The sequence below is a fragment of the Zalophus californianus genome, chromosome 9, assembly GCF_009762305.2.
Source record: "Zalophus californianus isolate mZalCal1 chromosome 9, mZalCal1.pri.v2, whole genome shotgun sequence".
Lineage (NCBI taxonomy): Eukaryota > Metazoa > Chordata > Mammalia > Carnivora > Otariidae > Zalophus > Zalophus californianus.
In genome coordinates, this window is record NC_045603.1 from 20,566,995 (window position 1) to 21,091,946 (window position 524,952).

At 39.0% G+C, this 524,952-nt stretch overlaps 1 protein-coding gene and 1 long non-coding RNA gene across 8 annotated transcripts; both read right to left on the reverse strand.

Moving 5' to 3' along the window:
- Positions 1 to 20,980: 20,980 nt before the first annotated feature.
- Positions 20,981 to 473,549, reverse strand: ANO4 (anoctamin 4). Of its 7 annotated transcripts, none has more exons than XM_027593729.1 (30): positions 473,259 to 473,549; positions 460,206 to 460,289; positions 451,719 to 451,970; positions 273,615 to 273,806; positions 239,896 to 239,997; positions 225,494 to 225,630; positions 222,819 to 222,977; positions 171,018 to 171,118; positions 167,532 to 167,576; positions 157,723 to 157,854; positions 129,208 to 129,314; positions 116,034 to 116,089; positions 113,598 to 113,719; positions 109,653 to 109,787; positions 108,478 to 108,574; positions 103,877 to 103,937; positions 81,772 to 81,854; positions 79,409 to 79,549; positions 76,361 to 76,525; positions 70,216 to 70,252; positions 68,052 to 68,163; positions 67,008 to 67,065; positions 66,772 to 66,869; positions 64,888 to 65,030; positions 51,018 to 51,170; positions 49,927 to 50,074; positions 43,430 to 43,549; positions 32,760 to 32,865; positions 31,129 to 31,324; positions 20,981 to 21,730 (listed from the first exon to the last, which is right to left on the reverse strand). In XM_027593729.1, exons 1-29 carry the CDS (start codon positions 473,377 to 473,379, stop codon positions 31,133 to 31,135), a joined length of 3,459 nt encoding a protein of 1,152 aa, XP_027449530.1. In that variant the 5' UTR covers positions 473,380 to 473,549; the 3' UTR covers positions 20,981 to 21,730; positions 31,129 to 31,132. The 7 variants fall into 7 exon arrangements, with proteins under 7 accessions (XP_027449530.1, XP_027449529.1, XP_027449531.1 ...); XM_027593728.1 differs by having other exon boundaries at positions 239,896 to 240,000; XM_027593730.1 differs by lacking the exon at positions 239,896 to 239,997.
- Positions 473,550 to 489,534: 15,985 nt separating this feature from the next.
- LOC118355972 lies at positions 489,535 to 520,836 on the reverse strand. Its single transcript, XR_004819329.1, has 5 exons — positions 520,606 to 520,836; positions 516,564 to 516,724; positions 502,232 to 502,275; positions 490,677 to 490,767; positions 489,535 to 489,585 (listed from the first exon to the last, which is right to left on the reverse strand). It is a non-coding gene; the product is annotated as an uncharacterized LOC118355972 (long non-coding RNA).
- Between the last annotated feature and the right edge of the window lie 4,116 nt (positions 520,837 to 524,952).

The following is a 524,952-nucleotide window of genomic DNA, read 5'->3' on the forward strand; positions in this document are numbered from 1 at the left end:
TTTTTTCTAAGAAAATGCTAATCTTAGCTACTGAAAGTTCTTTTGAGAGTAAATTACACACAATGGCCACAGCAAAGTGTATCTGCCTTGACTAGTATAGTGCCTATGTTGATTTAATCAGAGGTACGCAGTACTGCCTTTTTAAAGAACAGTGTATTTATTGAAAACATGGGATGGAATGTAGTGCCTTAATCAATATATTTTGTGATTTTTAAGATATATTTAAAACTGCTTTTCCGCTCTTAATAATACTTAGTGCAAATGACTATTTCTATGTACAAGTGACGCTTGTTTTTATTTTAATAAATTTCTCAAAATGAAAAAAAAAACACTTGGAGAGAGGCAAGTGTCTTTGCAGTTGTCTCTTCTTGGGGAAGAAAAGTCAAATTGAATATAATTAAGTTTATCAGGTTTTACAGAGTTATTTCCACTCTACCACATAAAGGACTTTTCTGTATATTACATGCGGATTATAAAAGTGTAAGCAAATAAACATGCAGAACTTTTGTCGCTGAAGAATATTTTATGCTTTAAGTAATTAACACTGTTTTGAAAATAAAAAGTCACATCTTCAGTACTGAAAATTTCTTAGCCATTATTTCTTTGAATATTTCCCCCTCCCATTTTCTCTGTCCTGTAACTCTTTAACTCCTATTAGGGGAATACCTCTTTATCCTCCTCCATGTCTCCTAATCTGGTTCATATTTTTTATCTTTTTATATTTAAAATTTTCAAGATGCATCACATACATATATATAAAAGGTCATTTTCTTTTCAGCTTTTCCTAATCTGCTACTTAATCTGTCCATTGAATTTTCCATTTCAATGACTTTATTTTCTTCATTTTTAGAGTTGGATGTGCTTTTTCAAATTTTTCAAAGTTTCCTATTCTTTCCTAAGATTGGATTCTTTCATTATGATTCCAAATTATTCTTTTATCTCTAATAATTTTAACCATATTTATTACTCTTTTGTTATCTGAAATTCTTGACGTGCTAATTCTTCTACTTGCTCATTTGCTTACTGTTCATCATGGTGGTTTCTTTCCTTGTGTAGTTGATCATTTAACTGAAAGTTTATCTTCAGTAGGGGTTGTATTTTTTCTAGTGAGAGTTCCTTGGGCTCCGGTTAGTGAAAGTCTCTACAGAGAAGTTTTAAATCAGCTTTGGCTGTGCCCGTGTTTTAATTGCCGTCTACCAATCTTACATCATTATCTCAGGTTAGGGCTTCTGTCTTAGGTTCACAGGATCAATTTTCATCCTTTATCTATGCATGGCACAGGGTTTAGGGTTGTAGTCTCAGGTACTTTCCTCGCCATCAAAGACTTGGAGAGAGGCAAACTTTCTTGCTGAGCGAAAGAAGTCAATCAGAGAAAGACAAGTATCATATGATCTCACTGATATGAGGAATTCTTAATCTCAGGAAACAAGCTGAGGGTTGCTGGAGTGGTGGGGGGTGGCTGGGTGATAGACATTGGGGAGGGTATGTGCTATGATGAGCGCTGTGAATTGTGTAAGACTGTTGAATCACAGACCGGTACCTCTGAAACAAATAATACATTACATGTTAAAAAAATAAAAAGCAGGAAGGGAAGAATGAAGGGGGGAAATCGGAGGGGGAGACGAACCATGAGAGAGTATGGACTCTGAGAAACAAACTGAGGGTTCTAGAGGGGAGAGGGGTGGGGGGATGGGTTAACCTGGTGATGGGTATTAAAGAGGGCACGTACTGCATGGAGCGCACTGGGTGTTCTATGTGAACAATGAATCATGGAACACTACATCAAAAACTAATGATGTAATGTATGGTGATTAACATAACATAATAAAAAAATAAAAATAAATAAAGATAAAGTAACTCAATGTAGAAAATCCTAAGGAGGATGCCAAACTGCTGTTAAACTCATGCTGAGTTTAGCAAGATCACAGGATTCTGGTCAATAAAAAGTTGTACTTACAAAAATAAAATAAAATAAAATAAATTCCCTTTTAAATAATGGTACAGTTCCTCAAGGCTTCAGGCTTTTGGTGATACTTGGAATAGAGTTCTCACTCTTCCACATTTTGGAAGCAGAAACCTCTGTCCCCATGAGGACCCACGAACTCATCAAGAACTATACCTTCATAGGTTATTCAACATCTGCTGGTACCATTGCTATGGTTTCAGCTTTTTTTTTAAATTGAAGTAAAATTGGTATATAATTAGTTTTAGGTGTACCGCATAATTTGGCATTTTCATACACTGCAAAGTGATCACCATATTATTTACCATCCATCACCATATAGTTGCGCCCCTTCACTCTTTTTGCCCACCTCCCAACCCTCTTCTTCTCTGACAACCATCAATCATTTTTCTTTTCAATATTGGGACCTGGTGTTTCCCTTTTCATTCTTTTTTTTTTTTAATTTATTTATTTAATTGACAGAGAGAGAGACAGCGAGAGAGGGAACACAAAGAGGGGGAATGGGGGAGGGAGAAGCAGGCTTCCCGCCGAGCAGAGAGCCCGATGTGGGGTTCGATCCCATGACCTGAGCTAAAGGTAGTCGCTTAGCCAACTGAGCCACCCAGGTGCCCCTCCCTTTTCATTCTTACAAGTTTGACTATGTATTAAAATTTTTGTTTTGTGACATTTTATCCAGAATTTCTGTATGTTTCTAGCAGGAGGAGCCCGATCTGTCTGAGTATGGACTGTAACTTTTCGAAAGTTCTGTTGTTATTATTATTCTTTTCATTTGCTTAATCCTGGGCTGTGGAGGCATGAGGAGATAATTCATCACTCATAGCAATTTCAAAACAATGTGCAAAATAGGATAATCTGTTATAAACTGAACACATGAATGCTGAGGTACATGGAGAGTCTTTTGTTTTTATATAAAAGCTTTATGGAGATGTAATTTACACACCATACAATCATACCATTTGAAGTGTACAGTTTGATGGTTATTATATTCCCAGAGTTATACAACCATTGCCACAATCTTAGAACATTTTCATCACCCACAAAAGAAGCTCCATATCCATTGTATTCACTCCCCGTTTTCTCCCAGCCCCCTTAGCCCAAGTGGTCACTGATCTATTTTCTGTCTCTGCAGACTTATCTATTCTGGACATTTCATATAAATGAAGTCACAGAATATGTAGCCTTTTGTCACTGGCTCTTCCACATAGCATGTTTTTAATGTTTATCCATATTGTAGCATATATCAATACTTCATTTTTGTGGCCTTATAATATTCTATTGTATGGCTATTCCGCATTTTATTTATCAATTTCTCAGTTGAAAGATATATTTTTTCCACTTCTAGGCTATTATCAATGATGCTGCTCTGAACCCCGTGTACAAGATTTCGTGTGGACATATATATTCACTTCTCTTGTGTATGTACCTAGTGTGGAATGGCCAGGTCATATGGTAACTTTATGCTTAACTACTTGAGGAACTGACAGACTGTTTTCCAAAATGGTTGCACCATTTTACATTTCTATCAGCACTATCTGAGGGTTCTAACTTCTCCACATCTTGACCAAAGCTTGTTATTAACTATATTTTTTATTATAGCCATTCTAGTGGGTGTAGAGTGATATCTCATTGTGGTTTTGATTTGCATTTCCCTGATAGTGATGTTGAACATCTTTTTTATGTTTATTGGTCATCTGTATATCTTCTTTGGAGATATGTCTATTTAGACCCCTTGACCATTTTTAATTGGCTTGTCTTTTTATTATTGAGTTGTAAGAGATTTTTGCATATTCAAGATATAAGTCTCTTATCAGATAAATAATCTGCAAACATTTCTTCTATTCTGAGGGTTGGAGGGTTTTCTTTTAATTGAAAGTGAGTTATGGAGAAAAGTCATTTGAGAGCTTAACAGAAGTAAATATATGATTTTAGAAAAATATAAAACCTCCTATTCACATACTTAAGGCAGAGTAGGAAACATGATGTTTCAGTAAATAAGGCATGTAAAGTACAGTGCAATTTATAATAGAACCAGTTGTGAAGCTAGATGGAGGGGGAGAAAGGAAAGAGGTGGGGAGACAAAAGATAGGAGAGAGAGTTAAACACATAGATTTACCTTCCTGCTGAGGCCAGACATGGCATCTCTATGTAACACTGGGTAGAAGCTAGACTACCTAGGCAAAGGCAAGACTGCAAAAGAGTGGTAAGAATCAAGAAGTTTCTTGGTTTACAGTGTTGGAGAGGTTGGGGCGCCTGGGTGGCTCAGTCAGTTAAGTGTCTGCCTTCAGCTCAGGTCATGATCTCGGGGTCCTGGGATTGAGCTCCACATTGAGCTCCACATCAGGCTCCCTGCTCAGCGGGGAGTCTGCTTCTCCCTCTGCTCCTCACTCCACTCATGCTGTCTTTCTCTCACTCTTTCTCTCTCTCAAGTAAATAAAAATAAATAAATAAATAAATAAATACATCTAAAAAAAAAAAAACCAAAAACCAATGTTGGAGAGGCAAGGGGCTGGCTCAAGGAGACCATCTACAGGGGAAGTAATCAAACAAAGAAGAAAGGCATGTGAGGAGATTCTGAGGGAAGTACAATGGTGAGATATTCGGAAAATTTAACCAATGACCTCCCCTACTCCCTGGAGCATTCTATTGCCTCCTTGGCTCTTCTTCACATTCAAATAATCCGGTCTTTGATATTTATAGCTCAGAAAAGGGAGGCTTCAGGAAATACCAGAGAAAAGAGGGATTTCTTCTTGGCTTTTGAGTGTCAGAAGTCTAGCCTCTTAGGGTGGTAAGGATAAAATATCTTAGAAGGTAAGAGTTTGGTTCTGGAACTCCTAGAGTAGAAATGGGCCCCCTAAGCTGTGAAGGTCAGAAGGAAGCAATGAGATTTAATACATTGGTGAGCCTTTGAAGAAGGGTCTCTGTGTTCTACTCTATGTGCTGAGCCAGGGATGGCAGCAGCAAACCATCATAGGCTTATGTAGCTTGAAAACCAACACAACCCATGTCCCAGCTCCTGGTTAGAGCTTAGAGTTATAAGACCCCAGTATGTAAACACTTAGCTAAATGGTGTGTCTGGACAGGCATGGGGCCTTAGGGTGTTAGAAAACTTTAGAAAAGTTAGTTAGAAAAACTTTACCATGTTTCATAAGCACTGAGGCAGAAATTACTGTATGAGGTGTCCAGATGAATAGGACTTTAAATAGTGTCACAATTTCCTACAATCTAGTGTAGTAGAAGAGCAACATAATGATTTCTAAGCTCCCAAGGGCAGCAAGGAGGTAAGGAAGGAAACTCTTATGGGAATTAGGCTCAAACAGGATAAGAACTACTTAGACTAGCAATCAAGGATTTTATGGTTTCCGAACAGAACATGAATTTTATAAGCTTAGACAATTTAAAAAAAAAACCTAGGCAGGTGAAGGAGTGGTGATGGGAGGTAGAAATACTTTCCTCTTTTTATAGCAAGTAGTCAATACCATAGCTAAAAATTGATTTCAATCTCTTAATGCTTTGCATGATCTCTTTTCTTAAATTTAGTCATCTGCATTCACTGCCTTATTCTTAGTATCCAGAACAGAGTCTGGCCAAATAAATGCTTGTTAAATGAATGAATCTATACAATTCCTGCTTCTTAGAGCTTTCATCCACTTTTTGGTTTGTTTTTAAGTGAGTGTCACTTGTTTGATTCCCTGAGAATCAGAGTCTGAGATGGAGTTTAGTTGTGTTTAATGTTTATTAAGGAGAGCCTTTAGGATTAACACCTGTGGAAGGAAGACTGAAAATGCAGATTTGGACAGAGGTGAAGGTTGAGCTGCAGTGTTGATCCAAGGACAGTTTCCCCAGATATTCTGAAGTGAGAGGAGCCCTTTAGAGTTATCCCAAGCTGGGCCAAGACAGCCAGACTTTGATATTCCTGCATCAGTTAATCACTGACATGCGCTGTCACAGGAAGGGGTGTGGTCATGGAGCAGGTGATCCTCTGCAGTGAGGCAATTAAGAAGGGGCTGAGAGATAAATGTTGTCTGGCTTTACCACCCCCAACGTCATGGCAAGAAGTCCTTCATTGAGGGAGGATCTCAGCAGTGTACTGCAGTGTCCACTTCATGAGGTAACTGTGTCTTAGAGAAGTTAAATCACTTGCCTAAGGTCATACACCTTGGATCTGAACTCAGTTTTGTCTGACTCCAGAGCGTATAATCTTAATATTTTTGCTCATTGTACATATTAATGTAAGCTCATTCCTAAACTGGTGAGGGTGAAGCGTTGGAGCTGGGAGAATTTATTCTCAGGCTCCTGGGTTGATACAAAGTGCAGGTCAAGGTAAAAGACCTTTTGTGGCACTGATCAATCCTTCAAGAAATGCCCAGTGCTCTGCTCAGCTAGGACCGTGTAGTAGCAGTGCTTTGTATTGAATGATATGATTAACTGATAACTGCTACAATACTAAGATCACAGTTTAAAATTGCTACCCACCTAACTTTCCACCAGGGTGATGTTCTCTAAAATATTACACAGTCAGAGAAAACTGATTAAGTTCAACTTGAATTGTAGAGTATATTAAAGTAATTCAAATTACAGCAAAATATTGACCAGATCAGTAGTCTTCAAAGAGTGATCCCCAACCAACAGTATTACCACCGCCTGGGTACTTGTAACAGTTAGAATTCTCTGGCTCCCCTGAATCAGGAATGGTGGTGGTAGGGTGCAGGTGATTCTGATGCATACTAGAATTAGTTGGAGAACTATTGAACTAGATGATAATGATAATTAGTAAGAAAAACAAACTGGGTTTATGACTAGTAAATAAACTGTATATAAATGATTCCTTTGAAAATTTTTCAAATATTTACTCTATTTTGTTCACAATATTTTCTTTGCGTATTTGACTTCAGCCCTTCCATATGATCACAACTTCCTAATTAGTGAGGTCTGAATTAATGAAAATTAAAGATTACCTCCTTGGGGGCTGACGTCTAGGCAAAGTGAGTGCAGCTATACAGAGGGTACCACTAATAACAGCTTTAGTATTTACCCTTCTCTAATAGAGGATTGAGTATATCAAGTATTCAAAATCACTTGTGTAATGAAAGCGGTGTTAAGCAAGCCTTCTTAAATTTTTTTGTTAAATATTATAAAATTGGTATCCAATTTTGGACAATCAATGGGCAATCTGGAGAAATTACTCAGTATCTCTGTTGGAAAAATAATAGCTGTCATTTAAATCTGGGTGACTTCAACTTCTTCACTAGAGGATTAAAGTTAATGTCTTACACTTGTCCCTTTCATGATGAAATGTGTTTACAGGAAAGTGAGTTTAAATTGATTGCATGTTATAAACAACAGTGTCTCCCTTTCAGTTTCATTTATTTTTTTTAAAGATTTTATTTATTTTTTTGAGAGAGAGACAATGAGAGACAGAGCACAAGAGGGAAGAAGGTCAGAGGGAGAAGCAGACTCCCCACCGAGCAGGGAGCCCGATATGGGACTCGATCCCGGGACTCCGGGATCATGACCTGAGCCGAAGGCATTTGCTCAACCAACTGAGCCACCCAGGCGCCCTCAGTTTCATTTATTTTAAGAAGCACTGAACGCTTGACTGTAGGCATCACACTCTGTTAGGCATTGAGAAAGTTAAGGTGTGGTTCTTGACCTCTATCACTTAGAAGCTATGTGAGGATATGACAGACATCTATACACTAGGTAAGGAAAGAGTCTGAGTGAATGGGGCAGATTGTTTAATAGGAGACTCCTGGCAAGAGGGGAGCCCAGGGGCATGACCTGTTGAGAGGCGTACTTGTGGAACGGTTGGGAGTCTGAGCTAGACCTTGAAGCTAGAGATGATTTGACTATGCAAAGAAGAGAGGAAACACGTTTTGTCAGGGAGTGTGGTGCACAGAGGAATAGTGTAAGGAAAGCTTTGGAAGGAGTGAAGGCATCTGCTCTTCTGGGGGATATGAGGAGGTAGACTTGGCTGGCATGGAGATGGGACTAAGGTGAAGAAAGTTGTCTAAGTAGGGTGGCAGCTCTGAAGGCTGTGATGCAAAGTTAGGTCTTTGATCAGCACTTTCCTGAGAACCATTTGAGGTTCTGCAGTGTTGAATCTAGAAGGGTCTGTTGCCTGGCAGGGTATTTGCTGTATTCTAAGTCTGTCTCTACTGTATATTAGAATAATATATTTACAGTGCTCACACTGAATCAACAAGGGAAGGATAAATGGGTTTCATTTTTCTTTAAGAACCTCTGGAAAGTTTGGTCCATTTGCACAAAGATGTCCATTTAAAAAATCAGCTAAAATAAAATTTTGTCAGTTCCAAGATGAACCACCCTTGCTATTTGGACAACTTTATATCTAGAATTACTACTTTCTTGAAGGATCCAGATGGCTGAAGTTTTAATGAAGATTACAGTGTTGAAGTAGGATATTTCTAATATTCTAGTCTTATGAAGACTCATAAGATTCATTGATTAGAAAATCCTCAAATTATGGCATATTCATTATGCATGATATTTTAAATATTCTTCCATCAAGACAGGGAAGGAAAGTTCATCATAAATATATGCTAATATTTTGATGGTTATATCATTTGTTTTTGCATGCATTCATCCAATAAACATTGGATTTCTTTTTTTATTTTTCCAGTTAGAGATATAAATGGCATAGAGTGCTGTATAAATTTAAGGTGTACAGCATAATGATTTGACTTGCATATATTGTCAAAATGATTTAAGTTTAGTTAACATCCATCATCTCATATAGATACAAAAATTTTTTAAAATGTTTTCCTTATAACTTTTAAGATCTACTCTGTTAAAAACTGTCAAATATACCATAAAACCGTATTAACTATAGTCATCATATTGTAACTTATATCCCTAGTACTTATTTATCTTTTAAAAAATGAGATATAATTGATATTATATTGCTTTTAGGTATACTACATAATCCAGTATTTATATATATTGTGAAATGATCACAGTAAGTCTAGTTAACATCCATCTCCACATCTACTTCTAATTTTAAGATAAATTTAAGATTTATTTAGCAACTTTCAAATATGCAATATACTATTAACTATAATCATGATATCTATATACTATATCCCCAGCAGTTATTTATTTTATATCTGGAATTTGTACTTTTGACCACCTTCACTCATATCACCCATCCCCACCCTCTGACTACCATTAATCTGTTCTCCTTATCTATGAGTTCAGTTGTTAGGGATTTTGGGGGTTTGTTTTTTTAGATTCCACATTTAAGTGAGATTATATAGTATTTGTCTTTCTCTTTCTGACTTATTTTGCTTAGCCTAATGACCTCAAGGTCCACACTTGTTGTTGCAAATGGTAACACACACACACACACACACACAGACACACACACACACAGCTGTATATGTGTATATAGATATAGACACATTTTCTTTAGCCATTCATTCATCGATGGACACTTAGGTTGCTTCCATGTCATGGCTGTTATAAACAATTCCATAATAAACATGAGTGTGCAGATATCTTTTTGAGTTCGTGTTTTTGTTTTCTTTGGATAAAATCCCAGGAGTGGAATTGTTGGATCATATAGTAGTTCTATTTTCAATTTTTTGAGAAACCTCCATACTGTTTTCCATAATGACTACACCAATTTTATTCCCACCAACAGTGCACAAGTTGTTCTATTTTCTCTACATCCTCACAATGCTTGTTATTTCTCTTCTATATGATAATAGCCGTTCTAACATGTGTGAGGTGATATCTTATTGTTTTGATTTGCATTTCCCTGATAATAGTGATGTTAAGCAATTTTTCATGTATCTGTTGGCCTTCTGCTTGTCCTCTTTGAAAAAATGTTCAGATCCTTGGCTGATTTTAGATTTTTTATGATTGTATTCTTTTTTAATGGAAGTATAAATAAGATACAATATTATATTAGTTTCAGGTTTAAAACATTGTTTCAACAATTCTATACATTACTCAATACCATGATAATTGTAGTCACCATCTGTCACCATACAGTGTTGTTATAGTTATTGACTATATTCCCAGTGCTGTATTTTTTATCTCCATGACTTATTTTATAACTGGAAGTTTGTACCTCTTAAGCTCTTTTATCTATTTCACCCATCTTTCTACCCACCTTCCTTCTGGCAACCACTAATTTGTTCTCTGTATTTAATGGTTTGCTTTTTTGTTTCCTTGTTTGTTTTATTTTTTAGATTCCACATACACGTGAAATCATATGGTACTTTTCTTTCTCTGACTTTTTTCACTTAGCATAATAACCTCTAGGTCCATCCATGTTGTAACAAATGGCAAGATCTCATCCTTTTTATGGCTGAATAATATTCCATTATATATATACCATTTCTTTATCCATTCATCTATTGATGAACACCTGGGTTGCTTCCATATCTTGGCTATTGTAAATAATCCTGCAATAAACATAGGGATGCACATATTGTTTTCAAATTAGTGTTTTTGTTTTCTTCAGTAAACATTCAGTAGTGGAAATACTCGATCACATTGTATTTCTATTTTTAATTTTTAAAAGAACTTCCATACTGTTTTCCATAGTGGTTGCACCAATTTGCAACCATGTCTCATTAACAGGGCGCAAGGATTCCTTTTTCTCCACATCCTCGCCAACATTTGTTATTTCTTGTCTTTTTGATTCTAGTCATTTTGACAGGTGTAAAGTGGTATCTCAATGTGGTTTCAATTTGCATTTCTGATACTTAGTGATTATAGTCCAATGTTAATTTTTGCACTTGTTTCCCTTGCCTCAGGAGACATGTGGAAAAATGTTGCTAATACCCATGTCTAAGAGATTATCCCCTAGGAGTTTTATGGTCTCATATTTAGGTCTCACATTTATGTCTTTAATCCATTTAGAGTTTATTTTTGTGTATGGTGTTAGAAAGTGATTGTTTCAGTCTTCTGCATGTAGCTGTCCAGTTTTCCCAGCACCATTTATGGGAGAGATAGTTTTTCCCTCATTGTATATTCTTGCCTCCTTTGCTATATTTTAACAGACCATATAAGCATGAGTTTATTTCTGGACTCTCTGTTCCATGGATCTGTGTGTTTATTTTTGTGCTGTACCATACTGTTTTGATTATTATATTAGCATAGTATATCTTGAAGTCTGAGACTATGATCGTTCAGCTTTGCTCTTTTTTTCTCAAGATTGCTCTCTTGTTGTTCCATACAAATTTTAGTATTACTTGTTCTAGTTCTGTGAAAAATGCTGTTGATATTTTGATAGGGACTGCATTGAATCTGTAGATTGCTTTGGGTAATATGAACATTTTAACAATATTCTTTCAGTCCATGAGCATAGGATACCTTTCCATTTATGTGTGTCATCTTCATTTTCTTTCATCAGTGTTTTATAGTTGTCAGAGTACAGGCCTTTCACCTCCTTGGTTAAGTTTATTCCTAGGTATTTCATTATTTTTGATGCAATTTTAAATGGGATTGTTCTCTTAATTTCACTTTCTGCTACTTTATTATTAGTGTATAGAAACACAGTAGATTTTTGTATATTCTGTATCCTGCAACTTTACTGAATTCATTTATCAGTTCTAATAGTTTTTTGGTGTAGTCTTAGGGATATATATATATATATATATATATATATATATATATATATATGGATATATATATAGGGATGTATATATAGGGATAGATATATATAGGGATAGATAGATATATATATATATAGATAGATAGATAGATAGATAATCATGTCATCTGCAAATAGTGACAGGTTTACTTCTTCCTTACCAATTGGATTCCTTTTATTTCTTGTCTTATTGTTGCTTCTAGGGCTTCCAGTACCATGTTGAATAAAAGTGGTGAGAGCAAACATTCTTGTCTTGTTCCTAATCTTAAAGGAAAAGCTTTCAGGCTGTCATCATTGAGTATGATGTTAGCTGTGGGTTTTTCCATATATGGCCTTTGTTATGTTGAGGTGTATTCTCTCTAAACCCACTTTGAGAGTTTTTATCATGAATGGATGTTGTATTTTGTCAAATGCTTTTACTGCATCTATTGAGAGGATCATATGGTTTTTATCTTTTCTCTGGTGAATGTGATGTATCAAATTGGTTGATTTGTGAATATTGAACCACCGTTATATCCCTGGGATAAATACTACTTGATTGTTGTGAAGGATTTTTTTAATGTATTGTTGAATTCAGTTTGCTAATATTTTGTTGAGGATTTTTGCATGTATGTTCATTGGAGATATTGACCTGTAGTTTTCTCCTTTTGTGGCATTTTTGTCTGTCTTTTGTTTAATTCCAGTATATTTAACATACAATGTTATTATTAGTTTCAGGTATACAACAATTCTATACATTATTTAGTGCTTATCATAATAAGTGTACTCTTCAATTCCCATCACTTATTTCACCCATTCCCTCACCCACCTTCCTTCTGGTAATGATCAGTTTGTTCTTTATAATTGAGTGTGATTCTTGGTCACTCTCTCTTTAAATGTTTTTCCCTTTGCTCATTTGTTTTGTTTCTTAAATTCCACATATGAATTAAATCATATGGTATTTGATTTCACTGACTGAGTTATTTCACTTAGCATTATATTCTCTAGCCCCATCAATGACATTGCAACTGGCGAGACTTCATTCCTTTTAATGGGTGAATAATATTCCATTATATATTTATATACTTACATTCCATATCTTTATTCATCTATCAATGGAAACTTGGGCTGCTTTCATAATTTGGCTATTATAAATGATGCTGCAATAAACATAGGAGTGCATGTATTCTCTTCAATTAGTGTTTTTGTATTTTGGGGGGAAATACCCAGTAGTGTGATAACTGGATCCTAGGGTAGTTCTATTTTTAACTTTTTGAGGAACATCCCTACTGTTTTCCATAGTGGCTGTACCAGTTTGCATTCTCACCAACAGTACAAGAGCGTTTCTTTTACTCCACATCCTTGCCAACACCTTTTGTTTCTTGTGTTGATTTTAGCCATTCTGACAGGTGTGAGGTGATATTTCATTATAGTTTTGGTTTGTATTTCCCTGATGATGACTGACATTGAACATCTTCTCATGTGTCTGTCAGCCATCAGTATGTCCTCTTTGGAGAAATGTCTATTCATGTCTTCTACCCATTTTTAGTTTGATTATTTGTTTTTTGGGTATTGAGTTGTATCAGTTTTTTATTTGGGATACTAACCCTTTATTGGATATGTTATTTGCAAATATCTTCTCCCATTCTGTAGGTTGTCTTTTAGTTTGTTGATTGTTTCCTTTGCTGTGCAGAAGCTTTTTGTTTTGGTGTAGTACCAATTGTTTATTTTTGTTTTTCTTTCCCTTGCTTCAGAAGACCTATCTAGAAAAATGTTGTTACTGCCAATGTCATAGAAATTACTGCCTGTGCTCTCTTCTAGGATTTTTATGGTTTAAGGTCTCACATTCAGGACTTTAATCCATTTTGAGTTTATTTTTGTGTATGGTGTAAGAAAGTGGTCCAGTTTTATTCTTTTTTGTCCCAACACCATTTGTTGAAGAGATTGTCTTTTTCCCCATTGCATATTATTTCCTGCTTTGTTGATTAATTGGCCACAGAATTGTGGGTTTATTTCTGGATTTTCTATTCTGTTCTATTGATCTATGTGTGTATTTTTGTGCCAGTACCATACTGTTTTGATTTCTACAGCTTTGTAATATAACTTGAAGTCTGGAATTGTGATACCACCAGCTTTGCTTTTCTTTTTCAAGCTTGCTTTGGCTATTCGGTATCTTTTGTGGTTCCATTTGAATTTTAGGATTGTTAGTTCTAGTTCTGTGAAAAATGCTGGTGGTGTTTTGATAGGAATTAAATGTGTAGATTGCTTTGGGTAGTACAGACATTTTAAGAATATTTGTTCTTCCAATCCATAAACATGGAGTATCTTTCCATTTCTTTGTGTCATCTTCAATTTCTTTCATCAGAGTTTTATAGAGTACAGGTCTTTTACCTCTTTGATTAGGTTTATTGTATCTATTATATCTATTAGTGGTTTTTGATTTGTGGTTACCATTCAGTTTATATAGAACATTTTCTGCTTATAGCAGTCTTTATTAAGCTGATGGTTGCTTAATTTTGAACTCATTCTTTACACCTTTCCCCTCCATGTTTCAGATGTTTGGTATCATCTTTTACATCCTTTTGTGCTTCTCTTGACTGATTTTTTTTATAGATTTACTTAATTTTTTTTTTTTTTGCTTTTGTGCCTTTTATTTTTCTTAGCCTTATTTATAATTTTTGTTCTCCACTCACAGTCACCCTTAACATTTCTTGTAAGGCTGGCTTAGTGGTCATGAATTCTTTTCACTTTTGTTTGGGAAACTCTTTATCTCTCCTATCCTGAATGATAGCCTTGCTGGAGAAAGTATTCTTGGTTGCAGCTTTTCCCCTTTTAGCACTTTGAATACATCATGCCACTTTCTTCTGGCCTGGGAAATTTCTGCTGAAAAATCAGCTGATAGCCTTATGGGGCTTCATTTGTATGTGACTGTCTTCTTTTCTCTTGCAAACTTTAAAATTATTTCTTTAGCACCATTTTAATTACTATGTGTCTTGGTGTGGAGCTGCTTGGGTTAAATTTGTTGGGGGCTCTCTGTGTCTTCTGAATCTGGATCTCTCCCTTCCCAAATTTAGGAAGTTTTTAGCTATTATTTTTTCAAATACATTTTCTCCTCCCTTTTCTCTCTCTTCTCCTTCTGGAATCCCTATGATGCAAATATTTTTATGCTTGAAGGAGTCACTGAGTTCTCTAAGTCTATTCTTATTACACAGTATTTGTCTCTCACGTGTTCAGCTTGGTAAGTTTCCACTACTCTATTTTCCAGATCACTGATACATTCCTCTGCTTCCTGTAGCCTGCTATTTATTCTATCTATTGTATTTTTTGAGTTCTTCATTTATTGAATTATTCATTTCAGATATGTTTTTTATCTTTTTGTCAAGGGTCTCACTGATGTTCTCCACCCTTTTCTGAAGTCCTCTGAGTATCTTTATGGTCATTACTTTAAATTCTGTTTCAGACATATTACTTATTTCCTCTTTCACTTATATCTCCTGTTGTGATTTTTGTCCTGTTCTTTCATTTGGGACATATTTCTGTGTCTCATTTTGTCTACCACTCTGTATCTATTTCTGTATTAGGAAAGTCTGCTCTTGAAAGTAGAAGACACATGGAGAAGAGATCCTGTAGTGACCTCCAGTGTAGTGTCCCCTATTTACCAGAACCCGGCTCTTCAGGGGAGTCTCCTATGTTTGTTGCTTGTATCCTGCTATTGCTTCTGAGTCACTTTACCTTTCAGTCCAGACATCTTCACTGACTCTTTGCCTTTGTGGACTGTGTTTGCTCTCTGTGATGTTAGTGAGACCCAGGCATGCTGCCTGGGCCATGACAGCAGAAGGGCTTTTTCTGGGTGGTGGTGTTAGCAAAGTTTGCACTGAGTTGCTAGTCCTGGCCCTATCCCCTACAGCCCAGTAGCTCCTGGGAGTGCAGCATGCAGCAGCTGAAGTGGCCAGGGACCTGTAGCATCAGTTCATGAAGTGGTTGGTTATGGTATCTGTGCTCCTCGTGTCTATGTGAGCAATGGCTGGGTAAGAAGTGTGCAGCTGGGGTGTGCCACACCTGTGCATGCAGTGGCTGCATAGGATGTGTGGGATTTAGCAAAATTTGTGCTGAGCACCAGTCCTAGGCCAGATCTCTTGAAGTATGGTGGCCATTGGTCTATGGCACACATAGGCAGTGGCTGGGTGAGGTACATGTGGCATTAACAAAATTTACACTGAGTCCAGTGCCAAGGCCAGCAGGCTTGGAATCCTCAGGAGAACTCATGGGCTGGGCTCACTAAGAGCAGATTGGGTAGCAAGTGTCTGTGCAGTGCTGCTTCCCACACATGATTCTGTGTTTATGCTGGGGGGCGCGGGTAAGAAAATGTCACCTGCCATCTCCTTTGTTCCCCAAGAAGTCCACCAACATGCTTCAAAATCAGTATAAACAGATTTCCCTCCCACTGTGCAGGAAAATGTCACCTGCCAGCTCCTTTGTTCCCCAAGATGTCCACCAACATGCTCCAAAATCAGTATAAACATATTTCCCTACCAACTATGTTGCCTCTCCTTGGGCTGTTGTTTCTTTAAGCCAGGAGACTGGCTATCACTCACCTTCCCATTGCTGAGTCAGTTGACTTAAAGTGCCAGGTTCCAAGTCCCAGTGGTTATACAAATTCATGGAATTTAGCCCCTTCTAGTTTTCAAGGCCAACATTATAGGGATTCATTTTCCCCATGTGGGCTCCCTGGTGCTTTCCCTTTTCCAAGACTACAGATCTCTCCCTCCTGCAGGCAGCTCCTGACCACTGTTCTTGCCCTTCCTAACCTCCCCAGTGCAGAGTCTTCTATACATTTAGTTGTGGAGTTTGTCCTGCCAGTCTTTGGATCACTCTCCATTTTATTTACTTGGATGTGAGTGATATCTAGTTGTAAATGCAGGATGAGGTGAGCTTAGGTTTCTACTTCACCATCTTCCCAAGGCTCTCCAGCTGATACCTCCAGTTTTGTTTTGTTTTTTTCAAGATTGCATTGGCTATTCAGTGCCTTTGTGGTTCCATACAAATTTTAGGATTGTTTGTTCTAGTTCTGTGAAAAATGCTGTTGGTATTTTGATAGGGATTGTGTTAAATCTGTAAATTGCTCTGGGTAGTATGAACATTTTAACAATATTTGTTCTTCTAACACATGAGAAATGCTATGGATTTTTATGTTAATTTGTTTCCTACAACTTTACTGAATTCATTGATTTTTAGTAATTGTAGTCAGACTTTATATATTTTCTCTATAAAAAATCTGTAAATAGAAACAATTTTACTTCTTTTGCATTTCTGATGTCTTTTATTGTCTGACTGCTCTGGATAGGACTTTAAGAACTATGTTGAATAGGAGTGGTAAGAGTTGGTATCTTTGTTCTTGCTCTTAGAGGAAGAGCTTTCAGCTTTTCACTATTGAGTATGATGTTAGCTGTGGGATAGCCATATATGACCTTTATTATGTTGAAGTATATTCCTTCTATACGTAATTTGTTAGGAGTTATTATTATGAACAAATGTTGAATTTTGTAAAACTTTCTGTGCATCTATTGAAATAATCATATTTTTCTTTCATTCTATTGATGAGATGTATCACTTTATTGATTTGTGTATGTTGAACCATCATTGCACCCAGGGATAAATCCCACTTGATCATGGTGAATGACCCTCTTTTTTTTCTAAAGATTTTATTTGAGAGGGAACATGAGCAGGGGGAAGGGGCAGAGGAAGAGGGACAAGCAGATTCTGTGCTGAGCACAGAGCCCAACGCAGGGCTTGATCCCAGGACCCTGGGATCATGACCTGATCCAAATGCAGATGCTTAACTGACTGAGTCACCCAGGTGCCCCTGTAAATGACCCTCTTAATGTGATGCTGAATTCAGCTTGCTAGTACCTTATTGAGAATTTTTGCTTCTTATTCATCAGGGACATTGGCCTGTAGTTTTCTTTCTTTATAGTGTCCTTTTCTGGTTTTGGTATCAGAGTAATCCTGACCTTGCAAAATGAGTTTTGAAGTCTTCCATCCTCTTTGATTTTTCTTTTTTCTTTTTTTCTTTTGTGGAGATTTGAGAAGTATTGACATTAATTCTTAAATATTTGGTAAAATAGACCATTGAAGCCATCTGGACTGGAGCTTTTCTTCGTTGGGAGATTTTTGATTACTGATTTGATTACCTTACTAGAAATTAGTCTGTTTAGATTTTTCTATTTTTTTCCTGATTCAGTCTTGGTAGGTTGCATGTTTCTAGGAATTTTTTCATTTCTTCTAGGTATTCCAGTTTGTTGGCATGTAGTTGTTCTTAGTTGCCTCTTAGGATCTTCTTATTTCTGTGGACTAAGTTGTAATGTCTCCTTTTTCATTTATAATTTTGTTGATTTAGGTCCTCTCTTTTTCCTTGGTTAGTCTTGCTAAAGGTTTGTCAGTTTTGTTTAACAAAACTAACAGTTGGTTTTATGAAAAGATAATCTTTTGAATTTTCTTGTTATTTCTGCTCTAATATTATTTCCTTCCTCTGCTACCTTTGGGCTGTTTTTCTTCTGTTTCTAGTTCCTTATCGTGTGGAGTTAGGTTATTTATTTGAGATATTTCTTGTTTATTAATGTAGGCATTTGCTGTTATGAACTTCCCTTAGAACTGCTTTGCTGCATCCCATAAGTATTTTGTTTCCATTTTCATTTGTCCCAAGATAATTTTTCTTTGATCCATTAGTCATTCAGGAGATTGTTATTTAACTTCCATGCATTCCTGAATTTTCCAGTTTCCTTTATTGAGGTCTAGTTTCATACCATTATGGGCAGAGAAGATACTTGTTATGATTTCAGGCTTTCTGAATGTGCTAACATATGGTCTATCCTAGAAAATGTTCCATGTGCATTTGAGAAGAATGTGTATTCTGGTGTTGTCAGATAGAATGTTCTCTATATGTCTGTTAGGTCCATTTGGTCTATAGTGTTATTCAAATCTGCCATTTCCTTATTGATTTTTCTGTCTGGATGGTCTTTCCATTATTGAGAGTGGGTACAGAAGTCCCCAACTAGTATTGCTGTATTGCTGTTCATTTCTCCTTGTAGCTCCATTACCTTTGCTTTGTATACTTAAGTGTTCTGAATGTTGGGTGCAAATATTTACAATTGTTACATTTTCTAGATGGATTAACCCCTTTATCATTGTATAGTGACCTTCTTTGCCTCTTTTTACTATTTTAGCTTAACACTTATTTTGCCTAACAAGTATAGCTACCCTTGGCTTTTGTTCTGTTGGTTACCATTTATTTGAAATATCTTTTTCCATCTCTTCACTCAGTCTATGTATGTCTTTTAGGCAGTATATCATTGGATTTTTTTTTTAATGCATTCAGCCATTCTGTGTGTTTTAAGGACCTGAATCGGGCAGATCTGCATCCCACCGAGTTCCCTGGTCATGGCTCTGCAGATAAAGCCACTGGTTGGAACAACTTCTTGAGCATTGCAGCTAGGAACTCAGTTTTCCAAGATCTGACTGCTGGTTGTTGCAAGCCCCTTCCCACTTCTCCATCACAATCAGATTCCCAGTGGTCAAGTCCTGCAGATTCCCCTGCAATTCCTGTGGGGTAAAATTGGAATGGGAATTCCTAAAAAGTGACCCACAACACTGGGAGTGCTGGTTGTCCACACTGGGCTCTCTTTCCCTCCCCTGGAGGAACTGTAGGCTCAGGAAAGACCTCTTGGCATAGCACAGTACCAGCCTGGAGGAGGGGCAATGTGATCAGCATGTAGCTGCTCCTCCTACTCTTCTAATGTGGTCTTTTTTTGGTCTCCATGGTACAGAGGGTGCTTCAGCATTACCCCTGCATCCTCAATTTCTCTCAGTGGTCTTATCCATGAATAGTTGTTAGTTTTCATTTTGTGAGGAAGAGCAAAATCAGGAACCTATGTCTCCATCTTGGTGATGTTACTCCTAACACTTGATTTCTTGTAAAGTACATCAGAAATTCTCTTCTATAACCTTCTTTGCCTTTCTCCCCTCAACAAACCTAAAACCACCTTAAGATGTTCACTACATTTTCCTTGTACCCCAAACAGGGAAGGTAAATAAGTACATTCACTGTAGTGGTAGAAAGAAATGAAAGGAAGAAGAGTGGCAAGCAGGACGGTGGGAGGAAAGAGGAAGGGAGGGAGAGAGTAAAGGAGGAAGAGAGGAAGAAAATAATTGTATGCCAGAAATGTATCAGGAATTGTTTGTCCGAAGCACTTGTAACAGCAAAGACAGAATTCCAGAGGCAGAAAACAATCTGGCTATAGAGCTGTCTTGAGTTCAGTTTATGCTCAGACCAGGTAGAAAGTGGTACTTAAATGTTTACTTCTTTATCCTGACCAGTGTGTTTGGTAGTCCTTTACCTAGCTCTGAATGTTCATGGCCCATTCCAGACCCAAAGAGGGGTTTGCAATTCTTTCCTTTGCCCCTGCTGCTCTCCCTGCCCCAAGGATTTATTGGGCCATGATGCTTGGAGCTTGGAGAGGCATAGCAAACAAAAGTTACAAGCTGAGTCAGTAGAACATGTTTTGTCTTATTGGAATGTCCCTTTGCTTTTCATCTCTTGAGACTTTTCATAGAAATTCCTCTCCCAGGGGCTACTGTGAAGTATTTCACCGGCTTCTTAGCCAAAAATTGAAAAAAAAAATTCCTTCAATGTTCTTTTGTCTTCAGTTTCCATAAAGTGCATCTCCTTAGTTTAGGCCCTGCTAAGGTTAGAATTTCATTCCTAGGAACATTAGGTCATGGAAAGACAAAAGCAAGAAATGGTTGAAGTTCTGGCCTGCCCAAAGCCACTCGACTACCTGTTTCTATACAGACTAAGAAAACATCTAAGGTCTTTGGGAATCAATCAGCTTAAGAGAACACACATCAGAAAGAGGACAGTGTTTGATAGATATGGTAATGGGAGCACTGTCATCTCCCTAACCAAAGCAGGTAGGATGGTAACATAGTTCAATGGCCGGTTCTGCTATCTCCAGAAAAAGAGTTACCACAACAGGCATGCTTACAAAAAAAAATTTTCCCCCAGGGTATGTCTTCTTCCTAGGATTAGCAGACCAGACTAGTAAGCTGGATAATCAAAACAGCGTAAGTGTCATTGGCTATATTTCATATTTCTTCTTCAAAGTGTGTCAATGGCATTTTCCGAGTTCTTCTGTGAGATTTCTAATTAGGTGGCTTGGTACTCTAAAAAGGTAGCATAGAAACAAGATGGAAAAGGTGGATTTAGAAAAAATATATACAGTCTCTCTGAAGGGTGAAGTGATTTCTCAGGAGTATGTAGGAGTAATAAAGCTTTCTTTAAAGATCCCACTCTGATTTCTCTTATTCTATGAGAAAAAAATACAACAGAATTTCAGAAGACCCAACTGAAAATATTCCATGTGCATAAATTTATTTTAAATTTTATTGCATCACATTATACAAGCATTAAACATGGCTTCATGTTGATGACTATTTAAATGTGAAAATTTATCATTCATGTCAGTACCCTTTGGCTATTTACAAGTAAGGAATTGCTATGTACTTTATATATCTCTGTATTTGTATGTACATATGTAAGAATACAGGACTATACATATGTACACACAGAAATACATCTATGGCCATACACATAGCTATAGATATGTCATATATAATAATCTCAGAAAGATCTGAAATTAAAAAAAAAAGTTGTAAACAGGGTCTTGTCTGTTTCGTTTGGTGACATGGAAGTAGGACCATATGATGACATTCTAGGAATGTGTGTCCAGGTGTCTGAATACCCTTATTAGCCCAGTGTCTGTAAAATTCACATGGGGTAGAATGCAAAAAAGGTAGCAAACAGGCTGAAAAACAGGCCCAGTATACAAGTTCCCCTTGGTTTTAAAAACTTGAGAATGTAACTGCCCATGATGTGCATGCTTGCTTGGTCAAGAATGGTCTATGGATAGATAGCAATTGTGTGCTGCAATGTGATTTCACAGCAGCGTGATTTCCCAGGTAGTCCTTTAAGGGTTGCTGACCACCCTGCTGCTGCCAATGTCTGCGACATGCACTGCGGTTGCGTTTTAGTCATTCACTTGAATGTGCTTTTGCACAGCTGGGAGAAGTAAACAGAATTCAGGTCCTTGGCTTGGAAATGAACTATTAACCTAGAAAGAGAAAAGAAGGCATTAAAACCCTATGTACACACAGTGGCTTAAGAACACAGTGTGCAATGGCTGGTTTGTACTCACATGAATCAAAGGCATTCAAAGAATTTGTAACCCCAAACTGAGTCAGGTATGGTATAAACATTATTGTGCCTACTTTAAGTCAGAAAGGCAGTCTGAAGCAAGGTGACACCCTGCCAACCACTGGCAGAATAGAGACAGACAAACACTATGCTTTCAAGCAAAAATTAGAAATGGCCTCTGGGGAGAAAGAAGCTCATAGTGATGAGACCAGAAGAAACTCCCAATTGGTTACCAGCCCTACAGGCCAGTGCAGCCCCTAGGTATAGGTAATGCCCCTGCTGCACCCTGGTCTCTAGCCTCTGGAGCTCCTAGGAACAGTGCTCTTCACTAATGTCTGCCTCCTACCTCCAAACAAGGCCATTTGGATAGTTAGTCCTTCTCCTCTGACGGCTGACCAGAGATAGAGAAGAGGTGATTTGAATGGGTGTCGGAGTCAGGGGTTTGGAACAAATTCTAGGATCTGAGAAGGTTAAAAGCTAGATAGGCTCTTAAAGTATTGTTCAGTCCAACTTCTTTACTTTTGCAAATGTGAATATCAAATCCACATGAATATTCTATTCCGGATCCTACAGATAGAGAATAGAAAAGCGAGGTCTAGTATCTGGCAGACTGTAACAAAATGTTTAACAATACAAATCCCCTACAGTATTCTTTTTTTTTTGATTATGTTATATTAATCACCATACATTACATCATTAGTTTTTGATGTAGTGTTCCATGATTCATTGTTTGCATATAACACCCAAGGCTCCATTCAGTACGTGCCCTCTTTAATACCCATCACCAGGCTAACCCATCTCCCCACTCCCCTCCCCTTTAGAACCCTCAGTTTGTTTCTCAGAGACTATGGACTCTGAGTCTCTCATGGTTTGTCTCCCCCTCCGATTTCCACCCCCTCATTTTTCCCTTCCTGCTATCATTTTTTTAAACATATAATGTATTGTTTCAGAGGTACAGGTCTGTGATTCAACAGTCTTGCACAATTCACAGTGCTCACCATAGCACATACCCTCCCCAATGTCTATCACCCAGCCACCCCATCCCTCCCACCCCCAACCACTCCAGCAACCCTCAGTTTGTTTCCTGAGATTAAGAATTCCTCATATCAGTGAGATCATATGGTACATGTCTTTCTCTGATTGACTTATTTTGCTCAGCATAGTACACTCCAGTTCCATCCACGTCGTTGCAAATGGCAAGATTTCATTCCTTTTGATGGCTGCATAATATTCCATTGTGTGTGTGTGTGTGTGTGTGTGTGTGTGTGTGTGTATATACATATACATACATACACCACATCTTCTTTATCCATTCATCTGTCGATGGACATCCTGGCTCTTTCCACATTTGGCTATTGTAGACATTGCTGCTATAAACATTGGGGTGCACGTACCCCTTCGGATCCCTACATTTGTATCTTTGGGGTAAATACCCAGTAGTGCAATTGCTAGATCGTATGGTAGCTCTATTTTCAACTTTTTGAGGAAACTCCATACTGTTTTTCAAAGTGGCTCTAACACCATGCATTCCAACCAACAGTGTAGGAGGGTTCCCCTTTCTCCGCATCCCCACCAACATCTCTCATTTCCTGACTTGTTAATTTTAGCCATTCTGACTGGTGTGAGGTAGTATCTCATTGAGGTTTTGATTTGGATTTCCCTGATGCTGAGCAATGTCGAGCACTTTCTCATGTGTCTGTTGGCCATTTGGATATCTTTGGAAAAATGTCTGTTCATGTCTTCTGCCCACTTCTTGATTGAATCATTTGTTCTTTGGGTGTTGAGTTTAAGAAGTTCTTTATAGATTTTGGATACTAGTCCCTTATCTGATATGTCATTTGCAAATATCTTCTCCCATTCTGTCGGTTGTCTTTTGGTTTTGTGGACTGTTTCTTTTGCTGTGCAAAAGCTTTTGATCTTGATGAAATCCCAATAGTTCATTTTTGCCCTGGCTTCCCTTGCCTTTGGCGATGTTTCTAGGAAGAAGTTGCTGCGGCTGAGGTCGAAGAGGTTGCTACCTGTGTTCTCCTTTAGGATTTTGATGGACTCCTGTCTCACGTTTAGGTCTTTCAACCATTTGGAGTCTATTTTTGTGTGTGGTGTAAGGAAATGGTCCAGTTTCATTCTTCTGCATGTAGCTGTCCAATTTTCCCAACACCATTTGTTGAAGAGACTGTCTTTTTGCCAGTGGACATTCTTTCCTGCTTTGTCAAAGATAAGTTGACCATAGAGTTGAGAGTCCATTTCTGGGCTCTCGATTCTGTTCCATTGATCGATGTGTCTGTTTTTGTGCCAGTACCATACTGTCTTGATGATGACAGCTTTGTAATAGAGCTGGAAGTCCGGAATTGTGATGCCGCCAGCTTTGCTTTTCAACATTCCTCTGGCTATTCGGGGTCTTTTCTGGTTCCATACAAATTTTAGGATTATTTGTTCCATTTCCTTGAAAAAAAGTGGATGGTATTTTGACAGGGATTGCATTGAATGTGTAGATTGCTCTAGGTAGCATTGACATCTTCACAATATTTGTTCTTCCAATCCATGAACGTTTTTCCATTTCTTTGTGTCGTCTTCAATTTCTTTCAGGAGTATTTTATAGTTTTCTGAATACAGATTCCTTGCCTCTTTGGTTAGATTTATTCCTAGGTATCTTATGGTTTTGGGTGCAATTGTAAATGGGATCAACTCCTTAATTTCTCTTTCTTCTGTCTTGTTGGTGTATAGGAATGCCACTGATTTCTGTGCATTGATTTTATATCCTGCCACTTTACTGAATTCCTGTATGAGTTCTAGCAGTTTTGGGGTGGAGTCTTTTGGGTTTTCCACATAAAGTATCATATCATCTGTAAACAGTGAGAGTTTGACTTTGCTGATTTGGATGCCTTAGATTTCTTTTTGTTGTCTGATTGCTGTGGCTAGGACTTCTAATGTTATGTTGAATAGCAGTGGTGATAGTGGACATCCCTGTTGTATTCCTGACCTTAGGGGGAAAGCTCTCAGTTTTTCCCCATTGAGAATGATATTTGCTGTAGGTTTTCCATAGATGGCTTTTATGATATTGAGGTATGTACCCTCTATCCCTATACTCTGAAGAGTTTTGATCAAGAAAGGATGCTGTGCTTTGTCAAATGCTTTTTCTGCATCTATTGAGAGGATCATATGATTCTTGTTCTTTCTTTTGTTAATGTATTGTATCACATTGATTGATTTGCAGATGTTGAACCAACCTTGCAGCCCAGGGATAAATCCCACTTGGTCGTGGTGAATAATGCTTTTAATGTACTGTTGGATCCTACTGGCTAGTAGTTTGGTGAGAATTTTTGCATCCATGTTCATCAAGGCTATTGGCCTGTAATTCTCCTTTTTGATGGGGTCTTTGTCTGGTTTTGGGATCAAGGTAATGGTGGCCTCATAAAACAAGTTTGGAAGTTTTCCTTCCATTTCACTTTTTTGGAACAGTTTCAGGAGAATAGGTATTCTTCTTTAAATGTTTGGTAGGATTCCCCTGGGAAGCCATCTGGCCCTGGGCTTCTGGGAGATTTTTGATGACTGCTTCAATTTCCTTAGTGGTTATAGGTCTGTTCAGGTTTCTATTTCTTACTGGTTCACTTTTGGTAGTTGACACATTTCTAGGAATGCATCCATTTCTTCCAAATTATCTAATTTGCTGGCATGTAGTTGCCCATCATATGTTCTTATAACTGTTTGTATTTCTTTGGTGTTGGTTGTGATCTCTCCTCTTTCACTCATGATTTTATTTATTTGGGTCATTTTTCTTTTGGTAAGTCTGGCCAGGGGTTTATCAATCTTGTTAACTGTTTCAAAGAACCACCTCCTAGTTTCGTTGATCCGTTCTACTGTTCTTTTGGTTTCTATTTCATTGATTTCTGCTCTCATCGTTATTATTTATCTTCTCCTGCTGGGTTCAGGCTTTATTTGGTGTTTTTTCTCTAGCTCCTTTAGGTGTAGGGTTAGGTTGTGTATTTGAGACCTTTCTTGTTTCTTGGGAAAGGCTTGTATTGCTCTATACTTTACTCTTAGGACTGCCCCTGTTGCATCCCAAAGATTTTGAACAGTTGTGTTTTCATTTTCATTGGTTTCCATGAATTTTTTTAATTCTTTAATTTCCTGGTTGACCCATTCATTCTTTAGTAGGATACTCTTTAGCCTCCATATATTCTGACTTTCCTCTTGTGATTGAGTTCTAGTTTCAAAGCATTGTGGTCTGAAAATATGCAGGGAATAATCCCAATCTTTTGGTGCCACTTGAGACCTGATTTGTGACCTAGGATGTGATCTATTCTGGACAATGTTCCATGGGCACTAGAGAAGAATGTGTATTCTGTTGCTTTGGGATGGAATGTTCTGAATATGCCTGCAAAGTCCATTTGGTCCAGTGTGTCATTTAAAGTCTTTATTTGCTTGTTGATCTTTTGCTTAGATGATCTGTCCATCTCAGTGAGGGGGGTGTTAAAGTCCCCCACTATTGTTTTGTTGTCAATGTGTTTCTTTGCTTTTGTTATTAGTTGCCTTATATAATTGGCTGCCTCCATGCTAGGGGCATAGATACAATCTTACAATTGTTAGATCTTCTTGTTGGATAGACACTTTAAGTAGGATATAGTGTCCTTCCTCAGCTCTTATTACAGTCTTTGTTTTAAAATCTAATTTTTCTGATATAAGGATTGCCATCCCAGCTTTCTTTGGGTGTCCATTAGCATGGTAAATGGTTTTCCACTCCCTCACTTTCAATCTGGGGGTGTCTTTGGGTCTAAAATGAGTCTTTTGCAGATCACATATCGATGGGTCTTGTTTTTTTATCCAATCTGATACCCTGTGTCTTTTGTTCGGGGCATTTCGCCCATTTACATTCAGCATAACTACTAAAAGATATGAATTTAGTGCCATTGTATTGCCTGTAAGGTGACTGTTACTGTGTATTGTCTGTATTCCTTTCTGGTCTATGCTTTTAGGCTCTCTCTTTGCTTAGAGGACCCTTTTCAGTATTTCTTGTAGGGCTGGTTTCGTGTTTGCAAATTCCTTTAGTTTATGTTTGTCCTGGAAGATTTATATCTCTCCTTCTGTTTTCAATGACAGCCTTGCTGGATATAGTATTCTTGGCTGTACATTTTTCTCGTTTAGTGCTCTGAGGATATCATGCCAGTCCTTTCTGGCCTGCCAGGTCTCTGTGGATAGGTCTGTTGCCAATCTAATGTTTCTACCATTATAGGTTACATATCTCTTCTCCGCAGCTACTTTCAGGATTTTCTCTTTGTCTGAGACTTGTAAATTTTACTATTAGATGTTGGGGTGTTGACCTATTTTTATTGCTTTTGAAGGGGGTTCTCTGTGCCTCCTGGATTTTGATGCCTGTTTCCCTCCTCACATTAGGGAAGTTCTCTGCTATAATTTGCTCCAATATACCTTCTGCCCCCTCTGTCTTTCTTCTTCTTCTGGGATCCCAATTGTTCTAATATTGTTTTGTCTTACGGTACCACTTCTCTCTCGAATTCTGCCCTCGTGATCCATAGTTGTTTCTCTCTCTTTTTCTCAGCTTCTTTATTTTCCATCACTTGGTCCTCTATATCACTAATTCTCTCTTCTGCCTCATTTATCCTCGCAGTTAGAGGCTCCACTTTTGATTGCACCTCATTAATAGCCTTTTTGATTTCGACTTGGTTAGATTTTAGTTTTTTTTTTCTCCAGAAAGGGTTTCTCTAATATCTTCCATGCTTTTTTCAAGCCCAGCTAGTATCTTTAAAATTTTCATTCTGAACTCTAGTTCTGACATCTTACTAATGTCCATGTTGATTAGGTCCCTGGCAGTCTGTACTCTTGTTTTTTTTTTTTTTTTTTTTTGAAGTGATTTTTTTCTGTTTTGGCTTGTATGTCCAGAATAGAATAGATGAATGAGAGAACAAAATGCTAACAGGGTAACAATGACCCTAGGAAAATATACATAAACAATTCAGAAGAGACCTGAAACCGGGGAAAAGAAAGGGAAAGAATGAAAAAAGAAAAAGAAAAAGATAAAAACAAACAAAACAAAACAACAAAAAAACAATATGATGAAATATGATCAGGCTGGTGAATAGATCAGTGCCACACAGATTTTGGGTGTATATTGGTCTGTTGAAGAAAGTGCCTCCCAAAGTTTTAAAGAAAGAAAAGCTTATATATGTACAAAAATAAGGGTAAATATGATGAAGGGATGGAATATGACTGTAAAGATGAAAAGTATAAAAGATTTTATAAAAGGAATTGATAAGTTGGTTGAAAAAAGAAAGAAGAGGATTTAAAAAAGGGGGGGAGAGAATGTGATCAAGCAGGAGACTAGAACAAAGCCATACACTAGAGATTTATGGTATATTTTGGTCTGTTAGAAGAAACCGTATCCCAAAATTTTAAAGAGAGAACTTAGATAAATACAAAAAATAAGGTTAACTACAATGAAGGGATAGAATATGACTCTAAAAATGAAAAATAAAAAGGATTTTTAAAAAGTGTTGATAAGGTGCTCGCTTCAGCAGCACATATACTAAAAAGGATTGATAAGATGTTGGCTGAAAAAGGGAAAAAGAAAAATTAAAAAAAATTAAAAAAATTAACTTTGAAAGACTAAAGAATCATGGGAAAAAAGCCATGAATTCTATGTGATGTACTCCTCTAGTTCTGGAGTTCTGCCGTTCTCATTGATCGGTAAACTTGGTCTTGGTTGGCTGTTCTTGCTGATCTTCTGGGGGAAGGGCCTATTGCCGTGGTTCCCAAATGTCTTTGCTGGAGGCAGAATTGCCCCGCCCTTGCCAGGGGCCAGCTAAGTAATCTGCTCGGGTTTGCTCTCGGGAGCTTTTGTTCCCTGCAAGCTTTCCATACAGCTTTGGAGGACGAGAGTAAAAATGGCGGCCTCCCAATCTCTGCCCTGGAGGAGCCGAGAACTTGGGGCCCCACTCCTCAGTGCACCCGCAGAGAAAAGCAGTCACTCACTCCCGTCTCCCTGGTCTCTGGCCGCACTTCGTGCTCACCTGGCCTGTGACCACGCATTTCTATCTCTGGCATCTGACCCTGTGTGGAGTCTCCAAACCCAGCAGATTCCTGCGGTGTGCTCCCATGCCGCTCCTCCTGGGGGAGGAAGGGGAGTCTCCCCGGATCTGCTGCTTGTTGGGTCCCTGCTGGAAGAGCAGTGGCCCAACTGTGCCGCAGATCACGGTTTATGGCAACCCCGAGCTGAGAGCCCCCTCCTCGGCTCCGTCTCTGCAGCCGGCTTCCCTGCTCCAATACCCAGGAGCTCTGCTGCACTCAGGCACCCCTGGTCTTTCTGTGACCCTGAGGGTCCTGAGACCACACTGTCCCAGCGAGGGTTCCATCCCCTGCTTAGCCACTGGAGTGACGTCCCTCAGTGGAGCTGACTTCTAAAATTTCCGATTTTGTGCTCTGCTGCTCTAGCACTTGCTGGTAGTGGCTGATGAAGGCACCCTCCCTCGCCATCTATCCTCCTGAATATCGCCTCAGATTCACTTCTCCATACAGAAAGTGGTCACTTTTCTGTTCAGAGTTGCTGCTATTCTTTTCTTCGATCTCCTGTTGAGTCTGTAGGTGTTCAGAATGGTTTGATCCCTATCTAGCTGAATTCCTGGGACCAGATGAAATTTAGGTCTCCTACTCCTCCACCATCTTGCTCTTCCCCCTCCCCTACAGTATTCTACAGCACTTTATTGTTTCATATGTGTCTTGCCTTATTTGAGCTGCATATTAGTTCTGCCAAACAAGCAGGCTCAGAAAAATTAAGCAATTTTCCCCAAATCACAGAGCCAAATGGCAGATCTGGGAAATGGCAAAATTATTATATTGCAAAAAATGTCTTGGCTTTAGTGAAACCAAGGCCTACTTTGGAATTGAGGGTTGGGGCATCGTTCAATATCTATATACCGCCATTATCCCTGTGGGTCTGGGGTCTGGGTGATTTCCTCCCAGTCTACCCTCATATCCAACTCGTAATAGCCTCCTGGACTCTTAACACAGATCTGGGGTGACACTAATTCACTAACTTAACAAACATCTCGGAAGATATCTGCTACATCTTAACCAATACAAAAAGTGAAAAACATAACTTTTTTCCCCTGTATATCTCATTTTTCTTTTGGAGGCCAAATTTTGAACAATGTTTTCAAAGTTAGTCTTCAATTAAGTGGAGAAAGAAATGAAGGGTGAGGAAGGCAAAAGAAATGCTGTAATATTTGATTCACAGAGCACCAAAATGGAGAGCTCATCTAATTATTTTATCACTGAAGCAATGGAGGCCTAGAGGTTAACTGACTTGCCCAAGGACACACAGCAAACAGACTTGCCAGAGAGAATATTTCAGAAAAACTTTCTCATAAGCTATGTGGGAACATTATGAAACTTTCCTACAATATTTTAGCCTTAATCCACCTAATTTTTATTAACTGAATTGCATTTAATGGGTGCCATGTACTTAACACTATGCTAACTATTTGGAAGAATAAAATTACCATCCATAAAGACTTTCCTGAAGATGCTTACAATTGTGCTGGGGAAGCCTGATAACTATTTTTTTTAAAGATTTTATTTATTTATTTGACAAAGAGAGAGAGTGCACAAGCAGGGGGAGCAGCAGAGGGAGAGGGAAAAGCAAGCTCCCCACAGAGCAGGGGGAGCCCGATGTGGGACTCGATCCCAGGACCCCGGGACCATGACCTGAGCTGAAGGCAGTCATTCAACCAACTGAGCCACCCAGGCACCCAACTATTTGAAAATCATAAATTAACAATACAGATCCATATATATGTCAATATATGTAGCACTGATGGAATAACCAGAGAAGTTTATAAGAAATGAGTCTCAGTGGGCTGATGAGTCTGGGGAAAATTTCTTAGAGGGTATGGTGTGACATGCACCAGCCTGGGAGGGAACAATAAATGGGTGATGAAGGGAAGGCAATCTTGGGTGAGATAAAAAGGTGACTTTAATATCCCCAAGGCAACATGATTCTTCTTTCTGTTTAAAGAGAATTGCCAGACTGGAGTAGAAGGGAGAGAGGAAGGAACACCGAGGCCAACTCCTAAAGACCTTGACTGCCAGGCCAAGAGTGGCATGGAGATAGAGAAGAGTTGCAGAAATTATATGCAAAGGGAAAATAAAGTTCAATTGTGCAATTAAGAAATAAGCTGGTTTGGGAAGCTTCTAAGGAGTTTGATTTCTATCAGTAGGACAATGACAAGCTTTGATTCAGGGAGTTTAAAGCGTACCCTTCAACCCAAGGAAAGGTTTTAGACCATGAGCACACCTCTCACCTACCTGGTCATGGCCACTCATTGTGGTGTGCTTTTCCATTTTTCTTCCTCTCCTTTCGTTCCTTCTGGAGACGCTCCAGTTCTGCTTCATACATCATCTCCTGAATCAAGTACTTCTCTCTTCTCATTCGATCCCTTAGATCTTTTGGGAGGTCTGGGATCAGATATGAAATGAGGTGCTTTATACAAAACACGAGATGCTAAAAACATAAAGGAGAATGAATACAACAAGTTAGGTCTATTGCCCACCCTCAGCTGGAAAGAGCTCTGGAACTTGGTGCAAGAACTCCTCTCACTCCAGGGATATGGAGCCTCTCAAGTGTCTGGAAAGTGGAAGGAGGCCAGGGGAGGTATGTAAGGATAAATCACGGATAGGTGAGGACTGAACTTGGCCTGATGACACTTCACAGGGAATGAGAAAAGGAATCAGGAAAGAATGTGGAGAAGGAGTGGTCAGAAAATGCAAAGGAGAGCCAGAAGTACCTACACCATGGAGTCAGGAAACCCAGGGTTGAATCCTGGTTCTGTAGTTTTTACTACTGAAGAGCTGTCTGCTTACCTGGGAATAAGTCACTCTAAGCTTCAATTTGCTTATGTATAAATTGGACATTATTGTGAAAATTATAAGAAAATGTTTCAAAATGCTTTGCAGATTGCTAAATTTGCTTTGCAAATTTTTGTTGCAAGAATGATCAGGAGGCCTAAAGGAAGTGATCATTTCAGGAAGAAACTTTTTTTCTGGTAAACTGTCACAAATTCTTTACCTGACTTATTAACAGCTGAAACTCTAGAAACACTGTCATTTCTGTTTGTCTATATGATGATGACCAGGAAAGTACCAGATGATAATTTAAAGGTGCTCATTATTCTAAAGTATTAAATAAATGAATTCCCAGGGAAGAACAGCTTGTCTTCTCTTGATTACATGGAATGAAGGAAAAAACGATGGAGGAAGAGGTATCGGAAATGTCTTGTCCAAGCCAAGAAGCAGTCCTGGTTTGCATTAATCTGGCTTTAATATATGTGACGGGAGATGAAATTTCCATTTATAAGTACAGTCCTAGAAATTCAAATGATTTCTAGTAGCAATTTTCTTAAAGACTAAAAGAAAACAGATGATGTATTTTTACTGACATATAACATAGGTAATTGCTAGGTAGATTAAAAGTCAATTTTGAGTCTAAGATAATACTTATTTGTGTCTTGAGTATGAGTAATGTCATGATGACACATAACCAGAGGCTACCACTTGTACAATAGCCAGTTTAGTGTTTTCCAAACTATAGTCCTGGAACACCTATATCAGAAAGAATCATCTTAGAGGGCTTGTGAAAAGCAAATTACAGACATGATGTATCTGAGTCTCTAGGAGTAGTGATGAAAACTTCAATTTTCTTAAAGTTGAAGAACAATGGCCCTAGAACATTAGGGCTGATGATTTCTGACTTATCCATTAACATTCAACAATGGAATTCAATTGGACAACTCAAGGGGAAGAAAAAGATTTTAAAAAGAGGCTGTATAATATCACTATACTACTTCTGGACATAGTCATATTGAAAGTTCTCACACTTACATTTAGGTATTATTCTTAGTTACTTAATTATGGCAAAGGAATTGGTTAAGAGAACTTACCTCAAACACAATGATAAAAGCCAATCGAGCTGCTAGGACATGCCAAAACTGCAGTGTGTAGCCATAGGGCACCAGTGAATGAGGAGGATCACGGTAGTCTCGGTATCTATAAATATACAGGAGAATGAATGTTACATTCCAAACTATGATTTTCCTGACTCCCAAATCTCATCCGTTCCCACTATGTAGTCCTCATTCATGATAGATAGTTTAAAAAAGTTTCTCTATCCTAGACCTTTGTCACTTGTCCATCATTTCTTCTTCTGGTAAAAGAATATCTCTTCTCTGGGGAATTATCCATGCGGGTTAGGCAGGGTTCACCCCCCACCCCTGACCCCAGTTCAAAAGATGAGTCAGACCTGACCAGTGAGACCCCTCACCAGGACTTCTGCTAGAATGATCATTTAGTGAATTATAACTAAGTCCACAGAAGGTAATAGTCTGGAGCTCCTGCTGGCCATCACAGACGGTGTAGAGACAGCTTGCTTGAAAAGGAAGTCATCTGAACACAGAGCCAGTAGAGAGGCACTGTCTTGCTGACACTGCTGGAGGCTTGAGATCCAGCCATTAGTAGTGTTAGTATCATCCTGCCAATCTCCCAGTTACCCGAACCAATGAATTTCTTTTTAAGTCCATTTATACTGGATTTCTGCCACTAAGGAGTCCTTCCTAATATATGTTCCCACTATAACTTTTGAGTCAGCATCAAATTCCATAAATATTTGTTAAATACCTATTAGGAACCAGGCACCTGTCCTAGGAACCTAAAATCATTTGGCTCCATTTTATCTTTGCCATTATCATTACTATTATCACAGGTGGGCAAACTGAAAAATGACTCTCAGTATTATAGAGTTTTCACATGTCTTGAGCCCAGTATTCTTTTCAATAACCCCAGAAATGGGGAAAGGTCTGGAAATGCTAATTCTTCCAACAGTTCTATGTGTAAACATACCAAATTCCTTTATCTGAGGAAAAGTTATGATTATCCAGGCTGTCATGTAAGATGGTTCCTAACCTCAAGGTCAGCACTAATTTGTGTATGAGGATACAAGATAATTCCTATGCCGAGTATCTTTTTAATTATGTATATTTGACATACAATGTCCTATTAGTTTCATGTGTAGAACATATTGATTTGACAATTCTATACATTAGTGCTCATCACAATAAGTATAGTCACCATCTGTCATCATACAACCTTATTATGACATTGACTATATTCCTTATGCTGTACTTTTCATCCTGAGACTTATTTTAAAACTGGAGATCTGCAATCCCCATTATCTATTTAGCCTATCCCCCTACCCACCTCCCCTCTGACAATCACCACTTTGTTCTCTGTGTTTAAGAGTCTGTTTTTTTGTTCATTTGTTTTTTTAGATTCCACATATAAGTGAAATCATATAGTATTTGTTTTTCTCTGACTTATTTCACATAGCATAATACTCGCTAGGTCCATCCATATTGTCACAAATGTCAAGATCTCATTCTTTTTAATGGCTGAGTAATATTTCATTGTATGAATATAAACTACCTCTTCTTTATCCATTCACGTATCAACGGACACTTAGGTTGCTTCCATACCTTAGCTATTATAAATAATGCTTCAATAAACATAGGGGTGCATGTATCTTTTTGAATTTTTGTTCTCATTTTCTTTGGGTACTCAGAATTGTTGGATTATATGGTATTTCTAATTTTTTGAGGAACTTCCATAACGTCTTCTATAGCGGTTACACCAATTTACATTCCTACTAATAATGCACAAGGATTCCCTTTTCTCCACATCCTCGCCAACACTTATTTCTTGTCTTTTTGATACTAGCCATTCTGACTGGTGTAAGGTGATATCTCTTTGTGGTTTTGAGTTGTATTTCCCTGATGGTTAGTGATGTTGAGCACCTTTTTATGTGTCTTTTGGCCATCTGTATGTCTTCTTTGGGAAGATATCTATTCAGATCCTCTGCCTATTTTTTAATCTGATATTTTCTTTTTTGGTGTTGAGTTATTTAAGTTCTTTATATATTTTGGATATAAACCCCTTATCAGATGTATCAATTGCAAATATCTACTCTCATTTACTAGGATGCCATTTTGTTTTGTTGATGATTTCCTTTGCCGTGCAAAAGTTTTTTCTTTCAATGTAGTCCCAAGAGTTTATTTTTGCTTTTGTTTCCCTTGCTTAAGAACACTATCCATAAATATTTTGCTGAGGCTGATGTCCCAGAGATTATACTCCCCATGTTTTCTTCTAGGAGTTTTATGGTTTCAGGTCTCACATTTAGGTCTTTAATCCATTCTGACTTTATTTTTGTGTATGGTCATAAGAAAGTGGTCCAGTTTCATTCTTTTGCATATAGCTGTCCAGTTTTCCCAACATCATCTGTTAAAAGACTGTCTTTTCTCAACTGTATGTGTTGCCTTTTTCATAGATTAATTGACCATATAGGTGTGGGTTTATTTCTAGGCTATCTATCCTATTCCATTAGCCTATATGTCAATATTTGTCCTACGCAGAGCATCTTTGAAAAGTATCAAGTACTATAGAAATGAGTTGTTACTATTATCATCACAATCATCATCTTAATTATCAATAATACTTAAGGTATATAATGAATTATCTATTTTGTCAGTAAAATTATATTTATGATGCATATCTGGTACTGAAATAAAGAATTAAGCTATTAGTACCTTCAAGCTGTTGGTTCTCTCTATAATGATGAGGATTAGGTAATTGTCTAGAACACTTTAATATATGGTTACATAAATGGTTCCTGTCAAAGGTCCAATTTATTCAGGACTAAAAGTTTACATGAACTATTCTTTCTTTTACTTTTTGCAGAGCACAACTAGTCAAGAATCAGGAACTGTTTTCTGCAATTAAGATAACAAATGTGATTCCTGTGCTTGTCTTTAGCTGCCTATACTTCAAATATAGTCTGAATAAACATTCTAGAAGAAAAATGGCAGTATGCTTTTGATTATACATATGATTATTAGATCAAAGTATATTTACAAAGAACAATTTATAAAAATTGTTTCAAGAGTTACCCTCATTAACTCCTTAAACTTTTTACATGACAGCATTCATTAAAACAGAAAATTCCTTTTGGAACCTACTGTTCCTTTCCTATTATGCCTCAGCTCTGCTCTTTTAGCCTTCATTGTGACTGCTCCATCTCTTAGCTTCTTAGATCTTGTTCAGCTTTTCATTTGAAGAATGTAAGTAAGTCTCTCCCTCCCCAGATCCCTTCTAAATTCACTTGGTAGAAAATCATGGTTTTCCCTTGACTGTTTCCAAAGACACAATATAGATGTATCATTCTTAAATTTCTGCTACAAATTTGTAGCAAATAAATGAATTCATTTATATATCAAATATAAGCATTCATTAAATAAAAGTATGAAAACTAGAAAGATGAAATACTTTTTATGACCCAATGATGAAATAGATTATGAAACATGACTCTATTTGTCAAATTGTACATATATGTGAGTAGTAATTTGCCCTCCACCCCTATCTCCCTGTTTGGCTTTATGTGGTTTCAGTTACCACACCCTCCCTACCACAGTCAGGAGGCAGATGATCCTCTTTCTGCCTGTTGTCACAATGTCAATGGTAGCCAATGCTAGGTCACAATGCCTATGTCATTCACCGTGCTTCATTTCATCATGTAGGCATTTTATCATCTTACATCATCAAAAGAAGGGTGAGTACAGTACTAGAACATATTTTGAGAGAGATACCACATAACTTTTCCTACAGTATATTGTTATAATTGTTATATTGTTGCTAATCTCTTATTGTGCCTAATTTATAAATTAAACTTTATTATGTAAATACGTTTAGGAAAAACATAGTATATATAGGGTTTTGTACCACCCACAGTTTCATGCATCCACTTGGGGTCTTGGAATGTACCTCCCGCAGATAAGAAAGGACTACTGAATTATGCAAAAATGAAAACACTTGTTTTTAGATGGTGATCTTACATTTTAATTAGTGCTTTTTATATATTTTTAAAAATTAACATTCTTAAGTTGAAAATAGAGCTACCATACAATCTAGCAATTGCACTACTAGGTATTTACCCCAAAGATACAAATGTAGGGATCCAAAGGGGTACGTGCACCCCGATGTTTATAGCAGCAATGTCCACAATAGCCAAACTGGAAAGAGCCAAGATGTCCATCGGCAGATGAATGGATAAAGATGTGGTATATACATACATACATACATACATACATACATACATACATACATACACACAATGGAATATTATGCAGCCATCAAAAGGAATGAAATCTTGCCATTTGCAACGACGTGGATGGAACTGGAGGGTGTTATGCTGAGCGAAATAAGTCAATCAGAGAAAGACATGTATCATATGATCTCACTGATATGAGGAATTCTTAATCTCAGGAAACAAACTGAGGGTTGCTGGAGTGGTGGGGGGGTGGAAGGGATGGGGTGGCTGGGTGATAGACATTGGGGAGGGTGTGTGCTATGGTGTGCACTGTGAATTGTGTAAGACTGTTGAATCACAGACCTGTACCTCTGAAACAAATAATACATTATATGTTAAAAAAAGAAAAAAAAAGAAGATAGCAGGAAGGGAAAAATGAAGGGGGGAATTGGAGGGGGAAATGAATCATGAGAGACTGTGGACTCTGAGAAACAAACTGAGGGTTCTAGAGGGGAGGGGTTGGGGAGATGGGTTAGCCTGGTGATGGGTGTTAAAGAGGGCACATACTGAATGGAGCCCTGGGTGTTATACGCAAACAATGAATCATGGAACACTACATCAAAAACTAATGATGTAATGTATGGTGATTAACAATAAAAAATTAACATTCTTTACATTTTTAATAGTTAGAAAGCACTTATATTCATAGCTATGGTGAGCTGGCAATATATCAGATAATTACTATACAGAGATCCAGTTGCTGAGAATATGCATCTATTTGTTCAGCCTCTGTATAGTATACATCCATTTGTGAGTCTATCACAGAGTTCTGCTAATTTGTGCACAAAGGAATGCAATGTGTCTAACATAGGCACTTCCGATTCTTGTTCTCAGAATCTATGAAATTTTTAAGAAGTTTCAGTTTTCAGAAGCAGCAGGTTTCTGGCCTTCCTACTCTCTTAAGCCATTGTATCATAAAGTCAAGTTTCTGTCTAGAAAACTCCTTACTGCTACCCTACGGCAATAAAATTGCAGTGGTGTTAATGAGTTTGGCTGTCATCTGCTTCACTGCCCTCAGCTGTCTCCAGAATTATGCACTGGAAAGCACGCTGAAACCAAATTTGGGGTCTACCTGACTTTATGATCTTAGGTAATTCATGAAGCTTCTCTGGACATCAGTTTTCCCTAGTAACACAATTAGGGTCTCTCCATGTCACCAGCTCTATAATTTTGGACTCTCTTTTCTTGAGTTTGCAGATGAATGCTTAGGTGGAGCTCTCAGTTGATGTGTCAGCCTACTCCTGATCCCACTGGCCTTTTCAAATGAGGCAGAGGTTTGAGAGGAGCTCAGATGTCATTTGTGCCCTACGTATCTGTTTTTGATGCAGTGCTATTTATTTGCCGAATGACTGGCTACATGTTTACTTGTGCAAAGAAAATACTTCCATGGTCCTGCTACAGAAAGAGACAGAAAGACCAGTTTCAAAGCTAACTGAATCAACATTTTACTCCTCTAGTCTTCATTTATTATCTTCAAAGAAACTAAGTGGCCCAGTGGCATTAATGTTTGGAGGAATTTTTTCAAGTGAGTCAGAGTTGTTTTAAGAAAGTAACACTTGTAATTTCTTGACTTCAATTTTACATGAAGGAAAGGCAGGACATTCCCACTTGACTTAAATTAGTGCATTCTCTAAAGCTGCTTTTGTTTCTCAGGAAATGGATTATTGGCTTGCAAACATATTTTTTTTTTTCCAGTGCCAAGTATAGTTAATTCATTCCCATTTTTAAAGATCTAAAAGTATGTGTACTTTTAAAAGAATGATACTGAACTTCACATAACCACCATCCAAGGTAAGACACAGAACATGGTCAGTAACTTAGAAATGCCTCACTGGCAATCCCAGATATCCAAAAGTTAATTACTATTGAATTTTCTGCTTTTCTCTATTGTTATACTACTTATACAAGTGCTCCTGGATGAAAGTGCTTAGTTTTGTCTGCTTTGAACTCTATATAAATTAAATCATATTGTATGTGTTATTTTTTATTACATCTTTAATATGCAATTTTAAAATTCTCAAATCTATTCCATTTTCTATTTATTTGATCCAGTGACACCACTAGACTGATTATTTTAACTTTATACTAATTCTAATGTAAAGTAAATCTCCACTTTACTATTCTTCAAAAGTATCTGACTATTCTCACCCTTTGCATTTCCATATAACATTATTTTCAACCTCAGGTGCACAGAATTGGCTAATCATATTTAATTTTTTAAACTAACCTCATTGATCCATTCGTGTTCTTTAACCTTTATATTTATTTAATACTTAATATGATGAATTCTCATATCTACCATGTAACGTAAGAATTAAAACATTATTCAAGAACTCATACCTTACCCTCTGCTCTTCCTCCTCATCCCCTTGCTTTCCTTATCCTGAATTTCATTTTTATTATTAACAAATGCTTGTATCAGTATTCATTTGTCTGAATATTATACTGTTCAGTTATGGTTTTGAACTTTATAGAAAGGATATTATAATGTATGTACTCTTCTGAGGTTTGCTTTTTTTTCTTTTCTTTTGCTACCATGTTACTAAGATTCATCAATGCTGTCCTAAGTAACACCACCAAGGATGTTAGCCTGTAATTTCTTTTCTTGTGGTGTTCTTGTCTGGTTTTGGAGTTAGGGCAATGTAAAATGAGTTAGGAAGTATTCACCCCTCTTCTATTGTTTGGAAGATTCTGAGAAGAATTGGTATCAATTCTTTGGATGTATGGTAGAACTCACCAGTGAAGCTGTCTGGTTCTGGACTTTTGTTTGTTGGGAGTTTTTGTTTGTTTAGAAAGGGAGAGAGAGAGTTGGGGGGAGGCAGAGAGGGAGACAGAAAATTTTAAGCAGGTTCCATGCCCAGTGTGGAGGCCCACTTGGGATCCATCTCTGAGATCATGCCCTGAGCTGAAATCAAGAGTCAGATGCTTAATCGGATGAGCCACCCAGGAGCCCCTGTTGGGAGGTTTTTGATTACTGATTCAATCTCTTTACTAGTAATTGCTGTGTTCTGATTTCCTGTTTCTTCCTGATTTGGTCTTGGTAATTTGTATGTTTCAAGGAATTTATCCATTTCTTCTAGGTTGTCAAGTTTGTTTTTTTTTTTTAAAGATTTTATTTATTTGTCAGAGACAGAGAGCAGCAGGCAGAGGGAGAAGGAGGCTCCCCACTGAGCAGGCAGCCCGATGTGGGGCTCGATCCCAGGACCCTGAGATCATGACCTGAGCCGAAGGCAGAGGCTTAACCGACTGAGCCACCCAGGCGCCCCAGGAGGTTGTCAAGTTTTTGCTATATAATTGTTCACCAGTTTCTTATCCTTTGTTCTTCTGTGGTGTCAGTTATAATGTATCCTCTTTCATTTCTCATTCATTCCAATCTTTTTTTCTTGGAGAGTCTAGTTAAAGTTTTGTCAATTTATCTTTTCAAAGAACAACCACCTCCTAGTTCTTTTCTATTTGTTTTTACTTTTATTCCTGCTCTGATCTTTGTTACTTTTTTCCTTCTACTAACTTCATTTGTTCTTTTTTGTTTTCTTCTGTGAGGTATAAAGCTAGGTTGAGATTTTTCTTGTTTCTTGAGGTAGGCATTTATTACTATGAACTTCCCTCTTAGGATTGCTTTTGCTTTATCCCATACATTTTGGTACATTGTATTTCTATTTCCGAATGTCTCAAGCTATGTCTTATTTCTCCTTTGACCCACTGGATGTTCAGTCGCATGTTTAATCTCCACATATATGTGAATTTTTCCAGTTTTATTTTTGTAATTTCTCATTTTATACCATTGGGGTCAGAAAAGATGCTTCATGTGATTTCAATCTTTAAGATTTATTTGAGAGAGCGAGAACAAGCAGTGGTGAGGGGCAGAGGGAGAGAAAGAGAAAGAGAAGCAGACTCCCTGCTAAGCAGGAAGCCCGATGTGGGGCTTGATCCCAGGACCTGAAGATCATGATCTGAGCCAAAGGCAGACGCTTAAATGACTGAGTCACCCAGGCGCCCCGTGATTTCAGTCTTCTTAAATTTATTAAGACTTGTTTTGTGGCAGAACATGATCTGTCCTGGAGAATTTTTTTTTTTTAAATTTAAATCCAATTTAGTTAACATAGTGTATTTTAGTTTCAGAGGTAGAGTTTAGTGATTAATCAGTTGCATATAACACCCAGGGCTCATTACATCAAGTGCCCTCCTTAATGCCCATCACCCAGTTACCCCAACCCCCCCCCCCACCCACCTACCCTCCAGCAACCCTCAGTTTGTCTCCCAGAGTTAAGAGTCTCATGGTTTGTCTCCCTTCTGATTTCATCTTATTTTATTTTCCCCCCTTCCCCTATGATCCTCTGTTTTGTTTCTTAAATTCCACATATGCATGAGATCATGTAATTCTTTCTCTGATTGAATTATTTCGCTTAACATAATACCCTCTAGTTCCATCCATGTCATTGCAAATGGTAAGACTTCATTTTTTTGATGGCTGAGTAACATTCCATTGTATATATATATACACCACATCTTTATCCATTCATCTGTCCATGGACATCTGGGCTCTTTCCATAGTTTGGCTATTGTGGACATTGCTGCTATAAACATTGGGGTGCAGGTCCCCCTTCAGATTACTATGTTTGTAACCTTGGTGCAATTGCTGGATCTTAGGGTAGCCATATTTTTAACTTGTTGAGGAACTTCCACACTATTTTCCAAAGTGGCTGCACCAGCTTGCATTCCCGTAAACAGTGTAGGATGATTCCCCTTTTTCCTCATCCTCACCAAAATCTGTTGTTTCCTGACTTGTTAAGTTTAGCCGTTCTGACTGGTGTGAGGTGGTATCTCATTGTGGTTTTGATTTGGATTCTGAAGAATGTTTCATGTGCACTTGAGAAATATGTGTTCTGTTGCTTTTGGATGGAATGTTTTGTATATATCTATAACATGCTGTATAGGCCAATGTTATTTTTCTGTCAGGATGATTTATCCATTGATGTAAGTGGGGTATTAAAGTTCTCTACTATAAGTATCTTGCTATCTATTTCTCCCTTAGGTCTATTAATATTTGTTTTATATACCAGGTGCCCGTGTTGGGTATGTTGGAAAAGTTGTTGGATTGACCGACCCCTTTATCATTATATAATGATCTTCTTTGTCTATTACATTTTTTTAAAAGAAATCTATATTTAAAGCAGACAATATAGTTATCCCAGCTTTCCTTAGGTTTTTATTTGCATAGAATATCTTTTTCAGTCACTTTATTTTCAGTCTATTTATGTTCTTACACCAGAAGTGAGTCTCCTAGGTAGCAAATAGATCAGTTTTGTCTTTTTATCCATTCAGCTACTCTGTCTTTTGATTGAAGAATTTATTTTATTTACATTTAAAGTAGTTACTGATAGGTATGTACTTACTGCCATTTGTTAATTATTTTCTGGCTATTTTGGAGTTCTTCTTGGTTCATTTCTTGATCTCTCCTTTTATGATTTGATGGCTTTCTTTAGTGGTGGGCTTAGATTCCTTTTTCTTTCATATATCTACTACAGGTTTTTTGCTTTGTAGTTATTAGGAGGCTTACATATAACAACTGTCTAAGTTGATAATTATTTAAGTTTGATCATATTCTCAAGCTCTATACTTTTACTCTCCCTCCAACATGTTGTTTTTATTTCACAATTTCCAAATTTTGTGTATCCCTTAACTAATTATTGTGGTTCTAATGATTTTTACTACTTTTGTCTTTTAACCTCATACTAACTTTAAGTGATCATTTCCACTTTTCTATATATTTACCAGTGAAATTTATACTTTCATCTGTTTTCTTGTTACTAATTAGTGCCCCTTCATTTCAACTTAAAGAAGTCCCTTTAACATTTCTTGTTAGGCTGGTCAAATAGTGATGAACTCCTTTAGCTTTTGCTTGTCTGTAAAACTCTTCATCTTTCCTTCAATTTTGAAGGACATTGTTGTTGGGCAGAATATTCTTGGTTGGCAGTTTTTTTTTTGTTTGTTTATTTTTTTTCCTTTCAGCACTTTGAATAGATCATGCCACTTTCTTCTGGCCTATAAATTTTCAACTGAGAAATCTGTAGTTTTATGTGTGTGTGTGGGGGGGGGTTCCCCTTGTATGTAACAAGTTGTTTTTCTCTTGCTGCTTTTAATATTCTTATAACTTTTGATTATAATGTCTTGGTGTAGGTCTTTTTGGGTTACTCTTATTTGGCTCCCTGGATCTGGATGTCTGGGTTCCACCCCAGAGATTGTTTTAATTTTCTAGATCATAGCCTGGTCAAGAGGAGATTTTAAAATTCTCCAGTGGATTTTAATGCATGATCAAGGTTGAGAACCACTGCTTTAAAACCACTCAGTAAGAAAGGGCTGTCTGAGCAAAACCTCCCCATGCAGAGCAAGCCCAGATTTGGCTAAGAGTGCCATACTCACCTGCAGTACTTGAGAGGAGTCCCCGAGAACTCACTGCCATCAGACTCAGGCTCAGATCGGTTCTCAAAGTCAGAAATTTGAAACACAGATAAGCTGGCATTTACATAGCCAACCATGCACCTGAAAAAGAATTCTATAACTAGATCTCTGATCACCGCTACATCCAATTCACTAAAGGCTTTACTTCCTAGAGGCTCTTGCACTTGTAAATGCCTTTAGCTGGCTCTGCCTTGTCATAAGCACTCAAGTTAGGAAATACTGAAAAACCCTGGGTATGTGGAATCAGAAGCAAGTCTTTCTTTTATTCTAGTTGGTCTTGTTCAGAACCATCATACAGAACATCACTACCCCAATCAATACTTCAGTGAAATAGGGGAGAGACAGCATTGCATGATTAGTAGGCAAATCACTGTTTCTTTCCTTGATGATGTAAACACACAGGCACACACACATTCCTTTATTAACGAATATCTATACTCTCTCATAATGCCCTGAATGTGACTGCTGTTACTATGACCTTCCTCCAAACTCACATCCCTTGCTATAGTCATGCTAGACTATATTCCTTGCATATACCATATGCTCTCATGCCCCTGTTCAGGTTGTCTTTTCTATTTGTTCAGGTTCCCTATTCATTTCCTTCTAAGTAGAAATAGTGCTCATTTTTCAATGACCAACTGAAATGGCACCCCTTCTGGGAAGATGCCCTAATCCCCCCAGAAAAAAACTCATTCCCTCTTCTGTATGGTGCTGCTGTACCTAATACATTAGGTACATTACCATACAGCTTGTGCTAGAGTTGCCTGCAAAGATGAAGGTCTTCTTTAGACTAGTTGTTTTTGGAGCAGAGCAGGTGTCATAAGTATTTTTTATGTCTTGTGTAGTGTAGGAATCCATTAAATATCAAATTCAATTGATTTTGAGGAAAACTAAAGCATCAGATTCTATCAAGGTCTTAAGAATGGACCAGGAATATAACTATTGCCTACATACCCCAGGGCTAATAAGCTTCTTGAGGACATAGCTTCTATTCTGTACTAGGAGTCTGTAAATTACAATACTAAAAACTTGGGTTTGAGGGTCAAATTGTAGCTTTTCTGCTTTCTAGCCATGCAAATTTTGCAAGTTATGTAACTTCTTTAAGCAACAAAAGTGCCTACCTCATAGTCATTGTGGGGATTAAATGAAATGATACATGTAAAGTGAGTGATAGAGTGCCTAGCCTATAGCAAGATCTTAATTAAATGTGAGTGGCTATCATTAATTTCTTGTACCTCGCAGAAGGTCAATAAATAATTATTGATTTAATGAATAAATCATAGCTTTCATATTCTCTTCATTAACTTGTCTGGCATGATTATTCCAAGCTGCTGAACACCAAACCAAAATGAGGACACAAACGCAGTTCTGAGAGAACATGAGTTCTGTGTGCTGTCTTGATCAAGACAAATCACTGGGGTTTTATCATGGCCCTAAAAAAATGAACCAAGCAGAAGGACCCATTTGTCAAGTCACTTATGGGGGAAACAGATGGTCAGTGGGTGTGTAATATGCCTTAATCCAACTGGCAGCATGTCTCCCCTACTACTCCTTGGAAGGGTAATTTGGGATAATGTCTCCCTCCTCTTTGAACTGCCTAGAACATGACATGAAAGCAAATTAGTGCTTTGATTATTGGCTGTCATAGAGAGGGAGCCAGTTTTTGTGAACTATAGAATGTAGCAGTCTTCTCAGGAGCCAAACAGTGGGAAAGGAAAGGTGCTCTAGAAACTGGCAGAAAACAGGCCCAACATTGAAATGAAGTATTCACAACCCCACACTCTTACCTACCAAAGCAGTCCTGGGGCTTTATTGAAATTAAAGCTGTGGCCTAATGGCTGCTCTGTCCAAAAACTCAATTGAGAAAAATCTAAATTAAAATAAAGTATCAATCTCATGGACAACACTCTACTTTCAAAGTAAAGACGATGTACCTTTGAACTATTTATTAAGCATATTCATGTAATGTCAGTCATAAATCCAAGTTAAAAATGTGTCTTTGATGGTTCTATACTCCTGAGTACAAAGCATCACACATGGACATAAGACATGTATACATAGTTATCAGCTGTGTAAGTCTTCCTTCCATATCCTTTCCATAATCAGGGAAGAAGAGGGACTGCTAGTACTCAACTGTCTGGGCATTTCTCAGTCATTTCACTGTGGTAGAATCTTAGCTATTACCCACAATATAAAGAGTGGAGGCACTCATGAAGTCAGGGAAGTGAGATTTCCCACAGTTCCCTGCTGAAGTTCAGCCAATGGCACTCGTGTCAATTCGGAGGCCATACGCAGCAGTAGATCCCATGTCCATCCCTATCTGCTGGCAGGAGGTCACTATTCCATCAATGTGGCACACCACCAGCTGCAAGTTAGAGGAAAGATGAAGCTCTACCGATGATGAGGCAGTAAGAGAGCGAGAGAGAGAAAAAAGTATCAAAGGAAGGGTTTCTGTAAATATAAAAAATTCTAGATCATAGCCTTAAGGGACTGGTGGATGGCTTCTGAAGGCATTTCCAAGAAAGGAGATTCAGAAAATATCTTATGTAAGGGTAGGATTGTTTGAATTAGGATGCATGCCTTTTCCAAGTAACTTCTGTAAAGACCACATTCATTTAAATTTGAGAATTCTGGTTTTAACACCATTTCTGTTTTAATCCTTTAATGAAAAAGATGAACTAGTGATCATTAGTAATCAGGTTTAAGGAAAAGAAAAGAACCCGAAGTTGACTTTTGAGTTTGTAGATTCCAGATCAAACTCATTGTGGAATGTCTTTGAATTTTGCTATTAAATTTGCCTTTGAGGTTTTAGATATAGTGACAGACGAATGCGGATAGGGCCCAAATGATGAAAAAGCTAGAAGAAATAAGATCTGGTTTATGCATTTAAAGTCAAATGTGCCTTATAGATAATAAATGACAAATTTATGAATTTATAATTAGGCTAATGAGATGACAGAAGAAAGTGGACTTCTGATTTATTGCAATAAAAATGCCAGACATTATGAAAAAAGAAAGATTAAATCTCTGTACAGTTGGCTTTATGTTTTTAAATGGAACTTTGCAATTGGTTATGTTGGTGATCTACTGACTTATAATTTGCAAAAATATACTACTTTATTAAGATATTTGTGGTTCATTCTGTGACAGCTTGAGCATGTGTCCTTGATCAAGTCTCTAAGTCCTTATATTTCACTATTTCTACATGAAAACCAGCTATATACCTTACAATAATCCTAAGGCCTGCACATATTCTTAAGGAATGTTCCACATCTCTAGCCTGATAACGAAGTAATTAGTTTATTAAAACAGTCAGTGGAGGGGCGCCTGGGTGGCTCAGTTGGTTAAGCGACTGCCTTCGGCTCAGGTCACGATCCTGGAGTCCCGGGATCGAGTCCCACATCGGACTCCCTGCTCGGCAGGAAGTCTGCTTCTCCCTCTGACCCTCTTCCCTCTCGTGCTCTCTATCTCTCATTCTCTCTCTTTCAAATAAATAAATAAAATCTTAAAAAAAAAATAAAACAGTGGATGGGGGGGCTCAAAATGATTTTTTTGTGCTATTTGAAAAATAGCTTATTGATTAAAACTGTTCTGTCAGAGTTAAATTTCATAGTATACACCTTCAATTTTGCTTCATAATTTGTCTCCTAATGCATATTCAGAGGTGATTTTAGTTCTCTAAGCACTTTTCTAGAGGGCTCCTGTGAAAATCACCTGAAAGAGGAAGTGGCTTCATTTTGCAAAAAATGAACAATCTGAGCGTGGGTATTGGTTCAAGAATCTACCTAGGCAGGCTGCAGCCAAAAAGAAGAAATGTCTTAAGAGGAAAAATGAAACACTTGAAAATTTCCCGTGTACCCACTGTGTAGAGTACATTGCCTTGACTCACAATATTCCTCCCATGTTCAGATCTGGCTGGAAAATGAGAACATCCTCCCCTCTATGCCCCTGAAGATGCATTTACTGAACACTCATGATAGTAGGGAGACTGGTTGGAAGGCACATCCAGGAATGGCTGACACATCCTGTCATAGATACAATGGTCATGTGAACTGAGTGACTGGACATACGCATGAAATTCTCATCTTTGGAGAAGCCAGGGAAAGCTGAAAAAATGGTAAGAAGGAGGCACTGAGGTAGTCTGGAGTTTTGGAGGTTGGTTTGGTTGGAGTACTTTTGATTTAGAGTCAGCTTCAATTGAAATAAGGCATTTCTACAGGTGAATTAAATCATAATAAGTGGAATTTGACTATGTACATACTACCTCAAAGCCTGTAACATTCTAAAATTTGACAGTGTTGCTCCTCTATGAAATCATTTCTAAAGCATTTCCAAATTGGAAAAAAAAACAAACCTTAAAAAGGATAATAGAATAGCTGGTGGGGCAGAAAATAAGATTCATGAAGAAACTTATACAAATGCAACTATTTAAAAACAAGCAAAATGACCAATGGATTAGAAGATAGAAGGTAGATCTATAAATATTCAAAGTGGCAGAAGGCTCTTACATGAAAGGTTATAAATAAAAAATAGCCCAGGGGAGACCAATAAACCTAAATCAAGGAGACTGTTAACTTTTAATCTCTATGAATATTGTCTTAAATCTACTAAGCTGTCAACAACTAAAGCTTTTTTTTAATTTTTAATTTTAATTATCTTTTAAAGATTTTATTTATTTGACAGAGATACAGCGAGAGAGGGAACACAAGCAGGAGTGGGAGAAGCAGTCTCCCTGTGGAGCAGAGCAGGGAGCCCGATGCGGGGCTGGATCCTAGGACTCTGGGATCATGACCTGAGATGAAGGCAGATGCTTAAGTGACTGAGTCACCCAGGCGCCCCTATATTCTGAAGCTTTGATTCACTATCAACTGCACATAAATGTTCCCATTTTATTTTTGGGTTCCCCCCAAACCAAAACAGGTTTCATTATATTTGAGGTCCAGAAAGAATTTAAATAACCATTGGGACTTGAACCCTCAGGGAGTTCTCTCCTGTTAGATGAGCTGGATAAACATTTATTGACGGTGGCCCCCAGGGCTGTGTGGTTCAGGATGGAGAGCACTGTATGAGTCTAGGTTTTGCCTTCATGTGGATTCTATCAGTTACTCTGCCTTGTGATTCTGGATTTAACCTCTCAGTCTTTTTCTGCTCTTCAAAGTGAGGGTAATAATGCATGTCCCACTCTCAGGGGGTTGTTTTGAGAATCAAATGCAAAACGATGGGAAAGTGGTTTAAACAAAGGCAAGCTTTTCTAGGCTCAGTCAAGCAGAGAATGTTGGCTACAGTCAGAAACAATACGTGAGTAGTACAACATAAGCCTTTAAATCTCTTAAAACGGGATGGTAGGTTCACTTAAAGTTGCTAGATAATTAGTGTCTAATGGCCACATGGTTATTATAGTAAAGAACTTTATAGAAGCCTCTTCAAATACCTGGACTGTAAGCTTTATTGCATTCAACCATCCATGCCTTAGAGCAGTAATGTAGGATTAATAATGAAATTGGAGCTAGGCCAGGGGTGCATGAATTTGGCTGACTTGATTTGGTAGCATTTTATTCCTTGGGGCTAATCGAACTACAGTGGTTATATGGATTAGTTTAGTTCTGACTAGTAAACCAGGAGGCAGGGCTGCCTGTGTGAGTAGTCAGAGCCCACGTGGGGTGATTTCTGGGGCATGGAAAAGTCTCCCAAAACATACTCCACTCTAACCTACAGACCTCTAAATCCCACAATTAGAATTGGATAATTTTTACTTTAGCCAAACAAGGATTTTTCTCCCATTAAAGTAGGTTAAATTTCTTTTCTCTTTCCAAGGGTATAGGAATGAAATCTAGGCGATGTGTTATAATTTTGCCTGGACTTTACCTGACCAGAAATACCCAGAAAGCCCTGGCTTTTGGGAATTACTTAGGTGATGCCACAGAATTGAATTTGCCTGGGGTAATATGTACATTGGTCAGGTCAATAGCCAGGAAAGAATCATTCAGTTACTTGTTCCACAAACATTTATCAGGTACCTAACAGGGTACTTATCGCATGGTTGCATATTTCCCATGCAGAATTTGCAGTCTCCACATGATGTCACAAGAGGAATCAGATTGTAACTGTTCCTCTTACAAATGCATAAAAATGGCATAACTATATGCTCTATCATGTGCTACTTTTTTTGGCTACACACATTAGCATACCATACATTTCTGAATTCATAGTGGGCAGGGCTCAGGGGTAGGGGAAATGATTAATTCCACCTAAAATTTGTGTTACTTGTATTGAGCCCCATCTCTTCAGTAGATCATGGTGTGTTTCCTTTGGCTGAAAGTGTCTTCATAATTCTACCTCTCCCACTACCATCCTTCTCAGCCTGGGTTGCTCCAATGCAGGAGCTTCTGTCTGAGTGTACCAGCATCATACAGTGCATAGGGAATGGGGATTTCATGATAGTTTTATGACAAACTTACTTTTGTCCAGCTTCTCCTTGGCCTGCACAAGGTCCATACTTATAAGCATACACCAAGCGAGGGATAAAGTCAGATGTTATCGCTATGACAAATGCATTTGTAATAACCGAGAGAATTCCAATGCCTTCAAGGATGCCATACCAAATTCCTATTCAAAGAGAAGTGTTATATTAGTTCCAGACACAACAGCAGAGATAATAGTACAAAGACAACTGGGGTAACTCATTTCAATAGTCCTTTCCATGGGTCCTTTCAAATTCCCAAATACACTTGTAACCAAGAGTAAGAATTTGTACTTGCAAACACCTTGGCATTGGAGGAGTTTCTGGAAAAGTGCCAATGCTCATGACTTAATGACTCAGTCAAGATCAGACTTAAGTCAGAGAGTTCTGCTCAGCGATAAGGCACTGATACATTATCCAATAAGATGAGCGCTCACACTGTTAAACCACTACCAGGCTGGGAGCTCCTGAAGGGTGCTGACATCTGGGTGGGCCCAGTCCCTGTTGCACTGACCTAGGGTAGGTACTCACTGAATGTGGGTTTGTTTCATTGGGAGGTTAAAGACCGCTGTGAGTCAAGTACATCCGTATTCAGTTCTCTTCTATACACACTGAGCACCTGCTGGCTCTGTTCTAAGCATCTGATGCAGAAATGAATAAAGGATGGCCTCTGATCTCAGGCAGTGCACAAGAGGCTGCACCTGATTCGACTCAGCCTCTCTTGTCAAAGACGAAAGGCCATCTCTGTCTTTCCCTGTGACTCAGGGAAACATTTGGGCAAAACAAAGTAAAGCAAATGGAAGATCACTTTAAAAAAGGAAGATAAATGATAAAATTCTAGATTCCAAGTTCAAATAAAATTGAGAATCTATTTAAGCACAAATTCTCTAGTACTGGAAATTATAAATTTCCAAATAGGCAGCTTTACTTCTTGTCTCATATTATTTAAAGCTAACATAATTATTCTTTTGCAAGAATAAGTTAAGTCATCTTACATGGAAACCATAAGTAAAAATCTAAAGTTGATGTTTGTTTTTATTTTATCCACCACATGGTTAATACCTTTAAAAAATTTCAAATCCAACTTACCTATGTCTTTGGCCCTTGAAGCTAAAGGTCGCCTCCACTGTGTGACAAATTTGTAAGCATCGAGTCTAATTTCAATTATGTTATTCAGTAAGGCCAGAAGTGGTGCTAGGGGAAAAGCTGCCACAAAGATAGTTGTGAATCCAAACTGAAGAACTAGGGAAGAAAAAAGGAAAAAGAACAAAGAATATTGGTTTCCCATTACTATTTTCAAAAGGACAATAATCTTAATGTGTCCTTGTCTTCGCCCATATTTTTTCCAATATAGAAGCCCAGGAAATATCTCTTCCAGAAAGATGGCCAGGACACTGGAAAAAGAGGCACTACCTGGGCCTGGAAGGAATGACATCCTAGCAATGATCATACCTAGGATCCAGATCTTGTTTTCTAACTACCATTCTCTAATAACAGAAATCCTTGAAAAAATGTTTGATTCCAGAGCCATGGCAGGGAAAATACAAGGGGAGTCTGGAATATCTCATGATGCCAGAAAGTTAGGAAATCCTTGAAATCAAATGGGGAGCATATCAGTAGGACACAGGACAAACTTGAAGGAGCTACCAATGGCAAAACCTGGAACAATATACACAACACAATAAATAATGATAGTATTGGGTTAAATCCAAAGACTAAATATCTAAGTCCATACTGATATAAATGCCTATATAAATAACTGAATAAATGGAGAAGGGATAGCTCCTCCCTATGGTAGAATTTTAATTAATAAATTAGAAAATAAATGCATAAAAATACATGTAAAAAGAATGATAAAGATAGAAAATTACCATTGGTCAAAAACATCACAGTAATTATTGCAGGCAAGAACCAGCCAAGAATGCTAAAATTAGTAGGAGGAATTATAGTAAAAAAAAAAAGGACATTTATATATTCTCAAAGTATCTCCCTACATGATAGTAATTACAAAGAAAAAAACATTACAGTGGCAAAACCTGGTAGCCATCACCTTCAAGTAAGTATTACTTGTAATAAGACATATTGACATCTCATGCCCCTGATATAAGGTACTGAGGATACATCATTTCTGTGCTGATCTTGCCAAAAAGGCATCATGAGAACACATTAGATAAACCCAAATTGAAGGACCTTCTGCTGAACTCTAAGCCAGTACTCTTCAAATGTATCAAGATCATGAAAAACAAAGAACTGTCATAGATTGGAAGAAACTACGGAGACACAACATTTAAATGCAATGTTGGATCCTGGATGGGTCAAGAACAAGAAAAAGTAAGAAAACTGGTAATATTAAAATAAGGTCTGTGATTAGTTAATAGCGTTGTATTAATGTTTATTTTCCGGTTTTAATAAATATATAACATATTAACATTAGGGGAAACAAGGTGAAGAGTATATATGGGAGCTCTGATTATTTTTGCAACTTTGCAAAATAAAATGTTAAAAACAAACTGAAAGAAAGAAAAAAAGAAACAGACCATCCCTGATGCAAAGCAACCAGAGAGCATAATTGAAAATTTAAAAATACAATTTACTGGGCATTGTGGACTGCAAAAAAGTACTTGGCTAAATGGATGACTATAGTTTGTTTTTGCTTTTTTAGACTATTTTAGAAAGTAACAAAATAATGACTAACACATCATATTCCATTTCTATGTAACAGCCACTGTTCTAATTACTTCACATATATTAGCTCATTTAGTTTTCACAATAACCCTATTGTAGGCACTAAGAGGTCAGGTAACTTGCTTGAGACACAACTAAGAAGCAATTGCTAACGTGGGTAATGTGGTTCAAGAGTCCTGAAGGGTCAGTCTATTTACCTCATCTCTGTGGCACTGCCACCTCCAGGGTGTCACCTATCTGGTCCCATTCATACTCTGTGCCTGTGCTGCTGGCTCTTCACCCACCAGTAGACACAGGCATCTCCCTTAGTTTTCCCCTTGGCTTCCTCTTTCTGCTTTCTTCTTTCCTTGGGTCAGTCCATCTACTCTCGTGACTTCATTATTGTCTCTCTGATAAGGATTCTCAATTCCCTATCTCTCACTCTGAATCTTATCAGGGAATTTCTAGTTGTCTGCTGTTATGCTACAGAAGCAGCACTCTCCAAACCCTGATTCAATTTTAAACCTCAATGTCTCATCCTTAAATCTGTTCCTTTCATGTCTTCCTTCCCTTCAGATTTGTCTTGCAAAAAACCCAGGTCTCCTCTACCTCACTTTTCATGACCATTTGCCTCCAAGTTTCCACTCTCCCCACTGGAGTTCAGACTCTCATGTTCTAACTGACTTCTCTGCCTCAGACTTTCACCTCCCTCAGCCATCTCACTGCTGTCAATATTGCTTAAAGCCCATAATCAATCAATAATCATTTCCCTATTCCAAATGTTTCAGAAGGTTCTCATTGCCTATAGACTAAATCCCAAACTTTTCACTGTGCCATTCAAGGATCTTCCAAGCCTCATGTCCAAAATACCTCATGCCTAGACAGGCTTCCCAAATAATCCTCTACTTTGGCCACATGAGACTTCTGGTTTTATGGGGTCATGTCATATTCTTGGTGTTTTTATTCATACTCTGGTGAAATTCTATTCTTCCTTCAAGGGTAAGCTTGATGTGGCCTCTGCTGGAACCTCTCATAATTGTAATTACGGCTTCTGCGACTCTGCTTACATTGGAGAAATTATTTTGTCTTGATTTTATGGCTCTTTCCCTGTATGGTACTGACTCTTATGTTTAAGTCTTTGATCCATTTTGAGTTAATTTTTGTGAGCGATATAAGACAGGGGTCCAATTTAATTTTTCTGCATGTGTTTGTCCAGTTTACCCAACACCATTTGTTGAAGAGACTATCCTTTCCCCATTAAGTATTCTTGGTTCTCTTGTTGAATATTATTTGACCATACATAAAGGAGTTTAATTCTGGCTTTTCTGTTCTATTCCATTGGCCTGTGTGTTTAATTTTACTCCAGAAAAATACTGTTTTGTTACTACAGATTATAATATAGTTTGAAATCAGGAAGTGTGATATCTCCAACTTTGTTCTGAGTTTTTCTGTGGTTCCACACAAATTTTAGGTTTTTCTTTTTTTCTTTTACATTTTTTGGTTAAATATTTTATTTATTTGAGAGAGGGAGAGACAGACTCCTCACTGAGCAGGGAGCCTGATGCAGGGCTCAAATCCAGGGCCTGAGATCATGACCTGAGCTGAAGGCACCTGCTTAACTGACTAAGCCACCCAGGCACCCTGGTTTTTTGTTTTTTGCTTGTTTGTTGTTTTTCTGCTTCTGTGAAGAATGCCATTGGTATTTTAATGGGGATTGCACTGAATCTACAGATGACTTCCCGATTCGGGTAGTATGGACATTTTAACATTAATTCTTCCAATCCATGAACAGAAGACGTCTTTCCATTTGTGTCTTTTCAGTTTCATTCAGCAAAGTCTTGTAGGTTTCATTTATACAGATCTTTCACTTTCTTGGTTAAATTTATTTCTGGGTATTGATTTTGATGCTATTCTAGATGGAATAGCTCTCTTTCAGATGTTTCATTTTTAATGTACAGTATATCCTACAACTTTACTGAAATTATTAGTGCTGACAGTTTTTTTTTGGTTGAGTCTTTGAGATTTTCTATATATAAAATCATTTCATCTGCAAATAGTGATAATTTTACTTCTTTTCTGATTTGGATGCCTTTTTAAATTTTTTTGTCTTACCTAATTGTTCTAGCTGGGAATTCCAGTGCTATATTGAATAAGAGTAGGGAGAGTGGGCATCCTTGTCTTGTTCTTGATTTTAGAGGAAAAGGTTTCAGTTTTTCTCCACTGAGTATAATTTAGCTGTGCGTTTATCATATACGGCCTTTATTATGTTGAAGTATGTTCCTTCTATACCCAATCTGTTGAGGGTTTTTATAATGAAAGGAAGTTATATTTTATCAAATGCTTTCTCTGAGTCTATTGAGATTATCATATGATTTTTATCTCTCATTCTACTAATATATTACATTCAACTTGCCTATTTTCAACCAGCCTACATCCCAGGGATAAATCCCATTTGGTCATGGTATTTGAATTCAAGAAGACATTAAAATGATTAGTTTACTAATATTTTGTTGAGAATTTTTGCATCTATATTCATCCAGGATATTTGCTCAGAGTTTTCTTGTAGTGTCCTCACCTGGCTTTGGTATCAAGGTAATTTTGACCTTGCAAAATGAGTCTGAAAGTGTTTTCTCTTCTTCTGTTTTTTGGAATAGTTTGAGAAGGATTTGTATTAATTCTTCTTTAAATGTTTGGTAGAATTCACCAGTGAAGCCATATGGTCCCAGGTTTGCTGTGGTGGAATATTTTTCATTACTGACTTAATCTCTTTGTGGTCTGTTCAGATTTTCTATTCCTTCCTGATTCACTCTTGTAGGCTGTATGTTTTTAGAAATTTATCCATTTCTTCTAGGTTACCTAATTTGTTGGCATGTAATTGTGCATTATAGCCTCTTAAAAACCTATGTATTTCTGTAGTGTCTATTGTATTATCTCCTTTTTCATTTCTATTTTTGAGTCTTCTCTTTTCTCTTAGTCTATCTAAAAGTTTGTTAATTTTATGTTTTCAACAAATCAGCTCTTTTGTTGATCTTTTGTTTTTCTGGTCTCTATTTCATTTATTTCTGCTCTCATCTTTATTTCCTTCCTTCTAGTAACTTTGGGCATAGTTTGTTCTTTTTTTTTTTTTTCCTAGTTCCTTGAAGTATAAAGTTAGGATATTTGAGATCTTTTAAATTTCTTAATACATGCATTTATTGCTATAAACCTTATTCTCAAAAACTGTGTTTATTACTTCTGGGGATGATGGCAGAGTAAGAAGATCCTAAGATCACCTTGTTCCTAGGTATACCTAGTTAACACCCACATCAGTGTAAATAACCCAGAAAATGACCCAAAGATGGAAAGAACACTCTCCATAGCTAATCATATAGGAGAGGCTACATCAAAAATGGTAGGAAGGGTGAAGACACAAGTGGTAACCAAACTGACTTGTGAGACTGTCCACTGGAGGGAGTGACATAACAGGCATAGAGAAGGGAGAAGAGTAGACCTTACATGAGACATCCCAGGAATGGTGGACCAGCTTTGGGAAATGAATCCCCATAACATTTGGCTTTCTAAAAACTCATGAAGTTAAATGCCTGTGGTTTTCAATCAGTGGGGTCTAACACCTGGAACTTTTAAAAATGAGCAGCTCAGCTCTGAGTTAGACGGTGATAGGAAACTGAGTCCTTGCTCTTAAAGAGACAGCACAACAAACAACCCCACAGATATAGCATAGAAAAAGCAGTTTTAGAAACACCTGGGGTATATGGGAAGATTTATTTACTAATCTCAAAACGTGTGCTGGAAGGGCAGGGATCTTTAGGAGACTTCTCCAAGAACAAAAGAACTGGCGGGTGCCATTTCTCTCCCTGTTCCCTAGCCGAGATACATGGACACCTGTAAAAATCAGCATGAACACCCTCCACCTAGCTTGCTAACAACTTACCCTGCCCCTATGCTCTCCTATGAACCCACCCTATCCAATCCACCCTTGGCAGGAGTCCATCCAAAGCAGTGGCATTGTGCAAGCAGCACCCACAGTGGCCAGCAGCGCTCCAAAGTGACTCATTCCCTGGGGAGAGAGAAGATAAACCACACTTACCAGTCCAACTGCAACCCTGGCAGTGGACTGGGGGCAGACATGTGGTCTGACTGCAGGCCCTGCCCACAAAGACTCTCGGGGGACAACAGAGGGAGTGTACCTGCAGTTTGGTGTGACTACAACTGTGGCAAATGCCTAGTCTGACTCACTCAAGCCCAAGGTGGCCCCAGACTGGCCCACTAACAACATAGGGACTAAATGATCCCCACAACAGGCAAAGAGGGGCACTGAAGATGATTGGACTGAAGACAAACATGGTTCAGCCCCAACAGTATGGCACACAAAACACACATAGGAGATACTCCTGAAGTGCCCAGTTCTGGTGAACAGGGGACATTGCACTGCAGGTCAGTACAGGATCTCTTCTTTAAAAGGCCACTACTTTCAAGACCAGGAGATGTAGTTGACTTTCTTAATGCATAGAAACAGATACAGAGTTAGACAAAATGAGACAGAAGAATATGTCCCAAATGAAACGACAGAACAAAAATCACAGCAAAAGAGTTACACAAAACAGAGATAAGCAATATGCTTGGTAAAGAATTTGAAGTAATGGTTGTAAATATACTCACTGGACTTAAAAGTGGAGGATCTCAGTGACACCCTCAAGAAAGAAAGAAAATATAAAAAATGACCAGAGATGAAGAACTCAGTAACTGAAATTAAAAATAGAGAAGATAAACAGTAGACTAGAGGAAGTAGAAGAACAGCTCAGCAACCTGGAGGACAGAGTACTAGAAAGCAACCAAACTGAATAGGAAAAAGAAAAAGAGAATATTAAAAAAAATGAGAATATATTAAGGGAACTCAGCAGCACCATGAAGCGTAATAGCAGTCTCATCATAGGGGTCCCAGAAGGAGAAAGGAGAGTAAAGGGTGCAGAAAACATGAGAAATGATAACTGAAAACTTCCCAAATCTGGGGAAGGACGTAGAAATCCAGATTTAGGAGGCACAGAGAGCCCCCAACAAAATTAACCCAAGGAGGTCCACAAAAAGACACATAATAATCGAATGGCAAAAAGTAGTGACATAGACAAAATTTTAAAAGCAAGAGGAAAGAAAACCATTACATATAAAGGAAACCTGATAAGACTATCAGCTGATTTTCAACAGAAACTTTGCAGGCGAGAAGAGAGTGGCATGATATACACAAAGTGCCGAAAGGAAAACCTATGACCAATAATAACTCTATCCAGCAAGTCTATCATTCAAAATAGAAGGAGAAAGAATTTCCAAGACAGGGTGCCTAGGCAGCTCAGTCGTTTAAGTGTCTGCCTTTGGCTCAGGTCATGATCCCCGGGTCCTGGGATCGAGTCCTGCATCAGGTTCCCTGATCAGCAGGGAGTCTGCTTTTCCCTCTCCCTCTGCTGCTGCTGCTCTCTCTCTCTCTCTCCCTCTCTGTCAAATAAATAAATAACATCTTAAAAATAATAAGAATTTACCAGACAAAAGTTACAGGAATTCATCACCACTAAATCAGTCTTAAAAGAAATGTTAAAGGGGACTATTTGAAAGGAAAGGAAAGACCATAAGCAGGAGTAAAAGTAGGAAGCACAAAAGCAGTAAAGTTAAGTATATCTGTAAAAATCAAAGTATTCACAAAACAGAATGATGTAAAGTATGACACCATATACCTAAAATGTGGTTGGGGAGAGGGGAAAAAATTTAGTGCTTTTGGAATGGGTTCAAACTTAACCAACTATCAACTTAATATAGACTGCTATGTGCATAAGATGTTATATATAAACCTAATGGTGACCACAAATCAAAAATCAGTAATAGATATAAAAAATTGAAATACAAGTATATCACTAAAGAAAGCCATCAACCTATGAGAGAAGAGAGCAAGAAAAGAAAGGAACAGAGAAGAACTACAAAACAACCATAAGACCAGTAATAAAATCGCACTAAGTACCAAAGTATCAGTAATTACTTTGAATGTACATGGACTAAACACTACAATCAAAAGACACAGGGTGACTGAAAGAATAAAAAAGCAAGACCCATCCATATGCTGCCTACAAAAGACCCATTTCAGATGAAAAGACACATGCAGATTGAAAGTAAAGGGAAAAGCATTTATCATGCAAATGGAAGTGAAAAGTAAGCTGGGTAGCAATATTTATATCAGACAAAATAGACTTTAAAACAAAGACTAACGAGACAAAAAAGGACACTACATATTTATAAAGGGAACAATTCAATAAGATATAATAATTGTAAATATTTATGCACCTAACATGGGAGCACCAAAATACATAAAGCAGCTATTAACATAAAGGAAGTAATCAATAATAAAATAATAGAAAAATTTACCACCCCATTTATATCAATGGATAGATCTTCCAAACAAAAATCAACAAGGAAACAGTGGTTTTGAATGGAACATTGAACAGATGGATTTAACAGGTATATTCAGAACATTCCATCCTAAAACAACAGAATACACATTCTTTCCAAGTGTACATGGAACATTATCCAGAATAGATCACATTAGGCCACAAAACAAACTCAACAAATTCAAAAGACTGAAATCATATTATGCCTCTTTTCTGACCACAATGCTATGAAACTAGAAATCAACCACAAGAAAAAAGCTGGAAAGAACACAAATATATGGAGGTTAAATAACATGCTACTAAACAATAAGTGAATCAACCAAGAAATCAAAGATGAAATAAAAAAATACATGAAGACAAATGAAAATGAAAACACAATGGTCCTAAATCTTTGGGATGCAGCAGAAGCTGTTCTAAGAGGGAAGATTATAGTAATACAGACCTATCTCATGAAGCAAGAAAAACTCAAATAAATGACCTAGCCTTATACCTAAAGGAGCTAGAAAAAGAACAACAACAACAAAAAAAACCCCAAACCAGTAGAAGGAAAAAAGTAATAAAGATTAGAGCAGAAATAAATGAGATATAAAATTAAAAAAATACTAGAACACATCAATGAAACCAGGAGGTGGTTCTTTGAAAAGATCAACATAATGATAAGCTTTTAGCCAGACTCATCAAAAAAAAAAACACCCCAAAAAACAAAGGACTCAAATAGACAAAATCAGAAATGAAAAAGGAGAAATAACAACCAATACCACAGAAGTAACAAATGATTATATGAGATTATAAAAAATTATATACCAACAAATGGGACAACCTAGAAGAAATGAATAATTTCCTAGAAATATATACTCCTGTAAACTGAATCGGGAAGAAACAGAAAATTTGAACAGACTGATTACCAGCAATGAAATTACATCAGTAATCAAAAACCTCTCAAACATAAGTTCAGGACCAGCTAGCTTCACAGATTAATTCTACTAAACATATAAAGAAGAGTTAATTAAACTATTCTGAAAAACAGAAGAGGAAGGAAAACTTTCAAATTCATTCTATGAGGCCAGCATTTCCCTGATACCAAAACCAGATAAAGACACTACAAAAAAAGAGAACTACAAGGCAGTGTCTCTGATGAAGACAGTGCAAAAATCCTCAACAAAATATTAGCAAAACCCAACAATACATAAAAAATCATTCACCACAATCAAGTGGGATTCCTGGGATATAAGGGTGGTTCAATATTCATAAATCAATCAACATGATTCATCATGTCAGTAAGAGAAAGGATAAGAACTAGATCATTTCAGTAGATGCAGAAAAAGCATTCAACAAATAAAACATCCATTCATGATTTAAAAAAAAACCTCCACAAAGTAGGTTTAGAGGGAATGTATCTCAATATAATAAGGTCATATATGAAAAACTCACAGCTAACATCACACTTAATTGTGAAAACTAAGAGCTTTTTCCATATGGTCAGGAACAAGACAAGGATATCCATTCTCACAACTTTTATTCAACATGGTACTGGAGGTCCTAGCTACAGCAACAGACAAGAAAAAGAAATAAAAGACATCCAGGGCGCCTGGGTGGCTCAGATGGTTAAGCGTCTGCCTTCGGCTCAGGTCGTGATCCCAGGGTCCTGGGATCGAGTCCTGCATCAGGCTCCCTGCTCCTTGGGAGTCTGCTTCTCCCTCTGCCTCTCTCTCTCTCTCTGTCTCTCATGAATAAATAAATAAAATCTTTAAAAAAAAAGACATCCAAATTGCTAAGGAAGAAGTAAAACTTTCATTATTTGTAGATAACATGATACCATATATAGGAGACCCTAAAGACTTCACCAAAGAACCTACCAAAACTGATAAATGAATTCAGTAAAGCTGTGGGATGTCATATCAATATACAGAGAAATATGTTGCATTTCTATATACTAATAATGAAGTAGAAGAAAGAGAAATTAGGAAAACAATTCCATTTACAATTGCACCAAAAATAATAAAATACCTAGGAATAAACTTAACCAAGGAGGTGAAAAACCTATACTGTGAAAACTATAAAACACTGATCAAAGAAACTGAAGATGACACAAACAAATGGAAATATATTCCATGCTCATAGACTGGGAGAATGAATATTGTTAAAATGTCCATTCTCCCCAGGGCAATCTACAGATTTAACAAAATCTCCATCAAAATACCAAAGGCATTTTTCACAGAACTAAAATAATCCAAAAATGTGTATGGAACCACAAAAGACCTTGAATAGCTAAAGCAATCTTGAAACAGAACAAAACTGAAGGCGTCACAATCCCAGATTTCAGGATATACTACGAAGCTATAGTAATCAGAACAGTATGGTACTGGCACAAAAATAGGCATATAGATCCATGGAACAGAATAGAGAGCCCAGAAATAAACCCACAGTTATATGGTAAAATCATCTATGTCAAAGAAGGCAAGAATATGCAATGGGAAAAAAGTCTCTTCAATAAATCCTGCTGGGAAAATTGGACAGCTACATAAAAAAGAATAAAACTGGACCACTTTCTCACTCCATACACAAAAATAAACTCAAAATGGATTAAAGACCTAAATGTGAGACCTGAAATTATAAAAATCCTAGAAGAGAGCACAGGCAGCAATTTTTCTGACATTGGCCATGGCAACATTTTCTAGATATGTCTTCTAAGGCAAAGGAAACAAAAGCAAAAATAAACTATTGAAACTATATCAAAATAAAAAGCCTTTGCATAGCAAAGGAAACCATTAAAAAACAAAAAGACAACCTAGTGAATGGGAGAAGATACTTGCAAATGATTTATCTGCTAAAGGGTTAATATCCAAAATATATAAAGAATTTATCCAACTCAACACCAAAACAAAACAATACAAAAGAAAAAAAACCCAATTACAATGCAATGAAAAACTGAGCAGAAGACATGAACAAACATTTCTCCATAAAGGACATACAGATGGCCAACAGACAAATGAAAGGGTGTTCAGCAATACCCATCATCAGGGGAATGCAAATCAAATCCTCAATGCGATATTACCTCACACCCATCAGAATGACTAAAATAAAAAATGAAACAACAAGTGTTAGGGAGGATGTGGGGAAAAAGGCATCCTTGTACACTGCTGGTGGAAATGTAACGCAGCCACTGTGGAAAATGGTGTAGAGGTTCCTCAAAAAATTGAAAATATAATTACCATATGATTTAGTAATTCCTCTACTGGTAAGAATATGAAAACACTAATTAAAAAATGCACCCCTATGTTTACTGCAGCATTATTTACAATAGCTAAGATATGGAAGCAATCCAATGAAGAAGAGGTGGTATTTATATACAATGGAATATTACTCAGCCATAAAAAACAATGAAATCTTGCCATTTGCAACAACATGGATGGATCTAGAGGGTATAATGCTAAGTGAAATAAATTGGTCAGAGAAAAACATATACCAGATGATTACACTCATATGTGGAATTTAAGAAACAAAACAAAAGACCAAAAACCCTGACTCTTAAATATAGAGAACAAACTGGTGGTTACCAGAGGGGAGGTGGGTGGGGGGTTGGGTGAAATAAGTGAAGGGGATTAAGAGTACACTCATCATGGATGAGCACTGAGTAATGTATAGAATTATTGAATCACTATATTGTACACCTGAAACTAATATAGCACTGTACATTAATTATACTGGAATTTTTAAAAAAACTGTCTTTGTCCTATAAGTTTTGGTATGTTGTACTTCCATTTTCATTTGTTTGGAGATACTTTATTTTCCTTTTGATTTCTTTGATTCATTAGTTGTTCAGAAGTACGTTGTTTAGTTTCCACATACTTGTAAATTTAAAGTTTCTTCTTGTTTACTATGTGTAGCAACATAGAAGAAGCTTATACACATGATATTTAGTGGAAGAAACCAGTTATAAAACAGTATATATTGTAAAATTTCATCACATGGAGATAAAAAAGGGCAAAATTAATCTATGGTGTTAGAAATCAGGAGAGTGTTTAGTGAGGGTGTTATGACTTGGAGAGAAAACAAAGAGCCTTCTTTGATAGTGATAATATTCTATTTCTTGATTGACCATACAGGATGGCAAACATTTTCCTTAAGGAGCCAGACAGCAAACATTTGAGGCTTGGTAGGCCAGTCTCTGTCGAAACTAGTCAACTCTACTATTGTGCAAAACCAACTATAGATAATATGTAAATAATTGGATATTGCTGTGAACCAATAAAACTTTATTTACAAAAACAGGCAATGGACTCAATTTGACCTGAGGGCTGTAGTTTGCCAAATTCTCACCTACATAGATTGGTAAATATGTAAAAATTTATTGATCTGCACACTTATTTATATACTTTCTGCACTATCTATATTTCAACAAATATACTTAAAATATAAATAACAAAGCGGGGAAGTCATTAAGAAAATAAAATGAGAAGAACAGAAGGAAGCAGTTAGGATTAACTAGTCTGCTTGTGATGCTACTGAGATTTGTTTCTTGCTGCAGATACTGCAGTATTTGGAGCACTACTAATTCTAGCCACATAAAAGCTTCTTTTCAAGCACTCAATATACCAACATTATTGTTCATTTCCTTCTTTATGGGAGAAAAGTCCATTAAGAGACCTCAAAATGGTTAGTTCTCTTAATGAATTCCCTTTATTAAGTTTTATTATTAATGCCCACATGATTTCTTCTCTAAGTTATATTATCCTGTCATTCTATAATTGAAACTCCAAAAACATCAGTAGATACTTAAGACATAAGCAATCTAAGAACATTAAGCATCAATTCTCCTTTAATTTTCAGATTTTCCCAGAAAGAACTCAGAAGTAATGCATCTCGCTCATCGCTACCCCCCACTTTTACCCCAATGTTACAGAGCTTAAACATAATTGAAAAAAACAACCCATACACACTCAATATATCTGCTGAGCAATTTTGTTAGCTTTTCTACCCTGGGAGATAAGAACAGGAAAATAATAGTGATGATACAAATAACATGTACCAAGTGTATCCTAGGAGCCCAGTCATTGTTCTAAGACCTTTCCATTTATTAACTCATTTAATCCACACAATGACCTTATGAAGTGGTTACTCTCTTTATTATCCCCACTTTAGAGGTGAAAAAATTGAGACAGATTAATTGTCCAAGTTCCATAGTTAATAAGTGATAGGGCTGGGATTTGAACCCAGGTAATCTGGTTCCATAGCTTATGCTCTTGGATACACGCCTGGGTACATGTACAACATACAAGATAAATAGCTTGGGTTTGATTAATAGAGAAATCTAATTCCTTAAATGTAAGTGCAGCATAGCTTAAGCATTCCCAGCTTCCTTCCATCCTCACCAAGAGAAATGGCTGCTTCCCCCATCCCTTCTACTGATGCATCCTGCAGCATCTCGGACACTTTATATCTCTGGCTTTCCCCCACTAGCCCATGTACTCTTTGAGAGCTGGGACTGTGCCTTATTCCTTCTTGTAGCTCTAGTGTCAAGCATAGCATCTGCCTGGACATAACATGGCTCAATACATGTCTGCTAAATGAGTGAATCAATCATGCCACGATAACTCCTTTTTCTTTGGTTCACCAAGTTTTCCAACTCATTTTTGTTTCCTGGTGATTGATTACAAGGGACAGGACACAATGTCATGAAGAATTTGTTTGGCACCATCTCTATGGATTGAGCTTCTTAAAGGAAGAAACTCCCTCCTCTGCATTCAGCTGGAGAATCCCCCCACCCTGCTGGCCTCAATGATAGAGGGTGCATGTCTAGCTGAATATAGCTTGAGATCTAGAATTGGCATTTAGAATTAATAAGATAAAATAAGATATTTGCATACTCATTTCTAAGTATTCATCGAAGAGTCCATAGGCATTCATGGGCTGAAGATTGTAGTCCTTTTCCCACTGTGGGAAACTTATTTTTCTTTCAGGCCCACGTTCTTGTCGTACTTTCCTTCTGGTCCACCAATTCTGAATTAACCTGCACAACAAGATCAATTCCTTTAAAAAAAAATATGACTGTTCATAAGACTTAAGACAGACTTCAAATATAGAACCATAGTTTAAAAATGTTTAGGATCAGCTGCCAAGGAAATAAAACCTTGGATTAGGAAGACAGTATCAATGGCTATACTTCATGCATTTGCACTTCAAGTGAACAGAATGACTTTTTAACTATTCATGAAATTGTTTCATGTTCAGTGTTGCCTCAGAGGGTGGGATAGAGGACTAAGAACATCTATAAACTGATCTTCTAGCACCAAGGTAACACCCAGACCTCGGAGTAGAGGAAGGTTTGGCCTAGCTGACTTAATTTATGACCCATGGTCAGTCTTACCATGTGGGTGCTGACCTACATACTCTGACTGAGGGCCTGGAAGATCTGCAGACCCACTAAATGCTTCCCCTTTTGGCACATGGAAGCCTGCACGTCTATAGCTGGACTTGCCTGCTTTTAGCTTGAGCTCAACAGGGGCTCTGAGTCCCAGTAAAATACATCTCACACTGGTGAGGTTAACATATTAATCTTTAGTAATGTTCAGGAGTGCATTTATGATATGGAACAGGGTTGAGGAAATGGGTGCAAGGGCCAGGTGTGTGTGCTGTAGGGGACAAGGAAACATTGAGGGGTATCCAAGAGAAGACATGCCAAAAAAACACAAAAACAAATTGTGAAATAAAGGAAATAATGGGACGGGTATCAAAGACAAATGACGTACCTCACAATTTTGCTCTCTGTCCATACTATTAGAAGGTAAAATACAGTTCCCTTGATGTCTCTGACATTTTGATAAATTATGGCTTATAATTTAAAGTAGCATATAATGTTAATTTTTAAATTTTATGCATTTAAAAAAAGTTTCATAGAAAACATCAAGCACTTGGAATAAGTTTTCTAAAAATCTAAGAATAGAAAATTACTGGCATAGCTTCTGACTGAGAGCTAAGAGGTGACTTTTTCGAAGTGATCCAAGTTCTAGCTAATCATTCTGGCTGAGTGGTTCTCCCTGAAACCGGGAGTTCTCCATGGAGACACCAAGCTGACATGGAAACCGGTAGGTATGGAATTAAAGCAGAAATAGAAGTAGCTGATTTATGTTCCTTTAAAACTTAACTGACCAGAGCTGAGCAAACATAGCAGAATTCAAGGTTATCCTTAAAAAAGTAATGCAAGTTTTTGCCTATTGTCATCAACATAAACTATTATCACCAGGTGACCATATTTTAACTCGTTAAGATATGTTGACTTAGAAATACTCTAGTTTCTTTTTTCCATCCCTAAACTTTTCTCTTTTCCATAAGTTCCTTTTCTGTACAGTTTGAATTTGAAGGTAGTTTAAAAAAATTACCATTCCTGATTTATCATGGGGGTGGGATGGGTAGAGCTTTAGTTAATGGGTTGTAACTAGTGAGAGCCTTGTAATGCTACAGCATGAGGGTCAGAGGCATTATTTAAAGGAGCTGCAAGCAAGTGTTTAGGGCCCCACAGAGACTTTTTAGAATATTCACTATCATTCATACTTCTTGTACTAAATCTTCCTAAAGAGCTAATGTTTGTTACTTTCATGACTGCCTTTGAATAACTGAGCATGAACACTTTAGCTCCAGATATGTGTACTGCCTTAACTGCTCAGTCTGCATTGCTTATCTTACTTGCCACACCTAGAAAAGCCAATAATGAGCAATGCTGTGTCTCAACTATAGATGTCTAAGGTACTTACGGGTAGCCAAGTTCCATGAAATTATTCCAGGTCTGCTTTAGCACCATTATAATACCCATTTGCATACAGAGATCAATAAGGCATCCACTAGGGTGGCACTGCGAGGTAAGCAAACACAGAAATTTCAGAATCAATGGAGAGGAAGAAAGAGTGTCTGGTTTCTAATCTGCACAAAGTTGCCCTAGGTTATTTAATATAAGACTGTAGAAAATAAGGAATGATGGGAGAATACAGACCTCTTCTAGTCTCCATCTGTTTATCAGCCTCAAGTAGGCACCTGGGTGTCCCGTAAATCTTCAACACACAGAAAAACAAACCATTAGCATCCTGTAGGTCTAAGCTTTTTGTAACTATTATGTTCAGATTAGCACATCTCCAATGAAAATTACTGGTACAATCAGGTCTGAGAGAATTAGGAAACTCTCCAGAGCTGCCATAACTGCAGCTTCTGGAATTCTCCAGGGAATATTTATTTCCCTTCTAGACTACCTGGCTGCTGACCACAGAGGCCAGCTCTTGTTGCTTGCTGTGACTTTGAACATTTTCTGCTAAATATCAAGTGCTCTGGCCTGTGTAACAAACAGCATGTTGGATTGAAACACATTCTGATCTTTTTGAATAGAAGTTTAATTAAAAAAAAAACAACAACAACAGCTTTACTGTTTGACTAGAATTCCACACTGAAGTAGCTCGATACTGAGGAGAAGCTGATGCATCCATCCCACTAAAACCCAACACTCAACCTGTCTCTGGTTCTTATATCCTCAGAAACTACTTCCCGACACAAAAGAATTCATAGGGCATGACTACTTAACACAGGAGCCTTTGCAAATCCTCGTAACTGCTGGATTCAGAAGTTGTCCACTCTCTTCTGGCATCCTATATCAGCCCCCTTCCTGTCTGGATGTCCTTCCCTCTTCTGTGAAGGTGGGCATCCAGAACACATTACAGACCACCCACCCCATTAGGCCACCTGCTCATATAGGTGTGAGATCTGGGGGCCTGACCCAGGTGCGGATGGAGCCCACAAGTTTTAAATCCAACCTTCATTTGTGCAAATGCTTTTCCTCTATGTACCTTGGCAAGAAAATGTGCACAGGTAACTTTTGAGTGGAGTGACCATTCCCCAGGATGGGAATAGGAAGGGAAAGGAGAAAGCTAATCTCTTTTTACCCTTTGTGTAAATCACGCTAAAGGAGGTGCTTCTCTCTCACCCTGGTCAGTGACATCCGAGTGCTCTGTCCCTGGCCTGCAGAAGTGTGGAGAGATCAGGTCCTTACCTTCCAAGGAAGAATGCGATGTAAAATGTGGAGCTGTTCAGATTGACAAATTGAAAAAGAAACATTTTCAGGGTGAAGCTGTTCTCCCACTCAGACTCTGTGCGAGGCTGTTCTGTGGACAAAAAGGGAGTAGAGTTTGAGAGGTTGCCTTTGACCCCCTTCTTAACTCCCTCTGCCCTACTCCCTATACACACAGGGCAGGAACAGAGGTGTCCTAAGGAGGCTGCACGAGACCCCAGTTTGCCTTTAAATGGTGTGTGATGGAATGCACCACCCATGAGATCCTCAAGCTTGCAGACCAGCCCCAACCAGGGTGTGGTGGGAAGCAGCTACTGACATATCTGAGGGGATGGAATATCCAGTTTGTTCTGCTGTGACAGGATGCCCAGAGAGCCTGGATTAGAGAGAATGAGGGCTGAAGGGACCCTCATTTCCTTTTGCTTTTAGTTTCTGCCTTTGCGGTAGAGCCTGTGTGGGGTCAGGTCCCCTCCCAGCTCCTAATTAATTCCTTGTTCTCAAATTCTGTTCTGGTGAAATGCCAGGTGCTGCTGTGGGAGAGGGAGTCAGACTCCCCCCCAATAATACTGAGAGTATCTGACTTCTTTGCCTCTCACCCTCATCCATCATTTTTCATTCACATGGACAAATACCAAGGAGATGACCTCATTTTAGAGCTTTTACTGTATATTACCATCTGTATCTTACAGTATTCTGACCTCAGTCAGGCGCCAATTCTCATCTCCTTATACTTTGACTTCCATAAAGCAAGTGCTCTTTGGACATTGTGATATGAATCAAAATATGAATCAAACTTCCAACTTCACATCTCATGTCAAATGCACCTATCCTTCCCTAGGAGCTGCACCCTCATCCCAAGCAATGTCAAAGAAAATATATTTAATTCCATAGTACTTTCTCTGTTTCCACATTCCCTGAGCTTCTAATTGCTCTTTACCATTTCACCCCATCAATTCCTTTTCTACTAGTTCCTCAAACTGCTTGCTAGAAGCATATCTGAGAAGGGGGAGGAGAATCATATTTAACAAGGCTGTACTGCTGTTGAGGGAAAAAAGACAGAGGATTTTTTAAGGGTTTTAGTTTTACTTCACTTCTGCTACTTAACTATTGGTTACACAGGAAGGTGTCCGAGGTTGTTAGCCAGCTGGGTGCATGCCCAGGTATCCTGACCACAGATGGGCCAGAGCTGTATCTCCCTGGCAACTTTGCCAGCCTGGATCAAGGTGCCACTGGACACAATCTGCTAATGCAGTGACCTCTTCTGTGGCTATAAACCTCTTTCTATCTTTCTGGGCAAAGGGTGGTAATGATGGAGGATTTTAATGACATTAAAGGAGATATTCCAGGTATCTAGCTCTGCATCTGGCACATAGATAGAAAGGCTCCATAAATGGCACCTTGTATTATAATGATTATTATAAATAAGAGCACTTTTGTGATTTCTCCCCCACTCTGGACAAGTTACATATGGGAATGTGCTAAAATAGGTTTATGTGTGGGAGCATGTAATTTTCTCAAATTGCACAGAGTAAAATGACTAATATTTCATTAATAAAATTGGGACAATTTCTTTATCTTGAAAACATGGAAAATGTACAGTGTATAGTCAGCTACCAGATTGTTCTAATGTTTTATGGAGTCAGAGAAATGTTCTTAGGGGTGACTTATTCAGATGAATGCTATTTCTATAAATGTCAGTAATGATCAGGCCACCTATATTCCTGGTAGAAGGCCCCCAGTCTTCAAAGCAACTAACCTTGCTGTGGTTTTTATATAGCGCAAAAACTTGATACATTTTTAATTAAATAAAAATTGTAGGCAATAGCAAATGAATACTTTTCTAAATGATTCTGGGCACTTTACTACTTTTGTGATGCTATATTTTTGTGCATTAAGAGAAAACCTGCCTCAAATTACATTAGCTCATGATAGATAATGTTTATGACAGGTTTTAAAGCTTTAAATAGAAACGATCCCCTAATTACTAGACATATTTAAAATATCCTGTTGAAGGCAAAGAACAAATTATTGTATGCAATTCAAAATAAAAAGAATATTTCTCGAGCAGTGTTTCAGAAATCAGTCTTTGAAAAGATACTTCCCAGACCACAATACTGTACCATGAAATAAGAAGGGTCTCACTTACCTAAATTTGTCAGAAGAAGCGCAACTTTTTCATAAAGCTGTAAAATAAGTTTCATACATTTAACAAAAAAACTGTAGATGCTATAAAATCCATAATTATAAAGGAAATAGGTAATCACATCACGAGTGAAAATAACTTCATTAACTGCCCATTACTCAACAATGAGTACACGGTAAACAAACAGTTGTGTCCTTTCAGGGCAAGAAAGAAATGCACAAGGTCCCATTTTACTATTTTTAAAATCTCACTTCCTATGTAGCAGTAATTAATTGGCAACAAGGCTAGCTGCCACTAATTGCCAGCTTGCTAAATGATGCTGGGCAAATCACAACAGTCCTGGGCCTCGGCATCTCTAAGACTGATCTGATGGAAAGATTCTGTAATCTCATTGTTTATGGACTGGCTGTATTTTCTAGATTAGAGCATTCATAAATACTGAAGTGATGAAACCTTATTAGGAGCTCCTAAGCTTTTGATACTCTGCTTTTCCATTAGTACACTGGATGCACCCAGCCATCTGGTAAATGGAGGGTCCTGAGAGGGAAGGGAGAGAGAGAGAGAGAGAGAGAGAGAGAGAGAGAGAGAGAGAGAGAGTGAGTGAGTGAGTGTGTGTGTGTGTGTGTGTGTGTGTGTGTGTGTGTGTGTGTGTGTGTATGCGCGCGCATGTGCATGAATCTGTATATGGAAGTGCAGGGGGCACAGTTCAGGGCAAACCCAGCTCTAGGAGCTTCCCCAGAGAGGGTATAAATTGAGAAAAAGAACAAGTGTCTTCTCTAAAATGAGAGACAGTAAAATGGAAAGGAAAACTAGTCAAATGGATTGGAACAACATGAAAATTAAGATCACATTTAAAGTAGTGAAAATGACCTGGTTAAAATTCTCCAGCCTGGATTTATGACTTTACCAGCCAGCAAGCTGTAGAGCTTGGGCACATTACCTCATCTCTTCTTCAGACCACTGTTTTTCTTTTATGTGATTGAGAATCGGTATTGGACTCATTGATCTTAAGGTCCTTCCAAACTTTTGAATTCTCTTATCCAAGACTTCTGCTAACTACAGAATTAGGTAAAATACGGACTGTATGACTCTAAACTTGGTTTTGCTATAGTAAGATCACATTTTGTGTACAGAAGCCACAGACTCTTAAGAGTCCAAATTTAAAAGAGATTGGTGTAATTTTCAATAAGAAATCCTGTGGTACAGTCATACATTTTAATTTTATCTTAAAAATACTGGTTAACCACAGATTAGGACAGATGTTTTAATAAAATATATTTTACTGTTACAAATACACTCTATCATTAAAGTTATGTAATTTTCAAGGAAAAATAGGTTTGACTGGTGAGACCACCTTTCTCAAAATACAATTTTTGATTGTCCAGTTTATCCTTTAGATCTTTCATGTTGACATGCTTTTGTCCAAGTGCCTCACTTTGCACTCCTGTCTCGAAGGTCTTGGTAGCTGGTGACATGCCAATGTTATTTTGGTTTGGACACCGAAAAAAAAAAAAAAAAGGAACTTAAAAAAGGAATAGCACAGGAGTCAAAATATGATTAATATTAAACTTTTGAAAAATAAGGCAAAGTATATGGGGACACAGTTGGGATCCGTGGCATCTGTGAACATTTTATAAATGTTGAAAATGCAAGGGGATGGACAGTGAGGCTTTGAGCAGGATGCAACCAAAAAGGGCACATAAGCAGAGGGCCTGATGACCAGCAAGAGACTTTTAGATGAGTGCCTTCTGGAAAAGGTCTGACTTCTTATTAGGCAGTTGAGATAGAAATCACGGAAGGTTTGTTCTGATAAAACCAGTAGAAAATCTGTTTCCAAACTGGATGCCACAAATTGTAAGAGTTAAAATCTGTAACTGACAAAAAGCTTTCTGATCTTAAGTATAATTCCAAGAGGAGCTATGAGTACTTCTAATGTGGTCTTGTCCACCCAATCAATGTATGTGGGCTTGTTCTGATGCAAGCCATGTTTTCTGGTTCACTTCTTTCTCAAATAAGACCCTGTGGTTTTCACTGTTTAGAGTATAATGAAATATTGGATTCATATTGGTATGGCTGAATAAAAAGGATGGTTATAACTTTTAGTCTCCTCTTGGGATATATTCTTTGTTGGCATCTTTTGTTTCTGACCACCATATTGAGATGTTCTTTGGTCACTAGTGAAGCAAAATGGGATTAAAACAGTATGACAAGGAGCAAGAAAATCCATCCTATTCACACCATCTTTGAGGTATTTACTTTTCAAGAAGAAATAAAATGGAAACTAGTAAGAGCCCCTTAACCAGTCACTAATAAGTATAATATTTTGTTGGGATCCAGAATATTTTTTTTTACAGTGGGCCCCATGCTGGGAGCCCAATGCAGGGCTTGAACTCACTACCCTGAGATCAGGACCTGGCTGAGATCAAGAGTTGGATGCTTAACCAATTAAGCCACCCAGGTGCCCCCAGATCCAGAATTTTTTATAAAATAAATTTTATTTTACTTTTAGAGTACACACTACATAAGAGCAAATACACATCAAAAACAAAACAAGAGTAAATAGATGTCATAAAATCTAGAAAACAGGCATCCTTACAGATCTGCTTCTTCAGTTAGGGTTGGACAACTCTAGCAGAAAGTCAGAAACAGGGTATGTGATCTATAACAATATTATTTAAAAATTAGAGGCTGTAATGAACAGAAGTGAAAAACCAATCTAGATCTCAAGGTTTTTATATTCAATTAATGGAAAGTATTAATGATTCATGTCTAAATGATGATTTTTTTTGCAAGACCAGTATGGCCAAAATTTCAAAGTAGTTGAAAATAATTTATGTAGCTATAAAAAATGTATATTGTAGGGTCATGAAAATATCTTAAGTAATTTCAGAAGTCAGTAGATAGTTTAGTTCTGAATGGTCAAAGCTATATTATAGTTATTAGTCTGTCACCTGTTATTTATGTGACATTTACTTAAAGACTTAAACATTTTTATTTTTTGGATATTCCGATGAAACCTTTCCAAACTATATTACACACTCAGTTGCCTTTGTGATGGGAACTGCAAGGCCTTAGGGCATAAGACAGGCCTAGAAACGTGTTTGCTGGGATGGGGATGTCATCAGACATGGGCTGAGGAGAGTAAGGCGATCGCTTCTGCACAGAAGGGTCTTGGATGATGCTGCTTTGAAAGTTCTTACATATGTTTCTTATTTTCTTTCCTTCCCCTTGCTATGGCTTATCAGTTCCTGTTCTTGTCAGAATTCTTGCTTTAGGGGTGCCTGGGTGGCTCAGTCGGTTAAGCAGCTGCCTTCAGCTCAGGTCATGATCCCAGGGTCCTGGGATTGAGCCCTGTATCAGGCTCTCTGCTCTGCGGGGGGCCTGCTTCTCCCTCTCCCACTCCCTCTGCTTGTGTTCCCTCTCTTGCTGTCTCTCTGTCAAATAAATAAATAAAATCTTTAAAAAAAGAAAGAATTCTTGCTTTAGTAACCTTCTGTTTTTTTAGTCTGATGTTGGTGAGAAATTAGAACACCAAAGGTGTTCACATGTACCTAAAATAAATGAAAATACCCCTTAAGGGCATTCATAAAAATAATACAGGTTAGCTTTGGTGTGTAGACTCTACATCATCCATTTTGGTGACTCTGAAATGCTTGTTAGATAAAGCATGGAAATGCCTAGTAGTCTAGCTCCCAGCACATAGTAGGTGCTTTGCAATGTCCATAACTATATAGTTTTCCCACTCCCTATGCTCCTTTCTTCATTTTTAGTTTACTTTGTCTTTTCCTGGCTGTGTCTCATGAAGTCGAGATTGCCAGATTAAGTGATTTCCAGTCCAACAAAGTATCATTCTGACAACGCTGGTATCTCTGCTCAAAATGTATGAGCAACCATGTATTTATAGAGTCACTGCATGTATTTATTTCTTAAGATGTATAAATTAAATTTTCAAAAGACATTAGAGAAAAAGAGGGCCTTAATTCATTGCAAACTACCTGGACACAGAATATTTCACTGTTCTGGCTGTTTGGTTAATTGCACCATGAATCACTCCCCTTTACAAGGCATATGTTCCACAATTAACTTTGAGACAAGCTGAGTCCTGGAGGAGAGAGGGCCAAGGTGTGCCACACATCCACTCTCGACCTCCACTTGGCCACACACTTATACAATCATCATGTCAAGTGATTTAGCAACTGCTCTTGTTTCATTTTTAGAACTGTATTCTGAAACTTTTTTCTAAAATAATATAGAAGTTCCTGTGTATTTTAATAATAAATGGTAATAGGAATAGCAGTAATAATAATAAATCAACTATATTTCACTAGCTCAGTGATGACTTGCTCACTTAAGAATCCTAAATGAAGTTTTTTATTATTGGGTAGATTGAATTCTCTTAAGAATCACTCTTGAGTTCAGTGGTTATAGAATTTAGGATTATTTAGGGAGCTAGAAATGACAATCCAAACAGATTAAACTATATTGATAATAGCATTAAATTACTTGGCCTTTGGGAAACCCTTTTCTAGTGATGAGAGAATTTCAGCATTATGGCCCAGATTTAGGATGCAACAAAACTAAGGGTGAGGGAGCCATAATTAATTGAACAGCTACTCCACGTCTATCACTCCACATACATTATCTTATTTATTCCCTGCTAAAAATCTCTAACATCAATATTTTTATGTATAGCTTGACCTCAAATCTAAAAATGTCAGCAAATAATACTATTCTGCAAATAATAACAATTTACTGAGAGCCTACTATGTGCCAGGCCTTGTTCCAGACACTGGGAAATAACAAGAGTAAAAAAACAGACAAAAGTTTCTGCCCTCATGGGCCTACATTCCAAGGGAGAAGACAGATAATAAAATAAATTAAAAACAGCATATTATATGGTAATAAGTACCACAGAGAAAAATAGAGCAGGCAAGGGGATAGGAAATTGTTAGATGGCAGGAGTGGGTTACAATTCTAAAACTGAGTCACCATGGAAACTTTATATTAGAAAAGTAACACTTGAACAAAGAAATGAAGGAGGTGAGGGATTAAGCCATACAGACCCCATAGGGAGGAATATTCCAGGCAGAGAGAAGAGCAAGTAAAAATCCCTAGAGTGAGAGCATGGCTGGCACATCCAGGGAACAAAGGGAAGGCCTGCCTGGAGCAGGAGAAGCAGGGTGAGTAGGCAGGAGACAAGGTCAGAGGTGTCACTGGGGCCAGAAGGAGAGCCCTGGAGGCCACATGAAGATGTGCACTTTTATTCTGAGCAAGAGGAAAGCCACTGGACATGGTGAACAGAGCAGTGCCAGGAGCTGGCTCACAGGTAAGAAGCTCACACTAGCTGCCGTGATGAATCTAAACTGAGGGAGCAAACATGGGAGCTGGGAGACCAGTTAAGAAGGCACTGCAATAACCCAGGTGGGAGCTCCTGGGATCTTGGACCCAGGTGGGACTTGGGGACGTGTGAGAAGTGATCAAACTCTGGAAACAGACACTGAGAGAAAGAGAGGAGTCAAGGGTAATGCCAAGGTTTTCAGCCTGAGCCACTACCACGGGGGGAGCCGTGGAGGAGCTGATACTGGAGGGAAGAGAGGGGTTTGGGTGAGGGTGGTGGAGTAGGCAGCTGGATGTATGGGGTCCAGGGGAGACATCTGCGCTGAAATACAGAATTGAAAAAAGCCTGAAATTGACACAAGCAACGTGTACCCTCCTGATGTGTCCCTTGCAGGGTTATCTCAAACAATACTTTGGATACTGACCACTTTCCTGTCATTCAGAATCAAAAGGAAATGGGAGCCAGCCCTGTTGAGCTATGTCACAGATTCTGGGCTGGGCCTTTAAAATATGTTCTTTCTCTAAGTTTCCCCAAGGGGTATACAAACAGTGTTATCTTATTGGGTAAATTAAGGGAACTAAGATTCAGAGAGGGCTAGTGCCTTCCACTATAGAAAATCCTGGAGCCTAGATTTGACTCAAGCTTCTCAATCCCCAGACCTGAGTGCATCTCCTGCCAGGCAGTTGGCCGTCCAGCCATCAGCGCTATGTGACAGGCTCACCCCTCCGAGGCTGGGTCCCTTTAGCAACAGAAGAAAACCGCAGACCACACAGTTTATCCATCAGGCTAGTTACCTTGTAGTTCGCTTACCACATTCAGCAGCATAATGATGCAGAAGTTGATGCACACGGCAGTCCCTGTGGTTGCAACCTGAGAGTTATTCCTGATTAATGCCCACTTGAAGGCAGCAAAAGTGCTGACAGTCACCACCCGGTAAATGACGATCCCGAACACGGCAGCGATCACCACACAGATCTGGGAGGAAGACAGAGAGCCAGTGAGCACTGTGGTGTAATGTCTCAGGAGGAGAGTTCCCACCACGGCAAAATCCCACCACTAGAAAACAAGAAAAGGAAATGACAGTATTGACTCAAGAAACCACAATAAAATGCTAACTTTTCACTGTGGTTAATACTTTCTCTTGCCTGTATTTTCTTTGTTATTCAAATAGAAGAACCAGAGTTCTTGAAAGCTGATAAACTGTGTAAGCTATGGGGTAACATTTTATTAAGCAGGGTATTAGATTGAGCATTATTATTATGGAAATCTTATGATGTCACTCTTCTGTGTAAAACTCTTCATTGGTTTCTTTTACTCTTAGGATAAAGGCAAAGCCTTAATGGTGGCAAGACTTTCTCCACCTCGTGGAGTGCCATATTCCCTTTTGTCTGGGGACTCCAGAACTCTCATGGTTTCAAATGGGCTAAACTTTAAGACCATTTCCTTTGCCTAAAGCCAAACACATACATACATGTGTGTGCACGTGCGTGTGCACACACACACACACACACACACACACACACACTGGGCCTAGTTAATACCTACTCTTCCCTCACACCTCAGCTCAAGAACCACTTCATAACTAAAGTTTTTCATGACCCTCAGACTTTGTTGTTACATGGTTCCTATACTCTTTGTTTAGTATCCTATTTATAATTTCTAACAATTTGTCAGTTTGATTATTGACAGTTTCCCCCATTTAGAAAGTACAGTAGACCCCCCCATCTATGGGGGATATTTCTAAGGTCCCCAGTGGATGCCCGATACCTTGGTCAGTACCAAACCCTATATATACTACGTTTTTTTCTATAGATACATACCTATGAGAAAGCTTAATTCACAGATTAGGCAGAATAAGAGACTAGTAACAGTAACTAACGATAAAACAGAACAATGCACTGTAATAAAGGCTGTGTGAATATGGTCTCTCTTCCTCTCAAAATATCTTATTGTACTGTACTCACTCTCCTTGTGATGATGTGAGATAATAAAATGCCTACATGATGAGATGAAGTGAGGCAGATGACACATGTACTGTGATGTAGCATTAGGCTACTACTGACCTTCTGATGATACGTCAGAAGGATCATCTGCTTCTGGCCTGGGGTTGACTGCAGGTACTGAAACCCCAGAAAGCAAAACTGCAGATAAAGGGGAGGAGGGCACTGTAAGCTCCATCAGGGCAGGCACGGCATCTGTTTTGCTCACCATGGTTTGTATAGCACCTTAGCATAATTACGGGTGCATAATAAATATTCAGCTATTTGTTGCTGAATAAGCCAACTATTTGATAGGTACATAATCTCTTATTAATCAGTTATGAACATTGAACTGTGCAATCTTTCTCTGAAGATTTCATGGTATGTGACAAGAACATGACATGTCTTCTATCTACTGGGAATCTGAGACTCCAAAAAGTTTGTGTCTCTCATTAGGTGACTCAATATATCAGAGTAAATACTTTTACCAACTTAGTTATCAAAAACTTTAAGCTGAGCCTCAGGATGGACTCTGCTGACTTAGAGATTGCTAGAAGCAGTCCTCTGTTTTACACCGTTTTTGGCTTCCTATGAGTGACATGCTCTAAAAGCTTGAGTATAAACCCTAGCTGGAACTGGCCAAAATTACAATACTAACAACTGCCCACATCTTAATCTTCGAGCTACTGATGGGGAGATCGGGGAAATCTACACTGAATTTTAGACAGGGTGGCAATATGGTGGAATGGCCCCTCACTGGACTCAGTCAGAAGTCAGGTCTGGGTCATGGCTCAGCTTCTACCCAGCATTGTGACTGTGGACACATAGTTTGTCCTCTCTATGGCTTTGGCTTCCTATGCTCTAGGTTGCCCATCTGAAGAGTAGGAAAAACTTACTCTACGTCTACAGAGCAAAAAGCAAGACAATAAATATGAATGTACCTATTAAAGTCAAAGCATGATACAATTGCTTACAGAGCAGTGTCCGTAGAAAGGTGTGGATTCGAATCTTGGTCTGAGCCAAGAGACTCCTGCGCATGCTGCCCACCCTTTCATCTCCCCAGTTTCTTTGGCTAAAGTGGGAGGGCAGGTAGTATGTCCAGATTTGCTGTCATCTTGTCCTTCCTAATCTAATGATCTCCAATACCAATTTATACACTCTACCATTTGAAAACAGGAAAGGAGAATCCTAACCACTTAACTGTTCTAAAATGACATTTCTGAAAAATTTGCGTTAAGTTCTGTTCAGTGATTAACAGGGTCAAAGCTGATCACCAAAGGACTTCTTTTTAGGAAAAGCCAACAACCCAGGTTCAAGGTAGTGTTTTTCAAACTGACATAACCATTGTTATGAATCTGGAAGTTGATTTTAGGGGGTTATGGCTGGCATTAAAAAATAGACTATAATAAAACAAAAAAATCAGAATATTGCATATTGCAAAGGTGAGCATTGTTTCAGTTACTCTGTTTAGTTTTATACATCTCCTGGCATGACATACACTGGGTTATGACAGAGAATGTAGTTCTTGTATGGGCGCGGCAAGCAAAAGGTTTGAAAAACCCTGCGGCAGGTCCTATCTCAACTTTTCTTTTCAACAAGGCACAGAGAGGCAAGCGAAAAGAACTGGAGCTCTTGGCTATTTACTGGCTGATCCTGAACAAGCCTCTTAGCCTTCTGGAGTCTCAGTGGCTCCATCTGGAACACAGGGACAGCGGTACCATCTCTGACCACCTCACGGTGTCTCTGTGAGGAATACATAACAGAATGTGCAAAAATGTTTTGCAGAACTATGCAAATGCCTGATTCGCTGATTATTGTTGATACCATGCTCCAGGTGTGTACTTTATGAAACAAAGAGTTTTGTAGAAAAGTTTCAAACCATAAAAAATATCCCAGATGCAGAAACGATAAGTCGGCTGCATTTATCTGCAAATGCTTGATATGGTTCTGGCTTTCCCGAAATGGGATTCATTCGCTCTTTCTTGGAGTACTTGGCTTCAAACTGGGGCCGTATTTCTTCCTGAAGAACAAACAGACACATTTTTTATGCACTGGACAGATATATACACACAACTAAAAAAAACTTTTTATACTCTATTGCTAAACTGAATCAACAGCTACCACATTAATAAGTCAATCAGTGAAGTGGGCTCAGAGACCCAGGTTTAAATGTTTGGAAATTGGCCACTTGAAGAAAATCTAAAGGGTGATGATCTAGACTTATTATCACCAAGGCAGTGTAATTTAGACTAATAGTTAAGTGTCTCTGTTTCTTATTAAGCTGTGCTTGAAGAAACAAACAGAATGAGAAAAGGGACCACCTCTCCTGTCCCTAGCAGTTGGAAACAACTACTAAACTTTTATTACCAGGGAATGTTATGGACACTAGGGAAAAGAAAGTTTCTGAACAGCAAAATGCCTAGAATTCATGTTGTGAGTTACAATGGCAAATATAATTCTTAGTTTCCTCCTACAATTAAAAATTTTTTTTCAACTGAGGCAGCCAAAAATGTGAATCTACTTTTTAATAAGCTCCTGTAAGAGTCATTCACCTTTAACCAGTAGGTTTTAAATGTATTAATTGGTATTGAAAACAAGGTAAACATCTTTCAAATCCAGCTAAAATCAAGGCGGCTCTAATTCTAAATCAAGCTGAGGTTTTGTTTCATTTAGTTGAGCCCCATCTAATGTGAAAAGCTTCTGACTAAAAAGCAATTATGGGATTAGGAACAGGAAATCAGCAAGAGGGTATGCTAAAGTGGTTCTGGTTAATTAAGTACCTATTCTATGTGAATGTCTTGCAAGAGGAGGGAAATGAGTGGAAAGTCTGGTGAAATGGAGATTGAGTTAACCCAGGCAGAAATGCTTGGGACTCAGATGGAGAGACCGACAGAAAATGAAGAAGGAGCTGACAGAAGACAGGTTCCGGACAACGGGCACAGTTTGGCAGTAGCCTGTGTGTCCAGGAGGAAGGGCAGCCTCACTCCTGCTGCAGAATAAGCCCAAGGCTGGACTTCACTCAGTGACAGGTAATGGGGAAGGACAGGGGGAGATACAGTTATAAACAGGTTCTGCCTTCTTTCACTTGTTTTAGGAAGTGACACTTGAAGATATAATCAGAACAGACCTGGAATCTTCTGTTTCTTTGGGAAACTCTGAATTTATCAGGCTGTGAGTGTCATCTATGTCACTGAGTTAATTATCCAGGGACTTGAGGCCGATCAGGAGCTAGACCTGTGTTTCCGGGTGTCATGGGCTAAACTGTGTCTCCCCTCCCCTGAAAATCATTTGTTGAAGCCCTAACCCGCAGTACCTCAGAGTGTGACTGTATTTGGACAGTCTTTACAGAGGTAATTAACGTTAAGTGAAGTTATTACAACAAGCCCTACTATGACTGGTTCTTTACAAAAAATTTAGACACAGACATGCACAGAGAAATGATGATGTGAACACAGAGGGAATAGACGGCTGTCTACAAGCCAAGGAGAGGAGCCTGCAACAGATATTGCCCTCACAGCCCTCAGAAGAAACCGACTGTGCCAACGCCCTGATCTCAGACTTCCAGCCTCCAGAAACGTGAGCAACTAATCTCTGTGGTTTAAACCACCCAGTCTGTGGTCCTTTGTTATAGCAGCCCCAGAAAACTAATACACTGGGTTCTCCGTGAAGAAGTCATGAAGCAAGTTAGGGCTTTTCTCAATCTGAGGACCACGGGCTAGAATAAGAGGTATTTAGACACTTCCACCAAGGAGGCCTTCTGAGGAGTGGTTTCTCCTCAGCATTTATGGATTTGAGGTCATACTTCTGAGCCTTTACAGCTCTGGGCATTGTCCAAGGGTTCTGGAGAGCTCACAGAAACTTTTCCCTGGAATTCTCTCACGAGGTTTCCTTCCATGTACCTAGAGCTGTAAGACTAATACTCTCCCGCTAAAGGAAAGAAAATGGATACCATTTAAGACAACTAAACAAATCTTAATGCTTCTGATGTCTCTACCTACAAGTGAAATGCTTTACTGAGCCACGGAATCTTAATCTACAAAGCAATCACAATCTTGTCTTTTCTTTCTTTTAAATTCTGCTTGTTTTTATACTACCTGAAGTTTTTTTTTTTTCTGCAAAGACAGGTATTGAAATGCTTTATGAGTTAACCTGACTTCTGTCACAGAGCAGAGGGGCAAGTCAAGAGGACTGTGTGTTTTGTTGATTTGCTTTTTGAAAAATTCTGATGTAAATAATACAAACCTCCTCTTCTTCCCAGTCTATCAGATCCCAGTCATAGGCAATTACGGCTCGCCGTCTTTTCCAGAACTCCAGGAAAACTGTCGCTGGAACAAGCAGAGAAACACAAAGATGTTTTTAAATAAAACAGTGCTGTTAACTGTCACCGAATAATGAAGTCATTGCAGAGAATGACAGTTGTTTGTGTAAGCATCCTTGAATATCAGAATTTCTAGCTCAGCTTCATTTAACAAGGACCCTTTCTGAGAATTACTAAGCTTGTGTCAAACACAATGAAAAATTAGAGATTTCATTTAGAATTAAATTAAGCTGATTTGCAAGCCGAGGCAGAACAGACTTAGAACAACAAAGCTCCCGGGATATAAAAATACAGAAAACTAGGTTACCAACATCTTGCTCATTGATAGAGTATTTATTTTTAAAAGCGAGGGGACAGGTAAGAGCAGAAAAGCAAAAATAAAACTTAGCAGTTTACATGTATTTGACTGGTAGTGATGCTGTCCCAAATCCTCTTCACAACAAGTATCTACGTAAAGCGTATTTTACTTTCTTATTGAAAGAAACAATTTTACTATTTTACTCTTTCTTTCCCCAAACTATTTCTCTGTCGTCACATTAAAGGAAAAAGTGTGCAAATTCTGCTAAGAACCTTTTCTAATGAGGCGTGGGGTAGCTGGGTTTCCCACCCAGGGAAATCTGGAGGTTTATCCTATTTCAGCCAAAGTGACTTTCTACTCAATTCAATTATTATACAAGGACAGAGGGGAAAAAAATAATCAAGACATAATCTCGCTGCCTTGGAAGTCACAAGCCAAATGACAGGACACACAACACACATACATACACACACACTCAAACTCTGAGGATGACTGCAACACAAGATGTCATAGAGACGTCTACCCAAGAGACAGAACTGGTGGGTCCATCTCTCTTGGGCCTTGCTATGGTACTTAGACTTACAGAGGCAAGGGTCCAGGGCCCACCTGGTAGGCAGGATTTTCTAAAGCAGGGCTTTAGTCAGGACTGTACACTGTGGCCCGAGAGGCCGGATGGGGGACCGTTCTAGGACAGCCTAAGGCCACAGGAGACGCATCTGGCCTGTCCCACTGGCCCTACCACCCCACCTGGGGGTCTCATCTGAAGGGACTGACTTCTAAGACCAGCGGCTGTCAGAAATATTCCACCGCCCTTCTTCTCCCCAGTACGGGCTGAATCCTGCCTGGAGGAGAGAGAAGCTCTACCCAGTAATTCCCTTTTGCGGCTAATAATCCTCTTCCGCCCTTCCACGACTTGGGAGCATGAGAAGACATCAGTCGCTTGTACAACTGCCATGCTTTTGTGTTTTTGTGTGAAAATACATTTGAGGAAGAATCTGCTGCTCTCTCTAACCATGAACTAGGATATAATCAAATACAGGTTGTCTCCATTCAAGGCAAATATTCAATCCCACACCCTTATTATTCCATGATTTAAATTTCCTTGCCTAAATACTCCCAGCCCCAGGAGCCCACTGCACTTTGAGTGTATCTAGTTATAAGCTGCCTTACATTGCGAATTCACATTTTCCTCTTTGTCTCCTTTGAAGCTGGCTTTATGTTAATATACGTATTTGTCTTCTACCACTATATCACTCAGTACTATAAGTTTGATTAAAAAGTATTATTTCTTTTATGGATTGATTCTCAAAGACTTAAAAATCCTTAAAACACTTAGTTTTGTCAAGATTTTCTACTCTATGGAATTCTTTCCATAAAAATTTGGTCTAAAATATCTTTTTCTCAAAGTATCAGAAGGTTTAACCTTACTGCTAGCATTTTGAACTTCTCAGATTCCAATCTATCTTTCTATGTAGATAATGCTTTTTTGAAAACAAAGTCTGACCAGGTGTGGGTATCAAGGAGCCACCTACAGAAAAAGCCCCCACTACCAGCCCAGTATGCAGGGCTCCTAATGACCCTGCCTGTGTCGAACTCTCTCTGCCCTAGCTTGTACCCTAGACTCCAGGCCACCTCACTAACAGTTTTCACAGGTGAGCTGTGACGTGAATTTCTTAGCATTGCCGACACTATTTCTTTGGCTTATAGCATTCTTCCCTATTTGGGTCCATTTAGCCAATCCCACTCTTGCTTCCAGATTTGGCCCTATGTGTTCTGCAATCACTCCCTTTGAACCTTCTCTATACCCATGGTGAATTGTGCAGATAACCCTAGGTCAGTGCTGAGCATAGCATTCAGCACTTAAAAAACAACAGAAAAACTTGAGAGTGTCTATCACTAATTGTGGGCTTCTTGAGAATAAGGGCTATGTATTAGCTGTCTTTATATCCCCAGGGTCTAGCACAGTGACTGGCATCCATAGAGGCACAGTAAATGTACAAATGACATGCTGTCATGAAAATGAAGGCAATATGACAAATTATTCTTTTCTTATTTATCTAAATCTTAGAAGAAATTAGGGTATAAGTTTGAAAAAGATGCAATTATATTTTGTGAATATTTTATACAGCAGTGTAAGTTAAATAATAACTTACAACATGAAAAACTGAAACTTTCTATGCTTCTCTTTTGCCTTGCAATAAAATATCATTCCGTTCTTTTTTTTTTTTTTTTACAGAGAGAGAAAGAGAGAGAGCACAGGAATGGGGCAGGGGGAGAGAGAGAAAGAATCCCAAGTAAGCTCCACGCCCAGCACAGAGCCTGATGCTGGGCTCAATCTCATGACCCTGAGATCATGACCTGAGCTAAAATTAAGAGTTGGACACTTAATGGACTGAGTCACCCGGGTGCTCCAATAACATTCTATTCTAATTATTACTCCTATTACTCGGTTGCATGGACCCTGTGGCAAGGACTACCTACCTCTAAGATGCATTCTTGCCTTGTTCCACAGTAAAAGACTGTTGCTGGTATGAGGGCTGCCCACCTACACTGTAGTTCTCGGACCTCCTCACTGTTAGATATGGCCAAAGGACAGTTCTCACCAGTGGAATGTGAACACAACAATGTGATGTGTGCCACTTGCCTGTTGATATCTTAAGACAGTGAGGGTGCTTCTTCCACATTCTCTTTACCCTTTTGGATAGGGGGAGCCCATGCAACTCAGATGATATTATGCAAATGATGGCAAGGCCTGGGAGGATGGCAAACAACTTGTTTGTAGGAATATGAGTCCCTGAATGACCCTGTGGTGCAAAGCTATCTGCCAATCGGGAATGCTTACCCCATTTAATCACTGAGACATTGCATGAGGTATGAAGGTGAAAAAACTTACAAGTTACTTCCCTTACATATTTTAGATAGGGCAATATCAAGCCACAATAATCTGAAACGTTACTAGTTTTAGTGATAAGACAGAGCTCTGAGTGCTCTCTTCTCTCCCTTTTGTACTCTATACCACTTTGTACTACTACCTAACCTACCACAAATGAAGTTCATCCGATGTGTTAACATCAATGCCAAATAACAAGACCCTCACAGCATTAGAAAAATCTGAGATTTCTGAATTTAAGTATAGGAAGGGTCAAGGTTAGTGTTCAGGTAGGTTTGTGTTCAAATACCAGTATATCCTCGGCTCAGAATTGTACAGTTGAGAAGGTTGTCACATGTAGCCCATAAAGGACAGAAAAAGGACACGACAGAGTGTTCTGCAGGCCACCCTCTATTATCATTTTCTTAAACAGAACAATTATAGTCAATTTCAAGTCAATTTGTGGCAGACTTCTTTGCATTTACCAAAACCATTTCTTACCTTTCTAGGCATAGTTAGATTAGATTTTCTAGCCTTTATTACAGTTAGATGTGGCCACGTTTTGGTAAATGGAGAGTAAACAGAAGTGATCTATGCTAGTTTTGGACTAAAAAATTAGGAAGGAATTGTATCACCCCTATCCTTCTTCTTTTGAGGGTGAATGGAGAGGGCTCGAAGGATCCAGAAGAGGACAGAGCCACAGAATAAAAGGAACCTGGGTACCTAAATGACCATGTAGCAGGCTGACAACCAGAAACACCTGGCTGGGTTTCACGTGCATTTTTTTTTTTTTTTTAAGATTTATTTCTTTGAGAGAGCGTGAGCGAGCAAGCATGGGGGGGGGGGCTTGGGAAGGGGGACTGAGGCAGGGCTTGATCCCGACCTGAGCCAAAACCAAGAGTCAGATGCTTAACTGACTGTGCCACCCAGGTGCCCCTCATGTGCATGGGTTCTACTAAACATCTAGGTTTTGCTTTTTGTGTATTACAGCAGTTAACTGTAGTCATCCTAACTGATACAGGGTTTTTTTTTTTTGGAAAGTACAACCATGGTTAACATTTTGCAAACAGGAAGAAAAAACCCACTGAGTTACTATTTTTTGTCACCTTCCTAAGGCATTTTGAGAGTCTTATGCAGGAAAATCTCCCCTTTAAGCTACATACCACTGGGTTCCATGGCAGGGTTGAAATACTGCACTATTTAGTCACTGTATAGTAAAAATTTATTACATTTTAGGTACTATGTTTTATTTTCTCAAAAATCTGTCAAGGTGGGTATTATTTTCATCATCCTATGAATGAAGAATCTGAAGTCCAGAGAAGTCACATGGCTGAGTAAATGACAGAACTGGGATTTGGGCCTAATGTGGCTTTTTTTTTTTTTTTTTTGGTGGGGGAGCTTAAAACAGCAAATTTATTCTCTTATAGTTCTAGAGGTTAGAAGTTCAAAATCAAGATGTTGGCAGGGTTAGTTCCTACTGGAGGCTCTGGAGGAGAGCATCTTCTATGCCTTTTTCCTAGCTCCTGGTAGTTGGTAGAAATCTTTGCATCCCATGCCCTGCAGAAGCACCATTCCAATCTCCCTGCCGGTCTTCACAAGGCATCCTACTCTGTCAGTGTCTGTCTCTCCATTTTTTCTTCTTTTAAGGACACCAGCCATACTGGGAATACAGTATGGCCTTGTCTTAAGTTGATTACATCTTCAAAGACCTTATTTCCAAATAAAGTCACTTGCACAGGTACCAGGAAGCTAGGACTTAAACATATCATTTTGGAGGACACAATTCAATCCATAACAGGGTTATCTGGGCTATTACAATGACTAGGGGCAACTGGCATTTAGGGTAAAACCCAGGGGTGCTATCTGTCTTGTAGCTAGAAGGTCACAGTCTAATCTGGGGCTTCTAATTTCTATTGAATCAGGAAGAGCCGAAAAGAAAAAAGAAAGCCTACTCTTTGAACCACAGGAAGACTTTGCTGAAACTAGTTATAAAAACCAAAGTACCATGCCTCAGGTTATAGGTTCCCTGTGAGAGCCTGGCATTTACTCTCTATTTTTCCCTTAGATCTATGCTTTTTTTCTAGAGGCCTGGAAAAACCCACATTTATTCCCAAAGCTGCCAGGAATACATGCTGCTAGTTTTTGCCCTTTGGTAACATAATAGGTATTCAAAAGCCTAATTTGATCCTTCATTTGGAAAATTTCTAGCCTGGGAGTCCAGAAGAGAATTGTGTCTAATGCTAGAAAATTAATTATAAAGACACGTTTACTCCTTATTTTTGAAAAAATCCCAAGGGCTTAAAGATCCTATAGCCTAACTTCTGTTAGACTGTGGCCAGAAATAGTATATAGGAAAAAGGAAGGATGATTTTTATTTCATAAAAGTGACCTGCTGTCTGATGACTCAAAGCATTTTCAGAAACCTGGTCAACATGATTCTCTTCCTAGGAAATAACACATAGTCATTTTTCTCCCAATTCTAATTTTCTTCTTTTTAAAAGTGAAATGAATAATACTAACGATTTCATTATTTATGTCCTTTATAACTTTCTGAGAATGTTCATTTGGAGAAGGTACAGGGAAGGTACATGGATGTGCTTCCCAAGAACCGAGAAATAGAGGAATGAGGTCACCTCCCGAGAGCTTAACTCATAAAACCTACACAGAATGAATGAACTTAGTAAGGAGTCATAAACTCAAATGCTAAAACGACCAGAGATCAGTACAAAACCTAGAAGAGGAAACCACACAATAGGGAATGATGGAGAATGGGACCAGTTGGGGAGTGTGTGCACCAAGTAAAGTGATAGGTGTTCTTCAGTTTCCATTGACGGCACTGTGGCCAGATCTCCAAATTTTTCAAGAGAAACTATAAAAATGTATCTTCATGTGAACTACCTCAGTTTCAAAATAATAGTTTATTTGTATATTTTTAAAATTGGTGAGGACCACAGTATTTTTATTGGTTCTAATTTACAACATCTGAGGTGGGCTTTGGCAATAATAATGCACGTGAATGTAAATGAGTGACTAGAGAGTTTGTGAAACACCCCAAAACGCCAAGATGAAATTAATCTCAGGATCCAGGAAAAAACAGGAATGTGACTATATTTTAAGAAGCTGAAGCTTAATTATTGTTATCAGAACCATTCTGGAGAAAGTCAATGTATCCAGATAGGGGGTGGCCAACTTGTAACTTAGGAAAAACAAGGGTCTAAGGTTACAAATTTTGCAGTTTAATATGAATGTAGGGTATTAGAAGTGTATCCTGATATAAATCAGTCTCTGGGGTATTCTATGAAATGAAATAAAGATGACTAAGTATTCAGCAGAAAACAATAGTTGCTCCCCTTTTCCATTCATTTAACAGTTATTAATTGTATTCTTTTGATGTGCTAGGGATTCACTACACTGATTTCCAAGCTCAAACAATTTATGATGATTAATTTGGCTTCCTAAATATTCTGACACAGGAAGAAGGTGCTCTAGATGGTCATTATAAAATAATATTCTCTACCATATTCTTGCATTTTCACATTCTGGATTATGCACTAGTGCTTGCAGAATTTAGAAGAGGTTTCTGTTTGCCCAAGTCCAATTAGCTTTGGGTATTCCAAACTTGCTTCTGAACTGGTAAAGATGAGGAGACACCTCATAGATAATGGCAGTTTCCCCAAGTAACCACAATTCTCTGAGGCCCTGCCTGAGTGTATGCTTTCCTTCTATAAAAAGCCATCAAGCTACAGCAGACTGAAGATTTTTGCTTATACCCATAAGGATTAATGGCTTCAATATAAGAAACAACTGTTTTCAGCACTGCACAAGAGAGTACAGAACTGTGATCCCTGAGAGAAAAGAAAAAGTAGGGTGAGCCTTAGGATCACACCAGCTCATTGTTTGGAGGTCATTTACAGGCTACAATTCAGGTGGTTGAGCCCAAACAGAGCCTAGTGGACTTACTGAGCTTGGGAGATTAGAGTGGGGAGAGTGGGGTAGCAAGAACTTGTGGGGCAGAGTACCAGAGAGAAGGGAGCTATATTGAAAGAAAGCTCAAGGGATCAGCAACAAAGTTCCTTCTGCTCTTTACATGCATGGGGTGAAACTAGATGAGGCTGCTTGATGGTAGCTAAACAATCCTCAGAATTCACAGAGGGCTAAAAGAAGTTTCCAATCCCACCAGTCAGGGTACAGAGATGTTGCAACACATAGAACTGATACAAGGCCTCCTAAAGATCATCTCTTAGTAGTGGGTCTGGACCTACCCTAACAAGCTAATAACAAGTCTCGAGGTGATTTAACTGGGCTGCAAGAGAGTTAACTGCATACTTAAATCCAACAGTAAGGAAACATAATGAAAAACAAAATTCAACACTCTTCAGTGTTTAATAAAAAATTCCCAGACATACAAATAAGCAGGAAAATAAAGCCTAGAAACAGGAGAAAATTCAGTCAATCCCAGGGAGACAGCCCAGAACTGACAGAAATGATAGAACAAGGGTGATAAAACAACTGTTATAAGTATGCTTTGCATGTCAAGAAGATAGATGAAAACATGAACAAAATGAGGAGAGTAATACCAGGCATAAAAAGCCCCAACTGACTGAGATTTGAGAATGGAAATTGAAAGTTCTGAAAAGAAAAATACACTGGATAGGATTAACAGAAGACTAGACTTTTCAGAAAAAAAATCAGTGAATCTGAAGACAAATAATAGAAACAATTACAGATGAGACAAAGACGAAAAAGAATGAAAAATGTGAGCGAGGCATAAGTGACCTATAGAACAATATTGAGTGATTCTGGAAAAATTTCAAAATTTGATAAAAATTAGATTTACTGATGCAAGAAACTTAATGAACCCCAATTACAAGAAACGCTAAGAAAATAACAACAAAGCACATCTCAGTCAAATTCCTGAGAATAAGAAGTAAAAAATCTTCAAAGCAGATACAAGGGAGGAAAATCTTATGTAGAAAAAAAAAGAAAGAAAGAAAGAAAAGAAGGTCAGCAGGCATCTTATAAAAAACTGTGCACGCCTCCACACAATGGAAAGGCATCCCTTAAGGCAGTGTTTTTCAATCTTGACACAACATTGTGTCAACAGTTTTGAAAATATAAATCATTTTTCTACGTAAAAACAGTCCCTATGTTAGTGGTACTTTAATCTTCAGATTAAATGAGAATCTGAGATAGAACTGTCAGACGATCTTCCAAAAGAAACTCAACTAGGCCATATGACTTCAGGAAAAGAAAGACTATAAATTTAGCAGTTTCTCAAACTCAACACATTTGATATTGTAGACCATTTAATTCCTTGTTGGGGAGGGTGGGTGTTGTTCTGTGTATTATATGACATTTAGCAGCATCCCTGACCTCTACCCACTAGATCCAGATGCCAGTATCACTCCTTTCTTTCAGTTATGACAACCAAAAATGTGTCTACACATTGTCTAATGTCTCCTGAGAGGCAAAATTCACTCCTGATTAAGAACCTATGCTCTAAAGTATTGAAAGAAAAAAAACCCTGCCAACCTAGAATTCTACATCCAGCAACAATATCTTTTAAAAATTAAACTGAAGCAAAGATATTTTTAGATCTTAAAAATCTGCTAAAATTCATTACCAACAGACCTGCATTATAAGAACTTTAGTTTTTCAGGCAGAAGGAAATGATACCAGATGGAAATGTGGATTAATATAAAGATAGGAAGAGCACACAAAAAACAAGTAAATAAAATATATGGGTAAATGAATTTTTCCTCATTTCAATCTCTTTAATAGATAATTACCTGCTGAAAGGCAAAATAATAACAATGTATCAAGAGGTTTACAACATGTAGAATAAAATATATAACAAGAATAGCAGTAAGTTATAGGACAAAAATAGCAGTAAAATATATGGCAATAATAATACAAGGGACAGAAAATAAAAGGTGAAATATACCATTTTAAAGTTCTCATACCACATGTGAAATAGCATTATATTATTTGAAAGAAGGCTGTTATGAATGAAAGGTGTATATTATAAATCCTTGAATAACCATTATAAGATTAAAACAAAGAAGTCTTAATAACTAATAAATCAATAGTGGAGATAAAATTAAATAATGAATTATATGTTAAAAAAAAAGAAGATAGCAGGAGGGGAAGAATGAAGGGGGGGAAATCGGAGGGGGAGATGAACCATGAGAGACGATGGACTCTGAAAAACAAACTGAGGGTTCTAGAGGGGAGGGCGGTGGGAGGATGGGTTAGCCTGGTCATGGGTATTAAAGAGGGCATGTTCTGCGTGGAGCACTGGGTGTTATACGCAAACAATGAATCATGGAACACTACATCAAAAACTAATGATGTAATGTATGGTGATTAACATGATAATAAAAAAATAAATAGAAAAAAATTAAATCATGAAAATACCTAATTCAAAAGGAGAGAAAACGATGTAAAATAAAAAAAAAATAAAATAAAACAACAGCACATGGGACACATATAAAGCAAATAAAAAGAATGTATATTTAAACCAAATGTATTGATAATTACATTGAAGTTAAATGGTATAAAAATTCTAATGAAAAAGCAGAGATCATTGCATTGGATAAAAGTAAGACTTACTATTACCTGTGTATAAAACACTTTAGATATAAAGACATGGATAGGTGAATGTAAAGGAAAGAAAAGTATACCACACAAACCCAAATCAAGAAAGACTGGCATGGCAATATTAATACCAAAGCATACTTGAAAAGAAGAAATATTATCGGGAATAATGACAAAAATTTCATAATGACTAAGGGGCCTCAAGTAGACATAACAATCCTATATTTAAAAATACATGAGGCAAAATCTGATATAACTGAAAGGCAAACTAGATGAATCCACAAATAAAGTTGGAATTAGTATAAATACAGATGACTAAAACAAAATAATCAACCAAGTGGACCGAAATGAAACTTACAAAACATAAAACTTAACAACAGCATAATATATAGTCTTTTCAAATGGGCATGGGACATTTGCTGAGATACCTTATTGTGGGCTATAAAACAAATCTCAGTAAATTTAAAAGGATTGAAATCATGCAAAATATGTTCTCTGAGTTAAACTAGAAATCAATAGCAGGCAGACACCGAGAAAATCTCCCATTTTTTTTGTAATTAAACAACACACTTCTATATAACTCATGGGTCATAGAGAAAATCAGAATGGAAATTAGAAAATATTTTGAACTCATTAAAAATGAAAATAATGTGGAGGATACAACTAAAGCAGTACTTAGAGGAAATTTATAGCATTAAACTCATATTTGAAAAGAAGAAATGTCTCACACTAGTGAACTAGGCATTCACTTTAAGAAATTAAAAAAGAAGAGCAAACTAAACCCAAAGTAAGCATGAGAGAAGGATACATAACACCAGAAATTAATTAAAAAAAACCCGTAAGAACAACAGAAAAACACCATTAACATCAAAAGCTTCTTCATGGAAAGATCAATAGAATTGATAAATTCCTATGCAGAATGAACAGGAAAACAAGAGAAAGACATGGACTGAACAAAATTATATCACAAAAGATTCCACCAAAGGTAAAATATGAGATTATTATGAACAAATTTATGCCAATAAGTTTGCAAATTTAGGTAAAATGATAGAGGTCCTTGAAGACAGAAGAAATAGATAATCTAAAGAGCTCTATATCTGTTAAGGAGATTAAGTTTGTATTAAACACTTTCCTGCAAAGAAAACTCCAAGCCCAAGCGGCTTCACTGGTGAATTCTACCAAACATGTGAAAAAGAAGTAATATCATTTTTATGTAAACTTCTCCAGAAAACAGAAAAAAGAACATTTCCTCTATGTGGCCAAATTACCTCATAACCAATAAAACACTAGAAGAAAATTATAGACAACGTTTATGAAAACAGATGCAAAAACCCTAAAAATATTTTAGCAAATCAAATACAGAAATATAGAAAAAAAGATAATACAGTTGACCCTTGAACAACATGGGTTTGAACTGTGTGGGTTCACTTATATGGATTTTTTGGATACAGTTACTATAAATGTATTTTCTCTTCCTTACGATTTTTAAAATGTTTTCTTTTCTTTAGCTTACTTTAAGAATACAGTATATAATATATATAAACATACAAAATATGTGTTAATCAACTCTTTATGTTATTGATGAGGCTTTCAATCAACAGTAGGTTATCAGTAGTTAAGTTTTGGCGGAGTCAAAAGTTATACGTAGATTTTCAGCTGCACAGGGTTTGATGAACCTAATCTCCATGCTGTCAAGAGTAAACTGTATATTATGACGAAGAGGGTTTGTTTTGGAATTCAATGTCACATAGTATTTGAAGGTGAATTACTTTAATGAACGTATCAACCATCTTTTTAAAAAGCAGGATTATCTTATTAATACAGATGAACACTTTTAACAAACTCAATACCCATTCATGATAAAAATTCAGTCTCTAGAAATAGAAGTAAAATTCTTAAACTCGATAAAGGGATATTTACAAAAATGTATTTCCTATCATACTTAATAGTATAAGACAATACTTCCCCCCAACACTGAGAACAAGGAAACGATGTCTGATGTCATAAATTCTATCTAACATTATTCTGTCAGTGTAATAAGGTAAGAAAAATTAAAACCATATGAATTAGAAAAGAAACAAAATTGTATTTATTTATAAATGTCATAATCATCTATGTTGAAAATCCCAAGGAATCTACAAGAAAGCTAGTAGCACTTATAAGTGAGGATATTTACAGGATATGAGGTAAATGTACAAAAATCAATTCTACTTTTATATAGTAGTAATGAGCAACTGGAAATTAACATTATAGAAATAAAACTATAAAAAATCAAAAATATTAGTGATAAATTTAACAAAATATCCAAAACTATACACAAAATAATACAAAATTGCACAGAGAAATTACAGATCATTTAAAAAAAAGTTAAATAATGTTCATGGATAGACATATTTGATATTCAGTTTTCAACCTTCCCAAAATGATCTCTTGATTCAACTCTACTGCAGTAAAAATATCAGCATCTTTTCTGGTAGAAACTGAAAAATTGATTCTAAAATATATAGGGAAATGCAAAGTCCTTAATATAGCCAAAACAATGTTTAAAAAGAATAACATTTCAAGGCTTACTATTATGTTATAATAATCAAGACAGTGTGTTATTGCCATAAAAGCACACATATCCCAACAAACAAAAGTTAAGACTAGTCAGCTTCACTGGGGAATTCTACCAAATATTTAAAGAAGAATTAATACTAATTCTTTTCAAATTCTTCCAAAAAGTAGAAGAGGAGATACCATTTTTTTAAAGATTTATTTTAGAGAAAGAGAGCAAGTGTGCACACAAGAATGAGCGAGTGGGGGCAGGGGTAGAGGGAGAGAAACCCAAGCGACTCCATGCTTAGTGCAGAGCCACATGCAGGGCTTGATCCCATGACCTGGAGATCATGACCTGAACTGAAATCCAGAGTCAGATCCTTAACCAACTGAGCCACCCAGGTGCCCTGAGGAGGTACCATTTCTAAATTCATTTTGTGAGGCTAGAATTACAGACACCAAAACCAGACAAGGATGCCACAATAAAAGAAAATTACAGGCCAATATTGAGATGAACACAGATCCAAAATCCTCAACAAAATATTAGCAAACCACTGGGTGTTATATGTAAGTGATGAATCACCAAATTCTACTCCTGAAACCAATATTATACTATATGTTAACTAACTAGAATTTAAATAAAAACTTAAAAAAAGTAAAAAAAAATATATATATTAGCAAACCAAACTCAACATTACACTAAAATGATCATTCACTATGATCAAATGGGATTTATTCCAGGAATGCAAGGATGGTTCAACATCCATAAATCAATCAACATGATAGACCACATTAACAAAATGAAGGATACAAATCTTATGATTGCCTCAATAGATATGGAGAAAGCATTTGACAAAATTCAAAATCCATTTATGATAAAAATTCTCAACAAATTGGGTATAAAGGGAATGGATCTCAACATATTAAAGGTCATGGACGACAAGCCTACAACTAACATTATACTCAGTGGTGAAAAGCTAGAAGGTTTTCCTCTAAGATCAGGAAGAAGACAAGGATGCCCACTCTCACCACTTTTATCAACATAGTGCTGGAAGTCCTAGCCACAGCAATTAGTCAAGAAAAAGAAATGAAAGGCATCCGAATTGAAAAGGAAGCAGTAAAACTGTTACTACTTGCAGATGACATGATATAATGTAGAGAAAACTCTAAAGATGCCAATAAAAAAAACTGCTAATAAAAAAATTAATAAATTCAGTAATGTTTCAGGATACAACATCAACATATAAAATTTATATAATGCATAAATACATCAAAAAGAACAAAATAGCTAGGAATAAATACATCCAAGGAGTGTGAAAGATCTGTACACTGAAAACTGTAAGACACTGATGAAAGAAATTGAAGACACAATTAAGTGGAAAGATATTTCATTTAATTGGATTGGAAGAAATATTAATATTGTTAATATGCTCATAATCTACAGACTCAATGCAATCCCTACCAAATTCCAATGGCATTTTTCACAGAAACAGAAAAAACAATCCTAAAATTTTATGGAACCACAACAGACCCTAAAAACACAAAGCAATCTTGAGAAAGAAGAACCAAGATGGAAGCATTGCTCTCCCTGACAGAACCATATATAGAAACTCTGAATTTTCATTAAATCAAGTTTGTATCTCATTCATACATGGAGTCTAAACACAAACAAAGAAACAAACAAAACCCCTAAGCTCATGGATACAAAGAACAGATTGTGGTTTCTAGAGGTAGGGGCTGGAGGTGGGCAAAAGAGTGAAGGTGGTCAAAAGGTACAGATTTTTACTATAAAATATATTTTGACTATAAAATATAAAACCATACCATAAATGTCATGGGAATATAATATATAGCATGGTAACTATAATTAACAATCCTGTATTGTTAGTTGCTAAGAGAGTAGATCTTAAAAGTTCTTAACAAGAAAAAAAGTCTGTAACAATGTGTGGTAATGGATGTTAACTAGTGTTATTGTGGTGATCATTTTGCAATATATACAAATACTGAATCATTATGTTGCACACCTGAAACTAATATATGTCAATTATAGCTGAATAAAAATGATTTTTTAAGAGTACACATGTGGATCAAAAAAAATTCCAGATATAGATCCACACATATATGGACAGTTGATTTCAAGGAGGAAAAGGATTATCTTTCAAGTGGTACTGAACATATAGGCAAAGAAATGGATCTGACTTTACCTTAAATACAAAAATCAACTTGAAATAACTCATGAACATAAATATATGAGCTAAAACTAGCTTTTTATGAGAAGACATAGAAAAAAATCTTAGAGACCTTGAGTTTGGCAAAGATATCTTAAATAAAAAATTAAATGCACAGACAGAAAAGAAAAAAAGTAAAACCTCTTGCTTTTCAAAAGACACCATTAAGGAAAAGAAATGCAAGCCTCAAACTGGGAAAAATATTTGAAAAAATATATAAAGAATACTTTTAACTTAAAAATAGGAAAACCAATAACAAATGGGCAACAATCTGAACAAACACTTCACCAAAATGAGCAGATTTGAAATAAACTCATGAAAACATGTTCAACATCACTAGTCATTAGGGAAATGCAAATTAAAACCACAGTGAGATAACACTATACATCTACTAGAATGACTACAATGATACAGACTGATAATTCCAAGTTTGTGAGAATGTGGAGCACCTGAACTCTTATATAATGCTGCTGGGAATGCAAAATGACACAGGCATTTGGAAAACAATTTCTTATAAGTTAGACACTTATCCTAAGATCAAGCAATGCTCCTCCTAGTTATTTCCCCAAGAGAAACAGATACCAAGATTTATGCAAATATGCAAAAATTCTAATATCCAATGATTGTCAGGTTTATTTTTTAATAGGCTAAAAACTGGATTGGACCCAAATGTTCATTAATTCATAAATGGATACACACATTTTAGTATATCCAGGAAATGAAGTACTATTCTGTACCAAAAAGGAATAGACTATTTACATTTGCAACAACATAAATGAATTTCAATCACATTAATCTTAGTGAAAAAAGCCAGACCCAAAATGCTAAATATTGAATGATTCTATTTGCATGAGATTCTAAAACAGGTGAAACTATAGTGGTAGAAAGCAGGTTAGAGGTTGCCAAGCGACTCACTGCAAAGTCATGAGGAAACTTTCTGGAGGATGAAAATAATCTATTTCATCATTATGGTGATGGTTAAGTGACTATATACATTTGACATAACGTAAAATTGTACATTTAAAGGTGCTGGATTTTATGTAAATTATACCTAAATAAAACTGATAAAAACTTCCCATGATCCCTTCACCCAGAGAAAACTACCATTAATATTGTGACATAATCACTTTGTTTTCATTAGTATTTAACATACTCGAAGTCACATTTATTTGTACACTTTATATCCTGTATTTGCAATTCTTAAAATACAATCTTTGTGTTCTATTACTTGCTTTGAAAGACTAATTTTTAATGGCTGTTTATAATTCCCTTAGAGATTCTTCTGTTGTTGGATATTTATTTTGCCTATTATAAATAACTAAAACTAGGAAAATACATTTATGTATAAGGTTTTTATTCTGTAATTTAGATCTTTTCTAAAGCCGATTCTGCATATTTTGACTGAATATTGGAACAGCCTTCTAAGTGACCCCACTTTCACTCCTCTCTTGCTGTTGTCAGAGTTACTTCCCAAACACAACTGATGATGTCACTCTCCAGCTTATAACTTCAGTTGGCCTTCTGTTGTCTACAGGGTGAAGCCAAGGTTCCCTGTTGAAACACAAATGTCTTATGATAAACAAACCTCAGCCCTCAACATACTCTGTTATGGGTTGAACTGTGCCTCCCATTGAAGATATATTGATGTTTGATGGCTGCATATTATGCAGCCATCAAAAGGAATGAATTCTTGCCATTTGCAATGACGTGGTTGGAACTGGAGGGTTTTATGCTAAGCGAAACAAGTCAATCAGAGAAAGACAATGTATCATATGATCTCACTGATATGAGGAATTCTTAATCTCAGGAAACAAACTGAGGGTTGCTGGAGTGGGAGGGATGGCGTGGCTGGGTGACAGACATTGGGGAGGGTATGTGCTATGGTGAGCACTGTGAATTGTTTAAGACTGTTGAATCACAGACCTGTACTTCTGAAACAAATAATACATTATATGTTAAAAAGAAAAAAAGAAAAAAAGCAGGAAGGGAAAAATGAAGGGGGGGGGGAATCGGAGGGGGAGACAAACCATGAGGGACTATGGACTGTTTGAAACAAACTGAGGGTTCTAGAGGGAGGGGGGTGGGGGGATGGGTTAGCCTGGTGATGGGTATTAAAGAGGGCACATACTGCATGGAGCACTGGGTGTTATACGCAGCAAACAATGAATCACAGAACACTACATCAAAAACTTATGATGTAATGTATGGTGATTAACATAACAAAAAAGATATATTGATGTTTTAACAAAGCTGCAACCTCAAAATACGACCTTATTTGGAAATAAGGTAACTGCAGTTTAACTAGTTAAGATGAAATCATACTGGATTAGGGTGGGCTCTTAATCCAATTCAATTTAGTGTCCTTACAAGAAGATTGCCATGTGAAGACAGAGATACAGGGAAAATGCAGGTGAAGATGGAGACAGATTGGAGTGATGCACCCACAAGCCAAGGAATGTCAAGGATTGCTCACTGTCATAAGAATCTAGGAGAGAGATATGGGACAGGTATCCCCTCAGAGCCCTCAAAATAACTGACTCTTTTCATACCTTGATTTTTGACTTCTAGCCTCCAGAACAGTGAGAGAATAAATTTCTGTTGTTTTAAGCCATCCAGTTTGTGGTCCTTTGTTAAAGCACTCCTAGGAAACTAATACATATGCTATGTCCCTATCACATTGAATGGCTTTCCTTTTCAGAGCCTAGCCCACACTGTTCTCAGTTCAGAATGTTTTCCACACCTCCTTCCAACTCCGCTCTTTGTTTGGCAAATTTGACTTGGTTTCAGGATCTCCTTTTGGATGAAATCATCTCTGCTTTTCCTTTTGGCTTCAGGAAGTTGGCAGCATGGATCCTCATTTTTCCCACTGTAAATAGGAAAATTGATATCCTATACTATAATTACCATCTCTCCCTCAACATACTATGAGATTTTTGAAAAGAACAGAGATAACATCTTACTCATTTTTGTATACCCATTGCCAAGTGATAGTGAGAATGTACTGTCTGCTGAGTAATGAAGTCTTAACACATCCCACAAAAGGTGCATGACATAGTATACAAACTTTGGAATGACTTGAGTTAGGCAGACCAGATTGGGTTTAAAATCCAGGCTCCACCACTTAGTTGCTGGGTAATCTTGGGCAAATTGCATATGCTCTCTGTACCTCAATATATTCATCTATAAGACATAGATTATAATTTCTTTCTGGTGGGTTATAAGAAATTGATGAGGTGTCGTGGCTATGTGACTATACCTACACACCTAATAGGCATTTAGTAAATAAATATATATGTGTAAATATTTATATATATTTATAAGTATAAATATATAATCACTATTTTGTTGGACATATACATAAGACTATAAAGATAAAATTAGTATAAATATCTAGAAATAAAAGGCAATTATTATAAAACTTATTTTAAAAAATGAGATCCACTTCACTTACAAATTACTGACAGAACCAGACAAAGAATCTTTGAATTTCCATTAAAATAACCACAATCTTGTTATTTTGATTGGAGAACACTGAGGACCTTGATACGTTTATTTACTGAGGGCAATTTAATTTTGGGCAGTAAAAGAAAAAGAAAAAGGAGAAAAAAAAACCCCAGAAATGAAGAAAAGAGAAAGATAATCTGATTCCTGACAAGTCTCTGCCAAAATCTAGCTCCCTAATGATTCATTTTTTTTTTCCCTAGAGAGAGAGAAGCTATTTTAGGCCTTAATTGTTTTGTCTCTTGACTCTTTCTGAACAAAAATGAGCATTGAGGAAAGACTCACACTGTGGTTCGAGCCCAGAGCCCTAGGCTCACAGTGTACCTTGAGGGTCCCCAGGACGACCTGCTATCACAAAGGTAGTGGGGTTCTGTCAAGCTTTTAACCCCACACAAAGGCCCTTCCCAGCTGCTGTGGACTGGTTCCAAATGGAGCCCTATTGTTTCTTTGGTGAACACACAAAGCAAAAGGCAACAAAATAAACATATCAGCCCCATCCTTCAGAGGTCTTATAAACCACTCACATGTGTTCTCAACATCTCTGTATCTAGCAATTTCCCCAAAATAAAGTGCATTTGTTTTCTTAAATGTAACTTGTCAATCATAAAAGATGAGTCTGAGACCATCAAACTGAGCTCCATTAGAACTGACACACTTTTATAGAACATCACCATTGCAAAACAGTATAAATGAGGCTTGGAACAAGTTTAACAGTCCTTTAAATTTAGATCTCTGAAGCAGAAGTAAATAGGGTTACAAACAGTACATGAACTAGCAATAGAGTGTAGAAGCTAAGAGTGCCCAGTTTAACTCCTGACTTTGCCACTTTCTAGCTACTACCCCAGCTTCCTCATCTATCACATGAAGATAATAATAGTACCTTCCTCAAATGTTGCTATAAAAATTAACTGAGATGATACTGTACAATGTGTAGGATGGTGTCTAGTAGCTAGTAGGCCCTCTATAAGTGTATGCTATTGTCATACCTGTTATTATTGGCCATTTGAGATTTCTGCAAAAAGCATAGACTCATCTACAATGAAACACCTGGGGTAAATCATTCTTTTTCTCAAACTATCACATTTCTGGGAACCACAAAAGATTTAAGCAGTAAATTGTCAACTAAGAAAAAGCAATTCAGAGGATGAATTATTCCAGGCTTGCCTTGCCTGGAGTGCCCTTAAAATGTTCCCTTCTGCCCAAAGGTTATTACAATATATCTATAAGATTCTTACTGGTTACCCTCCAAGGCCCAAGGACTGTCAAATCTCTAATCCACCCACTTGCAACTCAGAAGCTTCTCAGCTCCATGCTCCAGGCAGCCACCACCAATCAACTGAGGTTGGCAAGGATAAAATACAACTATTTCTTATCACCAGCATAAGATGTTACAACCCGCAAAGAAGGGATGCAATCCCCTTTATAATGATGGTACTGGGTGAGGGGTCAGGGAGATTATGACCTCTGTCCTTTAGACAAATGTCATTATACCAGAATTTCATTTCTCTACAGTCTCAGAGGATAAACTGGGAGAAGAAAACATTATTTCAGTCAAAACTGGTTAAATACTAAAGTGGGTAAGGGAGTTTTGTGTATTAATTCTTCCAGTAAATTATTCTCTATACACAAGAATTAACTCATTACATAATAGACTCATGGCCCAAAGCAGAGTTGCCCAATGGGTATGCCAGGGATGATTATAGGTGTGCAAGAGGTAATAATCCCTTCATCTCTTGGGGCAGGTAAGGCAAAGGTACTTAGGGCAGTATCACGTACATCAGTACGCCGTGCAAATAGTATCATTTCATATGTGTGCCATGAATGGAAAATTTTGGGAACCACTGGTTTAATAAATGAATATATTTTCTAAAGTATCCTCAATTGTAACTATGGCAAAGCTTAAGCACTGGGTGGCTTATTCTACTTCCTATCAGGGTTACCAATACAAATATTTTCTAGGAAAAATCCCGATATACATTCTTGATCTGAGAGCTCAGTCCCATCACCAAAATTCTGTTACAATTAGCTTCCTTTGTTTGCAAGGGACAGAAACACAAATGCACTAAGGTATAGCACAGATAATGAGGGCTTTTCACAAGTCCTATCAAGGGAGGCAGGAATCCCATGGGAATTAAAAGACAGCCTATTCAGAACAGGATACAGAAGCTAGCAGTTTGAGAGACTCCAGCCACAAGAGATCCTGTCTTTACCCTGATATTCTACTAACAACATGACGTGGCTACATTCTCTCTTTCTCTTTGGGGGACGGTCTTGCATTTTCTTCCAGTTGGCTACCAGTGGGCTTCTGGACCCCCTACTTTATATCTTTTCCACTAGTACTTTGCTTTTGCTTATTTCTAGGTTCTGATTTCTCATAACTTCAACCTGCTTTTAATCTCTCCTGATCCCTGCTTCTACCTCATGGTCAATCTCAATTTCCTTCTTTCTCCCCACTTCCTGTCCTGTCTGCATTTTTCAGTGTCAATTCCTATTGCTAATTCCCTGTCTCTCTCCATACTTTTCATTCCACATTCTTGAGAATAAGCCTGTGGGTGATCTTTCCAGTTTCTCTTTCTATAGAACCTCAGGTCTTCTTCCAGGCCACTTACTACACTATGGTTTGACTAAAGTCTTGGGTCCAATCCCCACTGACTGAGAGGGGCTGGAGTCACAGGTTTCAAAATATGTTCCTTCAAGAGAGCTGTAGTGGGAGAGAATTTTCCTTTGGAGATCTCTAGATAGGGAAGATAGAATATATCTATAGAACAAGCCTCCTCAAGAGTACAAGAAGTTTTTATATTTTCAGTTGTCAAAGAGACTATTTAAACACATTCATTGTCTTAGAAAGAAACTCTTTTGATAATCTGCTTCTCTATCCCTTCTCTTTCCTTTTCTCCATCCATCCATCCAACCAACCAACAAATATGAATCTGTCTTTAAAAGAAATGTATGAAATTGCCAATAACCACAACGATCCTCGAGGAACATGAACCTATGAGGGTAGATAAATTGTGTATGCAAATCATTTTAAGTGTCCAAAGAATGACAGAAGTCAAATGTTACTAAGTTCAAAGGACGGAGATGACAATTCAGCTAGTCTCTGATAGAGAAGATCTGATATTCATTCCAGACGTAAACAACAACATGAGCCTGAGCCTTGAGTTAGCAGAGTTTTATAACATCAAAACAGAGATTCTGGCATTTTAAGTTCTAGAGGAAGTGCATGATTGTGAAAAATTCAAACCAAATTGAAAAAAATACTGTGTAAGAAATCTGTCTTTCATCACAGCTCACTTACCCTTTCCACAGGGGAACCTTCTCTTCAAAGGTAACCACCATTAACTGTTTACTCTAAATTTGTCCACTCTTTTCTATACTACTAAATCAAAACATTATAATGATTCCACGAGAAAGATACTATGAAACCCATTTTACAAAGAAGTAGGTTAAGTACTTTCTTTGGGTTAAGAAATTCTCTAAGTGAACGTTCCATCACATCTTGTTATTATGGAGCTTTTGACTTTAGCTGATCTAGAAGAACTCAATTCAGTTTTGTAAGTAGCTCTTGTTTTCGGGGGGTCATTTTAACCAGAACTGGAAGGAAGCCAGAGGCGGGCACTTATACATTAGCTGGATGAAAAGATTCCACTTACAACAGAAAGTCCCAAATACTTCTATGAGTACTTAGATCTTTACCAGACTTTTTGACATACTATAAGGTTTATTTTTGTCTCCAACAGAAGATGAATTTTACTTTAATAATGGGATGTTGATGAAACTGTTGAAGGTTTAAGAGAAATCAGATGTATTCCCCTCTATGACATTACTTTTTAAATAAATTAAATGAATTTTTAATCAGCTCATGTCTAATAGAATGGTCAACTGAATTTACTTAAGCCTCTTCCTTTCATAGCCACATGACAAAAATCAGATTTCTGAAGGAACATATTATAGAGCAGATAAAGGGAACTCAAGTTACGTGGCTACAGAACACTTACCCCAGACTGCCATGAAGACAGCAAAGAAGACAGTGGCTCCATTATCAAAGAGGTGAGTTACCTGGGAACAATATGAATCAGAGTTAAACTAGTTTCTCATAAACTATATTTCAATTCACATTTTTTTTCAAGTTCTGTAAAAATAAATGAATGTTGCAAGGTTTCTTGGGAGATATTCCTTTTGGATCATAATCGAGAAGGGGGTTCCTCCAACTATGAAGTAGTTTGGATAAGCAACAGAGAATTTGTTCCCTTTATGTAGTTATCACCTAGCTGAACATTTATCAGCAGCCCCAACAGTGCCAAAAATTTTTCTTTTATGTACCATAAAAACTGTTATATGTGGACATATGGATATACTTATATTTAAGACCAGGGAGGTATTATTGTCGCTGCTTTAAAGTCTCCTGATTTCTATTTTTAATGCCTCATCTATTCACTTTGAAAACATGGCTATTTTGTTTGTGTAGTTTTGAGCAAACATTTTCTGGGCTGCCCTCTGAATTTTAGTATTACAAAGAAGACAGAGCAGACCATTAACAAAATCCACTTCCACCTTTATTAAAGCCTCAGGTAATCACTGTATTTACCTATTACACATAACACAAAGACAGCTAGCAAATACTTTACTGCTAGATAATATATTCTATCACAAACACCACAGCAGAAAGCAAAGACATTCGTCCTGCAAAACTGCCACGCTCATTTCTGCCTCTAGGATAAATCACACCAATGTCATGCCGAATTGAAATGATGACTGATATGCTCATAAAGCATAACCTTTTTTGGGTGCTTTATAGCTCTCTATAAAATATACTTTACTATCCCTTGGAGAATGTGCCAACTATAAACAGATCTTTTCCTGTTCTATCAAGTGTGAAGTATTTCAAAATTTTCCAAAAGTTTATGCCTTCTTTTTCTTTGAACATAGGAGAGATGAGCAGCATTCAAATACCTAATGTAGATAAAAGGCAAAAGCCAATTTATTTCATATGCCAGAGGGAGTGTTAAGTTTTACACTGCATACTGTATAATGCACTGAGCATTAAATCAAGCCCGAGAGTTCCAGTGGCGTACATGGCTGGTCTGTGCTCTCTATTAGGGTGTTTACACGGATTTGGTGGAAGTTGTAGCCTGCACCATCAGTGTAGATTCTGGAATGAATTGTGGTGGACATTGTTTTTGGCTGTTCACATTATCTTTCTCCCCTCTCCTGGTAGTAGATATCTCCCATGTAGGTCACTAGGGGCATGTGGCTCAAATATAGAATTGATTATAGAGTCTTTCTCTGGAACTGATAAGCAAACATTTGGAGAGAGACATTTTTCTGCTGCAGTTACTTGGAAATATGTGAATCAGGAGGGGTAAGTTAATAAGGACTTCTGGTTCCTACTAAAATGATAAGTTAAAATAGAGTGATGGCTCCTTTTGCCAAAATCAACCGTAGAGAAGCAAGATAGTAGATTCTGGGAACTAACAAAACACAAAAAAACAGACCCTGAGAAACCCCCAGGCAGATGGTAAGTTGCCTTGAACAGGTGTGTGTATGTGTGTGTGTGAGAGAGAGAGAGAGAGAGAGAGAGAGAGAGAGAGAGAGAGAGAGAGAGAGAGAGAGATGGAGGTGGTGGTTTACAGGGAGACTTAGTGGCAGTTCCCAAGCAAAGTGGGAACTTGGCTTGGAGCAATACACAAGTTCTACTCCAGCCTCTCCGTCAATGGTCATTGGACAGTTAGGGTCTCCCATCAAATCAGCTGCAACAGGCCAAACCACAGGGGCTGGTTCTTGGGGTAATATCAGAGTTCTGCCTGGTTGAGGAGATGAGGAGGTGCTGCCTGGCCAGCTGTCCTCAGGCATTCTCTCCTCAGTCCAGCTCCTCTTAAATTTCAGGCCTGGTAGATTATAATCAAGGAAGAGTGGCTTCATCCAATTCTGTTTTGTTCCCGGGCAGGCTTAAAAATGAAACGCTGACCAAAAAGTCCTCTGGAAAAGTGCAGCACACAGTGGTACCTGAGACACACTGTCCTTTCCTTTCTGTAAACTCACCAGGCCTGAGAGCTGAGTGTCTGGCCTCTGACCATCACCCAAAGTGGTTGACACCTCCAGGGGACAAACATGCACAGGTCAAAATAATGAAGTATTTGGGGAAGACAGCTGACTCCAAAGAATTCCAAACTAGGCAATACACATGTTCTGAAATAGACATTCTGTAACAGTAGACCAAGCATTTTTAAAAAGCATAAAGACATGCTTCAGGAGATAGAGAAGATATAAGCCTCATGTTGTGACAGTTAGCAGCTACCTTCCTGATCATGTAAGGAGAACCTCTCTGAAGAAGGATCTTGTAGACAGATGGCTATATAGAGACATATGAGGCCTGGAGGACCAGTTTAGGCCTTGAGGCCCTTGTTCTCAGACAGCGTGAGCTATTCCAGTACATTTTCCCAGTGAAATGAGCCAATAAGTCCCTTTTGGCTTAAGCCAATTTCAGTTGGGTTTCTGACCTCGCAAGTGTAAAGGTTGGGGATAAAGCATTCCTGACCAGCAGAACAGCCATTGATTAGATTGGATCTGGAATCTGATTGGATCCAATATCCCTATGTATCCTCAGTCCCATGAAATGGATTTGGCCTTTCTAATAAATGCTTCTAAAGGAAACTCTACAGAACTTCAATTCTTTCATCAGAGGCTTTTTTGAGGCTAAAAAAGCTTTCATTTTACTAAGTATTTTAAGGAAGGACCCACTCTAAAATCCAGAATCCGAACATCTTGTAGCCTCAATATGGCACAAGGATATGTTTTGCAATCAGACAAACCAAGGCTTAGCTAACTTAGCCTTACTGCTGTGTGACCATGGATGAGTAATTTTTACCTCTGAGTAAAACAAGAGTAATAACATCTACCTTGAAGTTGCTGTAAGAATTAGAAATAAAAACATAGGTTGCCTAGCTACTTTTATGTATACAGCCTAGCTATTATAATTATTATTGCTCTAGATCTTATATTCAGTAGGATAACTGCTCAACTAGCTCCTATAAAATCAGCACTCTGAACTACCCATGATGATCCTTTTAGGGAATCATCATGGATCTCCCTAAGGAGAGAATTTCACTCAGGTCCTATCTTTCCATGTAAAAAACAAATATCCCCAAACAACAGTAACAACAAAAGACTGCATTTCTGAGATTCCCAAAAGGCAGAATTTTTGCACCTGAGTCATTCAAGCTTAACTCATGATCTTTAAACAAGATTATATTACTGACAAAACTCTCTTGATTCTCACCAAATCTTTATTTCCCAAGCTCATTCTGTTAGTTTTTCCTCCCTCACTTCAGTCTATCTCCAAAGGTAGGGAGAGTATTTTGTGCTTTTTTGGTCTCTTGCAGCACTTATCCAAATCTTTCTAAGATCACAGCTGGCTGCTGTGGTTTGGGATCTACCCACATAGAATGGCACCTGCAGTGTTACAGACATCATGGATGGGCGGGCTCCTGGGCTGTCTATCAGATGTTCTCTCACTTAAAATGAACAAAACTCTGCCATGCCCACAGTGTAATTAAATAGATCCAAGCTGCAGGGACTGCAGATATTAGCAAAGTCTGCCAACCCTTTTTGTATCTGAAATCTGGGAAAGTTGACAGGTAGTGGTCTTGGAAAAGTCTTCAGCAGCCCATACTCTAGCTAATGCTTTATATTAGTGACAACGTCCCTAAGTAAAAAATAAGGAATTTGATGAATGTTATCTAAAATTTTAATAAAGTAAGGCATAACATGAGAAAGGGACATGAAATAACATATAATGGACATAATAATGCTATGTATTTTTTTCAAAGTACTTTTCCATATAGGTACTATCTTCTTTGTCTTCATGATAAGCCATGGGGCAGAGAAGGTAGTTATTACTGCCTGCATTTTAGAGATGAGAAAGCTCAGCCTCAAAGAGATTGTCCATGTGCCCGGTCAAGAAGGCAAGTAGCTGAACTAGTCCTGAATCTAATTTTTTTCTTTTTTACAATAACAATAATGAAAGAGGAAAATGGTGGCGGCTCTCATTTACTGAGATTTTACCATCTGCCAAGCACTTTGATCAGTAAACATTTTATCTCATTTCTTATAACAATTGTGTAAAACAAGCATCATGTTCTCCATTTTACAATAAGAAAACTGTGGCTCAGAGAGGTAAATGACTTGTTCTGGGACTGATAAGTGGTAAAGAGCGAGTCAAGATCTGAGTCTTTCTCTGACTCTAACAACTGTACTCTTTGCAGTATGCATACTGCAGCTTCCTGTGATGATAATCAGAGCTAATACACAAACAATGAATCATAGAACACTACATCAAGAACTAATGATGTACTGTACAGTAACTAACATAATGTAATAAAAAGTAATAAATAAAAAATTAAAAAAATAAAATAAAATACATATACAGTAACAGACGTATTTGAATAAGAATACCAAGTGATAAGAGGTAACTCTCTCCTACAACATCAATTTGAGACTCAAAGACCAGCAATGACAAAGAGAATACAGTTACCCTCTGTTCCTCAGGGAAATGTATGAAAAATTCAATCTACCTAAAATGCCACAGATTTGAAATTACCTTGGCATAAACGCAGCTATCTGACAGCCTCATGAATGGACAATATTTATCACACACGGGACACATGATGATATCTGTAGCTTGGCAGACTTCTTTACTGGAAGAGAGAATAGAAAAGGACTCCTTTTTAATGACATAAGAGCATGTTTTCTTCTCCAATTTCACCAGAATCCTTAACCACTAAATAAGATCCAGTAGATTAGATTTTTGTCCTTAGAAGCTTCCTAGACTTCTCTGTTATTAATGTAAACAAGTGCCTGCACATTTTAATAATTTGATAAACCTACTTATTTGTGAGGTTGTTTCTTAGTTTTACATATTAAAAAGTTAAACTTTGAAAATACATGAAGCACAACACTGGATATTATACCCTAAATGACACAAAAGTCATTCACAACACTGCACAGATTTGAAGCAATTTCATACTGAATTATAGAAACAACCAGGTACCTAAAAGTGTCTGCTTCAATCTCTACGTACATGATAAGTGAAAACCAATAATGGAGGGCTAAATAAAAATAAGATGCACTAGTTCTAGGGGAAAACTATATCCCCATTAACAATTCTACCAGAAAGTAAAATATTTTTTTACAGGAGGCAGAATCAATCACTTTTACTTTTGCAATCACTTTTAAAAAGGCACATTTATTATTTAAGATCATTGTCTAGACTGGCAATAAAACCTCTACGAATACCTTAAACTCTATTCTGGTGAGAGCTAAGATAACAACCTCAACACTGAATCATTCATTCTCAAGGCCCCAGCAAGTTGGTGAGATGTCTTTCCGGCTTAGGTTTTAAAAGGTCTTTGTAAAAACACAGAATTCATAAAAAAGGATCATTAACCCACCATTTTGCAGGATTAGCAGAAAGAGGAAAAGGTAAAAAAGTCAGAAAGAGAGCAACTGTTAGCCAGTGAATGGAAGTGATTTTTCTGTGGACACGGAGTGGCTTATATGTCCATAAACATAAAGTTTGATTCCCTGGTAACTGAAGACTACAGCAGTAGGCAATGGATGGAACATCTAGTGAACTGAGCCTTCTGAATTCTTCCCAGGACTGACTGAGAAGGAAGTTAGAAGGAAAAGCGGGCCCACAGCATGGGAACATCCCCAAAGCACCACCACCCATCTCTAAATAGAAGCAAGGGCAGGCTCACCCAGAGCTCCCCATACCTGACTTGGCAGTGATCCAGAGTAATGACTCCATACAAAAAGACAAATAATCCAATGAAGGCAGCTGGGAAGAGCATGCCGGTGTACCAGCCCAACCAGGCAAAATACAACCCAATCTTCTCTCCAAAGTACCGCCTGTTTAAGACACAAGAGCCTTGCAAATCATAGTGAAGTGTTTATAGAGTTAGGCATTATAAAATACTTTGCTCAGTCATGTTACTGGCCTTGCTGATAACACATGCATCCAAGAGAATAGAGCACTTGACCAAACTAAGGCTCTGGCTTAAATTTCTTCTCCTATCATTATATATCAGAAATAGATGAACCCTTCCATAAAAGAACATGATTATATACAAGCTTGTTCTGAGAACACACATAAACCCATGCCCATTCAGGAAGATATGACACTTATTAATACAGAACCAGGAGAATTTGAAGTATTGGTGACAACACATCATCTCATCTTTGCCATTTCTGAGTCTGTGCTTTTTTGTAACACATGTGTTATAATTACATATATCTTTAAAAATAGGAAACAAAGTTATTGCAAAAAACTTTAAACACCCCTTTCAATATTTCATAGCTTTCTAAGATGTTTAGAATGCTAGAATCACAAGATATTAGAAAGAAAAAAAACTCTAATTATAGAGATTCAAAATGAATTGATAAATGAGAGCAACTTTTCCTTTTAATGATTTTTCACAAGTTTCAACATCTACCTCAATAAATGTTTTTTCTGAGACTAACCAGTCTGCCTAGTGCCCTGCAGTGTGCGAAGTTTAGAAATGTCCAGGGAATTCCTTGTTTTTTCTTTCTCAAACACCATTAAGAATATAATTGACTTATGTTAGAATACAACCCAAATTCTGCTTTCTATGCCTCTCAACTGCTATATTTCATTAGTTAGAGGTTAATTACTTTTTAGTCTAATATAAGAATATTCTAATTATTATTTTTTAATTTGCAAAGTTAATTTATTCAGGAAAAATATGAAGCAAAACATTTTAGCTTATATAGACATGCTTACATTTTATTTTTCCTTTTTTTTCTATTTCTAAGATTAAAAATACTTAAATACATTCTTTTAATAGATGAAAATCCATCATAGTAAAGTAGTCACTTAAATCACCTAATAGCTTTTTTTTTTTTAAATTTTATTATGTTAGTCACCATCATTAGTTTTTGATGTGGTGATCCATGATCCACTGTTTTTGTATAACACCCAGTGCTCCATGCAGTACGTGCCCTCCTTAATACCCATCACCAGGCTAACCCATCCCTGCACCCCCTCCCCTCTAGAATGCTCAGTTTGTTTCTCAGAGTCCATAGTCTCTCATGGTTCATCTCTCCCCCCGATTTCCCGCCCCCTTCATTCTATTTTTTTCTTTTCTTTTTTTTTTAAGATTTTATTTTTTTATTTGAGAGAGAGAGAATGAGAGATAGAGAGCACGAGAGGGAAGAGGGTCAGAGGGAGAAGCAGACTCCCCGCTGAGCAGGGAGCCCGATGTGGGACTCGATCCCAGGACTCCAGGATCATGACCTGAGCCGAAGGCAGTCGCTTAACCAACTGAGCCACCCAGGCACCCCTTCCTTCTAAACAAATGTTGCTGACCACCTGTTTCCAAATACTGGCCTCTTCCTTTTTTCTTAGAATGTCCAATGGTTCCTAAAAGCTCTGAAAGATGGAATAAAGATTATTTATCCTATCTTCTACTGTGTCCCAAGAGAAACTTTCCACTCTCTGAAGACTCTCCCAGTGTACATTCAAATACACAGATACATCCTTTTATTCATTCAACAAATTAAAAAAAAATACTTTCCATGTGGCAAATATTGTGCTAGGAGCTGAGGATACAAAATCAGCTTGGTCCCTGCTCTTGTGCAGCTCACAGGCTGGCAGAGTAGACAGGCATCAATCAGTTAAAGAAATAAGTTTATAATTAGAACACTGGGAAAAGGGCTACAAAAGGAGATGAACACAATTCCCCAGTATATAAACCAAGACCATGTGACCACCCTACTCAGGAAGACTTCTCTGAGGAGGTGATTATTAACTAGGTGGGCCTGGGGACGGGATCAAGTGTTTCCAGTAAGTATAAAGACCCTACAGCAGAAGGGACCAGGTGAAATAAGGGCAGTGTGTCTGGAACACTGGTAACAAGAGATGGGCTGGCGAGGTAGGTGGAGGCTGGGCCTCGGAGGGTCTTATAAACCATGCTAACTGCATTGATTCTTGTTTTGAGAGAATGGGAAAATCCTAAGAGAGTTTTAACATTCAAAGCACATAATCAGATCTAATTCCAAAAAGATCACTCTACTTGCAGGATAGAGAATGGACTGGAAGTGACCACAATGGGAAAAGGGAGACCAAGCATGGGACAACAGCCATCATCCAGGTTATCAGGTGAAGGAGGCAGTATGATGGAGGAAGTCCTGGGGTGTGCCCAGAATCAAGAGACATGGAGGAAGCAAAATCTGTAGGATAAGAGCTATTTAAGAGTTGAGATTCCCTAGATACTCCACAACTTCATTTTAATGAAATATTGCTTATGCTTTTCATCTCCATTCCTTTGGCCTATACAAATCCTACTCTCTTCCAGGCTCAGCTCTACAGAGCCTTCCACAGAGGCACCAACTCATACCTATCCTTTCCGTTTTTCCAAATTGTTATAAAACTAATCACCTTCATCACACATTTTACCTAATTGTGCAGTCGTGTATTTTCTAGTTGTTTCAAGCATGCAGAGCCTGTTTTGCTGAAGGAAACTGAGTTTCTCAGATATGGTGGCTTCCATTTGTCTTTGCCAATATTATTTAGCATCACACTAGAAACACAATGGGCAGTTAATTAATACTCATTGACAAACAGGCAGATATTTTGCCTGCAGTAATTTTCTGGAATTTTTGATCACTGTAATCCTGTAATATTGGGAGTGAGGCTGGTAAGAGGACTTACTTGTATTTTTTTCTTCCTCCACTGTTTTACACCATGTATTGAGACTGGTCAAAAGAAAATGATCTCATCTCAGAAAGTATTTTCCACTCACCCAGATCATCTGGATTATTTGTTACTAACACAAAGAACAGTATACAATTCATCAATGACCCTGGGTCAGTAGGAATAAATACTTAGTAACAAGGACTCTGGCAGGAAAAATGACTACCCAGGCAGACAAAATGTATAAAGTGAGTTGTCTTACTATGTCATTTTCCTCTGGGCTCATTTTTTTTTAAAGGCACTAGTGAAAGTAAACCAAATCCAGCTAGTCTAGGAAATGAGACATGATTTTCTTTTTTATAAGGAATCCATGAAGCATGGATTGTTACCCAATCTTAATAACCAGTCTCTAAATAAATAATGAGATGTCAGAGTATAATGCTGCCATGGCAGAGAGTTGGACATAAATAGTTAAAAAAACATACATTTCCACTGTAGAATTATCATAGGTTAAAAGCTGATATACTAATATACTAATTTGACTTGCAGAATTAAAACAATCTTTAAAGGTTATTAGTTGAAAATTACAATAAGCCTAAAATTTATTAGAATGATAGAACTCCATTTTTCTTACTTATATGGAAGGTGTGTGTAAGACTAATATTCCATTTGTCACTAATATATGTAAGCCTGTCACCTTCCTGCAATTGTTACTGATAATTTGTCAATAACAGTCGCATGAATGACTCGCTCCATATAAAGTCCTATGGAAGGCCTGACTGATCTCACAGGCCCCTTCCTGAGACCTTTTTGGAGGAAGCAGCATCCTCATCAGAGTGAGGTCTAGTTTACCAAGAAAGACCGATGTCCTCTGATGAGTTGCCTTCTTGAGATGAAGCCAGATTTGAGTAAGAGCTGTGTAACTCAGACTTTTTCCTTGTCCCAGCTGACAGCCTGCCCTAATCACTCTGTGCAAGTTTTATATTTGCAGTTGGTTAAGAACTCACCTTACAAGATCCAAAGGCTGGTATTTATACCACACGCCCCAGGAGGCCCAGCACTCATAGAGCAGATGTCGGTGGTTTTCCGCTCCGTGGGTTCTAATGGAGTTTTTACTTCTGTAACTTCCCTGGGATAAAAACACCACCTTCCAGTGAGGTAATACCAAAAAATCCATAAGGAAAAGCTGATAGTAATACTAGTCTTTTATGGAAGGAGTAGTGATGGGGTGATATTAGAAAGAAATGGATCCATACTATTGAAAGGAAAGCAGTTATTGTGGACGTAATCTTGTTGATGATGCTGTGTAGTAAAAAGCACATGCTTGCTAGGAATCAGGCAGGTTTGAACTGAGTTCAAACTCAGTCCCACTACTTCTTAGCTAGGGGACCTTAATCTCTCTGAGCCTTAGATTTCTAGTTCATTATGGAACTAATAATTCCTGCCTCATTAATTTTCTCTCATGGTTTGAGTGAATAAAGTGTCTTGCGTAGAGGCCATGCCCAAGACTTAGCTCTCTTTTCCATTTGTCTCAAGACAGGGTAGTTGGTAAACAGCCATAGTTGTACCCTTGCCTTATCCACACAAAAACCCTAAAATATAAAAGCTGGATAGAACTTCAAAATTACAATTCAAATCTAATTCAACCACCTCATGGAGCAAATGAGGAGACCAAGGACCAGACAGCTGGAGGTTTTTCTGAGTTCAGCTAGTGGCAATGCTAGCTTCATAAACAGAAAAAGTACTTTCTGGAGGACGAATTATTAACATTAACCTGAGAAGTTCTTTCTCAGTGGAAGGTGAACAAGACTGAGAGACAAGAAACTCAGGTTCTAGTCTCAGCTTAACCAACAACTCACACAGTAACTAGAGGGAGCTAACCTTTCTCTAAACCTCTATTTAAATTTTTAACATGAAACAAGGGCAACAATATCTTCCCTTCTTGCTTTTCTGCCTCTGAAGGTTATTAGGATGTTAAATTAATATAATTAAGTTAAACAGAGTAAAGAGTCAACAGTGATTATGTTACTGTTTCTGCTATCACTGATTTAGAAGGTCTCTTCTCATAGAATACAGGGTTTTACTGAGGTATGAAAACCAAAGAGAAGAGGCCTTGAATTACTCCATGTAGTTTCAGAACTGCATCTTCTCAGACATCGTCCTACCTGCCACCTACTCATCTGCACAGATATTTCTGCTCACCTACCATTGTTCAGACACTGCCCTCTCTACGGGCAAGGGCTCAGCTGTGGGAGGATGCAGTTGTCACTGAAACCTTTTTTGGGCAATCCAGTAAATAACTACAAGAAGCACATGATGTTTTGGGGGGTGGGAATCTGTCTTGAGAGTTCAGAATCACCCATGTGTGGCTTTAAAAACCTTTGGGTCAAAATGTTTGCTGTTGTCATATGAGAGGGATCATTCCAAAAATGTTTCGTGGAAGTCTGTAAATAGGGTCTGAGACCAAAGCTTCTAGTTTTCTTAATGAATAAGATTTGTAAAATTCTCCATCACCTTTGCATCCTTGTGGTGTTTAAAACAACAGAAGCAGCACTGTAATCCAAATAAAAGGTATGTTTTGGAAAGACTTGCCATTTGCAAATTGTTGGAACTGTTCTGCAAAGTTTACTGGCAAACCACTAACACTGTTTCCAGTAGAAGACTTCTGGAAATAACTCCCAGAAGTTCCAGCCTGGCTAGCTTGTGAGGTCCTACAGGGCATGGGAAAGGATAATCATCTTTGTGCTCTCTTTGTCACACAGTGACAGGTACAAAGTAGGGGGTCAATACCATGAACATGACAACAATCTCTCATCACCAATCATAAGGATTATGTCCCTGAAAACCTATGTGTACAAGAGAATTCTGGGTTAAATAACCCAAGATTGAATGGGGAAAGCCGGGTTAAGGGGAACCACAGTTATATTTGCTAAAGTCCTTATATATGACAAAAACCATGTAGCAAATAAAGAGAATATCAAATTTTATATATCTTAAATGAGCAATAATAGGTACAATACTATTCATTTCCATTCATCACCCTTTGGTTACCACAGGCTTTTCAAGATGGTTCCCTCCTCCTCTCTAAAGAATAGCTATAAATTTCTTCGTTACAGAGACTATACGTTTCAGGAACATTTTCCCCATGGGTCTGGTGCCTCATGCAAATTTTCAGTGCTTCTTTAATTTTATGACTTGGAGTTCCTCTGAATTCATGCTGAGTGACTCTTGATTCAAGTATTCTTAAATTACATAAAAAATGATATATAGAAATAAATCTATGATGAGGGAGAGATGTCACAATGCATGTAGACTCTCCCTAATTATCCACTGAATAAATTAAATTCATTCTGAACAAATGTCATATCAACAACTCAGTTAATGACTATTCCCAGAAGCTAATTTAATAACAAGAAACTGACAGAGGAAAGGCAGGACAATACCTCATGCAGAGGAAATGCAGCTTCATAGGAGCCATTGGTAAGCAAACGATTCAGACCTAAAACAACAAAAAAGTTCAGTTTGAATTAATACTGGGTTTGAATCCTCACAAAATTCAAGACTAATATAAGGGTGGTACTTTTTGAAGAAAACAACTAGGGTTTCAAATGTGATTCAAACCCAGCTGGGTACTCCAACAGTTTAGAAAGTTTGGCTATCTGCTAGGAAATTGGAATCGAGAGCTGGGAAATTGGATTTTCAAATAGAAAAAACAAAACAAAACAAAACGGTGAAGTATACCTACTACAGTGCCAGGCACAAAGATGGGAATGTACTGAGAAAAGTGGGTGAATTTATCATACCCCCCAAAAAGGTTTTCTACCAGGAGCTCTTTTTACATTTTCATTCAGAAGCTTTAATGTGGATAAATCTAACCCTTCTGCATTGGACTAGCGGTATGATTTTGAAAAAGTCTTCTTGTCCTCAGGCCTCAATTTTTTCATACATAAAATGGGGGAGGGGTGTTGGATATGTGGATCTTTTTTAGAGAGAGAGAGCACATATGCACACGGGAAGGGAGGGGCGGAGGGAGACAGAGAGAGAGAGAATCTTAGGCTGCATGCTGGGCATGGAGCCTGATGCAGGGTTCGTCCTCATGACCTTGACTGAGATCATGACCTGAGCTGAAATCAAGAGTTGGACACTTAACTGACTGAGCCACCAAGGTGCCCTGGATATGTGGATTTTTTAAAAAATAGCTTTATTGAGGCATAACTGACATACCATAAATAGCACAGATTTAAAACATACAATTTGAGAAGATTTGACTTATATATGCATACCTGAAACCATCAGCACAGTCAAGGTAGTAAACATATCCATACCCCAAGTTTTATCATGCCACTTTGTAACTGCACTCCTCCCTATGCCATCTCCAAAGCAAACACTGATCTGCTTTCTGTCATTATGAGTTTGCATTTTCTAGAATTTTATATAAATGAAACTATACATCATTACTCCTTTTTATCTGAATTCTTTCACTCAAGATAATTTTTTTATTGCTGAGTATTCCATCATAGGGATATATAACTGTTTATTTATTCCCCTTGATATCTGTTTCCAGTCCTCAGCTATTACAAATAATGCTACTGTGAGCATTTATGTAGAAGTCTTTGTATGGATGTCTGCTTTTATCTCTCTTTGGGAAAATACTGAGAAATGGAATAATGAGATCATATGGTGGGTATATATTTAACTTTATTTGCCATCTGCATATCTTCTCTTGTGAAATATCTGTTCAAATCTTATGCTCATTAGTTTTTTTATTATTGAGTTATGACTGTTTTTTATATATTCTAGAGGTCTTTCATTAGACATATGCTTTGATTTTTTTTTCTCATAGTATGTGGATTCTCTTTTCATTCTCTCAAAAATATACTTCAAAGAGCAAAAGCTTTAATTTTGATGAGGTTCAATTTATCCATTTTTTTCTTTTATGAATTGTATTTAAGAAATTCCCAACTAACCTAAGGCCACAAAAATTTTCTCCTGGAGTTTTTATAACCTTAGGTTTTATATTTATTTATTTTTTTCTCAAGATTTTTTATTTATTTATTTGAGAGAGACAGCACAAATGGGGGAAAGGGACAGAGGAAGAAGCTGACTGCTGAGCAGGGAGCCTGATGCGGTGCTCAGTACCAGGACCCTGCAATCATGACCTGAGCCAAAGGCAGATGCTTAACTGGCTGAGCCAACCAGGCGCCCCTAGGCTTTATATTTAGATCTATGATCCATTTGAGTTAATTTTTATATATGGATTCATTTTTTTTTTGCATATGGGTTATGAATTGTTCCAGCACCATTTTTTGAAAAGAGAATCCTTTATCTACTGAATTGTCTTTGAGACTTTGTCAGAAATCAATTGTCCACATATGTGTGGCTCTACTTATGGATTCTCTATTCTGTTCCACAGATCTATTTGTCTATCTTTACATCAATACCACACTCTTTTGATTACTTTAGGTCTATAATAATTCTTGAAATCAAGAAGGGTTAACCCTCCATTTGTGCTTTTTTTTTTCGAAGTTACTTTGGCTATTCTAAGTTGTGAATTTTTTAATCAGCTTGTAAATTTCCATAGACACATACACACACACAACCTTGGGAGTTTGAATGAGATTGCACTGAATCTATAGATTAAATTGGGGAGAACAATATTGAGTCTTCTGATCTATGAACAGGGTGTATCAGGGTATATTTTTTAAGTCTTAAATTTCTCACAAATGTTCTGTAGTTTTCAGTGTACATATCTTACATATCTTTTTTTAAGATTTATTTATTCGCGTGCGAGAGAGATGGGGAGAGGCAGGAGGAGAGGGAGAGAGAGTCTCAAAAAGACTGCTCTGAGCACAGAGCCCAAGTGCAGGGCTCAATCTCAGGACCCTGAGGACCACAACCTGAGCTGTAACCAAGAGTCAGATGCTCAACAGACTGTGCTACCCAGGCACCCCTTACATATCTCTTGTCAGATAAGTATTTCATATTTTTTTGATATTATTGTAAATGGTATGGTCTTTAAAATTTTAATTCCTTAGTGTTTGTTGCTGGTTTATAGAAATACAATTGAGTTTTGTATATCAGTTTTGTTTCTTGCAACATAGCCATACTCATTCTACTAGTGTTTCTGTAGATCCTGTTGGAGCTTTTATACAGATGATCATGTCATCTGAGACTAAGGACAGTTTTACTTCTTTTTCAATTTGGACGCCTACTATTTTTCTTGTCTTATTGCATTGGCTAGTAAAATGATGAATACAAGAGAAGACTTACTTGTCCTGTTCCTTATCTTGGGGGAAAGCATTTAGTTTTTACCATCAAGTATAATGTTAACTATGAGTATTTTATAGATGTACTTTACTAAGGTTGAAGAAGTTCCTTTCTATTCACAGTTTGCTGAGTTTTTATTAGGAATGAATGCAGAATTTTGCCAAATGCTTTTTCTGTATCTGTAGAGATGTCCATATTGTTTTCCTTTTTTACTTTGCTGAAGTAAAACAACAAACAACAAACAAATGATCATACAAAAAGCCAACTTGGCAGACCTAGATAAGCCCTACTTGATCATGATGGATTATCCTTTTTATATATTGTTGTGTTTTATTTACTAAACTTTGTTTACAATGTTTGCCTCTATATTCAGGAAGTATATTGATTTGTAGTTTTCTAGTATAATCTTTGCCTGGTTTTGGTACCTGGGTAATACTGCTCTCATATTCTCCGCACTTCAATTTTATTAAAGAGTTTTGTAAAATTGGTATTATTTCTTTCTTGAGTGCCCGATAGAATTCACCAGTAAGATAATCTGAGTCTGTGGGGTTATTTCTGTGAGAAGATTTTCAAGTACAAATTCAATTTCTTTAATACATATGTATCTAATTCGGTTCTTTCTTCTCATTTTTAATGCTTGTATACATAAGTTTATTTTTTTTTTTAAGTTTTATTTAAACCCCAGTTAGGTAACATACAGTGTTATGTTTCAGGTGTACAATGCAGTGGTTTAACACTTCCATATATCACCCAGTGCTCATCACAGTGCATTCCTTAATCCCCATCACCAATTTAACCCATCCCCTACTCACCTCCCTTTTGGTAACCATTAGTTTATTCTCTATAGTTAAAAGTCTGTTTATTGGTTTACCTCTCTCTCTTTTTGTCCCTTTGTTCATTTGTTTTGTTTCTTAAATTCCATATATGAGTGAAATCATATGGTATTTGTCTTCCTCTGACTTATTTTGCTTAGTATAATACTCTCTAGCTCCATCTGTATCATTGCAAATGGTAAGATTTCATTCTATTTTTATGGCTGAGTAATATTCCATTATGCATTTATACCACATTTTCCTTATCCATTCATCAGTTGATGGGCACTTGGGCTGACTATTGTAGATAATACTGCTATAAACATTGGGGTTTGTGTATCCCTTTGATTTAGTATTTTTTGTATTCCTTGGTTAAATACCTAATAGTGTAATTGCTGGATCATAGGATAGTTCTATTTTTAACTTTTTGAGGAAACAATACTGTTTTCCAGAGTGGCTATACCAGTTTGCATTCCCACCAACAGTGCAAGAGGGTTCTCTTTTCTCCACATCCTCACCAACACCTGCACAATCTACACATTTAATGCAATACCTATCAAAATACCAACAGCAGTTTTCACAGACCTAGAACAAACAAAAATTTGTATGGAACCATAAAAGACACCAAATAACCAGAGAAATCCTGAAAAATAAAAACAAAGCTGGAGGCATCACAATTATGGTTTTCAAATTATATTACGAAGTTGTAGTGATTGGGGCGCCTGGGTGACTCAGCTGGATGAGCATCTGACTTGGTTTTGGCTCAGTTCATGATCTCAGTGTGGTGGGATTGAGCACTGCATTGGACTCTGCACTCAGTGCAGAGTCTGCTTGAGATTCTCGCCCTCTGCCCCTCACCCCACTTGCTCTCTCTCTCTCAAATAAGTAAATAAAATCTTTTTTTCAAAAGCTGTGGTCATCAAAACAGTATGGTACTGATACAAAAACAGACACATAGATCAATAGAACAGAATAGAACATCCAGAAATGAACCCACAATTATATGGTCAATTAATCTTTAACAAAGCAGGAAAAAATATCCAATGGGAAAAAGACAGTCTCTTCAACAAATGACATTAGGAAAACTGGACCACTGTCTTACACCATACACAAAAATAAATTCAAAATAGATTAAAGACCTAAATGTGAGACCTGAAACCATAAAAATCCTAGAAAAGAAGCCAGGCAGTAACTTTTTTGACATAAGCTGTAGCAACTTCTTTCTAGGTATGTCTCCTGAGGCAAGGGAAACAGAAGCAAAAATGAACTATTGGGACTACATCAAAATAAAAAGCTTCTGCAGAGCAAAGGAAACAATCAGCAAAACTAAAAGGCAACCTATGGAATAGGAGAAGATATTTGCAAATGACATATCTGATAAAGGGTTAGTATCCAAAATATGTAAAGAACTTATTTAAGTTCTAAAGGTTATTTAAGTTATAAAGGTTATAACTCAACAGCCAAAAACAAATAACCCAATTAAAAAATGGGCAGAAGACATGAATAAACATTTTTGCAAAGACATACAGATGGCTAACAGACAGATGAAAGATCCTTGCATCACTTATCATCAAGAAAATGCAAATCAAAACTACAATGAGCTATCACCTCACACCAATCAGAATGGCTAAAATCAACAAAACAAGGTTATTTTTTCTTGAATGGGTTTTGATTATTTGCATCTGTCCAGGAAAGTGTCCATTTCACTTAAGTTGTTGAATTTATTGACAAAAGATTATCCAAATATTCCCTTAATATACTCCCAACATTTTGGTTGACAGCATGTCTCCTATTCCTGGAAATTTAGGAATTTGTGTTTTCTCTCTTTTCTTCCTGATAAGCCTGGCTCGAAATTTGCATTAGTTTTCCGTCACCGTGTAACAAATTACAAGAAATGTAGTAGCTAAAAACAATAGCCATTTATTATCTCACAATTTCTTTTGGTCAGAAGTCTGGGCATGCTTTACCTACATTCTCTGCTCTGGGTCTCACAAAACCAAAGTGAAAGTTGGAGCAAGACTGCATTCTTACCTGGAGGTTCAACTAGGAAAGGATCCACTGATTATTGACAGAACTGATTTCCTTGCAGCTGCTATGTTCATGACAACTTGCTTCTTCAAAACCAGCAAGAGAGGGAGGGAGTCCCTGTTGCCTAAAGTTTCTGAGCTGGGGGCAAGCCTAAACACTCTTTTAAAGGGCTTGCCTGATTAGGTCAGGTCCACCCAGGATGATCTTCCTTTTGATTAAGTCAAAGTCAAACTGATTAAGAACTCTTTCCCATCTGGAAGATCTAAACTTTTCCATGTAATGTAACATAATCACAGGAGTGACATAATCACCTTTGCAATATTCTATTGGTTAAATGTAAGGTATAGTTTCTACCTACACTTAAGGGAAAGGAATTACACAGGGCATGACTCACTGGGAAGTCACCTTGGGTGTGTTCACCATAAGGTTTGTAAATTTTTTCAAAGAACTAGCTTTTGGTTTCATTTATTTTCTCTATTTTTTCTGTTTTTTATTTCATTGATTTCTTCTCTTCTATTATTTCCTTTCATCTACCTACTTTAATTTCTTTTTCTTTTTCTTGTTTCTTAAGGTGGAAGGGAAGGTCATTAATTTCGACATTTCTTTTCAGATATAGGCATATGGTACTATAAACTTCTCCCTAAGTACCACACACTTTTTGATATATTGTTTTCATTTTCATTGGTACAACGTACTGATTTTTCTTTTGATTTCTTCTTTCACTGAGGAGTTATTTAAAAGGTATTAGTTTTAAATATCTGTAAAATTTCCAGAGATCATCTTCATATTAACATCAAATTTAATTCCACCGTGGTCAAAAAACATACTCTGTATGACTTGAATCCCTTTAGATTTATTGTCTTGTTTTATGTCCCCAAACATGGCCTATCTGGGTTATGTTCTATGTGCACTTGAAAACAAAATAAGACAAAACAGGTATTCTGCTGTTGGGAGTAATCTAAAAGATCAGTTATGCTCACTGATAAAGTTGTTCAGGTTTTCTCACCCTTACTGATTTTCTATTTATCCTATTAATTACTGCAAAGAAGTACTTAAATATCCAACTAAAATTGTGGAGTTGTCTATTTTTCTTTTCAGGTTTTTCAGTTTTTGCTTCATGTAGTTTGAAACTCTAGGCTTTTAGTATTGTTATACCCTCCTGATAAATTGCCTGAATTTACTTTTATCCCTGGTAATATTCTTTGCTCTGAAATCCATTTTGTCTGATATCAATATAGCCACTTCAGCTTTATTTTGGTTAAGCATCTTATATAACTTTTTTGAACACCTTTTACTTTTAACCCATTTGTGTCTTTCAAGTTTCTTGCAGGCAGCAAAGAATTTAGGCCTTGATTTTTTACTCAGTGTATTAACTTCTGAATTTTGGATTGGGATCTTTAGAACATTTATGTTCAATGCTCTGTGAATTATGAGGTATTCCAATTTCACTGGAAATCCTTTGGGGTTGTTCTTTCACTGGCTTTGGGTAGTTTCCTAAAACATATGCACTAATTAGTACTCTGCTAAATACTTAAGGGGGGCCCTCTAATGATCTTCAGGGTTCTCTCTTGGTAGAACTTTCTGCTTTTTGGTACTTTGTTCTGTGAACTCTAACTGCCTTGGTTTCCTTGGACTCTTAGCAACATCTTCTCAATTCAGGGAGTCTACCAGGTTCTGCCTGGGTTCTCCCTCCCTAGGCTGCCACCTAGAAACTATATCAAAGTAGTAAGCTGATGTAATCATGGCACTCACCTCATTTGTTTTCTGTCTCTCAAGGATCTCTATTCTTGGCTGCCCAACATTCAGTGTCTTGAAAAGAATAGTCTCCTGCACTTTTTTTTTCTTCTGTTTTTCCTTTGATTATTTCAAGTGGGAGAGTAAATCTTGTGCCCGTTACTCCGTCTTGGCCAAAAGTGGAAGTTGAATGTGTTGGTCTTTAAAGTGTCTTTCAACTCAAGATTTATGCTGCTTCCTAAAATGTACCTCAAGGATGATGACTAGAAGGGTGTCTCTCAAGTGGCTAATAGGGGAATGCTCCCTACGCTTAGATCCTGAATAGAGTCCAGAGGCTTAGTCTCACTGGAAAATGGAACATGCACTGATTCACTTTTTATTGATGCAGGGTTAATCAATGTTTAGGTACATTTAATCACAGTAATACAGTAATGTGTTTTAAGATGACTGACATTAACACTAAATGTCTAAGAAAAACGTGAAATGCAAGTATCTGTAGGGCTTTTGTATTTTGTCTGGCAGGCAGGAGGCCCTCAATAAATACCTTTGTAATGAGTGGATAAATGATTATGTGGAAAGCTCTGATTGACTGGAGTCTCTATTGAGAAATACACATATCTCATCAATAAACTGAATTTCAAATATCTCAGATATTAGAAAAAAACAGAATTCACAGGAACCTAATAAGAGACTCTGATGATGACCCCGGTAAGTTTATCATAATTTATCAAAGTCCTGCAAAGTGAGAAAGTAGTTAATATTTGAAATCTACCACTTCACTAACGTCCCCTTTGAGCACCAATTTTGAAAATACAAGTCAATTTCAAATTTTATGTACTTATATTGTTAAATAAATCTATGTTGATCTATAAATTGCTCTATTTTGAAAGTGGATTTCAACAGGTTTGATTTTCACAGTTGTAATAAATTCAGAGTGAATCCAGAAAACATATAGTGGTAGTTTACACTCCAGCAAAATGTCCTTACAAATCATGTTTACAAATCAGTATTTCTGTGTTATCTCTAATCAATGATGGTTCATGGAAGATGAAATTCAGAAAGAGTTTCAGGTAGAAAATAACATTAGATAAATACTATTCTATCAATAAATTAAATTTTATTCTAATATGTTATTTCTTTTATTTATGAAACCAAAGATGACAATGAAACATCAGATCAACAAGCATTTGTAGTTTTACTCCATATTTTTCAGCATAATGCCTGACCCTAGGTTAGTAATTTACTCTGTGATTGGTCACTTCTAATTAGATACTTCTCCAGGTCATCATTACCAATTTCCAAAGCACTGAACTGATGAATGGATAAAGAAGATACATACTATATGTATGGTATACACACACACACACACACACACACATCTACACACACAATGGAATATTATTCAGCCATAAAAAATAATGAAATCTTGCCATTTGCAATGATAGGGATAGAGCTACAGAGTATTATAGTAAGTGAAACAGTAAAAAATACCATACGATTTCACTTATATGTAGAATTTAAGAAACAAAACAAATGGGCAAAGGGAGAAAAAAACAGAGGGGAGGCAAACCAAGAAACAGACTCTTAACTATAGAGAACAAACTGATGGTTACCGGGGGAGAGGTGGGTGGGGATGGGTTAAATTGGTGATGGGGAATAAGCAGTGCACTTGTGATGAGCACCGGGTGTTGTATGGAAGTGCTGAATCACTATATTGTACACCTGAAACTAATAAAACACTGTATGTTAACTAACTGGAATTTAAATAAAAACTTTAAAAAATAAAAGGCACTGGAGTTCTTGGATAGAATTCTCTTTCTTTCATCAAATGAGAAACTTTTATAAAGATCATTTCTTACTAGTAACAATACAACACTTCCTGCATTCCTTTAGAATATTTACAAATCACTGTCTCTTTTTCTTTTTTTAAATTTTATTTTGTTATGTTAATCACCATACATTACATCATTAGTTTTTGATGTAGTGGTCCATGATTCATTGTTTGCATATAACACCCATTGGTCCATTCAATACATGCCCTCCTTAATACCCATCACTAGGCTAACCCCTCCCCCCACCCCCACTCCTCTAGAACCCTCAGTTTGTTTCTCAGAGTCCATAGTCTCTCATGGTTTGTCTCCCCCTCTGATTTCCCCCCCTTCATTTTTTCCCTTCCTACTATCTTCTTTTTTTTTAACATAAAATGTATTGTTTCAGAGGTAGAGGTCTGTGATTCAACAGTCTTAACACAATTCACAGTGCTCACCATAGCACATCCCCTCCCCAATGTCTATCACCCAGCCACCCCATCCCTCTTACCCTCTACCACTTCAGCAACACTCAGTTTGTTTCCTGAGATTAAGAATTCCTCATATCAGTAAGATCATATGTTACATGTCTTTCTCTGATTGACTTATTTCACTTAGCATAATACCCTCTAGTTCCATCCACGTCATTGCAAATGGCAAGATTTCTTTTTTTATGGCTGCATCATATTCCATTGTGTGTGTGTGTGTGTGTGTGTGTGTGTGTGTGTGTGTGTGTGTGTGTGTGTGTGTGTGTACCACATCTTCTTTATCCATTCATCTGTCAATAGACATCTTGGCTCTTTCCATAGTTTGGCTATTGAATCACTCTTTTTTTGTCTCCATCTTGACTACTTTTGAGCTCACATTTTGAGATGCAAACGTTAAGCACAATAATTGCTGAATGGCCACACTGTACACAATTTTTACTGTGTAAGGATGCTGATGGTTAGACATTAATCATGTTTAAAAGATCTTCAATTCAGTTCAACAAGCACTCCTACTATATGCCAAAACTGTGCTAGGCAATGATGATAGATGAATAAGGCAACTTATTTACAATGAAGGAGCTTATCGTCCAACTAGCGGTTTTTAGCTGCAGATTCTCAACACACTAATGTATTATAATAAATTGTGAGGTGTGCTGCAAGTTATAGTATCAACATTAGTGAAGGCACTGTTTTTTATAAATTTGCATTTTATAAAATAATTCAGACTAGCTACTGCCATAATCATTTCACTTCCATTTTTTTTTTAGCATTTTCATGATACAATGTTAACGGAAAAAGGTATGATAAAAGTTAGTGTAGTATACCCTAAGTCTGTTAAAATTACATGGGCAAATGGGGGATAAATATGAAAAACTTAATATAATATTTAAATTATTTAGTACACCAAAATGTTAACAGTGGTTCTCTTTAGGTGGTAGAATTTTCACAATCTCATTGAAAATAAAGAATTCAAGATAATAAGAGTTGTACATGATTAATTATCAAATAAACACTCTAAAAGTAATTGCCATTGGAATTCATGGGAAGAGGGAAGAACTCCTTCAAGCTGGAATGGTCATGGAGGACTTTATAGAGAGGACATGTCTCAAAGATGGGTAATTGATGCAGAGAATATGAAGATATACCAATCCACAACCCCGTTGATGTTAAGAAAGATCTAAATCAGGTTTGATTTTACCATACCCACCTACATAAACTCTCACTGAACATATTATTTCAGGTGTATCCAGATTTGAACTGGATAGCTATCATTTTCTCTCTATTATATTTTAATTTATGCAGCTTGGGATCAAAGTAGTTTTGGCAGCTTCACATACGAGTGACTCACACTGAGCTTGCATTCAACTAAGCCTCTCAAGTCTGTTCCTCTCATGATGTTGTTGAGCAACAATTCTCCCACACTGTACCAGGGTAGTTGTTTTGCTGAATTCGAGTGTAGGACTTTACATTCACAAACGACTAAATGTCATCTTGTTGGAATTGCCTGAGATTTCCAGATCACCGAGATTTTTTAGGCTCCTGACTCCAATGACAAACATATTTAATGCATTCTTCCAGAGTCCACCCCACCTGAAAGCTTGATGGGCAGGCTGTTTAGGCCAAGTACCAGTTATCGATATATTTGCCCCTTAGCTTCAAGTACACTTTCACTGCCTACTTTGCAAAAATGGAGCTAGACCTTGTAAGTATTTCTCCTTTACCAGTTGTACAATGTTAAGCTTTGTCAGTAGAAGGCACTGGAAAGACCCTGGAGGAGGAAGTTTGTCTTCCTGGCACCAATCCACTCCCCTCAGCAGGCTTCTGCAACACATGGCTTCTACGGCACCAACTTCCTATAGGGCGTGATGGCCAGTAGCACATGACACCTCCCCAAGGGCAGGTATCTCCTTGAACAGCTTCACAGGGCAGTGCTGCTGGTGCAACACCTCCCCGTGAATGGCTTCCCTGGAACCCCTGTAGGCAGTTCCCCCAGAAAACTGCCCTGCCACCTAGTGAACCACAGCTACACCACTTCCAACAGAATCTAGGTCTCAGCTTTGTGGGGAGAGTTTCTCTAGAAGTGGTAGCTGCCCCTAATATCTGCTACATCTTTATTCTCTAGAGTTCTCCTTAACCTTTACTAGCCAATCCCTGATTACTCCAATCCTCCCTCATAGTTTTTATATTAATATAAATATTTAATAATATATTTTATATTAAACTTTCTCTGTAAAAATTATGTGTGATTTTTTGTCTCCTGACTAGGTCATTATTCAAACGATTGATAAAAATCTTGTTTGGAAAGAGATAAGGACAAAGGCACCTGAATTCTCCTGATCTATGATAATCTGTTTAATAAGGGAGAAAATCTGGTAATATGGAAAGGTTCTCATAAAAATGCCCCAAATATAAATTATGAGTGTCCATCAATAGATGAATGGATAAATATGTGGTATATATACATGCCCCCCCCCACACAATGGAATATTACTCAGCCATATAAAGAATGAAATCTTGCCATTTGCAACAACATGGATAGATCTAGAAGATGGATTGCTAAAAGAAGTGAGTCAGTCAGAGAAAGACAAATAGAATATGATTTCACTCCTATGTAGAATATAAGAAACAAAACAAAGAATAAAAGAGATAAACCAAGAGACAGACTCTTAACTAAAGAGAACAAACTGATGGTTACCAGAGGTGGGAGTAGTTGGGTGGGTGAAATAGGTGAAGGGAATCAAGGTATACTTATCAGGATGAGCACTGTGTACAAAACTGCTGAATCCCTATATTGTACACCTGAAGCTAATATAACACTGTATATTAATTATACTGGAATTTAAAAAGTCAAATGAAAAACAAAATACATATATATGAATTATGGAAGCTGTTTAATGGGGAAGGTGACTATTTGGAGAATTTCCTTATGTGTGACAGCTCATCTCTTCACTTGCCTAGAACAACTCCCCCTACCTCCTTGAGGCCCTGCCACCACCAGCTTCCCACATCAGCCCCTTCTTTTCATCAGGTCTCAGTTCAAACCCTGGCTTCTCAATGAAGCTTCCCCTGACCACTTCATCTCAGCTTGAACTCACCATTTCAATTTTTTCATGTTACTCACTGTATTTACTTATTTGTTTATTCTCGGCTTTTAACTTCTTGAATATATGCTCCAGGAGAGAACCATGCCCATCTCCCCAACATCCAGCCTAGTGCCTGGCACATAATAAGCATTTCATAAATATTTGTTGAAACTGAGAGAATTTCTCTATGATCGTAGGTAAATGAGGTAACATGCTATTTTAAGGAGATCTAAGAATGATACTAAGATTTTTACACTTGTGAGTTATCCATCAAGGGAGTAGAGATTTTATAAATGATGAGCGGTTCTAGAATTGATATAAACTTTATAAAACCAAAGGAAAAAAGTCTGTAATCCCCAAAATTAGATGTAGCTTGTTATACTAATATACTACTTACCAATTTTGTTTTTTCCTTCTTCATACTTTATTCTTTGTAAAATATGATGTACGATTCTACTTCTTGTGGCATTGTTGAAGAAAGTGTCTTTGTTGTGTATGATGAAGCTGCACACACATATTGAAAACACAAGCTGAAGGTTAACTGGAGATGATGAATCTAATCTTTGACATAATGTGGTATTACTCATACAGAGATGTCTTCAATCAGTCACAGAGAGGATAGGTCTGGAACAGCATAAGAGAGCCCAGAGATCACACCAGGGGCTGGAGGCTCACACACCTCAGTAGTTTTGGTTCTTGGTCTCCTGAGCATTAACATAATTATGCCAGGAAGGAGCTGGATCTAAATTCAATTAAGAAACCTTAAAATAAAATAAATTTTTTTCCTCAGTAAGGTCATTAGATAATTCAACTACAAATATATTTTGTTTTTATCTCCTCTCGTCTCCCACCCCCACCCCTTCCATGTCATAACCACCTGGTTTTTCAGAAATTTTAAGAAGTGAAACTGGTTTGGGTGGTGGATATAGGAGTTGGGTAATAAGCTCTGGTCTGGCTCAGGGCCTCTGTCTGTTCTTTTCCCATGTTCCTTGCTGGATGGGACTCCTCTCCTAAAGCATATACTTAAAATTGCTTTCTTTCTCAGCCAGTGGATGACCCAGGGCTCGCTCTCTCTCTCTCTCTCTCTCTCTCACACACACACACACACACACACACACACACACACACACACACACACCAAGACACTGGGTTTCCCAGCGGATACTCCTACCCTACTGATGACTGAGAGGGTTTAGGTGACAGAGCTTCCAGGACCACAATATCCAGCATGAAGTGGCCAAATGGTACAATATTAGACATACTGTAAGTATAATTGCTTCACAAATTGTGAAGTTTATTAACTCAGCAAACTTTTATGAGGTACCTCCTAAGAGTGGGGACACTGTGCAAGGCATATCAACATTGGCAGTCACTGCCTTCAAAACCCAGTTCATAAGCCGCCTCACCCAACAGGCCTCCTCACCCCTCCAACTCCACTCCTTTCCCACAGAGTTCAGTATTCCCTCCTCTGTGCTACTTCTTATCTTGTAAGCACATCGATTTATCAATTATTCTGCACTGTCACTTTTTTTCATTCATTCATTCATTCACTCTTTCATTCAGCAAATGTTTATTGAGGGCTCTGTCTAGGGTACTGATTACAGAGTGGTAAACAAAACAGATAAAATCTTTGTTCTTGAGAGGCTTACAGTCTAGCAGGAAAGACAAACCATAAAGGAAATGAACATAATCGTACAGCAGAGATGGGCAGAATCAACCTCCCTTTGCATGTCTGTATCCCACACAAGACTGTGAACTCATTCAGGAGAAAAGTTTGAATCATACTAATTTCTGTAGCTCCAGCATCTAGTGAGTGGCTGGTACAAATACAGGTATATGTTCTTGAATAGCAGTAATTGAGGGTCATTTGGATTTATGTTGGGAAAATTGCTATTAAATGTTTTTCTTCAAGAAGATGGATTCCCAAAGTTGTCCAAATGTCAGGAGGAAGAGAGAAAACTGACCTAGAGAAGATAGTCCAGGCACGGGGTCTGGTTTGGGAACAGCAGGGAATGTGAGTTTGGGATAACATACAAAGGGGATAAAGGCCAGAGAATATGAAAATAAAATGCAATTCATCTGAGTTGATTCCCTGGAGAAGTATTTTCCTCTCACTTTTACTTCCCTAGGATTCTGTTACAGGATACTATTCTCAGAAAAAGTAATTCGACTTGGTAGATGAGAGATAAATGCTATGTGGGTGAATGAGGAAGCTGCAGAGTTTAGTTGGTATTTTCTTTCCGTTTTTCTGAAAACATTTTATTTCATCAGAGGGAGGGAGAAAAACCGAAAGTTACATTGGATGCAGTTCCTTTTATTTTATCCTCCTCTGCTTTTTCACCTTATTTAAGACAGACCATTCCATTTTAATACCAAATAAAGATTCCATAAAGAAACAAATAAAAAAGCCCATTTTTGACTCACAATACCAGATGATAACTGAAAGCTGATAAGCACTGACAGGACAAATCTGGCCTAAAAGCCCATGTCCCTCCACCATTAAATGGTTTTCTGCTTTCTTCTCCTTTTGCAGCACCACACTACATTTGGGAGCTCATGTAATGTTCTCTATAATAAGCACTGCAGATGAGCTTCAAAATTTTTTTCCTTTTCCTTATGTCTAGGTTGTACCTGGAGCCTGGAGATTCTATAGTGGGAGCAAATACATAGGGCACGTGCCAGGCACTGTTCTAAGCACTCCAGATATATTAACTCATTCAATCCTTGCAATAACCAGGACATAGTATTTTATAGCTCCATCTTAAACAGGTGAAGAATCAGAGAAGGTGAGTGATGCACCCAAAGTCACTCAACTAAGGGGGAGAGCCAGGATTTCAACTCAGGCAGTCTGGCTCCAGAGGCCGCCCTCTTACCCACTCCACTCCCCTGTCTCCCTGTGCCAGAAACTTCCTGACTCCTGGAGGCTGCCTCTCCTTGAGATTAGCCCAAGAGTTGCTCTGCCTGGAATGCTTTCCTTGCTTCCACTCATCTTTGAGCCTCAGCTCAGGGCACATCTCCCTCTTCCTTGATCCCCTTGCCCTCCCCCTGAAAAGTAATGTGGTGCTACAATAAGAGAAGGAGGGCGAAAATCATTTAATGCAGCTTGAAATTCTAACATTACCCCTCCTTCCCCTTAAGACTTTGAAGTGAGACAGTCCACAGAATAAACCCTGGTTTTGTCACTTACTATGTGCTATTGGGACTGTCCCTCAACTTCCCTGGATCTTGGTTTCCTCATTTGTGAAATGGGGAGAACACTGTAATTACCCTCATAGCATTTTTGTAGAATCAGGCGAGATGACAAGGATTGCAGAACCCCATTCTCTGGTGTTTAATAAGCTCTCAGAGTTAGCAGTCATTGCTGTTGTTTCCATGACATCATAAGGAAACTGTCTGCCTACATACCTGACTTCTCTGGATGAGCTTCTTGAGGGCAGGGACCATCCATGCTCATCTCTGTATTCTCAGCACTAGTACAGGGCTTGGCACATGACCAGCCCTTACAATTGGCTCAAATGAACTGACCTTCTGGAGAACACTTGCTAACATTGGGGGCTATATGACTAAATATCATCTCCTTATACCTTGGCATCTACTTCTTCCTGGAAATACTTCTACCCATTCCATCTTTCCAGCTACCACATGAACCATTCTCTCCACATTGCCAAAGGATTTTCATACAGGGTGTGGAACAATCTCATTTTCTCTGTCACTCTTTCAAACTGAAGGGCTAAGAGAAGGCACAGTGTTCTCAAACTTGGCATCATTGTTCTCAAACTTTCCTTAACCACTTAGCCAAAACAACTTTCTTCAAATGAAATCACACATATATATGCATGCACACACATATGCACAATGTAAGCTGAGCTGTTCTGGCAAACATAAGACTTGGGGGCTCAGTCTCTGAGGTGTCAGTGCTCTGTGTAGGCTTAGAAACTCTGCTTTCATACATTACTGGTGGGTCAGCAAATTAGTAAAAATTCTTTAAGGGCCATTTGACCAAGTCTATCAAAATTATATATATTTATATATATGTTTATTTTAAATAATATTAATAACTATATATAATAATTACATTATATATAATATATACATATCTTCTGGCCAGCAATTCTTTTAGAAGTTTATTCTACAAATACATTTACCCATGTGCAAAGTGGCATTAAGATAATAAAAAACACTCATTATGGCATGGGTTATAATAGCAAAATTCAGTGGGAGTAAAGATAAATTGTAGTATACCTCAACAATGAAATACTCTGCATCTGTAAAGAGATTAAGGGTGTTCAGTATAGATATAAGATCTTCAAGATACTACAGGGGAAAACAAGGTTCAAAATAGTCACACAGCTATCTGTTGTTGCTGTTTTTTTTTTTTTTTAAAGATTTTATTTGAGAGAGAGCGCATGCAAGAAGGGGAGGGGCAGAAGGAGAAGCAGACTCCCCGCTGCGCAGAGAGTCGGACATGGGGCTCAATCCCAGGACCCGAGGATCATGACCTGCAGCAAAGGCAGATGCTTAACTGACTGAGCCACTCAGGTGCCTCAGAGTTATTTGTATCAAAGAGAAAAACGTACATATATAAGGAAGTACATATAAATGTAATGATATATTTATTTGCTTGCACATGCACAGGATGACTATGGAAAGGACACACAGGCATCCAGAAATACTAGCTGCCTCTAGTATTTCTAGAGATTTCTAGTATCTCCTAGGAGATCTAGGAGGTTGGAAAGGAAGGAAACTTCACTGACACACTTAGGAACTTTTTATCATATGTAAGTACTACCTATAAAAAAACATGAAATATTTTTTAAAAGAAATTTTTAAAGGGAAAATGCAATTTCTGTTCTAGGTGTGTTCTCTCCTTCACCCTGAAGGATAAGGAAAGGAATACACTGAATTGGCAGAGGAATAATTATGTGATCGAGGCTCTGCACATATATCTCCTTGTTCTACCCTTTGGAGCGGTTACGTAATATGCCCAAAGTCACACAACTGAGGAAGGATTCAAAACCCATCTGTTGGTTCCAAATTTTCCCATTCGTTTGTAAAAGGAACTGCTGAGAACACATGCCTGCCTGTATGCATGTGTGTGTGAATGGCACTTTCTGGATGCTTTCATCTGGCCCCATGAGGAAGGCCCTGCTGACCTGTCACCATGTAACAGGCAAACCTGAGCCTGAAGTTCCTACAGATTCCCCTCTAGGGTCTCTACTCCTGCTTTCTCTGGAGGTCAGCAGCCCTCAGTTTTCACTTGATGAGCCTCCCAATCTTCTCCGTGTTAGAAAGGGCAAAAACTGGAAGAGAATATGCAATGAAATTATGTTTTAGCTACAGACTCCCTGAGGCTGTGGTTATTTGCATTCTGTTATATGTTCTCCTGCAGCCAACCATCCACAGCAGTGTTGTAAAGTACTGTGATATGCTGGCTGTAAATGTTCTCCTTCTGTGCAAAGGATTGTTCACTGAGAGTGCTACATGTGGAGGTGGGCAGTGGGTACAAGGGAATGTGGGTGTTATGCATGTGCGTATTTTGAGTGAAGGTAATGAAAAGGTGGGAAGAACCTAGTTTCTCTCCTCAGAGGAGCCTCTATTCTTATTAGGTAAAATGAGAAACACACAAACATTCAAGGGTGTGAAGTGGGGAAAGGTGTTCATTAGAGCTGGGTATAAAATCAGCTTATCATTAAATATGTTACTTTTAAACAAATACCAACTCGTGTTTTATTTTTTTAAACTTTCCTCTTAGGCAATAGCTATTAAGATATGACTACACTTTCTTCACAATTCATTTAGTACAAATTATCTAGAGTCCAGTGTTGTTGAATAGGAATTTCTGAGATAATGAAAATGTTCTTTATCTATGCTATCCAAAATGGCAGCCACTAGTCACATGTAGCTGCTGAACATTTAAGCTGTGGATAGCACAAATGAGAAAGTAAATTTTTACTTTTACTTAATTTTAACTGATTAAAATTAAAATATAAATAGCCACATGTGGCTAGTAGACAGACAACTGCCTCAAATGTGAATGACAATTTGAGCATGTGGGCAAAGCCTCAATAATGGGATCTGTATCCTGCTCTCCCTTTGACCACAAAAACTCCCTTTCAGTGAGTGAAAATGCCCAATAGGACTGTGTACAGGTCATGGGTTCAAGTCTTCCTCTTCATTTTAGCTGTGTGGCTTTGGGGAAGTCAGTGAGTTTCTTTGGTACACAGTTACTTGTCAGGAAAATGAGGCTCCTATGTCTTGGTTGCCCAAGGATGGGGTTAATCACAAAGTGAGACTACAAAGTATTGCGATAGATCATCAAACCTAGTTGGTAGGTGACTGGACAACTCAAACCCAACATGTCCCAAATAGAATTCTTGATCTATACCCTTGTAAGGTAATCTGCTCTCCCCCTCACCCTTTCCATCTTAAAAAAATGGCACTGTGACACAACCAATTTCTCAAGTCACAAACTTGAGATGCATCCTCTATCCTCTCTTTCTCTCATGTTCAACAGCCAATCGAATTCTTTGAGTTCCTCTTCCCAAATGTTATCCTGAATCTGATCCTTTATCACCCTCTTTGCTTTGAAGTTGTTCCCAAGAGCACTGTAATAATTTCCTAACAATCCCAATTTCACTTTCTCCCATCAGTTCATTCTCTATATAGCAAGGATCTTTTAAAACAAAATCTCATCCCTCTTCTGCTTAAAACTCTTCACCAACTTCCCATAGGTTTGTAATAAAGCCTAAACTCCTTTCCATGGTCTACATGCTCCTGCTACATGGTCTGGTCCTGTCTACACCAACGTGCTTATTTCTTCTCTTCCTCCTCTTGCTCAAAACCCAGCAACATTGCCTTTTCTTCTGCCCTTGAAAAAACCCAGCTTGATACTGTCCAGGGCGTTTGTTCATACAACTCCCAGGTTTTTGCACAATTTGTTTCTTTCCAACATTTGGGTCTCAAATGTCACCTTTAATACCTTGGCTAGGATAGTTACTCTCCTGTCCCTCAAGTCTCTCTCTCTCTCTCTCTCTCTCTCTTCTATTACCTTGTTTTATCTTTTTTTCTTATGTTTTACTTTCTGAACTTTTTTTTGGGGGGGGGGGAGATGTATCTACATGTTCATTGTCTGCCCACCTTCTCCTATAGAATGATTGCAACTACATACTGACTCCACCTGGGACCAGTAGAAGAAATGGCCAGCTTAACCCAGGACAACTGCTGAAATAAAAGAATCAGGAGCAAATAAAATGTGTTTTAAGTTAATTTTGTGATAGATTCTTATGTAGCAATGGGTGACCAATATGCCAGTCTTTTCTGATGGCTAAAGTTGTATTATTTCATAATACAAAAAGAAAAGTAAAAGCTAATGCTTTGAAAAATATTTCAGAAAACTTTCTCAATTAGACTTTTAAATACAGATTTATTTTTTAACAAGGAGAAGCAAAGGTGATACAGTTAACTGTCACTTAAATTATGTCCTCAAATTAATGAAAATCTAAGTAGGAACAAAGCAACCAATTAATTTTTTATGTGACAAGGCCTATTTTGAGAGTTTTTTTGGGCTTTAGGTACCACAGTACAATAACTAACTTCTTAAGTGTAATTGTTATGAGTAAAAGGATGAGATAACTATCAGACCAAATATATAATATACATAATATTTAGAGTTCTGACCCTTTGGTAAAGATTTTAAAGCCTCTTCATAGGATTAAGGTGATAAAGCTGCTGAGATACAAAGCAATGTGAGACATTTTTCTTATTCCATTGGTCATTTCTAATTGTACTTCATGACATCATCTTTTCTATTTGAACATTATTAAATACAAATTAAACAATACTTGCTCTTGAGACTTCCAGGTAAAGATGGGAAATTAAACACTTGCATTTAATTTGGCTCTCAAAGCCTCATGAAAATAACCTTAATGTGTGTGTGTTTACTTTTTTAAAAAAATATTTTATTTATTTGAGAAAGAGAGAGAGAGTGCACAAGCAGGGGGAGGCAGACAGAAAGTGAGAAGCAGACTCCAGGAGCAGGGAGCCCCATGCAGGGCAGGTGTGTGTGTTTACATATAAACTTTACGTTGAGGTATAAACTCTCAAGGAACAAAGACAGCCCAGAGCAGCAGCAAAAAAATGTTGGAATGTGAGAAGCAGACAAACAGGTAGTAACAGACTTTAGCAGATTCCTAAACCAGCTCTGGGCAAGACCAAGAACAGTCATATTTATACTACAACATCTCACAAAATTTTAGAACTAGGGCATCAGTGGCCTCTAGAAGGGGATGCTAAAATAGTACTGGTTGAAAGCTGCCTAGGAAGAAGTTAGACCCTGAGATCTTCACCTGTACTTTAACAGAAGCCTGGAGAGTTGTGTTTTGTTTTTTGTGAGGATTTTTTTTTTTTTTTGCATAGGATAATAATACAGTGCCTTAATTATAAACATCAGACAAGGTTAGGGGTAGCGGAAGCATAGTGAAAACTGGAGGACCAAGTGAATGTTTGCATTCTGGATGCCAAGATTCCCAACTGTCTTCATCTGCTTAGGCTCCAGAACATTGGCAGCCAGGTTTTGACTTTCTAGACAGGACACTAGCAGAGACTTCTCTGGGCAATCCGACTGGTTTAAGATGAAATATCTGAAGAGGGAGAGATTAGAGACTCCAAAGTGAACCCCGCCCCCCAGCTATTTCCCTTCAACAAAACTACCAGTTGATAACCCCATCCATTACTCTGAAGTTGTACTCAAGTTTTACATTTCCTATTCTTTAACATGGACAGTCAGCCAAAAATTACGGGGTATCTGAAGATATTCATTAACGAAAGAGAATAATAAGGACAGTAAAAAATAAACGGAAACATGTTAGAGGATATTAGACTATGTGGAGTGATCAAACATTAAAAAAATATCATTATGCTCAGAAAGTTAAGATATTTTAATTGTGAAAAAAGCTCACAATAGGATTTTAAAAAGCCAGAACATTATGAAAATTAAAATAGCCCTTGTAAATTAAAACAAAATGATAGCACAATTTAAAAACTTAATAGAAGCATTTGAAAATAAGTTGAAATCTTCCAGAAAATAAGTTGGGAAACATTTCCTAGAGCAAAAATTTGCAGATTAACAAAAAGGAGAGAAAAGACAGGCATGTGAGGATCAGCTAGGAATTCTATAAAGAAAAAGGGATAAATCATGTGCAAAATTCAAAAATTATTCAAGAAAATGTCCCTGAACTGAAAAAGAGTATTCAAGCTGAAAGGGTCCACTGATGATTCAATAAAACAGATGAACACAGAGCCACCTCAAGATACGTTACTGTGATATTTCAAAACACTGGGGACAAAGAGAAAACCATACAAACTCACATAGAGGAGAAAACAGGTGACAAAAGAGAGAATTAGGAATTGGAACGTTTTTGAAGTCCCAAGTAGCAATACTGAGTTTTGGAATCAAAGGAACAAGACCTTCAAAATTTTGAGGGAAAAGTATTTATGATCAAACAATCATAAAGAGTGAAACACAATAAATATGTGTACTGTAGCTGCTATAACAAAATACCACAGATTGGGTGGCTTAAGCAAAAGAAATTAATTTTCTACAATCTGGAGGAAGAAGCTGCCTCAAGCCTAGATGGAATTTCTTCTTATAAACCCAAAAGTTTGCAGGCAAGAAAAGGAGGAGGAAAGCTGCAGGAGAGAAACCAGGACAAGAGAAAAAAGTGATATCTTGGACTTGCTAGCAATTCAGACCAGTCCTAAATTATCTCCGTCTTTAGCAACGGACAGAGAAAATCAACATATTTAGAAGGCACATACAGCAAAATTATCTATTCATATATCAGGTACATGTATTATTAATAGGCAAATTTACTGAACATTTGCCATAGGCATTTATATAGTGTGCTAATTTTCCCATTGCATGGGTAGTATTAAGAATCCCAATTTACAGATAAAGAAATTGAAGCTCAGAATCATACAGCTTGTGAGTTGCAGCCCTGGGATTCGGGGCCCAGGTCTCACAGACTCCAGAGCCCGTGTGAGCTCAACCACTAAGCCTTAAGGACAGACACTGTGATTCATTCTTCCTTGTCCAGCCCTACACAGGGCCTGTCACAGAACTGGTGCTTGATGCTGACTGAACGGAAATGGATATTCAGGATGAAAATAGGAAAGCACTGCCGTATTTACATTTATTAGAGATCACTGTTACTTCCCATTCAAAAGTGAGCCAGAATGAAGAGGAGATCATTTAAAAAAAAAATCTGTAAAAACAATTTGGAAACCTAGTGATTTCCTAATTAATCCTCAGAACAGAAAAATCCAATTTAGAATAACCCAGGCCTCAGCCTTCTACTAATTAGGGTGCTACTGTAATTGAGCCAATAGTAAGGTTTTGCCTGATTTACTAAGGCAATTATCACTGCATAAATTGATCATTCAGTGACTCATCCGTGGCTCTTGTCTTAGTCCGGTCTTGGTCACGGGTCTTATTTTTATATTCCCTTACTGGAGTGCAGTAGGACTGAGTGCTGACCAAAGGGACAGATCTACTTTCTTGCAGTTCGTCTACATTGCTGTGGTCAGCAAAGACCTAGAAAACCTGACAAGCATCCACAAAACTTGAAAGTTGGTAAAAGTTTATTCTTCATAATTCCCTGGTCTTTTTTCTTTTTTGACATCCCCCCCCACATCTTAGTGAGATCCTTTATCTATCCCTGCTATAGCCAAAGTGCTCCCTCTTAGCTCTTCCTTCCTCCTCTTCTTTATTTTTTTTTAAGATTTATTTATTTGAGAGAGAGAGCGAGAGCACGAGCATGAGCGGGGCTGGCGGGCAGGGAGAGGGAGAAGCAGGCTCCCCACTGAGCAGGGAGCCCGATGTAGGGCTCAATCCCAGGACCCTGAGATCATGACCTGAGCTGAAGGCAGACACTTAACTGACTGAGCCACCCAGGCGCCCCTCCTCTTCGTTATTTTTAGATCTCTAGAAAAGAGCTGATAAGCTTACTCATAATGGGTTATAAATGAAGAATAACATTAAAACTTTCATCTTTCCCAGGGACATTTATTTTAAATGCAGATGACTTTAGCCAAAGGATTAAATTTCACATTGTAAAACTCCAGGTATTAGAGGCTGTACAGTCGTGGAGTTCTCTCTTAGCTCCCTCTTCTCTACCCTCCTCTGTAATGCTAGAGCAGGGACTCTGCCAACTACAGTTCTACTTGTGGCTGGCTCTCTGATATGTTCCGCCAGTAGGGGGCACTACGGGGAGGGGGGACTGCAAGGGGAACAACAAGAGGTGAAGGGATCTGGTCTTTCCTGTTCGCCTAGTGTCCTGACAACATAGATCCAGCAGTGATTCTTCAGTTTCAAAGTGGCAGCTGGTTCCAATTTCCATCTTAAAAAAAAAAAAAACACCAAAAAACCAAAAAACCCACCTCAAACTAAACTCACCACATTGTCTCACAGCCCAGAGGTACTAGCACCAGCAGGGTAGCATTTCCTCCTCAGAGGAAATGGGGGGTCAGCTCCAGCGGGCAACCTTCCCTGAGCTCGAAGCTTCTGATAAACCCAACTTCTTCCTTCAGACCCCCTAGCCCTAGGGAGAGTATCTTCTTCCCACATCTCCTGCAGTTAATTATCTGTGGACTCAGTGCTCCCTTTATGATATTTTATTTCTCTGATACCTATTTAATGGATTCCCCACATTAACCTCTCCGCTGAAATAACTGCTGGGTTTCAGTTTTCCTGAGTGGGGCCTGAGAGGTCCAGGGAGCTAGAAAGAGAAACAACCTTCGGGGAAAAGGCCTTCTCTCTCTTTGAAATCATATACAACATAAACAACTATCTACCTATCCTGCTTGTTAATCTGACAGGAATATCACCGTGGTATCAAGATGGTTTTTGAATTTGAATTTTGAAATATTTCAGTTCCAAGTCTAATTTCTACCCTACAGAGTTTTTCTCTCGTCTGCCTGTCTTTGTTAACTTGTATGGAAACTTTCTTTCCTAAAAATATGGAGGTGTTCAAAACAAGCAAAACAGTGCAAGACATCATCTGAACCCTAGGTAGAGCTGTAGACTAATGTGCTATATAAATGTGACAGGACAAAATAATATCAACATAACGTGTTCCTGGGTAGATTCCCAATTTGCTGCTTTTCTTAAAGATTATATATCCCTACCCATTATCATGGACTTGCAGTCCCTCTTTCTGGGGAGAAGTACGATTTCCCATCCCATTTCAATGCTTGGCCCTAAGACTTGTTTTGACCAGTGGAATATGAGCAGAAGTGATTATGGCACATCTGAGCAGAAATTTTAAGAGCCAATGTGTGGCTCCTACCATTACTTTTTCCCTCTGTCACGAGAATGCATGTCTTAGGTATAGGTTGCATCTTCAGCCAATATCCCATAAGAAAGAAAGCATGTGAAGCAGAGTATCAGCTGGCCCACAGCTAATATATTACGTGAGCAAGAAATAAGTAAGACGCTTTGAGTAAGACATGGGGATTTGAGGGATGTTAGTGCAGCAGAACCTAGCATTATCTGACTGGCACAGTCTCTCACCCAACAAAGGCAATCCTGTAATTTATGGCTTAATTTACTCTGTCCTGAAGAGGATGGATTTTTTTTTCTTCTTCCTTGTGGAGAAGCTATGCCAGTCCATGTAACAAAGTGATGGGAGAGAGGGGTAAGGCTTAGGGGGAGGAGAGGAGCGAAAAGCCGTGGAGGCTTCAGTGGAGGAGAGATATTTTTGTCAGAGATAGTAAGGGAGGGTGTGAAGGAAGGAGAAATGATGATAACAAGTGGTTGCTGAGACCATGTACTTGGCTTTTTTGTGTCCTTTGAGAAAACTTGAATAAAAACTGGAAATCCCTTCTAATTACTTTTGGCTGCTGAATTGTGCTTTGTGCAACACCAGAGATATGGAAACAAATAATTGTGGTACAATATAATCACTGCTGTAATCACAATATTTACAAAGGCTAATGGGCCCAGAAGTCGATTGCCATCTGCACGAGACACGAGGGGCTTTGCAAAGATGACAACATCTGAACTAGTTCCTGAGGGAAGAACAGGCTTTCACCAGATAGTGAGAGGGAAGAGCACACCTTAGGAACACATAACAGAAGTCCCAGGATAGTTAGGTAGCCTCCAGGGCTGTGTGGTAAGGAACTTTCGGCACATCCAGCCTAAGAGGCTGGGAGGAGGGGAGAAAAGCAGTTTTGTGTGCCATGCCCTAAGGAGTTTGAATTTGATCCGAAAGGGCTTAGGAAACCTTTGAAAGCTGTTAAGCAAGGAAGCAATGCTACCACATGTGGCAGTGCATTTTATTCACTGCTAAGGGATGAGGGAGGGTGGAAATCCAAGACATTCTCCTTGTCAGTCTGTGGGCTGTGAATTCTTGGAGGAAGGGTGTCCTAATTGTACAAAGGTGCTGTATGAGCTAGTGGAAGGAGCCTTGCATGTGCCCCAGCTACATGGGTGTGGTGGATATGGGAGTGGGGAAAGATGAAGGAGTTGAGCAGACTTCTAATTGTTCATGCAAGAGTTGGTGGCCACTTTGACTAAGGCACTGGCAGTGAGGACGGAAAGGAGGAGCTAGGACCAGAGGGACTGAGTGCTAATGGTGGACAATGAGGAAGAGGGTAGTGTCAAGGTTGGTCAACATGCAGTGGTGATACCATTAATCAGGAGTGGAAAACACAAAATTGATGTTGTGGGTGTTGTACTGGGGGTGAGAAAAGTGGGAAATGAGAAGAATCAAATTTATTCCCAGGGATAAAGACATTTCTAAGACATGGTTCTGAGTTATCAGTCATTTGAATAAAGTACTATTCACAAAGGCCCCAGGTTTAACTCCTGTCCCCCACCCCCCAGTGCCATTCTCAGACGTAAGATGCACCCTGTCCAGGCTCTGGATTTTAGAGGTCTCATAAATCAGCCTCCCCAGATGTACTGCTTCCCACAGGGTGAGGTATTGGCCAGGCCAAGAGGATGTGCCCACTTGCAGCCTGCCCCCAAATCACTAAGCCATTTCTGGTCTTTGTGGACCTCTCAGGCCTACCTCCTAAAGACAGTTCTATGCTTACCAAGTAACCAAGATGTTTGCAGGGGACATGGATGGCACCTGGGCATGGGGCTTGGGTGTCCACACATGTGAGCCTGAGGCCACTCAGTGTGGGACAGAGCTGGGGATAGGAAGAGAAGAGGGCAGGCCATGAAGGTCGGGGGGGGGGTGGTTTTCCCCACACCCCACCAATGGAACAGATTTCTAAGAATCCTGAGAACTTAGACGTTCAGGTCTTTATGCAGGTATATTTGTCAAGGCAGTAAAAGAAACTGTTGTACTTGTTAACATGATTTATTACTTTTAATTATTTAGACATATGGTCTATAAGCTTCATTTGTACTCTTGCCCCTTACAATTGTTATAAGCAGGTCTGCCCTCCCTTTAGATTCAAGAGTGTAGGTTTAAAAGAGATAAATCTATTGTCTTTCACCCCCAAATCCTAATGAAGATAAATACGGGAGCTTGGGTTTGAGTATGCTAGCAGAGTAGGTAAGAGTGAGCGCGTGGAATCTGTTTGTTCAGGAGGATTTCCCACTTCTGCCAGCTCTGTAACTCCTATAAGTGACTAACCCTCTCTGTTCCACTTCTCCATTTCTAAACGGATATGACAATACTACTAGTCTCATGAACAACCTGATGTCTAGTGAGTGCTTGATGAATGATAGCTGTGGTATCTTGGAAAGAGCATGGGTTTGGCAGATTTGGGTTCTAATCCCAAAGTTTGCTTGTTACTGTGTAGCCCTGGGTAAAGTACTTAACTTCCCTCTGAGTCTGGGTTCTACCTTTTATAAAGTAAGGATAATGAAATTATGTTGCTGGGTTACTGCAAATAAAACAATGAATGAAGAACAGGCAGCCCAGAGCTCCCCTACTCATCTCCCTTGTTCCTCTGGACCACTGTTCCAGATGATGTGATGCACAGTGTTGATTATTCAACATGCAATCCATCCACAAATGCAGTACCAGTCCCTTTGCTTCCCTTTTTGTTAACCCTTGCTTATTTTATTATATGTAACTTTGGCAAAACTTCCCTTTTCCTATAAATGCTTTAAATTGCCTTTCTACCATTTTGTGAGTAAAACAGTATCTTTCCAATCAAATTTAATATGCTCAAGTTTAAGATTTAAGTTAAAAATATGCTCACATATATAAATATACACAGGACCACAAAATAACATTCTCTACTACAGTATAATACTTGGCACACAATACATTAAAAGTATTTTTTGAACGAATTGATGAAAGAAATTGAACATGACGCCAACAAATGGAAAGATATTCCATGATCTTGGAGTCTGAGCCATGCTGATGGGCTGGAAGAATTAATATTGTTAAAATGTCCAAAGTAATCTACAGACTGGATGCAATTCCTATCAAAATACCAACAGCATTGTTCATAGAACTAGAACAAATAATACTAAAATTTGTATGGAACCACAAAAGACCCTGGATATCAAAAGCAATCTTGAGAAAGAAGAATGAAGCAAGGGGTATCATAATCCCAGATTTCAAGATGTACTACAAAGATATAGTAATCAAAACAGTATGGTACTGGCACAGAAAGAGATACACAGATCCATGGAACAGGACAGAGAATTCAGAAATAAACCCACGCTCACATGGTCAATTAATCTACAATGAAAGAGGCAAGAATATATAATGGGGAAAAGACAGTCTTTTCAATAACTGATATGGGGTAAACTGGACAGCTATATACAAAAGAATGAAACTAGACTTTCTTCAACCATACAAAAAAATAAACTCAAAATGGACTAAAGACCTAAATGTGACACCTGAAACCATAAAAATCCTAGAAGAAAACACAGGCAGTAATATCTTGGATATCAACCTTAGCAACATTTTACTAGATCTCTCTCCTTGGGCAAGAGAAACAAGTGCACAAATAAACTATTGGGACTACACCAAAACAAAAAGCTTTTGCACAGCAAAAGAACCATCAACAAAATAAAAAGACAACCTACTGAATGGGAGAAGATATATCCAATAAGGGTTAATATTTTAAAATATATAAAGAACTGATACAACTTGACATCAAAAAACAAACAAAAAACCAAAACCAAAATCAAACAAAAAAACCCCAACTAATCTGATTTTAAAATGGGCAAAGAACCCAAACAGACATTCTTCCAAAGAAGATATACAAATGGCCAAAAGACACATAAAAGAGTACTCAACCTCACTCATCATAAGGGAAATGAAAATCAAAACTACAATGAAATATCACCTTACACCAGCCAGAATGGCTAGAATCAAAAAGACAAGATAAACAAGTGTTGGAGAGGATATAGAGAAAAAGGAACCCTCATGCACTGTTGGTGAAAATGTAAAAAACAGTATGAAGTTTCCTCAAAAAATTAAAAATAGAAATACCATATGATCCAATAATCCCACTACTAGATGTTTACCCAAAGAAAACAAAAACACTAATTCAAAAAGATATATGCACCCCTATGTTTATTGCAGCATTATTTATAATAGCCAAGACACAGAAGCAACTCAAGTGTCCATCCATAGATGAATAAAGAAGAGTTGATACACACACACACACACACACACACACACACACACAAATATTACTCAGCCATAAAAAAGAATGAAACCTTGCCATTTGTGACAACATGGATGGACCTAGAGGGTATTATGCTAAATGAAATAAGTCAGACAGAGAAAGACAAATACCATATGACTTCTCTTATATGTGGAATCTACAAAACAAAACAAATTAACAAAGAAACAACCCCAAAAACCGACTTTTAAGTATGGAGAATGAACTGGTTGTTGCCATAGGGGAAGGGTTGGGGGAATGGATGAAATAGTTAAAGGGGATTATGAGGTACAAACTTCCAGTTATAAAATAAATAAGAGTCACAGACGAAAAGTACAACATGAGGAATACAGTCAACAGTATTGTAATAATGTTTTAAGGTGACAGATGGTGACTACATTTACCATGGTGAGAACTGAGTAAAATATAGAATTGCTGAATCAATATGTTGTACACCTGAAACTAATATAATTGTTAAATCAATATGTTGTACACCTGAAACTAATATTAGCATGTATGCTAATGTTTCAATAAAAATGTATTGTTGAATGAATAAGTTAATAAATGAAAAAACTATTTATAGGTGGATAAACGGAAAATAAAAATTTCTAAGTGCCTTACTCATAGTTGGTCCTACAGATACTACGAAAACACAGCTAACTATAGGGTTGCCAGACACCCAAAGGTGCATTTTCCCACATGACTAGGTGCATCTTTTGCCTCTTAAACTAAACTCATTAAGTTATGTCCTACTTAAAAGAAGCCACATCATTTTCAGAAACATAAATCTCAGGCTGTGTGGCTTGTTTCATTTTCAACTCAGTATAAAACTTTCCAGGACAGAGATAGGTTTCCCCTGACTTTATGGATCAATAAAAACAACCTGCATATTGAGTATCCTAATGCCAAATAAGTGAATGCAATAAAACATGTGTTGTGAGCCCTGCTGTAAGTCATGGGGGCACTAAAAGAACATTAATCCTATCTAAATCAATATCAGTATCTCTTTGCCTAAAGGACTCTCTAAAGATTTCAGATTGATGAAAACACCAGAAAAACTCCAAACAGAAAATACAAAAAAAGGCACATGCTGGAAGAATCTGTAGCTTCAGCCATCCATGTTGACAGGAGTTGGAAAAGAAATGTACATATACTACTGATAAATGTGAAATGGCAGTGTATCCTGCCTTCAGTCAGTTTGGGCTGCTATAAAAAATTACCATAGACTGGGAGGTGGCTTCTCAACAACTGAAATTTATTTCCAGGAGACTGGAAATCTGAGCTCAGGGTGCTAGTATGGTCAAGGTCTGGTAAGGGTCCTCTGCTGGTGGCAGACTTCTCGCTGTATTCTCCCAGTTGACAGTAAACTAGCTCTCTGGTCTCTTTTTAAGGCACGAATCCCTTTCATGAGGGTTCCAGCATCATGACATAATCACCTCCTAAAGGTCTCACTTCCTAATACTATCACAGTGGGGATTAGATGTAACATATGAATCAGAGGGGGGCATAAACATTCAGTCCATAACATATCCACGACACTGAATAACAATTAGATTGAAAGGAATGCTATTCCAGTTCAGGTCAGGGAATGCTATTCCAGTTCAGGTCAGATATTTAACTTTGCAAAAATTAGTCTTTGTCACTGAAACTTGCCCTTTATACACTAACTGCAACTTTTCAGAGATTCTCCCAAGTAATTTCACTGTACTCGTGGGTTCTTCTTCATCACCACCACCACCACCACCACCCACCATCACCACCACCGCCACCACCACCATCACCACCACCACCCACCATCACCACCACCACCACCATCACCACCACCACCACCACCACCACCACCACCATCACCACCAGCACCACCACCACCAGCACCACCACCACCACCACCATCACCACCACCATCACCACCACAACCACCACCACCACCATCATCATCACCACCACCACCACCACCATCACCACCACCACCATCATCATCACCACCACCACCACCACCACCATCACCACCAGCACCACCACCACCACCATCATCATCACCACCACCACCACCATCACCACCACCACCACCACCACCACCATCACCACCACCATCACCACCACAACCACCACCACCACCACATCTATCAGTTATTGAGTGTTTTCTATGGGCCAGGTACTGGACTAAATATTTTACACAAGTCATTTCATTTAATGTCCCTAAATCCTATTGCTACAACCCTCTCTTCTTTCTTTTCCTCCCGCCCAAACTTACCTATCTTCTGTTCTGGACCTTGGGGCTTTGCAGATTGGCCAGTTTATATAGTTGTGCTATAGGCAGAATAATGTCAACATCCTAATCCCTAGAACCTATGACTATTTTATATGGCAAAAAGGATTTAATATTTCAGATAGAACTAAGGTTACTTGTCAGCTGACCTCAAGGTAGGGAGATTATCCTGGACCATTCAGGCAGGCCCAGTGTAATCACAAAGGTCCTTAAAAATGGAAGAGGAAGGAAGAAAAGTCAGAGAGGGAGGTGGGATGACAGAAGCAGGGTCAGAGTGAAATGATGTGATGTGAAAAGAACTCAACACCGGTGCTGGCTTTGCAGATGAAGGGAGGGGCCCAGAGCCAAGAATGCAGCAGCCTTCAGAAGCTGGAGAGGGCAAAGAAACAGATTCTCCCCTGGAGCCTCTACAAGAGAATGCAGCCCTGTCACACCTTGATTTTAGCCTGGCAAGACCCATGGCAGACTTCTAACCTGTAGGACCACAGTACAACACAATTTGTGTTGTGTTAAGCCATGAAATTCATGGCGATTTTTTTATAGCAGCCACAGAGAACTGATATATAATGTTTGAGGATAAGACTGGAGCCAAAGTGCCTTACCTTAGAATCCAAGTCCCACTACTTACCGACTGTGTTTCCTTGGGCAAGTTATTTAACCTCTCTGTGACTGTTTCCTCCTCTATAAAAATAGGGATGACAATGCCTTACTCACAGGCCTAATAGTCATCAAAATCCCTACTGTTGTATTGAATTACTTTCTCTGAAATAATCTGAGTTTTGAGAGGGGCCTTCTGGAACTACAATGCTCCAATGAATGACTGACCCTAATGTTGATAGCTTTGGGCCGCACAGCTGGCTGGAACAAGAGAGCTTTCTGTGGGGTCAGACTCTTAGGCTCCCATACAATTATGGCTGATAAGCAACATGTAGGTCCAGTTTGGGTGATACCATGTAAAACGACCAAATGGTATTGTACAATGATTTATAAAGATGTCTATCCACAGGTTTGCTTTTATTATTTCTCAAACACAAATATATATTGAAATGGAAGATGAGGCTCTTTGCTTTTTAATCAATTCTCAGCTACAATTCTTGCAGAATGTAATTCAAACAACAAAGATTTACATGAGGTTAGTTTAGGATACACTGCAGTATTTTGCTGATGTCTAAATCCCCCAAAACATTATAGCCCCAAGCAATTAATTCTCTAGAACCATGCTGAGGGACCTACCAAAAACAGCCCATGGAAAAGTCCTACAAGATGTTTGCTCTAAGGAGGTTGCTAAGGAAATTGTTCACTGCTTTATTCACAGCTCTCCCCCCTTTCCCTGGGCAAGAATTTTATTTCTTGCAAATGCTAGGAAAATACTAAGAAAAGCTTTGCTTCACTAAGGGATTGGTTTTCTTCCTCTCTGACAATCAGAACTATGTGACTTACTGTGTTTCTCCCTCTGCTCTACCCACTATGCTTAAAGCTCAATTTGCTGGCTCATTTATTAACCATTACAGAGAGATAGGCCATTGAGGGCTGCAAATCTAAGCCTTTTTTCCCCTGAACTTGAATGCCTACTCTTTTACTTATATTTTACCATTTTATTTGTTTACTCCACTTCAAATGCTTTAACAAATTCCAAAGGTAATCAGGTATATTTACATGCACCTGATCGTGCTAGTGTAATGTAGCTGGAAGGTAAACTGTACTTTGGCTCTCCCTATGTGGCACAAACCTGAGGTATCAGCATTGTGGAGAAAACACACTTCTGTTCACTAATCTGCCATTAATTGGAGTGACTATGAGCAAGCCACTCAGTCTCTCTGACCTTCATCATACACCTGTACCCTCAGAGTTGTAATGCACCTATGGTACAACTCTGGAATATAATTAAAGATAAATGGTGGCTACTACCACCTTTTATCAGCACAATTATTACTACCACTACTTGAAGACAGCTGTTAGACAGCCAATTGACTGATTACTACCGTCCGTGCCTCACTGCCATGGTTTGCTGGCTTATTCAGAAGGCAATCCAAAGAGAGGTTCCAGAGAACCTCCCAACAACAACCCTTCAGCAACTTTCTTCTGTCCTTACCAGCCCTCACTGCCCCCAGCACCAAGATTTCCATGGTTAGTTCTTTCTTGGGCACAAAGAGCTGTGTTGTTTTGTTATTCCCTAAGATCATGGTCTAGAAGGGAAGTAAAAATCATGTAAGCCAATTTCATGTCAAGTGGTCTTTTGATGCACACACTTGACATATCCCACATGCACATGACATATGCATTAAAATGTATGATGTAGGAGTTAAGTGTCAGGCATTAACCCTGAGAACAGAATTTAATAGCCATAAAACTGGATAGGGAAGATAGTCTATTAGCAAAATTGAGGCCAAAAATAAATCAACAAGCCAGGGGCAAATTCAAATAGAACACGGAGACCACAACTGACTGACTAGTTGACTATGGTTTTCAACTTTTCATACGGACGTTCTGGGTTTAGCTGAGAGAACCAGACTTTGGAGTCCGGGCTCCGTCCTCCCAAAGTGGCAACAGTGTCAACTTCCAACTCTGCTGTGCCCTTTCCTGTTCTGTTAAGTCTTATGATCATAATCATACCCTAGGAGTCACTGGCTGCCAGGCAGGAACTTCTAGCCCTCAGCAGCTCAGAGTCTAGCAGGGGGAGAAAGGCATGTAAGCAAATTTCATCTCAACGGGTCTTTCAATAATGTCTATCTCATACATGCAGAGGACACATGTTAAATGTTTTGTGTACAACCAAGCTTTGTAAGGAAATGGGCTGATACTAAGTTATATGTGATATCTATTGTTACTGCAGACTTTTAAAAGCTAGAAATGTAAAAATATATATACATATATAAATACATCATCTCTCACTGGGCTGTCTGCAGTTGCCTCCTAACGGGTTCCTGCTTCTACTCTTGCTTCCTACAGTCTGCTCTTAAAGGAGTTGGAAGGATATTTTCAATAGTTAAGTTAGACTATCACTTTCCTTTGCAAAAGCCAAGACTGTATATAATCAGCCTCCCTCTTTCCCTTCTAACTCATCTCTGTTGCCAGTCTCATCATTTCTATTCCAGCCACAGAGGTCTTACTTTCACCCACATGTGCTCACAGATTAGGGCGTGTGCTCTGGCTGTTCCTGTACATGGAACCCCCTCTCTGTTCCCCTCCTCTTATCTCCTTTAAGTCTTTTTCTAATCACACCTTCTATCTGAGGCCTACAGAAATTTTTTTTTTTGAAAATGTAACCTGCACCCACGTCCCCATGCCAGGGTTCTTCATTTTTAACCCCTACTCCTCTTTTTCTCTTTTTCCATACTATTTATCCCATTCTAACATGCTTTACAATTGATTTTTTTAACTGTTTACCTCAACACTACTGACATCCAAGGCTGGGGACCTCTTTGTTGTGGGAACTGCCTGTTCACTCCATTCCCTAGATACCAGCAGCACTCTCAGCTTCCAGCTGTGACCACCAAAAATGTTTCCAGACCTTGCCAAATCATGCACCTATTGAGAACCACTGGTTTATAATTTATTGCCAGTTAGCCCCAGCTACAAGGTAAGCTCCAGGAGAACACGGACTTTGGCCCTATTTGTTCACTGTTGGTTCCCAAGCACTGAGAACATCAACAGGTGTGGGGCGAGCGCATGAATGAGTAACTTTTTAAAGATACGCACCTGCAAAAAACACAAATTTCAGAATCTTCTACTAGGAAATGGTCAATATTTAATTTCACCTCATTTTTCATAGGTCTTCATAAAAATAAACTAATGGCAATAAGAGGAATAAAATTACAGGGAGAAACATTTTCCCACTTTTATCTAACACAAACATTTCCTGAAGGGCAATTCAGTTATCTAGCTCTTGAAAGAATGTATCATATATCTACTATAAAAATGGCACGCATCTTATCTACATTTTCTTTTCTCTACCAGCACAAACCTTTCTTTTGAGTATCAACCTTAAAAAGTTAACTGCCTCAAGGATATTACTGTAAATGCATTGTAAGAATGAAGGGTGATGATATTTAAGCAGGCTAACATTCCCAGGCAAAGAGGTGACAAGGAAAAAAAATGAAATCTTAAATGGAATTGTCTGTCATAATTATCAGATTCAACAAGGGTTTAATTGATGTCAGAGAGTGGGTGGTCCTGCCCGAAGGGTGTCATGTAATAAAAGCCAGTAAAGCAATGGTTCTCAAGTGGAGAGAGTGCTGCGATTTTGAGCCATCCCCTCGCCCCCACCCAGGAAAATCTGGCAATGTTTGGAACATTTCTGATTTTCATAACCAGGGGAGGGGGGCTGCTGCTAGCATCAAATGGATAGAGGACAATAATCTACTAACCACCCTATAACACACAGGATGGCTCCCTACAACAGAGCTATTCAGTCCAAAACATGAACAGCACAAAAGTTGAAAAATCCTATAGTAGACTATAATGCTTAAGACCGTGGAATCTGGAGGCTCCCTGTCTGAATTTGAATTCCCACTCCATCACTGAGACAGACTGCTGAGTTGTTCAGCAAACCTGCTTCCTTTTCCTTCTTGGGCATACAGAAAGACTAGTTATGTTAGCATCCCTTGAGTAGAGGTAATTACATGATTGAATTCTGGTCCATGAAATGTGGGTTTAAGTGCTGTACACCACTTCTTAGCCTGGCCCATAAAAACTTCCTACAAAATTATTCATCTCTCTTTTCCTGTCAACAAGATGCAAGGGACCTTGGGGATGGCAGTTACTAGACAGAAGCAGCTTGGGTACCTGAATGTGCAGAGCAGAGACATTGCACTTGATCATTCATGGTAACCCACTTTAGACAATGATGTGAACAACAAATGAACTTCTACAGTGTTAAAGCACTGATATTTGGGGGTTGTTCCAGTGGGTGGACTAACCTAGCTATGTGACCTACTGCAGATTCCTTAACCTCTTTGTGCTTTATCTTCCTCATCTGCAAAATGGTGACAATAATACCTCCTCTCTCATAGGGTTGTTGTAAGGATTAAGGTTCTTAAAATAGTGTCTGGCATCTAGTAAGAGCTTTCCTATCTCTAGGTGTTTGGTGATACCATATAAAATGACCAATAACATCCTATGGCGACTTGCAGACGTGTATACTCACTGATTTACCTCTACTGCTTCTCAAACACAGATATATGTTCAAATAGAATGCTAGGCTATTTTTTTTATTATGTTATGTTAATCACCATACATTACATCATTAGTTTTTGATGTAGTGTTCCATGATTCATTGTTTGCATATAAGACTAGGCTATTTGTTTTTTAATTGATTCTCAACTTTCATCTTTTGTACAATGTAGTTCAGAGTATGCAGATTCATGATTAGATTATCCCATGTTCTTTATTACTCGCATCCTTACTCCATTCATTTAATAGACGAATATTGAGCATTGTGTTAAGTATCAGAGATATAATTGTGAGCAAAACCAGACATGGTATATGCCTCCATTGAGTTTAGTTTACCTGGAGGGTTTAAGTATTAATCATATAATACCCAAATAATTACAAAGTTACAGAATTTCAAATAAAAAAATGTTACATAGGAAACATGTGACTTAAAGAGAATATAGCAAGGGGAACTAGTCTTTGGAAGGAGGAGAGGAGGGCTTCCCTGGGAAGAGTTCTGGAGCTGGGTTTTGAAGATTGAATAAGAGTAAACAAGGGGAAGGGGAAAGAAATGGGAAGAGAATTCCAAGAGAGAAAAACACCATGTGCAAATTCCCTAAGGGAGAGTGCATCCAAAGAACTGAGAGCGGCTGTATGTATGTGTCTGGATCATAAGAAGGGAGGGCGGAACACAGTGAAGACAGATAAGGTTGGAGAGGAGTTGATCTAAGGCCTTGGAGGTCATCTCAATAATTTTGGTATTTATTCTAAGGTTTTTAAACAGGATTAAGTGGCACGATTAGAAATGCATTTCAAAAACATCATTCTGTATGCACTTGGGAGAATGGGTTGGAGGTGGGCAAGGATAGAACCAGGGAGATCGGTTACATTACTTCTAGGTTTCAGAAGTGAGATAATGATGGCGGACATTGAGAGAAGCTGTTAGATGACAGAGACTTAACTTGTAAAATCATCAGACTTTGGCGATGTAGTGAATGCAGAAAGTGGAGGTGAAGGAGAGGTCTAGAAGAGCTTCCTGACTCTGGTTTCAACAACTGCACAAATATTAGTGCCATTTACTAGACCAGGGACAATGGAAGTGGACCACACTGGAGGAGAGAATGGGCTGAATTTGGTCTGAGAGGAGTGTGCAGTGAGCTAACTTCACACCATCTATATTCCTTCTTCACATGATTATTCTATTTTCATTTTTATCTATTCATTTATCATTTAACAAATCATTATTAAGCACCAACTATGAGATTCAAAAATGATGACATAGACATAGCCTTTCAAGAACTTTACTGTCTATATGGTTCTATATCAAGAGCTATGATAGAAAAAAGTAAGTATTATCAAGATATAGAAGAATGCACCTCACCCAGAATTTATTTCTAAAACCTAGAAGTAATATAACCAATCTCCCTGGTTCCATCCTTGCCCACCTCCAACCCATTCTCCCAAGTGCATACATAATGTTGTTTTTGAAAAGCACAACTAAAGTTGGAAATCTTGGGAGGTTTTCTGAAGGAACCACCTCTGATGAAACCTGAAAGAAGGGAGTCTAAGGGAAAGAGTACTCCAGGCAGAGGGAAGACCCTATGCAACAGGAGACAAATGGGCTCTGTGAGTTAAGAAGGTCAAAGCAGTTCATTATGGATGAAGTGCTCAACAGGGAATGGAAGCAGGAGCTAGTGAGCCAGCTTAGGACTCTGGGCTTTATCCTGAGCACAAAGTATTTTTAAGACTTCTTTTCCATTTTGATCATTATTTATTAAACTCCTAATTTTCGCTTTTTCCACTACATTCATGTACACACACACACACACACACACACACACACACACAATCTATTATTCTCTTTTATTCCTAGACAAACACAATATCAAATATTCTGCAAAACCAAGAAGTCACATGGGATTTTGGACTGCATTTGGACAACCAGGAAATCATATTATTAAGCCCTAGAGTGCATTAACAAGTTACTTCTGATTACTTTAAACCTATTAGTGTCACCTTAAGGAAGCATCCATCTTTAGGGAATTTTTTTTTTTTTTTTATTATACCAATCATTTCCAACTGGACAGCCAGCACTCCTCAAGTCTTACTTCTACACATTCATTTAAGGGATGTTGTCCATGCGGCATGACAATTTTCAAAGAGAAAGAAATCCCCACTGCCCATGATGTTCAAGCCCCGTTTAATTTTTCATCACCCAACTGCATGATGGAACTGCCTAAACGACCCTCTTGATCCCACTGAGGCCTGATTCTTAGGTTTCCTTCCTTCCAGCTATTCCTCTGCTTTTTCCTCCTTGGTTCTCCTGTCTGAAAAGCTCATCTTCCATTGATCACTCCTTTTTCAAACAATAATGCCAGGTTTTCTCACACCCTGTGCCCATTCACAAAAAAACTACTTGTAGTTCTTCAGACACTCCATTCTGTTTCATGCCCGTATACTTTTTTTTCCTTTTTTTTTGAGAGAGAGAGAGAGAGAGAGGGTGGAGAGGGAGAAAGAGAGAGAGAATCTCAAGCAGGCTCCAAGCCCAGTGGGGAGCTTGATGCAGGACTTGATCTCACGACTCTGAGATCATGACCTGAGCCAAAATCAAGAGTGGGACACTTAGCCAACTGAGCCATCCAGGTGCCCCGTGCTCATATACTTTATACACAAATTCTTTCTTGAGATCTCTTCCCCCTACTACCTACCTGGACAAGTGTTATCCTTCAAGACTCATCTCAAGCATTTTTGTGTGTGTTCAATTCTTATTTTTTAGAACCTCCCTCAAAATCTGCAGTATGGAGCCCTCTTTCTTTTAAGTAGCACCCATTATATTGTGCACCATTATTTAAAATGGTCTTTCTGTCTTTATTAGGCTGGGGTAAAGACTGTGTATTATTTATCTTTATATCCTCTGCCCCCAGACAGTGCCTGGCAAGAAGAAGACATCAAATCAGAGACTGCTGAATGAATTATTCAGTGAACCAATGCCCAACATACCAAAAAAGGCCTCTCAAATTTGTGATAGAGGTGGCTGAGTACCTCTGTGATCCCACAGGCTATCATCTCTCATTTATTATATATTTTAAAATACTTATAAAGATACGAATCTTGATTCTATTCCCTAGAGAACCTGCTGGGTACCCAGGTGCTTCTGACTTTGAGAAGCCTGCTAAAAAATTTGTTCTAAAGCAAGAAAGAACATCAGGAAATGTAACTAGCGTGAAGATGAGTAGTGGGAAACCTTCCTCTTCTATTTACCTACATCCATTTGAAGTAAAGCAAAACCCCAGGCACATACCCTATATTTCATTGATGCTTCTAGCCACCTATTTATCCATTCATGTATCTAACCATCTGAAAATTACGAGATGCTCCTGCACTGTGCTAGGTATTCTCAGGCAGTTGAGAAGCAAAGGGAAAATTCTGTATGTAAATCAGACTCTACTCCAGAAGAATTTAAAACATACAATCACTTGCCTAAGAAACTACAAGATAAACGACACGGGCATAGCAAAGGTTTAAGTTAAGAGCAGGAACATGTCAGCTTTCATCTGTCTTTTTCTCTTAAAAAACACCCATAGGTCTTGATCTTTGAGTTAACATGAAACCCTTTGCATTTCTTATTCCCTGCAGAGGATATAACTAGGATTTTGAGGCCAGGCTGTGAGTTTCATGCCTTTTTCAATAACCCTTTTAAATTTTCACATAATGTGGCTGGATTGGCATCAATCTGACTTGTGGGGATCCAGAGTTTGGCTATTTTAGAGGCTTATAAAGTTGTTTCCCTTGCATTATACATTATATATTATATATTATATATTTTGATGCAGAACATCTACTCTTTGATTTTTCTTTTCTTTTTCATCTTCTAGAAGTCCAAAGACATTAACTGATTTTCTGTGCTGAAACATGCCCCCAACCGTACATTCCCTGCAACCTGATGCCTGCCATTTGGTTTACTTTTTTCTCAAAGTTAACAACCTATTTTTTTTTTTTTTTTTTCAAAAAATCTGTTACCCTCTTCCTCCCCTTGGGGAAGTCCATTTTACTGAGGCCGTCTCTATGGCTGGAGTGGGGAGAGCCAGGAATTCTGGAAGTCTGGCTGAGAGCAAGGCTGGGCCAAACTTATTTATTTGCCTTTTGAGAGGCTGTTTTTGCCTAGTTGTTTACAGTCTTTGGCATGCTTTTCTCTCCTACACTGATTCCCCCATCCCAATTTCTTGTCATCTCAAAAGCTTCAGAGTCAATTCCCTATCACTTTTGCAATTCTTCAAAGGCTCAGTTACTTAGCCAAGCTTTCCTCCTGCATGTCAAAAGTGAGAAATTACTGTTCAGAGACTGTCTGATGGAGAGCGAGCCAGCGGGCTACTCAGGGATATGGCTTTTCTTGGGGGAACTTGCTGAGTTGCTGAAAAGGGAACTGAGAAGTGAACAGAGATTGATTAAAACAAACCAATGACCCCTCTTTTCAATAGGGCCAGGGGTAAACCAATTTCTCGTCATGTCGGTTATATGCTGATGAGCCTACAGGGGCTCTGAGCACGGGGACTGGCAGAGCCACCAAATAGAAGGATCCTGGGTCTCTGAATCACCATGGAGAAGGTCGTTCACCCAACACACATATGAACGCATGTTCTACTATCTCAAGCCACTGAGACATGGGGATTGTTTGTTAGAACAGTTAGCTTACCCTAATACAAAAGGGATATGAACACTCACAGGACTTTCAGGGAAGAAAGGCACTAAGCTGTTCCTTCCACATGCCAAGGACTCAAAGGTGTGCAGGAGAAGGCTCTACCACAGCTGCATGTCCTTAGTAAGACAAAGGCTTTCACACGAAACACTCACTGGTGGATCCTTTGCTGGCTGAAAGGGGCAGTGTAGCAGTCATTCTCCTCCAGGTCTGGCAGTGTCTCCTTGTCCAGCCTCATGGGCTTCTTAGGTAACCATCTCCGAAACCTGCTTATTTGTTTATCGATCCTGTGGTACATGAAAGGCAAGACCAAAGGGTACAGCATGTTAGCATTGCCCCAAAACACAGGAGGGAAGTCTCCACAGAGCCATAATTATGACACCACACACTCCAGGCACTCTCACTGTACATGAGTACATGATATCCCCATTTTACAGACAGAAAGAAGAGCGCCTCAACTCCAGTGTTTTTTCGATCTCATCACAGGTCCTCAATATTATTGTCTATGAAATAGTGGCCAAGAATTATATGTTCCCCCACATGCCAATAAATGACCAAGGCTGGAAGGCTCTGGAAAGGAAGTAGACAGCCCCTTAAGCAAAGCAGCAGAGACCTTAACTTCTTACGTTCTGCAGGTTCTAGAAACTCATTTTGTATTTGGAAAATTTCCCCATCTTCCCTTGGTTAGGGAAGTGCTCTGGCTGTAGTTAACTTTCAGCAGGGCAGCTGACAGCAATCCCGGTGGGTTGCCTGTGTGCACAGAGCGTGATGTCGTGATTTGCTTCCTGCCTCTCACACCTTCCCTGAGCTGCCTCTCAGAAGACAGCAGGCTGTTCAGCTTTCATTCTGTCTTTCAAGCTGACTCCATGGCTCAAGGTACAGGGGCATGATAACACATGTGTCACTCTGGCCAGGGTGCACAATGATGCCAAGTCACAGAAAACAACAGTGTTGTTAGGGTGCTTTACAAGCCACAGTTTTCCCCTACCCCCCTCCCGATTCCCTCTGGCTTCTGCTGATGAAAACATCTGGCTTCCAAGTAGACCACGTTGTCAGTCATTCACAGAAAACCGCTAGAAAGAGCAAAATGCACAGCACACTTGAAAACAACTGTGCTACCTCAGTTATCTATACCCACTGAAGAAAGTATCTTCTAAGAGCACATATCAAGTAGCATTTCTGTGAGGCAGAATGAACAGGTACCATACGCGTTTTACACATCACAAAAGAGACCCATGGGAAGGTATCCAGCTCAAATTACCCAGCCAGTGAATAAAGCCAGGAACAGAATGCAGGTTTTGGACTCTTGATTTTAGGGATCACCTTATCAAAGTAGTTGATACTGGAAATCTTCACTTAAGGGCTACAGAAGGGACGGATTCCTCTAATGAAGAAAATATCTAAATGCCTTCTAGGTCTATTAATTACACATGGAATTTGGGCAGGATTTTTTTTTCCAAATCAAAAAATATTTACATGGCAATTTGTCCTTTTCAATGAAACTTCCAGGTGAAGGAATTACTTTTTCCATAACCAATCAGCTCCAAGATGAAAAATAATAGTTAACTCTTTTATCACCTCTTTTATTCTCTGCAGGGCTCCAGTCTCACCACAACCTCCTTCTGCCTAGTGGTGGCTGGCCTTTCTCCAGAACCCCTGAAAGTTCAAAGTAGAAAGAATCTCACAACTTCTCTAGGCCCTTTCTCTCAAAGACAACTCGTACCTACCACATACACACACACAAATAAAGATGCTACTCAAGGTCATGTTCCCAGAAGAGAATAGTACATTGGAAGGGTCCAAAGCAGGGGGGGGGGGGGAACAGTTCCTATACCCTCCATCCTTCCTCCTGGTCCTCTCCTCCTTCATCACTCTTTAAAGACACTTAAAAGTAACATAATGCACATCAGAGACACAGTAGAACATATAGTGATTGAGAACATGGGGTTGCAGTACCTGGATTCAAATCCTGGCTCTGTAAATATTAGCAGTGTGACCTGGGGCAAGTTATCTAACTTTGCTGTGCCTTAATTTCCTTATCTATAAAGTGGACATGATAATAATACTCGGTACATAGGGTTGTGGTGATTAATCAATATGTACATAAAATCTCCAGAAGAATATCTGGTGTACACTAGGTACTGGCTATTATTACAATCTTTTTTCCCCCAAAATAAGAATTTGAGCACCCAGCTTGCCCCTTAACATTCTGTCTTTCTTTCCAATTCAAAGTTAATTGTGCTTCATCAGCATCTACAACTTGTCCAAGTTCAATGATTTAGTCCTTAAATGGACTCATAAATTATACTTCCTAGGCTAAGCTGGTGGCCTTCCCCTAACTCCTGGCTTTATTTCATCTGATTGCCTTTAAACTCATTCAAGAAAGAGGACATTGGCCCAGAGGCTTTTCATAATAGAGCTTTTACCTCCCACACATCTCCAGTCTGCGGCACTAATCGGATTACACTTCGCAAAGTTCACGTTCTTACAGAATCTGGGCTCTGCGTGCCACGACTATGAATTAAATCCAGCTGGGTACAGTGCTCAGCATGGATAAAAACAAATAAAGCTGTGAAATAGCAGACATCAATACTCTATGGGAATGAAATGGCAGCTTTCAGCAACAGCTTGTAGCATCACAATTTAAATGAAATGTGGAGATGGTGAAGAGAGAGTGGAACAGTGTAATGAAAATGATTCACTGAAAAATGAGGAGGGGCCAGAAGTGGAATGGAGAGAAGGGAGGCTCCTAAAAGAAGCTGGGATGTAAACTGGGGTGCCTAAATCCTGGTTCTGTTGCTTATCAGCTGTCTGACCTTCCACGAATCACTCACCTTCTTAAGCCTTATTTTAAAATGGGCTAATCATCATCATCACCATCTTACTGACCTTGCAGGGTTGTCAGGAAGCCTGTGCTTCCAAAGGATGCTGTGCATGCAATGCTTTGGAGAAGCTGCCAGGCAAATAGTGTTATTAGTAACTTCTTAAGGACCAGGGAGACTAATATAAAAGTGATGGAAAGCAGAGGAATTGGGCTTTTAAAACTCTGTGGTGGAATAAAGATATTCAAAGGATATCTTAAAAACAAAACCCCTGAGACACTGGGGTGGGGGTGGGTAAACTGGCCTTCAGTGGGGTAGCCTGAGCAGAAGCAGGAGGACAAAACATGGACTGTACAGGTTCTATCACACATGCTGGTCCATGCTGTGTGCTCTTCCAAAATGACAGAAACAAACACTCAAATGTGGTCAGCGGTTTGTACCGTCTTCTGGGCAGAATGGTTCCTGAAAGATGTGTGTACCCTAATCACTGGAACCTGTGAATATGTCATGTGACATGGCAAAGGGACTGTAAGCAAAGTTACGGACCTTTAGAAAGGGAGAGCATACTGGGTTACTCAGGTGGACCCAACTTAATCATATGAGCCATTTAAAAGGAGAGAAGTTTGCTGAGCATATTACCCTCTAGCTAAGCGAAGTAAGTCAGTCAGAGAAAGACAAATATATGATTTCACTCATGTGGAATTTAAGAAACAAAACAGATGAACATAGGGGAAGGGAAGGAAAAATAAAATACGATGAAATCAGAGAGGGAGACAAACTATAAGAGACTCTTAACTCTAGGAAACAAACAGGTTGCTGGAGGGGGGGGGGGGGGTTGGGTGGTGGGATGACATGACCCGCCATGAACCAGAGCTTGGCGGGGCAGGGGGAACAAGACACTGAACTTACTGTAATAACAACTTTCTACAAAAATACCCACCTTTCAGTCCAGATATTAGCTTGACAAGTTAAGACCAGAAATGCATCACTGGGTGATGGGCATTAAGGACGGCACTTGATATAAAGGAGCTCTGGGCGTTATATGCAACTGATGAATCACTAAATTCTACCTCTGAAACTAGTAATATACTGTATGTTAATTAAATTGATTTTAAATAGAAAAATAAAAGAAGAGAATTTTCTCTAGCTAGAGATAGCAAAGATGAGGCAGAGGGGGGTGTCAGAGAGATTCAAAGTGTGAGAAGGACTCAACTGGCCATTGCTGGCTTTGAAGATGAAGGGGGCCAGCAGCCAGGGAGCACAGGCAGCCTCTAGAAGCTGAGAATGACTTTTGTCTAAGAACCCTACAGAAACTGCAGAGAACTGAATTGTGCCAGCAACCTGAACAAGCCTGAAGATTATTCTCCCTCATGGCCTCAAGAAGAGCCTAGGCCAACCAATACTTTGACGTTAGCCTTGAGAGACCCTGAGCAGAGAAATCAGTTAAGTCTCCTCCCCTGCACTACGGACCTGCAGAATTGTAAAATAATAAATCTGTGTTGTTTTATGCAGCTAAGTTTGCAGGAATCTGTTACAACAGCAATAGGAAATTAATAGACCTCTGAAAACAGTCTTGATCTGATCTTCCCCTTGAGACCTGGCCATGACTGGTCAGGCTCCCAGTGCTGAGGCTAACACTCCACATGCTACTCTACCTGCCAGTCTGGTGGCTCTGGGAACAAGGATCTGTGTCTCTGTGGCTGGATGACAACTGGCCACTCTTCAACAAACACTCCCATCCCAAACTTGCTACTTAGGCATCACTGAGGATCCTCTTCCACAGTGCAGGTAAAAATACAGTGCAAAAGCCACCAGGCTGGAAAGCACCAGACCCAAGCGGGGTTTCTGATTCTGCTGTTTTTTAGATACTACATGTTGCTGGTGATGTGGGCAATAGTATCTTGGCTATATTCTAAACAAACGTGAATGAATAAAGAGCTTTCTTTTTCACAGTATAATAGATAACCTTTCATACAGAATGATGGACTCTGAAGTTGAAGTAGGTTCACAACTTGTATACTGACATCTGTGCTTCCATCTTCAACTAAGAAACTTCCCTAAAGAGGTAATCCTGAAATTCTCTTAGATATATGAGTTGAGGAACCAACTAACTAAAAGTATCCAATTTGTCTCGTAAGTGTAAGAGTTGGGCTTACTTAATAGAGTCTTCACTGACTGGGAAAAGCAAAGAGAAAATGTTGGCTTAATGATTTAGTATTGATTTTGGTTGGACACATTATCATTTTGTTCCATTTCTGCCATTTATTGAGCAAAAGCCCTCTTACAGACTACGTAGGTAAATCAATAAAGAGATAATGGACCAATCATCCACTTGCGCATTTCTGGCCTTAACTTGTCAAGCTAATATCTGGACTAAAAGGTGGGTATTTTTATAGAAAGTTGTTATTACAGTAAGTTCAGTGTTGTGTTCCCCCTGCCCCGCCAAGCTCTGGTTCATGGGAGGTCCATGTCATGAATGACTGGAAAGAGCTGCCAGCACAGGACAGGTGAATGGGCACATAGTGCAAGCTGTGTCTTGGAAATGTGCTTTGGGAAGGTTCTGCTTGAACCTCTTTGATCCTTGGTTCCCTCAGCTGCAAAGGGGAGACTATACTATCCACCTTAGTGGGTAGTGATAATTAAAGTGGTGATAACTAAAGAAAAGGCCACATACCAAAGGACTTCACTCCCCACATGCCAAGCCATCAGTAGGCCTTTATAAAGCACCTACTGTGGGCAGAGCCCCAACCTGGATGCTGTGGGTATACCCTGAAGAAGACCAAGGCCTTTCTCTTGAGCCACTAACAACCCAGGAGGGAGTTTGTATTAATGACAACTTAATTAGGCTAAATGAAATGAAATAGGCTACTTCAGAGACACCTAGTTTTCCCCAGACCAGAATATTATAATAATAGCATCACATTTCAAACAGATTACATTTTTAGGGATGATATACCTAGAGGGAACCAACAGATAAACTTTTCTTTCTTTCTTTTTTTTTTTTAAATGGACGCACCACACAGAGCCCTACATTGCAATAAATGAAGCCCTCCTGGACTGATAACAGTTAGACAGCAGGAGCCTTGGATTTCTTTTTCCTCTTCTGAGAGCCAAGTCTCCTATATTTATAGCCTCTCCTTGGATAGGAGTTAGGATTCTTTTAGGTCACAAGGCTACTAACTGGGGCACAACCTAAATACCTCATAGAAGAGTCCAAAGTCTTTGGAACATTTACATATGTTAATTTTTAAAAACTAGGATGGAAAATACAAGTCATTTTGTCATTTGCCTGTATACTCAACTGAAAAGACTGCAACTGCACTGAAAGTATAATGTAGCAGGGGCAGCAGACATTCTGCCAAATGACTGCCAAGGATAACATCAGGCAGGTATGCATGGGGGGGCAGATGGAAAAGGAATGAGTAGTAATGAGGCTTCAGCTACAAGCCACCGACCATAATCAAATTTGTTCCTTTGTAATCACATCTTCTACAGACTATATTTGCAGTATTTGGCAAAGGCAAAAAAAAAAAAAAAAAAAAAAAAAAAGAAAAGAAAAAGGCATAAGAAATATGATAAATTCCCTCTCTTTATTGAAAAGACAATTTATAAGGCCTATAAGTCTGCCCAAAGAGTCAAAGGAGCATTTATTTGACCAAGTACATGATGAAAATAGCATTTACTCGAAGAATATAAGTCTAAACTACATGAGTGTGTTTGATGGGAGTCAGGTGATTTTCAAAAATAAAGATATTTGTGAAAAGATGCTTTTTCTCTCTGCCTGCTCAGAAACATCATAAAATCATTTCCCTTGGCATTAAAGGAGATGAGGTTGTTTCAGGGATGCTTTTGCAAAGTAATGAAATTATCATTTATGTGGATGAAACTAAAAGCTAAATTAAATATCCATATTTAGTATGACATGAGAATTTTAGAATACTGAGTCAATGTTTTATTACTGGTGGACAACCAGGATAGCCAGATGTAGATGTGCCCTTCAACTTGGCATATCGGAGCTGGCTACAAAGAGATACTCTCCATTGTCTAAATCTGATGTGAGGTGAAACGAGAGTTAAAATAGTTACCAAAATTTCTGACCAACTGCACTTTAAAAATGACACCAGACATTGGGCTTCACTAAGGTACACCACTACAGTGATGTGGTAAGCAGTGAAGCTTGTCTTAGAAGGCATTCTGAATCAATGTGTCATATGACGACAGTTAGTTAGGATTTCTTTTCCCTTCACTTTGTCTGAGTCTTCCAGTTATATCCTTTTATAATTATGATTTATGCACTCGAAGTAGCACTAACTTTTTCAGGCCAAAGTTTACTGTTCAGTAAGTTGTTCTTTCAGTTCAAGAAACAAGGATTTCCCAAACTCTTACTCACTTAAAACCTCTCTGCTGCACACATGGAGAATATGTGATTGGTCACTTGCCACAGTCTCCTCTCCTCTGCTTCCTTCCTCTTGGCTACTGTTCTTAGGCCTGTCCCTTCTCTATTTTCCTCTATCTCAAAATTTATCAAAGTTGTAGTGAACTCTCACTGCCTCTGATTCATCAGGGCCTTCCATTCTTCACCAGCTGTAATTTGGGGCTATTACCCTCCTCTCCGTGGCTGTCATTCTCAAAATGTAGTCCCAGATCAGCCACATTCGCATCACTTAGGATCTTGAGAGAGGAGAAAATATTGTGCCTCACCTCAGAAACTCCAGGGATGGGCTGGATAATCTGAGTACTAAAAAATCCTGAAGGTAATCCTGAGGTCCACTCAACTTTGAGAACCACCACTCATGGAGACTGCTATCATGGCAGTTTTCCCTAACTTCTAAATATTAAAAATTGATTCTCATCTCTCAGCCTCCATCAGAAGCTGAAGAACACCCATTCTTATGGGAACTCTTTCCTGGTCCCTTTGACACTGTCCTCCCTTAGGCTGCCTCCTTCTTAAATTATTCTTTTTCATCTTCCTTCCTTCCATCTCTTCCTGCCTCCTTAACACGATTTTCCAAGGAATTGCCATTGGCTCTCTCTTTGCACTTTACATTCTTCCCTGGGGAACTCCATCCACTCCTCTGGCTCAAGACATGACTTCTATACTTCTGACTCCCAAATTGGATTCTCTAGTCTTACTTCCAGTTTCAATTGCTTTGCCATCATTTCCAGAGGCCTTCGGGACACCTATGTGTCAAAGACCTACTTGTGAGTTATAATAAAGAATTATTAAAACAAAAACCATCATCTTTCTCACCAGACCTGTACTTCTTCTGAATTTCCATTCTCCTTTTACCTTTGACATTTTCCCAATCCCTTAGATATAGAAACCTTTCTCTCCCCCATCTCTCAATTTCCAAATATTTGCTAAGTTCTTTTGCCTATAATTTCATAATCCTTCTCATACACTTTGCCTTTTTGCTCTGTAGATTATTTTTCATCTATCCAGGGAGAACTACAATCTGAACGTTCCTTCGAGTAAAAGCTGAAGAGACAGAGAGATTATGGCTTATTTTAAGGAAGAATTTCCTAAAAGTCAGGTGCCATCCTGAAATTCCCTGTCTCCACAGATGTTCAAACATGGATGGTTGACCATTTAGCAGAGGTTCGGGTATCTGTTGAATGGCTGGACTTGATGACATCCGATGTCCAACCCAACCCTGAGATTTATGGTTCCTTTTACCACCATTTTCTTTTAAGCCCTCATTGCTCACCCCTCCCCCATAGTGATGGCAAATGTTTCAGTTCCAAGTCTGTGTCTGACACTTTGGGCACCCCTGATTTTTCTATGCTTTTCTATGTGACCTCCTTTTTCCTCACTCAAATCTTCTCACATGTGTAGAGATTCATTTGCCCATTCACCCCACCTACTATGTGCTAGGTGCTGGAAATATAGAGTTGGACAAGCCATCCTTGCCTTCACATAGCATCCAGGTGGAGAGATGGATATCTACATCATAGATTAGAGAGCACAGGTCCAACAATCTTGTGTTTTAATAAGCCCTCCAGGTTATTCTGATGCTGGTTAAAGTTTGAAAACTGTTGAGGACTACTGATATAGGCTAATGTGTTACCTCAGGGTTTTATAGAAGGTCATCATATGACAAGGGACTAATCTAAACCATGGTGAATCCAAATGTCATGGCTGTTGTCTAAACAAAGAAGAATTGCTAGTAAGGATATTGTGCAGGGAAATTTTTAGAAAACACATCTTAGTTTCTTTGGATGTCAATTCTTATATCATACTTTTTGAGGGTACATGTATTTGAGTAAATCCACTAGAATTTGTCAATTACTCTTACACTCATCATTCTGCATAGCACATAAACAGAGTAAACTTGAATCTTAATTCTCACAGAACTGAACAATAGGATTTTCAGAGAAATGTTAATGGTCTCCAAATTGAACCATCAGCTCAGCTCAGGGTAAATGATCACATAAGACCAATTAAAATTTTAAAATTAGATTTCCAGTGATCACAACAGAATTGAATTAAAGGACATCACTGATGCTTCCCCCTTTCTCCGCGGCTTCTCAAAAATCGAGAAACAAACTTTAGAAGGATATGCTGTACATTAAAGGCAATCTTTAGCCAGTAGAATTTTGGGTGGGTGGGGGAGGTTTTAAAAAAAAAAAGGTAGGAAGGGCTTCTGGTAAGGTAATACATCTGCAATATTTTATTAACAAAATGTTACTAATATAGGAGGGTCCCACCCAAATTGGGGGCTAGACAGCTATCAGCTTTTTGAGATGTTATCTGTCTGCACTTCAAGATTTCAAGTTACTTATGGTGGAGGGTGGGATTTGTGTGGAGAAAATAACATTCGGGCCAAAGATGTGCTGAACAGCTGGGTTTTTTGGTAATTTATCTAATAGAATGGGCTAAAAACAAAAAACAGCCCCAACACACCTGCAGATAAGTTCTGTCCTTCCGAGTGTGGAGAAACCACAAGGAAGATTCTTAAAGAAACATTTCCATCTTTGCCTTTTTCTTTTCAGGCTAACCTGAAATAGCTATTTTTGGATTGTGCATGGCAGCCAGTTTTGCCATGGGACAAAGGCCCATCCTCCCCAGCTTGTATTCCTTGTCACTGTTGGAACAAACAGGGCAACATATCAAACATATCATGACAGAGCATGCTACTAACCTGCTCATGAACTTGTACCGGCGGGGCAGGTAATAGATTTTTCTCCTGGAAGAACAGCAAAAATGAAGCCAGTCGAGAAGAAAACCCATCGTCAGTTACAGTTTGAACTAGCAAGGAAGGAAAGGAGATTGAAGATAGAAGCCTGTAAGAGGTGAAGAAGAAAAAACTAAAAAGAGATTAACAGTGAGAAATGTAGTGGGAACATAGGGCATGCATTTTTGAGTAATGAAATCTTATGAAATACTTTCCATTGATATTTCTTCCTCTCATTATCGTAATTTTTTATGGTTGCTCCTCACCTACACAGCCTGTGCAATGATTTGGAGCAATTGGTATTCGTATGAATTTAGCCGAGGTCAGCTTTTCTTCAAGGAATGAGGAAACGGATAGCCAGCCTCCTGGCTACATGTACAATTTAATGGGCATACTATTACATTAACTAATATTTTATACAGCACTTTAGTTTACAGAACACTTCTCTCATTTGATATAGGCAGGGTAATATAAAAATATGTATTTTACAACCAGTATGGGGAGAATACTAATCAGCATCAACATCCTGCTGCAAATAACCACACTGGGGAATACTGTCTAACCCCTGGCCCTGATTATAGGTGAATTAAAGAGGTAAAACAAGGAATCTTGGAAAAAATTTTTTAAAAGTGAGACTTGTTAAGGATGTGTTGTACTTCCGTATATCTGCATTTTTTAAAGCAGTACAGATTAAAATTTAGGGTGTAATTTGAATGGAGAGCATATGGATTAGATGCTTTATAAAAATGCAATCAGCCTTTCTATAGGTTGGGCTTCCACCAATGGAGTAGTAATGAAACTAATGTGGTTTATATGTATTCTGAACTGTTACTGAGCTCCCTCACTTACAGAAAATGGGAAGTCTATATACAAGTTGCTTTGCGTATCCGTGAAAACTTAAAAATATATTCATGTTTTTAATAGGTAAAACTAAGAATAAGAAGAAGAAGAAGCAGCAGCAGTGGTTTCTAGAGGTTTGTGCTAGGGTGAGAGCACAAGGGTTGGACAGATGGAGTAAAGAGGATTTTTAGGGCAGTGAAACTATTCTGTGATACCATAACGGTGGTATCATACATGACATTATGGATTTTTCAAGACCCACAGAACTATACATCCCAAAGAGTGAACCCTAAAGTAAACTATGGACTTTAGATAGTAATAATATATCAATATTGGTCCATTAATTGTAACAAATATACCACATTAATGCAACCTGTAACAATAAGGAAACTGTGAATGGGATGGGAAGGGATATATGGGAACAGTGTACTATCAACTCAAATTTCTGTACACCTAAAAATGCCCTAAAATTGGTCTATTAATTAAAAAGAGTCCATATCCATGGACATATAGGTATTTAAGAAGCAAATTTTATTCACAAATTCCCATAAGAAAATTATTCTTCAACTTTGTTTCAAACATGGTAGGAATAAAAATCCAAGAAGACTAAACCTGGGACTCAAACGTGTACTCTACAGAAAAAAATAAATACACATAACATTCTTTGAGGCATTCCATGTAGCCAAACTGATGTTTGTACGTTTTGTGGAAGCGATATGGCAGGAAAACTCCTCCTTTGGAAATACATAGGTCTTCTTAGGCTAGAGTTATTTATCTGAAACATTGGATAAAATAAGAGCACATATTTTAAATGCATCAGGCTGTAGTTAGTGAAGCTATGCTTAGGTAAAATCATGTCAATATTAATGAGGTCAATTAGTGTCCACACATTAACAGTCTTTTCTCCTAAAACTGTTCTGTAGGAACACCTACGTTTAAAAAGAAGACTATTATATATAATAGTCTATTCATAGTTAGTATGGTTACAATTTAGTCCCTGGATCACATTCTCTTAATGTGGCATAAGGAAAGTATTAATGTTGCTTGGAGGCAGCACTTTTCTGCTACATAATGAGCATGTAGAAGTGTTGGCTATGATACAGTCAGGCCCTGCACATATGAAGTGCTTCCAGGTACTAGGAACTTGCTATACATTAACACTGCTCAAGTTTGTACAATTTGCTTGGGTTCTTTGCTTGAGAAATGTGTTCAGGTGTGAAGTTTTGTGAGATTTCTGGGGAGGGATAATGTATCAATTTCACTAAGTTTTACTATCTCACTTTTATCAGAACATAGACTTTTGATTGTTGGCTATAAGATGCTGGTCTGATATATGACTCTATTTAAGCATAGATTTCTTTTCCTTTTGGTCTTGATGTGTGATATAGTTTTAATCCATATTGGACAGTTATAGCATTGATAAATAACCGGCTTTAATTATAATTATAGTATAACAAGTTTCAATGGAAACTAAATTGATAAATGACTCAGTGATTTTATATAATATTTTTTAATCCTTGGGTTCTCAGGTTTCCTTTGTCACATTTTAAATATAAAAATAAATCAAAAGTTTAGAACTATGTTTATCTCGATTCCTTTGGGAATTTTGCCTTGAGGTAAACAGATGCTAGAAATCCCAGCCTCTATTTTGACTTGTATTAGAACATAAAGGCCAATAAACAAAGAAAATAAGATGCACCAGGGAGATACATTACAGACCTCTGAATGGAAATTGCTCTTCTCTAAATGTGTCCCTAGCGCCTCTCCATCTCTATAATTTTCCACAGCTCATTAAGAGGTATATTTTAGAATTGGCACCAGTTTGCCTGGTTTCTGTCATCTGACTTGGTCTTATTGGCAAATTGTGAATCAAAAGTATTTAATTCTTTAGTCCCTTTAGAACTGTCCTTGGCACTAAATCCCTCCATCTCCTTTAGAAGATTCCATTATTTACTTCCCACATATCTTGGCATTTATAATTTCAAGTTTAATACTTTATTTTATTTCCATCTAACAAATACGGATCACTTTTCCTTAATCTGTATGGAAACTGAATATTCACTATGAAATGCAGGTAAATTAATCCTTTAAATAACTAAGCAATCCTCATAAAGTATTTTCTAATTACCCTTGGAAAAAATATCAATGCTTGTTTTTGCACAGTATTTATGACTTGGCTTTTTTAAAATTTAAAAATAGTTTATTTAAAAAATAGATCACATTTTTATGAAATTTTTTGAACTTGCTTTACTGGAAGCAGATTTGAATGTCAGTAAGGATCTGCACCACTGATGCCTGGGGTCTAGCCATTCAAAGCAGCAACACGCAGGACTTCTGAAAATGGCATTTTAGAAATGAAAATGCTACTTGGAAAATGCTTCTTTCTCATAGGCACTTGACAAATCTACCTGCTAAGGACTGAATTAGCCAGGAATTTTCACAAAAAGCCATGGAATCATTGGAAATCACAAAGACTTACACATTTCCTAAACATTTTAAAGGATCTTCTCTAACAGTGTCCCAGTCTGCATTTCAGTTTTATTTGTTTCAAGAGAGGAGCACATTGGTTTACAGGGAAACAGCAAAGAGTAGGGAAAATATATTTACACCTACCTGAAAGGCATTCTTACATTCATTTGTTCTGCATATCTTCCAAGCACTTCCCATGGGGCATGCAACTTCACAAAGATAATGTCACTATTTATTAGAGAGGACTGAAACAGAAAAAAGAAACTAAATTGAAAAGTATATCCAAGTCTCCTATGGTTTAAATTGAATTGGAACTTAGAACACATGAATCTATATGGAGTTTAAGATTTGGGGCATTCTTCACCAAAAAATTGGGTCCTTATGTGTGCATCCATTCATTCAAAAAATATACCACTGTGTGTCAGGCACTGGAGAGCCAGCTGTGAACAAAAGAGATATGAATGGCATTTACATTCTGCAAACATACAAAAAAAAAAAAAGAAATAGGCAAAAACAAGTTTAAAAGAAAGGAATAAATTCAGATGGTGATGAATGTTCTGAAGATAACAAAGTTAATGGGAGAAGTTATAGGGAGGAGGGCACACACTACTTTGGGCAAGGGGTGCAGAAAAGGCCCCTCTGTAGAAGGGACATACAAATTTGAGACACAAAGGAGCCAGGGCTGGTTAAGAGCATGGGATGAGTGTTCTAGGTGCAAAGGCCCTAAGCTGGGAAATTGCCTGGTATGTCTGATGTTCCGGGGGCAGTAAGGAGAGCAGAGTGGCTGGAGTGTATTTATCATGAAGATTAGCATAAGAAGAGGCTCAAAAGATGGGAGGAGCCAGCATGTGCAGTGCTTTACCAGCCCCAACGGGACAACTGGACTTTATTTTAGGAACACTGGAAAGTCATATTGATTTAGGTTTTCAAAGATCACTGAGGTTGCTGCATGGAGAAAAAATTATAAGGGAGAGCTGCAGCAAAAGCAGAGAGAAGAAGAGATGTTCTCCATCAACCAGGCAAAAGCAAAAATTAGTGGTGGTGGAGATAGGGGGACTTGGTGATGTGAGCCTTGAATCTGGGTTCGTGTCAGGGAAGTCTTTTTCAAAGGACTATGTTCTTTGGCCCAAAACTTTTGGCTCCTCTTGGGATTTTTATTAACATAGCACATAGACAAGAAAGTAAACCAAGACTTTATATTTTATTTTTTTAAGAGATTTTATTTATTTATTTGAGAAAGAGTGAGCAAGAGACAGCCCAAGCCAGGGGAGGGGCAAAGGGAGAAGGAGAAGCAGACTCCCCACTGAGCAGGGAGCCCGATGCGGGACTCGATCCCAGATCCCAGGACCTGGAGATCATGACCTGAGCCAAAGGCAGACACTTAACTGACTGAGCCACCCAAGCACCCAGGACTTTACATTTCAATAACCACCCAACAAGTTTTGTTCTATGTCTCTGGCCAAAGGGACAACTCCAATTAGATTTTCTTTGGAAGTCATTTCCCAGGGGGAGGGCTGGGTTGTGGAAGGAGGTAGAAGAAAAATGAGAAAACAGTGAGCCAAACCAGCTTAAACCAGCAAAGTGGTCTATTATTTATCCATATCTTTTTCACACAGGCTCATTCTGGACTGCATGCCATTTAAATTTTTATAGTGTAAGAATGTCAAGGGATGTGTTAGGCTTTTGTGGCTAACCTCTCCTTGTAACAGTATTTATAAACAATCCAATACTTTTACACAGCTGGCAAAAATAGAAGCTCAAATTCATGGGGTAAATTTGCACTATGGGGAATTGTTTTTAAATTGTAGATGATGTACAATTGCAATTCATTGCTCATATTTTCATTCAGAGTCTTCTTGCTGGGCTTATAAATATTTCACTTAATTTATAAGAATTCTTCAAGGTATTATGAAAATCAAATTGGTATCAACTACAAAGTTCCCAGGGACTCTGACAGTGCTGAATTTCCCGAAAGGAGGAGGTCCTGGGCCCAAATCCACAATGGTGGACGGCACCCTTTGATACTGGTCTAAAAAACCAAACATTCTGGCAATTCAGGCCGAAATGAGGTTTTATATTCTAGCTTGGGACAAGCAGATCTCTGACTGAGTGTAAGTCCTCTAAAAACAAGGAAAGTTTCTGTTATTCACAGTTAAATCCTCTAGGCCTAGCACAATGCCTGGTCCAGAGGGAGGACACAACCAACACTCATCTAATTCAGAATATGGCTAGTGAAATGTGAACAGTTAGTCCTGGCCCAGACAAATGCTGTTTGTCCTGTGAAGCAAGAAGTACCTGCAGATGAAGTGGCTCTTGAAGCCAACATAGCTGATAACTGCAAATGAGGTACCCACCCAGGGAACAGACAGGTCAGTACACACTGAAGATGTGATGGACCAGTGCTGGTTCTCTTTGCACGAATTGGTTTTCTATTTAGTAACCTATTATATCCAATTCTCTCTATACTGGGTACTTAGAGCTATGTAGCCAGGGTGAGTGTGAATGAGCTCACAGGTGGCAGTGTCCATACAGAACACGGAGAAACTGCACATGCCCACAAAAATCTCCATTCTGTCCCATTCATGTCTGCAGATGTAGATCTGAGATGGTCTCAGCTTATCAGTTGAGCATTTTTGTACATTGGAAAAGATTGCCATTTATTTTCCAATATATAGTACAGTTTTCCAAATTATAAAAAAAGAAAGACTATTTTCTAAAAAATAATGGATCTTATTGTTTATATTAAAGATATACTTCAGAGTCTGGGAAGGTTTTATGGCTTTCCCACCTGGAAATGTTAATTGTGATAATGGGAATTCTTTAAACTCACTTAGCTTTCCTGTAAGATTCACATTTACTTGTTCTTTTTTCTCTCATCTTCCTACAAGACAAAGAGGGAAACTGTACAACAAGGAATATGGGAATGTGACTGATTCACAGATTCAACCAAACTATGATTTATAGCAGAATATAATCTCAGGATATACTCTCTTCATGAAATTACTGTAATTGCTAAATTTACAAAAAGTAAATACAGTGGAAGAAAAATCATTTTGTAGCTCTCCATGAATATATGAAAACATTAAAGAGAATACATTAAAATATTCTACTTAGGGCACATTTTTTAAATGCCACATTTATGTGTGTGGAAAAGCCAAGTTCATCATCTGAACACAAAGTCAACTCAAACTTAAAATTCTAATGTGGGATCTCTTCCATTTTCTGCAAAAAAGTATAGCTGTTTTGAATCATTCAGCATGATAAAAATAACTTCATTTTGCTTATTTCGATTATAATAATAATTATAAAGCCATTGCTTTATTATTATTTTCTAGAGCTTTGTAATTTTGGAAGCACTTTCACATTGTTACCTCATTTTATTCCTACGCAAACCTTGCGAGGGAAGCTTTCCTTCAATTTCTTAAAGGGGAGAGAGAGAGACTGGTCAAGTAATTCACTCATAGCCAAACTGAACATTTATCCCAGATACAGTTAAGACTCACATCCCTTGACTCCCTTGTCAATTCTACCTAATCAATTCTGAGGTTTAAATAAATAATTTCTGAATTGTTCTTTTATCAGTTTATAAAAGCTAAACTGAAAAGAATTTTATATATTAGAAAACAAAGCAATAAAAATGAAGCAAAATTAAGCTATTAATGAACTGAGATTTGATTTGAGACAATTAAAAGTTATTTTCATAATCTTGGGAAAAATGTTAGCTGAATTCCCTTGGATGAGGATGGATGTCTATTCATAGGTCGTGTGTGTGTGTGTAACTTATTATTTACATTCAATTTTTAAAGGAGGAACTGAACTTCAGCCCAGAAAAATAAATATGAAACAGATTACTGCTAATTATATGGCTCATATATCACTCTTTTCTCTACCACTGAATGATTATGCTACTGTTTCTAAATAGGTTTTTCCTCATTATTAAGTATTCCTTTCCACATAAATCCAAGTGCACAAGTGACAAAGCGAAGATAAATGAAAATGATTTTTTGAAACAGAGTCATTTCATTAATATCCCATCCTTTAGTTTAGAACCATGGGGAGAAGAAAAATGGCCAGTTAGAGGAGTTTGGAAAACATCCTGAGAAATTAAGAAGTAGCAAGGAAACTACCTCCAGTAGAAAGAGACAATATTCACAGGAAACATTCCTTCTTTCTTTCCTTCATTCAACAAGATCCCATTCAATACCTTCTATGCACTAGATGCTAAGAGTGCAAGGATATATACAAGTCCTGGTCCTTGCCTGGGTATGTCATGATTTAGTAAGGGAAGGTTAGATCAAGCACCAGTAAGGAAAAAGAGAAATATCATGCCATTATCTAATTCAAGGCATCTCTCTCAGACATATGTGGATGCACACATGTTTACATCTCATGACCCCTGATACCATTGCTGAGGAGATGCTGATGGAGAGACAGGTTTGGAAGTGGGGCATGGAGATAGAGCACAAACTCAGTTTTGGAAATGTTGTTTCAGTTACCCATGAGAAAATGCCTTGTGCATAGTTAGATAAATTAGTCTGGAGCTCAGGGGAGCAGTCTAGGCCAGAGATACAAAGTAAGCATGGCCAGGATATAGATGGTATTTAAATCTATGGGATTGGAAGAGGTCACTTTGAGAGAGAGTATAGGTGCAGAGCCACATGGGTAGCTGAACTTCAGAAGTTAGTTTAAAAATGCACACTCTGTATTTGTATCTTTGGGGTAAATACCTAGTAGTGCAATTTCTGGGTCATAGGGTAGGTCTATTTTTAACTTTTTGAGGAACCTCCATAACTGTTTTCCAGAGTGGCTGCGCTAGTTTGCATTCCCACCAGTAGTGTAAGAGGGCACCTGCACCCCAATGTTTATAGCTGTGATGTCCACAATAGCCGAACTATGGAAAGAGCCCAGATATCCATTGACAGATGAATGGATAAAGAAGATATGGTATTTATATACAATGGAATATTACTCAGCCACCAAAAAGAATGAAATTTTGCCATTTGCCATTTGCAAATGGAACTATAGGGTATTATGCTAAGTGAAATAAGTCAGAGAAAGACAATTATCATATGATTTCACTCATATGTGGAATTTAAGAAACAAAACAGATGAACAGAGGGGAAGGGAGGAAAAAATAAAATAAGACAAAATCAGAGAGGGATATAAACCATAAGAGACTCTTAACTCTATGAAACAAACTGAGGGTTGCCGGAGGGGAGGTGGGTGGGGGATGGGATAACTGGGTGATGGGCATTAAGGAGGGCATGGGATAGAATGAGCACTGGGTGTTATATGTAACTGATGAATCACTAAATTCTACCTCTGAAACTAATAATACACTATGTGCTGACACACTGAATTTAAATAAAAAATTAAAAGAGAAAAAAAGAAAAAAAAAAGAATGCAGACTCTGAGGTCAGACTACCTATATTCATATTCATATGTGTCTCTCTTACCAGCTCTGTGATCTTGGGCAAGCTATTTAACCTCTCTGTGCCTCAGTTGTTCAACTGTAATATGGGAAATGATAGCAATATCTAACTATGGAATCATATTAAATGGCATAATATGGATAAGATGCATAGGTAAAAACATGTTAATTATCATGATCTCCAAGAAGGGTCATGCCACATTGGTGGTGTTGGGAAGAACACAGCACTCTTACTCATCCAAGTTACAGACTGTAAATGTGGCAAATAAGGAACCAATATCTAAGGAAAATTTTCCAGTCTTTGACTACAAGTCTAAGTCTGAAGAAACCCTGAGAATCAAGCCTCCAATTTCTGTCTCAGGGTCCCTCCATGGTCCCCAGGGTCTCTTATATGTTCCTCAAGGACATTCATTCATTAACATTCAACAGATATTCACTCACTACTACATATCAGATACTCTGTGAATATACAAAGTAGACAGAATTTAGTTCAGAGTAGTAAACAATCATTAAACAATACATAAACATATGATTTAAAATTATGAGAAGTGACAAAAAGGAAAAAAAATATAATGCTGTGGGAGAGAAGAACTGGAGGTACCTGGCTTTAGATTGCCTGGTTGACCTCTGAAGGTATGGCATCTAATCTGAGATCCAAAAGATAAGGAACGGCTAGCCATGGAGAAACCAAATGAAGAGCATTCCAGACAGAGGCAACAGCAGGTACGAAGACCTGGAGATTGTACCATAAATTGAAAGGCTCAGGTGACTGGACATTGTAAGGTGTGAAGTAGGGAGAGTTACCTGAGATGAGTTTGGAGAAAATGGCTGTGGACAGATCATGCCAGGCCAAGTTCAATGTGGTAAGGAGTTCAGATTTTACTCTGTAAGGTCACTGAAAAATCACCAATGGGTTAAATGCAGGAAGGTAACAGAATTACTTGTTTTGTAAAGCATACTCTGAATGTCCTGTGGAAAATGTCCCAGAAGGAACACAAGACTTGAAAGGTCAATAGGAAAGTTATTCCAGTAGGTCAGGTGAGACCAGATGATGGCTGAAACCAGAAGGTAGATGTAGTGAGGAAAAAAATGGGACAGACTAGAGATTAATTTGGAGGCAGATTTGAAAGGATTTAGGATTGGTCAAATGAGGAGAGAGAGAAAAAAAATCCAGTGTCCAGATTAGTGTGCATGTTGTTTCACCTGGAAAATGAATGGATGGTAGTACCACACAATGATAGAGAGAAGAATCAGGGAAAAGATGTCTGTTTACTTTGGGACATGCTATGTTTGAGATCCCTGGGAGATATTTACATTCAAGTGTGAAGCAGGCAAATAGGTATGTGAGTCTGGCTCAGGGTGGGGTTTGGGGAGATGGGACTTATTAATTTGAGAATTACAGACACACCATTGATATTTAAAAGCATAGAACTTGATGACGTTACCTAAGGAAGTCGCAAAGACTAGGCACTAGGGCACACTGACATTTAGAAGGTCTGGAAGAGGAGAAAGCAACCATCAAAGGAGACTAAGAAGGAGCCACCAGAGAAGTAGGTGGGAAACAACAAGAGGGACAAATCAGAAGCTAGGAGGAATGGGGGTTCCCAGAAGGGTGACAGCTCAGGGAACCCTTCCCACAGCTAACCCAGGCTGCTGCCCGAAGTTGGCCTTATTCAGGAGTGCCATTTGTCTCATCTCTGCGGCTGCAGCTGCCTCTTTGTGCTTGCTGACACTGCCATTGGCCCTGGCTCTGAAGAGGATGCAGAGCTGAGGTGGAATGGCTTCCAACAGTGTTCAGCTTGTTCCCTGGAAAGGAAACCAGGAGCTTCCATGAGGAGTCAGAGCTAATTTCAAGGAGGGCACACAAGTACCAAGCCAGGTCTCTCCCAAGTGCCTCTCCCTGCCACATGCAAACCAGCAGCAATCTAGAATGAAGCCCACACACGGCTCCCTTTGCCCACATTGGGGAGAGCTGTCAGCCCTCTCAGAGAACCTTGTCAAGGGCTCAGAAGTGCCTTGAGTCTGTGCTCTTCACCTGGAGTTCCCTGTCTCTGGCTGTATGCTCTCCACACTTCTCCCAGGAATCCTCAGGCAAAAACTCCCGGCAACCTCCCAGGATTTCTGAGATGGACATACAGATCGACCTCCCCTCTCCCTCCACGCCTTCATCACACACACATATGCTGATTTCAAAATAAAAGCTCATTACAATTTGAGTTTCGTTTTACATCTATGAGATAGGTCTGAATGAGATCATGATCTTGTATATACTCACATATGGATAGAGCATGTATGTGTATACATAAAGGAAATATACCGGAAATCACATTTGCCACAGAAACCTTATTATGGGAAATTTTTATCAATTTATTTTCATTTCAGGTCCATTTTCACTGGTTGGTTTATATTAAAACAGGATGGTGGCAATTCTTAAAAAGTAGCAGGAAAGAGAAAAGCAATTTAAAAGGATCTGATTAATCATTTATTTATCAAATATTTATTGCATGTGTATTAATCACCAGTTCTGTGCTGAGAAAGGGTCCCTGGTGTTATAAAGAGGCAACTAACTCTGATGTGCCTTGGTCTACACAAAAAAGGAGACAGTTCCTGTCCATGAGAAGCTAATACCCTAGCCATGGAGATACAATAACTGAATACGTAATTTGAGGAGAATTATAAAACAATAAATAAACAATGCATGATATGTAACCTTTCTTCATACATTGAAAAAAAATAGAGTAGAGAAACCACATGGTGTAAGGCTTAAAAGTCCTAGCTTTGGAATTCCTAAGCTTTGGAATTCAAGGTTCAAGGGCCAGATAATGCTACCTTAGTAGCTGATGACCTTGAGCAAAATATTTCATCTCTATAAGCCTCCATTCTCTCATCTGTGAAATGTGAATAACAGCATTTACTTCAGATTTCTTCTGAGAACTACAAGGTTTAATGCATGCAAAGTATTTAGTTAGTTCCTTGTGCACTAAAAATGCTCTTTAAAGGGTGAGGAAGGTATGTGATTCATCATCAAAGGCATTTTGAAAATATTTTCCAAAGTTAAAGTTTTGATTGAGGAACAAAAAAGATCGCTTCTTCCAACCTGGTTTGCAGATTTTGGCCATGAAAATATAGTGATGGAACATTAGGAATAAAGAGGTATTTGCTTGGAGGGACTAGGAAAGGCAGCTGCGGTGTGAAAACTAAGGATTGTTTCCTCTCCATGGATATTACAGAGTGAATGTCTGGTTCAAGGGAGCCTGCCTCTCTCACCTGCAAGCTCATTAGATTCTGGTTTCATCTAAAATAAATAGTAAGACTGGGGTTATGTCTGTACCCAAAAGGAAGAGGGAACAGGTGGAAGGGGAGAATGAAATGAAGGCCTGTTGGGGAATAGTCTCCATAGGTCTAGGTTCATCCACACCACCCCAAGAAGTCTTGGGGCCCTACAAGAGGTTGCCAAAGTTAAAAAGGTCCCTTTATCATCTTACGTCAACTGAACTCAAAAGATGATGCCAAATCCTTTTTTTAAACTTGAAGGAAATGGTCTTAAAAGAGCTGGAACTTAGGGCACAGAAGTCTAAAAAGATCTAGGCATAGATACTTTCCAAAAGTATCTAGAAGTATCCTTGCCTTGTCTTGAAAGGTAACCATTGGCCAACTGGGTGCTGCCGTGCAGTGGAAAGAACACCTGGTCAGGAAAGAACACCTGCCACAGCTTTCCACTGCACACCTGGGTAAGTCACTTCACTCTTCTCTCAGTTCCCCTCTGACCACACAGAGGTCACATGACCCCTGAGCTGCAGACTTCCACCGTCTTTGAGGCACAGATTGGAATAAGCTATGAAAGCATGTTTAAAACTACCCAGTCGTGGCCCAGTCTCTGACTGGGCCTTAGATTTGGAAACTGATGTCTTCCTCTCTGCCCTCAGTTTCCTCACCTTCAGAAGGAAGGTCTGGAATCGTTCAGTTTGTTCCAAACATGTTCAGTGGAAGTGTCCCTGGAAATCGTGGTGGTCTTCGCAGATGACCATGAATCTCACCCTGGGAACTGTAATTTAGCACTCACTCACTTATCCATTCATGTATTCCACAAAACCTCACTGAGAGCCTATGAGGTGTCAGGAGGACAGCTATGAATAAGACAGGCTGAGTCGCTGCTTCCGTGAATTCTACTGGAGAGAGAGACTCTCAATGAACAGGTATATAATATTTCTGATGGCGTGCTTTGAAGAAGAATAAAGAAGGGTAAGGAAATAGAAAGTAATGGTGGGAAGAAGATACTATTTTAGACAGAGTGGTGTGAACAGGCTTTTTGATAAGGTAGACATTTGAGCAGAAACCTGAAGAAAGCACTTAAGAATACAGTTTTATTATCCAAGGAGAGAACATTCCAGGCAGCAAGAAGTGTCAAAGGCAAAGGGCTTGAGGCATAAATATGCCTCACGTTTCATTTTATTGAGCACAAAGGATCAAATCAGGGTAGTCACTTGCACCTGTTTTGTATACCCTAAGTCAAATAGCTGGATGTCACTTTCTCATAACTGTACTGGTAAGAAAACAAAGCAAACCCTTAAAACGTTGGGTCAAAAAAAAAAAAGATACTAATTTCAGCTAGGAACTTAGATAAGCCTCTTGGAGAAAAAGACCGCGGTGGTTCAGACCTAAAGACACATACAGATTGAAAGTGAAGGGATGAAAAGAGATATTCCATGCAAATAGAAATAAAAAAATAAAAGGCAGGGTAACAATACTTATATAAAAAAATAGATTTTAAAAAAGGACTATAACAAGACACGAAGAAGGGCCTTACATAACGATAAAGGGATCAGTCCAACAGGAGGATATAACAATTATAAATCTCTATGCACCCAGCATAGGAGCACCTAAATATATAAAGCAAATATTAACAGACGTAAGGGTAAAAATTGACAGTAGTACAAAAATAGTAGGAGACTTTAACACCCCACTTACATCAATGAGTAGATCATCCACACAAAAAAATCAATAAGAAAACAGTGGCTTTGAATGACACGTTAGAACAGATGGACTTAAGAGATATATACAGAACATTCTGTCCAAAAACAGTAGGATACATATTTTTTTTTCAAGCGCACATTGAATATTCTCCAGGATAAATCATGTTAGACCACAAAACAAGTCTCGATAAATTAAGAAGATTGAAATCACATCAACGATCTTTTCTGAACAAACTGCCATGACTAGAGATCAATTACAAGGAAAAAAAAAACAAACAGAAAAAACACAAACACATGGAGGCTAAACAACATACTACTAAACAACCAATGGGTAAATGAAGAAATCAAAAAGGAAATAAAAAAATACATGCAGACAAAAGAAAATGGAAACATAACTGTCTCAAATCTTTGGAACATGGCAAAAGCAGTTCTGAAAGTATATAGTGATATAGGCTGACCTCAAGAAACAAGAAAAATCTCAAACAATCTAACCTTACACATAAAGAAACTAGAAAAAGAGGAATAAAGCCCAAAGTTAGTAGAAGGAAAGTAATAATAAAGATCACAGTAGAGGAGCACCTGGGTGGCTGGGTTGGTTGAGCATTTGGCTCTTGGTATTGGCTCAGGTCATGATCTCAGGGTTGTGGGATCCAGCCCTGCGTAGGGGGTCTGCACTCAGTGAGGAGTCTGCTGGAGATTCTCTCCCTCTCCTGCTGCCCCTCCCCCTGCTCATACTCTCCCTCTCTCTCAAATAATAAAATCTTTTAAAGATCCAAGTAGAAATAAATGAAATGGAGGAAAAAACAATAGGAAAGATCAATGAAACCAAGAACTAATTCTTTGAAAAGATAAAATTGATAAACCTTTAGCCAGATTCATCAAGATAAAAAGAGAGGATTCAAGTACATAAATTTGTACAACCACTGTGGTAAACAGTATGGTGGTTCCTCAAACAATTAAAAATAGAAATACCATACAATCCAATAATTTCACTACTGAGTATTTACCCAGAGAAAATGAAAACACTGTGTGTGTAAGACTGTTGAATCACAGACCTGTACCTCTGAAACAAATAATACATTATATGTTTAAAAAAAAAAAAAAGAAGATAGTAGGAAGGGAAAAATGAAGGGGGGGAAGTCGGAGGGGGAGATGAACCATGAGAGACTATGGACTCTGAGAAACAAACTGAGAGTTCTAGAGGGAAGGGGGGAGGGGGATGGTTTAGCCTGGTGATGGGTATTAAAGAGGGCACGTACTGCATGGAGCACTGGGTGTTATATGCAAACAATGAATCATGGAACACTACATCAAAAACTAATGATGTAATATATGATGATTAACATAACATAATAAAATAAAATTTAAAAAAAGAAATGAAAACACTAATTCAAAAAGATATATGAGCCCTATGTTTGTTGCAATATTATTTACAATATCCAAGTTATGGAAGCAACCTAAGTGTCCAATGATAGATGAATGGGTAAAGAAGTTGTGGGCTGTGTGTGTGTGTGTGTGTGTGTGTCCTTATATTATACATTAGAGGATATTATGTTAGGTGAAACAAGTCAGACACAGAAAGACAAATATCATATGATTTCATTTGTATATGGAATCTAAAAAACAAAACAGAAACAATCATAAGTACAGAGAAGAAATGGGTGGTTGCTGGAGGGGGTAAGGTGAAGGGGATAATGAGGTACAAACTTTCAGTTATAAAATAAATAAGAATGAAGTGGGTAAATCGGATGGGGAGATGAACCATGAGAGACTATGGACTCTGAAAAACAAACTGAGGGTTCTAGGGGGGAGGCAGGTGGGGGATGGGTTAGCCTGGTGATGGGTATTAAGGAGGGCACGTATTGAATGGAGCACTGGGTGTTATACACAAACAATGAATCATGGAACACTACATCAAAAACTAATGATGTAATGTATGGTGATTAACATAACATAATAATAAAAAAATAATAAAAATAAATAAGTCACGAAATGCAAAGTACAGCATAGGGAATACAGTCAATAATATCATAATAATGTTATATGGTGACAGATGGTAACTACACTTACAGTGAGCATAGAATAATGTATAGAATTGTCAGATCACTATGTTGCACACCTGAAACTAATATAACACTGTATGTCAACTCTAATTCAATTAAAACAAAACAAAACAAAAACAGTGGTAGCGGTAGTGCTACCACATGCTAGGAAGTATTTTAGGGTTTTTATTATTTATTATATTAAATAATATAATCTTCACCAAACCCTATGAGGCAAGCATTATTGGTATCCTAATTTATTGCAGACAAGAAATCAAAGCACAAAGAGGTAGAGTACCCTTGCTAAGATCACACAGTAAGTAAGGAGTGGAGCCTAGGTTCTCATCAAGGCAGCTGGACTTCAGAACAGTTGCTGTACCAGAGGAGAGCCGGGGCTAACGTGAATCTATTTCTCATGGATTCAATTCCACTGTCATTTTATTTTTTGGAAAAATGCTTAGTTACACATTGGAATCCAGGGTATAGTGCATACAGTTCCCTCTACACAACCTAAAATGAATGTAAGGCCAGTAGTAAAAACAAATTTGAAACCCAGTTCTTCCACTCACGATGTGTATTTCTGGGCATGTTATTAGTTCATGAGCCTCCATTTCCTCATTTGTAAAACGGGGGTAACAACACACACCTTGCAGGGTTGTTCTGAAACTGACATGGTTGTGCTATAAATGGTTGACTAAGGATTTCGTCTTCTTCCCAGAGTTACTGAATGCTTGATGGACATTCCGCTAATCCCTTGCTAATGCTACAATTCTATTCTCTGAAACTTATGGAGAATTGTACATTTCTGGAGAGGTAAAAGGCTCGAGGTAATCACTAAGCAATTTCTTCTCCTCTCAGCAGGCCTGCCATCTAGCCAGCTGTGTGTCATGCCATCTAGCCACTTGCACTTTTCTGAGCTTCCATTTTCTCCGAAAAATGAGGGTGTACATCTCTAAGGAGATTTTTTTTTTTTCTTTTTTGCGTTTTTAAACTTGATTCCCTTAGGGACACATGAGAATTTGTGAGTATAGTTCAAAAAGGCTCTTCAGCTGATTCTGATACAATTCTCTCTCTACAACTCATGCACTCATGCACAAACACACAGTCACTATGCCCTGGTGGAAAGAAACCTCTGAGGTACTGTATCTATTCCTAAATGGCTTCAATGTTCATTCCCTGAGAATGATGTTAGCGTCAGCAACAGGAAATACATGTGTGAAATGACCGCTCACTCCTCCTCAGCAGACACTTAGATGGGGTTGCCCATTCACGCTCTAGTCTCATCTACTTGTTTTCCTTGGATGATCTCATCCCATTTCCAATGGCTTTCAATGTCACCTATCGTCCACAGTCTCCCAGATTCTTATCTCTGGCCCCGACCTCTCTTCTGAGTCCCAGATCAGCCTAGCCGATGACTACCATGATACTTGCCCTGGGCTGTCTCACTGGCACATCAGACTCTATGTGTCTAAAATGGATCCACTTCTCTGGCAAAACTGCTCTTCTCATGAGTACCCCCAGATTGAGGAAATGGCAAAAACAGCCATCAAGTTGCTCAAGACCAGGAGTTGTCTTTGACTTCTCCGTCTTCCTTACCCCACATACAATTACTCACCGTGTCTTACTGATCTTCCCTCTTAAAATGCCTTTGAATCTGCCCACTTCTCTCCATCTCCACTGCCACCATCCTCCTTTGAGCCACCACCATCTATCTCCTCAAAGACCTGCAACAGCCTCTTAGCTGGGCTCGTTCCAATTCCATTCTTCTTCTTTTTTTTTTTTTTTTCCCAATTCCATTCGTGCCTTGTGTATCTCACTGGCATCAGAAACACCTTTAAAAATGCATTGTGATCCATGGTTTCCCATGGCTCTCTGGAAAATCACTAAAGTGGTTATTTTGTGCCACTCTTTCTTTCTCTAGGTTCCAGTCACATGGGCCTTTCTTCTTCTTTCTAAATCACCAAGCTCTTGATAGTCTCAGAGTTTCCTCATATGCTATTTTCTCTGCCTGATAGATTCCAGGCTCTTTCAGCTCTCAAGTTATTTGGTAGGCAGAATTTTAATATTATTCCCAAGATTCCCACCCTCCTGGTGTACTCGTCTGGTATAACCTCCTCTCCTTATGGAACCTGTGAATATGAGGGGCTATCACTTCTGGGATCAGGATACTGATCCGCTGAGTTAATCATAAGTACAGATTATCCTGGATTGACCTTAACTAATTAGGTGAGTCCTCAAAAGAGAGCCTTGAGATCAGAGAGATTCTGCTGCTGGCTTTAAGGAAGTGAGTTACTGTACTGTAAGGGCGTCTATGGTGGTGAGGAATCATGAGTGGTTCTAGGAGCTGAGAGCAGTCCCTGGTTGGCAGCCAGTAAGAAAATGGGAGTGTTGGTCCTACAACCTCTAGAAACTAAATTCTGCTAAAAACCATGTGAGAGAAGCTTAAGCTCCAGAAAGGAATGCAGCCTGGCTGACACCTGATGGTAGTGTTGTGGGATCCTGATCAAAAGACCCTGCTGACTTATACCTGGACTCCTGACACCCGCAGAAACTATGAAATCATAAACATAGGTTATTTTAAGCCTCTTAAGTTTGAGGTTATCTCTTATGCAGCAATATAAAACTAATACAGGTCACATTTCAATGAGCTAAATCTGTAATTATGTATTACACTGTTGTCTCTAGGAGATTGTTCAGCTTCTCCATAGCTGTACTTCCAATACCCAGTATGTTACTAAGCACATAGTCATTGATAATGAACGTTCCCTAAATTAATTTATGAACATCTTGGGATCTAGACTATGAACAGCTTTTTCATGTTGTTGATTACCTTGTTAAAACCCTATTAGATTAGAAGATGGCGGAGGAGTAGGAGACCTAGATTTCGTCTGGTCTCAGGAATTCAGCTGAATAGGGATCAAACCATTCTGAACACCTACGAACTCAATAGGAGATCGAACAGGAGAGTAGCAACAACTCTCTGAACAGAGAAGCGACCACTTACTGGAAGGTAGGGCGTGCGGAGAAGTGAATCCGAGGCGATATTCAGGAGGATAGACGGCGGGGGAGGGGCCTCCGCCGGCCGCTTCTGGCAAGTGATAGAGCCGCGGAGCACAAAATCGGACCTTTTAGAAGTTGGCTCGGCGGAGGGACGTCGCTGCAGTGGCTAAGCGGGGGGTGGAATCCTCCCGGGACAGTGTGGTCTCAGGACCCTTGGGGTCACAGAGAGACCGGGGGTGCCTGAGTGCGCCAGAGCTCCCAGGTATCAGAGCAGGGAAGCCAGCTGCAGATACGGAGCAGAGTCGCGGGCTCTCAGCTCGGGTTGCCCATAAACTGTGATCTGCGGCCCAGTTGGGGCACGGCTCCCCCAGCAGGGACCCAACAAGCAGCAGATCCGGGGAGACTCCCCTTCCTTCCCGGGGAGGAGCGGTGCGGGAACGCACTGCAGGGATCTGCTGGGTTTGGAGACTCCGCGCGGGGTCGGGTGCCAGAGATAGCAACGCCCGATCACAGGCCGGGTGAGCACGGAGTGCGCCGGAGACCGGGGACACGGAAGTGACTGCTTTTCTCTGGGGGCACACTGAGGAGCGGGGCCCCGAGTTCTCAGCTCCTCCGAGTGGAGATTGGGAGGCCACCATTTCTGCCCTGGTCCTCCAAAGCTGTACCGAGAGCTTGCAGGGAACAAAAGCTCCTGAGAGCAAACCGGAGCAGCTTCCTTAGCCCGGACCGACAAGGGCGGGGCAATTCCGCCTCCGGCAAAGACATTTGGAAACCACAGCAACAGGCCCCCTCCCCCAGAAGATCAACACAAACAGCCAGCAAGCCAAGACCAAGTTGATCGATCAAGGAGAATAAGAGAACTCCAGCGCTAGGGGAATACTGCACATAGATTCATGGCTTTTTTTTTTTTTTTTTACCATGATTCATTATTTCATCAAAGTTAATTTTTGTTGACTGTTTTTTTTTTTATTTTTCTTTTTCCCTTTTTCAACCAACATCTTATAAATCCCTTTTAAAAAAAAAAAAACATTTTTTATTTTTCATTTTTAGAGTCATATTTTATCCCTTCATAGTAGTTACCCTTATTTTTGGCATATATAATATAAGTTGTTCTCTCTTTAAAATTTTGAGGTACAGTTTCTTCTAACAGATCAAAATATACCCTAAATCACTAGTGTATGGCTTTGTTCTAGTCTCCTGCCTGATCACATTCTCTCCCTTTTTCCTTTTTTTTTTCTTAAATCTTCTTTCTTTTTTCAAACAACTTATCTTACCAAGTCCTTTTATAAATCTTTTATAATTTTCATCTTTACAGTCCTCTTCCATCCCTTCATTGTATCAACCCTTATTTTGTACATATATGTCTTTCTTCCTTTAAAATTTTAGGAGGCACTTTTTCTAACAGACCAAAATACGCCCAAAATCTAGTGTGTGGCACTGATCTATGCACTAGCCTGATCATATTTGATCATATTCTGCCTTTTTTGTATTGTTTTGTTTTTGTTTTTATCTTTTTTTTTTTCTTTTTCTCTTTCTTTTTTCTTTCTTTCCCTTTCTTTTCCCCTGGTTTCAGGTCTTTTCTGATTTGTATACAGTATATTTGCTGGGGACGTTGTAAACCTGTTAGCATTTTGTTCTCTCATTCATCTATTCTCCTCTGGACAAAATGACAAGACGAAAGAAATCACCTCAGCAAAAAGAACAAGAGGTAGTACCGTCAGCCAGGGACCTACTCAATACGGACATTAGTACGATGTCGGACCTAGAGTTCAGAATCATGACTTTAAAGATACTAGCTGGGCTTGAAAAAAGCGTGGAAGTTATTAGAGAAACCCTTTCTGGAGAAATAAAAGAACTAAAATCTAACCAAATCGAAATCAAAAAGGCTATTGATGAGGTGCAATAAAAAATGGGGGCACTAAATGCTAGGATAAATGAGGCAGAAGAGAGAATCAGCGATATAGAAGACCAAATGATGGAAAATAAAGAGGCTGAGAAAAAGAGAGAGAAACAACTACAGGATCATGAGGGCAGAATTCGAGAGATAAGTGATATGATAAGACGAAACAACATTAGAATAATTGGGATCCCAGAAGAAGAAGAGAGAGAGAGAGGGGCAGAAGGTATACTGGAGCAAATTATAGCAGAGAACTTCCCTAATGTGAGGAAGGAAACAGGCATTAAAATCCAGGAGGCACAGAGAACCCCTCTCAAAATCAATAATAATAGGTCAACACCCCGACATCTAATAGTAAAACTTACGAGTCTCAGAGACAAAGAGAAAATCCTGAAAGCAGCTCGGGAGAAGAGATATGTAACCTACAATGGTAGAAACATTAGATTGGCAACAGACCTATCCACAGAGACCTGGCAGGCCAGAAAGGACTGGCAAGATATCTTCAGAGCACTAAACGAGAAAAAATATGCAGCCAAGAATACTATATCCAGCTAGGCTATCATTGAAAATAGAAGGAGAGATAAAAAGCTTCCAGAACAAACAAAAACTAAAGGAATTTGCAAACACGAAACCAGCCCTCCAAGAAATATTGAGAGGGGTCCTCTAAGCAAAGAGAGAACCTAAAAGCAGCAAAGAGCAGAAACGAACACAGACAACAGACAGTTAACAGTCACCTTACAGGTAATACAATGGCACTAAATTCATACCTTTCAATAGTTACCCTGAATGTAAATGGGCTAAATGCCCCAATCAAAAGACACAGGCTATCAGATTGGATTAAAAAACAAGACCCATCCATATGCTGTCTGCAAGAGACTCATTTTAGACCCAAAGACACCCCCACATTGAAAGTGAGGGGGTGGAAAACCATTTACCATGCTAATGGACACCAAAGAAAGCTGGGGTGGCAATCCTTATATCAGACAAACTAGATTTTAAAACAAAGACTGTAATAAGAGAAGAGGAAGGACACTATATCCTACTTAAAGGGTCTATCCAACAAGAAGATCTAACAATTGTAAATATCTATGCCCCGAACATGGAGCAGCCAATTATATAAGGCAATTAATAACAAAAGCAAAGAAACACATTGACAACAATACAATCATAGTGGGGGACTTTAACACCCCCCCTGACTGAAATGGACAGATCATCTAAGCAAAAGATCAACAAGGAAATAAAGACTTTAAATGACACACTGGACCAAATGGACTTCACTGACATATTCAGAACATTCCATCCCAAAGCAAAGGAATACACATTCTTCTCTAGTGCCCATGGAACATTCTCCAGAATTGATCACATCCTAGGTCACAAATCAGGTCTCAATCGGTACCAAAAGATTGGGATCATTCCCTGCATATTTTCAGACCATCAATGCTTTGAAACTAGAACTCAACCACAAGAGGAAAGTCGGAAAGAACTCAAATACATGGAGGCTAAAGAGCATCCTACTAAAGAATGAATGGGTCAACGAAGAAATTAAAGAAGAATTAAAAAAATTCATGGAAACCAATGAAAATGAAAACACAACTGTTCAAAATCTTTGGGATACAGCAAAGGCAGTCCTGAGAGGAAAGTATATAGCAATACAAGCCTTTCTCAAGAAACAAGAAAGGTCTCAAATACACAACCTAACCCTACACCTAAAGGAGCTGGAGAAAGAACAGCAAATAAAGCCTAAACCCAGCAGGAGAAGAGAAATCATAAAGATCAGAGCAGAAATCAATGAACTAGAAACCAAAAGAACAGTAGAACAGATCAATGAAACTAGGAGCTGGTTCTTTGAAAGAATTAACAAGATTGATAAACCCCTGGCCAGACTGATCCAAAAGAAAAGAGAAATGACCCAAATCAACAAAATCATGAATGAAGAGGAGAGATCACAACCAACACCAAAGAAATACAAACAATTATAAGAACATAGTATGAGCAACTCTATGCCAGCAAATTAGATAACCTGGAAGAAATGGGTTGCATTCCTAGAGACGTATCAACTACCAAAATTGAACCAGGAAGAAATAGAAAACCTGAACAGACCTATAACCACTAAGGAAATTGAAACAGTCATCAAAAATCTCCCAAGAAACAAAAGCCCAGGGCCAGATGGCTTCCCAGGGGAATTCTATCAGACATTTCAAGAAGAATTAATACCTATTCTCCTGAAACTGTTCCAAAAAATAGAAATGGAAGGGAAACTTCCAAACTCATTTTATGAGGCCAGCATTACCTTGATCCCAAAACCAGACAAAGACCCCATCAAAAAAGAGAATTACAGACCAATATTCTTGATGAACATGGATGCAAAAATTCTCACCAAAATACTAGCCAATAGGATCCAACAGTACATTAAAAGGATTATTCACCACGACCAAGTGGGATTTATCCCTGGGCTGCAAGGCTGGTTCAACATCCGCAAATCAATCAACGTGATACAATAATTAACAAAAGAAAGAACAAGAATCATATGATCCTCTCAATAGATGCAGAAAAAGCATTGACAAAGTACAGCATCCTTTCTTGATCAAAACTCTTCAGAGTATAGGGATAGAGGGACATACCTCAATATCATAAAAGCCATCTATGAAAAACCTACAGCCAATATCATTCTCAATGGGGAAAGGCTGAGAGCTTTTCCCCTAAGGTCAGGAACGCGACAGGGATGTCCACTCTCACCACTGCTATTCAACATAGTATTAGAAGTCCTAGCCACAGCAATCAGAAACAAAAAGAAATCAAAGGCATCCAAATCGGCAAAGAGGAAGTCAAACTCTCACTCTTTGCAGATGATATGATACTGTATGTGGAAAACCCAAAAGACTCCACCCCAAAACTGCTAGAACTCATACAGGAATTCAGTAAAGTAGCAGGATATAAATCAATGCACAGAAATCAGTGGCATTCCTATACACCAACAACAAGACAGAAGAGAGACAAATCAAGGAGTCGATCCCATTTACAATTGCACCCAAAACCATTAGATACCTAGGAATAAATCTAACCAAAGAGGCAAAGGATCTGTACTCAGAAAACTATAAAATACTCATGAAAGAAATTGAAGAAGACACAAAGAAATGGAAAAAAACGTTCCATGCTCATGGATTGGGAGAATCAACATTGTGAAGATGTCAATGCTACCTAGAGCAATCTACACATTCAATGCAATCCCCATCAAAATACCATCCACTTTTTTCAAAGAAATGAACAAATAATCCTAAAATTTGTATGGAACCAGAAGAGACCCAGAATAGCCAGAGGAATACTGAAAAAGAAAAGCAAAGCTGGCGGCATCACAATTCCGGACTTCCAGCTCTATTACAAAGCTGTCATCATCAAGACAGTATGGTACTGGCACAAAAACAGACACATCGATCAATGGAACAGAATCGAGAGCCCAGAAATGGACTCTCAACTCTATGGTCAACTTATCTTTGACAAAGCAGGAAAGAATGTCCAATGGAAAAGAGACAGTCTCTTCAACAAATGGTGTTGGGAAAATTGGACAGCCACATGCAGAAGAATGAAACTGGACCATTTCCTTACACCACACACAAAAATAGACTCCAAATGGTTGAAAGACCTAAACGTGAGACAGGAGTCCATCAAAATCCTAAAGGAGAACACAGGTAGCAACCTTTTCGACCTTAGCCGCAGCAACTTCTTCCTAGAAACATCGCCAAAGGCATGGGAAGCCAGGGCAAAAATGAACTATTGGGATTTCATCAAGATAAAAAGCTTTTGCACAGCAAAAGAAACAGTCCACAAAACCAAAAGACAACCGACAGAATGGGAGAAAATATTTGCAAATGACATATCAGATAAAGGGCTAGTATCCAAAATCTATAAAGAACTTATCAAACTCAACACCCAAAGAACAAATAATCCAATCAAGAAATGGGCAGAAGACATGAACAGACATTTTTCCAAGGAAGACATCCAAATGGCCAACAGACACATGAAAAAGTGCTCAACATCGCTCGGCATCAGGGAAATCCAAATCAAAACCCCAATGAGATACCACCTCAACACCCGTCAGAATGGCTAAAATTAACAAGTCAGGGAACGACAGATGTTGGCGGGGATGTGGAGAAAGGGGAACCCTCCTACACTGTTGGTGGTAATGCAAGCTGGTGCAACCCCTCTGGAAAACAGTATGGAGGTTCCTCAAACAGTTGAAATTAGAGCTACCGTTCGATCCAGCAATTGCACTACTGGGTATTTACCACAAAGATACAAATGTAGGGACCCGAAGGGGTACGTGTACCCCCAATGTTTATAGCAGCAATGTCCACCATAGCCAAACTGTGGAAAGAGCCAAGATGCCCATCGACAGATGAATGGATCAACAAGAGGTGGTATATATACACAATGGAATATTATGCAGCCATCAAAAGGAATGAGATCTTGCCATTTGCAACGACGTGGATGGAACTGGAGGGTGTTATGCTGAGTGAAATAAGTCAATCAGAGAAAGACATGTATCACATGACCTCACTGATATGAGGAATTCTTAATCTCAGGAAAGAAACTGAGTGTTACTGGAGTGTTTGGGGGTGGGAGGGATGGGGTGGCTGGGTGATAGACATTGGGGAGGGTATGTGCTACGGTGAGCGCTGTGAATTGTGCAAGACTGTTGAATCACAGTTCTGTACTTCTGAAACAAATAACGCAACATATTTTAAGAAAAAAGAAAAAGAAGAAGATAACAGGAGAGGAAGAAAAGGGGAGTATGTCAGGGGGAGACGAACCATGAGAGATGATGGACTCTGAAAAACAAACTGAGGGTTCTACAGGGGAGGGGGGTAGGGGGATGGGTTAGCCTGGTGATGGGTATTGAGGAGGGCACGTTCTGCATGGAGCACTGGGTGTTATGAACAAACAATGAATCATGGAACACTGCACCAAAAACTAATGATGTAATATATGGTGATTAACATAACAATAAAAAAATAAAAAAAAAACCCTATTAGATTAGATGGGATCTATATATCCTACTGCTGTGAATATTTGAATGTCTTCACTTCATCTGCTAACTGGAATTCAATTCCTCTTACTATGTTTCCTTCTATATGATGTTGTGGCTTCTTTATGTAAAATAAAATTTTTAAAGCAGAAAAAAAAACCCTATTAGAAAAAAATTCATCTTCTTGCTACCACAAAGGTTTCAAAATGGCTTAAATTTATGAGGAGCTCAAGTAAACACTCCTCTTGGTCACAATCAGGAGAGATCCAGTGATAGGGAGCTAAACACAAATCTTCACACAATTCATCAAAGGTTCCCTCTATTGCCATTAAATGATCACCAATGCAACCTACTCTTGGTTACTCTGCATCAACCCTGGTGATTCCTACATTAAGCTTAGGAAACTTACTTCATCAGGTCATCTGAAGAAAATCAATGTCTGGTCTATCAGTCAAGATGGGCTAAGTTATGCTACAACAACAAATAACCCCAAATATCAGTGACTTAAAATGGTAGAGCTATATTGTCAATATGGTAGCTACTGGCCATGTGTGGCTACTGAGCACTTAAAATATAGCTAGTCCAAATTGAGATATGCTAGCTGTAGAAAATACACTAAATTCTGAAGACTTAAAGAAATAATGTAAAGAATGTAATGAAATAAAGAATGTAAAATACCTAATTTCTATATTGATTACATGTTTAAATAATTTCATCTATTGGATTAAATAAAACTATTAAAATTGATTTTTTTTTTTTTTTACTTTTGACCTGTGATTATTAGAAAATTTAAAATCACATAATTTTTATTGGCTGGTGTGCAATGACAAATGTTGATTTCTTTTTTTTTTTTTGCTACCTGTCCATTGCAGGTCAGCTCACTTTAGTAATTCAGTGATTCATGATGATGGGTCACTGTGCCAGAGAGAAGGAAGATCCTGAAGGGTCTCATAAGGACACATGCCACTTCTGTGTCCATCCCATCGGGCAGAAACAGTCATATGGATCCATTTGTCTATAAGACCATCAGGTAGAGGGATTGTATCTGACGAGTAGTGCTAATTAATACACACTGGTATAGAATAGCCTTCCTCCATCACCTACTTAGGATCACAGTAAACCTAGTGGATAAAACAAATGTCTCTTCTTCCTCACAACATAATGAATCATAAAGTTGGGGAGAGTATGTGCTATGGTGAGCGCTGTGAATTGTGTAAGACTGTTGAATCACAGACCTGTACCTCTGAAACAAATAATACGTTATATGTTAAAAAAAGAAGAAGAAGAAGATAGTAGGAAGGGAAAAATGAAGGGTGGGAAATCGGAGGGGGAGACAAACCATAAGAGACCATGGACTCTGAGAAACAAACTGAGGGTTCTAGAGGGGAGGGGGGTGGGGGATGGGTTAGCCTGGTGATGGGTATTAAAGAGGGAATGTAGTGAATGGAGCACTGGGTGTTATATGCAAACAATGAATCATGGAACACTACATCAAAAACTAATGATGTAATGTATGGTGATTAACATAACATAATAAAAGAAGTGTTATATCACTATAGTGGGGAAAAAAAGTCATTCAAACAAACAACATTATTAAAGGTAATCTTAACTACATCCCAATACTGGCCCCTGGGGATATAGAGAAAGCTAAGACCTGTTCCTGCATCTCAGGGAACTCACATTTTAGCAGAGCCATTATTATACTAACTATAAATAATGTGATGGATATGAACAGAAGTTAGTTTAATGTCCTATGGGAGGGTAGGAGTGAAAATGCTTTCTTTGTGGATGCTCCCTCTGTGTAGCACTAAATCTCTCCTCGGAAGTAAGGAATGTCATTTCTGATCTACATAACCTGAAAAGTCCTTTCACTTGTTACAGATCATCATAACATCTCCCTATTCCTTCAAGGTAGCATATGAGATAAGTTGAACGTGGAGACATCTATATCACTGTTATGCTTTATATTACCATAAATGATCAACCCACTGATAACTGACATAGGAATAACCCATGTGTCATTATGCCCTTACTAAATTACACTGATTAACAGCCATAAAATAAGCATGACCCAGAAAGGACAGATGCACAGGGTGGCTGCTGCCAGTGAAGAAGCAATTTAACTTTGGGAATACCTTCTAATGAGCTTGGAAAGGTTAGGACATCCTTCCTAGGCCTGTTCTATTTATCTTTTGGTGGAAATGCTGATCAAAATTGGAGAATGCAATAATAGGGCACATAGCTATATAGCTTACAAAGTGCTTTTCCTAAAGGTTATGAAAAAGTTGTCAAGAATGGGGCTCATATGAGTTTTGATAACAAAGAAATGTACCTGATAGGTTATACCTAACTCATATCAGCATTATGCCAGTAAGGAACTGATGTATTTCCTTTGCCTATTTTATAGCACTAAGATATCTACCTATTGACATAGATATAAATATACATATATTAGGTATTATATAATATATATTAAATAGATTAAATATTAGATAATATAAATGTTAATATATATTAGATAATGCATTTGAAACCATGTTGTGTGGGTTCCATTAATGTGTCCCTGACATTGGGTTCTCTTCTCCTTCAGGGAAAATGGTCTTCTGAGTTTTCTGGTCCACTATGGTAGGCTGGAACCATTTCATGAGCTCTGGCTATTAAGCTGTGAGCAGAACCTTGAAGACTGCTGTGTGATTCATCTTCCCCTGCTACAGAAGGAGATGTCTGGGTGAAACTTCCCTGGTAACTATAAGAGCAGTCTCCTTCCCCCTCCCCTATTATCCTGACATCAAGAACTAAACCCTGTTGCCTTAAGCCTCCGAGACGTCAAAGCCTTGAATGACATGGGAAGTTATATAAAGATCTGCATGGAACTTCATGAGATCACAAGGAGATCTAGCAGGAAAGGGAACCCAGAAACAAGACTGAGGATACTCTATCATTTTGGAGATCAAAGAGAAGAGGTAGGCAAGCAAGGGAGACTGAGAAAGGGCCAATGAAGAAGGGAGAAAGCTAGGAGAGCATGACATGCTCCAGAGCCAAGTGAACATCTTTCAAGGGGCAAACAATAAAATATGAGCAGCGATGCTGCTGACAATGTCAGTAAGATAACAGAGATGACATGACTGCTGGATTTCGGTCATGGCCGACCCTTATGAAAGCTGTTTCTGTTGAACGAAGGAGAAGGCTCAGCCTGAGTAGTTTGAAAGGAAAATGGTAGGTGAGAAAGCAGAGACAGTGATACCAGACAAATCTTCCAGGAAGATTTTCTGTGAGGTGGAGAAGAAAAATGGGGCAGTCGTTGGAGGAGAACATGGGGGTCAAGGGATTTCTCTAAGATGTGAGTTACAGAACAAAACCAAAAGACAACCGACAGAATGGGAGAAAATATTTGCAAATGACATCTCAGATAAAGGGCTAGTATCCAAAATCTATAAAGAACTTATCCAACTCAACACCCAAAGAACAAATGATCCAATCAAGAAATGGGCAGAAGACATGAACAGACATTTTTTTCAAAGAAGACATCCAAATGGCCAACAGACACATGAAAAAGTACTCAACATTGCTCGGCATCAGGGAAATCCAAATCAAAACCTCAATGAGATACCACCTCACACCAGTCAGAATGGCTAAAATTAACAAGTCAGGAAACAACAGATGTTGGCGGGGATGAGGAGAAAGGGGAACCCTCCTACACTGTTGGTGGGAATGCAAGCTGGTGCAGCCACTCTGGAAAACAGTATGGAGGTTCCTCAAAAAGTTGAAAATAGAGCTACCATATGATCCAGCAATTGCACTACTGGGTATTTACCCCAAAGATACAAATGTGGGGATCAGAAGGGGTACGTGCACCCCGATTTTTATAGCAGCAATGTCCACAATAGCCAAACTGTGGTAAGAGGCAAGATGTCCATCAACAGATGAATGGATAAAGAAGATGTGGTATATATAGACAATGGAATATTATGCAACCATCAAAAGGAATGAAATCTTGCCATTTGCAACAACGTGGATGGAACTGGAGGGTATTATGCTGAGCGAAATAAGTCAATCAGAGAAGGACATGTATCATATGATCTCACTGATATGAGGGATTCTTAATCTCAGGAAACAAACTGAGGGCTGCTGGAGTGGTGGAGGGTGGAGGGGGGAGGGATGGGGTGGCTGGGTGATAGACATTGGGGAGGGTATGTGCTATGGTGAGTGCTGTGAATTGTGTGACTGTTGAATCACAGACCTGTACCTCTGAAACAAATAACAAATACCTGTACCTCTGAAACAAATATATGTTAAAAAAAAAAAAAAGAAGAAGAAGAATATAGCAGGAAGGGAAGAATGAAGAGGGGGGGACAAACCATGAGAGATGATGGACTCTGAAAAACAAACTGAGGGTTCTAGAGGGGAGGGGGTGGGGGGATGGGTTAGCCTGGTGATGGGTATTAAAGAGGGCACATACTGCATGGAGCACTGGGTGTTATACGCAAACAATGAATTATGGAACACTACATCAAAAACTAATGATGTAGGAGCAAGATGGCGGAGGAGGAGGAGACCTGGATTTTGTCTGGTCCCAGGAATTCAGCTAGACAGGGATCAAACCATTCTGAACACCTACGAACTCAACAGGAGATCGAAGAAAAGAATAGCAACAACTCTCTGAACAGAAAAGTGACCACTTTCTGGAAGGTAGGATGTGCAGAGAAGTGAATCCGAGGCGATATTCGGGAAGATAGATGGCGGGGGAGGGGGCCTCCATCATCCGCTACTGATAAGTGATAGAGCAATGGAGCACAAAATTGGAACTTTTAGAAGCCTGCGCCTCTGAGGGACATTGCTCCAGTGGCTAAGTGGGGGGCGGAACCCTCACGGGAACAGTGTGGTCTCAGGACCCTTGGAATCACAGAAAGGCCGGGGGTGCCTGAATGTGGCAGAGCTCCCAAGTACTGGAGCAGAGATGGAGAGACAGAGCGGGCTCTCAGCTCGGGGTTGCCATAAACTGTGATCCGCGGAACAGTCGGGCCACTGCTCTTCCAGCAGGGACCCAAGAAGCGGCAGATCTGGGGAGACTCCCCGAGAGCGCACCGCAGGGATCTGCTGGGTTTGGAGACTCCACACCGAGTCAGGTGCCAGAGATAGAAATGCTCGGTCACAGGCTGGGGGAGCACGGAGTGCAGCTGGAGACTGGGGAGATGGGAGTGATTGACTGCTTTTCTCTGGGGGCACACTGAGGGGCAGGGTCCCGAGTTCTCGGCTCCTCTGGGGCGGAGATTGGGAGGCCGCCATTTTCACTCTCGTCCTCCAAAGCCGTGCAGAAAGCTTGCAGGGAACAAAAGCTCCCGAGAACAAACCTGAGCAGATTACTTAGCCCAGACCCAGCAAGGGCGGGGCAATTCCACCTCGGGTAAAGACATTTGGGATGTTGCTGGAGTGGTAGGGGGTGGAAAGGATGGGGTGGCTGCGTGATAGACATTGGGGAGGGTATGTGCTATGGTGAGCGCTGTGAATTGTGCAAGACTGTTGAATCCCAGATCTGTACCTCTGAAACAAATAATACCATATATGTTAAAACAACTTAAAAAAGAAGCATGAGAGGAAGAATGAAGGGGGCGGAAATCAGAGGGGGAGACAAACCATGAGAGACGATGGACTCTGAAAAACAAACCGAGGGTTAGAGGGGACGCAGGTGGGAGGATGGGTTAGCCTGGTGATGGGTATTAAAGAGGGCACGTTCTGCACGGAGCACTCACTTTTATATGCAAACAATGAATCATGGAACACTACATCAAAAACTAATGATGTAATGTATGGCGATTAACATGACATAATAAAAAAAAGACGTGAGTTACAGGAGCATGTTTGTAATGATTGAGAAGAGAGCAAAAACTGATAATGCAGAAGAGAGAGGTGAGAGTTACAGGAGCAACGTCCTCGAGAAGGTGAAATGGGAGGGGATATGGCACATAACAGAAGGGCTCCCGGGATAGTGGCAGGCACTTCATGCATAGCAACAGAGGGAAGGCAGGGATGGGGAGAGATGCGGAAGATCCCACCCGGCTGCTTCTGTTCTCTCTCAGAGCATAGGCAAGGTTATCAGTGGATCCTGTGTGTGGTGGTGGTACAAAGGTGAGACAGTCGCCGGGCGAGAAGAAAATGTGGAATAACAGGTGGCCAACTCCCTCATCTATTTAGTCTCTGGTCCCATGTCACTTTCAACGAGCCCCCTACTCAATACCCTATTTAAAATCAGAGTTCCTTCACCCCCAGTACTCTCATATCCTCTTCCCTTTGCCATATCACTTGCCACCTTCTAACATACCATGCTATTTTCTTATTTAGTCCATTTATTGTTCACTGTCTCCTCCATTAGAATGTGAGCACCATGAGGATAGAGCTCCTTTGTTTTGTTTACTGATGTTCATGATGATGGTGATGAAATGATGGCTAAAAACATGGTTGGAACAATTAATCAACAGGCTCACGATCATATTTGATGTACTTCCCAGTGACATTTTAGAACATTTAAATTCATTCAAAGCAGGTTTTAGCTCTAAATATTTAAGGGTTTACTTAGACCTCTCTTTCCCTAAAAAGACTTCATTTTTTTAAGGATTTATTTATTTATTTTAGAGGGGGGGAGGGGCAGGGGGAGAGGGATAAAGAGAATTTCAAGCAGACTCCCCACTAATCACAGAGCCCAATGTGGGCTTGATCTCACGACCCTGAGAGATCATACCTGAGCCAAAGTCAAGAGTTGGACATCCAACCAACTTAGCCACCCAGGCACCCCAAGAGACTTCATTTTAAAGGGAGATAAGGTACACGTTCACTAAATATAAACAGAATTTAAAAAAAAGGAAAATCACAAATTAAAATTCAGTACTGGCTTGCTGATTGCTTTTCTTTGTTTTGCCAGCCAAATAGAGCGCTGTATGACATAATGAATCAAGACTAGTAGTTGTTTTTTCATTCTACTAGAGTCTGTACAGAGAACCTCAGGGCGAGAGATCCCTTCCAGCCATCAGAAGTAACAGTGGATGCTTCAAACATAATGTATACAGTGTTATCCATGAGTTGCTGAATGAGAACTAGATTTCAGAAGACCCACAGGCACTTATTAGTCTGAAAAGCTGAATCAAGGCAGCCTCAAATGAATGCTAAAGTGATTTACTGCTCTGCACTCCAAAATAATATCCTGGCTAAACCAAGGAAGCTATAGACTGTGGAGGAGGAGAGGCCCCAAGAGGAGACATAATGCATTTCTGAAACACTAATAGACATGAGGTCTCACCATGTGTAATTTTCTTTCCTGCCTGCTGGACTGCTAAGGTCAAGGGAAACAGCGGGCAGTACAGTTTCATTCTTCTGCCTGCTCTACTCCCAGCCTTCCATAAGGCTCTTTTTAATTTCAACACACGTAAAAAAAAGTCAGAATGGAGAACAGAGGTGGAAAAAAAAGAACTCTAGTGAGCAACAAACATCATTTCCTTTGAAGACCATCACAATCTTGGTTAAGTTTGCAGGTAATAGCTGACACCATTGGTTTATTAAAACTCTTGGCGTGAAAGAAATCCAGAAATGAGATGACTCTATTTAAATAGAAGCAAAATGGGATGGATTTGGTTGCAAAAAAGCTAAATGACACTAGGTTAGACCACTTAAAAAAATAAGTAGGGGCGCCTGGGTGGCTCAGTCGGTTAAGCATCTGTCTTTGGCTCAGATTATGATCTCAGGGTCCTGGGATCAGGCCCCACAAGTCTGCTTCTCCCTCTCCCTTTGCCCCTCACCCCTGTTCATGCTTCTCTCTACTCTCTCTCTCAAATAAAATCTCTTAAAAAAATAACTAAAAAATGTATATTTGGCTAGTATCAGTCCAGTCATTAAGGTCTAGGAAAACAATTATATCTGACATGAATTATATTCATGGGAAATTGCTGAATGAGCATAAACAATGTGAAAGTCAAGATGAAATGATGATCCAGGCACTATGCCAGGCTCTGTAGGGAAGCCCTTGCAGTCCTCATGGGATTTCCATGAACTAATTAAATGGGGAAGCAGAGATGCACAGAGGAGCCCTGAGGCTTCAATCAGAAGTTATGCCTTTGCTCATACTGTTCCCTTTCCGGAATGCCACGCCCTCTACTTTCCTGCTCAGTAATACCTATTCATCTATTCAACCCAGGTCACTTCCTTGAGCCTTCTTGAAACCTCTGGACAGAGTCTGAAGTTTCCTTAGTGCTTTCACAGAAACTTTTCAGGCTGTACACCAATCATCTGTTTCATAGCTAGTCAACAAGCTCCTCAACACACTGAGTATATGATGGCAGGTTGTATCTTCCAAGGATGGCCCTGACAATAGCTTTCATTCTACACATTTTCTAGAACCTTTCCACTGTTCATCAAAAGGTAGAATCTGTCCCTTCCCTTTGATCCTCCCTCTGCCAATGGGATATAGTAGAAGAAATGCTTCTCTATCTAGGTCATAAAAATGCACTTCTGCCTTGTTCTCTTGGAACCAAGCCACCATGTGACAGGGAAGTCTGAAGGAGAGGAGCCTCAGAAAAGCCTGTGGAGAGATTACATGGAAAGGAATCAAGGCCCACAGCCCACAGGCCAGGTTGAGCTCTTGGCTAACAGCCAGCACTAACTTTCCAGCTCTGTGAATCAGCCATCTTGAAAAGGGGTCTGCCAGACCCCTAGAAAGAGATGCTCTAGCTGATACTGATACAGAGAAAAGCTTATCCTGCTGGCCCTGCCCAATTGCAGATTTGAGAGTGAAATAAATGAGTGCTATTTTAAGCTACCAGTTCTGGAGTTGTTATACAATAATAGATAACTAAAACACTTTATTTTTGATTCTCCACTGCCTGGCACAGTGCCTGGAATATGATAGACACTCAATACACATGTGCATGATGATCAATAGTCTAACACCACAAGAGTTGGAAGTGCTGGAGAGGACCTTCCTCTTTTATTCCTCCTGTGGGCAGTTGTGGGGGAAGGAGTTTTCAGCTTGTCTTTCCTTTGTTCTTTCTCTTTCCTCTGCATCACAAATACATGGATGTCTCTTTATGCGGGCTGTGAGTTACTATTCCTCAAATTAAAGATCTGGTCTCAATGAATTTAGCTCTGCTTTGAACAAAGAACTATTTGGTGTTAGCATCAAAACAAGGGTGTGGGTGTGGAGAAGGCACTGTGATTGTGGACAATTCACTCAGCCATGCCCATGTGAAACATCAGAAAGGGCTATTCCACCACCATCTTGGTGGGGGTGGTATTAAGGTTTATGACTTACAACTGTAAAACCATTTGGATATGACAGAGAGGGGGCTGGCATAGCCCTAAGTGAAAGGACAGGTGGCTAGTCAATCCTGTTAGGAGTAGGGCTGATGGCTGCCTATAATGTTTTTTGTCAGCTTGGCATCTCTGCCCCTTCCTAAGGCCTCCTCCCTATCGCTGAAAAAAATCTAGGACTACATTTTCTAGAATCCCCTTCTCTGTGGAAAGATGAGTGATGCCTAGGTGAAATCTGGAAGATGGAAAAGAAGAAGCTATTTTTGCATCCCAGGTAAGCAGTTAGAGACAGTTGTATAAGTTATTAGTGTAAGTTAAAGACAGCTTCAGTAAGTTTTTTGAGATTCATTTGTGCCATAGTCAGACATTCTTGAGATCCCTACAGTGGCTTCCAGGCCAGCTCCTGGGACCCACCCTTTCGGTATTTCAGGAAGAAGTTGGAGGTGGCTTCCCTACCCTTCACTCTGTAGCCTTTTCAGCAGTGGTGTAAGCTTCTCTATTGAACACTTCATTCTCGGAAGACACAGAATGGCTTATCCTCATGCAGAACCCTAACTCTAAGCAGTGACAAACAGTAGGGAAGACATGAAAGAAGAAACTTTGGGTGTAAGTATAGAGAAAAGGGTGGAAGAACTCAAAAGAGGTTGCACCAATAGAGGTGACAGCTAAACTGATGAATGGCAAAGAACAAGTTAAGGAGGGGGTTTGCAACAGGTCAGATTTCCCCAAAGAGAGACTGCTCAAGCATTTGATTTGTCCCTGCTCTGTGCCCTGGGAGAAGTCATTTAGATGCAAAACACCATAGTCCTCCCCCCACCCTTCCCCCAGCCAAATCCAGCTGGTTTCCCCTCCTGTAGCATCACCTCCCTATTCAGTTGTTCTAGTCTTCCTAATCTCATCTCTGCCCGCACAAGCAAAAATGCAAGACAAAAGTAAAACAGTGGAAAACTCTAAACTGCCTTAAAGTGTAGGGTTTAGGAATGCAAATTCCAATTTCTCTGTGCTCATTAGCTCCCCCATTATTTTGGAGACTTTCTCTGAACTTGTGGAATGAAATAGTGACTCCCTCCCAGTATTCCTGCATATTTTCTCCATAGCAGTCATCACATCTGACATATTTGTTTATTTAATGCTTCTCTTCCCTCAATAAGAGCAGATACTTATTAGATATCTGGTGAATGAATAAAGAATGAATCCATCTGGAAAAGGAGTCATCAGACACTAACAACTGCTCTTAAAATATGCCTAAAACACAATAGGAAGTGAGTTAAACCTTGGTCTCTGCCTCAAGGGACAGTGCTGCATCATCACTTTTGCAACCAAAGTATATCAGGCTTTGGTTAATAAAATTCAGCTTATAATTCATCTTTTTCAAAGTTTCCACCTGCAAGGATTACAGGCAGGAGACCATGGATTTATAGTTCTCTGGACTGCTTCAAAACTTTGAAGCATCTCCATCTCATTAATGAAGAAGTAGTGCCATATCCCCAGTATATATACTTTGAGTAATCTTCAGCAACTTAATATAACATGTAGTAAAAACAAAAGACACAAAAATAACACCATAAATAAAGGACTTCATTTCCATTCAGAGGTGCAACAATGCAATGCCTACATTTGGTACACAGTAAGTGATGACAATGCAAAAGTTCAGTTTGGACCACTCAGGAAGTCTTTCAGATTATTTTGTCCTGTGGGATGGTAACAATAGTTTATAATACCAACTCAGTTCTTCAGCTGGGCCTTGTATAATGGATATTTTTTTTCCATTAATGTTATACTGTCTTTAGCAAAGGAATATACATGAGTCATAAGAAATATGCATTGATTTAGAATAAACTTTTGAGTAAGTCAGTTCAAGATAACTTTGTACTGGTCATCTTGACCTGGCAACAGAAGTATCTTCTTAAAATAAGCAAAAGCAATGGAGGCAATGATAATTAGGCCCTCGGATCTTTAACTGGTCTAAAAATTATAGTAAAAGTAAGGGGGTTGGTGGGGGAAAAGGAGAGAGAGAGGGACAGAAACAGAAGAGACAGAAGAGAGGGAGACAGAGAATAACAGAGGGATAGAGAAGGAGAGAGAGGCCTCCCCCACAATTTGATGAAACTGTCTTAAGAAGATGGAGCAGTAACTGGGTATTTACCCCAAAGATAAAAATGTAGGGATCAGAAGGGGTATGTGCACCCCGATGTTTATAGCAGCAATGTCCACAATAGCCAAACTGTGGGAAGAGCCAAGATGCCCATCGACAGATGAATGGATAAAGAAGATGTGGTATATATACACCATGGAATATTATGCAGCCATCAAAAGGAATGAAATCTTGCCATTTGCAACGATGTGGATGGAACTGGAGGGTGTTATGCTGAGCAAAATAAGTCAATCAGAGAAGGACATGTATCATATGACCTCACTGATATGAGGAATTCTGAATCTCAGGAAACAAACTGAGGGTTGCTGGAGTGGTGGGGGGTGGGAGGGATGGGGTGGCTGGGTGATAGACATTGGGTAGGGTATGTGCTATGGTGAGCGCTGTGAATTGTGCAAGACTGTTGAATCACAGATCTGTACCTCTGAAACAAATAATACATTATATGTTTCAAATAAAAAGAAGATAGCAGGAGAGGAAGAATGAAGGGGGGGAAATCGGAGGGGGAGACGAACCATGAGAGATGACGGACTCTGAAAAACAAACAGGGTTCTAGAGGGGAGGGGGGTGGGGGGATGGGTCAGCCTGGTGATGGGTATTAAAGAGGGCATGTTCTGCGTGGAGCACTGGGTGTTATGCACAAACAATGAATCATGGGACACTACATCAAAAACTAATGATGTAATGTATGCTGATTAACATAACAATAAAAAATTTAAAGAGAAAAAAAGAGGGCACGTTCTGCATGGAGCACTGGGTGTTATACAGACACCCAGTGTGTGTTATTCACAAACAATGAATCATGGAACACTACATCAAAAACTAATAGTGTAATGTATGGTGATTAATAATAATGAAAAAAAAAAGAAGATGGAGCAGTGAGAACAAGGACGTGATTCTGATGGACTGATATGGGGCAGTTGTAGGTGACACCACAAAGGACTAAGTCCTGGCAATGAGGTAAGACTTACCATTGGTATCTTTGCTACCTACCAGATCCTTTCAAGGCAAGGACCCTCAGGCCAAGAGGTGATGGGGTTGAATGCCTGAGATCATGAAACAGATGACCAATGGTTGAAGCCACTCCCTTTACTGTCAATACCAACAGCAAGCATTTACTGAGCACTTAATATGTGCCAGACTCTTACCTAAGCACATTATAACATGTTAACTCATTTGATCCTTATAATAGCCCTATTAGAATTATCTGCCACGTAATAAGTGAAGAAATTGAGGCAGTAAGAGGTTAAGAACCTTACTAGTTATTTATTAAGCCTCTGAAAGGCCAATCTTACCCCATCTTTCCCCTCAAATACATAGGTCTCTTTCTGATTCAAGAGTCTGATAGTAAGAGTGTTTAAATCAGTTAGTCTGCAATGAAATAGCTGCCCTTAGTTCCTCTAGCTACCTCATGTACACTGCAACACACTGTATAATGTTGGATCAAAGGGTCTAACTCAGTGGTTCTCAACAAGGAATGATTTTGCACTCATCTGCTTCCCTTCCTGGGGATATAAGACAATGCCTGAAGACATTTTTGGTTATCATAACTTTGGGAGGAGGCACTACTGGCATCTCGTGGGCAGAGGCTAGGGATGCTGCTAAATATCCCTTGGTATACAGGACAGCCCCCTACAACGAAGACTTATCCAGCCCAAAATGTCAATAGTGCAGAAGCTGAGAAACCCTGGAACTAAATTGATTGGTGTTACCTAGACACAACCATGGAAATCAGCTCTTCACTGGGCAAAATTAAAATGCCCATATGCATTTCTTCTCTCTTTATTTCCATCAAGTACCCTCATGAATTCCCTGGTTACTGGGATCTCAAAGTGAGCCATCTGAACACCACAGACTTGGCAACATCTCTACTACAGACTCATTATGAGTGGTAGTGAATGCTAATGGTGCCTGGCCCAGAAGTCAAACTTCCATGAATGTTGGAGAATCACCTTTTGTCAAAAAGGAGGAGCATCCACCTCCCACCACCTCCACAAACCTCAGCCAATGACTAACATGGAGACCCTTGGTTTAAAGGTGACCCAGCTCTGTGATGCACTCTCTGCTGCAGAGCTTCCCTGTTGAATCAAAGAACACATTTTTGGCTTAGCTTTTCTCTCCGCTCTTTTCTACTTTCCTCACTTCCCTTTCTCCTGAGAGTACTCTGCCAACCAACTTTAGCAAAGATCCTCACCTCAGGTTCTGCTTCTGCTAAGGAAAACCTAAATAGACTCCCCGCTGAGAGTGGAGTCCAACATGGGGCTCCATCCCAGGACCCTGAAATCATGATCTGAGCCAAAATCAAGAGTCAGATGCTCAACTGACTGAGCCATCCAGGTGCCCCCTAAGACAGCACTTTTAAAAAGGGGCCAGTGAAAGCATGCATCAACAATGGTAATCCCTGATCAAAGATGGCAACAGAGTAGGAGGGCCTTGGGCTCACCTCGTCCCACAAACACAGCTAGGTAACTGTTCATCCTAAATATCCCAGAAATTGGCCTGAATACTGACAGAACAAAGTCCAAAACTAAAGGGAGAGAAGAGGCCATACTGAAGAAGGTAGGAAGTGCGGAGATGTGGTTTAAGAGAGAAACAGATCACCAGGTGCTGTGGAGGGGAGGGAGATGTGTTCGCAGAGAAGGGCAAGAGAGAGAGGAGCATACAAGGGAACACACAAGGAGAACATCTGCCCAAAGCCACTGGCTTGGAAAATGAGAGGGGCTGAATTTTTTGTTTTTGCCACCAGCAGGGCTTAAAATCTGGAGTTTTAAAGGTCAGTGGTCACGGCTGGGATAGAGCTCAAAGGGCACTGTTCTGCTCCCAGAGAGAAGGCAGGCAAATAACTTGGGGGCAGACGGTGTGGAAATAGTGATCTGAAAAATGCCTGCGGCACACAGTGGGGAGATTATTTGCTATTCTAGAGGCAGCATTCAGGGAGACATCTCTCCAGGAATAAAGGAACTGGCTGGTACCATTTCTGTCCCCCACCCCTCAGCAAAAACACAGAGCCACCTGAGGGAAGTAGTTCAGCCCAGACACTGGCTGCATAACTTGCTTACACCAACCTCCCCCAACACACACACACATGCCTCCCTACCCACCCCTATGCTGCTGTAGATCAGTCAAGCTTGCATCAGTCCCAGCACGCTGGGCCCCTTTCTCCAGAAGACCAGCACAAACTCCTGCTTACACCATGTCTCTTGACCAGGTAGTTCTGCAGGGCCTCAGTTCTGGTGGAGTCTGTGTCAGGTCTCATTTCACAAGCAGACAAGAGCACACCTAGTTAAAACTCACCACATTCAGGCCAGGAACCAAACATTGCCTGCATCCGGCAAGGAGTCTCTGCAGATGACTGGCATGAAGGATAGAACAGTCAAAACACAACAGCAGAGCACACACAGCACATACCAGAGACACTCCCTAAAGCGCCAGGCTCTGGGCACTCCATGACCTCTTCTTCATAAGGCCATTACTTTTAGGAGCAGGAAACATAACTGGCTTTTCTAACACAGAGAAGAAGGCAGAGACTTAGACAAAATGCCAAGATGGAGGAATTTATCTCAAAAGAAAGAACAAGAGTGGCACCTGGGTGGCTGAGTCAATTAAGTGTCTACCTTTGGCTCAGGTCGTGATCCCAGGGTCCTGGGATCAAGCCCCACATCGGGCTCTCTGCTCCACAGGGAGTCTGCTTCTCCCTCTCCCTGCCTCTCTCTCTCCCTGTCAAATAAATAAAATCTTTAAAAAAAAAAAAAAAGAAGAAAGAAAGAACAAGATAAGGCCACAGTCTCAGAGACCTAAGTGAAACACTTAAGAAACATGACTGATGGAGAATTTAAAGTAACAGTCATAAGGATACTCACTGGGCTTGAGACAAGAAGACATGAATGAAACACTTACAACAGAGATAAAAGACTCCAGAGATGAAGAATACAATAAGCAAGATTGGAAACAGGCTCAATGCAATGAACAGCAGGCTGGAAGAAGTGGAGGAATTGATTAGTGAGGGACCTAGAAGACAAAATAATGGAAAACAATGAAGTTGAACAAAAGAGTAAAAGAAGAACTAAGCAACACAAGGAGAGACTTAAGGAAATCAGTAACTCCATCAAACATAATAACATTCATATTACAGGAGTCTCAGAAAAAGAGTAAAAGGGGCAGAAAATTTATTTCAAAAAATAATGGCAGAATACTTCCCTAATCTGGGGAAGGAAACAGACATCCAGATCCAGAGGCAGAGAACTCCCAACAAAATCAACAAAAGAAGGCCAACACCAAGACATACTGTAATTAAATTTGGAAAATATAGTGATAAAGAAAAAATCTTAAAAGCAGCAAGACCAAAGAAGTCCTTAACTTACAAGGGAAAATCTATAAGGCTAGCTGAAGATTTCTCACCAGAAATTTGGCAAGCCAGAAGAGAGTGGCATGATATGTTCAAAGCACTGAGTGGGAAAAATCTGCAGCCAAGAATACTCTGTCCAGCAAGGCTATCATTCAGAATAGGAGGAGAGATAGAGTTTCCCAGACAAACAAAACCTGAAGAAGTTTGTGACCACTAAACCAGTTCTACAAAAAATATTAGAGGGGACTCTGAGTATAAAGGAGAGACCAAAAGTGACAGGATCAGAAAAAATGTCCAGAAACAACCAAACAACAAGTAATAAAATGGGAATAAATACATATCTATCAATAATTACTCTGAATGTAAATGGACTAAATGCTCCAATCAAAAGACAGGGTGTCAAAATGGATTAAAAAAAAAAAAACATGTATATGCTGCTTATAAGAAACTCATTTTAGACCTGAAGACACCTGCAGCTTGAAAGTGAGGGTGTGGAGAAACATTTATTGCACAAATAGATGTCAAAAGAAAGAGTAGCAATATACATATCAGACAAAATAGACTTTTTTATTCTTGTATTCTTTTTATCCTGCTTTGGTATTAGGGTAGTACTGGCTTCATGGAATGATTTTGAATGTGTTACCTCTATTCCATTATTTGTAAGATTTGATAAAAATTGTCATAAATTATTTTTTTAAACGTTTGGTAGAATTCACCAATGAAATCATGTGGTCTTGGGCTTTCCTGTCCTGGGAGATGTTTGGTTCCTAATTCAACTTTCATTCTTGTTATTGGTCTAAGCAGATTTCTTATTTCTTGGATTCAAGATTCATGATTTAATCATGGTAACTTGTGCATTTTTAAAAATTGTCTTTTTTTTGTAAGTCATCTGATTTGTTAGTATATAATTGTTCTATCTGTAATCTGTTATCACACAATGTATTTTCTGTGGTTATCTGTTGTATTGTTTCCTCTTCCATTTCTCATTTTGTTTTTTGAGACTTTTTTTTCTTAGTTAATGTAGTTGCCAATTTTTGGGGGGAGGACTGGCTATTACTTTCAATGTTATGTTATTGCTTATTCTGGTCTCTATTTTATTTCTGATTTTTCTCTGTTATTTCTCCTCTACTAAATTTCAGCTAAGTTTCTTCTTTTAATAGTTCCTTGTGGTGTTATGTTTATTTGAGCTTTTCTTAATACAAGCATGATAGCATAAATTTTACTCTAACATCTGCTTTTGCTGTATCCCATAGGTTTTGGAATACTGTGTTTTCTTTTTCTTTTGTTTTGAGACATAGTTTGATTTGCCATTTGATTTTTTTATCTGACCCCTGGCTTGTGCAGTAGTGTGTTAATATTTACATATTAAATATTTAATATTTACAGTGTGGATTTTCCAGTTTTGTTTATTGTTGATCTTTTGTATTATTGTGGCTGAAAAACGTACTTGGTAAGATTTCAGTCTTCTTAAATTTTCAGTACTTGTTATGTCTCTTTTTATGTGATTTAACAAGGGGATTCTTCTGTGTGTACTTGAAGAAAATCCGTACTCTATTTTTCTTGGATGGAATGTTTTACATATATATTTTAGAACCATGTATTCCAAAGTATGCTTCAAGTAAAAAGTATTCTTGTTGAAAAAAATAATAACTGTAATTGAGGGTACTCCTTTAAAATAAAGCTTATCAGAGGGGAGGTGGGTGGGGAGAGGAGGTGGCTGGGGAGGTGGGTGAAATAGGTGAAGGGGATTAAGAACTCACTTATCATGATGAGCACTGAGTAATGATGTATAGAATTGTTGAATCACTATATTGTATACTTGACACTAACATAACACTGTCTGTCAACCACAGTGGAATTAAAATAAAAAACTCAGTGAAAAAGCCAACGATAACCCCTGAAAGACACTGCTATGGTCTGAATGTTTTATGTTCCCCCAAAATATGCTGAAATCCTAATCCCTAATGTGATGATATTAAGAGGTGGGAGTATTTGGAAGGTTATTGGGTCAGAAAGGTGGAGGCTTCATGAATGGGATTAGAGCCTTATACATAAAAGAGATCCCAGAGAGCTAGCTCACCCCTTCTGCCATGTGAAGACACAGGGAGAATGCAATGGCTATGAACGAGGAAGTGGGCCCTCAGCAGACACCAGATTTGTGGGTTGCTTGATTTTGGACTTCCCAGTCTCCAGAACTGTGAAAAATTTCTACTGTTTAGAATCGAGAGCCCAGAAATGGACCCTCAACTCTATGGTCAACTTATCTTTGACAAAGCAGGAAAGAATGTCCAGTGGAAAAAAGACAGTCTCTTCAACAAATGGTGTTGGGAAAATTGGACAGCCACATGCAGAAGAATGAAACTGGACCATTTCCTTACACCACACACAAAAATAGACTCCAAATGGTTGAAAGACCTAAACGTGAGACAGGAGTCCATCCAAATCCTAAAGGAGAACACAGGTAGCAACCTCTTCGACCTCAGCCGCAGCAACTTCTTCCTAGAAACATCACCAAAGGCACAGGAAGCCAGGGCAAAAATGAACTATTGGGATTTCATCAAGATAAAAAGCTTTTGCACAGCAAAAGAAACAGTCCACAAAACCAAAAGACAACCGACAGAATGGGAGAAACTATTTGCAAATGACATATCAGATAAAGGCTAGTATCCAAAATCGATAAAGAACTTATCAAACTCAACACCCAAAGAACAAATAATCCAATCAAGAAATGGGCAGAAGACCTGAACAGACATTTTTCCAAAGAAGACATCCAAATGGCCAACAGGCACATGAAAAAGTGCTCAACATCGCTCGGCATCAGGGAAATCCAAATCAAAACCTCAATGAGATACCACCTCACACCCGTCAGAATAGCTAAAATTAACAAGTCAGGGAACGACAGATGTTGGCGGGGATGTGGAGAAAGGGGAACCCTCCTACACTGTTGGTGGGAATGCAAGCTGGTGCAACCCCTCTGGAAAACAGTATGGAGGTTCCTCAAACAGTTGAAATTAGAGCTACCATTCAATCCAGCAATTGCACTACTGGGTATTTACCCCAAAGATACAAATGTAGGGACCCAAAGGGGTACGTGCACCCCAATGTTTATAGCAGCAATGTCCACAATAGCCAAACTGTGGAAAGAGCCAAGATGTCCATCGACAGATGAATGGATCAAGAAGAGGTGGTATATATACACAATGGAATATTATGCAGCCATCAAAAGGAATGAGATCTTGCCATTTGCAACGACGTGGATGGAACTGGAGGGTGTTATGCTGAGTGAAATAAGTCAATCAGAGAAAGACATGTATCATATGACCTCACTGATATGAGGAATTCTTAATCTCAGGAACAAACTGAGGGTTGCTGGAGTGGTCGGGGGTGGGAGGGATGGGGTGGCTGGGTGATAGACATTGGGGAAGATATGTGCTATGGTGAGCGCTGTGAATTGTGTAAGACTGTTGAATCACAGATCTGTACTTCTGAAACAAATACCACAACATATTTTGAGAAAAAAAAAAGAAAAAGAAGAAGTTAGCAGGAGAGGAAGAATGAAGGGGAGTAAGTCAGAGGGGGAGACGAACCAGGAGAGATGATGGACTCTGAAAAACAAACTGAGGTTTCTAGAGGGGAGGAGGGTAGGGGGATGGGTTAGCCTGGTGATGGGTATTAAAGAGGGCACATTCTGCATGGAGCACTGGGTGTTATGAACAAACAATGAATCATGGAACACTACACCAAAACAAATTATGTAATATATGGTGATTAACATAACAATAAAAAATTAAAAAAAATTTCTACTGTTTATAAACCGTCTAGTCTGTGGTATTTTGTTATAGCAGCCTGAATGGACTAACACAGACCTTCAAGGAATCTCTAGGGCTTTGATGTTCGGAGAAAAATCTGTTTTATCTGCTCTTTGCTTATGATTGTCCTTAAATTTCTTTTCCCTTTACCTCAATCTGAGACCCTTGGTAATACATACGTGTGACATATAAGGAAGTAGAGATTATTAAGTAAAGTAAATCTCTCTTTTAAGGACAGAAAGCACTAGAGGACAGGAATTTGGATAGTTCAGTTTGTCCTGACACTCATCATCATGGTTTTAACTATGAAGTAAGGGAGGAGTCCCTGTTTCTCTCCTCATATCTCAGAGCTTTGGATCCTGAGAGAGCATCTACAGCAACTAGCTGGATAAGGCTGCAGAAGCTACACAGGAATGAAAAAGAGAAAGGGTGCCTATGTGGGCAGAGAACATCTGGGTGAAATTAGTTTTAAATGGGGAAATCTTCGTGAAAGTTTCCCTTGATTAGGGTAAAGCAAGACTAGGATGGGCGAGCAAGTATAGTTTAGGTGTTCGTTTTTTAAAGTTCTGATCTATAACTTCATTCCCTGATGAATCCAAAACCAAATCCTCTGGAAGCAGATAAATATCTGAACCTTGACAACGCTAAACTTGTTACCTAATGTATTCTGAGTTTTTCCAAGAGCATTACAGGTAACAATGAATCTCATTAATGCATATACATTAGCAACATATGGTCAGTTGATGTTGCTATTCCTAATGGTTACATTTTAAGCGATTTGTAAACTATACAAAAAACTTTATCTAAAGTTTGCGTTGGGCGACTGCCTTCGGCTCAGGTCATGATCCTGGATCGAGTCCCACATCGGGCTCCCTGCTCAGCGGGGAGTCTGCTTCTCCCTCTGACCCTCTTCCCACTCGTGCTATGTCTCATTCTCTCTCTCTCAAATAAATAAATAAAATCTTAAAAAAAAAAAAGAAAAGAAAAACTATTTTAAAAGTAAGTGTTAATAGCTGGGTCATAGGGTAGCTCTATATTTAATTTTTTGAGGCACCTCCACACTGTTTTCCAAAGTGGCTGTACCAACTTGCATTCCCACCAACAGTGTAGGAGGGTTCCCCTTTCTCCACAACCTCTCCAACATTTGTTGTTTCTTGCCCTGTCCATTTTTGCCATTCTAACCGGTATAAGGTGGTATCTCAGTGTGGTTTTGATTTGAGTTTCTCTGATGGCTAATGATGATGAACACTTTTTCATGTGTCTGTTAGCCATTTGTATGTCTTCTTCAGAGAAGTGGCTATTCATGTCTTCTGCCCATTTTTTGACTTATTTGTTTTTTGGCTGTTGAGTTTGAGAAGTTCTTTATAGATCTGGGATACCAGCCCTTTATCTGTAGTGTCATTTGCAAATATCTTCTCCCATTCCGTGGGTTGCCTCTTTGTTTTGCTGACTGTTTCCTTTGCTGTGCAGAAGCTTTTTATCTTGATGAAGTCCCAAGAATTCATTTTAGCTTTTGTTTCACTTGCCTTTGGAGATGTATCTTGAAAGAACTTGCTGTGGCCGATGTCAAAGAGGTTATTGCCTATGTTCTCCTCTAGGATTTTGATGGATTCCTGTCTCACATTGAGGTCTTTCATCCATTTTGAGTTTATCTTCGTGTATGGTGTTAGAGAATGGTGGAGTTTAATTCTTCTGCATGTGGCTGTCCAATTTTCCCAGCACTATTTATTGAAAAGGCTGTCTTTTTTCCATTGCATATTTTTTCCCGCTTTATCGAAGATTATTTGACCATAGAGTTGAGGGTCCATATCTGGGCTCTCTATTCTGTTCCATTGGTCTATATGTCTGTTTTTGTGCCAGTACCATGCTGTCTTGGTGATCACGGCTTTGTAATATAGCTTGAAATCGGGCAACATGATGCCCCCAACTTTGTTTTTCTTTTTCAACATTTCCTTGGCGATTTGGGGTCTTTTCTGATAGCACTCCTGTGTATTTACCCCAAAGACACATAGTGAAAAGAGGGGCCATATGCACCCCAATGTTCATAGCAGCAATGTCCACAATAGCCTAACTATGGAAAGAGCCAAGATGCCCTTCAACAGATGAATGGATAGAGAAGATGTGGTCCATATATACAATGGAATATTACTCAGCCATCAGAAAGGATGAATACCCAACTTTTACATCAACATGGATGGGGCTGGAGGGGATTATGCTAAGTGAAAAAGTCAAGCAGAGAAAGTCAATTATGATTTCACTTATTTATGGAACATAAAGGAACAGCATGAAGGACATTAGGAGAAGGAAGGGAAAAATGAAGGGGGGGACATTGGAGGGAGAGATGAACCATGAGAGACTATGGACTCTGAGAAACAAACTGAGGGTTCTAGAGGGGAGGGGGGTGGGAGGATGGGTTAGCCTGGTGATGGGTATTAAGGAGGGCACATTTGCATGGAGCACTGGGTGTTAAACGAAAACAATGAATCGTGGAACACCACATCAAAAACTAATGATGTATTGTATGGTGACTGACATAACATGATAAAATAAAGTTTTTAAAAAAAGTGTTAATATACTTTATTTAGCTGTTATAACTATAATGATGATAACAAAGATTTATTAAATGCTTAAAATATGACAAGTATAGAGCTAAGCACTTGATATGAATTCTCACTTAACTATCATAATAACCATGAAATATATCTCATTAGTCTCATTTTGTAAATGAGCTAACCTCCCCAGAAGCACACAGCTTTTAATGGTGGAAAAAAATAAGCACTGAGAATGTCTAGCCCTAGACTCCTAATCACTCTATTAGCTATCTACGACTGTATAACAGAGTACACCATGAATTTACAGGCTTACTACATACACTAGGGATTTCAGAGTTTCTGTAGGTCAGAACCGAGGCACAGCATAGCTGGCTTAGCTGCTTTGGGGTCTCACCAGGTTCCAATACAACTCTTGGTTAGGGCTACAATCTCATAAGAGGCTCAAGTGAGGAAATGGATCTGCTTTCAAATTACCCCCCCCGTTGTTGGCAGAATTCACCTCCTCATTGTTGTAGGACTGAGGTCCCTGTTCTCTTGGCAGAATTCACCTCCTCATTGTTGTAGGACTGAGGTCCCTGTTCTCTTGCTGGTTGTCAACTGGGGACAACTCTTGACTCCTAGAGGCTTACCCCACCTTTCTTTGTACCTGGTCTCCTTCATAGACTGTCTTACAACATGGTAGCTTACTTCCTTAAAGCCAACAAACAAGAGTCTTCCTAATGCAGTTGACTAAGATGGAGTCTTATATACCATAGTAGCACTGAAGTGACCTTCTACTACATTTGCCGTAGTCTATTGGTTAACAGCAAGTCACAAGTCCTGCCTGCATTCAAGGGGACGAAATTATACAAAGGTGTGTTTGAAAACCATGAGGCAGGTCTCACTGACTTTAAGGTTCTTCAATCACAACCACTAGGCAAGTAACAAAATGGAATCATGCTTGTGCCAACTTTTCAATTTTTGCCAAATGTGCATACCGTCTACAATATTTTAATTATTTAATATTTATTTATTTAATATTTACTCATTTAAAATAATTTAATTATTTTAATTTAAGGTAAAGTAAAACAAAAAAAACAAAGATTTATACTGTACTATGTATTTGCTTATAGGGTCTCACTTAATCGTCGCACAATTCATGGTAAGCAATATCATCTTCCTTATTAAAAATATGGAAACTGAGATCCAGAAATGTTTGGTAAGCCACTCAAGATGACACAGCTGGTAAGTGGTTGTAACAAGATTCAAATCCATGGCTACTGACAAAGTGCACAAGAACTACAGTCTAGACAACACCCAACTTCATTAGGAATCCCAACTTCCCTCGTTCCTTTTCCTAACTCTACCTGTCTCCTCAGCCTTTCTCCTAACCTCCTCAACTCTGAGATCCATCTTCAAATATCAGAAATCAACACAATATAAGAAAGAAGAGAAAGTACGCTCAGGTTTTGATCCTAGCTTTATCTCTTGTTGGCCTTGTCCCCTGGGGCAAATTATTGCTTTGCTTCAATTGTCTCACCTATAAAATGGGGAGGGATGATAATAGTAGGTGCTTAATAAATATGAGTTAAAATTTTAATACTATTTTTGTCATAATCTCAAAGGAAAATTTCCAAGATAACTAACCTTGAGTGTTGTGTATGTGTTTATTGCAGTTAGGTTTTCAATCCTTCTAGAAATAAGTGAAAATAGAAAAAATTTTGACAGAATGCATTATTTTTCATTTGTGTGTGTGTGTGTGTGTGTGTGTGTGTGTGTGTGTGTTTAAAGATTTTATTTATTTACTTGAGAGAGAGAATGAGAGACAGAGAGCAGGAGAGGGAAGAGGGTCAGAGGGAGAAGCAGACTCCCCGCTGAGCAGGGAGCCCGATGTGGGACTCGATCCCGGGACTCCAGGATCATGACCTGAGCCGAAGGCAGTCGCTTAACCAACTGAGCCACCCAAGTGCCCTTTGTGTGTGTTTTTAAAGCTTACTATAATTAATCACATTTAGGGGCAATGATGTTGATAAGGACTGAGCGGATGGGATCTTGAGCCCAAAGCCAAGAGTTGGCCTTAGCTAGGAGCATGGTCAGGATACCCTTAGCACGAGAGGGAAGGTTGCATTTGTGGGCACAGATGCAGGCAAGTGGGTCCCTGCAATGGGAGGAACTTGTGGTCATTCTTTTCTTCCTGCTTCAAGGACATTGCTCTGTAAATTCTTCTTTCGCTCTTCTACGACATCAATTTTGCGAAGTAAGTGATTTTTATTAACATGAAAATATGCAGTTATTTCTCCCATCTTAAATAGAAAGAACTCTTTCTTGACCCAACTTCTTACTCCAGTTATCACCCCATTTCTCTCTTTTGAAAGAGCTACTTATAACTGCCCTCTCCAAGTTTTCTCCTCCTCTTCTTTCTTGAATATACCTTGGTCATGCTTTCACTTTCACCTCCCCACAGAAACTTCCCTTGCCCAGCTCACCAAACTCACTCACATTGTTAAATTCGATAGCTAACTTGGGTCCTGATCTTACTTGCCCTCTCAGCAGCATTTGACACAACCGCTCCCTCCTGAAACACTCTCCTCCAGGCATTACACCCTCCGAGTTCCCTCTGGCTCCTTTATCCTCCAAATTCACAACACAGGTTATGTCCCACAGTTCAATACTTGGATCTCTTTTCCATTTGTAGTCATTCCACTGGTGAGCTCATCCCAGGGTCTATCTCCCCGTCAGAGCTCTCCTGTATTCCAGACTCTTCTGTCCCACTTCGCATCTCCACCACTGGGAGACACCAGGCTTAACCTGCCTACAAGAGGACCCACTCTTCTCCGCATCCCTGTCAATGGCAACTCCTTTCTTCCAACTCCTTAAATGAATAGCATGTAACAAATAAACAGCCTGTGACCCTTCTTTCTTGCATCACTCAAAGTGTCTGAAATTCCCATAAGGTCTACTTTCTACTCTTCTCAACATCTCTGCTGTGTGCTTGACCAACCCACCATCCTCTCTTTCCAGGATTCTCACAACAAATCTCCTAATGAATCTCCCTGCTTCTGTCCTTGCCATGACTCCCCTTTCCATAGCAAAATCACCAGGCAACTAGGGGCGCCTGGGTGGCTCAGTTGGTTAAGTGACTGTCTTCGGCTCAGGTCATGTTCCTGGAGTCCCGGGATCGAGTCCCACATCGGGCTCCCTGCTCAGCAGGGAGTCTGCTTCTCCCTCTGACCCTCCCCCCTCTCATGTGCTCTCTCTCTCTCTCATTCTCTCTCAAATAAATTAAAAAAAAATCTTTAAAACAAACAAACAAAATCACCAGGCAACCCAAGTGACCCTAATAAAACAGAAACCAGATCTGGTCATGCCTCTGCGCAAAACTGTCCAAGGATGTCCTTGTCACTCAGAAAAGCTAAAGTTTCCCAGTGACCACTAGGCCTGATGTCCTCTGTCTTCCATTGTCTCTCTGGAGTAATTTCTCACTATTCTCCACCTTGCTCAGTGACTACTGTCATATTGGCCTCCTTCCTGTTCCATGAACACACTAGGGAAGCTTCTGCCTCAGTGCCTTTGAACTTACTCTTCCCTTTTCATGGAAGAGAGGCCTACCCTTGTCAACTTCTACAAAATTACAAATCCCTTCCAACACTTCCTGCTTTACTTTCTTCCCCATAATGTTTATTGATATTTTATATATATTTACTTTTAATTTTGTGCTTAAGTTCCAACAGAAAAGGGCTTTCTGTCTGTTTTATTTACTGCTGAGTTCCTAGTACTTGAAGCAGTGCCTGGCATAGAGGGAGTGTGCGTGTTTGATGACTGAATTAACTATCATCAAAATGGCATGATTTATCTAATATAGTTATTTTGTAAAGACTAATGATAGAGGTTTCCCCCCCATGTTCTGTGTGGGTCTAAAGAGAAAGAGCACTTCATTAATACAACTACTACTCACACATTCCAAGCAATTCAAAAGTCATCCACAATTTGATTATTTATATAAAGGAAAAGATAAACTTCTTATTGATGATAATCATTTCAAAATAGGTACCAAAATGCCAATGATGAACATAAAATTTAAAATGAAAAAAAAATCTGAAATGGAAAATATAAGTAAATATGAGTTTACCTTTAAAAAGGGGGATTTCCTCAAATAGACACTAAGAAGCAGATCATTTGGACTTAATGATACTTCACTTGGGAATTTTGCTGTAGACTGCTTTCTCTGGGCTAATATTAAAGATGAGTTACAGAATATTAAAGACCCAGGGTACCAAAAGCAAGCACTTAGCTGCTGACTAATCAGGCAGGGGTAAAGTTTTTTTTAGGGAAGATTAAATTTGACTATGTCTTCACTTTTATCATGAATTAAAGATTCTCCTAGTTGTTTCTTGAAATTCAGTGTTAAAAGAGATAACAATTCTCTTATTGTCAAAATGTTCAACTACAGAGCCTGTCTTTACCCTTTTGAAGGCAAACCCTCTAAGTCTGTGAAACATGTTTCCCATTAATTGTTGGGCATCATGACACACAGCTAATGAAGAAAAAACACTAATCATACCATGTATTTAGTGTTAATCATCTCAGATATATATGGATTCATAGTAGCTTTCTGGGTTTTCTCTTTTGTTTTCCACCTTGAACTAAGTTCTTTGTTTTCTGTGTAAAAGAGTGAAGTAACTTCTGGAAGCTGAAATAGCTATTGATATTATGGTCTCTTGGCTGTGGCTGTTTATAAAACACTTGATTTAAATAAGAGTGCTTTTGATGGCTTCTAAATCTAATAACACAATGTAGATACAAGTTTATTGTTCAAGTAAGGGACATTCTATTTTAATTATTTGTGACAGGAAAAAATTAATTTATCTATAATTGCCTGCTACCTCTCAGGCAGAGAAGAACCTGCAAAGACTCTCCTTGCTGAGCCTGCTGTGGCCATGAAAACACAGAGCAGAGCTCAGAGGCTGAATTAGGGCCAATTACGCCGCGTATGCAAAAGACTGGAGCTGGGCAGTGGGAAGGGCTGCTGAGAACAAAGGTTCCAGAAAGAGGAAAAACTTGCTGTTGGTAGCGGATAGAGGATTGTGGGGAAAAAGGAGAAATAGGAAAGCTGCCATCCAGAGAAGTCTTGGAGGGAAAAGGAGGAAGAAATGCTTAGATAAGTTTTTTGAAGTTTTCTATATGGTGACATAACCCTTTTTCTAACTGCTATTTTTTTCTAATATACATTAAACAAATACCTAGCTATTAAAATTTCAAGAAGTCACAACCAAACAAAATTATCTTGTAAACAATCAAAATCATACAGCAATAATCTGGCACACCATGGTCAGCAAAACTGGGTAACAAAAGGCAACACAGTTCTCTGCTGCCTGCTTTAATTCCAGTAGATGAATACTGTAGCACAGACGATATTTTAAGAGACACATAGGAGATTTGCAATCTCTGTAGTATTGGGTCTTATTCAGAAAAGTATTGAACTTTTTGAGTTTTAACTAATAAGTCATAAAATGGCATTAAAATGATCTAGGCAGAAGAAACCCCAGGAATGGAGAACATAGTTACGAAGCTTAAAATAGAAATCTCTCAGTAACTGAACAAAGCTACATAGTTTTGATGGGAATTAAGACTCTGACAGAATCAGAATGGATCAGAAGAAGGACTTTCATTATTTAGGATCAGGTGGCAATTCACACTGCTTTATATAAAAATTCTGAACAAGGAATAAGAATAAAAGGTAAAGGAATGATTTTTAAGGATAAAAATATTAGGGGTGCCTGGGTGGCTCAGTCAGTTAAGCATCTGCCTTTGGCTCAGGTCATGATCCCAGGGTCCTGGGTTCAAGTCCTGCATTGGGAATCTCTGCTCAGCAGGAAGCCTGCTTCTCCCACTCCCTCTGCCTGTTGCTCTGCCTGCTTCCGCTCTCTCTCTGTCAAATAAATAAAATCTTAAAAAAAATAAAAATATTAATGCACTACCAATGTTAAGAAAAGAGTATACAGTTGTCTCAATAAACACTTAAAGAAGAAGATTTATCAAAGCTATGTTCTATGGGTAGAACAAAGATTTCCTGGAACCCCACAAAAGTGGAAACAAAGTATTTAACTCTGTGTGTTGCTCCAAGGAAACCTCCAGCTGAGACAGTCTTTGGAGAAACCCGGATTCACTTTCCTGAGAAGGAGAACCTGTTATGGCCACAATCATCTTGTCATTTTTTTTTTTTTTTTTTAGATTTATTTATTGGAGAGAGAGAGAGCAAGAGAGAAAGAGTGAGAGAGGGTGTGCTCACAGGAGGAGGGGCAGAAGAAGAGGGAGAGAAAGGGAGAGAAGCAGACTGCACCGAGCAAGGAGCCAGACGCCGGGCTCAATTTCAGGACCCTGAGATCACGACCTGAGTTGAAATCAAGAGTCAGATGCTCAACCGATGGAGCCACTCAGGCGCCCCTTGCCATTTTCCTAATTCTCTTTTTGGAGATGTTCCAGAAAAATACTGCTCTGTTTCATAAATGCTCAAGAGTTGAGGTCAGTCTAACAGATCTGGAAAAATCCTACATATCTAAAGTGTCTTAAGATCAGCATGCAATCCGTGTGTGCCATACAAAGAAGAACATGGATTTCTGATTTCAAAGATCTATCCCCTCAACCTTGAGAAGCAGAATCAGAAGCAAACATTTTTAACTGCCAATATGTTCTTCTCATTGACTATGAAAAGCTCCAGAAGCTTTGCAAAATGTTTAAGGAAAATGTAAGAAGAGTTATGTAATCTAGCTAACAGGGCCAAGTTCTATAAATGTGCATGGTATTTTGGGGTACACAATAATCTCATTGTGGGCCAGAGGTGTGGCTGGGCCTCTGGTACCTTCCTTAGTAATTTTTCTTTAAAAATCCCTATACAGAGAAAGAAGAAGGGGAGAGAACAAAAACACTGGTAAGGTAACCCTTGCGTTATGGAACCTGATAAAAAGACACCGGAATGTCTCTTAAAATGGAATCATTTTGGCCAAATCAGCCAGACAGTCTCTCCTGGTATGTGAGGATGCCCAAGCTCATTATGTTTCCTGAAATGTAAAAAGAGGCTCCAGAGTGGAATGATTGCATTTTATCCAAAGATTTCTTAAATCCATGTAATAGAACCCTCCATTCACACAGAGAAACTGTAGACCTAGGAAGTCAGATAAATCATAACACTCTGAAACAATTCATTTAACTGAAATAAGAGTATTTTGATTTTCATGGAATCTTTTGGCATTAAAATGCTCTCAAAGGCAAACTGTGCTTCGAAAAATTAAGTATTGGAACATTTCCCAAACACTGCAGATTGGCAAATTCTGACCAAATGAAATGTTCTGTTAACATAACGAACATAACATAATGGCTTATTTTTAAATTGCCTCTCAATATGAATAGATGCGTATTTGTGTTTCTTCTCAACCAAGCAAACTATTTACCTCTTTCTCCATTTGTAATCCTTCTGCTCTAATATTTCTTTCAAATACTTCTCTCTTTTCGGTCTGTGGGTTGGATTTTCTGTACACAAGAATATAGTCAATTCGACACTTTCCATCTCTGAAGTAAAGTCCATTTGATTTGTTTTTTTCTGGCACTGTCTGCACACAGAGAGAAAGAAACCAGTTTAAGACACTCATAAAAATGAGCCTGAGGTAGTATTAAAGAATTAAAAGTAAATGATTTTTTCATTGTGTTTTACCAAAATTATATTTTTATTAATGAAAAATGTAAACAGTAGGGAAGAAAAATAAAAATTGGAAAAAGAATTGAGCGAAGTGGACAAAACTTAAGACACCTAACAATAACACCAAATGTTGGCAAGGATGTGGGACAACTGAGAATGATCATATTCTAAAAGTGAGAGTGAAAACTGATATACTTACTCTGGAAAACACACTGGCAAGAAAAATCCTTATTAAAGCAACTTGGAGACATGTATATGACTATCTATAGCAGCACTGCTCATAAGAGTAGAAAATAAAAAATGTGAATCAATTCAAATGTTCACGGACAGGCAAATAGGTAAATTAATTGTGGGACAAGTCATACAGTGGAATAGCAGTAAAAATGAATGAACTACAGTTACATCTAATAGTAAGTACATATCCTAAAACAATATAGACAGAAAAAGAACAAGAGAAGACTTCATATTACATGATTTTTAATAAAGCACAAAATAAAATGTATCTAGAAAGAAGTTTTTAAGGCTATGTATGTGCATGGTAAAGCTATTTTTAGAGCGAGAGAATAAAGAAACAAAAATTCAGGAATATGGTAGAGGGATGGGATTAAAAGTAGCTTTGGTGGTTTTAGTATTATGCTAGTTCAACATTCCTCAAAAATTTTGCCCACAATAAGAAAACATTTTACTTTGTGATATCTGTGTGCATATGTAAACATACCAAGGATCTGAGACAAAAGTTTCACAAGATGATACTTATCCTTTCTACTTGCACACATGCTAATATTAATTTTCCATTTCACTAAAAATAATTGGAGTTAGTAACCCACAACTAGGTTGCCATCATAATTTGAAAAATATCATCTTAGTTCATCAGTTAGATGGTAGTTTAAGGTGTTCATTTTATTATTATGCTTCAAAACTTACATGTAAGTTATAAGTATTATTTTGTAGTGACTACATATATAAAAATTAAAGAACAAAATAGTAGGTATAATTTTCTTCCAGGCTCCATAGGCTTGTTATAATCATGCACAACACTGAAAGAGACCATCAAGTACAGGCTGGTTAGGCTAGAGCCCGGTTTCTCAGGCTGATAGACTTCAAAAACATGTCTATGAACCTAGCAAGTGGAAACGGGGGTAGGGGGGTGGTTGCCTTTTCTATAGGCCCAGTTTACATCAGTTTTCAAGTAGTGGTGTATGGGAGGCAAACACACCAGACCTCCAAGGTCATTGCTAGAATGTACATTCTTGCGTAAGTGCCATGTATGCCACCTCATCCAAAAGGGAAAATATCAGCCAGAGGGATGGAAATGTCACATCCCATGCCTTGGTGCAGACATTCGCAATAGATGATCAATCCTCACTGATTATTTTTTTGGTTTTTGCTTTAAGAGGTACTCAGAAACCTACCCAAATAAACACTTTCTTAACAATTATTTGCCAAGCAAGGGAACTACTCTGTAGATTTAGCACATCAGCATCTGTCTGCAAAAACAAGGTCTCAGCCACGGCATCATGAGGGGGGTTAGCAAAGCCTTAACCCTCCTGAGACTGTTTCCTTATCTGTAAGTTAAGGAGATAAGACTAGGTGCTCTTTGAGGTCCCTTTTGAGATAGCTCCTTTAAGTCAAATCATGGCACTCAAGGTAACTGTGTGAAGAGATGACAAAGGAATGAGGTTTAAAAAAAAAATGCTTGGACAGTAGCATATGGTGTTGGCAGAAAGAAGTCTGGGAAGTTTGGGAGAAGTAAACAATTTTTCCTGTTCACAGGTGTCATCCTGTCAATGGTTAACTGGCTCTGAAATAATAAGTACAGGAGGACTATGCAATAACAGACTCTTATTTTGTGTTCCTATTACCTACACCTACCGCATATACAAAGAAGCTATTAAACTCCACTGAGACAAACTCTAAGCAAGAGTGAATGCCCCTAACAAAAGACTTTTCTTCCAAAACGACATATGAACAGATGGATCTATTTACAATTGCAATGAGTTTCCAGATTACAGAGGGCAAACAGAAACTACTGAAAGCTGGTTCCTCTTGTGTCACTGTTGTATGCGCTGGGGGATTTATACAAGGAAGTTCACGCTTGTAAAGCTTTCTTTCTACTAGTGACACTCAGAATGCAGACTATCATAAAATGACAAGTGATTTTAAGTATCTCCCTTTATATAAATGAAATGTCTCTAGGTATAAGAAGGGAAATACATCACTTAGTGAAAGTTTGTTTTAAACATAGGTAGATTCAGGATCCCTGAAATGTGCTAGACCTATGGAGGAAATCAAAAGAATATTAAGACCTGCCCCTTGTTTTCTGGAAACCTACAGTTCAATGAGATGACGACTTTAAATAATCCCCTGGAATATGCTTCACAGGTTCCCACCTGGATGAAATATTGTACTTTTAAGAAATCATACACTTACCTCTCCTCCTGCTTCCAATCTGCTAGCATCATCTGAAGTACTGGTTAGGTTTCCGGGGTGAAGCAGAGAATCGTCATCTTTGCAAGGGCTGTTGACAGCTTCTAATTCATCAAAAAGAATATTGACATCCTTGGCCACTAAAACCAAAATAAATACATTACAAGTGGGGTTAAGAATTTGGGATCTTAAAAGCAATACCAAAATAGAAGACACCTCTCTTTGGCTTCATATTTGTTCATTGTTTCAATAACACCTTGAATGATAGGTATATTATTTCCTAAGAGAAAAAGATGTCAGATGTAAAACATGTTTGATTAAAGAGTGTCTTGATTAGGCAAGATCAAGGACAATGTGAAGCAAAGTAAAGTACCTCCATAATATAAATAAAATCTGCCTTCAATGACAAGAGGAGGTGTTATGTTTGTTTAGTTTTCTTTCACTTACTTCTTTAGCATAAAGTACTTTCACTTATTACTTCTAAGAACTCATTCTTGAGGCAGGAGCAAGATGGTGGAGGAGTAGGAGACCTGGATTTCGTCTGGTCTCAGAAATTCAAATGAATAGGGATCAAACCATTGTGAACACCTACGAACTCAACAGGAGATCAAAGAAAAGAATAGCAGCAACTCTCTGAAGAGAAAAGCGACCACTTACTGGAAGGTAGGACGTGCGGAGAAGTGAATCCAAGGCGATATTCGGGAGGATAGACGGCGGGGGGAGGGGGCCTCCATCGGCCGCTTCTGGCAAGTAATAGAGCCGCGGAGCACAAAATCGGAACTTTTGGGGGTCGGCTCCTCTGAGGGATGTCGCTCCAGTGGCTAAGCAGGAGATGGAACCCTCGCGGGACAGTGTGGTCTCAGGACCCTCAGGGTCACAGAAAGACCGGGGGTGCCTGAGTGCAGCAGAGCTCTCAGGGATCGGAGCGGGGAAGCCGGCTGCAGAGACGGAGCCGAGGAGCGGGCTCTCAGCTCGGGGTTGCCATAAAGTGTGATCTGCGGCCCAGTCGGGCCACTGCTCCTCCAGCAGGGACCCAACAAGCGGCAGATCCGGGGAGACTCCCCTTCCTCCCCCGGGAGGAGCGGCTCAGGAGCACACCGCAGGGATCTGCTGGGTTTGGAGACTCCACACGGGGTTGGGTGCCAGAGATAGAAATGCTCGGTCACAGGCTGGGAGAGCACGGAGTGCAGCCAGAGACTGGGGACACGGGAGTGACTGCTTTTCTCTGGGGGCGCACGGAGGAGCAGTGCCCCAAGTTCTTGGCTCCTCCGGGCGGAGACTGGGAGGCCACCATTTTCACTCTTGTCCTCCAAAGCTGTATCGAGAGCATGCAGGGAACAAAAGCTCCCAAGAGCAAACCCAAGCAGATTGCTTAGCCCGGACTGACAAGGGCGGGGCAATTCCCCCGCGGGCAAAGACATTTGGGAACCACAGCAACAGGCCCCTCCCCCAGAAGATCAGCGAACAGCCAGCCAAGACCAAATTTACCGATCAAGGAGAACAGGAGATCTCCAGCACTAGGGGAATACTGCACATAGAATTCATGGCTTTTTCACCATGATTCATCAGTCTTTCAAAGACAATTTTTTTAACTGTTTTTTTTTAATTTTTCTTTTTCCCTTTTTCAACTAACATCTTATCAATCCCTTTTTTAAAAAAACATTTTTATTTTTCATTTTTAGAGTCATATTCTATCCCCTCATAGTAGTTACCCTTATTTTTGGCATATATATATTTTTCTCTCTTTAAAACTTTGAGATACAGTTTCTTCTAACAGATCAAAATATACCCTAAATCATTAGTGTATGGCTTTGTTCTAGTCTCTTGCCTGATCACATTCTCTTTTTTCTTTCTTTTTTTAAATCTTCTTTCTTTTTTCAAACAACTTCTTATCTTATCAATTCCTTTTATAAAATCTTTTGTAATTTACATCTTCACAGTCATATTCCATCCCTTCATTGTATCAACCCTTATTTTGTACATATATAAGTCTTTCTTTCTTTAAAATTATAGGAGGCACTTTCTTCTAACAGACCAAAATACACCCAAATTCTAGTGTATGGCACTGATCTATACACTAGCCTGATCATATATGATCATATTCTGTTTTATTTGTTTTGTTCTGATTTTGATTGTTTTTATCTTTTTCTTTTTCTTTTTTTTTCTCTTTTTTTTTTCTTTCTTTCCCTTTCTTTTCCCCTGGTTTCAGGTCTTTTCTGATTTGTTTAGAGTATATTTTCTGGAGACGATGTTAACCTGTTAGCATTTTGTTCTCATTCATCCATTCTCCTCTGGACAAAATGACAAGAAGAAAAAAAATCATCTCAGCAAAAAGAACAAGAGGTAGTACCATCTGCCAGGGACCTACTCAGTACAGACATTAGTACGATGTTGGACCTAGAGTTCAGAATCATGATTTTAAAGATACTAGCTAGGCTTGAAAAAAGCATGGAAGTTATTAGAGACACCCTTCCTAGAGAAATAAAAGAACTAAAATCTAACCAAGTCGAAATCAAAAAGGCTATTAATGAGGTGCAATTAAAAATGGGGGCACTAACTGCTAGGATAAATGAGGCAGAAGAGAGAATTAGTGATACAGAACACCAAATGATGGAAAATAAAGAAGCTGAGAAAAAGAGAGATAAACAACTACAGGATCACGAGGGCAGAATTCGAGAGAGAAGCGATACGATAAGATGAAACAACATTAGAATAATTGGGATCCCAGAAGAAGAAGAAAGAGAGAGAGGGGCAGAAGGTATATTGGAGGAAATTATAACAGAGAACTTCCCTAATTTGGGGAAGGAAACAGGCATCAAAATCCAGCAGGCACAGAGAAGCCCTCTCAAAATCAATAAAAATAGGTCATCACCCCGACATCTAATAGTAAAACTTATGAGTCTCAGAGACAAAGAGAAAATCTTGAAAGGAGCTCGGGGGAGAAGAGATATGTAATCTATAATGGTAGAAACATTAGATTGGCAACAGACCTATCCAAGGACACCTGGCAGGCCAGAAAGGACTGGCATGATATCTTCAAAACACTAAACGAGAAAAATATGCAGCGAAGAATACTATATCCAGCTGCGCTGTCATTGAAAATAGAAGGAGAGATAAAAAGCTTCCAGGACAAACAAAAACTAAAGGAATTTGCGAACACGAAACCAGCCCTACAAGAAATATTGAAAGGGGTCCTCTAAGCAAAGAAAGAGCCTAAAAGCAGCATAGATCAGAAAGGAACACAGACAATATACAGTCACAGTCACCTTACAGGCAATACAATGGCATTAAATTCATATCTTTCAATAGTTACCCTGAATGTAAATGGGCTAAATGCCCCAATCAAAAGACACAGGCTATCAGATGGGATTAAAAACAAGACCCATCAATATGCTGTCTGCAAGAGACTCATTTTAGACCCAAAGACACCCCCACATTGAAAGTGAGGGGGTGGAAAACCATGTACCATGCTAATGGACACCAAAAGAAAGCTGGGATGGCAATCCTTATATCAGACAAATTAGATTTCACAACAAAGACAGTAATAAGAGACGAGGAAGGACAATATATCCTATTTAAAGGGTCTATCCAACAAGAAGATCTAACAATTGTAAATATCTATGCCCCTAACATGGGAGCAGCCAATTATATAAGGCAATTAATAACAAAAGTGAAGAAACAAATTGACAACAATACAATAATAGTGGGGGACTTTAACACCCCCCTGACTGAAATGGAAAGATCAGCTAAGCAAAAGATCAACAAGGAAATAAAGACTTTAAATGACACACTGGACCAAATGGACTTCACAAACATATTCAGAACATTCCATCCCAAAGCAACGGAATACACATTCTTCTCTAGTGCCCATGGAACATTCTCCAGAATAGATCACATCCTAGGTCACAAATCAGGTCTCAACCGGTACCAAAAGACTGGGAATATTCCCTGCATATTTTCAGACCACAATGCTTTGAAACTAGAACTCAATCACAAGAGGAAAGTCAGAAAGAACTCAAATACATGGAGGCTAAAGAGCATCCTACTAAAGAATGAATGGGTCAACCAGGAAATTAAAGAAGAATTTAAAAAATTCATGGACACCAATGAAAATGAAAATCTTTGGGATACAGCAAAGGCGGTCCTAAGAGGAAAGTATATAGCAATACAAGCCTTTCTCAAGAAACAAGAAAGGTCTCAAATACACAACCTAACCCTACACCTAAAGGAGCTGGAGAAAGAACAGCAAATAAAGCCTAAACCCAGAAGGAGAAGAGAAATAATAAAGATCAGAGCAGAAATCAAGGAAATAGAAACCAAAAGAACAGTAGAACAGATCAACGAAACTAGGAGCTGGTTCTTTGAAAGAATCAACAAGATTGATAAACCCCTGGCCAGACTTATCAAAAAGAAAAGAGAAAGGACCCAAATCAACAAAATCATGAATGAAAGAGGAGAGATCACAACCAACACCAAAGAAATACAAACAATTATAAGAATATATTATGAGCAACTCTATGCCAGCAAATTAGATAACCTGGAAGAAATGGATGCATTCCTGGAGATGTATCAACTACCAAAATTGAACCAGGAAGAAATAGAAAACCTGAACAGACCTATAACCACTAAGGAAATTGAAGCAGTCATCAAAAATCTCCCAACAAACAAAAGCCCAGGGCCAGATGGCTTCCCAGGGGAATCCTACCAAACATTTGAAGAAGAATTAATACCTATTCTCCTGAAACTGTTCCAAAAAATGGAAATGGAAGGAGAACTTCCAAACTCATTTTATGAGGCCAGCATTTCCTTGATCCCAAAACCAGACAAAGACCCCATCAAAAAGGAGAATTACGGACCAATATCCTTGATGAACATGGATGCAAAAATTCTCACCAAACTACTAGCCAATAGGATCCAAGAGTACTTTAAGGATTGTTCACCATGACCAAGTGGGATTTATCCCTGGGCTGCAGGGTTGGTTCAACATCCACAAATCAATCAATGTGATACAATATATTAACAAAAGAAAGAACAAGAACCATATGATCCTCTCAATAGAGGCAGAAAAAGCATTTGACAAAGTACAGCATCCTTTCTTGATCAAAACTCTTCAGAGTATAGGGATAGAGGGTACATACCTCAATATCAGAAAAACCATCTATGAAAAACCTACAGCGAATATCATTCTCAATGGAGAAAAGCTGAGAGCTTTCCCCCTAAGGTCAGGAACGTGGCAGGGATGTCCACTATCACCACTGCTATTCAACATAGTATTAGAAGTCCTAGCCACAGCAATCAGACAACAAAAAGAAATCAGAGGCATCCAAATCGGTAAAGAGGAAGTCAAACTCTCACTCTTTGTAGATGATATGATACTTTATGTGGAAAACCCAAAAGACTCCACCCCACAACTGCTAGAACTCATACAGGAATTCAGTAAAGTGGCAGGATATAAAATCGATGCACAGAAATCAGTGGCATTCCTATACACCAACAACAAGACCGAAGAGAGAGAAATTAAGGAGTCGATCCCATTTACAACTGCACCCAAAACCATAAGACACCTAGGAATAAATTTAACCAAAGAGGCAAAGGATCTGTACTCAGAAAACTATAAAATACTCATGAAAGAAACTGAGGAAGACACAAAGAAATGGAAAAACGTTCCATGTTCATGGATTGGAAGAACAAATATTGTGAAGATGTCCATGCTTCCTAGAGCAATCTACACATTCAATGCAATCCCCATCAAAATACCGACCACTTTCTTCAAAAAAATGGAACAACTAATCCTAAAATTTGTATGGAACCAGAAAAGACCCTGAATAGCCAGAGGAATGTTGAAAAAGAAAAACAAAGCTGGCGGCATCACAATTCCGGACTTCCATCTCTATTACAAAGCTGTCATCATCAAGACAGTATGGTACTGGCACAAAAACAGACACATAGATGAATGGAACAGAATCGAGAGCCCAGAAATGGACCCTCAACTCTATGGTCAACTTATCTTCAACAAAGCAGGAAAGAATGTCCAATGGAAAAAAGACAGTCTCTTCAACAAATGGTGTTGGGAAAATTGGACAGTCACATGGAGAAGAATGAAACTGGATCATTTCCTTACACCACACACAAAAATAGACTCCAAATGGTTGAAAGACCTAAATGTGAGACAGGAGTCCATCAAAATCCTATAGGAGAACACGGGCAGCAACCTCTTCGACCTCAGCTGCAGCAACTTCTTCCTAGAAACATCGCCGAAGGCAAGGGAAGCAAGGGCAAAAATGAACTATTGGGATTTCATCAAGATAAAAAGCTTTTGCACAGCAAAAGAAACAGTCCACAAAACCAAAAGAGAACCGACAGAATGGGAGAAAATATTTGCAAATGACATATCAGATAAAGGGCTAGTAACCAAAATCTATAAAGAACTTATCAAACTCAACACCCAAAGAACAAATAATCCAATCAGGAAATGGGCAGAAGACACGAACAGACATTTTTCCAAAGAAGACATCCAAATGGCCAACAGACACATGAAAAAGTGCTCAACATCGGTCAGCACCAGGGAAATCCAAATCAAAACCTCAATGAGATACCACCTCACACCAGTCAGAATGGCTAAAATTAATAAGTCAGGAAACGACAGATGTTGGCGGGGATGCGGAGAAAGGGGACCCTCCTACACTGTTGGTGGGAATGCAAGCTGGTGCAACCCCTCTGGAAAACAGTATGGAGGTTCCTCAAACAGTTGAAAATAGAGCTACCATATGATCCAGCAATTGCACTTCTGGGTATTTACCCCAAAGATATAAATGTAGGGATCCAAAGGGGTACGTGCACCCCAATGTTTATAGCAGCAATGTCCACAATAGCCAAACTGTGGAAAGAGCCAAGATGTCCATCGACAGATGAATGGATAAAGAAGATGTGGTATATATACACCATGGAATATTATGCAGCCATCAAAAGGAATGAGATCTTGCCATTTGCAACGACGTGGATGGAACTGGAGGGTGTTATGCTGAGTGAAATAAGTCAATCAGAGAAAGACATGTATCATATGACCTCACTGATATGAGGAATTCTTAATCTCAGGAACAAACTGAGGGTTGCTGGAGTGGTGGGGGTGTGGGAGGGATGGGGTGGCTGGGTGATACCTTGGGGAGGGTATGTGCTATGGTGAGTGCTTTGAATTGTGCAAGACTGTTGAATCACAGATCTGTACTTCTGAAACAAATAATGCAATATATGTTAAGAAAAAAAAAGAAGATAACAGGAGGGGAAGAATGAACAGGAGTAAATCGGAAGGGGAGACGATTCATGAGAGACGATGGACTCTGAAAAACAAACTGAGGGTTCTAGAGGGGAGGAGGGTGGGGGGATGGGTTAGCTTGGTGATGGGTATTAAGGAGGGCACGTACTGGGTGTTATGCACAAACAATGAATCTTGGAACACTATATCAAAAACTAATGATGTATGGTGATTAACATAACAATAAAAAATGAAAAAAGTCTGTTTATTCAGCAAGTACTTAGTGGGTGCCCACTTTGGCTGGACACTGTGGTGGGTTAGGTCAGGTCAAGTACCAGACGTGGCAGACACGGCCCCTGTCCTCACACACCTCACATCCATCCAAGGTGAGATTGGAGCCTTATCATCCATGGCATGGATGTCACAAAGATACTCTACATCCAAACAAGGCTACTTTTAATGGATCCCTTCACCTTCCATGCAACCCAAGTAACAGACCTGCACTGCATCAACTCAGAGAGGGCTTTGTGAACAGAATTGGGAAGCTGAGTCACAACAGGTAGATACCACATATTTGGAAAGCAAGAGAGAGGCTCAAATGATTCTCCTTCACAAATAGCAGGCACTCAGCCTAAGACGACCAGGGAACAGAACAGCAAAGATTCACATGTAACAGCTACACAAGAGTCAAGAACCTCATATTGCCTGTGAGACCAAAAACCTGCTAGAGTATGAGTAAATCATCAAATTCAGCATAAGAAAGAGAGTTCTGTAGGTTGACTTGCTATGTTATTCCAGAATAGAGACGGAGCAGAGAAGTCAGAGGACCAGAAGGCAGAGTGATCCTGACATACTTTATGTGATGGGAAGGCAAATTTACCTCAACAGTACTGAATCTACTCATTAAATACTCATAATTATTTATTCAGTGAAAATCACTTGGATTATTAGCCATTATTCATTCTCTAGGGGAAAAAGACCACAAATATACTTCAAGGGCGCAAATAAATTAATGATATTCTGCCATTTGTTCACTGAGCCAACATTTAGGTTAGGTGCTAGAGTAGATGAAATCAAATCAGTGCTATAAAGGCAGGGAAAATAAACAGTAAGTGTGTCTTTTAGAGAGTAAGAAATAAATACCAAAACCTCGACTCACTGCTCTTTTTACTCTCCTATTCCTTAAATGCAGCAGAACCTCCCCCCCCGCCCCCAGTGGCATTAACAGCACAGGAGTATTTAATCTCTATTTTCTGATGCAGAGAAAATCAAGTGAAATTACAGGTCACTGAAGAGAACATGAGAGGACTGTGTAGTGTAATCCAGGTTTCTACATCTGTCCTGCAGAGTGCCAGCTCATTTTACTATTTTTGTCCCGAGTTCCAAATTATTACATCTGATATTCAGAATTCTGAAGATATTGCATACTGACCTCAAAGCCTCATTAGAAAACACACAAAAAAGGACACCTTCAGAAATGATTTAGAATCAAAAGAAACAAAAAAGCTTGTTTATATCTTAATTTGAACATTTAGCTGGCTGTTTTATAACAAGTTCATCTTTATATCTAGCCCTATGGTCTCTTCCAGGTGAAGGCCCAAGGCAGCTCAAAAACTGACTAGCAAATAGGAGGTGCTCAGTGCCCATTTTTAAATAAATAAAAACTAGTTGTAAGATTCTATCAATTTGTTTTCTTATTCCAGTTATCTTAGTGGGATTGCTTCAAAGTATCTGTTTCTCTCAGACCCAGAGACTGAGTATGAAGTGGGAAGGTGAACAGAAGAAAGGGCGCTATTGAGAGCCAACTGTGTATTAAGGATTTTCAGGTCTGTTTTCCCTTTTCTTCCTCAAAATACCTTAGGAGAAGGGCATTATAAGAAAGAAGGCAGGTTCAGAGACACTAAGTAAGACCATACAGCTAGTAAGGGACAGAGATGAAACCTAACTCAGTTCTGACCCCTAAATCCATGCTGTTTCTAGCTGGCTTCTTGTTTCTGTGGAAAGCATCCTACTGTTCTTAAATCATGTTTGGCTTGGGGAGCCAAATATTAAAATATTAAATTTTAATATTTAAAAATTAACATAACAATAAAAATTTAAAAAATTAAAAATATGTGGTCATTAAAAATTTTTCATTGGCATTTCCTGGCTGAGTAATGATACAGTTTATAAAACAGAGCACAGACCATAGCATGGGGCATCCATAGGACACTCTGTCATGGGGCAAAGATTATTAACTTGTTCCTGGGACAGCATGTTTCTCATGAAGAGCTTCTCTTGCTACTAACTTCCTTCTAAAGAAAAGGACAGACACCTTGATTACTTCTACAACAAGGCAGATAGTAACAGTACCTCTTAACAACCTGAGAATGATACTTAGAGAAGAACCAAGTACCTAATTCAAGCTTTGCTCAATAGCCTTGGTTATCTTTTCACAACATGAAATGAAGTCAATGATGTTCTGCATTAAAGATCCTCAGAGTCTCCTGACCATAACTTCCCCTTCTTTGGAAAGAGCATGAGCTCTGGATTCAGACAAGCCTGGGTTCAAATGCTAGTCCTCACACCTACTAGCTCTTAGATTGGGTTATTTAACTTATTCAAGCTTTAGTGTCTTTATCTTTTCAGCGGGGATAATACCATGGTCCCACACAGGATTGTTGAGAGGAATGAAGACAAGGGAGCAGCCAACACTAATGCAGCATTTGCCATATGCCAGGCACCACACTAAGGGCTTTACATAGATTTACTAGAACTATCCCCCTTCAGCAGATGTAGAAATTAAGGCAAATAGAATTTAAGACTAAATACAGTAATATGGGTAAAAGGTCAACCACAGAGTTGCCAGGCAAGACTATATGTTCAATATATGTCAGCACCTCCCTCTTCCCCATCTTCCCCTTTGAAACAGCATGACCATATGGATTAAAAATAAAACTGGAAGTCAGGGCTCAAGAAATTGGATTCAAAATGACTCACTGGATGTCATTGAGAAATGACTCAGTCTCCGTGGGCACAGAAGCACAGAGCTCCACCAGAGCAGGAACACCACTGTGATTACATAAACACAGGTGCAAGCACAGAGGGTCCGACCACAGGATAACAACGATCCTTCCAACCTCCAAGTCCTCATTTCAAACACTTTGCTTTTTGCTCTCTTTCCTTCGTTAGAACCTAATGGACTATAACACAATAATGTGCCATGGTTTGAATGCCACTGGAGAGTCCCCACAGTCTGTATCTGTATATACTAGGAATCAAGAAAAGAAAAACTAAGGACAAAGCAGGAGGAGTGGGCAACAAAAAGTGTGGAAGGGGAGAGAAATGATCCCTAGAAAAAGCTGGGCACTGGTAATAATTTAAAGCAAGAATTAAAAGGTTCAGTATAGCTTTTGAATAATATCTTTTTTAATGGTTTGCTGATATAATAAATGCACATACACATACACACCTGCTTCATGGACTACAGAGCTTTAAGATGTGATTCTCAATCTAATTTCAGAATGAAATATTTCTAAATGTCTACTTCTCAAAAATGTCCAGATTTTAAAAGTCTGGTGGCTAAAAAAGCAGGATATTTTTGTTTTAATTGATATTATTGTACCTAATACAGTAGGCACTAAAATCCTTGGACTTAGAGGGTATGAATCTTACTAGACAAACTCATCATTACATCAAGTTAAATCTAAGTCCCCACTCCAACTGGCCTGGTAGACCAGGTCAACCACAATTTAGACAATTTCAGTCATTATTGACATTCCCACTCCTCTACCCCACATATGTAGGACTGTAAAAGGTTTTGACAGAGGTTTTGTAAACAGCAGAATGTTTAGAGACCACTCAGGTCTCCAAGCCATACTGCTACTGCTGAGCCACCCACTTTGCAAGTTTAGAGTAGAATTCATTCACTCACTCACTCATTAAAAAAATTTGTTGAGCAGCTACTATACTCTGTACTCCGTTTAAGGTACTAGAGATACAACAAAGAATCGGGAAGATGAGACTGCCCCCTTCCCAGAATCCCTGAAGTTCCCTGAATTATGGAAGACCTGCTCCTTCCTCAGGCTGGAGAATCTTAGCCAAGGCTGGCTGTTCAGGTGGCTCAAGTGCAGGCTCCAGCACACAACCCAGCCATTCCCTCCCTTCCCCCCCACCTCATGGGAAGTCATGCTACCACTGCAGGACAATCTAAGGGAACTGGACAGGAAATGCCTTTTCTCTCTCTGTCTGTATGGGTATCTCTGTGTGTCTGCTTCTTTTTATGAGGGATTAGCCACTCAGAAGCCCAGACTTTCAGAAAACAAAAGCCAGGAACTTCAGATAATAGAGAACGCTGCTAAAACAAAGGAGTTTAGGGGACCTAGCTACCATCTTGGGGTGGGGTACAATGGGTTAGAATAGAGAGAGGGAAAAATTACATCAAGGAAAACACACACACACAGACACACACACCCTTATATTATACTGCCACATAGAAATGCTTTCCTCCTAGAAAGCAATAAAAGTTGTTTCCATTTTGAACAATAAAACAAATGTGATCTGTGTTTTAATTTCTCTTGAACTGAACTGTACACCAAAATGTTCACTACTGCTTTAAGATTCTATGCATAATATATTGCCTGACACACAACAGGTGACATGGAGAAATGGGTGAATGGATAAAATAACTTTTCTTCTTTATAAGTTGTACATCTGTTATAGGGAAAGTTGAGAAACAACTTTTAAATAGCTAGCCTCTCTAAGACATCTTCTTTTGAACAGATGAAGCCCTTTTTAGGGCATAAGCACTACAGGAAAAAAATGTAAACATATTTTACAATGTAGAAGCATGGGGAAGAATTCTTGCATTAAGACATAACAAAATAAGAATATTTTTTTAAAAATCCAGAGTAGTTCACTTCTCCTAATCATGTTTATTTAATCTTTTATTTATCAGAACAAGGGCCAGCATATGACTAAATATTGACAATCAAATATTAACCATATAGCCTTGGGGAGGTATACTCAATTTTTTTCACCCTTAAAATGGAGAAAACACATCTACTATTCCTTGTAGGGTTGTTTTAAGAAAAGAGGTAGTAAGGGAAGAGAACTTACTATAAATGGCTGGCCTACCTTAGACACTCTTTCAAATTCTCTCTCACTCCCAGCTTGATATTAAAGATAATACCTATATGTCCACAAAATTCCAAGAAAATAATGAAATCTTTCCATCATCTAAACAAAAATGTTTGTAGGAGAGAAGGAATTTTTCTGATGTCCAAATCCTATCTATTTTTACATTTTTGTAATTTGGTCTCTTGAAGCTTCCTATAAATAATAATCTAAGGTACAGTCCCTTTAAGAACCAAACTATATGTTTTTATACTTAGAAATTTCAACTAACTTGTTAAATATCTGAATCACATTTGGAATCTAGGGTGAAACTGAAGGTAGATAAATGGTCCAAATCTTTCCTACCAGAAATGACCTAGGCCAGGTAGGCAGCTTCCCAAACTTACTTAGCATAAAACCTATTTTTTTTTTTAACAAGAAAACAGTTCCAAAGTATTAGAAAATCCTTAAACCTATAAAGAGTTTATTTGCATTTTAAGGTGAAATAATATTTCCCTTTTCTTATTTTTAAACTTAAATATTAACTACTCATAAACATGCACTTCTACTTGTTCACAAAGAGCTCACCATTCTAAACAATAAAAGTTATATACAAATGTGTCTTTAGTAAGATATGCTAACAAAAATTACTGTAAAAATAGTCATAAACATTTAATTCATTTTGATGTAAGTTCATGCAGCCCTAAAAAATTTTAACTTTATCTCCTGCACTAGCAGAGAAGACAACTTTTATCACTTATTAAAAATTTTTTAAAAATCCTTTCAACACTATATATCATCTTTCAAATCAGATGAAGTAATTACAGAATTTTATAACTTTCCATGAAAAAATCATTTTCTCTCCAATGTCTATTAATTGGATTTTTAATCTCCTGGGGAATTTTTTTCTCTTTTATTCATAACCTAATATTAAGGGATTGCCCAAGCAGAACAAATAGCTGGTCCTTTTGTCTTTTTCATTAAAAGTATTTCTCTTAGAACCAGCCTCATCTTCAATTTCAGGATCCTTTTCCTTGATGTGTTTAAACCCCATACTGAGCACATTCAGAAAGGAATTAAATGAAGGGTAGGAGACCCTCCATTCCAGTCTGGCCTCCATTCTTGATCATATTACCTTGGTATGTAACTTCTCCCACCCTCAGTTGTCCTACCTATAAAGTGGAAGTATTAATTATTTCAGAAGGTCAGGAGGGCAGCAGTATGATGACAAAAGGGGATAACTGCTATGAAAATGCTTAAAATTGCTCATTAAAAGTTTAGCATTAGAAATGCAGTGTCACAAAACTAAAAGTAGCAAAAAATTACAGTGGTTCTTCCTGTAGTGCTCTTCAGGTCTAACTCCTTCAAACATAATATTTGATCTTAAAAGAGTATCATTATCTAGTAGTAGAGCTCTGATAATGAAACATGAATGTTAATGACTTAGTCTATGATACGACATCATCCATTCTCAATGTTAAATCTACAACTTGAGTAAATGTATTGATTAAGATGAAATTCTTAGTAAAAACTATAAACAAAGTAATATAAGAAGAATAAATGATTAATCAAAATGCTTAGAAGAGAGGGGTCACTTCTCAAGTCACAGCCCATCATCAGTGACTTGAGATACCCATTTTGGAGAATAAATTTATGATTTCAGGTTACTGCATCAACATTTACTTCTTACTACTTGTACATCTGAGCAAAGGAATAGTATTCTAGTAATAGTATTCTCAAAAATTTGATTATGATTAATCAAGGAATCTAAAAAATTATAGTACCTAGCAATTTACTAAATATTATAGTATACTAAATATAGAACTAGAGTTCTTCCATCAGGCTTCTTCAAAGACCCCAATACTGTGTGGGTGAGTTTCACAAACTAAACCTGCATTTCACTAACCATCTCTTCTGGCCTCAAAATTATTTTACACAGTATCTCTTTTACAACACTTTTTTTAAACTTGGCATCTAAGGTTTCTAGTTTTATTATCCCTCCCAAGTATTAGAATAGTTTCTCCTTTCATGGTCACATTAAAATTTGAGGGAAACTTACTTTCTTGTATTGCATTAAGAATCTCTGAAAAGTCCACATCACTCTTTGGGCCGTCAGGTAGTATTTGCATATCCAGCTGGTAGCCTTGCAAATCCACACCTCCTTCTAGAGAAATGAAAGATATTCATGGAGTTTGCACTGGTTATCAGAGAGCCCAGCATTAGGGTCCCAAGGAGAAGCAACGTCAAAATCTAAAAAGAACAGCCAGCTGATTTGCCAATGATCCTCCCTCTTGGAAAAAGGACTTTTAAAACAAATGAGAAATATTAACAGCCATTTGTTCCTTAGGGGACCCACAAGGTTTAATTGTATTTCCAATGTAAAAAATAAGGCAATTACTTTATTAAAATACCACACACTTCATAGTATTTACTGATGGCTTCCTAGGTGAAGAATAAAACATGTTAGCCTCTACCCAAGGGCATTTAAAATTATTTTCAGCTTCACATGGCTAAAAAGGGATATTCAACACAAATACTTTTTTTAAAGATTTTATTTATTTATTTGACAGAGAAACAGAGAGACAGCGAGAGCAGGGAGCCTGATGCGGGGCTTGATCCCAGGACCCTGGGATCATGACCTGAGCCGAAGGCAGACGCTTAATGACTGAGCCACCCAGGTGCCCCTCAACACAAATACTTTATATCATCTTCTCTAAAATTATAATAATTCGTTCTTAGAAAAGGATTTAATATTCTTGATATCACAGGAAAAAAGACATCATTTTCCCCCTCACAGTTGGACTTCTCTGCTATATCATTTTTCAATTATACCAGAATACTTTTATTTCTTCTATGAAGTAATTAAACCTCTTATACTAGATTTGTCTCATGTATTTTTGGTATACTCTAAAGAAGACTTTTTTTTTTTTATGCTGTTCCACACACCTATAGAACATTTAAGGGTGCCAAAGAAAACAAGACATCAAAAAGTAGCTTTATCACTAACAATAATAAACTTTCAAATGCTTTTTAAAATAATCACTAAGAACATCTCCAATCCTGAGGAGTCTAGAAGGGCTAAAAAGCCAGTGCTAAAATAAAAAGATAGCCTGATGAACAGAGTGGGACATAGCATCCAGTGTTTTTGTAGAAATAATTATTTTATAAGCTCAGGAATTATTCTTAGCCTTGAATAAATTTCAGTTACACCCTGAACTCAAAAGAATACAACACAGTCATTATCATATAAGGACACCCATTCTAGAAAGGACATGAACACAAGTAATATAATAGAAGGTGAGCTTTAGAAGGGCAGGAACTTTTACCTGCATGCTATCACCCAGTACCTAGAACAGTGCCTAGTACCAAGTAGGCAGGCCCTCAATAAATGCAGGCTGAATGAATGACTAAGGCTACATGATAATTATGAAACAAAGGCCATAGAGCTACAAGGAAAGCTATAAGCCCAGATTATGGAGTCCTGCAAACCAGCATTCAAATTCTTATTAGGAAACACTGAATCTCTCTAAATCTTGGTTTTCTCATCTACAAAATAGGGGTGATAATAACAGTCTCACAGAACAACCATGAAGACTAAATGAGATAATGCATGAAAAGCTCTTAGCTGTCAAATAGTCAGCACTCAGTAAATGGAAGCCATTACTAGTATCATCCATAATAATGTGTTAAAGGAACATTGACATTTATACAGAAACTAGCTACTGAATAACGAGAAGGGAGCCACAGGTCTGTTCTTTGGGACACCAGCATGCATGTCAGTGACTGTCAAGCATGTCAAGCACTGCAGATACAGTGAACTTTTTAATGCATGCATGTGGTTGTCTCACTGAAGTTAACAGTTCAGACCAAGCTTCTCAACAGGAATTAAAATGGGTTATTTGGTTCCCACCCCATGGCCAGCTACTGTGCATAAGTACGGAGAAGTTCTGCTGCTTTTCAACCTCTGCTAAGGCTAGCTGCCCTTGTTCTGCTCAATAACCAAAGACCTCATAATAACAATGACAAAAAATAAATAAGAATATTCAATACCACCTATAGGCTGGTTCTGGGGTGTGTACTTTACCATCTCATTTAGCCTTTACCTTTGAAAACAAGGTGCACTGGGAAGGAATAATTTGCCCAAGGTCACACAGCTACTACATTTTCAAGACGCAACTCCAACCCATGCTCCTACCAGTCTTGAACACTCCCATATCAAAGCAGTCACAAACACAGGCTGTTAGAAATAAGAGAAATGGATTTACCAACAGTCCCATGTTCTAGTGCTTCAGACCATGACTAACACCATTATGTAACCTAAAAAGCAATGACTTGCTAAATAGGCTAATAAACAGGAGTCCAACTTATTTACCTTGTTTGTCTTAGTCAGGAGCTCATAAATTCACATAGAAATAGTTTTGACTAATAAATAACTACAGTTTCTAATAACCAAAATTCCACAAATTTTAGTAAGTATTTTATTTGTTAGAGAACAGAAGAGGAGTGTAGGAAGTCACAAAAGAAGCAACATAAAGGAAGCATTCAGGTCGTTAAAGTCTGTCTTTAAAGAATATCTAATGCTTCAGATATCAAGAAAATATGAGGAAAATGGATATAAGGATAAATAGATTTGTTTCAAGTATATTTTAAAAAAAAATACCCTTTTGACCACAGAGTTGTGGGTCCATTTCTGGGCTCTCTATTGTGTTCCATTGATCTATGGGTCTGTTTTTGTGCCAGTACCATACTGTCTTGATGATGACAGCTTTGTAGTAGAGCTGGAAGTCCAGAATTGTGATGCCACCAGCTTTGCTTTTCTTTCTCAACATTCCACTGGCTATTTGGGGTCTCTTCTGGTTCCACACAAATTTTAGGATTATTTGATCTATTTCTTTGAAAAAAGTGGATGGTATTTTGATAGGGATTGCATTGAATGTGTAGATTGCTCTAGGAAGCATGGACATCTTCATAATATTTTTTCTTCCAATCCATGAGCATGGAATGTTTTTCCATTTCTTTGTGTCTTCCTCAATTTCTTTCATGAGTATTCTAGAGTTTTCTGAGTACAGATTCTTTGCCTCTTTAGTTAGATTTATTCCTAGATATCTTATGGTTTTGGGTGCAATTGTAAATGGGATCAAATCCTTAAATTCTCTTTCTTCTGTCTTGTCGGTGTATAGGAATGCCACTGATTTCTGTGCATTGATTTTATATTCTGCCACTTACTGAATTGCTATATGAGTTCTAGCAGTTTTGGGGTGGAATTTTTTGGGGTTTTCCACATAAAGTATCATATCATCTGCAAAGAGTGAGAGTTTGACTTCCTTGCCGATTTGGATGCCTTTTATTTGTTTTTGTTGTCTGACTGCTGTGGCTAGGACTTCTAATACTATGTTGAATAGCAGTGGTGATAGTGGACATCCCTGCGATGTTCCTGACCTTAGGGGGAAAGTTCTCAGTTTTTCCCCATTGAGAATGATATTCGCTGTGGGTTTTTCATAGATGGCTTTTATGATATGGAGGTATGCACCCTCTATCCCTATACTCTGAAGAGTTTTGATCAAGAAAGGATGCTGTACTTTGTCAAATGCTTTTTCTGCATCTATTGAGAGGATCATATGGTTCTTGTTCTTTCTTTTATTAATATATTGTATTACGTTGATTGATTTGCGGATGTTGAACCAACCTTGCAGCCCAGGGATAAATCCCAATTGGTCGTGGTGAATAATCCTTTTAATTATCCTATTGGATCCTATTGGCTAGTATTTTGGTGAGAATTTTTGCATCCATGTTAATCAAGAATATTGGTCTGTAATTCTCCTTTTTGATGGGGTCTTTGGTTTGGGGATCAAGGTAATGCTGGCCTCATAAAACAAGTTTGGAAGTTTTCCTTCCATTTCTATTTTTTGGAACAGTTTCAGAAGAATAGGTATTAATTCTTCTTTAAATGTTTGGTAGAATTCCCCTGGGAAGCCATCTGGACCTGGGCTCTTGTTTGTTGGGAGATTTTTGATTATTGCTTCAATTTCCTTGGTGGTTATGAGTCTGTTCAGGTTTTCTATTTCTTCCTGGTTCAGTTTTGGTAATCGATACATCTCTCAGAATGCATCCATTTCTTTCAGATTATCTAATTTGCCGGCATATGGTTGCTCATTATATATTCTTATACTTGTTGGTATTTCTTTGGTGTTGTTATCTCTCATCTTTCATTCATGATTTTGTTGATTTGGGTCATTTCTCTTTTCTTTTTGATAAGTCTGGCCAGGGGTTTATCAATCTTGTTAATTCTTTCAAAGAACCAGCTCCTAGTTTTGTTGATCTGTTCTACTGTTCTTTTGGTTTCTATTTCCTTGATTTCTGCTCTGATCTTTATTATTTCTCTTCTCCTGCTGGGTTTAGGCTTTATTTGCTGTTTTTTCTCCAGCTCCTTTAGGTGTATGGTTAGGTTTCTTGAGAAAGGCTTGTATTGCTATATACTTTCCTCTTAGCACTGCCTTTGCTGTATCCCAAAGATTTTGGACAGTTGTGTTTTCATTTTCATTGGTTTCCATGAATTTTTTAATTCTTCTTTAATTTCCTGGTTGACCCATTCATTCTTTAGTAGGATGCTCTTTAGCCTCCATGTATTTGAGTTCTTTCCGACTTTCCTCTTGTGATGGAGTTCTAGTTTCAAAGCATTGTGGTCTGAAAATACGCAGGGAATGATCCCAATCTTTTGGTACTGGCCGAGACCTGATTTGTGACCTAGGATGTGATCTCTTCTGGAAACTGTTCCATGGGCACTAGAGAAGAATGTGTATTCTTTTGCTTTGGGATGGGATGTTCTGAATATGTCTGTGAAGTCCATTTGGTCCAGTGTGTCACCTAAAGTCTTTATTTCCTTGTTGATCTTTTGCTTAGATGATCTGTCCATTTCAGTGAGGGGGTGTTAAAGTCCCCCACTATTATTGTATTGTTGTTGATGTGTTTCTTTGCTTTTGTTATTAACTGACTTATATAATTGTCTGCTCCCATGTTAGGGGCATAGATATTTACAACTGTTAGATCTTTCTGTTGGATAGACCCTTTAAGTATGCTATAGTGTCCTTCCTCATCTCTTATTACAGTCTTTGGTTTAAAATCTAATTTGTCTGATATAAGGATTGCCATCCCAGCTTTCTTTTGGTGTCCATTAACATGGTACATGGTCTTCCATCCCCTCACTTTCAATCTGGGGATGTCTTTGGGTTCAAAATAAATCTCTTGCAGACAGCATATTGATGGGTCTTGTTTTTGTATCCAATCTGAATGCCTGTGTCTATTGATTGGGGCATTTAGCCTATTTACATTCAGGGTAACTACTGAAAGATATGAATTTAGTGCCATTGTATTGCCTGTAAGGTGACTATTACTGTATATTGTCTGTATTCCTTTATGGTCTATGTTACTTTTAGGCTCTCTCTTTGCTTAGAGGACCCCTTTCAGTATTTCTTGGAGGGCTGGTTTCATGTTTGCAAATTCCTTTAGTTTTTGTTTGTCCTGGAAGCTTTTTTATCTCTCCTTCTATTTTCAATGACAGCCTAGCAGGATATAGTATTCTCGGCTGCATATTTTTCTCATTTAGTGCTCTGAATATATCATGCCAATCCTTTCTGGCCTGCCAGGTCTCTGTGGATAGGTCTGTTGCCAAGCTAATGTTTCTACCATTGTAGGTTACAGATCCCTTGTCCTGAACTGCTTTCAGGATTTTCTCTTTGTCTCTGAGACTCGTAAGTTTTACTATTAGATGTCGGGATGTTGACCTATTTTTATTGATTTTGAAGGGGGTTCTCTGTGCCTCCTGGATTTTGATGCCTGTTTCCTTCCCCAAATTAGGGAAATTCTCTGCTATAATTTGCTCCAATATACCTTCTGCCCCCCCTTTCTTCTTCTTCTGGGATCCCAATTATTCAACTATTGTTTTGTGTTATGGTATCACTTATCTCTCGAATTCTGCCCTTGTGATCCAGTAGTTGTTTATCTCTCTTTTACTCAGATTCCTTATTTTCCAGCATTTGGTCTTCTATATCACTAATTCTCTCTTCTGCTCATTTATCCTAGCAGTTAAAACCTCCATTTTTTTATTGCACCTCATTAATAGCCTTTTTGATTTTGACTTGCTTAGATTTTAGTTCTTTCTTTCTCCAGATAGCGTTTCTCTAATATCTTCCATGGTTTTTTCAAGCCCAGCTAGTATCTTTAAAATCGTCATTATCAACTCTAGGTCCGACATCTTACTAATGTCCATGTTGATTAGGTCCCTGGCAGTTGGTACTGCCTCTTGTTCTTTTTTTTTGAGGTGATTTTTTTTTCCATCTTGTCATTTTGTCCAGAGGAGAAAAGATGAATGAGAGAACAAAATGCTAACAGGGTAACAATGACGCCTGAAAAATACACACTAAACAAATCAGAAGAGACCTAAAACAGGGAGAAAAGAAAGGGAAAGAAAGCAAAAAAATAAAAACAAAAAACAGAATATGATCAAATATGACCAGGTTGGTGCATAGATCAGTGCCACACACTAGATTTGGGGTGTATTTTGGTCTGTTAGAAGAAAGCGCCTCCTATAATTTTAAAGAAAGAAAAACTTATATGTGTACAAAAATAAGGGTAAATACGACGAAGGGATGGAATATGACTGCAAAGATGAAAATTATAAAATATTTTATAAAACGAATTGATAAGATAAGAAATTGAAAAAAGAAAGAAGAGGATTTAAAAAAAAAAAAACGGAGAGAATGTGATCAGGCAGGAGACTAGAACAAAGCGATACACTAGAGATTCAAGGTATATTTTGGTCTGTTAGAAGAAACTGTATCCCAAAATTTTAAAGAGAGAGCAACTTAAATATATGTACCAAAAATAAGGTTAACTACTATGAAGGGATAGAATATGATTCTAAAAATGAAAAATAAAGATAAAAAGCTTTTGCATAGCAAAAGAAACAGTCAACAAAACCAAAAGACAACCAAAAATGGGAGAAGATATTTGCAAATGACATATCAGATAAAGGGCTAGTATCCAAAATCTATAAAGAACCTATTAAACTCCACAACCAAAGAACAAATGATCCAATCAAGAAATGGGCAGAAGACACGAACAGACATTTTTCCAAAGAAGACATCCAAATGGCCAACAGACACATGAAAAAGTGCTCAACGTTGCTCAGCATCAGGGAAATGCAAATCAAAACCTCAGTGAGATACCACCTCACACCAGTCAGAATGGCTAAAATTAACAAGTCAGGAAACGACACATGTTTGTGGGGATGAGGAAAAAGGGGAACTCTCCTATACCATTGGTGGGAATGCAGGCTGGTGCAGCCACTCTGGGAAACAGTATGGAGGTTCCTCAAAAAGTTGTAAATAGAGCTACCCTATGACCCAGCAATTGCACTACTGCGTATTTACAGCAAAGATACAAATGTAGGGACCCAAAGGGGTAGGTGGATGTTGATGGATTGGTGGCGTTCGGGAGATGGATTTCTCCTTCCCACCGGGCTTTGGATTGACCACCTCGTCATGTGGCTGCCTGCCTCTGCCCCCTGCCCCCCCAGAGAGCCAAGTGGAGCCTGATGAGTCATCAGTTGCTTCCCAGCCATGCCTTACTGGCCAGTTATGGCCCCAAATGTAGGGATCCAAAGGGATACATTGCTGCTATAAACCCTGATGTTTATAGCAGCAATGTCCACAACAGCCGAACTGTGGAAAGAGCCAAGATGTCCATCAACAGATGAATGGATAAAGAAGATATGGTATATATATATATATATATATATATATATATATATATACAATGGAATATTATGCAGCCATCAAAAGGAATGAAATCTTGCCATTTGCAATGATGTGGATGGAACTGCGGGGTATTATGCTGAGCGAAATAAGTCAATCAGAGAAAGACATGTATCATGTGACCTCACTGATATGAGGAATTCCTAATCTCAGGAAACAAACTGAGGGTTGCTGGAGTGGCAAGGGGTGGGAGGGATGGGGTGGCTGGGTGATAGACATTGGGGAGGGTATGTGCTATGGTGAGCACTGTGAATTGTGTTAAGACTGTTGAATCACAGATCTGTACCTCTGAAACAAATAATACATTATATGTTAAAAAAAAAAAAAGAAGAAGAAGATAGCAGGAAGGGAAAAATGAAGGGGGGGGAGTCAGAGGGGGAGACTAATGGTGAGAGACTATGGACTCTGAAAAACAAACTGAGGGTTCTAGAGGGGAGGGCGGTGGAGGGATGGGTTAGCCTGGTGAAGGGTATTAAAGAGGGCACGTACTGAATGGAGCACTGGGTGTTATACACAAACAATGAATCATGGAACACTACATCAAAACCTAATGATGTAGTAGGAGGCGGAGCAAGATGGCGGAGGAGTAGGAGACCTAGATTTCGTTTGGTCTCAGGAATTCAGCTGAATAGGGATCAAACCATTCTGAACACCTACGAACTCAACAGGAGATCGAACAGGAGAGTAGCAACAACTCTCTGAACAGAGAAGCGACCACTTACTGGAAGGTAGGGCGTGCGGAGAAGTGAATCCGAGGCGATATTCGGGAGGATAGACGGCGGGGGAGGGGCCTCCGTCGGCCGCTTCTGGCAAGTGATAGAGCCGCGGAGCACAAAATCGGACCTTTTAGAAGTTGGCTCGGCGGAGGGACGTCGCTGCAGTGGCTAAGCGGGGGGTGGAATCCTCCCGGGACAGTGTGGTCTCAGGACCCTTGGGGTCACAGAGAGACCGGGGGTGCCTGAGTGCAGCAGAGCTCCCAGGTATCGGAGCGGGGAAGCCGGCTGCAGAGACGGAGCTGAGGCGCGGGCTCTCAGCTCGGGGTGGCCATAAACTGTGATCTGCGGCCCAGTCGGGGCACGGCTCCCCCAGCGGGGACCCAACAAGCGGCAGATCCGGGGAGACTCCCCTTCCTTCCCGGGGAGGAGCGGTGCGGGAACGCACTGCAGGGATCTGCTGGGTTTGGAGACTCCGCTCAGCGTCGGGTGCCAGAGATAGCAATTCTCGGTCACAGGCCGGGTGAGCACAGAGTGCGGCCGGAGACCGGGGACACGGAAGTGACTGCTTTTCACTGGGGGCGCACTGAGGAGCGGGGCCCCGAGTTCTCAGCTCCTCCGAGTAGAGATTGGGAGGCCACCATTTTTACCCTGGTCCTCCAAGGCTGTACGGAGAGCTTGCAGGGAACAAAAGCTCCTGAGATCAAACCCGAGCAGCCTGCTTAGCCCGGACCAACAAGGGCGGGGCAATTCAGCCTCCGGCAAAGACATTTGGAAACCACAGCAACAGGCCCCTCCCCCAGAAGATCAACACAAACAGCCAGCAAGCCAAGACCAAGTTGATCGATCAAGGAGAATAGGAGAACTCCAGCGCTAGGGGAATACTGCACATAGATTCATGACTTTTTTTTTTTTTTTTTTTTTACCATGATTCATTATTTCATCAAAGTTAATTTTTGTTGACTGTTTTTTTTTATTTTTCTTTTTCCCTTTTTCAACCAACATCTTATAAATCCCTTTTTTAAAAAAAAAAAAATTTTTTTTATTTTTCATTTTTAGAGTCATATTTTATCCCTTCATAGTAGTTACCCTTATTTTTGGCATATTATATAAGTTGTTCTCTCTTTAAAATTTTGAGGTACAGTTTCTTCTAACAGATCAAAATATACCCTAAATCACTAGTGTATGGCTTTGTTCTAGTCTCCTGCCTGATCACATTCTCTCCCTTTTTCCTTTTTTTTTCTTAAATCTTCTTTCTTTTTTCAAACAACTTATCTTACCAAGTCCTTTTATAAAATCTTTTATAATTTTCATCTTTACAGTCATCTTCCATCCCTTCATTGTATCAACCCTTATTTTGTACATATATGTCTTTCTTCCTTTAAAATTTTAGGAGGCACTTTTTTCTAACAGACCAAAATACGCCCAAAATCTAGTGTGTGGCACTGATCTATGCACTAGCCTGATCATATTTGATCATATTCTGCCTTTTTTGTATTGTTTTGTTTTTGTTTTTATCTTTTTTTTTTCTTTTTCTCTTTCTTTTTTCTTTCTTTCCCTTTCTTTTCCCCTGGTTTCAGGTCTTTTCTGATTTGTATACAGTATATTTGCTGGGGACGTTGTTAACCTGTTAGCATTTTGTTCTCTCATTCATCTATTCTCCTCTGGACAAAATGACAAGACGAAAGAAATCACCTCAGCAAAAAGAACAAGAGGTAGTACCGTCAGCCAGGGACCTACTCAATACGGACATTAGTACGATGTCAGACCTAGAGTTCAGAATCATGACTTTAAAGATACTAGCTGGGCTTGAAAAAAGCGTGGAAGTTATTAGAGAAACCCTTTCTGGAGAAATAAAAGAACTAAAATCTAACCAAATCGAAATCAAAAAGGCTATTGATGAGGTGCAATCAAAAATGGGGGCACTAAATGCTAGGATAAATGAGGCAGAAGAGAGAATCAGCGATATAGAAGACCAAATGATGGAAAATAAAAGGCTGAGAAAAAGAGAGAGAAACAACTACAGGATCACGAGGGCAGAATTCGAGAGATAAGTGATATGATAAGACGAAACAACATTAGAATAATTGGGATCCCAGAAGAAGAAGAGAGAGAGAGAGGGGCAGAAGGTATATTGGAGCAAATTATAGCAGAGAACTTCCCTAATGTGAGGAAGGAAACAGGCATCAAAATCCAGGAGGCACAGAGAACCCCTCTCAAAATCAATAATAATAGGTCAACACCCCGACATCTAATAGTAAAACTTATGAGTCTCAGAGACAAAGAGAAAATCCTGAAAGCAGCTCGGGAGAAGAGATATGTAACCTACAATGGTAGAAACATTAGATTGGCAACAGACCTATCCACAGAGACCTGGCAGGCCAGAAAGGACTGGCAAGATATCTTCAGAGCACTAAACGAGAAAAATATGCAGCCAAGAATACTATATCCAGCTAGGCTATCATTGAAAATAGAAGGAGAGATAAAAAGCTTCCAGAACAAACAAAAACTAAAGGAATTTGCAAACACGAAACCAGCCCTCCAAGAAATATTGAGAGGGGTCCTCTAAGCAAAGAGAGAACCTAAAAGCAGCAAAGAGCAGAAACGAACACAGACAACAGACAGTTAACAGTCACCTTACAGGTAATACAATGGCACTAAATTCATACCTTTCAATAGTTACCCTGAATGTAAATGGGCTAAATGCCCCAATCAAAAGACACAGGCTATCAGATTGGATTAAAAAACAAGACCCATCAATATGCTGTCTGCAAGAGACTCATTTTAGACCCAAAGACACCCCCACATTGAAAGTGAGGGGGTGGAAAACCATTTACCATGCTAATGGACACCAAAAGAAAGCTGGGGTGGCAATCCTTATATCAGACAAACTAGATTTTAAAACAAAGACTGTAATAAGAGATGAGGAAGGACACTATATCCTACTTAAAGGGTATATCCAACAAGAAGATCTAACAATTGTAAATATCTATGCCCCGAACATGGGAGCAGCCAATTATATAAGCAGCCAATTATATATAAATATATATATAACAATATATATGTATTGTTATTTAATAACAAAAGCAAAGAAACACATTGACAACAATACAATAATAGCGGGGGACTTTAACACCCCTCTGACTGAAATGGACAGATCATCTAAGCAAAAGATCAACAAGGAAATAAAGACTTTAAATGACACACTGGACCAAATGGACTTCACAGACATATTCAGAACATTCCATCCCAAAGCAAAGGAATACACATTCTTCTCTAGTGCCCATGGAACATTCTCCAGAATTGATCACATCCTAGGTCACAAATCAGGTCTCAATTGGTACCAAAAGATTGGGATCATTCCCTGCATATTTTCAGACCACAATGCTTTGAAACTAGAACTCAACCACAAGAGGAAAGTCAGAAAGAACTCAAATACATGGAGGCTAAAGAGCATCCTACTAAAGAATGAATGGGTCAACCAAGAAATTAAAGAAGAATTAAACAAATTCATGGAAACCAATGAAAATGAAAACACAACTGTTCAAAATCTTTGGGATACAGCAAAGGCAGTCCTGAGAGGAAAGTATATAGCAATACAAGCCTTTCTCAAGAAACAAGAAAGGTCTCAAATACACAACCTAACCCTACACCTAAAGGAGCTGGAGAAAGAACAGCAAATAAAGCCTAAACCCAGCAGGAGAAGAGAAATCATAAAGATCAGAGCAGAAATCAATGAACTAGAAACCAAAAGAACAGTAGAAGAGATCAACGAAACTAGGAGCTGGTTCTTTGAAAGAATTAACAAGATTGATAAACCCCTGGCCAGACTGATCCAAAAGAAAAGAGAAATGACCCAAATCAACAAAATCATGAATGAAAGAGGAGAGATCACAACCAACACCAAAGAAATACAAACAATTATAAGAACATATTATGAGCAACTCTATGCCAGCAAATTAGATAACCTGGAAGAAATGGGTGCATTCCTAGAGATGTATCCACTACCAAAATTGAACCAGGAAGAAATAGAAAACCTGAACAGACCTATAACCACTAAGGAAATTGAAACAGTCATCAAAAATCTCCCAAGAAAGAAAAGCCCAGGGCCAGATGGCTTCCCAGGGGAATTCTATCAGACATTTCAAGAAGAATTAATACCTATTCTCCTGAAACTGTTCCAAAAAATAGAAATGGAAGGGAAACTTCCAAACTCATTTTATGAGGCCAGCATTGCCTTGATCCCAAAACCAGAGAAAGACCCCATCAAAAAAGAGAATTACAGACCAATATCCTTGATGAACATGGATGCAAAAATTCTCACCAAAATACTAGCCAATAGGATCCAACAGTACATTAAAAGGATTATTCACCACGACCAAGTGGGATTTATCCCTGGGCTGCAAGGCTGGTTCAACATCCGCAAATCAATCAACGTGATACAATATATTAACAAAAGAAAGAACAAGAATCATATGATCCTCTCAATAGATGCAGAAAAAGCATTTGACAAAGTACAGCATCCTTTCTTGATCAAAACTCTTCAGAGTATAGGGATAGAGGGTACATACCTCAATATCATAAAAGCCATCTATAAAAAACCTACAGCGAATATCATTCTCAATGGGGAAAGGCTGAGAGCTTTTCCCCTAAGGTCAGGAACACGGCAGGGATGTCCACTCTCACCACTGCTATTCAACATAGTATTAGAAGTCCTAGCCACAGCAATTAGACAACAAAAAGAAATCAAAGGCATCCAAATCGGCAAAGAGGAAGTCAAACTCTCACTCTTTGCAGATGATATGATACTGTATGTGGAAAACCCAAAAGACTCCACCCCAAAACTGCTAGAACTCATACAGGAATTCAGTAAAGTAGCAGGCTATAAAATCAATGCACAGAAATCAGTGGCATTCCTATACACCAACAAGAAGACAGGAGAGAGATAAATCAAGGAGTCAGTCCCATTTACAATTGCACCCAAAACCATTAGATACCTAGGAATAAATCTAACCAAAGAGGCAAACGATCTGTACTCAGAAAACTATAAAATACTCATGAAAGAAATTGAAGAAGACACAAAGAAATGGAAAAACGTTCCATGCTCATGGATTGGGAGAATCAACATTGTGAAGATGTCAATGCTACCTAGAGCAATCTACACATTCAATGCAATCCCCAACAAAATACCATCCACTTTTTTCAAAGAAATGGAACAAATAATCCTAAAATTTGTATGGAACCAGAAGAGACCCAGAATAGCCAGAGGAATACTGAAAAAGAAAAGCAAAGCTGGCGGCATCACAATTCCGGACTTCCAGCTCTATTACAAAGCTGTCATCATCAATACAGTATGGTACTGGCACAAAAACAGACACATCGATCAATGGAACAGAATCGAGAGCCCAGAAATGGACCCTCAACTCTATGGTCAACTTATCTTTGACAAAGCAGGAAAGAATGTCCAATGGAAAAGAGACAGTCTCTTCAACAAATGGTGTTGGGAAAATTGGACAGCCACATGCAGAAGAATGAAACTGGACCATTTCCTTACACCACACACAAAAATAGACTCCAAATGGTTGAAAGACCTAAACGTGAGACAGGAGTCCATCCAAATCCTAAAGGAGAACACAGGTAGCAACCTTTTCGACCTTAGCCGCAGCAACTTCTTCCTAGAAACATCGCCAAAGGCACGGGAAGCCAGGGCAAAAATGAACTATTGGGATTTCATCAAGATAAAAAGCTTTGCACAGCAAAAGAAACAGTCCACAAAACCAAAAGACAACCGACAGAATGGGAGAAAATATTTGCAAATGACATATCAGATAAAGGGCTAGTATCCAAAATCTATAAAGAACTTATCAAACTCAACACCCAAAGAACAAATAATCCAATCAAGAAATGGGCAGAAGACATGAACAGACATTTCTCCAAAGAAGACATCCAAATGGCCAACAGGCACATGAAAAAGTGCTCAACATCGCTCGGCATCAGGGAAATCCAAATCAAAACCTCAATGAGATACCACCTCACACCCGTCAGAATGGCTAAAATTAACAAGTCAGGGAACGACAGATGTTGGCGGGGATGTGGAGAAAGGGGAACCCTCCTACACTGTTGGTGGGAATGCAAGCTGGTGCAACCCCTCTGGAAAACAGTATGGAGGTTCCTCAAACAGTTGAAATTAGAGCTACCGTTCGATCCAGCAATTGCACTACTGGGTATTTACCACAAAGATACAACTGTAGGGACCCGAAGGGGTACGTGTACCCCAATGTTTATAGCAGCAATGTCCACCATAGCCAAACTGTGGAAAGAGCCAAGATGCCCATCGACAGATGAATGGATAAAGAAGATGTGGTATATATACACAATGGAATATTATGCAGCCATCAAAAGGAATGAGATCTTGCCATTTGCAACGACGTGGATGGAACTGGAGGGTGTTATGCTGAGTGAAATAAGTCAATCAGAGAAAGACATGTATCACATGACCTCACTGATATGAGGAATTCTTAATCTCAGGAAAGAAACTGAGTGTTACTGGAGTGTTTGGGGGTGGGAGGGATGGGGTGGCTGGGTAATAGACATTCGGGAGGGTATGTGCTACGGTGAGCGCTGTGAATTGTGCAAGACTGTTGAATCACAGTTCTGTACTTCTGAAACAAATAACGCAACATATTTTAAGAAAAAAGAAAAAGAAGAAGATAACAGGAGAGGAAGAAAAGGGGAGTATGTCAGAGGGGGAGACGAACCATGAGAGATGATGGACTCTGAAAAACAAACTGAGGGTTCTAGAGGGGAGGGGGGTAGGGGGATGGGTTAGCCTGGTGATGGGTATTGAGGAGGGCACGTTCTGCATGGAGCACTGGGTGTTATGAACAAACAATGAATCATGGAACACTGCACCAGAAACTAATGATGTAATATATGGTGATTAACATAACAATAAAAAATTAAAAAAAAAAACTAATGATGTAATGTATGTTGATTAACATAATATAATAATAATAAGAAAATACACTTTTATAAGACTAGGAAAAAGGGCAGGAAGAAAATTGTCAAAATGGGTACACAATTTATCTCTCACATATAAAATTATGGGTATATTTTGTTTTATTCTTTATCTTTTCTGTGTTTTTTTTTACAATAAACAAAATATTTTCATAATTTTAAAGTCATTAAATTCAGATTGTGGCATGGGGAACACTAAATATTGAGAGTTCAGGATTCAAGTCTTAAAGACCACAGTTGTTAAGCCAGTAAGGGATTACTCTAACATAAAATTTTCTAAATTAATGCAATTCTTAAAATATATAATTTAAAGAGCTCCACATTGCAGGATGCAACATTCTCTTCATGGTTAACTGTAAGATCACATTTAGAATCCCTAAAATATAAAGTATTTTCCTTCCTCTGCTCAGAAGAAATATAAAATACACTTTAAAGTGTAATATAAGGGTCTGGAACTTCTGGAAGTCATTCATTAATGTCCAACATGACAAAGTAGGGGATGCTATAAAACAAGGACTTTTGTAAACTTTCCTAAATAGAAAGTGATCACTTGTGCAAGGACATTTGCAAATGAATCCTTCAAGGTGACAATCTTTACCTTTAGCTCATACTGCCCAGTGAACAAGACAAAATACTTCAATACAAGAAGTTCTATGTCTACTTTGAACTTCTGATATTTATTTGTTGTTAGTCCTATAGTTTTGATATTATCTCTAAAATCAAAGCTCTTTCTACAGTCACTGATGCCTCTGACTTTGAGTCAAAACACGAAGCTCTTTTTCAGAAGCAATATGGTGAAAGCGTCATAGTTTCAAACTGATGAAGTTTTAAAATAAAACATAACCCCACTGGGCTTCAGTAATTGACATGCAACCAAATGTAATCCCAAGGAAACTAAACCAATAAGTTACATTAAAAAGGGAAACTTTAAAAGGATTCATGAAGATGTAGAGAATATAATGAACAATTTTAAAAATCAAAAATAGCCACAAAATTCATGTGATCTCCAAATCTGCCTTGAGCTTTTCTTACACTTGATTGAGTGATTATACTCAAATCTTAATTGTGACTCTGTTGTGTGAGAATAAAGTTGAAAGTATTTCCAATAAAAAGGAACTTTGGTAACAGTGCTTACATTTAAGAAAAGATCTTCTGCTGAGCAAACAATATGTTAAAAAATCATTTTAGATTTGTAACTAGTTTACATGGATTTAGCTAAATGCTTATATACAAAAGGAATTAGAAAAAACAAGCTCTAAATAGAAGTCTCAATTAGCACATATGTCAATGCCTCTCCCTTTCCACCTCTGTCTGTAGAAATACCTTTCTACTTTTAAGGCCCAAACTAAATGCTCCACTTCAGGAAGCATTTCTTGACCCTAACAAGCAAACACCATTTTCTACCATTTCTATTTTGAACTTCTATAGCTACCTATATTTTATCTTTTCTATGGTACATGTTTTCCATCAAAAATAAGATAGGTAGGGGCACCTGGGTGGCTCAGTCAGTTAAGCGACTGCCTTCGACTCAGGTCATGATCCCAGGGTCCTGGGATCGAGCCCCGCATCGGGCTCCCTGCTCAGCAGAGAGCCTGCTTCTCCCTTTCCCTCTGTCTGCCCCTCTGCCTACCTGTGCTCTCTATCTGTGAAATAAATAAATAATATTAAAAAAATAAGATAGGTAAAGTATCTAACACAGTTTGGAGTAGACACAGACAACATATGAGCTCCTATCTTTTCCCATCTAGATTTCTTTCTTCATCAACTAGATTATAACACGATGGAGGCCTGGGACCAAATTGCATCTACCTTTTTATCTCCTACAGAATCAAGATCAAGGCCTTGAACATATTAATTGCTCAATTAAAGCTCTTATACTGCAATTTCATATTACTAGTAACAGTGGATACAGACTGAGAAAACATCCCAGTTTTCTTTCATCATCCATAATTTTAAGGCTTCTTGATAGGTTATATATAGACAACTATGAAAGACATGTTTTAAATCATGCATTTACTTTTTTGTGAGCTCTTCTCAAATCTTGTCAAATAATAAAGAAAATGCTGAGGTACCAACATCTTAAAGCTTATAATGAAAGTCAACAGTTGCCAACCTTACCCCTTTCTCAACTCCAGACCTATTTCTTTAGCACAAATACTCTCAAGAGTTTTTTTACTTCTTTTGGCTATTTCCATGTGGGTATTCCATTGTTTCTTGATCAATGTTATATATTACTTATTATTTCCTACTATGATACAAGACAATGTAAGTTATATGACTGACTGCCACTTCCTTTTGCCCTCTACCCATCCATCCAATCATTATTTTTAATTATTCTGTTATATTGCCTTAGTTTAATAACATTAAATGACTTAAAATTCAATTTCTTGTTCAAATATAAATAGATCTTATATTTGCAAATTAAAACAAAGTGGTATAAAAAAGCAGATTTTGATACTACCTTGACCTGGATTTGAATTCCATTTTTATGTGACCCTGAGCCATTAATAATGAGCCTCATTTTTCTCATTTATAAAATGGAAAGGATGAAATTTTTGAGAGGCTCCATTAAAAATTATGAACAATTGTTTACATACATGCAAATATGGCTCATAGTGTCAGATCATCAAGTGATGATCAATTTTCTATGTCTTATCTGTCTAATTTTATAATGACATATTCCGTCTCTGAAAAATGAAAGCCAATTCCAAGTTTAGGGTCTAGACTAAATGAAAACAATGCATGAAAAAAACTGTGTAATTAGACTTGGAATAATTATTTCATGTTGAAACAGAAATAAAGAGAAGTGTGACAAGTTAAATCTTACTTTTGCCATGCAACACAAAAGAGAGGGAACTCTGTAAAGTAGGCTAAAGGGGACAATGGTATTTACTGTGATTTCCTCATAATGAATGATGCTTGATTGGAGCATCTGTCTACATTCTATTTACATTCTGCAAATAAAAATCGGTAGTTCCTGTCCTGCAAGGTACTTTTAATACAAACTGTCAAATGCAACATTTTTACAGAATAGCAAACAGTGATATATCAAAACTTGATATAAATATCTAAAATAAATCCTCACCTGTAATATTTTTGGACTTATTAGGCTGCAAAGAACACCATTCCTGTAATTGAGAGTTTGTTTTCAATTCCCCATAGTGAATTCAGTGTTTCTATGACAGTGTTAAGATGAAGAACAGTATTAAGAAGGGGGAGAGGTACATTCTGTCTTCTTTACAAACTTTCCCTGCATCAGACAGTGTTCAAGATAGATCTTTTAAGGAGGAAGAAAATAAATTCAGTTCTTCTGAAGGATCTGAAATTGGAAACCCTAGATTCACACGTGGGATATTCCACTGGTTCTAGAAAAACTTTCCATCTCTGTGTCTTTACTTCATTTATAGTGCTTACCAAAATCTATTTAGTATGTTATAAGCTAAAAAGGCTTCGCAAGAGAGGATGCTTCATAAGTGCTATTGTGGTGAGCACTGTGAAATGTGTAAGACTGTTGAATCACAGACCTGAACCTCTGAAACAAATAATACATTATATGAAGAAAGAAGAAGAAGAAAGAAGAAGAAAGAAGAAAGAAGAAAGAAGAAGAAAGAAGAAGAAAGAAGAAGAAAGAAGAAGAAAGAAGAAGAAGAAGAAGAAAGAAGAAGAAAGAAGAAAGAAGAAAGAAAGAAAAGAAAGAAAGAAAGAAGAAAGAAAGAAAGAAAGAAGAAAGAAGAAAGAAGAAAGAAGAAAGAAGAAGAAGAAAGAGAAAGAAAAAGAAAGAAAGAAAGAAAGAAAGAAAGAAGAAAGAAGAAAGAAGAAAGAAGAAAGAAGAAAGAAGAAGGAAGAAGAAGATAGCAGGAGGGGAAGAATGAAGGGGGGAAATCAGAGAGACTATGGACTCAGAAAACAAACTGAGGGTTTTAGAGGGGAGGGGGATGGGGGGATGGGTTAGCCTGGTGATGGGTATTAAAGAGCGCACGTTCTGCATGGAGCACTGGGTGTTATATGCAATGAATCATGGAACACTACATCAAAAACTAGTGATGTAATGTATGGTGATTACCATAACATAATAATAAAAAAGTATATCAGAGAAAAATAAATAAAAATATTGATCAAAATCAATACACGAATCATTCTTTCATATTAGTGTTGCATAACTGTAAATCTAGTGATATTGCAAGATCATTCTCTTACAAAAGAAAGCTCAGCATTGTATTAAAAGGAATAAACAGACTGATTCATCCACACCAATCACTGTAAAATCTAGACATTCTTTCAAATGATTAACACTGAGTAGTTCTCAGGACTCAATTCTGGACTGGGTCCTGACTGGAGAACCACATTTGGCTAATAGCGGGTAGATGTTTTTTGAGTCTAAAATGGAAAGAATAATTCTAGTACTTGAGCCAGTAATGGCTGACTTTCAATAAAATTGTTTCCATGTTTCTCAGGATTGGCAAAACAGTGATCTCCTAAATTATAATGCATCCTTACACTAGGAGTTCCAAAGAGGGCTTGGAAATCAGAGCTGCAAAGCTCCAAAGGGCAGGAAGGATCTGTGAGTCCTGCAGGCAGTGCTCCATGGGGGGCAAGCAAAGGCGGGGGGTGGGGGGATCTTCCAATCTCCTAGCTGATGAGTTCTGTTGCTATGATGACACGCATTCTTACAGAGGAAGGGAAGAAAAAAACCTCAGGATTAGGAGGGGTTCCAGAAGAGAAACGTGAGACCTTCAGCATTACTACAATGCTGCTATTCTCTTAACTTGCATGATAAATCTACAGAAGAGCTTCAGATGAATGTATGAGAGTATGGCCTTGCAAGACAATAGGCTCATGACCATTCTGTCCATTCTGTACATGACCTTCACCTCTAACTGAGGAAATTAAGCATAGAAGTTTACTATTAACTATCTACCACAAATAAGGGCTTAGGTTGGGGTTAGGTTACTAGTTATAGTTGTATGGTCTTTAAATTGTAATTTAAATCTTTCCCAGCTTCCTAAACATAAAATTTTTGAAATAACCTTGGGCAGAAGATAGAGTTTTATGTTACACAAAACACAACTCTTGTTCCAGAAATTAGTCATTTGGTTTTCCTTGTGGCTGCCTTTTCTACAGCTTTTCTTCATTCATTTTGTGTGTTCAAATGGTTGTGAAAAGGTTCTTCAGAAAATTCTCTCTTTATGCATCATATAAGTCAAAATATGTGCATATGTCCCTCAGCAAAGGGAAAAGAAAATGTAAATAAGGGAAGAATTTGGCACATATTTTTAGAAAACACAATTTTGTTACTCAGCAAATGAGAGCAAGGAACACAGATACCAATGCCCAAAATACTTTGTTTTCCTAAGCACCCCATATTTACTAAACTCACATCACACATCAAAATGGAAAAAAAAGAACACTTAAAGAGGAAGAGATTCAAATGAAAGATGATTACTGTTATTTCCAAATCATACAACTGACTGTTCTGAAAGACTCTGCGTTTACCTTCAACACTATGAGAAATGAAACAGAAGTCCAAAGTAAATCTTATAGTTCTTCTACTACATAGTTTCAAAGCCATGTGGAAGACCTTATCTTCCAGTCACATGAAAAATCCATTTCACAAATAAAACAAACATGTAATTTCACCCAGCTTCAGATCTATTCAGGAAGAGTAGCCAGGTTCTTTAGGTTCAGTAAAGAAGCTTCAGTCACAATTCTCAATGTTTGTTTCCAGATAAAGTGATGAGAAAAACACCAAAATTTCACTCTCAACTAATTCTCATCTTCAAGGGGAAAAAATGGCACAGCTGGGAAAAAAACTCGTAAGAAATTAAAGACATAGGTCTTAGGGTACACCAATTACTAATTTTATACTTTTGGGCAAGCAATTTCCTTTCCTGAGCCATAAGGAAATAAATAAATAGGAATAATTCCACCTCATGGACTAGTGGAAGAACTAAATGAGATGTAGAAATATTTCTGAAAGCCCCTTGGAAACAGTGAAGCATCATTTAATGTGAGGTAGTTGTCTTATGATCATTACTGTTTTAAAGAACAGCCATCCATTTGCTTTTTCCTTACTTTTTCCCTAAAGAATGAGTTGAATCTCAACTCTCATTTTGGCAGAACTAGAGATAAGTCAGCCTTCATTTGGCTTCTTAGGAAAGACACAAGTCTTTCTTAGTTTTTTTTTTTTTTTTAACCTCTCCTTACTTGCTCCTTGTCTCTCCCTGTCCCTTTCCCCATAGCTCCTGGTACTGCTGTTTTAAAAGGTGAAAGACAACATGAAAGGCACTTGCTGAGTTCAGTCTGTTCCCTAATTTGAGATCAGACCTTGACATGAGGGCCAGAAAGTAATTGCTAAAACTCAGGGAAATGGGGATGTGTTCCCTGTGTTCCCTAATATTGGAACAAGAAAAAGGGAGGAGGAAAAAAATAAAGGCCTAATGCAGAGTACAACAAAAAAGAAGCTACAAAGTAGAGCATCACCTTCCAATGGAATCCTGGTCCCTTCTTCAGTATGGTCTTCTTATGCTAAGGCTTAAACTATTATAGGGCTTGTAGTTTAAATTTTCCAAGGTTCTGTTATACTAACTTGCTAGAAACATATTGTCACCACATTGTTTGAAGAAGGTAACATTAGCACATTGAATGAAAGAACCTGATTTCAAACTATATTACAAAGCCGTGATCACCAAGACAGCATGGTACTGGCACAAAAACAGACATATAGACCAATGGAACAGAATAGAGAGCCCAGATATGGACCCTCAACTCTATGGTCAAATAATCTTCAACAAAGTAGGAAAAAATACGCAATGGAAAAAAGTCTCTTCAATAAATGGTGCTGGGAAAATTGGACAGCTATATATACAGAAGAATAAAACTCGACCATTCTCTAACATCATACACAAAGATAAACTCAAAATGGATGAAAGACCTCAATGTGAGACAGGAATCCATCAAAATCCTAGAGGAGAACATAGGCAGTAACCTCTTCGACATCGGCCACAGCAACTTCTTTCAAGATACATCTCCAAAGGCAAGTGAAACAAAAGCTAAAATGAACTTTTGGGACTTCATCAAGATAAAAAGCTTCTGCACAGCAAAGGAAACAGTCAACGAAACAAAGAGGCAACCCACAGAATGGCAGAAGATTTTTACAAATGACATTACAGACAAAGGGCTGATATCCAAGATCTGTAAAGAACTTCTCAAACTCAACAGCCAAAAAACAAATAATCAAGTCAAAAAATGGGCAGAAGACATGAACAGCCACTTCTCTGAAGAAGACATACAAATGGCTAACAGACACAGGAAAAAATGTTCATCATCATTAGGCATCAGGGAAATTCAAATCAAAACCACATTTGAGATACCACCTTACACCATTTAGAATGGCAAACATTGACAGGGCAAGAAATAACAAATGTTGGAGAGGTTGTGGAGAAAGGGGAACCCTCTTACACTGTTGGTGGGAATGCAAGTTGGTACAGCCACTTTGGAAAACAGTGTGGAGGTGCCTCAAAAAATTAAATATAGAGCTACCCTATGACCGAGCAATTGCACTCCCGTGTATTTACCCCAAAGACACAGATGTAGTCAAAAGAAGGGCCATATGCACCCAGTGTTCATAGCAGCAATGTCCGCAATAGCCAACCCATGGAAAGAGCCGCGATGCCCTTCAACAGATGAATGGATAAAGAAAATGTGGTCCATATATACAATGGAATATTACTCAGCCATCAGAAAGGATGAATACCCAATTTTTACATCAACATGGATGGGACTGGAGGAGATGACGCTAAGTGAAGTAAATCAAGCAGAGAAAGTCAATTAGCATATCGTTTCACTTATTTGTGGAACATAAGGAACAGCACGGAGGACATTAGGAGAAGGAAGGGAAAAATGAAGGGGGAGAAATCGGAGGGAGAGATGAACCATGAGAGACGATGGACTCTGAGAAACAAACGGAGGGTTCTAGAGGGGAGGGGGGTGGGGGATGGGTTAGCCTGGTGATGGGTATAAAGAAAGGCACGTATTGCATGGAGCACTGGGTGTTACATGAAAACAATGAATCATGGAACACATCAAAAACTAACGATGTACTGTATAGTAACTCACATAACATAATAAAATAAAATGAAATTAAATTAAAAAAAATAGACTATCTGATGTGGAATCTTGCCTCTGCCATTCACTGGCTGTATGTCCTTGGGCAAGTTATTTAGCCTTCTCTGTGCCTTACTTTCTCCAGCCATAAAAATAAGGATAACAGCATGAGCATATTAGGGAAATTAAATGAGATAAGGAATGCAAGCAGCTTAATGGTTCTTGAGGTTGAGAATATGGTAGAGTGATTAATAAATTGTAGCTATAATTTTACTTCTGTCAAACACTTAATACCTCTGTATACAGACAGAACTACATTCCAGCTTCACTGGAAACAACAACATCCTAAAGTTTCTCTTGTGTGACATCAACTTGTCCCAGCATTTAGACACCATATATATACACAAGGACAAAATGATGAAGCATAAAGGGCTGCTTAGGCTTTAAATTAAAAGATAAAAGAAATTGTGTTAGAAATTATTTGGGAAAACCATGAAACATATCAGTAAAAACACCATTTTACAAACTCTAAATAAAAGAGACTAAAGGACAAATTCTGGGATTAATGATATTCCTCTGGGACTGTGTGATAGGCCTAACAGATAAAGAAAAAGCAATAGAAGAAATATTTTAGATTGCAGAAGGCTTTGAATTCTATTTTATATGGCATAGTCATTAAACTGGGATAATGTGATCTATACCCACTAAGTTTTACAGTTTTGAATTCAAAAAATTGCAATCAATGTTTCAGTTTAATCTGCTCTTGACCCTTATAGTCCCAAGCTTGGTGCCATTTAATACTTTTATTGTCGGTCTATAAAGGGGAATAGAAAATAACATTCATTAATTATGAGTGGCTAAAAGATAAGGTCAAGTTGAAATCAAGACACAAGAGAAACATCTCAAACAATCAGAAGAAAAATGAAACCACACAAATACAAGACAAAGATAAACAGCTCCTGTGTCAGTATAGCACAATGAAAATATTCATTCCAGCACAAGTTAACTGGAAAACTGCTCTATGGTACAGTGACTGAGCAAGAAAGGGTTCTGGGACATACTCACTTTCAGGCTTCTGAATTTTATCTATGATGGTGAAAACAAAAGTGATCACTACCATTTATAACTGAGCACCTACTATGTGCCAAGGATCACATTCAGCATTTTACATTAATGAATTTATTAGCTTGTCCTAACAATGTGATATAGAGTTGTCAGCTATAGTGCATAAAAATACAGAGCACCCAGTTAAATTTGAATTTCAAATAAATAATAATTTTTTATTATAAGTGTGCCCCATGCAATATTGGGAAATACACCAAAAAGCATTTGCTGTTTATTTGAAATTTAACTGTGAGTCCTGTATTTCATCTGGCAACTCTAACACCATGAAATAGGTATTAATATCCTCATTTTGCTCGTCAGAAAACAGATTCACAGAACTTAAGTCATTTGCCCAAGTCTGTATAGCTATTAGTTAACATATCTGGGTTCAAAATCTCTAGCAACAAAGCCTATATTCATAACCAGTCAATGCATTTTCTCTGTTATTATGTTCTCTCCTGTATATGAATGGTCATCCCTCCATCCTCCTGTTGACATTCTAGTTGACCTTCAAAGTCCAATTTGTAGACTATATACTTTGTGAATCCTTCTTAAATTTTTCCCACTAAGAATATTCCCATAACTTTATTTAGATCTTCATTCCAGCCCTTAAAACAGCTTGACTTCTATTATAGCCGGTTATATACAGGTCCCTATAGCAGACATTCTTGTATGTACATTTCTCTTTTCTAACATCTCCTCTATTCCCTTTTGGGGTAGTGTCTTTCCCTTACCATATGTAGCTCAGGTGGGAGGAGAAATTAAGGGGTCCTACAATCCTATTATAACAACTAAAGGGAGAAATCTCCTTCTGTCGTATCCTTTCTTTCATTACCACCTATCTAGCCAAGGGAAAGGTGTATATGGTCAATAAGACTGCTTCTTCCAAGTCTTCAAAACTTGAGCCAAATAATGCAAAACCAAGACAAAATGGTAAGGGTTCATTTATTCCAGATAATCAAATAATTCATTTCTTGGTTTCTGTTCCTTTTCCAAGGCTGGTTCCATCCATAGGCCTTCCATCCATATCCTCCAGATTTAAATTCTTTCTTTGCTTGGATTAAATAATTAGTTTCAGTTGTTTATAACCAAAGAACCCTGACTGATTTCTCTTTGGACATGACTGTAAGCTCCCTAAGACCATGTATAAGAGAGTTTTACACCATTCCAGTCCCAACGAGTTATCTTCCAAATAAATATTTGTTTGTACATAGTAGGAACTCAGAAATGTTTGTAAACTCAAAGGGGGATAAATGAATTGAAATTGTTCAGGGCTGATAGCATAGAAGATCAACAAAACTCTTATTTTTTCTTTTTGTACTTCACAACAAGTCTGAGTAAGCTTTTAGAAAGCACTTTGAGAATTGGGATTATTAACTTCGTAAAAAGTGGATGGATCACATAATAGGCCTCAATATTACTAAAATGTCTATGATGCTTCTAAGATGTATGACTCACTACAAATAAGTTTGCAAGGCCTTTTATAATCTCCCAACAGAGAGCTATGATGCATTAGTGTAAGTATACTAAAAATAAAAGGATGTAACTGAAGTCACATCTTTCTTGCAGAATAGTTTTAAATATACATATTTAAAAACAGGTTTTTAATTATAATTTGTTTAATATAATTTTTAATTATGATTTGGTGCTAAAGAATTGGCTTTATTTATATTTTCTTTTTTTATTTTATTATGTTATGTTAATCACCATACATTACATCATTAGTTTTTTTTATTTTTTATTGTTATGTTAATCACCATACATTACATCATTAGTTCTTGATGTAGTGTTCCATGATTCATTGTTTGTGCATAACACCCAGTGTTCCATTCAGTACGTGCCCTCTTTAATATCCATCACCAGGCTAACCCATCTCCCCACCCGCTTCCCATCTAGAACCCTCAGTTTGTTTCTCAGAGTCCATAGTCTCTCATGGTTTGTCTCCCCCTCCGATTTCCCCCCCTTCATTTATTTATATTTTTCTACCATTAGCCAATGCAAGTAGGGTTCAACATCTATGATAAAATTATGGATAAACATAGTGTTTTTAAGGTGAGATCAGTGACTTGACAGATGTTAAATTATCTCACACTGACACTACACCATCAGAAAATACTTTAACATTTCTTTAAATTTTTATTACATTAATTTCAGCATAAGATGTCAAATAAACACTGACTGACTCTATCTGGATCAGACATGAACAAAATACTCCATGTAATTCTGGGCACTGTATATTCAAAGAGGCAGTAATTGAAATAAGATGGTTTCTAACAGCAGAGTGAGTAGGATGGTAAATAATCTGAATGCCGTAACATTGAAGGAAGCATTGAAGAAACTAGGAAATGTTTCAGTTGGCAAATAGCTCAAGATGAGTTTTTAAAGGAACATCACTTGAAGGAATTAGATTTAGTCTGTGTAACTTCAGAATGCAAACCTATACCCAGGGGGTGGACTAGATTTCGACAAACAGCAAATAATCATTTAGTAAACCTTTCCCTGAATAAAGCATGGGGTCAGTTGGATATGGAGATAAAAGATAAATTGAATATAGTTTCTGCCTTTCAGGAGAACTATGAAATCTAAAAAACTTCGATAAAGCTTCTGAATTCTGTGGAAGTACTGGAAAGTGGGAGACCAATTCTGAACAGTGAGATCTAGGAAAGCTTTTGAGAGGATGTGGAATTGGGTTACATTTTGAGGAATGAGAAGGGCTAAGTAGAGATTTACTGGGGGATGGGGCATTTCCAAAAGTGGGGAAGGAGCATTTCCAAAAGAGCTCATTTGAGAAACAGTGAAAAGCCACAGATGGTTAAAGTAGAATAAGGCAGGCTGGGGTACAAAAGATAAGCCAGGATCTTACCCTCTAATGGTGGCCTCTTTATTGACCATCTTCTATGTGTCTAGCACTAGAATGAAGGTATGTATGTAGATGCTGCACAAAGGCCAATTTTGGCCCAAGAGGAGTGCTTACTGTGGTATATTCCTAAGAGTTCATGGGTTCTTGCTCATAACCCAGAAGAGTCAGAGATAGTATTATCTCCATCTTCGATTAGAAACAGTTCAAAAGGGAGGTTGAATTCAGACTCAGGTCTGTCTTACTCTAGAGCCCATGCTCCCCTCCCCGAAACTGCAGGGTGAAGCTCAGTGTTCAAAAGAAGTGTCTTTCCCTGGAGGAGTCAAGTCTGTGCTACACCACCTGGTAATAAACGAGGGGAACCGTCAGGGAGAACTTATACTGATCCTTTTACTTCTGTTCTCTTACCTTGGCAAGAATCTGACCGATTTCTGACAGAATCTTAACTGACATTTTAAAGTATACACATTGTAAAGTGTAAGATGATTTTTATTGAATAGGTAAAAGATTCACCTTTACATTATTAGAAATACAGTAATTTGTTTTTTTGTAAAAAAAATAAAGATAAGCCAGGAAGAAGAGGTTAAACTACTAAGGTCTTAAGAAACTGGACTCACAAGGTTGCACTTTATTCTGGAGAGCCATAAAGATTATTAAGTAGAGGAGGGATAATATTAATGGTCTTCTTTGGAGGAAAACTTTGGGATGTCCCAGAAAATTAATTAAAGAAAGCTGTGGAATGCAATTCCCCAACATCCAAATCCCTTCCACTGGGCCCTCCAGAATTCTCCTCCCATCATCAGTCTTTTCTCAGATTGTTCCCTTCAACGTCTTGCTCTTATGAAAGCCTGGCTCTTCCACAGGTCACTGCTTCCCTATGGTACTATTTGTCTCCTATAGTCCTGACACCAGTGGACCTGGAGAGGAAGAGGTATCTCCCTTGAGTCTTAATGGCACCTGCAGATCACTGGTCTTCCCTATTCCCTAAACATCCCCAGTCTTGAATCTCAGGTTGTTATATCACCTTCAATCCTTCATCATTGCATTCACCTGCTGCCTCTGGCTCATTCTCCCTCATTTCTGGATGAGGTCAAGTCCTGGCTTATTATCCCTCTTCTAAACGCTATTCAATCCTTGACAGTTTCAATATCTATATAGATGATCTTTCCCAAACCCTGGCTTCTCAGTCCCTGAGAATTCTTTCCTCCAATGATCTTGCCCTCCACCCTATGACAGCCACTCATTTCATACCCTAGTGTAGACCTTGTCATTACTACTAACAGCAAATCCCTCCACAATATCAGTGTCAGGCATTCCATTCACCCTCTTAAAACCATCTCTTAACTTTCTAGCTCTTCTCCCTACCCTAAACCTGACACCCTTTCAACCCCTCTGGAACCTCCAACTGATTCTATCAACTTCCCACTGCCCCCATTCCCTTATTGGCTTCACTCCTCTTTACCAAGCTTGAATCACATAACCAATTGTCATCATTCCCTCTCATACGCCTTTGATTCTCTCTCTCTCTCTTTTCCTAATTCCTTGGCAAAAATCACAACCCTGACTAAATGTAACTGTCCATCAATTCAATGTCTTCATGTATGTACCTAAACAAAGTTAAAGAAAAATACACAACCACGATAACCTGTCCTACTTTAATTTCTTGACCATGAATCTTAAATAGCCCTTTATTTATTTATTTATTTATTTATTTATTTATTTATTTATTTATTTATTTATTTATTTTAAAGATTTTATTTATTTATTTGACAGAGAGAGACACAGCGAGAGAGGGAATGCAAGCAGGGGGAGTGGGAGAGGGAGAAGCAGGCCTCCCGCGGAGCAGGAAGCCCGATGCGGGGCTCGATCCCAGGACCCTGGGATCATGACCTGAGCCGAAGGCAGACGCTTAACGACTGAGCCACCCAGGTGCCCCTCAAAGCCCTTTAATGTGGGCTGGCTGGCAATCATATCTCCCCCGTCCATACTACCTATCTTCATACCATCTCCCTCTCCCTCCCTCTCTGAACAAGACTTCATTCTCATTCTCAGTGATGACCTTGCTTCCCACATTACAGATAAAACCGATACAGTCGTAAAGAACTTTTTAGACCTTCATCACACTGCCAACAGCCACATGTACTCTGCCTTACCATCTGTTATCACAGATAAATTATTCATAATTCTATTGTGCATAGCTCTCATCTCTCACTGACACCCACATCATGAATTCTCCCCTCTCCTGAACATCATAAATTATCTGATGGAGATGTTCTATTTTGAAAAAAACAAAATGCTCTCTTGACTTTACTTCTCCAGCCAGGGCCTTATTTGTTCACTAGCCTTCACAGCAAAACTGCTTTTAAAAATGTTGTCTATATTATTCACAGTATCTAATTCATATCCCTCCATCTTCTCTTAAAACCACTTTAATCAGGGTTTCATCCACACCACTTCACCAAAACTGTTCTTATCAAAATCAACATCGATTGCCACTTTACTAAAATCAATGGCCAACTCTTAGTTCTCATCTTACTTGACTTTCAGCAACATTATCCTATATAATCACTCCTCTCTTCTTGATAAACTTTCTCTACTTCCAAAACATGCAATTTCTAGTTTCTAGACATCCTTGACAGTCATTCTTTCTTAGTCTTCATTCTCTCCTACCTTTACTATTGGAGTCACCCAGATTTCAGCACTTCATCATCTCCCCTTCTCCAACTTTACTTCTTCCTTCTTTCATCTCTTTTCATCACTTGGCTTTAAAGACCATTTATATGTCAACAACAGGTGATTTTATATCTTCTTCCCAGACCAATCGCTCACACTCCAGACATGCTTATTTCATCACCCACATGATCTCCCTAGTTCTTGATATTATCATGTCCACAATCAGACTTCTGATCTTGGCCCTACTCTTCCCTAAAACCCACCAAATGTGCTTCCCCTGCAGCCTTCTCCATCTCAGTTGATACCAATCCAATTTATTCAGGCCAAAAACCTTAGAGACATCTTTAGCTCTCCTTTCTCTCTTACCCCACATCCAATCCATGGGGAAATCCTGATGGCCCAACTTTAAAATACTTCCAGAATCCAAATTCTCACTACCATTTCTGCCCTCCTTAGAGCTACCATCATCCCTTTTACCAGACTGTTATGATGGCCTCCTATCTGACCTTTCTCCTTTTACCCTCTCTGTCTATAGTGTATTCTCACATAGTTGTCAATGTGGTGCTCTTAAATTATAAATCACACCAGGGCACCTGGGTGGCTCAGTCAGTTAAGCATCCTGCTCTTGATTTTGATTTGGGTCATGATCTCAGGGTCCTGGGATCAAGCCCTGCATCAGGCTCTGCACTCAGTGGGGAATCTGTTTGAAGATTCTCTCTCTCTGCCCCTTCCCCCACCTGCTCGTGCACTCTCATGTTCTCTCTCTCTCTAGAATAAATAAATCTTAAAAAAAATAAGTCAGATCATGGGATTCTTCTGCTCAAAAACCTGTGAGAATTCCCATTTTGCAAAGAGCTCTAAATCCTTATTATGGCCTTTAAGGCCCTGCTCTACCTGAGCTTCCTAGGCTGGTATTTCCCCTCACTCCAGGCTCAGGGGGTCTCTGTGCTGTTTCTCAAACTTATAGACTCATTCCTCATTCATTGATGTATCCCAAATACTTGAAGAGTGCCAGGTAACCTAATAGGCCCCCAATAAACATTTGTTAAAGGAAAGTCAGGTAGAACAATTAGAAAGCTATTGTAATTTGTCAATGATATCCCAAGAAAGCTGAAGAAAATGTACAATAAAGCTATTGTAATAGTCTGAAAAATAGCTAATGAAGATTCAGTTCAATCCCACCCTGCAAATGTTTTCTGAAAGTGCAAATATAAATAATCCCTGCCCTTGAAGACCTTATGGTGGAGACAGACAGGTAATTTTAAAATGTTAAAAGATAATAGAACAAAACCAGGGCATCCTAGAGAGAGCAGCATGAACAAAGATTGGGAGACATGAAATACCATCATGTGATGGAGAACTGAAAGCAAGTCAGTCTCATTAGATGTGATGGTCTGGTTGATATGACTATTTGGCTAGACTACAGTCCCCAGTTACTCAATGAACACTTATCTAGGTGTTGCTGTGAAGGTGTGTTGTAGGGATATAATTAAAGTCCATAATCAGTTGCTTTCAGTAAGAAAGATTATCCTAAATAATCTGGGCAGGACTGATTCAATAAGTTGAAAGGTCTCAAAAACAGAGCTGAGGCTTCTCTGAAGAAATTCCTCCTATAGACAGCAGCTTCAGCTGTGCCCAAAAGTTCCAGCATGCCATTCACGATAGCCTGCTCTATGGATTTCAGGCTTGCCTACATAGCCTTCCCAATTATGGAAGCCAATTTCTTGTAATAAATCTCTAAATATCCATCTTCTCCTGGTTCTGCTTTTCTGGTTGAACTGGGACTGATAAACTAGAATATAAGGATTAAGGCAGAAGGGGGTAAAAATGAAGGATGAGAGGCAGTAGAGCTAGATCAGGAAAGGCATTTGTTTTTTTACATGCTCAGAGGTTTGAACTTTACCTCATATTCAGTACGATCAACAAGGTGAATGACATGATTGGGGTAGAGATGAATTATTCTGGATTCGATATAAAGGATGTACTGGGACAGGAAGCAAGGGGAAGAGAGAGATGCTGGTGGTTGGGAAACCATTGAAGTTACCTGTGAGAGAAGCAAGAGGAGAACCAAGAAAGAAGGTCATCATGGAAACAAGGGAACAGTGTTGTGAGGAAGAAGTGGTGGTGTACCCTGGTCTGGTGCATCAGAAGAGTCTATCACTCAGCACTCTGTGATAAAAGGAGGTCACGAAGGGCCTCAAGACAGCTGTGAAAGAGTGGATAATCTAAAAATCAGACTGTATTAGGTTCAAGAGTGGCTAGGAAGTGGGAGAGAATAGAAAATAAGAGTAGATAATTCTTTTAGAGGAGGAAACATGGCAGAAGAGAGAAAAGGTCAGTGTCAAATGAAAATGATTAGAATGGAAGAAGCTTAAGCCTTCTTAAGTCAAAAGCAAGGGAGGAGAAAAGACGAGGAAGAGAGTACACATTCTCCTGAGTGAGGCTCAAGAGAGGAGGGGTGGCCAAAGCCACAGGGGAAGCCTTGGTCAAGGACAATGGGAGGATCTTCACTTTCTGAAAACTGGGGGAAAGACCAGTAGAATGAAAGTAATGCAGAGATAAATTTGGAGGTGGAGGGTAAGAAATCTGCAGTTATTCATGCCCAATGGCCCTGGGGTAGCTCAGTGAGGTTAGGAAACAAGGTTATCAGTTGAGAGAGAGATGGTGTGACATATCTAGAGATGGAGGCTTGGCTTCAGTTGGGGCTAGGTGGCCATCTGCCAAGACATAACACAGAGGAATCAGGATCAGGTTCAGGACTTCTAAACTGCCTCACAATTCAATGGTTCTATGAATCAGATGGGCAGAAATGTTGCTTTATTCACTGGTGTCTTCTCAACACTCAAAACAATGCCTGGCATACAGAAGGCACTCAAAATAAATTCGCTGAATGAATGAATGAATGCATACTTAGATGAGCCTCTCATCCAAACAAGCAAATAAAACCTTTTAGTTGAAATTACCTATTCTAATTTAAACTCATTTTAACATTTTTAAGAAATCACAGATGTTTTCCAGAGCCTTGAAACTTAATACAATCCCAGTCTTCGCTCCTAATCTCCAGACAATACAGCCAAGGCAAATCAGATAACACAGGCTTCAAAGTGGGCATTTTTACCTTGAATTTTTCCCTGGATTATCTTAGAGCAAATTATCAAGAAAATGGCCAAATCTTTATTTTATTGTATTATACAATAAGCTTCTCTGAACTGAGTAAGAGTTTACTCACTCAGATTTTCATTTAGATTCTACCATTGTAGGTAGAATGTAGCCTTCACCTTTTCTGACACATCAAGCTCTTTCTCTTCTTTTTGGTCTTGGTGACATTTACCACTGACCAAAGGGAAAAGAAGAGAAAAAACAAGACTCTTTAAAAAGGCAAGTTTAAAAAAAAAACATAAAAAATAAAAAGGTAAGTTTAACTGGAATAAAAATATAATGCAGGCAATATTAGGTTGCTGCTAAAATGGGTCTCTGTTGCACATTTCCCATGCATTACCTGGGTGGAAGACTTTGGTTTTCCCACTAGTGATTCCAGAAGAGCTTGCCTCCATTTTTATTGACCTTCTGCCTGGTGGAAGTGAGGAATGCCTGACCACAGGCAGGCGACGTGATCCTGGGCGGCTTGCCACACTTCGCCGTTGATGGATTTGCAAACACTTTTCAGCCCCATGAATAGATAAACTTAAACCTGGAATGAGAAATAGCACCATTATTATTAAAGAAGCCACTTCTGAATGGTTAAAATGCCAAATTATTTTCTGGCATGAAATACAGCATAAGTAATTATGGTTCAAATTCTTAAGGGATGCTAATGACACTGGAATTCTGATACTGATTGATTTTCACATTGCATTATTCACTAAACATTAGTTCATTCAAAAGTGAACATTCTCAGTTCTCATGACAAGAGTTTCGTGAATGAGATCCAATAAAGTCAAATATTAAAATTCTTTCCAAAATCCTGGGAAAATATGCACTTTATTTAGATTAGAAAGTGTTGCTGGGGTATCTGGAATTTCAATAAAAATTGAGCAATTTTTTTCCTTTCTTAAAAATATTTTAATTCCAGTAGAATTAACATACAGTGTTAGTTAGTTTCAGGTATACCATATAGTGATTCAACAATTCCATACATCACCCAGGGCTCAATACAACAAACTCTCTCCTTAACGCCCATCACCTATTTCACCCATCCCCCATCCCCCCATGCACCTCCCCTCCACTAACCATCAGTTTGTTCTCTATAGTTAAGAGTCTGTTTCTTGGTTTGTCTCTCTTTTTCTTTTGCTCGTTTGTTTTGTTTCTTAAATTCCACATGAGTGAAATCACATGGTATTTTACTTTCTCTGATTTATTTCATTTAACATACTCTCTAGCTCCAACCATGTTGTTGCAAATAGCAAGATTTCATATTCTTATAGCTGAATAATATTCCATTATATATATATATACATATATATATACATATATATATGTGTATATATATATATATATATATACACACACACACCACATCTTCTTTATCCATTCTTCAGCTGATGGACATGTGGGCTGCTTCCATAATTTGGCTATTATAGATAATACTGCAATAAACATATGGATGCATGAATCCCTTTGAATTAGTGTTTTTGTATATTTTGGGTAAATACCCAGAAGTGTGATTACTGGATCATAGGGTAGTTCTATTTTTAACTTTTTGAGAAACCCTCATACTGTTTTCCACAGTGGCTACACTAGTTTGTATTCCCAACCACAGTGCAAAAGAGTTGCCCTTTCTCTACATCCCCACCAAAACTTATTGTTTCTTGTGTTGATTTAAGCCATTCTGACAAGTGTGAGGTAATATTATAGTATGATTTGCATTTCCCTCATGAGTGATGCTGAACATTTTTTCATATGTCTGTTTCTTTGGAGAAATGTCTATTCATGTCTTTTGACCATTTTTAATTGAATTATTTGTGGGTTTTTAGGTGTTGAGTTTTTAAATATATTTTGGATAGTAACCCTTTATCGGATATGTCTTCAAATAGCGTCTCCCATTCAGTAGATTGCCTTTTAGTTTTGTTGATTGTTTCCTTCACAGTGCAGAAACTTTTTATTTTGATGTAGTCCCAACAGTTTATATTTGCTTTTATTTATACAGTGTCCTAAGTTTTTACAGACTTTGTTTTAAAGTCTATTTTTAAGAATTGCTACTCCAGCTTTCTTTTGACACCCATCTGCATGATAAATGTTTCTCCATCCCCTCAATTTCAATCTGCAGGTGTCTTTAGGTCTGAAATGAGTCTCTTTTAACCACTGTCACCCTATGACTTTTGATTAGAGCATTTAGTCAATTTACATTCAAGGTAATTATTGATATATATGTGTTAATTGCCATTTTGTTACTTGTTTTGTGGTTGTTTTTGTAGTTTTTCTCAGATCCTTTCTTCTCTTTCATGGCTTGTTAGTTTTCTTTAGTGATATGCTTCGATTCCTTTCTCTTTATTCTTTACATATCTATTAGTGGGCTTTGATTTGTGGTTACCATTTCGTTTGTAGATAAAATCTTCTGCATATGGCAGTCTATATTAAGTTGATGGTCGCTTAAGTTTGAACCCATTCTTTACTCCTCTCTATGTTTTAGTTATGTGGTATCATATTTTACATCCTTTTATTTTATGGGTCCCTTGACTGATTTTTTACAGAAATACTTATTTTTACTGCTTTTGTGTTTCCTACTTTTCATACTCTCATTTATGATCTTTCCTTTCCACTCAAAGAGTTCCCTTTATTATTTCTTCTAAACCTGGTTTAGTGGTCATGAACTCCTTTAGTTTTTGTCTGTGAAACTCTATCTCTCCTTCTATTCTGAATGATAGCCTTGCTGGATAGAGTATTCTTGGCTATAGATTCTTCTCCCTCAGCACATTGAATATATCATGCTACCCACTTCATTTCTGGTGAAAAAACCACACATAGCCTTATGGGGACTTTCTTGTATGTAATTGACTTCTTTTCCCTGGTTGCTTTTAAAAATTTTTATCACTACTTTTCACCATTTTGATTACTATGTGTCTTCATGTGGACCACCTTTGGTTGATTTTGTTGGGTGATCTCTGTGCCTCCTGGATCTGGATATGTTTAAGTTCCCGAAGTCTATTCTCATTTTGCATAATTTTTCTCTCAGTTTTTCAGTTTTATTACTTTCCATTACTTTGTCTTCTAGTCATTAATTCATTCCTCTGCTTCTTCCAGCCCATTTAGTCCACCAAGTTCATTTTTAATTTCACTTACTGTGTTCTAGATCTCTGATTGGTTCTTATTTATGTTTTCTATCTCTTTGTTAAGGTGTCCTCCTTAGAAAGAGTGGTGTCCTCCACTCTTTTCTCAAGCCCAGTGAGGATCTTTATGATCATTATTTTAAATTCTCTCTCAGGCATGTTACTTATATCCGTTTCACTTAGGTCTCTTGCTGATTTTGTCCTATTTTTTCATTGTGATATATTCCTCTGTGTCCTCATTTTGTCTAGTTCTCTGTGTCTGTTTCTGTGTGTTTGGGAAGTCATCTACATCTCTTGCTCTTGCAAGTAGTGGGCCAGCTGTGCACTTTTAACTAGGTAGTGCTGGTCCTCCTCCACAGGGGAGGCTAAGGCTAAGCCTTAGCTAGCCTTACTGCTAAGGCTGTAGCCTTAGCAAAGACCTGGGCTAGCTTGGCCACTCCACAGAGTACCCGCAGATGAGAGATGCATTCTTAACAAAGTGCCCACATCTTCCACAGGGGGTTGGGAGATATAGTGTTGGTGAGGTCTCTGTGGGTCTTTTCAGGGAGGGGATCTGTAGCACCAGGATTGAGGCAGGACTGGCTGGAGGGGCAGGGCACAGTATAAGCAAGTTAGGTAGGGAGTGCTGGTGCCCTGCTGGTTCCCACAGGTGGCTGTGTGTTTATGATGAGGGGTAGGGTAGAGAAATGGCACCTGCCAGCTCCTTTGTTCCTGGAAAAGTCTCTCAGGGAACTCTGATATTAGTAACTAACTTTCCTTCCTATAAGTTCCAGGTGCCTTTCAAACTGCAGCTTCCAGGCTGCATCTTCACAGGCTGTTTGCGGTGCTATCTCTTTAAGGGTCGGGGCTCAGCTTCCTATTGCCTTCTGGGCTCTGAGAGCTGAGCCAGCTGATTTTTAAAATGCCAAGGTTTAAGGCCTGCGGATTTTAAGTACTCATGAAATTCAGTCCCTGATTCTCAGAGCCAAATGCTATAGAGATTTCTCTTTCCCTTATAGGCTCCCCAGTGTGTTAGTCTGTTTCTTACCTCTCTCTGTACCTGTGGCTAACCTCTGTCCAGCAGTTAAATCCACAGGGTTTAGGTTCCCACCAAGCTCTTGCCTCTCCTATCCTGTTCAATGTGGCCTCTTTTCTACATTTAGTTGTGGAATTTGGCCAGTCTTTGGGTCCTCTTCTGGGTTGTTTGCTCTGAAGTGAGTATTATCTAGTTGTATCTGTGAGATGAGGTGAACTTAGGGTCCTCCTACTCTGCCATCTTCCCTAGAAGTCCCCAAGCAACTTTTAGTTAAAAAAAAAAAAATCAAGCAACTTTTTTCATAGGATTCATGTATAGACCACAGTTGAGGATTGAACTCAGATTTATGCCTCTGATCTTAGAATTATGTACCTTTTTAGAGGTAATTTATCCAGGAAAATTTCAAACATACCAAAAGCAAAAAGATTAGTATAATAAATTCCATGTACCCATTACTTAGCTTCAACAAATATCAAGTTTTTTTCCATAAAGCTGGTGAGGAAAAAAAATTTTTCTAATCTTGTTTCATCATATTCCACTCCCTTTGTTGTTGATTTGCTTTTTAGGTGCTAGAGTAGTTTAAAGCAAACTCTAGACATAATGTCAATCTCATCAAAAACAATATTGATTGTATTGATTTACACTGATTATATCAATATGGACTACACCTGATACATATGAGCCATATAAAAAATTCAAGATATTTTAAAATAATAAAATAATTAATAATCAAAATATTTCTTAAAAGAACACTCATTGATCACCATTAGAGGTTGCTAAAACACCAATTCATTACTCAGAAAATTGATAAAGGGAAAGAAGCAAGCATTTATCCTTGCCTTTCCTTTACTAACCATATTTCAAGGTAACCAAATAGTTGATAAAATAATGTTTTCACTACAGATTTCCAACTATTACTGATGGAAAAGAGAATTGGAAAGTAATTTTAGAAGCCTCAGTGAGATATGAAAGATAAGTTTTGTCTAAAGAAGCACTATGAGGACAGAGCTAGAATTCAAACTCATGGAGGACTAAATCCAGATCTTTAAAAAAAAAAAAAAAAAAGAAGCCAAGGAAAGATGTTAGCCTTATTTAATGCCAACAAGCCAGGGGAACATGGTCAGGATTTATGCCATCTGATGGAGGAAAGCTGAGCCTCACCAAATTGCAGAATTTTTTATTAAGAGGAGAATATCTTGAAATTTGAAGGTAGAAATTTAGATTTGGAAGTTACCTTAGTGGTTGGCTAACTAATCCGGTGCCTTATATAGATGAGGAAACAGCCTGGCAGGGAAAAACAGTCTACTTATTATCAGTACTGGAAGGCCATAGTAAGAAGTCTATTTAAAACCCAGAAATGAGGGAAATAAAAGCCTCCTCAGAAGTAAAGTATAAATCTGCAATCATGGGTCATGTCTGAGGTATAAAGAGTTATCTTAAATTTCCCCAATGGGGGGGGGGAAATGATGTGACCTGGGCCAAACTGTAAATTCTAACAAATGTTAAGAAAGGATGACTCAAATCAGAATGAGGTTTGGTCAGCCAAGCGTAAAAAAACAAACAACAAAACTTGTAATAAACAAACATGAGTAGTGCCTGTTCAGACAACAGCCTAAAATAAGTGTTCCAACAGCCAGACAGTCCTGAGACACAATTTTTCTCTTTATTCTGCCTTTGCCTATTCTTTATTCTGCCCTTGCTCTAACAGCACTCACCAGACAATCTTCAGATTAGGATTTGGTTTCCACTGCAGGGAGACAGTAATCATACCAATGTTCCCATCGACCCAGCAACCAAGGTTCTCAGTGTGGACTAACAAATTGGCATCCTGAATTTCTTTTTACACTTATATCTCCTCATGATTGCTTAGAATGAATCTGCCCACAGATCTGGTTTCTAAGCCCACGGTGCTATGAGCCTGAGATATGTTCTTGGGAAATTCACACAGGTAAAGCCAGCCATGCTGGGTGACCCCTTGGGAGACCACCTGGCAGCCTTCCCCTCACAACGCATGCCCCACTCTGATGCTCAGGTGCCTAGGCAAGTGTGAGCCTTTTACTCCTAGATGTTTCTCTGTGGGCAGAACTAACACAACAGCATCAACCTGGTATTATTCCACTCTGTCATGTTCCCTACCATGGTTGTATGTTCTGTATTTCCAGAGAGATGCAAAATGAATTATCTGTAGACCCACCAAGAATGTAGAATGCAGACAAATTTTCAGGTGACAGATGAAAGGGCGAGGAGATGTTTTAAGTCAACATCAGACAGCACATGCAGTCTGAGTCTGCAACCATGAAACAGACCACTCTTGAAAAAACATTTCTCCTTGTCCCTTTTGCAGAGGATTATTGGGCTAAAGGAACCAGGACTATGACTCAGTGGCTACTTCTAGCTCATATAAAACTCCTTTCAAGGAAGCATAAAATGTTACAAATGACAATAAAAATTACACTGTGGAAATAAATGGCATAGGTACTTGGAATTGTTGAATTCCATATTAAAAATACAATAATGTAGATCATGGGGGGATACGTCAAAAAAATTCATGAGTATTGCCAGGGAAGGATGGATATGGGGAAGATGGGTATGTTATAAGGGAATTGAGGAGGAATCCTTACTGTCTCAGCAAATTCATATGGTCCTCCAGAAATTAAGATTTCTCAGAGGTGCAAATAAAGGACCTGGCCCATCAGAGCTCTCTTTATACAATGGTTAAATCCATGGGGGAGAGAGAGAGAGCGCTTAAGACATCAAATATACTCCAGATATGAAAAGTTAACATTTATCGAAGACTCAGCAATTACATTTTCAGAAATGAATTATCAGTCAATAAACTGCATCGTCCAATTTGTTCTTAATTACTTTGGGAAAAAATGTTGAGGCTGATCATCTATTAAATGCCAGGCACAGTGCTAAATATTGATCATTACACCGTTAATGCCTCATCCCAATCCTACGAGACAGAGAATTGGTATCTACACTTTACAGATAGGAAACCTGAGGCTCAGGTTTCTTGTCCAATGTCACACAGTGAGTAATTGAAATTTTAACCCTCATCTTTTCCACTACAGCATGCAGCCTGATGAATTTACTTAATTATATACCAATACATAGGCTGTTTTTTTGTTTTTGTTTTTTAGAGAGGGAGGGGGAGGGGCTGAAGGAAGAGAGAGGAATAGAGTCTTAAGCAGGCTCCATGCCAAGCGTAGAGCCTGGGGCTTGATCGCACAACTCTGAGATCATGACCTGAGCTGAAATCAAAAGAGTTGAATGCTGTACCCCTTGAGAACTGGCAGAGCAGAGTCAAGAGCCAGCCAAGGAAATGACACTGAGTATGTTGACCTGTGCAACAAATTTTTAATTTCATGCTTCCTGTTCCACTATATATTCATCGTCTTTTCCTAGACTCCTTAAGGCCTGAAACTTGGCTGCTTTCCTCGGCTTCAGCAGACAGCTTCCTCCCCAATGCAGCTAAGATGGATCCCAGGCAATGTCAAGTTTCTAATCTTACCACCTTTCTACCTCAAAATATCTTTCAAAAAAAGTACCTTTTTTTCTTGAGACCTATCATCTACCCTACTTGATAAAAGATCTGCAGGCAGAGCCTTGAGAAACACATATCTTTAGGGATGAAGAGAACAAGAAGAGTAGGTGTTAAAATGTTGAGTGCTGGAGTCAGAGTTTCTGGGTTCAATTCTTGGCCATACCATTTTCTACCTATTTTACCTTGTACAAGTTATTGAATCTTTTGTGCCTCAGTTTAATCACCTGTAAAAGGGGACAATAACAGTTTCTACCTCACAGAGTCATGAGAATGAGTTAATACCTACAAAGTGCTTAGGGGCAGTGCCCAGCATACAGCAGGTATGCAGTGCAAGGCAGAGATCATCATTGCCTTCTATCATATCAGTGACTTCCCTGCACTTTTCACTCTCACCCCTTAGGCCCTAGAATTTAACACCATTGCGTCTGGTCAACTGTTTTTAAACTTTTCCTTTGGTTTCCATGACACTCACGCTTCTCACTACTCCCTCTCCTAACTGGAAACTCTCTTGTTCCCCAAGGTGGGGATGTTAGTTTCCTTGGGCTACCATAACTTATTACCATAGCTTTGGTGGCTTGAAATAACACAAATTTATTACTTCCCTGTTCTGGAGGCTAGAAGTCTGAAGTCAAGGTGTTAGGAGGACTGTGATTTCTCCAGAAGCTCTGGAGGTGACCCTTTTTTCCTTGCTTCTCTCAGCCACTCATGGGTTCTGGCATTCCTTGGTATTTCTTGCCTTGTGACCACGTCACTCCAATGTCTGTGTCCATGGTCTCATCACCTCCTATCTCCCTCTGCCTTTCTCTTATAAGGACATGGGTGACGGCATTTAGGGGCCACCTGTAATACAGGATAATTTCTTCATCTTAAGGTCCTTAATCACATCTATAAACTCTTTCCAAATAAGTTCACCTCCACAAACTCTGCAGATTAGAACATGGATGCATATTTGGGGGCTATTATCAGTCTACCACGGGGGGGGTATTTCCCAACATTTTGACTTTGCTCTTCTCTCTCTTTTTTTTTTTAAAGATTTTTATTTATTTATTCATGAGAGACAGAGAGAGAGAGAGGCAGAGGGAGAAGCAGGCTCCCAAGGAGCAGGGAGCCTGATGCGGGACTCGATCCCAGGACGCTGGGATCATGACCTGAGCCAAAGGCAGACACTTAACCATCTGAGCCACCCAGGCGCCCTTTGCTCTTCTCTCTTAATCCTCTCCCCAAGCAATCTTCCAGACCCCACGTCTCCAGCTATTGTCTTCATGTGGTCATCTCCGAAAGTCACTCACTCTGTCTCCCAAATTTCAAGCCCATATTTCCTACTTGGCCTGAATCTTCTCCTGAGAAATTCAATGAGTCCACAGAAACACAATAAATGTTTAATATTTTGATAAGAGAACACAAGCTCAGATTTCTTTTTAAGTACCTTACATTTTCCTTAAAATCCTATCTAAAAATGGGAGTATTTTTCTCAACAAAAGAAAATTCTTTGGTGCTCTTTCTCTCTGGCTCACTACCAAGGTGCACTAGCTCTGGCTGCATTGTGCAGAAGTGCACCCATGTAAAAGCGATCTGCTTTCATCTAAATGTCACTCCTGTGATTCAGAAGAGCTCTGTGCCATGGGAACATCTGCAGTTCTGTCGATGTTTTACAACTTGCAGCCAGAGCGCCTCTGTGTTGCATCACTCTCCTTGTCATTTCTTAGATAAATTATTTTTCAAACCACTGAAAACCTATGTTTTGAATGTCACTACCATGAGCAAAACATAAAACTCACCTATTCCTGATTAAGAAAAAAAGTAATTTGTGCAAGGGGATATTTATTTCTACTTTTCTCTTTTTTCTCAGATTTAACTACAAAGTAGAGAACGAATCTGGCACTTCCTCTTCCCAAAACACTTATGAGAACAGAAGTGAAAATTCTCCTGGCTGCTTCTCAGGCTTAGAATTGCTTTCCCAAACTTCTGAAGCTTTTCTAATATCCTCTTTTATTTGGTTCAAAATACATTTTACAAAATATTTATAAAATAGGCTGATACCCTCCCATATCCTAGGGAGGAAGAAGACTCAAACATGTAGATTGCACATAGCCAAGGGTGTAACCCAATTATTATTAGCTTAGGTACAATCCCATTACAGGGGGCAGAATTCGTGCAACCTCAGTCAGATGAGCTCAGGTGGAGCCACGGCAAACATTCTGAGGAGCTTTGAGTATCGGAAATGGTGGGTAACTGAATGTGGGCGCATTCCAGGGAGCAGTGACAAATGCTGAGATGTAACCCATATGAGATCCCTCTGGAGGCCTGAAGATGGAGCACTGTTTAGTCTTAGTAGATCTGATGAGAGGATTTGCTACAATCCAACCTTCCTCCATCACACCAGGTCCTTGGGTGTGTCATGTCTCCTTCTGTTTGGTCTCCCTGCACTGTGGCAGGCTATTTGATGGATTGGCATCAACATAATACACAAATCCAGCAGTACCAACACATCAAAACACATCAAAACTTCCAAGTCACTGTTACTTGTAATTTTTTGTGACAGTTGTCTATCTAAAGCCACATGAACTTGGCATTCAAGCACTCTGAAAAAAGACCAAAATGCTAAAGATTAGATATATTACCTAGATTTAACTTTTGGTTCAATGTCTACATAAAGAATTTACAGAATCAGAAAGGATAGGAGACTATAACAATGTATAACCAGCATTACTAAATTAAAATAAAGTGCTGCAGATAAATTACCAGGGTTTCTCTCCTTCAAAGCCACCTCTAGATCCTCTATACCCTTTTTGTAACTTCTTTGTTTCCTATGCCTGAGGCTGATTTAGAGATTCCTCCCCCCGCCACCCCAACCCACTACAGATTTTTACCAGAAGCACTTCATTTCAGGAAACCACAGTGACACAGTGAATTATTGTCCCCAGTTCATACCTTCTCTCTGCCATGTGGCCCCATCAGTACTTCCCAGTAAGGAGGGAAAGTATGTTCCCTGCTCTGTTGATTTTGGACTTGGTCATCATGACTTGCACTGGACATAATGAAAGCAGAGACATGAAACGTGCTTGCATAGTTTTGCCTGAGTTAATTATTCCCTGCCCCCACCCCCCACCACAGTTCAGCACTTCTGAGGGTCCTCTACAAGATCTACTCCTATTGGATGGCCCCTTTTCCACAGCTCTCTTTCTGCTGGGCTCTAATATTATCCTTGCCTCTTTACAAATAGTTAAGCCCCCACTGTTGCCAGACCCTGAGGGCTTCACTACCTCTTAATTTCCTTAACACAATCCCTCCTATGCAACATAAGAATCACCTTTATTAGTCTGTTCATTTGTTAGAATTCTGTTTTCTCCTGAACCTTGGTTATCAGAGACTTGGAAATCCATCCCTTTCAATTTTAACACTTAAAGCTTCTACATCCTCCTAAGTGAACGACAACATCACTGAGAATTTCCTTGGAAGGTTCTCAAAAACTTCATGTGTGCTATCCTTCACCTTTATTCCCCAAGATTTTCTAATTCTATGACATTTTTGTCATCTTTTTTTTTCTTCACTACTCTGAAGGCTGATCTAAACCCTGGATTTCTCACTTTACCTCATCCTGCAATATTTAACTTATCCTAAATCTTACATTCTCACACTGGGGAGCACTGAGAAAATGGCTATGGAATTCTTGTCATCCCATGAAAGTTTAAGGGTTTTCCTTGTGTTCTGTGGCCTTAGACACAATGTACTCTACCCCCCCAACACACACACAGATATAAAACTTCTAACATGAAATTTGTCATAGATCATATTTAAGGATGTAAACAAGATGGAAGTAGGCAATTATAAGAGTATGGTTTAAAATTAACACCTTGGGAAAGAGCTCTTTTTGAGACCTTCAGTTGTTTTTGATTGATTCACGGAATAAACATTTGTTAAGAGCTCACTCTGCTAAGCACTGAGGATTCGAGGATTCAGAGATTAAAGGATAAAGTCCTTACATTCACGGAGCTCAGAGTCTGACAAAGGAGGCATACCCCAGTCCTAAAAGCAAAGAGCTAGGGCTTCCAATGTCATCTGGAGAAAGACATCAACACTTCTTGGATTTAAAAAAAGATCAGGTCATTTTGTCTTTCCTTAAGCAGCCAGTGAAAAGGCATCTCTGCTTCTCCTAAAACAAATTTAATTATTTGGCATTTTTCATAATAGACAGTGGTGTGGTCAAACGTTATCACACCCCATGAACATACAGTTAGGGGTAGGCAACAAAAATAACCAAGAAACTAGGTGTCCACTTCACATGGTAAAACCCACACATTGTGAAAAAGTAAACAGCAATTCCTAAATTTCAGTGGAAGCACTTATTAAGTGGTATCTCCAAGTGAGCAACTTAAATAGCATAAGAACATTAATCCTTTTAAGATCCTTGGACTCAACTTTAACTTATCTTGGCAATCAATAAAATGCTTCTAGAAGAGAAACAAAATGGATTATTACCAGTAACATCAAATGATAAGCATTAACGCACTAAAAGGAATAATGCTTTATACAAGATTTTGGTCATTTAGGCAAGTGAGCAAAAACTTAGTTAGAACTCTTTTTTACAAAATAACTTATTTCTACTGATAATGACTAAGCTCTACACCCTCCTAGCCCCAATCACAGAAACAAGGATGATGAAGGCAGAATCTGTGTTCTTACAAGGAAAAAAAAAGTATGCAGAAGTAATTCTAACAGAAGGGAGAGGTGAAAGGGCTACAAGGGAGGTATTCAGATTATGTACACTCCAAGCACACTTCTCCTATAAAGAGTCACATAGTAAATAGTTTTGCTTTGTGGGCCATATGGTCTCTGTTGCAATTATTCAACTCTGCTGGTATAGCCCTAAAGCAGCCATTGACAATTTATAAATAAAGGAGTGTGGCTGAGTTCCAATAAAGTTTTACTTTTAAAACCAGGCAGTGAGTCAGATTTGGGCTGTAGTTTTCCCCACTCAGAGTTGTGGGGAAAGGCTATAAGGAAAGGCTTCATGAAGAGAGCAGTACATGGTGTCACTAAGTTTAGACTGCTGGGTAAGTTTCTAATAGGCAAAGATGGAGGGAAAAAGCATTCCTGGCAACAAGGGCATGAGGGTATACAAGAACAGAGTGAATTCATGGAAGAATGAAGTGCCCAGTTTCAAGCATGTTTAAGATAGGTGAGCAGTAACACTGGCTACTTAGACTGAAAGTAATGATAAGAAAAACTGACTTTTGTACGGAATTTTAAAATTTTTAGACAATTTGTCAAGAGCCTTGAATGCTGCACAAAGAGTATAACCTTCATTTTAGGACACTGAGGAATCACTGAAGATATGTGAGCAAGGTTGGGAGGGTGCATCATCAGAACAGGGATTTAAGAAGAGATTGCCTACTTCAACTGGGGAAAAAGATCAGGGTAAGAACCATAGGGGCCTGGATCAGAACGGTGGCAGTAAAGACAGTAAGGATACAAACAGAGAGACTGCAAGTAGATTCTGTAGAATTTGATAAACTTTTTGAGGTTTAGGGGTGTGAGGAAAGAATCAAAATTATCTTTGGATCTGAAGATAGTAGCAGAAATAAAAACAGATGGGATATTTGATAGGCAAGATGTTGGGTTAGGCTTTGGATATGCGAGGTCTCTGGCTCCCCCTAGAAAAATAACACTTTTTCCAAGGTATTATTTTTAAGCCATAGTCTTTGGATTTGGACATCCAAATAAAATGGTTCACCCAGCACTGCCAGAAATAGAGGTGTGGAGTTTGGATATGTTGCTGGCTGAAGTTCTTTGCCTAGAACTGCACTGAGGGGGCCAGTGAAGGAGACGGATTAATGCTAAATCTCTGAGAGATACCGTAATTTTTGTAGAAAAGAAATGAGATCTCAGATACTTCCTGAGGGAACTTCTAGAAGGGGAGTAACCAAAATAACAGCAACAATTGTTAGCATTTGTGGAGGGTTTACTACGTGCCAGGCATCATCCTAAGAGAAATAAATATGTTAACTCATTTAATCATTGTGTCAATCATACATGAGACATACACATTCTTTATTTCCATTTTACAAATGAGAAAATTGAGGTGCAGAAATAGTGTGTAACTTACCAAAGGTCACACATAAGTGGCACAGCCAGGATTTGAACCCAGGTAGCCTGACTAGCCTACATAGCAACATTGCTCTCAGTAGGAGAAGGGAGTCAAAGGGACTGACTGCATGCTAAAGGAATGTTGAAGAAGTTGAGAACAGAGAAGAGAAAGGTTTAAAGTGAACTGAGACAGAAATGGATGCCAAAATACAAAAAGCTGAAGAATGAGAAGATGGGCGGTAAACAAAGGAAGTGCAGACAGTGAATCCAATACCCTGAAATCACGCCCTGTGGCAAGCAGAATAATGGTTCTCCTGGAATCTGTGAATATGATACCATACACATGACAAAGAGGACTTTGCAAATTTGATTAAGGACTTTGATATGGGGAGATTATGCTGGGTTATATGGGGAAACCCAATCTCATCATCAGGCTTTAAAAGCAGAGAATCTTTTGTGGCTGGGGTCAGAGAGAGATGCTCGATTGCTGGTTCATGGAAGGGACCACCAGGCAAAGAATACCGCAGCTCTGGAAGCTGGAAAAGGAAGGGAAACAAATTCTCCACTACAGTCTCCAAAAGGAACAAAGCCCTGCTAACAATTTGATTTAGGCAAGTGAGAACTGTGTCAAACTTCTACCTTGTAGAACTTTAAGATTATAAGTTTGTATCACTTTCAGCCACCAAGTGTGTGGTAATTTGTTACCACAGCAATAAAACACTAATCCAGGTTCCCATCTCTTCTTAATCTGATTAATATTTTTGCTAATGATTCCAACACCCTGGTCTCTCAGCCTATCCCAGGCCATCACCACTGACGAGCCTTCCCCAGAGTCAGCATGGCCTCCCAGATGTTCAAGGCAGTGTACTCAGGGGACAGGGAAGGAGACAGATGGTAAAGTTGGCTCTGTCTGAATTTCCCTAATCAATATTTAATTTAACTGGCCATAAAACAAATGTTAATTCAGAAAGGTCTAAAAATTTATCAAAACTAACTTCAGAATAGAGCCCACTAATTATTTACTGATTACAGCTCTATGCTAATAACGGTGCAACTAGATTTTTAGCTGTATACTGTGCTTCTACAGACACTAGGTTTAACAAATGTTTGAAAAACAGGAACAAAATGACACTAAATTACATGCACTTTGAAATTTAACTTTCTTTTTGACTTTATCCTTTTTAAATTTTTTATTTTTATGTTAATCACCATACATTACATCATTAGTTTTTAATGTAGTGTTCCATGATTCATTGTTTCTGCATAATCCCAGTGCTCCACACAGAACGTGCCCTCTTTAATACCCATCACCAGGCTAACCCATCTCCCCACACCCCTCCCCTCTAGAACCCTCAGGTTGTTTCTCAGAGTCCATAGTCTCTCATGGTTCGTCTCCCCCTCCAATTTCCCCCCCTTCATACTTCCCCTCCTATATTCTTTTTTTTTTCTTAACATATATTGCATTGTTTCAGAGGTACAGATCTGTGATTCAACAGTCTTGCACAATTCACAGCGCTCACCACAGTCTTACACAATTCACAGTGCTCACCATAGCACATACCCTCCCCAATACCTATCACCCAGCCACCCCCTCCCTCCCACCCCGCACCACTCCAGCAACCCTCAGTTTGTTTCCTGAGATTAAGAATTCCTCGTATCAGTGAGGTCATATGATACATGTCTTTCTCTGACTGACTTATTTCAGCATAACACCCTCCAGTTCTATCCACGAAGTTGCAAATGGCAAGATCTCATTCCTTTTGATGACTGCATAATATTCCATTGTGTATAAATACCACATGTTCTTTTTCCATTCATCTGTCAATGGACATCTTGCCTCTTTCCACAGTTTGGCTATTGTGGACATTGCTGCTATAAACGTTGGGGTGCACATACCCCTTTGGATCCCTACATTTGTATCTTTGGGGTAAATACCCAGTAGTGCAATGGCTGGATCGGATGGTAGCTCTATTTTCAACTATTTGAGGAACCTCCATACTGTTTTCCAGAGGGGTTGCACCAGCTTGCATTCCCACCAACAGTGTAGGAGGGTCCCCCTTTCTCCACATCTCTGCCAACATCTGTCATTTCCTGACTTGTTAATTTTAGCCATTCTGACTGGTGTGAGGTGGTATCTCATTGAGGTTTTGATTTGGATTTCCCTGATGCCGAGCAATGTTGAGCACTTTCTCATGTGTCTATTGGCCATTTTGATTTCTTCTTTGGAAAAATGTCTGCTCATGTCTTCTGCCCATTTCTTGATTGGATTATTTGTTCTTTGGGTGTTGAGTTTGATAAGTTCTTTATAGATTTTGGATACTAGCCCTTTATCTGATATGTCATTTGCAAATATTTTCTCCCATTCTGTCGGGTGTCTTTTGGTTTTGTGGACTGTTTCTTTTGCTGTGCAAAAGCTTTTTATCTTGATGAAATCCCAATAGTTCATTTTTGCCCTGGCTTCCCTTGCCTTTGGCGATGTTTCTAGGAAGAAGTTGCTGCGGCTGAGGTCGAAGAGGTTGCTGTCTTTGTTCTCCTTTAGGACTTTGATGGACTCCTGTCTCACATCTAGGTCTTTCAACCATTTTGAGTCTATTTTTGTGTGTGGTGTAAGGAAATGGTCCAGTTTCATTCTTCTGCACGTGGCTGTCCAATTTTCCCAACACCATTTGTTGAAGAGACTGTCTTTTTGCCATTGGACATTCTTTCCTGCTTTGTCGAAAATGAGTTGACCATAGAGTTGAGGGTCCATTTCTGGGCTCTCTATTCTGTTCCATTGATCTATGTGTCTGTTTTTGTGCCAGTACCATACTGTCTTGATGATGACAGCTTTGTAATAGAGCTGGAAGTCCGGAATTGTGATGCTGCCAGCCTTGCTTTTCTTTTTCAACATTCCTCTGGCTATTCGGGGTCTCTTCTGGTTCCATACAAATTTTAGGATTCTTTGTTCCATTTCTTTGAAAAAAGTAAATGGTATTTTGATGGGGATTGCATTAAATGTGTAGATTGCTCTAGGTAGCACTGACATCTTCACAATGTTTGTTCTTCCAATCCATGAACATCGAACGTTTTTCCATTTCTTTGTATCTTCCTCAATTTCTTTCATGAGTATTTTATAGTTTTCTGAGTACAGATCCTTTGCCTCTTTGGTTAGATTTATTCGTAGGTATTTTATGGTTTTGGGTGCAATTGTAAATGGGATCGACTCCTTAATTTCTCTCTTTTCGGTCTTGTTGTTGGTGTATAGGAATGCCACTGATTTCTGTGCATTGATTTTATATCCTGCCACTTTACTGAATTCCTGTATGAGTTCTAGCAGTTTTGGGGTGGAGTCTTTTGGATTTTCCACATAAAGTATCATATCATCTGCAAAGAGTGAGAATTTGACTTCTTCCTTGCCGATTTGGATGCCTCTGATTTCGTTTTGTTGTCTGATTGCTGTGGCTAGAACTTCTAATACTATGTTGAATAGCAGCGGTGATGGTGGACATCCCTACCATGTTCCTGACCTTAGGGGGAAAGCTCTCAGTTTTTCCCCATTGGGAATGATATTCGCTGTAGGTTTTTCATAGATGGCTTTTATGATATTGAGGTAGGTACCCTCTATCCCTATACTCTGAAGAGTATATCCCTATACTCTGATCAAGAAAGGATGCTGTACTTTGTCAAATGCTTTCTCTGCATCTATTGAGAGGATCATATGATTCTTGTTCTTTCTTTTGTTAATATATTGTATCACGTTGATTGATTTGTGGATGTTGAACCAACCTTGCAGCCCAGGGATAAATCCCACTTGGTCATGGTGAATAATCCTTTTAATGTACTGTTGGATCCTATTGGCTAGTACTTTGGTGAGAATTTTTTTCATCCATGTTCATCAAGGATATTGGTCTGTAATTCTCCTTTTGGATAGGGTCTTTGTCTGGTTTTGGGATCAAGGTAATGGTGGCCTCATAAAATGAGTTTGGAAGTTCTCCTTCCATTTCCATTTTTTGGAACAGTTTCAGGAGAATAGGTATTAATTCTTCTTTAAATGTTTGGTAGAATTCCCCTGGGAAGCCATCTGGCCCTGGCTTTTGCTTCTTGGGAGATTTTTGATGACTGCTTCAATTTCCTTAGTGGTTATAGGTCTGTTCAGGTTTTCTATTTCTTCCTGGTTCAATTTTGGTAGTTGATACATCTCCAGGAATGCATCCATTTCTTCCAGGTTATCTAATTTACTGGCATATAGCTGCTCATAATATGTTCTTATAATTGTTTGTATTTCTTTGGTGTTGGTTGTGATCTCTCCTCTTTCATTCATGATTTCTTCTGGGATATCAATTATTCTAATGTTGTTTCATCTTATCATATTGCCTATCTCTCAAATTCTGCCCTCGTGATCCAGTAGTTATCTCTCTTTTTCTCAGCTTCTTTATTTTCCATCATTTGTTGTTCTATATTGCTAATTCTCCCTTCTGCCTCATTTATCCTAGCAATTAGTGCCCCCATTTTTAATTACACCTCATTAATAGCCTTTTTGATTTTGACTTGGTTAGATTTTAGTTCTTTTATTTCTCCAGAAAGGGTTTCTCTAATAATTTCCATGCTTTTTTCAAGCCCAGCTAGTATCTTTAAAATCATGATTCTGAACTCTAGGTCCAACATCGCTCTAATGTCCATATTGAGTAGGTCCCTGGCAGACGGTACTACCTCTTGTTCTTTTTGTTGAGGTTATTTTTTTCATCTTGTCATTTTGTCCAGAGGAGAATAGATGAATGAGAGAACAAAATGCTAACAGGTTAACAATGTCCCCAGAAAATATACTCTAATCAAATCAAAGAAGACCTGAAACCAGGGAAAAAGAAAGGGAAAGAAAGAAAAAAGAGAAAAAAAAAAAGAAAGAAAAAGATAAAAACAAAAACAGAACAAAACAAAAAAAAACAGAATATGATCAAATATGATCGGTGCATAGATCAGTGCCATGCACTAGATTTTGGGTATATTTTAGTCTGTTAGAAGAAAGTGCCTCCTAAAATTTTAAAGAAAGAGAGACTTATATATGTACAAAATAAGGGTTGATACGATGAAGGGATGGAATATGACTGTAAAGATGAAAATTATAAAAAATTTTAAAAAAGGAATTGATAAGATGTTTGAAAAAAGAAAGAAGAGGATTTTAAAAAAGGAAATAAAGAAAGAAAAAAAGGGGGGGGAGAGAATGTGATCAGGCAGGAGACTAGAACAAAGCCATACACTAGAGATTTAGGGTATATTTTGATATGTTAGAAGAAACTCTATCTCAAAATTTTAAAGAGAGAACAACTTATATATATATATATCTGCCAAAAATAAGGGTAACTACTATGAAGGGATAGAATATGACTCTAAAAATGAAAAATAAAAATGTTTTTTTAAAAAAAGGATTGATAAGATGTTGGTTGAAAAAGGGAAAAAAAAACAATTAAAAAAAACAGTTAAAAAAAATTAACTTTGAAAGACTAATGAATCATGGTAAAAAAAAAAAAAGCCATGAATTCTATGTGCAGTATTCTAGCGCTGGAGTTCTGCCGTTCTCATTGATTGGTAAAGTTGGTCTTGGCTGGCTGTTCTTGCTGATCTTCTGGGGGAGGGGCCTGTTGCCGTGGTTCCCAAATGTCTTTTCCCGAGGTGGAATTGCCCCGCCCCTGCCAGTCCAGGCTAAGCAGTCTTTTCGGGTTTGCTCTCGGGAACTTTTGTTCCCTGCAAGCTTTCCGTACAGCGTTGGAGGATGCCAGTGAAAATGGTGGCCTCCCAATCTCCGCCCTGGAGGAGCCGAGAACTTGGGCCCGCTCCTCAGTGCGCCCCCAGAGAAAAGCAGTCAGTCACTCCCGTTTCCCCGGTTTCTGGCCACACTCCGTGCTCACCCGGCCTGTGACCGAGCGTTTCTATCTCTGGCACCCGATCCCGTGTGGAGTCTCCAAACCCAGCAGATCCCTGTGGTGCGCTCCCGCGCTGCTCCTCCCGGGGGAGGAAGGGGAGTCTCCCCGGATCTGCCGCTTGTTGGGTCCCTGCTGGAGGAGCAGTGGCCTGACTGGGCCGCGGATCACAGTTTATGGCCACCCCGAGCTGAGAGCCCGCGCCTTGGCTCCGTCTCTGCAGCCGGCTTCCCTGCTCCGATCCCTGGATGCTCTGCCGCACTCAGACATCCCCGGTCTTTCTGTGACCCTGAGGGTCCTGAGACCACACTAACCCGTGAGGGTTCCACTCCCAGCTTAGCCGCTGGAGCGACGTCCCTCTGTGGAGCCGGCTTCTAAATGTTCCGATTTTGTGCTCTGCGGCTCTATCACTTGCCAGAAGCGGCCGCTGGAGGCCCCCTCCCTCGCCGTCTATCGCCTTGGATTCTCTTCTCTGCACGTCCTACCTTCCAGAAAGTGGTCACTTTTCTGTTCAGAGAGTTGTTGTTATTCTTTTCTTCAATCTCCTGTTGAGTTCATAGGTGTTCAGAATAGTTTGATCCCTATCCAGCTGAATTCCTGAGACCAGATGAAATCCAGGTCTCCTACTCCTCCGCCATCTTGCTCCGCCCCTGAAATTTAACTTTTTAATCAAATTTACAGTGATTATTTCCAAAAGAACAATGAAGGTTATTTATGTGATTTGAGTTATAAAATTGATCTGGACTAATTTCAGTATTAATTAAATTTCTGATACAGTTAATAAAAATTTGTATGGCAGACAATTTTTATATCTTAAGGCCCATTTGAGATGCCTTAAATTGTAAATGTATATTTTTTTCTTAAACATTTAAAATAATTTATCCCTTACTTTGCAAAAATATTTAGCAAAAGGATTTGAGATAGCTCAAAGCAAGGTATATTTTTATTCTATATGATCTTTTTAAAATTGTTTTGTCATCTGTTACACAGTGTTGAAAGCCTGTCCATAAGGCAACATTGGCCTAAATAACATGTTAGTCCAGATGGACTTAATAGATATATACAGAACATTCCATCCAACGGCAGAATACAAATTCTTCTCAAGTGTATGGGGTGCCTGGGTGGCGCAGTTGGTTAAGCGACTGCCTTTGGCTCAGGGCATGATCCTGGAGTCCCGGAATCGAGTCCCACATCGGGCTCCCTGCTCAGCGGGGAGTCTGCTTCTCCCTCTGACCCTCTTCCCTCTCGTGCTCTCTATCTCTCATTCTCTCTCTCTCAAATAAACAAATAAAATCTTTAAAAAAAAAAGTACAATGGAACTTTCTCCAGGGTAGATCATATGTTAGACCACAAACAGGTCCTAATAAATTTAGGAATACTGAAATCCTAACAGGCATCATTTCTAACCACAATAGTATAAAACTAGAAATGAATTACAAAAAAAGGAAAATACACAAATATGTAGAGATTAAACAACATGTTCCTGAACAACCAATGTGTCAAAGAAGAAATCAACAAGGAAATCAGAAATATGAGCAAAATAAAATGGAAACACAACATACTAAATGTATAAGCAGCAGCAAAAGCAGTTGTAAGAGAGAAGCTTATAGTGATAAACACCTACATTAAGAAAAAAGAAATATCTCAAAGAACCTAACGCTACACCTCAAGAACTGGAAAAGGAAAAACAACTTATGCCAAAATTAGCAGAAGAAAGAAGCTAACAAAGATCAGAGTGAAAACAGACTCAAAAGATCAGTGAAATGGAGAGGTTTTTTTTTTTTTTGAAAGATCAACAAAATTAACAAAACTTTAGCTAGACTAAGAAAAAAAGAAAACTAAGAAATGAAAGAGGGATTACAACCGATAACACAGAAATACTAAGAATCAATAGAAAACTACTATGAGTAGTTGTATGCCAACAAATTAGATAACCTAGAAAAAATGAATAAATTCCTAGAAATGTACAACTTACCAGGACTGAATCATGAGCAGAAAATCTGACTAGACCAATTGCTAATAAAGAGAGAAAAATCAGTAATCAAAAGCCTAAGAAATGAAAGTCTAAGATCAGATGGCTTCACTGGTGAATTCTCCAAACATTTAAAAAACGGAATACCAATCATTCTCAAACTCTTCCAAAAAACAACTGAAGAGGAGAGAGCACTTCTAAACTCATGTTATGAAGCCAGCATTACTTTGATACCAAAGCCAGACAAGGACACTACAAGGAAAAGGAAATTACAGGCCAACATCCCTGATGAACATCCTCAAAAATCCTCAGACAAAATATTAGCAAATTCAACAGCACCTTAAAAGGATCATACATACACCATGATCAAGCTGGATTTATTCCTAGAATTCAAAGATAGTTCAATGTATGCAAATCAATATATATGCTACACCACATTAACAAAGCAAAAGATAAAAATGATAATGATCATCTCAACAGATGCAGAAAAAGCATTTGACAAAATTCAACATCCTTTCATAATAAAACTCTCAACAACCTGAGTATAGAAAAAATGTACCTCAACATAATAAAAATAAAAACATGACAAGCCCATAGCTAACATCATCCTCGAAAGTGAAAAGCTGAAAGCTTTTCCTGTAAAACCAGGAATATGAGGATGCCTATTTTGACCACACTTATTCAAATGGTGCTAGAAGTCCTAGCCAGAGCAATTAGGTAAGAAGAAGATTGAAAGGTATCCAAATTGGAAAGGAGAAAGTACAGTAAAATTCTCTCAGTTTGCATGATGTATTATTTATAGAAAATCCTAAAAACTCCAACAAAACTGTTAGAATTAATAAATTCAGTAAAGTTGCAGGACACAAAGACAACATGCAAAAATCAGCCACACTTCTATACACTAAGAACAAACTATCTGAAAGAGAAATTAAGAGAACAATCTCATTAATGGTAGCTTCAAAAAGAGTAAAACATTTAGAAATAAATTTAACCAAGCAGGTGAAAGATCTGCACACTGAAAACCACAAAACATTGACGAAAGAAATTTAAAAAGACCCAAGTAAGTGATTAGATATTCCATGCTAATGAATCGGAAGAATATTGTTAAAATGTCCAAACAATCCACAGATTGAATACAATCTCTATCAAAATTCCAATAGCATTTTTCACAGAAATAGAACAATCCTAAAATTTGTATGGAACCACAATAAATCCCAAATAGCCAAAGCAATCTAGGGAAAGAAGGACAAAACTGGAGGCATCACACTTCCTGATTTCAAACTATGTAACAAAGCTATAGTAATCAATACAAAATGGTACTGGCATAAAAATCACACACAGATCAATGGAACAGAAAAGAGGATCCAGAAATAAATTCATTCAAGAGCCAAGAATATACAATGGGGAAAGGACAATGTCTTTAATGAATAGTGTTAGGGAAACAGGATAAATACATTCAAAGGAATGAAACTGGACCTTTATCTTACACCATACACAAAAATCAACTCAAAATGGATTAAAGACTTGAATGGAAAACCTGAAACTGTAAAACTCCTAGAAGAAAACATAGGAGGTAAGCTCCTTGACACTGGTCTTGGCAATGTTCTTTTAGATTTGATATCCAAAGCAATGACAACAAAAGAAAATAAATATGTGGGACTACATCAAACTAAAAAGCTTCTGCACAGCAAAGGAAACTATTAACCAAATGAAAAAGCAATTTACTAAATGGGAGAAAATGTTTGCAAACTATATATCTGATTAGGGGTTAATATCCAGAATATATAAAGAACTCATACAACTCAATAACAAAAAAGGAAAGAATCCAATTTAAAAATGGGCAGAAGATCTGAATAGACATTTTTCCCCAAGATGACATACAAATGGCTAACTGGTACATGAAAAGATGCTCAATATCATTATTCCTCAGGGAAATGCAAATCAAAACCACAATGAGGTATCACCTCACACCATGCTAGGGTGTCTATTATTGAAAAGACAAGAAATAACACATGTTGGTGAGGATGTGGAGAAAAGGGGACCCCTGTACACTACTGGTTAGAATGTAAATTGGTACAGCCACAATAGAAAATAGTATGGAAGCTTCTCAGAAGATTAAAACTAGAACTACTATATGATCCAGAAATCGTACTTCTAAGTGTGTATCTCAAAAAAATCTAAACATTATCTTGAAGAGATATCTCTACCCCATGTTCACTACAACATTTTTTACAATAGTCAAGACATAGAGACAATCTAAATGCCCATCAGTGGATAAAGAAAATTTGGTATATACCATGTATTATATAATATTATTAATGTAGTATTATTCAGCCATAAGAAAAAAGGAAATCCTGCTATTTGCAATACATGGATGAACCTAGGTAAAGACAATTACTGCATGATCTCACTTGTAAGTATAATCTAAAAAAAAATCTTAAAAAAAACTCACAGAAACAGAATGAATTTGTGATCACTAGAGTTCAGGGGGTGGAGCAAACAGGAGCAAACAGGATGAGGCTGGTACAAGGGTACAAACTTTCAATTCTAGGATGAATAAGGTCTATGGATTGAATGGATAACACTGGTGTGCTGTAAATACAGCTAATACCGTATTATAAAAATAAAATTTGCTGAGACTAGAATTTAAGTGTTCTTACTGCATATATATATACATATATACCACACACACACACACACACACACACACACACACACACACACACACAGAGTAATATGTGAGATGATGAATGGGGTAATTAACTTGATGGTTGTATACTTTAAATTTATTTTTTAAAGATTTTATTTATCTATTTGAGAGAGAGTGTGCCACAGAGGGAGAGAGAGATGGACCTGGGGCTCAATCCCAGGACCCTGGGATCATGACCTGAGCCAAAGGAAGACACTTAACTGACTGAACCACCCAGGCGCCCCTAAATATTTTTAATTATATCTCAATAAAGATGAAAAAAAAAACAGGGTTGTGTATTAAATCATTGTTGCTATGACAACTGCTTTTCTCCCTTTTAAACAACTGTGTTGGACTGTAAAATTCCACAAGCATGTAACATTAGAGTTGGAAGAAAGCTTACAGATCATCTGTTCAACAACCTCATATTCTAGATGAGGAAGCTGGAGTCTAGAACAGTTCCATGATAGGCCCAGACAACACCACAATTTCAGCAGCAGAGTAAAAAGTAAAATCAGATCTTCTGGTCTCAAACTCTTCCATCACAACAGATTGCTAAGACTTAACAATAGAAACCTAATGGGAAATCATTTATATTACAATTTACATATTATTTAGAGTGGAGAATTTGATAAGCACAGCCAATCAATGCTTGAATATATTCTGCAAATAAACTGATGAAAAGGCATACGCTTCCACAAAATCTGACTCCTAGGAGTGCACTGGGTGGATGCATGACAGGTGCAGGGATACAAAGAAGGGAATTTCAGAGAAAATGGTCACATAGATAAACGTCTTCACAGCTTAGAGAAGGTACTCTTGCAGCACAAAGGCCTGGCTGGAAGTTGTACTAAACATACCAACATGTTTTTGTTTCTGTAAAGATTTTTATTTGTTTATTTGAGAATGAGAGCAGAGGGAGGAGTAAGGGGAAGGGAGAAGCAGACTCTCCGCTGAGCAGGGAGTCAGATGGCAGCCTGATCCCAGGACCCTGGGATCATGACCTGAGCCAAAGGCAGACACTTAACTGACTGAGCCACCCAGGTGCCCCAACACAGCAACATGTTTTAGTGAGGTCCTGCATATGGGCAATGGTGGTAAGGACCAGTGACCTTAATTTACTCACCTCACAAAAAAATGGCAGTGACCTTAATTTACTCACCTCACAAAAAAATCACATCATTAGGAAGAAATATAGTCAAGGATTTTTTTGGTTTTGTTTTTGTTTTTTAATCTGAAGTGGGTAAGCTGTGATCCATGCTGCTCTTTGGATATGAAATGAGAATTAAGTTTTGATGTAACTTTTTATTTTTTCAAATAACTTCAGACTTAGAATATTACAATATATGTTCCACACTGCAACAGAGCATGGTGATTAAGAACAGATTCTGGAGCCAGACCTTCTGGATTCAAGTCTGGATTGTGGCCTTGCACTTCTATGCCTAGTTTCTTCATATATCAACAAAGGATAAAGACAAAATCTATCCCAAAGAATTATTGTGAAGATTAGATGAGTCATGTGTCTGGAAAAATACCTGTCTCTAATAAGCACTCAATAAATATTAGCCATTATAGAATGATTACCAAGATGTAATTAACATATCCATGATATCACATAGTTAATGTGTGGTGAGAATGAAGATCTCAGCAACTTTCAAGTATATACAACTTTCTCCAAATACTTAGCTTTTAATTCATCAAATATTTATTACACATTTACAATGTGCCTACCATTGTGCTAAGGGCTGAAATAGATGCAAAAGAAGGAGATGATCTGCTCCCAGCCCTGAGGGATGCCCAATCTCACAGGTAGACCACAATACATTCATAAGCTCTAATCCAATCCCTGATCCCCAAATGAAACTGGAGCTCACAGTTATCTAAAGCTATCAGCTCCTCTAGTGGAGGTTGAGACTAATCTATAGGTCTCCAAACTTCTTAATTTCTTACTCCTTTATCTACAACACGATTTCCACTAGGACAGGAATTATATGAAGTAAAAAGCTAAGTTGAGTGAATAGTAATACTTCTAGTATTGACAAGGATATGCTTTAATGGCTTGTTTCCCTATCAGAAATTTTAATGGCACTAGAAATTTTAGAAAGTGAGATTTTATGGCACTAAACTCAAATACATTAATACCAAACAAGCCCTTTTCCCCACTGTGGGTCCACTCCTCCATTCATTTTACAAACTTTCCTGCAAGAGATCCTTTGATGCAGGGATGAAAAACAAAATACTTCCTCCTCCAGGAGTACAAAATCCACCCTCATTTGTGTTATAAAACAAGCACCATCCCAAGGGTTGGCTTCTTGGGAAACATGAATTTAAGTACCATAGACAGTTTTCAAGGTCTGGAGCTCAGAAATAAATATTGACTGGTGAATGACAGCATGCATCATTGAGAGGGTAAAATTTAAGATCTATTGAAGGTTGATTCATTTCACTTAAAGAATTCTCATTGGTTTTAGAGATCAAATAAACCACAAAGAGCCAATGCTTCTTTCACTTTAAAATAAAATATAATAAAATACCTAACTGCCAACTAGACAATAGCACTACTCAGGGATTACTGCCAATAGGCAATCATGCTAACTTGTGTTCATTCCTATTGCTTTAAGAAAATGTTATTTTATATATATAATTTATATATAGATTTTATACATTTATATAAAATGTTATATATAAAATAATTTATGTATTACATAATACATATATAAAATAATAATTTACATATATAATATATATGTGTGTATATATATATATGGAGAATTAACTCTGTAGGGGTCTTGTCTTGGCTCCAAGTTGTTGATTATGATTTGGCTGGGTGGGAACCAATTTTTAAATGGTAACACAGTTGAATATTTACATATAAGAGGGACCCTCACTTAGTATCTAATCAGGAAATGGGACAAATTCCCCACTGGCTGTTAATGTTCTCACCAAGAAGTATCATCAGCTACTTGAGGACAACTACATAAAGAAGGCAAAGAATTACACCTATCAAGTGTCCAACTTGTGTTGGACACAACACGTCCATATATTATCTCCCTGAATTCACTGGACTATAATCCCATGGGCATAAGACTAAGACTAATTTACTACTATCTCCTCAGCACCTTCCATATTGCGTGGCACACTATAGGTGCTCAATAAATGTTGAATGGACCCTTACACAGCCCTGCAAATCACATGGCCAACAGGAGAAGTGGTTCTCAAACTTGCTCAAACTCTTCCCACCCCACCAGCATATCTTTAATGGACAATATTGCTTTGTGATTCTAGAGGCCATGATTTATTGACTAGCTAAAAAACATGACATTTTGAATAACACTAGAAAAAACTGAGATACAAACTATGGTATTACTCACCTGCTCACCACTGGGGGAAGGACCATACTATTGCAGACTCTATAATGATTAGTGCATATTAACAAGAATAGCTCTGAAATATAGCACAGTACTCAAGCACTTGGGGTCTGGGGTCAGAGATTTACGTTTAAATTTTGCCAATTACTAGCAAGTTCTCTGAACCCCAGTTTCTTCATCTGTAAAACAAGGACAGTAATAGAACCAATTCTGTCTAAACCCCACTGTCCTTCTACTCTAGACTTGCACCTGAACAATTGAAAGATGCTGGAAAAAGGTCATTCAACCATGCTGACTGTAAATGGATGTTTGCAAAATCTCAAATGGGACCTCAGCACAAGATTGCCCCCAAATCCTACCTTCTTATAGTAAACTGACCTGTCAGTTCTCCAAAGTAACACACCAAACTCATGACACCTTCTACAAACACCTCAGCTACTAACCTCATCTCAGACTCCTTCAAAAAAGAGGCAGTCAGCCTAGACCCAACTCTCAATCGCCAACCTACCTGAACCCATAGCCTCTGCCTTTTCTGCTTTTGAAATAAAGATGTCTATTCTTACAATCACCCCCCCACCACGTGTCCTCCACATGCTCCCTCTCACCTACTCAAGCACTTTCCCCTACGATTGTTCCCTTTCTCACTGTATCACCAGTATCTCCCTGTCTACTGAGTCCCTCACATTGCAGATAAACATCCTTTACCTTCAAAAACATTCCTTGACCCAGCAGCCCCTTCCAGCTACTATCACATTTCCCTACACCCTGCCCAACACAAAACTGCAGGTAGAGTCAGCTGTAAGACCATTTTTTTTTCAGCCAATCCCAATGGGCTTTCTGCCCTTTCCACTCTACTCTGCCTCTTGTCAAAGTCACCACCAATCTCCATCTTGTCAAATCCCATAGTTATTTCTCTGTCTTTATTTTCCTTGATTCTCTTACAACTTCTTCTACCATAAAAGCCTTGAGTTTGTGTTAATTAAATTAACTGGTGGCTGTAACAGATAAACATCAAAATCCCTGTGGCTAAACACAGTAGAAGTCTCTCACTCAGCTCAAGTCCAGCTATCCTGCAGGGAGGAAGTGAAATTCTGCCCCATCTCCAAGGACCCAAGGCTGGCCTCTGCCATCGTCAACATGTGGTTTCCAATATTCAATTTCCTCTGCCTCAGTAGGAATTTCTCCTAGGATGACAAATTTTTATATGATTTATAGGATCCACTGAAGAATGAAAATGTGGGGTCCTTAAAAAATTAAGAATTCCATGACAGCAACAGTAAACCATTAAACCAAGCATGGACCCTTTAAAGAATAGGAGCCCTGTGCACACACCTGTAAAAGTCACATGCCCATGAAGCTGGCTCTGGTTCCTTCCTCAAGGCTAGAGGAACCCTAAACACCAACTCAAACCATCTTCTTCTATCTATGCCCTCCCTCTAAGGCTCTCATTTGCTCTCCTGGCTTAATAACCATATCTATGCTGATGACATCTAAATTAAATCTTTAGTCCCAACCTCTCCTAAGCTCCAGACTTTTTTTCTATTTTGTTGAGAGAGGGAGAAAGAGAGTGTGCGAGTGTGGGTGGGGAGAGGAAGAGGGAGAATCTTAAGCAGGCTCCATGACTAGCACAGAGTCTGATGCGGGGCTTTATCTCACAACCCTGAGACCGTGACCTGAGTCGAAATCAAGAGTCGGATACTTAACCAACTGAACCACCCAGGCAGCCCTAAGCTCCAGACTTCTTTATCCAACTGCCACCTTGGCAGCATGTCTAGGAGAGATCTCAAACTTGATAAGCTCCCCCCAAAACACCCAAGAACAATAACTTCTGCGTTTTCCCACATCCTCCCCACAAAGCTACCCCTGCCTCAGTGCTCTGATTTCAGTAAATGACAACATGACAAATGACAACATTCTCCCAGTTGCTCATGCCCAAACTTGAAAGTCATTCTTGATTCCTCTGTTGTTTATATCAGAAGCAATATGTCAAAAAATCCTATCAAAAAATATATATATATATATCCCTAATCTGATCAATTTTTATTACTGCTTTCACTCTAGCTTAATACTTGGCCCATGAGAGGAGCACAATAAATATAAGGGGTAAATGGGGTTGTGAAAATTATGATGTAATTAGTATAAAATCCTTATTCCAAGTTGGTGCTCAATAAATGGCAACTGTGGATAATGTGATTAATAATAATAATAATGATAGCAAAAACAGTATGTTTATGCATCATTGTGGCAGGGATTAGTCAGTCACCAAACCTAGTTTTTTTTTTTCCCCCGGGCACACAGCTAGACTGCATTCCCCAAGCTCCTTCTCCTGTAGTGTTTGTGCCCATGTGCCTGAGTGGGACGAGGGCACAGGCGATGTGTGCCACCCTGGCTCACAGAACCTTCCTGCAGGAAATCACCCACTCTCTCTTCAGGGAGTCAGTGGGTTGGTATATATTGGAAACCACGTGTTGACGATGGCAGAGGCCAGCTTTGGGTCCTTGGAGATGGGGCAGAATTTCACTTCCTCCCTGCAGGATAGCTGGACTTGAGCTGAGTGAGAGACTTCTACTGTGTTTAGCCACAGGGATTTTGATGTTTATCTGTTACAGCCACCAGTTAATTTAATTAACACAAACTCATCACTTCTCTGGCAGGAGGTCTCCGGAGTCTGTGTAGTTTCAGAAGGAGAGAGCCCCACAAAGGACTGGCTTAGGAGTCCCAGCTGTAGGATGTTGGAAGGAGCCTCTGAAAGTATCCTTTCCAGTAATTATTCTATGTGACCTCTGGAGTCAGGCCAAGAGTAAACTTAGGATTTTTGTCTTTTTGTTTGCTGGCATGTAGTGGGCACTCAGTAAGTGTCTGTTAAATTAGTAGATGGTGGGGAGAAAAGGTCCTAGGTACTTAGGACTGAACATTATTTACTTCCTATGGGAACCTCAGGGAAGCATTTGGATTATATGATTATTATTCAATGACTTGTAGAAATCACAAAGTACTTTGTAGATGGCCAATGTGTCCCATTTTTTATAAAATTACAGCTGCTTGAATATAAATTAAAGTGCAAATCAGGTCATTTTTGTGGCTTTTTCCTATCAATGTACAAATTAACAAGGTTCTTATGATAACGTATTAGTTTATTAAAGCTAAAAGAGTGGCTAAATTGGATTTACATTTATTTTCAATGACTTGCTTAGCTGAAAATGTGTGTTAATTCTGCAGCTAATCCTCATTATCACTTGGCATCATAGAGTGAAAGGCAAATGGTTACCTGGACACATGAACCCATGTTCCTGACTATAGCAACTTGCCAGGGTTGCTCAGAAAATGAAACTGACCTCATGATCATACATTCACTCTCCCTTGGGGGCTGGTGGGTATCCTTCAGCTGCCCTGCTCCACTCCATCTCCTTTGCTCCCACTCTTCCCTGTGACAGCATCTACAGTACTGTGATACAGCTATTCTGTTTTTATAATTTCTTCCTAACTGAAAGAAGCGCAAGGCAGCACAAGGTGTTACTCTTCTGTAATTCTCAAAGCTTAAGTCAGAGCTTGGCATTTAATAGGTGCTTAATAAATGCTGAATGAATGAATGAACAAAAAGCTATTGAAAAAGTTCATCCAGTAACCATGTGGCTGCTGAGACTAGGAAAACAATATCCTCAATGCATCATAAGTTCAGTTGAGTTATTAGTGGCAATCCCGTATAAATGCAAAGACATGTCAGCTAAGCTTGCTGCTCAAAATTTACACAGTCGGCCATCATGCACGGAGCAGCCCTGTATACAGAATGGTAAATAATTAACAGTCTGTGCTCTCGGGGCTCTCAGTCTACAGCAGGAGAAAGACTTGCAAAAAGACACATTAACAAACCAAGAGGTGTTTAGTGCTATAACAGAAATGCATCCCAAATGCACTGGGCCACAGCTCTGGGAACAGCTAATTGCTTCTAGCAGTCTCAAAAAAAAAAAGAAAAAGAAAAAGAAAAAGAAAAAGCACTTCATAGAGAAGCAGACTTTCAAGCTAAATACTGAAAGGTGCTAAAAAGTTTGGCATGGAGAGAGAAGGGTTTCTCACAAACAACACCCCATTTATTTTGTACAGAGTTTGATTAAAGAAATCTTTATCTCTTGAAGAATATGGCTTAGTGTCATGGGCATAATGGATTATGTAGCCCCTCTTTGTCTTGTCTAGTCCTTTCAGTAAAACGGACGTGATAAATGACCTTCTTTCTTTTAGCAACAGCTCATCAAAATTTAAGGGGATCTAAAAACTCAGTAATCACAAAGTGATGGATGGAGATAGACCACTAGGTCTGCCCTAGTAAAATGATTTCCAGGAAATAATTAATAGCCCCATACATGGAGACAGTGATGTTAAGAGGCATGTAAGAAGCCACCTCTTAAAGGAGGCTTTTTGTCATCTCCTAGGACTGGGTAGGAGACATGCAGAAGAGTAAGAGGACCCATTCTCCAGATAAATAAAGACATATCCCAATAATACCTGAAAAACACCACTGTGGAGAAGGAGACTTCTTTGGAACCAATGCACCTGCATCCTTAACTTATAGAACATTGTAGAATTTTATGTTTGAAAATCTAAAGTAATTTCAAGAACAAATGAAAAAATAGTTCTTGCCTTGAACTAATGCATACAGAAGCTGGGATATTGATTTCCTGGACTATGGATCACCCTGCCACACTACAGAAGTTTATTTACTGTCCTGCAGTATCTAAAGGAAGGGCTTGCAAACCCTAATTAAAATTTAAATGAAAGTAATCATCAGATAAAAATGACCCACAGGCTAAGGGAATAAAATAAATTATGTTATGATGGTATTTGAAGAAAATAGATCAGGATGGTTTTCTAAAAAATAAAAAAAAAATCCTACAAATCTATGGAATGACAAACTGTCACATTTCAAGGACTACGCTATAAAAAAAAGTTAATGAAAACTGAAAAGAAATCATCACTGTATTCATTTAGTTTTTCAATAGACAGCCGAGGATGCTCAACTAAATTCCATCAGCTGAAAAGCATGATAAGGATGTCTAAAGAAAGTGAAATAATTATTTTGTGAACTTTTAAAAACAGGAGTCATAGGATGCTCTGAAGTTATAAATAAAGTACATTTAAAACGAGACTGGCTGCATAACTGCATAAAATATTACAGGAAAATGACAAAAGTGCTGACTCTGTCCCTCAACTAAGGATCTTCTTAGCTCCTTTCCGGCAACCCTTCCTACATAGTGACAACTGCCTTGGGTTCCAGCAACTGCTGTCTCCCATCACTGCTTCAGGCCTCCATATCCCTTTATGAAATTCCTCTCAAATTATCCTAACCTGAACATGCTATTTGTTTTCTACTAAGACTGTGAAGTGGGATTCTGGCATTGGATTGCTCATGTTATTTGAGAAGTGCAGGCAAAACCTCCTTGCCAGGAGAAAAGGGAAGGCCAATGACCCAGGCCAAGGATGACATCAGTTACTTAAGTTGTCACCAGTGGTGACATTAAATGTCGGGATGAAGTAAAGATGGAAGGCAAAGTGCTGGGAGGTTAAGAGGCCAAGGCAATTTATTGCTATGGTGATGGTAGTGATTATAAATATTATCAAGTCTCTTGCTTATCACAGCCCTAGAAGGTGTACAAATGGAAAATGAGAAATTAAAATCTGTGAATATACAATTGAGAGCATGCATGAATAAGACAGAAAGTTCCCATAGCTACTCATCTCCTACAGTATAGCAATCCCTCATCTTCTAGAGTCACAGGGCAGATATGGCTGAGGACCAAGCCTAGAGCCAGATTATAAAGGTTGTAGAGCTGCAGTGCTGATCACACAATCAACTCCACCAGGTGTGTGATATTAAGGTAAGGTCTTGGTGGGCAGAGTGTGTGATCCTGATAAACGAGCAGACATAGACAAAAGCAAAAACTCTGAACCCATAAAATCCTCCTGCACATGGGAATAGACATTTCCTCCCTAAGAAAATCAGCCTCTCCCTGCATAATAACCTGCTGGCGGTTCATCCTCTCCCAGAACCCATTTCTACCACCTCTCTTTGCCTCTAGGTCTATACCTAAGGTTAAGTCCTAGTAAAGCCTGGGGAGAACCTCACCAATCTGTATTGTCAGGAGCCAGGGGAGGATTTGCGAGTTTATAAGGGCACTGGTCTGGTTTAATTCAGCACCAGGATACACTCACCCAAGATTTAGGATTTAATGTTTTTGCCTGAGCACCAGAGAGTGGCATCACTGATTTGACAAACTGTCAAATTAAAGCCTGGACTCAAAGGTGCCCTAAGTTTATGATGTCACATTGAATCTCCCTGCCATCCTGTACAGTGAGGGTCAGCAAACTATGGCCTATGGGCCAAATCTGGACTGCTGTCTGTTTTGGTATGGTCTGTAAACTAAGAATAGTTTCTAGTTGCTTTAATGTTAAAATACAAGCACACAAACAACCACCACCACAACAAAAATTATCAGTCTTTGGCAAAAACAGTTGCTGAATTTTGTGTCTTGACCAAATATTTACCATGTGGCCCTGTACAGAAGTTGAGGGAGGTGATTTCTACTGTAGGGGAAAGAGTCTAAAGCCTTAGAGAGATGGGATGCTGAAGTGGCTCTGTTACGAGCAATCACCAATCCCTAACCAGAACTCCCACACTTCACCAAGACTGGGGAGGGAGGTACCCTTGAAAAGCTGCAGCTGTCCTCTGCAGGTGAAGATGGTATGTGGCAGGAGGATGCTGAAATGAAATCAAGTTCTTTGATCTCAATGAAGATAAAGGGATCCAAGAATGGTAGAAGCCAGCTGGTGGTACCTGACTATCAGTGACGAGCTGGATGCAAGACTGAGTGGTAATTGGAGCCTTGATCCACAAGGATCAAGATTCCAAGAAATGAAATAAAAATAGATAAATAGATTGACCTATGAAGGTGCTACTTGACACATACGAGAGGAAAAATTCTAGGTCTGATGGGCTGACATCTAATGCAGTCACAACAGCAGGGTTTCGCAGCCTCTTACCAAGTTTCACTAACCCACAGCTTCTCAACAGAGGGAGAGCCTGAGTCCTTTTGAGGACAACTCTACAGTGCTGCCTCACGTACCCCTCAAGCTTTCCCAGGAGGATCCTGTGGCTATTTCTAAGGTGACTATGCACTAGAGAAAGCAAAATACTCAGAACTTCCACAAACTAGATACTGGGTCTGAATTTACACTGCTCTCTGAAATACCACTTTGGTGCACGAATCAAAGGAGGGCAGCTTGTGGAGATAGGTGATAAGAGTCTTGGCTTGAGTCCACCTCACAGTAGGTCCCAAGGACCAGAGACTTATCCCAGGGCTATTTCCCCAGTCCCAGAATGTACAGCAGAAACAGATATATTTATCAATTGACAAAACCCCCACATTGATTCACTGACTCAATGAGGGCCACATGGACACTCCTAGAATTACCCTATCCAATAGAATAAACTAAAATCATTGCCACACACGTAGGGGAACTGCAAAGATTACTGCTACTACCCAAGACTAGAAGAATTAAAGGGTGGTGATTCCATTCTTATCTTTATTTAACTCAGAAAAAGCCAGATGGTTTGTGGAGACTATTGGGAGACAATCACAAACTGAACGAAGTGGCATTGCCAATCACAACTGTGGCTCCAGCAGCAGTATTTTTTACTGTGGGAATCAACAGACTGTGGCATATGGTATGTAGCTACTAACCAGGCAAATGCTATTTCCCTCCATCCCCATAGTAAAGAAAATCAGAATTAATTTGCTTTCAGTTATAGGGAAAAACAGTATACCTTTACCGTAGCAGGAGATCCCTCTGTCGCTATCATTCTCTGGAGCAGTTCTGCCAGCACCACTATTCATGGGCTTGCAGCATGCCTTATCCATTTGCTGTGTTATCTTATCCAACATGGCTTGTGTCCAGGGAATGTATTTGAGACAAAAGATACTCTCATCCATGGATTTACTGATCTTACCATGTAAGAGCATTTTACCATAATTTATCTCCTCCTCCACCAAAATATACTGGTCCAGAAACAAGGAGGAGAGGTGAGAGCGTTCTTATGCTAACTCTCACCCTAACACCTGACAACCCACTTACAGAATTTTTGCTTTTCATCCCCATGACCTTGACCTCCTGATCTGGGAAGTCTTAGTGCCTTAGTGCCTGGTGACATGCTTCTAATCAGGAAACACAGCCAGAGTTCCACTGAGTTGGAAGCTGAGATGGCTCTGGGTCACTTGGGTTGGCCTTATCACTAAGCAGGCAAGAGAAGGACTCACTAACTAACCCCAATTACCAGGGAGAAACTGGGCTAATACAGTATGGAGGACTATGTTCCTCCATGGAACCAGGGAACACTGAAGCAACCCGATAAAGAAGGGACGCCAGAACTGAGATTCTGCAGAAACAAAGGTTTGGGGTCGCCCTCTTCCTGCCCTATCTAGCCAAGAAGCTGGAGGAAGTAAGGGACACAAAGAGCGAGGGTGGAGAAAGACAACTCAGGCAACAGAATCCAGCACTGCAGCAACTGTGCTTTGCATTGTTCCTTTATTCCCTTGCTCCTGGTTTGAAGACGGAGCATCACTGAAGTGACATTATTCAACAATGAACCATAGCTGATGGGGCTTGCTGAGACCCCTGTGAAGGCAACAAGGACATTACACTTAGACAAAAGATAAACGCATATACAGAGGGCAAAAGGGGTGGACTGTGCTATCACCCACTGTCCCTCCAGATCTTCTTTCCACCCTCTCCAACCTGTCCTATGCACTGAGAGGCTGACTTGGATGGGTTCTATCAATGGACTCCTCTCCCTTGTGGCTTCTGCGGGGGGGGGGGGGGGGGGTGTCTGCCAATGAGACCAGCAGTAGAAGACAAGAAAGCTAAAGGAGAGTGATGTCAGGATATGAATGCCCCTGTGTTAATTGCTGCCATCTGGAGGCCAACTATGTAGTTGGTCTCTAGACTTAAGCAGACTCAAATATACATCTTCATTTCCAGCAACAACTGGCCGTGTCCCCTACACAAGACTGCCAGAGGCTTCTATCTACCTCTACCCCCTCAGGCCTAGTGGAGGTAAACAGAGCTGCAGTTACTAGCCCCAGAGCACTGTACTGTCCCTGTGGTTTCCTTACACCCTGCCCACACCTTTGCAAATGGTTCCTTTATTACATTCTTCTCAAATTATTCTAATTTGAGTGTTCCATCTGTTTCATGCTGAGACCCAGATTTATATAACATCAACAGGGTAAAACAAAATGCAGCTTTTGTGAGGCATTATTTTGTTTTTCTGAACACACACACACACACACACACACACACACACACACGAAAAATGATGAGATCAGCTCAAGTAAAGTGCTTGAGGCAAAAGCAGAGCTTATTATGAAAGGTAGGGGTGTGTGTGTGTGTGTGAGAGAGAGAGAGAGAAAGAGACAGAGAGTGAGAGAGGGGGAGAGAAAGAGACAGAGAAAGGGAGAGAGAGGGAGGGGAGATGGAGGGAGGGAGGTTAAAAAAAGGGGGTTCCCACTAAGAAACCTAACCTTAAAGGGAGAGGAAGCTGTAGTGACAAGGGGAAAAGAGACCCAGGCCTGTCTGTCCAGTTAGAATACCATATCCTCTTGGCCACTGTGACTGGCTCAAGAGTGAGCATGTGATGGTATTAGAGTGATATTTTGGGACTTTTGCTGCAGTGACCCAGAGCAAGGAAGGCATCAACAGGGCTGGAACCACTGTCAGTCACCTTGCAGCTAAGGGTAGAAAGCCTGCCTGGGAAGGAAGCCAACCCAGAGGAAAACTGAATCCCTGGATCAAATCATGCCTGAAGCTAGATATTCCCTTGAACTTCTCTTTTGCTCAAGGCACTCTGAGTCATGTGCTCTGTCACCTACAATAGAGAAAGTTCTTCCTGTCAGTGACAAACCAAGGACATGTGGGATAAGCCCACCCTGGGTGCAGGCATTAAAAGGGTAGATTATAAAGAATTTAACAACAATAATAGAACCCACTATGAGTCAGTCTGCTTTTTATTATTACCATTCACTGGTAATTTTAAACCTTTTCAAAATATTCCTCCCCTGAAGTTCTAAATAATTGTGGCAGTTACGGTAAAGTTTAATAACATACCACCCATATATGTTTTAAATTAGCTTATTTTATTATCTTTAAATAAACTTAGTGTTCTAACTGGCAAGGAATTCAGAGAACTCTCTATTCTACAGTTGACCTCCAGACTTAAGCCAACTCAAGTACACACCTTCATTTCCAAAATTAAGCTCAGAAGTGGGCCCAACTCAGCCTAGGGGAATTAGAAGAGGCTTCCCAGAAAAGCCAACACTTGAGCTGAATATTGAAGGTCAATGCCTTCATCTCGTGTCTAAACAAGTCTAGGAGATTCCTAACTGGTCACCCTTTTCCTGTTCTACCCACCTGACAATCAATTCTCATCACATCATCCGGATCCTTTTAAGACACACCTCTGTCCCCCCAAAATGCACAAGAGCTTCCCACTTCACTCAGACTAAAGATCAAAATACACTGATCAAAAAGCCCTCCATGGTTTGTGCAGCCCACCCCCAGCCTAACCCTCTGACTCAGACTTCTTTGTGCCCCCCTAAGCATGCTCCTGCCTCAGAGCCCTTGGATTTGCATTTCTCATTGCTGTGAACCCTTCCAGCTCCTCTTCATCCCCTGTGCTCATGGCTTCCCTCCCCGCTTACAGCATCTAATAAGCACCTTATCTACTAGGCTTTCCTTTCCCTGCAAAAATTAGCAGCACTGCCCTGCCCCACTCCCACATTCATGACCCCGCTTATCCTCTTTATTATCACCACCTGGCATACTATGTATTTACTTATTTGTTAGTCATTGGTCTCTTCCAATAGAATGTAAGCTCCCAAAAAGCTGTCCTCACAAGGCTTAGAACAATGTCTGGTGTAGAGTAGGCTCTTGACAAATATTTGAGAATAAATGAACAAACCTGGGGAATGGCTTTTTGGGCACTGGAGAACCTGCTGAGACAAAAGACAAATATGAAAAAGTGTGCGCCATTTAGGGAATTTAAATTTAGAGAGGAGGGAGAGAACGGAAGGGTAGGCAAGTAGGAGCCTGATCACAACAGCTTTGTGTATGCATGTTCTCCCAGATGCCGGGAATGCTTTTTGGGAAGAAACAAACGAAATGCGGCTGGTGGGAGGAGGAGAGGGATTGAGACAAAGCTTCCCCTGGACCAAGGCAAGCACACAAAGCAGCATGTCGATAATTCCTCAACATTCAGAATAACATGTATTAAGCACATTTTGAACCAAATAAAATTCTTCACAATCCCTGGTTAAATAATAAACTTTGAATCAATAACATACTCTCGCCAAGCTTTAGCATCAGGATTTCCTCCTAATTATAATGCCCAGTGGAAAGATGGTCAAGATGCAAGCTCAGCATCTAGCTCCAAACAAGCTGATATGCAAATACACCATCCCTCCAGCTGAAGTTGTACTAATAGTACTTTTTTAAATAAAGCTTTTTAAAGGCCCTGGTGGCATGGAAAATACAACTTAAGAATCCACATTAAACTGCTCCTTTGTGCCTGGAAAATTAGCCAAGGAGCTACCACCAAGGAGGTGAATGCACTTCTCGCAACCACAAATACTAAGATATTTAACACCAAATAGTCACTGATTACCTATTATGTGCCAGGCAATTTTTTTGGTCCTTTTCACTGATCTATCATCATCTAGTGCCCACTAAACGTCACACATACTGCTAGGTGCGCAGGGTTAAGAAAGAATGAGACAGCATCCTGCCCTTAACAAGCTTCTTCCTCTCCCTCTGCCCCTCCCCTCTACTTGTGCACAGGCGCTCTCAAATAAATAAAATCTTAAAAAATATTTAGAATACATCAAAGCATGCATTGACTCTTGAATCTTCTGCTCAAAAGTGATATCCATCACTACCCACTGCATTTAGCTGGCTCTGGCAAGTCATATGGCCATATCTGAGTTCAGCTGAGTAGGGAAGAGCAACTGTATGATACTGTATCCCAAAAGAGGGAAGGAATCAAGTAATTGTAAACAGCCTGGAAGGTTACCTTAAAGATGTAACAGAAGTAGAAGTATAGGAAAGTGCTATTCCTGAATATGTTTATTATGTTACTTTGTGCCCTAAGGTTTGACGTTCCCTAAGGGTCCTTGCTCTTTTTCTCTGGGAGATGAAAATCCAGATACACAATGACTCCTTTTGTGAAATTCCTACTCCTATTTGGCAACTGTGTGACTCTTGCTTCTAATACAAGTTTGAGTCACTGCTGTTGGGAGTAATTAGAAAATGAGGAAACGGGGGTGGAAAATAGAGAAAGGAAGCAGGGCAGATGGCAGAAGAGAAGTGGTTTTTGCGATGAAATTATTGGCAAGAAACAGGAAGCTAAGGGAAAATAGACCCCAAATCCTGAAACTCCACTTGTATCTCTGAGAAGAGAGGAAGCTAAATCACACAGGCATTGATTATTTTCTGTGCCTGGTTCTCCATCTCAAATAAGACAAAAGCCTTTTTATGTGCAAATTAATGTAAACAGAGGAAATTAAAAAGGATCTTCTTTGAACTATGAAGGAGCATAAAGTTTCTAAGAAGCAAGGAAAAGTAGAAATTAATTATATAATCCACACCCATATAAATATAGAAAATGTCAGTTTCCTATATTTAGTATGAGGTTTATAGCTTTAATTTAGCAATTAAATTGGTTTCCAGAGGTGTAGTTTAAAAAAAATTGCTCTTCCCGACCCATGAAGTCCTCGATCTCAAATTCTTCTACCTGATGATAGAATTTATGTTTTCTTTTTTTTTTAAGATTTTATTTATTATTTATTCCTGAGAGAGAGAGAGAGAGAGAGAGAGAAGCAGAGGGAGAAGCAGGCTCCCAAGGAGCAGGGAGCCCAATGCGGGACTCGATCCCAGGACCCTGGGATCATGACCTGAGCCGAAGGCAGACGCTTAACCATCTGAGCCACCCAGGCGCCCTAGAATTTATGTTTTCATACATATATCCCTGCCAAGAAATTAATGAATGGTTACATTTAATTTTCTTCGCTGGTTATAATGGTTTGATTTCAAATGGAGGCCTGTAATATTTAATCTGTTTCATTTTGTCTTCTCCCATTGACCTATTTAGTAAGAAAAATCTTTCATAAGAGAAGCAGTGACATAGATTATTTTATAATTTCAGTTTAAGGAGGTTGTAGTTCTGTTACAAACTCATAGAGCTTCAGAGATCATCTAATTTCTTTCTTTCGTCCCACATCTACCACTTCTCAGAGCCGATGTAAAGTACTCAACCTCTTATTTCACATGGGTGATTCAATGATGCCATCGTTTTGACAGCTGAACCCTGAAAATCTCGATGTGACACCACACCTGTCTGCCTATCAGCTTCACAGGGAGGCAGAATGGCCTGGAGCATATGAGTGAGGGCCTTAGAGTCAGTATCCCTCAGCATGTGCATTAATTAGTGACCCTGGGCAAGCAATTACATTCTCTGTGCCCTTGTTTCCTCATTTAAGGGCTGTAGTGAGGATTAAATAAGATCATGAATGTAAAGCATTTAGCACCACATGTGGAAAATAACGAGTGCCCCATAAGTGTTAGTTACTATTATTACCACCTAGTATTGTCATTCTGTAATGAGGAGCTACTCTACCCATAAGAACTTCTGGTTCTGCTTTGTTGTACATTTGAGGTTGTCCATTTAAGAAGGTTTTCTGAAATTTATAATGTTTTTATACCTGCAAACTTCTTAGCAATAAAGAGGAGTTTTTAAAAATGTGATAATGTTCATGGCCCCTGGCAGTGACCTCCAAATGTACCTGGATGTCCTCTCAAGCATTTCAAGAATGCTTGAGCCTCCATATGCCCAATAAAGGCTGCTCCACTCCCATAGACACCACACTGCATTGTTCCTACCGAAACAAAAGCACCATCACCTTAAATCTTGATGAACCCAACTAACTAGAAAAGAAACGAAGTCCACAAGAGAATCATATTCTGCTCATCTCTCCCTCAACCTTACCCCTACCTCCAATCAGAAAGTCCTGCCAAGTTTCCCTCTTAAATATTTCTTAAAGATTTTATTTATTTATTTGAGAGAGAGAGAATGAGAGAGAGAGAGAGAGCATGAGATGGGGGAGGGTCAGAGGGAGAAGCAGACTCTCCGCTGAGCAGGGAGCCGGAGGCGGAACTCCAGAATCATGACCTGAGCCAAAGGCAGTCGCCCAATCAACCGAGCCACCCAGAGGCCCTCCCTCTTAAATATTTTAAGGTCCTCTGCTATCCTAAAAGATAAAGCCCATACTGCTTACCATGACAGGCACAATCAGGCCATCTAGTCATTGCTTTAGATCCTGACATTCTCTGCCTCACAAAAGATTCTCCTATAATATGAAATGGCTTTGGTTCCCATATTCACCTTGCTATTTCCCACCACATGCCTTTGTTCATGCTGGAACACCTTTCTTTTGCCACAGTCTTCACATAATGGGCAAACTTCTTTCTACCCACTCTTTATGATACAATATAGACATCATCTTCCACAATTTCTCTCCCACCCGCCTTGCCAAGCTAAAATAGTATCCCCTCTTCTGTGTTCTCTGAATACCTTCTACCCATCTCTATCATTGTTCCCACTCTGTTTGACCATTATTGATTTTTCTATTTTTCCCGACCAGCTATGACAGCTGGCCATATAACTTTATTCACCTCCTTTTCTTCAAAAGCAGTGCTCAGTATAGAGCCATGAACAGATGTTCAACAAATATTTCCTGAAAAAGGGAACAAGTTTACCCTCAGATATACCTCCACATAACAGTGTAAACTTGGAAAAGTTTCCTAAATTCTAGAGCAGTCATTTTCCTCATCTATAAAACAGAGAACGGGCTAAGACCTCTGCCTACCATAAGGTACCATGATTCTACAATGTGTGCTTTTCTAAACACAGCATTTGCAATTAGAGGCAGAAATGAAAAACTGTGGCTGATTATATTCAAAACCATTTAGCAAAGTACTCAAGATCTACAATCCAACAACTTTCCTTCAACTTCATCTGTCACCTACCCCTTTCCCTCACCCACTGTTCCAGCCATACCATCAATCTCAATGTTCTCTAAATGCACTGTAGACTTTTCCATGCCTCTGTCTTTGTCCATTAAGTTTTTTCAGCATGGAATATTCTCCAGCCACTCCTTGCCCAGGGAGATCCCACTCTCTCCTCTACCCTTCACTGTAATGCAAGCTCTTCTGTGAAATTTCTTCCTTTGGATTAGAGGAAGATTAAATTTGACTATAGCACTTGTTCCTTTTGCCCTAATATTATAAAACTTAACACAGCTACATCCCTGACTTCACTGTAAGTTACCTGTAACATGAAGTAGGCCTTATTCTATCACTATGGTGTCCAAGATGCAGAACTGCCCTCACAGCAGGTGTTAAAAAAATGCTTTTGGTTGCTACGTAAATGTATTCCCTAATATTACTATAAGATGAGAAAGTCCACTCAAAGGACAAATTGGCAATGCCTAACCAAGAATTTTTAATTGACCATCTTCCTTCCTGAGATTTTAGTCATAGAAAATAATATAAAAGCTACATATGTAAAAAAATACTCTGGGCAAAATTGTTTAAAACAATGAACAACTGAAAACAGGAAACTCTCTAAGCATGATAGAGTACATCAATTCAAGAAACTATCATAGAGCCATTAAAAGTGGTAATTTGAGGATTACTTAGAAATGTGGGGAAAAATGTAAACAAGAGAGAACACAAAATTAAATATGTGGCAGTCGTAACTACAAAATCCTATGAATAAAGATTTGAAGAGACTACAAATAGACCATTCTACCCCAATTATGGGAAGTTTTCTTTTTATAAATCACCTCCAATGTTAGCATAAAATAGTTTTAGTAACTAATGATAATAATAAAAAGCTTAAGGACAGAAAGTAGAAGTTCATGAAGATAAAAAACAGAAATAAAGGAGAAGAGGGAGGAGGAGCAAGATGGCAGAAGAGTAGGAGACGTAAATTTCGTCTGGTCACAGGAATTCAGCTGGATAGGGATCAAACCATTCTGAACACCTATGAACTCAACAGGTAACCGAAAAAAAGAATAGCAACAACTCTCTGAACAGAAAAGTGACCACTTTCTGGAAGGTAGGACGTCCGGAGAAGTGACTCCGAGGAGATATTTGGAAAGATAGACGGCAGGGGAGGGGGCCTCCATCAGCCGCTACCAGTAAGTGACAGAGCAGCAGAGCACAAAATCGGAAATTTTAGAAGTCGGCTCCGCTGAGGGAAGTTGCTCCAGTGGCTAAGCAGGGGGTGGAACCGTCGCTGGGACAGTGTGGTCTCAGGACCCTCGGGGTCACAGAAAGACCAGGGGTGCCTGAGTGCAGCAGAGCTACCAGGCATTGGAGTGAGGAAGCCGGCTGCGGAGACGGAGCAGAGGAGTGGGCTCTCAGCTTGGGGTTGCCATAAACCATGATCCACGGCACAGTCGGGCCACTGCTCTTCCAGCAGGGACCCAACAAGCAGCGGGGAGATCTGGGGAGACTCCCCTTCCTTGCCCGGGAGGAGCAGCAGGGGAGTGCGCTGCAGGGATCTGCTGGGTTTGGAGACTCCACACGGGGTCACGTGCCAGAGACAGAAACGCTCCGTCACAGGCCGGGTGAGCACGGAGTGCGGCCAGAGACGGGGGAGTGACTGACTGCTTTTCTCTGGGGGTGCACTGAGGAGTGGGGCCCCGAGTTCTCGGCTCCTCTGGGGTGCAGATTGAGAGACCACCATTTTCACTCTCCTCCTCCAAAGCTGTACGGAAAGCTTGCAGGGAACAAAAACTCCGAGAGCAAACCCGAGCAGATTACTTGGCCCGGACCGGCAAGGGTGGGGCAATTCCGCCTCCGGCAAACACATCTGGGAACCACGGCAACAGGCCCCTCCCCTTGGAGATCAGCAAGAATAGCCTGACAAGACCAAGTTTACCCACCAATGAGAACGGCAGAACTCCAGCGCTAGGGGAATACTGCAGGTAGAATTCATGGCTTTTTTCCCCCATGATTCTTTAGTTTTTCAAAGTTAATTTTTTAATTTTCTTTATTTTTTCTTGAATTTTTCTTTTTGCCTTTTTCAGCCAACATTTTATCAATCTTTTTTTAAAAATCCTTTTTATTTTTCATTTTTAGATTCATATTCTATCCGTTCATGGTAGTTAACCTTATTTTTTGTATATATATATATATGCTGTCTCTTTAAAATTTTGGGATACAGTTTCTTCTAACAAACCAAAATATACCCTAAAGCTCCAGTGTATGGTTTTGTTCTTGTCTCCTGCCTGATGACATTCTCTCCCCCTTTTTTTTGTTTTATTTTGTTCTAATTTCTCTTCTTTCTTTTTTCAACCGTCTTATCAATTCCTTTTATAAAATCTTTTATAATTTCCATCTTTACAGTCATATTCCATCCCTTCATCAAATATATAAGCTTTTCTTTCTTTAAAATTCTGGGAGGCAGTTTTTTCTAACTGATAAAATACGCCCAAAATCTAGTGTGTGGCACTGATCTATTCACCAGCCTGATATATTTGATCATATTCTTTTTTTTTTTTCTTTTCCAGTCTTTTCCCCCTGGTTTTGGGTCTCTTCATTAGTGTACATTTTTCTGGGGTCATTGTTACCCTGCTGGCATTTTGTTCTCTCATTCATCTATTCTCCTCTGGACAAAATGACAAGATGGAACAACTCAACTCAAAAAAAAAGAACAAGAGCCAATACCGACTGCAAGGGACCTAATCAATACGGACATTAAGATGTCGGAAGTAGAGTTCAGAATGATGATTTTAAAGATACTAGCTGGGCTTGAAAAAAGCATGGAAGATACCAGAGAATCCCTTTCTGAAGAAATAAAAGAACTAAAATCTAACCAAGTCGAAATCAAAAAGGCTATTAATGAAGTGCAATAAAAAATGGAGGCTCTAACTGCTAGGATAAATGAGGCAGAAGAGACAACTAGTGATATAGAATACCAAATGATGGAGAATAAAGAAGTTGAGAAAAAGAGAGATAAACAACTACAAGGTCACGAGGGCAGAATTCAAGAGATAAGCAATACCATAAGATGAAACAATATTAGAATTGGGATCCCAGAAGAAGAAGAAAGAGAGAGAGGGGCAGAAGGTATATTGAAGCAAATTATAGCAGAGAACTTCCTTAACTTGGGGAAGGAAACAGGCATCAAAATCCAAGAAGCACAAAGAACCCCCTCAAAATCAATAAAAATAGGTCAACACCCTGACATCTAATAATAAAACTTACAAGTCTCAGAGACAAAGAGAAAATCCTAAAAGCAGCTTGGAACAAGAGGTCTGTAACCTACAATGGTAGAAACATTAGATTGGCAACAGACCTATCCACAGAGACCTGGCAGGCCAGAAAGGACTGGCATGATATATTCAGAGCACTAAATGAGAAAAATATGCAGCCAACAATACTATATCCAGCTAGGCTGTCACTGAGAATAGGAGAGATAAAAACCTTCCAAGATAAACAAAAACTAAAAGAATTTGCAAACACCAAACCAGCCCTACAAGAAATATTGAAAGGGGTCCTCTAAGCAAAGAGAGAGTCTAAAAGTAATATAGACCAGAAAGGAATAGAGACAATATACAGTAACAGTCACCTTACAGGCCATACAATGGCACTAAATTCATATCTTTCAGTAGTTATGCTGAATGTAAATGGGCTAAATGCCCCAATCAAAAGACACAGGCTATCAGATTGGATAAAAAAACAAGACCCATCAATATGCTGTCTGCAAGAGACTCATTTTAGACCCAAAGACACCCCCACATTGAAAGTGAGGGGGTAGAAAAAAATTTACAATGCTAATGGAAACCAAAAGAAAGCTGGGGTGGCAAGCCTTATATCAGACAAATTAGATTTTAAACCAAAGACTATAATAAGAGATGAGGAAGGACACTATATCATACATAAAGGGTCTATCCAACAAGAACATCTAACAATTGTAAATATCTATGCTCCTAACATGGGAGCAGCCAATTAATAACAAAATCAAAGAAACACATCGACAATAATACTATAATAGTAGGGGACTTTAACACCCTCAAACTGAAATGGACAGATCATCTAAGCAAAAGATCAACAAGGAAATAAAGGTTTTAAAATGACACACTGGACCAAATGGACTTCACAGATATATTCAGAACATTCCATCCGGAAGCAACAGAATACACATTCTTCTCTAGTGCCCACGGAACATTCTCCAGAATAGATCACATCCTAGGTCACAAATCAGGTCTCAACCAGTATCAAAAGACTGGGATCATTCCCTGTGTATTTTCAGGCCACAATGCTTAGAAACTAGAACTCAATCACAAGAAGAAAGTTGGAAAGAACTCAAATACATGGAGGCTAAAAGCATCCTACTAAAGAATGAATGGGTCAACCAGGAAATTAAAGAAGAATTAAAAAAATTCATGGAAACCAATGAAAATGAAAACACAACTGTCCAAAATCTCTGGGCTGCAACAAAGGCAGTCCTAAGAGGAAAGTATATAGCAATACAAGCCTTTCTCAAGAAACAAGAAAGGTCTCAAATACACAACCTAGCCCTACACCTAAAGGAGCTGGAGGAAGAACAACAGATAAAGCCTAAACCCAGCAGGAGAAGAGAAATAATAAAGATCAGAGCAGAAATCAAGGAAATAGAAACCAAAACAACAGTAGAACAGATCAACGAAACTAGGAGCTGGTTCTTTGAAAGAATTAATAAGACAGATAAACCCCTGGCCAGACTCATCAAAAAGAAAAAGAGAAATGACCCAAATAAATAAAATCATGAATGAAAGAGGAGAGATCACAACCAACACCAAAGAAATACAAACAATTATAAGAACATACTATGAGCAACTATACGCCAGGAAATTAGATAATCTGGGAGAAATGGATGCATTTCTAGAGATGTATAAACTACCAAAACTGAACCAGGAAGAAATAGAAAACCTGAACAGACCTATAACCACTAAGGAAATTGAAGCAGTCATCAAAAATCTCCCAAGAAATAGAGCCCAGGGCCAGATGGCTTCCCAGAGGATTTCTACCAAACATTTAAAGAAGAATTAATACCTATTCTTCTGAAACCGTTCCAAAAAATAGAAATGCAAGGAAAACTTCGAAACTCATTTTACGAGGCCACCATTACCTTGATCCCAAAACCAGACAAATACCCCATTTAAAAAAAGGAGAATTAGAGACCAATAACCCTGATGAACACGGATGCAAAAATTCTCACCAAAATACCAGCCAAGAGGATCCAACAGTACATTAAAAGGATTATTCACCACGACCAAGCGGGATTTATCCCTGGGCTGCAAGTTTGGTTCAACATCCACAAATCAATCAATGTGATATAATACATTAATAAAAGAACAAAAACCATATGATCCTCTCAACAGATGCAGAAAAAGCATGTGACAAAATACAGCATCCTTTCTTGATTAGAACTCTTCAGAGTGTAGGGCTAGAGGGTACATACCTCAATATCATAAAAGCCATCTATGAAAAACACACAGCGAATATCATTCTCAATGGGGAAAAACTAAGAGCATTCCCCCTAAGTTCAGGAACACGGCAGGGATGTCCACTATCACCACTGCTATTCAACATAGTATTGAAAATCCTAGCCACAGTCATCAGACAACAAAAAGAAATAAAAGGCATCCGAATCAGCAAAGAAGAAGTCAAACTCACTCTTTGCAGATGATATACTTTATGTAGAAAACCCAAAAGACTCCACCCCAGAACTGCTAGAACTCATACAGCAATTCAGTAAAGTGGCAGGATATAAAATCAATGCACAGAAATCAGTGGCATTCCTATACACCAACAAGACAGGAGAAAGAGAAATTAAGGAGTTGATCCCATTTACAACTGCACCCAAAACCATAAGATACCTAGGAATAAATCTAACCAAATAGGCAAAGGATCTGTACTCAGAAAACTATAGAATACTCATGAAAGAAATTAAGGAAGACACAAAGAAATGGAAAAACATTCCATGCTCATGGATTGGAAGAACAAATATTGCGAAAATGTCAATGCTACCTAGAGCAATCTATACATTTAATGCAATTCCTATAAAAATACCATCCACTTTTTTCAAAGAAATGGAATAATCCTAAAATTTATATGGAACCAGAAAAGAACCCAAATAGCCAGAGGAATGTTGAAAAAGAAAAACAAAGCTGGCGGCATCACAATTCCGGACTTCAAGCTCTGTTACAAAGCTATAATCATCAAGACAGTATGGTACTGGCACAAAAACAGACACATAGATCAAGGGAACAGAATAGAGAGCCCAGAAATGGACCCTCAACTCTATGGTCAACTCATCTTCGACAAAGCAGGAAAGAATGTCCAATGGCAAAAAGACAGTCTCTTCAACAAATGGTGTTGGGAAAATTGGACAGCCACATGCAGAAGAATGAAACTGGACCATTTCCTTACACCACACACAAAAATAGACTCAAAATGGCTGAAAGACCTAAATGTGAGACAGGAATCCATCAAAATCCTACAGGAGAACACAGGCATAAACCTCTTCGATCTCAGCCACTGCAACTTCTTCCTAGAAACATTGCCAAAGGCAAGGGAAGTAAGGGCAAAAATGAAGTATTGGGACTTGATCAAAATAAAAAGCTTTTGCACAGCAAAGGAACAGTCAACAAAACCAAAAGACAACCAACAGAATGGGAGAAGATGTTTGCAAATGACATATCAGATAAAGGGCTAGTATCCAAAATCTATAAAGAACTTATCAATCTCAACAGCCAAAGAATAAATAATCCAATCAATAAATGGGTAGAAGACAGGAACAGACATTTTTCCAAGGAAGACATCCAAATGGCCAACAGACACATGAAAAAGTGCTCAGCATCGCTCGGCATCAGGGAAATCCAAATCAAAACCTCAATGAGATACCACCTCACACCAGTCAGAATGGCTAAAATTAACAAGTCAGGAAACGACAGATTTTGGTGAAGATGCAGAGAAAGGGGAACCCTCCTACACTGTTGGTGGGAATGCAAGGTGGTACAGCCACTCTGGAAAACAGTACAGAGGTTCCTCAAAAGTTGAAAATAGAGTTACCCTACGACACAGCAAATGCACTACTGGGTATTTATCCCAAAGATACAAATGTAGTGATCTGAAGGGGTACGTGCACCCCAATGTTTATAGCTGCAAGGTCCACAATATCCAAACTATTGAAAGAGCCAATATGTCCATCAACAGATGAATGGATATAGAAGATATGGTATATATATACAATGGAATATTATGGAACCATCACAATAAACAAATCTTGCCATTTGCAATGACATGGATGGAAGGTATTATGAGGGTATTTTGCTAAGCGAACTAAGTCAATCAGAGAAAGACAGCATCATATGATCTCACTGATATGAGGAATTCTTAATCTCAGGAAACAAACTGAGGGTTGCTGGAGTGGTGGGGGGTGGGAGGGATGGGGTGGCTGGGTGATAGACATTGGGGAGGGTATGTGCTATGGTGAGTGCTGTGAATTGTGTAAGACTGTTGAATCACAGATCTGTACCTCTGAAACAAATAATACATTTTATGTTAAAAAAAATAGCAGGAAGGGAAAAATGAAGGGGGGGAATTGGAGGGGGAGACAAAGCATGAGTGACTATGGACTGTGAGAAACAAACTGAGGCTTTTAGAGGGGAGGGAGTGGGGGATGGTTTAGCCTGGTTGTGGGTATTAAGGAGGGCACGTATTGAATGGAGCACTGAGTGTTATACGCAAACAATGAATCATGGAACACTACATCAAAATCTAATGTATGGTGACTAACATAATAAAATAAAATAAAAAAAAAAGAAATAAAGGAGTAAAAAGGATGTGCTGAACCAAGCTGACATTACTAACACATAGAAGCTATGCATACAAATATAACAAATAAAGTGATCAGAGCCAAGTTTGAAATTAAGAAATGGAATACTCCAGCTACAAAACAAGAAGGAACTCAATTCCTGGTAAGAAAGCAGAAACTGATACACTTGTTGTCCAAATGGGTTTCAGATTAAGACATAAGAAGTTAGGAACTTGGGTCATAGAGCATTTGAAGAGGTAAAAGCAATGGGCTTTGGACCACATGAGGTAAGAGCTAGTATTAAGTCTCCTTAAACAAAGCCCAGGAACTCAAAATGTCACCCAGTCCATGAGAAAGGCACTAGATAAACTCTGCCCACTCACTCAAGTAAGTAGCAAGGAATCTTGCTGATTGAATAATGCCATGAGAAAGGAAAAAAGAAAAGCCACCTATGAGAAATCCAAAGCCTAGGCTTGATCATGCATAGGTACAGAATTCAAATTCATTATTTGCATGGAGTGAGAATCCTGAACTGAGAAATTAATATAGCAACTGGTTCAAGATCTAAGTCATTTAGAAGTCAAACATCAAATGTTTCCGAAAGGACCCATGTAGGAGCCAAGTCATATGGAACCCCACCAACGCAAACATAAACAACCACAACAATCAAAACTCCTGCAGAAAATCAGTTCACAAAGGAAAGCTACAAACCACACAAGGAAATGGAACATGATGAGGAAGATTAAGTATATAAAAAATAGTAATTTGTGCCTCAAGAATTAAAGAAATAGAAAAATTTTAAAGAGACAATGTTTTATTACAGCAAATTAGTAAAATGGACTAGGACATAGCTCTATGGGAATAAAAGGCTGTTCTGAAAAAGAACCAAAAAAGAAGCCAACTTAAGAGAGAGTTAATAAACTAGAAGACAGAACTGGGGAAATCATGCAGAATGCAGCAGAGAATGAAATGAAAAATATACAAGATCCATTAAGAACGCATGAAGCATAGAATAGTCAGCCCTGTGTATACACAAGTTTTAAAATGAAAGAAGAATAGCAAGGGAGAAAATTCAAACTAGTGACTGAAAAATGTTCACAACTGAAAGAAGACATGGGTCTCTAATATTTCTTAACCTGACTGCAGCTATCACAACTTAAAATTGCACTCCTTCAAAGAAAAGAGGAAATAGCTAAAGCAAATAAAGACAATTGCCAACAAAGAAAACATGAGCAAACTGACAGATCTCTCATCAGCTACAAAAGATGCAGGAAGCAATGAAAAAAATATCTTCCAAGAACATCTAAGAAATTATCTTCTAAGAATTGAGGAAAAATAACTCCCTTTAGAATTCTATACTCAGCAACACTATTATTCATGAATGAAGCAAAAGAGACATTTTCAAGCAAACATGAAAGATTTTACCATGCAAAGAGCCAAAAAAGATGCTCCTTATTAAGAACCAAGCAGAATCCAAAGGAATAAATGAAATGCAGAAAGCATAATAATAAGCCACTAAACTGGTTATTATGTTGGTAAAGCTACATAAAACTACTGACAACAAGAAATAATAGTTAATATAAGAGGACCAGAAAGCAGGTGTAAGTAAAATACTAAACCAAAGTACTGCATGAAGGTGTAGGAAGATTTAGTATTTAGATTCTTGTGCTATTGGGAAAGAGGACAGAGCTTTATCTTTAGCCCTTGACTAATATACATGTTAAACCTCTATAGATACTACTTTCTTAAACCTCTATGGATACTTGACTTTAATAAGTCAAGGAAAAATGCTATAATTTATATATAAGGTAAAGGTAAGTAAAAGGCTATAATTTTGAAAGTTTGAAAGGAAAGACTATAGTCTTTACTAACGGGAAAAAACAATTTGTTTAAATCCCAAACCAAAAGGAAGCAAGAAAGGGAGAAAAAAAAAAAAAGAATACAGAAAAGAAATAGAAAGCACATAGTAAAAGTGAAGACAAAGGAAAAAAAAAGTGAAGACAAAGAAAAGTTGAGGTTTCAGATTAAAGGAAACTAAAGAGATAAGACAACTAAATACAATGCCTGAGCCCAGAGAGTAAAAACTTTGATGTCAGGACATTATTGGGGCAACTGGGTTAATTTGACTATGGACTGCACATCAGATAACAGAATTAAACCAATGTCATATTTCTTGAATTTGATCATTGAATACTGGCTTGTAAGAGCATATCCTTGTTCTTAGAAGATACTTAGGATTATAGGGTCATATAACCACAGCTGACTCCCAAAAGGTTCAGAAATAGTTACAATGAAAATATGAATAGACAGTGATAAAACAAATGTGGAAAAATATTAACAATGAGTTAATCTGAATAAAGAGTATTAAGGAATACATGGCACTATTCTTGCAACCTTACTGTAAGTTTGAAATTTTTCAAAATAAAAAGTTCTAAAAGTCAACAGAATAAAGGAGAGAAATCATATGCACACTAGAGGAAATGGGAAATTTCTTAATCTGATTATTAATCTGCAACAAACATCATACTGAATGGTGAATTACTAAAAGTTTTTGAGATAGAGTACAAGGTACATATGCATGCTATCACCAGTTCAACACTGAAGAGATGAAATAAACCAGGACAGTAAGACAAGAAAGAGAAAAGGTTTGAAAGGAAACAAACATGACTGTCAGTATTTATAGATGATATAATTATGTTCATAGAAAATCCAAGAATCTACAAATAAACTTACCAATGTTGTTAAATATAGTCAGTAATTTAAGCATTAAATATATCTCTAATACCAGTAATAAAGAGAAAATTAAATTTAAGAAAATATTGTGAGCATCAAAATAACAAATATCTAAGACTAAACCCAAAAATAATGTTATGCATTATTATGTATAAAGAAAACTAGAAAACATGACTAAAAAAACTAAGTAGCCTTAAACTAATAAAGAGCTATACTGTGTTCACAGATTGAAAGTTTCAATATGTTTAAAATATCAATGCTCCCCAAATTGGTCTCCAAATATAAATCCTATCAGGTTTTATATACAGGCTTATGCTAGAATTGATATGTAAACCCAATAGGCAGAATAGGAGACCTTCTTGAAAAAGATAAAGAAGAATCTTATGTTGTTTGGGATAGAGACACTGACTACATTTAGCCTTCAGTAAGTATACATATAAAACACTTCTGTGTACAATTAACAGTAGACTTTAATAGGTCAAGGAAGTATACTGTAATTTCTACAGTCAAGATAAATGAAGGGCTTTATAGGTTTCAAATGAACAGGGAAAAAAACATAGAAGAATTTGCCAAATCTTTGATATCAAAAGTTATTTTTAAACTGCAGAAAATAAGAAAGAATAGTATTCGTGCAGTGACTGATAAATAGACCAATGCATCAGAAGAGCTCAGAAGAAGATGGATGTGAATAAAGATATTGAATTATGGCAAAGATAATGATTGAAAAAGGAAATCTTTTAAATAAGTATGTTTAGATCTAAATATGAGGGTAAAACCAGTAAATTTTCTAGGACATCTTATAAGAAAATAACTTAGGGTAAGGAAAAATTTCTTCAACAGGACATAACAGTGTACTAACAACAAAGAAAAAGACTGATAAATTAGACAACACTGAAATTAAGAAATTCTGTATATAAAAGACATTATTAGGAGAGTTTTGAAAAGTCAAGCTACAGACTGGGAGAGGTTTTCAACACATATCCCAGACAAATGGCTTGTATCCAGAAAATGTAAAGAACTTCATATTAATAAGAAAAAGATAATAATTAAGCAGAAAAATGGGCAAGAGATTTGAACAGGCAACTCACCAAAGAGGAAATTCAAATGGTCATGAAACATATGAAAGGTACTCAACTTCATTAGTCATCAGGGAAATGCAAAACAAACCCTAAGATACCCTTACACACACACACCACATGTATTATTAAATTGCTTCCAGAAAGCTTATACCAAGTTATACTTCCTAAAGGAGTGCCATTTCACCTTATGCTAAGTTTGAGTATTATCACTATTATTGATTTGCCAACCTAATGAGCCAGAGTGATAACAGTTTTAACTTGCATTTTTGGAATTTTATAGACTTTTATTATTTTTACATATATATTGACTAGACCATGTATATTTTTCTTTTGAGACTTTTCTGTACTGCTTCTACTATAGACTGTCCATTGTGGTAAACACTGTTAGTTCCTCCTTAACTAAGAAAGTGCAGATTGCAGTCAAAGCAGCAATGTAGCCAGTTCAAAATACTTGCTCCTAAAGTCTCCCCTGAAGGTAAGAGCAGTTATGTGACCCAGTTTTGGCCATGAAGTAATCAGATGCTTACTACTGGAGGTTCTAGGGAAATGATTTGTTTCCTAATGAAAAAGGACAGTCTTAGCCGCCCTCTGTCCTTCCCCTTCTTCCTCTTGTCTGGAATCAGAACTTCATGTCTGGAGGACAATTTTGTGAACAGCATGACAGCCACGTACATGCTTAGTACGGTAGAAGACTATATTCTTGATGCATTCCTAGAGACTTCTGAGCTAGTCCTGAATTACCCACCTACTGGCTTTCTTTAATGTGAGAAAAATAAAGCCCTATTAGGACGAAACTCCGCAGTAGGGTTTATCACATATATCTGAATGCGACCTAACTGATACTACAAATGAATTAAAAAAGGATAGGTGTAAGTTATTTTTTTTAAATATACTATTCTTTTCATTAATTAATGCTATAAATGGGTTTTAGCAAGTTTATAAGCAAGAAAACACCAACTTCAAAAGAAAAGATATGCTAGGTACAGGTGGATGAAAAGTTCTTAAGAGAAAATTAAGAGCAGAGTACTGAAAAATGTAGAAAGGTAAGCAATTTTCTGATAAATTATAAACAAGCAGAATTAACCCCAAAAGGAGTAAAAACTAGATAACCAGTAAGAAAGTAAGAAATGGAAGGAAGAACATTTCCTCACCAACCTCACACATTTTTTGATCTTGCCCTCCACCTAACTCTCCCCCTGTTTCAGCCACACTAGACTTGTTGCCATTCCTCCCACATGCCAGGCTGCTCCCGCCTAAGGGTCCCTGCTAGGCTCTTCCCTCTCCTGGATGTGTTCCTTTAGGTATCTATGCTTTATCAAACAGCTAGAGTAATTTTTAAAAAGCAAGTCATGTCAGATCACTCCTCTATTTAAACCCTTGCAATAGTTCCCATGTCATTAGGAATAAAAACCCAAGTACTCAACAATGGTTTATGAGAGCTGGACCACTCCCACTTCTAGCCCATTCTCTTTCAGACCTCATTTCCTGCTCTCTCCCCCTCACCCACTCTGCTCCACCCACACTAGCCTTAATGTTCCTTCAGTATGTATGCCAGGCATACTCCCACTAATAACCTTCACATTTGCCAATCCTTCGTCCTGGAACATGCATATCCACACATCTGGTTGGCTTACTCCCTGGCCCCCTGAGGTCTCTGCTCAAATGTGTACAGAGCAGTGAGGCCTTCCCTCAAAGCCTCACTTCAAATATCCCTCATGGTTGTTATACTCTGCCTCTTTTATTACACACCACCTGATGCGTTATAGAATTACTCCTTTAAGAAATTTCAACTTTTTAATGAAATTGTAAAAATATATAGGAGGAAATATAGGTAAATATCTGTCTGCATTGCGGATGTGGAAAGGATTTATAAATACAAAAGCTAGGAAAGATTCACAAAGAAAAACATCGATAAATTTGATCTAAATAAAATTTCCTGAACTTGCCTAGTTCAAGAAAATTAAAACGCAAGGAAACTAGAATTATCTGAAAAAAATATTTGTGAACATAGAAATATAGTTTACATGGAAATAGCATTAAAAATTTATGAAGTAGTAAATGTCCTAAAGACAAATACAAAAGGACATGTAGGGATAGATATTTAACAAAAAGGGAGAGAAAAATGGGTCACAAATTTCTAAAATATTCTATTTCACTATAATAAAATTAAAAATTTAATCAGGAAGATATAATTTTGCATGGTTTTAAAAAATGACAGTGTTGAAAGAATATAGTGATATGGGCAATCTCATCAATTGATGGTGGAGCTATAAATTAATAGACTTTTGCTGGAAGCATTTTGGTAGTTTGCATCAAGAGTTTAAAAAATATTTATACCCTATGATCCAGTATTGAGATTTTCAGGTATAAATCTAGGGTAATCATATATGCAGACTAACATTCAAAGATAATGTCACTGCAGCATATTTTATAAAAGCTAAAAATTAGAAACATATATCCCACAATAAGAGAATGGCTAAATAAATTATGTTGTATACATAACATGGACTATTAATGCCCCTTTAAGAATTTAACCATCTGGGAAAATGTGTAATATAATATTATAATAGTTGAAAAATGCAGGATGCCACATTAGATTACAGAGAGAAAACTTCTGAGTATTTGAAAATACCTGTATCATCAAAAATGTCAAAGGAAATAGACCAAATATCAATAATTTCTGCATTTATATTATAAAATAAGGGCTTTTTCCTTTTTAAAATATATTTCTATATTTCCTAAATTTTTCTCAATGATCAGGAAAAAATTAGAATAAATGAAATTTTATTTAAAAGAAAAAAAATGCATGTTTTAAAATATAGTGCTCATGATCCAAGTTCTGCCAGTTTAATTATGAGTTACAGTGAATATTAATCATCATTCTACTGGGTATTTCACGTAAAGTTTATGCCTATCATTTAGATATAAGGAATAGTAGACTATCATTTTATAATGCCAGAAAAATCACCTAAGGCAAAAATCAATAGCTCCAAAACAGAAAAACAAAAGAAAGTGATATTGAATCTGGCACCAGTACTATGGGAAATCCCACCAGAAAGTGCTGCTCATTATCATGATCTCTTATCATGAAAGACTAAGAGAAGAATGATTCTCTTTAGTGGTTAAGACGGTACACATACAGGGAAGAACCATGCCCATCTAGGTCAGTCTTTTAACTGTCTCAGCCAACTGTTGTGTTTGCTATTACTTACTACCCTTTCCAAATTCCTTTCTTTAATACCACACACAGTCCCCTCTCCAAGAATCAGTGGCAGAAGAGTGTTGAAACTCTGATGAGATGGGTGAGCCCGGTGATGGGTATTAGGGAGGGCATGTACTGCATGGAGCACTGAGTGTTATACGCAAGCAATGAATCATGGAACACTACATCAAAAACTAATGATGTAATGTATGGTGACTAATATAACATTAAAAAAAGTATAAAAAACCTAATGAGAACATGTTTAGAGTTATTTTTATTAACAGTATTTAAACAAGTATGCTCAAATTATTAAATATTTAATCTATAAACACATTCTAAAAACAGCCTCAACGGTAACTTACTGGAAGCTCCCCAGGATCCAGCTGCTCAGATACTTTCAACTCATTTCAACCAATTCTACTTATTAAGAAAAGACCATGTGCTTAATGGTCAGAGCCACAGGACCTGGATATTCAAGGTACCACTGGAGTTTTGTGAGGACAATTAAGACAATCCCTATTTTTGGCAATTTGCCAATATTACAAGATACGTACCCCATGATCCAGCAGGTAGAACTCAAAAAATTTTCCTACATATACAAATGTACATCTCAAATAACAGGTACAAGGAAACTAATTCATAGATAACAGAGTTTGAAATAGGAACCTAAATAGCCCATCAATAAGGTACTAACGTGAATGAATGGATTGGGATACATTCATAAAGTGGATCACCTGAAGTTGTAAAAGAGATAAAAAGAAGGTCCTTGTGTATTCATTTACGTCAGATGTTTACTGAAACACAGCAGTGAGTAAAAAAATCTTAAGTGTATAGCATATGGTACCATTTATCTTTTAAAAGGCATAAAACTGCAATATTGATTGCCTTGGGTTGAAGAAATTGTTAGCTGGGGAACAGAGGCAGGAAGGAGACTTTTCTGTATACTTTCTTGTATCTTTAAAATTTTTAACAGGTTATATAGGTGTTATGTCTATAAAAATAAAACACTTGAAAAATACATACAGGACAATTTACCTGTATGTTCCTGTTTCTCCAATATGCACAATAACGACAACTGCTAACAGCCCAAGGTCTTTTTTTATTCTACTAAAATATGTGTCTACTGTAAGAGGCCAATGTTCTACAACTCAGAACAATGACAACCATCAAAATATCTTTCTAGCCAAAGGTCAGGATTCTTCTATTTTCCTTATCACTTAATTCACACATTCACTGATTCAACTATGATTAGCTGAGTACTCTCCATGGGCCAACATCTGTGCTAGGGTTACAAAGTGGAAAAGACACAGGTCTTATATTTTTTTTAAAGATTTATTTCCTTCCTTCCTTCCTTCCTTCCTTCCTTCCTTCCTTCCTTCCTTCCTTCCTTCCTTCCCCCCTATTAGAGAGAAAGAGAGAGAGCGTGCATGCACACACAAGCCTGGGCATTGGGGGGAAAGGGGCAGACGGAGAGGGAGAGAGAATCTCAAGCAGACTCCCCACTGAGTGCAGAGCCAGATGTGGGGCTCAATCTCATGACCCTGAGATCATGACCTGAGCGGAAATCAAGAGTCGGAAGCTTAACCAACTGAGCCACCCAGGCGCCCTGACATAGGTCTTATTTTAAGATACTCACTATACAGTAGGAAAGACAGAAGTAAACAGACAACTTATTCAGTCCATAACTATTTATTTAGCATCCATAATGTGCAAGGCAAATCAATACAATGTGATAAGTGTGGAAAGGAAGAGCAAAGGCCAAGGACAGTCCAGACGAGGGGTGCCAGCTCAATCAAAAGAGGTGAGAGAAGTCTAAGAGGTAAGTGGGAATTACCCAGGGCATGGAAGGGGTAAGAATTCTCTACCATGTCCGAATGTAGACAAAACCAGTGGTACATTCAGGAACCTACGAGTGGTTGGCTTTGTTTGAGAGAAAGTGCGAGGGGGTCATGAGGAGAAATGAAACTGGGGGCAATGGACCAGGAGAAGTGAGACCACAAAGGACCAAGTTCATACATTGAGATGTTAGCCCAAAAGCATCAAAGGGACATAAACGTTTTCAAGCATTTCGGATTCCCACAGTTTCCAAATGTGATTGTATATCATTATCACCAAAGAGTTTGATTTTCAGGTTCTACTCCAGACATACTGAATGAGAATTTTAGAGCATGAAAATTTAAGTTTTTAAGATGTTGGCTGGTGATTTTGATGGTAAACCAAGTACAAAAACCACTGGTATCTAGGATCTCCTGACAGGAATTAAACATACTTTATTGATGACTGAGAAAAAGACACAGAGAGGTCTTAGCTCCTCCCTCCCAATGTAAGTGCTGAGTAAGCAGAAAGCTGGCTTCACTGGGATTTTCCCAACACTTAAGACAGAGAAAATGGAAAGCAGGAACAATGAGATAAGTCAAGGCCAGTCCCCCAAAGGGGAACATTTACAGGTCTCTTACAAGAAGAAAAACAAGCAGTAAGAGCTCAGTTGACAGAGACACAAAAATTTCTCCTTTGATTTTTTTTAAAGTCAGTACAAGACACCAAAGCAGACAGCACACTTTAACATTATTTTATCTCAGCAACAGAGTTAGAGTTACAGCATCATATTGGGCATTCGAATGCACACAGCACATACAACCTCAATTGGCCTGAAAACTGCAAGGTATTTTCACCATCTGAGGCAGAATGAGAAGCAGCCATTTGCTTTACTGAGGACTGGCACGAACTTCACATTCACTCTTTAATGCATTAAAGTAAACATTCTTCTCTATTTTGTGCCTGTCTTCCTTTTTAAAATTCATATTGGCCACACTTCGAGGTATTCTGTAAGATAATTACACAGCAATTCTGACATGAAAACAAAAGAAAAGGGAGAAAAATAAGGAAAACCAAACCACCCCATAGAGTTTTAAACATTTAATGGTCTTAAGTCTAGATGAGTCACATACTAAATACAACAAAGTGTATGTTTATTAAATTTATTCACTCATTCCATGAGTATTTATTGAACACCCACTCTGCAGCAGGTATGATAGGTGTGATTAGCAGTGATCTAGACAGTATTCTTTCCTGCCTTTACTTTGTATATTGGTGAAAATAGGCACCAGACAAAACACAGCAAGGATATGGGCTAAGTCCCATGAAATAAGGATACCAGATGATGAGGGAACATACAATGTGGGGACCTAATCCAGCCTGGAGGTCATGGGGAGCCTCCCTTATAGACTTTGCTAAAAATACGATCGGGGAAAATAAGTAGGGCTTAGAGAGGGATGGGGAGGGGCAGAGGGAGGAAATATATGTGTGAATAGACTGGGGGGTATGGCAGAGAGGGAATGAGGGTATATTCCAGGTAGAGGGAAGAGCATAAGAAAATGAGCAGAAATGAGATAGAACATGCTATGCTTGAGGAACAGAACAGTCTTATGGCCAAGCAAAGAAAGCAAAAGGAGAGTATCAAGAAAGGAGTCTAGGGAGGTAGGCAGGGGATAGATAAACATGGTATCTACTTCATCCAGAATATTCCCATGAATCAGGCAGAGATATGTACTTTTGCCCCAGTTTACAATTAGCTCTAGAATATAAAATTTAAGTGGCTTGGCCAAGGTTACCAAATCAAAGCCAAGTCAGAAGTCTGCTGCAATCCTCTTGTCTAATGGTTCTATCAGATGTTCAAATCAGGACATTGCTTTAGCTCCAAATTATGTAAAGTTAATCGTAACTTTAAAAAAGAGAATCAAAATGCGTATTATCCATACTTCCATTTGAGCAATGATAGAATTTGGAAGCTTCATAATTTTTATCTTGTGCTGAAGGACTGTATACTAAAGAATAACTTCTGATGCCTTAATAGATATTAGCATCAATAAAAAATTTTCTGTTTATAACACCAAATTGTTGAGTAATATAGTTTTTTCAAAATGTTTCCATTGGGGGAAACTGAATAAACTGTATATGGATTTTCTCTGTATTATTTCTTATGATTTCCTGTGAATCTACAATTAATCGGAATAATAATTTCAACTGAAAAGTCAAATTACTGGTTTAGCCTAAAGTAATAGTAAGATGACGAGAGAAAAGTATGACCCTTATTATTGTGATCTTCAATTTTTCAGTGTTTAGAGTATTAATTCGTTCAAGGTCTTGGGACTATACAGAGCTAACACTAAACAAAGGATATCTAGGTGCAAGATGCCTTACTAATTAATTTGCAATCTCATTTATGCCTCACAATAACTGTAATGCCAATGTATTAACTAATTCAGATGAAATATTGGAAAATAAACACAAAGCAGTTAAATAATTTTTATTAAGTTCAGGACTTGTGAGAGGCAGTGCCAGGATTCAAATTCATGTCTGTGTGACCCCAAAACCAGGTTTCTAAGTTACTACCCAGGTCCTAGCTTCTTTCCTTCCACAGGTCACTCACTTGAGGCATCCATGTCTTCTCTTCAGTGAATTTGCACCAGATGGCATCATTTTTCATTTCCAATTCTAAATATCTGGTAACTGACATTGAAATGGTAAAGTAAATGTTATATGTGCTATCCAAAAAACAACTCTATAATAAAATATTACTTTTTCCCCATTCCCCCTCCCCATTTCTTTAGTCTGGATGGCTGTTAGAGGGAACTATGCAGTGTGCTTTTTAAAATTCTTTGCAAGTTCATCATACAGACATGTATCAGATATAAATGTATGTATCATATAGATAATAAAAAGATTCTATAGCAAGTATCTTAAGCCATGAAAAAAGGAAGCAAATTTATTGGCTCATGTTACTGAGATGTGCAGGGACCGGCTAATTTCAGTCACAGATGGATACTCAAAAAGCCCCTGGCAAGAGACAAAGGAGGGAGAGAGACTGCCTTAAGCTGAAAAGGAAACAGAGACCTTGACTCCAAGCTATCTTGACCCTTTAACCCCCACAATAATTACCCTAGGCCAGCCAGTCCTCTACCCACATGAACTTTTCTTTTAGGTGTCATCTCAAATGTCTAAGATTCCCTTAAACTCACATCCCCCTCTGGGTCCTTCTCTCTCTGGTCCCTTTACAGCTTCTTAAGAGAAATCAATGCACTCACCATCTCCATCTGCTTTTCCCTCCTTCTGTTCACTCCTTAATCCCTCCAATCTCCCCCCACCCCTAAATCACACCAAAACCACTTGTGCTTAGGGCACAAGGACTTCCATCTTGCCAATATGATGCACCTTCTGTGCTTTCAGCTTAATCTTCCAGTAGAACTTAACAAGACAGACAACTACCCTCCTCAAACTTCCCTTCTTGGATTCAGCAATATTCTCCTAGCTTTCCTTCTTCCTCTCGGGCGGTTCCTTTTCAATCCTTCAGCTGTTGTGCAAGGAGATCAGATCCCTGAGGCTGCCATATGGAGAGACCTCAAAGAGAGAGTTGCCTGAGGAGCCCCAGCCACTGGAGTCTTTCCAGCTAGGCAATCTTTGTGGGATGGAAAAGCTTTGAGGGGACCCCAACCCCCAGCTGCTGCTTAAAACCACGACCAAACCAAACCAAAACCAAAAAAAGATTGCTATTGTTTTAAAAAGTTTTATTTTTAATAATCTCCTCTTCCCACCAATCAAACTGTTTTTCACCAAGGTTTGTCCAGGGCTCTTTTCTTCTCCCTCCTCCTTGCCAATCTCCCCCATACCCATGGTATTAGTACTATGAATACATGGACCCTCCCCAATTTAACTCTTCTCTTGACTGTTCCAATGGCTGGCTATCTATCCCTCCATGTGGATGCCTCATAGGCTTTTCAAGTATAATAAGCCCCAACCTTAATTTTTCATCCCTCCTTCTCTACCCCCCCCCAAAAAATGTCAGCTTCTCTTCTGCTCTTCTCAATGAAGGTATTGCTCCATCCTCCACCCATTAGATAGGCCAGAAACATCCTTCTGTCTTATCATCCCACACAGCTAGTCTACTGGCAGGTCTTGTTAACTCAGCTCCCAAAATATATCTTGAACCTATTCACTTCTCTCCAAGTCCACTTCCCCCATTGAGTCCAAACCACCATCCTCCTACCTACAGACCCAACACTTAATGGGTCTCCTCACATAGAGTCCTGTCTCTTTCCAATACATTATTGACAAGAGACAGAGGAACTGCTGTGAAATGAAAGTCAGAGCATGTTATTCTCCTGCCGGAAACCCATAAATGGCTTCCCAAATCCATACAGGAGAAAATATAAAACCCAGTTGCACCTCCAAGTACTCCCCCCGCAACCCAGAACTGTAACTTTTCATCCTTCCTGTCTCTTTCCTAAGTATTGCATTTCTTCCCTCTTGGTACTACTCCCATTCCATTATACTGTTTTTTTTTTTTTTTTTTATTTACAGCCCTTAGCAACAGCTGAAATTATCATTCTGATTTATTTAACATCTAATTCCTGTGTCCAGAATATAAGCTCTGTGAAGGCAGGCACCTTATCTTGTTCACCTCTGTAACCCTAATGCCCAGACCAGTGCCTGATGTACAGCGGACACTTAATAGGTAATGGCTGAATGAATGAATGCAGCATTAACATCTTTGATGTGCCTTGCCTTATCTCTGAAGAAACAGAAATAAAGTAGCAAGTTTATTAGCTTGACTTGTATCTGAAGAGAAGTGTCTAATAACCAATATTCTTTCCTTCTGGCCACTTTTTCAATATGAACAACATTATATATTTCAAATTAAACTCTAAATTCCTACCACCACTCTCAGATTATTCCATGCCACTCTATCAGCATGGCTGATTTACCCTAAAATGACTAATTAAGCTCTTCCTTTCTCATTGTTCAAAATTCTAATCAAGTTAAAAAGTAATTTATCTTGGAGGGATGGCAGTCATTCCTAACAATAACAGAATCTTCTTTTATCTCTCTGCCTTCTACGTTACAGGGTACTTTTTGATACCGGTAAGGTCCCCAATTCTGTTGAACACTTTGATGAGGATTTGGATATATAAGTCTGGGACCAGAAGTTGAGGAGAATTAAACTGCTCTATAAAAAGAAACTGAAGTTCTTAGGAACAGAGGTGTGAAGGATATTTTCTTAATATAGATGAGAAATATTTTTATAGAGTTATAATATCATAGTGATGGGAAATTTTACCAATCCAGACACTTTAGAGAACATGATAATTCTTGACTGGCCTTGACAATTTGTTTTCTCGGAAACATGATTTGATAATGAGGAGGATAATGGTGGTGGCGGTGGTGGTGGTAGTGACCACTAAAATAATAATAATAATATAATTATTATTTATTAATTATAATAAAATTATTATTATTATTTTAAGTAGGCTCCACTCATGACCCTGAGATCAAGACCTGAGCTGAGATCAAGAGTCAGACGCCCAACCAAATGAATCACCCAGGCGCCTCAGAGACCACTAAAATCACTAAGTGATGACTATGTACCAAGTACTGTCCTAAGCAGCCGGAGTGCACTACTTCAGTCTTCCTTACACTTGCCTAGAGTCACCCAGAGAGTAAGTGACTGAGTTGGATTTAAACCCATATTTTGGCCCTGGTCTTAATCACTATGCTAACAGAAAAGCAAAACAACAACAACAACAAAAAAAAAAACAAAACAGAAAAGCAACAGCTCCTTTACCATAATTCTAACAAACATTCACTGGCTGGTGATGCTGGTGAAACAGGAACTCTGGGAAAAAGAAACTGTATCATGTAGGAGTTTGTCCAAAAAGAAGAGAAAGCCTGAGTTAAGACAAACAGGATTTTAATAAAAGTGCTTATCAACCTTAGAAGTAAAGCAAGCATGATGTTATGCTCAGGAGGTTCTAAATAGGAACCCACCTCCCTCGAAATGAGCCAGAGACCCTAAGAATGACATCCACATAACACACATGTGTTGGGTGTGTGCACACACACACACACAAACAGCTCTGAAGAGGAGGCAAAACAGCAAGCTTCTAGAGAAAATAATATAGTTAGGAGAGAACTTTCTGAGGGTGTCAGGCTTTAAAACAAGCACACAGAAGACGGTAGGGGAAACAAATGACAAAGAATGAAATAGACTGACCTGTAAGAATGTCAGTCAAGTTTAACTAAAGTCAGGAATGAGACGGAGCCTGTCAAAGATGACAAAAAGGTTAGGCTGCAAAACTGCCAAAGATGACAAAAAAGTTAGACTGCAAAAACAAAGATATTCAGAGCCAGAAAATGAGTAAGAATATTATGTCCTTGGCTTTGGGTTGGGGGATGGGAGGGAAGGGAGACTGCAGTATAAGCATTTGTCAGAAGCTATACAGTATATTTGGCTGAGATATATGCCAGTGTCAGGTCCACCAATCTGGTTGACTCTGCTACCAGGTAGATTCTAGACACCCACAAGGAGGCAACACACCTTTCTTAAAACATACTAACAAAAATGTCATTGAAGATAAACAATCATCCAACTTCATTTATTGTCTTCTACAAAGAGAAAAAAGTAGACTAAATATTGTTTAAAAGTCCTTGACTAAGATAAGAAAATGATAACGAGAAACCCGTAACTTATTTTAATAAAGTTCAACTTTCAGGCTCTGTAAGTTTTATCCTAAGTTTCTGAAAGACTAGCCCAACTTTGCAGAATCAAAAAATGGTCATATACTAACACAAAATGTAATAGTCCAAATTCTTCCTTGCCTCAGGACCTTTGCACATGCTGTTCCCTCTGCCTGGATTACCTTTAACCCTGGATCTGTTTATGGCTTGCTCTCTCACTTTACTCAGGACTCTCCTCACTCATACCTTCTCAGCCTTCCCTGACCATTCTATTTGTATAGTTTGCAACCTCCTATCCATCACTCCCTATCCCCTTACCCAGCTACACCTTCCTTCATAGCATTCACAACTTCCAAAGAGATACTTCCCCCTATTTATTATTTGCCTCTGCAGAGGAATATAAGCTCCATGGCAATATGTATTTTGCTCATTCACGACCTTATCCACCATATCTAAAACATACCAGGCACTCAATGTATATTTGTTGAATGGATGAATAAATAAATGATTATGTGCCTGAGTAGGAAGACCTAGCTCAGTAACAGTTTTTATGGAAAAAGTCATGATGATATCAAATAATGGCAAGATTAGTATGAGCCAATAAAGTTAGAGGGGAGCATTTCTTAAATGTAATTTTAGGCCTTATTATTCTAACAGTAATATCTCAGGGATACATTAGAGTCTCTCAAGTGTATTTACTTTCATGATATCTATCTTTGGGCTGCTCTCCCCAAATTTCTGTTCCAGTAGATATGTGGTGAGGCATGGGTTTTTTGTTTTGTTTTTTAGAGAGTTGCCATTGCTCACTTTCCTTTAAGAACCGGTGGCTAGACAAATGGAGATGGTCAGGGCACCTGGGTGGCTCAGTTGGTTAAGCAACTGCCTTCAGCTCAGGTCATGATCCTGGAGTCCCGGGATCGAGTCCCACATCGGGCTCCCTGCTGAGCAGGGAGTCTGTTTCTCCCTCTGACCCTCCCCCCTCTCATGTGCTCTCTCTCTCTCTCATTCTCTCTCTCTCAAATAAATAAATAAAATCTTTAAAAAAAAAAAACAAATGGAGATGGTCATTCCATTGGGTTTTGTCAAACCATGCTGTAGGCATACCTAAAGGATTCTAGCAGGGTCTGGAGAGCCAACTCAAAAATAACATGATCTGGTAGTTTTGAAGGTAGTTTTATTGTATATTGAGTGGAGGCTAACCAAAGACAAATGCAGGAAATAACATTTCATAGTCCAACCTGCCCCCTTGGCCAATTCACAGTTGAGTAAACCTGACCAGTTCCTCCAATAAATGTCACTTCAAGGATCTGTAGAGGAGTTCCGATACTGCCAGTCTGGAAAAGGGATATGCTTGGCCTGGAAAGGAAGTGACAACTTGTGAGGGCTGCCTTCACATATCGGAGGGTCTGTGACTCAAAAAAAGGGATATGGTTTTATTTTGCTCCTAAATCCTCTAGCACAACTCAACAGGAACAAGTAAAAAGAAGAGTACTGAACAAGGAGCCATCCAACCTTGGTCCATCTCATTCTTCTCTGACACTTGTCACTACTATCCAGCATGACCTGAACAAGTTGTTTACCCTCTCTGGATCTCCATTCCCCAGCTGTAAGTGGTATAATGCCTGTTTTTTCCCCCAAACAAACCTAGTAGTACAAACTGTTTCAAACTGGGGAAGTTCAAATGGAAACTGACAACATGGGTTATCAATGTGGCTAACGTCATTTATCCTTAAGAAGACATTTATACTATCCTTGAGTACCAGAAGGGCTATGTAAAAGTACTATGGGATCCATGTTTGGAGGAAAAGAAGCAGTGTAGTTATGTGACTCAGACTTCAGAGAAGACCAATACACACTGTAGACTACTGCACATTTTACAATAATTCACTAGTTTTCTCAGAGTCTAAGATCACAGACACAGAATCATTGTTTTTTGCCACCCTAAATTAGCCAGTGGACAGCATCCAAATCACTCAATCTACACAAATGAAACAAAGCTCTGCCTAAAGAAGTCTCTAAAATACTTATTTGTTTTAAATGCACAGCAAGCAAATTTCAAACAAGCAGAGGGTCCTGGATATTTTACCTTATTTCAATGAACAGAAGATGTCTCTGATTTTAAGATGCCCATTATATGTACTGAGAATTAAAAACAACCAACAACAACAACAAAAAAATACTACCACCAATTAAACTATGAAATGCTTTCTTATCATTTATATTTTTTATTTTGTCTCTATTGAAAGGCTCTTTTAAACTTACTTAGACTGGTATTTTATCCTGTATCATTCTTGTACATAAATTAAAAAGAAATAGATTGGTTAAGTTATCCCTAATCTTTGTTCATTTGCACAGTGTGAATGCCCAAATCAGTTCTGACTAGGTGTTTCCAGTCTCGGTGCTTTCTACAAAATCATTCTCTGTGCTATTGAGAGGAATCCCATGTTGCCTCAGATTTTCTCATTGGAGTACTGACACCAATTCTGCAAGTTCTGGTACAAAACCACAGGTAAAGGCAAGGACATCGCAACAGCAGAGTGGCCAACAGCACATATTGGATGCATCTTAATTCCAGAGAGAGAGAGACATGCATCTTGGAATCAGTAAACTATAGTATGTAATTCCTGCGAGAATCAATTTTGAACAATCTTCTGATAATGCAATAGGCTTATCTTCGCAGGTACCTCATTGGTGGTGTTCTCAGTGTTCCACTCATCAAGGCTGGATTTGGAACCTACCCATCTTGTCCCTTCTCTTTCATCTACTCTAACTATATATATATGTCTATAGTTATTATGTTATGTTAATCACCATACATTATATCATTAGTTTTTGATGTAGTGTTCCATGATTCATTGTTTGCATATAACACCAAGTGCTCCATGCAGAACGTGCCCTCTTTAATACCCATCACCAGGCTAACCCATCCCCCCACCCCCCTCCCCTCTAGAACCCTCAGTTTGTTTCTCACAGTCCATAGTCTCTCATGGTCCATCTTTTTTTCAATCCTCCGTTCACACTGCCTGAAGGACATGCACTTTACTCCTTAGTCCCACAGCCACATCCTCTTCCAGGACTCCATCCATTTCACACACACTTTAGGATCTCAGTCTAACTGCCCTTCCCTCTTGCAGTCTCTCTGCAATCCAATGTATCAGAATCGGTGACCCTAAAACACCCTTGTATTCATCAATTCTTTGTTTAAGAAAAAGGGAGCCAGTGAAGATGCCCAAACACCAAACTCCCTTGAATGCCCCATAATCTGACCTCACTCAAACTATTTCCCACCTTCCTCATTACACATGTGGCCTTGATGCTCAGGCTGTTCTAACTTTTGTGCCCACCATAAGCACTCCCAACATGTCTTTGCTCAAGCTACTGCCCACTTACCCAGTTCTTATCCCTTTCTCTTGGCAGAGTCTTCCTTGACTTTTTCAGGCCCTGTGAACTTCCCCTTTTTCTGTATTCCTGTTACACTATGGTATTTCTTGGTTTTAGACTGAACATGCACTCTATTCCTCTTCCCTATGAGACTGTCAGCTTACGATCATCAAAAACTTAACAAATCTTGGGGCTCATCATCTCCTGTCAAGTTGGCACCCAACTCATTTTTAGTTCATGCTCCTTCCAACCATTTGCTACTACATCCCCTCATCTTCACTACCACCGAACTCAGCCGGCTGGCGCCATTTTATCTTATATTCCATACTTAATCATCACAGGGATAAGCTAATCAGCCATGCCCCCTCCCCTGACCACCAATCGGCCAGCTATGTTCCCATGTAATATTGAATACCCAAGCCTCCCTCATGTTGAAGAGAACCAGCCGGTCTGTTAGAAAGGAAGGGATAGTTCCAAGAGATAAAAGTGGAATTGCTTCAATATGTCTATGATGCTGCTATCAAGAGAATCACACACCGACTTGGAAATCTAAAGATGAAAAATCTATTAAAGCCATACTTTTATGTGACTTAACCACTAGAACTCTTGGGTTCTGACTTTTGGGCGTAAGAAAACAATTTTTATTCCTAATACTTCTCCCAACAATGGTTAGAATTAAGAGATATAATATGGTACAGACTCTGGAGCCAGGCTGCCTCTGTTGGGAGTCCCAGATCCACAGCTTTGTAGCTGCGTGACCTTGGGCAAATGACTTTAAATCTCTATGCCTTGGTTTCCTCATCTGTAAAATGGGAATGAGGACAATATTGCTTATCTCATAAGGTTGCTATAAGGATTAAACAAAAAATTCTTAGAATATATCTGGCACAGAGTAGGTGGTCAATAAATATTAGCTACCACTATCGTTATCATCATTGTTTTTGATTATTGTTATTATCTTTTACTATTAAAAGAATAGCTGGCAGACCTGGTCCAAATACAAGGCAAAGCCTGGCTCCTCTGACAGCCTTTCCTCAACCCACCCACGAACAGTACTTTTTTCTGACCTCCTGTTACCAGTGCTGTTGAATCACAGTGCTCTTCACTTTCAGTGTAAATTCCTTCTCTAAGGATATCAACCCAGCTTCCCTCATGACTTCCACTCCTATTGTCTCTTAAAGGTCTTCTGACATCTTCACTTAAACAAACCTTCCACAAGAACTTCACATAAAACATCTCTCTCCTGGCTCTCCGTGACCAATGGGATAAATCCCAATCCCTCAGCCAGCATTTTAGTGTGCATCTCACATGGCACTATTACAGTGTTACCCTTTATTAATGATCTAGAACTTAGCTCATGATGTTCCCTTCACCTGGAATCTCTTTCCCTTTTTCCCCATTTTATCATAAAAACATTCTCAGGAGCATTTCCTGTGCCTTGCTGGAATACCTTCTCTTTCCTCTAGACTCTCAAAGTGTTCTATTCCAAATATTCTAGTATCATAGCCATTTTAACATAGTATGTTAGTTAATGGCTTCTTGCTTTCTTGTTAAAAGTTTAAGGAAAGACTTCATATTTAAATTCATTTTTGTACCTCTAATGCCTAGTACAGCACCTGACACAAAATGTTTTTCAAATTGATTAATTAGGCTTCTGAACCCAGACAAGCCTTTACTAGGTGTTTTAAGTACTTAACACAAATTTACATTTCTGTCTGTGAGGACTCCAAAAACTTACTGAGAGATGGAAGGAATATAAAGGGAAGTAAGCAAGAGCTATTTTGCAAAAAATTATCAACTCCAATAAATACTGGTTTAGCAGACAGAATATTATAAGTAACGCTTTATATTTTTCTGGCACTGTCATATTTTTCACCGGATGAATGGGGCCCTCAGGCAGTGGTCCTGTCACTAATTGAAACGTGTTTTCCTGGTTTCAGCTTGGATTGTTTTGTTGATTCATGTAGCACCTTGCTTAATTAAATAATACAAGCATTAGGTTACATAAGGGCACCAAACTTCCACTTCGTAATTCAAGAGGACATGGTGGGTGGAGCCACGCAGTATTAAATAAATAGCTGAAGATACTGGCAGCACCCGTTGCAATAGAAAAATTCAAATTATCAGGTGCCTGATAGCTGCCTGCAGCCATAGGGGATGCTTTTCATTTTACATTTGGATGTTCTTTGGGTATACTGCAGAGAAAAATTACAATAACAAGCCCAAAAATTTCCACATGGAGATAAGACAGCACAAATAAACCAACAAATCAAATCCCTATATTGCAGTAAAATAGTCAACTACATTGGTGTTACAAATCATGCCACTAATACAGATATTATGTGTATCTCTCTAAAATCCTTTTTAGCAGTTTTTGTTTTCAGTATTTCATAATATCAAAGCGATGATGCCAGGGACAGGAAAAATACTGAGTAGAGAATAAATTGCAGAGATTCAAATCCCAGCCCTTCTGTCCTCTGTGATTTTTCCTTATTCCCTGTCATCTCTGTAAGCCTCACCTATGTGTAATTAAGGAAAATAAGTCCCTCCTTAAGTATTGTGCCCAAACTATTCATTATTCACTCAAAATGAATTTAAAAATACATACATAAAAGAGACATGCCAGCGGGGCGCCTGGGTGGCTCAGTCCATAAGCATCTGACTCTTGGTTCTGGCTCAGGTCATGATCTCACAGTCAAGGGATCACAGCTGGGTATGGGGTTCCATGCTGGGTACAGAGTCTGCTTCAGAGTCTTTCTCCCTCTCCCTCCCCTTTGCTCCTCCCCACACATGCTCTCTTTCTCTCTAAAATAAATAAAATCTTAAAAAAAAAAAAAAAAGAAAAAGAAAAAGAAAAAGGATATATGTCAGGCACTCTACAAGCAGTTAAGGAAGCAAAATGAGTAAGACACGTCTTTCCGTGAAAGAGCTCACAGGCTGGTAGACACCTAGCCAGGCCTGTCCTGCTGCCTGGGTGCAGTGAACCCTACCCACATGCCTAATATGGGGACTCACTGTAATGTACTGAAGTAGGTCTTCACACATCTGTGCCTCCTATTAGATCATAAGGCCCATGGAAATGGAGGCCACGTGTTGTTCATGCACTGCCTCCGCAGTGGTCTAGTTCCCTCCTCCATCTCTGATCTCATCTCCCTCTCCTTCATTCCACTCCAACCACACCGGCCTCCATGCTGTTCCTGAGCCTGCCCAGGGTACTCGTGCCTCGGGCCCTTTACATTTGTGGTTCCCTTCGACATGATGGCTCCTTCTCTGCACATCTGCGTTGCTCGCTCCCCGTGCAAACCAGTTCTTGTTCAAATATCCCCTTCCTGCTATGACCTTCCTTGACCACTTTTTGCAACTGCAAGCTCTGTACCAAAGCATTTTCTACCACCCTGCCATGCTTTATTTTTCCTCCGTCATCAACATTACTACACAACCCAAATTTTACTCATTTTGCTCATTGTCTCACTCCCTCACCAAAAGGCAAGGAAAGGAAAGGTACTAGTGCACACAATAAGAGATTAACATGCAATGAATAAACTATAGGAACTCTAAAAAAAATAATACAATACAATCTGTGTCTCAAAGAAATGAGAATTTCTGGAGATTGAAGGGCAAAACTGGTAGGGGACATCTTGTTTTGTCACCAAAACCATCTATTTCTCCTTCTTAACAGCATCACATTTTTCTTTTAAGGGGTTTATCTGTCTCCCACTATGTGTAGTCTTTGGGGATGGTAAATCCAGGCACCTGGCCTAGGGCAATCAAAAAAACAAATCCTTTAACTTATTGCCCCGGTGTGGCTGAGCTGAGCTCATTACATGGTCTCTTCCAATGTGCATCCTGAGAAACTGCCATAACAGTGGGAGAAGTGGTTGGAGTTCATTCATCTCTTCAGTGGTTTGCTGATCCAGCTACAAGACCATTCACCAGATTCTTCATTCCTCACCTATTTGATACTGCCTTGTTCCCATCCATTCCCAGCCCTGGTTCTCCGGGCTCTGGTGAATTGAGTGGGCTAGGCAGAGCCTATCCCCAAATTTTCTTTTTTCACTCAAGTTAGCCAAATCCATTTTGAAAGCTTCTAGCCAAAGAGCCCCAACTGATACAACATGAAAAAGAAAATAATTCACAATGGTATCTATTTAGTGACAAATAACTTTCCTTATTTGGCTCAGAGAAGGATATAGGTCCCATGGGTTTCATGTAAGAGATGAGATGGGACCAGACCTAGTCTTTGAATAGGCAGGATCTGGATGTTAGAGAAGGGTGAAGCTCTGAGGCAAGGGGAAAAAAAAAAAAAACATGATTTTAAGCACTCCTATGTGCCAGGCACTCTGATAGACACCTGACCCAAGACCAGCAAGAAAGTGGTAGAGCTTGGACTGGAGGTAATATCAAAGCGTGGTTTCAAGGGAATGTAAGATTAAGTGACTAACAGAAAAACTTCTTAATTAGAGAAGAGCTGAAAAGATTTGAGATTAAGTATGAGGTAGTAAATGGTAGAACATCTCAGTTTAAATCTTCAGGTTATGACTACTCATCTATGAATCGGATTCAGAAATAAAGGTGAGGGTAGAAACAAATTTGGTAAGAAACACAAATTTGAAAAAAATTTGTTTCTTACCAAATTAGTTTATGGAAGAGTGGATGAGTTATCTAAAATGGTAAACTAATGTAATTATGCATATTACTAACAATATGTTCCATTTGTTTATTATTCTTTTCATACAATGTCTTCCTTGAGCTGCAACAAAACCCAATGACTATCATCAGGTGCTGGAATGAAGGTGTTAGTTTTTCATTTCTCAATTACTTAAAAATAGAGACTTGGCACCATAAGTTACATATTCCATTTTCATTACACTGTCTAGTTCCTTAATGCTTTTCTGAAAACTATGCATAACCCTTCATATGGGCTTCGTTCTGGTGTTCACAAATAAATGGAAAAAAACTACAGAGCGTTTTTTTTAAGATTTTATTTATTAGAGAGAAAGAGAGAGATAGTGAGAAAGAGCATGAGCAAGGGCAAGGGAGAGGGAGAAGCAGACTCCCCACTGAGCAGGGAGCTGGATGTGGGGCTTGATCCCAGGACCCCAAGATCATGAATGACCTGAGCTGAAGGCAGACGCTTAATGACTGAGTCACCCAGGCGCCCCAACTACAGAGTATTTTGAAAAAAATTTTTTTTTACTTGGTTAGAAGTGTCAGTCCCAGGCAATCAGTTTGCCAAAAGTCCAAAAATCAGTTGCTTACACACAAGTTTAAATATTTATTGAGCTTAAGTGTTCAAAGCATTAGCAGGAAACGAACACTGTATTAAAGGTGATGAGATAGATCTGGGAAAGAAAGCAATGACTGAAATCTTGTTTCCTTTACCTTCTTTTTATTTAAGATGGTATCTTTAAGACGGTGTAGCCCAAAATGGTCCAATAAATTCATTTCTGTTGTGAAAAGATAAAACTAACTCAGCACATCTTGAGAGGCAAATGGTTTTGACTTGGCAGGTGGTTACCTGAAATCATTGATCAGTAGGTCTGAACACACACACACACAAGCAAAAAGCACAGCAAGGAAAAGAACTATTAGCTGAATATTCCTGACTAAAGCAAATGTTCCAACATCAGCAACATAAAATAATGTTTACCTAAGTGAACACTTTACACATGTTTCTGAGAAATGAGAATGACTTCTGAGGTGATGAGTGAATGCAGGCAAATGTCATCAGTTCTATGCGGATTAGAAGATCGGGTTGTTTAAAGAGAGATTCTTTTGTCACTGTTAGTTCTCCCTAATAGGTGTTTCAAAGAAACTACTGGTCTTGCTTCTTTGCCAACTGACCCCAACACCTACCCCAACCCACCCTTTAGCAAAGACAGTTTTGGTCATAGATTTTATAGAAAGGATTCCTGCATTGAACAAAAAAAATAAGTATTTTTTGTACCCTGAAATATAAGGGTACATAATTCTCCTGCAAAGGTCATCTGTGTTCTTTCACGATAGGTGGCATCTTGAAAACTTACACAGAGGAGCAGGGGAGGAGGAGATTCCCTTTCTTCATCAGCCTTCACTCAGAGGATGTGCACAGCATAAGGGCTAAGCACAAGGATAGCAGAGACTGATGGGTCTCAGCTCAAATCCTGACTCTGACATCAGAAATGAGTATTGGACTGGTAACTTACAAATCATATCATTTGTAATATGGGAATAAAGACGGTGACTGTTATATTTTAACTTCCCAATACATACTAACGACCAATATTTTCGTTAAAATTCATGTGTGCAGGCTTCAGAAAAGAAGACTCATTTTATAAATTATTTAGTTCCATTCCATCACTCCACTAATAAGCTGTAGCCCAGAGAAGTGAGGGGACTTGCTCAAGGGGTCACAGCTAAGTGGCTTAGTGGCAGACAGCCATGCAAAACCCATGTTTGCCTACACCTAGGCCAGCAGTCATTCCACTATAGTACAACTTGATGAAGCCAGGATCACAGATGTATTTCACGAACTACATTTTATTTAAGTATTAAACATATCCTGGTTTAATATGGTCAAACTTGCCCATACCCTTTTCCTGTGCCAGTCCTTTATTACTACACTCAGGAACCCAGTGTTCTCAGATTGCCTTCTTCTTCCCCAGTCCCATCAAAACCAGCTCATCACTTTTCCCATGAGTAGAAATAATTGATTCTGGTACATATCACATAGTAGGCACACAAATATTCATCAAATCACTCAAAATTGAGTGACTTTATTTATGAAGCTACCTGTTCAAAAACAAAAACTCAAAAGGATCTGATCTGGAATTTTAGCAAATCTCCATCAGAAAACTGATGGAGGAAACATTTTCTTTTTGGAGGGGACCCTCTCCGGAAACCTCTGAAATGCATAATTCACAAGCATCAATATACTCAGAAGGCCTTATGCAAGGCACTTGGCATCAGGAAAACGGCTAAATATCAACTATGAGATGTTTGCAATAACGTCAAAGAAAAGTCACCCAGTACAGCGTGGCAATGTCTTAAATGTCACAGCGTTTTCTACTAAAGTACTTTTATCAATAGCCACAGGATCTTTATACAGTTTTAAATATCAGTTTAAAATGGCATATTTAGCCAAGTTACAATGCAATAGAAAAGCCATTGTAAAACACAAGTTGTAAACACATTAAAAATTTAAAATGTACTATATACATGTTAAGCTTTTCATGAGAGGGAAATACATTTTTATGTTACTAAGGTATAGGTCTAGTCTACTTTCCACAAGAAGCAGGTTTTTTGTAACACTTATAAAAGCCTTCTATCACTGAAACAGCCAAAAAAGAAACAAAAAACAATTTTAAAAATCTTTTTTTAAAAAATATCCAGACTTTTGTGCTCAAAGTAGGTGCATAAGCCAAGAGTGAATACAAGTTGAATTAACCATGTCTTAAGATAAATATGCTGGAGTAGCGAAATAAAATGTGAGAAACATGATCTCAGCAGCCAGGTCACGACTGACAGCAAGAGCAGAGCACTGTCTGAAAAACCTTGTTCAAGCAAGGAGGATGACAAAAGAGCCCTAGAAGGGAGACTGGAGAGCCCATGTGATGCTCATTATGACCCAAGAAGCAATCCCATTAAGTGTCATCTGCTATCAAGGCTGAGAGTAGATGGTCCCAGGTGACAAAGCCTACTATGGTGTCATCCCGAGTAAAGGAGAAGGCATGTTGGGATTAGGTAGGAGAATCTGTTTGGGTCCTACTCAAAGAATACTTTGAAACACTTATGTAGAAAAAATGTAACAGACTCCTCAGTACAGTTTAATTTCCAAAGCATCCTAAAAATACCACTCATTTTCTTAAGCAAATGTAGAATCATTCCCTAATTAATCCCCTGGTTTTCCATCTCAGACTTCTTACCACTGCCATTTGAAAAAGCAAGTAGAAAAAGGTGGTCTCCTCACATCATCTGGGGTCTCTTACATATTCTCTACTTTAAACAGCAACTCTACATTGCTCCAGAAACATGGTTGACAAGTGGAAGAAGCAGCCACCAAGTCCAGCAATAAAAACCATAAAACATTTAGAGAGCATTCTACAGTTTATAAAAGCTCTCATGTCTATATTTTCACATAAGCCCCAATACAAGGATATGAAATAGGCAAAATTACTACTCCTCCTTATAGACAAGAACTATATTTCAAACAAATCAATGGACTTGTCCAAAGTCACACAATTATTGAGTAGAAGAGCCAAGACTAAATATAATACTGTTATCACTCTGTAACATGGTACAACATCTCAAATTGTGGACACAGGTCCTGTGAAACCTATAGAAAATATGGAGTGACAGAATTTTACATGCACAGTGCATCATGGAGGTAGTAGTAGATGGTCCTCTGGTACCACCATTTCACAGAGGACTAGGTCATGGCATTCATTAAGTCAAAGAAAGAACTGTATACAGAGTTTTTTGTGAATTACCTTGTACTGATTTCTTCTCTGAATTCTACCCAGGAGTAATAAAAGTATTTTCATAAAGCAAAATACTGATTTTGACTTACATTCTAAAAATTCTAATAACAGAATTCCTACTAGTGATTTCTACACATATTGTACTGTGTTAAGGGAGAAAAAAGTCAATTTTTAACTTTTCCACTAGGACTGGGATAATCTAACAACTAAATTAAAAATCTTGATATGAAAGTAGAAAGTGACTACTTCTGTAGAACAGCTACCGTATGCCATACCTTGTGTGTTGGCCATTATACATATACATGTGCATATGTGCATTTTTATATGAATATATAAAGAACTGCACAAGTACTACTGACGATATGGATATAGATACATAAGTCTCTAGGGATCATCGTAATTACTTTATGGGGTAGGGATTATTAAATTTATTGGACTGATGAGGAAATTGAGGATCAACAGAGACCTAAGTTACTTACGTAACTTGCCTGAAGCAACTCACCTAATAAGCAACAGTTAGTTATTTGTTGTTATTGTTGTTGTTGTTGTTGTTGTTGTTGAAGTAGGCTCCATGCTCAGTGTGGAGCCCCATGTGGAGCTTGAACTCATGACCCTGAGATTAAGACCTGAGCTGTGATCAAAAGTCAACGCTTAACTGATGGAGCCACACAGGTGCACGAACAGCAACAGAGTTTTATTCATTTATTTTTGCTTTCATGCTGTAATGATTTTATTTTTTTAATTTTATTTCATTATGTTATGTTAATCACCATACATTCATCATTAGTTTTTGATGTAGTGTTCCATGATTCATTGCTTGCATGTAACACCCAGTGCTCCATTCAGTACATGCTTTTTAATACCCATCACCAGGCTAACCCATCCCCCCACCCCCTCCCCTCTAGAACCCACAGTTTGTTTCTCAGAGTCCATAGTCTCTCATGGTTCGTCTCCCCCTCCGATTCTCCCCCCCTTTATTTTTCCCTCCCCACTATTTTTTTTTAACATATAATGTATTATTTGTTTCAGAGGTACAGGTCTGTGATTCAACAGTCTTACACAACTCACAGTGCTCACCATAGCACATACCCTCCCCAATGTCTATCACCCAGCCACCCCATCCCTCCCACCCCCCACCACTCTAGCAACCCTCAGTTTGTTTCCTGAGATAAAGAATTCCTCATATCAGTGAGATCATATGATACGTGTCTTTCAACAGAGTTAGTTTTAAACCAAGTTCTATAACACCAAAGAACTTGATTTTAACCCCTACATTATGACAACATATTTTGGCTCAATTTTTCCATATAGTAAGGTATTGAAAGAAATCAAGATATATTTTTCACACATGGAACTCTACCAGCAGAGTACTCTAATAATGGTACTTTGTCCTAACTAAAGAAGAACAAAGTTTAACTTAAGGATCTAGTAAGCTATATTAGGTTAGAGAGAAGAAAATTATTTATATATGTATTTCTAGCTCCACTTTTTGCCCCTGTTCTTACCTGATTCCTGCTTAACTCCTGGCAATGGGATATCAGTCTTTCCATTCCTTTACAATCAATCATGTATAAAAATTACAAAGAATAAGGTGGTACTGTGTGAGCTGTTATTTTCCTAAATTAAAATAGCACAAAACCAAAAACTTGAAGAAAAAAAAAAAAACGGACTCATAAATATAAATACTAGTAATTTTGAACATTTTTTTTCTTAAAGTCTCCTACACACACAGGCAAATCACTTAAAACACTTTTACAGTTTTTAGAAAAGTGAAGGATTACTAAAAGTGGGAAAGCAATAGCGGACCTGCAGTGCCATAATCCTCCATGCATGAGCCACTGCCACTTGGCAAATGGGAATGAGATTATCAATAATTAAACACAGTATCTAAAGGTGAGAAACAGAATAATCCCGTAAGTGCTCTCTCTGAATGGCGAATATATTGGGGGAAGGAGTGGGTAAAGTATTGAATATATGTAAGTTTCATACAAAATACTAAAAGGAACACAAATAAGGAAATGGTCTGAAGTTAGACTAGACATCCTAACTGGTGGACCCTACTTTGAATATAAATGCCCAGCACCCCCTAGTGGCTGGTGCACATTTTTTTTTTTTTTTTTTTGTCAAGAACACATTAAATCTTGTTTCTAGAAATAAGACTAGATTCAGCCTACCTCTTTCCATCTCAAATTGTTTCAGGGGAATACTCCTTTTAGCCCTATACCACTAGAAACCTTCAGTTTCTCTAAGATATACATGTTAGAAGTGGGGTAAATAATGAAGGCAAGATATATAGGATAAAGGGACTTCATGTAAGTTTTCTCCTGGGGAACTGACCTGCTCTGGAACTTCAGCTAAAGTCCTTTGCAACTTTAAGTGGCTGGACTTCATACCTATTTTATTACACACAAAAACCAGAATCTAAACCATAAAGCAATCAATGTTAAGAACATTTTCTTTGTTACCTAAATAATCTTACAGAATGAGATGTGTCTAATTATATCACCAAACATTGACATTTAAATTTCCTCCAAACCAATCATTTGTGAATTCGATTCATTCAGTTAGTATTTATTGAGCTCCTACTATGTGCCAGGCATTTTTCCAGGCATAGCAGTAGACAAAGCAGAAAAATAAACCCCTACTTTCACTGAACAATACAAACAACAATACATTTAATTAAAATGTATAGTTTCTTGGATTATAAACAAGCTAAGGGGAAAAAAATCAAAGAAGAAGAGATATAAACTGTTATGGGGGAGGGGTTTTGTTTGTTTTTGTTTTGTTTTGTTTTGTTTTGTTTACAAGTTTAGATAAGAAGACCAGAGAGAAATCAATGAAAAAGAGATTTTTAATAAAAACCTGAAGAAACTGAGAAAGTGAGCCATGCATATAATGATGGAAAAACTGCCCAGGCAGAAGGCAAGTACAAAGGTCTTAAGCAAGAACATAACCGGGTGGGTTCAAGGATCATCAAAAGGGCCTGTGTGGCTGAAATAAGGTACATGAGGTGGTGAAAAGTAGATGAGTTGAATACAGAACAGTAAAGAAAGCCACATCATGTAAGGGCCATCATAACAACTTTGGCTTTTATTCTGACTGAAGCAGAAAGCCATCATACGATTTCAGAAAAGAAGCGATATGATCTGACTTTAACATTTTACAAAATTACTCTGGCTGCTGGATTGAGAACAGACTTTAAAAGTGAGAATGAGGAAGGGGCAGGACATAACCAGGAAGACCAGTGAAAAGTCTTTAACAGTGAGAGATAATGGTGGCTTGCACAAGGATGGTCACAGTAGAGGGGTGAAAACTGGTTAGATTCTGATTAAATTTAGATTATTTTGAAGGTAGACCCAATAGATGTGGGATATGAGAGAGTGCAGTAAAGGATGATACCAAAGGTTTCAGCCTGAGTAACACAGAACAGAGCAGTCATTAACTGAGATCGGGAAGACGGCAGGAGGAATTAGTTTGGGAAAAATATCAGGAGCTCAGTTTTAGCCGTGTTAATAAGTTTGGAATCTCTATGAAATCCCATACTTGGAAATAGCAGTAACAATGAATATTCCTGAAAGATTTATAATTGCATTTACAATCAAACACAGAGCAAGGTAAGGAAACAAGAGCATTGCATTTGGGAGAAGGAAAACAGTCCTACAAATTCTCACAGGCAAAACTAGTTCAGCACCACGGACAGTGCCTGACCTAGTGGTAGGAGCAAATACAAAAAGAAGAAAAAAAAAAGAGAGAGAGAAAGGTATTCATCATAGTAGATCCATGAGTTAGATTAGTGGAACTCAATGTTTCAATATTAATGGATCATCCTGGTTATCTGGAGCCATTTTATTAGTTGCATCCATCAAATCATATCATACTGAATCAACGACCTTGGTGAATCTTTCTATGGCCAATCACCACTTTCCATATTTTTCTTTCTCAACTACATCTTCAGACATATTGTTTTCTGTCTTTAAACACATACTTCAAAAAAATCTGTTTATACATTTTCCAAAGTTGTCCTCTTCAGTCGTTTTTCATATTCCAATTCAAATTTTCAGTCTCTATTACATTATCTTTCACTTCTAGCTGTTACTCTTTTTCAACTAACCTATGTTCCTTTATATAAAATATCACATCAACCACTGTAGAGCATGGTGCAACTAATTTGCCCATCATTGGTGCTTGGCCGATGATTATATTTTTCTGCCTAATGATCTGACTAGTCCAAATTCCTCAGGGATATATATATAGTCCTAAGATGGTTGATGTTGATAACAAGTCCTATGATAAAGTAATTTTGTGCAATTTAAGCTTTTTGTTTAATAATATCTAACATGTTATAAACAATAACACACAAATGTTGCAGGGAAACATCTGAAAATGTCCAGTCAATAGGCTGTAAATAATCAAAAATCCAGAATCACATAATTCTCCTTTTAAAAAGCTGAAAACACAGATAGGCATACTTCAGATCATTTACCAAGGTAGCATTAAATTATGTAGAAATATGTTCATTACCATAATTAAGGGTTTCAAATTTCCACCAGGCTGGAAACCCAGTTATCAAAGTCTAACTCCATATCTAACTTGGTCCTTCGAATGTGAAGCCTGGACATTATCCTAGGCTTTACCCTATCTCACGTCTTATTTACCCTAAAATGTCCATTACGTTCTTTAGATTTTGTATACAGTTAATTATATGTGGCAGGATGGTGCCATTTTGGAAGCCCAATGGGTTTAAATTCCACCTTAGCCTATCTACCTATGTATGATCTTGGCCACATTATTGCTTATCTCTTAGCCTTAGCTTATACATCAAAAAATAAAAAAGATATATTACAGAGTAGTTAGAAGATCAAATGAGAATTATGTACATAAAGAGTCTAGTATAGCTAGACTAGCTCTCCAGATAATCCAGTAATTCCATATTTGTCTGTTTTCCTAAATGGATGACTATCAGGTAGACTGAAGTACTTTTTACTTGTAAGCCAATAATAGCTACTGAGTCCTTAAGTAAAAGATTTTAGGGTCCTAAGTATGAAAATGTAGACAGTTGGGACATATTCCTGCCTATGTCACTATTGATACCAGTGAAATTATTTTTAATTCAAGTAAAAAGATAATTTATGATGAGAAACATAAGAAAGCTCACCACTTTATGACAAATTGATTCAATTTTATGCAACTTTTCAACAAAAATCTATGGATGACTTGCGCAGAAATATTTTACTCACTTCTAGATATTAAGAATATTTTTGAAAATGGACAATGAAGCAAGTTAAAAAGTAAAACCACAACATCTGAGTTTAATATTCATAATATATTTCCTTTGTTTCTGACTCCATTTAATGTGTCAATACTAGAATTAAAATATCTTTCATGGGAGTTTCTATGACAACTTAGTTTTCTGGTCTCTGAAGCCATATCCTCTGTGAAGTAAACATTCACTGTTTTTGTATACTTCATTGATAAGATCTTACCCACAGGCTGCCAATGTTGCTTTATGCATCACATACTTGGATGTTTTGGACTACTAATTCATTCCCATCTGTGACAACTTGGCATTATCCAGAATTGTATTTCGGTAGAATACCAGACTCTCTAAATCAGTTAATATGGCATTGTGTACTCTGAGATCAGAAGTCATTTTGTGCCTATCTAAGAAAATGCATTCTTTAGAAAAATCTCTAAATCTACAAATTTAAACTAAATAGAAAGAATGTTTGGTTGGAGGGTTTTTGGAAATCTGTGCTGTCTTTTTATGTTTATTTTTTTTATGGCTAATGGAATTTCCTAATCTTGGAAAGGAATTTTTTAAAAACTTTCAATCATTCAACAAGCATTTACTAAGCCCTTCCTCTGCAGTACAGAGTCCTTTTTAAAGTGAGGAACTGGAGACTTGGAGGAGCAAGTGACATGACTAATGTACAGGAAAGCCAAGTCCAACACCAGATCTTTCTGCCCCTAACCCAGGGCTCTTTTGAAAGTGCACAGTCTCCTACACAGCCTCAAAAGCTCTCAAATGTGAAAAACAAGCTCAGAAATCCTTGGTTTGATTTTTATGTTGACATTATTTTTTCAATTACTCATCTGCCCACTCACACCCCCCAAAATTCTCAATATTAACAAGGGCTGTCTTTTAATGGCACTCTTCGTAAGTTTTATAGCACTTTTATTCCTATTGTCTAACTGGTTGATTACTATACCAAAAAATCCAATTATCTTTGCTATATGTGAACTATCCTAACATAGTACATGTTTATGTAAACTTTAATTGCCTACCATTTCATCAAATCCACTCTGTGGGTGTATAATAGCTCATTCTCCAAATAGATTTTGTTGCTACCTGCAGAGTCATCTCAAACTACAAAACATAGCTTTATCAGATTTATACAATACTTAGAGATTGTAGTTTGTAATTCCATTCCAACTGGCTTCCATTCCAGGTGGCTTCCATTCAAAGGGGAAGAAAATTAAGAACTTTATGGGAAAATGAAATATCTTGATTTATACAAATAAACTGGTTTTAAAAATTGTTTAATATAAAATTGTTTTAAAATACCTGGCTCATGATTTAAGTCAAGGATGACACTACAAAGCCTTTAATTTTTCAGAGTGCTATCTTACATGTGAAAGTAAAAGGCAGCAGCAATATATGTCCCAACTGTCTTATAAGCAACAAGAAATGAGGGAGAATGGGAGGTGTGGAAAAGAAGAGATAAGTGCTTAACAAAAAGGAGTGACCCTCTACCTTTAAGTGATATAACATATTTTACCAATTCTTTCTCACAATGACCTACTTATAGAAGACTTCCTGAATCGGCACAGAATTTGAGCTGGCTTACCTAAGAATTTACCATGTGTATAGGTAAATTAATTTTTAAGTAGAAGACATAATTTGGCTGCGAATTTCCTATTAAGGCACATAAAAAAAAGTATTTCTATGCCTTTAATAAACAATGTTTATATAATGCAAGAAGTTGGTGGCAAAGAGGACACTGAACCTAGATATAATGGCAGCATAAAGTTACTTCTGTGCATTATCCATAAATATAATAAAACACATACTTGAATGAAAAAGTTGAAGTTGGATTTTTTTCAAGTAGATTTGTTGTTTCGAAGCAAAAAACACATCAAGAGAAGGAAAATATAAAACAAAGCATAATGTAGTAAATGGTAAGATCAGAAAGGAAATAACAAATAGAAATATTTCAAGTTTTCACCACAAAGCTACTAGAAGTTTGCGTTCTTCTACCACCTGCCCCTCTATTCCTCTATCAAGTAATAAGTTGATCAAGATTTAAGACTTTGTCTCAAAAAAAAAAAAAAAATTCCCCCCTCCCACCCAGTACCTGGGATAACACCCAGTTAACACTCTTATCCACGCTCTTTGCTCATTTTTTGGACTCCCTTGGAAAAATGTTTCCCTCTGTCCTGTTCTCTCTGTGTACATGTGTGTGCATGGGGTTGGGAAAGGGTGCTCGCTCTTCCAGACTCTCTCTCCACACACTTGCTGCCAGGTCCAGGGGCTGTCTCACTTGAGAAGATATGAGAAGGGTGACTGTCAAGTCTCAAAGTCAATGCTATCACTTGAACACTAGTAGGTGTGGACTTTTTCTTCAAATGGAAGTGGTTAGATGCAAGACTCAGCCTGGGAATTTGGGGGGAAGAAGTGGAGAAACACCTTTGATTTGCCAACTGGTTCACAACAATCCTGTTTTGTGCAGGAGTTCTCCATGTGATCCAGCCTGCCTGCCTGTTTAGCACAGGGGTGAGCAGAAGTCTCTGCTGGTAACAATCACTTCATTTGCTTTGCTTTGGTTAAGCTGCTCAAAAGATCCATATCCTCAGCTTTTTTGTTTGTTCGTACTCTCCATGGAGCACAATAGGAATCTATTTGGTGAGTGTGGTCAGGGTGAGGATTATAGAGCCAAACACCAAAGAACCTTAAAACTTTTTTCCATCAAGGAAAGTATGGGTCAGTGATTGAGATGTGGTACAAATAAACACTTGCATTCAATGCTGGTGAACATGTCAATTAAAAGAATATCTGGGGAGAAGCAGTTTGAGAATATCCATCAGAATTCAAAATACGTATAACTGTTGAGTGATAAATTCCATGTCTACATATTAATCCTACAGAAACATCAGCATATTTACTCCAAGATATAGGTACAACAATGTTCACTAAGTTGGTATTTATAGTTAAACACTAGAAATAGCCTTCTGTTTATCAATAGTGGAAGACTTACCTAAATTATGGCACATTGTATCCATGATCTGGAGTACCACACTACTGTTAAAAAGGACGAGGTGGACCTACATATCCTGACATGTAACATGCTCCAAGACAAATTAACTGAAAAAACAAGTTGAATACATATATAGATAGATTCATTTTTATTTTTTTAATTTCATATATATGACCCCATCTCTATTTTTATGATTATCTGAAAGCACATTGCCAAGAGCAGTAAAAAGGTAGCAGGGGGATAAATTGAGTCATTTCATTTTTTACTCTTCTAGTCCATACTGATTTTTAATTATAAAAATAAAACATTTTAAAGTACTATACTAGGTGTACCTGTTTAAAAACTGCTATCTATCAAATAGCAGAGAGAAAGGCAAAACCTTTCTCAGTGTTCCAATCACTGATGCCTAGACTTACATTTGTGTTATTAGTTCTTGGAAATTAGTCCCTAAGCTCTGGTTACCCACTTGATGGCATACTAAGGTACCATATGGTAGCTTATTAGATAGGACTACACTGAATAAACCATTTCTATAAATAAAACAGCTGACAATTACCTTCAGGGCATCAACAGATAAATTTGGGAGCCAAGAGAAATACAGGTATGTCCCTTCTGTTCTGACAAATGTAAGCACTTTTATTCTAAAGTGTGCTGGCTATGGCATAGTCGGAGCGTGCTAGGTAAATGAGTTTCAAGACTATTCAATACAGTGCTGACTGATAAAAAGTAGGATATGGGAAATGATGCCCAGCTGAGCACAATGCAGGTAAGTGGACCTTGCATCATTAATAAAGAAGTCAACCAGCACAACCAGGGTCAGGATGACAAAGCAGAAGGAAGAGAAGGATCCATTCCTTTATCATTTTCCTTTTCAGCACACACAAAAAAGATTAAGACTACAATTCTGCACTGCACACCAGGGATGAACAGGCCCTTGGGAAACACTATGGATTTAAATACAATGGTGCAGGTAGTCCAAGATCTCTATTGCTCGCTTAAATTTTGCCTATAGACCAGTTCTATTTTGAGGGGGAGAAAAGTAATTGACATAGCAGTAGAGAAAGAAAGAACTGTTACAAATACTACTGACAGCTCTAACACTCTCAATCTCTTTTATCATGGGGAGTTAGAGATAAGCTTGCTGACTTAAATTTTTCTCAGTTTTGAGAAGTGTTTGGTTTTCACTGAGACAGTAGTGCCACAAATGTATTTCAACACAGTAAAATAATTGTTCTGTAATCATCCCCTGTCATTGCTCAGTCAAATCTCACGCTACATAATAATCAGGGTAGGTAAAGGGGGGCATTGATTTTGAGAAAAATGATCTTCTTGCTGGGGTGGAAAGAAAACCAGGAGACCCGTCAGTTTGAAAGAGATTCTTTGGTCATAAAAGGAAGGAGTAAGACAGATTGAAGAATGAATGGGTTCCAGCAGTGTGGCAGCTTGAGGTCAGGTGGGAAGGCTTCTCTTCCATCCTAAACATCTTCAAATGCTAAAACGTAGCTATACAACCACACAAATTTTAAATGCCAAGCCAAGTAGGAAGGAAGGGAGGGGATAGGTAGGTGGGGAATGGAGGGAGGAAGAGACCCAAAGACAGAACAAAAAGCAGAAACTATGCCAGGGCTGCCCAAGGGAAAGAGCCTGAGGACAGAGAAGTAATTCAGAACCACCACATGCCAGACATTAGAGATAGAAAGACAAAAACTGAGGGTTTTAGAGGGGAGGGGGGTGAGGGGATGGGTTAGCCCCGGTGATGGGTATTAAGGAGGGCACATATTGCATGGAGCCCTGGGTGTTATATGAAAACAACGAAATCATAGAACGCAACATCAAAAACTTAATGATGTACTGTATGGTGACGAACGTAATAAAAAAATAAATAAATAAGACAAATAAAATGTCGCATCACCATCAAAGGAACTTGGTATGGGCTCCAACTGGGGTTCCATGAAGGGTAAGTAAGTGTGCATGGGGTTGGAGTAGGCAAGCAGGGCGGGAGAATAAAGGAGAAGAGACAAGACAAAAGGCAGAGATCCCCTCCAACTTCTTCCATAGCTACCTCAAGCCTTTCATGCTTTCCATCACAGTATTTAAAAGACCTTGTAGACAACAAATGAAAAACTATCTTATGCTTAGAAAAGGGTGCTTGGTACCTATGGTGTTGCTTTTGAAACCTGTTCTCAAGTTAAGTCAACCTTTATATCATAAAAATATGGAGCAGATAGGCTATAACCATTAATCACCACAAAGAATTTCAAAATACACATTTCTAAAATAATCTAGAATTCTACTAGCATTGATGCTCATTCTTAACTATCCCACACCATAAAATTCAGGGTACTAAAATATTTTTATACCACTAATGAATCTTACCTTAAATCATAGGATGCATATCCACTCCTAAAGCTATTTACTGAAATACAGCTTTCAAAGAAATTATAGTATTTAAGCTCTGCAACATTAAATACTTTTCTCCCCTTTTCTATAAATACTAGTAGTACCTATCTGACAGTTAGCATTGGGAAACTGTCACACTACTGAAAAAATAAACATCCTCATCTATCCTGGGATTTCTACAATTATACTTAACTTACATTTGAGAATACTGAATCAGATAAACTGCAGAGTAATAAATTTTGACATTTCTTCTCTGCTTATGTTATTTAATTCATTCTAAATCACTAAAACATCATTTGAAGACCTATCAGACAACTGAATTCATTGAGCATTATCTTTGTATTATTCAAGTCATTTAAAACAAACAGACAAAAAAAACACATGATCAGCCTAAGTTTGAGAATACGAGTTATTTAGGTGGAAAAGTCCCTCCTAGGATAAGTGATCTAGCCTAGAATTTCTCAGTCTTGGCACTACTGAGATTTGGGATGGATAATTCTTTGTTGTTCGCAGCTGTTCTGTGTGCTATAGGTAGGCCTCACAGTAACTCTGGTCTCTAACCACCAAATGCCAATTAACACCCTCCAAATCATGATAATCAAAAATGTCTCCAGACATTGCCAAATGTCCCCATGGAACAAAATCACCCACAGTTGAGAACTACCAGTCTGCAAATTTGGAAGTTTAATCACAGAGTTTCAGCAATTTACTCAAGGCCACAAAGCTAGAGTGGGAATAGAGCCAAATTATCTGAATCTTAGGTTAATATTCTTCTAACATTGCCTCTCTGTTTCTCTCATTAGATATTACCATATTAGGTAATTAGATGGTCATTCATTCAGTTTATAATGATGAACCTGATTAATAATGAACAATTTTTTTACAACTTTAAAAATCAGTTAACTCTATTTGTACCACCTTCAATTTTCTTTAGCTACCTGAGGGCAATCTAAAATTTACAAAAAATTAGCCTGGGATTATTTTAAGATGCTCAACTTTAGATGAACATATTTAAGCATCTACCATTTACCAATGGTAGCTATTATTGTAGCTGACCCAAATTTTTCAAGGCCTAACATGACAATACCGGTATGTAGCCAAGATCTGTACCAGCAATTTTAAAATACAATTTTCACATTATCCTTTTTTTAGTCCTTTTCCAAGTGTCTGCTCTCTACAGCCAATATTTATAAGGGCCTGTCATAAAATTCTATGCCTGAATGGTTGTTTTGAACTTTGCAAAACATGAGCTTCAGCACATTGCTATTCAGTAAAACAAGCACTGAGTGTCTAACTTGTTCACCTTGCTAAGTCCTGTGTATAAAAGTAAATGAGACATAGTGCTTACCTTTGAAAGATATACAATCCAGTGTACAATATATGCAGTCAGTTTTAAAATAATTCTACAAAAGAGTGTCACGGGTATCGAAATTCAGGAGTCATTGAGTTGTGAAAAGTTTCCTGAAGGCCATACATGAACTGAGTTTTTAAGGATAATATATTAGAAAGTCAGTCAAAAGTGGGAAGAGCATATCAACAAAGGAAATGGCAAAAGCAAAGGCAAGGGGCCATGAAACAGTGGGAACTGAAATTTGTTATTTAATCTTTCAAACCATGAAAAGAATGACCAAAGATTAGGCTAGAGAACTAAAGAGGCCAGGATGCAAGGGTTTTCAAAAATGAATTATTCATGAATATGTTCTAAAGCATACATTTCCTCATTTAAAAACAAGATTAGTTTTTAACACATACGAATTATATTTATATTAAGGATATTATAAAACCTACACATGGTTATAGAGTAAAAATTTTTTGCCTATGAAGCATAGTCCTATGTTCTGAGTCTTAAGTTATGGCAGAGTCTTCTATAAAGGAGAAGCTAGAAAATAATTTGCATAATCAATCATATCCCAGGGGACTAGATTTTCCCCAGTTTCCCACAAGTCAATCATGCCCATCACATTCTACAAGGTCATGATTTCTAGACATTGCCAACGTAACCAACTTAACCTCAATTTAACCAACAATGTTCAGTCTCTATAAAATGTAAAAATACTGATATCACAACTCACCAAAACTCAGAGTTTAAACTGGCTCATCTTTAGCACATTCATCTACTTCTGCTCCCTTTGGAATTGTATAATTTTCAAAAATTGTGCTTGCTCCCCAAACCTTTTTGTGCCATTAATAATTATTGTAATTCTGTGATTTTTTTTTTCTTTTTAAATTAGTGTGTAAGCCAATGAAATTTGAGTATATATTTTAAAAGAGTTGGTGCTTCTGTGAAAAACGTTAAAAGCTTTGGAAACATTTGATAAAGCTGAATCATAAAAAATTGCTATAGAACAAGAAACTATAGTAATAATGAGGAAAATCATAAAACACTAAATGAATTATGCACTTAGATTATTTTCATAAATGTCTAAGTCCTCATAAGTCATGAATTACACAGTCATGGTTTATATAAGATAACACACAACAAATTAACAGATTCTTACTTGAAGAAAAGCCCTTAGCCCCACACAAAAGATTAGCAAATCAGCCTAATTTGTTTTCAGTTTTCAGTTAAAATGAAATGTTCAAAAATGCATACATTAAGTTGTCTCAATTATTCTCTCATTTAAACACCTTTTTCCATTGACCAACAAAATTAGTCCTAAGCAATTTAGAGTAAAAGGGCTTCTAACTATTTCTGATGATATTAAGAAAGTTCACTCCATCATAGTCATCAATGCAGATTAAAACAATTAGGTACCAGTCATACCTATTAGAATGGTCAAACTCCAGAATACTGACTGGTGAGGATATGGAGCAACAAGAACTGTCATTCAGTGCTGATGGGAACACAAAATAGTATAACCAACTGGAAGACAGTTTAGTGGTTTTTTATAAAACTAAAAATATTCTCACCATGTGATCCAGCAATTCTACTGCTTGGTATTTACTCCAAGGAGTTGAAATTTTATGTCCACACAAAAACCTGCCCACAAATATTTATAGTAGATTTATAATGGTCAACACTTAGAAGCAACTAAGATGTCCTTCAGTAGGTGAAGAGATAAGTAAACTATAATATGTCTAGACAATGGATTATTATTCTGTGCTAAAAAGAAATGTAATATCAAGCAATGAAAAGACAATGGGGCTTGGGGGTAGAAGGAGGACATTAAAATGCATATTACTCACTGAAAAAAGCCAATCTGAAAAAGCTACACACTATGTAATTCCAACTATAAGACATTCTGGAAAAAGTAATACTATGGAGATAGTAAAAAAATCAATGGTTGCTAGGGGCTGGGTGAAGAGGGGATAAACAGTCAGAGGATTCCCAACACAAAGGATTTTTTAGGGCCATGAAAATACTCTATCATACCATAAGGATGAATAATATTACACATTTGCCCAAACCCACAGAACGTACAACACCAAGAATGAACCATAATGTAAACAATGGACCTTGAGCAATTATGATGGGTCAACATAGGTTTATCAATTGTAACAAATGTACCACTCTGGTACCACTCTGGTGGGGGATGCTGTTAATGGGAGAGGCTATGCATGTGTTGGGTTAGGGGTATATGATAACTCTCTGTACTTTCTGCTCAATTTTGCTGTGAGCTTAAAACTGCTCTTAAAAATGTTTTTTAAAAAATAAAAAGTCTACAGTATGGAAGTCAGTGACCACTTTAACAGATAAAAATATGGAACCCAACAATTGAATAACAGTGTTTCCTTCTGTCATTCATGGCTATAAAGTTTATCCATCACTTTAGTAAGGAGATGTAGTGATTACATTATAGTAAAACCTTCATTTCACATATAATTTGTTAGATACATGGCTAAGTGAACAGTTTCACTATAATATTGCTTTGATTCTTCTCAAGTATTTTGTTTTCAAAAAATCTCAAGACATACCCAAACCCAAAATCCCTAAACAGGGATTATTACCCTTGGTTCTATCTGTTGGGGACCAGTTAAATTACTCAGATAGAACAATTACTAATGGAATATAAACTGTATCTTCCTGTTTGAACCTTACCAAGTAGGCATGTTCTACAAGTATACCCCAGAGTCAGATTAATCAAGTAACTTTTACCCTTTTAACTTATTTTTGAAAGGTCTCTATAGCATACACTTATGGAACTATTATACATACCCAATCATGCCCATTGATTGAATTTTGTATTTTCCCAGATCTGTACAAAATAACAACCCAAAGGCAAATTGTAAAGGATTTATATTTCATATCTCTGCCTTCAAGAAAACTCTTCCTAAGTCATCCCCCCCACAACCAAAAAAAAATCTAAGATTTTTTCTCTAAAACTCTGAAGGCATACCAAGTAAAGATACAAATCCTCAATTCTAAGAAGCTTACAATTGAAAAGCTTAGAAAAAGTAAGTAGTATTGTTAGAAAGTGCACCACCATAAGCATATAAACTGTCTTGCAATGTTCACAGAAGATAAAGTATAACAATAACAGTTTAATCTGATAGATTCCAATTCACCCATTTTAATCAATAGCTTTATTTTGTCAGTACCTCCTTCTCCCTTTATACCCAATTCATCCCCAAGTCATGGTGATTCTACTATCTATGTATTTCTTAAAATCCATTTACTTCTAACTTTATGGCCACTAACCTAGTCTGGTCTAGTCTCCAGACTAGCCCATTTCTTGACTAAATTACTCCCATAGTCTGCTAACTGAGCTACCCATATGCATTTCCTGCCTCCTCCTTAAATAGTTCATATCCCTTCCCAACACGGGGCTTTTGCAGATGCTATTCCCTCCATCTGAGCTACTCTTAACCTACTCTAAACTGAATAATGCCTCCTCATCTTTCAGATCTTCATGTAAATACCATTTTGTCAGAGAGGTCTTCCCTACTACCACAAATTATAATTCCCCAGCTATTCTCGCTCATGTAATTTTCTTCTTACTATTCAAAACAATGACCATAATTTATTATATATTTAGTCACATGTTTATTTCATATGTCTATTACACTGAACTCTAGGTTCTTTAAGGACAGAGATTATATCATATTATTCAGTATTGTATGCCCACTGTTTAGCAGTTTGCCTGGCATACAGTAGATGCTCAGTAAATATTTTAAATAAAAAAAATATTATGTCATGTGGGTAGTGCTATGACACTTACATATTTTAAATGCTTTGGGAAGATAATTAAAGAACACTGAATTAAACATTTTAAAAAATTAACTTTCATTCTCTTCTAAATCTTACCAAACTTTCTTCTTAACATTCATGGATCCCATCTGCCAATGTGCAAAATTCATTTCTATACACAAATTGCATAAACAGTTTTCTTGCTTATTTATTGCAATATTTAAATATGCCAAACTTTTCAATTGTTTAGTTTTAAGGTCATAAATAATCTTGTCCTCAAAAGACTCTTCTCTCGGTTGGCAAAAAATAGACACTCAAATTCGCAGACACACTCATATATGTAATGTTATCTGCTAAAGTCTTACTAACAATAATGCCTAAAATAATCTTATTTTAAAATTAGTAAGTCTAAATTGTAGTCTAGACAAAATAGGATTACTATTTATACTCCTTTTATTTCCACTTTCAAAGTATATGAAAACAAGCTTATAAAAACTTGTAACAAATTTAAGCCAAATAAGTAAATGGCAGTGTAGTAAGTGAAATACCATGGGTTTTGCTAAATATTGTATAAGCTATATACTAGATGTTCAAGTTATCTATTAATGACTAGTTTCAGATCTCTAGCTAAATCATGGACATTAATTATTTATATAGAATAGTTAATATTTGTCTTTCACCAACCATTGTCAAATATCAGAAATTTCAACATTTGAAATCCAAGTTCCAGGATTAACAAAGTCAATGATTGTATTATTACAACAAATACTGGTCTTAACAACTCTGAAAGCTCAAAGTAATTTGCTGAGGACCTCGGAGAGACTTAAATCCAGGCTTGTCAGATTCCAGAGCTCTACAAAATGGTCAAACTGCAAACAGGTCATTTTTTTGTATGATCTGTTCAGACTACATTCCTATGTTTTCCAGAATACTTAGGGAAATGATAATCACTTATATATTTATATATCATAAATATTTATTTATATTAATATTTATATATATTGTATTTATTATATTATTCTCTCTCTCATTCAGCCGCTCAGGAGCCTTCTTGAATGCATTCTTTTATCTCAGATAAATAATCTCAGAGCATCTACTTGATCTATGAAAAAAATCTCACACTCCTGCCCCACCAATTTATAGTCCTGTTCCCATTGCCCCTCTCCCTCTTTGTTCTCATGGGAATTCTACTCACAGTTTTTCACATGTTCCCGTGTGGGATGCAGAGGAGATTCCAGAACCTCATGTCCCCCAAATTTCAGCTAATGGACACATATCAAGCTCAATTAGGGATCTTCTCCCTTGGTTTAGACTAAAGGATAAGCACACTCTTTCCACCCCCACTGCTCAACTGGACTCCAACTTCAATCTCATGCATAGGATGGTGCAGACAGTAACTACTTCTGGCACTTAATACCTATCTCTTAACATCTTCTGAAGGGGTAACTGATATGGGCAAACCTATTGTACTAGTCTTGGTCTTTGGGATCTCTAGCAAAAGTGAGATAGAGCCTGCTTTAATATCTTGTTGCATTTATAGCAATAAAAATATATGAAAAACCAGGGGAAAATGTCATTTTTAAAAAAGAAATAGGAGAGTCTATCATTCATACTATAAAAATGATAAAATTGGCCCTGCCCCTCTTGCTTTCTTCCAACCTTAGCTTACTGTTCCTGGGCATCTTGTCATGTGAACTTGCAGTCTCTTAAAAATTAGAAGAAAAAAAAAACAGGAATATTGATGTAAATGGGCATGTGAGTCTTACTGAGTTGATGAAAATATTCTAAAACTGGTTTATGGTGATGATTTCACAATTTGAAAAATTTACTAAAAATTATTGAATTCCACAAGATGGTGGAGGAGCAGGAGACCTAAATTTCGTCTGGTCCCAGGAATTCAGCTAGATAAGGATCAAACCATTCTGAACTCCTACAAACTCAACAGGATATTGAAGAAAAGAATAGCAACTCTCTGAACAGAAAAGTGACCAATTTCTGGAAAGTAAGACGTGCGGAGAAGTGAATCCGAGGCGCTATTCGGGAAGACACATGGTGGGGGAGGGAGCCTCCCTCAGTTGCTACCGACAAGTGATAGAGCAGCGGAGCACAAAATCGGAACTTTTAGAAGTCGGCTCCGCTGAGGGACGTTGCTCCAGTGGCTAAGCAAGGGGTGGAACCCTCACTGGGACAGTGTGGTCTCAGGACCTTCGGGGTCACAGAAATACCGGCGGTGCCTGAGTGCAGCAGAGCTCCCAGATATTGGAGCGGGTAAGCCAGCTGCAAAGACGGAGACGAGGAGTGGGCTTTCAGCTCGGGGTGGCCATAAACCATGATCCCTGGCACAGTCGGGCCACTGCTCTTCCAGCAGGGACCCAACAAGCGTCAGATCCGGGGAGACTCCCCTTCCTCCCCCAGGAGGAGCGGCGCGGGAGCGCACCGCAGTGACCTGCTGGGTTTGGAGGCTCCACATAGGGTGGTGTGCCAAGGATAGAAATGCTCAGTCACAGGCCAGGTGAGCACGGAGGGCAGCTGGAGACCAGGGAGACTGAAGTGACTGACTGCTTTGGGGGCTCACTGAGGAGTGGGGCCCCGAGTATTCAGCTCCCCCAGGACGGAGATTGGGAGGCCGCCATTTCACTCTTGTCCTCCAATGCTGTATGGAAAGCTTGCAGGGAACAAAAGCTCCCAAGAGCAAACCCAAGCAGATCACTTAGGCGAGCCCTGGCAAGGGCGGGGCAGTTCTGCCTCCAGCAAAGACATTTGGGAACCAGGCAACAGGCCCCTCCCCCAGAAGATCAGCAAGAACAGCCAGGCAAGACCAAGTTTATTGATCAATGAGAATGGCAGAACTCCAGCGCTATGGGAATACAGCTAATAGAATTCATGGCTTTTTTTCCCCCTGATTCTTTAGTCTTTCCAAGACAATTTTTTAAATTTTCTTTTTTTTCTTTTTCTTTTCCTTTTTCCCTTTTTCAGCCAATCTCTAATCAATCCCTTTTTTAAAAAAATCTTTATTTTTCATTTTTAGAGTCATATTCTATCCCTTCAGAGTAGTTAACCTTATTTTTGGTATATATATAAGTTGTTCTCTCTTTAAAATTCTGGGATACAGTTTCTTCTAACAGACCAAAATATACCCTAAATCTCTAGGGTATGGCTTTGTTCTAGTCTCCTGCGTGATCACATTCTCTCCCCTTTTATTTTTTTTTAATTTCTCTTCTTTCTTTTTTCAACCAACTTCATATCTTATTAATTCTTTTTATAAAATCTTTTATAATTTTCATCTTTACAGTCATACTCCATCCCTTCAGATTCACCCTTATTTTTGTACATATATAAGCTTTTCTTTAAAATTTTGGGAGGCAGTTTCTTCTAACAAACCAAAATACACCCAAAAGCTAGTGTGTGAAACTGATCTATTCACCAGACTGATCATATTTGATCATATTCTTTTTCTTTTTTAATCTTTTTCTTTTATCTTTCTTTCCCTTCCTTTTCCCCCGGTTTCAGGTCTCTTCTGATTTGTTTAGTGTATATTTTTCAGGGGTCATTGTTACCCTGTTAGCATTTTGTTCTCTCATTGACCTAGTCTCCTCTGGACAAAATGACAAGACGGAAAAAAATCACCTCAAAAAAGAGAACAAGAGGCAGTACTGACTGCCAGGGACCTAATCAACATGGACATTAGTAAGATGTCAGAACTAGAGTTCAGAATGATGATTTTAAAGATACTAGCCGGGCTTGAAAAAAGCATGGAAGATTATTAGAGAAACCCTTTCTGGAGAAATAAAAGAACTAAGATCTAACCAAGTCAAAATCAAAAAGGCTATTAATGAGGTGCAATAAAAAAGGGAGGCTCTAACTGCTAGGATAAATGAAGCAGAAGAGAGAATTAGTGATATAGAAGACCAAATGATGGAAAATAAAGAAGCTGAGAAAAAGAGAGATAAACAACTACTGGATCATGCAGGCAGAATTCAAGAGAGAAGTGATATCATAAGACGAAACAATATTAGAACAATAGAATAAATACTAGAAGTTAAAAAAAAGAAGAAAGAGAGAGAGGGACAGAAGGTATATTGGAGCAAATTATAGCAGAGAATTTCCCTAATTTGGGGAAGGAAACAGGCATCAAAATCCAGGAGGTACAGAGAAACCCCCTCAAAATCAATAACAGGTCAACACCCCGACATCTAATAGTAAAACTTACGAGTCTCAGAGACAAAGAGAAAATCCTGAAAGCAGCTCTGGACAAGAGGTCTATAACCTACAATGGCAGAAACATTAGATTGGCAACAGACCTATCCACAGAGACCTGGCAGGCCAGAAAGGACTGGCATGATATATTCAGAGCACTAAATGAGAAAAATATGCAGCCAACAATACTATATCCAGCTAGGCTGCCAATGAAAATAGAAGGAGAGATAAAAACCTTCCAGGACAAACAAAAACTAAAGGAATTTGCAAACACGAAACCAGCCCTACAAGAAATATTGAAAGGGGTGCTCTAAGCAAAGAGAGAGCCCAAAAGTAACACAGACCATAAAGGAACACAGACAATATACAGTAACAGTCACCTTACAGGCGATACAATGGCACTAAATTCATATCTTTCAATAGTTACCCTGAATGTAAATGGGCTTAATGCCCCAATCAAAAGACACAGGCTATCAGATTGGATAAAAAAACAAGACCCATCAATACGTTGTCTGCAAGAGCCTCATTTTAGACCCAAAGACACCTCCAGATTGAAAGTGAGGGGGTAGGAAACCATTTACCTTGCTAATGGACACCCAAAGAAAGCTGGGGTGGCAATCCTTATATCAGATAAATTAGATTTTAAGCCAAAGACTATAATAAGAGATGAGGAAGGACACTATATCCTACTTAAAGGGTCTATCCAACAAGAAGATCTAACAGTTGTAAATATCTATGCCCCTAACATGGGAGCAGCCAATTATATAAGCCTGCTAATAACAAAAGCAAAGAAACACAATGATAACAATACAGTAATGGGGGGGAATTTAACACCCCTCTCACTGAAATTGACAGATCATCTAGGCAAAAGATCAACAAGGAAATAAAGCTTTTAATGACACACTAGACTAAATGGACTTCACAGATATATTCAGAACATTCCATCCCAAAACAACAGAATACACATTCTTCTCTAGTGCCCGTGGATCATTCTTCAGAATAGATCACATCCTAGGTCACAAATCAGGTCTCAACCAGTATCAAAAGACTGGGATCATTCCCTGCACATTTTCAGACCACAATGCTTTGAAACTAGAACTCAATCACAAGAGGAAAGTCGGAAAGAACTCAAATACATGGAGGCTAAAGAGCATCCTACTAAAGAATGAATGGGTCAACCAGGAAATTAAAGAAGAATTTAAAAAATTCATGGAAACTAATGAAAATGAGAACACAACAGTTCAAAATCTCTGGGATGCAGCAAAGGCGGTCCTAAGAGGAAAGTATATAGCAATACAAGCCTTTCTCAAGAAACAAGAAAGGTCTCAAATACACAGCCTAACCCTACACCTAAAGGAGCTGGAGAAAGAACAGCAAAGAAAGCCTAAACCCAGCAGGAGAAGAGAAATAATAAAGATCAGAGCAGAAATCAAGGAAATAGAAACCAAAAGAACAGTAGAACAGATCAACAAAACTAGGAGCTGGTTCTTTGAAAGAATTAACAAGATTGATAAACCCCTGGCCAGACTTACCAAAAAGAAAAGAGAAATGACCCAAATCAACAAAATCATGAACGAAAGAGGAGAGATCACAACCAACACCAAAGAAATACAAACAATTATAAGAACATAGTATGAGCAACTCTATGCCAACAAATTAGACAATCTGGAAGAAATGGATGCATTCCTAGAGATGTATCAACTACCAAAACTGAACCAGGAAGAAAGAGAAAACCGGAACAGACCCATAACCACTAAGGAAATTGAAGCAGTCATCAAAAATCTCCCAAAAAACAAAAGCCCAGGGCCAGATGGCTTCCCAGGGAATTCTACCAAACATTTGAAGAATTAACACCTATTCTTCTGAAACTGTTCCAAAAAATAGAAATGCAAGGAAAACTTCCAAACTCGTTTTATGAGGCCACCATTACCTTGATCCCAAAACCAGACAAAGACCCCATCAAAAAGGAGAATTACAGGCCAATATCCCTGATGAACATGGATGCAAAAATTCTCACCAAAATACTACCCATAGGATCCAACAGTACATTAAAATGACTATTCACCACGACCAAGTGGGATTTATCCCTGGGCTGCAAGGTTGGTTCAACATCTGCAAATCAATCAATGTGATACAATATATTAATAAAAGAAAGAACAAGAACCATATGATCCTCTCAACAGATGCAGTAAAAGCATTTGACAAAGTACAGCATCCTATCTTGATCAAAACTCTTCAGTGTATAGGGATAGAGGGTACATACTTCCGTATTATAAAAGCCATCTATGAGAAACCCACAGTGAATATCATTCTCAATGGGGAAAAACTGAGAGCTTTCCCCCTAAGGTCAGGAACACGGCAGGGATGTCCACTATCACCACTGCTATTCAACATAGTACTAGAAGTCCTAGCCACAGCAATCAGACAACAAAAAGAAATCAAAGGCATCTGAATTGGCAAAGAAGCAGCCAACTCTCACTCTTTGCAAATGCTATGATACTTCATGTGGAAAACCCAAAAGACTCCACCCCAAAACTGCTAGAACTCATACAGCTATTCAATAAAGTGGCAGGATATAAAATCAATGCACAGAAATCAGTGGCATTCCTCTACACCAACAAGACAGAAGAAAGAGAAATTAAGGAGTCGATCCCATTTACAATTGCACCCAAAACCTAGGATACCTAGGAATAAATCTAACCACAGAGGCAAAGAACCTATACTCAGAAAACTATAAAATACTCATGAAAGAAGTTGAGGAAGACACAAAGCTATGGAAAAATGTTCCATGCTCATGGATTGGAAGAACAAATATTGTGAAGATGTCAATGCTACCTAGAGCAAGCTACACATTTAATGCAATCCCTATCAAAATACCATCCACTTTTTTCAAGGAAATGGAACAAATAATCCTAAAATTTGTATGGAACCAGAAAAGACCCTGTAGAGCCAGAGGAATGTGGAAAAAGAAAAGCAAAACTGGTGGCATCACAATTCCAGACTTCCAGCTCTATTACAAAGCTGTCATCATCAAGACAGTATGGTACTGGCACAAAAACAGACACATAGATCAATGGAACACAATAGATAGCTGAGAAATGGACCCTCTATGGTCCACTAATCTTTGACAAAGCAGGAAACAATGTCCCATGGAAGAAAGACAGTCTCTTCAACAAATGTTGTTGAGAAAATTGGACAGCCACATGAAGAAGAATGAAACTGGACCATTTCCTTACACCACACACAAAAATAGACTCCAAATGGTTGAAAGACCTAAATGTGAGACAGGAGTCCATCATAATCCTAAAGGAGACACAGGCAGCAACCTCTTCGACCTCAGCTGCAGCAACTTCTTCCTAGAAACATCGCCAAAGGCAAGGGAAGCAAGGAAAAAATGAACTATTGGGACTTCATCAAGATAAAAAGTTTTTGCACAGCAAAAGAAACAGTCAACAAAACCAAAAGACAATTGACAGAATGGGGGAAGGTATTTGCAAATGACATCTCAGATAAAGGGCTAGTATCCAAAATCTATAAAGAACTTATCAAACTCAGCACCCAAAGAACAAATGATCCAATCAAGAAATGGGCAGAAGACATGAACAGACATTTTTCCAAAGAAGACTTCCAAATGGCCAACAGACACATGAAAAAGTGCTCAACATCGCTCGGCATCAGGGAAATCCAAATCAAAACCTCAATGAGATACCATCTCACACCAGTCAGAATGGCTAAAATGAACAAGTCAGGAAACGACAGATGTTGGCGGGATGCGGAGAAAGGGGAACCCTCCTACACTTTTGGTGGGAATGCAAGTTGGTGCAGCCACTCTGAAAACAGTATGGAGGTTCCTCAGAAAGTTGAAAATAGAGCTGCCCTATGACCCAGCAATTGCACTACTGGGTATTTACCCCAAAGATACAAATGTAATGATCCAAAGTGGTACGTGCACCCCGATGTTTATAGCAGCAATGTCCACAATAGCCAAAGTGTGGAAAGAGCCAAGATGTCCATTGACAGATGAATGGATAAAGAAGATGTGGTATATATATATACAATCAAATATTATGCAGCCATCAAAAGGAATGAAATCTTGCCATTTGCAACGACCTGGATGGAACTGGAGGGTATTATGCTGAGCGAAATAAGTCAATCAGAGAAAGACATGTATCATATGACCTCACTGATATAAGGAATTCTGAATCTCAGGAAACAAACTGAGGGTTGCTGGAGTGGTGGGGGTGGGAGGGATGGGGTGGCTGGGTGATAGACACTGGGGAGGGTATGTGCTATGGTGAGCCCTGTGAACTGTGAAAGACTGATGAATCACAGACCTGTACCTCTGAAACAAATAATACATTATATGTTTAAAAAAAAAAAAAAGAAGATAGTAGGAAGGGAAAAAATGAAGGGGGGGAAATTGTAGTGGGAGACGAACCATGAGAGACTATGGACTCTGAGAAACAAACTGAGGGTTCTAGAGGGGAGGGTGGTAGGGGGATGGGTTAGCCCGGTGACGGGTATTAAAGAGGGCACGTATTGAATGGAGCACTGGGTGTTACATGCAAACAATGAATCATGAAACACTACATCAAAATCTAATGATGTAATGTATGGTGATTAACATAATGTAATAAAAAAAGTTATTGAATTCTATATAGTTGACCCTTAAATAGCACAGGTTTGGGCTGTGTGAGTCCACTTGTCTGCAGATTTTTTTCAACAAATATATTAGAAAATTGAGCTTTGTGATAATTTAAAAAAACTCACATGAATTGTACAGCCTAAAAATACAAAAATTTAAGAAAAATTATTTTATGAATACAGTATATAATAAATACACAAAATATGTGTCAATCAACTATGTTTTTGATAAGACTTCCAATCAGCATTAGGTTACTAGTAGTTGAGTTTCTGAGCAGTCAAAAATTATACCCAGATTTTTGACTGCCCAGGGAGGGGATCAGTGCCCTAACCCCCACATTGTTCAAGGGTCAACCATAGTTGAAATGGATGAATTTTATGCTATGTACAATATACCTCAATAAAGTTAATTTTTTAAGTAGGTCTTTCTATATCACATAAGCTGCCACAAAAAAATTCCTAGGAAATATGCAGTTTCCTAGAACTAAAGATATTTCTATTTGATAGAAGAATTAGCATAGACACAATCCAATCTGTTAGAATTATATTCAAATATACAGCCAAGTACTAATAGGAACAAAAAGGAAAACTATAGCTAGAGGCTGACCTGACATTCTGTATTGGTATAAAAACTGGAGAACTGATCTAGAGCAAGGATTTGATGATCCAGGCAAGGAGCTAATGCTGACAAGGAGGATACTCCCTGTCTGCTGTCAGAGGGGGAAGATGAGAGGAAGTCACCAGGGATCAGGAAAGGAAAAACAGGCTGATAAAAGGATCACGAGTTACAATATTTGGGTCTTTGTCATGATTCTGTTTGGGATTTACTGACCTGAGTAATTCATTTTATCTGAGTCTCAGTTTTTGTTATCTATAACATGAATTCTCAAGTGACATATAAAGATATTAACAATCCTTGCCTACCTCTCATAACTACTGTAAGGACACAACGGAACAGAGCGTGTAAAGTATGCTGAAAAATGCATTGTAGCATACAAGATGCTAACACTGCAAACAGGCTTAATGGGGAAACAAAAGATCTGCCTTTGCTTTGAAGGATTTAGGATGGTAATACAACACTAAGCTGAAAATATCTTACCCTGACAGAGAATTGGTATGAGTAAGAGAGAGCATGTGTGCATGAACAGCCATCAGACAAACAACTCAACTTGTTAAAGGCTAGAGTCCAAAGGACCACAAATAGAAAAGTGGTCTTATCTGACTCAAAGAAGTTCCCAGAAATCTTAGGATTTCTTGAAAGACATTAATATAGTCTCTTTCTTAATAAGAACAATGACCACTTTAGAACTATCCCAAAATAATTTATATACGTAAATATAAATATATGTAAGTGAAAATAATTGTATTTAGTTCATACAGCACAATAGGTCTTAATATGGATTGGTAGAAAAAACTCTGCCTACCACCAGCACCTCCTCCTCCTTCACCACCACTGGCCCCATCAAAATAGTCATTGACACCACTACTGACAATTCCAATACCATCAACAACAACATTCCCAACAACCCATTCACCACCAGCAACACACATAAGACACACCCCTTGGCTATATAAACTCCTAATTTACTTAACAAGCATAGAGAATTTAACAGGGAGGAAACAAAAAAAAAGAAGGTACCTATACCAAATGGGGGAGATGCAGCATATCCTTGCATAGAGTTTCCCTTCTTCCTTGATTCCCTATGGGGCTTACTGGTGCCACCAATGACCCTTCCTCTCATGGGGGCAGGGTACTACCAGAATTGAGAGAGAAACCTAAATCTCACCAGATTTCTGCCCTTTCCTTCTTAGGCTTAGTTTACTACTCTGGAAGAACTTATGCTAACAACATTGCTTTTCTTTTGGAAGTGGTGCTACAAATATCTCCTGGTTCTTGAACCCAGCTACACATGTGCAAGACCATATTCCCAAGGTAAGAAAGTGGAGAAGAATTGGAGAAACAGTCAACCCCTGAGCAACAGCCCCTCCTCTGGCCTTGTAGTCATCCAGGAAGCCCAGCTGTGCATGGTTATGTTCACCTCAACTCATTCTAAAATGGACTTGACCGTTTAAGAAATACAAGTATTCAAGATTTTTCAAAATAAATATTTTTCGATAAAAAATTCAAACAAGATAAATGCACAAAAAAAATAAAATTTAAGTTAAAATCAGTATCAAGGAACAGGGAAAACAAGGGTCAATAAAGATTTTCAACTCAAATTTAGTAAAACATTAAACGATAATTGTGTCTTTTCAAGATTCTATACTATTTTTACTACCTATGTTGTTAGTTGTTAAAATGTAGATAAAAGGGATGCCTGGGTGGCTCAGTAGTTAAGCGTCTGCCTTCGGCTCAGGTCATGATCCCAGGGTCCTGGGATCAAGCTCTGCATCGGGCTTCCTGCCCCGCGGGAAGCCTGCTTGTCCCTCTCCCGCTCCCCCTGCTTGTGTTCCCTCTCTCGCTGTATCTCTCTCCGTCAAATAAATAAATAAAATATTTTTTTTAAAATGTAGATAAAATACTGAACTTGATTTATGAAAACTACACAAAATGTAGGCCTACTCACTGAGTAAATACTGTGTGCCTACTATGTGGCTGCCGTGTGCCCGCTATGCGCTATTCCAAGCACTGGGGAATACCAGTGAGCAAGACACACAAAATCGTTGTTCTCTGGTCCATGAAGACAAATAATATCAAAGCAAGTGAGTAAATTATATAGTGTGTTAAAAGATGGGAAGAAAAATTAAGCTGTAAAGCAGAGAATATGAAGAGGTGGGAGGTGGTGCAGTTGCAAATAGGGTAGTTGAGCAAGACTTCACAGAGAATTTGAGCAAAGACTTGAGGTGGGGGTTTGGCTGGCTAAGAAGACAAACAGAGAAGGTGTTCCCAGGCACAGGGAATAACAATGTAAGGGTTTGAGCTTGTAAAGTGCTTGGTGACATGCTGCAGGACCAGCAAGGCGGCCACTGTGGCTGGAGTACAGTGAGCCAGCTGAGTATGGGGGAAAAAATAGCATAAGATAGAGTGAGGAAATCATTTAGGTCCAGGGAAGATCAAAATAGGATTTTGAGCAGAGGACTGACATGACGTGACTTCTGTTTTAACCAGATAACTCCGGGCATCCGTGCTGAGAACACAGGGTAACAGTCAAGGTCAAGGCAGGGAGGCTGCTGTAATGATCCAGTCATGAGAGGACTGTGACTTTGACCAAGGTGGTAGTGGTGAAAACTGCTATAATGACGTATTTTGAACCTATGCTCTTTACCTAAAAAAGGGACTAAACTTTGACCTACCTTTTAGATTTTGTTTTGGGTAAAGCATGTATCAAGCTAGCAATTATTGTGATCATACTACAGGGAGTAATTTGTGGTCTTCAAACATTTTTGTTCATGTAAGTCCTAAAAAATAAAAACAAAAGACAAACAAAAACCTACGAATCACCTCCCAAAGTTTTGATTCTCCCTATGAAGTTTAAAGCTGACATCATCATCAACTTATATAGAATTACAAAAAAAATGTAATTTATGGCATATGTAAACAGTAAAATTTTAATAAAAAACTTCTATTTCCCACCATGATGGCTATTTTTATGTTTCAACTTTACTGGGCCACAAGGTATCCAGACTTTTGGTCCAACATTATTCTGGAACAGGTGTTTCTGGATGAGATTAACATCTGAATGAGTAAAGCAGTTTGTCTTCCCTGAAGCCTGTGGGACTCACCCAGTCAACTGAAGACCTGAATAGAACAAAAAGGCTAAGAGAGAACTCTTTCCTGACTGCTCACTCAGTTGGGACATTGGTCTCTTCCTGCCCTTGAACTAGAACTGAAACACTGGCTCTTCTTGGGTCTCAAGCCTGCTGGCTTTTGGACTGAAATTTATACCATTGGCTCTTCTGGGTCTCCAGCTTGCCAAGTGCAGAACTTGGGACTTCGCTTCCATAATCACGAGTCACTTCCTTATAATCTCTTAATCTCTTTTTCCTCTCTGCCGTCTCCACAACCAGGTGTGTGTGTGTGTGTGTGTGTGTGTGTGTGTGTGTGTGTGTGTGTGTGTGTGTGTGTGTGTGTGTGTGTGTGTGTGTGTGTGTGTGTGTGTGTGTGTGTGTTTATGTAAATTCTGTTTCTCTAGAGAAGCCTAATATAAGTACCATCATCCACTTTAAAAATAATTCAAGCTCCTCCTTTCCAGTTGGAAAATTTATATACTGAGCTCTTCTTCTTTAACTCTTATATTCAGTCTACCTCCCCACAGAAGCTTATCCCAAGATAGCATATGTTTATATTAGTCTTTTATTGCTCACACTGCCATACTACTTCGTAAGAAAATATTTCAAATTGCTGTTCTGTTCAGTGCCCAGGTGGATTGTATACCCATGCACAACACATTATAGCAAGATTTAGGACAGATAAGAGAGATGCCTTTCTTCGCTAAAATGGGGAAAGAGTAACTGAGAAAGGGTGGGGAGAAACAAGACTGAGCACACAGTCCAGATTTTGGAGACTGTGCACTTGGAACCTTCCATACTTTCCTGAGTGTTCAGGTACACCCCCAGGAATACTTGTTTAAAGTCCCTGGAGTAGACCACCCATCTGTCCAAGTACTAAAGAACTTTTTTTTTTTTTAAGACTTATTTATTTGAGAGAGAGACAGACAGCACAAGAGTAAGGGGAGGGGCAGAGGGAGAGGGAGAAGCAGACTCCCCACTGAGCAGGAAGCCCGATGCTGGGCTTGATCCCAGCACCCTGGGATCATGACCTGAGCCAAAGGCAGACACTTAACCAACTGAGCTACCCAGGCACCCCAGTAAAGAACTTTCTATGTATAATCCTGGCCTAGCTGCTTGGTTCCCCCCACACAACCCTTGGAAATAAGGAGGACAGCTTTCTATTTAGGCAAATGTCTTTGTTAGCAACTCAGCTCACTCTAAAGGATGCTAACCCTAGCTTTAATTTGACACTCTGCTAGGGCATTGTCTAATTGGCCACACAGAATTGCTGCCCTCTAGGCCTATGTAGGAGGGAGTAATGCTACCTTTAAGTTCAATGTCAATGAATAATTCTCAAAACCTCAGCTGAGAATAACAATACACAGGGAAGACTGAAAGACAAGTAGTCCATCTACTCTTCACATTTCTGGGCCAAACCACATCAGCAGAGAATGGAGTACCTGAACAGAACCTTGCAGTTGCTTTTACAAAATTTGCTTTGAAGCAATGCTATTAAAACAAATGTGTTTTAGTAGAATCAGCCTTACAAGACTTGATGATTTTCAAAATAAAACACAGTGTACTCTTTATGGGGACTTCTGGGAGAAATTCTTGTCTGATGTTGGTGCCAAGAATAGTTATAATCATCCTGAGCAACTGGCTTCTCTTTACTCCTACAAGAGCTTCCTCTTCCTGCTGGCTGACAGAAAGCTTAAAGCCAAAGTTGTGGCCTCTGTAACCTATGTTTAGGTCATTATGACATGCAATTTAATTGTATACCTGGTTCCATTTTGTTCCCACCATTTCTTCCTTGCTTTTGAACTTTTACTATGTCAAATATAATCTATTCCTATCAGCAGCCTAAAATTCCTTCTAATAGGAGATAAAAGACCTATAATAGCTATATATATGTACTAGAGTTTTGTCCTATAATCTCATGCTCCTTCTACATCCATGTACAGAGATATTTCCCTTTGAAAGGCTGCCTTTTTTAATGTATGGAGTCATGAATATGCCATAGACTACCATATAAAACCAAGATGCCAGGAACACAGGGTACAATCATTAGGGTCTCTAAAAGTATTTCAAAACTAAACAGGGTACAGCAGTGTTTAATCAACAGAACAACAATAAAAAACAATGTATCTACGTTTCGATTAACAATCATTTTTTGAGCTCCTACTTTGTGTCAGACACTAAGCTAGATGTAAAGAAATTAAAAGAAAAATAAGAATGGTTCATGTTTCAGAAAGACTACTACAGTCTGGGGAGGAGAAGAGAGGAATTACATATGTTTATGTGCATATGTGTCTGCATGTATGTATATCTGCACACACACGTATCATTAACACAATGACATGAGTCTATCTAAGCCTACATAAAGCCACAAAAACAGAAGCCAATTAACAAAGATTTTACATTGACTGCCGTGGTTTAGGGGACTCCTTTTTATCCATCACTCTGGCTATAATAACTAGAGTTCTTTAATTTTGTGCCTTGCGATGACAACACAGATGAATTTAAGAAAGAATGAACCCACCCATTTCAATGAGGACTGTGCATGGTTGACTGTATATACAGTTAACTGGAGAAAAATATGTGTCACACTATATCCCTTGATCAGTTATGTCCAAGAGAACAGTCTTTACTCCTATATGGCGTTGATCTCTGTCTTATGCTGTGGAGATTTACCCCATCCACAGTGACTAGAACAGCCTTGGGCATGGTTTTCATCCTCAATTTTGCAAGGGAAATCTGAATTCGCATGAACAGCCTAAAATCCTTCAAAAGGCAAGGTCTGACAAAAGGGGTACCTGGCTTGGATCCATAAAAAACCTTCATGAGTGTATTTGCTGTTTCATAATAGAACACACCACATGATTTACAGAAATATACTTACTATTTGGAACAGACAGCACTGCACCACTCAAAGATAACTTCCAAAGATAAGGGAAGTAGCCTTGACTCAACTCTCCGGAACATTTTATAACCTTTTTGCTAATAAAGAAAATTACCTAGGCTTGAGAGAGAACTCTTAGCTAAAAGCACTTGGATACAATTTAGGCAATTTATAATTTTTTCAGCCACACTTAATTCATTTTCTCCCACACTCCCAAGATCCATGATCTGTGTGGATCCTTCCTGTGTCCCCCACATTGTTCCTTTGACCCATGTCAATGCAAATGGGCTACCAATTTCTTATATTATCAGAGCCCTGATTACTGTTTGCTGAAAATTCTCAGGCTGTGAAATTGCTTAAAGTTAAATTTCAGTGTAGTCTCTTTATCAGTTTTACTGCCCAGGAAAGTAGACACCGTTTATATACTTCCAATTAACCCTATTTAACAGAGCCTCCTAGAACTCTACTGAATCATCTCACACATTCCAGTGTGGCTTACAAGTATACAGATGCATGCAGGAACCCTGCAAGGGTTCACCACAGCCCACTCACCATACTGGCTCTGTTGAGTGCTCTTGCTACAATGCCCCCCCCCCACCCCAGCTATTCTTTCCTCATCTCCCTTTAAAATATTGCAAATTTCCTTAGCAGCCGTTATCTTATCCATACTTGCCCATTTCACTTCCTAGGCATATCTTCCTGCATCCTTTTAGCTCCAATTTGGAAACAGATCCAAAATCCTGCCACCCGTCAACCACATGCAACGCCACCACCCTGGTCCATCATTACCTCTCCTAGATTTCTCAACTAGCCTCCTAACTGATTTATACCCTGACTCCTGCTCTCCATGAAGCAAGAAGCAAGATGCTTTCAAGGCTACCAGACAAATCATTACACCCCTGTACTCAAAACACTGCCCTGACTTCCCATCTCACTCTAACACCTAATTAATACCTACCATGACCTCTGGCTCCCAGCTCCTCCTCCTTCACTCGGCTCCAGCCCTCCTGGCCTCTTCGCTATTCTTTAATCATGCCAAGCACAGTCTCCTCTCAGGGCCTTTGCACTAGCCGTTCCCTCTGCTTGGACACTCCTTCCCATATATCCTCTGGCTTACACCCTCCTCCAGACCCCCTCAGGTCTCTATTCAACTATCACTCTGCGGAAAAGCATGTCATGATGAGTATGCTCCCCACCACCCCTCTCTTTCCCCTTCATTCTGCTTCATTTGATTGACCAGTGCCTATCATATCAGTTTATCCATCAGCTTCTTTGTCGGTCTCCTCTCACTTGAATGTAATTTCGCTGGAAGCAGAGAGGATATATATTGTATATACTGCGGCATCCCAGAAACCTAGAACAAAGCCTGGCCTATAGGTGAATGTAATAAATAATTGCTGAATGAGTGAATCTTACACAGAATCACTGTCATTCTTAATGCCACAGCCCTAGTTTAGGAGAAAATAGTCTCTCCCTGGGCTTGGTGTTGTAACCTCCACACTAGTATTCCTGATTACATATCCCTGCTCTTCTCCTTTGTCTTCCATATAGTTACCAGAGTGATGTAATCTGCTATCTGACCTTGTCTTTTCTGCTTAAAAATCTTCTCCAGTGTCTACGGTATATAGGAAAACTTCCTCTGCGTGTTATATAAAGTCTTTGGAGATGTGGCAGCTGCCCATTGGCTAAGCATCATCTCCTTCCATAGTCTCATAGACTAAATTACTTGTAACTCGCTCATGTCCCAGTGACTTTGCACTTGCTAGTTTCTGGTGCAGCCAGCCTTCCCCACTTTGCCAACCTGGCAACAACTCATTTAAATGGTCCCAGTTCCGATGCCACCTCCTCAGTGAAGCCTTCCCTGATTGTCCCAGGATAGCCTTAAGCACCCCTACTCTAGGATTCGATTCCACCCTTCATATAATTTCAAGAAAGTATATTATTATAATTTGTTTTCAGGCCAGTCTCCTAGTAAACAGCAAACCCTTTGATGAAAGGGACATCTTATCAGCCTATTCTTAATGTTTGACCTATAGTAAGTATTTACTAAATGCCTCCTGAATTAATTTATTAGTAGGCAAATAAATTAATACAAGACAATGTTACAGAATACTGTGCAAAAGGATCTGAGCAACTGTGTTCTCAATCTGGGAGTGAGAAAAACATGTATTAAATTCAATTAGAGATTCAAGGCAAATAAGTATTTATAGTTAGATCAACAATTCAAAAGATGGGGTTAAAAGAAAAGTGAATCAATCACGTCCATCTATGCAAATTTTCAGTATTTTTCCCCTGGTTATTTATTCATTCTATGGTGCCTAAAGAACACTCCTATTCCTTTCTCATCCCTCAATACCTCTGGAAACATACGAAGACTAGACAAGAACCTATCATGAAACTATAGCAAATTATTTAAATAAAAAAACTACTATCAAGATATATGAAGAATACTCTGAAAACACTATTTAGATCCATAAAGGATTTGAATAAATGGGAACATATACTCTGGGCACAGGTTGATTCAATTTCATAAATTCTCAATAAATTAATCTATAAAATTAATCCTTCCCCCAAAACATGATTTTTTTTTTAAGTACTAGACAACTTCTTAAGTTTACATAGAAAAACAAGCATGTAAGAAGATCCAGGAAACTCCTGGAACAAGGAATAAGAGGAGACTAGCCACACCAGATATTAAAACAAGTTAGAGAAAACAAAACATAAAACTAGAGAAATTAACAGTGTAGAGTTAGCCAAGAAACTAACATTAACAAAACAAAGCAAACTCCCCAAACAGTTCAAACTGTTTAAGGAGATGCCACGCATTCATGCCACCTCCACCCTGGTCTAAGTAAACATCAGCTTTCTCAAGAATTAATCTATCACAGGCAAAGAAAAAATACATAGTTCAAAAAATGGGGGCAACTAGGTAGTTACTGGGAAGAAATAAAGTTGAATTTCTATTTCATTACTAAACTATGTGTGAATAAGAATAAAATCATTAAAATACAAAAAAGACATTGCTGAATTAGTTTTATGAAAGTTTTAGAAATCTTTCCTACAAACTAACCTCCACATAACAACTCCTCCCTAATCATCCTGCCTCCGTCTACATCAATCCCATCTCCTTGCTTATTCTCTCTCCTGGAAACTGCAAACAACACTGTAGCAGTAACCTGCTTAGACCACACACCATGTAAGGGGCAATCATCCCTAACTCTCCTGTCCCAGTCAAAGGAATTTAATCTTATTTGGTGCTATCTTGCTCCTTTCCCCCCACCCCCACCTCACTTTTCTCTTTTCCTGCCAGAAAGTCACTTACTATGTCTAGTAGGTCTCCTCCACGGACCCCTGCAGTCATTCACTCCTTCCATTCCCCAGTTCATAGGTCACTGTGATACAGACTTGCAATTCAAGTAAAACTGAATCAGCATTTAAGAGACTGATAGCAAAAACTGAGATCTTTCTAAAAAAAAAATCATAAAATCATTCATCCAAACATGTAGAAGAAAGTATGATAATAATCATTTAAAGAGAGTCTGCTCAGCAGGTAAATATACACACACAAACATACATATATAGAATTTCCCCAAATTCCTAACACCAGAGAGACAAATAATGATAACGAGTTAACAACTGTTGGGCAACATAACCATCTTGCAGACACTGTGCTAAGCACTTTCCATGTACTATCGCATTTAACACTCACAATAACTCTAACAGGTAGGGACTGTTAGTTACTCTCAGTTTTACAGTTGAGGACAAGGATACACAAGGAGACTATGCAACCTGTCCAAGGTCCAAAGGTGAGTAAGTGGCAGAGCCAGGATGGGAACAAGACTGCCTGCTCCAGAGCCCAGTCTCTCCACCACCAGGAGAGATTCTCCTTTAAATCCTAATTCTTTTCGAAGAAAAGTAGAAAGTACTGACCAAAATCTTGCTTGGAATAGAACAGAACACTGATACTGAATTAAAGATCACATATAATAGGGTAGGAATTTTTTTTAATTCTTAAATATTGCTTTTAGTTTCAAGGCACCATTTCTCTTAACTGACTCACCCAGGTGTTTAGGCAGGACCTGGTTTTACAAATGTTGCTCATTGATGTATGTACATGTATCTCACTGGCTTTATCTTTCATCCCTCCCTCCCAAACTGAAACTCCTTGCTAAATTTCTTGTGTGTTCACATTCTAGTTCACTCTCACCTCTTCCTAATGAGCTGTGCTCACTGGTAATGTCCACCATTTCCCTGCCCCCCTCCCGGCCAGAGCTCCCTAAGCTCAAGCTCCCAGTCTCCCAGAAGAACACTCCAATCTGCTCTCCTCAGACTCAAGTGAGAGACAGGTCTGTTTCTACCCTATATTCTTCATCTAAATTCTGAAAGTTCTACCCTTGAGAGAAATACTCAGGAGCTCTGATGTCCATCTTACTTTTCCTTTAAGTCAATTTCAGAGCTAAATGTCTGATTATAACTTTGTTCACAGTACTCCAATTGTTTCAACAACTGCACTTACCTAGGGGGAAAAAACCCTCAAGACCGCAGTTTATGCAGACTAGTCAGAAAGTAAATATGAAAAGAGTAAGCTAAAGACAATGCGTGGAGCCAAATAATTTAAATATTATGAATAAGTTCAATAAATGGAAAGCCCAAATATGAAGATAACAGTAGCATAAATATTCATTTTCACCATTGTGCGTATTACCATCTGACATGTTTTGTATCTGCTAATGTGTTTGTCTGTTTGCTCCTCCCCTTTCTACCAGAATGTTAGCTCCACGAAAGCAAGATATAGATGGTTTTGTTCACTGCTTCTCCAGTGCCCAGAACTGTGCCTGAAGCATGAAAATGCTTAATAAGCACTTGTTTAGTGAGTGAGCTTCTTTTCTACCTCATCATCTCTCACTCAAAATCTATTTGCTTTCATGCTCTGGCCAAGGTATCTAGAGATTATCCTTACAACTCCATTCTTCTCAGGTTACATCCAGGGTGGAGAGGCATCTGACGAGATCCAATTCTCAGAGGCACAAAACTTAACTTACCACTCCCTAAACAAATGTTCCCTGATTCTTTTAGAAAAAAGCAAAGTGGGGAGAGGCAGAACAGAAATCATACCTTGGGGATGAATGGAATTGATTACGGTTTTTTAATAAGCTACTCTTTCACCTACATGAACATAGCTTCTCCATTCATATCCCCACTGATTAATAAAATGATTGTATTCTTTGGAAATACCACAAAGCTAATTGCCAAAGAAAAAGAAATAGAAGCTGTAAGTGGTAAAGCACCAAAGGACCATGGGGTTCTTTATGCTCTGGACAGTATTTTCACAGGCACTTCAGTGACCTCCATCCCAAATTCTCTCTAGGTCTAAACTGATTGATTCAGATTAGATTTTCTGGCTTCATTTCCTTGTGATGACTTTGAATGTCGAAGTGTACCCTCAAGGGTAAACGGGTTGGGTGAGAAGCAAATGTCTTATGTGGTTATGTACTGAGCAACCGCTCTCTTTCCCTGCTGAATACAGACTTTTGATTTAATTAAACCTGGAGGAGAGATTCCTTTTTGGCTTTATCCAGGCCCTATTAATTATCTCCCATCTTTCAGAAATCATAAACTGCCACTTAGCTCTCCTGATACCATCCCCATATCCCCCACCCAAAGGTCCCTGGTCTTTCCCTGCATTTTCCATTTCACCACCACTACCACTACCACCACCACCCTCTCTCCCAAGCCATCGCCCTGTTGACCATCAGATCTCTAGGTTCTTGCTCAAGCCAGCTCCTCAGTCTGGAATGCCCTTTCTACCCCCTGACTTATCCGCATATCTACAGCCTAGTAGAATCTCTGCCTTATAGCCAGGTCATTTACACATGAAACAAATCCTTACTAGTTTGTGGCTTTTCTTAAATCTTTCATTCCTGGAGCCCTATCACAATGCTTTGCTTAGAGAAGGCACTTAATTCTTGTTTACTTTATTGAAACTCATTTGGAGACAAACATTTTCTGGGGGTTTTACATAGAATTTCTAATGGATTACATTAGGATGACTGTCAATCTCTTTAACCTTCTCAGTCTAATTCATATGGTCACATTATTTTAAAAAGTTACGTTCTCCACATAGAGGACTAGCGGCTAATACCAGCACCCTAGGTTTTATATGGTGATTTCCAATCTGCTTGTTCAAGGATTACTGGGTATCTGTCCACTAAACTAGACTTTGGGATATAGAGATGAAAATAGAGTCCCTGCCCTCAAGGAACAAAATGTCTACTTGGGAAAGAGAACCAGTAGACAAATAATCACAATACAGTCTATAAAGTCCTATGAGATCTTTGTACTGAGGGATGTTAAGAGGACAGACGCTGTCGACCTAGCTCAGCTTTGCACAACAGAGGTCAATAAAGAGGGTAAGTGTCACAAAGCGTCCATGAGAGATGGTATCTGAACTTGCCTTGAAAGTCAGTCTGAAAAGAGGAGAAACATTTCAAGCAGAGGAACCAGCCCATGCAAAGGCACTGGATCAAGGGAGAACACTGCATATTTCTAAACACTGCAACAGGTTTGGTGCTTCTGAAACATTCCATAGAAGCTTCAGAACAAGAGGCAAAACAAGCAAACAGGGGCTGTACATAATAATGGGCTTGCTATGCAAGGCCAAGGGATTTGGTCTTTAACCGGCAATTAGTTCCCTGGACACCATGCTATCTAGATTACCCATTTAGGATTCCAGGGAACAGTTAGTTTTTCCAAAGAAGGGAACACTCATTTTGTGAATCACAATAGTACAAACAAGTTTAGCTAATTAATCTTTTGTTCAGTCAGGTAACAGAACAGAAGCTAAGAATACGGTTTTGGAAAACTGGAAGATACATGTTATAATGAGAGCAAAGGTGCCTTTTCAGGAAAAGAACTTGTCAGTGGAATAATCACAGGCAGAAACTGACCAAGCAAATGGCATTTCAACTGGATTCATTGAGAAACCATGTGAAACAGTAAGGTCACTGGCGAGGAATCAAGACTAACTTCACGAAACATAACTAGACTCTGACCACCCTCAGAGATGGCAACATCCAGCTGTTTCACCACTGGATCCACACTGCTTGGCATTTGGATGGACATAATAGGTGCTCAATAAGTATTAGGTGAATGAATGGATGAAAGAATCAATCCATAAATACCACTCCCTCTACAAAACTGATCATCAGTTAAATAGTTGAAGGGCAGGGGGAGAAAACTAAGCACAGTAATTTGTAAGGTTCTTTTTTTTTTTTAAGATTTTATTTATTTATTTGACAGAGAGAGACAGCGAGAGAGGGAGCACAAGCAGGCGGAATGGGAGAGGAAGAAGCAGGCTTCCCGCGGAGCAGGGAGCCCAATGCGGGGCTCAATCCCAGGACCCTGGGATCATGACCTGAACCGAAGGCAGACTCTTAACGACTGAGCCACCCAGGTGCCCCAGTATTTGTAAGATTCTTAAAATGTTCAAAAGAAAAGCAAAACTTCAATACAAAAAAATGCATTTCTACATAAGCATGAACAAATTACCATAAATATTGGCTTGATGTGACTCACTCTGACTGGTACAGCCACGTAATCTGCATGAAATGAACCCAGAAATAATGGACACCAGTGAGTTAGATGCCACAAAGCAGTTTTGTGAGCAATGAATGGCACAGTAAGTGTCAGCTGTGTATTGTGGAAAGGGCTCCGCACCAGGAATGGAACAAGGATCTGAGTAAATCCATGCACACTGCACTAAAATGTCTTGCCCAGGTGCTAACCAGGTCTCCAACCCTGGGGAGGCACTTAACCTCCCTGAGCATCAGCTTCCTTATTTAGGAAATGAAAGGGTTGATAAGACACTCCTCAAGGTCCTTTATTGAAGGTAAGGAGAAACATTTCAAAATGTCCCAGGGTAAGCAGGTAGTCATATAAACAGGACCTCCGTTCATGAAGGTTCACCATTATCACACTTTCCTGAATAATTCTGATGCTTATGTCATGGTCATAGTTCTAGAATCAAGGGAATGTACAGCTCACCTCCTCTCCAAGAATGTCTAACCTGGATCAATTGCTTTAAAAATTACCATCCTGGGCGCCTGGGTGGCTCAGTTGGTTAAGCGACTGCCTTCGGCTCAGGTCATGATCCTGGAGTCCCAGGATCGAGTCCCGCATCAGGCTCCCTGCTCAGCGGGGAGTCTGCTTCTCCCTCTGACCCTCTTCCCTCTCGTGCTCTCTATCTCTCATTCTCTCTCTCAAATAAATAAATAAAATCTTTAATAAAAAAATAAAAATTACCATCCATCATGGACGGACTCTGAGAAACAAACAGGGTTCTAGAGGGGAGAGGGGTGGGGGGATGGGTTAGCCTTGTGATGGGTATTAAAGAGGGCACATACTGCATGGAGCCCTGGGTGTTAAACACAAACAACGAATCATGGAACACTACATCAAAAACTAATGATGTAATGTATGGTGATTAACATAATCTAATAAAAAAATTAAAAAATAAAAAAAAATACCACCCATCTAGTAAAAAATAGAGGTAAAACAACAGTTCATAATTTTCAATAGATGAGGGAGCCCTCTGAGATTATCTGGCCCAAGCCCAAGGCAGCAGATAGGAGTCTGAATCTCACAGCAGTTGGTGCCTGGGGCTGCACTGGAACTCCGGGTCCTGAAGGCATCCCACTGTGACTAGCTCTCTTCGACTGTCTCCAGACACTCATGCCCTCTGATACTCACAGGAGGTCCCCAGTGGGAGACCAACAGGAAAATTGTAAGTAAATTCCTACTGTATTACAAGATGTCTACTTTCTATAAGAATGGCTGCTAGCTCACACAAGCCAAAAGGTCACTGATGCCTTAGAGCAGATGCCTAATTAAGGGCCAAAGATCTCTATCAGCGAAAGGCTTCTAAAATACGTCATTATGTGTTTTTAACAATTTCTTGGATCTTCAGACTTAAGAGCCAACAGCTTGACTGAAGAATTAAATGCTAAATAAAGGGAAGAATTTCCCCTTTTCGTCTTGCCTTATTTTGGGGCTGTGATTTAGATCTCCTCCAAAATTCTGCCATCTCCCTCTACAACCCAAGAGATATAACTTGCAGCATAAACATTTATGACAGTCTGGCTAGATTATTATGCTACTGAGGACATGATTTTCTTCTGCAAAGCTGTCTAGTGACTATAGTCCTAGATGAATTCAATAGGGAGGCACAGATCAAAAATGCAGTATTCGACACAGCTCATGAAGCATTTCTTCTATTTTATACAATCTAAGTTGCCAATTGAATAGCAAGTTCCTTTCAAAGTAGATCACCATAGCTGGTGTTAGAAGTGGTCTTGAGTCTCTGTTAAAGAACAGTCCTCTCCCTAAGCAGCTTTATGTGGGAGTTGTACATTCCTCTTTTTCCCTCTGTTAAAAAAAAAAAAAAAAGTCTCATGGAGAGATGGTAAAGGGACTATATTAATTATACTGGAAAAAGCACCAGAAAAATTCAGTCAATATCCTTAATATGATTCATCCAATGCCCAAAGAAAGGTTGTGTCACATAATCAATTTTTTTTTTTTACTTTGTAAAAATAAACTCCATAAAACGCCCCCTCTTAATACAAAGACCTTGTAGGTAGTAAACATGTCAAGATTTGAGGGCAGTCCAACCTAGACAGATCTAGAATGTCAATTAAAATGCAAAACTGATTCTATTTCTGGTCCTGGTAATCAACTATGGAAAATAGTTTCAATGACAAGAATGCCTGCAGAAGCATGAGGTTGTAGTTGTATGATTGGGGGCAATTTCTTCCCTCATGAACAAGACTGAGGTTGAACTCTGGAGTTCGGCTACTAAAAGAAAAGCTGCAACCAACTCTTCACTAGTCATCAACTTTCATGGCCCGAGTTTCTATGTGTACATGTATGCATGTTCACATACAGAAACATACAGAAAGCAGAAGTAGGAAAGAAGAGAAACAAAAAGGATAAACATGGAACACTGATTTACCACAGAAGCTGCAGGTTTCAAATTAAACCACCACCAAAAGAAACGGTAAAACACAGTTTTAATGATAGCTGTAATTAAGAAGTGTGAAAAATGAATGAGTGCATCTACACCAATCTCGGTGCTTCTAGACCATTTCAAATCAGCAAAATCAGCTGCAAGGTGCAGCAGCTAAATTAACACACACAAATAAAATGTTGTGGTGACTTCATCACACCAAGAGCCTACTGGCTCCACTCAGCACCGCTTTTATCAAATTTTCCTGCAGTAGTTTTCTATGCTGCCTTCAGAGACCCTGCAAAGGAATTAACATGACACCATGCTGTGAAACAAGGAAATGCTGTAGAATGCATTCTCCCAATTCAAAGAAATTCCCAAAGGCATTATCTGGAGGAGGGGTGTAAGAAGTGGGGAAACCCCTACAAAACAAAACAAAACAAAACAACAACAACAAAAAACAACTAGCTAGAGGTTGCTAAGCAATAGCTTAGGAATTTTGTTCTATTCTCTAAATAAGCATGCCACAACTATTAAAAATATGTTCACATAACAGCCCTAAGTAAACAGTACATTTCTGTATGTTTGCATATATACATACATATATGCACATACACACTCACACAAAATTCTGATTGCATAAGCAAACATTCTGTTCAGCAAGATAAGGAAGCCTAAGGAATTTTTTTCTCTCAAAACTAAACTTGCTACTAATTAAAGGGAAATATTTCCTAAATGCATCCAAAATTGCTTGCAGTATGAAATACGGAGTCTATTTCCATGACATACAAGCTGATTCTAACTCTTTCCATCTTGATGAATAGCTCAAATTATGTTGCCAAGCACCTGATAAAAAACCTTGCAACTGGAGGGAAAAAAAGAACACGCAAGGTAAGAAAACACCATTAAGGATGAAAGTAAACAAGTAAGCCTGAAAGAATGATCAAAGGAAGCCGAGAAGTCTACCAGTCAGCTCACAACATTGCTATGAGCCATAATTGAGTGTAGGAAAAAGAGTGGATATTAGAACAGCTAATCCAAACAATGCTGAAAGTATTTCAAACATTACTTAAGGATTCAGAAACTACAGTCTGCAAGGGTTCTAATTTTTTGTTTTGATGCTGTTAACCTATTTGCTGGTTTCACTCTGCAACTGGGCTATCATGTAAACATCCACAAATTCTTGCTCTTTATTTAAATATATGCTTTCATGTAAGAACCCTCCACCAATTATATCTACTTTGAACCCAGGGAACAGAATAAAAGCATATGCTGGATGTCATCACCACTATTTTAAGAAAAATCCACACAGGCAGTGGAAATAAAAGTGGTGTGAATGAGCAAGACAGTTAAGGAACTTTATATTCCAAACTCCCAATCAACAGGGGGAAAGACTAGACATTTCATCCCACTTTTTTTTTCTCATTTGTTACCAAAAATCACATTTATTAGTGCAGTATCTTACAAATCACAGGCTGAATTACACTTGATCAGAACCCTCCCTAGAGTGAAATGGATCAGAACTGGAAACCCCATACAAAATCAAGTAAGAGAACCCAGCTCCAGACCAAGGCTGGAAAAGAACTAAGCAGAATTACCACGGTGAAGCTTATTCTTTGGAATGCCAAAATAATTCAACACACCTGCTACCAAAAACAAAAAAAGAGAAGAAAATCCCCTTGTGAAGAGAGCTACTCCCATCAGCCACCAGTGAGAACTATACAAAAATGTTCCTGGTTTCCTATGCGCTGCAAGAGGCAGGTAGCCAGCCACAGACCTGAAGTTGTGGTTGTGTCTGCAGCAAGCCTCGGAAGACCCGGTGAAAAATTAGGGCACTCTTCTAAGAGTGATACCCTGGAATAAACAACCTGCCTGTGGATGCTACAACACGCATGTTCTTCCTCAGAAACCTGCTTATTTTCCACTTAGAAAAGTCTGACCATTCCAGTAGCCTCAAAGCATCTTCTCTCCCAGGAGGATGAAACTATGTTGTCAACTCAAAAAACGTTCCTATCATCACTGCCCCACCGGCCTCTGAAGAAGATGTAAAATATGGTTTGCAGAACAGGCACCCTGAGATTGATTCGAAAGGAAAAGCAGCAATGAGGTCATGAATTACTCCATCCGCCAGTGCAGGATTCTGCCTGCTGCGAATGTTACTGCCCAAGTTGTAAAGCCCACAAGATACAGGGCCGTTCGGACTTGGGTGGGGGGGTGCACAGGTACTTCAAGTGCCGCTGCCCAGGGCAGACTCCGACATAACTCACATGGGTGCTCGTCTTCACCTGGAAAGAGAGAATAGTTTGCTATGTGGGTCGCCCAGCCCCGGCCCTTCCGGATTCTGAGAGTGCACCCTCAGCATGCCAAGGATTCATCTTGCCCAAATTTGTCAGTCACCCTCCACAGATTCCCTGCACACTGCTGCAGTTTACCATCATGAACACATTCCCCTGGCTGCCGCTTCAAGGACAAAGAGAGAGTGCTAATGTTTCCATCCCAGCTGAGCAGCTTAGGTTTATGAAAAATAAAAAATAAAATAAAAATTAAGACAAACAGTCCAGACAAATGACTTCTGGCCTTCTAGTTAGCTGGATCACCACAGACACGGATCCATGAAAAAAGGGAGAAACGCAGAGAGAAGGTCACTAAAGCTTAACTGGGAAGAGAGGGAGCGAGCGAGAGCCTTCAGTTCACTGCAGAGCAGCTCATTCAATGCAAGCACTTACCATAAAAATAGAAAGAGTCAAAAGAAGGAGAAGGGATCCTTCCTCAGTGTCTTAGGCGGAAAGAAATCCAGGCAAGGCTCAGGATGAGGCCAGCAAAGTGATGAAAGGCGATAAAACCACCACACACAAGTCCTTTTCAGCCTCCCCTCGGCCCACATGCAGTTGTTTGTGCTGTAAAAACCTTGAGAAGTCTGGAGCAGGACTCTCCGGAGAGCGAGCTGGAGCGAAAGCAGCCTGGTGGATTTCACTGCCGGCTCAGAGCATCACGCCCAGGACGTGTCCTCCCCCGGGTGCAGGGGCGTCCTGGTCGGGGTTGGCTGGGCATCAGGCTGGGGTCGGGAACATGAGAGGAGGGGAGGAAAGGAGCCTCTTTGGAGTAGAAGGAACTGCTAGGGAGAATATATCAGTATTCCATATCAGTTATTGCCGGCGACCAATCAGCCCAGCCAAGGAGCCTTTGTCAGTGTGACAGGAGAGCATCAGAAGCCAGCCGGTTCTGACAGGGGCAGGACAGCCCCCTGCCTCTAACAGAAGTTTGGCAGGATGGGCATCTCACTCTCCATCCGTTGCCGATTCTATTTGCTCATTATTAAAAACAAGCTCTCAAACCCCCGTAGTGACACCAGACGCTCAGGAAGTTTCCTGTGCATCCCACAGCAACTCTGCAAGAAGCCAGACTTGAAACCCACCCTAAATGAGATCTACTGGCATCTCCAGACCAGACAACCTGCTCATGTGCACGGAGAGGTCACCCCGAGTACAGCAATGGCACTTTGGACATAAGCTTCTCTATGGCCAAGGCACAGGATGAGAGGACCAGGGACTGGTCTCCCTATTATACAAGTGAAAAATTTAGGCAGGAAAGGGTTAAACGGTCTCTCCAGAAATTTGCCTCTCCATTTCACCATTTTCTTGTGCAATACATGCACAGAAGTAGTTGTTAGAGATGAATGTATGAGGATAGCTAAAAGTTCCCTTTGAGGTCTCTTAAGTCACCCATAAGACAGAGACTGTGTGGTTTTGGGTAAACAACCCTGTACAATAGTTCATAGGCACAGTGAAGTGTGAGAAATTGTGCAAGACTAATGGATGAGGCACAGAGCAAACCCCTTTGTGACAACTAAAGGATGAGTAGAGAAGTTGACACTTTTTCCTCTTGCTTTTCTCCCCCCATTCTATTTTAATACTGAACCCATAAACTTAGCACATATATATGAATCTGTTTGGGGCTGTGACAATTAAATTAGATATGGGAGTAGGTCTTCAAGTTAAATGCCAAATTTGACTCCACACTAAAACTTTAGAACTTTTTTTTAACGTGGGGAGATGGTCTTGGGTCACCTTTTTATCTTTGCGCAAACGATTAATTTCCTTGTGCTAGCCAAGAATTAATGGGAAGACACAAATGCTCCTAGGTTTGTTTGTTTTACAGGTGGCTTACATGGTACAGAGTTTAATTTTAGTTCTGTCTTTACCTAGAAGTTGAAGTATCATTTGGACATTTTGTTGTGATCTCTACCCAGAGGCAAACTAACTTTGGAGAGCTTGAATACCACAGCTTAAAAGGAAGGGCTGGGCTCCAAGGAAGCAGTTAATTCACCACCAAAATGAGTCACAACAGGAGACCATAAAAATGTTCCACATCAAAGATGAACATAATAAAATGGAATTTCTGAAATGAAGAAAGGATGGTTTGCCAGGGTAGTCCTATGTACATTAAATAAGGAAAACCTGGAACATAGAGTCCCAAATTCTGCTTCATTATTCACATCAGTTCAACTCCAACCAGCAAACACTTAAAGAATAGCCAACTATGTTTCAGAGCCACAGAAATGAAAGTGACAGATCCTGCCTTCAAGAAGTTTATAGTCTCATGGACAGATTTAAATCTTTTCGAAATTTCAACACCATCATTCTGACCAAGACTGAAAATGTTCTACTATTTTAATGTCCCTCCAATAAAACCAAGCCATGAGGTTGGACTTTGGACTCAAAGTTCTAAATTAACCTAACAAGGTGTTTTCTGTAACCAAAACCCTGGGACATAGAAATGTGTGTGTTATTTTTTAAAATCTCATTAAAACATGAAAAGGTTTTTTAACTAAATGTTTGCTTTTATCAGCATCAGCAGCTTCTGACACTGCAAAAACATGGGCAGCATAACAAAGAATATATTTAATAAGGGAATATTATTTAAAGCTCCCAAAGTAATTGAGATTAATACTGTTTATGGAACAGGTTCAACAGCTTGACTATACAGGATTATAATGAAGCATGAAAACGATAAAACAGCAGAAGTACAAATTACTTATTGCACATCTATATACCAATTAGGTCAATGAAAATGGGTATTCCAGTCACTTACCCTAATGCAATTAATTTTTTAAAGTTTGGCCACTATTCTGCTCTTCCCTTCTCAAAAGATGATAGACCCACCTTCCATTTCAGATAGCAACAAATGCCAATTAAATTTTGTGAAGGACAAAATATCCAAGTCAGTTACAATTGGGACAATTTCTGGGACTACATCTTGCTCACTGGTATAACACCAGTATTTAATGCATAAAAGGTCCACAGTAAGTATTTGTTGGATAGTCATATGAATGGCCAAGAAAATGGCTAAAGTTCAACAACATGATTTAACACTTTTTTCAAAGACTGGAAGGTAATTTGAATTATGTACCTATACCTGCCATGTGTTTTAAAAGAAAAAAAGATAGCTTCTTCAGAAAATTTGCTTCAGAGAAGCCTGCTGACAGAGCTTTATAAAGTCTGAAAGACCAGGATTCCTAAAGCTCGGTCTTTCAACACTGAAACGATTCTACTTTCCGTAACGAGCCTGAAGAGAAAAAGTAAAAACGTACCTATTTTCTAGATCACCAAGAGGGTAACTGGCCATATACTGCCACTATTGACATCAGAATCTGTTTATAGAGGTATGAGAATCAAGGAATTTTAAGTAACATGCTGCCCATCAATGGTTTTGAAAACGAAGTTAAAAATCTCCCTAAAGAAAAAGCCTATCTCTTACCGAACTTCTACAAACCAATGTCTAAAGGTACTAATATACACTGAACCCTACCCTGTGTCAGACTTTATTCAAGTGGCCTCTCTTATCTTAGTCTTCACAGCAATCCCAGGACATGAACAGAATTTTGTTTATCGCAGTTAACTGGGAATCGAGGAGGTTGAAGGAGCTTGCTTGCCCAGGTGGTAATACCAGTATATGAATAACCAGAACAGCCTCAAATTCTTCCTCTTCTCCATGGAAACCCAGGATTTGGACATAGAAGAACCCCCAAAATCTTTTTGACTAAACAGGTCAGATGCCTTGGGGACTCTTCCCACGCTGTTATATGAATTTGGGTGAGTAGGAATGAGACGACTCCATGTTAAGGAAGAAACACTCATTTTACCCCAGATTAAATGTAACCCTTTTATGGCAACAGAAATGAATTTTTGATGCTTATAATTTGAAGAGCAAGCAGTTGGTATTTGTTGATTTCTTTTTCCCAACTCTGACCCTACATTACATGTTAAAACCAGGATAAGTGGTCTCTAATTACTGGAAGAGTGGAGAATATTCCAGAGAAGTGTGGGATCTGACATAAGCACTGCAGTATAATCCTTTGCCTAAAACCTAAATTCTCCTTCAGCATTCAGTGGGTAGCCTGAAATGGAAAGAGAGTAAGCTGCTCTGCTAATGTTTCCCTACCAGAGGTCACTGGATGAGAATGATTTCTCCAAAGTGCTTAGTAGGCAGGCTTTCAAATATGCAACAACAGTTCCAAATACATAAAAGGTAAATAATCTGTAATACATAAATATAGTCATAGCACCCAAGTCTTCAAAAATGTGTTTGCACTCAGCATTTCTCAGCCAGAAGAATCCTATGGGATCAAAAATCACATCACATAGAGAGAATCCCTAAGATCACAGGCCTGAAACATTTTCTCTCCTTTTTGAAGATAGAAAAATAAATCAATGGTTGGCTTGAAAAGCCAGAATTGGGTTGAGTCTGGGGAGACCAAAACAAGGTGTGTGTCCATACAAATGGAAAACCAGTGTGTGCATCCAAAAATCCAACTGGTATGTCTCTACATTAATCTTTAAGCCTCACTAATGTTTCCCCCTACAGTTCTCCTCAATGAGTAATTAGGCATGACAACCAGTTCAGGGGTTTGTTCCTTCTCCCAAACTATGACAATAATTTCTGACTTCTCCCTTGTCCCAACCCAACGTCCCCTAGCCATCAGTACTGGCTTTCTAAAACACAGCAAGTATAATCATGCCACTGCTTCACTAAAAGCCTGGGAAGCTCAGGCCAAATAGTTTTTCCTGAGCCTGGCACTCAAGGCACTTTGCAATTGGACTTCAGTCTACCAGCATCATTTCCCATCAGTCCTTCTTGTATATCCCATGCTCTGTATACACCCAATTACCATGATAAAAGAATAGGGTATCTGAGGAACACTAAGTATCTGTTTTTCCTAGAATAACCTTCTCTCCCTGGAGAAACCCTACTGTTCACCTGTTAAAACTCAGTTTATGGTTATTTTCTTGGTGAAGATTTCCCCCAAGTGACTTAATCATATCTTCCTCTATATTTTCACAGAATTGTTTCTAGTCTTGTATTATAGGGCAAGTAACACTGTGCTATAATAATTTGTATCTTTTGACCTATTTAAGATCCTTTCATGGTCCCAGTGTCTGGCACACAATAGGAGCTCAATATATTCATGAGTGAGTCCATTTTTTATACCTCTTCTTCACAGGCAAAAGCACTCTGAAGAAAGCACAAATTTGTTTTTTGGAAGTCTGAAGGACTACAGGCTTATGAGCCATATATATTTCCTCCTTCCATCAGGAGCTTCTGTGGTTTAAGGCAAGAGCCCTGAATTAGAATCATAGGAGCCAAGCCCCAGGCCCGTCCCCTGTGTCACCTCAGGTAATCTCTTAACCTAAATGAGAAGAATAAAGCAAGTTCTGCTTACCTTTGAGGGCTCTTCTGAGCCACAAATGAGGAACCGTATAAAGTACTTTGCAAACTAAAACTATAAAATATGGTAGTAGGCAGAGTTACTGCCACCCTATCCTCATTGCTTGGTCATTGTTAACATCCCATCAAAGCCATCACACAATTTAAGACAAACATCTTCTGAAAGGCAGCCTAGGAGGCCAGTGACTCGGCACTTCTTCTTTCCAAGTGCCTTCCTCAATCCTGCCAGTCAGCAGTTAGGGGCAATGGAAGGGTCAGAAGGCCCAGACTCAGGTCCTAGAAACCTGGTCCCTCACATCCAGGTCCCTCATCTAGGAAATGGGAATCACAATGCCTATCTCACTAAGCTGTTGAATGAGATGGGATATGCATTTATATGCAGTATACATAAATCTGAGTCTCTAATAAGCATTCCATTACTGGTTGGAAAAAGCCATTTATCCATCACTCTACAGTATCTACCTACACCCCAACCACTGCCCTCCTTCTGTCTCTTGAACTCAACAGAGCTCATTCCCACCACAGGATCTGTGTAGGCGTTTCCTCTGCCTCAGATCCAAGCAAAGGCTTCCCTAACTCTGCCAATCATTTTCCAGCATGTTCCTCTCTAGACTTTTCACATTTATCTCTACCTGTAACAATCTTATTTGATTATTGATTTAACATGTGTCTCCTACATTATAAAGTAGGCTCCCTTCAGGCAAGGATGGTCTCTTGTGCTTATTGTGTCCCCAGAGCCTAAAAGTAAGTGTCCAGAACATGCTATGTACTCAGTACTCATGCTGTATCACCTAGTACGCAGTATATATTTTTTGAATATTTACAGCATGACCAATATGTATATATTGTTTAACTGCTCCTGTGTTCTCTACATCTATCCAAAGTTCTAATCATCCTTGTCTATTGATGGGGAATGAAATTTTTAAAGTCACTTAATATGATACTCAGTACAATGTTCCAAGTTTATATAGATATTTAATAATGTATAACAGACATTAAAGTATTATTCAGGGATGGGGGCACCTACATGCAATATGCCAACTCCTGCCCCATTAGAAACAGGAATTACCAAGAATGGCATACTGATTCTTACCTATACACAGGAACTGAAGAACTGAGCAAAAATGTTTATTTCATAAATCAGGGGGTTTACTAGATCCTCATTTCACATTTTCCTGCTCTGGTCCAAGCTCATCCTGAGAAGTTGACAGGGTCCTTGATCCCTGAAGCATCAACTAGAACAAATGGTCTTTAGAATACTAGCAACCCGGAAACCTAGGCAATTTCTCTCCCCTCCCAGGGAGCTGTCTTGAAGGCAAGATACAGAAATCCTCCTGAGCCTGACCACATCATCCCTGTTTCTGATTAGCCCAGGCTGAGAGGAGGCCTAATAAATAAAAAAAACCATGGCAATCCTGTATAATGTATGAAGGTTATTTTCCAATCGTCATCTGGAAGGTCATAGTTTTCAATTAGAGTATTTTCAATTAGCAATAGCACGCCAATCTACAAAACAGGCATATGGATTTGTCATTGGCAGGAAACAGGTATTTTGTTTTGTTTTGTTTTGTTTTTAAAGGGAAAAATATCCTAGACTCAATGCCAAACATATTTTTTCCCCTAACCTGTTCTTCCTCTGGATTTCCTTTTTTCCATTTAAGAGCATCACTCCCTACTCTGTTGCTCAAATAAAATATTTATTGTCCCTTATGTGGAAGACTATTTTGACTACTCTAGAGGGTACCTAGAAATCTCAGCATCATTCTTTTTTTAAGATTTATTTAGAGAGAGAGCAAAAGAGCAAGCAGAGGGAGGGGCAGAGAGAGAGGGAGAGAGAATATGAAGCAGACTGGCCCACTGAGTGTGGAGCCTGTTGTAGGGCTCGATCTCACAACCCTGAGATTATGACCTGAGCCAAAATCAAGAGTCCAGCGCTTAACTGACTGAGACACCTAGGGACCCCCACCCCCCACAGGCATCCTTCTTTAACTCTTCTTGCTCATACTCCCCCCTAAACGTTTCTTACATCCATTAGCTCCCCAGTGCCACAACCCCAGTCTCATTACCAATTCTCCCCTGGGCTAATGTGATGGTCTCAGAAGCAGCTTTCCTGACTTGCATCTCACTCTGTCCAATCCATCCTACACAGCTACCTGAGGATTTTTAAGCGAAAACACCATCATGTCCTCTCCCACTGAAAACTCTTCCCTGCCTCTTACCATGTGTAGGATGAAGGGTGCTCCTTAACTCACACATCCCCATTTGATTCCTCCCCATCATCCATGTCCTAATATTCAGAGCTCCAGAACATGCCAAGCTATTTAAAATTCCAGGGTCCTGACACAAGCTTTTTCCATTGCTTAGAATTTCTTCTTCCTGCCCTCCTCTTCCTGAACTCTTACTGTCTGAGATCCAACTCAAGCATCTCCCTCCACCTTGAAGCATTTCTAGACATGCACTCCCTACATGCTAGAGTTAACCATTTCTACGTTATGGCACTGGTCACACGGTATTCTATCTTCTTGGCAGATTCCTTCAGGAAAGTCCTAGTCCTGAGGTTTATTTACCTTTGTATCCCCAGAGATGAACTCTCCCCGGACACACTCGAATAAATGGTAATAGGGAGACTGGGCTCCTCTGTGTGTCTGACTCTTCTACTAGATTCTGTGTTCCCTGAGGGATGTAAGAGTAGCTTGTCTTTTTAACCTGTCAGCTTACTACAATGTCTGGTATATACGGATACTCAGGGTTTATTTGTGAAATTGTTTTTAATATGATTGGAGAAAAAAATCTTTCAGTCCAAAATATTTTAAAATCTCTCTGAGCTGATTTTTAATTAGCTCACTTTTTTATTTAAGGATTCTCCTTCTCCTTGAAATTATAGAACACCACAGGCATTAATTTACTCCACAAAGATTCAACCTCTGAAACTCCTGGCTTTTAATGGTAACCCAACTCATTAGGGCACCTTGGGGACAATAAGGCATTCCAAACATACATTCTACTTTGAATTGCCTGGCAGAGGAAAGGCTATTGATTTTTTGAGCAGCAGGACTTTCTTGGAGAGATTTCACCAGCATTTACGTTTGGAGGGGACAGAGTCCTGTGTTCCTGAGTGCAGAATTTCACTCTTAGCAGCAGGGCTACCAATGGGCTATGGCTGCTCCTTGGAAATCCAGTGCCCCACCCAACACAGAGGCACAGCTGCAAGATAGGGTGTGGCTGAGGAAGTAGGGCAAGACCTAGCACTTACAATGGACCCTCCACACCAGCCAGACTATTTTCCATTTAAGGAAATTTTCCATTTACCTCACAGAAAATTAGCTATGATGGATCTAAAGAACAGGAATAAAACTCCTGTCCATAGCTGCAATGGCCATTAGCACCTAAAGAACTAGTCTCCCCTTAGTGTGACTAACTGGGTGACATCCTCATCAGCAAGGAAGTCCACCCAAGTGACTGCAGACACCTGCCCAAGCCAGTTGGAGTGGAGAGCAGAAGAACACCTGCATTCCTCATTCTTCCAAAGTTGCTGTGCCACAAGCAGAAAAATCAAGAATGAACCGTAATATCAGTGCTACAGATGTGATTATCTAGTCTGCCTTTTTTAATACAATTTTCCCTCATTTCTCTGTAACCAATCTTGAGTTCTATTATTTGAGTTGAGAGGAGAAACAGAATGAGCATTTTAAATAACTATGACATGCTCATATTTTGGTAAAATGAAACTAGCCCGTACACTGACCATTCTATATCTTTGTAGGGATGGACTTTTCCATTTATGAATTTTTAAGAAGTCCCTTGAACCTCTAACAAAAATAAATCTGTATCTCCGGTGGGAATGAAAAAGTCATACAGCCACTTTAGAAAACAGATTAGTGGTTTCTTTAAAACATACTCTTATACTTTTACCAGCAACTGTGCTCCTTATTTTTTTACCAAACAAGTTGAAAACCTATGTCCACACAAAAACCAGCACACAAGTATTTATAGCAGCTTTATTCATAATTGCCAACACTTGAAAACAACCAAGATGTTCTTCAGTAGGTGAATGTCCAAAACGTGTGGTACATCCAGACAATGGAATATTATTATTCAACACTAAGAAGAAATAAACTATCAAGCCATGGAAAGACATGGAGGAAACTTGGATGTGTATTACTAAGTGAAAAAAAGCCAATATTAAAAGGGTACATACTATATAATTCCAACTATATGACATTCTAGAAGACACCAAACTATGGAGATAGTTAAGATAAATGGTTGCCAGGAGCTAAGTAGGTAGATGAATAGGCAGAGAACAAAGGAATTTTATGGCCCATAACTACTCTATGATACTGTAATGGTGGATAGATCATATATTTCATGGGTTTTGTCAAAGGTATAAACTTGAGAGTGATCCCTCATGTTCACTATGGGCTTTGGGTGATGATGTGTTAATGTAGGTTCATCAGTTGTAAGAGATGTACCGCTATGGTGAGGTATGTTGATGATGGGCGAGGCAATGGCGATAGGGACAGAGGTGTATATGAATTCTCTATACTTGTGCTCAGTTTTGTTGGGAACTTAAAACTGCTCTAAAACAAAGTCTATTTAAGTACAAAAAGGAAAACTCACTTTCCCTGCAGACTACAGGTTCGTTTTTTGTTTTACAACTTTCAGTTGCTTTATGAGGTAGATACTTCTGGAAAATGAACTTTTTAAAAAGAATAGTGAGAGGATTCCCCATACTCCAAACAAAGTTCTAAGAAATTCACCGTGGCAAACACAGACAAATCACATGACTCTGTCTTTATATCTCAGAATCCCAACTATGAATGTGGTAACGTCTGGAACGTCCCCCTAGTACAGTTTCTATTGTCAAGGCCTAGAAAACCAGAACACTGAACATATTGTGAATTCCACTAAAAAATTGAAAAGAAATTTAAAATTTTTCCTCTTTCCTTCTAAGGATCTTCCCCTTTTAGGTTTATTGTGTATTACTGCCTAGGAGTAAAACAGGAAAAATGTGTTAGGTTAAGAAAAAATTGGCATGTAGGTCTCCATGCAAGACAAGAGAAAGGCAGCCACAAAGATTTAACCACACCTCTCAAATTATCAAGTTTCAACTACAATACCAGAAAATAAGAGTGAAAGGAGTATCTCCAAGAAGGGTCTTGTAGTGGCTATGTCTGGAGAAAAGGAGGAGGAAAGGGGAAGGTGGTCAGAAAACCATAAGGGAAGCATAGAGGGAAAGGATGCCGTGTCCATGAATAAAACAGTGACTGTTCTCCTGAAGTTCACAACATGGTAGGTTAAAAAAAATATGAGTACATAGCTAAATGCAACATAGGCAGATGGTGATAAGCTCTAAGACACCGATACAAGGAGGGATGCAGGGGAATTTTAGAAGACCTTCTGAGGAGGGCAGATTTGGCTGGGCCTCAGAGAAATGACAGGCTTTCTGCAGGCAGAAGCTGGGACCAGCCAGGAAGATCACACCTAATAAAGTTATGGCCAGAAGTAAGAGAGAACTGGGTCAGGAATGGATGGATTCCTTCATTCATTCAGACATTCAACACACATCTTTTTAACTCCTGCCAGTGGTAGACATTGTAGGTGGTAGAAGAGGTTAAGCAAAATATGATGAGCAGGAACAAAACTATACACAGCTTTGAACTTCAGGTTGCATTTTTTATAGGCAGCAGAGAGCCTGGTGGGATGGATGCCATGGGTGACTTGCTCACCTTCAATTCCTCCCTCTTTCTAGTCTCCATTCCCATACAGAGGCCAGCAAATTAAAACCTACATTTACCAGACTCCCTGAAGCCAGGACTCTGAAGGAGAATTAGGTTCCATGAATTCAATGTGTTTGCATGAGTTTGGAAAGGTGGAAATTAGACGGAGACCGTTTTCTTGACCTCTTTTGGCTGCTTTTCAATTTGGTAAGGTTATAGAGGAGTGAGGTCTTCCTGCAGCACCCTTCTGGGGTACATGGTCTTGCTGGGTAATGAAAGGCAGTTGAGGGGCATTAGCACCTCTGGCTTCCTGATTGATGAACACCTATGGCTGAAGTTCTTAAACTCTGGACTTTTAGTAGAGACCTCAGAGGTAGATTCTTGGTGCATCCTTCTAATCCTCCTCTGATTTTATAATCCCTAATCCCCCATGTTAAATCCTCTCATGACTGGAATACCTAGAGTAGCCTCAGTTTCCTACACTGAATCCTGATAGGGGTAGACAATAAAGAGTTTTAAGCAAGAGAGATATGATCAGATTTGTGCTTCAGGAAGAGACCTGGACAGCTGCTTACAGGACAGAGTGGAGACAAATTTGGGAAACTCTTAGGAATGTCCGACCTAGACCAATGTGCCTGGAATACTGGGACTGAACAAAAGACTTGTAGTGGGAGAGAAAAAGGAACGAAAAGAAGAAATTTCCTAAGTAGAATTTATTGGATCTATTGAAAATGGAGATGAGAGAAGAAATTTAAACTTGGCCCTAACTTCATCCCAACTCTTCCAGGGCCCTCTGTACTCTGTTCTTCACCATCATAGCACCTATCATACTTTCTTAAAATTCATCCTTCTCTTCAGGCTTCAGACCTTCTTGCTTTTTGCTGCAGCCTAAGTGCAGAGCACAGTGAAGATTCCACAACAGAATGATCAGTGCACACTGGTTGGCTGGATAGAAGGGAGGAGGAAAAAAGGGAGGGAGGGAATCTCCAACCTTAGAGCCACTGTGAGGACTGAGATTCTGTTAACCAAGTAATCACAGGTTGAGTACTGCTTGAATAATGTTGAATCTTGGATTAGAGGGGGCATCCAGGTGAAGATAATTAGCATACCAGTAGACACAGGAATCTGGAGGCTGGGAAATAGGAGCTTTGACACAAATTTTAGAATTACTGCACAAAATGAAAGCTGAATGTTTCACAGGAAAAGACAATGCTTCAGTAAAGCTTGGGTAACACGCATATTATTACAACTACGAAGAGAGTCTATAAAATGCCAGTCACCACGTGAGACACTTATATGCACATTGTCCTTTTAATCCTTATGACAACTTATAAGTGAGGTGTTCTCATCCTCATTTACAGAGAAGGAAACTGAAGCTCAGCAAAGTCAAGCACTGCCCAAACTCACATACCTGTTGATGACAGAGCTGAGGTTCAAATCCAGATCTGCCTGACTCCAAAAACTGTGCTCATTATTCTCCCTCAGGCTCCATAAGAGTTAACGAAAGTGACAAAGGACTGGTCAGAAAAGAAGTAGAGAAATGCTAGAACATAAACGCCAATTAAGCAGAACAGCAGCAAAAAAATCAGGGTAGACTAGAAAATGCTCACAGGAATCCAAAATCAATCAGGAGCTTCTTTAACAAGAGCAAGATGCTTTTGGGCCAAAGAGAACAGTGAAAGGTGGAAACCAGAGATGTGAGGGGTGAAGGCAATGAATAAGAAAGGTCCCCAGAAGATGGAAAGAATGAATAAGCAGCCATTGAGAAAGGAAGGAAAACAGATAAATTTTTAAGACTGAGTTGTGGTCCACCACCTGATACCTACAAAGGAAACAATGAGTATCTGAGAAATGATTTCATTTGCTAATAAGCCTAACAGATGTTAGGTATATGCACTGATCGGGCTACAAACAAACAATTTTCCTTTTGATTGGAATTCTATCAATCTATTTTGTAGCATGGATTAGCTCATGCAAATAAGAATCTCTGATAGGAAGTTAAATTTGTCTTTGGTCAGCCAAGAGAAAGTGATCAGTAATTATCATTTATTAAATGTTGCTCTTTTTTTGCCCCCCATAGTCTTCCAAAATCCATGGAAGGAGATAATAAAAGGGTCCTTCATAGCAAAACAATTATTAACTGTCATTTAAGACTATGTCAGCAGAACTACAGAAACACACAGAATACAATCAGATATTATCTAAATAGCTACAAACATTGGAATGAGAAAAGAGAAAATGGAATACAATCAAGCAGAAAATAGACTGGATTTAACCAATCTAGTAGTGAAGAAACCCGGATGGATGATTATGGACCTACATCAGACTACAGAAGATATAACCAGAATCCATCAGATGAAGACCGTAAGACCATTCATTCCATGTGGACATGTGGATTTGGAGACCTCCCTGCTATAGCAACATGAAAGAGGGCTACATGTCCTTCATAGTTTTAAGAAAAATCCACCTGGACATCAGCACCTCCTGACCTTAAAACCTAGCAGAATGGTTGATGGTAGAATTACTTTTTTTGGTGGATAAACATCTGTTAAGACTGGGAGTATCTAGAAATTCATGGAGATAATATTTTAAATTAAATCTGTCATATCAATATTTTTGTGTTTGATATTTGAAGTGTTTATAATGTTTAAGAGAGTATGGCATATTGGGTTAGCTAGCAGATGACCACTGCAATTCCAAATTAAATTATGTGATTCTGTGACTTCAAGTTAAAAGGTATGGCAAAACTTTGCTAAGCTCGTTACAATATTGGAAGGTTTAGGAGAAGTTTCACCACATTATACATTTATTAGATTTGTAAGAATTAGGAAAATTTTATTAGGCAGGAAAATGAGGTCTTAAAAAGAAAGTATTAAAATTATTAATGCATTAGAGTGTTTAAGAGAATTTAATTAACTAAATGAGACCAAACTGTAACCAGATTCCTTGTGACTATTAACATTTATAAATTTAAAATTGAATAAAAAGTTTTATGAGTTTAAAAGTTTAAGGAAAAATTAGAATTTCAAATTTGTAACTTTAATAAAATATTAATGTTTAAATGGCTGACAAATACAAAGTCTTTTGGAAACACAAAAGTCCCACCAAGGATAGCAAGAAACTCACATTGACATGGGTCACTGATACAGAGAGACAAACATCTGGAACCTACATATCAAGCACTTACCGTGTGACACCAACCGACAGAACAAAGATACATGAGACAGCATTGTGGGGAAGACACAACGAAGCACAGATGAATAACTGCAACATGACTGAGAAAAGTACCTCAAAAGGAGGAAGGGCCAGGATGTTTGGGGAGCTTGGCACAGCCAGCCCAGATCTGAGGGTCAGAGAGGGTTTCCCTGAGGAGCAAGCACTTCTGAACAGAACCAATGGAGTAGAATGGGGAGTCCCCTAGAACAGCAGTGGTCTGAATCATAGCAAACCAGGCAGTCATCTACAAAGAAAGAGGTAAAGGAGGTGGTTTTAAGGATTTAGAGAGAGATCTCAAACAATCCCAAGGTAGAATAAAAAAAAAAAAAAAAAAAAAAAAGGCAAGAAGCCAGGCTGCATTGCTTGAAACAGAGGTTTCCTCCACTTAAATAGGAATGTTCCTTTTGCTGCCTGCAGGCTCATTACTATGACAAGGGCATTCAGCTGCATGCCTATATGAACCAGGAAGAATCTAGAACAAATCTAGAAGAAAATGGAACCAATCTACTATAGAGGGGATTTCCGGTTAACAAAAAAGGAGAGTTCATAGCCCCTTAGAATATTAAACCTTCAGTTGCACTTTAGTGACTGCATAGTTCTTCGTTCTCAATCCTGCCTACATTTCGGAAAAACAGAGATGCCAAAATCCCGCCCCAGACCTGCTGTATCACTCTTCGGAGGTTACAGTCCCAGAATATATGTGTATATGTATTTGTTTTGTTATGGTGGTTTTTAGTAATAGCAACAGTAGCAGTTGTAATGTATGTTTGTTGTGAAACAAAATCTCAAACACAAGTATATAAAGAAATTTCCCTTCTTCACCTTCCCTAATCCCAGAGGTATTTATTCCATAACATGTATGACTGTGTGAGTATGTGTATATTTTAAAGGCCCCCCAACTAATAGATAATGTGTTAATGGTAGAATGTGGGTGATGGGTGTTCACTATAAAATTCAACAAACATTTCTGTTTTAAGACTCTCATAATAAAATATCCAGGAAACAAAATCTCTCCAACTGATCAGGATGCACAGTCAGGGTTGACAACCACTGGTCAAAGCCATAACATAAATTGACAAATGAGAGAACTTTGGACAACAGAGGTAATGTTATGTGCTCCAAACCTAACAGGGTATAGAGGACAGAGTCAGCCCACGAATCTGGATCTTCCAGCTCTCTGTCCCATGTTCTTTCCAGCACACCATGCCATCTCCAACAGGAGAGGTGGCCCCAGAGCAGATCAGGAAAGGAGACACAGGAGTTGCCTTTTCTGAACTTTAAATGACCAGGAATCTTGCATTTTTATTTTTCCTCGTGGCAGAAAACAACACTAGAACTCAGCTGCTATACTCTTTAATTTGTGTATGTTAATTAAATTATACTTATCTGACTCACATTGCCTTCAAGTACTTTAAGATTCCACAGAAAACTCGAGCATACATTCACCCTCATTTGTCTTCAAAAGTACTAAAGGCTATTGAAACTCTTTGCTGTGGCAGAGAGGAAGAAAAGACGTTTTCAAAAATGTTAAGCGTTATCTTCTAAAGTCAATGAGGAATGACAATGAAATGACAGTATAAGAACATTCCTGATCATAAGTGAATATCAATACAGTAAGTCACAATTTTTGAATGAGGGCTATTAGTATAAGTAAAAGGTTGGGAGATAATCTTTGTAGGCACGAAGATCCATTTTGTGGAAGGAAGTGGAAAGACAGGGATTAAATTAAATAAGTCTGAATTCCGAGTAGTATCCTTACAAAATAAGGGCACTGTTTATTGCCAAATTGTATATGCAACAAAGGCAACTTTTTCCTTTTCCCACATAAAACTTAGAAAATGTCTAATTTATAGAATCTCTTTGTGAAAGAACCCAAACTTTAGGGAAACTAAATGTTAAGGCTGCATCTGCCAGCCTAGGGAGAATTCCGGCAGCTGTCTCTTTGCGTGGCTTTTTGCTCTTCCCAGCAGTCAGTTCAAAATATAAAAAGATAGGGACATAGAAATCAGGAGACCTGGTTTCTAGTCCCAGCTTTGTTGCTCAATTGCTTTTTCTCAGCCTCCTTACCTGCAAAAATGGGGACTAAATGGTCTTTGAGGTGCCTTATTATGCTAAAATCCTGGACTGAATACCTGTGTGTTGGGGCGCCTGGGTGGCCCAGTCGGCTGAGCATCTACCTTCAGCTCAGGTCATGATCCCAGGGTCCTGGGATGGAGTCCTGCATCCAGCTCCTTGCTCAGCAGGGAGTCTGCTTCTCCTTCTCCCTCTGTCCTTCCCCCTACTCTTGCTCACACACCCTCTCTCAAATAAAATCTTAAAAAAAAAAAAAATGAATACCTGTGTGTTCCATCTAAGACATTTGGCAGTGTCCCTAAGGAGTAACCTTAAACAAAACTACCTGGATATTTTTCTCCTACATAATCATTGTTGCTCATCTTCCATTCATTCCCAGCCAGTTCTTAAAAATGTAGTCTGCAAAGAAAAGTTACCCCAAAAGGAAAAGAAAAGGCTAAGAGTTATTTGAAAAAGGCATTCCTTTTTCCTTTTTTGATTAGTATTTGTAAGAGAAATAAATGCAAAAAAAAAAAAAAATCAACTGACCAGTGTGTGGGCCCTGAAGATGAAGGGGATTTTCTTCAGTCTTAAATAAATCCTTAGAAACACAACTTTTTTTTTTATTATGTTATGTCAGTCACCATACATTACATCATTAGTTTTTGATGTAGTGTTCCATGATTCCTTGTTTGCATATAACACCCAGTGCTCCACACAGTACGTGCCCTCTTTAATACCCATCACCAGGCTAACCCATCCCCCCATCCCCCTCCCCTCTAGAACCCTCAGTTTGTTTCTTGGAGTCCACAGCCTCTCATGGTTCATCTCCCCCTCCAACTTCCCCCCCTTCATTTTTCCCTTCCTTCTCCTAATGTCCTCCATGCTGTTCCTTATGTTCCACAAATAAGTGAAACCATATGATAATTGACTTTCTCTGCTTGACTTATTTCACTTAGCATCATCTCCTCCAGTCTCATCCATGTGAATGTAAAAGTTGGGTATTCATCCTTTCTGATGGCTGAGTAATATTCCATTGTATATATGGACCCCATCTTCTCTATCCATTCATCTGTTGAAGGGCATCTCGGCTCTTTCCACAGTTTGGCTCTTGTGGACATTGCTGCTATGAACACTGGGGTGCAAAGAGGCAACCCACAGAATGGGAGAAGATTTTTGCAAATGACATTACAGACAAAGGGCTGATATCCAAGATCTATAAAGAACTTCTCAAACTCAACACCCAAAAAACAAATAATCAAGTCAATAAATGGGCAGAAGACATGAACAGACACTTCTCAAAAGAAGACATACAAATGGCTAACAGTCACATGAAAAAAATGTTCATCATCACTAGCCATCAGGGAAATTCAAATCAAAACCACATTGAGATACCACCTTACACCAGTTAGAATGGCAAAAATTAACCAAGGCAAGAAACAACAAATGTTGGAGAGGTTGTGGAGAAAGGGGAACTTTCTTTACACTGTTGGTGGGAATGCAAGGTGGTACAGCCACTTCGGAAAACAGTGTGGAGGTTCCTCAAAAAATTAAAAATAGAGCTACCCTATGACCCAGCAATTGCACTACGGGGTATTTACCCTAAAGACACAGATGTAGTAAAAAGAAACACAACTCTTAAAGGCTACAACTATTTTTTTTATGACAAATTCAGGTAGCAACTTCACATTAAAAAGGTTCCCGAAAGGTATCCCATCAACAGACTCCAGCAATTATACTGGAGTCTATATTCCCTGATCCCCATAATAAAAGGTCTAGAAAGAAAAGTAAACTGAGGCGGCAAGACCTCATCTTCCCGGGCAGGGAGGCCCTAAGTCATTTCTGGTGCTGAATCCCTAGGGTGATTTTGAACCAAACCATTAACTTACATGAGTTCTAACATGGGTCTAGCTCTCTGCAGACTGCTCTCAGGAGTTCATTCTGACAGCCTCAGCTCCAGCAATCACTCTACTCACCGCCAAGAAGAGGTCAGGAAAATCTGAGCATCCAGGACCCAATGACACGCCCAGAAGAGGCTTGGGAGCCAGACTGCCTGGCCCTGAGTTCTGGGTCTACTCATTCCTAGCTGTGTAACCTGGATAGGTTACTTCCCCTCCTGTATGATGGGAATAATAACTGCTACCCTCTAAGGTTTTATGAAGATTAAGAGAACTAGTTCGTGAATGAATAGCACCAGACATTATAGCAAGCACTCATTAAGTGTTTACTATCATCATTTAACCTTTTGGCACCTTTACTCAATGCTGCTTTTAATCATCAATTGGTAAGAAGTCCGTGGTTTACCATACAGATTGCAATTTTTTTAAAATCTAAGTAAGGGGCGCCTGGGTGGCTCAGTTGTTAGGCGGCTGCCTTCGGCTCAGGTCATGATCCCAGGGTCCTGGGATCGAGCCCCGCATCGGGCTCCCTGCTCCACGGGGAGCCTGCTTCTCTCTCTTCCACTCCCCCTGCTTGTGTTCCTGCTCTCACTATCTCTCTCTCTGTCAAATAAATAAATAAAATCTTTAAAAAAAAAATCTAAGTAAAAACACAGCTGGGAGAAAGTTACTAAATGTTTTAAGTAACAAGCAAAAGGCTCTTATCTCTAAAATGTCAGAGTGGCGCGCGCACACACGTAATCTGTACCAATTGTCAGTAGCTTCACCCCTGGAGTAGCAACTAACAAGCATGTGAGCATCCTGCTCATTTTTCTCTCCCTCCTTTACTATATTCTAGGTACCACATTAAGGCTTTTCTATGTATTATGTCATTTAATACTTAAAACAACTCTATGGTAGAAATCAGTACTGCTTTCACTTTTCAGGTGAGGTACTTAAGACTCTGAGAGGACAAACAACTTTCCCCAAGGTCACACAATTAGGAAGTCTTGGATCTAGGAAGCGATCCCAGGTGTGATGACAAACACTGAACTCCCAACCATTGTATCATACTGCCACCCGTCATTTACACCTGCTTTGATGAAGGATATAAAGGAACTAATAATGCAAGAGATATGTATTCACATGCACATGGATCACTCTTCTTAGAGAAGAGGGTTCCAGTTTGCGTCTATGCCCTCCTTCTGATCTCCAACTCACCTATGTTCTACACATCATTTTTAAGAAATACATTTCCAAAGAGCTGTACTTCCAGTAGTTATTTTCTGGAGGAAAGAAAAATAATTCTATTTCAAAGACAGCTATTTTAATGTGCTTAGTTTTTCACTCAGAAACCCTACACAAGCATTCTTCAAATGCAAATTTGAAAAGACATTTATATATATATATATATATATATATATTTAATTGTAGAGGGAAGGAGGAAGAAAGATGGTGTAATCGGGCTTTGAATTATATCGCCCTTTCTCAAGTTTACCTCTTCACCCCAGAGAAGCACAACGGAAGGTACCGCACCCCCTGAGCACATCATACCTTTAGACTGAAATACAGCTTGGAGGAAAGATTACACTGGAATTTTTTTTTTAATGAACTTGATACAATCATTGGGGTTCAACTGCGCTTACCCTATAGGCAGGTAAGTTAAAATTATTCCCTACTTTTTCATTTGTGAGATTGTCCAAAGAAAATTAGATTGAGTTTCCTATAGTGAAATTGACAGTTGTGGAAAAGAATTAAAGCCAAAACTTTCTGTGACCAAGTAGAAAACATATGGACAGGGGTCATCTCACTTTGGTTTGTATTTGACTAAGCATCATGGTGTGTGTGCGCATGTGTGTGTGTGGTGCTGGGAAGGGGGCAGTGTGCATATGCACTTCCCAAATGTCAATTCCAAAATTCTAGCTCTATTTCCCATCAAGTATTTTCATCTGTTTAGATGTTTCACCTCTACTCACTGAGGAATAAGTTAATCAAAAAACTCAATATGTTTCAGGTGTTGCCTTCTCCAGGGATATAATCTCAAGATGTTGATGTCTTTCTATTCAATTAGTTATACCCTGTGACCTAAAAATTATTAGGTTGCTCCAGTCTTGTCATTATAAAATGTTGTTGATGCAGTTCAGTACACCCTTAAGGAGGTCAAGATTTAGAGGTAATTTGCTTTGGGTTTAGTTTCTGGTTATTCTTAAGATTTCATTAAAATAGATCCTAGAGCTAATGTTTTTCAATGTTATAATTATTTAACTCCCTTTTCTTAAACAAAAGCTTTCTAGACTACTTTTATTAGGAAGAAACCACACAAGACATAGAAGCAGTTCTGTTTTTCCAAGTCAGACTCTAAAACAGCAGTTGGCAAACTTTCTATGAAGGACCAGAGAGTAAATATTTTCTGTTTTGCAGGACACACAGTCTCTGCTACAACTACTCAAGTCTGCGATTGTAACATGAAAGTAGCCATAGATGATATGAAAACAAATTAGCATGACTGTTCTAAGAAAACTTTATTTACAAAACCAGTAATTGAGCCACATGTGGCCCACAGACCATAGTTTGCCAGCCCTCTCGATCATCTCAAGAGGCTGAATTTCTAAGGGTGGCTGATCTTCTACCCAACATCCCAATAGAGGTTGTTTTAAAAATCGAGTGACTTGGGTGCTATAGTTATCCATATACTTTATGTACTTGTCTGCTTATCTGTGTTGCATTTCATGATAAAGTTAGGTTTTGTTTTTAAGTAAGTGACTAAGGGATCCAGGAAGCTGGTTGGTCAAGGCTTAGAAGCAGGATACAAAGGGAACTTTTCTGGATAGGTCAAAGATTTTCACAGGGATTGAAAAATTTTAGAGCTGAAAGAAAGTTAATATTATATAGTCCAACCTCCTTCCCAATGGAGGAATTCCTTTTGCAACATCCCCGGCAGGTATTTAGTTCATCTGCGAGGGAAAATGTTTCAGGGTGGATTGGGGGGAAGGATTAACATTTTATAAAGCAAAACTGGTCTTCCCTACTTCATTCATTAGATACTCCTATGGACACCAAAAGCAAAGGCAACAAAAGCAAAAACAAATGGGACTACAACAAATTAAAAAGCTTCTGCACAGTAAAGCAAACCATCAACCAAGTATAAAAACAACCTACAAAATATGAGAAAGCATTCGCAAATCATGTGTCTGATAAGGGTTTAATACCCAAGGTATAAGAACTCCTATAACTCAATAGTCAAAAAAAAAAAAATCTGATTAAAAACTGGGCAGAGGAACTGAATAGACATTTAAAAGGAGACCTACAAATGGCTAACCAGTATATACATGAAAAGGTATTCAACATCACTAATCAGGGAAATGCAAATCAAAACACAAATATCACCTCATACCTGTTAGAATGGCTACATCCAGAAGATAAGTAAGTGCTGGCAAGGATAGAGAAAAGGGAACCCTTGCGCACTGTTGGTAGGAAGGTAAATTGGCACAGCCACTATGGAAAACCGTATGGAAGTTCCTCACAATATTAGAAATAGAACTACCATATGATCTAGCAATCCTACTTCTGTATATTAAAGGAAATGAAAATAGGATATTGAAGAGATATCTGCTCTCTCATGTCCACTGCAGAACTGAGTGTGTAGGTTTCCTCACACCAACAAGCAATTCTCAGGCACCACCAGGGTGTCCAAGATTTCAACCCAATTTAATTCCATTCTGATCCTATCTACCTGGAGACTGCATCAGATTCCACAGATAATAGGGCTCAGCCCCACAAGACAATCCTCCACACAGGGGCCAATTGCCAGCCTAGGTTATATATTACCTGTGCTTCTAACCAACTAACTAAATGAAAATCAGAGGTTTCTAAAACCCTCTCCTTGACTTTGATTAATTTGCTAGAACAGCTTACAGAACCTAGAGAAACATTTTGCTTACTGGTTTATTACAAAAAGATATAACATGGGAGCAGCCAGATGGAAGAAAAGCATAGGGCAAGGCATGGGGGAAGGGCACAGAGCTTCCATGGCCTCTCTAGGGGCACTCTTCTTCCAGCCCCTCCACACGTTTGCCAACCCAGAAGCTCTCTGAACCCTGGCCTTTGGGGGTTATAGGGAAGCTTAATTACATGGTCATGATGGATTAAGTCTTTGGCAACTGATGAATCCTCCAGCCCTTCTTCCCCCCTGGGACTGTAAGTTCCAACCCCTCTAATCACATGATTAGCTCCACTGGCAACCAGCCCCCATTTTTGCTTTACAAGTCACCTCATTAATAGAAGAGCTCTATTGCTCCCCTCACTTGGAAAACTCCAAGAGTTTTAGAAACTCTGTACCAGAAACGGGGACAAACAAAAAAAATTCTTGTAATTCACAGTATCACACCAAGATATACACACACACACACACACACACACACACACACACACACAAGAATATTATTCAGGCATGAGAAAGAAGGATATCCTGCCATTTGCAAAACGGATGGGCCTTGAGGACAATACAGAAAGGCAAATAATGCATGGTATATGTAGAATCTTAAAAAAAAAAAGTAAAACTCATAGAAATGGGGGCTAGGGAAAATAGGAAGAGGTTGGTAAAAGGGCACAAACTTTCAAAAATAAGTATCCCTGTAAAGTGACCAGGTTAAAATCATAATACTTGGCTCTGTGAGAACACAAACATCTAAGACCTGTCAGTCTCTGAGGGAGCTCACAGTTTAATGGAAGAAATAATATAGGATGCGAAGAGTTACAACAGAAAGCAGAAAAAGCACAGTTATTATGACTTAAAGATAACCAACAGACAACCCAATTTAAAAATGAGGGAAGGACTTGAACAGGCACTCCATAGACCTAGGAAGAGATGCTCCATGTCATTAGTAATACAAAGAAATACAAAGTAAAAACCACAATAAGTTACCATTTCCCATCCACCAGACTGGCAAAATATAAAAGACACTTTCAGGGCTAGCAAGGATGTAGAGCAATGAGGGCACTCAGAGCTGTTGTGGGAACTGGATGAGTTTATAGGTGTGAAGTGCTCAGAGGACTGCCAGGCACAGTGAACACTATGTGAGTTAGCCATCCGTCATCATCATCATCATGGTCACTGAAATTATGTATTGATGGTGAAAGTGTAAATGGATATAACCTATTTAGAAAACAATTTGGCCTTTAATATGGCTGAGCAGGTTTATACCCTGTGGCCCAGCAATTTCATTCCTGGGTAAATCCCTTGAGAAACTCTTACACCTGGAGACATACACAAGAGGATTTATAAGAAATTTGTTTTTGTTTTTTTTTAATATTTATTTGAGGGAGGGGAAGGACAGAGGGAGAGGGAGAGACAGTTCTAAGTAGACTATGTGCTGTGCACAGCACCCAACACTGGGCTCCATCTCATGACCCTGAGATCACAACCTGAGCCAAAACCAAGAGTCGGACAATTAACCAACTGCACCACCCAGGCGCCCCAAGAAAATTGTTCTTAATAGCCCCAAGCCGGAATCATGCAAGCGTCTGTAAATGGAAGAATAGAGATGTTAGGTATATTAATACACTGGAATACAATACAGGAGCAGATATGAATGAACTACACCAGTCCATAACAACCTAGATGAATCTCCTCCAATTTATCTTCAGCTGAAAAAAGGTCTCAAAAATACACTGTTCCTGTTTATATAAAATTCAAAAACTAAACTATGTATAATGGTACATGCTAATTATCCTTGAATTTTAAGAAACAAAAATTTTAAAAAGTTTAAAAAACTAAATATGTATTGTTTAGGGATATGAATGTAGAGTAAAATGATAAAATAAAGAAAATGAAAACTCCCAAATTTAGTAGAGCAGTTACCTTTAATATGGGAGAGGAAAAAAATACAATCAGGGAGAGGCCACAGGAGTGTTCAAAGGCAATGTTTACGATCTTTTGTTTAAACTGGGTGATGGATAAATAGGTGTTTAAGACTGTGTCATTCTTTATCTTATGTACACTTTATAAGTATTTTATATCTACTCAATAATTAATACACCTATTTTTAATAAGAATTAAAAGAGGAGAGGTTACTTCTGACAGGGAGAAACTGGAAAGGTAGGCCACCATGGCCAATAGGGTTCTTTTTTTATAAACCTGGTTGGTGGCATGGCCTTGGGAATCTGCAGCTGCTTTGGGCTCCAAGGGGGGAAAAAATCTACAATTAACTAGTGTGCCCTGGTCACAGATCTCTAAGTGCCAATATTCCCTGAGGGTTTGGCACCCCTGAGTTGAGGTGTTCCTGGACTACAAGTCATTACATTATGCCACATGATCTCCCTGTGACTCAAATGCCATCTGTGTTGGGTGTTGAAAGACTGCAGAGATTTAGGAGTGAAGGAATACAGGTCAGACAGAATAATAGGAATATTTCAAGAAAACCAAAGAGCATTTTGGTTTCAGGCCAAAATCTGCTAATTGAACCATTCCTTTTCAATAGAGTCCATGATGTGGGGAGTATTATAGAATCAACCATATTCTAAAATCACTTAGATTTGGCTCAAAATGTGTATTTTTAGAGACAGGCATATCCAAGGATATAACAATTCTCAGCAACTTAGACCAACAGGTTAAATTTAGATTCTGGACACCCATCAGCACCTCTGCTCCTTCCTTCCTCCCTCCCTCTCGCTGCAGTCTTAGCACCAGGTTCTATGCTATGCTCAAGAGATAGAAAAAGTCCCTTCCCCCAGGATCTTAGTGTTGCACTAGAAACAGTTTAATAGTTGCAACATGCACACGGCCCCCACACCAAGAGAGGGCCTCTTACACTCTGTTAACTATGAGTTGTATGGATTTTTCAGCCTTTTTAGATCCTCTATACCAGCACTCCTGCCAGAACAAAGGGGTCAAATAGGAGCTAGCAGTTCCCAGCCACAAGTCCTCTTTCTCACCTCCTTCAACCCAGGAGCTGATCTGAAGACCTTACTTACACCTCAGGAAAGGGAATACAAGGAAACTGGCAGATTGTACTTTATAAAAACCAAGACAGTCAGAATAATCTTTTCCAAACAGACACAAGTGTTTTTAGCTATTCTGCTTTGCCTATTCCAAAAAGGCTATGGGTGATTACAAGATATAAAATATGGCTATTAAAATTAAAACTCATGTAATGGAAGGAAGAACCACGGTTCTGAAATCTTAAGCCAGGAATTTTCAAACTTTAATGTGCCTAAGAATAACCAGTGTTCCACCTAAAATGTAGATTATTGGGGCACCTGGGTGGCTCAGTAGGTTAAGCATCTGCCTTCAGCTTGGGTCATGATCCCACGGTCCTGGGATCGAGCCCCATGTCGGGCTCCCTGCTCACTGGGGAGTCTGCTTCCCCTCTCCCTCCTGCTTGTGCTCTCTCTCGCTCAATAAACATCTTTGATAAAAAAATTTAATAAAATAAAATGCAGATTATTAAGGCCCAAGGACAGCCCTCTTAAAACTGACTTTTGCTAAAATGATCACTATAATTGAAAGCTGACCTTTGAGTTTCCTGGTAGCCAAAGCAAAAAGGGGAAATATGATGTGTTATGTAACTATCATATATCCAAACATTTTATAAATTCTAAAAGTAATATAACATGTGTTTTTATTACTATTCACATAATAAACAATCTCTAAGCTAAATTGCCTGAAATATGTAAACGCTATCTCCTAAAAGTTTGAATAATTTGGCCGAGAAAAAAATGTAAAAATAATATTAGCCAATAAAATTCTAAGTTCATTTTACTCCTGGAAATAATGTATTAAGCCAATGTCCTATATCTATTACAATTCTGGCTCTGGCTTCTAAGCCTCCCCAAGAGATGGCTTTCATAGTGTTTAAGTTCAACAAACTTAATGGAGCCCTACCATAGTCCTATGGGTGGGGAACAAAGAGGTCATATTAGACATAGGAGAGTATTCTTCTAGAATGTACCTGTACTTTTTTATGTCCATAGAACTGACAAAGGTTTCCTAGGAGTAATCTACAATCTGGATGACCTGCCCCTCTATGATAATTCTATTTGTATATGTACATTCCTTTACAGTTCTTATCAAGAGTCCCCATATGCATTAAACACAATTACCTTGTATGCAGATTTCTAACAGCCTCACATCACAAATCAGGAAACTAGGCTCAGAGAAGCTAAGAAAGTTGCCCAGTAGATAACAGCTGGTAAGGGCAGAGGCAAGAATGAAACCCCAGGGTGTCATCCCTCCATCCCAGTGGGAAGACCATGCTAGACACTCATTGTTCGATCACAACACCATAGTAACAATTACGTTTTTATTATCTTCATGAATATCCTCTTAATCTTTCTACATTATTTATTAAGAGGTCAGATCAATCGCAGGAAGCAGCTAGATCAGTAGCATTTTTCCTTTGTATAAAAATCACAAATACATACTTCTCAGGATATTCCTGCATCTTTGATGAGAAAAGTGAGATTGATTGATAAGAATGCGTAATTTTATAATTAAATGAATGATACACAAGAAAATTGATTTCTACAGTCCTGTGAGAAAGTATGAATGTTTGGAGGTTTAAAAAATGACTCCAAGGGAGGGGGCGGAGCAAGATGGGAGAGGAGTAGGAGACCTAAATTTCGTCCGGTCCCAGGATTTCAGCTAGATAGGGATCAAACCATGCTGAACACCTACAGACTCAACAGGAGATCGAAGAAAAGAATGGCAGCAACTCTCTGAAGAGAAAAGCTACCACGTTCTGGAAGGTAGGATGAGCGGAGAAGTGAATCCCAGGCGATATTTGGAAAGATAGACCACGGGGGCGGGGGGGTTAAGGAGCCTCAGTCACCCAATACCAGGAAGTGATAGAGCAATGGAGCACAAAATCAGAACTTTTAGAAGTCAGCTCCATTGAGGGATGTCGCTCCAGGGGCTGGGCAGGGGGTGGAACCCTCGCTGAGACAATGTGGTCTCAGGACCCTCGGCGTCACAGGAAGACGGGGGTGCCTGAGTGCGGCAGAGCTCCCAGGAATCAGAGAAGGGAAGCCGGATGCAGAGATGGAGCGAGGCGCAGGCTCTCAGCTCGGGGTGTCCATAAACCGTGATCCACGGCACAGTGGGGCCACTGCTCTTCCAGCAGGGACCCAACAAGCAGCACATCCAGGGAGACTCCCTTCCTCCCCAGGGAGGAGCGGCGCAGGAGCGCACCACAGAGATCTGCTGGGTTTGGAGACTACACACGGGGTCGGGTGCCAGAGATAGAAACACTTGGTCACAGGCCAGGTGAGCACGGAGTGCGGCCGGAGACCGGGCAGACGGGAGTGATTGACTGCTTTTCTCTGGGGGCGCACTGAGGAGTAGGACCCCAAGTTCTGGTCTCCTCCGAGGCAGAGATTGGGAGGCCGCCATTTTCACTCTCGTCCTCCAAAGCTGTACAGAAAGCTTGCAGGGAACAAAAGCCCCTGTGAACAAACCAGAGCAGATTTCTTAGCCCGACCCCTGGGAAGGATGGGGCAATTCCCCCTCCGGCAAAGACCTATGAGAACCACGGCAACAGGCTCCTCCCCCAGGACATCAGCAAGAACAGCCAGCCAAGACCAAGTTTACCCATCAATGAGAACGGCAGAACTCCAGCATTAGGGGAATACAGCACATAGAATTCATGGGTTTTTTCCCCTGATTCTTTAGTCTTTAAAAGTTAATTTTTTTAATCTTTTTTTTTCTCTTTTGAATTTTTCTTTTTCCCTTTTTCAACCAACACCTTATCAATCCCTCTTTTAAAAAATTTTTATTTTTCATTTTTGGTGTCATATTCTATCCCTTCATAGTAGTTAACCAAAAAAAAAATAATTAAAAAATAAAATTTTGGGATACAGTTTCTTCTAACAGACCAAAATATACCCTAACTCTCTACTGTATGGCTTTGTTCTAGTCTCCTGCCTGATCACATTCTTTTTTTAAAATCCTCTTCTTTCTTTTTTCAAGCAACTTATCAATTCCTTTTATAAAATCTAATTTTCATCTTTATAGTCATATTCCATCCCTTCATCATATTTACCTTTATTTTTGTACATATATAAGCTTTTCTTTCTTTAAAATTTTGGGAGGCAGTTTCTTCTAACAGACCAAAATACGCCCAAAAGCTAGTATGTGGCACTGATCTACTCACCAGCCTGATCATATCTGATCATATTCTTTTTTTAAATCTTTTTCTTTTTCTTTTTTTTCTTTCCCTTTCTTTTCCCCCATTTTCAGGTCTCTTCTGATTTGTTTAGTGTATATTTTTCGGGGGTCGTTGTTAACCTGTTAGCATTGTGTTCTCTCATTCATCTATTCTACTCTGGACATAAAGGCCAAAACAGAAAAAATCACCTCAAAAAAAAAAACAAGAGGCAGTACAGACTGCCAGGGACCTACTCAATACGGACATTAGTAAGATGTCAGAACTAGAGTTCAGAATGACAATTATAAAGAGACTAGCTGGGCTTGAAAAGAGCATGGAAGATATTAGAGAAACCCTTTCTGGACAAATGAAAGAACTAAGATCTAACCAAGTTGAAATCAAAAAGGCTATTAATGAGGTACAGTCAAAAATGGAGGCTCTCAATGCTAGGATAAATGAGGCAGAAGAGAAAATTAGTGATAAAGAGGACCAAGTGATGGAAAATAAAGAAGCTGAGAAAAAGATAAACAACTACAAGGTCACGAGGGTAGAATTTGAGAGATAAGTGATACCATAAGATGAAACAACATTAGAATAATTGGGATCCCAGAAGAAGAAGAAAGAGAGAGAGGGGCAGAAGGTATATTGGAGCAAATTACAGCAGAGAACTTCCCTAACTTGGGGAAACAGGCATCAAAATCCAGGAGGCACAGAGAACCCCCCTCAAAATCAATAAAAATAGGTCAACACCCCGGCATTTAATAGTAAAACTTACGAGTCTCAGAGACAAAGACAAAATCCTGAAAGCAGCCCAGGACAAGAGGTCTGTAACATACAATGGTAGAAACATTAGATTGGCAACAACCTATACACAGAGACCTGGCAGGCCAGAAAATACCGGCATGATATATTGAGAACACTAAATGAGAAAAATATGCAGCCAACAATCTATATCCAGCTAGGCTGTCATTGAGAATAGAAGGAGAGATAAAAAGCTTCCAGGACAAACAAAAACTAAAGGAATTTGCAAACACGAGACCAGCCCTACAAGAAATATTGAAAGGGGTCTTCTAAGCAAAGAGAGAGCCTAAAAGTAACATAGACCAGAAAGGAATAGAGACAATATACAGTAACAGTCACCTTACAGGCCATACAATGGCACTAAATTCATATCTTTCAATAGTTACCCTGAATGTGAATGGGCTAAATGCCCTAATCAAAAGACACAGTGTAAAAAAACTAAAAAAAAAAAAAAAAAAAAAAGACACAGCGTATCAGATTGGATAAAAAAATAAGACCCACTGATAAGCTGTCTGCAAGAGACCCAAAGACACCTCCAGATTGAAAAGTGAGGGGGTGGAAAACAATTCACCATGCTAATGGACCCTGAAAGAAAGCTGGGGTGGCAATCCTTATATCAGACAAATTGGATTTTAAACCAAAGACTATAATAAGAGATGAGGAAGGACACTATATCCTCCTTAAAGGGTCTATCCAACAAGAAGATCTAACAATTGTAAATATCTATGCCCCTAACATGGGAGCAGCCAATTATATAAGCCTGCTAATAACAAAAACAAAGAAACATATCGGCAACAATACAATAATATTAGGGCACTTTAACAGCCCCCCTCATTGAAACGGACAGATCACCTAAGCAAAAGATCAACAAGGAAATAAAGACCTGAAATGACACACTAGACCAAAGGGACTTCATAGATATATTCAGAACATTTCATCCCAAAGCAACAGAATACACATTCTTCTCTAGTGCCCAGGGAACGTTCTCCAGAAGAGATCACATCCTAAGTCACAAATCAGGTCTCAACTGGTACCAAAAGATTGGGATCATTCCCTGCATATTTTCAGACCACAATGCTTTGAAACTAGAACTCAATCACACGAGGAAAGTCGGAAAGAACTCAAATACATGGAGGCTAAAGAGCATCCTACTAAAGAATGAATGGGTCAACCAGGAAATTAAAGAAGAATTTAAAAAATTCATGGAAACAGAAGAAGATAGCAGGAGAGGAAGAATGAAGGGGAGTAAGTCAGAGGGGGAGACAAACCAGGAGAGATGATGGACTCTGAAAAACAAACTGAGGTTTGTTTTTGGAGGGGAGGAGGGTGGGGGGATGGGTTAGCCTGGTGATGGGTATTGAGGAGGGCACATTCTGCATGGAGCACTGGGTGTTATGAGCAAACAATGAATCATGGAACACTACACCAAAACAAATTATGTAATATATGGTGATTAACATAACAATAAAAAAATTTAAAAAATTCATGGAAACAAATGAAAATGAAAACACAACTGTTCAAAATCTTTGGGATGCAGCAAAGGCGGTCCTAAGAGGAAAGTATAGAGCAATACAAGCCTTTCTCAAGAAACAAGAAAGGTCTCAAATACACAACCTAACCCTACACCTAAAGGAGCTGGAGAAAGAACAGCAAATAAAGCCTAAACCCAGCAGGAGAAGAGAAATAATAAAGATCAGAGCAGAAATCAGTGAAATAGAAACCAAAAGAACAGTAGAACAGATCAACGAAATTAGGAGCTGGTTCTTTGAAAGAATTAATAAGACTGATAAACCCCTGGCCAGACTTATCAAAAAGAAAAAGAGAAATGACCCAAATAAATAAAATCATGAATGAAAGAGGAGAGATCACAACCAACACCAAAGAAATACAAACAATTATAAGAACATATTATGAGCAACTATATGCTAGCAAATTAGATAATCTGGAAGAAATGGATGCATTCCTAGAGATGTATCAACTACCAAAACTGAAGCAGGAAGAAAAAGAAAACCTGAGCAGACATAACCCCTAAAGAAATTGAAGCAGTCATCAAAAATCTCCCAAAACACAAAAGCCCAGGGTCAGATGGCTTCCCAGGGGAATTCTACCAAACATTTAAAGAAGAATTAATACCTATTCTTCTGAAACTGTTCCAAAAAATAGAAATGCAAGGAAAACTTCCAAACTCATTTTATGAGGCCATCATTACCTTGATCCCAAAACCAAAGACCCGACTTAAAAGGAGAATTACAGACCATTATACCTGATGAACACAGATGCAAAAATTCTCACTAAAATACCAGCCAAGAGGATCCAACAGTACATTAAAAGGATTATTCACCATGACCAAGTGGGATTTATCCTGGGCTGCAAGGTTGGTTCAACATCCGCACATCAATCAATGTGATACAATAAATTAATAAAAGAAAGAACAAGAACCATATGATCCTCTCAATAGATTCAGAAAAAGCATTTGACAAAATACAGCATCCTTTCTTGATTAGAACTTCTTCAGAGTGTAGGGATAGTGGGTACATACCTCAATATCATAAAAGCCATCTATGAAAAACCCACAGCAAATATCATTCTCAATGGGGAAATACTGAAAGCTTTCCCCCTAAGGTCAGGAACACGGCAGGGATGTCCACTATCACCACTGCTATTCAACATAGTACTAGAGGTCCTAGCCACCATCAATCAGACAACAAAAAGAAATCAAAGGCATCCAAATTGGCAAAGAGAAAGTCAAATGCTCACTCTTTGCAGATGATATGATACTTTAGGTGGAAAACCCAAAAGACTCCACCTCAAAACTGCTAGAACTCATACAGGAATTCAGTAAAGTGGCAGGATATAAAATCAATGCACAGAAATCAGTGGCATTTCTATACACCAACAACAAGACAGAAGAGAAATTAAGGAGTTAATCCAATTTACAACTGCACCCAAAACCTAGGATACCTAGGAATAAATCTAACCAAAGAGGCAAAGAATCTGTATTCAGAAAACTATAAAATACTCATGAAAGAAATTGAGGGAGACACAAATGGAAAAACACTCCATGCTCATGGATTGGAAGAACAAATATTGTGAAAATGTCAATGCTACCTAGAGCAGTCTACACATTTAATGCAATCCCTATCAAAATACCATCCACTTTTTTGAAAGAAATGGAACAAATAATCTTAAAATTTGTATGGAACCAGAAAAGATCCCGAATATCCAGAAGAATGTTGAAGAAGTTGACTTCAAGCTCTATTACAAAGCTGTCATCATCAAGACAGAATGGTACTGGCACAAAAACAAACATAAATCAAGGGAACAGAATAGAGAGCCCAGAAATGGACCCTCAGCTCTATGGTCAACTGATCTTCGACAAAGCAGGAAAAATTATCCAATGGAAAAAATACAGTCTCTTCAACAAATGGTGTTGGGAAAATTGAACAGCCACATGCACAAGAATGAAACTGGACCATTTCCTTACACCACACACAAAAATAGACTCAAAATGGTTGAAAGACCTAAATGTGAGACAGGAGTTCATCAAAATCCTAAAGGAGAACACAGGCAGCAACCTCTTCGACCTCAGCTGCAGCAACTTCTTCCTAGAAACATCACCAAAGGCAAGGGAAGCAAGGGCAAAAATGAACTATTGGGATTTCATCAAGATAAAAAGCTTTTGCACAGCAAAAGAAACAGTACACAAAACCAAAAGACAATCGACAGAATGGGAGAAGATATTTGCAAATGACATATCAGATAAAGGGCTAGTATCCAAAATCTATAAAGAACTTATCCAACTCAACACCCAAAGAACAAATAATCCAATCAAGAAATGGGCAGAAGACATGAACAGACATTCTTCCAAAGAGGACATCAAACGGCCAACAGACACATGAAAAAGTGCTCAACATCGCTCGGCATCAGGGAAATCCAAATCAAAATTTCAATGAGATACCATCTCACACCAGTCAGAATGGCTAAAATTAACAAGTTAGGAAATAACAGATGTTGGCAGGGATGCAGAGAAAGGGGAACCCTCCTACACTGTTGGTGGGAATGCAAGCTGGTGCAACCCCTCTGGAAAACAGTATGGAGGTTCCTCAAACAGTTGAAAATAGAGCTACTGTACGACCCAGCAATTGCACTACTGGGTATTTACACCAAAGATACAAATGTAGGGATCCGAAGGGGTACGTGCACCCCGATGTTTATAGCAGCAATGTCCACAATAGCCAAAGTGTGGAAAGATCCAAGACGTCCATCGACAGATGAATGGATAAAGAAGATGTGGTATATATATATACAAAGGAATATTATGCAAGCATCAAAAGGAACGAAACCTTGCCATTTGCAACGACATGGATGGAACTGGAGGGTAGTATGCTGAGGGAAATAAGTCAATCAGAGAAAGACATGCATCATATGACCTCACTGATATGAGGAATTCTTAATCTCAGGAAACAAACTGAGGGTTGCTGGAGTGGTGAGTGACATTGGGGAGGGTATGTGCTATGGTGAGCACTGTGAATTGTGTAAGACTGCTGAGTCACAGATCTGTACCTCTGAAACAAGTAATACATTATATGTTAAAAAAAAAAAAAGAAGACAGTAGGAAAGGTAAAATGAAAGGGGGGAAATCGGAGGGGGAGACAAACCATGAAAGACTATGGACTCCGAAAAATAAACTGAGGGTTCTAGAGGGGAGGGGGGTGGGGGGATGGGTTAGCCTGGTGATGGGTATTAAAGAGGGCACGTTCTGCATTGAGCACTGGGTGTTATACGGAAACAATGAATCATGGAACACTACATCAAAAACTAGTGATGTAATATATGGTGATTAACATAACATAATAAAATTTTTAAAAAATGACTCCGTGAATAGGTTTCTTTATCTTCGCATTTTGGTTTTTTCTTGGTTTCAAGAGAGAAGCTATTTGTCACATTGTAAATAGCTACCTAAACAGATGGTTCCTCACACATTAGATACTATCATAGCCACAGAGATTCATGACATGACATTTTTAATATCTGGTAATTACTTAGATCTAAAGAAGTCAAAGTCAGATTCTATAAAAATATCATTTTGCCTTTAAAATTAATGCCACTCCCACTCGCCTTTAAACATCTAAGTATGTGAACTCAGTGTGGGGAAATCTAAAAATCTGGGGAAATTGTAGCTTTTTAAATCACAGAAAAGTATGTCTTCATTCAATGATACTAGTAAAAACTAACCTAAAAGTAGTGCATTTACAGCTCAAAGCTGTAACAAACCAAATAAAGCAATTAGATTCAATGAATGCATTGAGGACCTCTGATGCTCAGGCCCTGGGTTAAAAATACACTGAAAATACAGGAATAAGATGAAGTTCCTGACCCAGGGGCACTCAGAGACCCAAGAGAGCTGGATATGTAAGCACATAAATTAAAACGCAGCATGAGGAGGGCTGCAATTAATGTAAAAGGTACAAGGTCAGAGTCCTAACATTTTCCCTGGGTTTCAAAGAATTTGTCATCTCCACAACCTTCATTCCACCCACCGTGTGAAATACGTGTACGACAAAGCATTGAGGACTTGTCTCTGGTCCCTCTGATTTGGTTTTGACCTTGTTTTCTGCTGAGTTAGAGGAAAGAATGATTCTTAGGTGAGCACAGTACGCGCTGTACATACTAAGACTCAAATCTTCCATCGCTTCGATTCCACATGGTCTCAAACACTGTGGGTTCTGGCATTACTCAAATCCTACCTGAATAGTTTCTCCTCCTACTGTTTTGTTATACAACTTTATTACATCAATTAAGTCACACTTCCAGCATAAAAATGGCCCTCCTATGCAGCTTAATGTGAATAAGGGGTGGCATTACCAGACAAGAACTAAGATGTAAGGTTCTCTTACCAATCAGTCGCGGGACTGCGACTTAGACCCTTAGAGCCTGACTCAAAAATCCAAACCTAGCAGTGCCTATCCAGAGAAGTTTACTTTGCTGTCCACCCCCAGGAAGGATATCAATTAAATCTTTCATTCCTCCCAGTTTTAGGAAAACAGGGTTTTACCACATTTTCATTCCTTCTCAGTACATTTCTTTAAGGAAACAAAGCAATTTGACATTTTTACTCACTCAGTTAAAACTGAGGTCCTTCTCAGATAGGCAGCTTTCTCCTTGCAAACGCTAATAGTTGGAATGACGGTGTAATCAAGTAAGCAGTACCACTAACACCTATAACCACTACGGCTGCTCGACTCACCTCTTGTCAGCCTCCGTAAGGGTGTGACCAAGAGTATCAGCTTTCATTTTATACATTACCAGTACCATTCCTTCCAGAACACACGTTAGATGGAATGATGCTCTGAGGAAGCATACGAACAAAAATGATCACCTGGTAATTAGCCCAGCCGTCCATGGGTATCAGGTGGTTTTCCAGTTTAAAAGTAGTCTGTAGCTAAATGTATTAGGTCTCCTCAGAGGACACTCTCACCCAAATATGCACCCCCACCTACCCTGTCCTTTCATTTTCTCCTTGAGATGCAAACAGGTGGTCCTCAGTTTAGGAAAGAAGGAGTTACTAAGCCTTTTGTTCAGAACTCAGAAAGGAAGCTTGCCATGTGACTAAGGAGTATGTATGCATGCCTCTTAGACTGTCAGGACGAAGCCCCAGTGCTGGCTCATGCTCAATATTTATTGAGCATGCCCCAGACTCAATATTTATTGAGTCTGCCCACATTTGTGGGGTAGACTGGCATGAATGAAGGCAAGAATTGGGGTTATAAGTCATGGTAAAATTCAAGGCCAGTTCACAAAAGCCCACATGACTAAAATAAAGCACTCAGAACCATGAACCAAGGATGAAGCACTCTGAGCACCAGTAGCTGCTCCTGCATCAGGGCTGGAGGGGGCACAGGAGCCACTCATTTAGAAAGGAAGAAAGACCAGAGAGGTCAGGAAACTCATTCAGAGTCACACAGCTAGGCTCCAAACTAGCACCCTATATGGACAGAGGAGCTGCAATTTGAGGAACAACCTGGTGCGGTCAGACAGGTATTAACTGTTAGACTTTGGGGCAACTACTTCCTATCTCTGTTCCTGGTTTTCATGGCTATAAAATAAGGATAATGACTCTAAATGCTGATGGCCAATGTCCAAGCTGCCAGTGTCATAATGAGCGCAGGGAAAACCCCTAACACAGGACCTGGTACACAGTAGGCACCCAGTAAATATTAGCACTTTATCTTTCCCCTACACATCACCCAAATGGCCTCCTTCAAAGCCCAAAGAAGCTCTGCATTCCCATGGGATAAAGATTTTGTGTCACACAGGGATAGAGGCAATGGAGTAACCCTGTAAAGAAATGCATGGGAATGATAAACCCTGAATTCAGAATAGCACTTACCTCTGGGGGGAAAGGAAAGGTACAAGAGGGCTTCAAATTTACCAGCAATGTTTGAGGTCTTCAGGTAAGAAAACACATATTTTAATGTTTCTCATATCTGAAATATTTCATGATAAAGTGTTTAAATAAAAGATCAAAATCCTTGAGAAAATGGCACAAGGAACCACAAAGTATATATAAGGGGGCGAAAAAGGGGAAAAGTTTGGGAATATGGGGAACTGTCCCAGGGAGGGGTCCTGAACAACAACAGTAGGATGCTGGGGTGGTCCCTGGGGAAACAGGCTCAAGAAGGATACATGACAACCTTGAACTCCATCACAGTTTCATCTGGTCCTCCTAAGAAATGTATAGAGAAACAGAAAACATTGCTTCTATTTACATTTCCTTTCAAGCTTAAGTTTGAGGTATAAGTGCTTTTTGTCCAGGGGGAAAAAAAAAAAAAAAAAAACAAAAACCCAGCCACACTGAAGGGGTCACATGTCTTAACTGAGTCAGCTCAGCCACACTGACCACAGACCTTAGCAGCTAGGTTTTGCCCAGCCCCTCCTGATAGCTCTGAAGATTGTGGAAAAGAGAAGAATTAGGGGAGAAAAAACTACTGAGCCAAGACAGAGGAATCCATTATGAACTCATTCTCTCCTCATTCTGATCTCAGCCAAATTTTAAAATGCTCTTAAATTAGTCTGTTCTTAATTTGACAAGAATATATGCATTTCACAAGGCATGCAGTAGGTTCTTAAATACATAGAATGAAATCGGTACCCCCACTGCATACAGATGGTCCATGTTTGGAGAGATGGGGAACTAAGAAGACACAGTGAGGGGCGCCTGGGTGGCTCAGTCGTTAAGCATCTGCCTTCAGCTCAGGTCATGATCCTGGAGTCCCAGGATTGAGCCCCACGTCAGGCGCCCTGCTCAGCAGGAGGCCTGCTTCTCCCTGTCCCCCTGCTTCTGTTCCCTCTCTCACTGTCTCTTTCTCTGTCAAATGAATAAAATCTTAAAAAAAAAAAAAAAGACCCAGTGAAAGGAAGAGATTTGTTATCCAAAGACTTAACGGGTTCCAATGTGTGTCTGAGCAAAATCATCCTCTTTAAGTTTCCACATCCTCAAAGGAGTATATTAATACCTAATTATAGTAAGTTGAGTAGTGCTCTAAAATATACGTTCACCTAGGACCCCAGAATGTGACCTTACTTGGAATAAGGGTCTTTGCAGATATAATTAAGGTAAGAATCTCGAGATGAGCTCATCCTGGATTAGAATGGGCCCTAAAGGGGCACCTGGGTGGCTCAGGTCATAATTTCAGGGTCCTGGGATGAAGTCCAGGGTCAGGCTCCATGCCCAGCGGGGAGTCTGCTTAGGGGTTCCCTTCCTCTCCCTCTGTCCTTTCCCCTGCTCACACACGCTTTCTCTCACGTCTTAAAAAAAAAAAAATAGAATGGGCCCTAAATCCACTAACAGTTGTCCTTAAGAGACAGAAAAGGGAAGACACACCCAGAGAAAGCCACGTGAAGACGGAGCCAGAGATTGGTATTACACTGTCACAAACCAAGGGGAGTCACCAAAAGCTGGAAAAGGAAAAGGAAGTTCTTCCCTAGAGCTCCTTGGAGGAAGCACAGTGCTGCTTGATTTCAAACTTCTGGCCTCTAGAATTATGAGAGAACAAATTTCTGTGGTTTGATGCCACTAAGTCTGTGGCAACTTGTTTTAGTGGTCCTAGGAAACTAATATAATACCTTACAGGGTCAATGTGAACATCAAATAAGTTCATGCATGTGAAAGCCCATGGTGAACTATTTAAAGGGATGTAAGTGGTAGCTATCACTGAGTCAGAATTTGGAGGAGTAACTTATCTTTTGTGAGGGAAAAAAATTCTAGACCTGCCTCTGAAGACACATACCCAGAGGCTCTCTCCAGACAGGACTATTAGAATGCTGGGATCTGCCTCCTTTTCTTGCCGGCTCCAGACCTATTCACTCCACTAATACGGTGTGCCTTTGAGGAGGATTCAAGCGTCAGCTGGTGCACAAAGAAGGCACCCATCTGCTCTCAGACACTGACCACGTGGCAAGCATTACACTCCGAGGTCACCATCTGCACTAACAACTCACATCCAAGTACAGTTCAATGTCATCCTTACTCTAATCCTGAACGAGCGAGGAACAAGGGCAGGTGACTCTGGGGCCAGAGTTTCCACAAACAGTGCATCTGGGTCAGAGTATTTCAGAGCAGATCAACTCCAGGCTGAAGAAGGGCGGGCCCAAGGCAAGGCCCTCAACTGTCAATCTCAGATCCAAGAAACCTCATCTAGGACAATTCCCAGGTATAACGTGATCTGGGACGTCTTGGGTGTTTATTATTTTCCTTTATACCAAAATCCACAGTCCCCGAGGGAATGGGGAGTAGATAGGCATTAACTGAAGTACGTAAACAGACAGTGTAAAAGGGCAGAAAGAACATCTTAGATGGATGAACAAACACAAAAGGAAAAAGTGCTCCGAGAACCCCAAAGGAAAATGAATGGCAGAAAACAGTGGGATGGTCATCTCTGATGAATTTAATGGTAACTTTCAACTTCACAGTATGCTTGAATAGAAGCTGGTACTGTTCCCATTTTACAAATCAGAACAGAGAACAGGAGGCAGGCTGGCAATTCTGTGTTCAGAGAAGAGACCACTACTTATCAGGAATTAACAGGGTAGGCTCAGTAGCCTTCAAAGGTTTCTCTCAATCCTGAAATTCACCTTTCTCAAATGTAAAGTTCTCAGTCACTCCCTCCTACATAAGGTCAAGGTTCCTGGCATAGAGCACGGAAGGCTCTCCCAATCAGGCCTACTTTAGCAACTAAACCAGGGAAAGAAGAGTATAGAGGAGTATCAGGGACAAGAAGGAAAGGAGGCAGGCAGAGGCCAATCACAAAGGGCCAAAGAGACTTAACTTTATTCTCTAGATGACTGGAAGCCACTAAAGTTACAAAGGGAGTGGCATAACCAGATCTGCACTTTAGAAAGATTACGGCAACAGCCGTGTGGAGAATGGACTGGAGAGACTGCAAGGAAGTCCAGGGACTAAAGACAGTCCAGACAAAGGTGAAAAGGGTTGAACTAAGGCAGGGTGAGTGGGGATCAGGAGACAAACAGACTCAGCAAGGCTTACTGCCTGAATGCGGGGAACAGGACAAAGCAAAGAACCTAGGATTAGTCTCGTTTTCTGCCCTGGACAACAGTACATTCAACAAGATAGAAAATACAGACAGGACAGAAAAGAATTTGAGGCAAAAAGATGGTTTTTGGTTAACCTGAGTTAGGGTGCTGTGGGACGTCTACATGGCTATGTCAAGAAAGATGTCAGAAAGGGTCAGGTGGAAGATCTGAGCCTAAAATACAGAATACAGACCTCAGATGAAATAGGATTAGTGGCTATAGACCAGGAAGGGCAGATGGAGTTAAGAGGAGACAAAGGGCAGACTCTCTGAGGAGACTGTTATTTTAAGGGACACATGTAGGAGAAGGTCTAGTGATGGACAGAGAAGGAGAACAGAACTCATGGCTACAGAGCTTTAAGGAAGAGATATCCCAAGAGTTGAAATATCCCATAGAGAGAGAAGGAAAGGTAAGGATGAGAAAATATCTGCTGGGTTTGGCAATGAAGCGGTCACCGATGACCGGAGAAGAATATATCCCATGTGGGGGTGGATGGAACGTCAGGTGCAGAGTTACGGAATTACAAGATCAAAAAAGCGAAGAGGGGCGCCTGGGTGGCTCAGTCATTAGGCGTCTGCCTTCGGCTCAGGTCATGATCCCAGGGTCCTGGGATCGAGCCCCGCATCGGGCTCCCTGCTCCGCGGGAAGCCTGCTTCTCCCTCTCCCACTCCCCCTGCTTGTGTTCCCTCTCTCGCTGTGTCTCTCTCTGTCAAATAAATAAATAAATACCTTTAAAAAAATTTAAACAAAAAAAAAGCGAAGAGAAGGAGTGCTGGCTTCTCTTGGATGGAGTTTGGCTGTGAGGAGAGGGACAGAGGGCAGTAGCTGGAGGGGATTAAGAGCTGGGTTTTGCTTATTTCATTGGGGGTTTTGGGGGGTGTATATATATATATATATATATAATTTTTTTTACAGATTGAAAATTGAGTTTTATCTCTTTGTTTATAGGATGTAGAATTAGTGAGTGTATATGCTAATTGGAAAGAAGGGGAACTGAAAAGGTAAAGTACCTGAAGAGGCCAAAGGCACAGAACCCACTATTATAAAGAGCAGCCATGAAACAAAGAAGGAGTGTAAGGGAAGCAGGTGATGAGAGAGGAGTGTATTCCAGTGAATCATTAACTATTTAGGTAATCATTTTCTCTTCTGAAAGCTTCAAAGGGGCCAGGGACCCTACATTTTCATTTTTACATCCTCAATACTTTACACAATGGCAGGCGCATAGGAGGTACTCAAAAAGTATTAGATGAATTAAGAAACTAACTAGATTTATGGTCATGAAAATAGCAGTAATTGTGTATCGGCCCTAAAAACTTTAAGTTGACTGACTCTTTGAATCCTTATAAAAACACAATAGTGTACTTTATTTTTAAATTTCAGAGCAAATAAGACCAAACAGAAAGTTCAGATTTTTTGGCTACTATTCTTTTAGTCAAATTATAAGACTATTTCTAAGTAGTACAACTGAATTTATACAGCATTTTTTTCCTCAAGATGCAAGACAGATTAAAAAAAAAAAAAATCAAATGTTGGGTCGGGTGAGAAGAGGTATCACCTAATTGTTCCCCTGCCCCTTGTTAATTCTTGAGCTTTCTGGTCAATCCCTATTCCATCATTAAACCACATTATAAAATAATTTTCTGTGCACAAATTAAAGTGACACCTTCAGTTTCATCCTGAATCTTCAACTCAAAAATACTAGCTTTAGCAGCCTTTGTTATGTTGTAATTTGAAGCTACCAGTACAAACCATAAAATTTCTTTAAGAAAACATGAGGGGTGGTAAGGTCCTTAATAGCCGTAACAATGACAGTTTTGGGTGTTTGGGACTTGCAAAGATAACAAAAGCAAAAAACAAGTGGGACTACATCACATTAAAAGCTTCCACACAGCCAAAGAAAACCATCAACAAAATGAAAAGGCAATCTACAGAATACATGTATCAAATCCTTATGTTGTACAGCTTAAATTAATATAACGTTATACATCAATTAAATCTCAATAAAACTGGGAGGAAAATGCTAGCAGCACAGACGGATAATGGACAATATCCAAAATCACTTAGATGGAACTTATAAATCTTCCTGGTTGCATTTTATTTAGCAAGGAAATGGTATCTAATGCTTCATAAAATGTTAACAGTAATACTAGTGACACTTGAAGCCCTGACTTGGGATTAAGTGGGGAAAACTATCCTTTTCATGCTTTACCACTCAGACCCTCTTTGCAAACTATGCTATTCTAAGACCAAATGATGTTCTGATAAAAGAGTATAAGATTAAAATAGTAAAAGATTTGTCCTCTGTCACACTTTTCCTAGAACAGAGAAAATGGCTCAATGTTAAGGTATCAAAGGACTTCTCTGCATGGGAAAGGTAAGTGAGAACATCAGCAAATCTGAGAGCAGGCAAAAAGCAAAGTGAGTACTCAAAGCACCAAGAAAACAAATCATTGTGTTGAGCAGGAGCTAGTAAACTGGGAAGAAATTTAAGGTTAAGTCAATTAATTGTAATTAGATGAAGATAATCAAGGATGACTGTAACCCAAGTATAATGATTATTACAAAGAGTTTTAAGGATTAGGCATACAGCCTTAGTTTAAGGACAGGACCAAGACTTTAATAACCAAGTCTTTAATTCAACAAATACTGATCAACAATTATGTATTACTTACTGTCCAAGACCATAGGGATCCAAATTCAAATCAGACACTTTCCCTGCGTGCCTGGCGCTTACCATCTGGCAGGGTGATGATACACACTGAACTAGGACTCACTGTGGTTGTCTGAATAAGGTGCTATGGGAACACAAAGGAAGGAGCATGGGGTAGCCCTCACAGAGAAATGGCATTTGATCCAGATCTTAAATTTTATCAGGGAGAAGAGAAGGAAGAAGAGGGCACTCTCGGTATGAGTTCAGCGTAAGTAAAGGCAGGAAGACATTACAGTACAAGAGCAGGGCCAGAATGTAGGATCTTTGAGGGCAACAAAGCTAAGAAGATAGCCCAGGCAAGAGCATGAGAGTCTTAAACTCCATACCATGACATTTGCACTCATTATCGGTGGTCCCTGACCACTGTGAGTTTGCATTTTTTTATTTGTGTAACACCTAAAATTTATCATTAGAAACATTTAGTATGTTAATATGTGCAAACATACCACTATCCAGGTTTCCAGTATAAAGGAAACCCTATATACATGAAGCAATCACTCCTCATTTTCCCCTTCCCCCAGCCCCTGGCATCACTAATCTGCTTTCTGTCCCTATAGATTTGCCTATTCTGGTTATTTCATATACATGGAATCATAAGATATATGGCCTCTTGTGTCCAGCTTCTTTCACTTAGCACAATGTTTTCAAGGTTCATCTACACTGTAGCATCTATTAGTACTTAATTCTTTTTTGTGGCTGAATAATATTCCATTGCATGAGTATACCATATTTTGTTTATCTATTCATCAGCAGATGGACATTTAGACTGTTTATACCTTTTGGCTATTGTGAGTAGTGACTAGGAACACTGGTGTACCAATTTTTGTTTGAACACCTGTTTTCAATTCTTTGGGGTATGTACTTAGAAGTAGAATTCTTGGGTCATATGATAATTCAATGCCCAGTTATTGTAGAAGTACCAAACCCACTGATGGTTTTCAAGCCAAGGAATGGCATGTTGGGATCGATGTTTTAGCCAATGATAGCCAGTGGCTGGAGAAGGACAGAAGAGACTGGTAAGAGAGTGAAGTCCAAGAGGTCATCCAGGAGGCTACTGCCCCAGTCAAGAGTAAAAAGTTTTAATCCACAACAGGGGAAGTGACCACAAGAATGAAGAGAAGAGGGCAGACTTCTGAGGCAGAATGAGCAAGAAACTGATGAACAACTAAATATGGGAAAGGATGGAAGAATTTTATTCACAGCTCTAGGTTAGAGCTCTCTCATCCCCAGTGCTTAAAAGGGAACCTGCTCCATAAGTAATCAAAGAAAAATGTCATGTCTGGCTGAATAATCATGCATGACATTATTCATAAGAGAACTGACAGATCATGACTATACATGAGGGGTTAAAGAGGACTTTTTACTCTATGAGAAACAGGATGGATAGTGATGCATTTTGTTGAAACAAGCAACACTGAAATGGTTTAGACAGGTGCTCATGGAAATATGAAGGTAAGGATGTCCAGCAGACAGCTAGAAATTCAGAACGAAGTCTCAGGGGAAAAAATAATTGGGACAAAAGACTGTATTTTGAAACAGACTATTGGTAGCCTTACTCATTAGGATCGCTCATTTAGATATCTAACTTCATAAATTAACTCAAAATACAATGGCATAAGTATCTTCCTAGGAAGAACTGGGGAAAATAAGTAAAAATAGTGGTGTGGGTTGTGGCTTAATCTACATTATGAGCTAGGACTCTGGCAGCCCCAGGCACATCTCATGTTGGCAGATCATGCAATCGTCAAGCATCTACTCTCCTAAGACTGTCTGCACTGGAAAGGAGGTGCTTCTACAAGGAAGTTCACATAAAAGGAAGACAATATAACCAGGGTACGAGGAGGACAGCATGGCGTCTATTTGGGGCAAATATCATTAGCCCAGTCCCAAGGATTCAGATCTGAAACCTACCTGAGAAAAGGGCCTCCTTTGAATCAAGGAAGCAATGTGTGTGCAATAAGTTGTGATAAATGGTGTTATTGGCTCTAATTCTTTATCCTTCCCTAATTCCACATCTTTTTGCCATATAACTTTACAGTGCCTCCCACTGAGAGATATTCTGCCCCATCCTTAACTCTGGGCTCAGCCATTTAGCATGCATTGGTCAATGGGATATGAGCAAGTATGTTGCCAGCAGAAGCTTGCAAAGCTTTCTCTTTCATGACATCATGCCAGGGCTAACCTACTGGAGGATGAAAGACTTATGGACAGAGCAGAATCGGCCAATTGCTCCAGCTGAGGTCAGCCTAGATCAGCCAATAGCCAGCCAAGACACAGAATGAGCCCCACCCAGATCAAGAGAGCCACCTAACCCCAGATGCACAAGTAAATGCTTAGTGTTGTAGGCCACTGAGGTTTTGCAGCTGCTTGATATACAGTATTCCTGCAGTAAAGATCAACTGAAACAGGATTCTTTGCCACAGTTCTTTGTTGACTCAACACTGTGGAAACTTCAGGGAACACAGAGCCCCTTTGTGGGATCCAGCTTCGAGACAGTCCCATTTTCACAGGCACCAGAGAGGATTTAAGGAACATTAATAACTAGTCTTCAAGTAATTTCCTTGTACAATAGACCTGGCACATACCCCCAGAAAAAATTGTTCCTATGACCCCCCATATGGTTTCAGAAGGATTCAAAGTACTGTTTTTCAACTTATAAGTTGCAATTCATTAATTTAAATGACATCAATTTAATAGATCTTGATGAGCACTTTTTTTGGGGGGGGGGAAATGGAATGAAAAATACCAGAATACATGACAAATAATAAGGCTAAATATTTTCTGAAACTTTTTTTCAGGGGAGATGAGGGGAGGGGGGAGATCACAATACAAAAGTATTTCACACTTTAAAGGTCAAAAAGAAAGAAAGAAAGACCCAAACTGGAAAGCCACAAAGCTGAGAGAAGGCAGCTGAAGAGCATTTTACAGCCCACCAAACTGGGCATCCAAGCCCAACCCAGGAGAAACGAGACAGCTAAGAGAAGGTATCAGTGAGCCAGAGTAATTAATAGCAGCTTTCGCTCGCATTTTAGAATTTTAAAAACACTTTTGTCTACTGTACCTCATTTGAGTCTCATAACAGCACCGTTTCACAGCTGAAGAAATCAAGGCTCAAAGAGGTCAAGCCCTTGGTGCTAAGGTAACAGGACACGTGACACAGCATGGGCGAGAAGCCAGGTCTTTGGTCTCCACATTCTCACCATAATCTTCACCAGCTTCAAAGCATCTTTGAGATCGCTCTCAACCTGCTACCACACTCAGAGACTGCACCCCGTTTCCAAAATCTAAAGTAAACCCCCTCTTGTTAGACTCCCTAGTAGGGTTTCCTTTTTGTTTGCTTGGGGCGAGTAGGTTGTGTACCCGGGCGGGAGCCGGGATCCAACCGTGCCGCTAGGTGGCCGGGCTCGCCCTGGGCGCCCCTGCGGTCTGCGCAGCGGTCGGGCTCCGACTGCGCCCGCCGCTCCACCTACGCTCCCCCCGCAGGGCTTGGCCGTCAGCCCGCCCGCCGCTGCCGCCTCCATCACGGAGCCCCGGCACCGCCCCCGCCGCCCGCCTCCGCTCCCCGGCCACGCTCCGCCGTCCGGCAGACGGCCGCAGCCACCACCGAGTCCCCGGAGCCCCAGGCGCCGCCCGCGTCCCCCGCCGCTGCGAGTCCTGGCCCGGACCTGGGCTAGCGGCTGCGCTGCACGCCGCCACCCCCTCCGCGAAAAATCCCTAATAGTGTCTTTGTTTTTCATCGAGTTGACCAAATTTTCTTATTTGTGTGATGACTTAATAGCTGTTGCATCCACTAGCCTGCATCACCCTCGTTCAAAAAAGAAAGGGGACTTGTCCGGGTTCACCACAGTATCCCCAGCACCTGATGCAGTGCTTAACATAGTAGGCACTTGATGGAACAGCTATTGAATAAATATGAATCACACTACCCCGGAAGAGAAAACTACAGCCAACTCTCCCATTCTCCAATTAGAACCCTAAGTCAGTTGTATCCATATTTTCCTGAAAAAGACACATTTCCAACCATGCAAGCTCATAACAAGGTGAACAGTGATCAGAAGGGGGATACTCAACCCTTTAGCTGCGTCTTTGCTGGAGAAAACTATAAACTGAACCTGAATCCAGGTGCTCAGAAAATCTGCCCAGATACTGGACCCCTTTTTCCACAGAACTAAGCTCTGATCCTCTACCTGGTTTTGCCTTTCCAAATTATTTACAAATCAGCTGGTACCCAACAAACCTGCTGAACTCTGATGAACTACATCTCAAAAAACCCAACCTACTTTAACGCAGCACTCTAACAAACAAGCAGCCAGTCATCTCGTCCCCATTCGGCCAAGGTCCGCGGAGACTTACCTCACCGGAGGCTTGAGAGCACCACAGCTCCTCCACCTTGCCTTCCCGTTTATATCCCCTTCCTCCATTTCGACCAGCCAATGTGGTGGATGCTAGCCTGCCCCATCTTACTCCCCCAGCTGCTGCCAGTGTTGGCGCTGTATGGCTCTCAGCTGAGTCTCCCTCTGGGCCTTGCTCTCAAAGAAAATTTCTCAAGATCACCCCTTCCCTTAACAGGTTGCATTCAGGCAATGATGGGAGGGTCCAAAAGCCCCCTGGTGGAACAATTTTGAAGGGTCATCCCAGCTCCAGGTCTCCTTTTGTGATGGGCTGAGGCCTCTGTGATCATTGCAGTCCAGATCCACTCTCTGCCTAATCCTCCACCCTTCCATCCCCCCTACACACACATATGCCTTGATCCCAATAAACTTCTTACATGTACATCTCTCATTCAGAATCTATTTCCCAGAGAACCCAAACCAAGGTTGTTGGGTTTGGGGTTTGGTTTTTAGTATCTAAACAATGCATATGAAAAAGTGAGAACATTTATACCTCACAGGTCAATAATTTTCCCATCACAAGCGACCTCCCACTTACAACTGGTGGTAAAGCAAATGTCTTTATGGAGTGTTTTGGGAACTCAGACACATGTTTTGATCAAAACTATACTACCAAGGATCTTTAAGACGATCCCTTTCACAGCACCTGCCTGTTGGTAGCCATACATTCTTTGGTATAATATTGTTATCTGCATCTCATACTAAATTCCAAGCTCCACAACCATCACAAGGGAGCATCTTAGAAATGCAGAATCTCACCCCCCCCCACACACACAGCTACTAAAAGATGATCTGCAGTTTAACAAGATCTCCAGGTGATTTTTATTCACATTAAAGTTTGAGAGCCACTGGTCTAAGCTTCAAAGCTTCAGTATCATATTTTAACTTTATGGAAATACTTGGGATCACCACTTACATACCACGTTTGTTAATCACAAGTCCAATTGAAGCTATCTCTAAAATGCCCATCATATCCACACCTTTGGAACTATTTCAATCAGGCCCTCTTATCTCGAGGACAATACTTGGAGTAGCAAGAGTTTAGATGACTAGATGAACGGATGACTTTATTGGAGCACCTGAATGCCTTTGATTCTAAAGTATATTATTCTTCGCAAATCAGATTTAATACAGCTTTAAGTCAAGCTCTTCAATTTCTTATGTCAGAAATCCTCAAGTAACTTCATAGCTGCACCATTTAATTGACTTTGTCCTCATGTGCCATTAAGAATTTCCTGATTCACTGACGTCTTCAATCTTCTAAAACTAACTACCACACAGAGAGAAGGAATTAACAGGATTGTGCTAGAATCAGAAATTAAGTGACAGGGCATGGCATTGATTTCTGAAAAGAACAATATAGCCAAATTTAAAAGAACAAAGGGAAATGAGGAAACTTGAAGGAAGCTCAGTGATTTATTTCTCTTAGCCAACTGTCTTGTCAAATGAATATTTCCAATGATCCTTAGTCCGGAAGTGCAGGTAATCCCCAGCTAAAATGAGTTTTTCTCAGAGAAGTGGCATATACGTGGTGGTTAAGATTCTGGACCTGATCACAAATGTCAATTAATTCACTGGATGCCAAAAAAAAAAAAAAAAAACTTGGAAATAATCAGAGTAATAGCCCGAGAGAACCCAACTAGCACATGCAACAGTATCACCGTGGACAATGTGTTCAGTGCTCAACCTTGAATACAAGGGTACAGCTACTCCAGCTGCTCTGGAATCAGCCTTGGTATACTGGCCCCACTGCCTTGAACACCAGTCCCTTATCTAAACAACCTCTCCTCAAACGCAGGCCCTTCTACTGTTATCTCTTCTACCCCATCAGTATTCTAGAAAACCACAAATCACCTTCCGAAAAGCCAGGACAAGTGGTTTTACTTGTTACAATTACCTAACTTAAGTAGGTGAGTCATCAGACCCATATTTCACATAAACCTTACCAGTAAATTTTTTCCGTAAAGTTAAAATTGAAATACTGCTGGGGCACCTGGGTGGCTCAGTCGGTCAAGCATCTGACTCTTGGTTTCAGTTCTAGCTCATGATCTCAGGGTCATGAGATCGAGCCCCTAGTCAGGCTCAGCGCTGAGTCTGTTTAAGACTCTTTTTCCCTCTTCCCCTACTCCTCCCACCATGTGCACACATGCTCTGTAAAAATAATAAATAAATAAATAAATGAATGAATGAATAAATAAATAAATAAAATCTTTTTAAAAAATTGAAACACTCTTTCAGGGACATTTTGACAAAAGGAAAAATTTTGAAGGCAGAAAGAGAAACAGGTAGGCACCATTCCATTATGATTCATACAAAATATTAAATTAAAACCAGAGAAGGCAGAAAAAGAAAAAAAAAAGAAACAGTGAACAAATGCAATGAATAGAAAGCAGCTACAAACATGGTAGATATTAATCCAACAGTATCAGCAATCACTTTAAATGTCTAATACATCACGTAAAGGACAAATTGTCAGAGTGGATAAAAACACAAGACCCAACCCTATGCTGTGTATAAGAAATCCTCTTTTCTTCTTTCTTTTCTTCTTTCCTTCTTTCTTTCGTTTCTTTCCTTTCTACCTTTTGACCTCTTTCACGTTTTTAAAATATAATAGCTTAGAAACTGTATCTAATTTATATTGTCCTGTTTTTACAGCTGTCCTTGCGTCACTCTATACCATGAATTGAGCTGGGCTGACACTCAAGCAGAACTCTTGGCTTCAGCCTGGGCACATAGTACGCAAGCAGGGGCAGGTCAGTAAGCATCTCTGGGCATCTCTAAAAGGGAGACCACTGAGCTCCCACCGGGGTCAGATTACTCTCGTGGTCACATCAGGAGCTCAAGTTGCAGGGTCACTTTTTGTGGCTCCCTACCTCTGAAATTTAAAACTCCCCTGTTTCTTTCAGCATCACTTCTGAACGTATCTGGTCACAATTTGTTGAAAGAAGTTAAATTCATGCTATTAAATAGATACCTCTTCTAAGGTACTCTATATCTCAGACAAATTCATGGCATCACCATAGTCTGGCATATCTTGAGTTTTCTGAGTTCACACATACAGAAGCACTGGTAAGCTTACGAGGTCACTAGGAAAGGTAAGGGAACATCTGGATCCCATGGCAAGACACAGTGCTGTGCTTAGATTGTAGGAACACAGGTAAAAGCTAGACACTTGGGAAATGATCACCAATCTGAAACAGAGAATAGTCATTTCACATCTTCCTTCCCTTTCACAAATGAGGAACCGCTCACTCAGTTAAGCATCCAACTCTTGGTTTCAGCTGAGGTCATAATCTCAGGGTTGTGGGATCAAGCCCCGTGATGGGCTCTGTGCTCAGCATGGACTCTGCTTGAGATTCTCTCTCTTCCTCTCCCTCTGCCCCTCCCCCAGCTCGTGTTCTCCCTCTCTTAATAAATACATCTTTAAAAAAAAAAGGTGACACCTTAAACCCTTAAACTTGAGGGGGGGGAACCTCCCTCTTTGGAAAGAAATTCCCTCCATGCTTTCGACTAGGATACAGTTTGCAGAAGACTCTTGTTAAATATAAGATAAAATTCATTACAACCCACAAACACATTCTCAACAATTAGGTTACCAGATTACTCCCACTAAGCAGAACTCCAAAAAACAGGACCAGATTTAATTGGTGTAAATCAGGGGTTCTTAACTGGGGACAATTTTGCACCCTCCACCCAGGGACATTTGGCAATGTTTGGAGATAATTTTTGGTTGTCACATCTAGCATCCAGTTGGGTAGAGGCCAGAGATGCTGCTAAACATCTACAGTGCACAGGACAGCCCCAACAGCAAAGAATTACTCAGCTCAAAATGTCAGTAATACCAAGGTTGAGAAACTGATAGAAGTGAACAAGAAGAGAAAAGGCCTACTAGGTGCAGCATGAAATAAAATTTAGGAAGAGTTAAAGGACAGGAAGAAATAAGGAAAAAGGAAAATCAAAAGTGCCAAAGGCATACTTTATCAAGAACAGCCCCAGGGCACCTGGGTGGCTCAGTCGGTTAAGCATCTGCCTTTGGCTGAGGTCATGATCCTAGGGTCCTGGGATCAAGTCCGGCATCGGGCTGCCTGCTCTGCAGGGCGTCTGCTTCTCCCTCTGCCCCTCCTCCCACTCGTTCTCTCTCTCTCTCTCTCTCCTAATAAATAAATTAAAAATCTTAAAAAAAAAAAAAGAACAGCCCCAGATAGAGCAGCAAGAACAGAGCCCTGGAAATGCCACAAAGGCAGGGCCCATTGCAACGACAAGGTATAACACACAGAAAGAGAAACTCAAAGGGAGGAAGTAGCATTAAGAATTAATGATGAACATAGAACAATGAGTTAGGGACCATGTCACATGCATTGCAGAATGTTTAACAGCATTTCCGGCCTCAAACCCTGTAATACCTCCTGCCCACTTGTGTCAACCAAAAATATCTCCTGATATTGCCAAATGTCCACCATGAAACAAAATCATTTTTGGTTGAAAACCATTCTTCTAGAGGGATCTTTTTGAATTAAAAAATATATATATTTCCCCTCATTATTTCTTTCATCTTAGTCCTTTCTTCTAGGTTCAATGTCCTTCTTTTCTAAAATAGGCTTTTCAGTCATTCTTTCACTAGGTGTGCATTGATTATACTTTCCCAATCTTTTTCCAAAAATGTTCTTACACTGACCTTCCTCTTCAATAATCATTTAGTTGGATTTAGAATTCTGAATTGGCTGAATGGACTATTTCCTTCAGCCCTTTTAAGATACCAATCCACTGTCCTCTGGCCTTTATCATTATTATTAGAAAGTCTATCCTCAGTTTGTTTCTCATTTGCAAGAAATCTGTTTTCCCCCCTCAGAATTCTAATATTTTTATCTTGGTGTTTTGTTGACTCACCATAATATGCTTGTAATATGTTTAGTTTTACTTATTCTGCTTGGTATTCGTTGTATTTCTGGAATCAAAATATTTGTGTCTCTCATCAATTCTGGGAAATTCTCATTGTCTTTTTTTAATATTCTATGTCTCTCCATTCCTTCTAGTCTCTTAATCTAGAACAGGATTTCTATTAATTGTATGTTGGACTTTATCATTCTGTCTTCTATATTTCAACTTCCTCCTTCTTGTTTTTCTACCTCCGATCTCTCTATTTTGCATTTGGGGTAATTCCTACAGCTCTATCTTCCAGGCCTAATATTCTCTTCAACTGTGTCTAATCTGCAGTTGAAATGGTCATAGAAAATATACTTCCTATATACCAGGCTCTACACTGACCAAACAAATACATGATTAAGACACTAATTCTCAACTCAAGAACTTTACATCTAATAGGTCAGCCACACATGAAAAGAAAACTATTTCACAATCTAACAAGAGCAGAATTCAAGATGTCAGAAGAAACTGCCAGTGGAAAGAGAAAAAAAATGATTAAATATGCTGAGGAGAAAAGGAAAAGAGTTCACAGAGAAGGTCACCTCTTAGGTACATTTGAAGAAAAAAATTTCTAGGAGAAGAGTGTAAGGAAGGGTATCCATGCAGACGACACAGCATGTGCAAAATCACGAATCTTTGAGGATCAGTAAAGAATTATAGGTAACCACGGTGTGGATGCATCTGAAGAGAGTAGTGATAGATGTTAGGGGGTCAGCTAAGCGAGTTAGGAAGGCCCTCAAGTACCATATATGAAGTGTTTAGACTTTATTCTGTTGGCAATGGGGGAAATAACAGAGGTTTTCACAGTTGATAGAAGAGGGCAGTAATAGAGGGAGGGAGAAAGAAAGCAAGAGAGAAAGACAGAGAGATGAATTTGGAAAAGTGACCCCCGTGGACATGGAAGAATTAAGATGTAGGGAAGCTGGTTATAAGAAGACTACACTAGTCCAGGTAGAGATGAATGAGTTTGAGCTGAGATAGTGTTAGTAGGGTTCATGATAATGCTCTTAATTAGAGATATCTCTAAGGTAAACATAATGCATGTGAGAGCCAGCTGGCTGTGACGGCTGATGGCCAGCAGAGAGTTGAGCATGAGGACACTGACTTTTTGGCTTCGGAGTCTGGACAGACTGTGACACCATTAGAGAGAGTAGGAAATTCAACTCTGAGAGCTACCAGGAGAAAGTTCCTTTTGTGGCACATAGTTTTAAGATGTCTGGGATATATCCAGACTGAAAGTTCTGGAAGGCAGGTGTAAATCCATCTTTAAAGCTTGGCAGGGAAATCAGACATGGCAATAGCACTTTTAGAGTCATCAGCATGCAGCTGGGCACTGAATACAACAGGAGAAAGTGACCAAGAATCAGCTGGTGGCAGAGAATGACCAAAAATGTAAGTCATGTGCGGGTAGTGAAGCAAGTTGCAAAGCTTGATCATCAAAAACTGGGTCTCAAACGTACACAGAATATCTGAGACAGAGCCAGTTTCCAGACTTTCTTCCTGTGGTTCTCTCAAATTTATCTTCTTTTAATTGATGAAATAATTCAATAACATCTTTTGTACTCAATATGTTTTTATGACTATATTTTAATGTTAAATTTTTATAACAGCATATTTTAATACTTTATTATTTGTATTTTAATAGTATGTTAATGAAGTAATTCAATAACAAAATATGTATGTGATCACCTAATGTGAAATCTTCTATCTTAGCACTTATTACACTGAATTAAAATACTTGATTTACTTATATGTCTCCTCCTCTAGACTCTGAGCTCCTTAGGGGTGATGCCTTACTCAGTTTTCTATTCCAAGGACTTATCACAGTACATGGCACAGAGTGGGAACTTAATATGTATTAGAAGGATGGATGGCTGGAAAGGATGAATGGATAGAGCCAGCCAGACAATGGAGACTGTTTTTGCAACTTAACCTGCTACAGTTGATTTACTGATTAAAATATTCTCCACCATGAGGAAGGAGTGCCATGTCCAGGGCCACCATGCAGAGTTTCACAGGTTGTTCACTGTGCAAGGTGGCAAGTAGGGTTAAGTAAAGTCAAATCAAGAGAACCTATTGTACAAGTTAGTCATGCAGTGGCATAGGACAGTGGCAAGAGTACAAACAGCTCAATAAAACAACAATCCCAGAAGCTCTCGGCATTCTCCTTTTAATTGCTTCTAGAATTGTAGAGTGGTGGGGTTTATAAAGTGGAAACATTATTTTTAAATATGCTTGGAGAAATTCTTAAACATAAGAAAATCCCAACAATCAATAAATAAGTGTAGAGAGATTTTGTGATTAAAGCTTGTCAGCTCCTCCCATTAGACCTGCAGTGTGTGCAGAAGAAAGATGGCTTAGAAATGTGAAGGGATGTCTGGCAAAATCTGGAATCCTTAGGAAATTCTGGAGTAGTGGAACTGACTTATCTCACCCCAGAGGTTTCTTCAAACTAGCAAGAGAAGCAAAAACTAAAATATAAACAAATAATGACATTAACCTTACTTTAAAAAAAAAAAAACCAGGAAGGAAGGATAAAGTAAACTAGATGCTTTCACACAGAAAATACATATTAAAATCAATAAATTGCTGTAAGAAACCAAATAAATATAATAAATAGCCTATACATAATCATAATTGAGACTTACAGAGGCTATGCCAGCATGTTCAATTTTCTATAATAAAATACATGCTTGTTTAATATATCTTTAAATGTTGAGGTTAACTTTGTAAGTATACAAATAAAAATAATAATAAACAGTTGCTTGGAAAAAATCCAGTATTTTTTTTTTTTTGCTAATGGAAAGTTCCCAGGAATGAAGAAAACTATGCACTTTTAATTTGTTTTTCAAGATCTGCAAGTTAAAAATAGAAACCTCCTCTAGAAATTGGATTGCTTCTGAGTATGGTGCTCTATGGAAAGAAAAAAAGTCAACTCACAGAGAAACGTGACAAAATGTTAACCTGGCAGCTGCCATTTCACACTCCTCTTTGCCAAGAAATGCCAGAACCCTGCAGCTACCCTGGCCAAAGGCAGCACTTCATTTCTTAACTTCAGATTTTATTAAACTTTTAAAGCAAGCAGAGTCGATTTTCATTCATGATAAACATCAAAACCCAGGAAATTTCAAAGTTCAACCCAGATCGTGATTTTTCTACTCTGAAATTGATCCTCAATCAGGACAACTAGAAAGATAGTTCGTTTTTGCCATGGCAGAGCTAATGGTATGCAAATGTCCCTCAAGGCTCAATGGTGGGTAATACCATCTAGCCACTTAACCAAAGACACTTTGGAGGGGGTCCCCCAGGGTATGGAGATGAACTTCAGAAACCAAAATCTCAGGAAAGGGCAGCCTGCAGAATACAGACTGATGAAGCTTGCTTTCTGCCATGGACACAGCATCCCTGGAGGAGCCCAGGAATCTTCATTTTTAACAAGTTCAACGTGGATCCTTCACATTTAGTACTGCTTTAGATTGCTTTTGATAATCTGGAACTTCTGCAACATGAGCATCTCACCTCTAGGTGGCAGCATCTGTGAATTGTTCAGTGTCATTGGGACTGGTGAGTGTCAACTTCAAAAGATTTATTTCCAGAACAGGAATTACACATTGGATTTGTCCAACTAAGCCATTACTCCTAAGTGCTATATCTATAGAAGAAAAATGTGGCAGGATAGATGTTTTTTTTTCGTAATTTAGAGTTCCAACTTAGACTTTAGAAATAAAAACAATTAACTAGTTATCCCTGCATAAAGCTTTCTGTAACTCATTTAAAGTGAAATGTAAGTGATAAATTTTAAGGCGATATGTTGTGAGCATTTTTCTTGCCCTGACTGTTTCAGTCATGACTCCCAAAGATCACACAGATCAGCGGCTGGCAAACATTTTCTGCAAAGGGATGGATCGTAAATATTTTAGGCTTTGCAGGCCATACAGTCTCTGTCACAATTACTCAATTCTGCCATTGTCACAGGAAAGGAGCCAGAGACAATACCTAAATGAATGAGTGTGGTTATGTCCCAATAAAACTTTATATATGAACAATGAAATTTGAATTTTGTATAACTTTCATGTCTCAAAATATTATCATTCTTTTTTTTCCGACTATATGGTCTGAGTGTCTGCCCCCCCACCCCCAAATTCATACCCTGAGATCCTAATACCTGAAGTGATGGTGTTAGGAGATGGGGCCTTTGAGAGATGTTTAGGTCATGACCGTGGAACCATCGAGAATGGGATTAGCATTCTCATAAAAGAGACCCCCCAGTAGTCCCTTGCCCCTTCCACCATATGAGGATACTGTAAGAAATCTGAGACCTGACAAAGGGCCCTCACCTGACCATGTTGGCACCCTGATCTCAAACCTCCACGACTGTGAGAAATGATTTCTGTTCTTTATAAACTACCTGGTCTGGGCATTGTTATAGCACCTATGACTAAGACGAAATTAGACTTAATGAATGAACGATGACACCAGTCATTTTTAAAAAAGCAAAAACTAAATAAAAAAATAAAAAATAAATAAAAAGCAAAAACTATTCCCAGTTCTTGAGCTGCACAAAAACAGGTGGGCAGCTCAGATTTGGCCCATTGGCAGCAGTCGGCAGATCCCTGACATAGATCTGTTTGGTGGAGCAACATGAATTGGTAGTAACTAAGGGACTCAAAAATGACTGACTTACTGATAACTTTTCTGAATACAAGAGTTTAGCCCAAGAAAGATGCCTTGTCCCTAAACAGAGGATTAAAGAAATTAAGCTAACAAAAATTCATATGACAAAACTGGGAATTCTGATTCAGAGCTGATTTGCAGATGACTTTTTACCAAATAGAACTAACACTTAGATCAAATATTTCTAAACACATCTAACTTTCTTTCAATGTCCAGCCAAGCCATTAAAGGCCAGTGAATACAGGGGAATTGTCGGGGTCCACGGCATCATACAAGCAGAAACGCAGATGCAATTTGTTCAGCAGGTAAAGGCATGAAGGAACCCTTAAATACACTGAGTCCTGAATCTCCAATAGGGAGCCAACACCATTACCTGTCGTGTCTTGACTGAGGGTTTCCTGGCTGCTGCTGCTATAAGAAGGCACTGGAGTGATGGACAGTGACGCTGGGCAAGACAAAGGTGCAGCCGGCTCAGTCTTGCGGCTGAGGGATCGGTGGTACACAGGGATGCCCGCATCTTTGGAGACGAAGAGAGGCAGATCTGATGGGAGGGCGGGTCTGCCTTGTGCATATGGGTTTTTCCAGTGGGTGAGCCCGATTGCAACAGGCCCGGAAACATCATAGCCTGGCAAGACAAACACAGTAGGTTAGAAGCGGCAAGCCAAGCCTCTTACCATATCCATTTTTGTATTTCTCAAAAGTCTCGGCTATGAGTCAAATCAAACACCACCTGAGATAAGGGTGCATGTTACTAATACACAGGCAGGAATCGTCACACTTCATGGATTGTGTTCACCATTCAACATACATTTAGTAAGCAACTGTACAAGGAGACCGTTACTATTTCAGCTCCATAGATGAGGAAACTGGATCACAACTTGCCCTAGGTCAAGCAGCCGGTAAGTGCCAGAGGCAGAATTTAAGCACAGATCTGTCTGACTCCAAAATCTGTGTTCCTTCCCCTAAACCATAACTAACTACAGTACAAAGTGAAGTGAAAGAGAGAGTTTAAAGTAGGACAGCTATACCCCCCCACCCCACCCAGGATCTCAGGGGAGAAAGCTCTTCTGGGCGGAGGAACGAGGTCATGGAGAAGGTGGTATGAACTTGGCCTTACAAACAAGGGTTGCAACCTAGAGGCCAGAGGAAACAGAGGGACAGATCTGTTCTGCAGATATGTTTTGTTTGACCCATGCTTGCCTTAATTTGAAGTAAAATTAAAATTAAAATTAACAACAATAAAAATCTAGAGAGTTCTCAAGAGAATCCAGCTTTCTGGCTTCTCTTGAAAAATCTCTTGATCTTCTCCTCAAGATCAAGAGACATTGGACCACATTCCCACGTGGCCAGTGTCAGCTGGAGCAACTCCAGCAGCGACTCTCTTCAGGTGGAGTGAGGGAATGCCAGTCTGCCACAGTCCCCACCACTCCTTAACACCCTACTCCCAGCCTGTTTCCCTCCTTTGTCTTATATTCCTAACTTCTCCAGGCCTTTATATTTGCAAACTAGATACCGGATTTAGGAATATAAGTATAGCCGGCGGGGGGGGGGGGGGGGAACAAGAATGGCAAGGTAAGTTGATACAAGACATCTGAGGGTCTTAAATGTCAATGTAAGAAAACTAAATTTTTTGGCAAGCAAAACAATATTCCTGAAAGTCTGTGAAGTGAGGACTGGCATAATCAAATTAATGGCAGCTCAAGTAGCCAGAATCTGTCCCTTCTTGCTCTGGTGGTTGTCTCTTCTGAGAGGCCTCCTCTGACACCCCCATGCTTTTTTAAACATTTGTGAAGGAAAGCCCACTACAGAGTGTTGGTGTGTGGGGACTGGACGTGTTGGAAGAGAAAGTCCAAATTAGGGCGGGCAGGTTGAGGAATCAAGAAAGCGCAGAGGAGGTAACAAGGAAGGACACCTGTGTAGATTGTGCAGCCTGAACGATGGTGTCTGGGGCCGCCCACCCACACTGTGCTGGAAACCACTTGAACACGGTACGTGTCAAACAATCCCTGCCTACACTTTAACAGCCAAGCATTTTATTCTTCCCATGCATGGCTCCTTCATGAACTGAGCCTTCCTCAAGGTTCGAGGGTGTCTTAGTCATTGAAACACCCTCCCAATATCCCCCTGTTCGGCTCTTTCCCTCCCTTCTCTTCCACTAGTACCCAGCACAAAGCTAGGCTCGGAGCTGGTACTCAGTGGATACCTGATGTTCACTGAGTTCCTAGATGCCGGTGGCAAGGAAAGGATACAAAAAGCTGTGAAGGAGAGGCTAAGGGAGTATTACTAAGGGACCACATTTAAGTATTGGCGCAGGAAAGAAGTCCAGAGAGATACGTGACATTGACTAAAGAAAGTAGCTTGGGGCCCCCAGGTAGCTCTGTCCCTCACTAGCTAGATGTCAGAGAACACTCATGGCACACGGAATGGTAGATTTCCTCAGCCTGGTGGCGATCAGAAGGACTGGCCTTGCAAGGGCTGAGGAAGGTTGAGTGTGTTTTTAGACATGAGGAGTTTGAGCCTTCGTGGAAATATCTATGTGGAAATGTCTGGCAGGTAGCTGGGAGAGAAATGGAAGTGAGGATCAGGAGAACTGGGACCAAGGCCATAAGTCTAGTAGTTACCCACACAGAAGTCATGGGTGAGGCCTAGGAACAAACAACCTACTTCACTGTCATAAACTAATAAATCCACTAAAAATTACAATACCGTCTAACACTTACTGGCATTGTGCTTAGGGACCTACCAGCACCACCTCATTTAAACCTCACAATAATCCTGTCAGGCAGATCCTACTAATATTCCCATTTGACAGATAAGGAAACTGAGGCCGACGGACATTATTACTTCCTCAAGGTCAATAGCTCCACAGAAGCAACAGTCAAGACTTAAGCCCAGGCTCACTGAAGACAACACGGGTGCTAAGAAAGCAGGTGACAAGAGGGATTCTGGGCGCTTGAAATGGGGCCTATCCCCCCCCCCACACACACACACAAATCACTCAGGTTATTTATTCCTTCCTGAACAACTTTATACAAATCCCAATGGACCAGAATGCTCGAGGAGAGGGAAATGGTGATAAACTTGAGAACGTGCCTACTGGATTGTTTGGACTCTTCTTGGTAAGTCGCCTTCCTAAAAGGTGAGTTCTACTATGTGGAATGTGGTGATGAAGGTGAGGGCTTTGGAGCCTCTGAAGATAATCAATGAGCACACCAATTCTCAGTGTTTGGGATTGCAATAGTGCCAGAGCTGCCGAGGACTGAAATGAATGCTACGGACCCCAGGCCTGCCCTGATCATATTGGTCGGACTAAACCTCTGATGCAAATTTGTTTATTGTATGATCAACCCTCTCCCACAGCTCACTGGACCATAGCAATGAAATTCCAGAATTCTCCATTTAACTTGATGTTCCTTGATGTTTTTTTTTTTTTAACTTGAAAATGTATCACCTTCTATTTACACCAGAGAATCCTTTTACAAGGAAAATAAATATAGGACCATGTTTTCCCTTGCCTGTTGCTTCATTCAGTATATGTGCTGCCGAAGCGAGCACCTGTTGCTTCATTCAGAAACTTGCTTAAACTAACCCTCTTCTCTTTCCACATTCCCAAGCTCCTCTAGAGTCATTATACAGAATAGAGCACACAGAGCAAAAGTATTATGTTTAAAAGTCCCAATGAAATCTGGATTCTCCACAATTTCAGATTTTACCACTTCTTTTATAAAATGATAGCTGACTTATAGTATACAGTTAATTTTGAAAAGACATCATACACATAGCTAACAAGCCCTTTTTTTTTTAGTTTAGAAAATTACCACATCATTTACTCCAGAAATGAAGTTCATTAGCAAATATTTTAATCCATGCTATTGATACAAATTGACTATGATAAAACTGCACGATTCTAATGGAATATAAATAGACCAGCCTAAATTTGCAAAATGAGGTCAAAGTATTTTGAGAGGATAACCAACCATCCAGGGGAACAGCTGGTGTCCAAATGTCAGTAACACAAGTAACACAAATGTCACAGTGGTAGCCAACCCATTCTCCCTTACCCACCATTGTGTCCCCTGCTGGGGAGTCGGGTAGGAGCAGGGGTCTCAGTTCCCTTGGAGTTCTACGCCAACATATCACCCAGAATCATGAAAAGAGGCATGTAAGGAACACTCAAAATTGTAAGCTGTCTTGAGAAAAAAAATGCTCATTGACTATGACGTGTTTAAATCTCTCATACACATGTAGAGTGGGAGTTTACGATCAGAAAATAAGGACTTATCCAAGAGTCTCACAGATAAATAGAAAGATTTCAGGAGTCTTTTTATTCTGTTCCTCAGTTGCTTTTGTTGTCGTTGTTTTTCTTAGTTGTTTTATTATTGCTGTTTTGTTTAGCAATTCTTCTTTCGGTAGGCATAGGTTCCTATAAGGAACTATTAACAGGAAGTCCACAGTATGCTATTTTCTTAAATGGAATGGATGAGGAAGTATTCCTTACTCCGAAGTAAGGAAAGTACTCTGAAAGGACTGAAGTACAGGAGATGAAAGAATAAAATGAGCTTTTAAAAAAGAACTGCTGGGTGATCCAGAGATCTGTCCTCCCTCCGGTACTTTGAGTCTAAGGCTGTTAATTATTTTCTGCTTTTACTATAAATATTGCCCAAGTGCTTTGAACGAGAAAGACTGTGGGCAGTGAGGGGCACCTGGGTGGCTCAGTCAGTTAAGCGTCTGCCTTTGGCTCAGGTCATGATCCCAGGGTCCTGGGATCCAGCCCCTTGTGGGGCTCCTTGCTGGGCAGGGAGTCTGCTTCTCCCTCTTTTTGCTTCTCCCTCTCCCTCTGCCTGCCATTTCCCCTGCTTGGGAGCTCACGCGCACGTTCTCTCTCTCTCTCTCTCTCTCTCTCTCTCCCTGTCAAATAAATAAAATCTTTAAAAAAAAAAAAAAAAGACTGTGGGCCGTGGACACTGCCTGATGCCTGCACAGAATCCATCCCTCTCCTTCCTCCCAACAGAGTCCCACTTTGGGAATTCAGTGGGCCCCACTCAGCCAGGGTACTCAAGGCAAGCTGGTATCATCCCCTCCCCTCCCACCTCCACTCTGATGTGTCCAAAGAGACTCTCATCTCTCCTGCCAATCATTGGTTCAAGGGGGGTCATGTGACCCAATCCTGCCCAGTGAGATAGGAGCAGTCCCTGAGGGCTTCAGGAGAAAGTTTCAGCTCCTCAAGTGAAAGCCTGAGGAAGGCACCAAAGCTCCTTTCCCTCTGATCATTATATCTGGATGCAGTTCCTGGAACCATGGCAGCCATCTGGCTGCCACACTAAGATAAATTCTCCCAGAAGGCAAAGGGGAGAAGGTCTTTCACAACATCATTGAGCAGCTTAATCAACCCATCCCAAGGCCGGACCTGCCGCTGGTCTTCCTGCTATGGGAAATAAATTCCTTATGGTTTCAGCCACTTTGAGTCAGGGAACTGAAGCGACATGAACTGAAGCGACATTAAAGAGCCTTTCAAAAAATAAAAAATAAAAAAAAAAAAGAGCCTTTCAGTTATGCCATCACCTTCTGAGAAAACAGTCTGTCATACCCACCTCCCCTTCAGAGGCGACTGCATAATAAGGACCTGCTGTTATTAGTTTCCCAGGGTTGCTAATGAAATACCACAAACAGGGTGGCTTAAAAAAAAACAAATTTATTCTCTCACAACTTTGGAGCCAGAAGCCTGAACAGATGTCAACAGGGCAGTGCTCTCTCTGAAGTCTCTAGGGGAGAACCTGTTCCATGCCTTTCTCTTAGCTTCTGATGCTGTTCGCAACCCTTGGTGTTCCTTGACTTACACACATAACCCTCTAATCTCTGCCTCCACCATGACATAATGTTTCCCTGTGGGTGTCTGTGCCTCTTCTCCCCTACGTGTAAGGACACCAGTCATTTTGGATTAGAAGCCCACCCTAATGGAGTCTCTTCTTAACTTGATTATATCTGCAAAGATCCCATTTCCAAATAAGGCCACATCCAGAGGTTAGGACTTCAACGTATCTTTTCAGGGGACACAATTCAATCCATAACACCCTGACATAGTGGCTGAAGCTGACTAGACTAGGTGCAAAGTGACTTAATAAGAAATATTTATTTGGTCACTGAGATGACCAAAATATATTTTCCAGATATATTTGGTCTTCATCCACAGTTGCTGAAAACGCTTCAGAGCCATGAAACTGACATGGGTGTCTTGTTACTAATGAAGGTGACTTTGGTGTCAGAATTGAATTGAAATCTCAGACACCCTGCTGGTGTCTGAAAATTGCTTGGTACTGGGGGGCCGAGGAGAACCTCCACACACGTTGGACTTGGGTCTAGGAACACAAAAAGACCAAGAAAGGGTACTAGGCCCATGGCAAATAGCAAGAGTGTCATCCAATGGGAACTAAATTACCTGGGTTGAAATCCCATCTGTTACCACCCATGTAATTTCAGCCACTTTTTAACCTCTCTAGAATTTAGTTTCCTCATCTGAAAAAATGGGGAAAATAACAGTACCTAACTTGTAAGATTTTTGTGAAGATTAAATGAGTAAATACAGAAAAAGTACCTAGAACAGTGCTTGGCACCAAGAAAGCTCCCACTGTGCTCCTCACTATTTATCCCTCCACTTTCACTGACAAATGTCTTAAAAGACAAGTCTCTATTCATAGCTCTTCACTCCTTACTCCAAGCTTTGCAACCTGGCTTCCCTCCCACCACCTACTGCCATGTCTCTTGGGGATGTCACCAGGGCAGCCCTTGAACTCTAACCTCCTCTGCCTCTCCTAGAAATTCCCTGGGCTTTCCAAAAATGGTGCTCACTTGGTCTTCCTACCTCTGTCATTATTTCTACCAATTATGCTTCCCCTAAAGACTGGCTGTTAGCCCTCTACTCACTCCATGTACTGACTCTTATGATCTCCTCCTCTTGCAAAGATTCGACCGACTTCTCTGTGCAGAGAACACCAATATCTTCATCTCCTGCCCATTATCTCCTGTGGGTCATTCTGAGGTGGGAGTCTCACAGGCCCCTCAAGCCCGACATAACTAACCTGTAGCCCCATCAAGTCCTCTTCCTGACTGCTGTATTTCTAGAGATGGCTCAGACTCCCTATAACCCTGACTCAGAGTCTCAAGGCACACCTGCCTCTCCCTCTATCCAGTCAATGACTAGTCCTGCCAGCTCTCCTACTCTGTCCCTCCAGACCTGCTCTTTATCCCACCTCCCAAGTTCATTACTGTCGCATATCAAGAATAAAGTCACAGCCACTTACCTGTTATAACACCAGACCCCCCTCCCCATGAAATCCATCTTGTTCACTGCCAGAATCCCTTCTTTCATCCAGGCCTTCATCTTGTCACCCTCCTCCTCTGAACCTCCCACTACTTAACAAATGTCTTTAGGAAGGTCATTGTAGGTTAGTTAGTCTTTTTAAACCAGGGTCCATGAACTCTCCACAAGAATTTTTTAATTGTTTTTATTTTTCATTTTAAAGTTAATTTAATCATTTAAAAATTAATAGATGTATATTGTGGACCAAGTTCTATCACTTAACTTTAGGGCCTAGATTTGCTTTTGCATTTCCATCAAGTTGGCACCAATTGGTAGACTCAATGAGAAAAGGAGAGAGACGGACATGTCAAGGTGCATTCATACCAAAGGAAGATCCAATAACCCCACCAGCCTTAGCAGAGGTTTCACAGTGGGTTGAACAGAGAAAACCGGTGGCAGAGCAGAGTTATCATGAATACCTAGCAGTAAAGCTGTACTGACCTCAAAGATCCCACACTGCTGCAGTCAGCACCATATCGCATGACAAGAACTAATGTATTTCAGCAAGATAACAATGTCTATCATATTAAATTAATGTGATAGATTTGTAATTTTTTCCTTGACAGTGTTTTAAGTTTTATTCGTAAATTCAAGTTGATTTGTATGGCTATTTGTATGGCTCTAAGGAGCCTAACCTTAGTTTTATGTTTAAACACACTTAAGTATCATTATAATAAAAATAATTTAAATCAGGGGCGACTGGGTGGCTCAGTCGTTAAGCATCTGCCTTCGGCTTGGGTCGTGGTCCCCGGATCCTGGGATCCAGCCCCGCATTGGGCTCCCTGCTCTGCGGGAAGCCTGCTTCTCCCTCTCCCACTCCCCCTGCTTGTGTTCCCTCTCTCTCTGTGTCTCTGTCAAATAAATAAATAAAATCTTTAAAAAAATAATTTAAATCAATTTTAGGGGTTCATAACTATTGTTTCTTTTTATAGGTGTCCACATTACTGAGGTTTGAGAAACCATTAAGAGCATGAACTTTAGTGTCAAGCAAACCTGGATTGAAATCATAGATACATTGATTATTGGCTAGGTGGAAAAGATCAGATTTCCTCATCTGTGAGACGGAGAAGTAATAGTACCCTCTTCATATAGTCCTGATTAAGCAAAATAATGTATGATAATGGCCAAGAGCAGCAATAGATGAATATAAGTCTTAGAAAGGAAGTCAATTTTAAGATTAAGTATACATAATAATACAGGTGATATACAAATTAAAAAGTTAAAACAAATGATGAAATGTTGGGAAAACGCAGAGTTTTTTGGTTTTGGGGGTTTTTTTTTTTTAGCTCTCTGGACCACATTTCCTCAAACAATATCTATGCAAAAGCAGTAAGAATCCACAAGAGGGTGCTCCAGTAAGATGAGTCCACGAGCATTTGCTCTGATTCTGAAAATAGAGGCTCCTGATATTACATTTTCTACTCACTTCTTCCTCAGCACCCCCACCCCAGGTGTTTCTAAGCAATAATAATTTTTATAAAACAAAATGTCAACATTGCTCACCTATGGTGATCTGGCTGACACAACTGTAGTAGCTGCCTGTCGTGGCAGAGGAAAGGTTATAACTCCCACTGCTCACATCTCTGTCTGTTAAGAAAATAAAAGAGAAGGTTGATTATATCCTGATAGACACCATGAACACAGTTAAATATATGACTGCTGGTAGATCAACCAGGCCGCTGTTCCGGGCAGTCTCCTGCTCCTTCACTGGTTCATTCATTGATGCTTAGCTAGTGCTCAGTGCCAAGCACCTGGGAACATTCAGCAAACAACCCAGACTGTCCACACAGGCAATTTCAGTTGGGTGCCACTGTTATTATACTGGGGGTGATAAAGGATGTTGGCAGACGTGCAGGGACAGGTGAGAGAACACTTGATCTAGAGAGGGTAGCACGTAAGACTTCAGAGAGGAAGTGACATCTAAACTAAAACCTAGGGACGCCTGGGTGGCTCAGTCAGTTAAGCTCAGCCGGGCTGCCTTCGGCTCAGGTCATGATCCCAGGGTCCTGGGATCAGTCCTTGCTCAGCGGGGAGCCTGCTTCTCCCTCTGCCTGCCACTTCCCCTGCTTGTGCACTCTCTCGCTCTCGCTCTCACTCTATCTCTGGCAAATAAATAAATAAAATCTTTAAAAAAAATAAAATAAAATCTAAACGTGAGTAACACCTGACTAGGCCAAAGGGTGAGGAACTGAGGGAAAGATCCAGATAGAGAAGCTTCATCGTGGGTGGAGGCTCAGAGGCCACAGGCAGCCTCCTGCGTCGGCGGCTGAGCTCAGGAAGAGGAGAGGTTAACAGCAGCTAGATTATGACAAGGTCTCATAAACCACATTAACAAGTTTGGCTCTTGCCTAGAGAGCCGGATCCCATTTTCACTTTGGAAAGATCACTTTGAGGCCAGGTGGAGAACAGACTGGAAGAAGCAAGATGAGAGGCAGAGAGACTCCTTGCTGGGGCCGCTGCAATAATCCTGACTGGAACTGAGGGTGGCCAAGCCAGGGGAGAAGTGCCCGTGGGGATGACAGAAGTGGATGCAGTTCCCTTTGGGGCTAAAAGTACAACATGCCGCTCGGAATTCCTCACAATTGTGAACAGAAAATGTTCTAGGCACTAGGGGCAAAGGAAACCCAAATACTCCACTGACACAGCGTCTTAGGATTTTCATCCACATCGCAACACGCATGAGGTAGGACAGGGCAGGCATCATCCCTACCCACCCAAGCCCAGTCTCTGACGGGAAGGCTGAGAAGGCTCTGGGCACCAGGGCCACACCACAGCATGCAGCAGAACAGAGCCCACACTGAGATCAGAACCACTCCAAACTGTTTAGGAAACAGCAGGGCATGAATACGTGATTTTAAAACATCAGAGTAAATACATATTTTCTAATACAAAACTCTACAGATTAGAGACAAAGAGTCATTATGATGATGGTTACCAAACTGACCTAAAGGAACTATTTGAGTATTATGTAATATCAAGAAAACTTTGAAACTCAGATCTATAAATGGTGAAAATTATAGGTCTGAGGGAAAGAAATAATTAAGAATAAGTCAATTGCACTCAGAGAAGGGTTTATGGAAACATTCTGAGAGTCAGATTTTAATGAGACCATGATGCGGACTGGTAGAGAAGATGGTATGGTACGTGAATGCTCTTAGGAGGAAAGAACGGCGGGTATGTGGACAGAAGGAAGCAAGTGAGAGGCATCTGCAGGGTCATCCCTATATGCCTGTGGTTTGAAGCAGTTGGGAAATATTAACAAAAGCAGATGGTGAGCCAGAGGGCAGAGAAATGGTGGTGGCCTTCAGAAGCCACGTCAAGGCCATGGTAGGTCCACAAACAGGAAGGTAAAATGCTAGAAAATATTTTAAACTATTTTGAATGTGGGAAACATAATTCCAGCAAGTGCATGTGGCCAACTCCTCTTCTAGGAAACATTCCCAAGCCATCCGCACCCTCTAGGGTGCTTTCAGAGCGTCAGACACGCCCCCACCAGCACTGAGCAGGAGAGACTGCACTGGTTTACACAGATCTAAACCGTGGGCTTGCCAAGGACATACCCATGTGCTATTCAATTTGTAATTTCCAGAATTTAGTGCCATGTGTGCCATCAGATGTATCTTCAGTACAGGTTCATTGGTTGAAAGAAAAAAGGATGCATGAAATTAAAAAAAAAAAACAAAACAGACAAGTGGCCATTTCCCTTTTCTGTTAGTGTAACTTCATTAGAGGTGGCTGGGATCAAGGAAGAACACTGGGCTGGGAATCCACAGGTCTGTGCTTTAGGCCTAGTTCTGCTGCATAAACTCTTATAACTTAGTCAAGCTATTGGCTGTTTCTATCTGAAAATGGTGACAATAATGCTTATCCTACTTCTTCTAGGTAGGGGTTGATATGATATGGTTAATAAAAATAAAGAGGCTACACAAATGCGTAGTTAGCAAGTAGTTCAGGACACATTTGTGGAATCAACTGAATCAACAAAATCCGGACCTAAAACATATCTAACTGCTCTAAAGTTGTCGTTCCTAATTCTTTGTAAACCCTTTGCTAATGATCTGTCCTTAAAAGATTTTTGGAAGGCACGAGAACTGCAAGGGGTAAAGTCAATGGCATCAAAGGTGATATATAAATAAATACAGAGAGAGAGAAATGCACAAGCCCAGAAGGGCCTACGCATGGGGAGCAGGGAAAAGAAATGAAGGAGAAAAGCATACTTAGAAATCAGCAATCAACAAAGAAGCAGGATGCTTGAATAAGGAATGAAAGCTTGGGAAGAGGCCATAAATAAAACTTAATGGTAAAGCTAACTTAAATTTGAATAAAACCTGAATGGTAAAACTAGGGCATAATTTTGGTGGAAATATTCTGAAAAGACTCAAAGGGCAAATGTATAAAGACCTGTGGCAGTTAGGGCACAAGTTATGGCATTCTATGTAAAAGAAGGTGCTTCCCCTGCGTAGGAATTAAAATAAGAATGCTAGCTTTTGAGGGGAGGGCCTAAATATCCATTTAATCCTTTAGGGACCAATTGCACTTAAAGAAAAAAAATCAGGTAGCTAGTGGGAAAATTCGAGACTCTGAATGACATTAATAAACTTCGTGGGTTCTGGAGTCAATATCTAAATGAGACACCTGGTTCCAACCCTTGGGCACATTATTTCATCTCTGTGTAGCTCTGTTTCCTCATATGTATGATGAGAATAACAAAGGCACTTACCATATAAGGCAGGACATAGAAAGTGTTCATTAGTGAGAGCTATGATTTATTTTATATTTCAAAAGAACAAGGATATCCATAAAATAGAATGCCATACAGCAAAGGAAATAAATGAAGTAAAGCTACACAAAATATTATAGATAGATCTCACAAACACTGTTGAATGAAAGAACCAACCCCAAAACAACACATGATCCTACTGATGAAAATTTCAACAACAAAACTAAACTATATTGTTTAGGGATGCACACATTGATGGGAATATTGTAAAGAAAAGTAAAAAATAATTAGCACAAAAGTCAGCATGGTGGTTCTTTTTGGTGGACAAGAAGCAACTTTGATTTGGGAGGAGGTGCCGGTACAGGGGTGGGGTCTGCAGTACTGGAAATGTTCTGTTTTTTGACTTAAGTAGTGGTCACACAGTACTCATTTTCTAAGTATTTGTTAAACCATAAATTTCTCTCTCCCCCCCAACTTTATATATGCTATAACTCACAGTAATTTTTTTTTTAAGAAATAAAGAGGGACAGAAACCATGACAGGGCAAACCAGGAATGAAAATTCTGAAAAAAACATCTAAGAAAAGGCGATGGTGGGACACCTGGGTGGCTCAGTCAGTTAAGTTTCTGCCTTCAGCTCAGGTCAGGATCCTGGGTCCTGGGATCGAGTCCCATTTTGTTTCAGGCTCCCAGCTCGGCGGGGAGCCTGCCCTTCCCTCTGCCTTTTGCTCTCCCTGCTTATGCTCTCTCACTCTCTCTCTCTCTCTGACAAATAAATAAATAAAATCTTAAAAAAAAAGAGAGAGAGAGAGAGAGAAAAGGAGATGGTGGTGGGATCAGACAATACTAGTTACTGAGTGCTTGCTTTTATTAGGCACCACACCAAACACTGATTATTTCATTTACATTCATATTTCATTTAAGCTTCAAAACAACTCTTTTAAGGCAGGTATGATTATCCCACTACACAGATGAGGAACTAGAAGCTCACAAAATTAGGGAATGTGCACAGACTCATACTTCTGAGAAGTCATGAAGCTAGAATTAAAACCCAGGTTTGTCCTACATTAGACAAATATTTGAGAACAGGGTTAGACAGAAGGAGGATTCATATCACAAGCTGGGTTAGGTGGATTCCTCTGGTATATGGTGCTAAATCTCTGACAGTCATTTATCTGATGTGTTAAGCAGTGAGGGTCTACAGGGAACAAGGTGGACATCATCTATGTAGTTCTCTTAACAGGAATGTTGTGACAAAATTAACACACTTTTTTTGGCCTCAAATTATTTTGGGTATTAATAGAATGCTCATTAATAGAATGCTCTTATAACAAAAGAAAACCTCACCCATTTCAACACTCAACTCTATCTTACTTTCATCTTAACCACAGGGGGTGGGTAGGGGAGAAAGAAAGTCCTGCACCTATTTATGTCTTTCCACTGACTGGAGAATTCTAGGAAATATGTACACAAACCTAAACAAAAATTTTCAATGTAAAAATGATCATTATAATGCTTAATTTGGGAGATTTAAAAACAAAGAACAGAACTAAAATACTAAATAATAATAGTACATGAGCCAGGAGTTGGGTACTCAAAGTCAAAGGACTACTCAGGGGAGAGGTCAACATATTAAATTTGGAGTTAGTCAAACAAAGTGTAATGAAAAAGTATAGGATTTGTTAGGCATGATTTAAATGAAAGTAGAAGAATAACTGTTTAAAACAACAGAAACAGACTGTAGTATTTCCAAACCAGTTTATTGTGTTAGAGGGAGAGACAGATAGATGGTAGGGAAGAATGAGAGAGGGGATTTAACAATAAAAATTTTTTTAAAAAGGTTAACTTAGAAAAAGGAAATAAATTGGAATAAAGCACAGGAATAAAAAACAAGACAAAGAAAATACAAAGTAAAATGGTATAATTCAGTTCAAATATACTAGTAATCACAATACATGTAAATGGTCCAAATTTGCTATTTCAGAGATTGTGAGAAAGGTTTCTTAAAAAAAAATCAAATGCTATTTATAAAAGAAATGCCTAAATCATAAGGACACAAAAATGTTAAAAGTAAAAGATATTAAAAAAATAGCAAGCAAATACTAACCAAAATAAAGCCAGAGTAGCTATGTTATTTTTAGATAAAAAAGGCTTTAAGGCAAAAAGCATTGTTAAGGATACAAAGGGTCAATAAATAATGATAAGAGGTTCAAGGCTCAATGCTTCAGGAAGATATAAAAAATACTACATCTGTGTGCCCAAAATAAAATAACCTCAAAATACATGAAGCAAAAATTAACAGAACTGCAGGGAGAAACTGACAAATCCACCATCATAGGGAGAGATTTCAACACACAATAACTGGTTGAGCAAGCAAAAATTTAGTAAAAGTAAGGAAATTTTTAAGATTACACATCACCTGGGCCTCGTATTAAAATGAAGATCTTAAAAAAATAAAGATCTTGATTTAGTAGGTCTGGGGTGGGCCTTTAATTTGGCATTTCTTTTCTTTTTCTTCTTTCAAGTTTTATTGAGATAGCATTGACAACTGCGTTTGAATAGACTTTCAGCTGGTGCCAATGTTGCTGGGAGAGGGACTCCAGACTGAGGCAAAGCCCTCCCTTGGAATCCACAGTGCCTGCAGAAACATCTCACCAACAACAAAAGGAAGGGGATTTTTTGAAAAGGAAAGAAAATGTTTTCACTAAACCCTTAAGAGCATATCCTAAATCTGCTTATACACACGAACAGACGAAACAAGAATTCACCAAAAAGACAAAGGATGCATAAGTACTGACTCTACAAAAACAAACATCATACAATTCCTTGCATAACTATCCACACTAGTGCACTGGAAATATTTAATTTACAAAATACCTATTCATTGTGCAGCGTGAGCTGCCTACTGCATTTGATTTTTTAAAAAATCACTTTAAATTGTTTATAAAAGGTTCTAGAGAACCTACTAGTAGAATATATATATACTTTTATATATATTTATATATTTTTATATATAATTTTTATGTTATATATATAATGACATCTGTTTATGTACATATGCATATATCTATTCCTCTGATGTGTTAAGCAGTGAGGGTCTACAGGGAACAAGGTGGACATCATCTATGTATTTCTCTTAACAGGAATGTTGTGACAAAATTAACACACTTTTTTTAGTCTCAAATTATTTTGGGTATTAACAGAATGCTCATTAGTAGAATGCTCTTATAACAAAAGAAAACAGATACACATACAGTAGACACAGGCTGGTCCCAGGTAGGAGTGGACGTCTCGGGAGGTCTCAATAAGGTGCTGATGAATCAATCAAAGTGCAGAAAGTGTGTTTCCACTCAACAGAGCATTTCCTATAATCCTATACCAGATTCTATACCAGATCTCTTTATTACTACAATAAAAACAACACATCGTAGTGCTGTATACTAAATTATTATAGGGCTTTCTAGGTTTCATAAAATGTTTGCATTTGCTCTTTCATGTGATGTTTGCAACAGCACTAGGAGACAAACTGGGCAGGCACTACTTGTAACCATACTAGTAGTAGCAGCCTCTGCATCCCCCATGGGACCTGAGCTAGACCCAAAGTCCTGGAGGGCAAGGCCATCCTTTATTCATCTTGTGCCATAGTGCCTGGCTCTGCCTAATGCATAGAAGGCACAATGAATGTCTGCCAAAGCCTCTAGTGAGCTTTCAAATACTTTAATCACCATTCCTGAATTTTAAACACTGTGCCTGATACTCATTATCTCAGCTTCCCTTTGATTCCACTCTCACAGTCTCCACAGTGACAAAAGCCCTTTCATGAAGCCTAACTGGAGAAAAGCCTTTCCTTTCTTTTCTTTCCGTCTTTACCTCTTTGATTCAGTGTTGAATATCCTATATTATATTGTCATTTTTTTCCAGAAGGTAAAGATCCATTTCGTATTAGTACAATGTAAGATTCATGAAAACAAGTAGTTTTTGTTTTTTGTTTACCTCCAGAACCTACAACAGTGCCCGACACATAGTGAGAACTCACAAAACATGTTTAATTGTCTGTTCTAGAAACTTAGTAGCTGTGAACTGCTTGTCTAGGACTATGTTCTAACAGAAAACCCTACATGGCTATTACAAAGAACATAATTTTTTTTAAAGATTTTATTTATGTATTTATTTGACAGAGAGAGAGATAGCGAAAGCAGGAACACAGCAGGGGGAGTGGGAGAGGGAGAAGCAGACTTCCTGCTGAACAGGGAGCCCGATGTGGGACTCTATCCCAGAACCCTGGGATCATGACCTGAGCGGAAGGCAGACGCTTAACGACTGAGCCACCCAGGCGCCCAAAGAACATAATGTTTTAAAGGAAAAGATTAAAATGCTTCTTCACAGCATCAAAATAAAATTTTAATTTAATCTTACCCCAGAAAGAGACTTTTAAAATGTGGAGGCTGAAGGTCAAAGAATAATGTGTACATGCTTTGCTGCAGCTTCTTAATCAAAAGGATCCCAATCAATGTTGACCATGAGTGTCTGGATTGCAAAATAACAAGCATGCCAGGTGGTGGAAGGCAAAAACAAGAGAAGTCATCAAATACCTCCCTGGATTTATTTTGTAAATAAAGCGTGAGTTCCAGTTAGTTAGCATGCATCTGATTGTACCGCATGATGTGGATGCTTTTGGTCTTTTGCTTGTTCCTCTTTTCTGAAGGGTAAAAGTCATTCTGCTTGTTATTTGCAGTAGGGAAATGAGGTTTTAAAAAACTCTGTACACAGTGTACTGCCCCCTGACATAGTCCATTCAGTCAGTCAGACAGCCAAAGATTGATCACTTACTATGTGTCAGGCACTGTGCAGGGCACCAGGAATACAAAGATGTAAGATATGGTCCTTGGTCTTTGGGATTCTACAGCCCACAGAGGGGAATATTCACAGTACAAAATGAAGAGTTGGGTGGGAGAAGACCTACCCTGAGACATCCCAGGTCAGGGGGAAGGGGAGTAAAATGAGCCTTGTAGAGGTGGAGGGGGGTGTTTTTCAGAGCATGCGCCAAGGTCCAGACACCTGAGAAAGCCTGATGTAATTAGTCATGCTGAACCACCATGTCCCTAAAAAGTGGGATGCTGGGACCACAAGAGAAAAGGGTGGTCAACTCCTTAAGGACCTCCTTTGCCAAATGAGGGAAGTTAAACTTTGACTTACAGGCAGAGGGGAGCCACTGAAGTGTTACAGGCAGGAGAATACAGGATGAGATTTGCAACTGGGACCAAAAGAGACCAGGACTAGAGGCAGAGAAACCAGCTGGGAGGCTGCTACTGCAGTCAGAATGAGCAAAGATGGTGGCCTCAACTAACGTAAGAGCAGTGGGCAGAGAGAGGAGAAAATAGAGTAGAAAGATTTTAAGGAAAAAGAATCAACAGGCCTTGGTGATTGAGGGTATGTTGGCTGGAAGAGCCACTGACAGTCACAGCTGATGTTTCCTGAGTACTCACTGTGCACCCCACTTAGGCACCCACAGTACTATTACTGCCATGACCCCATTTTACAAGTAAGAAAACTGAGACACAGGAGGTGAATCCCTTTGTCCAAGGTATCATGGTTAGCATGTTCCAGAGAAGACTCAAAGAGGGCTCCGAGGATTCTGGCCTAGGTGTCTAGAGAGAGCACAATGGCCCCGGCCAACTTCTCCAGGTTGTCACGCTCTACCAACATGTGCTCCTGGCAGCTGCCTTTGTGGCCCTTACCATCTCTCCCCTTTACCTTTGTTCATGCTGCTCTCCCTCCCTGGAATGCCCTCCTTCTCCCAATTAGCCTCTTAGCATCGCCTCCTCCAGGGAACTCTTCCTGACCTATGCCTTACTCCTCCCAGTCCCCACCCGTCGCCCCCAGCACTGCTCTGTGATTTTCAGTGTAGAAGTCTGTCTCCTCCAGCTGATCCTGCCATCTGTGAGAGAGAGAATGAGATCTCACTCATTCAGGCCCTCCTAGGTCCGGGCGAGAGCGTGGCACGGAGTTTGAGCTCAGCAGCTGGAGAGCTGGAGTTATTCAATGGGAAACAGGTAAGGGAGGGGAATTCTGTGTTGGATACACTGAGCTGAACTGAGATGCTAGAGAGGCACACATTCAGAGAAGGCTAGCCCACAGCCAGGTATACAAACATAGCACACACAAGAAAGAAGAAGTTCTGAGTTGGTGATTTCCACTGGGGAATCACTTGAATAAAGACAAAGTCAGAGGAGGGGAAATTATGTCCTAGGCTCTCACCCCTTCCCTGCCTCGTTTCATGCTCATGTTGCATGCATGATTAGGCTTGGCTCTTACTATACCCTTTCCCATACCCTCTTCTAATCACAAATGCTGAACTTCTGGTCACCCATGGTCTTTAAGCTTCGCTCAAGCCATGCCTTCTGCCCGGAATTACCCACATACACATTTGCTCATTTTCTTCCTCTTCCTAACTACCCTTAGCCCAAGGCTCCAGAGCCAAACTCTATAAATCTGCATTTGGGCTCCCCATTTATTATGTGAGGTTAAGTAAGCTCCTCAACCTATCCATGCCTGAATTTCTTCAAAATGAAAACCAGGCTAACACTGGACCAATTTCTTAAAGGTTTTTGTGAGATTTAACTAAGGCAATTCATATAAAGTACCATTATTAATTGTTTATGTCCCAGCATGCCCCACACTTTTACTTTAAAATGCAGAAAACTTTGCCACCCCAATTTAAAGGCCTCCCAATAAGGGACTGGCCCTGCATTTAGGGTTATTGTCCAGCATTTGGTAGGTGTCTAATTAATATCCTCCAAATGGTTAAGAGTGAGATTATAAAGTCATGGACAGAACCCAGGCAAACACCAACATAAACAGAGGGACTCCACAAAGAAGCAACTTAAGAGGTAGGAGGAAAATGAGGGGAGAATAGTTATAAGAACAATACTGGCTCTGACTACATTTCCTTCTTGTCTTCTACTTGCTCTCTCTGCTCAAGCCACACAGACATTCCAGCTAGCTCTGAACGTGACAATCTCATTCCTACCCCAGGGCTTTTGCTCTTTCTGTTCCCTTTGCCAGGAATGGTCTTTCAACACATAATGGAATGGTTCATTCCTTTCCTTCATTTAGGTGTCTGTTCAAATATCTCCTCAGAGACACTTTCCCTAAAATAGTCCCCACTGTGCTCTGTAAGCTCCTCAAGCCTCTTATTAAGCCTCTTCAGATCCAAAGCTGACAGGTCCAACCACAAATCATTTTCTGGTTCAGACCAGAACACAGCCCCTCTGCCTTCTTTTGCATGGCCAAGAACAAATCAAGTCCCAGTCATTTCTCTCTAAAGGAGACTTGTCACCCATCCTTCGTCTCATGCACATGGTTATATAATAAGCTAAAAGGGGTTAAGAACCTAAACCATTTAAAAGACAAGGAAAGAAAAATCAGTGGTGAGTACAAAAGGTCGAGGCATTAAAAATCCAAAATTTTTATAAAACTGCATCATTCACTGAACATATATTTGTTAGAGTGCATATTACAGTTACTAATTACCTGAATCTCATTTCACATTTCTAGAAGATATGAGTCTAGATGGCTGTCTGAAAGTAAAAATGCATGCTAAAATACAGAAAGAACAAGTTCCAATATAGGATCAAAAATGCATATTTAGATGGGAAGCTAATGAGGTTTACTGGAGGCTGCTGCTAATGAAATGCATACATAAGCCAAATTTCTCTCTCAGGAACCTAAAACACACGGTCTACAGTGTAACTGTTCATTCTCTTGGCAGCCCCTGTGCTAAAGATAGGACTAAGGCATTTATTAAATCAGTCAAATGAATATAAAAATTGAACCCTATAAATTCCGGGCAAGAAACTTAGATCATTCCCCATCATGATAGCTAAACCCAAATCCAACAGAACTGAAAGGGAACATTTTTTAAAGCAGTTCAGTTGTCAGAGAGATGATTTGTAGAAGGTTCCAGAGCCTGACCAAGCTCTCATCAGATAATGATCTCAACAGCATTCAGCGGGTGAGGAATATGTTGAATGTGCTCAAATTTGTTTTTCCTTAACTCATTCACTAGGATGGAAACCCTGATGGACTAACTTATCTTGTCATGTCTTGGGTTACTTCACTACGGACCAGAGAATTAATGTGCACTCTGTGGCCAAATGTATTCACCACTCGAGGGATGAGGAAGGAAAAAGAGTGTTAAGAATATATTTAAAATAGTGCAAAGTCTAATTGATATATTTATTTAAGTCTGTTTTAGTTCTCTTTAAGGTCCTAAAGAGAAACCTGTGTAATTGTAAGTTGCCAAAAAAAAAAAAAAAAAGATCTGCCAGCCCTTTAATTACTGAAATACACTTGTTTTTCAAAAATAATTTTACTTCTTCTGACTTCATTTTCTCTACCTGGGTGCCCAATTAAGCTTTTAAAAGTTTCTAGAAATTTAAAGAACTGATTATTACTATCACTGACAGTATCCACAGGACAGCATGTGAAATCTAACACGATGGATCCCTCTGATAAAAAAGGTGTAAAAATAGATATCTGCCAATGAATATACCTAAAGCACCATCAGAATGTTGGACTATCCCCAGATGGTAACCCAAGAATGACAATGTTATGTGTTAAATGTGCAGCAGGAGTAAGAACAATTCACAGACCAGCAGAAGATGCACTAAGTTTAAAAAAAAAAAAAATACACGACTATGCAATTTGTAATCTTCTCACAATTCCTTATCAACTCACAAGGATCAACTGCAAACCCTCAGAGCCACCTGAGTGATCATTTTAAACAAAAAAAGACCAACCTCTTTAACCTTGGGAAAATGGCAGGAGACATCACTGGCCTGGAGATGAAGCCTCCACACCAAAAAGCAGCAAATTCCCTCCCACCAACCCCAGGCTTGGAGAGGTCCCCACAAAACATTCTCCAACAATTCTCATTACCTTCACGTTTAAAAAACGCCAAAACTAGATGTTATCACAGCAACTGATTGCAAGCCCTGGGGCGGGGAGGGGGTGGGAGGGTCTGCTTGAGTTTCAGCCTCCTATAAGCCAATCTCGGCAGCATCTCTGACAAAGGTCTATAGAGAATTGTTTTTTCCACACAAGCAGTAATGTTGATAAAAAGCCTTTTGGCTTCCCCAGTGCGCTGGGATTTCTAGCTGAGCTTGGAAACCTTCATACTGTGATTTTGCTTTCCTTAGAATTCTGCAATGCCTTTAAAGAAATAATAAAAATATATATTTCTTTAGCAAAATTGGGGGGGGAATAATGCCTTCCATTTCCATGGAACTTTTATTTCCAAGCTGATTTTTTTTTTGCATTAAAAACATATTTTGGTGCATATTATTTTAACCCCATAGCATCTGTCAGAGAGATGTATTCATCTCTGATTTACAGATGGAGAAATACAAAAACAAAAAAGTTTAAATAACTTGCCCAAGGTCAGTCAGGGACAGAATAAGCGCTGACTGAACGCAGACCTCCTAACTCCAAGCCTCACACCGCTAGAAACGAACTTAACACCCTTATCCCTTCCCTTCAGTGGTCTGAAGCGGGTGGAATTTTTCTGGAGACCCAAAGCTCCCAGACACCTAAATTTTAGGCGTTTTTACTCCATCAACTCCTTCTGCGAATACCCCCTTCCCAGGTTCAAGGCAACTCCAACCCCGCAGAGCCTCGCCACCCCACCCCACCCCCAGGCCAGCGCGCGCTGCAGCCCCCTCCCTTCCGTCCTGACCCTCCCGGGAGCTGAACCCCGAAGTTCCCCGGGGTGCTCGGACGGCTTCCCGGCCCCGCCCGCCCCAGCCGCCCCGAGAGCCCGCGACCGCCCGCCGTTACCGTATGCCGTGAGGGAGGCCATCCTGGCTCGCGTCCTGCCCAGGCTGGCCAGGGCGTCGGCCAGAGCGGCCGCCTGCGCGCCGCGCCCCTGGACGGTCGGCCCCTTGCCCCGCAAGTGCATGCGCTTGGCTCCCGCGGCGCCCGGCAGCCCCGCTCCTGAGCATGCCCAGTCAGCCCAACGCGGTCGCCCCGGAGAGGTGTCCGCAGCTCGCAGGTGCCCCCGGCCGGGTCTCGGTTGCAAGGGCGCGGGGAGCGAGGGCGCAGACGGTCAGCCACGCTTCGGGTCCCCGCGCTCCGGGTCTCCGCGGGGATTGAACCTGCAGCGGAGGACGGGCGACCAGGAGAGAGGAGGAGCGAAGCGAGCCGTGGGAGGTGCCGGGCGCGCGGCGGATGCGGCCCCTACGGGCGGACGTCGGGCAGGACCCGGCTGGGTCCGCTCCAAGCAGCGTGCCCCTCCGGCTGGGGGCGATAGGGTGACGCGGGCAAACGTGAGGTCGGGGAGTCCCGAGCCCGCCACAGCCTCTCGGACCTCGAGCCTTCAGCTCTTTTCCTAGGGAAGTTCCACTGGAGAACACGCCTGGGGACGCAGGGGGTGGCACCGGCCGGGCCTATGACTCTCGGGTGCGATTCCCGTCCTAGGGGACAGTCTCAGAAGGGTTTGCCTCCGAGACCAAAGCCCAGAAGAGAGTGGCAGCTGTGTCCTATGGATTTTTATTAATGAAGTCCTTGACCACTAAGTACAGACTTCTGACCCCAACAGCCCAGACCTGTCCCAGCACATCATCCTGTCACCTTTATTGGTGCATTTGTCTCCCAACGAGGCTGTGACTGGTGTCCTACTCCACACTGACTACCCGGGCTTCAATTAGAGCAAGAACGCATGTTTGTTGAATGACTGAATGCCCGAGCCCCTCCCAGCTCTCCCTACCTGAAGTCCACCCATCCTATTGTGCGGGTTCTCCTTTTGGAATCAGCTCAGAGGCAAGTGGGAGGAGAAAGAGACGTGGGAAGGGGAGGGGGAGAACAGGAAAAAGAGGGAGGCCGCCCAAAGACCCCTCCGGGTCAAGAGCACACGGAGCTTTGCAAGTCCCAAGAGTAAATTCACAAGCCCATGAGTGCGCCCCCCCGCCCCCCGCCCCGGGCTTCCACTGGCCTAGTCCCCGAGGGAATCACGGCCTTGAAAACCACCAGCGTCCAACAAATTGGATGGCGATGCCGTCAAGGCTATTAACTGCGTTTGGGGTTGTGCCAACTCGGGTGGAGGCACAGAGAGGGCAGAGAAATCTAGCGAACGTCAAGACTGGGCGTTTCTTTAGGAAGCTTCCCGCGCACTCCTGCTCTGGCCTAACCCAGCCCGTCATCTTTTTGCTCTGGCAACCCTCGCGCCCCTTCCCGCTCTCCTTCTCTTCTGGGACGGCAGTGAGGTGGCAGCAGGTGACCCGTGGTGGAGGCTCAGGAATGAAATATCGGTGCCCACACTTCCATCTTTGCAACAGCTGGAACCACACCGGGGGAAAAGGGCGAGGCCGCCCTGGGGAGTGAGATCCCGTAGATCTGACAGTTTATGCTGGCTAGGTCAACCAGCCACCGGCGTGTGACCCTCAGTCAAGACACCCTCTCTGAGCCTTCATTTTCCCCAACCGTGAGGGTAACCGTTGTTACTGTCATGCCCACCTCATGGGAGGACCGCTAGGGTTCGGTGGAATGCAGATGGTATCCTCCCTGAGGCGCTTTGAGGCTCTGTCTTGGACACTGCTCCTGCCTTGAACTTGCCTCCGGAGAGCCCCACACGCTTTCTCCCGTTAGGTCTCTTCAACCTCTCACCTGACCCCTCACTGAATTGCCGCCCCCAAGTCTAGAGCATGTGGAAACCTGCCCCAGATCCAGGATGAGGAGACCAGTGTAGCCCGAAGGTGGGCTTCAAAGCAGGCCTGTCTCCCCTAGTGCACCCCAAGTCCCCTCCCGGACCTCAGCAGCCTCCCTGTTCCCACCCCCCAGCTCTTTAGCACCCAAGGCTGGGCGCTGGTGTCAGCCTGTCCCAACCCTGGTCCTCCTCTGTGCCACTGCTGGTACCCAAGGCCATTTGCAAGTTGTCTTCTGACTTCCAGCTTTCCTCTCCCTTTTACTTCCACATTTTAGCTCGGGTAGGGTCATGAAAAAGGACAATCAAAATGAATTACAAATTGCACTTTAATTCTTTTCGGCAGCTCTTTCTAATTAGCAAGAACTAAAATGTGTGTCTAATTAATTAACCTCTCTTAAGGCCATCTGAACCTCTGCCCAAACAATACCACTCCAAGTCCGTGAGATATTCAGTGTCCTCAATAAAATTAAGAGTGAAAATATGGGGCCTCTTGGTTGAGGAATTGATGGACAAATACACCCTAGATTTGCTAAGACCCCTGTGCTGTCAGGTGACACTGAGATCTTTAAGAAGCCTCCTGTCTCCTGCTGTGCAACAGAAGGGGATGGTCTTCCTACCTCACATTCTTGAGGGGAACAAAGGCCAACAAAGAATTATGATACTGTCATGGCTATTAAAGAAACCTGGCTGCCGGGAGCAAGTGGTTCTGTCTTTGCAGGATTCACAGATGACTTCACCAAGGAAATGACATTTGAAAGATGAGGTTCAGGATTTGTGTTGTCGCCAGTAAAATTTCTTAAAGACAAGCTTGTCATTCAAATTTTCTGATGTTTTATTCATTTCCTGTGTTTTCAGGAGTAAAATATGAACTGCCATAACCTTGATGAAAGCTGTGTTCTAAATCTTTCCAGGAAAATGCCTTTTTTCAGATGATAGACTGAGGAAAACTAGTTTTCCTCTTTTCAGCATGCTCTGAACTAGAACTATTTGATTTACTACTAACTGCCTGAATGTGATTATATTGATTTGACAATGGAAGAGACTGACTTTCTGTGATTAACATTTTTAATAACATTTTAATTCTGGAGTTTAGTAACTACTCTGCAAATACTCATTCTTTAAACTATTACATGTGAAAAGTAATTTAGTTTTCATTTGCCCATGATCAACTTGACTTAGAATTTGGTCCATTGTCAAAGATTTAACAAACTGGACATTTTAAAATATTGCTTCTATTGACTGATCAAAGCTTTATGGCCCTACTTCCTCTGTATTCCTGTAACACTTAATATACTTGTATATTACTTATTATAGCATTATTACATCATATAAGAGTTTGTCTATGTGTCCATCCATCTCCCCACTGGGAGGCAGGAATCATGTCATATTTCAGTGTATCACAACACCTAGCCCATTATTTGGCCCATATTAGGTATTTGACAAATATTAGTTGAACCAATTAGTTTGAGAGAAAAAAAAATGTTTGACTGTGGGGGAAGGGTGGTGGTTGGGAAGACCTTAGGAGACCTGAGTTGTAGGTTTTATTCTATAGATCTCAATCATCTTCCTCACTCAGGAAAGACTGTTGCATGAAACTATTTTACAACTCACTTTGGCCAGGCCATAGAACTCTGTCAGAACTGTAATGTCTGTTCTGTTGAGGCACAAACAGATGAAGTTCTTCCTGGAGCTGGATGGTTGAGGAAAGGGTCCATGAGCGGACTTCATGGGGTTCATGAGTTCCCTAAAAATTACATTCAAAACTGGGTGTGTAGGCACATTTTTTTTTCTGGGATGGGGAGAGGATCCATAATTTTCATCAGATTTTTAGTGGTAACCCTGATCCAACAGAGATTTAAAAAATTAACGGCATAGCAAATATTTTACAACCAAAACATAACCTTTAAAGAAAATTACAATGATGGAGAATTATAGCTACATATTAGATCCTTTTGCTATAACAATAATGACCCCCTTGGATCCAGGCTTTAATTTGCTATACCCAAAAAAATATATAGATAAAATGAAATAACAATCTTTGTTTTTCAAAATTCCAAAATTAAAAAAATTTAAATTATATAAAGCATTTAACCCTTCATGGTTAAATTTGAGGTTTTTAAATGGAAATGTAAAATCCCCAAAGTATTTTTCTGAAACAAAACAAAAACAAAAACCCAATAACATAAGATGTCAAAGAAACAGATACATCAAGTTCATGTTTTCGGACTTTAAATCAATGTTTAGAGCACATTCTATAAAATCTGGCAAATGTGTAACAATGGTACAATTATTTACATATACTATAATTACATATATATTCATACATATTCATTTTTAATATGTTTAAGCACATAGAGTCCTATATATTTATATATAATAATATATATATATAGTCTTAACCAATAGTAAGACTAACAAAATAAATACTATTGACCATTTGACAGTTAGGGAAACTGAGTCACAGAGTGACTAATTAACTGTTAGTAAGGATGAATCCAAGGTTTGAAACCAGATTCCAGAGCTCATGATATCCTGTTCCCAAATGTTGCTGAATATACATAAACCATCTGATTGTCTTACTTTCTAAATCTTCTATTTAAAATATCATTTTATTTATACTTTTTCCCCTTAGAAAAAATAGGGAAGTTGCACTGAAAGGTAGAATGTGTGATGGTCTAGAAGAGGCTAAGTGAGATTTTCCTAAGTACATCAGGGCCAGCCAGTTGAATCACCCTGCAGAAGTAAACATGAACAGTGAGTTCTTATCTCAAAGAAAAGAGTAGATTATTTGATTTCTGGCTTCCTGGTCTCCATTTCTCAAGTGTCATGAAAATCTCACTTCAATTTAGAACAGAAAAACTTTTGCTGGTAATATGTGTTTGGAGTCTGTTTCATGCATTCTGTCTTTGTATGAATGCCTTTCATAACATATCACATTAATTATTGTCATGGCAACGTAACTGAATATATGATAAAACAGAACTTGCTTTTAGGGGACACTGCCTTTTTATCAAATCCCATGCATTAATATAGGATCCCATTTAAATTTAAAAATTTAATTTAATTAGAAAATTTAACATAGGATCCCATCACATTTACCTTAAATATGTTTTATGTTGTTATCTATCTATCTCTATATTTTTTCTTCTGAAAACAGACGTATGTATTTCATCTTAAAATTCTGAGTGTTGCAATAGCTGTGCAGGTGAAAATGTTTTATATTCAGATCCATTTGGTTGGATGAAGTTGGATCTACCCTAGTCTAAATTCATATTTATGAAAAACGTTACCACAAACTTCCGTCTCAATGTGAAAGGCCAAAATGTCTACATTAAAAAAGTATTTCCTGTGTCCCAAAAAGCAACCTTTGAAAACATTACCTTTCTGATCTTCAGTGAACACCATTTAATAAGAGTCCTATACACCCAGTATTTCCTATTTGTTCATCACATGATCTCTCTGACATGAAAAGGGATTATGCGGGACTTGTGTTGTCCAGATCAGGAGAGGAGGAGTATGACCAAATTTGCTAGATGGTAAACTATGAAAAGATAAGATTTAGGTATTATTTTGCCTTATTTCACCCATGGTACTTTACATGGCAGGAGCCCAATAAATGTTTATTGCTTAGAGACTCACGGAAGGTCAGAGCCATGAAGAGACTTAAAAAAAAAACAAAAAAACAAAAAAACCACTGGTTCTGGAGTCAGCCTAAGTTCAAATTCCAAATTCCTCCACTTATTAGTTGTGTGACCTTGGGCAAATAACCTAACCTAGGCCTCAGTTCCTCATCTGTAAAATGCGGGTGATAATAATAGCTATAGCATAGGATTGTTGAGGGTGTTGAATGAGTTAATATGTATAAAACCTTTAGAACAGTTCTCAGTAGATGTTAACCCCTATGATTATTATGTCCAGTTTTCCAGCTTTCCCTTAGGAATGCCCATCAAGTAGTAATTCCTTTCGATTCCTTTCACCAACTGGTGGCATTCATAATATTGAATAGACAATACTGTGCCAGGCACCACCAGTCAAAAAGGGACCCCAGGCTTGCCAGGCATAACCATTTTGCTGCTGGAGAAGTCCAGGGGAACCAAGGTGCCAGGCGTTGGGGGTCTTGGGGCAATGCCACTTTATTACCAACCAAATATGGAGGTATTTTAATACTTTACAACTGGTATCAGTGCGTTCTGGCTGCATATCAGTTCTGCTTTACACCTTCGCATCCTAGACATCCAAGTCAGAACTCCCTAATCACTCCAAAGAGCAAACTTGACCTTACCTGAAACATATTTAAGTTTCTAATTCCCTATTGAGAGAAGTGAAAATGAACATAATGGGATTATCAGAATGCACATAACAAACTGATATTTGGGAGAGACATTTAAACCCTCTATTTATGAACACTTGTTAATAAGAGACATTTTAAATATCTCTTTGATACAACATATATGGGGAAAGGTGGCTTAAAATAACATCCACTCGTTCAAAATAAAACTAATAACAAGAGAAATGCTGAATGGATTTTGCTAGCTGTCTAATGAGAATAAATTTCATGTGAGAAGAGCATGGTCATTAGGGAGGAAAATATTTGCCTCCACTGCAGAAAAGCAGACTAAGACATAAAAAGTAAACAAAACCCAGAGAAGATTTAAACAACAGTGGCAGGAGAATCCTTAAATGAAAAGAACATGTTAAATGAAAGAGCTCCCTGGGTCTCCATTCATTGACTTGAACTAATGGTTCTCCATTTGGTGAAACAACCCCAAGCCCAGAGAGCTAATACTGGGTCACAACAGCCTTTCATGTCAGGTTTGATCTTTCTGTCGCTCGTGGGGCACTTTTGTAGGTTCCTCAGAGATTTCCCCTCTGGGAATATCCATCTAAACTTCTCAGGACACAGGCAATCTTCTCCTCTGGCTAGCTGCTCGTGCTTCATCTCTCAGCCCTCAGGACTCTGGTAGTTCACCCTTCTCATTTTCAATACTATTTACCAGTGTTTGACCACCTCATTTGCACGCTTTGAATGAGGAATATAACATCTCATTTTGGAATGGAACATTTTTCATTTGTTTTGCTTTTGGCTTTTGGGGCATCAGTCAGAAAAAGAAGAAGAGGAGGGGAGGGAGGGAGGGGAAGGGGAGGAAAAGGGAGAGGGGAAGGGGAAGGGGAGGGAAGGGAAGAGGAGGGGAAGGGGGAGGGGAGAGGAGAGGAGGAGGGGAGGGGAGAAGAGAGGAAAGGAGGGAAGAGAAGAGAAGAGAAGAGAAAGAAGAGAAGAGGAGAAGAGAAGAGAAGAGAAAGAAGAGAAGAAGAGGAGAAAGAAACAAAGAAAGAAGAAGGAGAATTCCATTTTTTTCACCAAGACTTTATTTTTTTAGAGCAGTTTTAGGTTCATAGCAAAATTGAGGGGAAGGTACAGAGATTTCCCATATAGCCCTACTCTGATTCATGCATAACCTCCTAGATTACCAACATTCTCCACCAGAGTGGTACCGTTGTTACAACTGGTGAACATACATTGACACATCATAATCTTTCACAGTCCATAGTTTACATTAGGGTCTCTTGATAGCATACATTCAATGGGTTTGGACAAATGTATAATGACATATATACATCAATATGGTATCATACAGAGTATTTTCACTGTCCTAAAAATCCTCTGTAGTCTGCCTATTCATCCTTCCCCCCAACTCCTGGCAACCGCTGATCTTTTTATTGTCTCCATAGTTTTGCTTTTCCCAGAATATTATATAGTTGGGACTAGACAGTGTGTGGCCTATTCAAATTGACTCCTTTCACTTAGTAAAATGCATTTAAGTTTCCTCCATGTCTTTTCATGGCTTGATAGCTCACTTATTTTTAGTGCTGAATAATATTCCACTATCTAGGTGTACACTTTATTTATCCATTTACCTGTAGAAAGACATCTTGATTGCTTCCAAATTTTAGCAATTATAAATAAAGCTGCTATAAACATCCATGTGCATTCTTTTGTGTGGACATAAGTTTTCAACTGCTTTGGGTAAATACCAAAGATGGTATAGTAAGAGTGTATTTGGTTTTGTAAGAAACTGCCAAATTGTTTTCCAAAATGGCTATACCATTTTACATTGCCCCCAGAAATGAATGAGTTGCTGTTGCTCCATAAATCCTCTCAAGCATTTGATGTAGTCAGTTTTCTGGATTTTGGCCATGCTAATAGGTATGCAGTGGTTTCTCATTGTTTTAATTCGCATTTCCCTGATGACATATAATGTGGAGCACCTTTCCATATGTTTATTTGCCATCTGTATCTTCTTTAGTGATGTATCTGTTAAGGTCATTGGCCCATTTTTTAATTAGGTTGTTTGTTTTCTTATTGTTGAGTTTTAAGAGCTCTTTGTATATTTTTGGATAACAGCCTTTTTTTAATCAATATGTCTTTTGCAATCATTTTCTCCCAGCCTATGGCTTGTCTTCCCATTCTCTTGACATTGTCTTTCACAGAGCAGAAGTTGTTAATTTTGATGAAGACCAGCTCATCTGTTCTTTCTTTCATGGATCATATCTTTCGTGCTGTATCTAAAAAGTCATCACCCTACCCAAGGCTACTTAGGTTTTCTCCTATGTTACCTTCTAGGAGTTTTATAGTTTTGCATTTTACATTTATGTCTGTGGTCATTTTGAGCTAATTTTTGCAAAAGGTGTAAGGTTTGTGTTTACATTTATTGTTTTGTTTTGTTTTTGCATGTAGATGACCAGTTGTTCAGCACCATCTGTTGAAGAGTGGGTCTATTTCTGGGCTCTCTGTTCTGTCCCATTGATCTATTTGTCTATTCTTTCATCAATACCACTGTCTTGATTAGCGTAGCTTTACAGGAAGTCTTAAAGTCAAGTAGTGTCAGCCTCCAACTTTGTTCTTCTCCTTTAATATTGTGTTGACCATTCTGGGTCTTTGGCCTCTCCATACAAACTTTAGAATCAGTTTGTCAATATCCACAAAATAACTTGCTGAAAAAAACTGACATCTTGACAATATTGAATCTTCTTATCCATGATCATGGAATAGCTTTCCTTTATTTTTCTTTGATTTTGTTCATCAGCCTTATAGATTTCCTCACAAAAATCTTGCACATATTTGTCATATTTATAGTTGAGTATTTCATTTTTGGGGGATGCTAATGTAAATGGTATTGTGTTTCTAATTTCAAATTCTACTTGTTCATTGTTGGTATATAGCAAAAATGATTGGTTTTTGTGTATTAACCTTATATCCTGCAACCTTGGTACAATCACTTATTAATGTCAGGAGAGTTATTTTGTTTGAGAGGGTGAGTTGTCAATTCTTTTGGATTTTCTACATACCTGATCATATCATCTGCCAACAAGGACAATTTTATTTCTTATTTCCCAATCTAGATACCTTTTGTTTCCTTTTCTTGCATTAGCTAGAGCTTCCAATATGATGTGAAAAGGAACAGTGAGAGAGACATCCTTGCCTAGTATCTGATCTTAGTGGGAAAGCTTTGAGTTACTCACGATTAAGTGTGATATTAGCTGTAGGTTTTTGTAAATAGTCTTTATTAAGTTAAGGAAGTTCCTTTCTATTTCTAGTTTACTGAGAGTTTTTATATGAATAGGTGATGGATTTTATCAAATATTTTTCTGCATTTTTATATAATCATGTGATTTTTCTTTTTTAGCCTAATGATATGCTAGATTACATTAATTGATTTTTAAAAATCCCATTTGAATATTTTCTGTTAATCAATCTTCTTGATAAACTTTATGGTAAGATACTTGTCCTATATGTCTTAGATTCCCAGGGGTATTACGCGAAACAGAGGAATTTTACCCACCATTCCATAAATTAATTGCAATTCATATAACAATGCACTGACATGAGTGTTACACAATAATGATATTAAACCATACCAAGGAAACCTAATCAATCAAATCACACAGAACTTGTCTTTATTAGAATGTGTCTATGTGAGTTTCTAGTGGATGACAGCCACTTAAAGTAGTGGAGCCAGACCCATTAAAAATCATTAAGGAAATAACTTGAGCCAGTGGCCATTGCTGGTTACTTAGACAACATCAACTACTTCCTTTCCCCTTTAAAACAGAAAAAAATTTGTTTCTTCATGTTTCTATTTCTTCTCTAAAAACCCTATGTTCTTCAGGAAAAGTGTGTCCAGGTTAGTGTTTTGTAAGCCTGAGTGGTCTAAAGATAAATCCATCTGCTGTGGACAGTGATTAATTCAGTTAATTCAGTTAATTCAATTCAGTTAATTCAGTTAATTCAATTAATTCAGTTAATTCAATTAATTCAGTTAATTCAGTTAATTCAGTTAATCAGACTTAAGCAAATCAACTCATGGTGTTCAACTAGTCATGAGCTAATTTGTTTAAGAATGAGGATATAGTTTCTTAGTTTCTCTAAAAGATAACCATCTAAAGTAAAAAATAATAGCAATGTATTATAGGATTTATAAAATTTATAGATATAAAATATATAATAATAGAGAAGAGGTGATAAATAGAACATATAGAAAGATTCTTGCATTATATGTGAAGAGGCATGTTATTAATTCATACTGGTATACGATGAGTTAAGGAAGCCTGCTCTAATCCTCAAGCAAAAAGTACAACAAAGAGTAATAGCTAGTAAACCAATAGTGGAGTGAAAAAAAAAAAAAAAAAGAAAAAACTCAATCCCAAAGAAGACAAGAAAAGAAGAAAGTAATAAAAAATGGGTTGGACAAATAGATAACAAATAGCAAGAAGGTAGAATTAAAGCCAGCAATAAAAATAATTACATTAAATATAAATGTTATACATACCAATTAAAGAGAAGGGATTTTTAGATTAAACAAAAAAGCAAGACCCAACCATATACTATTTACAAGAAATGTGCTTTAAATATAAAGACACAGAGAGGTTAAAACTAAAAGAGTGAGAAAAATATAACATGAAATGCTACTAATAAGAAGCTAGAGGAGGTATATTAACATAGATTAAGTAAACTTTAAAAAGAGGAATGTGGCCAATAATAAAGCTGTGCATTTCTTATTAAAAGGATCAATTCATCAAAAGAACACAGCAATCCTAAATATTTGTGGACCAAAATAGATGAGGCAAAAAAGTGACAGAACTAAAGAAATAAATTAACAAATTCACAATTGTAGTTGGCTACTTTAACATTCTCTCAGTAACTGATAAAACAAATAGAACAAAAAAAAAATTGTAAGGTTATAGATTTGAAAAACATGGATCAATTTTACCTAAGTGACATTTATAAAACATTTCACTGAACAATAGCAGAATGCATATTCTTTTCATTGCATATGGAACAATCACTGAAATAAACCACACCCTACTATAAATAAGTCTCAACAAATTTAAAATGATTGAATCCTATAGAGTGTGTGCCCCAATTACAATTGAATTAAAATTAGGAATCAATAGTAGATAGATACTTGGAAAACCTCAAAATACTTAGAAATGAACCATACACCAGTAAATAACCCATGGGTCAAAGAACAAATAAGCAAAATTAGAAAATATTTTGAACTGGATAAAAATTGGCAAAGATCATATCAAAATTTGTAGTGTACACTAAATTAGCACCTAAAGGGAAACTTATAGTTCTGACTGCTTATACAGAAAATGAGAAAGGTCTCAAATCAAAAATCTACTTTTCCACCTAAATATACTATAAAAGAAAAATAAATTAAACCCAAAGCAAGTAGAAGAAAGGAAATAATAATAGCAGTAACAGTTGAGACCAAAGGGATAGAAACCATAAAAGCAATAAAGAAAGTCAATAAAACCAAAAGCTCTTTCTTTGAAAAGATTAATACAGTTGAAACCATCTAGGTAAACTGGTCAAGAAAAAAATGGGAAAAGTCACAAATCATCAATATTAGAGATGAAAGAGGGATGGTGACTATAAATTGTACAGATATTAAAAGAATAATAAGATAATATTATGATAATTTCATGCCAACAAATTTGACAACTTAAATGAAATGGACAAATTCCTTTAGAAACACAAACTACCAAAACCGAACAAAAATTATTCTATTTCTAATACCAGCAACAATTTTTTAAGCTCCATTTATAATAGCATAAAAAATACTTAAGAATAATTTAGTGAAAATTGTACAAAATCTGTATTCTTAAAACTAAAAAACATTGCTGAAAGAGAGTAAAGAAGACCTAAATAGATGATAGATATATCACGTTTGTGGATTGAGAAACTCAATATTGCTGAGATGTCAATTCTCCACAAATTGAACTATAGATTAAATGCAATCCATTTGAAAATTCCAGCAGGACTTTTAAAAAATAATAATAATAAAATAATTCTAAAGTGTATATGAAAATGGAGAGTCAAACAATTTTAAAAGAGAAAATCTGTCCTGGAAGTTTACATTACCTGATTCAAGATTTACTCTAAAGCTGAAGAATGCATAAGCATAGACATATAGCTCAATGGGACAGAATAAAGATGCCAAGGTAACTCAATGAGGAAAGGATAGTCTTGTCAACAAATGGTTCTGGAATGATTGAACATTCATATGCAAAGGAAGGAAGGAAGAAAGGAAGGAAGGAAGGAAGGAAGGAAGGAAGGAAGGAAGGAAGGAAGGAAGGAAGGAAGGAAGGAAAGGGGAGGGGAGGGGAAGGGAAAGGGAGACAGGGAGGGAGGGAAAAAGAAAGATGAACCTTTATCTCACAGCAAAACAAAATTTAATTTGAAATGGATCACAGCCTTAAATGTAAAAAGCTAAAGCAATAAAAATTTCCAGTAAAAAGCATAAGAGAGAATCTTTGTGATCTTGAGATAAGTAAAAATTTCTAAAATAAGACATAAAAATCATGAACCATTTAAATATTGATAAATTATGGGGCACCTGGATCACTCAGTTGGTCAAGCATCCAACTCTTGATCTCCCCTCAGGTCTTGATCTCAGGGTTGTGAGTTCAAACCCTAGGTTGAGCTCCATGCTGGGTGTGGAGCCTACTTTAAAAAAATAAAAATAAAAAATAAAATAATATATTGATAAATTAGACTTAAAATTATAAAATTTGCTGTTCAAAAAACACCATTAAGAAAACAAAAAAGGCAAGACCCAGATTGGAAAAAAAAAAAAAAAATTCACCATATTTGTATCTAACAGAGGACTTGTACCTAGGATATATAAAGTATTCTTACAGCTTAATAATAGATTAGCTATTTCCCTTCCCTTTCCCCCCAAAACGGAGAAAACTATTTGAACAGACACTTCCCAAAAGACTGCAAATAGTCAATAAATGCATGAAAATATACTCAGTTTCTCCACAGTTCTTTCCTTCCTAAAACAGTCAGCATTGGGATCAATTCTGTGGCAAAGACATTGACTCTTAAGTTCCCATATTCATTTCAAGCATTTATTTAGGGAATAGTTATTGAGCATTTACTTATATGCTCATTAAACTATTATAGAATTGGTATGCTTTAAAAAGGGCAAGACAAGGGGCACCTGGGTGGGTCAAGTGGTTAAGCATCTACCTTCGGCTCAGGTCATGATCTCAGCGTGCTAGGATCCAGTCCCACATCAGACTCCTTGCTCAGTAGGGAGTCTGCTTCTCCCTCTCTCCTCCCCCCTGTTCATGTTCTCTCTCTCTCTCTCTCTCTCTCAAATAAATAAATAAAAATCCTTAAAAAAACAAAAAGGGCAAGATAAGATATAAAAGAACCGTCATAACATGGTTATAGCAAGTAGCACACTTTTGTTGGCAAATGTATCCGTCAGCTTTTGCTGCCTAACAAACCACCCCAAATTTTATTAATTTAAAATAAGCAATCATTTATTTGGCTCATGATCCTCTGGGAAGTTTTTCAGGTATGAACAAAATTTGTTCAGGTAGGAACAAAGCTCTACTGGGCTTTTTCATGTGTAGGTGGTTAGTTAGTTGATTGGTTGGGCTGATTGATCTAAGATGGCTCAGCTAAGGCAATTCTTCTCTGTTTCATGATCTCTCATTATTCCTCAAGGAGATGATCTGTACTTATTCACATAGCAGCTGTGATGAAGGGTCTAAAAACCATCAAGAGAGGAAAAACTCTGATGCACACACGGCTTTCAGACCTCTTCTGTGTCCTGTTTGTGGGCATCTTTTGTCCAGAGCAAATCACCTAACTAGGCCCAGAGTCAGTGTGGAAAGCCCTCAAAGTTGTATATTATGTGAGTATGAATACAAGGAGGAGAAGAATTTATGGCCATTTTTGCAATCTACCACTATAAGCAACACAACCCAAATCAATCCAAGTTAACCAGAAGGAGAAATTACTGGTTCAAGTTATTGAAAATACCAGAGAACCCGTAGTGGCTGAATCCAGGGGTTCAAATACTATCAGCAGAACTCGTTCTCACTACTCCTTGGCATTCCTTCTTTTTTTATTTCATTTCTAGAAGGCTCTCACTTTGGTCACAAGATGACCTTTAGCAGGTACAGACTTTCATCTTAACCTCTCAACATCCTAAGAGAAAAAGTGGATTTTTCCCCACTTTCCAGTGGAAGTTTTAGGATTGAGTCTCCCTGGACCAAGTTGAGTGGAGCACCTATCTCAGTAAACCTATCTCAGTGCCCAGGAAGACAAGAATAAATGATTCTTTAGGCCTTGGTCATATGCCCACCCCTAGCAGTAGGAGGGCAGGAGCACTCTCATCTAAATCACATGGACTAAGATGAGAAGAGGTGAATTCCCTAAGAAGGGGGACTTGATGCTTAGCTGCTGACACAATAGGTGTCTTGAGCTATAAAAATATCCTGACAAAGAAGATGTTGCTATGTCATAACAGGATTGGAAAGATATTGTTATTGCTGCTGTTGTCAACATGCTATCCTTGACTGCTAGTCATAATGAATTTGCCCTGTGCCAGGCACTAGGCACTTCATGAACTCTAAATCATTGGGTCTGGATTAAGAGAAGCAAAATTTGGATCTGAAGTATGCTTCATCCTGGACTCAGAGAGATGGAACTACTGAGTTGTCACCTTGGGGAAGGGTGAATGGATTCTATGTGCAAAGAAGAGTACACTGAAAACTTGATGAGGAAAGCAGATTGGGGTAGATATAAGTGGCGCTTACCAACATTTCCAGTTCTTCCATTTTACATGCACAGGAGGAGCACTGTATTTCTTTAGCTTGTTAAAGTCAAGAATTTCCATGAAACTGTTTATTAGTTAAAAAAGAAATGTGAGCAGAACTGATACATGTCACTTTCTAGGCTGAAGTATTTAATTGCTATGGTGATCATACAAGAATCTGTTAATATACAAGTGCCATAAAAATGAGGCAATGTGGAATGCTGAGCCTGGAGTCACCCAGACCCACAGCAGACTTTGCTTGAGCAAGAAATAAACTTGAGTTGTTACTACAGTTAGAATCAGGCCTAATTGGACCATTACACACTAAATAATACTATAAGACAAGTACATGTGCATCAATTTTGAGGGTGAAGAAACTGAGGCATAAAAAGTTTAAACAAACTCCATGAAATCCCATATCTAGTGAGCAGCAGACCCAAGACTCAAATCCAGGTCTGTCTGATTCCCAAGTCCATGCACAAAATCTCCTGGTCCCTCACCTGGCAGAAAGGACAGAAGGGAAGGAGGGAGGGAGGGAGAAGGGAGGAAAACAAAGCAAGAAATAAGGGCATTATTTTAAAATAGCTCTATCTCCTCAACATATCCTCAAGCACATACAAAATATGAAAATATAAGAAGAAGACTTTTTAGCTAAATAAGTTTGCAGTTCACTTGCATGATCTGAACATCCATATTTAACGGGAGAACGCATTAGTGTAAGGATAAGAAAGCCCAGGTTCTAGTTCTGATTCTTTGTCTCTGTCCTGTTATATCACCTAACTTCTCCGGTTATATGTATTTACATGTATTTTTAAATTAATGAGTTACCAGGTCTACTCATAGTATGATAAATGATAAAACGCCTCTTCCAGCTCCCTCTTCTCGACTGCCCTCTTCAACCCATTTTCAAATTGGCCTGTAAATTGACTGCTTTCACCAAATGTATCAATTGGTACATGGTTGGAACATGATTTTATTTGTCCAGATTTAAGTAGGTATTGGTACATTCCAGGCACATAGCATCACTGTATATCTGTGTGTATCTTGGATATCTTGGACACTGCATCGAGTAGTCATCAGGGTTGAATCAAATAAACACATATGTCTTAAGTAATATGAGGTTTTCTTTTTTACTTTTCTGTAATTCTCAAATTTTCTATAAAGAACATAATTTGAGGGACTCCTGGGTGGCTCAGTCGGTTAAGCGTCTGCCTTCAGCTCTGGTCATGATCGGGGTCCTGGGATCGAGTCCCACATCAGGCTCCTTGCTCAGCAGGGAGCCTACTTCTCCCTCTGCGTGATGCTCCTCCTGCTTGTGCTCTCTCTTGCTGTCTCTCTCTCTCTGACAAATGAATAAATAAATAATCTTTTTAAAAAAGAGCATAATTTGAAAATATCACTTAAAGGGAAAACCGATGCCTAAACAATTTAAAGATGTTTTAATAAAGATATCGGGAAAGAGGATTATATAGGTAATGTAAATAAATGCTACAAGGCAAGTAGTTAAATTGATTTTACCCATGACAAATATATAATTAATTTTAAGCAATATTTAAAATACAAATGAAAACTATATATATCCACTGTAATTTCTGACAAATGTAGCTAAGTACCATACAAATGAGAAAGAGCTCAGATAGATACTTGCCGATCTTTCACACTTTTACCAAGTTCTGAAGATGCGTAATTTTTGCAGAGTCAGGGTCCAAAAGTTCATGTTGCAGGCATCTTCACAAGAAACTCCTGAGGCATGGCCTATTTTATATTGCACACCTCAGGACTCTAAGATCTATTTATATTCTGCTTAAGCTCCTGATGTAGTTTGAATCTTTTTTATAGCTTAAAATTAAGTTGTGAATTTGGGGACAACTAATTCCAGTGAATTACAACTGCCTCTCAAACAGATTCCAGGATGTACTGTCCCCTCAATATATCCCATTGTTTCAGAGAAATCAAGACAATTTTGTAGGAATCTGTTATATTCTGTAATTGCAGTAAATCCTAATGCCATGACATTGTTACCGCAAACATTTCTTCGTTACTAAAAATAATATTACTAAGTTTTACCACACGTATTTCTCAGTATAGTGGAAGCTTAAATAGAATGTGGCAGACACCTCTTTGAACTTTGTTGTGATGTGTTTTGATCTCTAGTATATTCACTACAGCATTTCTTAGATCTCTCATTCTTCCCACAAAGAAAACAAGGTGGATCCAAGACATAAATACCAATAACATTCTTGGGCTTCCCTCTGAGAGCACCTTGAATTGGTAACCCTCCCAACATACTTGCTTCACTTTCCCTTAGTAATAGCATCCTGATTGTGTACAACATAGTAAGCTCCGCTACAAACTTCATTTCCCACTGCAGGTAGGCAGTGGCTGCAGGGACAGTCCTGGCCAATGAGACATAAGCAGGGGGTTTGCTCATACTGATGGTCTGCTGGAGATCTGCTGGACTTGCTCATTCCCCACTCTTTCCTCCTTCTTCTTGCCTTGACTCTGAGCATGATGATCAGAATTCCTATAACCATTTTGAGACAATGAAGGAAAGGTCAAAAGAATCTCAGGGAGATAGACATAAACACTGTTGAGCTGATAAACCAAAAGAAGCAACTATCTGCTTCTTGACTTTGTTTTTCATGGGAAAAATAAACTCTTGTTTGTTTAGGCCACTGAAGTCATGTATTTTATTACCTACAGCTAACAACATTCCTAGTGGTTATATGTCTTCAGCCCAGTCTTGTAATCAGGTAGATAGCAAAGCTTTTCTCTAATTCTTAATAGAAATCAAGTATGGGGATTCCTAAAACATTAGTTAGAACAGCTGCCCATGCACCTGTTCCACTAATGAGCCACTCCAGATGACTTTTTGCTGTCAACTGTAAAATCAGCACTCAGATAAGCAATTATTTATATTATTCAAAAAGCTGCCCTGCTCCCAAACCTCAAACCCTTACATCTGCCTGAAATTGTCATCTATTTGAGATGGGATTGTGTGAATGATAGATTTTCTCAATACTCTGTGTTATTATTGCAGCCCAGTCTGAGTATTAAAGACAAATTGGCTGTGAAAGGAAATCACATGGGAGAAAACACTAAGGTCCAGATTATTCCAGTTGATTAAATGAAAGCTCAGTTGGTTACAAAGGTCTAAGCTCAAAGGAGTGGGGGTGTATTCAACATGAGATGCAATTTCTTTGGAAGGATGAACCATGTAATTTAGGAAGATAAGAAATGCTATCTTCTGTTCTCATGAAGTAAGAGTTAAAGACTATGAGATACACTATAAACAATCTTTTGGTTAGAAGCAAAGATGAATAAACAAAATGAAACTAAGAATGAGTAATGATAATAACTCCAGTGACTTTTACAAAGCACTTACTCTGTGCCAGGCAAAGTACTCTACACTCATTTTTTTCTCATTTAACCCTTACAACCATACCGTGCAGAAGTCACTCTTAAGATCTTTATTTTATAGATGAGGAAATAAAGACTTGGAGAAGTTACGCAATTTGCTTGAGCTTACACAGCCAGCAAGAAACAGAGTAAGGATTGAAACCCAGGTCTGTCCGGTGCCAAAGCCCATGCTCTCAGCCCTGCTCTGCAACCACTGTGCTGTACGGTGCCCCCCCACCGCCCCCGCCACCAGGGAATCGAAGCACATCAGACCTGAGGGCCCTGAGTGAGCATCCAGCCCAGAGGCTCCCAAAATTTTCAAGCATGAAGACCCTTGTTATCTTTCTTTTAAAATTCATGGTTGGGAAAACGGCCAACAGACACATGAAAAAGTGCTCAACATCGCTCAGCATCAGGGAAATCCAAATCAAAACCTCAGTGAGATATCACCTCACACCAGTCAGAATGGCTAAAATTAACAAGTCAGGAAACGACAGATGTTGGTAGGAATGCGAAGAAAGGGGAACCCTCCTACACTGTTGGTGGGAATGCAAGCTAGTGCAGCTACTCTGGAAAACAGTATGGAGGTTCTTCAAAAAGTTGAAATAGGGCTACCATACGATCCAGCAATTGCACTACTGAGTATTTACCCCAAAGATACAAATGTGGGAATCAGAAGGGGTACGTGCACCCCGATGTTTATAGCAGCAATGTCCACAATAGCCAAAGTGTGGAAAGATCCAAGATGTCCATTGACAGATGAATGGATAAAGAAGATGTGGTATACACACACACACACAGACACACACACACACACACAAACACACACACACAGACACACTGGAATATTATGCAGCCATCAAAAAGAAGAAAATCTTGCCATTTGCAATGACGTGGATGGAACTGGAGGATATTATGCTAAGCGAAATAAGTCAATCAGAGAAAGACATGTATCATATGACCTCACTGATATGAGGAATTCTTAATCTCAGGAAACAAACTGAGGGTTGCTGGAGTGGTGGGGGGGTGGGAGGGATGGGGTGGCTGGGTGATGGACATTGGGGAGGGTATGTGCTATGGTGAGCGCTGTGAATTGTGCAAGACTTGAATCACAGACCTGTACCTCTGAAACAAATAATACATTATATGTTAAAAAAAGAAAAAGAAGAAGATAGCAGGAGGGGAAGAATGAAGGGGAGGAAGTTGGAGGGGGAGAGGAACCATGAGAGATGATGGGCTCTGAGAAACAAACTGAGGGTTCTAGAGGGGAGGGAGGTGGAAGGATGGGTTAGCCTGGTGATGGGTATTAAAGAGGGCACGTTCTGCGTGGAGCACTGGGTGTTATGCACAAACAACGAATCAGGGAACACTACATCAAAAACTAATGATGTAATGTATGGTGATTAACAAAACATAATACAAAAAATAGGAAAAAATAATTCACGGTTGAAAACATGCATAGGGACAAAAGTAACTGTAAATTCAATAATGCTCTGATATGACTCTACATTATATTTATCATCCATATTTATTTGGAGCGTGGTAGTTCATATAAATGTGAGACCTGGAATTCATGGAGTCTAGAGACATTGTTTATTGAACATGGAATTTATGGACCCTTTAAATATTTTCCTGACCCTCCTATCCAGGTTGGAAGTTGGTCCTCTGAGTAGCAGATACCAAGACCAGATTAGCTGTGCAAAAGATTTATTGAAGGATATTTCTGGGAAGGATAAATGGGATGTAGACAAGAGTAGGCTTGGAGAGGCTGCAAATTCATGATACAGGTCCAATACCTGAGAGGGAGGTGTTGGGTAGAAAGGGTTGGGTAGGAAGAGACTCAGACTGCAGTGCAGTTCTAAGGCACTCTTGCCCAGCTGATGGAGAGTCTCTGAGCCAAACCTGCCCATCAGAGGAAGCCCAAATTGGGCCAGCATCAGTACCCCTGCCATGTTCAGTCACTGGCTGGAAGCAGCCTGGTAGAAGTGTGGCCTTAGGTTCTCAGGGGGAGTAGCCGGGGGCTGTTAGTCAACCATGTTCCCTACTGGATGGTTCAGCACATTTCCAAGGCAACCACAGGTTAAGGATCAGGGACGTAATCCAATATCCCCATTTTACAGGTGAGGAAAATGAGGCCCAGTTACATTTAACCATATGATCAGGATGAGAATTTACTTGATCCAACTCGCATGTCAGCAGAGTGCTTGAACACTTTGACTTTGAAGTTAAATTCACCTGCAAAAGTCATGACATGTTGTTTAAGTGTACTTCCTTGCAATTAGAACACAAATAAGTCTGAGAGATCTAATACACAGTACAATGGTGATAGACAACAAAACTGTATTATAAACATTAAACTTAGTAAGAGACCAGAACTTTAATTATTTCCACCATTAGGAAGAAATGATAGTTATTGATATGATGGAGGTATTAACTAATGCTGCAGTGCCAATCATATTTCAAATAAATGTATCAAACCAGTATGTTAAATTTACACAATGTTATATGTCAAATATATCTCAATAAAAAATGATAATATCACCTAACTCATAAGACTGTTATGAGTTTCAAAAGAGAAAACTCATGTAAAAATGCTTAATATAGTACCTGGTCACTAGTCCCTCAACAAATGGTAGCAATTATTATTTCTACTCCAGTGTTTTTTTCTACTGGATATAGGTAAACTAAAAATGCAGACAACATCTTTATGCCCTTATACTTTTTCTTCAATTTATCCTTTCATAGTCATAGAAAAGTAATCCAGTCCTATGGGAATTTTTCCTAAATTACCTTCCATGTGTGCAGAAACTCCCATGTTTAAGAATATTATCAATTTTCCAGATCTTATATCAATATCAGTATTTCCAGAACAGGTGGCCTCTGTGCTCCAAGAGATAAATATATTAAAAATAAACAAAGTAGTTTTGGGAAGAACTCACTCAACGAGTATTTAAAGTTGAATCATTTAGTCCTTTCAATATGAATTCAGTTAAGTTTTATTCAGGATAAAAATAAGCCTCTGATCTTAAAATCCAATTCAATGCCTTAAAATATTTACTAAAGTGGAGGAGAACAAATCAATGCTACAAGGTCAGAGAGGAATGTGCATATACTTGGACAGTCACCACAGCTCCTCAGGCCTTTCATGGAGCTTACTTAGCAAGGGGAAGTGAACCCCCAGCCAGGTGGGACTGCCTCTGGGGTGCTACATGAAAATAAGAGAGTCTTATAAAAGTCATAGGTTCTCCGTTCTAGGGAGGGCACAACTTTTTTCTCCTTGGCTGAGAGGACAACTTTCCAGGGCTTCTGGGTGACTCAGTTGGTTGAGCATCTGACTCTTAATTTTAGCTCAGGTCATGATCTCAGGGACGTGAGATCTAGCCCTGCATCGGGCTCCTGGCTGGGTGTGGAGTCTGCTCTCCCTCTCCCTCTCCCCCTACCCCGTTCTCTCTCTCTCTCTCAAAAAAAAAAAAAAAAAAAAGACCTCTTTCCACCTACCTTTTTCAAAAAACCACTGTACTGGCACAACAATGGGGATATAGTTGACTTTATTGAATTGTACATGTAAAAATGGGTAAGATGGTAAAAAAAAAAAAAAGCAATGGGGAAACTATAAGGAGTGGGGAAAGAAGGTACAAGAATTCTCTATTTTCTACTTAATTTTCTATACACTAAAACTGTTCTAAAAAATAAAATTTATTAATTAAAAAAAAGGAAAAACACATTATGCTAAGTGAAAGGAGACAGATACAAAATGCCATATGCTTGATTCCATTTATATGAAATTCCCAGTACAGACGAAGCTGTAGGGACAGAGAGTAGATGGTGTGTATTGGGGAATGGAAGGGGGGAGGATGAATAGGCAGCTCAGAGGATTTTTAGAGAAACAAAAATATTCTGTATGATATTGTCATGATGGGTACATGTCATTATGCACTTGTCCAAATCCATAGAATATGAAGCACCAAGACTAAATTTTAATGTAAACTATGGACTTTGGGTGATTATGATGTGTCAATGTAGGTTTATCCTTGGTAAAAAATGTTCCATTCTGATAAGTGATGTTGATAACATGGGAGATTATACATGTGTTCGTGCAGGAAGTATATGGGAAATCTCTTTATCTTCCTGTCAATATTTTTTGTAAATTTCAGGCTGCTCTAAAAAAAATTATGTAGATAGTGGTTGCCAACGGCTTGGCGAGAGGAAGGAATGGGGAGTGACTACTCATGGGTTTGGGGTTTATTTTGGGGGTAATGAAGATGTGCTGGAATTTGATAGTGGTGATGTTTGCAAAAGTCTCTGACTATATTAAAAAACACCAAATTCTTCACTTTAAAAGGGTTGATTTCATATTATGTGAACATGTCAATAAAACAAAACAAAACTTGTACTGAGTATAATGAATATCTCTTCTTTCATTTGACCAGAAGACAGTGGAATATAGGAGAGTGGAGCATAGAGGAAAGGGAGACAACAAAGGTGTTCCTCTCTCCTGCCTTGCAACCTTGCCCATCACCCTCTGATGAACTAACTGTACAGGAAGGCCACTGCTGAACCAACTCTCAACAATCTGACCCTTTCATAGTCCCTCCAGTTACGTGTATTTTAAGGTGCATGTGGTCCTCTGCTTGTAGGTAGTTTCTTCTGTGTGCTTTTATTTCTGCTTTTCCTAATTCACACCACAGTGGTCTATTATCTCTTGATTCCTCCTTTCACTCTTTTCCATTCAGTGCATACTCTTTCCACTTCTGCTTTATCTATTGTTCTCACAGATAGAGAGGTAAAACTCCCTCTGGCTGCCCAGTTATTCATCCATCCATTCTTTCATCCACTCATTCACCTATTTACCCATTATCTATCTCAGGAATCCCCATCATTTGAAGGAAAGGGCTGTCTCACCTCCTGGAAACACCAACAGAAAACAACTATCCCAATGAAACAACCACCATTATCTATCAGTTTCTGTGACCGGGAACTATTGTGTTTCTTTACCTCATAAATTTCTAGCTGCTGCTACAGAAAAGGGAATGAAGCAACTGTCCATCAAGGCCATGGTCTGTCCAGGTGACTCAGATAGATTGCTTTAGTACTTTGACAATGACCATTTACAAAGGATGGTTATTTTGCCTCTTATATGTTGAAGGAAGTTGAAAGAAATGGCTTACGTGTTGTCTTGGCATATCCTTCAGTTTATTGACATTTATTGACAAACATTTACAGACAAAACCAGAAGTTTCCTTCCCCAAAATTCCCCGCTATAATTCCATCAGTTTTAGACGTATAAAAAAGAGTGAACTGAAAGGAATTTGGCAAGGAAATTGTTATTATTAGTTTCAAATACCTCTTTGGAGGAATATCCTTAATAGTGATTCAAATATTAGTATCAACTAATTTAATGATATCAGCCCAGACAGGAGCATTATCTATGAGAAAGAAAAGAACCAATGTAAGGTTGGGTCATTTTTTGGTGCCTCTGAGAAAGCTCCACCATGGTGGGCTCACCCTCCCACTAACTTTTCTTCTTTCAAGTCTGAATTCAAAAGTCACCTCCTCTTACAGTAAGTGTTTCTTCTTGTCTCTTGTTTGGGTGCTGATTTGTTTTGTTTTGTTTCGTTTTGGTCCACCAATAGCACTCTGTGCAAGACACAGGCTAGGAGAAAATATTAGCAATACAAGTAGAAGACAAAGAATTTGTATCAAAAAATCAAAAATATCTCTAAAGACCTGTTAACAACCACAATAAGGCAAACAACACTCCATTTGTTAAATAGGCAAAAAAAAAAAAAATATGTAAAGGGCATATATAAATAGCCAATAAGCACATGAGAAGAAGCCAAAATAATTAGTTAATAGAAAAATGCAAGTCAAGTCACCATTAGAATGTCTAAAATTAAAAGAGTAACAATACCAAGTGTTGGTGAGGATGTGGAATAACTCAACTCTTATTTATTGCTTGTGGGAATGTAGACTGCTATAGACACTTCCAAAAAACAGTCTAGTTGTTTCTTATAAAGTTAAACATATGCTTACCATATGACACAGAAATTACACTTCTAGTATTTATCAGAGAGAAACGAAAACAAAAGCCCACACAAAGACTTAAATGTGAATGGTCACATCAACTTTATTTATAATAGTCCCAAACTGTAAACAGCTCAAATGTCAATCAATGTGTGAATAGATAAGCAAATTGTCATATACTCATACAATGGGTAAATAACAAGGAACTAGCTGCTGGTACAAGCAACAACATGGGTGGATCTCAAAATGTTATGCTGAATGAAAGAAGCATGACACAAAAGTATAAATACTGTATGATTCCATCTACATGAAACTCACAGGAATTTCAATTTAATCTATAGTACAGAAGGCAGGTCAGTGCTTGCTTAGGTCCAGGAATGAGAAGGGAAAAAAGGGGAACTTCTGGGGTGATGGAAACATTCTATATCTTGACAGTAGTGGTGGTATGGTATATATATATATATATATATTTGTCAAAACTCTTGAAACTGTACACTTCAATTGTGTGCATATTATTTATGAATTATACCTCAGTCAAGTTGGTTTACAAGTATCTGAACTCTCCTGCACCCAGCTCTTAATCTCCTGTAATCTACCTGCACAATCTTGGTTCATATTTATTACAGGGCCTGGTGTTTACCTTGTAACCTTCAAACCTATTCTATAGAAATATGGAAGCCTCAAATACTTCATTGCCTGTGGTGCTTAACTTCAGATGGAAACTATGTTTAGTCATTTCTTTTTTTTTTAAGATTTTATTTATTTATATGAGAGAGAGAGAGAGATATTGAGAGAACGAGTGGAAGGAGGTGCAGAGGGACCCTGGGATCATGACCTGAGTCAAAGGCAGACGCTTATTTGACTGAGCCACCGAGGCACCCTGTTTAGTCATTTCTGACCTCTGCTTTAGTTAAGGGACTGCTTCTGAGGGTGGTTGTTTCACATCCTTCATGAGAAACCCTGAGTCATCCACTTCCCTCCATTTCCAACCCTGTGTTGATTTTTGGCATGATTTCTGAGGATGGTGTAAGCTTAATGGAGACACTATATTGTATCTTTCTTCCTGCCCATGAGTGAAAGTGGTTTATAAACTAGAGATGTGTGCTCTCTCTCTCACCTTACTTCTTCGAGAAGGTGATTTTCAGATAAATATGGAAGACAGTGAGGCTTTTTCCACGCCCCCAATTTGCTTGGCCAACTTCATTTGTGGACAGAGCACATTCATCTTTCTCTTTACCTAAGATCGTGCTGACAGAGGGTCAATTTGATTCCTTGCAGAGCAGTTTTATTCCAACTGAGGAAAATGATCTTTATTTTCCAAAAATCTTTCTCTGGATCACAGTGTGGCAAGGTTGATCATTCTACATTGGCCAAACAATAATTCCAATAATTCAACCCCTCTTGCATTTAGTGGTTCGTTTTGCTAAATGGAAAGCTTTCAGCAGGGAACCTCTTAAGAAAGGAAAATTGCTGGACTTAGCAACCAGTATAGATATTGAGGAGAGTTCAAGTTACTTTCTGAATAAAAGGGAGAGTAAAAGCAAAAATTCAAAAACCAACCACAAAATCAGCCAAGTGAACAGAGCTACCAGATTGTAATGTTTCATAGGTGTAGCTGACGCTCTGCCAAATCCCTTTCCATCCCACTGCTTCTTTTAGGTGTACTATAAGCAGAAAACAATTGGAGCTTTGTGTGACTACTTTGGATGTCTTAGGATGTTTATTAAATGATTATACAGATGGTACAAGCAGCCCTCGGGCAGCATTAATAATCTTCTACATGAAACATTCTGCTCGAGGGCTCTATCAGCATCAGACAAGATAGTTCATGTGTATAATTGCAGGGACTCCCATATTTTCCAGATTAACAAGACTGTTCTATTTCACCAGTGCTGTCCTTATTCTTTCTGAGGTTTTCAAAATCTTTTAGGATCAAATAAGATGACTTATGAAAGTCTTTGTAAACTCCAACGTTATAAATAAAATTTGATGATTTCTAAGATATCCATTAAAAACCCACCAGATAGTAAAAGATGTGAGCAGGCAGTTCATGAAAAAAGATACACAGTTGGTCTTTAAATATATAATAATGCTCAATTTTACCCACAATAAAAGAGATACAAGTTAAAATTACACTGAGATGCCATTTCTCAACTATCTGATTGGCAAAAAACTCAAGATTAGACAATAGACTTAGGGCAAGACTATGGGGAAGAAAGAGAACTTTCGTATATTGATGGTGAGAGAGAAAAATGGTACACCCCAAAAGGGGGGGGATTTGGCATCTTCTAGCCAAATTATATATGCATTAACCCTTTGACCCATCAATCCCACTGCTAGAAATTTACCCTGAAAAACACACCTTCACAAATACAAAAAATATGTGCACATTATTTATTATTACATTATTTGTAATAACAAAACATTAAGGACAGTCCAGATACCCACCTACAGGGCATTATAAATAAATTATGGTACATCCACACAATAGAATACTATGCAGCCATCCAAAAGAATGAGGAAGATTTCTATGAACTGATATAGGAGTAATTTGCAGGACATACTGGTAAGTGATAAAAAGCAAAGTACAAGAGAGTTCACAGTATGCTGTTTTGTATAAGAAAGAGGAAATTAAAATGTATATGTATATATTTCCTTATGTTTGCAAAAAGAAAGTCAGGAAGGATAAATTAAAAATGGCCCATGGGGCGTGGAGCACTGGGTGTTATGCACAAACAATGAATCATGGAACACTACATCCAAAACTAATGATGTCATGTATGGTGATTAACATAACAATAAAAAATTTTTAAAAATGGCCCATGGGGGCAGCTGGTGGGGTGTAAGGAATAAGGGTGCTAGCAAGACTATTCTGATTAGAACTTTTTTACTAGTCTTAACTTTTAAGCTGTGTAAATATTTTATATAGTCAAACCTTAAAATTAAATAAAAAGTAAACCTTAACATTGACTACAGAAAGAAGTGAATCTACAATAAGATCGCCACATAGAATAATAAATTAATTCAATTTTTAAATATAATACTAAGATTATACATTCTTAATAGAATATATTTTAAGATCAAAATAATTGCAAAGACATCTTGAGCTTAGTAGGTTTATAATTGACAGGGTTATTGGTTGTTGTGTTTCTGAACCCATATTGTGTTTATTGTGTTATTGTGTTTATGACAGTATAAACAAGTAAATATATTGATGTTGAAAACCAAGGTTTTCATTGTGGGATAAGGAAAATACATATATGGTGTGGGGCATTAAGGTTTTGGGTTGGTTTCTACTTCAATTGAGGAATCATTATGAATTCATTATTTAATATTTTTTCTAGCTTTATCTATAAAAAGGGCCAGAAGCAATGATACTCCAGGAGTAATGAGCATACCTCACACTGAGTTTTTCGTTTGTAAATGCCATTTCCCATTCAAGGAAACCAGGGTGTCTTATGGACATGGTTGCAGGTCTGGGGCAGGGAACATAAAAGGTGATATCAAGACATCTCAGGCCAGATGTCAAGGAAGTGCTCAAAGATTAATGAGGCTATGTCAAAAGGACAAAGAAGCACTGAACTAGTTTTAAGAAATTATGATCCCATAGTGATACTCAAAAAAGGAGGAAGGGGAAGCTTTTTTTCAAAGAATAATGTCAGAAAATAAAGGGGAAAAAAAGAAAGTGGAAAAAAGAATAGGGAAAAAAAACATAGTTTTGTCACCTTCCATATATTAATTGATTAAGGCAAATCATTAATGGATACTAAAACCATTGGATGAAAGATAGTTGGGAAGTAGAACATTCACGAAATCTCAAATAATCACAAATTATTATTTACATGGGGAAAGTAACCTTAACAATGAAAAGATCTGTGATCATCACACTATCCAAGGGATCAAACTTCATTCAACCAATAGTAGGACAATGTAGCATGAGGTACCTACTGATCTGATGCAATAAAACATCACCTATGACACTGTCCAGCCGAAAATGTTTAGCAGCTAATCATGAGGAAACAACAAAGCAAATGCATAGTGGGGGATAGAGTACAACACAATTGGCTTAAACTCTTAAAATATCAATGTTATGGAGTAACAGAGGGAAGAGAGGTTCTGTTCTGATTTAAACAGACTAGGGACTCATCATAAGGAAATGCAATTCATAAAACTCTATTGGATCCTGGATCAAAAAAAGAAATGAAAACAGGCATAAAAGATGTTCTTAGGAAAACTACAGAAATTTAAATAGACTGTATTTTGGAACATGGTAGAGAATTATTCATTTTCTTATATGTGATCATGGTACTGTAAATGTAGAACGACCTTTTTCTTAGGAAATGCATGTTGAAGAATTTAGGAATGAGATGTCATAATACCTGCTACGAATTTTCATATGGTTAAGAAAAGATCTATCTGTATAGAGAAAGAGCACAATGTGCCTATGCTGACAACTGGTAAATTGACAGAAAGGATATGTCGATGTTCACAGTATGAGTCTCACAACTTTTCTATAGTCTGAAATATTTTAAAATAAAAAGTTGGCAAGGAAAAAAATATCCTACCTGATAGTTTCAAGGTTCCTTTTTGTGATCCATACCCTCATAGCCTAAAGTTAGAAAAAGAAAGGGGATCCTCGTTAGATGCCGAAAAAGTTCTAATCAGGGCAGTGGTTAAATGCTTAGGCTTTGGAGCCAGACAGAGACCAGGCTGAAGACCTGTGCAAGTTACTCTAACTCTGTAAGCTTCACTTCCCTCAACTATAGAATGAGGTTAATGACAGTACCCACTTCAAAGGACTACCAGATTCATGAGATAATCCACATCAAGTGTTAGCATGAGACCAGCACATAGTCACCACTCACAGATGCCTGCTCTGATTTCCAAAGTGCAATGTGACTTCTCATTAACACTTAAATATTTTTACATGCCATACCCTATGGCTCAGATCAGAAATACTAGTTTCAATAGCATCCATTTATCTGTTTACTTACTTTTCAAGAGCCTTCTGTGAAAAGCCCTAAAATAAAATTAATAATGAGGAGGAGGAGGATAGTGATAGGAAGATCATGTAGACAAAATGCAGATGACAACTCACATTTTTAAGTTTAAGAAAATGCCAATGGGGAGGGGATCAAAAAGACATAATTCAAAGTCAAATACTCACATTTTTCAAAAGGTAGGGACAACTTCAGCAGATCTTACTTTGGGGTGGAGGGGTCACAAAATACTTTTAGAATCTGATAGACCCACTACCCCAAAAAACAGACATAGGGACATGACCCATGCAAATTAGAAGTTCACGGTCCCTCTGAGGCTTGTTCATGGACTAATAGGTGAGCATTATTGCCTCATGAATAGGGACATGGTGGGACCGAAGGACAAGACCCGCACTCTCCAATACCTCCATGTAAGATGTCTACAATCCTGTCACTGGACAAGCATTATGCCACCACTAGAAAATTAAAATTTGCAATTCAACCTTGGGAGTAATAAAACAGATTCAAAACAAGTGAGCTGGATCAAAAACATTGGGGCCTTGGAACAGATTCTCTTAGGGAGCAGAGGGATGTGAAGGAGAACAGAGTTAGGTCAAAATATCCTGCTTATGTAACACAGAACTCAGTTGAGCTAGAATCCTGGGAGGGGCTGATGGCCTTGTTTTATTCACATGCAGAACATCTAATCCTTGAGCAGAGGCCTCTAGGTCTGGAATCTGTATTCAATGAAGCTGAAGAGCCTCTTCAACTCAGGAATTTGTGTAGTTAACAAAATGATTTATCGAGTGTGATTGAGCCCACTCTGTTAGGAGAACTATTTATAGCTATGGCATAAACTCACGATCCACACACTATAGAGGATGTACAGTGGGTTCCAATAACAGTTCCCAGCCTTCCTCCTAAGGATGTGGTAAGTAAGAGAACTTCCCCAGGGCCGGTTTTGTCCAGATCCTCATCTGCGTGCCCTGCTTTGCCCTTGTCACCACAGACAACTTATTAAAGAGTCTTAGTCTTTCCTCTCAGCACTTGCTCAAATTACAGCCCTCATTGAACTACAGCCCTCCATTGATTACTGGAGGAAGCATTGCCTCCATCCAACACAACTTGCAAGATGTCAACTGTGGATTTGTGACAACAGAGCGCTGTCTCTCTCTCTCACCCAAGCACTCTCTGGTCCTGCTTCTCTCTGAACTAAAATCCCTCAGCTCCAGCAATGCATTCTTAAAGGATGCCATTCTTAGCATTTTGTCAACAGGAGGAATATTTGAAACTCTTTTTGACCAGAAGAGTCACTTGGTACTTGTGATCCCCCTGAAAATGGATTGCCCATCAAAAAGAAACAGGGAAGCCAGGACACTCCTATGTAGTTCCTCAGAGGCCATAAGTCAAGCCATTACTCTTTAAACACTTCCTGTCCAACATCATGAGGGCCCACCAGGTGTTCTACTTGTTTTGGACTGCTGTTATCTTAATTAGACCCAAAACCATAAAATCTGGGTTTTAGGAAGGACAGCTGGAAACATCTTGCTGTTTTCCTGGAGCTATTCCTCTTAGGCTCAGCTAAGTATATTTCAGAGGTGTTCCAGAGTGGCCTCATATGGGCCCACAAGGGCAAACTGTTAAATTTTCAGGAATTTTGCAAGTCCGTTGTTGAACTGCTGGTAGCTTAAAATTGACCTGATGGGAATATTTACACCAAGGAAATAGGCAAACACTAAAAATAACGGTTCTCTCTCCCACCCACAGCTGGTTGTTAACTGCCTACCAGCATACTACTATTAGTAATGGTAACCTATACAGTCTTTGTAGTGGTTAAGCACACAGATTTTAGAGTCAGGCTGAACTGAACCAGAGTCCTAGCTTTACACTTACTATATTACTTTAGTTTCACAAAATAAAATTAAGATTTAAAAAAGTACTGCGCTGTGTAAAACCAATTTCCCATTCCTCGTGTTTCTTTTTGGAAAACTTCCATTAGACTCATATTCCTGGCTTTTCTCTGATCCCCAAGGGAGGAGAAGTAATGTAGGTGATTGGTGAATTTAGGAGAAGAAGCTGAGCATGTGTGATTCTGCCATCCTAGCACATGGCATCAAACATCACAGGCCAAGATAGTTGCTTGAGCATTTAAAGATTTTGCACTCAATTCCGGAGGTGGGGGGGCGGGCAGTCCCCATACCACTCAGCAATTCTTGGATACCAACTGAGTGTCCTACAATTCAGTTCAATTCTGACACTATCTACCAGGAGATAGCATCAGAATCCACAGGTTAAGGGCCCAGTCCCACAAGACTGCCCCCTCCACTTCAGATGCCAACAGCCAAGTCCAGGTTGTCACCTGGGCTTCTGATCAACTGGCTATGAATCAGAAGTTTCCACAACCCCCTCCTCAGTTCAGCTAATTTGCTCACAGAATTCAGAGAAACGTCTTACTAGATCACTGGTTTATCAGAGGATGTAACTCAGAAACAGCCAGATATGGGCAAGGGGATGTAGAGTTTCTATACTCTCTCAAAGAGTGACATTCTCACCCAAATCTCCATGTGTTCACCAACCTAAAAGCTCTCCAAACCCCGTCCTTCTGGGTTTTTACAGAGGCTTCATTACATAGGCATGACTGATTAATCATAGGTCATTGGCGATTGATTCAACCTCCAGCCTCTCCCCCCTCCCCTGAGGTCAGGAGGGAGGGACTGAAAGTTCCAACCCTCTAATCACAGGATTGCTTCTTGAGGCAACCAGCCTCCATCCTTAGGTTCTCTAAAAGTCCCTCATTAACATAACAAAAGACACCTTTATCACTCTCATCACTTAGGAAATTCCAAGGGTTATAAGAATTTTGTGCCAGAAACAGTAACAAAGACCAAATATATATCTCTTATTATAAATCACAATATCCAGCATCCATATCAGGTACACAATATAGCCAGCAAGAAAGAGGCAGGCACACAGAAGGGCATGCCTCCTTCCTGTAAGGATACTTCTCAAACATGACATGTGACATGTATTTACATCCTATTGGCCAGAACTTAACAATACGGCCCTTCCAACTGCAAGGGAAGCTGGGAATTTGTTTTTATTCTAGCCAGCCACTGTCTAGCTAAAACCAGGATTTCTTTTAATATGTAAGAAATAAATAACAGATATTGGGAGGAAATTAAGTCTCTGCCACAACATATAAACATTAGACACAACTTGCTCACAGTAAACATGTAATGAATATTACCCATAGGTCTTTTCTTATCAAAAGCATCCAAGTTATTCTATATCTCTATGCCTATAATTAGGTGGAATTTAGAAGCCAAAATATTCCTTTGGCTAAAGGTTTTTATTCCTATTTTCTAGAGTCCTCTGTTTAAAATCCAGACATCCTTTGGAAGGGGCAACCACTAAAAGGGAGAAGTGACTAGTGTATTAGCATTCATTGCTCTTGTGTGTATGAGGCCCCCTGGGAACCAGGGAAGGAAGTGAGACTTTTCAGTCAAGTGTGAGACTAGAGTCACAGGTTTGGCACAGACACTGTCCAAGATGTTTATACATAGAAAGGGCACTGGAGTGTGATGGAGCCATGAGGATACCTGGTTGGACACTGGAACAGGAGATGCATAGGTGCAAATTATAAACATCTTCTAATTCCTTATTTTGCAAAAAACTGGCCTTGAATTTTTAAATGAAGCAGAATCTGAATCTTTGCTTCCCCCACCCTCTAAAATTAAGCCTTTTTCTCATATTCTCCTTCTATTCAGCCGAGACATTATCTGGGTGCCTTTCTTGACTCACCATCTATCAGCTTCAACTGGATCCTTTCCTACAGGGAAGGCCTGCCATATGCTCTCTGTGTGAGCCTGGGCAAGTTGTAAACCTCTTTATGCCTCTGTTTCCCCGGATGTAAATGGAGACAATAATAGTGTCTATCTTATAAAGTTGTTGTGAGCTCTTGAAACAGAGCCTGGTACATAGTAAATACCATATAAGTGTTGTTATTATACTTAATTTTGACCCATATCACATGCTACTATAACTTTCTAAAGGCAGGGATTTTTTTATCTCATCAAAAGCCTATGAAAATGATAGGTTTAATCATTGTAACACCTTCTCTCAGAGATTATGAGAGTTATATCTATACAAGTCATCACCAATATGACATAAATGCATTAAGTATGATTCAGAAGGTACCTGGGATTACCTACGTCCATTTTAAGTTCTGTAGCATTCTACTCTGTTGGTATAGAGAGAAAAGAAATAATTCATTCCTTTTTTCATTCAACAAACACAATGCTACATTAAAGATACATTGAGGCACAAAACATGCTCTTTCCTTAAGAACCTCACAGTTTTGTGGGAGAGCAGGTATCCAGGATACTGAAAGCAATGTTGTTGTTGTGTTGTTGTCTATAACATTATCTATCATCTATCTATATCTATCTATCTATCTATCTATCTGTCATCTCTCTATCATAGAACAGTGAGAAAGGAAATATTTAACAGAATATTTCCTATTGCAAATTACTGAAACCCAACTCAGACCAGTTTTTAAAAAGGGAGAATTTATTGGGTCATTCCTTCATTTATTCAAAAAGAAATTGCTGAAATATCTACAGGTAAAATTTTCAAACATTTTAAAGATGGATCTGCATCTCTAGAAATCTCTCTCTCAGTCCACTCCTAAGCCCTGCTTTCCTCTGTGTTGGGTTTATTCTCAGGCTCTCCTCACATAGGCCCAAGATGGCCACCAGGTTTGTCTGCTAGTTTAGCAACCTCAGCTAAAATCAGGAGCCTCTTTCTCAACTGATGCTGGTTCTCAGTGGTCTGGGCAAGTCATGTGCCCATCCCTGAGCCACACACAGGGACCCTAGACTGGGAGTTTAAACTCAAGTACCCTCTCTGGAGAGCTGGAGGTGGGATCATTCTCACCCAAACCTTATGGACAAAAAGTAGGAGGAATAGCTTCATCAAGAAAAATGGGTGCTATTACCAAATGAAGGGAGACTAGACATGGGGAAGACAAAGCATCCACAACTATAGATCAGCTCCTGATCCTAGTGGACAAGGTATGGGGAGAGGGTTTCAAAGAAAATCTCATGGAGGAATTGATGTGTGGAGTAAGTTTTGAAGGGCGTTCAGCATTTAGCTGACAGACCAGAGAATTCAAAGCAAAGGGAAGAACATGTATAAAGACCTAAGGATGTGAAATCATGGCTTATTTAGAGAAACAAGTAGGATTAGGAAATGATCAGTGGAGAAAACAGACGTGAGGCAGGGAAGCATGAATTCAGAATGAAGGTCTCTGTGTGCCAATGTGAAGATAATGTGGGCACATGTGTCTTCATATCTATGGAGATTTTTCCATGCTATTTTATTGACATAAAAGAAATTAATCTAACACACACACAAAATTGAAGACAGAAATTGTAATTTATTTTTGTACATTCATTGCCTGGCACAATAGCCTTTTAATGTTTATAGATGTGAAAGTGAAAAGTCTTTTGAGCTAGATTAGGTTATTTCTGTCAACCATACCCACATAGCATAGTGCCCTGGTACATCTTAAGTGTTCAATAAATGTCTTAGTGGTCACTAAATCAATTTTTGATGATCTATATTTATTTTTCATCATTCCTCAGATTTTAGCTAATTTGTTGTTACTTAATTCTCAGAAAACTTGGAGCAAGATATTGAGATGTGTTTAACTCAGAAACATTATTTTGCAGACTTATACCCAAATCAGCCCCCCCCCACACAAAACAAAACAAAACAAAAACTTTAATATTGTTGTCTCGTGACTTGCAAAATAAGAAATATAAGTTAACTGTTTATATTTGGAAACTCTAAGATAAAAGGAATGGTAAAAACCACATAGAAAGTGGGTCTTCATGATTGGTAAGGATTATTTTTTTATTTGAGTAAGACTGAGGTCAGTTCATTCTTTAATGGGTTTCTCATGAATTAATTTCATATATTTGTTGACCTATCCTTCTTCCTCTCCCAGAGCCCCTACGAATATATAAAATAACAGATAATCATCCAACCACTCCTCTTAGGGTTACTGTTATTATATATCATTATATAAACTAATATTGCTATTACCACAGTTTATAAAACTGAACTTTAATAGGATCAATTAAAATACTGAGAGAGTAATGGCATATAGAAACTGAAATTCCATCCTTAGCCAGAATCCTTATCTGCCTGTGGTTTCCCCGTATGTGCAGGGGTTTGAGGCATAGAGAATCCTCTGGGCATATTTCCCACAGGAGCCTCTACCAGACACCTTCTATCTCCCTCTTGCCTGCTCTAGTGCCTCAGTCTTGAGCTTGTCTCTCTGAGTCATTTTGAAACCTAATGTTCGCAGTCGATAGCCTTAATAGAGGGAGAGGGGAGAGATCATTCATCGCTAATTTGATGAATATTTATCAAGCACTAATGATGTGTCAGGAGCACTCTAAAAACTGGGGTTATAGAATCTCTGCCCTCATGGAGTTTTTATTCTCATGAAAGAATACATATACAAAACAAATAAATATGTAATGATAGATAGTAGATAACACCCAGTATAAATGGAGATAAATAAGGCAGAGAGGGAGGTCAGGGGACATAGTGAACAGAGAAAGCATCTCTTGGAAGGTGAAATATGAACAAAGATCTGAAGGAGATAAAGGAACAGTCATGCTGATAGTTGAGGGAATACTGTTCCAGAATGGGAACAGCAAGCACAAATGTACTGAGGCAGAAATGTATCTGGTATGATAGAAGAACACCAGACAGCCAGTGTGTTGGGAGCAGAATGAACAAAAGGGAGAATAGTAGGAGATTACACCAGAAAGAAACTGACACATTGCATGGTCCCTGTAAATAGTGGGGAATATCCACACTTGCTTTTCATTATAGAATGCCTTATGTGTCTCCTCTGTGCGCTGTCATTTTCCCCCATTCTCTTGCCTTTTCTTTACTCAACAGTCATTTTCCTTTTTCTCCCTCAAGAACATTTGTCATTTTGACTGCCCAGAATCCCAGTCCTCCTTTTCTAAAGCAGCAAGGTGATTTATTTTTTTGCGGGGAAAATGGCATCTTCACCATTGCTTGTGTTAATCAAAGTGCTATATGTATCAGTGATATATGTATCATCTCAGCCAATCACACCTTTTTCCCTGGAATTAGCTTCTTCACTAAGATGGAGAATTATTGAAGCTTTATCAACCTGACCATAAAACCAAAAAGATTGTCCAGTAGTTTCTGATTCCCCAGAGCTACCCTGATTTTTCTGTCCTTCATGAGACTTGACTGTGAAGCTTTTCTCTCAATTCCATAATCTGACCAAGACCTTCCAGCAAATTCAGTTTTAACTTAACAAAGACCCCCTAACTTAACATCAATCTACCCTGGCTCTTGTTCCTGTCACAACTCATATCATATGGTGTTCTCATTAATGCTAGGTTGTGGACTTGCAGAAACTGGTCCTTTCATAGCTAAAATAAATTTGTCATTAAAAACTAAAATTTCAATCTGGAGAAAATGCTAGCATTTTCCAGTTGGTTTATCAGAATAGTTAAAAAAAACATTGTTTGCTATGATTTGACACATTAGAAAAAAGTTATCTCTAGAAGAGATAGAATAAAGAGAAAAAATAGGGGTGCCTGGGTGGCTCAGTTGTTAAGCATCTGCCTTCAGCTCAGGTCATGATCCCAGGGTCCTGGGATTGAGCCCCGCATCGGGCTCCATGCTCAGCGGGGAGCCTGCTTCTCCCTCTCCTACTCCCCCTGCTTGTGTTCCCTCTCTTGCTGTCTCTCTCTCTGTCAAATAAATAAAATCTTTAAAAAAAAAAGAATAAAGAGAAAAAATAATAAAGACAAGGCAAGGATTAGAACACTGTGATTAAGCACACAGGCTCTGGAATCACACAGCTCGAGTATGCAGCTCAGCTCTGCCCTCTGGTAGCTACTCAACTTTAAGCAAGGACTTATCTTTGGTTCCCCTAGAAACAGACCCTAAGATGAGGATTCCACTGCAAGAAATTTTAGGAAGTGATCCCAGGAAACACCAGTGGGGGAAGTGAGAGAGGGACGTGGAGGCACCCAATTGAAAGTACATTACCAAAACAGTTTTCCTCAGAAAGATGGCAGCAGAATAGGAGGACCCTACGCTTGCCTCATCCCACGAATACAACTAGATAACTATCAACTCATCCTGTACCCCAGAAGTCAACCTGAAGACTGGCAGAACAAACTCCACAACTAAAGGTAGAGAAGAAGTCACACTGAAGAAGGTAGGAAGTGCAGAGATATGGTGTAGGGGAGAAACAGGTCCTGGTTGCTGTGAAGGGGAGGGAGCCAGGGTCTTGGAGAAGGGCTAAAGAGAAAGAGAGAAAGAGAGAAAAAAGCACACAGGGGAATACACAAAGAGAACATTTCCCTACAGGCATTGGCTTAGAAAGTGAGAGGGGCTGAATTTCATGAGTTATTGCAGGGGCTTAAACCTTGTACTTTAAATGTCAGCAGGCTTGTCTCGGGGCCATCTGGAGGCATCGTGGTTGCTCTTGAAGAGAAGGCAGACAAACAACTCAGGGACATACAGTGTGGAAACAGCAATCTGAAGAGCACCTGGGGCATACAGTGAGGGGATTATTTGCTCTTCTCAGATCATGCACCTGAGAAGCAACATTCATGGGAGACCTCTTGGGAAACAAAGGAGCTGGCCAGCGCTATTTCCCTCCTCCACCCCACAGCAGAAACACAGAGCCACCTGCGGAAACCAGGGCAGTGTGGACACTGCCTGACTAACTTGCTTACACCAAGCTCCACACCACTGTGCTCAGATGGGACTGCCCTTCTCAGCCACATTTGCCTCAGTCCCAGTGCAGTGGACCCCTACCCCAGAAGACCAGCACAAACTCCTGACCACACCACATTTCCTGACCAGAGGGTTTTCCAGGGCCTCAGTTCTGACAGAGGAGAACAGGTCTCATTTCACAAGCAGATCAGAGCACACCTAGTTAAAACTCACTTTATTCAGGCTGGGGACCAAACACTGCCCACAGCAGACAAGGAGAGCCTCTGCAGATGACGGGCTTGCAGAATAGAGCAGCCAGAACACACCAGCAGCGCACATGCAGCATACACCAGAGACAGTCCCTGAAGTGCCAGGTCTTGGGCACTCCACGACCCCTTCTTCATAAGGCTATTACTTCCAGAAGCAGGAGACATAACTGGCTTTTCTAACACAAGGAAGCAGACAGAGACTTAGACAAAATGAGAAGACAGAGGAATTTATCCCAAATGAAAGAACAAGATAAGGCCATGGGCAGAGATCTAAGGGAAACAGATATAAGTAACATGCCTAATGGAGAATTTAAAGCAATGATCATAAGGATACTCACTGGGCTTGAGAAAAGAATGGAAGACATCAGTGAAACCCCTACCACAGAGATAAAAGAGTTAAGAAAGAATCAATCAGAGATGAAGAGTGAAATAAATGAGATTAGAAACATGCCTGATGCAATGAGCAGCAGGCAGGAAGAAGCAGAGGAATGAATTAATGACCTAGAAGACAAAGTAATGGAAAGTAATGAAGCTGAACAAAAGAGAGAAAAATAAATTATGCAAAATGAGAACAGACTTAGGGAACTCAGTGACTCCATCAAATGTAATAATATTCATATTATAGGAGTCCCAGAAGAAGAAGAGAGAGAAAAGGGGGCAGAAAATTTATTTGAAAAAATAATACCTGAAAAAATCCCTAACGTGGGGAAGGAAACAGATATCCAGATCCAGAAGGCACAGAGATCCTCCAACAAAATCAACAAAAACAGATCCACACAAAGATATATTGTAATTAAACTGGCAAGATACAGTGATAAGGAAAAATTCTTAAAAGCAGCAAGACAAAAGAAGACAGTGAATTAAAAGGGAAAACCCGTAAGGCTATCAGCAGATTCTTCAGCAGAAACTCTCCAAGCCAGAAGGGATAGACATGATATAGTCAAAGTGCTGAGTGGGAAAAATCTACAGCCAAGAATATTCTATCCAGCAAGACTAACATTTAAAATAGAAGGAAAAATAAAGTTTTGCAGACAAATGAATATTAAAGGCGTTCATGACCACTAAGCCCTTCAAGAAATACTAAAGGGGACTCTGCAAGTGGAAAAGAAAGACCAAAAGTGACAGTATGAAAGTAGGAAACACAAATGCAGTAAAAATGAATATTTCTATAAAAGAATCAGTGAAGGAAATCACAAAATAAAAGGATGTAAAATATGATAACATACACCTAAAATGTGGGGAAGACCAGAGTAAAGAATGGGTTCAAACTTAAATGACCATCAACTTAATTGCTATATGCAGGTGTTATATACAAATATGGTAACCACAAATCAAAAACTACTAATAAATATGCAAAGAATAAAGGCAAACAAATACAAATATGTCATTAAAGAAAACCAGCAAACCATGAAAAAGAGAAAGATAAGAAAGGATCAGAGAAAATCTCCAGAAACAACCACAAAATAAGTAATAAAATGGCAATAAATACATACCAATAATAATTACTTTGAATGTAAATGGACTCAATGCACCAATCAAAAGACGTGGGGTGTCAGAATGGATTAAAAAAAAAAAAAAACATGACCCATCTATTTGCTGCCTATAGGAGACTCATTTTAGACCTAAGGTTACCTACAGACTGAAAATAAGAGGATGGAGAAACATTTATCATGGAAATGAATATCAAAAGAAAGCCAGAGTAGCAATACTTATATCAGGCAAACTAGACTTAAAACAAAGACTGTAACAAGAGGCAAGTAAGGTCACTATATAATAATAAAGGGGACAATCCAACAAGAACATATAACAATTGTAAATATTTATGCACCCAACATGGGAGCACCCAAATACATAAAATGATTAATAACAAATATAAAGGAACAAATTGATAGTAAGACAATAATAGCTGGGGACTTTAACACCCCACTTAAATCAATGCATAGATCTTCCAAACAGAAAATCAACAAGGAAACAATGGATTTGAATGACACACTGGATCAGATGGATTTAACAGATATATTCATAACATTCCATACTAAAACAGCAGAATACATGTTCTTTTCAAGTACACCTGGAACATTCTCCAGAAAAGATCACATATTAGGCTGCAAAACAGACCTCAACAAATTTAAGAAGATCGAAGTCATAACATGTGCCGTTTCTGGGCACAACATTTTGAAACTAGAAGTCAACCGCAAGAAAAAATCTGGAAAGACAACAAATACATGGAGGTTAAGATGCTACTGAACAATGAATGGATCAACCAGGAAATAAAAGAAGAAATAAAAAACTACATGGAAACAAATGAAAATGAAAACACAATGTTTAAAACCTTTGGGATTCTAAGAGGGAAGTTTATAGCAGTACAAGCCTACCTCAAGAAGCAAGAAAAATCTCAAATAAACAACCTAACCTTAGTAGCTAGAAAAAGAATAACAAATGAAGCCTAAAGCCAGCAGAAGAAGGGAAATAATAAAAATTAGAGCAGAAATAAATGCATAGAAACTACAAAAACAATAGAACAGATCAATGAAAACATGAGCTCGTTCTTTGAAAAAATTAATAAAATTGATAAACCCCTAGCCAGACTTATCAAAAGAGAAAAGACCCAAATAAATAAAATCACAAATGAGAGAGGAGAAATAACAACCAATGCCACAGAAATACAAATAATTTTAAGAGACTATTATGAAAAACTATATGCCAACAAATTGGACAACTTAGAAAAAATGGATAAATTCCTAGAAACATATAATCTATGAAAACTAAAACAGGAAAAAATAGAAAACTTGGACAGATTGATAACCAGCAAAGAAATTGGAGCAGTAATCAAAAAAATCCAAACAAATGAAAGTCTAGGGCTTGAATTCTACCAAACATTTAAAAAAGAGTTAATACCTTTTCTTCTTAAACTCTTCCAAAAAATAGAAAAGGAAGGAAAACTTTCAAGTTCATTCTATGAGGCTAACATTACCCTGATACCAAAACTAGAGAAAGACACCACAAAAAAAAGAAAACTATAGGCCAACATCTCTGATGAATACAGATGCAAATATCCTCAACAAAATACTACCAAACTGAATCCAACGATAAGTTTTAAAAAATCACTCACCACGATCAAGTGGGATTTATTCCTGGGTTACAAGAGTGGTTCAATATTTGCAAATCAATCAACTTGATACAGAATATTAATAAAGGATAAGAACCATGTGATCATTTCAATATACACTGAAAAAGCATTTGACAATGTACAACATCCATTGATAATAAAAACCCTCAACAAGTGGGTTTAGAGGGAACATACCTCAACACAATTAAGGCCATATATGAAAATCCCACAGCTAACATCATCCTCATTGGGGAAAAACTGAGAGTTTTTCCTCTATGGTCAGGAACAAGACAGGGATGTCCACTCTCACCACTTTCATTCAAAATAGTCCTGGAAGTCCTAGCCACAGCAATCAGACAACAAAGAGAAATAAAAGTCATCCAAATAAAAAGAAAGAAGTAAAACTTTCACTATTTGCAGATGACATGATACTATATATATAGAAAACCCAAAAGATTCCCCCAAAAAACTGCTAGAACTGATAAATTCAGTAAAGTTGCAGGATAAAGAATCAATGTACAGAAATCTGCTTCATTTCTACACACCAATAATGAAGCAGCAGAAAGACAAATTAAGGAATCAATTCACTTACAATTGCATAAAAATAATAAGATGTCTAGCAATAAACCTAACCAAAGAGGTGAAAGACCTGTACTCTGAAAACTATAAAACACTGTTGAAAGAAATCAAAGATGGCACAAAGAAATGAAAATACATCCCATGCCCATGGATTAGAACGAATTTTGTTAAAATGTCTATACTACCCAAAGAAATCTATATATTTAATGTAATCCTTATCAGAATACCAACAGTGTTCTTCACAGAACTAGAACAAACAATCCTAAAATTTGTAATGAGCCACAAAAAAACCCAAATAGCTAAAGCAATCTTGAAAAAAAAAAAAAAGCAAAGCTGGAGGCATCACAACTCTGGATTTGAAGTTATATTACAAAGCTATAGTGATCAAAAGAGTATGCTGCTGGCACAAAAATAGATGCATATATCACTAGAGCAGAATAGAAAACCCAGAAATGAACCCACAATTATATGCCCAATTAATCTTTGACAAAGCAAGAGAGAATATCCAATGGGAAAAAGACTGTCTCTTAAACAAATGGTGTTGGGGAAACTGGACAGCTACATGCAAATGAATGAAACTCTACCATTCTTTTTTACCATATGCAAAAATAAACTCAAAATGGATTAAAGACCTCAATGTGAGACCCGAAACTGTAAAAGTCCTTGAAGAAAGCACAGGCAATAATTTCTCTGACATCAGCCATAGCAACTTTTTTTCTAGATAGGTCTCCTGAGGCAAGGGAAACAATAAGTTAACATATTGCCCATCCCACACCTGACCTCCACTTCTTGGTGTAGCTAAAATCCCTCTCTCACTCCAGTCTCATTTCATGTGCCGGCTCCTGGGAGCCTTCCTGGCTGATACACATGTTTTATCTCCATGTCCATGGTGCTCATTCTGTCCTGCCAAGGGCTGAATCCAGGCTTAGTGGGTTCTGAAGCTTATACAATTTGAGGGGCCCTCTTTAAGAAAAATAATACAAAATTACAAATACAGATGTAGGCATAAAAGTGTGTTATTTATTTAGAAGGGACACATAAAAATGAGAAGTCCTAAAGATTAAGATTCCCAGTAAATTTCCCTCTGACCCCATCCTTTCCACCCTGCATGGTAATTGTAGATTTACTTGTCTGTCTCTCTTAGACTGTAATTCTTTGGGGGCAGAGAACTTACCTGGGCGTGTCTTTGCTTCCTGATTGCCCAGTATATAGAAGCAGGTCAATGGATGTTTGTTGACTGACTAAATGAATGGTCAGGCTGGGGGTGACAAAGAACACTGGTCTTTGAGTCAGATTCTGTTTTTTGTGACCTTGGCCACTGACCAGTTGTATTACCTGAAGACAAGAAATAAGGAAATTAACCTCCCAGGGATTAAAAGACATTAGGTGAGCTACCTGCATGAAATAGCCAGGTGGGGTGCCTGGCCTGAATAGGTGCTGAATAAATATCCATTTACTCTCTTTTCCCATCCTTGGGTTCTCTTTGCCTTCCATCAGTCATAGATCCCCACAGCTGGGATATAAGCCAGAAAGTGATGCCACTGCCTATGAATACATGAACTTATTTAGTTCCGCTGTCTTACATTTCAGAACCAAGATCAATGTTTTAGCTGAAATATTTTCCCTGCCACTCATGAGTTAAGATTACTTAATTGATCTTTTGACCCTCATATTTGTCTGCAGGTCAGAAGGTACGTCTATAATGTGCCACCGTGTGCTTGCACTCAGTCCAGGGTCTGTAAATAGGAGAGTGCTGTTTCTGCCATTTAAACCAATCAATGTTATTGTTTTAAAGAAACCAATTTCCTTCCTTATAAACCCAAGTATATAATAAATAAATAATTCAGCTTCCCTGAAATATTTATTACGGGCAGGTGACATTTCTGCTCTCTGAGAAAAGCAAGTTGTCTAAGAATTGGATGCCTTTGGGTAACAACGCCACCAGCGCTAATCATAGCAACTCTGTATCCATTGCTTTCGGTCATTTGTCCAATGAGCAGAGCAACCTTGGGAGTTAAGTAGAGCATCACTGTTTGAAAGATGAAGAAACACAAAAAAATAGTAAATAAGGTTACAGAGCCAGTAAGCTCAGGAGTCAGTATTCCAACTGATCTCTTTTGAACGTGCTGCTACTCTCTGTGGAGGGCAAAAATTATAGTCCAGAGTGACAGCTTTTACAAAGGACCACAATCCCTAGAACCTCTTTCCAGATGATCTGTTCTGCTTGTCTGTACCGCCCGGACAGAACCCAGCATTTATCATACCGTGCATGGTGTCTGATTCACTGTGCCCCGTTCAGTAACCAGCATCCCAAACCAGGCCTGATCTCACAGGCTGAGTCTATGGTTGGGCCAGTGAAGATCTTCAGATAACATCCCTGTGTATTTCTTTTGGAAATCTCTAGTTTTAAGATGACCTCGCTCACTCTGCTGTTTGCTACATGTTGTTCAGGTGGCTATTGCAATCAGTCACTGCTTTATCTTGGATGGAAATTACCTGTTGATGATGATGATGGTTAAAGCTAACATTTATCCAAAACTTACTACCTGCCAAGGACTGTACTAACAGCCTTACAAAATTTCATTTAATTCTTAGGACAATCTTTGAGGTAGATATTAATGTCCTCGTTTTTTTAATTGAGACACTTGAGGCCTAGGAGGTTGCAGGAAATAACTAGTTCTAGACTCCACAGGTAATGAGTAATCAGCACAGCCAGGATTCAAATTGGGGCCTTGCCAATCATATGATGGATGTGCCTTTAACCACTATGATACTTCCAGTGGGAGAAGAGTCAGTATTAGCTATTATGTAGCATAAGCTCCAGTCATATTTAGGAGATACCTTTATTTCTAAGCAAAGGGTATGTATCCCTCCCTCTACCCACCCATCCATTTGCTCACACTGACTCTCCCCTTTGCCTGGAATGTTGCTCTGCTCTCCCTGTATTGTGGAGCTAACCCCCTTCTCAACCTTTAATCCTCATTTATAAATTTCACCTGCTCCTCATGATGCACTGCATATCTTACTCAGGGGTGGATCCAGATTTTGTGGGGCCTCAGCCACAAGGTGCAGCCATGGAGGATGACCTTAAGGGTGATCAAGGGTAGAAATTGGAATGAAACAGCGCAACTAGAGCTCAACTTCGTTTCCCCGTCAGGTTTGATATTTTCTGGAAGCTTGATGTGACATAATCACAATCCTCTATAGTTTAATGTCTAATCTGAGTTTTAGAGTGGCCTTTCTCTAAGATATTGAACCATCTCACCTCAGTAGATAAACCAAGTTTCAAACCATTTAAAACCATAACTGCTGTGAATCAGGAGTTGCTGGGCTTTGTCTTTGGCATCCCCCAAAGTTGCCATCAATAGAAAAGCAAGGGCAAGCAGTGCAGACCTAACCTGAGGCTCCGGATGTCAACACCTGTCATCCTCATTTCAGGGGCCAGCTCAGTCTGCAACGTGTGCTCATTAGAGCTATTTTTGCTTATACACCCTTTGTTAAAATCAGATTGCAATAAATGTAATACTGTATTGATAACTCCTGCTGAAACTTAGAATTGTTTTTGATACACTAACAAGAACTCAGCCAAAGTTATTACCCACATTTTTCCAGTCCTACAGAACTCAATCTGAGCGGTGTCACGTGATCTCAAGGGCACACAAGCTGGTAGAAGTAGAGCAAACCAGGTTATGATTACAATGTAAATGTCCTTTGTACTCTGCCACACTGAATTTCCTAAGAACTAAATCAGAAAAAAAAAAAACCCTCAGAAAACTAGGTTTGATAGCTTCAGCAATCATGCTCCAGATTTACACTTCTATGTACAAAGTAGTCTCACTAGAGAATAATAGATGATACACAGTCAATACAAGATAGTCACTGTTTTTGCAAATGGTATTTCCAAAAAGTCTGTATTAGAGCCGTCTGAGTATTATTCCCTCCCCCTTTGATTCCTTTTATTGCCAGTTATGGAATTGTTCCACTGTTGAGACTAATCAGTAGATGCTGCCCCAAAATCGGATGTTGATTTAGATGTGCTCATTCCTCTTATTAGTACTTCGGCTCAAATCTTCTCCCAAGAAGCTTTGCTTACAAATCCCTGAATGTTTCTAAATCTACCTCTAGACTCTGGGTCCTCAGGGGGAATTAAGGGAAGGCCACAAATTGATCTTCACAAGACCAAATCAGGGTTCCTCCAAATTCTGCTTCCCAGCCAATTGAGTACAACAACCCTGCATCATTTCTCCTCTTCTGTGGCACCAGCTGTTTATCATCTGAATAAGTCACCTTGAAATTACAGATAGAACCCATGTCCCCCTCTCCCCTCCATCCCAGACCACTTCCTGGGGAAAAAAGGGTAACAATCGGGTTACATTTACGGTAACAAACCATATTTCTCTACATCTGTCCCACTCCCCTGCCTCCATTATTACTGGGGGAAGGACACTCCTGAGCTCATCAATAAAGGATTCTGTGCTTCCTCCTGTCCCCCACCATCTCAGCCCCCCTCACAGAGGTCTTTGCCCAGGTCTCAGCCACCAAGACCAGTGCAGTACTCCCTCTGGCATCCACCTGGAGCACTGTCTCCATCATGCCATGGACTGCCTTGGCTCATGGAAGCGTTGGGACCCACAAAACCTGCACTCAGGTCCCTTCAGGTAGCCACCAAGGCTACCACCATCCTTCATGCTCCCTGCATTGACCCTTGAAGTCTCACTGTGACGCTCACAGCTACTCTGCTAGAAAGAGGAAATATTCTTTCTGTGCATTTTGGTCCTGCCCCAAGCATGGCCCAAAGCCTTGCTGAACAGTGTTCCAGACACTCATAGAGATGTGTGAGAGCAGCTCTTGGGTTTTTACTTGTAGCTTCTCCTCTAGGACTCTCTTGGGAGCACCTGGAAGGTGAAATGTACTATTCTCAAACCACTCCTGCTTCAGACTATTAAGACATTTTTCTTGGGCAGAATTTGTGTGCTGGACCTCTGTCCTTAGCACCAACTCCTTCCCAAGAGGACCTAACAGCCCCTCAAGCAAAGAGGTTCTGCCAGGTTCGTGCCACGGATACTTTTTCTATGTGAGTAAATCCAAGTAGCAAAAAAAAAAAAAAAAAAAAAAAAAAAAAAGATTACTCTTCAATCAGGACCCTTGAAACCGAGGTATGGTCAAATCATCTGCTTCCAACCCTGAGTTTACCATCACTCAACCCCAAAACATACAGGAAGTTGGCAAACTGGATTGGTTGACTTCCACAAGCACACCCAGCAGATTCTCTCCACATGAGGTAGATTGTTCAGGCATGAGTGGTCCCCGCTGCACCCTTGCTCCCTTCTCCAGACACACGATAGAATGTGCAGAAATTCGTGCCATGGGACAGCCTGCCCCAACCAGCAATTCTGTGTCACCTCCACTGATCTTCCAGGTCTGAAGTAAGCAAGGACACCTGTTTGTTCCTGTTTGGGGTGGCCCCTTCTTAGTGGTTGCTAAGGTACTTAGAACAAAAGCCAAGAAAAATGCAGCAATTGTGAGAATCTTTGCAATTCTAGAATCCCTGTGATATGCCTGAGTCGCTTACAGAAACCCATCATGATTTCTTCTCTGGGAACTTTACTTTTCTGAAAGACTATTTGACACTTGTCCCTTTGACAGCAACAAACACAAGGCTATTGTGGGCTCTGAAAGAACAAACTTCCTTTTGGAAACTGTTGCAGAAAAAGGACAAAATGAGACCAAAACAAATACAAATGGTAGCAAAAAAAAAAAAAAAAAACAAACCCAAAAACCAACCCCAACATTTTTTTCTCCCTGCCCCTCCCCCTTCCACCCCTCCACCCCTCCACCCAGCCTCAGGTTTAGCTTCTGCTGGAAGTACCTACTGCCAAAAATGTCAGTGCAATTAAGTTCCACTTAGCCTCACCCATGGCTTCTCCCTCATCTGGAACAATAATAACCTAACAAATGCTGAATACCCTCAAGACATATTCAATATTCTGTTTGTGTTTCTGCATTTATAGGACAAATGGAGAGAATATGACAGAGATCATGACAGTGAGAAATTAATACTACCTGACCAAGCACTGTTCTCGCAAAGTTTGACTTAGTCTGGGCAGAGTGAGAGAAAATTCAAGGGCACAGAGCAAATGGCAGAAGGCTGGCAGATGCCCTAGACTTTTGTATACATGTCTAGAGCTCATCAGTTCCCTAATATGAGGCAGGCACTGTGAAGTACTTACTTAGTTCCCTCCTTAATCCCCCCAGTCCTGATGTGGGTATTATCATCCCTACGTATAGCCCAGGAAACCAGGGGTACTCAGTGACTCAACATGGCTTCCACAATCACAAAGAAAAATAACCCTGAGGTTCTGACCAAGTCCTTTAATCATGAGTGCATTAGTCAAAACTCAATTGTGAAAGACAGAAACCCAGCTCAAACTAGCTTGGGGGTAAGAGGGAGGAACTTTTAGATAATCTAACTAATTTCAGACATGGCTAGATGCATGGACTAAAAAAATGTCACACGGACTAACTCCATCTCTCCATTGATCTGTTTATCCCAGCAGCCTGCCACTGCTTCATTTTGTGTGTGTGAATTTTATTCTCTTCTGTAGAATCTGCCTGGTAAAATCAAATGGGTCTAGCCAGCATTATATTTTATTTCATGATCCCAGGAGAAGAAAGAGACTGTCTTTTCCAGAATCCATAATTTCTCAGGGAAGACACTGGCTCTGTTCAGGTCGTCTCTCACTTATCCTTGAACCAATCACCACAGTAGGGTGGTTGAATCCCATGATTGACAGCCAACCAGGGCCATGCAGAGAGGGAAGTGGTAGCTCTTCGAAAGGAAGGTTCCTGGCCAAACAAGGCAGGTATCCATCAGAAACAGAATTTAATAGAACTAGTTGGGACTTCATTTAGATGCAATCCCTTATGAACTTGGGTCTACCAATTTTTACAGTGTTAATATCCTTTTGTTTTACATGTTCTCCATAATCTGTGATCTACGTATGGAAGTGGGATGCAATGACAAACTTGGAAATACCAATAAAGTTTGTGTGTGTTTAAAAATTAATGTAAGAGCCAATAATTAGTGGTTTTCTTTCTAGAATAAAAAGTTTGTTGTTAAAATAAAGTTAGTTGCTGGAATCTTTTAAAAACTGTTTTTTAAACAATACAGCATCACCTTACAGTGTTCTTGCCAAAAATGTTTAACCCAGAATTAATCATGGAAAAAAAAAAAGAATCAGACAACTGCAAAAAAAAATGGCTTGGGCTCTCTAAAAATGTCAATTTCATAAAAGACCGCCCCCCGAAGAAGAAGGCTGAGGAGCCATGCCAGATCAGATTAAGGAGACCCAAGAGTCATGACAACTAAATATAGAGTGTGATCTTTGATTAGATCCTGGATTTAAAAAAAAAAAATTCTAAGTGGTATTACCAGGACGATTTAGGAAATTCAATACTAAGATCTATATATTAGATAATAATATTGTACTAACATTACATTTCCTTTTTTAAATTTTTATTGTTATGTTAATCACCATACATCACATCATTAGTTTTTGATGTAGCGTTCCATGATTCATTGTTTGTGTATAACACCCAGGGCTCCACGCAGAACGTGCCCTCTTTAATACCCATCACGAGGCTAACCCATCCCCCCACTCCCCTCCCCTCCAGAACCCTCAGTTTGTTTTTCAGAGTCCACCATCTCTCATGGTTCGTCTCCCCCTCTGATTTCCTCCCCTTCATTCTTCCCCTTCTGCTATCTTCTTTTTTTTTTCTTAACATATATTGCATTATTTGTTTCAGATGTACAGATCTGTGATTCAACAGTCTTGCACAATTCACAGCACTCACCATAGCACATACCCTCCCCAATGTCTATCACCCAGCCACCCCATCCCTCCCACCCCACCGCCACTCCAGCAACCCTCTGTTTCCTGAGATTAAGAATTCCTCATATCAGTGAGGTCATACTAACATTACATTTTCTGAGTGTGCCTGTTGTGTAGAAGAATGTCCTTGTTCTAAGAAGACAATCTGCCAAAGAATTTAGTTGATGAAAGTCAAGATGATGAAACTAATTTTCAAATGGTGTAGAAAAATAAATGTACCCATAGATCTGAAGAGAGAGAAAATGAGGCCAAATGTTAAGAATTAGCGAATCTAGGAGGAGGGTATATGGGTGTTCATTACATACTGTACTGCTTCTGTAATTTTTCTCTAGGTTTCAAAGTTTTCCAAATAAAATATTGATGGGAAGGGAAAAAAATTAAGGTACAGTCTCATAATAACCTAAAATTCAACTCTACCACTCATAATACAGAATGAGAATTCAAAAAAAAAAAACCACCTCTGTCGTGTAAACAAGGGGTCATTATTGACAGGTTAATTAAATGAGGCGAGTTTTAACAGAGCTGCAAGATCCAAACCTGTTCAAGTCTGGGACGCTGCGGTTGGCGCCACCTGGCGGTAGTTGTCTGCTTCAGCTTAAGGATGCTGGTGTTCTAGGTCCTATCAGCAGTGATTCCAGGAAGCTCCAGGTAGTTGATTTCATTTCCTTGACCCGATTCGGGAGTTCGGCCAGGTGTATTCTGGGAACAAGGAGACCCATCCTTCCTTTTCCTACTTCCCGAGCAGAATTACCGGTTGAGGTGAAGGTGCTCTGTGTCTAGTCCACATGGGGAGTGCTGGCATCCAGAGGCTGCCTCTTGTGACAGTGGGTGGCAGGCAGGCTTAGCTGCTCTCTGTGACAGAGGTCCCTGCGTTCAGGAACCTAATGTCCGTCAGTTCAACGGGGAAGTATTTGGAAGAGTTTGATGCATTAAATAGTGGTCTTCATTCTAGAACAAAAATTATGTTATTAAAATAGAGTTGCTGGAATGTTTTAAAAACTGTTTTTTTTTCACCCCCAGCTTTATTGAGATGTAATTGACATACACATTGTGTAAGTGTTAATTTGATACACTTATGTATTGCAAAATGGTTACCACCACCGGCTTAGCTAATACCTTCACCATGTCACGTAATTACCTTCTTTTTTTCTTTTTTTGCGGTGAGAACACTTAAGATCTACTCACGTAGCAACTTTCAAGTATGTAAAACAGTATTATTAAATATAATCACCATGCTGTTCATTGGATCCCCAGAACTTATTCATCTTATGACTAGAAGTTTGTGCCCTTTGACCAAAAACTCCCCACATCCCCTACCCCCAAGCTCCTGGTTACCGCTGCTTTGCTGTCTGTTTCTATGAGTTCAGTTAAAAACCGTTTTTAAGGGAAATCAACAGAACAATGCAGTTTCAGGTTTCAAGGACCATGTTGTTTTAAAATAGTTTTCAATTTCATTTAAAATGTTTTCATCAGCTGTGCGCACATGTATGTAGGAATACCGACCTGTACACATGCATATATATGAGTACACACACTCACACACACACACACACACAGAAGGTATTCTAGCTTGTTTTCTGAATGGAAAATTAGCCACATGGTAACACCTTTATGTGCCATAGCCCCACTACTTCATCTTCTTTTTTTTTTCAATGTTGTTAGTTCAAATAG

Excerpts from the sequence above, each read along its gene's own strand:
- ANO4 (XM_027593728.1), bottom strand. The coding sequence starts at position 473,379 with ATGCACTTGCGGGGCAAGGGGCCGACCGTCCAGGGGCGCGGCGCGCAG. Across the intron at positions 222,978-225,493 it reads GATTGGAAGCAGGAGGAGAG|ACAGTGCCAGAAAAAAACAA; the intron begins GTAAGTGTATGA and ends CTCTGTGTGCAG. Across the intron at positions 67,066-68,051 it reads ATCGCATTCTTCCTTGGAAG|ATTTACGGGACACCCAGGTG; the intron begins GTAAGGACCTGA and ends TGTGTGTTGAAG.